A 576716-nucleotide genomic window follows, 5' to 3' on the forward strand; every position below is an offset into this window, starting at 1 on the left:
GGATTGTTGTTGGATACCTCTTATCTGATTTCAGTACTTCGTCCATTTCTTATCTTCGGACCGGAGTGTGTGTAGGAGTGTGAACTAATTAAGCCACATTCTTAGCCTGCCATAAGACTGTATTGGTTATGCATATAACGTTCGTTTTTTCCTTCATTTGCTAGATTCACAGGGAAAGTCTTATTTTCACCTGCAACCCTTTGTTTCTCTACCGCATCTACCTCTGAGTGTTTCAGCATTGTGGTGTGTAATTCTGCCCTTTGGACTAAATTTGAAAAGCTCTTCATCTCTGGACACTCAGAGATCGGCAGTCCATACTCCCTCTCCTGCAGCGATATAGCTACAAATCTTGCCATCATGTTGCTGCAATGGGTTTGTATATGAGAGAGGTGGCACCCCAGCTGAGCTTTTATCATTTCATCTGCTCGCAATACTATGGGTGATGTGATGGTATGACAATGTTCTGTATTACTGTGTTTCTAAACTTGTGATTAAATGACTCTTTAAGGGCATATAGCCAGTAAACCTGTGATTAAACGCCTCTTAAGGGGCGTATAGCCAGTAAATTAATTGATGACTCACTGTTGCCTAATTTCAAACTTTAGTGAATTTTAACATATGTAATCCCTTGGTGTGAAGTGGTGCTTCTAGATAAAGGTATCAGTATTTTGAGCGCACTTTGAATCTTCAAAGTCACGCCTTTCTAGTAGGGTCCGACTGAAAATCTTGAATATATCTTATTTAAAAAACAAATTATAATAATTCTCTACGTTGACTTTAGCTGGATGTGATGCAAAGTATTTTTGTCTAATCCAACTGAGACAATACTTTTCTTCAAGTACCCTATATCTTAAACTAATTTTACTTTTGCAATTAACCGTAAATAGTTTTTACTCTTTAAAAGCTGTTTGTGACTTAATCGTACTGACGGTTGTTGGCCTTATAAGTGGCAAACGTTTCATTGGGAAAATACCATCCATAAGTGTAACCATGAACCAATCATCAAATTCACCGGACACTTCTAATAAAGTATGCTTGAACGAAAAAAGCACTTTAATGGGGGTGCCACCTAAGAAACAATTCAATTGTGATGATAATCTAATTTCAACAACTCCTGAATTGACATCCTTAGAGGCTACACGGGTTGACATTCAAGTGCAGATTCATCATCTCTCCCTTACGCAACCCAATCCACTCTCTTATTCACTCCACAAAATACATGATTTCGATCCAATAGAGAACAAGCTGGCCATTAATGACTTCTGCGAACTGACTGATCTAGACCAGGTAGAGCTTTCAATTGTTCAGGTAATGATTTTGTGCCTGACGTTTCTATGTTGGCCCTTGTAGTCATGGCGGAATTGAGAAAGAGGGTAAGATTATCACTAGGCCCTCCTACACCTGGAGCTCTACTACCTCGGTCAATAGATGAAATTTGGCTTTATACAAATGTAAGTTCCAGGACAATAGTCTTGGACGATCCTCAGTTTGCTACTGCGTCGAATAACTACTCTTTTGACTTTACAGAGTCAAGCTCTCCATTCAAACGACTCATAGATGCACAATATGAGAACGGTAGACCAACAAATGTCCCTATGGAGGGCCGGTGCTCTTTCAGAAATTAGCCTTTACAGGCTAACGACCGGAGGGATATTCCTACAAACACATCCTTGTCTAACATCAATCTATCACAAGATTCGAATACTCCTGACATGTACTCATTCCCTGTTCTAAGAAGAATTCTAAACTTGTTGGACAAGGGACATGATGTTACTTATTACAAGATCCGGGAAGTTAAGACTACCCTTCCAGACATACTTGCAAAGATGTACAAATTGTAGGGTTATATTTATGCGCAAGAGACCCGAATAAATACTACACTTGAAAATAAAACCAATATAAAACACATTCACCATATTTTCAAAACTTCCCAAACTGATGAGACTTACACTTCTACTAAATCCTCCCAAACAACTTCCTCTAATTCTTTGCAAGTTTATTCTACACCCCTGAGAGAGAATGTCATCCGGGGTTCTAATCATGTATCATAGGACACTTTACAACTCAACGGTGAAGATCTGTGGGAAACTGTAAACACTAACGTGGCCAAGATTACAGAACTGGCGCTAAATATAAAAGGACTGCAAGGGCCAGCGAAGAATGACTCTCCGTGCAAATCCCTTTTATTAGCAATGGGTGAAGAGGTTGCAGGATATGATCTTGATGCCCCCAACAGTCCTTCCCCAGTAACAGATTTCATAGAACAAATGGATAGGACAGCGGAACAAATCTTTATCTTCACCCGTTACACAAGTAAGAATAAAGCATAAAGAGCTTAGAGCTAAGAAAAGAAGAGCTAATAGGAATAAGCAAACTGACCTGTTAAAATATGCAACCAATTAAAATATCGGGTTACAACTCCACTATTAAAAACCTTTGTAATTTGTCCAAAGATGATGAGATTATAGATCTCAATCAGAAACATGAGCAAAAGAAAAATCAAGCACAAAAATTGCTGATGTGACTGCCAAAGATACTAATCCTGACCTTATCAACAATCGGACAAAAAACTTTCTTTTCGTCCGGTACTTTACTCAATGCAGTAGTGGCCAATAGACATTAACAATCCTCTACTCAGTCAGTTGAATCAATGTCTCTGCCCACTCGTTTACTTATGGTGGAACAGGCATTAAACAAACCATGATGTTTAATTTCTTCCCTACTATGGGAAAGAACATTTTCCGTGGTGATCCGGGAACCATGGTAATGGCCGACTCCACTAATAAGAATTCAGATACTTTTGAAGAGTCGGTTCCTCAATCAAATATCGACTGTAATGCAATTGAAAAAAAAGTAGCATTTGTTGGTGAAACAGCTATCATTCAAGAAACAGATCCCACAACGGAGCAAGAACATAATTCTTCTCATTCTATTTCCACAAACATCCTGGGGTGAGAAAGTGATATTAAAATAAATGGAACAAACAGAATTAATCAATCCTACATTCTCGATATATTGAAACAAATTCTATCGTTGAGGTTATTGAATTCAGACAATATTGATTGGTTGACCCTGCCTCTAAAAAATAATAATCGTATGATACGTCAACTTTATTCACTCATTATTACAAAACTCATCTGGGAACAACACAAATATCTCTTGTAACTGGGCTTTCAACTCAGCACGTTGAACTCCAAGGATGAAGCTCATGCATTCATTGAAACTCATAACAAAGATATTTTGAATGTAAACACGAACCATCCATATAACACCACTCTAACAGCACCTAATGAAAATCTGCTTAACCAATTATGAACCCTGTCTAATTCTGTTCAGGACTGGTCGTGGGTCGAACCATTGATGAAAACAGTTTTATCTATAAAACAAGTGGATCTTCAACCATAGCACTGAAGTATTGAGGTTCATTTCATGGAATACTTGCGGTTTTAAGAATATGTACTCATTGTTTAATAATCTGGACGTAGCTAGCAAACCTACGGTTATTATGCTACAAGAAACTATGAAGCTAAACAGTTACATTTAAAAGGATTTGTAACATATACCTCCCAAGCAAGGAGCGGTCTCTCTGGAAGACCCATTGGTGGGTTAGACATTGCTATAGATAACGCCCTCAAAGCTAAAGTAAAGCTGATCTCTTCATTTGAGGAGTTGCTGGTTGTTGAACTCAAATTGGATGCGGATGGAAACTCTGCTTTTTATATCATTAGTCTACACTGGAATCCCATGAAGATTGAGATATCTGATATACTCTGAAATTTACAAACATGCCACTCATTCTAACCCCAATTGCATTGTTACTATTATTGGTGATTTCAATTGTAACTGTGCAAAGAGTGCCATGTCCAACCAACTCTCAAAATCTACAGGGCTATACTCATCATCTGATAATAAAGGTCAAAATTGGGACACATTTATTATCGGAATGGGATATTTTCATATTTGACTTTAACAAAGAAAGTGGCTCTTCCACATGGCAAAGAGGAAATTATAAATCACACATTGATTATTTTTATGTCTCATCACCTATATTTACTAGATGTGAAAAGGCAACAATATTCAATTCTTGTTTAGTGGACCGCAAGATCTTCAAACTTAATCTCAATTATAGATCCCTGATTCATGAGATAAAGACTACTCTCTCTGTTGTAGAGTTTGAGCGTTCTGGGTTGTATTTTAAATGGAATAATAAGTTATGTAATCAATTTCTTATCCTACTGAGGAGACAACTGCAAATAACTGATGGCATATTCACTTGTGGCATGGGTATTCTTCAATCTGGAAATCTTTTTCACAGTATTGTCTGCCGAATTCTTACAACACTTGCTGGGTCTATGCAGGCTAACTATTCATAATACACATCATTTCAACTCGGAGCTTGCAGAATCCAAACGAGCGAAAAATAAAAAATTAAGAGAACTTTTAGCCTGTAATTTCTCAGATGTTCACTATAATCAGATTAAAAAGCAGATTACTCAGACTCATAAGAATAGAATAAAAGCATTGAAAATACAAATGCATATTGAAGATAATCAGAAAATGATCAAATAGTTATGCGTACATGACACAAAATCCTTTTGGGCGTCAATGAGGGATGCAGTTGGCGGATATGTCATATCCATGGACTCCTCAATCACTGCCGAGGCATGGGTTCGATATTACACGCAAAGATATCATATACCTGAAGCTAATGTACATACAACTGCTCCCTATTTTAGAAATCTAATTATGGCACTATGTTTATGGGACACTAAAGACATTGAATGGGCCATTTCAAAATTGAATTATTCAAAGCAGCAGGTCCTGATGGTATTCCGCCATGCGTTCTATACTCTGATCCCACATTATGGGCTTCCATCTTGAAAATTATATGTGACTTAATTTTTAAGACTGTGTTCCAGAATCTTAGTTATAATCTCTCATAGTTCCAATATACAAGAAAGGTGCCCCTCTCAATGTCTCCAACTATAGACTGATTGCTATAACTGATGCTCCATCCAAAGTCTTTTCCATTCATATTCTTAAAGATCTTGAAAATATTAGTCAAGAAGATGCAATTCTGTCCCGATTAAAGATAGGCTGTTGGAAAGAATGGGCACTACACTAAATGCAACCATCTTGGCTCATTTAGTTGAAACAGTAAAACATGCCAAATTGGACCCTTCTACATGGCATCGCTGTACATGACCTTAGCATTTGATTGTGCTGTTTGACCTCATTTTATGGCAAAAAATTGTAAATTATGGTATTTCTGTCAACTTTAATATTGCTTATATCAACGCTACATCAAACTGCTAGTTATTGTCTACGCATTAATCAGGAAGGTTTATTAACAGATGCCATCCCTATGTTTATTGGTGTTAAACAAGGATTTAATCTGGTAGCAACCTTGTTCAATCTCTACTTAAGTGATCAGAATCAGATATGGCAGGTCTATAGAATTTTTCCTGTTAGACTAGGTAAATTACACATTCATTGGATGGCGTTCGCCAATGATTTAATATTATTTGACAGAACTCCATATGGGCTAAAAATCAAACTTCAGATCTTTATGGCTTACGCACACAAAAACAACCTACAAGCAAATGCAGAGAAATTAAAGAATGTTGTCTTTGTGGGACGAAAAATATTAAAAACAGTCACTTGGTCATTTGGAGGCAATGCGATTGAATACCTTGAGTATAATGTTTGTGATGCCACGTCTGTAACAATGTGGAGGAAATCGTTATCATGCAAACTCAGGCCTCTTCTTTCTCAGATGGAAACTTTGCATAAAAAATTCTCTCTATTACCAACAATCGAATTGTACAACTTAAAAGTTGAAACAACTTTATTATATGGCCAGGATATGTGTGTATCCTGAACATGAGTGCATTTTTAAACTGAATTCAGGTACGCATTTGGATTTCAAACGTATTAATCCTCCTAGAAACCCTTTGTATGAAGACCTGATTGTAATGTTATGGGATTCTCCTCCTCCATCTGTAACCACATTTTGTGAAAGAATGCAAACACTATTGGTTAAGATTGGTGCAGAAGAGCAGGAATTAATTACACGTCCAGAGATTGTAAAACAAAAAGCTTTACACTTACGACTGGTCTTGCATAATTGATGCACTAGGCAACTATAGCTTGCATCAGGAATAGGCTCTCTTTGCACGGAAACGATCAGAACGTTGTGCATACTTGCAACAGTTTCCATGCAATAAAGCACAAGAGTTATACATGAGGATTAAATTCAATAATTTTCAAACAAGAGAGCGGATTAAATATTGGGATCCACTGGTGAGAGGGAGTGGTAACACTATGGGCCTCATTACACGGATGGCGGTAAGGATTTACCGGTACTGGTAAAATACCGGTACCGGTAAATCCTTACCGCCTTACTACGAGGTCCCTTTGCGGGTTGGGGGATTTAACGCCTGCTTTTTGCAGGCGTTAAAATCCAACCCGCAAAGGGACCTCGGAGCTAATTACGGCACCACAAAATTGCGGTGCCGTAATTAGCGCCTTCCCCATTCCCATAGAGCCCTATGGGGCAGAAATGGGAATGGGGAAGGGCAATGGTGGAAGGGGGATTTACCGCCCCTCCAACCTTGGAATGGGGCGGTAAATCCCCTTTCCACCAAGGCGGTGCCAGTATTTTACCGGCATAAGCCATGGCGCTAATAGCGCCATGGCTCACCGCCTACCGTGTAATGAGGCCCTATGTGTTGATTCTGCTCTAATACAAATCAAACTGAAACTCTCAAACATCTCATCATCACATGTCCCCATTTTGAATCCGTCAGGATAAAAATGTTTGGCATAGAGAATGTTGGTTACACCGAATATTCAAGACATTTTCTCTGGATGAGATGTATGTGGGGTGAAAATAATGTGTTAGTTATTGCCCTGACCCACTTTCTGACTGTTATCAATTTGGAACTGGTGCCAACTGTAATTTATTATGACAGACTGTGTGTAATTGTGAGAGTCAAATGTAATACATAACCCTCTATTGTATGATGTAAACGTTAACTCTTGTGTTAACTCTTGTGTTGTGATCATATTTATATATAATTTTTGTTTAGCTATAGAGGACATGAACAGATTTGGAGATGGTATTATGGGAAACTGTGCTTAGTATCTTAATATCAAGAAATTACATTAATATGCTTTTTATGGAAATGTATGACACATGTTTTAACTGAATCAAAATTTGTAAAACATTTTTGTAAAGGTTTTGAACAAACCAAATGCAAATAAAGAAAATAAAAAAAAGTGACTTTAATGTGAAAGTTGAAGGTTGCGCGCGTGCCGATTAAAATGCAAATGGAAAGGACAATTGATGAATTGTAAAAGGAAAAGGATACAAAGTAACTGAGTGGACCTGCGAGATGAAGTCACACATTCGAAAGTCTCTGTGAAATGTTATGAGCGTTGAAAGATATTACAGCGGGAATCAATGGAAAGAAAGTAATCGCAGTAAGGAAAGAAAGTTGAATAAGAGGAAAACGAAGTGTGTGAACTCTGAATATGCCAAGAGGGCAGAGTAATGAACTTTGAAAAAAGGCCAAAAGGGCAAACTCAAGAGAATAACAACTACAAGTACCAAGAGACAGGCTCGAGCCCGGCAGAGGAAGAAATCGGCCAAAATGACCGAGTTGAAAAGCCTGAATGCGTGATTTGACCGAATATCAGCTGTTCAAAAATTCCGAATGGCTGAAAAGTTCGACCAAATCATGTATTTGGTACTGGAGGCTGCGGGGTTGGCCCTGCAGCCTTCCCGAAAAAAAAGAACAAAAAGAAAAGGATCCTGCAGCGCTGGATACCGATCACGAAAGTGAAAGTGAACAGGTGTCGGAGGGACACAGCAAATCCGCAGCAAGGTAAGTACGGGTGTGGGGGTGTGGTGGGGTGTGGGTGGTGGGGTGGCTAGGGGTGTTTATGGGGTGGGTCAAGTCGAAAATGTTCAGGGGAGAAAAGACAGAAGGTTATTTCAGAAAAACTTTCGGTCTTTTCTCCTTCAAACATTTCTACCTCAGTCTTTCAACCCCAATCCGCAGAGGAAAGCCTGTGCAGAACTGTGTGGTAAAGTGATAGATGAATGGACATACTAGAGCCTGGCAGGGGGAAGCCTGTGCAAAACTGTGAGAAATTGAGAAAGTGAAGGTCAACAGAATATTGATGACAAGGCAGGCAAAGCCTAAGGAAGTGATTGAACTACCAGAAGCTTGAGGCCCTCGACTGAACTGTTAAATAGTACCAGTAAGTCAAAGTTTGCAAGACTGATATAACTGTGCCATCCACCTACCCTTTTTAAGAAATTCATTAGACCCCATTCGGGCTGAACGTGAGGAAGGGAGTTGTTATTTAAGCCATTCTGACATTTCTTTTGTGACACTATTTTCCTTGTGTATTCCCTTAACACATGTTTCATTTTGAGGAGGTCAAGGTTAGGTTTTCCTAGTATGGGCCTTTTTATTTTGACTTGACTGACTTGGACTTGTTTATTTGTTTATTGGTAGAGACTACTCCCATTCTAGAGTTGGGGCCAGTTAGAAAATTCTACCAACCCAACCAATATACTAAATAATGGTTTTCGACACTTGTATGCATTGTGTCTGTGTGTACAGCTCGATAAATGCTTCCTTACATTACCATCTCTGATATGGTTGCAGGCACTACTTCCAATTGTACAGGATAGTTTAGGCAAACTCCTTGTCTGGTAGGGGGTTTTCCATTTCCTCGCTTGGTGGTCGAAGAACTTGGGTTTGCAGCTGGGGATGCCTCAGCTTCCTGTTAGGTTTACGCAGGTAGCTAAGCACCATTGTGCATCAGTAAAGGGCATTGGGCATGGCATATATTTCATTCCTCTGCTGCCATTCCTCACAGAATGCTCCTAGCACCATTCAAACTGGCAAGGGGCCGCCAAGCAGGCTGGCGCAGTCCAACCCATCAGTACCCGATGTCGTGCAAGGTACCAGGTGACGGAATCTCGGACCCAGGGGCTGGTGTGGTCTGCATTTCTCAGTTCAAGGAAAGAAATAGAAAGAGGAAGGGAAGGTTAGGCAGGCATGGGGTTGCTTTGGCAGCCACCGACACATGCTGTACTTTTTAATAGGATGTGCAGGGGCAAAGGCCCACAAGGAAGACCAGAACACACAACTCTTTTTTGATACACATTTAGGCTGCATTTAATAAAACCAAAATGGAACAAGAATTAAAGGTTTCAAATGAAACAATTCACTTCAACAATTCGACATTGCTTTCTTGTCCCTATTTACACATAGTGCAGCAAGGGGGCGTACCCGCACCCCTGCCACGCACTTGGGAGCGATACTAGGAGGACAGAGACCTTGCACGTGTACTGAGTGCTTCAAAAGCCTTCCGACGGGGGAGGTATCGGTGGAGTGGGCGGTCAACGAAGCCACAGTAGGAAGAAAGGTTGAGACACAACCGCTCAATGAGTGGAAGGGCTGGCCTTGGCTCTGGCAGCGCCTGGGGTGAAACAAAATCTGGTTCCCCATGCCCTCTGGTCAAAAGGGGGGGATCGGGTGCCAAATTTGCGATAGGTCTGCCACACCAGCATAGTCCAGCCTTTCACTGGTGAAGCAGCAACCCCCTATTTCAAGGGAAAGTACACTGCTCCCGTGCTGGAGCAGGGAGTTTATCACTTCAAGAGAGCGCCGCTGCCACACCCGCATGGGCAGCCTTTGAAAGGCAACAGCATCTTATTGCAATGGAAAGTGCCCTACTCCCGTGCTGGAGCAGGGAGTATATCACTTCAAGAGAGTGCCGCTGCCACAACAGCACGGGCAGCATTTGAAAGGCTGCCCATGCTGGTGTAGCAGCAGAGCCCTATTGAAATGGAAAGCGCCCCGCTCCCGTGCTGGAGCAGGGAGTATATCACTTCAAGAGAGTGCCGCTGCCACAACAGCACGGGCAGCATTTGAAAGGCTGCCCATGCTGGTGTAGCAGCAGAGCCCTATTGAAATGGAAAGTGCCCTACTCCCGTGCTGGAGCAGGGAGTATATCACTTCAAGAGAGTGCCGCTGCCACACCCGCATGGGCAGCCTTTGAAAGGCAACAGCATCTTATTGCAATGGAAAGCGCCCCGCTCCCGTGCTGGAGCAGGGAGTATATCACTTAAAGAGAGTGCCGCTGCCACAACAGCACGGGCAGCATTTGAAAGGCTGCCCATGCTGGTGTAGCAGCAGAGCCCTATTGAAATGGAAAGCGCCCCACTCTCGTGCTGGAGCGGGGAGTTTATCACTTCGATAGAGCTCCGCTGCCACACCAGCACGGGGCAGCCTTTCAAAGGCAACAGCATCTTATTGAAATGGAAAGTGCCCCGCTCTCGTGCTGGAGCACCCGGTACTAGCATGAGAGCAGGGTGCTTTTCATTATAATAAGGTGCCTTGACCACACCAGCTCGGGCGAGCCCTTGAAAGGCTCCTCCAGCCCATGCCTAAAGCCGGCCCTGCTGAGTGGTCTCACATCTACCAGTTCCCGCTGTAGCAGTGCCGCTTCTCTGAGAAGCCTGCCAAATGATGTACCCTCCCCTAACCTCGCCTTCTCCCCCCCCCACCATAACGCCCCAGCCCGGTGATCCCCATCAACAGAAGGCTCCGCGAGGCTTGGAAGGCAAATGTAGGGGCTGCAGTCAAGCTCCCTTCCTGCCGGCCTGGCTCAGCTCTCGTAAACTGGCCGATCCGACAGATTTGCCACGCTTGACACCCGGAGAAAAAGTTGTGCTGTATTTCCTAATTCCCTGTAACTCAGTTCCTCCATCTACAGTTGTAGGTGGAGTCATTTTATGAAACAATCTGGTTTACAGGAATGTGCTGGAAATGGGGAAAGGGGTGCCGCCAAAATCATGAACCAAGACGTTTTGGTAAAATAGCGGCGGTGGCAGCTTCCTACCCAAGCCATGGCTTCTGGCAGGAAGAAGCCCTGCGCACGTGGGGGTGGGGGTAGGAGGGGCACAGAACTAGTTATTTCTGCCTGCAGGACCAAAGAATTACGCGCCACAACAGTCGGGACAGGTGATTTGCTGCAATTGACCCAGGCCTCTGGAATAAACCCCCAGAAGTAATAAGGCGTGCCCCAAATCTGATGTCTTAAAGGGCAAAACGCCAAACCCTATTGCCAATTTTCCAATATGACATCCAGGGGGAACCACTGCTTCAATGTGCCGAAAGTGCTAAGAAGCAATTCAGTTATGCACTAAGCACCTTATGAATAATTAACCTAAGCAGGATTTGTAAAATGGTTTGGGTGCCTGAGTCTTTCGGATACTTTAAAGCCTGGCTACATCACTGTGACCCATGGCCTGATAGATTGGGCAGGGTGGAGCATCTGTGCCCTACTTGCTCACTGGGACTTGTTCCATTTTGTTCAGCAAGTAAAGGGATTGTGTGGGGCTCCATAATCAGTTTGTAGGATAAATCCTCCCACCCCATGGTAGAATTACAGATGGCCAATGCTGCGCTCCTGGGACCTTTGAAGGTCTTTTGATGTGCTTTTCTGTCTTCTGTTAATGGCTCGAGTGACAGATTTCCTAGATCGTAAGGACATGGCACAACAATTCAAAAAAACAATTGGCCCATTGCTCCGGAAGGTCTTATGCCTGATTCTGAGGAGTTGGACGTCAACTAGTTGGATCAAGGGCTGGCTTTTCCAGGCAGGTGCAGCAGGGTCCTGCTTCTTGATGACGAGGCACAGTTTGGCTGATCGTGACTTGCTTTTTGGGGGTATCCCTCCTTCATAGGTAGTGTTACAACAGTACAGTTGACGGGGGATCGGAGCCCGGACTGATCTACTTGCTGGTTCTGTTGGGATAGGGGTCTGCAACCTTTTAATCTCCTGATTTGCTTAAAGTCAACTCCCTGCTGCCAAAGCCATTGCTGAGGGAGCAGTGGAGTCACAGGCCTCATTACAAGTATGGCAGAGTGGGAAACAAATGGTGGTATTGGAATTCCGCCAGAAAAGCCCCACAGAATCCTATGGACTCATAGAAAATGGGTATTTACACCACCACCGCCACTTGTAATCCAGCAGTAATTGTGCCGAATCTAGTGGCGGTAATGGTAATTCAGTTGGGGTGGAATAACGGCCAATTTACCACCAGAATACTGCCCAACTCATAATGAGGCCCATAGTCCATAACATCTGGAGAGCAGCAGGTTGCAGACACGTGCACTGGGGGGTCGAGAGGATCCCCCTGAACAGGTTTGGCTGCGTAATAGCAGTGGCAGACTGGGGGGTTCTTCGAGAACAACCAACAACTGACTTTAGAAGGCTAATTTTGCTTTTTTTTATTCATCATAAAAGAATTCCTGCTTTACAGACATGACGAAGAATTTTCTGATTGATGTGATGCAAATCACATACGTGTAATCACACAAATTTGTATTAGCAGTCCAAAAGTACAATACTAATAACACAGTCCCTCTTATTCTCACAAACTCTCAGAAACACGAAAGTGGGTAGGAATGCAGTTGGCACCGGTCCTCCCGTGCCCTTCGGGGTAGTTCTGTGTTTGGAATAGGGTAAAGTCCCTGTAGGCCACACTCATCGGCCACCCACCCATGTGGGCCTTTTGGATCGGTGGCGACCAGGGATGGCACATTGACCAGCCGCCATCAAGCTAAATGTTATCACATTGCAAAGAGTATGCAGAAAGAGGGGTTCCCTTACTCAATGAAAATCGGTTAGGTTCACCAAAAATAACCACAGTCACCATAGGGGCGCCTTGTCTTTGATAAGGATATCTCTCCCTCTGTGGGCACCACCTTACTGTGACACATGGACTCCCCTCCAAAAAGGCTGCAAGGCGGGGGAGGCTTCTGGACAAGTCTCTGCTGAGATTTTTCACCCCAACATTTTGCGGGCCTTGCCTCGCCGGTTAACAAGCCCACATTATTTATGGGGATAGTTGCAGCTGGAAACAACCAAGCTACCCATGTTGGCTGTGCCAGCAATGCCCCACACAGATCTTTTCTGCCCACTCTGACCATATCCTAACCGCCGCTCTGCACCAATTGCATTGCACTCTTTGGCAGGTGGGCGAGTTGCAGTTCACCGCCACAAACCCAGTGAAATGCACGATCCTCCCCCATCTGATCGTGAAGCTCAAGGTGTTGCACCCTGTGCCAGAGTGTGTGCCAAGGCCGAACCCTCGTAACAATGCCACTATCATTGCCAATGAGAGAGGCCTCTGACATGCCCATGCGAAAAGAGGATGAAGAGAAATATAGCCATATGTCTCTGATGCTCCTAAACTGTATAAGCCTTGGCCTTTGGAATTCATTTATTTATTTATTTAAAAGTGAAGTGGATCAGCTTCAGCCTCGTACTAGTAGGCCCCTTCCTCTTCCCCTCGCAGCCTTACCTCTTGGAAGAAATCTGCCGCATTCATTACACACGCCAATTGCTGGAGAAAATCGAAACGAAAATCAAAACATCGATCTTGCTTTTACATACATTTGGCAAAAACAGAATAGATGAATCATAATTTAATATGTAGTTTTATATAGCGCTACAAACTCGCAGGTAACTAAGCGCTGCAATAACCGTTGATGTTATTCCACTGCGCGGTGTTCAGTTTATGGGCCTCGGAAGGCTAAAAAAGCTGAGTGGGCCCTGCTGGGATTCTGGCCCTGCTGGACGTGCATCAGCAGGCTGCACATATGTCAGAACGAGCACTCAACTCGCTGTGCTATCTGACCGGCTTAATAAAACTTTGTTGGGATCTTAATGAGGAGTTAATTTGTATCAGATTACAGTGCTAGCCAGCCATATGGAACCCACATATAACCCAGCTTTCCAGGAACCCATTTTTGGGTATTGTATGATTACTTCCGCTCAATCAATGTTCAATTGAGACCAATGAAGGTGTGGATTTACAGAAACCACCGCCCTTACTCCTGTGGGGCTCATGGATTCATAACGAATAATGGCGTATTGAAGAAGTAACTTGACCCGCCATCATCGCTCTCTGGGCTTGCAAACACCGGGGTAAAAAAACAAGATACAATTTGTCGGCTTGCACCCTCTCCTCTCTTCTCCTCTCTTCTCCTCTCTTCTCCTCTCTTCTCCTCTCCTCTCCTCTCCTCTCTTCTTCTCTCTTCTCCTCTCCTCTCTTCCCCCCCCTCTCTCCTCTCTCCATCCCTGCATCAACCTCCTCTGTCCCGCTGGTGCCCTCCCTCTCTCTCTCTCTCTCTCTCTCTCTCTCTCTCTTCAACCTACCGCCACTCTCCGATGTTCCTCCTTCCTACTCTATCCCCTTCTACTCTCTCCTCTCCACAACACTACCACTCTCCTTTCTCCATTCCATTACTATTACTCACCCCATCTTCTACTCTTTCCGCCTCCTTTCAATCCCTTAGTCACCTTCCACTCACTGTCTACTCCCCACTTCTACCCTAATTCGAACACCTTACACGCAGTCCCATCACAAAGTACTACTTGCTCTCACCAAAAAATACCTCCCCTTTTCTGAAAATCACCTCCACATTCATTCCTCTACCCCATCCTTCCTCTTTCTGGTCTATTTGTCTGCCACGTCTTCCTAATATGACCTCATGGAACTACCCCCACCATTTTCTTTCCTGTCTCCAGCTTTTTCCTTCCCCTCCTTCTCCCATTAGTCCTCTCCCATAGATTTCCTGGGCCACTCTCGCCCTGTCTTCCCCGTCCCTGAGGTGTTACAGATATATAAATACATACAAAGGGGTTAATCCACACCCATTTTTGCCTCACGGGTTTGCTGCTCTGGGACAATGGCAGTCTGCACTGGATAATGTTTCAATTCGTGTCAGGGAGCCGTGTCGACTCGCGGCTGAATCATAGGTAAGTGGTTGAGTGTTTATGTCAGGGAGCCGCTATGTGGCTGATCTATGATAGTTTGTGTTAGGGAGCCAAGTCACGGCTGAATCATAGGTAAGTGGTTGAGTGTTTATGTCAGGGAACCACTCTGTGGCTGAGCTGTTATAGTTCGTGTTAGGGAGCCAAGTCACGGCTGAATCATAGGTAAGTGGTTGAGTGTTTATGTCAGGGAGCCGCTATGTGGCTGATCTATGATAGTTTGTGTTAGGGAGCCAAGTCACGGCTGAATCATAGGTAAGTGGTTGAGTGTTTATGTCAGGGAACCACTCTGTGGCTGAGCTGTTATAGTTCGTGTCAGGGAGCCGTGTCGTGGCTGAATCATAGGTAAGTGGTTGAGTGTTTGTCAGGGAGCCGCTATGTGGCTGATCTGTTATAGTTCGTGTCAGGGAGCCGTGTCGTGGCTGAATCATAGGTAAGTGTTTGAGTGTTTGTCAGGGAGCCGCTATGTGGCTGATCTGTTATAGTTCATGTCAGGGAGCCGTGTCGTGGCTGAATCATAGGTAAGTGGTTGAGTGTTTGTCAGTGAGCCGCTATGTGGCTGATCTGTTATAGTTCGTGTCAGGGAGCCGTGTCGTGGCTGAATCATAGGTAAGTGGTTGAGTGTTTGTCAGGGAGCCGCTATGTGGCTGATCTGTTATAGTTCATGTCAGGGAGCCGTGTCGTGGCTGAATCATAGGTAAGTGGTTGAGTGTTTGTCAGGGAACCACTCTGTGGCTGAGCTGTTATAGTTCGTGTCAGGGAGCCGTGTCGTGGCTGAATCATAGGTAAGTGGTTGAGTGTTTATGTCAGGGAACCACTCTGTGGCTGAGCTGTTATAGTTCGTGTCAGGGAGCCGTGTCGTGGCTGAATCATAGGTAAGTGGTTGAGTGTTTGTCAGGGAGCCGCTATGTGGCTGATCTGTTATAGTTCGTGTCAGGGAGCCGTGTCGTGGCTGAATCATAGGTAAGTGGTTGAGTGTTTGTCAGGGAGCCGCTATGTGGCTGATCTGTTATAGTTCATGTCAGGGAGCCGTGTCGTGGCTGAATCATAGGTAAGTGGTTGAGTGTTTGTCAGGGAGCCGCTATGTGGCTGATCTGTTATAGTTCGTGTCAGGGAGCCGTGTCGTGGCTGAATCATAGGTAAGTGGTTGAGTGTTTGTCAGGGAGCCGCTATGTGGCTGATCTGTTATAGTTCATGTCAGGGAGCCGTGTCGTGGCTGAATCATAGGTAAGTGGTTGAGTGTTTGTCAGGGAACCACTCTGTGGCTGAGCTGTTATAGTTCGTGTCAGGGAGCCGTGTCGTGGCTGAATCATAGGTAAGTGTATGAGTGTTTATGTCAGGGATCCGCTATGTGGCTGATCTGTTATAGTTCGTGTCAGGGAGCCGTGTCGTGGCTGAATCATAGGTAAGTGGTTGAGTGTTTGTCAGGGATCCGCTATGTGGCTGATCTGTTATAGTTCGTGTTAGGGAGCCATGTCACGGCTGAATCATAGGTAAGTTGATGAGTGTTTGTCAGGGAGCCGCTCTGTGGCTGAGCTGTTATAGTTCGTGTTAGGGAGCCGTGTCGTGGCTGAATCATAGGTAAGTGGTTGAGTGTTTATGTCAGGGAGCCGCTATGTGGCTGATCTTTTATAGTTCGTGTCAGGGAGCCGTGTCGTGGCTGAATCATAGGTAAGTGGTTGAGTGTTTATGTCAGGGTGCTACTCTGTGGCTGATCTGTTATAGTTTGTGTCAGGGAGCCGTGTCGTGGCTGAATAGGTAAGTGGTTGAGTGTTTGTCAGGGAGCCGCTCTGTGGCTGAGCCGTTATAGTTCGTGTTAGGGAGCCGTGTCGTGGCTGAATCATAGGTAAGTGGTTGAGTGTTTGTCAGGGAGCCGCTATGTGGCTGATCTGTTATAGTTCGTGTTAGGGAGCCATGTCACGGCTGAATCATAGGTAAGTTGATGAGTGTTTGTCAGGGAGCCGCTCTGTGGCTGAGCTGTTATAGTTCGTGTTAGGGAGCCGTGTCGTGGCTGAATCATAGGTAAGTGGTTGAGTGTTTATGTCAGGGAGCCGCTATGTGGCTGATCTTTTATAGTTCGTGTCAGGGAGCCGTGTCGTGGCTGAATCATAGGTAAGTGGTTGAGTGTTTATGTCAGGGTGCTACTCTGTGGCTGATCTGTTATAGTTTGTGTCAGGGAGCCGTGTCGTGGCTGAATCATAGGTAAGTGGTTGAGTGTTTGTCAAGGAGCCGCTCTGTGGCTGAGCCGTTATAGTTCGTGTTAGGGAGCCGTGCCGCAGCTCCTCTCTTCTCAGTGTGTTGGTGTCGGCTGGCAGCACACAAAGTCCCTTTCTGCCACACATAGTTTCTGCTGCTCTGCATAGTGTTTCTCTCTCTCTCCGGTGTCTGATAAGATTTGGTGCCTTGCGCCGTTTGTCTGGAGGCTCTGGCAGGCTGCCATGTTGTGGGCAGTCCGCTAAGAACGTTGGTGGATGTCGTAGCCTGAAATGAGAAGAAAGAAACTGCCCAGGATCTTCATACAGTAGTCTGTCCAATGACCTTCCTAAAGTCTGAGGCCCCACACCATGTCACAAGTGAAGCCTGAAGCACGATCTCCACCTTCCGTGAAATTCCCATATCTTTGCCCGTGTCTCAATGCCGCCCAAATAATCTGAAGCCAGCCTGGCCCTTCTGGTGCATCCTATGGGCATCAGAAAAAGGGGGCAGCTACCACTAGGAAATTGTTAAATGCCATTAATGGGCGCAAAACCTGCCCAGTTCCCTCCTGTAACGGATGATCATCTCACACCCTAAATTATTCGTTTTTTTATTTAACTTTCTTAGTCAGTACACTGTCACCTCCCTGACCCTCGGAACATTGCGAAATCGCAGTTCATCAATGAAGGCCCTCTGGGATTTGAGGACCAAACCTGTGATGTGGAAGTACCGTAAATGAACGAGAATATGCTCCCCTGAGTGGAGCAGCACACCTGCGGCAAGACAGACTTCAGGGCCAGCAAATCTGAAGCAGATTAAGGGTTCCTGCTGCCTACTTCACACCCCAAGGACTGCCTCAACTCTTATAAGGAAAACTAGATGACCATTTAGGGGCCGCTTACAACCTCGCAAAGACAATTACTAACACAAGATACCTATGCACAAAAAGAGCCGATCAACCCCCATCTCGACAAATAGATCAACTAGACTAACTTTGCTTCAAGGGACACATCTGATCATGGCACAAACTGTTAGGAAAAAGCCCAAAAATCAGCCCTGTTCTGCCTGCTATGGAAGTGATATACATTGCAAGACCACCTGGTCCCCGAGCTTTCATAGTGATCTCCTTAGCCCCTGGGGGAAACATTATGAACTCTTGCATCGTAAAACAAGACAAAGCATCTGTAGAGTTATTTAACACTCCATGTAGATGTTTCACTCTGAACGACATGTTTTCATTGGTGCAGACTAGCGTCATGTGTTGCATCAAGTGGTTTCTGCTCCAGACCAGCCTGGATCGAAGAGCGACTGCTTTGGCCTCTGGCCAGGATGACTTTCTGCTACTCTCTGACCCTGGACATTCACCTCTTCTGGTTATGCTTTATTTTTCCACCGCGCTTGATACAGCTGACCATTCTATTCTCTTTTCATGTATTTCAGAGATTACTTGACCTTACTGTATGCCTTCGCACTGATTCCAGAGTTTGCTAACCCATAGATCTCGGGTGTTAAAGTTTGGCAAATTTGTTTCAGTTGCTTCTCCCATTCCTTGTGGGGTCCCTCAGGGTTCCCATCTTTTAACACTTGTATTTAATTTCTTCATTCAACCCTTGATAACTATCTTCCGGAAGTTGGATATCCATTCTTATGCAGATGTTATTCAACTGTTTCTAAAGGTATCCAGCCCTGGGGAAAGCTTTACTCAACTGCAATCCTCTCTTGATGATATTAGAACTTGGATGTCCAACAATAATCTCCAGCTTCATTCTCTCAAAACGGAATTTATGTTCCTGAGCCCTTAACAGCTACTTTAGGATCCCACAAGAACACCCCCTCTTCCAACGTTGTTTAGTATTTCTTTGCCCCTCTCTCAAAAGGTAAATACATTAGGCGTTACCTGGGACACAGAGATGATCTTAGTCAAACAAATCTATGATTCCGTAAAAGGTTCCTTCCTCTGTATTGTGATGTGGAAACGGGGCATTCCCTAGCTTCCCAAATCGCACCATGTGGCAGCGTTGGGCGCTCTAATAAACTGGAGCATTGATTATGAAAATGTTTTAGATGCGATTGGCCAAATGATCCAGGGCATCCCTTTGCGACAGCCCAGAAGGATTTATGTGATTACTACGACTCCCAGAATTCATATGGCCGAAATGCGGGAGGGAAGACCCCACCACTCCCTCATAGTACTATTATATCACATAACCCCCGCATACATATGTGGTGTAATGGGGGTAAACAAAAGGTAGAATTTCAGGAGTTGGAATTCTGGAGGAGACATTTTGATGCATTTACACCCAGAACGCAGCTGTGTGGCTCATATTGAAACTCTCACAACGTACCATATTCAAAATACTGTGTCTGGTGTTCTATTGTCTCCATAGTTTAGTACCATTTTATCTGGTTACCATCGCTGAGTAGATGGACCAGGGACACATTCACTTGCCTGTGTGTCTGGCCAGGTTCCCTTTCCCCAGCGTACTGTGGGTGGATAAACTAGGGGCTTGCTGCATGACAGGCAGAGCTCAATGTGGCAACTCTGCCGGGAACCTGTTGAGCAGCCACATGGGCTGCTGTGCATGCATTGCTCTCCCACTACAGACTGCATCTAAATGAGCAGAAAGAGAGTAGCTTTGGAGCGGGAGTATTGGACTCACTTCAATACATTGGTCTCTAGAATCTGAATGGGAGTATGCGTAGGATGGGCTGCGTCCTTTCCTGGATCAAGACATGACTGTGGCGGCACAGTGGCCCACACCCTAGGTCTCAACCATAGGCCCCTAATCATCTAGAAGGCCACAATCAGATCTGCCTAAACAGGCACTCCCCAACCCAAGCCATTGTGAGGGAAAGAGACCTGGGTCCCCCAATCAGCAACCCGAGGCACCTGCTGAATGGAGTAATGACATTCTCAGAACTTGAGCCGAACAATCCTGATCATTAGTTGCATTTGGGACCCTCCTTCTGATATTGCTACTTCCCTAAGCCTGTGCCGCTACACAAGACAAGGTGCATGGCGGTTGTGGTAGGTTTTACCACTCTTTAGACTTTCAGAAACTCTTCAGTGCTGCCTCCTGTTGTGTAGCGGCAATTGACTCCACACAAATGCATGAACAGATGTGATATTACTGCACACAGTAATCCTGCGTGCAGTAATGTGGCGTAGCCCATGGGGTCCTTTGGGCTCCAAAATGGGGAATAATGGAGGAAGTTGCATGACCCCGAATCAGGCGGACCCTTTAAGTTTACAGCATGTGACAAGACAACAGTAGTACCGTTTGGTGGTACCTATAGAGGAAATACCGTCAAACTCAAAATCATTTGGAGTTTTAACTGGTGTGGAAATCTTCCACGAAGAAATACAGAACGTGATTCATCATATCCCAATGTGCCTTCACTACAGTGACGATATCGTATGATGCACAATTAACACTCAACAAATAAAAAGGCTAGTTCTTCAAAACATGCTTACATTCTCTGGTCATATATGTTCCGAAGGTATAATGGAACCAGACCCCAAAAAGTGCAAGCCGTCATGTCAGCACAAGCTCTTCAACACCCGTCAGTCCTACGCTCGTTTTTGAGGATGGCCATCTACCAGGCATGCAAGACTTTGCATCCAATAATTCACTGCTCCATTTAATCACCAAGTAAATCAAGAGTGCCCTTGGACGATGAATGCCAAGATGCCCTCATAAGCTTGAGTGGCACAGACCAGGCATGGATGTAAGCCGAAAAGAAAATCTTGGTAGTTGTCTGGGCATGTGAAACCCTTGTTCCTTTATGGCATTGTCCGGCTGTTTTGGAATACAACTCCCATGCTCCCTCCCCATTGACTATGCTTGCTAGGACTGATGGGAGTTGTAGTTCCAAACCTCTGATTAGTTAAATGTTGCAAACCTCTGCTCTCTGGGAGTATGCTCAAGCAGTACCAGGGCTCGAGTCCTAAACATATTATTTTTAAGTGGGGGACTCTGGTGAACATTGGGAAGTAATGTCATGGAACATCAACTTGAAACATGGTCTTTTTTTTAATGTTGTTATTTTTTATTTAAAATGATGTCGTTTATACATTGGGCCTCATTATAATATGTGCGGAATGGTTTTAACGGCGCTGGTAATGGTGCCGACACCGATAAACCTACCCCGCACCATTACGAGGTCCCCTTGCGGGACCCGCTCGGGGACCAAGGAGATAACAACGGGCCGGTCGTAATCGGCCCGTTGTTAGCTTCCGCACCCATTCCCATTGAGCCCTATGGGGGCTCAAATGGGAATGGGGAAGGTCCGGGCCGGGTTCCCTGAAGGAGGAATTACCGGGCCCTCCGAACTCGGAATGGCCCGGTAATTCCCCATTCAGGGAACCCGGTCCCGGACCCGATTTTCGAGGCAGCCACAGTGCCAATAGCGGCATGGCTACTGCCAAAGCCGTAATGAGGCCCGTAAACTTTTAATTTCATATACGTTTCTTCCATTAATACTATAGTGACTTTCGAGTCTTCATTACTAGCTCTCTCGTGTTCTTCAGGTTAAAGAATCGTGTGTACTGCATCTCGCTGGTTCTAATTTCATGATTTTTTCCCAAACTGATGTTATGATGAATATCAGTTTGTTGCTGTGTCTCAGCAATATTTGTGCCCAGCGTTCTTCTGGGAAATATGCTTCTTTACTGGTATTGAAGTAGGTTTTGCATAGTGCTCTTTGGTCCTGTAATATCGGACATACCATTATGATGTGGTGTAGGGTTTCTAAGGTTCCATTTTGGTCACAGAATCTGCATTGGCTATTTCCTTTGTCCTGTTGATTGATTTTCGCCATTCTTGCTATGGTAGGCAGTAGATTCAGGCGCAACCTCATGTATAACAATCTTATTCTTGAATCTGGAAAGATCTTCAAGTATGCTGGTAGTTGTGTTATTGCCCTTGTTTCTAGTGCGCAGTTCAAGTTTTCTTTATAGGTATTTTTCTCTGTGATGGTTTTGCACCAGTCATTCCACCTCAGTTTTTTCTTTGTGTTTTGTGGCCGCTGTAACACCATCTCTGCTGATATATCTTCTTGGACCAGGTATTGCCTCCATTCTCTTAGGATTGTTTCGGAGGTTGCGTTCAGTGTTATTCTCGTTATTTCAATTGTGGAAATGTTTTCTTTTGTGCTTATCTTTCGATATAGACATAGCATTTTCCAGCACACTATCGACATTATAGATTGTAATGCCAGCTCAAAGCGTATTCGTGGTTTTGGAAAACTCAAAGGTAAGTTTCATATTTTCCTCCAGAATATTGACTCTAGTTTGGCCCAGATCACTGGATCCTTGTTTTTATCAATGTTTCTGCTCCGTACACTAATGCTGGAATAACTTTGGTTTTGTAAAAAGTTGTTATTGGCACGAAGGAAAATTCCCCGTACTTTTTGTGTAATATAACTCCTTGTCTTGCAAGCGCAAGGGTTTTCTTTTGGAGCATCTCGGCCCATGTCGTTTCTTCTTTAATTTGGTTGATCATAATTCCCAAATATTTAAAGCATTGCACTACCTTTAGTTGATGACCATTAATCCTTATGTTTGGGCTCCGTTCCTTGATTTTGGGTTTCCTGATGGCCATGATTTCAGTTTTATCGATGTTTATTTTAAGCTCATGTTTGGCCATGTATGTTGATAGTCGGTCCATGCTGAGTTGTAAACCTCGTGGGGTTTTTTCTAGCAGTACTATATCGTCAGCATACGTCATTATGAGCAATGATGTGGAGTTTACTTTAGGTGGATTGTCTTCAGGATCGCTCACTTTTTGCTCTATCTCTGCTGTAAACAAGTTAAATAAGGTCGCTGCCAAAGGGCATCCTTGTTTAAGGCCGTTCGATGTTTCTATCTCGATTGTGTGTATCCCATCATTGGTCAGTCTTACTCTTATTTTGGTATCAGAATACAGCAGTTTGATCGGCTGCAAGATGTGGTCTGGGCATTTCCATTCTTCTAGCTTATTCCAGAGGAGCTGCCGATTTATGTGTCAAACGCTGAATGTAGGTCTACAAACACCATCTAGACTGTTGTTTTTGTCCTCATAGCTTCTTGCTTTACTAGGTTCAGTAGGAAGAGTTTTATTCCTGTGCTTACTTGACGCATGAAACCTGTTTGCCTCGTAGCAAACCGTTTTTCCTCCGTGGCCCAAGTTGTAGATTTTGCAGCAGGATTGTAGCGAAAATGTTCCCCAAGGGGTCCAGCAAGGCTATTGGCCTACAATTGGCTGGATTTTCTTTTGGCCCTTGTTTGTATATTGGGATGAGCGTAGCGGACCTCCATTTTGATGGTACTGTGTTGTGCTAATTTATTATGGTTACAAATTCAACCATCAACGTTGCCCATAGATCTGGGGCAATCTTTATTGCTTCGTTTGACAACCCATCGGGCCAAGGAGCCCATGATGTATTTAGCTTGGCGATTTTGGATGATATCCTCTTTGGGGCTGGAAATTGACCACTTGGTGGCATTGGGGCTCTTGTCAATCGCTGCAGTGTGCCTCTTTCCATAAAGTTCAGAAAAATACTCTATCCAATGCTTTTTGAGCACGTTTTGTGTAAGATGATGTTGTGTCGAGTATGCTAAGTTTAGGAGAGCCCACAGCTCTCTAGTGTTTCGATTTTTAAGGCAGTCAAGCATATGTTCTGCATCCGCCTATAGTAATGTGCTTTAATGCGTCTTTATCCAATTTCGGTATATATTTTTTTTCTTTTTGAATTGCTTGCTTGGAACTTAGGTTGGGATTTTTCTTTAGAAGGTTACATTTTTTGCTCAGCTCTCTTTTGTTTCTCTGATTAAAGGATCATAATGATGCTTATGCAAGGATTTGCAAGTTAAAATGGGCATCTTCATTCTCTGGTATGGGATCAGGAGCCATCCGTGGTTGAGCTTTTCTGATTTGGGTTAAGCCGCGTTTGTTGCCGCGTTTATTGCATGTTGAGTGTCATTGTTGGAAGATAATGTTTATGTCTTTGCGTGCCTTGTGTCAACCATGTCAGTGTTAGTATGCTATGGTCACTATGGATGGTATGCAGTACTTCCATCTTTCTTTGTACTTGATAGATAACTGAAGAGATAAAAATGTAGTTCAGTATAGACTCCGCAGAGCGCTGTTTCCAGGTTGGAATAATTTTGTTTTCTATTTGATTATGGTATATTCCTGCATTCATCAAGGATCTCATCTCCATTTCTTTGTTCCATAATTTTTCTTTGGTCGGTAATAGGGTCGATTCTATAGGTTTCCCTTGTTGGTCCATTAGATGCATGTTCAGATCGCCACATATCACTATTTCAATGGTGGGATGTATTGTGATTATGTGGTTGAGTTCAGTCATCAGTTTATCAATGAAGATCGTCTCAATGATTGTCACTGGCCTCCAGTAGAGATTGACTATGAGTAGGGTTGAGTGGTCCCATATGTTCTTCCTCTGGGGCCCATGTGCTACTTCTCTTTGCAGTATAACATACTGTATCCAGGGATTTATATTTTTGTATTCGATTGGTGTGTGGGGTAAGTTTATTTTTATCAGCATCAATTGCCCTGCTGATGGTCTTCCCTTTTGTTGAATTTGTGCTGGATTATGGATGACCGTATATCCTTCACAGACTGGTGGTTGCGTCATCCATGTTTCCTGGAAACATATGATGTGGCCATCAGTTATGGTCATATCTGTTTGCTCAAAGAGATGGCCAAACCCTCTGGTGTTCCATGAGACCAATTTCATCTCATCCTGGTTGGGCTCTGATATTTGTTATCTTTCTTGGGTGGTTGGATTTGTTCTTGCATTCCTCTCTTTGCATTTGTCATCTCCCGATCTATAGGTCTTGTTCAGGTTTTCTTTAGATCTCCCTTTTGGAGTTATATAGGAAACATAAGAGTCTGTGTATTCAATATAAATACTTCTCTCCATTGATTCACGGTAAAAGATTCTCTGGTTCCTCTGTTGATCTTTTGGAGGGTTAGTTGTTGTGTTTGTCCTCGGTGCTGTTCTCGCCGTACAACTAAATCCTATATGATCAAATTGGTTTGCAATATCTAATATCTCTTGCATTATGGTCTTGGCCTTCAATTTGATTTCTACTATGTTGAGCATGTCGCCATCTAAGAATCTGACGAGGTTGATGTCTTGAGATCTTATATGCTTTAGCTCCTGGAATGCTCCTAGTAGACATAGTGTGTTTGTTCTGTTTAATATCACTGGGATGTTTGATGGTTTTGTTTGCTTCAGTGTTAACCAAAACATTTCTTGAATCTTTATAGGATTTATAAAGATTGGCGTTCGCAACAAGGGTATGCAAAGTTTCTCTCCTCAAGATTTCTACTGTTTTCGCTGCTTTGGTTTTTGATTTGTTCCCTGTGTCGTGGATTTTCTTTTGTTTTTCTTTCGGTATATCTTCTTTCACCTGGGCTTTGGCTCGGTAGGTTCTAAGAGAGTTCAAGCTCTTCGTCCGAGATCTCCTCAAAGGTCAAGATTGCGTTTTGTTCAACTGACGTATGATTACCTGGGTATTGGTCCAGTATAATAATTTCTTCTTCATGCGGTTCCTGTCCATAGGCCGCCGTCTCTGAATCAGTTTCCACTTCGTATGTTGAAAACTCCATTAGTTCTTTCTGTATAGTGGCGTCCTCATTATTTTGTATCCGTTGATACTTTACAGGTATTGGGTGGATCTGCTTGTTTTGTGGGCGGCTGGGGTTCTGATCGTTGGCTTGTAGGCCGCGGTATTGTCCCAGTGTGGATGGATTGTGGTAACGTGAGATTCCTTATTAATGCTCGTGATCTTGTATTCCGCATTGCTGTCTTTTTCCCGTTGGGTTTAGTCTTTTGTGGAGGGTTCATGATCGTTTGTTTTGAGAAGATTTGAAAGGTCTGTGGTTCATTCATGGTTTGGATCTGATTCCGTGTTTGGTCTTGCTGCGTCTGAGTGCCTCCTATCTTGGTCGATATCTCTTTGGGGAATTGTTTGTGTTCTTTTTGTGGCATTTGAGGTTGTACCTGGACCGTTTGAGGTACAGCTGTGGAGCAAGTGGGGAGTCTGTCAGTTTAGTTGTTATTTTGGACATCTCTTTCATTAATGACATTAGGGCTGTGGTTGCATGTACTCTCTCTGCACGATCAGCGATGGCGATATCTGCAAGTCTCGCTTGCCAGGTCCTACTTGTCTCGGCCTCATGTTCCAGCCGTTGCTGAAGCTGAGCCATAAAATTCTCAATATGGATATGTTTCGTATGCATAAGGGCTAGTAAGGTCGCCTGGTCTTTTATCGCATCGACGTTTGCCTCATGCAGTTTTAGATATGGAATCATAGATTGCGTTGTTGTGATCAAAAGGTTTTGTAGTTCTTGCATTGTTGTTGGTAATCGTGTACATGGGTGAGCTCCGGGTAGTTCAGTCGGTGTATTAAGGTCCGGTCTTTCTGGGGACATCTGTTTTCTCTCTCCCATGGAGTCGGGCAGCAGAGTCTCTAGTAACAGACTCGAATGTCGAATTAAATGTGCATGTCCAGACCACATCTCGCAGACAGATTTTGCCCACCCGCTCAGGCCCTACCCTGTCTACGCCTCTGGCTCCTAGGACGGCAAAGTCTCTGAAAAGAATTGATATGTACTAATTGATTTACTCTCAGAGGGTGATCAGATGCGCAGCATGGTGGACTGTAGAAGAAGATATGCTTTCTGTGACATCCAGAAGAGAGCCGTCCTGCTCTATCCAGGCCATTATGTGGGAGTGATCGCGTTAGGATGGAGGAGGGAGTAGGCAGAGTCATCCTGGGATACGTGGAGGTGAAGCACATTGCTGAGGACCAAGGTGATAGAGGTGGGAAAATATAGCAATGTTTTCAGCCCTAACGTGTTATTATTATTCTGGCCCTCGCATGAAGTAGACATTATTCTGCCATTAACGTATCTTCTTAAGGGAAGCAAGCAAAAGCTTGGCATTTTCATATGAGTGGAGTGACCAGCCCAATATTTTCTGGTTCAGACCTTGATACTTCTAGCACTCAGAGGTCAAATTGGGTGAGAACTAAAGGGTACAACGTTGCCTTATTTTTCAGGGCTATCTGTGTTTTTGGTGTGTTTTATACTTCTCTCCCTACTGGGGATTCGAAGCTGAGCCCTGCCGATAACAAGCCACTGCAACATCTCACTGTGCATTTTGCAGACATCTCGGGAGGATAGCCCAGGGGAAAAGCGCTTGCCTTAGAAGCAAGACGACGTGGAGCAACACAGGTTCCATCCCCGGGTCAGTGCTTGGAAACCTGTGGGTATTAAGTGCGTTATAAATAACCTGGATTACTGTTGTTTATTTCAATAGACTACTTGGGACATGAAACCCTTTCCCAAGCAGCCAAAAAAGACCAGCTCCACATCTGCATAGGAATTGCTGGAGGCGCAGCACTGTTTGCAGGTAATGGGGGGGGGTTGTGGGTGTGTGTGGCTATAGACATAATCATGTCCTTTAAGAGGTGGGTGATTGGAAGGGGAGGCTGCATGCTATGGGGGACAATGCAACACTATTGGGGGTCATTTAAATGCACTCTTTTACTGTTTTCTTCAATTTTGCTACACCTGTTGTTGCGGGCTGGAGTGGAGGAAAGGAAGGAGCCAGGTATGGGGTTTGAATTTGAAGTTTGGGGGGAGTGACAGTGAGTTGATGGGGTGTTGGGGCAGAAAAGGAGCGGGGCAACATCGATCCGCTACTTTTATTTTTACACTTCGACCACTGCTAATACCGAAAACTATACTTGATCGCGTTGTTTGATCTGGGCGGGGTGGCGCCAGCTGCAAAATTTTGAGGGGTGTTGATGAGAATTATGAAAGCTGTTTGTGAGTGGGGTCATTCTCCAAGGGCTATTGACCCCCACCCCTCCTTCCTCTGAGCCCAGGTGGCTGAATAGCTGTTATGCCTTCCTTTGGCCCATTAGATGCATCTTTGCCTCCAATTCAAAGGCTTTCTAGTTTCACAATGCAAGGGTAATCATTGGAGGCACGGCCCATCCAAAAGATGAGCTCAGCAGTTTAGCCTTTGGCTTCAATATAGGGGATATACCGATGTACATTTGCCGTGGCCGCCATTTTAGTGTTTGTTTAATCGTAAATACTCTGCTCTCCCAATTGAGAAATTCGACAGATTTTAGTTCCCCTTTCGAATCGGTATCCCAGACTGAGAGTCACAGTGGAGTGCCAACTTCTGCCAGCAACGTCCTCATTGCTTATTTTTTATTTTATTTATTTATTTGCGTTTATAAAGCGCACATCGGCCCTTGGGCATCGTGGCGCTTTTACAGGATACTTGCTTAAGCGAACAACAGCATGCATATAATTTTACAGTTTATAGCGTTCGTTCTAATATATGCAATGCGTTAGTAATAGCAAAGACATTAGGTTATCACACCTTAAGCCCTCCCAAACCAGGGGCTGGAGCTGCCTCCGGGTCTCGACTAATCACTTTCTCCCCCTTTTCCCTGGATCCGTATGTGGAAAGATCTGTAGTGCTTAGAAACAAGCTCCACCTCAGTGCTAAGCGCTATCTCAAAACTGAGCAAGAACATGTACCACACTGGGACTGACTGACACAACCTGTCAGAGGCTGGGGCATCGCAAAATAAATGTAGAGGTGGTTGGATGAGCAAGCGGGAAAGTACGCATGTTCTTCATTTCTCTTTCTCGCCACTAGAGGGCAGATGGTCACACATTTACATGCAGCCATTTTACTGCCAACTCCAGCTTTCAGTTTGACATTTTGCGGAAGTTCTTTCTGTGAGTTTTGTCTTCCCGCATGCATCACCCACGCCAGGAGTGAGCACTGAGAGAACAAAAGCATGACGCGAAAGAACACCGCCTTTCCCTGATTCTCAGCAGTCCGAAATTATGGCAGATCAGCAGACTGGTGACCCGGAAATAATGAACGATTTATTTACTAATCTATCTGAAAGTGGAAATTAGAAGGAAAAAAAATGGAAAACGCAATAGAAAATGGAGGCATGCTGGCCAGAAAGGGATATTTAAGTCGGAATATGCTGGTAAAATAACTCCGTGAGTCAAGTCACCCGCTGCACATATCTGTGTGCCAACCTGCAGGTCATGGGTTTGATATGCAGAGTGGTGTTTCAGGGCCTCATTATGATGCCAATAAAATAATTGCTGCTAATTTAGTATCAACACCTGATGTTTTACAGCTCAGTGAAACCGCACAACTCTGAAGGGCCCGAGTGAAAAAGGCGATCGTCTCTTAAGGACTCACATTGCCCACTGCAGAAGACTGTGGCCAGACACAAGACAACAGGAACATACAAAGGGGGGTACAGGGAGTGGTGGAAGTGGACAAAAGGAACTAGTGGCTGCATCCAAAAAGGAGGGAGGGGGATGGTCGGACAGAAGGAAGGAGTGGGGGGAGAAAGCGGAGCAGGTCGGGGCTTGGCCTTTCGTTTGCAACGTCCAATGACTCTTTTTTGCATTGTGCCCAGCCTATATATTGGCTGGAATAATAAACTAATGGCACTACATTAATATAAAAATAATATATTTATGAATAGCAATCTGTGATACAACTGTGCATGCAAATTAAACACGATACTGTTTGACACACATCACTTTACAACATGTTTATTAGTGTTACCTGTTAATCATCATGGTCCCTATAACATACCATTACAAACATATTTCAAACATATTTTGATTGGCAATACAATTTAAACTTTGACGGGCTCAATAACTTGTGAGTTGGAAAAAATGTAATTTTCCGACATGAATAGTACAGGACGTTAATCCACCTATGACAGGTGACTGTTTAATGTTAATTTTAAATGAGTGTCTCTTTTCTCTTGATGAATGCTTATATTTGCAAGTAAAGGTAATTGAGCAAATCAGAAATTCAGTACTTTGATCAAGCCCATACCTGTACCTTAAACTCAATACACTTTGTAGTTACTAGTAATCAACTGACTGCAGTCACTTCAATTGAATTCAAACATTGGAAAAGACAACAAATTTGGCTTTTGTGAAGGCATGGGATAGGTATTTGCCAGGCAATGTCATAATGGTGCTACCCGACCATGAGATGCAACTGCTGAAACATGGTGTGATTATATAGGAATATGAGCAACTGGCATGTGCCATCTACTAACTATACACAAGCCAAATCTGTAGACGTTGTCAATGTTTGTTTAGACAGGACCTCCGTGCAAGGAAGATATATAAGTCAAGTGGTTGAAGGCACACTTGTTTAAGGCATTTTTATTAAAACAGTAGCTCTTTTGCAGCTGCAATTAAGCCATTAACTCTTAAATCTCAGCAAACTACTTAGCAACAATGCTGACAGGCCACAGTGTGCTGGTACTGCTTAATAGAGCTATCTCAAAGACATGATATGATAAAATAGGTTATTTACGTGTTTAATATCCAGAGGTTTCTAAGCGCGGACCCGGGGATCGAACCTGTGCTGCTCTATGTTGTTTTGCTTCCAAGGCGAGCACGTTGCCCCTGAGCTATCCTCCTGAGGAGGATGTGTTTTGGGTGGGAGGGAGGAGCCGCTAGTTGTTTGGAATGGCCATGGGGACCAAAATGGCTGTGGGCAGTCAATGGGATGGTAAATAAGTGAACTTCACCCTCAAATTGGGCGTCCCTCTTCACATGTCCTCTCCTTCCTAGATTTACTCGAGTGCAATACTATCGGCTCATAAGCACCACCTAATAGCCAAAACTAAAAATGGACTGAAGTAGAACTATGGTACAAGCAAAGCTCTGTGGTTGAATGCAGTGGCGCCCCCCCGATATCTTTCAAAGGGGTGGTCTGATGAGGTCACGTGGGTGGCACACCAAAACAAACACATATCTGGCAGGCAGGACGGTAGGGGGGGGCAGTGTTTTTATAAGGGTGGCCTCCTTTGACCACCTGTTGGTGGCGCCACTGGTTGGAAGTTCCTCTGATCGTCACCCCTCTTCTCCTTGGGTGTTCTGGTCACTCTCGTCTGGTCCTTGGCTCCCTTGGGAGCTGCTTCTCCGATGCACCCTTTGCCTGGTCGTTGATTCCTTGATGAGTCACTGTCAACAACAAACTGAAGCAAAAGGCTTCCATTTTCTGTTTGCTGTTTCTGTTTAAAGTGCACTTTGAAAGTCTCAAATTCCCATGCTTGCATGGTGTGTCAGTGACATCAAGCTGGCCATTTATTTGAGAAAGATATAGTAACAATAGCCGCTTCTAAATCACTCTACCTCCCATCCTACCTGAAAATACTCTGCGGCACGCAACCTGTGCACCGAAAAAACACAGGTTACACAATGGAACATACACCATCTGAACGCATATATATGCACTACATTTCCCCAAACATCAAACTAACCACCACAGATAAACCATCACAGCTCCCCACACTCCTTAATCACCCCTCCTACAGACCCACAACCACACAAGTACCGTGCACCTTAACTACTGCGCCAGACAGCTAATAAAATATCTAAAACGCGCACCGCATAGAGCCGCATCTTCAGATCTGCAGACATCGACATTGTAACAAAGCAACCGTGCCCTGGTTGCATTAGTCTCCTACCCCACATATTGTACGCGCCTTAGTTTGTACTTCACTTGCGAATGTGAGTTATGAATATGATTTGGAGATGCCAGTAACTGTATATGTTGCTGTGAGGTCATTCATTTCATTTGTTTATTTCGGATTTGCAGAGGAACAATCCATAAAACAACGTCATCAAGAGCAAAAATGAAACAGGCCCCATTCAGATAAGAAACAGCACAATATGAACATAAAAGTATAAGGAGACACAAGAATCTAGCCACAAAGGAATGTTACATCACTTCGGAGAGGAATGCAAAGTGTTCCTTCTTTTCCTGAGCGCTTGGGAATAGCGCGCTCATTTACAAGTGCTAGCAGAGTCTGCTACACTCAGGAGTAACAAGTAAAGCCAAAACCCCTGAGTGTGCTCTGAAGGTAACATTTCTGCAGATACTGTGAGGTCAATATTCTTGCAAGTGTGGGTGTAATTTTGAGGATAATTATTAATTATTCCTAATTTTAAAACCTATTTATTTAGTGTATTTTTAGAATGCATGCTGTGGATATTGTTTTGTTGTTGATGAACATTATAAAGGTATCTTTTTGCTGATCTTACTGTGTTCATTGTAATCGGTGAGGGTATGTTACGGTTCCAACAGTGTTGGCTTTAATGTTGGTTTTATTGTATGTTTGGTGTTTGATGATTTGTTAAATGTTAACATTGGCATTCCCCGCATTTATAGATTTTAACTTTTTATGTACAGGTATTTGACGTTTTTAAAAAGGTTTTTCCCACTGATTTCTTTATTTTTAAGAGCGTGCAGGGAATCATCATGTTTTTCGCAGAACATTTTTCATTTAAATTAACATTTTTTGTCCCTCCAACACTACTGCGCATGTATAGTGGCCCAGCTGTGTGTTGGGTGTGACAAACCATCTTATGCACCTTGCAGAGTAATGTTCCTTTTGCAGAAAGCATTTCATAATATTTTGTTCCTCCACCTCTTGTGTCCATGACTGATTAGGTGTGTGCTTTCATATGTGTGCTTGCTTTTTTAAAATTGGTTATTTATAATCCACGTCGTCTTGTTTCCAAGGCAAGTGCGTTGCTTCTGAGCTATCCTTGTGTGTGCGTGTGTGTGTATGTGTGTGTGTGTTTTTAGGATGTAGATGTTTTTGTATATTTTGGGTATTTTTTATTTTGTGAATGTTTTCATTATGTTTTTGTTCCTCTGAATCTAGTGTGCATAGTTTTGTTTCAAAATAAACCAAACATAATTATATATTATATTACCCAAATACTTTTTTTGCAAAGTTTGGTGAGGATTCGTCCAGGGAGAGCGAAGTTATAAGCCACCCAAAAAGTGCTCTTCCTATGGAAACACCAACTTAACCATAACTACATGGCCACTACCGTAGCCATGTAATTCCTTAGTACCCATTTAATGTTCTGTCCAAAAGTCTCTGAATTGAAATATGAAATATGAAATTCACAAGGATATTTCAAACTAAATGTACTCATAGTAGTGGCATATATCACATTTCAATGTTCCCCAAGTTTCAATGCAATGTAACTGATCAAAACCTGCTAGGAATATTTTGAAAGTCAATAATATGATTGATTAGTTTAATTCAATGCCAGATGCTCTGAAGAACCTTTCAAGTGAATAGTGTTTCAATCATCACCTTATGCTAGCTATCTGCATAAGCAAGTCTCTTTTCACTCAACACTAGCAGAAAAAACACTAATATAGGGCAATGTCATTAAGCAATTAAAGACAGATATAGTTTACCTTAGAGTCGGCAAAGTCCTCAGCGAACACCTTTGTAGTCCTTAGAAAGTAAGAAGTCCGTTTAATAAGACAGGGCAGTTAGAGGAACAAGTTGGTTTCCAGAAACAAAGCTGTCTTCAAAACCTTGTCCTTTGTAAATCTAAATCGTAGCATTAAAAAGATTCTGTGGCATGTTCTATTATGGCAAGCACCAGCAATTCCTACATGACATGAGGGTGGACAACACCCAAGCAATGCAATAGATGCATCCAGACAAGAATGCCAACCTCCATTCTTCTTACCAACAGCATTCGTGTTCTGCTGCGCAAGTTATTGCTGACGCTTATCCTTGCCCAAATGAGCCAAATCCTAAAATTGACATTTACATTTGAAAGTTGATGAAAAACAGGGAACGCATAAAGAGAGTTGGCAGGCATGGAAGGGGTTGGGCGTTTTTGTCCATGTATTAACCAATTGTACAAGGTACACCAGTGCCTTAATATTTTGGGGCACATCTGGAGTGGCTGCCTGCATCAGTAACACCATGTGGAATCCAAAAAGAGGCAATTTTTATCCAGATGTCAGATGTTTAGTGGTATAGTGCTGTTGCCAATGGTTAGAAGGCCCCTCTACATGTTTAAAATCACCACTGTAGGTATGATATGATGATATGATTGGTTATTTATAACGCGCTTAATAACCAGAGGTTTCTACGTGCGGACCTGGGGATCGAACCTGTGTTGCTCCATGCCGTCTTGCTTCCAAGGAGAGCGCATTGCCCCTGAGCTATCAACATAAAGTGGACATGCACAGATCCATAGGACATCAAGAATTGTATGCTGTCCTCAATAGAACAGAGGGCCCATGCGGTGGTACAGGGCACTTTGAGCTGCACAAGGCCCAGTGCTACAATAAGGCAGCTCTAGGCAGAAACCTCAAACTGCACTGGGGTTGCAATTCTTGCCCTAAAAACATGAAATCATTCCGGATTTCAAGGGAGTATAGGCACCAAAAAGACCTCCTCATACAGAGCTGCATAGTATCTTGCACTGGCCCTCACTGGTGTATAGTGTCACGTGTGGCCTGGCTGGCGAGGAAAGGCCTCCTCAAGCCTGGAGGCCTGGTGCAGCTGCAACCGGGCACCAATTGTAGCCACACTTTATTAGTAACGCAAAACAAGAATCCAATGTGCCCCGACTCAACAATGAGTTTCCTCCCCAATAGGTCTCTACCAACACATTCAAGTCAACGCAACGGCAGCACACGCTCTGCAATAAATCAGTATTGGACCTAGAGAGGCACGGTACATTTGCTACAATTGTACAAGCTTTTTACTACACAGCTCAGCAGTTGTATACAGAGTCGACTGAATTTTTTTCTGCTGAGCTGCACGGTTGTCATAGATGACACAACCTGTCGCTGTGACACGTTGTGGCGCATTGTAACACCGGGGAATGAGGCACAAAGCCACAGCCTGCTCTGCGTAGCCACATCATTACACCAACCTAAAGCAACATTTTTGCTACAATTTCATGTAACAGCGCCACGATGCCTCTGGGCTGCATGGGCGCTATACAAATGCAAATAAATAAATAAATCATTAGAACGCAGAGGGAGCATAAAAGTGTCTCGTGTGACAGCGGCACCACATTCGCTACACATGGCACCCGTCATAATGCTGAAGAGCACCAGAGCAACAGACAAGCGGCAACATTGTACAAACAGTCTATGTTACAACGCAACATGACCACTGTTAGCAGACGTGGTGGCAGACACAATGCGTGATAATAAATAAATAAATAGAAAAAGGGAGCTGAAAAGGAGAGGAATCCCATTCAGAGCAAGGGAAGGGCAACCCCAAAAAGCACAGACATCCCAAATCCATGGAAGTGCCCCAAAGGCTGAGGCCAAAACCAAGTCTGTGGTTGTTTTGTAAAGCGAAGGTAGTTGGATCTGGAGGAAATTGTACAAATAACTCAGGCGAGCTGTTTAAAACCTACAAGGAACTTGCCAATCCTACTGCATTCTCCACCCCTTCCCTTACCCTTGGCACTTAACTGGCCTCCCACTTCTTAACCAAAACTCATGACATCCTGCCCTCACTCTGCTCAGCGCCCAGGCCTCCATTGGACCCCTTCTTCCCTTCCCTCCTACTCTCCTCTTTCGCACCTATAGCATGATGGAGGTCTCTAGACAAGTCCTCTCAATGAAAGTCTCCTCCAAACAGGTGCTCCCCGCTCCTCCAAAACTATCAAGGACAAAATTGCCTCCCTTGCGCCAGCCATGGCCGATTTATGTAATCACTCATTTGCCACTGGCTCCTTACCTCTACCCTCAATCACTTCCTTGCGCATCCTCTCCTCAAAAAGCCCTTTGCCGACTCCTCCTGCCTGGCTAACTTCTCCCTTTGTGGGCAAACTCCGGGAGAAGCTGATCATCTCCCAACTGATCCATCACACTGAATCTGTTGATTGTCTTCATGACCACCAGTCTGGCTTCTAAGCAGCCATAGTAAGGGAAACTGCTCTACTGAACACCTGTGAAGACGTGCTCTCTTATTTCAATTCCAACTCTCCAATTCGTTTTTTTTAAAACTTATTTTTATTTTCATTTAAGATATAACCGGCACCCATGTGCCAACAAACACAACACCACTGCCCCCGGTACTACCCCACATTTCGTATAATACATTTTGTTTGCTGTGCCCTGGTTCATATTTATGTCATACAGTGTTGCATATGACTCAACATTCTTTATAGGCAAATGCTGATTGTGCATTGTAGGAGTTCATTTACATAGTCCATCCATGTCCAGTTCTCCACATCAGTCTGTGGTTTAGGCTAAGGCGTAGAAGGTTCCACCTCCCCACCATCAGACTGTCTGATCAAGAATTGGGTGTAAACATCCCACATGCCTCTGTAACCACACCGGTTACAGGTCATTGACCCCCATCCACTTTCCATATCGTTACAGTATAGAATGTCGGCCCTCCATTGAGATATTTTTGGGCTCTGCCCCCCCCCTCCCTTCCACACAGCAATGTTACCCGTCACTTAGCCACTATTACGAGCAACCCAACAAGTTTCTGAGTGTGTTTGGGCACCATTTTAGTGTAACCCAGTAGAACCGTCAGCGCATCCGGATCTATCTCCTGCCCCGTAATACCACTGATCATCTCGAATACCTGCTCCCAAAATTGCCGTATAGAACAGTCCCAAGCCATGTGGGGAAAGTCCACCAGGGTACTATTACATCTGTTGCACCTAGCCGGACTGTCCGGGAAGTATACTTTCAGTTTAGCTGGCGTGTAGTAGAATCGGTGCAGGTATTTGAAGTGAATTAGTTTAAACCTTGCGTTGATGGCCCCCTTTCTAGTCATTTGACAGCAATATTTCTACATTTCTTCCGAAATCTGCCGTCCCAGAGTCCCCTCCCATTTATTCCGAGGTGAGGTTGTCACCGCTTCCTCAGAGTTGAGGCTCATAGCGTACAATCCCGATGCTACCCTACTACCTTGCCCTTCTTGAAGCAATCTATCTAGTATGTGGGAGATCTGTGGCTGCACAGGGAAGGTAGTTAACAGTTGGCGCAGGTTTGCCTTCAATCTATAATATAAAAATATTTCCAGAGCTGATAGTTCCCCTTTCTACTTCAAGCCATCCAGTGATATAAACATCCCGTTGGGGAAAAGTTCCCCGAAGTGTGTCGCTCCCAATCTCTTCATCATGGCCACAAACCCCGCCTCACTAGTGATTGGAATCTTTGGAATGTGCTGTGCTGGAAGCTTGGGGGAATAGAGAACCTCTGCCCGGGTATTATGTTCTATGCGGGCCCAGGCTCTACATCTTACGTCTAGCATACTGTGTGTCCGTTGTACTCTATCCTGTGCTGTAAGTAAGACAGATCGCAGTAGGGCCAGCGCAGCGATTGCCCCCTCTGCCTCCCAGGTGTCTTCTGTCTCAATGCAGTTCAAACCAATAACAGAGAAACCATGCCTGCGCCACATTATAGTAGGTTTTCGAAATCAGGTAGCGCCAAACCCCCCTCCTGTATCGGCGCTGCAAGCTTCTCCCAGGAGACCGTGGCTTGTTTACCCGCCCATTGGAATTGTAGTACCGCTGATTTCAGTTCTCAGAAGTATTCCCACGATACCACTATTGGGGCATTCAAAAAGACATACAAAAACCTGGGGAGTAACATAATTTCTTCACAGATATCCTACTGTATAGATTAAAAGGGAGGTTCTTCCATCTAGAAATTGCCTCCTTTGCCTGTTCCAGGGCTCTCATATAATTGCTGTTATATAAAACCTTGCTGTCCCTAGCTCTGTTGATCCCTAAGTAGCGGGTTTGGACCATATGCAATTAGAATCCCCACCCATCTTGATATCGCTCAACCTTGTCTGTTAATAGGAAAAGGACCGATTTAGTGGTGTTTACCTTTAGCCTGGAAAGATCCCCAAATAGCTGCACATCCCACATAATGGGGTCTCTGTTAGTACTAAGGTCCTTAATAAACAGCACCATATCATGTGCATACAGTGATATCACTACCCTATGAATGTAACTTTTTGAAACAGTTAAACTCCACGGTGCAAGTGTATTTCTCTAATTTTTTCCACTAACTGTTGTATTGCCAGTGCGAACAGCAAGGGGGAGCAGGGGCACCCCTCTCGTGTCCCCCTTCCCAATGCTATTGTCAGTGTTAGTTGGCCATTCACCCTTATCTTGGCTACCGGAGTCTGTATAACAATAAGACCATGGTTATAAACTGCTCTCCCATCCCCATATGTCGCAGCACTGAGAACAGGAACGGCTACTCAACGGAAGCAAACGCTTTAGTGGCGTCAGGTAGGGCTGCCACTATTGAATCCTCTTGTTGTACCGCAGCAATCAACTCAAAGATTCTCATGAGCCCATATGAGGTAGAACGCCCTGGTATAAAGCCCGCCTGATCCGCTCTCACCATTGTTTGCATCATGGGCGATAGTTGAGACGCTAGGATTTTTACTAAGATTTTCTTGTCTATGTTGATAAGTGATATTGGGCAATAGGAGGAGCAATCATTACAGGGCTTATCCGGCTTTAGTAATACCACTACCATTGCCTCCCTCAGGGATTCTAGCAGAAGCCTTCTTCCAAGCTGTGTTGAAACATCTTTAGCAAATGGGGAGTGAGCCTGTCGACATAATGTTTGTAGAATTCCGACGTGAACACGTTGGGTCACGGCGACTTCCCGTTTGATAGGGATTTGATAGCATTCCACACTTCCGCCAATGTCAGTGGGCGGCTCAGCTGTTCCGTGCACCAATGTAAAGCTACCTGGTCCAGATACGTATCTATCTCTGCCTGGGAGGCCCATGTTTGGGAGGAGTATAATTGATAGTACGGCAGTTTTTTGGGTTTTACTATCTCCTTATCCTCAAACCGATCCACCCCTTGATCTTCTGCTATTGCTATAATTCTTCCTCTAATATTGTCCATTTTAGTTGCCCATGCCAATGTCCTTCCCAGTACCGGTCCCCTGCCCCCCAAAGTACTTGGCCTCCCTAAGTGCCAATGCCTGGAAATCTTGCAGCTGTTGCAAAATCTGCACTTGTTCTTGGTTTGTTGGGGTGGGCGCAGCCATTTGCATTGCTTGTGTATTACTTTCCTCAGTAGCCAGTTCCCTTCTGATTTGCTTTAATATCCCCGATTCCTTGGATGTGCATTCCCCTCTGATCACGCACTTGAAGCATTCCCACAGTATCCCCGCAGATCTCACTGGACCCACATTATTTTCAAAAAAGGTATTTAAGGCCGTTGTTAAACTCTTCCTAAACAATGTGTCTGTGATACCTTCGCTTTTGAATCACCAGGGAAGCTTCTCCTTCACCCGGCCCGGCAGCTCAATGGTCAGTAATACGAGGACATGATCTGACAAGGTGCGAGCGAGGATTTCTACCTATCACTTTTGTGCCAGTAGTGACTGTGACACCAGAAAGAAATCTAACCGTGATGCTTAATTATGGGGTGCAGAGTGGCACGTATATTGCCGCTTATTCTGGTTTCTGAACCTCCAAACATCTTCAACCTCCCATGTGAGGCCCATGCTCTGTAGTCTACTTGTCTCCCTACCCCCATACGGTGACCATCCCCAGTTCGATCGTATGCAGGGCTCATGACTGCGTTGAAGTCGCCGGCCCAGATTATCTCCCCTGGTGTTAACTTCCCCAACTGCTGTTTTATCCAGTCTAGTGTATCTACCGTATCCTGACTTGGGCCGTAATAATTAGAGTGAACAATTTCCCCTGAAGAGTGCCCCTGTCTTTGACAACATTGGTCTGGCAAAAACCAACAGCTCTATGTATGAGGATGCCCCCTCCCCTTGCATACGAGGAGTGTGATGAAAAATATTTGTGGCAGCCGCAGCTCTTCCCAAATTTAGACTCCACCTGCAGTGTTAAATGAGTCGCTTGTAAAAATGCAATCCCCACCTGATGCCGCTGCCTGTACAGCATGTTTTAACCCCCTGACATTCCAGGTGATAAAGCTAAGTGTTGCCATTGATCTTTGTTAGAGCATGGGTGTCTCCAGGATTTTGAGCTCTTAGACGTTTTGTCCCTCCTGCCTTCTCTCGTTTGTAGACTGCAAAGGCACCACACACTTCATGTGTGGTATGGTACTCGTACTGATCTTAACTCCCTCCCCCACTCACACCGACTACCTTAATTCGTCAGTACGCTGCAAGCCCTCCACCCGATTCCCGCATCACCACCAATTCCTCCCCCCACCGACAACCCCAATACATCAGTATGCTATGTGTGCTCCCCCCTCTGATCATTCCCTCCCGCTGATCACCACAACTCATCAGCTGTCTCCCTATCCCAACTTAGCACAGAACCTGAGCTTTCGCTTGAGAGATAGCCAGGAATCCAGCACCCCACCACACCTATGTGATTTTGCGGTTAGAACCCAACTCACTCAGATATAATCCCATTCAAACCCAAGTGTTGTGCATTACTAAAAGATATGTGTCACTAGGCAAGTTTTCACTCATTGTTCCCCCGGTGCCGGAGATTCCTTGGTTGCATTTCCAAAAAGGCATTGGCCTCCTCCAGGGTGTGGAAAAAGATTGTCCGCTGCTCATGTTCTATTTGCAGCTTGTCCAGAAACAACATGGCGTAGCGAATGCCCCTGTCACGTAGTCGCTTTTTAACTTCCATGTATGTCCTCCTGGAGGCTTATACTATGTATGAGAAATCTGGGAAAAGTTTAATCATGTCCCCTTTGTAAGTCACCGTCCCCTTTTCTCGAGCTTTGCGGAGAGCAGTGTCTCTGTCGCGATAATTTAGCATCTGTGCTATGATCAGGCGAGGTGGTGAACCTGGAATTGGCCTCCTCCCTCTAGGTAATCGGTGGGCTCTCTCCACAATGTACACTGCTGAAAATTCCTCGGGGCCCAATGACTCCCACAGTATCTCCTCCACAAAGGGTTCCATATTTCTCTGCTCCACGGACCCCGGGACTCCGACAATTCTTAGGTTGTTCCCTCTTGATCTGGACTACAAGTCGTTCTGTTTGTCAGCAAGCTCCTTCAGTGCCTGCTTCACGAGTGTCATATCTCTGGCACTGAAGCCGATTATGACCAGCCTCTCCCCGTGCTTGTCCAGACGGACCTGCATGTGGTTGACCTTGCAGGTGAGAGTGTCCATTTTCCCATTTAGGGACTGTATGCTGGACAGCAATTGGTTGAACATTTCCTTAATGTCCTGAAACGACCCCGCTGGGTCTAGGGGTGTGGCTTGGATCCATGCTTCCAAGCAGTTTTCCATCGATTTGTTGTTTCTCGCTTGTGAGGGTGTGTCAAAGTGTAGTTTGGACTACTGTTGGCCCCCTTGCCGGATTTGGACATTTCCACAGCTCTTGGGCCAGTATACTGTGGACACACTGTGTTATATTGGGCCTCTGTCCTAGGTTGTACTCTTATTGCTGCTATTAAGTGTTCTCCTGTTGGAGCACCTATGTCCTCTTCAAGTCTGGCCCGAGGCTTATTGACTGGTTATGTATAGCAGAGGAAGGAGCTCCACATGAGTAGTATGTTCCGCGCAGATAGGCTAGTGTTGTGTTCACTGTTTCCACCTATCTGGCGGCTCTTTCCACTCCAACATTCTCTATACAGACCCTGCTTCAGGGTAGCTCAGGGTTTGCTGCCGCCCTTTATTGGTTCAACTGTCTGACGTTGATGGATGTCTCTTGTTTCAGATGGTGTTGTATGTGGCAGCCTTTAAGGATCGTTAGGTTATGTCCTCCTTCCCCCACACCCCCTTCAGTTTGCAATCTCTCACTCTGTATATCGATAACTGGGGCTCTCTGTGGATAATATGGTCCCACGTTAAGAGACTGGTATTCCAACCACTGTGCCCGCCCCTCTGGTGGTTTATCTCACTTGTTTCCTCTGTGTAAACCCTGTCTCGGAGCAGACCAGGATCTTAAACTGCAACTTGTTTATGCAGGTATCTGGTGGGAGTTGGTGTCCCTTGGTACAGTTGTTGTGGTCCGTAATTGCTGTAGAGCTGTCAATGTTGGGTCTCCTTGTCTCCATCCCCAATTCAGTGTCCCGTGCCTGGCCACTGTATTTTGTAGGTGGTTTCCCACTCCCCCTTCCCCTTTGATGTTTGGCTTCACCACCAGTAGTGCAGGACCGTGGTTACGCTGATGGACGTCCATTCTCCTCTTCAGCAAGGCACAGTCGTATCTAATATATGAGTGCTGCGCTCTGTGCAGGAACTGACTCTAGGCAGAGTAGTTGACGGGTTGGAATCCGCTTTATTTCAATTGCCCCATGTGTTTGGTATTCGTTTCAGTGCCGTGGACATGATCCTCCCCAGTCACTGAGTGGGGTCGGGAACCAGCAGGCCCCCACGCTTCTCATGCGTGTTATCAGATGAGGGATGTTCTTCTCTACTGTATCCAGCAGCGCTCCCTGCCGCGGTGTTACAGAGCTGCCGGAACATGTTTCCTCCTTCCCTCATCAGCTTACTTGCATCAATGTCATCCACTCAGCGCCACTAAGAGTTCCTCAAGTATGCAGGCCCATTGTTCATCGCCTCTTCTGCCCAGATCTGCGTCCTCAAGACTCTGCTGGTGGTGAAGGCTCTGGCCTCCCTCCGTTGCAGATCGCCACTGTTGTTGGGTAGTCCGGCTCTGTGTTGATGTTGTGGGCCCATAGACGACGGAGCCGGGGAGGGGGGGGGGGCGTCCTCTCTTCCCACCAAGCAGCACAGCTGGGGCATCCGGTACCTTCCAGGCAGATCCTCTCAGTAGTCGGCTCCCAGCGCACTTCAAGACGCAGCCTCCCCCAATGAGAGGTAATGTCAGAAGCTGCCCTGGAGAGTGGGGTTCGTCTCCCTCCACTCCACATATCGCAGCTCCATCCCTCAGTGATTTCGGGACCACAAACGGGCCGCATGAGCAGGGAACCAATATTTCAAGTGCCACTAGCTGCCGTCCCGTAGTCCTTGCCCACAGGGATTACAGCACCAGATTTCTTGGTGCACTCCGCCTCAGCACCCGGGTTTCTCTGATCACCCCCTTTGCATGGGATGGCCCCGGCTTTGTCTCGTTACCCGGCTGCACTTATTCTGGGCAGCACTGCTTGCCCGCTCCAAGTTTTCGCACCCCGAGGCAGCTCCTCCTCACTTGCTCCTGAGCAGTCATGTTCGGAGGCCACTGCGTGTTATCCGAGAATTCACTTTCCCAGCCCCGTTTAGTTCCAGAATTATTTTGCCATGTTAGTAGTGTAAGCGTTCTCCTGCACGACACTGCCTCTGAGGAGTAGCCTGAGCCGGTGGAACCTCTGGATATTCGCCCGATCTGTCAAGGTGCGTTGGAGCTCACGGGCTCACTGCCATTTTGGCTGGGCGCGCTAGCACCCTCCCACCTTCTCCATCCGTTCTTATCCTTCTGGATCTTTCCTCTTCGTGCAACACAGTCAATCATGCCATCCTGATAAATCAGCTCTATGAACCCCTTGGCATCTTGGGCCTGCCACTTGACTGGTTGACCTCATCCCTCTCCGACTGACCTTCCAGGTTCAATTGGGCCCTTTTCACTCCCCTATCACACTCTCCACCTGTGGCGTCCCTCAAGGCTCTATTGTCCCTCTGTGGCTCTTCAACATCTATCTTACCCCTCTGGCCCACCTGATCTCATCCTTCTCTCCTCACTTCCAGCGTTATGCAGACAACACACAGCTCTCCTTCAAGCTTCCCTCTACTTCCTCCCCTACCTCCTCTCTCATCCCTGACTATCTGACTGCTATTCAGGCATGGTGCGCTGCCAATGATCTCTGCCTTAATGCCAGTAAGACCAATATCATTCTATTTGGGACCTCAGCTCCCTTCTTCTCTCCCACCATCTGGCCGCCCTCTATGGGACCCTTCCAAAAAACTTGTCATTTTTGACTCCTCCCTCTCCTTCTCTCCTCGCATCGCAGACCTTGCTAAGAAGGCCCACTATCAGCTTTACCTCCTCAGAGGCATTCTCCCTTTCCTCACATTCCCCCAGAAACTCAATGTCTCCAGAGCTCTGGTCCTCTCTAGGCTGTACTACTGCAACAGCCTCTTCCTCAATCTTTCTTTATCCTCCCTTCGCCCCTTCAACTAATCCAGAACAGGACTGCAAGACTTATGCTTGGCCTCACGCCCAGGGTCTGCATCTCTCCAGCCCTAAAATCTCTCTACTGGCTCCCGGTTGCTGCTAGGATCATGTTCGTGACCCTCTGCATCATCAACAAGGCGTTCTGGGGCCTGGGAACCCGCTACATCCAACGTTCTCTCCCTAAATACCTCCCTACTAGAGCCATTCGCTCTTCTAGCTCCAACACTCTGCAGACCAGATGCTTCTAGAAGCAGAGAGTGTGACATAGATCTCTCCTCCGCAGGACCCTCCCTCTGGAATGATCTCCCTGCCCCTCTCAAGCTTGAGCCGGATCTCCTTAAGTGTTGGTAGCTCCTCAAGACCCTCCTTTTCTCCTCCTCCTTTACTCTCCCCCTCCCCAGTTTAAACCCCCTCTGATGCAGTGACTGGCAGCCTGGTTCCCTCTGAGTTATACAGGGCACCAGGTCCCCCTCTGTGGCTATAACCTCCCTCCAGATACTAGTTAAAAAACTGCCAGGGACTCGCCTTCCTTAGGTTCTCTTCTTCCTGGGCTTAAATGGGCGATGAAAGCGGGCCTGACTGCAGTCTTCCCATGCCAGGATCCAAGGGTCTTCACCAGGCAGCACTCCCGGAATCCCTGCAGAGCAAGGGGATCCCGGTTGAGGAGGATCCGAAAGCCACACTCCTGCTGAGCGTGGGGCATGAGCTTGTCATGTTGGGACATCCAAGTACTGGACCTATGCTGCAGTGAAGCTTGGGACGTAGTCCTGGTGTTCACTGGCGGGCATACCGCAGGAGCAGCAGCGCCCTTTGGGGTCAGAGTGCACCCCGGACGTGCTCCCGGGCACAGGTAAGGAGTTGGAAATGGATTCGGCTTCTGTTGGGGACAAGCAAAGTTGTCGAAGCACACATTACCATGGAAGCGGACCGTTTGAGCCAAGCTGCGTCCACCTTGTCCATGGATAGCAGGTCTCCTTCAGCCATGCAGAAGATGTATTTCTGGAAGTTATTGTTCCCCAACGTAGCGCACAGTAGACAGTGTGCTAAGGGTCCTCCCTGTGTTGGATTTTTACCCTAAGTAACTGAATGTAATCCAGACGTGGACCCCTTTGCTCACTGTGCCTTAGAGAGGCTCATCTTCCCTTCACTGATGAGGCCCAACAAGGCCGAAACACGTGTCAGGGTTGCTGATGCTACTCTTGTTCCGAGGAGGGTTGCCTAGCATTTCGGTGCTGGACTGCCCTTGTGGGTGGGACCAGACTGATATGCAGTTCATATTATGCCTTTGTGAAGGGTGCAGTGAGCTAAAACCTGCTTGTAGACCCCTCTGAGTGGGGTACACGCTATAGTACTGGTTATTTGAACAAAGTTTGTCCTCTGTATATTTCCGCTTCTCTTGCAACGCCTGGAGAAGCTATTTAGTCTCCAGCTCTGTCTTTTTTTCCCTCTTTCTCCAAGGCTATTTTCCTGGGTCTGCTCTGCCCATCTGAACTCTGGTACTTGGCCTGCCCACACTTCGCCTGTCGGGAGGCGTGCAGCTCCCTTTCTGAGCACTCGCCGTACTGCTGTGCAAAAACAAGTTTTAAGAAACATCACGAGCTACTTAGAAACTGCATGCCAATGTGATATGTAATGACATTGAACGTGTGACGTCAGCTGGTGGATGGTGTAACTTCGCGAGCTTTTGCTCACCTCATTCCAAAATGCTGACGCAGGCATATGGCACCCCATATAGCGAGACGAGATTACCAATCGAACGGAACCGTTATAGCGCCTGGACATTTTTAAACTGAGGTCTCTCGGCGCTCAAAGGGACGGCCTTCCTACTTCACCACTGCAAAAACCCAGCGCAGGCACTAGCCCAGATTTATGGAAATGGCGCAGCTCCCAATGGAGTTTCCATTTCCAGGCACAAAGGGAGCGGGCAATTATTTTTCTGTCTGAAGGAGTATGTGATTTGGCCTGGGAGTGACAGGTCGGGCGGTGGGGGGTGTTTGCGTGCGGGCGGTGGTGGTGGTGGGGTGGGGGGAAACCGCTTCATTAAATTATCCAGCGAAGGCTCCGAATACACAAGCCCCCATTTCATTCTCACTTCTGAGCGTCAATAGATGGAGAAGAAGCACATTAATTCTATATGCTTCTGTTATCTATACAGTTCCCACAGCCCATGGATTGCATATGTTCCCTTGACTCCTGAGCCCCTGCATGTTAGCGCATGGATAATTCGCACTTTGTACACAATCGACACTTAAAAAAGCATGCCTGTTATTAGACCTGTATTATTTAAAAAATACATTTGAAGGTATTTTCAAGTTCGAGTTTTATTTCTTTAGAGGTGAATAACTTCCTCTCGAATTCCATATTTCTCACCTGTATCAACCCAATTAATCTACATGGGAACTTCTAAAAATGCAAAAGCTCGTCACAAGATAATAGTGTCAAAATATAAACGCTTTAAATAGCACAAGCGCCATTTTAATAAACATAGGGCTCGATTCCTGGAATTACTTGAGGGGAAATAGGAAAATGGGGACTTTGCGCACCAAACTGCACGCTAAACCCCTTTTATTGTTTCTTCGAATCGAAGCCACAGTACTTTTTCATACTATATGGGGATTTCACGCAGACTCAGCACATTTCTGCGACTGGGCGAGGACTGCGCAGAGGATGGAGTAGGGGACGGAACTCGGAAAGCGAGGAAGAAAAGGGGAAACGTGGGCGTTACGAGGGACGGGCCGGAGGCAGTCCATAGCACGCCCACAAATGGGCACGACAAAGCATATCATGGATGTGACCGTACAAACTCTCGCCTGTGAAATGCACACGTAAATCCCTCGATCTCTACGCTACCCAAAGGCAGGTGTAAAGACACTTTCGTATAGCAATCACAGTGTGGAGGTGGGTTTGCATGTCGGATTTAGGAATGCGTGTACGCAGAGGTGGATTCGATTGGACTTAGGGATGCACGTATGCAGCGTAGTGGGGTGCTGGGCCAATGTACAGGGGTTCCACGCAGATTGACCGAAATATGACAACAGTTACGGCAAATGGTATGCATGTTCTCGGGGTTCCGGTTACTTTTACACAGGATCCCACACACTGTCACCAAGGTGCGGGCTTGGTTGTGGGGGACCCCACAGACTTTGTCGGGATGAGTGTGTTCGCACCTGTGGAGCCCACAAAGGTAGGTCAACGTGTCTGTTTTGGCTTTGCGTGGGAGCATGTCGGGGGCATTCCAGCCGCGACTTGTGGACACGCCTACTTTCCAGAAACAATTCCATGAAAACGCAGAGTGCGCAGATTTCCTTCTGCACGCAGGCTCGTGCAAGCCGTTCTTGGTGAGCAGGATTTGTGGGATATCTGCACACTTTTCCATGAATCAGGCCCATAGTGTCTGCAAAATTCATGTATGCAACGATTTTTGCATACTTCTTTATGCACTGTGCGATTTTGGAACAACACAGTAATTTCGCAGTAAGGCTATCACCAGACTGGAAACTCGACTGGATCACAAGCAGAAAGCTAGGAAACAGTCCTTCTCATGCTACGCTCTGGTCCTCTGGAACATTTGCAGTCTCTAAAACGCACCACCTAAAGTCCTGTGCACAAAAGGCCATATACAGAAGACGCCTCCGGTACGTAGGTGTGTAGCAAGCACTGCCAAGAAGGAAGCTGGAAGAGTGCGATGGAGTACAGCAGGTAAGGTGGGCCAGCAGAGGGGGTTGTGCAGGATAAGAAGGGTGCTGGGTGAAGGTCCCTCTAAAGGTATCAGGAAAAGGTCGGGAACAAAATGCCGACCTTGCAGATGCAGCCTTCTCTGCCTCAAATCAAATGTAATGAAATGATCTTTTGTTCCCTGCCTTCAGAACTCTCTGGAACTCCAGCCCGGTGGCAATCTGGACTGCTCCAAGTCTCCTTCGGCACGATTTGTAGTTATGTAATCCGCCACCCACATCCGCTCTTTCAAACAAATCTGACGCCATCTTTTTATTATTATCATTATTATGGTATTTATTGAGCGTGGTCCTAGCTTCGAGAAGCAACGGAGCGCTTTACAGAGGTAATAATAGAACAGATATACAGCGGGGATAGTACACAGAGGAGGGGTACAGCTGTATTGGGTGGCATGGAGAAGAGGGGCAGGCGGCATCTAGCGAGTCAGGTGGCACGAGGGGCGACGTAATGGCCTAGGTATTGAGGAGGAGAAATTCAGTTTAAGAGGTGGGTCTTGAGTTCTTTTCTAAATTGTCGGAGCGTGGGGGTGGGTCTGATGCCGATTGGGAGGAGGTTCCAAGGTCTTGGGGCATGGGCAGAGAAGGCTTGTTTTCTGGTTCTTTCCTTTTTGCAGCAGCGGATTTCAGGTCTGTACATGTCCTGCTGGCATGTGATTCTGATGCAGACAGAGGGGCTGTGGAAGTAGACCAGAGGATTGATGGCTGGAAGGCTTTGAATAAATCGTAACCTCGGGCAATTGCTCTGGGCAACCCTTCAGGCCATTGTTTGTCAGCCTTCCATCCCATTAATGAAGGGGAAAAGGTCTGGTCCCACCCCAAAAGTGTCAATTCCACTCACAACAAAGTATATAAAATCTTGGTAGACAAATTGCAAGAAGGCTTGCTATTCCGTATCAGCAAGAGGGGAAAACCCTCCTTCGGTGGGGTCACAAAACCAAGCTAACAGGTCATAGGGGAATGCGCAGGACCTTGGAACTTCTCGAAAGATACTTTTGGTGGCCGCATTGGCTAGTTGCCGTCAAGAAACATGTGCAAGAATGTAGAGTGTGTGCCAGTGCTCCGAGCAAAACTGGCACAAAACAAGGCCTGCTTCAACTCCCGCCCAAGCCTCCACAACCTTGGCATACCTCTGCAATAGACCTGATTTACTAACTTACCTCTTTCCAACTGACCTACCTGTATCTTAACTGTGATGGTTCTTTTCACTACAATGCCTCATTTGATACCGATACTGTGTGCAGGATCGCCCTATGCTTGCCAGATTGAAATGTTGCCACTTGTCTGTACACACTGCCTGCCAAGGTAATAACTGATTGCAGAACGCAATTCCTACCAACATATTTGAGAGCCATTTGTAAACAACTGCTACACCGCTTACCATTCCCAGCCAGAATGGGAGATCACAACAAACCAGCGAGCAGTACTTACAGTGCTTCTCTACTAAAACCAAGAGAATTGGTAAGATTTGCTCACTCCCACAGGAATTGCGTATAAAATCACACTGCCCACGTCTGTGGAACCTGCACTTTTTTATTTATGTACGTTTGTGTTCCATCCTTGTTGTCTACCTACTGGTCTGCCTGTGGTACCCGTTCCCACTGCTCAAGAAGAAATCAAGTTGCTGTTTGACATACATAGGGAAGGTACCCGCCAATTAATCAAAGCCAAGGAAATATACAAATCAGAGGCAGATGACGAATGATCGGAGTCTCCACTCTACTCACTCGGTGACCTTTTTGGCTGTTCAGAGTAAACCCGATGCTTCCAGAGACCAGCAGAAGACTCCAGCCCAGGTTTCTCGGACCCTTCCTGGTCGTCCGATGCATTGCCCCTGTGAAGTATAAGCTGTGAATACCCCGCAGTGGAAGATCCAGCCGGAACATCTCTTTGGTAAAACCCGTAGATCCTGCTCACATACCAAATTCATTCAAACCAATATTTACTCCTCCGGAGAGGAGAATGAACTCTCGTGTTTGCAGTTCATGGATCAGAAGAGGCCGGCTGGAATATTTACTGGAACGGAAACGATATGGGTATGGACCATTGCTCCCTAGGTTGACTCGCTTTCCCTCAGCCTTCTGTTGATTATAGTCCGGAGTACTCCTCTGTTTTACCTCCATGACCCTCGTTGGCACCTCTCCATCATCCCACGGCCCCTCTTCGCCAGTATGTTTGTGCTCACTCCTCTCACTGGGCACGTACCGGCTACCTGGACAATCCATTCTCTCCACAGTAGAAGGGGTGTTATCCTTGCCCACCCTTTTTGATTTGCCATTATGGCAGGGTGGGGCCAACCCGTTATTACACCAACTGCTAACTGCATTATGGAAACTCTTTTGACCCCAGTTATTTTTAATTTGTGTTCCACTGGCAATCCCCACCCAATGCCCGCACTCCAACAGACACATGATTGGTTCCTTCCTGTCCTGATCCAATGGCTGCATTAAGGTAACAAAACACAACCTTTGTACGGTATGGAGAATGAAGACCGGCTGATTCCTATCCGACTGAAAACGACAAAAAATGAAACAGTGATTTCCGGCACCAAAACAACAAATGCCACAATGTTTCCATTGCCAGTAAAGAATGGGCGCTTCAGCCACCTATGCCAATGGAAAACCTTGGATTTGTTATGGATAATTTTCTCACCCTGAAACAAGTTATAGCAATAGTAGGATGTGCCTCATTGGATTTCTGATCCATTTGTTGCATCTTGGCAAGACTTGGCATTCCAGGCATCATCTCCCTGGGAGACTGACAATGTGACCACACCACCAGCCTGTGCCTAGACCACCCAGAGTGCCTGCTCAACTGTCTGCAAAGGTTATACATCTCAGCACCCAGATCTCTCCTGAGACTGGAAATATTGGAACACATCATCCGACTCCCAGTCAAATGCCAGATCATGATTAAAAGCCTATGGATCGTGTTCCAAGCCTTCCACTGCAGGGTCCAGAAGCCACAGCCGTGTGTGTCTGGACCGCTTATGTGCCAGGCAGGACGCACCAATCCGGTAATGTGCTGCTAGTAACAGTGCTTCAGAAGTAACTGTGAGGAGGAGTTTCCTTCTCAGTCCTAGTAAGCAACATATGAAGTTCCATATCAAGGCGTTTATGCACTGTAGATCATTTTCTGGCCAATAGGAAATCCCCCAAAACATGGTTGGTTCCCGGACCACAAGAAATAGAAGGGCACAGATGCTCTAATTCCTAAGAATGGACCCAATCAAGTTAGACCTGTTACCATGACTTCACATAATACCTGTGACAACAAAGCTTTTCTCTGAGCCCAGGACAACACCCCACACTCTACGTTGGCCAAGCAAGTAAACCCAACTGACAATCAGAGTCTACCAAACAGTTACCTAACCCTCATACAGGATATTCCATCACCGGTGTGTGGCAAAGTGCCTCAAACTAGCCTCACAAATGCACATTAAAAGGTACTTATATGGTGCATGTAGGCCCTGCTAGAAGCTCCAAAGATAAATGGAAATAAAACCAAGATGGCGACCTGAGCTTTTATGATATGTTGTCTGAAGACCATGTGACTAGAGGTCAGAAGCAGAGAATATTGGGGATTGAGGATGAGCCACTAGGCACCGGTAGACCAATGAGACCAGTCAAATCAAGTAATTGAGCTCTCCACCAATGAGGTAAAGTCAAGTGTGGTATGAGAAGGGAAAGAGGCATGGGAGATGGGGAGAAACAAAGGCAGTCGCTGCTGCTGGAGGAGAGATCATCCAGGGAGTACTGTGAGCAGGAACCACTCTGTCTTTGATGGGGTTAGACCCGCGTGGAAGTCTATACCAGAGGACTGAGAACGTTGTGTGGGGTTTGGATGCTCGGAGATAGTGGAGAGAAGTCAGCAGTGACTCCAGGAAAGGGCCTTGTCGAGGAGTAAGGGACAGTGTTGACACTGTCATGTAATCTGTGAGAGGCCTGCAAAAACTGGAGAGTCCCAACTGATATACATGCCAACATGCCCCATATCATTCGGGGGATACTGGTCCAGGCCTGGTTTGAACCTTGCATTCTAGGACTTGCAGTCCTGCATTTCCCACCACAAACATAGGACTACAAGTTCCAGAATGTAAAGTTTAAATCAGGACTGAATTAATATATTTCAAATGGAATACAGCATGTTGGCATGTATGTGATATCCGGAGAGGAAAACAGTATGTTAGAAGCCAGAGAGTCCAGGAATAAACCACAGAAGGATAAAGAGGAAGCATGAGTACAAAGACCAGCAAACAGGAGACCCTGGAGATTAGGAAGAACACGTTGGGCTCAACAGTGCATGGAAATATAGTCATGCTATCCAAGTGTTATATTAAGTCTATCAGGGAAGCAAAGCTCAGAAAATGAATTCTGAAAATGATATTTTTGGGAATTGTAGTCCTAGTATCAACGTGCCTAAGAAAGACAGTGGGAGAAGGGGAGTTGAAACCCTGCATTGGGGGAAACTTAGTTATAGTACCAACGTGTCTAATATCTATGAGAGAAGGAACACTCCGAAACTGCGCTCTGGGAGATGAAGTGCCAACGACTTTACAAGAGACATTGTGAAAGAAAATAATTCAAACACTTAGACATTGCATCTGAGAGATGAAATTGAATTCACAAACAGATAATAGGAGACTGTTTGTGAGCTGCGGTACAAAGACAAGTTAGAGGCCGTGCTAGTCCAGTTTTTAAAATCACACATGTTGCAAATTGGGATACCCTTTATTAGACTAAGTGAACATTCTATGCAGAGATGGAACAATACATCAGCTTAGGAAATCCCATGTCCCTCCTCATCAGATGCTGCAGAGTGAAACGGTTTGTAAAGAAAGCAAGAGAACAGACCATTCTCAGAATGAAAAAAGGAACATTTCGTTGGCTGGAGGAACAGAATGAATGGAATGTTGGCCTGGAATTGCTTTCCCATCTAAAAGGGCATAAACACTCCTGGAAGGAGGAGACAAAAAGGGGTTGAAAACAGTACACCTTTTGAGAGTTTCATTTGACATAAAAAAGGAGAAACACCAGATTCTTTACACATGTAACCATTACGCTAGATGCAACCAGTCTTAAGGCGGGCCCTGCTAGTTTCCTAAAATTACTGATGTTATTTTAAAAGTCGTATTGGGGTGAGGGGTTGAAAACCCATAATTGGGAAAGGGGGTCATTTTATATTTTAATCACAGAGTCTAAAAAGTGTTTTGCAGCCTTGAAGTAGCGTGAGGTGCTTTAGTGATTCCAATGTAGCAGCCAAGGCTTCCTTCCTGGTGTATTGTTTGATGCTTCAAAAATGTGCTGTAAGGTTTAACTGATGCAGTCACCAATGCTACCTCACTAGGCCTGAAGCTTCACAAGGGTTTCCTGGCTTGCACGCAGTGTGGCAGATGGAAAAACTAAAACGTTACCCATCTTTGACTGATGCAGTCACCAATGCTACCTCACTATGCCTGAAGCTTCACAAAGGTTTCCTGGCTTGCACGCAGTGTGGCAAATGGAAAAACTAAAACGTTACCCATCTTTGGACGTTGCAGTGTCTGCTGTTATCTCAGCTTGTCTCATGCTCGGTAGTGGGTGCCAAACATTAGAGCTGAGACACCGAAGATTTCTGTTGTGAGTGTCCTGTGCCCCTCACGCATTAGGAATTCTGAACAGTAGTGTCTGGCAGCTGTTGGTGACAACTGGTGCTGGAGGAGTGTCTTCTGACTGTGTTGATGCGATTGCACTGTTGGACCTGGGCTCAAAGTTGACCATAGTGTGTCATAAGTCCAATGTGGATGTTGAGACTGCTGTCTTTCAAGTTAAGCATCTTCAGGTACTTGAGCTCCCGTGTCCTGTGTGTGGTATTTGAGTGGCCACTTTTTAAAACCATCACGGATAGATCCTGCAATGAGTGCATATCCCGTGTGAAGTGTCAACCCACAGGTGTTTCTGTTTTGTGGTTTGAGATGCTGTATCTATGTAGGTTGATCCTTTCACGCAGCTCTTTGCAGGCCTCACCCATATAAGTCCCTTGAATGCCAAATAGTATTTTAGGAAACTAGCAGGGCCCACCTTAAGAGTACTTGCAACTATCTTAATGGTTACATGTGAAAAATAATCCATTTTTTTCTTCTTATTTCTGTTAAATGCAACTCTCGGAATGTGTACTGATTTCAATGCCTTGCGTCACCTAATTCCAGGAATGTTTATGGCCTTTTAGAAAAGAAACCAATTCCAGGCCCACATTCCATTCATTCTGTTCCTCAAAACCAATTTAATGTCCCTTTCGTCAATTTGAAAATGATCCCTACTGTGGCTTTCCTTTACAAATCATTTCACTCTTCAACATCTGATGAAGGGTTTAGGACATGGTCCCGCATCCAAAGGTTTGCATGAACCAAAAGTTCTAAAAATGCTACCACCAAAGGTTTGAACACCAAAAGTTCGAACCTTTGGTGGTAGCATTGAAAATAAAAATGGTGGCTGTTGGGGTGTCCCGCGCATCACCCTGCTCACTATACTTTGTGTTATAATGAGCGGGGGCTATAGGGGATACCCCTGCAGGCTTCCGTAAAAAAATATTTTTAAAACGGGGGCTGCGGGGGTCTCCCCCGCATCGCCCCGCTCACTATACTTTATGGTATAGTGAGCGGGGGCTGCAGGGGACAACCCGCAGCCTTCTGTTACAAAAAGAAAAAGAAAAGAAAAGGACCCTGCAGCGCCAGTTCCTGATCACGGAAGTGAAAGGGAACTGGCGCTTCAGGAACCAGCGTGAAGATGAAGGTAAGTGGGGTTTGTTTATGTTGGGGGTGTGGGTGGGGGAGTGCTGAGGGTGTGGGTGGGGGGTGTGTAATGGGTGTGTTGTGGGTGTGAGAATGTACGTGTGTTCGCATGAGAAAGGTGCAAACCTTTGGTAGTTTGCACCTTTCTCATGCGGACAATTTGGCAAATCACTCGGATTCCTGATGAAGCGGTCTGTGGCCTACGTAAGCTAAAGTTTACTTCCAACTGTGCATATATTTTTCAATAATCAGTTGAAGTAATCTCCCTCGTCACAGTAGTGATATCCAAAGATATGAGACAAGAGTGCATCGGGAGGACTCTCCCTTGTCACAATGGTAATCCAAGTGGGACTAAAGAGGATACTAGACAACAAGAGCTATCTGGAGGTATTCTTTATAAAGTCATAAGGCTGGGATGAATTTCCAGAACTGTGAAGCAGGTTTCCAGGAGCTCCTGGGAAGAAGTGAAGAGACTTTTGAGCACTATTGCCAAAGACAGCCCTCCATGCTGTGCAAGATGGGTCAGGAGAAGGGAGTCATTCTCCTGACCGCACTCTCTTCATTGAATCAGGAGCTAGTGTAAGGATTGTTGGAAAAGAGATAAAGACCGGGCCAGTTCACCAGGAGAAGGGAGTCTTTCTCCTGGTGCTGCTTTCATTTGGATGCTGAACCCTTCTGTAGATTAGTGGTAGGGTTAGAGTAGGTTTTTGGACAGAAGATGGACACCTTTTATAAGGACAAACATCCTGATGATGAACACCTGAGTTGATATTTGTTTAGGTAGGGATAACGCTCTAGAGAGAGGTAGGTTATTTTCTTCATTTCTTAAATAAAACTTTGCTGAAAACATGCCACCTCTATGTCCGACTCCTTACTCCACCACATCACAGAACACAGCTGTTTCCCAAACTGAATCCCCTGAAATCTCTAAACACCCGTTGCTGATTACTAAACTCTACATTTTCCATAAATAATCAGTGCCACATATTTGGCTTGTCTCCAAACGTGACTCACTCTGACACATGACGTCCATCGACAATGGTTTGCTAACTGATATTAACCACCAAAACATGCGCTACTAAAGCACACTGAGACCAGTTCTTTTACAAATGCTCCAGCAATGGGAAATGAAACAGGTGCATGGGCTGGGACGATAGCTCAGGGGCAATGCACTTGGCTTCGATACTTGGCCCCATGCTTAAGGATTGGTTTCTGGCATTGAGAAATAAAAAAGCTATTTAATTCACCTTGGATACATGAATGTTAAAGTAAACCATTTTCATATAAATCTATATTTTGATCGCTTTTATTGGACTACGGCTCTCATTTACAATTAGGTCTTAATGGTAAATTAGGGGTATTTGCCAAATACCACTGGATTTAGCTTCATCCCAATTCAGGTTTGGGTGAAATATGGCCAGTGATATTCCATGGGCCCGACTCCTCAATAAAGTAAACATTTTTACAGATTGGGCAGTTGTACAGGGGTGAGAAACTGAGCATCTCCGATGCCCCTTCTCACCAATTTAGCCATGCATAAAAGGTTTACAAATTACTGTTTTGTGCATTAAGATCTATACGGTAGGGGTTTGAGCCGCTAGAGTGCACAATCCATGTCCACACTATCAATTTCTACCTTCAAATGGAAGTGGGTAAAAAAGAAGTTTAAAAAATGCATTGAGAGGATACCACTGGCAAAGGTGGTATTTATGAAGCAATTCCATAAATGCCGACTCCACCAGTGGTAAACTCTGAATTGGGTGGATTTACAGACATACCACTGGTGGAGGTATTAACGTCCTCAAGCAGTGTTTCATTATGAAAATCTACCCAACTCTAAATGAGTACTAAATTCAATGAGACAACTATTCACATACACATGCGTTCTCCGTACAAGTACACACCAACGATATCCACAACTTCATCTCCACGACCTCATCATGACACCCACGCCTGCTATTCTCTTCCTCATAGAGATATAGTTGCAACCCCACCACACACCCATCATCCATGACATACTTCCCGCACACTACCACATTGACCAAAGAGACCACACACACAAGGGGTGGAGTTGCCATTGTATCCAAACACTCACTCACACTCAACAACCCCACAAAACCATAATACAAGTAATTTGAAGCCTTCTCTCTCAGAATGCTCAGATCCCCCTCTACCACATGCCACATCCACATCATTTATGGCCACCCCATCAAAAAATCCCAAATTCCACTCTGAATGGTCCAACCTCACTACAAGCAACCTCAGCTCTCCCTGCACCAACATCTACCTTTGCGATTTCAACCCAAATAGTTTCCAACCAGACAATAACACCATAATATAGCAATCACCTCCCCATCAGGTGGCATATGATTTTCTGTGCAAAACCGAATCGGGGTATCATTGTCAGAACACATTGCCATCCCCTTCCCACTCACTCCCCCCAACCAACATCTCCCCTCCCCCAACACACCCATCGTCACACAGCTAGGCAAATCAAACATATCGTGAACACCGCTCATTCAGCCCCCCTCCCTCACACACTAACCCTACCATACTCCTGCCCATTTGCAACACATGTCTCTCCACCATCACCACATGGCTGGCCTCCCACATCCTAAACCTCAACCCATCCAAAACAGAATACCTCCTCATCTGTCCCCCAGATACAAACCTGACTTAATGCCCTGGATCAAAGAACGCACCAACTCTGCTCCTTTTTCCTCCAGTCACATCCCTATGCTTAGAAATCAACCCCACCTACCCTTAATAGACCACATAGCTGCCATCACCAAAGCATTTGGTCGTCCTCCTCAAAATCCCATCCTACCCTCACAGCGAATTGAAACCTATCTCCTACAAAAACATTAGCCACACCATTAGACACAGCGAGCTGGTGGATGATTCCTCAGCTGGCTCCCTCATATTGAAGAGCCTCCCCTTTCTTCTTCATTTTGAGCTGGATCTCCGCAAATTCCTCAAGACCTTCCTTTTCACCTCCTCCTTCCCTCCCTCCTTCCTCTGCTGAACCCGACAATTGCTGAAATTGATGAGCAGGGCCCTTATGTGTCCACCTGGGTACTGGCCTGCTGCCGCGGTACGCCCCAGTGTGCTACACTGAGACCGCCAACTCCTGCAAGGTAATCCCCTACCATCTCTCACTACAAGCGTTGCTGTGCTTGTCTTAGAATCCAGATTTAACTTTTTGCATTTATGCCCGCATCCGCATGCAGGGCCAAGGCTAAGATGGCCGCCGCCGTAACTGCATTCACCCAGCCCAGCAACTAGGCATCTTGTTGCCACACCAACGCCTCAGGCCTCCTGATTGGCTCTCTAACACCATTTGTTGCCATCAAGGAGACCGGAAGGCTTTAGCCGGCCTGCAGACACCCAAGGGCTGATACTTAAGGCCAGGGTCTGTCTGCGTCTGTCAGTGATGGTGCGCCAACAGCCAATTCAGATTACTGCCATACTGGTATCTCATTTCTCCTGTAACACTTTAGCATTCACACTAGTCTCAACGTTCTGGCGACCAACCCACACGGAGGCAGACCTGCATCAACCACACCACTCTTCAGGTATTCAACCACTTGCACTTCTATGGACCTTTCAGTTACTTTGTTTCGATCCCCATTCCACCCCGCCCTCTCCGCTTAGCACTCTGCCTGCCTGCTCACATATCTTTCCCCACCTACGCTACCCTGTTCGAGCCTCCAAGTACGGTGCATAGTGCCACTATCACCCCTCTGATCGCCATTACTTACCTTACTGGCGGCCATAAACATATCGACCAACATCTACGCCCGGAACTTATACGTTACATATGCAGAACTGTGACATGCCACTGCACTGCCCTGCCATTACGTGATACTGTATGCATCATCTTTCCTTTGTATGGTACGGAACCTCTAACTATTATATGTTACTGTCACTGTTATTGTGTTTACCAACTAGTTACATGTAGGCCTCTGCCCAACTATCACTATTGCTGCCACTCTCTGAACTAGACTATTCTGGCCATAAATAATCCCAGGACCTCAGTAAATTATACTCTAGCACCGTATCTGTTGAACCAGCATTGGCCCTTGCCTGACGATTACTATTGTTGCAACTTTTGAACCAGTCTATTCTTGCTATCTCTATTGCTGCTACTGATTGAACCAGTCTATTCTTGACATAGACACTCCTAGGCATTCAGCAAATTATACTGTCTATCACTGCATTTGTAGAATCATCACTATTGGATCTAGCCTATTTGCCAACGAGCGGCACTTAGGCACTGCCTGACTCTCACCCGGTTACTACTTACTGCAACTAGCATATTCCTGCTCCGCTGCCAATCAGGTCCCCTTTTTCCCTGGACAATACTGACTCTCACTGCAATTAAGCAGCTAACCTTCAAGGAGGTATTCTGCAATACACCACCATCCCACAGTGTTTACCCACCATGCACACTATGTTTCCGCCTCATGCACGTCAGCCACTGGGCCTGTCTAGGACTCGCCCATAATGTCTTTCAATCTACACTCAATGCATAAATCTGTACTCCAAGACCCCCAGCTGGCCCATAGAGAGGAGGTTTTCTCAGAAGTACTTTAAGACAAGATAGCTGCACTCTTGAGATGGATGGGGTGCAGATTCATTACTCCAACACCAATCAATGGTTTGGCAAAGGGAGTCGGTTTAACTAAGGCTACAGGCAATAATTTGGGAGGCCCACCAGCTAACCTGGTGGTTTTCATAGGAGCACCTACATAGTCCTCTGGCTTGAGCAGGGTCCTGTCCACCACTGTCATGCTTGCCCCAGTGTTTCTCAAACCAGTAGAAGGCTGGCCATTCAAGAGGACACTTCTCAAAAACCTACGAGTGTTCTGTGGGATAGTCGCCAGTACATCTGCGTACTGGTCCCAGGCCCTAAGGGACACTAAGGAAATCTCTACGGGAGCACCGAAGGTGATCCCATTAGAGGAGGGGAGGACAGTGGCCTCCACCTCAGGTACGGAGTAGGGGTAAATCTGGCTGACAGCCTGCACTCCAAGTGCCTTACACTTGGGGTCACCCCTTCGGTGATCCAGAGCCCCACAACCCCACCAAGTTCCAGGAGTGCAGGGTACGGTACTGGAGCCACTGGGACCCTGCTTTGCAGCAGGTGGACCACTACTCTTACTCCCTCCCACAAAAGACTTATCCCCACTAAGTTTTTGGGTCTTAGGAGAGGAAGGTTTTGGTTTACCCGACTGTGACTGCTTTTGGGACTCCTCAGCTTTCTGAGAGGCCCCCTTTTCTTTGTCCTTCCCACTGGAGTCCTTAGGGGACACCCGGTGGGAGACCCACTTGTCAGCCAACCTAGCCAGCTTAAAGGGATCCAATATGTTCTAGTCAGCAACATACTGACGCAGCTCCGGTGAACAGGCTTCCCAAAAATGCTCAAAAAACAAGAGGTGAGACAATTCAACAAACGTTTTCATTTTGTAACCATCAATCCACCCCATCATATTCATGTGCGCAGCACTCACCCAGTCAATCCAAGACACATTCTCTCGTTTCTTAAAATCCCTGAACCGTTTAAGGTATTGGGTAGGCGTTTTGCCAAACTTGGCGATTAAGGCAGACTTCATGCACTCATACTGACCCCTTTCTTCCACACACAGTTTCAGAATACAGTCATATCCAGTTTGAGGCACTCTGCTTAACAAACACTTAGCCCAATCTCTTTTATCAACATCATGAATTGCACAAGCCATTTCAAACGCTTCAATCAATTGGAGGATATCAGAACCCTCTGCATACACACCAACCAAATCTTTCATAAACTTGGTTGCTGGGGACCTGGCACTCTCAACTGGTTTAGTTGACGACTCCACTCGAGCTTTCTCTAACTGGATTCGCTGACATTCAGTTTCCTTGTCTTTGAGTTAAAGATCCCTATTCTTGAGTTCCACTTGCTGTGCCAACTACTCTTTCTTAAGCTCAGCATCTATTTCCAACCTGCGATATTCAAAGGCCAATTTCATCCTTAATAACTCAAGTTCCAAGGAACTGCTAGGGTTCGGATCAGAGGCAGCAGGAATGGTGGCATTCCCAGAATCAGTTTCGGCGACAACCCCCAGGGTAGAGTCCTCATTGGTTGCATCCCCCCCTTCAAGAGTTTCACAATCAATCTGGTAGTCCACCAGGGCAGCTATCAGCTCAGCCCTAGACTTATTAACAAAGTCTAACTCCCTGGCTTCACAAGCACTCTGGAGAGCCTCTAAGCTCATCCGAGTCAACTTACTATTCGCAATAGATTCCATTGCTTGTAATGCAGTTATCTTGTACACAACTAAACCTTAATTTAATAAAGTGCAGATATCCTTTGTAAGTGGCATGGTTATACACTGATTCTTAAAACCATAAGCATCCCACTGCTGCCACCAGTGTAAAGACGCTGGTGGGAGGTGTCTGTACTTCCGCTCTCTATATGGTAGAGGAGAGGCACAGGGGACCCCCGCCAAGATTCTCTATTATTGGTATTGTGGTCGAGCAATCAAGGCCTAGCTTCTCAGGAGGTGATGCGGGCTGGTTCTTAAGTACAGTGTAGTCCCCAAACACCCACAAAGGAATGTCCACACACTGTATTGGTTACAACACAGTCTTTATATAATTAATATTCAAAGATATATACTATATCACGATAATTCACTTTGTACACCGAAAATCAACAATGGTAAATATATACAGTTCTAAAGTGGTACCACTAACGTTATTAGATCTCATTAAAGTGCATACTGTTCAAATGACACACAGATCAGAAGAGGAAACCAGCAGTAGAGAGAGGAATGAAAGCAAGATGGTTGAGCAATTGGCAGAATACTGGCCCCGTTTACCTAGGCACAGTCTGTGCAGAGATCCCCTAACCTGGGCAACCTGTAGAAAAAAGATACAAGCCCAGTCCATATATTGTTCACACTAGACTTTCCAATAGTTCTGCAGCCACAAAGTACCTTGGTGTTGTAGCGTTCCTCGTTGGGGAATTAACGGCCCTTCTTGAGTGCCCTCCCTTTAAGGCAGAAGTCACGGGTCATCGTACGTCCGACGGAGAGCAGGTCGAGCTATGACGTTGAAGTGGCCGCGGCGTTCCTAGCAGTGCTCGTTGATGGGGAAGCGTAAACGTCCTGCAAGGAAGAGGCGTGCGGGGCACCTCGGTGTCGATAGTTCTGGACCGCAAAGAGTTTGAAGAACTGTGGCCCAGCAAGGGTGTCGAGTCATCGGCGTCTCTGTGGTCTTTGGGTGGCAGGAAACCCACCGGTGGATGCTCCTCGGCGCGTCAACGGTCAGGCCTTCTCCAGCAGGATACAGCGGCGACAATGCAGACGAGAGCGTCCTTGGATCAATGAAGTTCTTAGGCAAAACGGGATCACGGCGGCTCCAGTCGGCGACGGCGGTCATCGACAGTGGCGGACAACAGTCTGAGCACTTCTCCTTGGAGTTCCGTAGCAGTCCCCGTATCGGGTCGGCAGCCTGTCGAAGGTCTGTCTACCAGGGAGCTTTGGCAAAGGTCAGCTGGTGCTTGATGGTCCCTCGTAGCTCAGGAAGAGGGAGCCTTACCAGGTCCTCTCCGGGTCAGTCCTTGGAGACACAGCAGCTTTCAGATTGCGAAGGAGAGCAACAGCAATTCTTCTCTTCCAGCATGGCTTCAAGGTCAAGCGTCAGTTTCACTACAGTTACTCTTCGTAGTTTGCACTTCAGCTCTGAACACTTCTGAACATGATTCCTAGCAGTGAGAGGTCCCCAGATATACTGTTAATCTCCCATTCATTCTGCTGGGTCACACTGAAGCATCCAATCACTTCGAAGGGCATTCATGCAGCAGGCAAACAATCGGGCACACAGTGCATTCAGGCCATTCACTTCTCTCCAGACACTCACAACAAGTTATGTGTATTGGGACAAGTACCGAGCCATTCAACACTTCGTACTGCATTCATGCCGGTTTCGGGCAGGGCTGTCTCAGTCAGTGTGTCAACCACCAGATACTAGACACCCACAACATAGAATGCGTATTCGTCACACACTCCATTCACCCAGGTCCCACCCACAGGCGTACCCACAACATACGGTCGTTGGGAAGGCTCCAGCCAGTCTGGTCAGCATTTCCCCACGGTACCATATATGGAACTTCCACCCAACAGCCAGTCAGGGGGAAGGAACAGAGTCAGGGCTTCCCGGGACTTCGGAAAGATCAAGGTAACAGGCGATGGAAGGCAAGAGGCCATGGGTGCCATCTTGTCTCCATCGGTAATCTACCGATTCCAATGACAGGGCCTGGTCATCCCAAAATGGAGGACGCTCAGGGTACCAGTCAATTCAGCATGGAGCTGCCTCCAGCCCGTACCCTGCTCTGTGGGTCACACACAAGTGCCCAAAACATACACTAGGGGCACAGGGTTGCACCCCTACCCATGGGTGCCATAAGGGTATCCCATGGGTCCGTTCACCAAACCAAGAAAGAGAGCTGCACCTCCAGGAGTCCCACACAAACTCCTTTGCGGAAAACACAACAGAACCCGATAAAAAGCAGTAAAGGACAAGGATACGGAGGACCTGTCTCTCCGATGCATTTCCAGCATCACAGTCACCACCCCCCAGACTGAGGTTAGGGTGCCTAATCTCCCACGAGATAAGACAACCTCATCCAGATGGTCAACATACCTTCTGGAAAGGCCATCTGCATTATCGTGACTCTTCCCTGGTCTGTGCTCTATGGTGAAGGCTAGCCCTTGCAGGCTAATGGACCACCTGAGCAGTTTCAGGTTTTCACCCTTCATCTGCATAAGCCACTTAAGAGGCTTATGATCGGTTTGGACCTTGAAGGTAGACCTGGTAAGGTAGGGTCTAAAATGCCTAAGGCTCCAAACTATACTAAAACATTCATTTTCAACAGTAGCCCACCTAAGTTCCCTACTCTTAAGTTGTCTACTGATGAATATGATCAGATGTTCTCTTCCTTTGTCATCTAACTGGGACAAGACAGCTCCAATTCCGGTGTCGCAGGCGTCAGTTTGAACGATAAAGGGCTTGCTGTAATCAGGCGCACACAACACGGCTGCCCTACACAGACTTCCTTTCAAGCCATCAAAGGCCCTCTGACAGTCTTCAGTCCAATTAACCTTCCTAGGCTGTTTGGGCGAAGTCAGAGCTGTCAGGGGTGGAGCTATGGTTCCATAGTCTGCCATGAAATTGCGATAATACCCAGTGAGGCCCAAAAAGGCTCTCACCTGGGTTTGAGTAGTGGGAGTTTCCCAGGCCTGTACACCATGTACCTTACTGGGGAGAGGTTGGATTCAACCCCCTCTTACCTCATGACCAAGATACGTGACTTTCCCCTGAGCTATCTGGCACTTGGTGGCCTTGATAGTGAGGTTAGCCCTCTTTAAGGCCTGCAACACTTTATCCAGATGCGTCAAATGCTCTTCCCAAGAGGAACTGTAGACGGCAATGTTGTCTAAGTAAGCCACACAAAAGGCTTCCAGCCCACTGAGTGCATGGTTGACCAATCTCTGGAAAGTGGCAGGGACCCTAAACTAATTCTTCAACCCAAAAGGCATGACCCTAAACTGGTAGAGTCCCTCTGGTGTTGAGAACGCCGTCTTTTCCTTGGCATGGTCTGTCAGAGCTATTTGCCAATAACCTGAGGTAAGGTCAAAGGTGCTCAGAAATATGGCAGCACCCATGGTGTCCACGTGCTCATCAGCCCTGGGCAATGGGTGCGCGTCAGTTTTGGTGACGGCATTGACTCCTCAGTAGTCCACACAGAACCTCCAATCCTTGGTACCGGCCTGGGAACTTGCCTTGGGGACAAGGACCACGGGACTGGTCCAGGGACTGGTTGAGGGTTCAATAACACCCAGATCCAACATCTTGGCGACCACAGCCTGGATGTGGTTCTTTACAGTATCTGACATACGGTAGCACCTGCTTTTGACAGGCACACTGTCACCAGTGTCAATCTCGTGCCTACACCACAGTGTAAGGCCTGGTGTCAGTGACAACAGAGAGGCGTACTGCCAGAGCAAAGTCCTGCAGGCCTTCTGCTGCTCTTTCGTCAGATCGGGAGAGAGATGTACTCCCTCCACTGAGCCATCCTGAGGGTGGCTATGCAGCAAATCAGGAAGGAGCTCACTCGCATCCTCCTCTTGCTCTGAAGCTAGCAAGAGATATGAGACTTTGGCTCGCCTGTGGAAAGGCTTGAGCCTATTAATATGGAATACCTGAGGGGCTAACCCCTGAGGCTCCCATGTCAACCAGATCATTGACCTCGCCCATCTTGGAGATTATCCTGAAGGGTCCAGTCCACTTATCTGCCAAAGCCCGAGGCTTGGTAGGCTCCATCACGAGGACCTCCTGTCCCGGAGTCCAGTCCACTTGCGATGCTTTAAGGTCATGCCAGTACTTATTCTATTCCTGGCTGGCCTTAAGATTTGCCGTTGCCTGACCCATCATCTGTGTCATCCTCCGTCTGAGGCCTAACTCATAGTCCCCCACTTTCTTGGCGGGACATGGAGGGGTGGCCTCCCAACCTTCTCTGATTAAGGCAAGGGGCCCCCTCACGGGATGTCCAAAAAGTAACTCAAAGGGGCTGAAACCAACACCCTCCTAAGGTACCTCTCTGTAGGCAAACAGCAGGCATGGCAGGAGAAGATCCCACTTCTTCCTTAGGGGCTCTACCAAAGCACCTAGCATGCCTTTGAGAGTTTTATTAAATCTCTCTACCAGACCATTGATCTGGGGATGGTAAGAGGTGGAGAACTTATAGGTTACCCTGCACTCTTTCCACATGGTTTTCTTGTAACTCAACATGAAGTTGGATCCTCTATCAGAGACAACCTCCTTAGGGAATCCAACACGGATGAAAATGCCCAGGAGAGCCCTGGCAACCACCTTGGCCGTAACCGTCCGAAGGGGTATAGCCTCAGGGTACCTGGTGGCATGATCGACCAAGACCAGGATCAACCGATATCTACCTGATGTGGGAGGGTCAAGGGGACCAACGATGTCGATGCCCACCCTCTCAAACGGTGTGCCAACCACTGGCAATGGGGTCATTGGGGCAATGACACTGCCTCCAGTCTTGCCAGACAAACTGACAAGTTGGGCAGGTCCTGCAGTGGGACTCCACTTCTACTCCCATCTGGGGCAATTAGAAATGGGCAGAGAGCCTTTGCTTAGTCTTCTTGGTACCAAAATGATCAGCCAAGGGCACCTCATGCGCCAACTGCAGCAGGAAGGACCTGTAAACCTGGGGTACCACCAACCTCTTGAGGGCACCAGGTTCAGGCTTAGTGGGCTCACTAACAAGGAGCTCACCCTCCCAATAAATCCGGAATGTCCTAGGCACTTCTCCTTGCACCTGGGACAGGGCGTGGTTCCTCAGACCCTCGAGAGTGTGGCACTCTCTCTGTCCCTTACAGAAGTCCGCCCAGGAGGGTCCCCCTTCATCTAACAAGCATAGAAGGTCGGGATGATCCTCCGGGTTGAGAGCCTCCCCCACAGGAAAGTCTTCTGGCTCTTCTCCCACAGAAGTTGAGACGGGATTTACCACTGGACTCAGCCCGTCCCGAGCATGGATCCCAATGGGTGCTGTCGGAACAGCAGGAAGAGCAGGGGCTCCCTCCACAGAGATGGCCTTCTTACTTTTCCGTTTCCTTCGCGCATTGGGTTTCACCGTCGGCGAGGGTACCGGGCTCGCAGCCGGACCCTGTGTGACCTGCGATCGGGTAACCGCCACAGCAGCCATGGGTAGACCATCCATGATCATCCCCAACTCGACCAAATCGTTTCCCAACAAAATGTTCGCAGGCACATTGTCCTGAACCAGGACCGGAAGCTTCGCTGTCTTGTCTCCAATCGTAATGTTGACTAAGGCTACAGGCGATAATTTGGGAGGCCCACCAGCTAACCTGGTGGTTCTCAGAGGAGCACCTACATAGTCCTCTGGCTTGAGCAGGGTCCTGTCCACCACTGTCATGCTTGCCCCAGTGTCTCTCAAACCAGTAGAAGGCTGGCCATTCAAGAGGACACTTCTCAAAAACCTACGTGTGTTCTGTGGGATATTCGCCAGTACTTCTGCATACTGGGCCCAGGCCCCAAGGGACACTAAGGAAATCTGTACAGGAGCACCGAAGGTGATCCCTGTAGAGGAGGGGAGGACAGTGGCCTCCACCTCAGACATGGGGTAAGGGTAGGTCAGGCTGACATCCTGCACTCCAAGTGCCTTACCCTTACACTTGGGGTCACCCCTTCGGTGATCCAGAGCCCCACAATCACACCAAGTTCCAGGAGTGCAGGGTACGGTACTGGAGCCACTGGGACCCTGCTTTGCAGCAGGCGGACCACTACTCTTACTCCCTCCCACAACAGACTTATCCCCACTAAGTTTTTGGGTCTTAGGAGAGGAAGGTTTTGGTTTACCCGACTGTGACTGCTTTTGGGACTCCACAGCTTTCTGAGAGGTCCCCTTTTCTTTGTCCTTGTCCTTCCCACTGGAGTCCTTAGGGGACACCTAGTGGGAGACCCACTTGTCAGCCAACCTAGCCAGTTTAAAGGGATCCAAAATGTTCTGGTCAGCAACATACTGACGCAGCTCTGGTGAACAGGCTTCAGAAAAATGCTCAAAAAAGAAAAGGTGAGACAATTCAACAAACGTTTTCACTTTGTAACCATCAATCCACCCCATCATGTTCATGTGCGCAACACTCACCCAGTCAACCCAAGACTCATTCTCTCTTTTCTTAAAATCCCTGTACCTTTTAAGGTATTGGGTAGGTGTCTTGCCAAACTTGGCAATCAAAGCAGACTTCATGCACTCGTACTGACCCCTTTCTTCCACACTCAGTTTCAGAATACAGTCATATCCAGTTTGAGGCACTCTGCTTAACAAACACTTAGCCCAATCTCTTTTATCAACATCATGAATCGCACAAGCCATTTCAAATGCTTGAATCCATTGGAGGATATCAGAACCCTCCGCATACACACCAACCACATCTTTCATGAACTTGGTTGCTGGGGACCTGACACTCTCAACTGGTTTAGCTGAAGTCTCCACTCAAACTTTCTCTAGCTGGATTCGCTGACATTCAGTGTCCTTGTCTTTGAGTTAAAGATCCCTATTCTTGAGTTCTACTTGCTGTGCCAACTCTTCTTTCTTAAGCTCAGCATCTATTTCCAACTTGTGATATTCAAAGAAGCTCCAAGGAACTGCTAGGGTTCTGAACAGAGGCAGCAGGAATGGTGGCATTCCCAGAATCAGTTTCGGCGACAACCCCTGGGGTAGAGTCCTCATTGGTTGCATCCCCCCCTTCAAGAATTTCACAATCGATCTGGTAGTCCACCAGGCAGCTATCAGCTAAGCCCTAGACTTATCCACAAAGTCTAACTCCCTGGCTTCACAAGCACTCTGGAGAGCCTCTAAGCTCATCCGAGTCAATTTACCATTCGCAATAGATTCCATTGCTTGTAATGCAGTTATCTTGTACACAACTAAACCTTAATTTAAAAGTGCAGATATCCTTCGTAAGTGGCACGGTTATACACAGATTCTTAAAACCATAAGCATCCCACCGCTGCCAGCAGTGTAAAGACGCCTGTGGGGGGTGTCTGTACTTCCACTCTCTATATGGTAAAGGAGAGGCACAGAGGACCCCCGCCAAGATTCTCTATTATCGAGCAATCAAGGCCTAGCTTCTCAGGAGGTGATGCGGGCTGGTTCTTAAGTACAGTGTAGTCCCCAAACACCCACAAAGGAATGTACACACACTGTATCGGTTACAACACAGTCTTTATATAATTAATATTCAAAGGTATATGCTATATCACGATAACTCACTTTGTACTCCAAAAATCAACAATGGTAAATATATACAGTTCTAAAGTGGCACCACTAACGTTATTTGATCTCATTAAAGTGCACACGGTTCGATGACACACAGATCAGAATAAAGAGGAAACCAGCAGTAGAGAGCGGAAGGAAAGCAAGATGGTTGAGCAATTGGCAGAATACTGGCCCTGTTTACCTAGGCACCGTTCTGTGCGGAGATCCCCCCACCTGGGCAACCTGTAGAAGAAAGCTACATGCCCAGTCGATATATTGTTCATACTTGACTTTCCAATAGTTCTGCAACCCCAAAGTACCTTGGTGTTGTAGCGACCCTCGTCGGGGAATCAACGGCCCTTCTTGAGTGCCCTCCCTTTAGGGCAGGAGTCACGGGTCGTCGAACGTCTGACGGAGAGCAGGTCGAGCTACGACGCTGAAGTGGCTGCAGCGTTCCTAGCAGTGCTCGTTGACGGGGAAGCATAAACGTCCTGCAAGGAAGAGGCGTGCGGGGCACCTCGGTGTCGATAGTTCTTGATCGCAAAGAGTTTGAAGAACTGTGGCCCAGCAAGGGCATCGAGCCGTCGGCGTCTGTGTGGTCTTTGGGTGGTGGGAAACCCACCGGTGGATGCTCCTCTGTGCGTCAATGGTCACGCCTTCTCCAGCAGGATACAGCGGCGACGATGCGGACGAGAGCATCCTTGAATCAATGAAGTTCTTAGGCAAAACGGGAGCATGGCAGCTCCAGTCGGCGACGACGGTCGTCGACAGTGGCGGACAACAGTCCGGGCGCTTCTCCTTGGAGTTCCGCAGCAGTCCCCGTATCGGGTCGGCAGCCTGTCGAAGGTGTCTACCAGGGAGCTTTGACAAAGGTCAGATGGTGCTCAATGGTCCCTCTTAGCTCGGGAAGCCGGCGCCAGTTTCGGGCAGGGCTGTCTCAGTCATTGTGTCAACCACCAGATACTAGACACCCACAACATAGAATGCGTATTCGTCAGACATTCCATTCACCCAGGTCCCACCCACAGGCGTACCCACAACATAGGGTCGTTGGGAAGGCTCCAGCCAGTATGCTCAGCACTTCCCCATGCTACCATATATGGAACTTCCACCCAACAGAGTCAGGGCTTCCCGGGACTTCGGGAAGATCAAGGTAACAGGCGATGGAAGGCAAGAGGCCATGGGGGCCATCTTGTCTCCATCAGGAATCTACCAATTCCAATGACAGGGCCTGGGCATCCCAAAATGGAGGACGCTCAGGGCACCAGTCAATTCAGTACGGAGCTGCCACCAGCCCGTACCCTGCTCTGTGGATCAAACACAGGTGCCCAAAAACATACACTAGAGGCACAGGGTTGCACCCCTACCCATGGGTGCCATAAGGGTATCCCATGGGTCCATTCGCCAAACCAAGAGAGATAGCTGCACCACCAGGAGTCCCACACAAACACCTGCACGGAAAACACAACAGAACATGATAAAAAGCAGTAAGGGACAAGGATACGGAGGCCCTGTCCCGATGCATTTCCAGCATCACACTCGTCTGCACGTCCTGTGGTTCTTCCCCGTTGCTCGTAGTCTCCTCGCATTGGGGTGCAGGCAGGGGACCTTCTCCGATGTAGGGTTTGATATCGCCCAGAAAAATCCAAGCTCTCCTGCCTTGTAGTTTCACTGCGGAAGGAGTGCAGTCCTCCACTGTAAAGGGACCGTTAAATCTTGGCTTGTCCCACCTTTTCCTCATATGATTCTTTACAAGGACGGTATCTCCAGGGGTAACGGATGGCACACAAAGTCCTTGAGCAGTGCCTGCAGTAGTATTTCTCTCTGTGTTCCGTGCTCCCCTGCACCCTGTTCGCCGTCGCTGCAGCTCGTCTGAAATTACAGTAAGGCAAGATGTCATGCAATTCAGGTAATTTTGCATTTCAGACCCTAAGATTTCTCCTGTGGACTGGGCATCACATCTAGCTCTATCTCGGGTTGTCAGGGGAGTATGCATTCTTCTTCCTGTGGCTATCTAGTGTGGCGGAAGATGATGGTCAGAACCGAGTGCATACAATGCCAAAGGAAGGCAGTGCAACCATCCCTTTCTTAGAGTAAGCTTCAACTTGGCTATCATTTCCTTTAATAAGCCGTTGAGCTTCTCACAGTCCCATTACCTTGTGGATGATACGCCGACGAAAAGTTGTGCTTTATACCAAGCAAATTAACAAGGGGGGGTCCTGGGAGTCCCTCTGCCAGACATTAGTCCTGGTTATGAGAGACTTACCCAGAGTCTTTAGCTCACTATCTTTCACAGAGAAGAAATATCCCAAACATATCAGTCTTTGTCCTGCCCTGGGGCAGTCCAGCACCGAAATTCTAGGCAATTCTCCTCTGAACAAGAGTACCAACAGAAAGCCCAGACACGTGTTTCAGTCTGGTTAGACCTCATCAGTAGGGTGGATCTGTGCCTCTCTAAGAATAGTGAGCAAGGGGTCCACATCTGGATTCCCCTAGTAACTTAGGTTAAGTTCAGTATGAACCAGTCTTCTGTGAGCGTTGCCGCAAGATTCTCTTTTGTCATGTGTGCCGGATAATGGGCCTCATTACACGGACGGCGGTAACCATGGTGCTATTAGTGCCATGGTTGCCGCCGGTATTTTACCGAGACTGCCATGGTGAATGGCGGAGTTACCGCCCTATTCCAAGTAGTGCGGGGCGGTAATTCCCCATTCACCATGGCCCTTCCCCTTTCCCATTTTTGCCCCATAGGGCTCAATGGGAATGGGGAAGGCGGTAATTACGGTACCGCAAATTGCGGTACCGTCATTACCTCCAAGGTCCCTTTGCGGGTCACGTCCTTAACGGCTGGTAAAACCAGCCGTTAAGGTAGGGTCACACAAAGGGACCTCGTAGTAAGGTGGTAAGGGTTTACCGGCACTGGTACCCTTACCAGTACCGGTAAACCCTTACCGCCATCTGTGTAATGAGGCCCAATGTAGCTGCTCCAGTGCTAGTTTTAACAGGGCTATAGGCATCACTGGTTTGCCAGTGTGGTCTTGTCGCCACAAACTGTCAGGGGGTTTAAAGAACACCCTCGCGGTTTCCATAGATTTTTCTCTTCCTGTGGTGCCTCCCCTTTGAGTTCCATCAACTGCGTTTGCCCTAGATTGTTATAGCTTTCAGGTGTAGTTCCTGCAACCATCATTCTCTCATTGGTATGGGTGACTTTCCACTTCCATGATCATCTCATTCTTGGATGCCATACGTTTGGCTTCTGTGTCTGCTGCTTGGTTTCTGCGTGAGATAAAATCTGTCCCTTTTGTCTGGGCGGTGCATTTCACAACCACTATGCCCACTGGGAGCTGTAGTGCCTTGATCAGCCTGTCCAATAAGGCTGCGTGGTGCACTGGCGTGCATTCTGCTCAGAGGTAGTCCCTCCTTTTCCAGCGCGCTAAGCCTGCGTGCACTTTTGACGTCCCATAGGCTGAGTCACTGTACACCGTTACTTCCTGGTCTGCGTGATTCTCAATGGCGAGTATCAACGCCAATAATTCTGCAGCCTGTGCTGAATAGTGAGATGGTATTCGTGCACTAAGGAGTACTCGAAATTCTCCATTTGCGGTGTGTTTCATTACAGCGACGCCTGTATATCTTTGCCCATCATTTTGATCGATTCTTGAAGAACCGTCAATAAAGATACTTTCTCCTTCTGCCAAAGCATTTTCTTTCACCTTGGGAATTTCATCATAGAATTCTTCATAGTTCGCACAGTCATGTATTGGCTCTCCTTCAGTGACTGGCTCTGCTATAAACATAGCTGGGTTCACTATCTTACATCAGACTACTTTAATCGATGGATTCGATATGATCACCTCATAGGCAGAAGCTCTCTGGGATGTCAACATGCCCTTTGGTTTCTCTAGAATAGCAAATAGTGAGTGCTCGATGTACAACGTCATTGAGCAACCCATCACAATGGTTGTAGCCTTCTCCATGGAGAACGCTGTGGCAGCTAAACTTTGTTCACACGGGAAATGGCCTCTCATCACTGGGGCCCATATTTCCACTAAAGTATGCCAGGGGCTTGTACCCCAATGTGGTCCTCTCTGTGAGCACTGCCGTCATAACACTGCCATTCATGTGTGAAAACAGGTAAAATTCCTCTGCATAATTGAGAATCCCTAGAACTGGTGCTGTGCAAATAGCTTTTTTGAGTTCAGCAAATCCTTCCTCCATGGTCTCAGACAATTCAATTTTTTCTTTCGTCCCTTGGGCCTTCTTTAGGGCCTGAAGTAAAGGCTTAGTGTAAGAGCTATAGTGAAGACCCATGCCTTGACATAATTACACAGGCCTAATAAGCTCTGCATTTGTTTTATCATGTGTGGCTTAGCCGTGTTCAGTATGGCTTCAGCCCTTTCAGGGGTCACTCTTTTTTCCTCATGTGAGATTAGCTGGCCTATGTACAGCAGTTCTTATTGACAATATTGTAGCTTTTCCTTGTCAACCTTATATCCTTTCTCAGCCAGTATAGTCAATAGCTGAACCAAATCGTGCCTGCATTGCTCCTCTGTCGTGCTGCAGATTAAGATGTCATCCACATATTGCAGGACATCACTTTCCAATGCAATATTGCTTAGGTCCATCTGTAGGACTCTGTTAAAAATAGAAGGATACTCACAGTACCCCTGGGAAAGCCTCGTGCTTTTCAGATGCATCTGTCTGAACGTGAATGACGTCAGATCTTGTGAGTCACAGTGCAACAGGATTGAGAAAAATGCATTTTTCAAATCAATCACCGTGAAATATTTTGCCTCAACAGGTATATTACATAGAATTGCAGCCGGGTTCGGGACTAGAGGGAACTCGGCCTCAACAATATCATTTATTGGGCATAAATCCTGATTTAGCATCCAAGACCCTCCCTTTGATTTATTGATTGGATAAACTGCAGCATTGCATGACGATTCAGATGTCACTAAGATGCCTTGCTCCATCATAGCCGAAAATGTCTTAAAAATCCCTTCATCTGCCTCTCTGGCCATGGGATATTGTCGGGCTCATGGTAGAATTGTTCCTGGTTTCAGTTTGATTTTCACTTCTCCGACCCCTTTCAATAGGCCTACGTCATAGGGTACTATGGTCCACACTGACACAGGCACCTTGGTCATGTCGTCATCAGGCATCTGAGGCACTTCTCTTTTGATCATTCTCACCCAAAAGGTGAGACTCACTTCCACCATTGTCTCTCCCATACCTGCTTGCTTTTCAAACAGATCATCATTGGTGACGTCAGTCAATCAATATCCTTCTTCAATGGTGATTACTGCGCACCATTGTCGGCCTTCGTCGTCATAATCATCAATCAAGGCCATTCTCCCTCGTACTCCAGCTGTGTGTATCATCAAGGGAAATACTTGTCCCTTCTCCTCGTGCATCGGTATTCTTGGTCTAAATAGAAACTCATCTGGGGTTCTCAAGATTCTGTTTGCAAGGCCTGGCAGCCCTGCCATTAGCACACGTATCCCATACGCGAATATTTCTGGCTCTAATGGTATAGCCCTCATGGCTGTGTGTCCTGCGTATGCTTTAATCATTTCGTATACGTTTGAATAGTGCATTCCTGGAGTTGAACATACTATGCCCTCCTCCATGAACGAGATTGTCATATTTAACTTTGTCATTAGATCTCGACCCAAAATGTTTACTGGGGTCTGTAGTGAATATAATAGAGGCACGTTCATTTCACATTCTTCTTTAGAGACTGGAAGTGCGTTTGTGAAGAAAACAGGACTTGTAGCTAATGTAAAACTCTGAGTATCAATGGCCTTGCCTGAAAAGGAAAACTTGCCTTAATGTATACACGAGCGTGTTGCACCCATGTCAACTAAGAAGGAATATTCTTTATCCCTATAACGACAACCACCCTAGGTTCCCAGTGAGGGTCTGGTGTCACTGATAGGATAGAACACATTAGGGTTCCCAGTGAGCTGTCCTGGTCTATATATAGCTTGGGCCCACTGTGTGCAGGTGGATTTCCCCCATTGGCAGTGTTTTTTCCCATTCCAGGGTTCATGGTCTGCCCTGAACTCATCGTTTGTGACAATTGCAGCGGTGACTGTTGGGACTGCCCTTGTGGAAAACTCACTATATTCTGAGGTTGCAAACCTTGTTGCGCTCCTGGCACTTGTTGTTGCACCATGCGATTTTGTGCAACACGCTGCTGTAAAAATGCAGGTGGGTTCGCCGTGCCTGCTCCTGTCCCTTGGCCGTTCTGCACCATGCTTTGGTTTCTGCATGTGCACGCTAAATGCCCTGTCATCCCACACAACCAACATATTGGTGGTGGTCAGATCATTTTCCCATTTGACATATCTTGAGTACCATGTTGCATATTTTGAAAACCTCCTTGATTATTTTGAAAACCTCCCTGATTGCTCTGCCATCCTCTTCCTCTAAATCCTCTTCCCCTTGGGTAAAACCCTGTATAGCCCTGATTATTCTGTTGTGGATTATTGGCCTGCTGCATGCTCGATTCAGCTGTGCTAGTTATCATGGCTCCCTCAAGAGCATATTTTGACAATTTCTTCTTCATCAATTTTGCTTCCTCACCCTTTCGTGCAGCTTCATTTTTACGATTCTTTTCTTGTAGTAGCCTGCAATAGTGTGCAATGGTCAGCTGTATTTCTGACAATGGCTTAGACTCAATTCCTACCAATTTCTTGAGCTGGTTCTGTACCGGCTCTGGCAGCCCTTGGTACAATATATGGTAGAACACAGGTATAGATTTCCCCCAAGATTCATGAGTCTCGAGTACTCGCGCGTCTTGAAAATTCTGTATGTAAATTAACAGATCCTCAGACATTTTAAGTGTCATTATAGCTCCCATATCAGAAGTGTCTGGGTAAAGCAATCGCAGTGCCTTCCATACTGCGGATCTGCAATTGTTAAATGGAGCTCCGTCATGCACGGTATTAATTGTGGTCACACCGGGGTAACCTGCCCTTGTTCACACATCGTCTGCTCTCTCATCAAGTATGGCGATTAGGAGACCCTTGATATCCCCTATAGCTAATGTGTTCCCTCCTGTCTATCCATTTTCCAGCTCCCGATGTCGGCATTGGAAGCTTGTTTTTCAAATGTTCTCGATCCATGTGTGGCCATCGAATATATTGTGGTCTCACCCCCCCTTTCTCGAGTAACGGAAATTGGGATGAATAGCTCAGTCTCTCTTCTCTCATTGTTCTCCTATCTATTGCAGGGGTAATATTCCTGCATCACCGCCTGCCTGGCAATGACCTAGGCCTGTTCACATAGGGTGGTGGTGACACCCCCTCTGACGGTGAGATACTTCTTCATGTCGGTCTGACTGTATGACTGACTCTGATGCCCTCGGTGCAGACTTGCTAGTGTCTGACCACCTTATCCCTTTCTCCCTTGGGAGTCGTCTTTCGCTCCTTCTCTCTTCCTCCTTTTCCTCGCGCTCCTCCCTTTCTGAGTCGGACATTGTCTGTGCCCAACTCGTGCCACTTCTTGTGTCTTCTTTGTCCCTACTTATTTCTAGTCTATCCAGGGATAGTTCTCTATTCCCACTACTTCGGGAGACATCCTCAGTGCCGTAAAGTTGAGTGCTCTCCAGGCGCTCTTCTTCTCCCTCCCCTTGGGGTATTTGTTCTAACCCCATTTCATCATATATTCTATCGATCGGTTCTCCGATGCTTCTAGTGTCGATGTCATCCTCGATATTCGCCCTAGACGTGCCTGGTATTGAAGCGTACACAGGGAAGAATTCTTCTAAATCTTTCCAATCTACTACTGGCTCGGGTATTTTAACCTCTCTTCCCAGATATTCAAGATCGCGTGCTCTCTGTCTTGCTTACGTTCTACATCATCATCAAATTCTCTGTGCTTCCTCACCTCTTCTCTGACCCTATCTTCTTCCTTTTTCTTTTATTTTTACGTTCACCTGCCCTTCCGATTTCCTCATCCTTTCGTCTCTTTATTCTCTTCTCTCGTATTCTTTGCTCTTCCTCTGACCTTTGCTGCTTCTGTCTGTCTTGATCATTGGCTGCTCTCTGTTTGCGATCGAGCTGTCTTTCATGCTCTTTGCGATAAAGCTGTTCTCGCCTTTGTCTATCTTTCTTTCTTATTCTTTCATCTCTTACTTCTTTCTCTTTCTCTTTTCTCCGTACATCATCTAGCCTCTCTCTTTGCTTCGCATCATCAATGCCTTTGCCATCAAGTTTCAATAGGATTTGCTCTCCCATCCATTCGTTTTTTGTGAATGCTATCTCATCAGTTCTATCTTCATTTCCTTTCCATCTTTTGCCTTCTCTCCCTTGTTGAGAGATGCACTTGTCTGTGTCTGGTCCCTTCTTTCCTCATCACGTCTGTCCCTGTCCCTTGGGACTGTAGAGGTGATTTCCTTATCTTTATCCGTACCTTGATTTTCGTCACTACTTTGCGTTGGTGACTCATATGCCAGGTTGCTATACCCAGCAGCTGCTTTAAGTTCTCTCAGCGGGCATAACCCGAGACTTTATTTTCTTCAATCTTCATTTCAGATGGGGCGGGTGGTGCGGTTGGCGTCTCACCCCCCTCTGAACATACATTAAGTATCCAATCTATTGGCGGCTCCTCTTCCTTTCCATGTTCATACATTTTCCAAAGCTCTAGAACAGCTAGGCATTTGTCTAACTTCATGCCTGTGTGTGTGGCGTTCAAGTATGTCGTCATGTGTTGCAAAACAGCTTTAGATAAGGACCCGCCCTCTGGCCATGGCATAAACATTTTGTGGGCGGTCCCCTTAACCCACTCTGTACTGTATTTTTTCAGCTTTGGTGCACGTTTCGGCAACTGTTTGCTTAGGTGTGCTAATGTAGTTATGTCTTCTATGCTTAAATCTGTTCCTTTTCTCCTTATATAAAACTTGTCAAAGCTTCATGTGACTTAAACAGTTCCAACAATATGAGGGAGCACCAAACACTGCAAGCTCCAATCCCGATTTTTTTAACAAAATTTTATATCTTCTATTTTACTCAAAAACCATCAATTCGTATACTATATTATCTCAGCTATTCAATCGCGTAAAATTTAAGTCAATTTGTTAAAGAAAATGTTCAACTTCTGACGTCACAACAAACAACATGTAAGACAGACTTTTAACAGACTAGACGAACACCAGCTGGTCACATGTATCTCTGCCTCTAAATTTTACCCTGACATGGAGTTTAAACGTATCCCTTTCGGGGCGTCTTTAATCGCTGTGGTAGTCTATTTGTTCCCCTTTATTTGGGACTCTGGATACACATTTCTTCTAGCCGCTATATTAGCGTAGGAATAAGGCGAAACCTCTCACTTCTCGGGTGTCCTCCCCGGTAACCTCTCTCTTCTCGGGTGTCCTCCTCGGTATCTTTACTTTAGTTACTTCTCAGTTACTCTTGAGACATCATTCCCTTCCCCTTAGATATATGCATTCTTCTCTACTTCTAGCTATATTTTGTTTCCCTGCCTCCCTCCTTTACCTTTTCCCTCTACTTGTACTGAAGCATGCACCTTTGCCAAAACACTCAGTATTTTTCACTCACTGTTCGCATGTTCCCTCTCTGGACCCTCAGGATCACCGCCTTTGTTACTGCCTTCTTCGGCTTTTCTCCCGCTCAGCTGCCCGTAGGAATGGGAAGGGTTTACGTGGGGAAAAACAGGTCCCTTCAGACCTTGTCCGGCAGGTTTTGTTTTCTTACACTACCACTGTCTACGGGGAGCTTCACGGGCTACTCGGCCGAATGGCAAAGGACTCGTGATATTGCCGAAGACCTAGAGTTACTTTATGTCGACGGTCAATGGGTGTCTTATTCTAATCGATAATCGATAACCATCAATCTCTGCTACCAAGTGTACTCCGAGACCCCCGGCCAGCCCATAGAGCCGAGGTTTGCTCAGAAGTACTTTAGGACGAGATAGCTGCACCCTTGAAATGTATGGGGGTGCAGATACATTACTCCAACATCAATCAATAGGACAACTGAAGGGAGTCCGTTTAATGACAAGTACAGTAAACAGGGAGTTATGGATATCAGCAGTGATGCGATCGTCCTTTGTGCTTCAAATCCAACTAACTTCATACAAGTTGTAACATTTATACTAAAAAATTGTCATCATTGACGTGTAACACTTAAAAGTTAACATGTAATTCTATTGGTTAGGAAAAGGTAACTTTACTATTGGTACTATATCTGTGTATGGTAACGGAGTGAGGGGATTGGGTAAACACTGTCAGGTGGGCGTCTAAGCCCTTCCTTCAAAAATGATTACTGTAGACGTCACTAAAAGTATGATGTCCCATTGGTTCTACTAACTATAGGACCCTAGATTATTTGGTCCATTGTGATTGGGTTGGCACCAACCCCATGCATACTTTTCCACTTCGCAGCAGGCAGAATGGTCAGCCAGGTGCGAGGTGCCCCTAAGTTACCCGGACTTCCTCCGATTATGGTTACAATAAATCATCACTTTAGTAGCCATGTGTCAATTAGTTCACTGTGGTTGGCCTCGAGACTGCATCTTCTGTCTGGAAAGGTTCTGATATCTCCGCTTGGTCAGGTGCCAAGCGTAGGTGTGAACTCTCGCTTCTTCTTGCTCGGCTGGTCACGTGCTTCCTACACTGTGAATTTGTCTCTTTTCTCTCAATTTGTGTATTTGATTCTCATTTAGCCCGCCACCTGCCTACATCTTCTTATCTCAACCTTTCAGAGGCAGGATATTCTGTTCTTAGTTTCAATTAAATGTAGCTACTGTTTGCTTCTTCTATTGGTATGACCTTGGCTTTCCTGGCACGAATTGCCTCTGCCGAGTTTCGTTTCAGCCGTCTCTTCTCGTTTTGCTAAATATGAATCTTTCTCATTTGGCCTTTAGTAACCTGGGTTGATTCTGCTTGTTGTGCAAAGTAGAAATACACTTATATTACTGTGCTTCGTTTTGAGGTAGATTATGTATAATGGCGCTTGCCGCACTATTCTTCTACTAAGCATAGCAAGCAACACTGTTTTCTTAGCTTTGTTGCGGTTCCAAGCATATTTACAGGTGTAAACTGGTCGAATGTCTTCATCTTGCTTACAGCTTTAAACTTCTTTGCATTTCGACATCGTCCTTTCACTTTAGGTTCACAATATCCTTATTCATGGCGTTTTGTCTCTTTGCATCATTCCCAGGTTGTCATTTATTCTATCTGCAAGTCAGTACGGGTCCTTGTGACGTCACCATTCGTCTTCCATTAAGGTTTTCTTAATGGATACCTTACTGTCCATGGTTTTCTTGGTATTAGTACTTCAATAGGTGCTGTTCTTCTGATAGGCACTGGGCAGAGCCCTACTACGGCTCTCTGCTGGTTTATTTGCTCATGATACATCACATATTTTGGTGTGAACGTTCCTGGTACTTCAAAATTGGTGACTGGAGTGCAGGATTTATTTGGGACCTCCTCTACACATCAGTTAGCCATCACATTATGATTAGTACACTTTGCACCATTTCACTGCTACTCACCATCACCAGGCCTGACATTAGACTACTTAACCCTGTAAAGATTGAACCCCCCAAGGGACCCCTTCCAAAGCTCCCTCCTTAGCTACATTACTACACCCTACCCCACAACGACTACCAACCACACCATTAAGCCCACCCTCTTCCTATCTGCACTGAGCACCGGCAATCGGGACTCAAGAATCAAGCCCACATCATTCCTACCCACACTGAACATCAACATATCCAGGAACAAGAACGGCACACCCTCCATCCCTCCCACTACCATCAGGATACCTAACCCTCTAGCAGGTATACCTACCACCAACCCTGACACCCTAGATCGTAACAACAGACTAGGCACTAGGCTCCCCACTCACCTTAACTCACAATCCGAATACAACCCCAAGATTACCAGCAAACTGCGCACAGAATGTACCAATCAAAAACAAACGCGCAAAAGATCTCACTTCAATCTGAAAGAGAGCCTAGTTAACAATAACCCCAACCTCACTCAGAAGCAGCCCATAAAAGGGGGGTTGCTAAATGCCAGCTCCCTCCTTTCCCATGCAATGGCGATTGCAGACATTATCTTGACCAACAATCTTGACTTCCTTGCTGTGCCACAAACCTGGCTACATGATGCAGCTGGCCCGCCACTAGCCTTAGCTGTCCCCGACAACTACTCCATTCTTAGAGCTGATAGACCCAATGCTCGAGGAGGAGGCACTGCCATCATCTTCAGATCTACTCTAGACATGAGAATGGGCATCTCTTCTCCCCTTGCATCATGCGCATTCCTATCGCTCAAATTCCAAACATCGTCCAAAAACACTATTACTATCCACCTAATATACAGGCCACCAGGTCCTCCAGGATCTTTCGAAGAAGACATCACATCGCTAGTGGCTGATAACACCAAACCTACGGCGCAAAATATTATCCTAGGTGACTTTAACCTTGGCTTTAATGACCCCAAAGACCTACCTGCTACCTCCCTAGTCAACGCCCTGTTCGAACAGGGCTTCAAACAAAAAGCACCCAACCTACCTATGAGAAAGGTAGGATACTTGACTGGATAGCATACCTCAACTGCAACATTACCTTAAGGGACTTATCACCCCTGTGTGGTCTGACCATCACATCCTCTCCTTCCACATCAACATCAATAACCTAAAGTTGAAAAAGTCCCCAGTTGCTCCACCTTGTCTTACCAGAAACAAACGTAATATCACAGCTGAGGCTATCATACCTTTAGTAATCCCCATACTTAATGCACTACCCTCAATGAATTACCTGAATTTGTTGGCAGACACTTACAATGATTCCATGGCCAAAGCCATAGACACAATTGCCCCTCTAAAAATGCAAAGAGGCAAACCAAGAGCACATCTGAACTCCTGGTTCACCCCTGAACTTAAACTACTATGCACAGAAAAAGGAAACTTGAAACACTTTGGAAAAATACCCCCTCATCAGAGAACAAAACCAACCTAGCAAATATCACAGCCACTTCCAAAAGCGAGATTATCCGCACCAAAATAAAAACCTTCAACGACAGAATAAACCAAGCAGGCTCTAGCTCTAAAGAATTATTCAATATCTTAAGAGAGTTGGAAAACCCCAAACCTCCCGCAGACACCTGCTTTACGGATAAACCTTGGTGTACAAGCATCCAAAATGCTCTCACCAACAAAATAACGGGGCTCCAGACCAAAATAGCTGACAAACGGCAACAACTAACCTCCTGTAATCAAACCAGCCCGACTATGTCTGCTTCCGCATACCATAATTCAGGCTTCAAATTCACTAAAGTATCTATACCAGAGGTACAGAAAATCATAGCCTCACTGAAACCATCCAATTGTAAAGGATACAGCTGCCCAGCTCAGATCATAAAAGATGCGGCCAGAGATCTGGCCCCTTTTATTACCAAATTAATAAACTCCTCATTCGCCAGCAACTCAGTGCCAAGTAACCTGGAGCAATCTTGGGTTCCCCCATTACTTAAGAAACGGACACTAGATCCCTCTATACCCACAAACTATAGACCAATCACAACAGTCCCTTTTTTATTGAAAATCTTAGATAGGGTTCCATATTTGCAAATCCAAGACTATCTTGAGACAAACACATTACTAGGAACACATCAATCTGGTTTCAGACCCCAACATGGAACTGAAACTGCCCTTGTCGACCTCAAAGCCGGATCGACGAACTAAAAGACAAAGGTAGAGTGGCCATCCTACTCCTCCTAGATTTATCAGCGGCCTTTGATCAGGTTGACCACAAAATACTGTTTGACCACCTGTCATCGGCAGCTCATTTCTCAAACTCTGCTGTGACGTGGATTAAATCTTTCCTCGCTAACAGGACTATGCGTGTCTTCTCACCCACAGCAGCGGCCGATCTGATTCCCATCACCTGTGGCATCCCACAAAGCTCATGTGTATCGCCTACTTTTTACAACATCTTCACAAAGCCCTTATTCGACAAACTGAACCGTCTGGGTGTCACCTACACTAATTATGCAGATGGCAACCAGATTCTCTTACCCCTATCAGGCACCTATGACACAGATGTATCTCAGATCAACGAAGTCTACACCATCATTCAGGCATGGATGGCCACTCACGCCCTCTGCCTGAATGTTGATAAGACGGAGATGCTCCTAGTCGACTCACCTAACAACTTACTGAAACTCAGTCCTAACAACGCCAGTATCTACATAGACGGAAATAACATACCCATTGCCAAAGACGAAAAAACTCTAGGTTTTTATCTTGATGCCAACTCTAAACCAACCAAACAGGTAAACATTACTGCCTCAGCCACTGCCTACACTGGCAAGCTGATCAGGGCATGTAGACCCCTATTGTCACCTACTAGCTGCCTCAAACTGGCCAAAATGGACTACTGCAACAGTCTTTACCTAGGTGCCAATAAATTCATACTCAACAAACTGCAGATTTTGCAAAACAATTTGCTTAGAGCCGCATTAAACATAACTAGAAGAGAGCAAAATTAATTGAAAACTCTTTGCTTCACCCACAAAGCATTGAACCACCGAGCCCCACCCTATCTCACCGACAAATTTACCTTGAACTCATGAGCCAGGACCACAAGATCTACCAACACCTTCTGCCTAGAGGTACCCAGATATAACCTTAAAAGAGCAGGCGGATCCAGCTTCCCGGTTCTTGCCACCCAATTATGCAACACACTCCCACAGGATATCAAATCCATTCAAACTTTCGAAAAATTCAGAGGTCACGCCATCACCTGGCTACTCAACAAGAACTAACATTATCCACCATGACCTCAGTCTGCCTATTTATGGTCCTACTCCCACTTGTATGAATGCAATTTATGCTCGATCTGTCGCATTAACTGCATTAACTTAATATCCTGCTACGCAATGTATGCTTCTGTATGAATCATTCGCTTCATAAACCCTTGTATGTATTATATGTCCGATGTATTATGACTGCATTATCTGTATCCTGCAACCGTTATCTTCACCATGAGCGCCCAGATACCCCTGGGTCAGGTGCGCTATATAAATAAAATAAACAAACAAACTGGCCCCCCACACCCAATCGCCTTCAGCCTCCGCCTGCTTCCAGTATTTGCCTAAGTACCCACTGGCCTGTGCTATCACAGGCCTGCACTTAACCATTTATTGGCTATCATAGGCCTGCACCTACTAATCTATTGCCAGTTGACCACTCTCACCAAGTCACTTAACAGCTGCTTGCTCCCCAGCACTTCCTTCCGGGATACCCCTAGCACTTACCCTACACCCCCACCCTCATCCCTTCTCTCTCTCTCGGCACTTGCACACTCTGAATGCTCACAAGGCCTAGTAGGACCGACTCTATCTTTCATTGTTATTTTTAATTTATTTCTCATGTTCCCTCCCTGTTGCCCTGTGGTCGATTTGAAACACAATTTACTTGATGTATAAGCACCTTACAAATGCACAATGAATAAATTAAAATAAATAAATAAAATACAAATTCAAAATCTCTTACACATTCCACTCTGCAAGACGACCTACACAAAGAATCGAGCTTTCAGCCAGTGGGTACGCAGAGCATGGAATGCCATCCCACCCAGATCCGCATCACCCCTGCCGTCATCAACTTCTGCAAAATCCTTTTGACCTACTTGTGCCCCTAACTAATTCAGCCAGCCTTCCTCTCCTTCTAACGTATATCTATCTGGATCTTTCAATCCTGTTCTTAAAACATTGTAACTTCTTTATCACCTCCTCCCTTTGAACTTTGTAAATGTCATTTCATCGTGGGATGTTTTTTTCGCAGGGTTTTTGGCATGCCTGCTGGACATATCTCTGGACCAGGAACAACCTCTCCATACAAATGAGTTACGCCCATAGAACCACTAGACCATTCTACTCAAAATGGAGGTTGTTCGATGCATTGCCCGGAAAACGACGTCTGCATTTTTCACGTCGTTAAATTTCACGTGACTTAGTTCCGTCACGTGTATCACGGCAGTGCGTACATAAGCAGCGTGGAAACTCCGATCGCTGCTTCTGATTACGTAAATTTTGGCGTTTTGTAGCTGAACTCCGGACCTGCGTTCTCGCATTCCCTTCAGCAACTTCTTTGGCCTATTTTGAGCGTTTTTTCCTCCACACGCTAATTCCTGAGCTGCGTGTATCCTGTTCGCGTGTCAAGTCTCCATGCGGACGCTGTCTGCAAGCGCGGCTGTCCTGAGCTGCGTGTATCCTGTTCGCGTGTCAAATCTCCACGCGGACGCTGTCTGCAAGCGCGGCTGTCCTGAGCTGCGTGAATCCTGTTCGCGTGTCAAATCTCCACGCGAACGCTGTCTGCAAGCACGGCTGTCCTGAGCTGCGTGAATCCTGTTTGCGTGTCAAATCTCCACGCGGACGCTGTCTGCAAGCGCAGCTGTCCTGAGCTGCGTGAATCCTGTTCGCGTGCCAAATCTCCACGCGGACGCTGTCTGCAAGCGTGACTGTCCTGAGCTGCGTGAATCCTGTTCGCGTGCCAAATCTCTACGCGGATGCTGTCTGCAAGCGCGTGTCATGAACCCTCTCGGTTGGCGATGGATGCCGTTGTTATGGCTTCACCACCATTAAACACTGCCACCACGTTGTTCACGTTTCTCTGTTGACGGTCTAGTGTTTTCCTCTGTTCTTTCCTCTCGCCTATTTACTTCCTGCTACCCATGGTTCCTTGCGTTGCAACCGTCTCCTTTCGTTTTCACGGTGAGACGCTTCCAGTGCTTTTTGTTCCACTCGCTCCTTTCCTCCCCTTCTGGGGATCTCCTCCTCGTTTTCTCCTTCTTCTCTGCCTCCCTGGCGGCTCCCCCTTTTCCGCCGGTTTCTCTCTGCCTTTGCGTCTCTGCGCTTACCTGCTTTCTGCCAGTATCCTTTTCCTCCTTGTCATTCTTTCTCCGGGTGAATCTTTTCATGGTTACCTCGAGGATTCCCGATGCAATTTAATTCTACTACTACTACGGCTACATATCTCATCGCAATCCACAGCCAGCAGTTCTACCGTGACATAGGGGTTTTTTCCGCCTTCGGGCTTTTTCCCCTTACCCGCCTGCATACGGGTCCGGAGCCAAGGTGGTAACCAATTCAGAGTTCCGCCACGGCTTCGTTCCGTGTCAGAGCTCTAACAACGAAAAGTAAAAAGGATTACCTTGCCCACCGACACGGCGTCGGAGCATCAGACCCTGAAGACTCAGGTGAGGAGAGTGGTGCATCGGGTGAGAAAGTGGAGCAGTTGGGCAATACCCCTACGGTAACTTCAAGTCTTACACAAAGTTTGCAACGCCCGAAGATACCAATGGCTACTCCAGAACAGCTGCAGGATCAGATACAAGAGCTATGGATAGCTGTGCAGACTATTTCTCAAGAGCTTCAGACTGTTAAGGCAGAAAATGTTGTATTAAAACAATTGGTTTCAGGTAGAGAACCTCCCCCTCCCCCAGAATTGCCACCTGTGGCCTTACCTTCGGGGAAGTTCGACGGTTCTCCCAAGAAGCTTAAAGAGTTTTTGGAAGCTGCCACTATATACTTCACTTTCCGCCCTTGCATGTTTTCTTCGGATCAGGCTATGGTTGGCTTCCTCATTTCGAATATGGTGGGCAATGCCCTTGCGTGGGCTACTCCTCTTGTGACAGGAGAGGATCCCGTTGTACAGAATTACGGGAATTTTAAGGCTCTTCTCAGAGAGTCCTTTGAAAGACATGAGCTCACCTACACTGCTTGTGAGGATCTCCTGGATGTGAAACAGGGATCCTCAGACCTCCTCACTTACATCACTAAGTTTAAGACCCTAGCTGCAGGGGCTGGCTGGCCTGAACAATTTTCTATTTTTCGTAGCGGTCTTAAAGAAGAGATAAAGGACGAATTAGCCCGGTCTCCCCGACCTGCCTCTTTTTCGGATCTTTTATCTTTTGTCCTACAAATTGAACATCGACTCCAGGAGAGGCGTAATGAAAAAAAAGTTACAGAGAAAATCCCTCTACTATCGGTACATCATCCAACACTCTTCCTCCATCTTCTAAACGGAGTGAAGAACCTATGCAGATCGGAACCACCCGAGCACCACTCACCGCAGAAGAAAGAAGGAGACGGAGAGAAAGAGGTCTTTGTGCCTACTGTGGGTCTGACGAACATCTGCTCAAAGACTGTTCCGAACTACCTAAACGGCGTTCGGGAAATGAATCACCCCGGTTTTAAAAGGGACAGAAAACCGGTGGTTATCTAAATCTTCCAGTCCCTACGTTTCATTGGCGGTATCCACAAAGAAGACACCAGAGGATTCCAGACTCATGGTTATCAATATTAGTGTGATGATCCAAAACCAGCTCGTAGAGACTTTGGCACACTTAGACTGCGGAGCAGCCAGTAACTTTGTTGATACTTTATGGGTTGACAAGGTGGGCCTCAAAAGGCTAGCAAGACTCGAAGATCAGAAGGTGGAGGGTGTAGATGGTACTCCCTTGTCTTCAGGACTTATAACGCAGACCACCGAGGAGCTGGAAGTCCGGATTTCCCAGCATGTGTTGAGTCTAAAATTCGACATCATTAGAGCTGCCCATTTTCCTGTTATTTTGGGGATCACTTGGCTCAGGAGACATAACCCACAAATAGATTGGGTATCTAATTTGCTACGTTTCGAGTCAGAGTTTTGCAAGAAGCATTGTATTCCTCAACAATCTTATTTACAACACAGGTTACCCCAGCTTCTTGTCAAGAATCTTCTACTGTCCATAATATGGCACATCTTGGTGAGACTTTCAGAGAGGTTTTCACAGAAGTCAAGCCAGCACCTTTACCACCCCATCGTCCTGAGGTCTGTTCCATCGATCTTGAGCCTAATGCCTTGGTTCCGTTCGGTCGTATGTTTTCCTTGACCAGATCCGGGAAGGAGGTCTTACGAACTTACCTGGACGTGAATCTTCACAATGGCCTCATCCAACCGTCAAAATCTCCTGCCGGGGCACCCTTATTCTTCATCTCCAAGAGGGATTCCAAAGAATTACGACCTTGCATAGATTATAGAGGTCTCAACAAGGTCACAGTCCGAGACCGTTATCCCATGCCACTCATTACAGACATTCTGGAGGCGGTTCAAGGTGCTCACATTTTCACTAAGCTGGATCTTCGCAATGCGTATCATCTATTACGCATTGCTAAGGGTGATGAATGGAAGACTGCTTTTCGAACACCCTTCGGATTGTTTGAATATAGAGTCATGCCCTTTGGGCTAGTTAACGCTCCCGCAGTTTTCCAAAGATTTATGGACCGCATGTTTTCGGATCTCTTATTTGTTTCAGTGATCATCTATCTAGATGATATTCTCGTATTTTCCATCAACAAGGAAGAACACGAACAGCATGTACGGACAGTACTTGCTCGATTTAAGGAGAACCGTTTACTGGCCAAGCCTGAGAAATGCCAGTTTGGGGTCTCGAGCATTCCCTATTTGGGGTTTATTTTGTCTGACCGGGGTATCTCCATGGACCCTCGCAAGGTGTCTGCCATTTTGGAGTGGTCTTCTCCCACCTCGGTCAAGGAGGTTCAGAGATTCTTGGGTTTAACAAACTTTTACAGAAGATTTATACCCTGGTTCTCCGAGATGGTGTTACCCATAACAACACTTCTCAAGAAATCTTCTGGATGTTTTGTATGGTCCTCGGCGGCAGAGTCTAGCTTCAGACATCTCAAGACTTTGTTTTGCTCAGCGCCCATATTGCTCCAGGCCGATCAAACCAAACAGTTTATCGTGGAAACTGATGCCTCTTCCGCCGCCATTGGTGCTGCTTTGCTCTAGGAGTTCGAAGGTATAGAACACCCAGTGGCCTACCTCTCTCGCACTCTGACCAGCAGTCAACTTCACTATACCATCCTTGAAAAGGAGTTACTAGCTATGAAATTGGCCTGTGAGGAATGGCGACATCTGCTATTGGGTGCCAGTATTCCCTTCATCATACGCACGGACCATAAGAATCTAAAGGTCTTGCAGTCCCTCGAATGTGCCAACTCTCGCCAAGCGCGATGGGCTTACTTTTTTTCTCAATACGATTTCACCATTACCTATCTACCAGGCTCTCAGAATGTCCTAGCCGACGCCTTGTCTCGCAAGGAGTCGGTTACTGACTCGAGTCGCCTCTCAACCGAACTTATGTTTCCATCTACTCGCATAGTGGCACCTCTACATACTTTCCTACAGGAGGTCAAAGAGGCTTCGGACTCTGAACCCTGCATTAGAGATAAATGCTTGGCATCTCAGTTTTGCACCAAGAATGGTCTCTGGTTCTACAAGAACCGACTGTACATACCTTCAGGACATCTCCCCAAGAGGATTCTCTACTGGTGCCACGATAGCCGAGTTGCAGGTCATCGAGGTCAGGCAAAACCCATTGAACTTTTTACTGCAACTACGGACTTCATCCCAAGTCCATTTGGCCCCTTGCTTCCCATACCAGTAACTCTCCTGCTGCTGAAGCCGCTTTATCTGAAATTTCTGAGGCTCACCGGACAGCCAGAGACAGTCTAGCTAGGAGCCTTAGAACCTACAAGACTCTTGCAGATCAACATCGCGAAGCTGCCCCCACTTGGGTTAAAGGGACGAAGGTATGGCTTTCGACCAAATACCTACCAAGGTGGATTCGTTCCTCCAAGTTGTCTCCTCGATTCCTGGGCCCATTTCCCATCCTAGAAAGAATCAACCCTGTAGCCTACAAGATTCAACTACCCTCCTACCTTCGCCGGGTTCACCCGGTGTTTCATACCTCTCTTCTCAAGGAGTCACGAACTGATCCACATTTTAGGTCAAGATCCTTGCAGGACATTTCACCCAGAGACTCCCAGGAGGTTTATGAAGTTTCTAAAATCCGAGATTCCCGCTACTACCGGGGACGTTTACAATATCTTATTTGCTGGAAGGGGTATCCCAGGTCTGAAGATTCCTGGGAACCTGTGAATTTTGTCAAGGCGCCCCGTCTAGTGGCTAAATTTCATCGGATGCATCCTGGTAAACCGGGCGGGGTCGGCAGTAAGAGGGGACATACTGTCATGAACCCTCTCGGTTGCCGATGGATGCCGTTGTTACGGCTTCGCCGCCATTAAACACTGCCACCACGTTGTTCACGTTTCTCTGTTGACGGTCTAGTGATTCCTCTGTTCTCTCCTCTCGCCTATTTACTTCCTGCTACCCATGGTTCCTTGCGTTGCAACCGTCTCCTTTTGTTTTCACGGTGAGACGCTTCCAGTGCTTTTTGTTCCACTCGCTCCTTTCCTCCCCTTCTGGGGATCTCCTTCTCGTTTTCTCCTTCTTCTCTGCCTCCCTGGCGGCCCCCCCTTTTCCGCCGGTTTCTCTCTGCCTTTGCGTCTCAGCGCTTACCTGCTTTCTGCCAGTATCCTTTTCCTCCTTGTCATTCTTTCTCCGGGTGAATCTTTTCATGGTTACCTCGAGGATTGCCGATGCAATTTAATTCTACTACTACTACGGCTACATATCTCATCGCAATCCACGGCCAGCAGTTCTACCGTGACACAGGGGTTTTTTCCGCCTTCAGGCTTTTTCCCCTTACCCGCCTGCATACGGGTCCGGAGCCAAGGTGGTAACCAATTCAGAGTTCCACCACGGCTTTGTTCCGTGTCAGAGCTCTAACAACGAAAAGTAAAAATGATTACCTTGCCCACCGACACGGCGTCGGAGTGTCAGACCCTGAAGACTCAGGTGAGGAGAGTGGTGCATCGGGTGGGAAAGTGGAGCAGTTGGGCAATACCCCTACGGTAACTTCAAGTCTTACACAAGGTTGTGACAGCGCGGCTGTCCTGAGCTGCGTGTATCCTGTTCACGTGCTAAATCTCTACACGCGGACGCTGTTTACAAGCGCGGCTGTCCTGGGCTGCGTGTATCCAGTTTGCGTGCTAAATCTTCACGCGGAAACGCTGTCTCCAAGCGCGGCTGGCCTGGCTGCGTGTATGCTATCGCGGCAATCCTGCACGTGGTTTTTTGAACTACTTTGAATCTTTGGTACCTGTGACAGTTAACAGGTGAAATTCTAATTTTTGTTCTTCGTGGGAAAGGAAGTATTTCATGAACTATTGGAAGGTGATTGTGCACAGTACTTTGGACGCTATCCTGTGGTGCACCAACCCGTATCTAGCGAGAGCCTTGTGCCGTTCGGGATAAGTCTCCCTTACTAATCTTCCCTTCCTTTGTCGTTTGTTCAACTCCTGGTTTTCTTCAAGAAACTTTCATGGATTACTTCAGTTTTGCCATAAGGTCAGTATCTGAATTAATGCTAATACTGTGTTATCTTAGTAATTCGATTGGGACAGTTTCTTATGATACTTTATCTATCCGAGGCATACTTCCTACACAATTCCCACGCCCTTTCCAGTGATCCATCTCTCTGCCTGTTTCATTCAGTCAGAGAGTTGTATCATTTGGAAGGTCTAATTTGACCTACCGACAATCAAGTCGTGTGAAAATAGGATCCGGAAGAGCCCTACCAAATTGTATCCTTTTTTGGTTACCGTATCCTTTTCAGTTGATACATTGGTGATTTGTGACAGTTTTTTACTGTGAATTTTTTACGAAAAAGCCCATTCCCTTTCAGTTTTAATCAATTCCCAAACACCCACATACCATATATATATTTTTCTAACCCCCCCAAAAATAATTTGATGTTTTTTTTCGTTACAAAATGTGCAGTAAAAAAACCTGCAAAAAAACATCCCGCGATGAAAGGACATTGTACCCCTCTGGGTAGGGGCCAGTAATGTATAAAAGTGTAAACATAAGAACTTTTGATGCTACTAACCTCTTGATATCTTCATAACAAGCAAACAAGCCAACAATATATATATATTCCCTAATTTCTTACGGACTTTTCTACTGTTCCACTGCCCGCTTTAGTCTTCCTCTTCCCCGTCGTACTCCTCTGAAATCTGTTTTCAATGCTTCTATCTGTCTTTTTTTTTCTTCTTGCTCCTCGTGATTCAAATTCTTCTTCTCTCTCTAGTCTTGGCTGGCTCTGAGTCCGATTTAAATTTAACATTTTGTGTCTTGTCTACAAATCTCTTCATGTTTTTGCACCAGAATATCTTTCTTCTTTGGTTTCATTTTATACCCTTCTCGCTCTCTTCATTCCTGTACTCAGTCACATTTTCGTTCATTCTCTTTGCTGGCTCCTTTGCCTTCGAATGCTCTCCCTCTTTTTCTTCTGTCTATCCCTGTCTATTCATTATTTCGTGACTCCTTGAAGTCTTCTCTACTTCACTCTGGTTAACGTGACAGACTGCTTTTGTTAATCCTCACTTGTATTGTACTGTTTGTATGACCTCATGTACCACGCTTTGGCTTAAAGTGTTATATAAAACCCAAATAAAATTGAAATACAAATAAAGTGAAAATAATATGCTAAGGAAGTACAGCCCCTAAGCTTTCACAGATCCGTGCCTCATCTGATGAAGAGGTCTTTGGGACTTGGAAAGCTTGTGCATTTTGTCAAGTTGGCACATCAGTTCCATTGCATCCAAAAGAAGGTATCACATCTTTGATTTTGTTTTTTTAAACTGGTCTAACGGGGTGTCAAATCTTTGCTTGCAAATGAAACCAATTTAAAATGTTGCAGTTGTCGGGAGAATGACTTTCCTGCGTTGTGTGATCCGAGGGCACCCAGCAGCAAGATGTTTATTTATGAGGTTGCACTTTTAACAAGTGTTAATATAGAAGTTTGGCAAAGTTTGGAAGATGAAGGGGAATTGTGTGTAAAACATGATGAGGCGTGATGTGTTCTCAGTTGTTGCCCGTTTGTTATTCAAGCAAAAATGCCTTCCGAGGTGGGCTGTGTGGCGACAGCCTGCTGCCTGATTTGCTAGACCCAACAGAAGCGAGGGCTTTTAAAAAGGGGAGCAGACTGTTACCACCAAGTATGGCCTGCCATGGAAGGCATTATTGCAATTAGTACCCGTGACAAGCAGTGGAAACTTTATTTTTTTGCGAAAAACCACCTGTGAGTGGGTATTCATGTAGAGAAGGGAACACATCCAATATGGCTGCCATAGAAAATGAAAAAAAGGTCTGAGAGCCACTTTCCATTTCCATGGTTTCCGGAGATGGGAAGAAGCAAAGTGTACAGGCAAATGGTGTGGCAGCAGCGACCAGTAAAAGGCAGAGGCTGGGCTTGTGAAGGGGCACTGTAGCACTGTTGCAGGAGCATCCACCTGCTGTTCCTGCATCAGCTAGGAAGCACAGAAAACAGGTATTCGCTGATGGATAAAGCCTCTGTTTTTGCGGCCCCTGCTTGGCTCACACACTATAGCCGGGTATTAACGTCTTTTTTGTTTTTCTGTCTTCTGTACTAATGCTACTATTTTGAATACCATTTTGGTTTTGTAGGAAATCTATACAATTGTGTGCTCCACTGATAAAGGGGAGCAAGAGGGCAACTGAAAGCAGTTAAATACATTGGAATAGAAGGGATTTCAGGTTCCCTCTAATCCTTAAGCAGTTGGGAATGTGTCCCTGTGGTGGAGAGGTGGAAACCTGTCACAGAGAATCTGAACCCTCTTGATGTGACAGCAGTCAGAACATCCAATGGCAAATCCAATACGGCTGGCTCGTTTTAAGTCTGTTGCGTTTGTGAGTGTGTGTTTGTGTGTGTTTTAGTGTATAGATGGGGAGCAGGTGCAAGTGGATCTAGGTCAGCTGGCCTAAGCACCACCCACCTTCTTAGCCCTGCCTCTTCCTTCCTGCTCTTAACTCTTAGTTCAAGGGCGTCTCATGCCCGGGCGTCTGAAGTGAAGGGCAGATGAAGAAAGGAGCAATTCCTGTTTGGAGCTGTTCAGACCAGGAGTACCCAGGGCCCGAATCCCTGCTCAGACAGCAGGTAAGCATGCACCAATATGTGTTTATTCCCTGATCCCCACAGGACATCCCCGCCCCATCTGTTCCCCTGTGATGTTCCCTTGTGCCCTCCACCATTCTAGGACACAGGTTTTGCCTGTTCTGCTTGATTCTTCTACCCTGCTCCCCCCGCCTCCCCCTCCAGCCTACTCCTGCAGGAGTCTGTCCTGATATATTCTGTTTTGACCATCACCGTCTTGTGGCCAATGCTGGACTTGACTTTTATGGAATTAATTGTTTCACAGTGCGTCAACCTTTCTCAATTCTCATGCTGAACTTCCTTCCCATCTTGTACTCATGGTGGCCCTGAATCATACTGTTCCCATCTTTATCTTGTATCCTGCCTTTCAACATTATGTGTTACTACTGACTTCTGCAATTGTATTGGCTCTCCCCTCTTGTTTCTCCACTCTTTTTGACTGCTTATTCTCTGTTCTCTCCTCCTCTCCCTTTTCCTATATCCTCCCCTCCTCCCCTAGTATGGTAGTCGCCTGTCTGTTTCCATTTCCTTCCCACTCTCCCCCTCCCTTCCTTATCTATGTCTTAGCTCTTGCACTATCTGAAATGTCGTTAGGCCGAGTACAATAGTTAATTTCAGATCCTTAATGTTCATGGCCTGTAAGAATGTCATTGTATTTTCCCTAGTTACCTCCCTTGCCTTGAAGCGCTTTGAAACACATTGTGCTATATATAGACGCTATATAAATAAACTATCATATCATATAGATTGGTTTTCAGATGGAGATTGCATGGACGTGTAGTTGGAATGAGCATTTGTGTCACAAGGTTTGTGTTATTGGCTCTATGAATTGTATATGTGTTTCTGAATACATGGATTTATATATGGTTGGAGTGTTGTATGAATGTTATATCTGTGTGTTTAAACCAACAACTTGATATACATCAAGTTTGTCATGCTCTCTTGCAAAAATATCACTCACCCCTGTGCAAGTGAAAAGATGAAAATGTTCCTTCTTGCATACCTCTCAACATGATGGAGAATTTGAAAAGTTAATGGAGAGGAACAGTTTTTGGAGGGCGGTGAAGGTTAGCTAGGCGAGTATGTGGCCATGCGCTGGAAGTTGTGAAATGTTTCTCCATTGGAAACACATTACAGGGTACACATTCTAGCATCAGTAAAAAAAGAAATCAAATACAAGCGCTGGGTCGTAACGAGGAGATTGCCATCAGAAGGGCAGACAAGGGAGGGAGATATTCATTATGGGCCACTAAACCTAGACGCCAAGCCTATATTGACGAAGCTAATAGATTTATTGGCAGATGAAATGAGCTATAAAAAAACAAAATGATGATCCCACAAAAGAATTACATATGGAATTACAAAACTAAAGCCCATGAAAATGCAAACAAGAATCAGATACATTTGTTACTGAGCCAGGTCGCATCCCAGTATTTTATATAGTTCCAAAAATACACTTAGGACTAGTGAACCCTCCAGGTTGCCCAATAGTCTCAGGAATATCATCAATGCTGGAGGCAAGTTCCAAATATGTTGATTATTATCTTCGGCACATGGTTACTAAAATGAAATCATACCTACAAGTGTAATCCAAAACAATTAGACAACAACAAATATCCTGTTAAGTTTGGATATAGAACCATTATGTACCCGTATCCCTCAACAAGCCACTTTAGAAGTAATAGCAGAGGTCTTATTGCAGAGAAATGATGGTCATTCCTTGGCAAATTCGTTCTTGATGTGGTGCACAGGAATTCCATTGACTAGGAATTTATTTTCCAGTTTTTGGGCTTCATCTACCAACACATATAAGCCACAGTCATGGGGGCCAATCGGTGCTCAATCTGGCCAATTTGTACATAGAAATGTTGGAAAAGAACTACATATACACAGACACTAATCGATACAAATACACACTGAAGGCACGGTGGAGATACATAGACAATGTTATAGCTGCTATTTGGGAAACAAGAAACATTTAATTTTGAATTCTGTACAATGGTTAAATAACCAAAACAAGTATTTGAAATTCACATACACAATGAATAAATATGAGATTAACCTTTCAAAATGTAACCATCTACTACTGTGAAGGAGTGCTGTTAGTTAAGCCACATCACAAACCAACAGATACAAATGCCCTCCTACATCACAATAGTCATCACACGAAACAGGTTAAGGATAACCTCCATTTTAGACCGTTCTTGCTATTGAAAATGAACAGTAGTAAACACGAATCAAATGAGAACAGATCGAATAACCTAATACAGATAATATCCCCCACCCCGGCCTTGGTGAAAAGATTGGCTAAGAGAGCCTACAACAACAACTGGGAGGCCTTATTGGAGGATATTGCTATGGTTAAACATTTCAAAAATCTGATGTGTGTAAATACTTTCACAAATGTTTCTTAGACAATTAAATCAATTATACTGAAACATTGGAGGACAGTCCACAAAAATAACAACTCATTCCCAATGTACTTCTATCCAATAGATGATCATGAAAAATGACATTCACATTACAGAGCCCAAATCATTAATTTGACACAACAGTGCGGTTCGAATGCTATAAAAGCACACTTCCCATGTGGTAAATGTGTAATTTGTAGAAATGCAACTACACAAAATGAGGTTGACCTAGGTTTGAAGAAACCATTACAAATGAGGAGAATGACCTCTGAGGCCCACAATGTAATCAATATGATCATATGTCCATGAGGGTTGAGATATATTGGGACAACAAACAGGAAATGTAAAACTAGGATAATGGAACACAGGAGCTGCATTAAAAATAAAGTGGATACAGCTCTGCTTGTATAACATTTCATTTTCTGCAAACCACGATTTGTATGCTTTCAAGTGAATGATTTTGATGAAAATAAGAGGCATGCATAAAAGGATGATAAAAAATGTATTAGATTAGAACAATAATGCTTTTTTTTAATGAAATGCCATATGAAAATAACTTGTGGAATTATTGATTTCATGGATGCGATTCTTAAGGAAACCTAAAGATTATTGGAATACAAGGAACAAGCACGCATATAAAGATGAAAATGAAAGACTTTACTGTGCGCTGCGTTAGCTTATGTAAGAAAATAGTTACTTTGAAAGTTTGATGAGATTAATCGATGTAACATTGTAATAAAAGTTTGTAAAACTAAAGATTACAAAAAAGAAAATGCCATATTGCAAGTTTCATTGATAATGTGAAATGGCATTGTTTCTAATTTTGCCTGGATGAGATTAAATATAATATACATTGCATAACGCATACCCAGATATATAGGAACTGTCTTCATGGGTAAATTCTATACACCTGGTTAAGAAAGGACTGACCAATACATTATGGAGTAGATTTAAATGTCTGCCATTCAAAGATGGCATCTAGTTATAAACTGCAATAGAAGAAGGAGATGAGGATAGTTCCCATGTGTATAGCTCGTACCCACCACAGCAATGCCATTAATCATTTGGTTAGTTTCATTGACAAGTTTTTATTAACGATACCATGGATAAATAACTATAGCTAAAACATTAATGCAAATGTGTGTTGTACATGTACTGATATTAAAGAAAAGTGACCCGAGCTAAGCAAGCGCCACTACAGGCACCAGAAACACATTACATACGTAATGTGTGATGTAATTGAGTCACTGTGCCTTACTCTGCAACCCGACCTCATCTTGTTTTTTATTGAAGCCGTTCATTTTTAGGTCAGAAATGGCCATGTTTCAGTAAGCCCACGTTTAGTTGTCAATGAAGTGCTCTACTTGCGTTAACAAATGTGGATGATTTGAAGCTTGTCTCTACCCAGGCTGCAATAAAAAATAGGTACGCATGTAATCCTATACCTTTTTTGTTCCGAAATACAAAAATAAGCACTTGAGAAATCCTTAATGGGTGCATACACTGGTATTTTTAGGTGTCTGTAAAACAAACTGAGGAAGAAAGGTCTATACATTCTGACAACTCCAAAGATGTGAAGTCATAGGAAAGAAACAAGGTAAAATCATATTTATAAATTATCTTCATGTGTGTTAAAATCTATCCCTGTCTTTTGTTTCATACTATGAGAATGCTTTGTATCCTGTTTATAGTGCCACCTAAAGTTCAGTTGTTACAAAAAAAACGAAATAGATTCTTGTTATTGAAAATAAAAACATTGCTGTCAAACAATTAGCAAAATTGCTGATTGGCCATGACATGCTTTTTGTATCATCCACATTGCATTACATTTGAGATGAATACACTAGGACAAGAAGATTTCAAATTAACAAGCAACTATATTTTCCATTTAGCAGAATACAATGTAAATTGGTTGTCTTTTGGATTAATTTCTCTTCAGTTGTTATTTCAAAATAGTCTGGTAGAGAAACACATGACACATGTTCTTGATATTCAAAGATTAAAATAGAGGAGCTTGATTGTAAACGGTCATAATTCATAATTTACAATTGGAACTGAATGATGGTCAAAAGCCAAAGCTATCTATAGAAAGGTGTACTCTAAGAGTGTACCCCTGAAGAAAGTCCAGCAACAATAGCACTAGAGGACAGAAACATGTCAGGGGAATGTTTTCCTGGGAATCTATAGATAGTCTATATACTATCTATAGATAGTAAACATTGGGTTGATTTACTCATGGAAAGATTTGGATATTAGGCATTGAGCAGTTAGTACTTGTTCTCAATATGTTGAATGTGTATAAACTTTCATTGAATGTAGAGTTTTCACATTAAATACATGTAAATGTATTTTATCTAATGTACTGTCATCTATGGTACTCTTTTTTTTATTGTAAGATGTGATTCTTTGGGTATTACCCAAATTGTTCAAACACAATTGTTCGAATGTCCGAATTGATCGAATTTCAAGGGTCCGAATTAACCTTTTATACATAATGGGTTTGGGTGGGGGTTTTGCATTGGGTGGTGGGTTGCGGCTGGTGTCCCCCGCATATATGTAACAATTGAACTTCAAAATTCGGTCAATTGTGCAAAGGTCAGTTGTAATCCGAACAACTGTAGTTCGAACAATTCATATACAACCATTCTTTGTGGATTTGAAGAAGCATTATCATAAAATCTAAATTGTTTTGCAACACATCACAATCACGTTCTTGTATTAAATAATCTACAGGAACGTTACTTTTTGTTATCAGTGGATCTCTTTACGTGAAATGACCTGGACATGCTATCTCTGCCTGTGCTACAGGTTTTGTAGGCAACATGCATGTGATATGTTTGCATATCTCTTGAAAGAACACCGTGGCATCATCAGCTATGAGAAGAAACAAGATAAAAAGGATATCTCAAATGCAGGCAAAACCCACACAGTTCTACCTAAATATGACACGCATAATGCATACATTCGTCTCTATACTTTTCTCCACATAATTAACATAATCAAAATATTTTCTGGGAGGGATAAACCTGTTAACATGTGGTAACCATTCCAATTCTTATTCAACAATATATATTACTTATCAGAAAAAGATCTACAAAAACGCAAAACAGTGGCAGGTTGCGCTAAATAAAAAAAACATCATATTATAATTTGCATGCTGCAAAGCGGTGTTTCTGTTAATTATCGTATCTACAAGTTTTCTGAAAGCCACTCGAGAGAAGCCTGAAAGTGCAGCTTAGAAAGAAGTGCACTGACATAGCTCCCAGTGCATAAAGAGAGCAGCTTAATTGCACGCTTTTTCTCAGTGCTGAAGGGAATGCTTCTCTCCGCGAACAATGTCTCCTTGCAAGAGACCGGTCACCTTTCTCCCGCTAAACAAATGCCCAAAAGACAGCGGGAATACTCATTTTGTGCAAGTGTTGAAGGAGGGATGTGCAGCGAAAAGAGACTCGGGCACTAATGAAGCAAATGGACTCCGCTGACCAGCCTGTAACATGGCGACCACCAAGGTCAAGGGTCGCATGGTGCAGTTTCCTCAGTCACATGAAGAGGGCAGGTACTGTTGACCACTACTACACACGGTTGCGTGCAGGGGTAGACTGGCCTATAGGGAACTCTGGAGATTTCTGGGTAGGCCTCTGCACCTTGAGCCTCTTTTGTGTGGTATTTCCACATTTTCCTGTAGGAAAAGGGTTTGGGCTTGCAGAAAATGTGTAATATGGGGCCACTTTGAAAATTATTTCCAGGGCCTCTTTTGCTTTCCAGCCCACCCCTAGTTGGGTGTTTCAGGGACTGGGAATAGAGCTACAAGAATATGTCCTCGTTCGAGCGAAGTCACTTTCAAACGCTATCTTGATTACAACTAGCCTTTCGATTTTTTGATTCGACAAAAAGGTCTTATTTGCACGAATGAAAGGCTGCAGTTTGGGTAACTACTCAAGCCAAAAACTTATCACATTTCTAACATTTCTATTGGATGACTTAGGTGAAAGCTCTCTCTACGCAAGTATTGGCAATGCCATTATTTTCGGCTTTTGTGTAGGCATGGGAAAGGAACCATTGATGGTAGGAGATGCAAAATGGTGTGAGTACCTGGTCATGTAATCAAAGTGCCTTAAAATGCCTAATATTTATACACAAGACATAACTACTGGCTTTGCCAATGCTTGTTTTTAACAGGATTTCAGTGAATGACAATCATAATGCTTATAAAATCGAGTGGGCGAAGGCAGACCTGATGAAGACATTTTTATTACACCCTTAGCATGTTCACAGCTCCAATGAAGTCATTAACTCTCAGAGGACTGCTTTGAATAAAACACTGGCAGGCATTTTGATCGCATTATTTTTATATATATATCTTTTTATTATTTTACAAAAACAAATACAAAAACCTCACCAGCAATTCACTCCCCTACAATTGTTTGTCCTATCTAAGGACAGCAATGAAACAACAGGTTATGCACGTAAAATTGAAGTTATAATGCTTCTCACACTCCCATATAGCAGCTTTCCCAGGTTGTCCATATTAGATCAATTTCCCTCCTACAACTTGCCCCAGATTTTCGATTTTGAGCACAGTTTGATGGTATGGCTTGATAAAGGGTAGCTCAAAGAGATCGAAGGAGCATGTGTTTTGGGCGGGGAGGTGTAGGAAGTGAGTGGGAATGGCTACAGGGATTAGCATGGCCATGGGCACCAATGGGTGACTAAATAACCAAACAACATCTACAAGCTTTGTGTCCCTCCTCATGTGTCATGTTTTCCAAGCTGTACTCTAATGCAATAGTTCCGGCTTATAGGTGGCGCAAGCGCCACCTAAAGGTCAAAATTAAAAGGGAAATATTTTGGTCATTGTACATGGCTCGCAACCAAGATCCTTAACTGAAACAAACCTTCTGGGCCTACACCATTCAAATAGGACAGGACATGGGAAACTGTGTGAGCATAGGCGACCCTCTGTGCTTTCCGTGCATCTCAAGCCTTCATTATTAGTTAGACATTATAGGTAAAGCAAGCAGTATTCTAAATAGCACCTGTTTTACTGACCGCGGAATTACACACCAAGGAGTATTAACCTCATCTGATATCCCTGGGAATAGAACATATGATAAATAATGCAAGATTATGAGTTGAGATTTCCAAAGTTGCTACCCTCTCTCAAAGGTTGGAGGTCAAATGTTTAGCCCACCCAGCATGATGGACATGCTTTCTGTTACTTCCACGGATTCTGGGAGGCAGGTGAACTGGTGTAGTGAGCCCCTGTGCTATGTATTGCACAGAAGGGTCAATATTCATCCTCCTGCGCACTATTTTATAGTGTACAGTACTGATATGATCATGTACTGTATCATAATAAATTATATAGCGCTGCGAACCCTCAGGCATCTGAGCCCTGCATGTGTGGTGCTCATTTATCAAACTCAGATAGATGGAAGGCTGAGTTTGGGTCTGCCGGAATTCGAACCTGCGCCAGCAGGCTTTGCACAGATGTCAAAGCCAGCGCTCTACTCGCTGTGCTATCGGACAATATTAATTTCCATCCTCCAAACAGAGATGGAAAGGCCTGTTTTAAACGTACAAACACAAAAAATGCAGATGTTCAGAAACACTGCATGAAGTCGTTTTGAAAATCCACACTTTACTGCCTAAAGCCTTAAAGATGGGGAGAGCATCAGCTTTTCTGCATTCAATAACGGTGAATACCATATAAAAAAATGGGGGCCAAAATAGTTCCCTGATTCACCTGGTGACAAGCGGATTCTGTGCCGCTCCCCCAACATTAAGCCGGATGCAGCCCAGATTCATGACTGGGCGTTAGAGTGCAGTGCTAGGGGAGCCAGGGAAGTGGCTTTAAACATCTCTGGATCAACACAAAAGTGGCCCAGATTCTTAAATTGCAATTTTTTTGATTGATTGATTTATTTATTTATAAAGCACACTTAACTCAGGGGTATCTGGGTGCATTCTTGAGATACAGTTAGTTCCAGTAGGGAGAGACAGTTAGGACCATTCTCAAAAAAACTCATTTTCAAAAGATCTTGTTGATGGGTGACTGGGAGAACACTTTTGGAAACTACTGACTTATGAAATACATTGGAGCAGTAAGCTTTAAAGTGTACACTGCGTCATTAAATTAGCTTCCATTGTTGCAAAGAGCAGGCCCTTGCTGGCTCTTTCGACCAGCGCTTAGCGGATTGCTGAGCTTGCTGGACGCATCATTATAGGCTGTTTGCATTAAACAGCTGCTTTTCTCAAACTTGAACAATAACTTACCCGAGTGTCCCCTTCGCCCCTTTTGGAGAATAGAGCAATCCTGAATATGCACGTGGGGCAGCATCATATCCAATCAGATCGCTCAGAATGCCGGTTTTACCTAATCATATAACCGGTATTTTGAGCAAGATGAAATGTGCTTGTACCCGCCCTCACTTTCCACCAAGGTCTTCCCCCATCCATTGCCCCATAAGTAAATTAACAAACACTGCTCCCACGTAGCATTTCCCCACAGCAGCCATCCTCGCCCCCGCCACCTTGCATCCACTCCTCCTCCAAAGATGCCATGGAAATCGAGGACGGGATCTGGCTGGAGCGTGGCAGCCATTTGCATGGCAGCCATTTTATTTATCTTAAACACCGGCCATGCATTTTCCAGGGCCCACGTTTGGTATAGCTATAAGGATGATCTTGGTGGGCTATACTACTAGTAACAGACCACCGCCCTTGTTAAAATCCCTCGCTGCACACAATCCTATTAACTTGGACAGTGGGCTATTACCGCCCCATACAGCCCACCAAACTCAGCATTGTAGATTCATTAGATCCGCTTAATTTGAGTTTGAACCACAAGAAACATGTAGAAAATAGAAACATGTTTGGCCTGCTAGCTGGTGCCGTGGGGATTACATTTTGTAGGCTTTGTAAATAGAAAAGTAGATGGGGATTTTTGAATTTGGATGCTGTGAAAAGCTGGTAGAAATTAGGTCATGTACCCGAGGCATTTTTCAATGCAGCTCCAATAAGGTTGATCGAAGCTGCACTTTCTACGATTTATTTAAGCGTGTAGGGTATCATAATTATGGAGAAAGGCGCTATAACAAATGATAAAATGAATGAATAAATGAATTAATGTGATTTCTTTCGACGTGGCTCACAGATGTCACACTTTCCAGAATTCCCTCCATGCAGCGCTTCCGTCACTGCAGCGTTTTTGTCAGATGCCTTCATGTTTCTTCTGTGAATCTGCCACACTAGTTATTGACCGCTTGTTAGCCAATGAGAGTAAAGCATGTATATAGTGCACAGATTTATGGTTTGAATTATTACCACTCTCAAACTCTCCCTGTGTTTGCAAGAATATTATCCCTCCGGGTGACGTGAAGTAGTCCCCTCGTTCTTATTGCATACCCTTCCCCACTTAGGGAGATGCACTGAGAAAAGCAAAAAGAGATGGATAGATGTGTTGTAGCCGAATTTGGGTTCTTTGCCCGTAACGGAAAAGATTGCGGCCGAACAAAGCATAACCTAACTTGACTTTTACGGTCAAATAACGCAAAGCAAATGACTCCCCAAACATGCCCAACAAATACCCTCCCACTCTCCCACGTACCTTTTGCTTTTGGCGGTACACCTCGCTGTGTGCCTGTGTGCCGCCGACACCCTGCGACACCAGTTCCCTTCACTTACGTGCTTGGGAACCGGCCCGCAGGGTCCTTTCTTTTTTTAAAAAAACTTTATATTTTTACACCCTGCAACCTTCGAATCTGAAAATGCCAAACGTGGAGAGCGGGGGACACCCCCCGCATCCCCTACTCCTCATGTTCGGTATTTTCCCATTTGTACGAATGGTACAGGCCCTTTCCGGTCTTTTGTACTATTCGTACGAATGGATACAGTCTTTCTGGACGTTTCCGTTGTAGCCACTGGATTTGAATCACTGGGAATTCTGGGTAGCATTGCATTACATACATTTTAGTTTATCGTATCTGTGCCATAGCAGAAGGAGGCTAACCCTATGCAAAAAGTGTTAATCCTGTCACAAAAGAGGGCAGTCCAAGCAGATGTGTGAGGCAGCGGTGTTACGCACCTGCACAATAGGATGAGGGGGGCATGAGAATCCTCCCACCCACAGGCGTAGTCAGGCCGGAAGTCCATCTAGTTGACCCTTAATAGTAGCATGCCCCCTGCTCCGCAGCGGATGCTGGGGTACCAATTATGCCCCTGCTGTCAGACCAGAGCCCCGCAGCATAGGAACACAGGGATTCCAGATATGTTTTGGCCTTGATCCTCTTCATTGAGGAGCAGCTTCAGTTCCTACGCCCGCGAAGCTTGGTGGACCCTCATCTGGGCACACCCAATCCCACTTTTGGAGACTCGCTGAGAAAAGAAGAAAGCGATGGAGGAAAAATGAGGCTAATTCATACAAAATCAGAAAACACACTAAGGCCATAAGCAAAGGTACGGTCAAAATAACTTGCTAGCGTAGCAAGCTTAGAGGCAGCTTTATGCGATACTTTGAACAATGTAGATACATTTAATAAAAATAGGGTCTGGCTTTGGAATGCAAATGCTGATTGGTCTGAGATGAATACTAGATGAGGCGATTAGGCCTGACCTTCCCGGTCCTTAAAGCAGACCCTCCAGGATATTGCGGCATGAAATGGAAAATTTTGCGGCACAAAAAAGAAAAAATTGCGGCACACAACTGCATTTTTTGCGGCATTATTTATTGTCGAAAAATACATCATTTAACATCTTTTTTATCCAAAAACAGAGAACCTGAACAGTACAGAGTGTTGCACATTGAAACAGGAATGTTTGAGGTGATGTGGAGAACTTTTAACAAACCTTTGAGCTAACTTTATCGAGCAATAGCATCAAACTGTGAGCCTGAAATGCCCGTCATTGTTTTTTCAAAGCAGTCTTCTGAGTTAATATCTTCTGCCACTTGATTTATAAGCACTATAATGGCACTGATTGCATAGCTTTCTGAGCACCCCCGTCCATTCCAGAGCTACATCAGTTTCAGTACTTGGTCTCAATCCCATCTCCCCTAATCACATCAGTCCTGACTTGCAGCTCCTCTTTTATTCTGTGGGTTCCTAAATATAGCTCTACCAGTCGACCTCAGTCCTGACTTTCAGCACTCTACGCAACTCCTGCTTTGGTACCTTCATAATGCTGCCCAGCTATAACCCCTGCATTTTCAGTACTGGAATGTAGACACATACAGGCACACACGCACACAGCTCTGCTGATCTACCTAAATTCTAAAATGCGCCCCTTCTGCTATCCCCCTACTGAGATCCTCTCACACAGGTGCGTCCAGGCACACCTGTCCCTAGTTAAGGTAACCCTTATGGTCCATTTCTGGAAGCCCATCACTGCTTCACTACCACTCTTTAGTCATGGCATGTGAACCCAATGTGTACGGGCAGTCCTCCGGGGTTAGGTCCACACATTTCAAAACAATGACATTGAAGTGGAGCTAAACACCCTCAAAGCCTAAATTGGCAGATAAGTACCAAAATCGAAAATTTTAAAAGACTGGGGAGTGAAGCGTTGGGTATAGATATTGGGTGAGTGCAGTGAAGAAAGAGGAAATCCAAAGATGGCATGGGGGTGGTGGGATCCCTATAAAAGTAAATGGAAGGTGTATCTTAATTAAAGATGACAACGTCGATACGATAATCTCAAAAAGACTCAGTCTCCCATCCAAATGAGCCATGAGAATCCTCCCTTCAGCGGAGGACAGGAGCATCCTCTGCAGGCCATCTGGCTTGCCTCCAAGGCTGAAGGCACTTCCCTCGCCAGCATTCGTCCCCCAGATCTATACTCCCAGTCCGTTGCTGCGCACTGCTAGAATTGTTTTGCATAAATCAGGGCATTTATGTAATTCCTTTAGCTCTTAGTCTTCACTGTGGGTCACCTGCGTCTGAAGATCACCTCCTTCCCAGTTCCTATTCCAGCTTTCTACCAGATTCACTGCCTGCTCCTCTGGAAGCACTCTCGAAACCGCATAACACTCTGAGGTGCTCCCACAGTCGGTCCATCGCTACTAGTGTTCTGTGAGTTGCTCCCAAAGCCTTAATCCTCCACAGCAACACTGTGTTATTTGGGGAAGGGGTCCCTCAAGATGCTTCTTAAGCTCAAGGGATCCAGTAAGCGCTCTTGCCAGTAATCCTGCCAGGTTTCCTGGCACCTTAAATCCTTTAAGTCATTTAGTGCGGTGGACAGGCCACATCACTGGTGAGGGTCACAGCACAGCTGTGGCAGCAAAGCGCTTTACAGGAGCTTGCTGCCATGTGAAGAGGATATGGGATACTGCTGTTGCCGAAGCTTGGTCTCGGCAAGCTTGGTGTCAGTGCAGACCCTCCCTAGAATAACTCTGTTACACTTAATCAGGTCCAGTACCTCTGCCAAACACAAAACGTGGGTTCCTTCCCCAAGATAGTTTTTATGAGTGTCCTTCACTGAAGTCCTGCTAAAAACAAGCATTTGCAAATCCAACAGTATTGACTTGATTTTAACATAACTGTGTATAGGAATTGCCTGCTGCTGCTATGGTAATTAATTGCAAGGCCTTTGTCATTTGTGTCCCGTTCTGTCTGGCCACGCTCTTTAGGACAGCCAGGCTGAGTCACCACAGCCTAACATTTTGGGGTGTGGAGAGGGGAGAGGGCTACAGCTCGATCAGCTCCATGGAGGGGCTTGAATTCAAAGGTGTCAACCCTGGTTCACACCTTTGAACTGAAGCCCCTCGGTTTATTTGCTTTTTGCTCAGTGGAGTTGTTAACCTTTGAGCTGCTGCAATTGGCAACCCCTCTGTGGATGCTATAAATCATTAAATGAGCGTGAAAAAGATACATAAAGCTAATGTGTCTTTTTTGCGCTCATTTAATGATTTATAGCGGCCATTGCGGGAAAAGGCAAATTTTGCGTTTTTTTTGCAAATCGCAAAATCGCCATAAGCTGGGTGGTCTGTTAAAGGTTGCCACGCTGCTCTGTACCTGTGTGTTTAATTCTTGATCTTCATCCATCTCTCCTAAAATGCACGTCAAAGAAGAGAAAGTCTGCAATTGTGATGATTTCAAATGACGAAGAGGTGACTCACCTCGCAGTAGGGCGCTATATACCTGACAACGAGCATCCATACAACGCAATGGATATGAAAAAGGAACTACTCTATGCAGAATTTCCTGACATGCGGCCAGCCGCAGCCCAGCAATTATGAACTCTGACACGGCTGACTCATCCCTTTATCCTTTTCAGATCCTTGAATTGAGTACCATTAAACTGGGTAATCGTTAGTGACCTCCTCTTTTCCAATCGGAATGTTTAGAGTGCAGTCAATAACTACTGATATTGACTGCATGTAAAAATTCTGTCTTCAGAAGCTGACAGAGAAACAACACTGCAATTTCCATGCAGGATTTTGTTTCAGCAAATGATTCCATGCTGGGATGACTTATCAACTGTTATACATGTTTTTTATTTTTAAACACACTTAATACCGAAGAGGTTTCTAAGCACAGACCCGGGATTCGAACACGTTGCCACTGAGCTATGCTACCCGTGCCTCTTTTACTCATCACCTAAATGCATGCTTACGTAAGCCTGCTCCCGTTTAGCCAAGTTGCCGTTAAAATGCTTAACCTATGAAGACAACCATGTTATTTAAATACTAAAAAATAAAACCAATTTAAAAAATGTTTTTTATCAACGATTTGGTTTATTATAAACCTTTCATTATTCCACATCATTTCCCCAAACATTACAAAAAATAAACCACATTAAATGTACTCAGTCTGTCTTAAAGCACCATTTTAAACTTCAAACCCAAAAACTCCAAAGAATGTGTGGCTACTGTGACCATGTGCTAATAGGCTAATAGGCTTATAGACCTGGGGGGGCGGGGGCTTGGTGGGGTCGGGGGAGGCGGTGGTGAGGTGGCATTTTTATAAAAACCTGCCATTGTTCTCATTTTTGTAATATAGGATTAAAAAGGAATATTTCTATTTCCTCCTAGCCATGTCTGGCTTGGCATAACGGCCATAGTCGCTTCACCGCATTCAGTCAGGGGCAGTAGGGGGTTAGTGGGGGGGGGGGAGGTAAGTGGCCTATACTGACGGGGGCTGACAAAAATAGGCGCGTGGGTGGGGGCTCAGACTTGCAGAGCGAGCAAACAGTTTAAAAAGTATCAAGAGACCAAGGAGATGGACTGGAAGGGATTAAGCCGAGGTCCTCGTACACGCAAAATCAATTCTCCCACTTGATGTGTTTTGAGCGTAGCAGGGAGCGCCGCTCTGGGCGGGGAGGATGAGCACAGTGGCCTGGAAAGCCGGGAGGTGTCACTTGACCAGGCTAAAGGCGCACGCAGCGCTATTACACGGACAGCGCGCAGGCCTGCCCGAGATTTCCATCCTTCTCTCCAGAACAAATGGACGCCGAGCCAGGCCTGCCGGGGAATAGAGGCGCCCCGAGCGCGAGGCGGAGGTGAAGCAGGGTAACTCGAAATCAATACTCAGCTTTTAAAGTCTTAAGGGGAGGCCCAGGAGGAACGCGCGCTTTGCTTGGCTCCTTTCCCCCTAATCGCCCAGGGAGGAATGGTGGGAAAGTGACAAGACAATCCCAGGCTTGCGGACGGGACATTCCTCTCGGACAAGCCACTTGTTAGGGGCGCCTGCTGGGCTTCCAGGCGCATTGTTTTTCTTATTTCACTGGGTCAGGTTCAGGGCCGGCTTTAGGCACAGGCGCCAGGGCGACCACTCAGGGCTAGGCTGACCCGACGTCCCGGTTTTTCCGGGACTGTCCCGGAATTTGGTGCTCTGTCCCCTTTTCTCAAGATTATGTTCCCATTGGAAACTGCAGTGGTCCCGGTTTTTTGTAGTAGTTCTTCATAGCTGGGAGGCAGGAACGCACAATCTCGCACAGAAGAAATGCTGCACAATTTAAAATAGTGTCAGGTTGTGATAAATTAATTATAATATGTGTTTATTTGAAGAGTAACACTTAAAACCCCTTATACTGCAAACACTATTGAAGTTTAGTGCCTTGACAGCCACTTCCAAGGATTAGTCCTACTTTTATGTTAAATGCCCTGTCCCAGTGATTTACTTTTTAAATTGGGTCACCCGACCCAGGGCGCCACATTAGCCCCTCGCCACACCTGCTTAGTCCGAGTCTTTCAAGGGCACCCCCAAGCTGGCGTGGTGGGTGAAGGCGCGATAGGCGCTCTATTGTAATAAAATGAACCCCCCTCTCGTGCTGGTGCTTGGCGCCATGGGAGCGGGAAGTGGGGGCGAGGAAAAATAATTTAGTGCCCCTTTATCACTCTGTAGGGGACCCGGAGGTGGGTGGAGACGCCAAATTTTGTTTCCTCGCCCCAGGCGCTGCCAGATGTAAGGCCGGCCCTGGTCAGATTCGTCTGCAAGATACAGGTCTCCCAATGGCCTGGTGGGTTGTCTTATCGATTTTGGGCCAGGCCAGCAGTCAATCCCTGCTTCCCAAAGTGTCCAAATTCTATGACCGCCATGCAAATCGCCATTTCTCCCTCTGCCCACCCACATTTGGAGTGCTTAGAAACAGAATGCACTGGAAAGAAAAAAACGCCTAACAAGGACCAACTTGAGATTTCTGAAAAACATGGAAAGGAATTGGGCTGGAACAAACGGAGCTGCGTTCCTGCAGAAACTGTCTTGCCAGGGCAGCGTTCTGTCTAGACCAGCATCCTATATTCAGTTTTGGGGGCTGTGAGGAGTGCCGGCTCATCACACCTCCTCTAGTACTGGAGTGCAAGGAAACCTATTCAAGGGAACATCATGACAATAATTTTACTTATTGTTCATTTATACAGCGCTTATACACAAGTGGAGTGCTTCAAAGGGCTTCAAGGCGAGAAGGGAACAAGGAAATACAGTAATCACTCTTAGGCCTTGAAGTTCAGAGTGATTGACAGAAAAACTAGCATACCCGGCCGGACAGCATTTCACCTAGTGTAATTGCATGAAGTGTTACAGTAGCGACCAAGCTAGGGAGAAAGGACACAAAAGGGGGGCGTTGGAACAGGACAGTTTGCAGTGATTATCATGAATACCAAAATAACTAATACCATTATAACAAACCTAAAATAACAAATTCCCAAATATTTAATTTGGAAAAAAACAAAGGGTTTGGTGGGGATAGTGGCTTTGGGGGTGGGGCAAAAGTATTAAGAACAAACAAATTGGGCCTTTGGGGCAGAACCCCCTCCACAAACACAACATTAAAGGAATTTGTTATCTGGGAATTCCTTATTATGGTATTAGTTATTTTGGATTTGTTATAATTACATGTAACCGACAGAACAAACTAACTAGTCCTGGTACATTTAGATCATGCATGCATACAGACAGAGGTGCAAAGTAGGGGAACCTGAAGGGAACAAAGGAGTCCAGTCCAGCAGGGCCCTGGGTTAAGTGCAGAGAGGTTGCCCCGCTCATGGAGCGTGATCTGAAAGTGCAGTAATGCTGAACACAGTGCAGTGGCCCGGAGACAAGTGCAAAAGACTGGCGGTGGAGCATGGGACCTGTAAGGCTCTGGGGGTGAAGCAGGCAACCAGTCAGCAAAACTGAACAGAGTTAGGGAGGAGAAGGAGGGTAGAGAGAAAAAGAACAGAGGTTATCAGGGGGGGAGAGAGAGAGGGAGAAAGAAAGAAAGAGAGAGAGAGAGAGGGGGAGGGAGGAAGAGAAGAGGAAGGTCTTGAGGAGTTTACGGAACTTAAGATGCTGCGGCTCAAAACAGAGAGAGGCAGGGAGGCTGTTCCAGAGGGAGGCACCTGCAGAGGATTGAGATCTACTCTCAAATCTCTGTTTGAGAAAATGGCTCACCCGCAGAGAGTTGGAGGACGACGAGTGGAGGACTCTAGAGGGAGAGTATTTAGGAAGAGAGCATTGTAGATAGTGCAGGCACCGGCCCCAGAAAGCCTTGTGGGTTATGCACAGGGTCTTGAACTTGATTCTTGCAGCCACGGGGAGCCAGTGGAGGGATTTCAGCGCTGGAGAGATACTGTCACTGGGCTTGAGGCCAAGGATAAGTCTTGCGGTTCTGTTCTGGATGAGTTGTAGAGGACAGAGAGTAGAGGTAGGAAGATTGAGAAAGAGACTGTTGCAATAGTCCAGCCTAGAGAGAACCAAGGTTTGCGAGGTGGTGAGTTTCTGGGGGAAAGTGAGAAAAGGCAGAATACCTCTCAGGAGGTGCAGTTGGTAGTGGGACTTTTTGGAGATGTCTGAGATGTGAGAGGAGAAGGAGAGATGACCCCTAGATGTGTTGCCTCATTGGTAGGTGCGGGCGCAGGGCCTAGGGAGGATGGCTAGTGTGAGAGCGGGAAAGCGGGAGTAGGGGTTCCAATGAGTACGATCTCAGGCAAAGATCGTTGGCAGCAAACCAAGAATGACCTGCAGATAGACAGTCAGAAATGAGCGAGGAAGAGGAGGAGGCCGAGGGTAGTCTTAAAGAGAGTTCGTGTCATCCGCATAACACTGAAAGTCAGAGGTAAAGGTAGAGATCATGTGGGCCAAGGGGGCCATGTAGATATTGAAAAACCAGGGGGATAGGTTCGGTCCCTGGGGGACACCACAAGTAGAGGGAGTAATAGAGGAGAGAAAGGACCCAAATACCACCTGGGGGGGCCAGTCAGAGAGAAAGGAGGTGAGCCACGCCAAGGCCTGACATGTGATCCCCAGGGTATCACTGAGACGGGTGATCAGCATGTTGTGGTTTACCATATCGAAAGCAGAAGAGAGGTTGAGAAGAATAAGGACAGAGGGAGAGTTAGAGTCAAGATTTGAGAGCAGGTCTTCACAGGTGTTCAGAAGAGCAGTTTCCTTGCTTCTGGATACTCTAAAGCCAGACCGATGGTCACTGAGACAACCAACAGATTCAGTGTGGAGGGTAAGTTGAGTGATAGCAAAACATATGAAAGCCAGGCAGTGTTTACTTTACTTTATCAGCCAGCATCAGTCATCAATACAAGCAAAGCCTGCTGTGTGCATCCCTGTGTAAATAAGTGTCACACTGACATGAACGCTCTATGCACTGTGAAAGAGTCCCTTTGAATAATAACCCTGCACAAGCGATTAGCTCTCGGTTGCTGTTCTTGGCCATCTCTCAACCTGCCATCACCCGCTGCGAGCGTATGTGCAGCTGACACACAACCGCATCTGAGAGCCTTCACAAGGCAGCCCGCCTGCCTGGATACAGTGTACCAGCAACATGCCAGTGCTCTTGCAGCTTAATGTGAAGAAAGTGCATTGGAATCCATACACAGCAGAAGATGTGAACAATGTGTTAGGTGAAGGTAATGTAATGGGTTGCAGCAATCAGTAACAAAATGGTGACAGTTGTTTGAGAAGGGGTAGGCCCACGAAATATTGTGGTGGGGGGGCGCCAATCTGACAGTTTACCTAGGGTGGCAAAATTCCTTGCGCGGCATGTTTACGTGCTTATATCAACAGTCAGAAACAGCACATTTTGTATACAGATACTGTGAGATTGGTGGGGAGAGTCCGTCTAAGGTGGCCAGAAGAGAGCGGTGAGTGGGGTAGTCCTTCTTTTATGTTGTTTGCCATTCCGTTTTTTTGTCTTGAAAATCTGGTCACACTATTTTTGGCCCATGCAATTTTAAGTTCCTGGGATGTCCGCAAAGTGTTGTTTTACCTCTTATAAATATGCAAGTACAAGCTACTGTGGGCAGATTATCTAAACCTCGCACTTGTGCAGAAACATTAATTTAGACCAATATTGGATAGGGGCAAAACCTGTTTGCTCCGTTACGTATGACCGAAGTAGTAAAAAAGGCACAAAATGCATTTTCTCACTGGCTGGCACTGGTGCAAATGTTGGGTAATCCGGCCCCTGCACTGACCGTGGTATCAGTATTACATCCAGAAGTATCTGGGCAGCTTAATCATGGATGTCAGTTCACCAAAATGCCAGGGATAGCGGTAGTGACATCACCCGACCCTTGACCTCTGATGACATCACAGGAAGTGATGCCATTTGACTTCACCCGCAAGTGACATCACGAGAAGTGATGGCACACAACCTTACTACCACATTTTCTTTTTAGTACAGGGTTAGCAAGGGGGATTGCTGGGGTAGCAAGGGAGTCCACAAAGGTCAAAATTGTGACCCCTGGCTATCCCCAAACGACGTCACTGCTTAAAATCCTGATGGGGTCAATATAATACCTCTCTGGGATCCCGTCTGATCGCCCTGGGTTTTACTCCTCGTTCGACACAGGCATACAGCTTGCCGTCATGCATGATGACATTCAATCTACAGTTCAACAGAACAAACGTGTTTCACGTGTCAAAAAAGCAGTCATCATGGATGCTGAAACTATTGTCATGGAAGTGATAATTTGAGATACATGAGATGTGAGGGGGAAACAAAACCTGTGTGTGCTGTTTGGCATTTTATCCATCTACTACCCACTACCTGTTTTCCGATTCCCCTGGCCAAGGCACACCCCGAGAGTCTCTTTGATCTAGCTCTGAGCTTTTAAGTGGACTGCAATGCTATTTCTATGCAGGCTTCTGAAAGGTGATGGCATATTTGCAACTGTAAGCCAATTTCTGCAGGGATAAAAATAGCTTCAACAAGTATGCCTTCAAGCACGTGCTTTATGAGCAATATGCGTGTCTTGTAATCTGTTTCTTGAATTGATTTCCTATTAAGAGCAAGGCATGGCAAAGAGCCCTATTTTGGCTCTTGTATATGCATTTGCCGGGCACTGCCATAATATGCCCAGATACAAACACTATTTGCTAGGTGGTGCCATGTTATGGACAGGTAGTACAATTTTGACATTTCCCGGTAAATGCCTTTCCCATGTCTACACTAAAGCCAAAACCATTGGCTTTGCCAATGCTTGCGTTTTATTTGCATGCAGGGACATTTTGAGCAGCCAATGAGCACGATTTGGGATTTAAGAGGCAGATACAAAACATGGTTCAAAATAAATAGAGAGGATTTTAAGTAATTGAAAATATTGATGAGACTTGTGAGTCCCACCCCCCTCAACTGGCCACTTTCCGGTCCTCTCATCCTGTCAGATTTCTGAAGAAACTAGTATTTCCGTCACCATAGGTTTCCTATCAGAGCCAGTAATCCATTTTGGTTTACTTCCTGAAACGGGAGAGGCTTGTGTATGAGACTCCACTTTCCAGTGGGCTTGCGCATATGTATCAGCAAAGTGTTGCCTATAATTATGATCGGATTACATAGTCTCCGGCGTCGGCTTTTCTGCTTACTCCTGTGCTCCCTTACTTTACCAGTCACCACATCATCAATGTTCCAGGCTTCCCTGGACGCATTATGCAGGATCACCCAATTTTGTTTCCTTGCCACTGGGCAAACCTGAAAAGCTTATTTAAGGTCCTCATTAATCTCTCTCCATCACCATTTGCTCGTGGCCAAATGGGAGTTATCTTTCAATGATGAATTCCCCAACCTATAAGAAATAGACACATGTCCACACCCTGAAACGGGGGTTAATTGTCAGATTATATATCAACAGAGTACCCGTGTGTTGTGAACATCTTCCCCAATGTCGAAATGACATAAACCGTTACCCTTGTGGATACAAATTTGAGCTCTGGGTCTCAGGACCATTGATAAATGACAACCAGGAAGTGTTTATGTTCACTTGTGGAGCCAAAATCAATACATATTCTCTTCCACGGAGCACAACTTCTTGTCTCAGACTGAATTGGAGGTGCTCTCATCTCTGGAGTCATCACCTGGCACCACACATAGGTATGATTGTAGATCAGGAGTTACTCAATTCCCATTATTAGAGAAAGGGGGAGGACAATCGCAATATAACCCGTGGCCACAAATGCACAAATATAATTTGTAATGTAAATTATTTAGTTTGACTGCAGTTGTGGGACAATGGATTTATGAGTTAGAAAGAATGATAGTGGAAATGATGTTAGCAGTGGGTGACATAAAAGACCAACTAGAAGGTATTCTAGGGAGAGAGCTGGTGACATTTGGAGACATGCAAGATATGCGAGTGTGACAGCACAAAACACGACACACGATGGAGCGCCATTTAACAATTGAGCAGAAGTATGGAAGGCACTTAGAGTACAATAATGTAACACATCAGACATGGCTGTGATTATGACAAGAAAAATAGGTGAGGACGAAGGTCCTGTTGCCTTTATTCAGGGGATTCAGGAACATCTTGAGATGAGGGAACCGTGGGATCAAACAGTAGCATTATTCTATCATATCTAATGTCAGGGTTTGCCCGAGCCTGTGCAACGGCAGATGAAGTAACAGGTAGGGATGGAAATGAAGCCATGACCAGAAATACAGTTGACTATCGTACATCATTGTCGATTATTACAAGAGAAGAATAAGAATAAAGCTGAGAATAGAAGAAGGAGGAAGCAAAATAAGTACAGGATAAATTATCAAAATTTGCCATGGAAGAAGCAGTATTGACGAACAGTGACGGCGCGGCCACCCAGAGTTACAGCCAGAGCAGCCAAGCAATGTAGGGTACAATATAGATCAAGGTGGATATAATTTCTGTCCACGATGTAGAGGGAATGGACCTAGAGGGCAAGGAGGTGAATTTCAAAACCCCCAAGGGGGAGGAGGACTTAATGGAGGACAGTCACAACAGTGTTGGAGTTGTGGGAGGACAGGACATATGGCTCGAATGTGTAGAAGTAGAGGGGGCATGCAGTAGAACTGCCAAGCCCCAAGAGGGTGGATGGGCTACTCTCCAAAGTACAATACAGAACCGCAGGAGTATTATGCCCAAGAGCACACGCAGAATCAGATGCGTGTGCCGCAAATACAACAAACGCAACAAGTTCTGTTGCAATCACAGTCACCACAAGGGCCACCACAGCAAGTGCCTATGCAAACACAAGTACAGACCCAGCAAGCACAGACACAAGTGATGGTGCCACAATGGAATGTGAATACAAGAGCCCCACAAGCATCCACACACAGGATAGGGAGTGGGACCGTGGTAGGAGGAAATTCTTTGACAGGTACAGGGTTGAATTTGTATCCACAATAAAAAAGTGACCTAATTTATTCAGTACTATCAGTGACACCAGACCCCCAAGAGGAACCAAGGGTCAGGGTAAAGATAGGAGGCAAGACATTTTCATTTCTTATAGACAATGGAGTGACTTGTTCCTGTGTTGAAGAGGGAAAATACCCAGTGTCTGGCATTGCCAAGAATGTGCAGGGAGTTTTTTTTGCTTTTTTACAGATGAATTACCAATCTCTATAGGAGAACATGACGTGTCTATGCCACAATTGTATTCTCGGCAGACACCAGTTAACATATTAGGATGTGACTTGATGATAAAACTTAATATGGCAATATATTTAACTGACAAAGGGATAGCGTGTTCCGCTTCAGGGATATATTACATGGATGTAAGAAGGTTTATATTAGCATTTAGAGGCCAAATGAAATTATGAGGTGTCCCTTTAGACCCAGAAGTATTTTTGTATGGAGTAAATATTTTGTTGACATGGCTTCCTGGATTGATAGGTAAACCATTGAGAATACCTGATGAATGTTTGTTTAGGCCACAAATTCCTATGGATGAGGAACAAAGACAGATTATTCCCATAGAACTAGATGTAGTAGTGGTAATAGAGGAAAGGGTGGTTGTTCACGGGATAGATGATGAGGAAAGAACATAGAGAACAGTAATAGCACTTGATGAAGGATACCGACTAAAAGACTTGACATATTAGGAGCTGTATTCAGATTATGAGTTCATATTTTTTATAAGTCTCACTTATTGGATTAAAGTTGAGAATAGAAAAATACCACAGAGAATGGCATTGGTGAAAAATAAACCACAATTTTCCAGGAAGATTTAGAAATGGTTCCAAGCCTCCTATGAACCAACATGACGTGGGTCTATTGAGTGAAAGCAGGAGCAATTAAAATTAAGCTCAAACCAGGAGCAATTTTGCCATGAGCAAAACAGTATCCCATGTCCAGAGAAACAGATGAAGATATATTTGAAACCATTTCCGCTTTAGTACAACAGGGAATATTGGTACCATTAGAATCCCCATGAAAAACCCAGTGAAGAAATCAACAGGGGGGTAGTGGAGATTTATTCAGGATCTACCCCTCCTAAATAATTTTGTCAAAGTAGAGTTTCCTCTGGTTCCAAATCCAGCTAATATTTTACAGTTATAGATTTACAAAAGGCCTTCTTTTCAATTCCCCTTCATGGGAAATCACAAGATTTAACCTCATTTTCATATAGATAGCAGCTCTGGAAATACTCAAGATTACCTCAGGGATACTGTGAGTCCCCATCGATCTTTAAGTGGACCTTTCAGATAGACCTAGGTAATATACAACTTAAGAGCACAATAATTCAGTAGATGATATATCGGTGTGAGGCGAGACAGCAGAAACATGCAGAAAATTCAGTTAAACTAATGACCATACTAGCAGAGAAGGGATACAAAGTAGACAAAGAGAAATTATAATATTGCCTGGAAGAGGTCCGGTACATAAGACAGCTAATCTCTCAAGGAGGGAGAAAAGTGACGCTTTAGAGAGCAGAAGTAATCATGAAGATTCCAAAACATGAGACAGTAATGGAAATGCAACAATGTTTAGGCCTAGGTAATTATTGTAGGGCCTGGGTTTGTAATTACAGTACATATATTCAACCACTTTTAAAAGAACTCAAGGATGCACAGATAGGCAATAGTAAGATAATATGTACAGATGAGATGACCGAAGGATTTGAACAATTAAAAAGGGAGAATTGTACAGCCCCTGTGTTAGGAATTCCAGACCATAATGAAGAGTTTTACTTATTCTCACATTCAAATGGAGAAGGAATGCCAACAGTCCTTACGCAGAAGATGAGATTAGGACATGGACATAAACCATTAGCCTACTATAGTGGGATTTTAGACCCAGTAATAAAAGAGCATTATCCTTGTGTACAAGCATTAGTTGCTGCTGCTTTTGCGATTGAAAAAGCTGCAAGTATTACATTGGGGTGCTCAATTACATTATTCGTCAAGCGTTCCTTATTTTATGTTTTTATTAAATCAATTTGATTTAGTTACAAATACAACTTTCCAGATATATATTTTACAATAAAATTATAATACTTTCATTTTCGACATTATTTTAATTTTTAAAAATAAATTTAAAACAACTCTAAAAATAGCCTTGTAACACTAATCATGTCTCCTTAGATGCATACTATAAAAATAACATGTCGAACTTATAATACAATGAAAAACTCAAAGCCATCAAGATTTTCAATGAAGAATGAGGAGTAAGTCCGGCTAGTTCGAAATGCTGATCTCACATGCATCTCAAATTCTCATGTGCATTGTGAAATAAACCAACTAAAGTTGGCACTCTGCTTCATTTTGCTATACTGTTGATATCTCATAGATACCGTACTGAGAAAAATGTAAATGTTCTAAGGAAAACAAATCTGTGAGAATACAATAGAAACGTCACATTGTTATTGAGCTGATACATCTCTGAATACTTAGATCTTTAAATTAATTGCATGTTGTTATAAATTCTTATTTACTCCAGTCACTCTAACTAAGCAACCAATCCATGTCCTACTAATGTGGACAGGCATAGGGGGACTATTTCATCTATTTTTTATTTTAGATTAAAACCTGATTCTGGCCAAGTTTAATGCTATGTGATGAGCAAGGCACATTATGTCCCAGAAGACATCTTTGTCAAGCATATTATAGTTCTCATAATGATTTACTAAAGCTGTACAATCTATCATGACATGTTTGAGGGATTCACTCACTCCCTCTTTTCTACAATATCTGCATGTGCCATCGATATCTTTATTACCCGCCCATCTCATTTGCCTATCTCTCGTGCGGATTAAATCAAAACGAAATCTCATGATTTTTGATCTATACTGCATATCGGGATGTTTTTCAATATATCTCTGGATTTCATTCAATTATTTTATAGGAAAGGATCGTGTGCTAAAGCATTTATATTTCTCACATTCATTTATTGTCTTGATCCAGTCACTGAGCCAGAATTTCTGTTTTTGCTCTGACTGGGTTTTATGTTTTCATTTAAGAGCTCCTCACTAATATCAGCTTCGATCATATTCTCTTGGCAGTTTATCTTCCATAGGTTTATCATGTCTACATTTTCTTATCAAATATCTGTGCAATTTTGTTAATTACCGTTGAATCATATTTCCCTTCTGTTTTACATTTTTCATACAGTAGCAAGGCGTTCCAATTAATAACAGCTTTAAGGGATGTTAGGCCTAATTCATATCGGAGGATTAGCATTGGAAAACCTTTTGGAAGTTTCAACACCATCTTCCAATAAAAGTCTTCTAGATATGACCAATTTGGATGATGGATTGGCAGCTTACTTGCCGCTCCATATGCATAGGGATTACTTTAAGCTTGTAGTACATGATTAAGTTTTTTTTTTTAACATGTCCCATATTTCTGTTGAATAAACATGGCTTGTGAGCACTTAGCAAGCATTTCATATCTAAGCTCTTCTTTATATAATTGATCACTCTTATCATTAATATTCATTCCTAGGTAATCATATTTCTTGATGACTTCTATTTTTTCTCCTTTTATATGCCAACGGTTTCTAAATTCTTTTTGGGCGACTTGATTGGATCCAATTAGTATTATGTCTGATTTTGCTGCATTAATCATTAGGTTGTTATCTTTTGCATTATTTTCCTAGGCGCCTAGAATTCTAGGTAATCCAAGCAGGGTTTGATCTACCATAATTAGATCATCAGCATATAGTAGATATTGCACCACTGTGTTTTTGATCTTCGGCGGGAAGGCACTAACCTCTCTAAAGTACTTATTGATATTGTGAATATAAAAATGTAATAGGTTTGAGGCAAACAGACAACCTTGCTTCAAACCCACATTTGTTTTAATCGCTTCTGTTAATAAACCTTGATTATTCAATTTAACTTTAATTCTTTTGTTCCTGAATACAATTGTTGGATTATGCTAAGAAGATGTTTTGGACATTTAGCTGCTTCTAGTTTGCTCCATAGCATTGGCCAAGATACTGTGTCGAAAGCTTGTTTGTAGTCTATAAAAGCTACATACAAAGGGGATTTCTTATTTAGAGCTTGCCATTTTAGTGCTTGTATAAGTAGAAGATTTGGCGTAGTTCCAACGCCCGCTACAAATCCAGCTTGCTTCCTTTCTAGCAAATCATTATCCTTGAGCCATTTGTTAAGGGCCGAAAAGATAATCCTGGCATATATTTTACCCACCAAATCTAGAAGGGCTATCAGTCTATAATTGGCCGGGTCCAACCTGTATCCTTTTTTAAAGATTAGTATGACCATGGATTCTTTCCACAAGGTTGGTATAGACCAGGTCAATTGTATTTCCTTGACAATTTCATGCAAGATCAATGCCCATTTTTCTGGGGATCTCTTAATGACTGCATTAGAAATACTGTCGGGTCCTGGGGCTCTAGATCTGCTTATTTTGTTGATTATTTCTTGAATGTCTGCTAGATCGAAGTCCACTTTGTTTCCTAGATGTTGACAAGGCACAGGCGCCTCCTGAGGAACAGATTCATCATAGAATAATTTAGTGAAATGGTTAACCCAATCCGTTTCGCCAATGGTATTTAGAGTGTGAGCTGTTCTAGCTATGCCAGCAATCTTTTAATAGAGCCTAAATCTGCGCACTTGATTTGGAAACTATTGTACGCAGCATCATTTTGTTATTCTCTTGTGATGTTTGGTGCTGTTATTGTTTTATAAATATTTTATGTCTATTTTGTAAAGCCATACATTGTTTATGATAATCCCTGCCATTAGTGAATAGAATTTTTTGAATTGCTCTTCTTCTCTCTTTCTTTTTATCCATTATCACTGGTTCACAGGTATTATGATTTCTTCTTTTTGACAAGTATTTGTTTTCTTCTTCACTTTGAATTTAGAAGGGAGGTCAACATATTGTTTTTGCTTTTGAAGAATTAGGTTGTTCAGTATTTTGTCAAGCATACCGGTTGACCATTTTTTTTCTATTGAAGCCTTGGTTAAGCCCTACCTTTGGAGAATAACCACCTCGATTATTTCTATGAGGGCTCTGACAGGTTATGACCAATAAGTTATGATTGCTTGAATTTGTTGATACCACATTTCATTTTTGAATTGTGTGCAGAGCTTTTCTCAATATGAAAGCGTAATCTATAATTGCTCTTGAATATTGTCGTCCCCACGTATATTTAGCAGGGACATCCCCCTGTATGCATCCATTTAACATGATCACATCACTATCAGCCATCAGTCGAGCCATTTTTCTGCTCTACTTGATAAGGTTTTATTATCCTTTATTATATAATGTATGTTTAAATCCCCAGCAATGAATCTACCAGCTAGGGTTGAATTGAGATCAACATTATCCAAAAGGTTCATGACCAGACCTAGGAAGATGTCATCGACAATATTGGCTGCATTACAGTACATGTTCAAAAAGGCCATGAATTCTCCAGGGTTATCTGTTTGATATTTTAACAATTGGAGTCCTGGGTTTGGACTCTCCCATTGGAATAATCACCATGGCAAATCCATTTTTAAAGCACCCATAGGTCCCATCATTGGTCTGCCCATATGGGGTTTTATTACAGGGATCCAAAAAATGTGATGATTTGACCAAACGGGTTTGGTGGTTAACCACGTTTCCTGGAACAATAGTAAATCATAATCACTTAGATTTTGAGCCTTTTCTGGTTGCATCAAATGGGAGAAACCGTTTGGCTATTTTATTCCATATGGCTATTTTAAATTCAGATGAGTGTTTGTGATTTAACCGCTAATCATTGTTTTTATGGCTAATTTTTGCCTTTGCTTTAGATATCCACTCCCAGCTATTAGTTAACTCCAGAGGTGCTTTAAGCTCTTTTCCCCTGAAATATACTTCTCTTTTTAATCTGTCCGCTGTACCTCTGCAGTGTTTTAAAAGTGGTTCATGGTTAAATGTGGGGCTTTTGTGATAGCTTGCTGTGGGAATGTTTCTATCTTCACATCGAACTGTGTCATTTATTTATTTATTTTTGCATTTGTAAAGCGCCACGCAGCCCGGGGGCATCGGGGCACTGTTTCAAGAAAATGACTTAGTTAAAGTTCAGGATGCAATAGACGGTGAATGTTACAGAGAGAGCGTGTCTAACAATAGCCTGGACATCGAAAGGTTGCCTTACATAAGTTATACAGTTGGCAAGGTGAGCACTGACAAGCGAGAAGTGCGTATATCTAGTACCAGGTCAGAGTGGGGTTTACACAAACAACATGGTTTTTATTTTTCTGAAGCCCAGGTGGGACTCGATGCCCCTGATAGAGGCAGGTAACAGGTTCCAGTTGGTGGCCACGAGGACTGGGAAGCTGGCGCCACCTGCTCTGGTCCCAATGCTTTTTGGAATTGATAGTCGGTTGGTATGGCTGGATCTGGTCAGTCTGTTTGAAGGGGGACCAGCAAATCTTTGCGCAAGGTAGCAAGGTGCTGTGTCGTGGCGACATTTGTGGGTGAGTGCCAGTGATTTGAAGATGATCCTTTCCTTGACGGGTAGCCAATGAACGGATTTCCTGGTTGTTCTGCACTGTTTGAGGTTTTTTGATGTTTTTAGCTGAGGTACCTAGTAGAAGTGCATTGCGGTAGTCTAGGCGTGAGCCTATGATTGCTCTGGTGATGGTGAGGGAGTTTTTCTGCGAGAGGAAGGGCCTTGCGGCAGTTATACGTTTCGAGTGGTAGGCTGCTGCTGAGGAGATTGCATTCACCTTTCTATCCATGGTGAGGTTAGAGTCCAGGTAAACTCCTAGGGTTTTTACTGTTTTGGAGACCGAGATGCGGCAGTTGTCGATGAGGAAGGAGTCATATTGGGATCCCATGTTTTTTTATTGTAACTGGCGATCCGATGATAAGTAGTTCTGTCTTATCGCTGTTGAGGCAAAGTCAGTTTTCAGCCATCCAGGTTTGGATGGTGGTGTAGCTGGAGTTAAGGGTTTTTTGGTCGGCCTCGTAGTCGTCTGTAAGAGGGATGAGGACTTGTGTATCGTCCGCGTAGTTGGTGTATGTGATGCCCATTGAATCGAGATATTTGAATAGTGACCTTGTGAATAGGTTGTACGATGTGAGGGATATGCAAGACCCTTGCGGGACACTGCACTTAATTAAATGTGGTTGGGCGCAGGCTAGATCAGAGAAGACTTTCATTTCTCTGCCACTAAGGAAGGATGCAATCCAGGCGGTGGCGTCTGCTGAAAAGATGCCGCTGTAGAGAGGTGATGGCAGACGGTGTCATGGTCGACCAGGTCGAATGCCGCGGAAAGGTCCAGTAGAAGTAGAAGAGCTGGTCTGCCTACGTCTCTGAGGTCATCAATTTGGTTCTTAAGGTCCAATAATGCAGTTTCTGTACCATGGTTGGGGCGGAAGCCGGATTGCCGGAGACCAAGCAGGTGATGCGCTTCAAGGTAATTTTGCAGGTATGCAGCTTTATTGAAAATCTTAAGAAGGAAGGGAACTGTCGTGATGGGCCTGTAGTTCCCTGGTATCTTGGGGTCTAGTGTTGGTTTTTTCAACAGTGGGCGGACCCATGCTTCTCTGAGGCAGGATGGCACTTGGTTGGATTTGAAAGAAGCATTGATGAAGGCTGTGAGGAAAGGAACCAATGTGGGGGCGCTGTCCTTGATGAGCAGGGCCGGACACGAGTCACCTTTGCAGTTGGAAGGTTTGCTCGAGTTGAGTATGGTTAGGACTTCCTTTTCTGTCATCTCCTGGAATGAGAAAACTGGTATAGGTCAGATGGTTGTTGCGATAAGGCTTTTTGGTGACTGATGATTTTTTCTTGTAGAGTATTGAGCTTGTTGAGCATGGCTTCTTGAATGCCGTTACACCAATCTTTGTCTTTATTCAAGGGATTGGAGGGGGGAGTGGAGTCTCCAATTCTCTGAAGGTTGCGAAGATTTCTCTGGATCCTGATTTAGTGTTGGCAATCCTGGTATTAAAGGAGTTGGCTTTGGCTGTGATGATGGCGGATTTGTATTGTTTGGTGATTTTTTAAAAACTTGTTTGGTGGTGTCATTAGGGTTCATTTGCCAGGCTGTGAGAGCCAATCGTTTTTGTGAGCGTAGTTTCAAGAGATCCTGGGTGAACCATGAGTTAGTTTTTGTTGGTGGGTTTGGCTTTCCTATGTGTAAGAGGTGCAATGATGTCTATGTCCTTGGTGATAATGGCGTTGTAGGTTGCTGCGAGGGTGTCTGGATGGTTGGTAAATGGGTGTTCGAGTTCAGGAACCTGGAGGTGAAGAAGTAGTCTTTCCCTGGTGAGTTGCTTGGTGCTCCTGGTGAGGGCAGCTAGCAGAATTTCTTGAGAGGTGGTAGGAGTTCTGGTATATACAAAAAAGGTAGCAGGCGCCCCTCTCTTGAAAGAACAAGGCATGATAACCTGTTCAGTGGTTATTAACCACATTGAGAGTTCGCAGCCATTGCTTTTTGCTCACTTTACCTTTCCCAGATGGGAAATATCCATTTGCATATCAGTCTTTGTCCCGCCCACAAGGGCAGTCCAGCACCGAAATGCTATGGCAATTCCTCTCTGAACAAGAGTACCATCAGCAACCCCATACACGTGTTTCAGCCTTGTTGGGCATCATCAGAGAGGAATTGCCATAGCATTTCGGTGCTGGACTGCCCATGTGGGCGGGACAAAGACTGATATGCAAATGGATATTTCCCATCTGTGAAAGGTACAGTGAGCAAAAAGCGTGTGCTGCAAACTCTCATCTCAGAGCAGGTTATCATGCCATGTTCTTTCTGTAGAGGAGTGCCTGCTACCTTTTTGGAGTTCTGGTATAGTTAAGATTGAAGTGGATAATGGAGTGGTCCGACCATGGAATGGGAAAGATGATAGGAGTCGATACCTGACAGTGATGTTGGGCGATCCAATCCAGGATGCAGCCTTTGTTGTGGGTTGGTTTTAGCACTTCTTGTTTGAATCCAAGTGTTGTGAGGGCGATGTTGAAGGCGGCAGCATTCCCATCTGTGGGGTTCATATCACCATGGAGGATGGACATGGTGGTTTTCTTGAGGTTGTTGCTGATGGCGTGTAGGAGTGCTTCCTGGAATTCTCCTGCTGGTCCTGGTGGGTGGTAGGTAACGTGGACGGTAATGGTGCAGCTCGGTGAGGGATTGATTTTGATGAGAATGTAGTCGCAATTGTGCGATGGGGCTCCATGGATTCTTCTGATGGGGATGGATTGCTTTGCTATCAATGCAACACCCCCTTTTTGTGATTTTCGGACTGAAAATTGTGTATCCATCGGGCAGGGCAATGGCTAGTGCTGGCCCTGCGTCTTCGTGGAGCCATGTTTCGCTAATAAATAATAGGTCTGTCACGACTGGCATCAGAGGCAGGTCTTTATGGCATCGGTGGCGTTTCCATCCGAGAATACGGATTCATCACTCCAATATGGCGCCCGGTGCAAGATTTGACGGTCCAGTCCTGCAGACGAGAGACATGAGCGAAGCCCCGCCTCTCGGCCCGGAAGCAGTACTTGATTCTGCAGTTCCTGATCCGCGACGCGTTGCTACTGTCAACAGTGCCCATGCTCCGAAAGCTCCATTCCGCAGAGCCCCTTCACTTAGGCTGCACTCCGCTACTCTTCTCCCAGTACACGTCAGAGTCTCGACTTTTCCCATTCAGACCGGAACGGTCAAACTTTCTGTCCGCATTACGGTTGCAAGTTCCCGGAAGCTTAAAAGTCTTGAACCCACATTGATTACTCCTCTCATCCCTTCGATCCTTTCAACCATAAGCTGATCTGAGTTACTCAGCAGGTATATCCTTCACTTAAGAGTTGGGCAAGGAACATCTACCCACACTCTAACCCTTTCCCATTTTTACCCAACAGTAGTCCACACAACGACACATCCTGAACACGACTCTCCTGTTTACGAGGGTGCCACATCTTCCAGATATTCCGAGTGGATTCCAATTCAATGCATTCTAAAAACCATCACTGGGTTTTATTCCCCACGAGGGTTTCCCAGAGTCCTTTCTCTCGGCGCCTGAGTTAGAAGGTGCGGACAGATCGACACTGGGGGATCACTCCTTTCCTCACTTCTGATCTGAAGACCAGAAGTCTTGCCATTGTCGAAGTCTGCTATACTGTCTTGTGGAACTCCCTGAAGTGTCGTATTATTGAGACCGGGCATAACAAGGTCGAGGTTAGATTGCAGAGAAGGTCATGGATATCTAGAGCATGTGCCGGGAGGGATCGCACATTGATGAGGGCACACTTGAGTGTGGAAGGCTTGTTTGGAGTCCCTGTACTAGAGGGGGTGGGTGTGGTAGGTTTGTAGTTAGTAACATCCGCCTGAGGACAATCCAAGGGAGAGTTGGTATTTGTAGCACAAGCTTCAATGATAGGAGTGGCAGCAAGGTCAGTAGTGGTTTTGGTAGCATAGGTGGTGGCGCCTAGGACAGTGCTGGGGGCCACACATATCAAGTGGGCCTATGAATACATCTGGTGTCACAATACATTCAGCATTGGCAATAGTGGTGCCTATCCCTGGTTCAACAATGGCAGTGCTGGGGGCACACATATCAAGTGGGCCTATGAATACATCTGGTGTCACAATACATTCAGCATTGGCAATAGTGGTGCCTATACCTGGTTCAACAATGGCAGTGCTGGGGGCACACATATCAAGTGGATCTATGCATACATCTGGTGTCACAATACATTCTGCATTAGCAATAGTGGTGCCTATACCGGGTTTAACAATGGCAGTGCTGGGGGCACTAATCAAGTGGGTATCTGCATACATCTGGTGTCACAATACATATAGCATTAACAATACATTTAGCATTAGCAATAGTGGAGCCCACACTATGCTCAGCACTGGTTGTGCTAGAGGCGCTTGCAGATACATGCATGGACTCTGTTGTTTGTGTCAATTTCATTACCTCGCACATACATTTCATTCTTTTCTGACCACAGCAACTGTCTCACTATTAATGACGGTATCTTGATAATCGCTGTATCCATTTGTCTACTCTTAGAGATTGTTACTGACTCAACGTCTCTTGACTAAATTGAACGTAAGCCTGGAATTGTGCCACAAGCTGTTATTAGAGTGGATCTGTTTGGATAAGTGTCTTAAGATCGTCTGCCAATCATCAAAATAGAAAAAATATTTGTTTGGTTTTAGGGTCTTGTAAGGCAAACCCTCAGATTCTTTAGGGTGAAGGTCCCTCCTCTCTCATTTTTTTTCCATACTTCTGATTATCTCTCTGGGACTCTCACCCCTTAAATTGCTTGGTTGGTCCGGTCCACATTTTCTCCCATTCTCAAATCCCACAATTTCTCTTTTTTCTTTCATTGTTTTGAATGTAGAGTTATTGAAGCCATTGTTTGGGTTTATCAAATCCAAGCCTTGCGGGGAGCTATTTATTGGTGGAACATTTTGTAGCTCTTCTATCTCTTCACCAACGGAATACATTGGTAGGTTCATTAGGAAGCTCATATTTACCTCCTGGTCATTCTCCCCGAAGTCAGACTCCGTTTTCGGTGGCATGTCGCTCATTTGATCAGTGCTCACCTGCTTCATGGGTTGATCCTTTCTTTCTTTATTAATTTTGCCTTTTATCAGAATAGTTTAAGCTTTTAAAAATGTCACTTTCCCAGTACTTTGCTTGCTGCTTTTACCAGTCATTTGGTTTTTCGTTTTCTTTATTTGTCTATTTCTGTTCTTTCTTTTACGCGTTCTCGGGGGGCAGAACAAATCCTATACCTGGTCATTGGGCCTCATTCCGAGTAGGGCGGTAAGGATTAATGGTCACTGGTAACGAGACCGGTGCCGTTAAACCCTTACCGCCCTACTACGAGTTCACTTTGCGGGTCCTTCCTTAACGCCTGCTTTCAGCAGGTGTTAAGGACGGGACCCGCAAAGGGACTACGGTGTCAATAACGGTACCATAATTTACGGTACCATTATTGCCGCCTCACCCCTTCCCATTGAGCCCTATGGGGGCTCAAATGGGAATGGGGAATGGCCCTGGTGAATGGGGAATTACCGGTCCCTCCGACCTCGGAATGGACCGGTAATTACTCCATTCACCAGGCCGGAGTTTGGACGAGTTCGGAGGCAGCCATGCTGCAAATAGTGGCATGGTTACCTCCAAACTCGTAATGAGGCCCATTATCTTCTGTAGGTTCTCACCGTTCAACCTTACTCAGGAATACATTGACCTCCCCGGTTTCCTTCCTTCTCAAGCTCTCTGCTCATCCACCTCCAACTCCCTCAGGGTCAGTCGCTTCTCCAAGCAACGAGTTGGTGGTAGATCTCTTTCTTTGGCTGGTGCCTCCCTCTGGAACAACCTCCCTGCCTCCCTTAAACTCGAGGAGAACCATCTCCTGTTCCGGAAGCACCTCAAAACCTTTCTCTTTGCTTCTGCTTTCTCTCCTCCTCACCTGGCTGAAACCTGAACCACACTGGCTACCTGGACACCCTCTGATCTTGGGTCCAGGTCCCTCCCCTGCCATTTTCTCACACCTGCAGTCCCCGCACTCGGGGGACTGCTTCTGTATCCATACAGCCCCCTTACCAGCCCCTGACACCTGTTGTCCGCACTTAACCATACACTTGCCACTTGCTGGCCGCTGCTCACTTATTGTTATTATCTTGTACTGCACTTGCCACATGCAGGCCGGTACTTACTTTTGTTATCATCTTGTATTGCACTGTCCCTGCCCCCTTCCCATGCACTTGCACAATCTGAATGACATGCACTTGTGCATAGGCGCATTATAAATGCTGTATCATATATCATATCATGTCAGATGACACTGTAGAGTTCAAGTTTTGGTCAATGGTTCTAGGACCTAAATTTGGAGATCCTGAAAAATTAAAGACATTTTCTGGATTGACTAGCAATGGTTTTACCGATCCCGTAATCAATTGAGTTTGTTACAACCATGTCTTGATCATGTGTGTTAGTAGCAGGTAATGAGTTTCTGCTTATATTACATATGCTCTTGAAGGATTTGATAGAGGATTCCAATACTTTAGAATTTAACCGTGGAGTGTCAGGGTATTTGTCGGCATCAGGATTTAAATCCAGAAACCGTTCTTCATTTATTTCTTTTTCTTCTGTCTTTTCCACCGGTGCATCAAGAAGAAACTCACAAGCATTATGAATCACACTCTCACTGACTGCAATGTCCATCACCACTTGCAAAAATAGTCTGGGGATGTTTGCCGAGTCATTAGCATTAATTTGTTCACACTTCTCTACAGGGGGAGGTACATGTGGAGAGCCGTTAGGCTCTTTAGCATTCAATCGACCCAACATAGAAGTTTGAGGTCGAGAAACGGCAACGCCTCTTGGGTTTCGAAACTCCAGGATCTCCTCATCCGTTACATGAGTTAGAGGACCCTCTGGATGTTCATCAGACGCAGACCGTTCATTCGGTGCTTAAACTCTTAGCTAGTCCCAGTGTGTGAGCTTTCGCCAGAGACCGCATCCATATTAAGTCCGCTCCAGCTGATTTTGATCTAGTTAAACCCTTATTCTTTTCAGAAAGCTTGCATGAAAACAGATGGCAGGATTGGTTACCGCTTGGAAGAAGATCACATGAAGCTTCCTGAGGGAAGAAAGCTGCCGCGACCGCCATTGCCGTTATCAGGGTGTACATAATTATAAGCATAGGTGTAACACAAAGTAGATTTACAGTTTGCCAAATGAAATGGTGAAAACACAAAACAGGCAAAGCAAAAGACTACATGGAAGGGTGACAGAGAGGTGACTGCCCGGCTACCCGGCTGAACCACTGAACAGCCGAACAGTCCGCATTCTCAGGAGGCACTTACAGGAAGCGCGCGCGCAGGAAATGCGTGGGCAGAAGATTATATGCCTTCTGGGAAATTTGGGCGGAGCCTTGCCTGTAATTAAGAAAATAAGAGGTTGTACTGATAAATGTACCTCAAAATACTAGTCTAGTGCTCAAATGTAGCAGTAATCACACCGCGTTGTAAAGCAAAAGTAGAATAAATTCAATCACAGAGTCACAAAGGAGTAGAACAACCAGCTTGAACAGTCAGCACTATCAGGTGGCACACCCAAGAAGCGCACAGGCAGCAAATTATATGCTTTCTGGGAGATTTGGCCGGAGCCTTGCCACGTTGTAAAGCAAAAGTAGAATACATCCAATCACAGAGTCACAAAGGAATAGAACAACCAGCTGAACAGTCAGCACTCAGGAGGCACTCCCAGGAAGCGCAAGCATTCCTTATTCTCCATTCTAGAGAAACCCAAAAATACAGTGACTACACATAGAGCACTGGAATACAGAGTGATTATTTCAAACCCAGAGATCAGAATTGTTATATGTAGAGTAGTGAATCCAGCGATATTCATAGCAGAACCAGTAGGGAAGGAGGACTATGTAAATGACTGCACAACATATACCGAGTTCTAAGATGATATTCCCCATGATAGAGAAAATGCTTTTGGGGGACAGGGGGGAATCGTATTCATTGATGGTTCTTCATAAATTGACCAAACCATAGGAGAGGGACATACGGGACCCGCAGTACTGAAGCTAAAAAAGAATGGTGAATTTGCAGTGGTGACAAGTGCGAACCTTCCTTCACAATGTTCAGCACAGGCTGCACTATTAGTGGCGCCTATCGCCACACCCCAGAGATATGAGGATGAAGAAGTGACGGTGTTCTCTGACTCCGCCTATGTGATGTCAACCGTACACGCAGGATTGTCACATTGGAAAAGGAGGGGTTTTCTCTGTGAAGACGATGCACCAGTGCAACATGCATCTCTATTGGATAAACTCATCAAGGCACTAAAACTCCCATTGGTTATGGCTGTGGTGAAATGCGCAGCCCATACTAAGAGGGCATACATGATTTCTTGCAGTAACAAAACTGCAGATGTTGAAGTGAAACGGCAGCATTTATTCCAAATATTTCTGATTTTGAAGTAGAAAGTGTTAAGGAAATGTCAGTGCGATGTATGATGGTGAAGAAAGGTTTGAATATGTTATCCATTGTACAGTTAATTAAGCTACAATGTCGAACACAAAAAAAGGAGCAGGATTTATGGAAGAGACGGGGGTGTTCTTTATCTCCCACTCAGGCTATATGGAGACAAGACAGTACTGGAAACCCAGTTATGCCTCTATCATCATTGAAGGTGGCACTGGAGCAGCTTCATTCACCCTTGCACACAACTAGAGAGAGCCTTGCTGCCATGATTGCAGAAGATTACTTTTCACCAAATTTGTTAGAAAAGGTTGCACAGTTTATTGTGAACTGCACTATCTGCCAGAAATTCACAGCAGGGCACACTTTGCAAACAGTGAGAGGAGCAATCCCTAGATCCAGTGGTCCTTCCAGCATCTACATATAGATCATATGGATATGTTGCAAACATGCAATGGTTACGGATACATGATAGTGGTAGTATGTCCCATTTCCAGATGAATTGAGACAGGTCCATTTATGCACCCAGATGCAACATGTGCTGCCAAGTTTCTAGTACGTGAGGTGTTTCCTAGATGGGGTGTGCGAAAAGTCCTGCGGTCTGATAATGGCTCACATTTTGTAAATGAGATGTTCTAACAGATCACTCTTTTTATTGGGCATATTTATTTTATTTTATTGTTAATTTATAACGTGTTCAATACCAGCGAGTGGTTTATAAGTGCGGGATCGGGATTCAAACCTGTGTTGAGACACGTTGTCTTGCTTTGAAGAGCATAAAGAACAGGTTTCCGTCTGTGCATCATCCACAGGTGAATGGTGTTTGTGAGTGGCTAAACAGAATCTTTAAAGAAAGGATAGTGACGATCAAAATGACTTTAAAGAAGGGATGCTACATTGCCTACCCCTTGCTCGGTTTGCCCTGAGAAACCAGCCTGGCTCAGATCACCATCTAACTCCTCATGAGTTGGTGACTGGATGCTGCATGAGAGTACCCCTTGCTCCTCCCACTCGGATAGAAACTGATGCCCATAGTGTAGCAAAAACATTAAGGTATGAGATGCATGATTATTTAACAAATATGACCGCTAGTGTTTTTTTTATTTCTCAACAGGTCACAAATCGAAAAGAAGGGTTGAAGAAGATTAATGTAGGCAGCCAAACAACTGATACTATAGACTTGCTATAGGAACCTAGATTGTACCCCGGGGACCAGCTGCTTGTTAAGAGTTTTGTATGCACTTGGAATAAGCCCTGTTTTGAAGGACCATACCTAGTTTAGGGGGTCACTCCCACACCTGAATGATGTAAAACTTTACAAAGGTGACACCCTGATACCTCCTGCACCACTGACAGTGAAGCAAGAGAAGACGTTCCATGAGTCCAGACGAGATCGGCTACCAAGAGCCAAAATAAAGAAGAAATTAAGTCAAATCAATTTCAACTTTTGACTATCGACTATTCCCAAGTTAAAGGGAAAATGAATGAACTTTGCAAAGTACCACCTGAACAATTCCAGTTAGGCTAAAGAGATAATGTGTTGGAGATAAAACACAAATATTGCACATGACACTTTATGTTGCCTGTAACGTTGCACACATTTCTGCATGCTGTTTTTGTATACATTCTTCGGTCTTATCCAGCTTTAGTAAGACAACACGTTGATATTGTCAACTTTTTGGGAAATCCTATAAACAGTTTAATTATTTTCAGGATCATCATCGCAATCATTTTTACAATTTCTATTATAAAAGAGTGTGGATGTTATCAAGAATAGCAAGAATTATACGTTGATAAAAGATGACAGGAATTTTCCCATTTATAAGCGAGACATTGCCAGCAAGAAGATCGATAGGTTCTTTTATAATACTTCTTGTAACGTCATTCTGTACAATGATTTGTTTTATCTTCCTTATTATTATGGAATTTCGTCAAATAATGTTCTATAATACAGATGAAGTGTTTCACAATGAGACTTCTATTTTTATTCCTAATAAAGGCACAAGTGATATTTTCCCTGATATTTCCGAGCAGATTATCAGATTTAAGAGAGATGCTAACGAAGATCACAAGGATGTAAATACATGCCTTGATATCTCAGCCCATTTAAAAATAACATGTGGTATGAGCACATGAAGGAGGTGGGGAGGAGAACATCAAATGAGTGCTGCTATGTGAGTTCTCTCACCCCTCATGCCATGAGCACAGCCAGAACGTTTATTGCAAGAGAAATACCTGTACATGATGCGCAGTGCCTTAGCCATCTAGCAGCATGCACAACAAGAGGACAATTTGAAGGAAGATGGACAACGCTACAATGCAGGTCAAAAAGGACGTTCCCATTTGAAGATGAATACATAAAAACACAGAAAATGGAAAAAGACCCAGATTGGAAAAGCAGAATCCTCATTAATTCATTCAGTGGTATGACTGCAGAACAGATAGGGACGGTAGAACAAAAGAGACTTGGTTGTGAAGGTATATGGGAAACATCAGGACTGCCAGGATGCTGGTATATACCTCAACTATTAGTTTATAGACAAGTAGCCACTAGTTCAGGATGGGAAGACGGAATGTTAGCATGCAGTGCATACTAACTGATGTCAGCCCCAGTACAGGTAGTGCAAATAGTGAATGATGGATGCCTGAAAGAATGGGCTAAGTATTCAAAACTATTTACATGTTTGAGAAGCAGGATGAGTATGCATATTGCCCATGAAGAATACAACATTGTTTTTCAGAAGCCTGACCAAAGTTGGAGAAAACAAAGAATGCAAGCAGGTAATTTATGTACCAGAAATGAATGTGCTAGTAGACCACTTTTGGGCCTGTGGATGCAAAGTTTATATGCAGCTACCTAATAATTGGAGAGGAATATGCTCTATATCACACATGTTCCTGCATTGGTGATTCCCCAAGTGATCTTTACATTCATAGCTTTCCAAAAATGGATGCACACCAGTTCACTCAACCTCATCCGACAGAAGAGAGAGAACTATTTTTCAGCAAAATCAATACAAGCCTATCAGGACATTCCAGCTGAGCATAAATTGTTCAGTAGAGCGGTTGTGATATTTACAGCCATATTTATGCCAGGAATTCAGACCAGAGTGAATGCCAAGAAGTTACAAATAACCAGGTGGTAGCTGTTACAAACAATATATACCACAATAAAAGGATTTAATGTGATTGGGGAAGAAATGAGAGCTATCAGACTCCTGACCCTCCAGAACAGGTATGTCTTGGACCTGATTACAGCAATGGAAGGTGGCATGTGTGCCAAGATCAGGCCTTCTTGCTGTACATACATACCTTACATACCTGCCCATGATGGAGAGAAAGGACCCCTGAACGAAGCAATAACTATGTTCACACCCTGCACATGAAAATGGAGGAAGAAGTAGATGAGACTGTAGACGAAGACTGGTTTTGATCCTTGTTCCCATGGCCTCCAACCTGGCTTGTGAATGCTTTCAAGTTGCTTGGAGAAATACTTGTGTTAGTATTGCTGGGATTCTGTCTTGGAAGAATAATCATAGGACATTTCAAGTAGACATCAAAGAAAGCTATAGGAATGAAGATAATGATTGATGTGACTGCTGCGACTGATGAGCACACACAGACTGAAAGTACTACCCATGAGCACCTGAAAGAATGTACTCTGGCATCCACAGGAACAAAGTTATATTACCCAAGGATCATAAGAACTATGCAGGGCATTGGGTATTCTGTCAACTTGTTGGGGAGTGCTGCATTATGATCTGGAGTGTGGATGAGCATATAAAGAATGCATGCGACCTGAGGAGGGTGATGAAGATATGGATTTCGAAGAAACCACAGTGTGAAGAAAAGGTGAAGAAAGGTGAGAAGTTGGTTGAAGACTCGACCAGATGGGGGAATGTAGAGAGGTAGATGTACACATCATCTATAGTGCCTTCCTCCTCAAATTTGTCATACTGGAAGAACAAGAAGAGACTGTGCATGACACCAGGTATCATCCCAATACGAGAGATGTTATGCGCTCAGACAACCGTATCGAAAGTATCCTTGAACTGACATGGTAGAAGGATGCCTGCAGACAAGATTAAACATAGAGAGCTATAAGTGAAATCTGATGAGTGTAAAGTGACATCATAAGGAGATGACACAAGGACGCATTAAAACGACATGTCAATTCTTAAAGTATGAAGTTGTGACTGAAGTAAAAAAGTAAACATATAGGCGAATACGAAGAAATCATACATACTAAGAAGATAAGTGAGAAGAGATGCAGTAGATATATATATGCGGAAACGCAAGGTAGATGAGATATATAAAAGTGTGCTGCAGTAGAAAATATAACATGGTAAAAGCAGCCATGTTGAGAAAATGGAAGTTGACTCTGTATAAATAGTAAGTGAGAACCCTGAAGGAGAGAGACCAAGGCTGCAGAGCTAACATGGGCTGGAAAACAGCTTTGTGCAAAGAACAATGGGTATTTGGCTCAGGATCAAGAAAGCCGTAGTAAGACACAATTGCAAGGCAGGAAAGTAGTCAAAGAGGATAAGCCATATATGCACGGTATATTTCTCTTAGATTAGGCAAAGGAGTGAACGTTTCAAGTGCCAAGTAATGAACAATGATGCAAAAAGATGCAAAAAACATATGCAAGACGGAGCAACCAAGTCTCCAGAGGCCAAGAGGAGTAATAGCACCCAGCATAATTGAATCAAATAGCACTAAATAGAAGGTCAGGTTGGACATAATCATAGTCTCCTCACACTAGGTGCAAGACCAGAAAACAAGGCCTATTCATTAAGCTCCAGACAAAGATAGCACTCCCTTCAAAGTTCAGAGGAAGAGAACAGTCAGCAAGGTCAACTACAAAGAAGAAGCCTTGGTTTAGGGCCTAACAGATGAGAGATGGTAGGCTAATTGGCCAAGTGGGTTTTGTTTTGCTTACGTCCTGTTAACGAGCCAAATGTCCATGGTTGGGAGAGAATGTCAACCAATCATGAGGGCCTATGCAATCATGTACTATACATTGTGAAGATAATCCACTGCTTTTATTCTGCAATTATCTGTATTATACACAGTTAGAGGTAGTTAAAGGCATGCCTGCCAGATAAGGGGCAGCCAATAATTGTTACTACCACCTAAATAAGCTATAGCTATATATGTTCCCCATACCAATCCTTCCGTCCAATATGTTTTTACTGTTTACCATGTAGGATGATGTCATATCTGACGTACATTGAGGTATAAAGCTTTTGGGTAACCAAACCAAAACGGTTCCATGTGATATAATTGCGGCAAAAATTGCTGTCGTAACAAAATATTGCTGCAAAAATGCTGCCGTTTTTGCACCGCAGTCCATGTAAAACATGCGGGGGACACCCCCGCAACCCCTGGACCCATTATACCATTTAAGAGGAGTGAGGGACACCCCCGCAACCCCTGCTCCCCTTAAATGGTATAATGGGGCACACTCTTACCCGGTCAAACGGCAGTATTTTTGCCGCAATATTTTTTTACCGCAACATTTTTGCTGCGATATATCACCTGATACCACCAAAACATATTCAAGAGTGCGTGAGTTGCAATCTGTTTGTTCAGCAGGTTTCCCTACTTTATTGAGCTGATAGAAAATAAAGTAGTATTTTGCCATATTCTTTGAGTCTGTCCAGTTATTTGGGTCTGAGATCATTTATTGGTACCTCCATCTGGCACTTGGAGCACTCCATGTGCTACTTCACAGCATTTTATTCTGGACCAACTACGTTACGGGGAGCCCTGGGGTCGGCACTGGTACGTTAGTGCCACTTTCATGTTTCCAGTGGTGGTATCCTGTCATGTGTTAAGGGTACCTGGAGACGTTATGCTGTGATGCTCAGCACCATCTTTCAGTGTTGCAGTACTGATGGCCTGTAGGAGGAGCACTTTTTGCAGCTCTGTGTGATTTCCTTTTCTGTACTGCAGTGGTGATGTCCTTTTGTGTGTAAGGTGCACTTGTGCAAGTCCCTCAGCAAGAGGCCCTTTTCTTACTTTGAGATGTGCATATCGTGCATGAGGTGCACATTTTTAAGTCCTGCAATGCGGCACACCTTTCTGTATTTCAGAGGCAAGGGTGTCCTGTGTTAGGTGAACTTGTTTCAGCCCCGTTGTAAAATGCACCTTGCAGCACAGCAGCATTAAGGTATTTTTTGCACCTGAATACTCCATGTAGCCCCCTGCACCTTGAAACACTTGTGTATAGGCGCGTTGTAAATGCCACATCATATCATATCATCTCATATATGAGGTGAGGCTTTCCCAATCTGTGCACCCATACTTTTGTTGCATTTTAGCAACTTGTATCTGCATACTTGATGTAGCCCCCGCACTATGAGGCGAGGCATTCCCAATCTGTGCACCCATACTAATGTCGCATCTTACCTACTGGTATCTGCATACTTGATGTAGCCCCCGCACCATGAGGTGAGGCATTCCCAATCTGTGCACCTATACTAATGTCGCATCTTACCTACTTGTATCTGCATACTTGATGTAGCCCCAGCACCATGAGGTGAGGCATTCCCAATCTGTGCACCCATACTAATGTTGCATCTTACCTACTTGTATCTGCATACTTGATGTAGTCCCCGCACCATGAGGTGAGGCATTCCCAATCTGTGCACCCATACTAATGTCGCATCTTACCTATTTGTAGCTGCATACTTGATGTAGCCCCAGCACCATGGGGTGAGGCTTTCCCAACCTGTGCACCCATACTAATGTCGCATCTTACCTACTGGTATCTGCATACTTGATGTAGCCCTAGCACCATGAGGTGAGGCATTCCCAATATGTGCACCCATACTAATGTTGCATCTTACCTACTTGTATCTGCATACTTGATGTAGTCCCCCGCACCATGAGGTGAGGCATTCCCAATCTGTGCACCTATACTAATGTCGCATCTTACCTACTTGTATCTGCATACTTGATGTAGCCCCAGCACCATGAGGTGAGGCATTACCAATCTGTGCACCCATACTAATGTCGCATCTTACCTACTGGTATCTGCATACTTGATGTAGTCCCCCACACCATGGGGTGAGGCATTCCCAATCTGTGCACCCATACTAATGTCGCATTTTACCTACTTGTATCTGCATACTTGATGTAGCCCCCTGTACCATAGGGTTGGGTTTCACTACACACTCCCCTATTCTGCTTGCAACCAATATGCGTACTCTTGCACTTCTTTAATGTACTAAAAGCGCTTTCTGAAACTAGCGCCTAGATGCCTCTGGGTTTTGTGCACTGCAATAAATGCCAAAAATATATATACATAAATAAATAAATAAGTAAACATGCTGTGTAATATGACCACGTGTCAGACCGCAGAAGTCATCTTGTGAATGCTATTGTCTTTGCGCAGGTATAGGCTCGGAAATCGCTTAATGTTGCAAATTAAAGGTTCACCAATTTGTGACGAAGAGATGGACGCTAATTTGACCCAGGAATGCCCTCATTATGCCCACTGTCACGGGTGTTGCCAGGTCTGGAAAGATCCAGGACTACACTAATGTCGAATCGGGAATGTCGGGACTCGGGGCTAGCTAGCCTTTTGGTTGTGGCCTCAACCAAAAACCCGGGCTATAGTCCCCTCCCTCAGACGCCCCCCACGCCCACCAGCCACGCCTCTGCCCACTTTGCACATTTGGTACTGCAACAGGAAGTGTTGTGTGCGCAATAGCTCACCAGCTTCCGTCATTTGGAAGATGGCGTGATCAACATATACACCGATTCTTAATTTCAGGTCTAAAAATGGCGTTTCCACTGCTAACCCTCCAGCCTAATGCTTGCAACGGAAATGTCATACGAGCTAGAGGACCCGCATTGCAGCTTTGAAAGTCTGAGATGTGTTGGGCGCAACTTGTTTCTGTGAATACTGCGCAGCTCAAATGCGCAATTCACTGGAGGGCAAACATGGCAATCACGAGCAAAGAATCTCAAAGGAGACATGTCATTCTTGAGACAGTCATTCATTTAATCTGACATCAGAAAAGGGGCCCTTGTCTAGAGGGAGATTCGGGCAGGCTGGTGATACTGTGACTGGCTCTGTCCCAGACCTACCGGCCCCCAGAGGCACAACTCTGTTAGCAATTCTAGCCAACCCTGCTAATAGGCTAGTCTGCCAATGCCGCCCTTCTAATAGCCCCCCCCCCGTGTAATAATGCACTATTTATTGTCTTTGTGTGCTTGTACGCTGTTAATTCTGCTTCATACTTTCTTATTTACCAGCTATTTTCTGCAATGTTAACGTTTAAGCATGCATGTTACTCATATGCAAAGGATAAGGTGTCCGAAGATACGGTAGCATGTCAGACATGCAGTAGCTGCACGTCGGTGCATGGCGCCCGCAAAGCCCCATTGCCGCTCTTTCACGCAGCTCTCTCTGCAGGACTGCTCTCCCAGTGTTGCCGCTGAGCTTACAATGGCTGCGAGCAGTTTTGAGGCCCCGTGAGCAGTCCGATGCCCTGCAGCCTTGGAAGTGGCTTTCAGTGGGTGCAGCTGGCCTCCTCTGGCAGCCTCCTCTGCTGGCATCTGCTGGGAGACTGGTGGCTCCAACCGGTGACCGTGAGGTCACATCTGGTGCCATCTGGCGCCATGTCAGGGACAGGCTAATGAGAGTCTGCCTGGGCTGCAGCCCTGTAAACAAAGAATGCAAGTGCTCTCCTGCATATGGCGGAAGACAAACTGCTGGGCCAGACCGCTCGGCAAAGCGCCAAAGTGGGGATCACCAAGCATGAGCGCTGGCACTGATGACAGCGTCCAAAGCAAACGATGCCTCAGAAATATCCTGTTCCTGTGTCAGGATTGCCATCCCTTGCGGTGCCAGAATATCCTCCCATTCCAGTTTAGCAATACCAGGTCATTCCTGCGTCTACCATACCATCCCATTTCCGTCTCAGAAACACCCTGCCACTCCTGGGAGCCGGATTACATCTCTTCCTCATGCTGAGTAATTTCACCCTGCTTCTCTGCCAGGACTGTCTTGCCTTTCCTAGCACGGGAATGCCATCCCTTTCCTGGGCAGGGACTGCCATCCTATTGCTGGGCAGGTACTGCCATCCTATTCCATGGTCAGACAGTCATCCAAATCTCGGCACAGGACTGCCAACCTGCCGCTGGTTAGGGTATGGCTTCCCACCTCTGGGTCAGGAATGACATCCCATTCCTTGGTAGGAACGCCATCCTATTCCATGGTTAGAATGCCTTTCAATTCTTGTGTCCGCACTGCCAACCTGCTGCTGGATAGGGCATGGCTTGCCCGCCTCTGGGTTGGGAATGCCATCCCATTCCTTGGTAGGGACGCCATCCTATTCCATGGTTAGAATGCCTTTCAATTCTTGTGTCCGCACTGCCAACCTGCTGCTGGATAGGGCATGGCTTGCCCGCCTCTGGGTTGGGAATGCCATCCCATTCCTGGGTAGGGACGCCACCCTATTCCATGTTCAGAATGCCTTTCCATTCTTGGGTCCGTACTGCCAACCTGCTGCTGGATTGCTATATACATGCCTTACCCGCCTCTGGGTTGGGAATGCCATCCCATTCCTGGGTAGAGACACCATCCTATTCCATGATCGTAATGCCATTAGTTTCTCGGGTTAGGTTTATCAACCTGATGCTGGATCGGCAATGCCACCCCTCCTGCTTGGTTGACCACAATATCCCACTCTTGATTGGCTAAAACGATCCATCGAACAAATAATATATGCATTTTGTTGTAGATAGCCCTTAACACACCTTTGCAACACAATGTTTACAAGATACCATTAATAAAATATTCATAAACATCATTAAACTTGAACTGAATCTGAACTTGAACTGAACGTGTCAGGCAGCTCTTGCTGTAGAGGAAGAGGCGAAGCCTGTCAGTGGGTCAGCAGCAGTGGCCTGCTGGCATTGTGGATCTGTGAGGCTGAGTAGGGTTGAGCACAGCCGCAACACTGGCAGACAGAGATGGCTGCCAGCCTGGACTGTGGGGCCCAGTTCCCTCCTTATGTTAGTGTGCGTTTTTATTCTCGCCACACCATGCCACTTGTAATACTTCCTGGAATTACGCTGGACCGTGCGTATTGTTGTGGCTGGCTCGTGGGCACACGGGCAAGCCAGATTGTTGCTGGGGGCACCCAGAAAGTACCAAATGTTGCCGTGGTCACATGGACTTAAAGCTGTTGCTGGGGGTACCCAGACGTCCCAACATGGCCGTGAGCACACGGATCTACAGTGGCCTGGGGCAACCAGGAGGCACATCCGGATCTGTGTTCATCAGAATGACTGTCTGCTCTTTGGAGCAGGGCGCTGTCCCCGGATTGTGCAGGCCATTAACGGACCCCATGACGGAGGACTTTGGGTGAGACTGTCTGTTCTTTGGAGCAGGGCGCTGTCCTCGGATTGTGCAGGCCCTTAACGGACCCCATGACGGAGGACTTCGGGTGGGACTGTCTGTACTTTGGAGCAGGGCGCTGTCCCCGGATTGTGCAGGCCATTAACGGACCCCTTGACGGAGGACGTCGGGTGAGACTGTCTGTTCTTTGGCGCAGGGCGCTGTCCTCGGATTGTGCAGGCCATTAACGGACCCCATGACGGCGGACTTCGGGTGAGCATGCAGACGTAAGTGCACCTTCTTCGGAGAAAAACAAGCAGGGTATGGGGAGGGAATGTGGGTTTTTGAGTGTGCGATGAAGAGTGTGTATGTGTGTGTGGCGTGAGAGGATTTAATTGATAGGTTGGAAACCCATGTGGTGGTGTATATATATTAAGCAGTTTTTCATATGATATGATATTTTATTTATAGCACGCCCATACACAAGTATTTCAGGGTGCAACGAGGCAAGGGAGGGGTACAAGGGAGGACAAGACAGCGATCTTACTAGGCCCAGTGACGCACAAGTGCAGGGGATGAATGCACAAGTGCAGGGGATTGTGGGGATATAGAGGATTGTGGTATAATGGCCCCTTTTCCTATGGTACTAGAGAAGAAGACAGCGCTGTGTAATGAATGAAAAAGGACATGGATAGCGGCCCTCTATATTTAGTGGGTCTGGGATCTCGCTGTCGGGGTTTAAGGGTGGTGTGAGAATGAGATGTAGTTGTGGTAGAGGCCCCTGTTGGACTGGGATCTCCTCACCCGATGTAAAGGGGGTGTTGGAACAAAATGTAGATTTTATTGTCTTTGATTTTTGGGAAATGCACCAAAATGTCGACCTCGTAACTGCGGCTACGCAGTTACGGCGACTTTGGTGCATTTCCATTTACTGATGCCCATTACTGTGCCCAAGCAGAGTGGGGGTCGTTGATGAGTCCCCCGCTCTCCTTGGGGGCTGTAACGGGAGTCGGGGTAACCGGGGGGCAAGAAAGTTAAAAAAACAAAAGCACCTTGCAGCGTCAGCTTCGCCCCACACAAGTGGGAGGAACCGACACTGCCGGGATAGCGTGGAGTCGACGGCACACACAGAAGGGTGCCGTCGTAAAGGTAAGAGGGGTGGGGGGGTTGGGTAGGGGAATGCATGGGGGATGTGTGTAAAGTGATCTATTTTATCACTGCACTGCACCGTAATTGGCATCAACATTTTCATCGGCGTAGTTACGGGCGGCGCAGTGATCACATCGATTCTGATTTTTGTGGTAGTTAGCAGAGACTGAGGGAGTGCCTATTGTGTTGGTAAATAGTAAGGTTGTGAGAAGTAAGTGTGTGAATGTGTGTGTGAGGGAAGTGGGAAAGGGAGTGAATATTGAGGGGTGGGTCTTGACGGTCTGAGTGTGGTATAAAAGGGGGTTATTGGGAAGTGGTAGTTTTTTGGGTTGGGGCGAGGGTTTTGGTAACATTGTAAAACAGTGATACAGGGGCAGCTATGATGGAGCCGGCAACCCCGTTGGCATATATGTGGCAGGCCCTTCCTTTGTACTGAAACAAAATTCTTAATTATCATAAAAAATGGCTAGCTGAAACAAAGGCAGGAATGTTTAAGCCGTGCACAGAACAGGGGACAAATAACAAAGAAATATTTAGACACATGTACACATTTCTAGCGGCGAAATATAAAGGGAAAAATAGAAAAATAGAAAGAAGGTATTAGAACTCTGGGAAATGGTGGAGGATTTGAAAGATGGGTCCACAGAACCCTTAAAGACTATAAGCGATTTGGACACCCCATGTGCTCCAATACCTGCTTTTACTACTGTCCCCAGTGCTCCTGCGCCCCCTACCGAGGTAGTTTAATGTCCCCGTCAGGGTGTTATCCTACATGTGGTGCGTCAGGATATACAAACCCCCCATATGTTCCTTTGCCTGCTACAGCTCCCCTGCAACCACCGCCGGACCATTACCATTATCTCCCTTACCCCTGTGGCATCTGCCGCCAGTCAGGGGTAAAGCATCAGAAGGAAATAATGCAAAACCATAAAGGAGCTGGTACACACGTTATTTAAGGTGGAGGGTGAATTGGCACAATTCAATTAGAAAAGCAAGAGAGGAGATGAGGAGACACAAGGAGAGCATGGACTATGGTACAGTACGGTCGGATGACGAATATGACAGTATGCGACGAGATGAAAAGGAGTGGGATTCTGTAGATCAGTTGGAAGAGGAGGAGCAGCCACCTCTCATTTCCTCATGAGTAGAACATTTGCGGGGACTGTGAAAGCATCTCGAAGCAAGACAAAGACAACAGACTTAAAGTTCAAAATAAGATGGTTTATCAAATCAAATGTCAGGATGGTTGAGGGCCTAACTTGCCCAATGCTAAGGTGGGATTTGCCTACCTGAACGAAACTAAGGAAAGTCTGAGTCAGAATGTCTGTCTGTGTTCAAAACCTATGCTTGCCCTCACAACTAAAACTAAACAATGCATAGGGATGTCAATAATGAAAGAAATGGTGATTAACACAAAGTTCTGAGCTTCTTCCAGCTCCTAGCTTCCTCTTCAGTTCCCCTTCCCCAAGATCAGGAAAGTTCCACCAGTCTTGGCATTACCTTTCGCAAGTTAAAAACAGTTCCACAAAACTTTGAGCTTCCCTTCCCTAAGTTCAAGGCAATACAGTTCCACACAATCCTTGGGGTTCCCTGGCCCAGGTTTCAGGCATTATAGTTCAAAAGAAAAGGGTCTTGAGAATCCGTACTCAAGACAGCATAGCAGTTCATCATGTCTCTGGGTTCCCTTCCCCAAGACTTCAACGTAACAACTTACATTGGTCTCAGTCTTTCAATGTTTAACACAACTCTAGCTCAACTTGACACTCCTTCCGTATTGCATTAAAAGTTAATTCAGAGTGCTCCTTCTTGGTTTGTTTCACAATGTCTTTAACTTTCATAATGGAGGATTCCCTGGTCTAGGTGCAGTTGTCAGACCACACAGTCCACCCATCACAAGTTGCACAAACAGGAACCTTAGGCACTTCATCCCACACAGGTTCTTCTGTATCGGCCCTGTGTACGGATTCACATTCACTTAGCTTCTTTTTACCAGCCTCTTGGCCTTATTTGCAGGTTCACACTCTCTTGGCTTTTCCTGGTTTGCCCCTTGGCTTTGCCACAATATGTCACACATCCTCTGCCAGTCTTTGGCCTTGCAGAAATTTATTCATTCATAAAGTTCACTGTGTGGTGGTCTTATTTATCCCCTACTTTTCTTTCATGCTCTTTCACACTTAAACTCTTATTTCATGTGTTCACTTTAAATGGGCACTTTCCCTTTAACTTTAATCGGCTCGTAGCCTTGCCCACAAAGCTTTTGTTCAGTTTGGTATTCAATATTATGATCAGTCTTTCAGCTTTGTAAAGAGTGTTTTCTGTCATTCCCTTCAATTCCCTAAATAACACTTCTATTGACAAGGGCAGAGGTCGAAGTGGGCGGGAGCGGTGCTCCTATACTTTTTATTTTTAAGTTTCACTGTTCCCATACTTTTATTTTAAAAAGAAACTGTTCCGTAACTGTTTAGTTTTAAAATAAAAGTGTAGGAAGAAGTTGAAGCTTGCACTTCAGTGTAGTGCACTGAACATTCCCTTAAATAATAGGTGTGTTTGTTTGGGGGTTTGGACTGTGTGTGGGAGGAGGCGAAGCGATGGGGTTTGCGGAGAGTGGGGCAGACCGGCAGGGAGCATAGCTCCACTACTTCTTGTCGTACACTTCGACCACTGGACAAGGGACACAAAGACTCTGTTTCCTAGTTCTGGAAATTCTCACACGGAACTTGTCTTTCAATTGCTGTCTAAAGTAAACTCTTGTGCAATGGTCTGCTACTTAGTTTCAGCTCACATGGAGGTTCAGACAATGGGAATCACTTTAGCCATACTGCAGCTTTACCTTTCAGCGTTCGTGTGCATAGCGGTCTGGGTTTCCGGGGCTCAGAGAATCTCACCGGCCTCTTTGAAGTGGCTGGGTTGAGCTGCAAACCTCGATGTGAACTGCTGCTGCTTTTGTCTTCCAGTAGGTGCTTCATACTGCCCCTTCGATCCTCTGAACGTTGTGTCAGAATTGACGAGCACTTTTCATCACAGTTTCACACTTCTAGACTTTCCACTGCTTGACCTCTGCCACACGGAGTACGAGCTTCTTGGCCTCTCATGGGGTAGGATTCAAGCATCTTCTTTCCCGACGTGCTCTGCTCCATATGGCTTACTCCATCTGCCACAGCCTTCACTGCTACCACGCCTCCTCTGTTTCAGATTGCTCACACCTGCTGTTGCAACACATGACAGGTTCTCCTTCTCTTCTTTTCAGCCCATTCTCGTTCCCAGCCTTCTCTCAGCTCTCACACAGGACTCTCTTCCTGGTGTGCAGCACCACCTCTTACACTACCTGGGAGTATTAAGGGTACACAGGTGTGGGTCAGTAGTTTCAATTGCCTAACCTTTAGGCAACCCATTTGTGGGACATGTCTGACTTCACCGATGGTACTCTTGCACAATCTTCATCTTTGTCTCAGTACCAGAGTGGTGAAAATACCCTCACTACTCATAATTGCTTCGTTCTCATCCTAGTACTGTAATAGGTCAAATGTGGGGAAAGTAGGGGAGAAGTCTTACAATAGCCCAAAAATGTTGGTGGAGGTTTAGGTTGGATTTCAGAGGGAAAAGGGGATACCATGTCTCACCCTTAAACCTTCTCTTCTTTGCCCTCTTTCTGGTGCTTCTAGATTTGTAATGTCTCCTGGCATTTTCTTGGTCAGTGGGGCAATGATAGCAATACCCCATTATTGCCTCTGGGATAGAGGGGTCTTCCTGAAAGGGAAATTTGGAATAACACCTCTTGCCTAAGGGCATCTCCTTCCGAATCACCAAGGATCCTCCACCCTGGTGATCCTCCCTCCCTTCACCACCCCGGGGAAACGATCTAAAAGCGATGGCCTTTCCCTGGCCATCTGCACAGAGGATCTAAGGGGAGTAGATGTGAGGTTTCCCTCAGGTTTCTCACCGGACCTAGATTGTGAAATAGATACGGGCATATGGCCGTGGCTAAGAGGTCAGCAACAGGAAAAAAGAAAAAAGTAAAGACGATAGGGGCACAGTTTCCATTATTAGACTAGTGTGTATATGCTTTTGAGAAGCAAATAGCTGGTACCATTTTGGCTGTAGGGGATTTGAAAAGTTTGTTTGTGTCGGTACTGTGGGATCAGGCTGACGAGATATGGGTCAAAGCTGAGTACCCGGTTGTGAAGTTGGGGGACGATGGCCATGATTGGGCTCATTTCAATGACATTAGGCCCCAAGTGTGTGCAGCATTATGACGCACATATCCAGATATGCCTGATCTCCAGTCGATCATGCCGAGGACAATGCAAGATGATGAGGATCCTGCCCAGTATATATTACATATACAAGAGATGTGGAGGGCAGAAACGGGAGATTCCTGGGATCGAGCAATTCTATTTTTCTATTTTGTTGTCAAAAGAGGTCTTCTGAAGGAGGTACAGAAGGCGCTTGACAAGATAGTGGGGACTGAGGCAAAGGGTTGGGCAGAAATTCAGCCCATTGTTATTCATCATTGTAAGATTCCATGTCATTTCATCGCAGGATGTTTTTTCGTGTTTTTTTTTACCGCAAATGTTTTAACGTAAAAACCCATCAAATTTCTTTTTACATTATTTTTGGGGTGGTCCCCATCAACTCACCATTCCCTTTCAGTTTTATCTATTCCCAAACACCCACATCCCATATATATATATATAATTTTCTAACCCCCCCCAAAAAAAGTGATGGGATTTTTTCGTAAAAATATTTGCAGTAAAAAAAAACAGCGAAAAAACATCCAGTGATGAAAGGACGTTGTACCCATTGTAAATGATTAAAAGAAAAGGAGGAGGCCAAGCAGTGAGCGCAAGATGAGGAAGCAAAACTGGTTGAAAAGAAGCTAGCAAAGGTCGCATTAGAGGGGGCTGTAGTGACTGTGCATGAAGAAGGATCAGCAGAGTTTAGGGCGGTTAAGGCCGTTGTGCGAGCAGCACCTGTGTGGGGAGGTGAAAATGATTGGGTAGGTGGATATCAGCCCCAGTATCCAGGGGGAGTTTCCAATGGAATTTCAGCAGGGTCGAGGGGGGTGCTCAGGACCCCAAGGGGGATGAGGAGGGTTTGGAGGAATAGAGCCTCGGTAGGAGGAACAGGTCAGTGTTGGACATGTGTGCGGATGGGTCATTATTTTGAGGGAATGTGGAAATAGGCAATTGTTTGCATACACCAGCAACAGATGTATCCTTATTTCCAGGGACGTCCCGCCCATTCCCCCAGTCGTAGGGACAGCTACCCCTGGCTACTCCTTATGGTGCACCATTGTCTGTTTCTCTGCCTGCTCAACCACCATTTTTCCCACAGTTGCCAGCTCCAGGTTCCAGAAACATGTCACTGTGTGCGGTGCACCAAGGACAACAGCAGGGTCCCCAAATACCAAATAGCAATGCTGTGTTGAATGGCACAGTGACACTTTGCCAGGGGGCTAGAGTAGTTGGAGGGAACCCATTTGTTTTCCCAGGGACTAACACATATCCAGATTAGGATAGCCCACATCGATCTTTAGCGTACCAAGACCTATCGGTCACCACTGACCCAGAAGAGGAACCCTTTGTGGGCGAGGAGATAGGAAATAAACCATTTGTTTTCATGGTGTACACAGGTGCGGCCAAATCATGCTTTAGTGAGGGAGGATTCCCTTTATCAGCAAGGTCATGGATACACAGGGCTTCTCTATGGCAATTCAATCAGTTCGTTATATGAGGAAACTGCCTATTAGGTGGTGGGCAGAGAGGGGTGGGCCCCCTTGTTGTACTCCATTGTAACCCCCGATTGATTTGTTGGGAAGAGACATCCTGAGAAAGCTCAACATGACCATCTCATTCACCGAAAGGGGTGTGGTATGCTCAACACCTGGTATGTGTACGGTGCGGGTAATGTTGACCTCGCATGCATTGGACATTGAATCCACAGTAGGAGGAATACCAGGGACCCCTGATATGTTTCTGTACAGTATTAAAATACTAATCAGCGCCGTGCCACATGTGGCTAATAAGTACTGGCGAGTACCTTCAGAATTCTTGTTCAGGCCCGCCCAACACCAGGAAGTAGTTGCAGTAATGATTATCGTACTTGATATAAAAGGGGTTCTAGTGTCAGCGAACAGGATTGTGTTGATAGCAGTTGATTCTGACAAAGGGGAGTGGTGCACAGTTTTGCCCATTGACCCTACGATACCTATGAAAAATCTTTCGGATGAGGACCTTTTTGAGAATAAAGAAAATGAAGGGGAAATAATATTGGAAGCGTGTGTCCCTTGTTAGATTATGATACAATACAGACATGTGCTCTGTTCCATGTTACTGGTAGAGAATGCTCCCTCCTTTGCTTCTGAAGATTTGTTTCAGGTCCCTGACAAGCTATGGATGAGTGATCTGCATGACGTGGGGATTTTTTGAAGTGTTGCGCCAATACTCTCGCATCTAGATAGACCTTTGCTGCCATATTGATTCTTGCCTGCACAGTGTCTCTAGCCTGAATTGCAAATGTTGAATGGTGAATGCAGCATCCTGACGAACGTTGCTGCCTTATTGGTACTCTCCTTCTTGCATACAGTTTACTTACCTGCTTGCATAGTGTTTTTTGGCCTCTACTGTGATTCTCGCATCTAGATAGTCTCTGCTGTACTGCTCCTCAGTTGTCCGTGCATATGTACATATCTTGCCTCACCACTAATAACTAGGTGTGCTGTGACGTTTGCTTAGTCTCAGCCCTACTTCAAGACCTCAAACTGCCTCAGGCCGTGCTGTGCCGTGGTGCACCACTTTAGTCTGACCTGCCTGAACTTCACTCCAACTGAAGCATCAGTGTGATTCCACTTCCTCCTTTGCCGCCTGGTGTGACCCATCTTGCACTTTGGTGTCGTGTACTACCACCATGCTCCTTAAGGCGCTCCTTATACTGTACCACGTGCTGCCCTTTCAGGAAGCCATTGTTACTCAGTTACTAACACCTCCCCTACGGGCAAAAATCAATCAATCATTTCATAGCCTAACTCACCTAATCCCCCACCACCTGACTCTGTCCAGTGTGATCCCTACTACTGGCCCCACAACCACCTCCACAGGTCTACACTACACCACCAACATCACCAACCTATATCTCAATGACCCGGCCATATGGTTGGAACATTTCGCTAGGAAACCTACTCCAAATCAACCTTGCTCCTTATCACTCAGGAACAAGAGATTAGGCTCTAGATTCCGCATATGACATACCCCAGCAACATCTCCAAGCAAACATCACACACACTACCGCACTCACCCTCTCCCACCACCAACAGTAAATCCTCTACTACATAGGCTAAACCGCCTCTCATCAAGGGCGCCCTTATCAACGCCAGATCTCTCCGAGCGCACGCACTAGACATTGCTGACCTCATCACATCCTCAGATCTTGACTTTATTGCCATATCTGAAACTTGGCTACATGCCGCATCCGGCCCCTCACTGTCCCTGGCCTTACCACCTGACTACGGTATCATGCGATGTGACCGCACCACTGCCCAAGCCAGAGGTGGTGGCGTGGCTTTCATCCACAAAAACACTCTTGATCTAAGAGTGTCAACTAACTCCAAACTTGAGTCAGCTGAATTATTATCAGTTAAACTATCACTAACGCCCAGTCAAACGGCCACCCTCCACCTTATCTACAGGCCCCCAGGCCCTGCACCCACTTTTGTCAGCAAAATATCCGCCCTCCTCCTCGAGAAAACAAAAATCTCAAATTATCATCCTAGGCGACCTTAATCTGGGACTTGGTGACCCTAAAGATCCCATTGCATTGGACCTGGAGAACGTTCTAACCAACTTTGGTTTCACCTTGCACATTCAAGAGCCTACTCAGCCAGCTCCAACTACAATATTAACGTCCTTGCCAATACCCCCCCCGTATACCGAATCTGATAGCTCGAGCACTCCCCACCAGAAATAAAAGGGACATAACCAAGGAGAAACTCCTCCCCCTGCGACTCCCTTCCCTTAATGCGGCCTCTGACTCCTGCAATGATCCCACCTACCTAGCAGACATCTACAACCGTAGTATGCTCACGGCTATAGACTCTTATCGCTCCCATCAAACTCAGGAAGGCTAAACCACTGTCATGATTCCTGCCCCTCATGTCCCCAGCCCTCCAAGATGTCATGCTGGAGCCAGGCCACAATCACCTACATGGCCCTGAAGGGCCTCTCTATCCCTCCAAAGACCCACTTGGAGTCAGACTTGGTGCTTGTGGCACCAGACTCACTCACTCCCATAGGATAACATTGGGGATTGGACTTGTAGTTCATTGATGGGGACAAGATGCATGCCCCCACATATTTCGGTTCCCAGAACTGCATGTGCGGTCTAGTCTTTTGGGTGTGGTTCAGCCCAGAGACACCTGGGATAGCCAGAGACTATTTAAGCCACACCCAGGCTGAGAAACATGCTTTGCATTTTCTGCACCTGCAGCGTGACACTCACCGTGTTCGGATCGGTCTCCAGTAGGCCTGCATCTTTCTTCTGCGCTCATGTCCTGCAAGAACAATCACACCGTTAGGAACAGCCTTACCTTGCAGCGCTTCTGCCCCTCATTCATCGCTCCTTCTGTTCTGCGGGCATCTTCGGCGGTGTCATTCCCATCCCGGCACGCCGCTTCCTAAGGAAAAGGGAAAAGAACAGAAAAAAGGCATTAGTAAGCATTCTGCAAATCTTTGCTTATTTTTAAATAATATACGAGTACGAGCTTCAAACGCTTACCTGAATCCCAGCCGCTCTGGGGGAACTCTGTCTCGGGAACTTCTCATCCATCTGCAAGAGGGAAAAGACACTCTAGGTTAGCATGCAAACATCTAGAGGCGCCACATTCCGCGCTTACCCACCGCATTTGTTCTTCATAACCGGCATCCACGCTGAAAACGTCGCGGCACCTAAAAGACCAGAAAAATAACTCAGTTCAATGCAAATACGAAAGGGGTGCATCGCGCACTCACTCACCTTCAGCGCTACTCATCTCAGCAGCACGTCATCATCCCCGGACGCAGGCTATCATCTAAAGAAGGAAAGGAACGAAGTTAGAGAACTGTTGAAAAGACTCATTATACTTACCTGTCAGACTCTTGCCAGTGAAGTAACTAGGCAGCAATGAGCCTGCATCAATCAACGCACCCCTGCGCTGAAAGCAGGATGGAGAGCACACTATCCAAGAAAACAAGGCCCAGTCTCCAGTCCAATAGCCTCCAGGGAAGGGTTCGAGGTCGTAAGAGGTCATAACAGGCTGAGTGACGTCCCCGTGGATACCAGGTGAGCGTTACAACCACGTGCACATCTTAACTCCTGGTTCACACCACAGTTAAGAGTGCTCCGCAAAGCTAAACGCTTTGCCAAAAATCGTTGGAAAAGTCACTCTTCTAATGAGCACAAAGACGGCTTCTTCCTTGCATCGCTCACCTACAAAGAAGCCATTATCACTGCGAAAAATGACTCCTTTAATAACCGTATCCTGCAAGCTGACTCAAACACTAAGGAACTTTTTAAGATCCTAAAAGAGCTTGAAACTCCAGCCACCCCACCCGACACCTGCATTAAAGATAGTAAATGGTGTACCAACATTCAGTCAGCCTTACTGAATAAAATCTCTATGCTACAATCCAAAATTAAAGACAAACAAGATAGTCTGGAACTGGACAACCGTTCTCCTACCCCGGGATGGGCACCCCCTCTAGACTCGTCTAATACCAAACCTTTTGTCTTATCAGCACTCACTATTGCTGAGGTAGAAAACATTATTCTGAGGATCAAATCATCTAATTGCCAAGGTGATCCTTGCCCTGCTCCCATTGTCAAGGAATCTGCCCACGACTTGGCCCTTTTTATCACCTCCTTTATCAACTCCTCCTTTAAAACTAGTATTGTCCCTGACAACCTCAAGGACGCCTGGGTGATCCCATTGCTTAAAAAACCATCCTTAGACCCAAGCATACCCACTAACTTCAGACCCATAACCACCGTCCCGTTGCTGCTCAAAATCTTAGACCGTGCAGCATACCTCCATATCCAAGATCACCTGGAATCCAACAATCTTCTAGCTCTTAGACAATCTGGATTCCGCCCCAAAACATGGAACTGAAACAGCTTTGATAGACCTCAAAACACAAATAGAAGTCCTGAAGGACAAAGGCAAACTAGCCATGTTACTTCTCCTCAACCTTTCTGCGGCATTCGACCGGTCAATCACCAAATCTTATGCAGGCACCTCCACTCTGCTGCCCACTTCTCTCCTTCAGCCACAGCTTGGATCAAATCCTTCCTGAGCAATAGATCTATGAGGGTCTTCTCTCCGTGCGCAGCTGCAGATCCCTCCCCAATTCACTGTGGCGTTCATAAGGGTTCCTGAATGTCAGCCACTCTCTATAATGTCTTTACTAAACCGTTCTTTGATGTACTCGGCTATCTGGTTGTCTACTACAAAAACTACGCTGCCGACACCCAGATACTCATTCCCATCACTGGAGACTACTTAGCTGACACCAAGGCCCTCAATGACGTCTACCTGGTCATCCAAGCCTGGATGGCCCAACACTAGTTATGCCTCAATGACGACAAGATGGAACTCCTCATCCTGGGTACTTCACAATGCTTTAGCAAACTAGACCCGTCCTACCAGTCATTCATTATTGATGGCAATACCATCCAAGTCTCGAAAGACACAAAAACCTTAGGCTTTTACCTAGACGCCACTCTATCCTTATCTCGTCAAACTAATGCAGTCAGATCAGCCTCTGCATACACCTATAAAATCATTGCAGCCTGAAGGCCAAATAGTGTCACACTTGCCAGAACCCTCATTATGTGTAAAATTGACTATGGTAGTGCCCTCTACTTAGGAACTAGCAGGAGAACCTGAATAAATTACAAATCACCCAGAACAACGCTATCAGAGCTGCCTTAAACATCCCTCGAAACCACCACATCTCTGAACCCAGAACCAATCTACAGTGGTTACCCGTCAAGCAGAGAATCTCACTGAAAACACTTGCCCTCATGCACAAATGCCTGGCTAACAAGGCCCCCCGTACCTCTGCAGTCGGCTACCCTGACATGCACCAACCCGACCTCAGAGAACCACCCAGACCCACTGTCTTTCGATCCCCAGGTTCAAACTCTAAAAAGCGGGTTGTTACGTCACACTCTTCAGGCACTGCCTGAGCCAGCTGAGCTAGCCACTTGTACTGTGATGTCATGCAAGTACCAAGTGGAATGTTGATGTATGAGTGAGAGAAGGCTGTGCTGAGTGTTCTGTTTATGGGTCAGTTGGTCCCTCCCTTCCTGGGTGATGGGTGCCAGTGATCTATCTATCTTAGTATCTATCTTTATGTCCTGTAACATGTAACTTAAGAACTGGAAGTAAACTTACTTATAAGTAGGGGTGTACCGAATAGTGGAATTACTATTCGGCCGAATACCGAATGGTTGGTCCAGCTATTCGGCCGGAACCGAATAGTGAGCCGAATGGTTGCTTTTTTAAACAAATATGTTTTAGAACATAATAAACAACATTTCATTAAATAAAATCAAGAGACATTCTATTGCATGAGTGTTCATGTTTATTAAATGGCCATATAGATCTCACTAAGTTTATTAAAAGCTTGTTAAAAGATAAAAAGAAAAAAACCATAATGGGGAAACGCTCATGCAAAGCATGAGCATTTCTATTTTGACTAGGTCAGTGCCGCCAGGTGTCTTTTCAGACCTTTAGCAGCATTGAGCTTTCCCTGAGGCTGCCAACATTCTGGCACTGACATGGCAGCTTGATGTATGAAAAGAAATAAAACAATAATGGGTACACGCTCATGCAAAGCATGAGCATTTCTATTTTGACTAGGTCAGTGCAGCCAGGTGTCTTCTCAGACCTTTAGCAGCATTGAGCTTTCCTTGAGGCTGCTAACTTTCTGGCACTGACATGGCAGCTTGATGTATGAAAAGAAATAAAACAATAATGGGAAAACGCTCATGCAAAGCATGAGCATTTCTATTTTAACTAGGTCAGTGCAGCCAGGTCTCTTTTCAGACCTTTAGCAGCATGTCAAAATGGGCCAGTATTTTAGCCAGAGTGGGCCACTTTGATTAGTTGGTTCAGAATGCAACTAGTAGTTTTGAATAGTGGTACTGAACACATCTTTTAAAAAGTGGAATTTGCAACACATTTTACCAAAAAATGCCCACTTAGGTATATTTATAAAGTGCCATAATGTAAACAACCAAGAAATCATAAAAACGAGCATTTGAAAACCTTTCGCTTACTGATTCGCCCATCATAGGCTTCCCATTGTAAGCAGCCTCACTGCTTGTTTTGGTGTTGAGGATAGTGTTCTGATGCCAGCTGCATTATGCTGAATAGGTTAACTGCTGCCACTGGCCTCGGGTCGTTGACCTTCATTAGCCTTCATTTAAAGCCCTCCACGCCCTTCACGCCTTCACACCCCAGGAAGGTGAGCCCCCAGTATGCACACATTGTCATGCAGTTTGGGAAAAGCACCAGGTGTCCCTGCCTTTGGTGCCTCTGGTGCCCTGCTGTGAAGATAGCAGGGCTGTAGCCCCCGCCTCTGACGCCCTTTCATCCTACTCCCGGGTTGTGCAGCTGCTGCAGGAGCCCTGGGTTGCCAACGCCGTGCAGACAATGTTCCCGGAATGCCCCAGGCCACCTGACTGCCTGCTGTTGTGTGATTCCGGGGGAGGGGCTTCAGGACTGGCAGTGATCGTACTGTACCCTCTATGTTTTATTAATTTCACCCTATCTCATTCGGGCACTTCCTTTTTATCTGCCCCTGTCTTTCATCTGGCGGACCTGTGCGGATTGCATGGGAGCCCTTCTCAGAGGGGGTGTGCGGGCCAACCCTCTTAGGTCCTATGTGCGTGTCCTAGGGCAGTATTTAGTAACGCAGGGTTAATTCCTCAGGCCGCAACATTGTGTGGGCCTGTGTCTCTTCACCACCGGATCCCCACTGGCTACTGGTGGTATTGTCGTAGCTTGAGTGGTCGTATTGAAGTCCTGGGCCATTCGTTCGTTTATCACTTACACGGCCTCATTCTATGCTCAGTGTTCGGCCTCATTCTATGCTCAGTGTTCGGCCTCATTCTATGCTCAGTGTTCATCAGTGCTCCGATCTGGTTGTTGCACTTCACACTCAGGTCCTTCTTCTCTCCAGCGTCCCTCGGTGTTTGGTGCTGCAGGAGCCCTGGATTGCCGACGTGCAGATAACGTTCCCGGAATGCCCCATGCCACCTGACTGCCTGCTGTTGTGTGATCCCGGGGGAGGGGCTGCGGGACTGGCACTGAGCTCACTGCCAGAAGCTCATGTTTCATCGGGCTGGAGCAGGCGCTTCCAATGAGAGGGGCCTGGGGAGGCTCACACTAGAGCCAAGACCTGCACAGTAGCCCGTCTGCTCCTTGCAGGATTACATGTATGCGGACAAAGGGGAACCTATTCGGCTTCGAGTAATAATTAATTAATTATTCGGCCGAATGCCGAATAGCTAATTTAAGCCGGATTTCGGCCGAATAATTACTCGAAGCCGAATTTCGGTACACCCCTACTTATAAGCAACCTAACCCAAGTATGGACATTGCTTTACTACAATGGCGACGAGGATGGGATCTCTGGAAGAGGAACCCTGGAGAAATGAAAGCTGGAAAGGTGACTGCAGAGACCTGCTGCGGGGGGTGCAGGAACCAACAGGACCAAGGAAAGAAGAAGACATCACCGCCCCCAAGTAAGCATACCCATCACCCAGGGCGGACAAGGGAGGAGAAGGAGGAGGAGGACCATAGCGAGGACCATAGCAGATTGGATCAGCAGCCCGTTGCATTGGGAGTGCTGGTCCTTCAGCCCATTGCCTTGGGAGTGAAGGGCCCCGGGGCATGAGAAGTCTCAGGGGTCCATGCAACAAGGGTGGCCCTAGAATGGTCGATTGTGGAACAAAAGAAGAGGTGGTCCATTCAAGAAAAGTGCCTCCGGACTTATATGAACAGACCAGCAGCCTGTTTTATACAGGAGTGAAGTGTCTGTAGCCATAAGAAACATAATGGGACTGCAGAAGTGTTGAAAGGCTCCTCAATATGAAGAAGGGTTTCTTTAAATTATTGAAGTAAAGAAAGGATAAACGTTTCTTTATACCCTTCATATTGGATTTAAATGGACGTGATATATATGCATGAAGTATGGTTCCTGGGATTGTTTAGTGCACGCATGATCAGTGCTTGGGGAGTTAGAATAAGAAGATTTGTTGATCCGCTTTAGTAAAAGTGCTCCTGGACTAATTTGGACGGACCAGCAGCCTGCTATCTAAGGGAGTGCTGTGTCTGGAGCCATAAGGAACTTAAAAGGACTGCAGAAGTGATGAAAGGCTCGCCAATAAGATGGAAAGGTCCCTTTTAATTTGAAGTGAAGCCTTTCCTTTGTGTGCACGCAGTGAAGGGTCCCATAAACAGAAATTAAGTAAAGGAAGGATGATTGCTTCTTTATGTGCTTCATAACGGAAGGACAATGGACATAATATATATGTGCCAAGTATGTTTCCTGAGACTGTTCAGTGCACAGATGATCAGTGCTTGGGGAGTTTGAGCAGATCTCTTTTCAGTGGTGCGTGAAGAAACAGCACGTAGAGCAGAAAGCACAGGAGCTCAATGGACCGTTGGTCTACTAGAGAGCACAGGAGGAGCACAGGAGTTTAAATTGGATTTGGATGGAACGGAGACTAGGAAGGGAGAAGCGATCCCGCGTTTCGGGAACGCGCTCTAATTTTACTGTGTGGGGAGGAACGCTGTACTGCTCGGTATGCAGCAAACATCCTCCACCCGTGAGGAGTACGATGTAGCGGGCGACGTGGCGAAGTACTGTGGAAGGCATCTTTCGCTCATGAGGTCAAGTGCAGGTAACGCTGCTCCGCCTCACTACTGAGGCGCTATGCAGCGGCCAACATGCTGGTAAAATTGTTGTACAATGCCACTTGTGTGAGACTGTATAATGCTTAAATGCATGTTGAGATGGAGTTTATTTTGTTTTGCATTTAGGATTTAAGTTAAGAACTTAATTAATGCAATGTTGGTTGTTGTTGTACTGAGTATTAGTGTGGGCTTTGGTGAAAACTGTTGTATGAGAAATGCTGGTGTGGTGAGAGTGTGTATGGAATGGGTTAAGTCACTGCAGTTAGAATTTAACAATTTCTTTAATATTTGCAGGTTTATTGACTTTTTACACAGTTTACTGAAAGGTGCATAATTAAATGCAATGTGATACGGTGTGGAGCTCTTTGTGTGTGAATGAGCTAGTGTAACTTATTGAGGATTTTTAGGTTCAAAGAGTTTTATAGACTTTTGGACTTTTAGACATTTAGAATTAATGCAGGACATGGACGAGCAAAAGAACTATGTAGGAAATATTTTGCATTTAGGATTAATGCAAAACATGGATAAGCAAAATAACTATGTAGGAAATGTTTATGTTAAATCACCAGTCTTCTAACAGTGCAATGACTTCTTCTAACAGTGCACTACTACCATTCCTAAGATCTTCCTAAAATCACCAAGCCCAAAGAAATGTCATTTGTGGTTCATACATTGTACATAAGGTTGACTGTGAATAAGTAAACCTGATGGATATGTATCTGGTTTTGAATGATGTGAGCTTAGTTCATTTTCAAATGACTTTAGGTCATTAATCTGTTTGGCAGGTTAGGAGTTAGGACAGTTAGGATTACTGTCCATCTGTGTTGAAATGGTGTAGCGCTTTTGCTTAAATATGTGTATTAGGTAGCACCCCAGGAGATGGAGGAAGCGCTTTTATTTAAATTGACGGTATTGAGGTAGCGCCTCATTCAGGTGTCAATTGGTTGGCAACGGACACTTGTTTTAAGATGACAAGGTGTTGCTGGGAGGTAGGATCCATAGTAGTTGTGGATTATGGTACATTGTATACGGAGGTAGCGCCTTTGTTTACTTAAGCATGGTGAGTTAAGTCCTCTTTTGGTTATGGGGACGTGTGAGGTAAATCCTGGGGGTAGCGCCCTTTCAGGTGCAGGAGTGAGTAAGTGAAGAAGTGCACTAAGGTGAGTGGGAGTTGTGGTCGGGTGATTTTAGGAAGATCTTATGAATGGTAGTAGTGCATTGTTAGAAGAAGTCAACTCTTATCTCAAATGGACAAGTGGTTTTGTTGGATGAAGATGTGGTAGTGGTTATCTTAGAATTTGCTGTTGTACTGGTTGGGGACGCCCTCTGGTGGTAACATTGGCTAAACGGAAATATGTTGTCCAAGATGAAGAGTTGCCTTGTAGTTGTTTTCTTTTTGTGTTATATGTAAATCCAGGCCAAGGTACCCCAAGGTCAGGATTATGGGACTCGTCAGTGCTGCCATTCAGTTGAGCGTTTAGTACAACCCACTGTTTTGTTGGTAGTCTTGGAGATGCCTGGCCAGTATCTTCGAGTTGTTGTAGGATCTGTTTATCTTGGTGTGGTTGAGTTGGGCTCTTCTGGCCTAGTCCTTTTGTTGTATTTGATTGTATATTCGTGATGTAGGCATAGTGGTGATATTTCAGCAGTGGAGCGATTTTATGAATTCTCTCAATTGGTATGGTGATTCTGTTGTTTTCCTGGATGTCTATTATTGCGCCAGGATCACAAGCCATGCTTCAGGGTGGCAGCCTGGAGGCTCGCCTGTGGCAGGGGCGGGCAGAAGGATATATGTTATGTTAGCAAGTGTTTGGTTTGTAGGGTAGCTTTAGCCTGGTGTATAGGCTGGCATGTGTCTAGGGTGAGAGTCTAGAGTTTATCCGTGGCAGGGATGGACAGAAGGTGATTTGTGTTGGTATTGAGGGTGACCTGTATATGTAGGTGAAGTTTGGAATTGCATAGCTGTGGGATTTCTTGTGAAGCTGTATGGTGGATGGTGATGTGACTTGCCTATATGTAAAGTGCTTATTGTTTGTGTAGACGTTTCGGTAAGGAGGGGGATGTGTTATGTCACACTCTTCAGGCACTGCCTGAGCCAGCTGAGCTAGCCACTTGTACTGTGATGTCATGCAAGTACCAAGTGGAATGTTGATGTATGAGTGAGACCTAACCCAAGTATGGACATTGCTTTACTACACGGGTGGCACAAGCTTCCCTGTCCTTGCCTCTAAGCTATGGAATGCCCTCGCTATCACCATTAGATCTGAAGATTCCTTTAATTCATTCAAGTCCAAAACGAAATCATGGCTCTTCAATCAGCACTGAAGCATGCTCTGTACACCACAGCCTTACTGGCATTGGCCCACTGATCCTGCCTATTGTACACTTTTGTCCTTTATGTCACATGTCAAACACTTGCTGCTCTGTAAATTATGTATATTGATATATTCGTTGATTATCCTATGCTAAAAACTACGTAACTATATACACGCTCTGTGTAAATTATGTATGTGTATATGCTCTGTGTAAATTATGTATGTATATATGCTCTCTATGTAACCTTGCATAAGTTGCGCCCTGTTGCCTCCGGGCCAGATGGTGCGCGTTACAAATAAAACAAATACAAATACAAAATACGTATTGAAACCTGGTGCTATGTTGCCTAGAGTTAAACAGTATCCCTTATCAAAAGCAGCCGAGGTAGGGATCTGTGATACCATAATGGCTCTCATACATCAGGGTATTATAGTGCCATCCAATTCATTGTGTAACACAGCTATCTACCCGGTGGAAAAATCAAAGGGGGCTAGTTGGAGGATGATTCTGGATTTGCGCCCAATCAATGATGTAGTACTAGCAGAGTTCCCAGTGGTTCCAAACCCCGCCACAATACTGTGTAATATACCTGTTGGTGCGACCCATTCTACTGTGGTGGATTTGAAGAATGCATTTTCTCAGTACCCTTGCATCCAGAGTTGCAATACTTCACAGCGTTTATGTTTGCTGGGAGTCGATTTCAACATATTAGGCTTCTTCAAGGGTACTGTGAGTCCCTGAGTATTTTTTTTTTAACCATTTTTATTTTTCAATGGAGACATAATCAATTACAACATATGATCATTACACTTTGTTGTCATAATGCATAGACCAACTTTCCATTCAGGGTTAACGTCACCCGTTGCTGCGTATATTGTCTCCAATTTCTTCATCTGTAAATCATCCTCCCTTCCTCCTCCCCACTGTCCCTTTATAACTTTTGTAACCGTTTTGAAAAGGTAAAAATATTTTGACTTTCAACAAATGTGCAAGAGTATAACTTTTGGTATTACGAGTCCACATTATAATTTCGTTGTCTGTTACTATACAATAGGTATCTCCCCGTTTTATCGTTTCATTCTTAACTTCCTTCCTCCCTCTCTTCCCAGCTACAAATTTTGGAAGGGGGGCCAAGTGGACCGGCGTCTCTGCAGTGTCTAATTCTTTCATACATAAGTTCTTGGGTGTAGATGTTACACAGTTAATTCCCTCTTCTCCTTTATTTTTCCCTCCTCGTTCTCTTTTCTCGTCGTGCTGATTCTCTATCTCTTTCTCTGTTCTGGTGTTAAGTGATGGATTTATTTCTAAGGTTCCTGGTTTATAGAAGTGGGCTTCCCTGTCTCCAACAAAGTCTCTGAAGGGGGACCATATGGATAGGTATCTCTGATATGTTTCTGTTCTTATGGCAGACAATTGGACATTTACGTCTAGTGCGCACTATCCCCAACTGCAGTACACTCATGCTGCTGTACACAATGAAAATGACTTGTTTGTGTCGAAATGTTCAAGTGATGTTGTAAATGTCCAATTGTTTATATGTTTGCCATTTTCATGAGAACCCCTTGAAAAATGAAATTTGAGTTTGATTTTGTCTTGCACACACAAAATGGTTGTCCTACCGAGAAACCTTTGATTCCGTGTGATGTAAATATTTTCTGTACTTTAGGTCAAAGACCTCCCTTTTCTCTTGTTGTTAACTCTGAAACATCCATTTTATTTTGGACTGTACTAACATTAGATAAAAAATAAGATTGATTCTACAACATAGCTTGGAAATCTTTATTCTTCTTTGATGCAGAGGGGATAAAAAACAGGAGTATTCTGTTAGCACCTACTTCTCTTGGACCTATTCAATTGGCTTCAGAGCAGCCGGAAGCATGGAAACTGCTCTCCTGAACACACGTGAAGACTTGCTCTCCAATCTTGACTCTAACCTTCCTTCTGTTCTCATTCTCCTTGATCTGTCCTCCGCTTTCGATACAGTCAACCACGCCATCCTGTTCAATCATCTCTTGGTTGACCTCCTTTCTCACTGCTCGACCCTCCCAGGTCCAACTAGGGTAATTCCTTTCTTGTATCTCTTTCTCTCTCTACTTGTGGTGTTCCCAGGGGTCTAACCTCTCTCCCTGGCTATTTAACCACTACCTGGCACCTCTGGCCCACTGCATCTCTACCTTCTGCTCTAAATATCAGTGTTATGTGGATGACACCCAGCTCTCCTTCAGGCTCCCCCCAGCCTCTGCTTATCCTTCTCTCATGCCAGACTGTCTGTCCGCTATTCGGGAATGGTGTGCCTCCAATGATCTCTGCCTTAATGCCAGTAAGACTGAGATCCTGCTCATTGGGACTCCTGCTCCTGCCTTCCCCCTCTCACTCTGGCCACCCACCATGGGCCCTCTACCTGCTCCTTCCAGTGAGGCTAAGAACCTTGGGATCATCTTCGAGTCCACCCGCTCCTTCTCTCCTCACATTTCTGACATCTCTAAGAAGTCACACTGTCAGATGCACATCCTCAGAGGTATTATTTATTTTTCACTTTCCCCAGAAGCTCACTGTCTCCAGAGCCCTGGTTCTCTCTAGGCTGGACTACTGCAACAGCCTCTTTCTAAATCTGCCTGCCCTACTCTTCGCTCTCTACAACTTATCCAAAACTGGCCTGCAAGACTTATCCTTGGCCTCAAGCCCATCGATCATATCTCTCCAGCTCTGAAATCTATCCATTGGCTTCCTGTGGCTGCCAGGATCAAGTTCATGACCCCCTGCATTACTCACAAGGCTTTCTTGGGCCGGAGACCACACTACATCCAACTTTCCCTTCCTCAGCATCTTCCTTCTCGAGCCCTCCGCTCATCCACCTCCAACTCTCTGAGGGTCAGATGCTTCTCCAGGCAGAGAGTGGGGGTAGATCTCTTTTCTCAGCTGGGGCCTTTCTCTGGAACAGCCTCCCTGCCTCTCTCAAACTTTAGCAGGACCACCTAAAGTTCTGGATGCAACTCAAGACCTTCCTTTTCGCTTCTGATTTCTCTCTGCCTCTCCATTGCTGATGTCCCTGTTCTGCTGCACATACTGGTTACCCGGCCAACCACTGAACTTACAGGACCAGGCTCCTGCTCGACCGGTTGCCCTTGCACTGCCTCCGGGCCTCACAACCACTTAAGGAACTGTATCTGCACCCCTACAGTCCCCTGATTGTCTGCACTTATCAGCCACCTCCTGGCTGCACTTACTAGTTACTTTCATACTCCCTTTCCCCTTGGCACTTCACCCCTTCCCTCCCGCGTAAAATCTTTATTTTGTCCACCTTCTGTCCTCCCTCCCTTGTCTTGTCACACCTAGAAACACTTGTGTACAGGCTCGTTATAAATGACTTATTATATCATATCATATCATAGCAAGAGGTATTGTATTTGAGTCAATTGATGTCAGTGAGCAGTAAAGGAGTGAGTCTAGAATGCGCAGCAGCAGTGCTTGCTACCCCTCAGCCGTTGACGGTTAAAGACATGTAGACATTTTGCAGTCTGTGTAATTACTGTAGAGCATGGACTTTTGACTACCCATCATATACTAAACCCTTGCTCTAGGCTTTCAAGGAAGCACAACAGACAAAAATACTATTATTTGGACTGATGAAATGGTTACCAAATTTCAGGAACTAAACCATTTTATTTCTACTGCTCCTGTATTGGCAACTTCTGATTATACTAAAGAGTTGTATCTTTTCTCATAATTCTAATGGCCAGATGATGATGGCTGCAGTATTGATGCAGAATGGCACTATGGGTGATAAACCCTTAGCCTATTACAGTGGCATTCTGGACTCTGTCATGCAAGGATAGTTTCCGTGCAAACAAATGTTTGCTGCTACTGCTTTTGCCATTGAGAAGACTGTTACTATTGTTATGAGGTGTTAATTGAAGCTGTATGACGAATACGCTGTATTAGCAATTCTGGAAATCTACATTAACCGCACAAAGAGCTTCTGCACATGAAGTAATTCTTTCAAGCCCATTCATTCAATTGTCCATTGTATGACAGTGGATCCAGCTACTTTTTTAACTGAAGTTATTACTGAAGATGACGAGGCGCATGACTGTTTTACATATGAGGGTCTTGAGAATGACATTTCTAAGGCATGTGACTATGCTCTAGATGACAGCGAGGTCTTTTTCGTTGATGGGTCCTCAATTATTGACCAGGAGACAGTTCAGCGACATACTGGGGCAGCTGTAATATGGCTAGTTGATGGGGAGTATGAGGTTTACATGCCGCAGAGGTTACCAGGTCACTATTCGGCGCAGGCAGCAGAATTGATTGCTCTTATTGGAGCACTTGAGGTAGTGCAAGGATGCAGAGTTCCAATTTATTCTGACTCAACCTATGTTACAACAACTGTAAATTCGGGTTGTCAAGGTGGATGAGAAAAGGATTTCGTAGAGTAGATGCGTCCCCAATGCAGCATGCATCCTTGTTGTATCGGTTGATTCATGCCCTGTCGCAGCACATGTTTGCCACAGTCATCAGGTGTGCCACCCACACGAGTGGCGCAGATTTTGCTCCCTCGGGAACGAAGCAGCAGACACGGCAGCCAAACAGGCTGCTTATTTGCCAGTACCACATATCCAGTTATAGGTTCCGTATACTGCACTTCCTGTCACCAGACTAATTGAGATACTAGGGCAGGCGCCGCAAAGTGAGAAGTTGTTGTGGCAAAGAAGGAGGTGTGAACAGTCCCCAACTGATTTAGTGTTGAGACAGACCAGTGCTGGGAAGGTGGTAATGCCCCACAATTTGATTTGGCCTTAATGGCATTCGATCAACTCCACTACCCCACCCACGTGTCCAAACAGCATATTGCTGCAGACATACAAGAAGATTGGTATGTGCCCAGTATTCAGGAATTGTTGGCTATGTTCACGTAAAAATGTGTAATTTGGCAGCCATACAGCACTGGGCATACCTTAAAAACCTTAAGGGGTACACTGTCACATCCAATTGGCCCATTCCATGACCTCAACTTTGACTTTGCAAATATGGGTGAGAGATGTAATAACTTATGTTACCTCATAGTTGTGGTATGTCCTTTCTCCTGTTGGATTGAGGCTGGTCCATGTGCACACCCTGATGCCAAATCGTCTGCCAGGTTTTTGGTGAGAGAAGTGTTCCTTCAATGGGGAGTGTGCAAAATGCTTAAAAGTGACAATGGCACTCACTTCTTTAATGAGCTGTTCAAGAAAATTGCGGCTCTTTTAGGAATTAAACACAAGATGTGTTCCATTTATCACCTCCAGGCCAACAGTGTTCTAGAAAGAATGAATGGTTTACTGTAAACAAAACTTTCTGAGCTCTGTGTTACCCTGAAGAAGAACTGGAAACACTGCCTTCCACTGGCCCTGTTCAATTTAAGACTCAGACCTGTAAATACCATCACCACTCCCCACATAGAATTGTAACAGGGAGATGTATGCACACAGCGCTATCTCCTGTGCGTAGTGGTTCTGAGGCTCACCAGGCTGCACCAATTTTGGGGGACGAGTTTCATTCATATTTGACTCAGTTAACAAAGTGTATTAAATACCTTTCTCAACAGATTGCTCCACGTCGAATGGAAGAAGATGAAAACAACACTGCACCAGAACCTGCGAGCTTGCCACCATTGCAATTGTTTCATGGTGATAAGATTTTTGTCAAAAATGTTGTCCACAGTTGGAGTAAGCCTCGATATAATGGACCTTATACTGTGGTGTGTGCTACTACGTTTGCGGTCAAAGTAAAGAAACTACAGCATTGGGTGCATTTGTCTAATGTTAGGAAAGCACCACAGTTATTGCCACCAACCACCAGCATGTTATCTAAATGTTTTTAACAAGGTGATTTTTCTTTAAGTAAAAATTACATCTGCTGCATTCTCATTGTAAGAATACTTACGTTTTACTGATGGACTGTTTTATTGACATTCAGGTTTTATGATTTTGTTTCCAATGAAGTTTTCTGCTATGAATGTGCGAGTTATGGCATTTTTTGATGGAACAGATGTTATATGGTTTAAAAAGTTTTGTAGGAGAGTATTTATTCCTCTTTTGTGTGGATTTTTCCTTGGTTTATTTGTATACATATCTAGTGAAATTATATGGTTTGGTCATATATAGGGGCTGTGGGGGTGTAGTACAAGGGGATGTAAAAACTCTCACTTTTTTGACAAATGTTTTGACATCACAACATCAAGGATGAGTATATAACCACCGTAGTGTATTGTAAACAAATCAGAATACAAGATACTGCAATGTGGAACTTAAATATGTGTGTTGAAAGGGGTTTAGATTAAGAAAATGGGTATAACAAATATAAAGGTGTAATGTTTGATACATTGTCTGATGTGCACCACCCACAATTTAGTAACATGTGATACACTCATATGATCTCTCTAGGAAAAGAGCAGTATAACAGGAGTTTTTATGTCTGCTCCCTCATCCCCCACGTGTCTGAGGCACCCAAAATGTTAGTACTGCAAGATATATTACCTTTGGAGGACCAGTGTTTTGTGCATTTAGCACTATATCAGGTTCGCAGTCTGTACCAGGGGCACAAGGTACAAGTTGTACTAATGGATAAAGATGGAGAGAAGTGTGCCAAAAATGACAGTTCCCCCCCGAAGTAAGCCACGGCCCATGTTAAAATTGGATGGATTGTTGTTCGTGTAGAACAGATGGGAGAAGGCAGTAGTGAGGTGTGCAGCAGGGGTTGACAGGGTTTGGAGAAGAAGTTAAGTGGAACATCATTAAGAACTGTTTCACAATATGGATTGCATACATAACTAACTAACATGGATTGAAGCATGTGAAACTCCAGTAAGAGTTCAACAAGCAGATGAATATCAGTTTTGCTTTCAGGGGCATGGGACGGTTCCTGTAGGCACTAACACTAACCGCAATAAGACAATGCTCATTCAAGACTTTGCAAAAGGAACAGCAGCATTGATGGACCTGTACTTGGTATGTGGTCAACAAGCATATCTGCATCTTCTGTCTTCTTGGCGAGGAACGTATGCGTTAACAATATTGCATTCTGCTATCCTTGTGGTAGCTGAAGCACACTTGACAATAGCCTCCAAGCATGGGGTGCCGCTATTTATACCAGCCTCTGCCCAACCCCGCAAAATGAGGAAGAACATTTCCATTTTCTTCTGAGAGTTTCAGCTATAGCATATTGATTAATAGTTTTCTTGGCAATGGACTAGGATGCTGAACAAATATGTCTTCTATATCCACATTTGATAAAGAGTGCATCTATTGGTGATATAATTCCATGCTTTGCCTTTGTCATGCCTTGGATGTCTTAAGTTACACATACTTCCAAACATGATTTTGGCCCAGGTGAAATTTCTGCTGTAATATCTCAAAAGGGTACAACCTCCTTTCATCGCCAGGCATTTCAAAGCCTGCATTTTAAACGTGTAAAGAATAACGAAAAAGTTCATCTAATTATTTTGGGGGGGTGGGAAAGGGCAGATAAGGGGTTGTGTGGTCGTTTATAGTTACATATCGGTGGTTGATAGCATTTTGTCTTGTTTGAAGTCCTTCCACAGAGGAGTCTAAGTGTAAAAAGGTAGACGCCTTGAATAGTTGTTGCTGTCTCATTCAGCATTAGTGATTACGTGCAAAACTATTCAGGCTGTGCTCAGATAGAGAGCATCCCTAAAGGCGGTTCCATGAAAGATATCTTGGTCTAGGACTGGCCAGTCTGGGCAGCGCCTGGAATAATGGAGTGTTGTTAACCAATGGTGTAGTTTGACAGGACAAGTAGTACAGCTCCACATTGTGTAGTTAGAGTCCTCCAGAATTGGGATTAGTATACAATTTATTAAGCTAGGTCTGGGCCTGACACCATACACATGAACGTTTGTATGACCTTCTCTACGTCCTTGAAAAGGGAAGGTGTAAGTTGTAGAAGTAACATAACAATTACCATGGATCTACCAATCCATGGCCATTCATGGTGTCCTTTATAATGGCTCTATCACCATTGGAGGAAGGCCTGGTCTACCAGATCTAGCTCATATGAAGCGTCAGGATACAGTAACTGCCGACCACAGAGCATCTATGCCCACCGCCGGACAAGATTGGATTCAGGTGGGAGAGAAATCACTTTTCTCTACTATTGGGACTTAGACACAGCCTATCGCTACCGTTATGTTATTTAATTTGTGTTTGGCAAATATCATTCCATCCTTCCCCATTCAGTCATATTTTCCTCAGGGTGTATGTGAGGGAAATATTTATCAGACCAGCAAGTCCATGTCTTGCCTTCAGTGCTACTACTGTTCTACTTGTGTCTGTATCTTAGGCACAGTCTGTGACTGTTGATTGGATGATATGCATTAACTTCCGGGCACATACCTAAAACGCTCCGAGTGGGGCTCATTAGTACTCATTCCTTTCAGCGTATGGTCGGGGAGAAGTTGGAGAGTTGGTTGTCTTTGAAGTATCCATCGCTTCAGAATCTTGCAGTGCCAAAAAGCATTGCATGTCCTCCGGACCAGTGAATTCTCTTGCCTTCTCTGAACATCTTGGCGAGTTTCATCAATCGATTTCTCAAACCCAACTTTTTCAGTGCGGATTAAAGTCATGCGGATTAAAGTCATGGGAATGTCATTGTTTTCTCCATGGTTTCTGTAGATGTAGATGTAGGTAATGCCCTGGTGCCTTCGGTAAGGCCCTCGCTTCGCTCGGGTTCTTACCTATGGGCCCCGGGGCATTACCTGAGTCGGTAATGCCCCCGACGCTCGGGTTCTATTGCTTAATAAGTACATCAGTGGTATGAACCTTGTGTTGCCACACATCATCCATTTCTAAATAATTGCCTAAAACTGTCCCACAAGGAAATTGCTCTTTCTTCAGCATGTGTTCCTTTGAACAAAAGACGTTCACATGTTGTTACCTGTCAAACGAGGTCCAGACATAAAGATCTTAAATCAGACGTTGAGCCCTTCTAATGTCTCAATATTACTCTTCTAGAGTTGGCAATAGCAAGAAGTCAATTATTCTTTTTGATTGAGGAAAGTACATGACATATTGGGAAGGAGCGAGCCCGGTTTGGTGGACACTAGGAACAACTACTCGAGAGTGGCTTCATGGGGATTAGTAGTTGCATCTCTTGAGGGTTTCACAGTAGTATTTATTGAAAAAAAAAATAAGTTTCTAGAGTAGCAATAAAGACGTTGACGCATAATGCTCGCTTCTGGTCTTGACATAGATTTGTAAAGTGAGAATGGCCAGTAGGGCTAAACCAGGGGTGTCACCCAGAAGTACAACCCTAAAAACACAATTTCCTTACAGCAGGTCATGCCGACATCATGTTAAAAAATGCACCCGTTTCTGGGTAACCCCTCCAACAGACATCAGATGCAGTCCCGTTTAATGCCTGCCTTTAGGCAGGAGGAATACCAATAAGCCCTGACAGTGTCTTAGAGAAAAGGTGTGTGTTAGCTTCACGTGACCCAATTGTCCACTCGCCCAAGGATTCCAGCTACTGGTCATCTGTGAGTTGTGAACCCAATTCCCTTTCCCATGTCGTTTTAAGAGTCTGAAAAAGTTTTTCTGGAATTTCTAGAAGTATAGAATATGCAATTCATATAGCTTTTATTTGCGGAATTGAATCTACCTAGAAAAGCATCATATGGAGGAGTGCTAGGCCTGTCACAGAGCTAGTTCCTTAAAAGTGATTGAAGATAGCTTAATTAAAGATATCACCAAAATGTGTTCCTGGGCAGCTAAAACGGTTTATAGCTAATGCTGAAAGAGTCAAAATCCCCATCCATGAAATATTGGTGTATACATCGAATCCTAGATGAATCCTGGGTGGGCCAGTGAAAAGCTTTTAATCTACCAAACAGTGACCATGTTTTTAGATAGGCGCTTGGGCGTTGAGGCCTATTTTAAGATGAATCTCAGTCTGGATCTTTCATGGAGGAAGTAGAATCTCAATAGCTTTTACAAACCTATGATGTTGATTAATATAATCTATATTTTTGAAAGGCTTCAAGCGATAATTCTCACAGTCTCAGGTTTGACAGGTTGATCAATTACAGTGTCTACATAACTAGCCCCACTAGCCCACTCCTCACCTGATGAATCTGTTGGAGACGCAGTAGATTTGTCTGTCGAACTTTCCTTCTTCTTTTCTCTCCAGGTGGTTCTTGTGGACTTGGTTTCGATCTTGCTCTTGGATTTGAAGAAAGAAGGACGGTCTCGACCTTGAGTCCACTTTGCCAAAGAGGCTATGTGCCCGGCAGCGGGGACTCCAGGGAGCCCACCCCAAACCAGGGAAAAAACTGGATGAAAAAACCCTGGTAGATCTTGATATGGATGGTAGCTGATGCAGTCTGTAGATAAATCCAATAAGAGTGAAGGCGAGAGTACTATTGCCTACAAGTACCAGAATGCAATGGTTGTTGTCGTAGTAGGCGGTTGCTTGTTGTCCAGGTAGAGTTCCAGCTGGCGTGCGGTAAACACACGGAGATAATGGAACACAAGGAAAGGACTGTGTGTCAGGAACACACCGCTCCGACGGTAGACACAGCTCACAGAAAACAATGAAAGCTGGGGAACCGCCCAGCGCGGGAGAGAGTCCAGTAGTAGCAGGAAGGGCTGAGAGAGAGGCAAACAGGTTACGGCGACAAATGCCGCGCAAGCAGAGAGGTAAGTAGACCAGAACGGAAGAAGGCAAGGAGCCGTTCGAGTGGGAAGCAAAACCCACTAGCAAACGACATACAAGGTAAGCAGAAAACCGGGGAGGGAACACAAGAGGGAACGTAAGCAAACTTACTCGCGGGTACAAAGTAAGTAAGTTGCAACGCACAGGTGCTTCTCATCTGCTGGTCTTTAAGGCGGCTAATACAGGAAGACTAGAACGCGCTGTGCGTTGCATGGAATAAATCAGTCCTTTTTCCATATCGACCATCTCCTCCATACTTTCCATGGCCAATATGTGACACACAGTGAGACCAGATAGGTTTTTCTTTTCCTTCAATGTTGGATCTGGCCAATTGAGCAAATTGTGAAGCCCAGTGAAACCATTTAATATTTGAGACATTCAAATTTCCTCTGCTTTTGTCTCTGTAAAGTGTATGTACTTACATTTTTGCTTCTCCTCCTTGCAACGCAAGAAGGGATTTGGACATCTTTTTTAAGTATTTAGTAGGAATCGACAGAGGTAACTTATGGAAGAATTAGAATATTTGTGGGAGGGAGATCATTTTCAAAAGTGGTTTCTACCTATCAGAGATAGGGGGAGGTACCCCAGTGTCTCAGATCTTCTTCAGTATGGACCCTCATGAATCCAAGTTACTTTTAATCATGATCCTCTGGTGCTCCATATTTTGTTTCCTAAATATGCTCCAGTGGAAGCAATCTGCACGGGAGGGATCGAAACAAGATCCAACAGTGGTGTCCGAGACCCAAAAGGGAGGACCTCAGCCTTGTTCCAATACTGAAATATGTTCATTTGATATGTAATATGAGGGGCAGATCTACTTCCGCTTTAAATGGAGCAGAATGACATCTGCGTCTAGCATGAGTTTACTCTCCTTTTTATCTAATACAATGGAACTAAGCGAAATAAGCGATTTTTATTATTGTGTTCGGTCTTCAATATGCGGAACCAATATATTGCCTCTAATGAGAGGATAACTCTAATTTTAGAGGCCAGTGGCTCTAATGCTCTTGCAAAAAGTGACAGCAAGTGAGGACATCCCTGTCTGGTCCCCGGGCAATATCAAATGATTTTGAAAACCTGCTAGTTTTATCCCTGTCAGCTGGTGTGTAGTCGATAATCAATACCACAATTTCACCCAAGTAGCTTCAATACCTCATGTGTCAATGGTGACAGGTGGCACAGGAGAATAACTTGTACTGGAGCCAGAGCATATCAATAAATAGCAGTGGCAAGGTAGGTGTGTCAAAACATGCCTCACCCAATATGGCAGCCAGGGTAGGAGGAGATACCTTCAATCCTGTTTCTCAATAATTCGTCCGGAAGGGCCGAATTAATTAATGAAGCCCTCTTTCTGTCTATATGGATGGGCACTTTGCTTCTGCTGCACATGAGCCTTAGTGACCTTCAACGGAATGTCATGACATCACTCACCATGGGGCTCTGCAAGCGTTGAAGGATGTGCGTTCTTGCGTATACTGTCTGTCTGCTATCATGGTACATCGCCATATGGCTTTGAATCAGCTGGGCTCCCCTGTAATCACCAGCATCTGCCATCAATGAGGTCTGTTTTTGACAGTGGCGGACAGAATCGGTAGCTGTAGGGTGAGCTCCAACACCCTGTGTGCAGCAAAGGTCCATTTATCACACTATTCCATATGATACCCCAAAACTTGCACCCATTCTTGTCCATCTCGGATCAGCCAGCTCCCATTTATCCCCAATGTCTCTAGAAGCAGAAGCATAGCCTAACATGTGGCGGTTGATGCTAATGTAGTTGGGCCCCCCGCACTGACATTAACATCTGTAAATGCCCACAGAGAGCTGCAGAGTGGGCATTTCCAGATTTTGGGTAGGCCTTGCCCGCTCAGGCCCTATCCTGTCTACACCTGCAGGAGATATGGGGTGTGGATTACAGCGCAGAGCCGGTGTTGGGTAGCACCCTTACTGGTGGTCAGCTGGAGCTCTGAGGGAATGCAGCCATCTTTATTAGGCACTGGCAATGTCTTCTTCAGTTTGTATATTAAAACAAGCAGAATAGCCCTGTGTTTTTTACCACTGTGTATATAAAATTCAATTTCCAAAAATGCACCTGCCATAACTTGGTTCAGTAGAAATCCTTTGTAACTGGTCATCTGAATTTTCTCCAGGAGACTCATGGAAGCAGAGTAACTACAGTTCCCAGAATGCATAGTATGGATGTCGGACAATCCAGGGCTGAAGGTGTTGCAGGTATTTTGGGGCCCCTTAACAGTTTTCTACACCTACTATTCAGCACTACCTCGATTTCTGTCAATGTTCTGGACATGGTTATGATCGGGTCCTAGCATGTACTGGTTCTGAATGAATGCAATATTAGCACCTGGGGCAGGGGAGCCAACCAATCTGGTTTCTCGGATCGCGGGCTAGATCCCAAGATCTCAGCCCGCATTCAGAGCAGCCTGACGGCTGATTCCCCACCCCGCCATCTTCCCCCCACCCAACCCTCCCTTCCGGTCACCATTTCTTCCACTATCCATGCTGCCTCCTGCCCCACTCACCTTAGCCTATGTCCTGGTCGGCTGGCCACTATGGAAATGGAAGAGGGGCTCTGAATGGAGCTCTGACAGAAGGCGGGGCGCCATGACAAGCCCCTCTTACATTTCCATGTAGGGAAATCTTAAGTCAGTATTTTCATTGAATGAACAGGACACCTTGCGGTGCCCCTTTCATTCAAAGAAAATACATTGCTATCAGCTATTGCTATTGCTAATGGCAATAATGATGTGTTTGGTGGGCTTCACCGGTCTGGTAACGGCACTGAATTCTGGTGGTACGGTCCTCACTTCATTCAGACCTATATCTTGGGCCCTGGGCTGTTACCGGCCAGCAAAGCCCACCAAACCCGTCTTTATTGCCATAGTATAATAACACAATAGGTCTAATCATATGCTTGGCAGAAATTCTATAGCAAGACTGGAGGCGAGCATTATGCTTCAACTTCTTTTATTCCCACTCTTCAGCAGTTTCAACAAACTAAACAAATCAACAATTTTGAAAATGTCTAAATTAACTTTTTCTCTCTGAACTACAACTCCCATAGTCTCTGTAGTCCTTCACTGCTCCAGCTCAGCTATGACCACATCCTGTCGCTGAGCTCCTCCTCTTCTTTTACTGCTCTTCAAGCAGATAAGTACAGTGTTTGTCACCTCTGTATGATATGGCTAGTAAGGTCAATTTAGTGATATTTTAAGAGCGTAGCTAGAAGGATGAGTGTACTGCTAGCGTAGCGCGGCTCGAAATGTGTATTTTATGTACATAAAACAGGATACTGTGCGTGATAAAAACGGAACATGACAGAATACATTCAGCAATTAAGCATAAGTAAGCTCATTTAACTTCAAGAGCGAGCCTGGCAGCCTGCGGCAAGCGGCACCATGCCATATGATAGGCACACCAGGGGTTTAGCTCCACCACGGTACGGAGAAGACCGGCTGGTTGAGGAGAGCGCTCCGGCTCCCACCCTCGGGGAGGCGGAGCTTGAGCCTCTCCATGGCCGTAGGGAACACGGCAAGCCGCGATACGCTGTAAAAGGCCTCCGGCCCCCACCCTTGGGGAGGCGGGCTGGAGCATATGCGTGCCCGCAGTCGCTCGAGAATTCCGCGACACAGCAAGGAGAAGCCGGACCGGCGGTAAAAGTGAACACGAGCAGAAGCTCTGAAAGGGCTTAATTAATGTGGAGTACACGCTGCGATCCTGCAGATCATAAATTATCCCGTAGACAAGCCAAGGGTATAATTACTCCACCCCACACACTAGGGACAGATCCTGAGTCAGCCTCAGGCACGGAAAGCCTTGCTGAAGAGGCAGTTGAGTAGTATGCAGCCTAAAACAGGCAGTGAGAACACATCCGTCTGGTGCAGCCACAGAGAGAGAAAAGAAAAAATATATATATATATATAATAATACTAATAATAAATTAGTCAAGCATCAGACCAGCAGAGTGGGCGTGCCACGACACCTTGACAGGTACCAGGCACACAGCACACACCATGTCGGAATTCGAATGAAGCGAGGAGGAACAACAAACTCTGGACCTCGCTGCCAGTTTTAAGGAGGTGCTGGGGAATTTGCTCATCGATGCTGTGGCGCAGGGGGTGAGACCCCTACAAGAGAGGCTGGAAATGCTGGAAGCTATAATGAATCAGCCCAAAGATTGCACTGAAGGTACTGGAAGCACGCCCACCGAACCCTCAGATCCATGGTCTAAGGGGAGTATCAGGGCCCGAAAGAGGAAATCCTCTGACGACCCCAGGGCCCAGCAAAGGGGGTGAAAGAAAAGGCCCCAGAGGTTGCCAGCGCCTTCGCAAAACCCAAAGAAGCCTATTAGCAGCGCCCGGCAGTTCCAAGCCTCACGACCCCCACTCCAGGGGAAGACAATGATGGAGAAGGCAACCCAGGCTCGGAAGAGGAGCCAGGCGAGGGAGATCTCTCCTCACATGAGGCAGAGGAAACAGTCGAGGAGGAATGGGCATTGGGGGGAAAAGAGCCCACAAGGAGAAACACCTTGAGGCAGAACAGGTGGACATGTTCGACCCAGAGAGCATCCGAAACCCAAGATCCTAAGACTGGCAGCCGTTGCCCAGAGTGGCTCAGTATATGATAATTAGGTTGAGGAAGACCCTGGACAAGGAAGTTAGGCAGCGCCTTTTGAGTGGAATGCCCCCAACCAGACCTTCCTGGGAAAGTGGCAGAGACCCCTGAGCTTGACCCAAAGATGCTAACCTTTGTATCCAAAACCAGCAACGACCCCTGGAAGGGTATCGACAGGTCATGGAAAAGCTGTCAGGAGAAGGTGCTCGATTTAGCAGGCCCTGTTGAAAAAATTATGCACCTAGCGGAAAGAGCTAGGGATACAGGAGAGGAAGTGGACCCCGAGGCTTTAGCAGGATGGTGCAAAGAGCCATTTGCCTCCTGGGAAACGCTAACTGTGCAATCACCTCAGAGAGAAGAAGAGGTCTCTTGCTCAAGATCGACCCGAAACTGAGCGATCTCGCATCCTATGAAGCATGAGAAGCTATGGAGGGCCTCCTTTTCGGAGAGACTTTTGGGAAGGAGAGGGGCTGATTTGTCGGCACCTACATGGCTTTGGAGAAAGCATAAGCCTCCATCCGAAAAATATTCCCGAACAGGGTTTTTGCCAGGACCGGTTGTTTCAGGGGTATTACGGCCGGTCGCCATCAGGGAGGAAGAAGACCCCCTAATACCAGAGCGCAATACTGGGAAAATAGACAACAGGGCACGTTCTTCCCAGCCAGAGGGCGTTCCCCCAGAGGACGCAGGGGAAGAGGTTTCTGCCGAGGGCAAGGCTTTACACCAGGTAAGAGCGATATCCTACCCTCGAGTGGGAGGGAGGATGTATATGTTCTGGCAAAATTGGCGCGCACTTTCCAGCGATGCCTGGATCCTGCAGACCGTAAGAGGTCTGCAGTTGGAGTTTGTGCAGCCACCAGTGCAAGCATGCAGACCACACCAGCAGCGTCTAGCGAGTGCAGAGCAGAGATGCCTAGACCACGAGTTAGCTCTGCTAGCGCAGAAGGAGGCCATAGAAAGGTGCGCAGAGGCCCCCAGATTTATAAGCAATATGTTTCTCGTACACAGGAAGGAAAAAGTTCGACCTGTGATAAATATGAAAGAATTGAACGGATGGATAGTGTACCATCATTTCAAGATGGAAGGCATTCACCAGCTCAGAGATTGCCTGAGAGAAGGAGACTGGCTGATGAGGTTAGATCTGAAGGATGTCTACCTGACGATCCCTGTACAGGAGCACTACAGAAGGTTTCTAGCTTTTCGCTGGAAGAAGCAGTTCTGGCAATTCAAGACGATGCCCTTCGGGCTTGCGTCAGCACACTGGGCTTTCACCAAATTGATGAAACCAGTGGCGGCTACAATACGTGAGAAAGGCATAAGGTTGATCATTTATCCAGAGGACCTGCTGCTGCTGTCAGAAGATCGAGAAGCACTGGAGTAACAGACGAGATGGGTGCAGGACTGCTCCTATCTTTAGGATTCCTGGTGAATGTGGAGAAATCAGATACCATGCCAGCACAAAGGTTAGACTTCCTAGGGTTCGTTCTGGACACAAAGAAGGCTAGGCTGGAGCTCCCAGCACAGAAAATACGAGATATCAGAAGAGAGATCAGGGCATGTCTGAGGAAACAAGTGATTTTGCTCAGAGTACTAGCAAGGATCGTGGGACTACTGGCGGCATCCATTCAAGCCATATTTCCAGGTCCTTCGCACTATCGAGCTTTACAAAGATTGAAGACAAGGCACTTCAGCAGGGCCTGAAGTATAATCAGCTGATACCATTGGACCCAGAATCTATCAAGGAACTGGAATGGTGGTTGCAGAATATGGACGCTTGGAGTGGGCATGCCATTTTCAGAGACCGACCAGACTTGATCATACACTCAGATGCCAGCCACCTGGGCGGGGGAGCAAGATGTGGAGAACTACAGACAGGGGGCAAGTGGAGCGAAGAGGAGCTTTGCCTACATATAAACTGACTAGAGCTCCTATCGGGTTCTTCTTTTGCATTCACTAGAGACATGGTGAAATCATGCGTCCTGCTGAAGATGGACAACATCTCAGCAGTCTGATACATAAATCACCTAGGAGAAACGAGGTCCAGAATGTTAGCCGAGCTGGAGAAGGACTTTCAGCATTTTTGCCTTCAGTCAAGGACGTCAGTGACAGTAGAATATCTGCCCAGAGCACTGAACATAGTGGCGGCCTGGAACTCGCAATATCTCATGCACTCCAGCCATTGGAAGCTGGATCCGGCAATGTTTACGATACTGGATCAGAGGTGGGGTCCAGTGCACAAGGATCTGTTTGCGTCTCGCCTCAATACACAGACGAGCGATTACTTCAGCTGGAGGTTAGATCCAGGAGCCCAAGGAACGGATGCGTTCCTACAGGAATTGTCGAGCAGCCTCCATTACGCCTCCCCCCCCTTCATGATGCTGAGCAGAGTTCTAGCGAAATGTCAGAGGGAGAGAGCAGAGCTGGTGTTAGTGGCTCCGTTATGGAAGTCACAGGTGTGGTTCCCAGCGCTAATGGAGCTCATTTTAGACCTGCCGAGGGTCTTCCCCGAAGGAGAACAACTACTCACGGTCCCAGCTGTCTCGTCTCATCCTCTGAGAGTGAAAGGGACTCTCCCGCTCATCGCGTGCAGGATATCAGGAGACGCTGGGCGCTGCCAGGCATTTCGATGCAAACTGCAGAACTCATTGCAGAATCCTGGGCTCCATCCACTAGGAGGAGCTACGACACGGCTTGGGCCAAATGGACTAGTTGGTGTAAAGGGAGAGGTCTTCATCCCATTTCAGCCCCTGTAGTAGCCATACTGAACTTTCTAGCGCAGTTGCTACAAGACCGGAAAGCATTCCATACCATAGGAGTGTATAGATCAGCGATTTCTGCAGGACACCTGCCAATTGATGGAAACCCTGCTGGGGAGCATCCAGCAGTAGTTAGACTGATTAAAGTTCAAAGTACCTCCACAGCCTAAATATAATACGCTATGGGACGTTACTTCAGTTCTGCGACTACTAGAGAGCTGTCAGGAAAACTAGCAATGCTGCTTTGCCTCGTGTCCTGCAAGCGTGTGTCAGATATGAGAGCACTAGAGATTAATAGGAGGACTTTTGGTCCAGAAGGAGTAACATTCTCCGCCGTAAAGAGAACTAAGACAGGGACATCTTCAGTACACTACCCATACTTCCCGAATAATATCAAGTAATGCGTAGCGAGTTGCATTAAAGAATATGAGTCTAGAACAGCGGAGAACAGAGTACAGAGTACCACCCAATTGCTGATATCGCGTAGGAGGCTGTTTCACATGGTAAAGACAGCTACCATTGCTAGATGTGTCAGGGAAGTGATGCAGGCAGCAGGGATTGACTTGAGGAAGTTTGGAGCTCACGCCGTAGGAGGGGATATGGCTTCCAAAGCATTTATGTCAGGAGAGTCATTACAAGAGATCATGCTAGCGGCAGATTGGGCTAATGATCGTACCTTTCAAAGAATTTTACTTTAAGCCATCTGAGAGTATAGCCGTTACAGTATTGGGGAATCTTTGAACAAGCATAATGCTCGCCTCCAGTCTTGCTATAGAATAAAGATTACCCCTGCTATCTGCGCATGGAGTATTAATTCTATTAAAGGCTAGGAGGCGAGCATTAAATTCCCACCCAGATGTGTATTGTCAATTTACAATGTTTAGTAATCTGCTAACAATGCATAGACACCACCCTTATGTTCTGCCTTGTATCTTCCTTAGGAGAGGAGCAGAAGAATAGTTGAGTGAGAAGAATAGTGGCGAAGACGTGAGCAAGCAGCCGGAGGAGTATTGGCAACCAGTTCGAGTGAATGGAGTCTTTGCACTGTTGGCGGGACAAAGGTGTGAATTCTAAGGACAGTTCAGAGCACGTAAAAGAGAGGAGGAGCTCAGGGACAGGATGTGGTCATAGCTGAGCTGGAGGAGTGAAGGACTACAGAGAGTATGGGAGTTGTAGTTCAGAGAGAAAAAGTTAATTCAGACATTTTCAAAATTGTTGATTTGTTTAGTTTGTTGAAACTGCTGAAGAGTGGGAATAAAAGAAGTTGAAGCATAATGCTCGCCTCCTAGTCTTTAATAGAATTAATACTCCCTGCGCAGTTAGCAGGGGTAATCTTTATTGTGTAGTAAATACATGAAATTACTGCTAAACGCAGCTACTGTTACTGCCGCTCGGTCCTATGGCATCCGTACAAAATCATGGGTGGTGGTAAGGCAATGTAAATTCACATTTCTGGACTCCTTGGGGATTTTTCGGTGGCTTCATGATGAGCGGGAATACTGTGCAGTAAATCTGCTGAGTTTTGTTGCTAAGGTGGATGTTTTACCTCCAGCTTTACCTTACCAGTAAACTCCTAATACGCTGGTGTGGTAATTCGGCAGTGAAGTAGCAGTAACAGAACTACGGCCACTTTCCAACTACTTTGGACAACTTAGCCCAGCCAAATGTACTGCTTCATTTTTTTGAAAAAAAGCCCAAACTGCAAAGCGAGCCAATATGTACAGTAACTGCAATTATTCCACAAAAAGCCACCGTTGTGACAAACCCAATTTAGAAAATCACTTCTGAGAGAGGGGAAAAAAAAAACTACAAACATTTGTCAGAGCTGAAATATGAAAACAAAAATAAAAACACTGAATTCACAGAAACACAGCCGTAATGTAATTGGTGCCAGGATATGAAAATGGAATAGCACAACAGCCAAATGTTACAGCAAATTAGGGTAATTAGCATATTTTCATTTTTCTGACACCAACAGGCTGCAGGCCTTCTGGAGGAGCTGGCTGCTGCTGAGCCGAGAAAGGGAGCCGCGGTAAATGCTGGGACTAGAGAGGGCGTTCCTAAAGACGGCTCAGCCAAAGGAGAGTGCCTTCGAGAGACCTGTTCGTGGCAGTTGGGGGTGGACATGGGGTCTATTGGTTTCAAACTCTAGCTATGAGAGATGGGACTGAAATCCTGATCATTCACTATACAGGCTCAGATCCCTTCCTTTAAGCAGGATCAGCATAGCTGTGAAGTTGTCCGTGCCTTGGGGTCTCTCATCACCTAGCCATCCACACTTTGCACCCGCAGACATGTGCTGCAAGAGCCTGAATGTCTTTGCATAAGTGGAAAGGTTATTTTTTATGCTTCATTTTATTAATTCAAACAAAAGAGAAATGGATTGAAAAACGGGAAGGGGCGTTATAAAAACAGACAGACACTGGCAAACTCAATAGATCTGGCTTTGAAAATGTAGAGGCTAAGATTTGTTTTACAAGCCACACAAGACAAAAAAGGTTTACATGCAATATTTGCAAAGCCAGACCTATTGACCTTGACACTGGCGCTCCTCACAGATTTCCCGGTATCCTGCAGGTAATTCCGCCGGGATACCACGAAGCTGCACTTACTGTCTCCACCGCCTGATATTCCTGTATTACTGGGAAATAATGATTGCCGTAGAGGGCTATTAGGTGGAGCGATCCACCTATAAAGAAAAGAGATGTCATTTGAGGAGGCATGCAGAGCCTGCAGAAGTTGTCTGGTTATTTGTCATCCCTATCAACACCCATACCTATGCTAAGGCCTATGTGACTTCCCTCCCCATCCCTGTCCCTCCATCCGTCCAAACCACACAATTGCATACTCTTTTGCCATGTTGTCAAGCAGCTCCATGTCTCACAGACTCATCAGTAAGTCTGTGATGTGCCACTGATTGGCATTACATGATACAGGACACTACAGCATGATGTCACATGTGATCAGTAATTAACCCCTTTTATGAGGTCCCTGTGCATCAGGACCCATCCCTAGAAGCCTGCACTGGAGGCAAAGCCCTGTTGGTTCGTTTCTTTGTGTCTATGTTGTGTTTAGCCTGTTTTCTTACTTTAGTGGTGAATGGTTAGTTTGGGCTTTTTTCTAAACTGTTAGAGCTTTTTTTTAGCATGTCTGGGGTCTATGTAGAAGATCAAGGAGCTATAGAAAGCTGTGACACATGCCAACACAATGTTACCCCCCCACACACATTGCCCCCTCCACACAGCCACTGCCCCCACACCCACACACTGCCTCCTCTCACATTGACCCACCTACACTGTCTGCACCAACACATTGCTCTCTCACAGACACACACACACCCACAAACTGGCACACAATGCCTTCCACACACTACCACTCCCCCCACACACACAGCGCATAAACATGCAGACATATAGGCCCCCCCACACACTGACCACTCCACACATACACCCATCACACACAAACACACACACACACACACACACACACACACAGCCAACCACACAATGCCTGCACATGATTATTACATAGACCGGATGCATACACACACATATACACACACCTCTCACACACTGACACTGCCCCTTAAACACATGTCCCACTACATACACACACACACCCTCTCCTGCACAAACACACACACACAGGGACGGTGTAATGATTTTTACCACCGTAGGCAGCGGGTAATATTGCCTCCCCACTTCCAACCCCATGTGTCCTGTCTATGCAACGCCCCCATAACAAGGTAAAATAAAATCCCTTTCTCTTACAATCACAATATATAATATACATGTTGGATTTTGTTTATGTTTATTGAATTTATATAGAGCTTTAAGCCAAAGCGCTTTACAGATTTAACAACAGGTACAAAAGTGAGAGAAGCATAATTATAACATGAAACAAGTAATTAGAACAATAAGTAGAGCAATTTACTAAAGGAGGGGGCAGAGTGAGTGGGGGAATGGGAGTGGAGAGGGTTAGGTGATGGGGTTGCAATGTCGGTTTTGAGGTCAGGGCGGTGGGGGAAGTGGGAAGGGGGAGGGCAAGGGAAGGGGGAGTGGTCTGGTGTCATCAATGCCTCTAAGTGGTATCAGCGACAGGTTTGAGGTCATTGGGGAAAGGGGAAGGGGGGGCAAGGAAGGGGAGAGAGGTGGGTAAGGGGAGTCGGGGGAGAGTGAAGAAGAAGGGATTTCAGGGAGGAGCGGAAGGATGGGTAGGTAGTGGTAGAGCGGGTGGAGAGCGGTTGGGAGTTCCAGTGTAGGGGGGCCAAGAGTTGGAAGGAGCGGAAGCGTGAGGAGGCACATGGGGCAGGGGGTACCATGAGAAGGTAGAGGTCTGCTGAACGGAGAGAGCGGGAGGGGGAGTAGAATGAGACGAGGGAAGAAAGGTGGGGGGGCAGGTCATGGAGAGATTTATAGACAAGACAGAGGAATTGACATTTCAGTTGTGAGAGGAAGGGAAGCCTGCCAAGATGATTGAGAGAGGAAGAAATAGAGTCTCGAGGGCCGAGAAGACATAGAGTACGAATAGAGGAGTGGTAGATGGATTTTAGGGGAGTAAGGTGAGATACAGGGAGACCAAAGAGGAGAGAAGAGGAGTAGAAGAGGCGGGAGAAAATAAGGGAGGAGATTAGGAGTTTGGAAGCATGGAATGTGAGAGAGGAGCGGATCTTGCGGATGTTCAAAAGGTGGTGCCGGCAGGCTCGAGAGGTTAGAGAGATGTGGTTGGAGAAGGAGAGAGAGGAGTCAAGGTGGATGCCGAGATTGCTGGCATAGGTAGATATGGGGAGGTTGGAAGGTGGAAAGTGGATGAAAGGAGGGGGGAGGGGTAGAGGGTGTTAGGAGGGAAGAAAAGCACCTCAGTTTTGTCAGTATTGAGGGATATAAAGTGGGATGACATCCAGTTTTTTATGGCCGTGAGGCAGGAAGAAAGAATGTGGTGGAGGTCAGATGTGAAGGAAGAGAAGGAAAGAAAGAGTTGGGTGTCATCAGCGTAGAAGTGGTGGGAGATGTCGAAAGAAGAGATGATTGGGGCGAGAAGTGAAGTATAGCGAGAGAAAAGAAAGGGTCCAAGTACGGATCCCTGAGGGATGCCATAGTTCAGGGGGAGGCTGAAGGAGGTACGGCTGCCCCAGGAGACAGTGAAGGATTGGTTGGAGAGGTACGAGGGGAGCCAGGAGAGAACAGAGCCTTTGAAGCCAAAGGAGGACAGAGTGCTAAGAAGTAAGGGGTGGTCTCCAGTATCAAAAGCTGCAGAGAGGTCAGGGAGGATAATAATTGAAGATTGCTTAGCGTAGCGAGTATTGAGGAGAGAGTTGAGGACATAGGTGAGGGCGGTCTCGGTGCAGTGTTTAGAACGGAAACCAGATTGAGAGGTGGGGAGGAGGGAGTGGGATGAGACGAAGGCAGAAAGTTGAGAGTAGGCTAGGCGAGAAGAGAGGTTGGTCTGAAGTTGGAGGCAAGAAAAGGGCTAGCAGAAGGTTTCTTCAGGATAGGTATTATGGTGGCATGTTTGAAAGCTGAAGGAAAGGTGGCTGAGGAGAAACAGATGTTGAAGAAGGTGCTGAGGTAGCGAATAAGGAGAGGGTAGATTTTGGGGATGAGAGAAGTGGGGATGGGGTCAGAGGGGGTAGCGGTCGGTTAAGTTTTGGACAGGGAAGGGGAGGGGGTTGGAGGGGAGAATGAAGGAGAGGAGAGTATGTTCTGGCGCAGACAGAGGATTTTGGATGAGAAGAAGTTAGAGAAGTCAGAGGGTGAGAGTGGAGAGTTCATGGAAGGGTCAGAAGTAGGAGGGGAGAGAAGGCGAGAAAGGGTCTGGAAGATACAGCGGGGATGGGAGGCTTGTGAGTGGAGGAGGGTAGAATAGTAGGAGTGCTTGGCAGATGAGAGGCAAGAGTCATAGAGAGAGTGATATGAGAAATAAGAAGACTGATTAGTCAGAGAAGGGGATTTGAGCCAGCGTTGTTCACGACGACAGAGGAGGATTAGTAACTATTACCATATCAGGGAGGATAAGCAATATACTCTGTGAGGCAGTTTCCTAGGCTATTGTGAGCCACTTTAATCACATACACTCCCTTCCACAAAATCTACTGGTGCTCTGCAATCACCCGCGATTTGGAGGTGGAACTACCACTGGCTTTGCTTGCCATATTTCGGCCTCTGCCTTTACTCCACCTACAGCCATTACGCCTCCACTAAAGAGAATGGCTAAACTGTTGCTTGCGTCACTGAAAAAGGATGGTAGTGGCTCTCAGCAGCTTTGCTACCACCACAGCTAGCTTTGGGTGGTCGCATTCCCTACACATCCTTGTTCCAGGTATCAGGGATGGCAGAGAAATACCCTTTGCTTCACTACATTCACAAGTGAGTGGAGGGAATTCCTTTGGCATCTCAGAGATGGGGATGAGAATAGGAGGGAGCCAGTCCCAGCCATCCCCAAGCAGGTGGTACACTACCCAAAGAACCATCTAGTGTTTCAGGGAAACCAGCTGGTGAACCTTCTTTAACCAGGCTGACAAGTGCCAATGGCTGCCATTAGGGTAAGCCACGAAAATGAGACAGTGTCTCTGCCTCCAGGCCAGGCTTCCACAAGATGGAGTGGAAATGAGGTGAAAGCTCTGCTTCCACCAGGTTTTCTAAATATGGACGTTAGTGCATCTATGAGTATTAACCAATTTTACAGACCCAATGTTCTTTAAAATGTCCCATATCTGACAAACTGCCTAAAAACGGTCCTCCTGGTACTACTCAGTTGTCTGTGTAAAGTCACTAATTGTGTTAAATGAATGTTTGCCACACCATTCACTTACCTCACTGAACAGGTACAGTACTGGCACAAACAGTGCAAACTTTATTCACACACAGAAAAGACAACACATGCAGCAGAGGTTGAAACCAGCACAGGCTTCCCTCGAAAACATAACTGGTACCGGCACAGTAAAGGCAGGGCCAGCACATGCTTCTCTCAAGCAGTTATAACATAGAACAGGCTATTGCATGCTTTCCTCAAAATCCACCAGGAACCGCATGGTCAGGGCCAGTGGACACTTTCCGCGAACAGGTACAGCATTTGCATGGTCACTACAAGCTCCTAGAACAACCAAGAATACATACAGCATGGACAGAGCTAGTGCAGGATTCCATCTTAAACAGATAAAGAATAACAAGAGCTCATTTCTCTCACAAACGGTTTAGCATGGTCAAGTGGAAGGTGACTCCCAAACAAGTGCAGGTATAGAGCTGCCCGGCCAGTGCATATTACCCTCACAAGTGGGTGTTAAGTATAGCATCGACAAATCTATTACATGTTTTCCTAACACACTTGTACATTGATAGCACAGGTTGGCCAGCCAAGCTTCCCTCAAAAACGGATACTACATGGGCAAGGTCAGTGCAAATTCCATCTAAGCAGGTACTGGCACAGCAAGCTAGGGGTAATGTAAGTTGTCTACACAAATATGTGCAACCACAGCATTGGCAGAGCAACTGATTAGAAGGGCCTGTGCACAATTCACTCAAACTGGCACATGTATCAGTGCAAGTTTCCCTCACACACTGGTACAGGTACAGCATGTGCCAGGCCATTGCAGGCTTTCCTCCTAAACTAGTACTGGTGCAGCATTGTCAGAGCAGAGCAAGTGCCCTCAACAGACAACATGCACAACATATGCAGTGAGAGTGCAAGGTTCACTTGCACCAGGCAGGTACATCATGAGCGCTAGATCTATGCAACCTTCTACCTTCCATGCTTGTGGAGAGCTCTTCTTTCATATGAACATTTAACCCAATCAGCAGCTCTTACCAGTGACAGTGTGCTAGCTGGGGAGTGGGGCAGACTCAGGGGTGCACTGTGCTAACTTTTCAGTTTTCTACACTCTTCTTGTAAGCAGCTCATTACCAGACTTACTTGTGTGGGGTGGAAAGGCCAGGTGATGAAGATGGGGTGGTAAGTGCAGCTGTTGCTTGACTGAAGAGAACACACCTACAATCATACATATACACTGGCCCATTGCAAAAAGGCTTCCACTGCCAAGTTTGCTCAGTATGGCCAGTAGCCAATCTCAGAGTGTCCAAGGAGGTGGGAGGTGACATCCAGGGAGTGAGTCCTTGGAGTACAGCGTGGTGCAGCTTTGCTGAAGCACATGTGGCCCTTTGGAGTACACGTGCACTGCAGGCAAAGTGCCATCAGCGTCCTCTATGTTCAATAGCATGCCAAGTAGATTAATAGTTTCTCTGGCCCTGCTTTTAAGTGACATCAATATGGAGGCTAATACCTTTTACCATCATTTCATTTCTAGTATGACTTTCCAAAATGTTCAACTTGTTTAATACTTTTCATTGTGAGTCTAATGTTTAACCAGCATTTTAACATTGGAAGATCCACATAAAACATGACCGGTTGAATGCTATACATTAACCCTCAACATACACATATTCTGAGACAGCGTGCTTATCTTTGATGTATAATCTGCATTGAATATATATATATATATATATGAAGTTGCTTTATACCAAAAACTTTCGTTTGGAAATATATATATATATATATATATATATATATATATATATATATATATATATATACTGAAAAAACCTTGTTAAAGGGACAATTATGGTTAAGTTTCACTGATAGAAACCTATACAATTCAATGAAAAAACGTTGTTAAAGGGACATTATGGTTACAAGTAAAACCGAACCCCCCCCCAGAAATTCACCTGTTAGGATAGGCTAAGCAACCATAACTCGCACCACCACCGTGCACTGCTAAGACTAACACCCAGGACATGAAGGATGACATCACAAATATCATTGTTGGCATCACATATTAAATTCATTTTAATAAACAGTGCAAGGGGTTGAGTTTATAATGTTGGAAACAAGATGTTAGAGGTGATTTGGAGACCGATCATAAAGTGCTTAATGTGTTAAAGAATGTACCAATGTAAACAAATCATTACATTCTAGTGTTGTTGTTAATAGAGGAACCTAATTATAAATACATAGAAGCAATGGTTGTAGCATGCACTATAGAAGTACAATATTTTTTATCTGGTAATTTCCAATAGTAAAATAATAAATGCTACCTGATGAGAGTTTTTAGTAATGTTAAACATGGAATAAAAAGGTAACAATTGAAAACTTACCACACAATTGTGTTAGTAGAAAAAGTACATATAAAGACACACTATGTACACAAATTAGTGCAATTTAACCATAACGTTCCTTTAACAAAGTTTTTTCAGGGAATTTAATGGGTTTTTACCAGTGCACGCTTAATTTCCTACAACTTACTATTATATTTACCCAGAAATAGCAACATTTCTGTCCAATTTACAAAGTTTCACCTTAAAACTCTGCCATTCCCTACCTTCTAGCATCATTTTTAACACTTCTATACTCTTTTTGCAACTTATTCCACTGTTTTAGTGTTCGTCGTCGTTTGGGAACATCTGACGTCATTGCTGACTTTTCGGACAGTGTCACATGACCACACGCTCCCACGTGGCATGATCACGTGCCCACAAACGCGTCCGTACTTCTAGAACCGGTCTGTGCTTTGCGAACAGTTCGGAACTGCATTTTCTGCTGATCTAGGAACTTTTCAGCTCAAAATGCCCCCTTGCACAGCTCCTGTACCTATTCTTACTCATTATCCATTAACAATCTAGAATAGAGCACATACTTGGAGGAATATTAGCAAAACTGCTATTTATCTTAAAAAAGGAATCAGCTATTGCCATCTCTCCTCCTCAAGAGCCAACATTACCACCGCCACCAGCTGGAGGACATACACAACAAAAAAATCACAGTACTTCAAAAGACAATGAAGAGGACCAAGAAGATGAGGTAGAGGAAGTGCCTACTTCTATCACCCAGAGGGAATCATGGATGTGGCAGTTCTTTAACACTGCTGGGAATGTATCAAAGGCTAAAGCTACCAAAGTGAAATGTACTGAGTGCAACGTTGTACTCTGTCATGGACTAACTGGTCAGTACTCCTACGGGACCGCCTAAATGCGCCGCCACACCAAATGCAACCACCACAATGCTGTCAGAAAGGTTGTTCCTTTCTTAGGAAGTAGTAGGCTGTCTTTCTCCACCTCATATTTCCCAACCAATACTGTAACCATGCAGCCTACTTCTGTGGGACACAAAATCCTACTAGCAACCTTGTAAGAGGCTGTTGATCCATATCGTTGGAAAACAACAGTACTCTGTATATACTGCAACACACCACTCTGCAGGGGGGAGCAATTTTGAAGTGATTTTGATGCTGTAATGAAGGAGCATGAGAAACACTGCCACTACCTTAGATGTAACACACGTGCAACATCTTCCCCTGCCCACCTGCCCCTCCATATTTGTGGTTAGTGGCTCTTCTCTCATTTCCCTCCCCACCTTACTTTCTGACCTCTGCAGCAAAAAAAGGGCCAAAAATCAAAAACACACAAAATAAGGATCCTTTAGGAACCACATTTCACAGTAAAAAAAGAGAGAAGAAAATCGTATAGACTCCATCTAATTTACATTTCTCAGTAAAGTAGTTAGACTTAATAAGATTCTCCAACATTTCAATTAGCCATTTGTGTTATGCTACTAGGAAAAATAAGGCAATGAGTCCTGAGACTGCAGGCCATTACCGCATAAGGTAATGCCCCTGAGGCCCATAGTTACAGGCCCCCGGGGGCTTTAGCTTATGCAGTAATGGCAGGCAGTCGAGGGAATTATTGCCATTAGTACTCCGGCCCGTTAGACAGGGGTACTAATGGTGGTTTTTTTTGGGCCGCGCGATGCATTGCATATCGCAGCCGGAACACAAAAACAAAATGGCCACTGCGGACAGGAAAACGTAGTCCATTTTCTCTGTCCGTGGCAGCCATAGTAAACAAAGAAAATGGCCACCATGGAACGGGAGAAGGGACATAATCGGGAATAACATACAATAAGGCTCGGGAAAAGGACCAATCAGTGAATAGAACAAACAACCTTTAAGGTACGCCGGGTACTAATGGACAATTGTACACCAGAGAAAAATGTAGAGGGCCAGAAACAATTTTCTGTCCCAAATACTTTTCTCTAGCATACAATAAGGACCATAATTGATGGACCTTTATAACTATCTGTAGTCTCCACAGTCCCCTTTCCAGGCCATGGATTATTAAAAGACCCAGATGGCACATGTACACCATTGCACAGGGCAGCCCTTCTACCCCTCTCAATTTTATATTTCCAACACTCCCTCAATGCCTACCTTCAAACAGTCACACATCCATCCACCAATCACTTCCAAAAACTGTACATAGAACCCCATGACCATATTACGCTTCCACACACCAACTGCACTTAACAATCTTCTACACATCTTTTGCATCTGCATTTCCCTTACTTTGAACACTGTGCTCCTATAAATGCACATATGCATTGTGCAGTGAGAGAAGTGCACAAATAGAAGGGGCAGTACAGATGAGGGAAATGCCATGCCAAGGTGGGACGCCATTGGCTAACTACTGGAGCAGAGGAGACCTCATCTTAACCGTAACATCCCTTTAACAACGTTTTTTCTGTCAATTTAATAGGCTTTTATAAGTGTAAGTGTTTCATGGTGTTATATCACTGTATATACGTTATTAATAATTCCTCTTTTCATATATGAAACATATTTTTTGCAACACATACTTATGTCTGGTATTATCAGCAGCGCACACTGGGGATGCAAATTATTGTTCAATTGCCTACGGCATAAGACTCAACCATGACACCAGCCCCACCAAATCACCCCTATTATTCACCACACCTAACCTGCATCCTACTCAGTGTCCACTATACCCTAATAATGTAAACAATGGCCAGTGCACATGGCTTGCAGCCATGGCCAGTATCCAAATTCTTGCGGCATGGGGTTCGGCCATGCTGCATTCCCAATAAGCAAATCAGATTACACATTTGCGTTTGTCGAAGGCCAGGCCTACTACCCAGACACCAAATATATATCACCAGTTTTTCTACTTACGTTCTCACACTTTAGAAAAATAAAACAGAAGACGTATTTCTAAAAACATGCTTTCAGGTCCTTGCTAATGCTCGTCGCACAAGTTTGTTGTAATCTAGTCCACCACTTCATGCTGTAACCGCAAGCCGAATATTTTTTCCCATTCAAACCTACCACTTCGGCCATGCCGCATGCCCCAATAAGCAAATTACAGTACATATTTCTCCTTGCTGACGGCCAGACCCATTGCCCAGAAACCAATGTTATATCACTCTGTTGTGTACTTACATTTTCAAACTTAAAAAAAAATAAAACACCGGGCATATTTGAAAAACCATGCTTTCAAGTTCTTGCTGACCCTTCTCATGCATATTTGCTGCAGTCCCATACAGCACTTCAACCAGTACCCACAAGCAGAATTTTTCTTCCCCATTCAAATCTATCCCAAATTTTGAATAACATTACCACATAGCCGGTCCCTGGTGGTCATGCCCACATTGCTAGTCCCTCATGGTCATCGGCAGTAGCCAGATTGTCTGTGTCATACTCGGGGAGCGTCAATGGCTATCCTTTCAAATTCACATCATGTTCAAGACAGATTGCGTCACCTACACATTAGCTACAACCAAAACAACACTCTACCAGGCAAAGAAACTCACCATCTCTGGAGGTCAGCACATCAACAAACACCCACCAGACATCCAGAAGCCCAATTATTGCCAGACTAGAAACAAGATCTGGAAGAGGGAACAAACTAAAACGGGCCTCGGGCACAGGTAATGCAGATTAGATGAGAAGGTTTGGTTCCTACCAATGAAACCAAATTCAACAGTTTCAACCAGAGTAGGGTAATGCTAGAGGTCATTCCTCCACTTTACCACCCCAAAACTGCCAAATCGGTGGAATTACTGCCGGCAGTAATTCTACCGAAATCCCAGTGGAATTCTATGGACTCGATTAAATGGGGATTTAAACTGCCTACCACCACTTGTAATCCAGCAGTAATTCTGATGGACCAAGTGGCGGTAATGGTATATCTGTTTGGTGGTATTTCAATGGATCTACCACCAAAATACCACCAAACTTGTATGAGACACACACAAATGAAATAATTATCTATGTCTAACCAGATAATTGTATGGACTTGTGCAGGTTCTTTTTTTATGTGCTTTCTTTGTTTTTAAGTTCAGTTTTGCATTTTCGACTTACTCTTGACTTTTTAAATGTGAACAGAACCTATTGAGATTGCACTGCACTTGGAGCAATAACTTTGATTCATGCTGTACATTTTACATTTGTGAGAATATGCCTGAAAGATGTGGCTTACTTGCTGTGATGCTGGAAATGCCTTATGGAGGCACAATGCATCCTGTCCTTGTCCTACCACTTCTCTGTGTGTGTTTCCTCTATGTTTTCTGCCACTGAGGTCCTGCCTAGCCCACTGGCAGTGCAGCTCTTCATTCTTATTTTTTGGTGATCACCCATGGGATGCCCTTATGGCACCCATAGGTGGGGTTACACCCTTGTACTCTTTATGTGTGTTTTTGGGCACCTGTGTGTTGCCCACAGAGCAGGGTATGGGCTGGTGGCAGCTACATGCTGACTTGGCACTGCTTCGGAGTGTCCTCCGTGTTTGGGACACCCAGGCCCTGCCATAAGAATCAATGGATTCCTGTTAGGAGGCAAGATGGCCCCTGTGGCCTCTTGGCTGGCTTCTATTGCCTTTTACCTTGTTTCCCAAAGTCCTGGGAAGCCCTGACTCTGTCCCTTCTTCCTGAATGGCTGTTGGGTGGAAACACCATATATGGCTCTGGGGCTGCCTCCTGCCATACTGACTGGAACCTTCCCAGGTGTTTTTTGTTGTGGGTTCACCGTAGGGGTGGGACCTGTGTGAATGGAGTCTGAAGTGAACTCACATTCTCTGTTGTGGGTGTCTGGTTTCTCTGTATTTGACACAATGAGTGAGATAGCACTGCCTGAAACTGCCATGAATGCAGTGTAGTGTGCTCAAAGGCTAGGTACTTGCCCCATTCTACATTCCTTTGTTATGGGTGTCTGGGTGAAGTGAATGGCCTGAATGCCTGTGAGCCTGATTGGCTGCCTGCCTGCATGAATGCCCTACTGCGTGACTGGCTGACAAGGCCTGGCTCAGGCAGATACATGAGGGATAGATGTGTATATCTGGTGTCCTCTCACGTAACAATTTGTTCGGTACCTGAAGTTGAAGTTGAAGCTGCTCCTTGAAGCCCAGTGGAAGAGAAGTCTGCTGCTGCATTCCTTCAACAAACCAAAAGCTGTTGTGTGTCCCAAACACTGATCCAAAGAGCACCTGCAAAGGGACCATTGTGCAAAACTGTTGCTCTTTATCAAAGTATCCTGGAAGCCAGTCCTGTGTGCCAGGCATCTCGAGCCAGAAAAGTCAATTGGTGTTGCCCAGGGTCCGCAGGTGCATTTTGTGAGTGCTGGAAGCCGTTGCTGTCTACCGCCCAGACGAGGGAGTACCCTGGCATAGTGCTGCAAAAGTTCCAAACTGCCTAAGAACATTTGAAAGGACATCCTTGCAGTGACCACTGACCACTTTTTTCCTCCGGAGAGAGCCCTGAGTCGTTGGGTGCTGTGGAAGGTCCACCGGTGGGTTTCCTGCCACCAGAAGCTATCGAAGTCGTCCCGAGGGTCCAGACTTGGTGAGGAACAGAGGTACACTCCAGTGGTCGAGTTTAGGTCACCAGAAGCCATCCAAAGGTCTATGTCGGAATACCGCTATATTCTGAAACTCGAACACCAAAGGTGACCTATGCACCCGTCGCTGCCAGAAGTCAACAAAGGGTTCCAGGCATCTTAGCCTCATCCATCAAAGAGACCACAGCAAGATTCTTCTTCACAGGACGTCTACAGTCAGCAAAATCGTTGACCAAAGGAGAGCACAGCGAAGAGTCAAACTGCTGAAATTCCGAAAGTCTTTGGTTCCTTTTTATTCATGGACTCAGCATCACAGTGGCTCCTTCTTTCGAAAGGGGGTCCATCCTTGGAGGGAATCATCGAGTAAAGCCGAGAAACTCTGCCACTTCACCTGCCAAGGCACCAAAGGTACTGTGACAAGGACGGGTATCTTCTAGCCTCATGAGTCATCCAGGGGTCTTAGATTCATCTTGTATCCCGTTCTCCTGTGGCCTCTCAGGCACTTTGGGGTGGTAGAACCTTTTAAAAGAAAGCACAACGTTATTGAACAATATTGGACTTAATATTGCTGTAAAAGAAAACATAAATTACTCTCTAACTTTTCTATTACAGGTTGCACAGGTGGGGGGATCCTCACTCAGAATTACTTGTCTAGTCTAAAAAAAGCATTCTGCCACTGTTCATAACTAACCTGCCCTTCTTTCCTATTCTATGCTGGTTACACCTTATTTAAGAATTCACCTGCCATTTAAAACTGTGTGCAGTTCCTACTGAATTTAAGTAGTGTGTGGTACTACCTAGAGTGTATAGATTTACCATTGTCTGAATACAAATTTCATGTACGTGTTATTACTTATATGTATATAATGTTAGTAGAAGTAGCAGACCTTATTTTATATAAAGAAGCTGTGTTATCACCTAACATAGTGTGTGGACATTCCTTTATGGGGGCTGTGGGGAAACACTGTACTTAAGAACCTGCCTGCATCACCTCCTGAAAGCTTAAGCCTGGCTGCTTGCCACGTATATCACATTGAGAGCCTTGCTGGGGTTGTTCTGTGCCTTTAAGCCTACCATATAGGGGGCAGAAGTACAGATACCCACCTCCCCCCCCCGTCTATACACTTGCTATTATGTATGTCATAATTTACATTTTGGAATAAGTGCACACAACTCATTTCTCGTGTGCTTCCTAAATTGTTTTAATGGTACCCATTAGTTTAATCATACTGCATTTTCCCCTGGATGAAGCATACATATGATGTACACGTTTTGTACTTTTAGACGTTTCAATCATATTAGCTATTTATAGTTATTATTTTTATATATTTCAATCGAATTAGCTATGTACAGTTATGATTTATTATCAGAGATATGTGGTTTTGTTTCGGAAGTATTTCACTCCTGAATATTTCTTTTGTGTATTGCCTCATTACAAATGGACCATGCATAAATAGCAAATGCTATTTGTGCCACCTTTTACAGCTCCTTGGTGTGATACCTCAAAATATTGCCACGCCCAAAACGACAGATCAACCAGAGGTATAGCCCAGATATGTAAGGTTGTGTGTGCGTCTGTGTGCGTGTGGTGGTTGTAGTGATGGTGAATGTATGAGTGATGTCAGTGTGTGATTTAGGGCTGCCTGTAGGGCAGAGGGTGGAATATTCTTGAGATGTAAGGGTGTTAGTGACTTAAGGACCTTTTTTCAGAGAGAGTTTTCTTGGGCATGTAATGGGGGCAGTAGTGTCAGTAATTATGTTTGACATGGAGTCTTTTCAAGAAGGTGGACGGGCATAAGGTATAATGGTCAGCTTCCACTTGAACAAGGTCTTTTGCAGGTGCAGGTAGGAATGTAGCCTTCACTGGAGGATGCTGGATGGCTTCACCCTCCTCTGTTTGGTGTTGACTTGTAATGGAACTGTGATGCACATTTTAAGTTGGATCTTAAATGGGATGTCTGCATATGCTATTGATACTCTTTGCTGTTGCCAATTAGTTTGTACATTTCTAAGTGGTAATACTTTGCTGTGCATGGCTACTTATAGGAAGCCATTTCGTATGCCTTTTCTTTTTTTCCTGCATTATCCTATTGTTGTGACGCCATGGCAGAGAAGTATAACATGACAGCATTTTCTATGAGTTTCTTCTGTTATTTGGGGGTTGCTGCAGAATAAAGAGAAGTGGAACCAGGTTACTTGCCTTATGCCTGCCTTCTTTTCCCAGTGCAGTGCTGGTCTGTGGCTAGAGTGCAGGCATGTCCAAATGGATGGTGGTGGCCATGCACAAAATAATCCTCCTTTAGCAGCTTTTAACTATAGGGTTTATACCACCTTTATGTTCCAAATAACAATATAAACAACCATTGCCTTCCTCACAATAATGAGAAGTCACACAGACATACTTTGTCAAATAAGTCCCCATAGCTGATAGCAACCATGTATAATTCTATAGTTTACGTTTGGTTTATTAAACATAGTGGACCTTCCAATATTGTTGTTTTCCTTTACCATATTGGTTTTTCTGTTAACATATGTTTTAGTATAGGGATTTCCACTTATGGAGTAGTTATGGTCTCTCGGTTTGCAAGGTGTAATTACCATATGAGGTGCTTTGGCGGTGGTGCACTTTGGTGCCAGTTTAGATTGTAAGTACAAGTGTGTGAAGGTGATTCTGTAAATAAATGTACATATACAGTTAATGATTAGCGTGGTGAAGATAAAGTGTTTGCAGTGTTGCATAATTTCAAACCACATAATTAGTGTTTTATACTAACACAGCTGAAGTTATGTTTCTTGCTAATACTGTTAAGGTTTTCTGTTAATATAAAGTAATGAACATGGTCTTGTATAGCACCTGTCTGCCACTACTGGAGGCCTTGCTACACAAGGCTCTATAAGAAAATAGTGGGGTGGGGTTCATTAGTGGGATCATGGGAAAAGGCAGATGCAAAACCTGTGTTGTTGATGGGTGCAGGTTGGATGTACCTGATTCCTGAGAGCCAATCTGCCTTCTATGGGTAAGGTGGCAGAAACTTGAGACTAACACAGTGTACATTTTGGAGAGAGGCCTAAACCGTGTCTGCTCAATGCCACAGATCCGCAATGCCAGCAGCATAATGCTGCCCTGTACCATGCCGCTTCTAGTGCCTGCTTGATGAAATTCAGACAACTCTTTCTGCTAGGTACTCTTTGAGGTCTGACATTTTTAAGACACCTGCCTGTACCCACCTTTTTGCACTGGGCCCGCCCCCAACTCCCACCCTTGCCTATTTCACCTCAGCCCCCAGAGTACTCTCTATTCAGCCCTCAACCCTACTTCAACCCTTACCTCTTATCCAGCTGTGCCATTACTTCCTAGCCACCAGCATTTTTGCAAGGTTTCCGGCCGGGCTGCGTTCGCGATAGAGCCATACATCCTATGGACCTACTGCACGCTGACACGTAGCCGCTGGCCTGTAGACACACAAGGAACATTTTCTACTAACACTGTTAATGTTTCCTCCTAACCCAATATCCTTGCATGCTTTCCTTGTATTGGTCTAGTTTAGCCCACATGTACGTGTAAGCAACCGGCAATGGTTTCCTTATGGTTGTTATAGTCTTATCTTCTCTTGTTTTATTCCCATGCCTGTTACTCTCAGGTATTGTATGCCTGTTTTTGGCTCCTATTGTGCTGGAAAGGCGGCTCTGGTGAGTGCTTTGAGTTTTGGCAACTTGCAGGTGATTTGTAATGTATGGGCAGTGTACTGTTTGTTAACCATTGATGTAGAATTATTCTTTTCACATTTGTATGCCTTCATTTAATAATAACACTATAATGCTGTCTTGTGACTATGTCACATTGTAACAGCTTTGCTTTCACCTCACATTCTAACTTGGTTTCCACATCATCCAAGAGCTTGGTTGCCACACATTGCAGCTTGTATTTCTGTGTCTTGGTATCTGCTGCTAGTGTCCCCTGGATCTCCCTGGGAAGTTAGTCCCTGATGATGTAAGCTATTTGTTTCTGGCTCTCCTCTTGTGGTGGAAAGGCCCCTCTAACTGGTGCCTTGCGTGTTTGTCGCTTGTTGAGGCCGTTCTGCAATAATTACTCTATTGTTTGTTCACCACGGTATAGTAATGAATTATATTTTTGTTAGATTTTCATGCCTTCACCTAATGACGTTATAGTGCAATCTCTCGTTGTAAGGGATTCACTACTGTCTCACATTTGAAGTTGTTTTGAACATTGTCACTGGGTTCACTTACCACAAATCGCAGCTTGTGTTTCCGTGTCTGTGTTCCTGGTGGTATTACTGTTGATCTTGTTAGGTTCTTCCAGGATTGAGGGTCTCAGGTCACTGATGGTGTAGACATGGCTCTGCTTGCCTGGTGGAAAGGTGTCTGTTACTGATGCCTTGATTTTTGGCAGTGTGTGGAATTATTTCTGTAATGATATTGTCGGGGCGATCTCCCGGGGGATGGCAGAGCCGTCCGCGGACCTCCGGAGCTGGGGAGGCCCCAACTCCTCCCGCGTCCCAAAAGGAGTATGAGACACTCGTCATTAGCGGAGCTTGCAGGCCCTTTTTACAACAGTATGACGCGCTGCTTGCGTCACCTGGGAAAATCATCACAAAACCTATCGCCACTTCGGGTTGTTTCCCCGAGTGGTAGGGTTAGTATAGATACCCTATGAGAAGAAATGTTAGTGGATGAGAACGAGTCAGGTGGTACACTTGGGTTGTCCCTAACAGTTGTTACATTGGAATTGTTACAAGGGGACCTTTGGTGATTGGCTAAGAGTAATAGCGTCAGTGAGGAGCCCTCCTGTATTCTGATTGGTTTTCCCGTGAGCCCCCAAGCCTGGGACCATCGTCGTTCCCAGCTCGCGGTGCACCTATGTGTTTGTGCGGACAATGGACAGGTCTGCTTAAGGGCTGGTGAGCAGGTCTTTCTCATCGCTGTAGGTGTCCAACTTGCCGCTTCGTTGTTGCAGATTGTGTCCCAGATGTGGGACCCTGTCGGTTCTCTGTCTTATAGGCTTGGCACCATGTCAGTTTGGCTTAGTCACGTGTGGGGAGACCGTTACTGGAGTAGAATTATGAGCATTAGATTTTGTATTTTGTCTCTGAGGGCTTGGCACCTATAGGTATAACCTTGGTGTTGGGCGCGCGGCGTGCAGGTTGCAACATCGTGGCCTTGGCTGTTGGCTCTCGTTGGGGCTCGTTCTGCATGATCAGCACTTGTATTTCGTTCTGAGAGGATTTTCGTTTGCCAGGCTCCTGCCTGGGGACTCTTGCTTGTGGCCTACTTGGGCCTAGTTCGTGGGTGGCAGTACATAATCCATACCGTGGGGATCGCAGGGCGACAGAGTGTCATACGCAGCATTAGATATACATGGTGGCATCTTCATAGTGATAAGTAGCAAGAAAGCATCAGCAAGCATATACACAAGCTCTTCAGGCGTCTTGCGTTTCTGCGGTGCTGTAGAAGGCCTATGTGAAAAATAACAATGATGCATGTCCGTGGGTATGACAGTCCGCTAAATCATAGCACTGAGTATATTCTTCGTGTTGGTTGGTGTGTGAGTGACCAGTGTGCATGGTGGCACGTGTGTTCTTGTCTGTTGGCTATGTCGTCATGGCATCTCTAACGATGTTAACGATGGCTGTTGTTCTAGTCGAGCTGATCCATGTCGCAGGCGCCGGCTTGACCCGGGCATACTAGTGGGCATACTCTTCGTATATGCATGTTTTTGAAGCAGTGTACTTTGTCATCTGGTAAATAAGCAAACTCCTCTCATGGGGGGTGCCTGGGCCGTGATCCCCTAGGCCATGGTCTGGATGAGATCGAGGGGAGGGTGTTATCCCATTCTCTCACTTCAATATGATAAGTCATTTATAATGCGCCTGTACACAAGTGTTTCCAGGCATGACAAGACAAGGAGGGGGAAACAGAAGGAGGACAAAACAATGGTCTTACTAGGCCTTGTGTCAATCAGATCGCGCATGTGCAGGGAATATGGAGGGTAGAAGTGCCTGGGGTTGGGGGGGGGGAGTGTCAGGGGGTTAGGGGGAAGGCAGAAGTGCAGGTAATTTAATAAGTGCTGCCAACGGGTGGCTCATAGGTGCAGAGGGAAGGGACTGTAGGGTTGCAGATACAGACCCTTAAGTGCTGGAGGAGTCCAGAAGCAGTGCAAGGGCAACTGCACATGCGGGTGTCTGGGACCGGGTTCAGCGGGTGGCCAGGTAACCTGTGTGTGGAGCAGTCAGGGACATCAGCAGGGGAGAGGAAGAGAGAATGCAGAAGAAAAGGAAAGCCTTGAGTTGCTCTGGAACCGAAGGTGGTTCTGCTCAAGTTTGAGAGAGGCAGACAGGCTGTTCCAGAGGGAGGCCCCAGTCGAGGAGATAGGTCTGCCCCCAACTCACTGCTTGGAGAAGCTTCTGACCCTGAGGGAGTTGGAGGTGGATGAGCGACGAGCTCGAGAAGGAAGATATTTTGGAAGAGAAAGTAGGAGTCCCAGTCCCCAGAAAGCCTTGTGGACAATGCAAAGGGTCTTGAACTTGATCCCTGCAGCCACAGGGAGCCAGTGGTGAGAGATTAATGACTAGAGAATTTTTCTTTTATTAGCCATGTTATGGCGATGCATGATATTTTATCATAGTTTCATGCCTTCACCCAGGCATGCTCTAATAGGATCTAAGACATTTCTGTCATTCTTATAGCTTCAGTCCTTTTGCCACATTTTAAAATGGTTGGTACATTCTCAGTGGACTCACCACACTTTGCTGATTGTGTGCTTGGTTCCTGGTGCTAGTGTCGTCAGCGTCTCTTTGGGAAATGAGTCTGTGGTGGCATAGGCCAGTTGTTTGTGGATACCACAATCACTTGAGAAGCTTTAAATACATAATACATATTGACGTTATAGTTGGGCACTGTGTTTTATATTATTTATAGCAATGACAATAGGTTTGTATTTGACTAATAAGGTGATGATATGGAGTGATTAACTTTGGTTGTTTAACTTTCTTAGGTAGTTCTTATTCTTTTTATTTAAGTGACACTATTTAGAACCGAGCTTTTCAGAATTTTGTATGATGAACCCCTTCCCTTGAATTAACATACTGTTGGTGGAGAACCACCACACGCTTGACAAACCTATTTTGTTTAATTAAAATAAGGCACCATGTCCACCTGCTGGGCATCCTCTGTACTCTTTAAGAGGACAGGGCAACGATGTACAGTGAATGCAGTCATACGTTTCCCTATTTAAAAAAAATAAAACCTGCAGCCACCCACTGAATATATTCTCTGGGACTCCTGGGGGGAGGGGTCACAATTTGAACACAACTCATTTAGTAGAATAGTGTATTACACCGATTTAGTTTAGTGATTTACAGGAACGATGGGGATGGTCAGGGGTGCTACTAGGTCTGCAAAAGATCCGGGGCTCCGCTAATGTCGGGACTTGGGGGAGGAGGGGAGCTAGCCTTTTTGTTGTAACCCCTGAGCTTCTATCCAGGGCTACAAGCAAAAGACCCAGGGCTTTAGACCCCTTGCCCCACCCCCGCCCTAGCAACGCCTCTGTTGTGGACTTCATTATATTATTGGACATTTATATCAACTTAATGGCGGTCTTCTTCTCCAGCTTCTAAGTGCTGGACCAGGTATCGACCCTGCGTTGCATACCATTGGATTGTTCCCAAGGCATCTGTGTTGCCCCTGAGCTACCCTCCCCGCCTTTCTCTGTTTCATCTGTAAATAGAAAGAAAAATGTATGCATTTCTAATGGATATGATATAATGTTTGTAATAAGACTCTTAGCAAACATGTTTGTAGCAGGATGGGTGGTGGCTTTAAAGTTGTGAGCTGAAGCACAAGGTCTGGCGACTTTGTGCTGACACTGAAATGCGAGACGGTTGCCAATTAGCAGAGTTCTTTTCTGCAGATGCCAGAGCCCATCAGCGAATTAAGTGCTCGGTCGGCCAAGAGGAGCGTCGGGTGGGAAACTAATCAGACACCCTTGACCTTGTACCTCATGCCCACTCCCCAACCAGAACCAAACATACCTGCAAGGAACAGACAGTAGCCCAACACAGCTAGAGGGAAGGAGGCACCATGCTAGCCCACGCGGATCTGCAGAGGGAGGGAATGAAGCAGTGTGCAAGCCGAGGCACTGTGCAAGCCCACACAGATCTGCAGAGGGAGGGAAGGAGGCACTGTGCAAGCCCACGCAGATCTGCAGAGGGAGGGAAGGAGGCACCGTGCAAGCCCACGCAGATCTGCAGAGGGAGGGAAGGAGGCACTGTGCAAGCCCATGCAGATCTGCAGAGGGAGGGAAGGAGGCACCGTGCAAGCCCATGCAGATCTGCAGAGCGAGGGAAGGAGGCACCGTGCAAGCCCACGCAGATCTGCACACGGAGGGAAGGAGGCACCGTGCAAGCCCACGCAGATCTGCAGAGGGAGGGAAGGAGGCACTGTGCAGGCCCACGTAGATCTGCAGCGGGAGGGAAGGAGGCACTGCGCAAGCCCACGCAGATCTGCAGAGGGAGGGAAGGAGGCACTGTGCAAGCCCACACAGATCTGCAGAGGGAGGGAAGGAGGCACCATGCAAGCCCACGCAGATCTGCACAGGGAGGGAAGGAGGCACCGTGCAAGCCCACGCAGATCTGCAGAGGGAGGGAAGGAGGCACCGTGCAGGCCCACGCAGATCTGCAGAGGGAGGGAAGGAGGCACCGTGTAAGCCCACGCAGATCTGCAGAGGGAGGAAAGGAGGCAGTGTGCAAGCCGAGGCACTGTGCAAGCCCATGCAGATCTGCAGAGGGAGGGAAGGGGGCACCGTGCAGGCCCACGCAGATCTGCAGAGGGAGGGAAGGAGGCACCGTGCAAGCCCACGCAGATCTGCAGAGGGAGGGAAGGAGGCACTGTCAAACCCACGCAGATCTGCAGAGGGAGGGAAGGAGGCACTGTGCAAGCCCATGCAGATCTGCAGAGGGAGGGAAGGAGGCACCATGCAAGCCCACGCAGATCTGCAGAGCGAGGGAAGGAGGCACCGTGCAAGCCCACGCAGATCTGCAGAGGGAGGGAAGGAGGCACCGTGCAGGCCCACGCAGATCTGCAGAGGGAGGGAAGGAGGCACTGTGCAAGCCCACGCAGATCTGCAGAGGGAGGAAAGGAGGCAGTGTGCAAGCCGAGGCACTGTGCAAGCCCATGCAGATCTGCAGAGGGAGGGAAGGGGGCACCGTGCAGGCCCACGCAGAGGCCCACGCAGATCTGCAGAGGGAGGGAAGGAGGCACCGTGCAAGCCCACGCAGATCTGCAGAGGGAGGGAAGCAGGCACTGTCAAGCCCACGCAGATCTGCAGAGGGAGGGAAGGAGGCACTGTGCAAGCCCATGCAGATCGGCAGAGGGAGGGAAGGAGGCACCATGCAAGCCCACGCAGATCTGCAGAGCGAGGGAAGGGGGCACCGTGCAGGCCCACGCAGATCTGCAGAGGGAGGGAAGGAGGCACCGTGCAAGCCCACGCAGATCTGCAGAGGGAGGGAAGGAGGCACTGTCAAGCCCACGCAGATCTGCAGAGGGAGGGAAGGAGGCACTGTGCAGGCCCACGCAGATCTGCAGAGGGAGGGAAGGAGGCACTGTGCAAGCCCACGCAGATCTGCAGAGGGAGGGAAGGAGGCACCATGCAAGCCCACGCAGATCTGCACAGGGAGGGAAGGAGGCACCGTGCAAGCCCACGCAGATCTGCAGAGGGAGGAAAGGAGGCAGTGTGCAAGCCGAGGCACTGTGCAAGCCCATGCAGATCTGCAGAGGGAGGGAAGGGGGCACCGTGCAGGCCCACGCAGATCTGCAGAGGGAGGGAAGGAGGCACCGTGCAAGCCCACGCAGATCTGCAGAGGGAGGGAAGGAGGCACTGTCAAGCCCACGCAGATCTGCAGAGGGAGGGAAGGAGGCACTGTGCAAGCCCATGCAGATCTGCAGAGGGAGGGAAGGAGGCACCATGCAAGCCCACGCAGATCTGCAGAGCGAGCGAAGGAGGCACTATGCAAACCCACGCAGATCTGCACAGGGAGGGAAGGAGGCACTATGCAAGCCCACGTAGATCTGCAGAGGAAGGGAAGGAGGCACTATGCAAGCCCACGCCCACGCAGATCTACAGAGGGAGTAGGTGTTGGCATAGTGGAGAGACAATGCACTGTGAGATGCAGGAGAGGGCTGAAGGTAGAGGTGAAGAGAAAATGAAAGGTGCAGCAAAATATGGAGGTGGGGAAGAAACTGAAGGTACAGGAAGAGGTATGGAGCTGAAATTGGATGAGGTGGAGATGAAGAGAAAACGAAAGGTGTGGTAGGAGGGGGGAAGGACTCAAGGTACCGGAGGGGACACACGTGTAGAGTGACCGGAGGGTGCTGGAGAAGGTAAACATGCAGACAGACCTGAGGGTGCAGGAGGAGGTTCAGTTGCAGGGAGTGGCTGGTGCAGAAGCAGGAAGGGAGGGTGTAGAGGAAGATGGAGAGGAAGAACATCAGGTAGGAGGAGAGGCTTGTGCAGGAGATGGTTAAGGAGATCACCAATGGAGAGAAGTAGACAGATCATTAAAAGTCAAGAGAAGGAATGCAGAGTAAGAAAAGAAAAAGAGCATCACTACACATGAGGAGAGGAGGGAAAAGAACTGTCCAGGAATGAGGCTTCTTAGTTGAATAAGGAGGAGTTGGATGTAAGACTAGTAGAAAGTGGTAAGTTCCTTGGAGGTAGCAGACCTGTGATAGTCAGACAGTGAGAGATTGTCAGTATAAACATTGTCTGGGAGTAATCGGAGTAGGAACATGTCTGTGGCACAATGTCAAGGAGATAATGTGACAGATAGCCCAAGGGTCAGAGTTGAAACCTAGAGAGAGGCCCCTAGCGATGAGTTAGTGTTGGTTCGGTGAAGAGTACTCAGAATGGCTTGATTAATAGGACAAGGCCTCTGAGACTGGAAAAATCATAGGTACTGGCTAGACTGCTAGAGACCCCTCCCTGGTATTCCTCACCTTGAGGAGACACTGTGCAGCTTACTGTTGCAACGTTTCTAAATACAAGAGGAGTCCTTATTTTACCTAAGAGATGCTATCCAACCTGTCGACACAGGAGGATACCCAGTCGGAAGCATGATGTTGTTGAATCAGGCAGAGTTGTGTCTAAAATACCGTGAATGACACTTGAGAGAGACACACAGAAAATGTTTGGAAAATCTTTCTGAAGCAAGAAGATTTTGTTTTGTTTTCCTATTCTGACCGCTGTATTTGCATTGCCAAACTGTTTGTTCAAAGCCCCAAATAAAACCCTTTGAATCATATCCATGTGCTGCGACCTACACAGAGTCCACTTGGCTCTGTGATGAAATCCTGGGAAATTAATTTAGAAAATTATACGTTTTAAAGTTGGATTTCTGAGTGTTGTATGCACAAGTAGAAAAGTGTTACTTTGCTAAAGGCAACAGACTTACATTTTGTAGGTGAGTGCAGGTCTGAAATCATTGTTGCTGGTGTGTTACAGCAGACATCATATGTCGTTGTGACCTGTATTTTCTATGTCTGTCCATATTAGCCATGCTTAATATGGTCTGTGATCTGAGCCGCAGACTAGGCTTTCCACACAGTGCGATGAAAAGTTAAATATTGAGTGAAATGTAGGCCTCCATACTTTAATGAACAGCGTGATGTAAACACGTTTATATTTAGTGAAATGCAAGTTGCGAGATTTGCTTTTCCATCTTGTGAGGAAGTACATTAGAGTTTTTTCTAAAAGTACAGGCTGCGAGCCAATGACCTTGAGCCTGGTACAGCACCTTCTGATTGTGCAAACAATGTCTGTTAATAGCTATGTAGGCCCTCTCCGGGAAGGGAGCCAATGTACTCTGTGATCACTGTGAGCTACAATAGGCAGGCCTTCTGTAGTTCTATTATGTAGTTCTATTATGTGGTTCTAAACGGGAATCTGTAGTTCGCTGGCAAGTTCCTGGAGCATTTCCTAATTGCCGCTGAAGGACAGGGACATGTCTTGAGTCATGCTGTGGACAAGAAGGGTGCTTTCAGCTAAAAATACAATTGTTGGCAAAATTCGTAGTTGGCTCTGAAGGACAGCGTTATGTCCTTGATCATTCTGTGTATGTGAACAATGATGTCAGTTTAAAAAAACAATTGTTGGCAAAATTCCTAGTGCCCTATGAAGGACAAAGGGCTATATCCTTGGCTAGTCTTTGCAAAAAAAAGATGCTGTCAGCTGAAATGCAATTGTTGGCATAATTCCTAGTGGCCTCTGAAGGACAGACAGTAGGCATGGAATGTTTGGAAATAGGGACAGCACAGAGGGTATATAAGAGAATAAGCTCAGCCCCTGCCATTGCCATTCTGGCCAACGGAGCTGGCAGGAAGACGGATGAAGACATAGATGGCTCGAAGGAGAGGAAAGCAGCAAGGCTTCCCCAGATGGGAGGGCTCATCCCCTTTGAAGCATTTTTAGCAAACTGGAATTCTTTTTGAGCTGCTTGGACAATGTACTGTGATTTTTTCCCCAAGGCACTTCAGCATACTTCAGCTCACAGCCTAAGGGCCTACGAGCAGGCTCTTTATTTCGGATTGGCTATATGCTGAGCACCAGTAAGTCTAATGGACATTTAATTATTTTTAAGCATTTTATCCTAATTGTATGCATTTTCTGATGAAAAGCCCATGGTGCATTAATATGTGCCTTTTGGGATTTCTTTTCCATTTTTCCATTGTTCCATTTTTGTTTTGAATTGTGGATCTTTTCCAGGCATTTAGTTTTTTTCCAACCCTCTTCAAATCCCTACCTTCTGCAGTTAGTGAGTATGATGAGGCCTTGTTCCCCTGCATTTGATATCACATTGGGAAAGGTATTGAGGTATTGACTATCGATTGAGGCAGATGCCCCTATAAGATTGCCTATAATGATTTGGTGAGGCAAGTGCTAGATTGCCTAGCATGTTCTGTTAGGTTGCCTATCACAACCTGGTGAGGCAGGTAGTTGGTCTTTAAGGTGACTTTGATTTCTTGGAGAAGGTGAAGTGTAAGACATATTCATTGAGTGTTCATTAATGAGTGTTATCAGAAGACTATGAAAATAAATGAATATTATGTGTGGGGCATCTATTTAAGCTACTGTGTATTGATGTCTTATGCAAAGTACACACAAGGGTAAATGGATGGTGTGAGCAGTGGACTATCAATATAAATGTATGTGACATTGGTAAACCTCTCCTGTGTTGGCTGTTGAGAGCAGCCACTTACTACAGCAGGGGCTGTTGCTTCCTCTCATCTCTGATGCACAGTGACAAGTACATGCTTTTCCCTACCACAACCCCTGCTGGGGTGGTCATGGGCCCTCCCATGGGGGTGGAGGCAAGGGTCTGGAGATATGGGTGATAAAAATCACATCAGTCCACAATCAACCACCTTCCCATGACACAAGTTTCAGTGTGGGTATGGCCACTTAAGTAGCGTGGATATGCAAAGACAGGTTTATGGAAGAACAAGTGTAGGGGTAAAGTTTGCAATTTAATGTTTTATGTACTCCCCCAGCATACTGCTGCATCATAATATTGAGTAGGTTCTGCAAATTGCCATGTTTAAACAATAGTTTCTTGCCCATGCAATGTGAGGCTTTAGGCTTTACTGCACATGCCCTTGATATATTTCTGACTTGTTTCCCTTTTAGCATATGTCAGCATGTATTAGGCTCTGACTTTCTTAGGAAAAGCGGCTTTGGCAGACGGAAGTCATCAAACCGTAATCGTGCTCGTCTGCTTTAAACTGTGTGTGACCCTCTGAAGAGTACACTCAACTCAAATAAATGTTTCACTTTATGCTGTCCTCCCTGATAACAGTGTCTCAAGATGTGACAACACAGCTAGTATTAACGACTTGTATAGTGGGGCTTAGTTCTGTGCTTGCAACATTGTTTCAGTATGATTCTGTGCCCTATCTGGACCTCCCCTTCCATTGAAATGCACGTGTTTCTTTGGTTATACAAGAACGTGCATGGAGGGAGTGGGTTTCTCACCTGCGTCAAAGTTTCGTACTGTTGTTGGTTTGTTTTTGTTCTGTTGTTTGCTTTCTATTAATATTGTTCACCAATCCGCCAGAATAGTCACTGGTCATTTTTCCACTACAAGTTTGGTGCCTGCAATGTCTGATTCCTGCTGCCCTGTGGCCAAGTCCAAGGGTCGATGGGTGCACCTCTTGGTGATCCCCGTGGGCCCGAGAGAGACGATTCAGTCAGAGGGAGAGCTGGCCGGAGCACCCAGAGACTCTGGAAATGTGCACAGGGCAGATGCAGAAGAAGAGCTGACTGAAAATCATTGGTTGGTGAACACAGGTGATTGCATCAGTGTATTGTCATGTTTTGTATAGATTTGTTTGTAACGAGTAAGGGTAAATGTTTGTTTCTGGTTAAAGAATTCTAAAATCTGAAAACTGTTGTGAGCAACTAAGGATATAGGAGGGAATTTACCCTGCCCACAGAACTGCTCATGAATAAGAAAATGTAAAAGCAATTGGCCCCACACCTTAGAATAAAATGTAAAAGCAGCACATTCGTGCTCCCTACTGACTTAAGATAACATGAGACCACTACATCGGTCAGAGTAGTGTAGTATGGATTAAGTACTAGGATGGATGTGTTCTGGGTGAGTGTTGAGAAAATATTTTGGATGAGAGCCCCATGGGAGTCCTGTTTAAACCTCTACCTTGATACTTGAAACCCTAAATGTGCAACTCAGTTGCAACTCTGCTTTACATTTCAGACTCACCTTTATCGTAGTATGGGAGCTGTAACAGGCTTTGTTTTTACCGATTATGTGTCTTGTCTTTGATTCTCACCTACCCAAGTCTCTGAAACAAGCTGACATACAGCTCTGCATTGTGGGTATCGTAACGGGTGATATAGGCTGTTAATCAGCAGTTATTGGAATCTGACCAACACCTGTGGGTGTCACTGAAATGTAAGTACGGGCGAGGAACGGAGGTCAGGAGGTGATACCTGAGCCATCGGATAGATGTGACAGAATGGTCAGCTATAAGCCGTACCAAATCCGCCAGCCACGGGACAGGATAGCGTACTCATGCAGACAGAGTTAGGAATGGACATGGATATCCGAAATAAGTCATATCTTGTCTTAACCCTGTGAGAATTGGTTCAGGTCAGTCTAGACAAGTGCCACTTCCTCCTAAAGGAAGTCCAACACACTTCATGTTTACTCACTACACTCCAAAAGCATGCATGTACCTGTATAAATGGCATGAATAAACACAGAGTGAGTAGCCTAGACACTCCCCCCAGGAAGGCCATTCGATAGGATAATGAACCTACAGAATGCATTAGAAAAGAAAGGAGCACATGTATACCAACGGCAATGGGTCAGCTATCTAGAATGGAATACTGAAGCTACTAAGAGACAGACTGAGTCCAAGACGCGGACACTGAAAGACACCCAAGAAAAGTTCCAGGAGCAAGCTAAATCCCTGAAAACCGAGTATTCCAATCTGCAGGTGCCGGCCATAAAAGCTAGGTACAAGTGTTTATATTGCATAATCCAAGGGGAGCCCCCACCAAAGGAAACTCCAAAGATATTCTGGACACTTAAAATCCTGCCATTTTAACAGTTGGCTCCAACCATCAAACAGCCAGCCCAGACTCTACCCAACCACTAACCTATCATCAGTACACTCCAATAAACCCTATGGTAGGCCCGTTCACCCAGAAATATGAGCTCAGATTTCCAAACTTTTTTCTGCTTTCCTCAGCCATGGTTGAAGGATTCCTGAATTTGTCAGCCAATACCACTACTGAAGCATCCCCCGCTTAGACGGTTCCCTGGATGAGGCAATACCTTAGTTAACGTACAGGCCCTGGGACAGCTACTGATTGTTCAGAGATTCCCAAAGATACAAGAAGATGCCGTTAAGTTTCAAGAAGAACTTAAGGTCATAATAGACTGTTATCTGTGTTGATTTGAATTAACTGTTGCGAGCAGTGGTGCCCACAGATACATTTACCCTGCTGAAAGTGTGCACAAACTGGCCAGCTGAAGAACACACCACTGCCAGGGACTTGAAAACATTTACCTATAGGTTAATGAAAAGTATCACTGAAATTTATCCTCAAAAGTCTGATTGGTCTAAAACTAATGCATACAATCAAGCCAAGGGTGAAAATCCTGCAGGTAATCTCAATGTTTTGAACAATATTCTGTCATTGTTGACAAAGCCATTATAGTGCCTCAAGCTGTGGTGGCTCAGTTTGTTAGGGGTTTGCAACCTGGGGTATTGGAGGGAGTTATGGCAGTATTAATAGGGTGGGAAGGAAAGGGTTTGGTAGAGGTGTTATTTACTGCACAGCACTTCCATGAAAAGGTTGAAAGACAGAAAGAAACTACTAAAGCCAAACCTATGGCATTGCAGATACATAGTTTACCAATTTCCTAGGGAAGGAGAGAGTTACACCCTGTACTAAGAGGGCAAGGACGGGGATGGAGAAGAGGGAGACGAGCCCCCCAAACACACAAACCAGGGCTAATTGTGGAGAGGTATTACATGAACATGGCAGCAAGCCAACCATGCAGGTTAGAACGACTAAGTCCCAGCGTCTGCTGGCACCACTCCAGACTGATGGTGAGGATTTCCAAGGGGTCTCCGAACTTGTTGCACCACTCATACCAATTGATTCTACTTGCCTGTACATTGATTGTGTTATTGCTGGTCAATGGATTTCATGTTTGGTTGATGCGGGTGCCTCATGCTCCGCACTAAAAGCATCTGAGTTTCCACAAATTATGCATTCTGATTAAATTGTTAATGCTGCAGGTATAGGGGGTATGACAATAATCCATCATGTGTATACCCTGGTGATGGTCATTTCTGACCAACATGCATTCTTGCTGAGTTCCTGTTCTCCTGTGAATTTGTTTGGATTTGATGCATTGTGCAAGCTAAGGTGCTCCATTTACTGTTCCCCTGATGGTGTATACCTTAGTATCCCAGCTCACAGAGAGCATGAGGTGCTGGCAGTATTACAGGAAATTACCCATTCTAAACCTGGAGACCGGGACGACGCTCCCTGTTCACAACAGGGACTGTTGGACTGAGTCCCAAGCAAGGTATGGTCAACCCATGCAAATGACACTAATTACATGGTCACTGCAGAGCGAGTTAAAATTAATTTAAATCCTGCCAAACCACTGCCATGACTACCTCTGTATCCTATTTCCCGGCGGGCTGAAGAAGGCATTCGCCCTATAATAGAATCCCTTCTCCAACAAGGTGCTATTCTACCAAATCATAGTCCTTGAAATACTCTGATTTTGCCTAGGTAAAGAGGTATATGATTTTATTAAGGACCTGTGTGCAGTTAATGCAGCTATGCTACTGACTTTTCCCATTATACCTAACCCAGTTAGCATGCTGTCATGCATTTCCTTTACAGCCAGGTACTACACTGTTGTGGATCAGTGTTTAGCATTTTTCCCCATACCGATACATCCTGACAGTGAGTATCTGTTTGCATTTACCCATAAATCCATGCATTATACGTTCACTTGACCTACAACAGAATACACATGGAGCCTGACCCTATTCTCCCAAATTTTAAAAAGAGATCTTGACTCAGTTAGTTTCCCAGAAGGGTTGATGCTAGTCCAGTAACTAGATGACCTGCTTCTAGCCTCTCCCTCCCTGGAAGCCTGTGAAGAAGATTCTCTCATTCTGTTGACAGTGCATGCTATAAAAGGTCATAAAGCATCTAAAGACAAGTTACTGTTGTGTCTGCCTCATGTGCGAGACCTGGGCCATGAGATTTCAGCTGGGAAAAGACATTTATCCCAAAATCAGATTACAGCGATCCAGAAAATCCCAAAGCCCCAGAAAGCAAATGAGAGGGTTCATTGGGATGGTCAGTTACTGCAGACGATTGGTCCTGGGAAATGTAACCATAGTTAAGTTCCTTCAAAACCCCATGCCCGATTCAACCCCTGAGCCAGTGCCATGGTCTCAGGAAGCAGACGATGGCTTTGTCACCATAAAGCAAACACTTGCAAAGGCTCCGGATTTTGGTTTGCTGGATGATAGTGAGCCCTTTGTGCTGTACTGCAACAAGTGCAACAGGTTTGCTCAAGGTGTCTTGATGCAGTTACATAGTGACAAGCATCGGTCCGTATCCTACCATAGTGTAGCCTCGGATCCAGGAACCGCGGGACTCCCAACTTGTCTGCAAGCCTTTGCCTCCTTGTTGATAGAAAAGTCTGACTAACCCGTGTAAGGTCTTCCTGTCACAATTGCAGTTCCCCATGTCGTATTGTCCGTACTGCTTAAAGGGAAGACACAGCATGTGTCTAATTCCCGTCTCACTCGATATGAAAAGTTGCTAATTTCTGCTGATAATGTAAACTTAAATTGATGTTCAGTCCTGAATCCTGCCTCTTTGCAGACAACCCTGCAGGACGGGGAACCGCATGACTGTCAGGTTGTTGTTGAGATGGTTATGTCATCCTGTGCTGATCCATCAGATGTGCCTCTGTTGAACCCCAATCTGATCCTTTTCGTGGATGGTTCGTGCATCTGTGTCCCAGAAACTGTGACACTGGTCTCTGGTTTTTCTGTATGTACCCCCATACTGTCTTTGATGGATATTGATTACCCATGACCAAATCTGCCCAGGTCACTGAACTCGTAGCTCTCAGGCATGCCTGTGCTTTGGCCGGGATAGATTGCCCATGATCTATACTGACTCCTAGTACACCCAGAGCGTAGTGCACGACTTTGGTGTCCTCTGGAAGCAACATGGGTATTTCACATACATAGGCACCCCAATATTCAATGGAAAATATGTTTCAGCTTTATTTAATGCATTGTTACTCCCTGCTAACGTAGCCATTGTTAACTGTAAATGACATGTTCTTTTTCAGTCATTCACAACTCGTGGAAATACACTAGCAGATGGTGCAACTCATTCAGCAGCCTTAAACGGGCACCTTGCTCCTAATCATATTCTTGTTTGTGTTGCAGTCCCAACGTCAACGATCACCTCCCTTTCCAGCCTGGCAATCCTCCAAGACCAAGCCCCCTGAAGCTAAAAGGGTGACCTGGGCTCAACTTTGCTGTAAGTTAGGGAGTAGACTCCCTGTGGCATTCCTTAGACGTCCACCTGGTGGCACCCAATGCACTCGTCCCCTACCTGGGCCTCAAAGCTCACAGCTTAACACATTAAAAAAAAATTCTATGAGGCCCTTACTGAATTGAGATTGGATTTCCCCTGGCTTAGCTTCGATGACTCAAGGTTATTGTGAGAACTGTGTTACGTGTTAGACACACAATGTTGGGAGAGCGGTATCTAGGAGGCTGTCTGTGTGCCCAGTTCCTGTTTGTTCCTTCTTGAATGTGCAGACTTCATACAGCTCCCCACCTGCATGAACTTTGCTTATTGTATAGTGATGGCAGATGTATTTTCTGGGTAGGTATTTTGGTTAGTATTGACCCACTCCACTATGCTATGCGGCATCACCCTGATAGTATGGTGCAAGGAACTGCAACAATGGCGGCAAAACTCTTGTGCGCACCAAAAACCTAAAGAAAACCTACAAAAACTGCGTTCTCAAGCACACAAAAAGATGGATGTACAACCTGCCCCACACGGTGCATGTGTGGTAGAATAGAGCACACACTGCAGAAAATGTGCCAATGGGTTCCATGACCAGCCAACAGAGTGCAGAGAGAGATGCAGCGCTTTGTAAAAAAAACCTCCAAAATGTGCCTACAAATGACATTTGCTTTGGTGCTAAAAACTCCAAAATGCCTATAACACAACACTTCTCAACATCCAAAATCTTGCTCAGCGCAAAAATTAATGTAATCTTATGAAGCATTGCGAACATACAAAGTCCTAATGTGAAGAGCAAAACATTTCTTCAGAAAAACCGGATTGTCTGTAAACTGGGCTACAAAAGCTAGAGACCGAGTAGGAATACCAGGTCATCCAGCTGCTCTCAATGGGGCCCAGACAAGGGCTAAGAATCTTTCAAAGTTCGAAAATGTAGTTCTTTTTCAGGTACCAAAAGTACAAAGTAAAAAATAAAAAAGAAGTCTGTTGATTTTTAAATAGTAATTTATCCGAAGAAAAACAAAGCTGTCACTGATATCTTCTTAGTGAGGGAGCAGTTGCCGAAACTCATATGTAACACAGACTAAAGCCAATGCATTTCGGAAATAATTCCTTCTTCAGGGCAAGTCTAATCAATTGAGTGATTAGACTTGCCCTAATCAGAGAGTTGAAATCACCCGTGTACGTGTCGAAATTTTCCATCCAAAGCAACAAAATCAAGAAGACAATCAAAAAACATTGGAGTATTTTCAAAAATGACACGAGAGTACTTTCCAGAGAAGTAAGAACCTCAGGGATGAACTAGTACAGACAGATTACCCCCTACAAAATTGATCACACACCGTACTCGCACATTCCCCTGTTTACACTGCATCAATTGCAACTCCGTAGTAAAAGGGAATGTTATTTTCCATCCACGAACAGGCAAGAAGATTTTTCTTAAGACATTTGGCACCTGCGACAACACCAACATCATATATGGCATTAAATGCCCCTGTGGAAAATACTACGTTGGCCAAATCACCAGAGCTGCTAAAATACAGTGAAATGAACATCGGTCCTGCATTCGGAACTCCAACCCAAACTCAGCCGTGGCCCGACATTGGGCCATGAATAACCACAACCTTTCACAGATTAAGTTTCTGGTGTTGGAGGTCTTAACCATAAATAAACCTCACGAAGATTTAGGCTTGGGCCTAAACCGAAGGGAAACATTTTGGATCGATAAACTCTGTAGTCTGGTCCCTAATGGTTTGAATGAAGAGATTAATTGCCACTGTTACATTTGAATCTGATTTGAAACATCACAGCATCTTTGTTCATCCCAATGTCCTGTAAATGCACTTCAAGTGTGAAGTTTGTTGTTGACACTGTTCTGCTTCCATTTCAATTGACTAACATGTTTTCCATATCCTGTACCACCCTGGATCCTGTGTTACCTCAACAACAACCTCACTGCAAGTCCCGGACCCTGGTCTGGGATCCAAGGTGCCGCCTGTAATGGGCCAAACCACCCGCGACGAGGTTGTGTCGTACTTTCAACCATTGCTGATTTTATGTGATTCCATGTATTATCTTCTTTTCAAATGCAAATTAATGCACTAGCTAGAGTTAAATTATCCCTAAATAGGAGTGCCACAAACGAGTTCCAGGTTAATTTACATGTTTTTTGCTTCATTAATTGTTTGTTGCTCTTTATGTAACTCGATATGTCCAGTTGTTTTCTTTCTGTTCACAACGGACCCCATTGTGGTCCCTTTAACACTTGAGTATTTTTTTCATTTCTATGTATTATCTTCAGTGATTTTCTTTAGTTTGGGCTAAATACATTTTTCATACAGAACATCATGCAGGTATACCCCTAAATTATACACTTCTCTTAACCATGCAGGCTTGCACCTGCTATACACTCGGTTGCGTGACCACCGGCCACTTAATGGCGAGAGACGGGCACGTGCAATATAAATGAGCCGTTGCCCTGGCAACCGCCTAACACAGCAGTCTGGGATTCAGCCCGGCAACTGCACGCAGGAGCTCTCACACGCTCCGTGTGCTCAGAGGTACGAGACGCAATCGCAATATTTGCCAACTCCTGTTTTGGAAATCCCTGTTTGTATGCTGTCTCATTCACACTGGTCCTTTCCCTTCATTAGATTCCATTCACAAACACGATTGTGTTTAACAATATAGCCGCTGTATTCACAGCTCATCGTTGTGACGCATGCTGCTGTGGGCATTGACAATAAACGTTCTCGTCTGTGCAATACTATCAAGGTAATCGCAGTTTATCACATATCTTTCTGTTTTTGTTATCTACAATACAATCAACTTATTATTTCTTTCTATTTATTTCTCGTAAAATCCTTTGGAAATTCTACTGACTGGTATGTTGACATCATTATTATTTTTACAAATATATGCAATTGTTATGCTGACATTGGTGCTTTATGTTGTTTACGTGCAATTGATTAGACTTGCCCTGAAGAAGGAATTATTTCCGAAATGCATTGCCTATAGTCTGTATCACATATGAGTTACGGCAACTGCTCCCTCACTAAGAAGATATTAGTGACAGCTTTGTTTTTTTTCAGATAAATTACTATTTAAAAATCAACAGACTTCTTTTTTATTTTTTACTTTGTACTTTTGGTACCTGAAAAAGAACTACATTTTCAAACTTTGAAAGATTATTAGCCCTTGTCTGGGCCCCATTGAGAGCGGCTGTGTGACGTGGTATTCCTACTCAGTCTCTAGCTTTTGTTGTATTTTTAAGTCAGGGTGTCTCCAGACTTGTCACAGTCAGCTCCTTCTGAACTACAATTTGCATACCTCTACTTCCACATTGACTTGAAAAGACTTCTAATCAGTGGTGCCCACTCTCTTCTCTGTTTGCAGTACCCTGGGCTACCTGAATGACAGCTGTCGGATGAGTTACTGATGAAACTTTAAAGTGATCTGAACTAAAAAGTCTGCCGGATCAGCAAACATAAAAAGGTTTGTGGCTAAAAAGAATACAGATCTCAGTTGCTTTTTATCCCACAGAGTTAAAGCTAAGAAAGTAATGTATTTATGTATGATGCAACAAATGTGTTTTTTCTTGGATTTTGATTAAGAATAAATTAGCTTGGCTGAGCTGCAACCCTTTGGAAGTGGTCAAACAGTTTCTCCCAAGAGGAGAGCCTTCCTCCCAGCAGAAACTCACAGGGAGATGCTAATTTCGGGTTAGCCCAAACTTTTGTCTACAGAAAGAGAATGAACAATAGCAGGCCCTTCAGCCCAGGAAACGGAGGTGTGAGAGGGTTGTAAATGGCTCCTGGAAAGAACAAACAAGGAGGCGGATGGTCCTGGACTCCAAGGAGAGAAAAAGGGGCATACCAGTTGCTGTTAAGCATGAACAAAGAACCATTTTTAAAGACTCATAACTTGTGATTCAAAATGGTGAAAAATATACCAAGGACATATCTGTCAGTCTAATTTTTGGCTGCACGTTTTAAGAGGGGGCATAACCGTGTAGCATGTTCTGGACAGGAATGGCAATATATGTGGTTTTATGTGAAAAATATGAATCCTAGAATTGTGAAAATTTACACACACATCCCTATGTTAAACACATACATTTGTGGAAATTTGCATAAAGTTTGGAAATTGTGTTCATAGCAAAAAGGACAAAATTCTGCAGAAAGTTAAAACAAGATCTCACAGCTGCAGGATTTCGAGGAACAGATGCTACATAAAATATGGCATCTTTGTGTGTGATTTGTGTAAAAGTGACCAATGTACAAATGTGTATTTAGTATAAAATCCGATTTTGAGACCAGTAGCTAAAGGGAGGTGTCTAAGAACTGTAAAGCAAACCATAAAATGTTAGATCATCCGGCCTTGATCCAATCACTCAAATGCAAGGCAGAGATGAAGTTTTGATCCAATCCCAGCTCACATGGGCAAGCTTAGCTAAGCCGGCCCATACACCCATTTTGTGATGTCATTTTAAAGAATAGAGACAGCTGACAACTCACGTTCCTGATTCCGGTGAAGCACTCTGATCCAGCATCCTACATCCAGCTTTAACATCCTTCAAGATCCAGATGCCAAGACTCTTGCAAGCAGTAGAGAACTATTGACTTTCTGCAAGGCCTAATCCTCAAAAAATTATTCTTGCAACCCAGTGAAGCGCTGTGGTGTGAGAAGGCCTTTTGAACTAAGATCCTGAAATTCTCTGGCTTGCTACCACTAGGCTTGCCTGATTAACTTGCTATCCAGTTGATTGAAATACCCACAGACTAGGAGGGCTGATCCTGTGCAAATCCGGTGACCGGCCTAGCTGATCCGATCCCGTGCTTGATGTGCTGTTCTTCCTAGACCAGATCCAATCCATGACCAGAACTGACGGTCCAATTTAATAACTTATCCTGTCAGTATTAATAGGAAGAACTGTGACCCATAATATATTTGTATTGTCTTATCCCTATCACAAACCCATCCCATTTTTAATTCTGAACCATAGTGTTGCTAGAACTATCTTTGCGCTGACTGTTTTCTCATCTGAAGAAGTAGAGTATCCACAACAGACGGGTTACGCTGATCACGTGACTGTAAGATCCATCTGTGGCATTTGCTTTTTCATAGTCATCATCTATTGTAAGCAAACCCATCTTTCATTTTCAAAGTGCATTTCTGTTTTCCATTCTCACACCTATTTTACAAAATCAGCCTTTACTAAAACCTCTATAACTCCCTCAGTTCTTGTGATAGAAATAAAATTTTAACTCCTACTTGTACCTAACATCATTAGCTATCCATAGAACCTAAAACAGTGCAATTCTCCCGTTATAGCGAATATCGCGTAAGGAAAAGTTTGCTGCGATGTTACATTCTGAGAAATTTTACACGTGTGAATTAGCTTTAATTTATTTACCACTTGGACTTTGAGATTTCAAAAGTTTTCTTCTGACTAAATCATTGCTTGTGATTGTTTTCAACTGTTCAAAGTGACTCCCATAGGAATTTCTAACAATTTAAGTATTTTTTACCACATTTGGTGTTTTTGCTCAGCCAATTCCAAAGACAATTGCAAAGCCAAGCTGACAGCTGAAAAGTCAATTCTGTTTTCTCTTGTGTTTGAAGGGGGAAGGTGGGACTGATATTCTGTTTGACTTGTGCTATTCCTGAATACCTGCTCTCTCCTCCCATCTCTTTACATTGCCTATTGGGGGGTTGAGGGATGTTGCAGGGGGAACTCCTAACCATTGTGCCATCTGTTTTACACCAATTCAAAAGTATTCTTTTCTGTGCTGCATTTGTTTTTGTGCTCATTACTTGATTCATAGGGTATTAAAGATATGATTCAGTTTTAACTGTAATTGGTGATTGTTATTTACCTACTAAAAGATATTGTGATTACATTTTAAATACATAAATAAATATTTAGCTTTGCAAACTAGCCTGATTCCTGGTTCAGTGTGACCAGGGGGGTCTCAGGAGAAGGGTGTGATACGAGTGGTATATTGCTAGAGAATATTGAATTTATAGATAAAAATAAATAAGGGTTTCAATGGTGCACTACATGTTGGGCTTGACTTGGGTGTGTGCCGGATTGAAATCACTTGCAGGATAGGCCTACCCATGTAGAAGGGCAATACTCTGTTACAGTGGCAAAATAATTGTTTACAGAATTCATAACCCGATTTGGATTGCCCCTCACTATAGACAGCGACCAGGGTATCCATTTTACTGGTCAGGTTATTAAAGAAGTGTGCAAAGGTGTACGAGTAGCTCAACAGTTCCATTGCGCTTATCACCCCAGTCCAGTATGGATGCAGAATTACGTATGGGGATCTTAACTTAAGATCCCCACAGCGTAAGTGTGGAAAGAGATAGGGTTGAAATGGCCCCAAGCATGTCCCTGGCTCTGTTTGCCATGCACAATAACCCCCAGTGTAAACACAAACTGTCTGCACATGAAATTCTCACAAGTCACCCCATGAGATTAGAAACTGCACCTCCAGCAACCCCCATAATCCAGAGTTCGCCTTTAGAGGATGATACTTTACTCCAGTACTCTTGCATGTTGATTAAAACTGTTCCATCTCTCGACACTCTGTGAAGCCCTGCCTCAACCAGCTACTGAGCCCTGCCACCCTTTACAGCCAGGAAATTGGGTCCTGGTGAAGGTCCATTAGCGCAAATCTGTGCTCCAGCCCAGGTGGCGCGACCCGTTCCAGGTTCTCCTGATGATGCAGTTAAACTTGCTGAGATTCCAGCCTGGATTCATGCAGCACATTGCCTCAAGATCGCCACCCCAGTCAATGACACAACCTTTACTGCGATGGATCTTCCTAGGCTTGGCTCCAGTCCCACGAGACCACCGACTCCTTCACCAGTGACCCCGCTGGTCATTTGCCAATGTCAGACCCTTTCAGCGCTGCTGGAATGGAACAGCCAGCATCAGAGGTCGAGGGCTCAGCCCTTGATCGCCCAGTATTCGAACGTGCTAAACCAGGTCCAACAGCTTCTGAACCTCTTCCACACATTGTGGTTCCTGCGGGAGCTATTGCTATGGCTCCTTTGGCAGCTGTTCAAAGCCATGGAGGAAACAACCTTGATTCAAGCCTCACTTCTGGCATATCACCTTCAGTGCCTGACCTCCTTGGATCTCACAACCCAGCCCCAAAAGGTGCACTTTGCGATCCCGCGGAAGAGCTCCCAAGAACCAGTAGCTCTGAACAAACTGGCAACTGGCCAAGTCACTTGCCCCTGGATTTATGCTCTTTATGGCGATGAATCACCCTGAGGTGGCATTGCACTGGCAAATAGTGGAGGCCACCACTGTGGACTCGCCAGTACCTGCAAGTTATGACCCCTACAGTTACCACATGTTGGTAATTCTTTTTGTTTTGATGACCCTTATATACACATGTCTCTGGTATTTTGGATATCTATAGTGGGAACATTTATATCACTTGGTCTGATGAACTGAATGGAACTTTGTCTTCTAGCAATGAACATTTGAGCTGGTGCCAAGACCTGATTCTTGAGCTTGGATCTTTGAGGATTGGCACTAGTGTACATTATGTCTGGCTGTAACTATGTTATCGCTATTGTCAGAACAATGATATTTTATAATTTCATTGTGACCACTGTTTTTTGCACAACCTGTCACAAAATCGATGGCCCCTCTGCACATCCCTGAGTTCACAGTGAAAATACTTACCTGCACATCTCCTGACAATATGCCTGTATTTGTAATCTTACTGACTGCTAGGACTGTGCCCATCTGCCTCATGACTTATTCTCTAAGTTCCCTATTGCACCAACCTTTTTCTAGTGTGGGGCTGTCTGTTTGGATCTTAAATTGGTCACTCAATCCCAAGGCCCAGGAACTTGTAGAGATGCTTATTCCCACCTGGGTTTCAACGGTCCTCCGAACTTTTCTACTCCAGACCAAATACGCATCAAGCAAGCAGCACTCCACCTTTCCTCCCCGGCAAACGGCGTGGTATGCTACACCAACCCAGTTCCACAGTTCATGGGAACTAGCAAATGTCATTGATACTTGTCCACGAACTCCAGTGTAGTGATATAAAATGTCACATTTGACTTTGAGCATCATTTTTTATTTTCCCAATCTGGGTATGCCACATATTCCAGGATCCATTTAATGTGTGTAGACAAAGCTTCTCCCTGCCTGCCCATTAATTGGAGAGTGCGTTGTTACATGGTGTGTCCTGCCTGCAGTGCATAATACTGCCACCTTCCCAGCTCAGCCTCACTACAGGAGAAGCACTGACTGAAAAGATTGTATTGCTGGGGTAGGATTTCTCATAACAGCCCTAGGGATTAAGATAGATAGATAGATACAGCCTGAACCAATTGTCACGGTTGGTAGAGGATATTGCAAAGCCATGGCATCCTCCTTGACTCTATTATCCCGAGAACAAGTAGCCGTCTGAACCATGGTGCTTCAGAACCATATGGCTTTTGGCGTCATCGTAGCCTCACAAGGAGGAGTCTGCACAATGGTGAAAAGAGAGAGCTGTATTTTCATACCCAGTTACACAAGTAATATCACTGACATTCTTACCCATATTTGTCACAAATAATCCTCCTTCACACCAGTCTGGAGGCGTCCTAGAATTTTTGGTCTTGAATTTAGGTGCTACTGGGACCTTTATGTGCGTGTATCGGTCCGATCTTGCTCATAGCGCGAGCCAGAATCCTATGTTTGGCCTGTCTGATGATGGCTTGTAAGTGTCTCAATTACCAAGCATGCCCCACCTGCTCTGAAGTCTTTCAGACTGCCCAAGTACTTTACTGCCGTGCTACTAAAGAAATAATATGTTATGATATGCCTGGATGTGATGTTTGTTCCCCTAAATATGTATGCAATGAGACTGGAGGGGAGGTCTCATAAGAGGGAACTGTAGGGGGAAAGGTTGTTATTGAAAATTGTATGTACTGCCTAGCATAATGCTGCATCATAATATTGAGCAGATACTGCAAAATGCCATGTTTCCACAGCAGTTTTGTGCCCATGTGAGGTTCGGCTTTTCGCTTTACTGTGCATGTCCTTGAGATGAAGGCTCTTCACCTAGTGTGTAGCTACGCTGGACCTTCACATCTCTTGCTTCTGATGTGTTTCCCTTTTGGCATATGTAAACATGTGTTAGGCTCCCACTTATTTAGGCAAACCGGCTTTACCAGAGAGAAGTCATCATACTCCAAGCATGCTCGCCTGCCTCGGACAATGTGTGACCTTCTGAGGATTATATTCAGCTCCACTAATTGTATCACTTTATGCTGTCCTCCGTGATATGCTGTTGCAAGATTTGAGAACGCAGCTGGTAACAGCGACTTGTATAGTGGGGTTTTGTTCCCTGCTTATAACATTGTTTCAGTATGATTCTTTACCATGCCTGGTCCTCCCCTTTCATTGAAATGCATGTGTTGCTCTGCGTATAAGGTGCCTGGGGGAAAGAGGTTCTCACTTGCATCAAAGTCTGGTACTGTCGTTGGTTTGTTGTTGTCCTGTTGTTTGCTTCTACAAATAGATTGTTCACCAATCCACCGGAATAGTCAGTGGTCATTTTTCCATGACACAAGGAATTTCATTCCTGACTTCCATATTGTCATAGGTGATAGATTTTCTTCAAGAAAGCTTTCTTTTACCTATGCAAGCAGTATGTGTGTGTGGCATGGTGCTACTTTTCCATGTGTAGGTTTTCTTGTGTGTGGTTGTGTGCGCTGTGTGATCTTTATGTGTGTTCGGAGGTCCACGCTTTAATTCATTTTGATAGCACAGTTATGCCAGGGCAGGTTTACACAGAAGCTTGGATTTGTGATTGGTCATTACACGCCTGTATGTTGCCATGCATTTTGGATTTATTTATGGCAAACATTAATTAGATTGTACAAACAGCATGGGGACGTGACATTGTTATGTATAATGGATTTTATTGTGGCAAGCTTTCATATGCTTGTGCAAAGAGGATGTGTATGTGTGTGTGAATTTATATTGTTGTACAACATAGACTTTTTTCAGTGTGTGTTCAGAGTGGCAGGTGATGTTATATGTTGCTGGTTTTTCGCTCTGAATAACTTTTGCCCACACTTCCCTACTTTGCATGCATTGCATGTTTGTTGGGTTTGCTAGTTGTGGATATTTCTATTTTTGGATGGAATACAGTTCATTTTGTTTGGCCTGGTCAGTGCTCTGACAAATCTAGTGAACTTTCAAAGAAGGAAACAAAAGCTACAGTGTAATTTTTCTTTTCATTTTCCTATGTAAAGTACGAGGCAACCTTAAATGTACTGCTTTCGTTCAGAGGCCATTAGAATGATATATATGTATATTTAAAATATGCATTACAGGGAGACGATCATAGCCACCACGTAGTTATGCTTAAATTGCACTCCTGATAGGAAGAGCCCTTTTTGGGCGGCTTATTCCTGTTGTGAGGTTTAACGAACTGTGCAACACATTCTCCAAACATATACAGCAGACTGAATTATTGGGGAAAGTTTGTTGCGTTTTATTCAGGGTGGCAATGTTAAAAGGGGGGGTACAAAACTTTTGAACACCCGATTGACTTGAATTAGAAAATATTTCGGTCACACCTAAAGCCTGAACTCTGGTCGTATTTTTACCAAAGTTGTGCGATGAGCGGCTGGCTGCCTGGTCCAAAAATTATGCTTTTGTAAATTTGGCATTAGTCCATCCAGAGGATTTTATTTTAAAAAGGGGCAAAAGTTAGATACAAAATATTACTGATTATCTCAGACCAGTCCTCAGACTCACTTCCTGATTCAGTGACCGCAGATGTGGCTCGACCAATCAGAAGGTGCGTAGTGTTTGCAGACATCTCATAAAGGTGCTGATCATCAACTGAGAAATGCGAGGAATGAAATATGGAAACGGACACCATGTTGGATTTACAAATTGCACCACGAATCCGCGAACAACGAGGTAAGAAAATATGAATAAATACCACATTACAAATACTGCATGGGTTCTACCATTACTCAAGAATCCTTCACTAGAACTGAGCATCCCCACCAACTATAGGCCCATCACCACAGTCCCCTTTCTGCTGAAAATCCTGGATAGAGCAGCTTACCTGCAGATCCAGGATCACCTAGAATCTAATAACCTCCTGGGCCTCAGATAATCAAGTTTCAGACCTAGGCATGGGACAGAGACGGCCTTGATCGATCTTAAAACCCAAATCGAAGACTTAAAAGATAATGGCAAGCTGGCCCTCCCCTTTTACTCGACTTATCGGCTGAATTTGATTTGGTCAATCACCAAATACTATGCAACCATCTTATTTCTGCAGCTCACTTCTCCGACAAAGCTACCACCTGGATCAGATCCGTCCTTCAGAATAGATCCATGAGGGTCTTCTCTCCCTCAGCCTCTGCCGAACCGGCACCAGTTTTGTATGGAGTCCCCCAGAGTTCATGTGTATCCCCAACAATTTATAATGTGTTTACAAAGCCCCTCTTCGATATCCTCGACCATTTGGGTGTCAGCTACACAAATTATGCAGATGACACCCAAATACTCATTCCCATCACTGGAAACCATAAAGTAGCTTCCAAAGCACTCAACAACGTTTACTGTGTCATCCAGGCCTGGATTGCACAAAAGGGCTCTGTCTTAACGGTGTTAAGACAGAGCTACTCCTCCTTGGTTCACAACTTCGACTCAACAAGCTAGATTCAGACTTTGACTCCTTCACCATCGATGGTTACACCATCAAGGTATCCAATGACACTAAAACCCTTGGAATATACCTTGATTCCACTCTATCATTAAAGAGACAAACCAACGCTATAACTTCTTCAGCGGCGTATACATGCAAACACATCACAGCATGTCGACCGTTCCTAACCACCGCCAACTGCACTACCTTAGCCAGAACACTGTTTGTGACAAACTCGACTATTGCAACACGCTCTACTTAGGAACCTGCCAATGGAATACAAATAAATTAAAAGTAATCCAAAACAATGCCATTAGAGCAGCGTTAAATTTCCCGAGATATAACCACATCTCTGATACTAGAGGTAGTTTACATTGGCTACCTGTCAATCAAAGAATTGCTCTCAAATCATTATCACTCACGCATAAGTGCCTAGAAATTGTGCACCTAGCTACCTGTCGAATGTATTCATGCGCAACATCTCTGACCTTCCCCGTAGAGCGGCTCAAGCATACTGCCTCATGATACCAAGGTTCAAGCTTCAGAAGGCTGGGGGCAGCAGCTTTCCTGTGCTTGCCGCAAAGCTATGGCCCTCTCTGCCCACTTCACTCAAAATTGAACCCTCCTCCAAGTCCTTCAGAAACAAAGTCAAAATTTGGCTTGCAGCGCAAGAGCACTAGATATCACGGTCATGCCTAACTAACCCTTCCACAACTAGATAAATAAGTCAACCTACAAAACATTTAAGCCCTATGTTCTTGTGATACTCGAAAGTAATGTACCTTCTCTGGATACTATGTATTTCGTTATGTATATATACTGACTCCTGTGTACCACTCTAAATGCCTGTGTAAATATATTCAACTGTATATACTATTGCATATGTAACATTCTGCAGATCTATGTACATTTATGTAACTGTAACCTTAAGAAATGTGCCCAGATGCCCTTGGGTTTAGCGCGCTATACAAATAAATAAAATACAAATACAAATACATTAAACTTATATTACATATGAACCAACCTCTGGGGAGGTAAGGGTGGCATGGATGGGGTGGAATATGTCTTGAAAAGGGCAAAAAAGTGTGTATATATATATCTCATATGTTTGGCGACATAGCATTTCGCGAGCTTGTCTAAAGTTCAAGCACATTTATGCACATGTAAGTACAGTTATGGTTAAGTTGCACTTCCATAAGAGGAGCACTTTTTGGGTGGCTAATGACTTTCGCGCCGTTCAACGAATCTACACAAAACTCTCTGAAAACATTTATAAACTTGACACAGAATTGTTTGGGAAAGTTGCATGCAGTTCCATCAAGAGGGGAGAATGTGCAGGGGGCCCAACCTTTGTGAAATCCTGAATGACTTGCATTCTAGAACCCAAACGGAGGTACTTTTTTCATCAAATTTGACAAGAAGGAGTGGCCATGTTCCAATAGCATTCTTACACAAATTTGGTGTTAATCCAGCCAGTGTATTTTTTCCAAAATTAACAAAAAGTAGGTACAAAAAACAGTGATATAACTTTGGTGCCTGTGGCATGGCCTGCAGCCATAGGCAGTGTCCGGATTGTCTGGAGGATGGCCAAAGGCCATGCCCAGGACAATCCAGCTGCTGTCCATGACCACCAGGGTCCTGCTACAGAATTGAAGTGGCCACTGGGCCTGGCAGGAGACAAGACCCAATGTCTACTCTGGGATGGTTGGTGGGGCTTGCAACATGGCAGAAGCCCATGCCATAGGGATTGTGGCCACTGGACATGGCTGCAAGCCCCACAGGCAACCGGACCAGGCGGCAGGCCAGGACCAATGTCTACTACAGGCTGCTTGCTGGGGCCTGCAACATGGCTGAAGTCCACCCCCCCGCAGTTCAGCCATAACTTGCATCCCCAGCATGAGTTGCTCAAAGTGACCCGCATCATTATATGCTGCAAAAATATATTTTGAGAAGGAACGTGCCACTTCTTTCACATATTTTAAAAGAGGAATTATTAACAATGTACATATGGTGCTGGAAAATCATGAAACAGCTGGGGCGATAAAAAACATAGAAACGCAGTGAAAAAACCTTGTCAAAGAATTGTTGAGGTTAGGTTGCCCTGCCCAATCTCTAATGGGATTGCTTGGCAGTGCCCTCAATCTGCCTGCAGCCCATGCCATAGGGATTGTGCACATTGCCCATGGCGGCAAACCACGAAGAGAGGCCCATAATCCCAGTATGGGAGTACAGTGGACTCTGGAACAGGCTGCAGGATCTGTCCAGTGGATATTACGGGGTGGTTTATTGGGGCCAGAGTCGCAGTCTAGCCGTGTGCCCTAGGCCACACAGCCAGAAATTACATCCCCATCCTGTAATGCCCAAAATGACAATCATGAATATGCCCTGCGAAAATATATTTGCTGAAGGAACGTTTAGCTTTTTTCATATTTGTTAAAAGAGGAATTGTTAACAATTTACACACAGTGCTGGAACATCATGAAACATCTTGCGTTATAAAAGAAAATATTTAAATGCAGTGAAGAAAAAGTGTGTTAAAGGGATATTATGGTTATGCTGCCCTAATAAAAACCTTTGAAATTTATTGGAAAAAAACTGTTAATGGTATGGTTGCAGCGCAAAATCTAAAATCCAAAGAAATGTGTCAGTTATAGTAAGCTACGCAACCATAACTTTTGCTCCCCAGCCTGCATGCAAACTTACCTTTTATCCTCTGTCCGTGATTGCCTCTCCGGCAGCATCATTTGTGGCAGTGACTCATCCCCTGCGTGCAGAATTTCCTCTGCACGGCCCCATCATGCACTGTTATTCTCCCGGTGGCACCTATGTATGCCGGCCTTGGAGTATTCTCCATTTAATTCCCCTCAAAAAAACTCCCTACACTTACTGAGTCTACCTTCCCTTCGCCAGACATTTACTTTGTCATAAATCTACTACTTCATGCCCTCACTATGCATCTACACATTATGGCGTGGCAATGCAAGTGGTTAGGAATAACTCAAGTTTGGGGCTGGGGCTCAAGCGGTGGCAGGAGGGTAGAATATGGGGTAAGAAAGAAAGGGGAGGTGAGGGTCTACCCCTGAAATGGCGAAGTGAATTCTAGGAGAAGTAAAAGACAGGAGAAGTAAAGATTGGAAGAAGTAAATGTGGCTAAGTGAATGTAAGGCAAAGCGAATGCAGGGGGAGTAACGACACGCATCCAGCCTTCGATGAGCCGCATGCAGACATGAAATGCAATGTGATGCTCTTCATCCACTAGCATGTTATTGGCTTCAAACCTGGACTGCAGGAATATAGAATCTGATTAAACTAAACAGTGATTTGATTTGGATTATATTTGATAAATATTACATTGCTCACCAGTTTAGATGGTTCTAATCCTTAAATTGATCCGTATAGCTGGAATGAGTGCCCAGTATAGACAGCACATTTGTGATGCTGGAAATGCATCGAAGGGACAGGGCCTCCGTATCCTTGTCCTTTACTGATTTTTATAATGTGTGTTCTGTTGTGTTTTCCGCGCAGGAGTTCATGTGTGACTCCTGGCAGTGCAGCTTTCTCTTTTGGTTTGGTGAACACACCCGTGGGATACCCTTATGGCACCCATGGGTAGGGGTACAACCCTGTGCCCCTAGTGTATGTTTTAGGGCACCTGTGTGTGACCCACAGAGCAGGGTACGGGCTGGTGGCAGCTCCGTGCTGAAATGACTAGTGCCCTGAGCGTCCTCTATTTTGGGATGCCCAGGCCCTGCCATTGGAATCGGTAGATTCCTGATGGAGACAAAATGGCCCTCATGGCCTCTTGCCTTCCATCACCTGTTACCTTGATCTTCCCGAGGTCCGGGGAAGCCCTGCCTCTGTCCCTTCCCCCTGACTGGCGGTTGGGTGGAAGTTCTGTATATGGTAGTGTGGGGAAGTGCCGACCAGACTGGCTGGAGCCTTCTCAACGACCGTATGTTGTGGGTATGCATGTGGGTGGGACCTGGGTGAATGGAGTGTGTGACGAATATGCATTCTATGTTGTGGCTGTCTAGTATCTGGTGTTTGACACAATGGTTGAGAGAACCCTGCCCGAAACCGATATGAATGCAGCTTGGAGTGTTGAATGGCTCGGTACTTGTCCCAATACACATAACTTGCTGTGAGTGTCTGGAGAGAAGGGAATGGCCTGAATGCCCTGTCTGCCTGATTGGCTGCCTGCCTGCATGAATGACTTTAGTCGTGATTGGATGCTTGAGTATGACCCAACGGAATGAATGGGAGATCAACAGTATATCTGGGGACCTCTCACTGCTAGGAATCGTGTTCGAAAGCTGAAGTCCACTACGACGAGTAACTGGAGTAACTGAAGCTTAACCTTGAGCCCTGCTGGACGAGAAGAATTGCTGTTGCTCTCCTTCGCAATCTGAAAGCTGTTGTGCCTCCAAGGACTGACCCAGAGAGGACGTGGTAAGGCACCCTCTTCCCGAGCTACGAGGGAACATTGTGTACAGCTCATCTTTGCCTAGGCTCCCTGGTAGACAGACCTTCGACAGGCTGCCGACCCGATATGCGGATTGCTGCGTAACTCCAAGGAGAAGCGCCTTAACTGTTGTCCACCACTGTCGCCGACCGCCGTCGCCGACTGGAGCCGCCGTGCTCCCGTTGCCTAAGAACTTCATTGATCCAAGGACGCACTCATCCGCATCGTCGCCGCTGTATCCTGCCCGAGAAGGCCTGACCGTTGACGCGCCGAGGAGCATCCACCGGTGGGTTTCCCGCCACCCAAAGACCACAGAGACACAGATGACCTGACGCCCTTGCTGGGCCACAGTTCTTCAACTCTTTGCGGTCCAGAACTATCGACACTGAGGTGCCCCACACGCCTCTTCCTTGCAGGACATTTACGCTTCCCCGTCAACGAGCACCGCTAGGAATGACACGGCCACTTCACTGTCGTAGCTTGACCTGTTCTCCATCGGACGTTCGATGACCCGTGACTCCTGCCTGAAAGGCTGAACGGGAGAACACTCAAGAAGGGCCGTCGATTCCCCGACGTAGAACGCTACAATGCCAAGGTACTTTGAGGTTGCAGAACTATTGGAAAGTCTAGTGTGAACAATATATGGACTGGGCTTGTATCTTTCTTCTACAGGTTGCCCAGGTTGGGGATCTCCACACAGAACTGTGTCTAGTAGTACGGGGCCAGTATTTTGCCAATTGCTCAACCATCTTGCTTTCTTTCCTCTCTCTACTGCTGGTTTCCTCTTTATTTTGATCTGTGTGTCATTCTGACCGTATGCACTTGAATGAAATCTGATAACGTTAGTGGTACCACTTTAGAACTGTATATATTTACCATTGTTGATTTCTGAGTACAAAGTGAGTTATCGTGATAGCGTACGTAACCTTGAATATTAATTACATGAAGACTGTGTTTCAAGCAATACAGTGTGTGGACATTCCTTTGTTGCTGCTTGGGGACTACACTGTACTTAAGAACCAGCTTGCATCATCTCCTGAGAAGCTAGGCCTTGATTGCTCGACTACGTCTACCAATACTAGAGAATCTTGGCAGGGGTCTCTGTGTCTCTCCTCTACCATATAGAGAGCGGAAGTACAGACCCCCCCTCCGGTCTTTACAGCTGGTGGCAGCGGTGGGATGCTTATGGTTTTAAGACTCAGTGTACAACAGTGCCACTTACGGAGGATATCTGCACTTTGTTAAATTAAGGTTTAGTTGTGTACAAGATAAATGAATTACAAGCAATGGAATCTATTGCGAATGGTAAATTGGCTCAGATGAGCTTAGAGGCTCTCCAGAGTGCTTGTGAAGCCAGGGAATTAGACTTTGTGGATAAGTCTAGGGCTGAGCTGATAGCTGCCCTGGTGGACTACCAGATCGATTGTGAAACTCATAAAGGGGGGGATGCAACCAATGAGGACTCTACCCCGGGGGTTGTCGCTGAGTCCGATTCTGGGAATGCCGCCATTCCTACTGCCTCTGTTCCAAACCCCAGCAATTCTTTAGAGCTTGAATTATTAAGGATGAAGTTGGCCTTTGAATATCGCAAGTTGGAACTCGATGCTGAGCTTAAGAAAGAGGAGTTGGCACAGCAAGTGGAACTCAAAAATAGGGATCTTGAACTCAAAGACAAGGACACTGAATGTCAGCGAATCCAGCTAGAGAAAGCTCGAGTGGAGACTTCAGCGAAACCAGTTGAGAGTGTCAGGTCCCCAGCGACTAAATTTATGAAAGATTTGGTTGGTGTGTATGTCGAGGGTTCTGGTATCCTCCAATGGATTGAAGCGTTTGAAATGGCTTGTTCAATTCATGATGTTGATAAGAGAGATTGGGCTAAGTGTTTGTTAAGCAGAGTGCCTCAAACTGGATATGACTGTATTCTGAAACTGAGTGTGGAAGAACGGGGTCAGTTTGAGTGCATGAAGTCTGCTTTAATTGCCAAGTTTGGCAAGACGCCTACCCAATATCTTAAACGGTTCAGGGATTTTAAGAAACGAGAGAATGTGTCTTGGATTGACTGGGTGAGTGCTGCGCACATGAACATGATGTGGTGGATTGATGGTTACAAAGTGAAAACGTTTGTTGAATTATCTCACCTCTTGTTTTTTGAGCATTTTTTGGAAGCCTGTTCACCAGTGCTGCGTCAGTATGTCGCTGACCAGAACATTTTGGACCCCTTTAAGCTGGCTAGATTGGCAAGTGGGTCTCCCACCGGGTGTCCCCTAAGGACTCCAGTGGGAAGGACAAGGACAAAGAAAAGGGGGCCTCTCAGAAAGCTGAGGAGTCCCAAAAGCAGTCACAGTCGGGTAAACCAAAACCTTCTTCTCCGAAGACCCAAAAACCTAGTGGGGATAAGTCTGTTGTGGGTGGGAGTAAGAGTAGTGGTCCGCCTGCTGCAAAGCAGGGTCCCAGTGGCTCCAGTACCGTACCCTGCACTCCTGGCACTTGTTGGGATTGTGGAGCTCTGGACCACCGAAGGGGTGATCCCAAGTGTAAGGGTAAGGCACTTGGAGTCCAGGCTCCCAGCCTGACCTACCCTTACTCCGTATCTGAGGTGGAGGCCACTGTCTTCACCTCCTCTACTAGAATCACCTTCTGTGCTCCCGTAGAGATTTCCTTAGTGTCCCTTGGGGCCTGGGACCAGTGCGCAGAAATACTGGTGACTAAAGCAAAAAACACTTGTAGGTTTTTGAGAAGTGTCCTCTTGAATGGCCAGCCTTCTACTGGTTTGAGAGTCACTGGGGCAAGCATGACAGTGGTGGGCAGGATCCTGCTCATGCCAGAGGACTATGTAGGTGCTCCTCTGAGAAGCACCAGGTTAGCTGGTGGGCCTCCCAAATTATCGCCTGTAGCCTTAGTCAACATTACGATTGGAGACAAGACAGCAAAGCTTCCGGTCCTCGTTCAGGACAATGTGCCTGCGAACATTTTGTTGGGAAACGATTTGGTCGAGTTGGGGATGATCACGGATGCTCTACCCATGGCTGCTGTGGTGGTCACCCGATTGCAGGTCACACAGGGTCCGGCTGTGAGCCCGGTACCCTTGCCGACGGGGAAACCCAAGGCACGAAAGAAACAGAGGAGTAAGAAGGCTGCCTCTGTGGAGGGAGACCCTGCTCTCCCTGCTGTTCGGACAGCACCCATTGGGATCCATGTTCCGGATGGGCTGGGTCCAGTGGTGAATGCGTCTCAACTCCTGTGGGAGAAAAGCCAGAAGACTTTCCTTTGGGAGAGGCTCTTAACCCGGGGGATCATCCCGACCTTCAATGCTTGTTAGCTGAAGGGGAACCCTCCCGGGCGGACTTCTGTAAGGGACAGAGAGAGTGCCACTCTCTCGAGTGTCTGAGGACACAGGCCTTGTCCCAGGTACAAGGAGAAGTGCCTAGGACGTTTCAAATTTATTGGGAGGGTGAGCTCCTTGTTAGTGAGCCAACTAAGCCTGAACCCGGTGCCCTCAAGAGGTTGGTGGTACCCCAGGTTTACAGGCCCTTCCTGCTGCAGTTGGAGCATGAGGTGCCCTTGGCTGCTCATCTTGGTACCAAGAAGACTAAGCAGAGGCTCTCTGCCCATTTCTACTGGCCCCGATGAGAGTAGACGTGGAGTCCCACTGCCGGACCTGCCCCACATGTCAGTTGTCTGGCAAGACTGGAGGCAGGATCATAGCCCCACTGCAACCATTGCCAGTGGTGGGCGCACCATTTGAGAGGGTGGGCATCGACATCGTTGGTCCACTTGACCCTCCCACGTCAGGTGGACATTGGTTCATCCTGGTCTTGGTAGATCATGCCACCAGGTACCCTGAGGCTATACCTCTTTGGACGGTTACGGCCAAGGTGGTTGACAAGGCTCTCCTGGGCATTTTCCCCCATGTTGGATTCCCTAAGGAGGTTGTCTCCGATAGAGGATCCAACTTCATGTCGAGTTACATGAAAACCATGTGGAAAGAGTGCGGAGTAACTTACAAGTTCTCCACCTCTTACCACCCCCAACATGAAAGATTTAACACAACTGTCATGTTGGGCGCTTTGGAAGAGCCCCTCAGGAAGAAGTGGGATCTTCTCCTGCCATGCCTGCTGTTTGCCTACATAGAGGTACCTCAAGAGGGTGTTGGTTTCAGCCCCTTTGAGTTACTCTTTGGACATCCCGTGAGGGGGCCCCTTGCCTTGATTCGAGAAGGTTGGGAGGGCACCCCTCCAGGTCTCGCCAAGCAAGTGGGGGACTATGTGTTAGGCCTCAGACGGAGGATGACACACAGGATGGGTCAGGCAACAGCAAATCTTATGGCCAGCCAGGAATTGAATATGTGCTGGCATGACCTTAAAGCATCGCAAGTGGATTGGACTCCGGGACAGGAGGTCCTTGTGATGGAGCCTACCAAGCCTCGGCCTTTGGCAGATAAATGGACTGGACCCTTCAGGATAATCTCCATGATGGGCAAGGTCAATTATCTGGTTGACATGGGAGCCTCGAGGGTCGTCCCTCAGGTATTCCATGTCAACAGCCTCAAGCCTTTCCACAGGTGAGCCGAGGTCTCATGTCTCTTGCTAGCTTCAGGGCAAGAAGAGGATGAGACTGACCCCCTTCCTGATTTGCTGAATAGCAACCCTCAGGATGGCTCCGTGGAGGGAGTACATCTCTCTCCCTACCTCTTCTGCCTACCCAGGCTCCCAGCATAAGCCATCGCCACCCGCTGATTGGCTATTGACCAACCTTATTGTCTATTGGGCGCCGGCAGGTGAAGCCGGCCCACGTTCACCAAGGCCCAAAGGAACTAAGGCTGTTGCCTGTTTTATGCCTGTTCCAGTTGGCCACCCCATCCGAGGAGCAGGAGCTCCACCAAATAGGTCCCCACCCTGCAGGAGCAGCGGGCCTATTGAGGAGAAGCCTCCCTCTACCAGGATCATATTTAGGTAAGCGCTGGCATTGTGCGCTATTTTTCGAAAAATGCAGTTTTCTCTTTCCTCAATTGCACTCGACCGCACCTGAACACCCTGCCAAGAAAACCGCATGCCTAGATTCACTGGGCACTGAGAAGCTCCTTTGTGTACATTTTGTTTCCATTCCGGTACACGAGGAACTGCCCCTCTCCAAAAAATGGCCGCCCACTGTTTCTTGGAACCTCTTCTGCCTACCTAGGCTCCCAGCATAAACCATCGCCACCCGAGGATTGGCTATTTACCAATCTTATTGTCTATTGGGCGCCGGCAGGTGAAGCCAGCCCACGTTCACCAAGGCCCAAAGGAACTAAGGCTGTTGCCTGTTTTATGCCTGTTCGATGCCGATCGTATGCCGGACCCCATTCAAAGAGGTAACCTTTCTCTCCAACCGAGCTCGTCCATACTCAGTCAAGCCACACATACCATAGACTGTGCGCTACACATCACAACTTGCACTGCTGTGCTATGATCACTCAGCCTGTGTAAGCCATCCCCTTAAACTGGCCCAACAACGTGACCGGACTGCCCGCTGCTTGCTCTGCGCGCACCATCTACGAGGCACCCATGCCCAGTGTTTGATCACCCTAAGCTACCCCCAGTGGATCTAAATATGTCCATTTGGATTCCATCTGCTGCCAAAAAGAACTTACCTACGGTACACTGCTTACCCCTGATTTTCTAGCATATGCTATACTGTCAGTAAAACGAATCTGCACATACTTGTATGCTCTGTAGACAATTGAAGTTGCCTTAATTTGCACACTGTTTAGAAATTCGAATCTGCACATATTTGTATGCTCTGTAGACAATTGAAGTTTCCTTAATTTGCACACTGTTTAAGAAATTCGAATCTGCACATATTTGTATGCTCTGTAGACAATTGAAATTGCCCTAATTTGCACACTGTTTAGAAATTTGAATCTGCACATATTTGTATGCTCTGTAGACAATTGAAGTTGCCTTAATTTGCACACTGTTTAGAAATTCGCACCTGCCCATACTTATATTCTGCCCCGTCACGCCTCCTGCCTGCGACACATTGCCTTATTAAACCTGATTCTGCCCTGCCCGTCTCCACAATATTCCTAGCATATGGTGCCCAGTTGTGCCCGGTTGTATTTCAGTAATTAAGTTGCACCTTCTAGAGTGTCCCTCTTGCCCTAATCGCCACTAACTTTGGTGCTAAAACATCACCATAATTGTACCGTAGTCCCTACGGGATTAGTTTAATATACCAGCCATTGTGTCACTCTCGCCCATTATGCACACATTACAGACTTGCCGTCTATACACATCCTGGTCCATAGCCTGGACCATCCTAACCATCACCACCATAATGGCCATCACCAATACACCCCATGCAATCTACAAGAGAGAAACCTGCGACTTAGAGCTAGGCTGCCCCGACTTTATGACATTAAAAACAAAAGAACCAGTCCACCAGCCCCTACACGCACCGCCATTAATCCTGACCTCCCAGCCTCAGTGACGGTAAATCATCATGAACTACAAGGTGACCTATATCACAAACAGAGGAGACCCAACTACTTCAGTCTAAGTGCTGTCAAAGGCACCACTACAACTCCCACCTTATCAGGAGCCCTTATTAATGCTAGGTCCCTTATAGCTCACAATACCGAAATAGATGATTTACTGGCTATGGACAATTTAGATATCCTTGCTGTTTCCGAAACTTGGCTCCACGATGCAGCTGGCCCTGCCCTCATGACCGCTATACCGGACAATTACAACATCCTAAGAGTCGACCGGCCTAACACTAAAGGAGGCGGCCTGGCCATTATAACCAAAACTCAGTTAGCTGCTAGACTTACCCCACACCCAGCAATCACATCCTGCGAACTTCTCTCAGCTAAAATACCGATCTCTAACAACAGCACACTAACGATACTCCTAGTGCACAGACCTCCAGGCCCACTAGGCAATTTCGAGGAAGACCTATCCAGTCTCCTTACTAACAGCATTAAAGACTCCACCCAGCTCCTTTTACTAGGTGACTTCAACCTAGGCTTTAACGACGCTGAGGATAAACAAGCCCAATCTATCCAAACTATTTTAGTCAATCATGACATTACCCAAAAAGTCCTAGCTCCTACTCACATAAAAGGACGTACACTAGACTGGATAGCCAACCACAACTGTGACATCACTATCTCTAGTATTCTACCACAAATATGGACAGACCACTATCTTATATGCTTCACAGCCAGCATAGAGCCCCCCAAACCTAATAAGAATAAAATAGTACCCCCCATGCCAACGAGAAGTAAAAAAGAAATCACGGCTGAAAAACTTCTCACACTACTCCTACCAGCTCTCTCCGCTAGTGCCAGTGAATCTAATCCTAGCGAGTTAGTTGAGGCATTTAACAATTCCATGACCAAAGCTCTAGACTTGATTGCCCCTATCAAACTCCAAAAAAGTAAACGTGAAGCTCACCTTAACTCATGGTTCATCCCCAACTCAAAGAAATGCGTATCCAAAAACGCAAACTCCAAGCTATCTGGAGGCACACTCCCTCTGCTGACAATAAAACCACACTTGCCAACTTTGCAAAAAGTTACAAGAAGGAAATAATTCAAACTAAGAAAGACTCATTTAATGAAAGAATTAGCAAAGCCAACTCGAATTCTAAAGAACTCTTCACTATTCTCCGGGAATTGGAAAACCCAATTGCCCCCACAGACAATGTCCCCAAGGACAAACCGTGGTGCACTAGCATCCAAAATGCCGTGGGCAATAAAATTACAACCCTTCAATCTAAAATTGCAAAGAAAAAAGCCTCCCTGAGCCCTAGTGGAACTCATACTACCCCACTGAAAGCGACACCCAGTATATCCACCCAAAGCATTAGTAATCCCTTCAGGTTTACTAACATCTCTATACTGGAAACTGAAAAGGTTATTCTATCCCTTAAACCATCAAACTGCCAAGGCGACAGCTGCCCTGCGCAAATCCTCAAGGATGCAGCCAGAGATCTAGCACCCTTCATCTCGAAATTAATTAACGCATCCTTCAATACGAGTACTGTACCTACTAACCTCAAAGAATCCTGGGTACTGCCCTTACTCAAAAAACAGACACTTGACCCAGCTATCCCCACTAACTACAGGCCCATTACTACGGTCCCGTTTCTCCTTAAAATCATCGATAGAGTAGCATACCTCCAGATCCAAAATGGAGTCACACCAGCTATTAGGCTCACGGCAATCGGGCTTCAGACCACTTCACGGTACTGAAACGGCCCTAATTGACCTTAAGACCCAAATCGACGAGTTGAAGGACAAAGGTAGAACAGCTATGCTCCTCCTCCTTGACCTATCAGCGGCCTTCGACCTGGTGGATCATGCAGTATTATGCAACCACTTAGCGTCCGCCGCTCACTTCTCAAGTGAAGCTATAGCATGGGTACAATCCTTCCTAGCCAATCGTACGATGAGTGTTCTCCCCTGTAGCTGCAGCAGACCCAATCCAAATCACTTGTGGTGTCCCACAAGGCTCATGTGTCTCCCCAACTATGTATAATATCTTCACTAAGCCACTCTTCGACAAACTTGACAGACTAGGGGTAACCTATACCAACTATGCGGACGACACACAGATTCTCATACCTTTATCAGGCAATTTTGTCGAAGACACAGCTCTAGTAAACAAAATCTACCTCCTCATTCAGGCATGGATGGCCTCCCACGGCCTCTGCCTAAATGATGACAAAACTGAGATACTGATCCTGGGCTCTGACTCCTCGCTAAAAAATCTCAGCGCCAATTATCGCAATTTCAACATAGATGGTAATAGAATCAAGGTGGCGACCGAGGTAAAAACACTAGGCTTTTACCTCGACTCCACTCTATCTCTCAAAAAACAAATCAATACCCTGGCATCCTCGACAGCGTACACCTGCAAACTAATCAGGACTTGCAGACCTTACCTTTCTAAAACTAACTGCATCATGCTAGCTAACGCACTAGTAATGTCCAAGCTGGACTATTGTAACGCCCTCTATGCAGGAGCTAATAAAACTATCATAAATAAAATGCAAATCCTTCAAAATAACGCTCTTAGAGCAGCCCTTGATGTACCCCGTAGAGCACATATCTCCAACATCAGGAAAGACCACCACTGGCTACAAATCAGCGACAGAGTCCTCCTCAAGACACTTTCTCTCACACACAAAGGGCTTAACAACACAGCACCTCCCTACATCTCGGCCAGACTGACTAGAAAATCGTCCAGCCACTACACCAGTGCTTCCAACCTCTTCTTGCTGGAAACCCCTAGATTTAGACGATCCAAAGCAGGCGGAGCAAGCTTCCCTCTTAGAGCTGCCCAGGCTTGGAATGCATTGCCTTCCGCATTAAGAGCAAACCTATCCTACTCCAGCTTCAGAAGCAAGGTAAAAAACTGGCTCTGGTCCAACGACAACTAACCTTGTTGCACCTAACAGTCGTGATATTCCTGAAACCCGGTTCCATGACCACTCAGCCCTTACCTTCCTATCTCTCTGCATACAGGTACCCTTAAACATTGTAAACTTGTTAGCTATCATCTCTACTGTTGTACTGACATATATGTATTATTTTGGATACCTCTCCTATCGTCCATATGCATGTAACCTAAGCTTAAGTAACCTTGTACCTGCTGCGCCCAGCTAACCTGGGTTTTGTGCGCATTATCAAATAATAAACTAGACTAAACTAAACTAAACTAAACCAAACTAAACTAAACCATCTGACAGCAGAGCAACAGAGGGCCTGCCGGGCTTTGCTTCGACAGTACGCCTCTCTGTTTTCACTGACACCAGGCCCGACACCGTGGTGTAGGCACGAGATTGACACGGGTGACAGTGTGCCTGTCAAAAACATCATATAACACACAAGGTGCTTACCACAACCCACAAATGCCTTAGTCTCAGCAGTCCAACATACCTGTCGGCCCGTATTAGTGCCAAGCCTAACGAGAGAAATCTTTGCTCATCTACTGCGGTCGTCCACAAACACCCCAAATTTAGGACAGCCTAATTTGGAGGCACCCCTCTTGATGCACAGGGCCCACTTCTTTGGAATACACTACCAGCCCGGATACGGCAGATCCAGAGCTATACTGTATTCAAATGCACCATAAAAACTCACTTCTTCAACCTGGAATAACTCATTGACTCTGTCCTCCTCTACTGCCTCTTGTGCTTGTCTCTCTATGTCTTGTCTTTGTGTGCGCCCTGAGGCCTAGGGGCATGTTGGCACTTTACAAAAATAAAAATAAATAAAAATAAATCAAATAAAAGCAGGTTCTACCGTATGTCAGATACCGTCAAGAACCACATCCAGGCTGAGGTCGCCAAGATGTTGGATCTGGGTGTTATTGAACCCTCAACCAGTTCCTGGTCCAGTCCCCTGGTCCTTGTCCCCAAGGCAAGTTCCCAGACAGGTACCAAGGATTGGAGGTTCTGTGTGGACTACCGAGGAGTCAATGCCGTCACCAAAACTGACGCGCACCCATTGCCCCGGGCTGATGAGCTCGTGGACACGATAGGTGCTGCCAAATTTGTGAGCACCTTCGACCTTACCTCAGGCTATTGGCAGATAGGTCTGACGGACCATGCCACGGAAAAGACGGCGTTCTCAACACTAGAGGGACTCTACCAGTTTAGAGTCATGCCTTTCGGGTTGAAGAACGCCCCTGCCACTTTCCAGAGATTAGTCAACCATGCGCTCAGTGGGCTGGAAGCCTTTTGTGTGGCTTACCTAGACGACATTGCCGTCTACAGTTCCACTGGGAAGAGCATTTGACGCATCTGGATAAAGTGTTGCAGGTGTTAAAAAGAGCTAACCTCACTGTCAAGGCCACCAAGTGCCAGATAGCTCAGGGGATAGTCACGTATCTTGGTCATGAGGTAGGAGGGGGTCAAATCCAACCTCTCCCCAGTAAAGTACAGGACGTACATGACTGGGAGACTCCCACTACTCAAACCCAGGTGAGAGCCTTTTTGGGCCTCACTGGGTATTATCACAATTTCATGGCAGACTATGGAACTATAGCTGCACCCCTGACAGCTCTGACTTCGCCCAAACAACCGAGGAAGGTTAATTGGACAGAAGACTGTCAGAGGGCCTTCGATGGCTTGAAAGGAAGTCTGTGTAGGGCACCCGTGCTGTGTGCGCCTGATTACAGCAAGCCCTTTATCGTTCAAACTGACGCTTGTGACACCGGAATTGGAGCTGTCTTGTCCCAGTTAGATGACAAAGGAAGAGAACATCCAATCATATTCATCAGTAGACAACTTAAGGTTAGGGAACTTAGGTGGGCTACTGTTGAAAAGGAATGTTTTAGTATAGTTTGGAGCCTTAGGCGTTTTAGGCCCTATCTTACCGGGTCTACCTTCAAGGTCCAAAGCGATCATAAGCCCCTTAAGTGGCTTATGCAGATGAAGGGTGAGAACCCGAAACTGCTCAGGTGGTCCATTAGTCTGCAAGGGCTAGACTTTACCATTGAGCACAGACCAGGGAAGAGTCACGATAATGCAGATGGCCTTTCCAGAAGGTATGTTGACCGTCTGGATGAGGGTGTCTTTCTCGTTGGAGATTAGGCACCCTAACCTAAGTCTGGGGGGGGGACTGTGATGCTGGAAATGCATCGGAGGGACAGGGCCTCCGTATCCTTGTCCTTTACTGCTTTTTATCGTGTGTTCTGTCGTGTTTTCCGCGCAGGAGTTCATGTGGACTCCTGGCAGGGCAGCTCTCTCTCTTTTGGTTTGATGAACAGGCCCGTGGGATACCCTTATGGCACCCATGGATAGGGGTACAACCCTGTGCCCCTAGTGTATGTTTTTAGGGCACCTGTGCGTGACCCACCGAGCAGGGTACGGGCTGGTGGCAGCTCCATGCTGAAATGATTAGTGCCCTGAGCGTCCTCCATTTTGGGATGCCCAGGCCCTGTCATTGGAATCGGTAGATTCCTGATGGAGACAAAATGGCCCCCATGGCCTCTTGCCTTCCATCACCTATTACCTTGATCTTCCCAAAGTCTCGGGAAGCCCTGCCTCTGTCCCTTCCCCCTGACTGGCTGTTGGGTGGAAGTTCCGTATATGGTAGTGTGGGGAAGTGCCGACCAGACTGGCTGGAGCCTTTTCAACGACAGTATGTTGTGGGTACGCCTGTGGGTGGGACCTGGGTGAATGGAGTGTGTGACGAATATGCATTCTATGTTGTGGCTGTCTAGTATCTGGTGTTTGACACAATGGTTGAGACAGCCCTGCCCGAAACTGGTATGAATGCAGCTTGGAGTGTTGAATGGCTCGGTACTTGTCCCAATACACATAACTTGTTGTGAGTGTCTGGAGAGAAGTGAATGGCCTGAATGCCCCGTCTGCCTGATTGGCTGCATGCCTGCATGAATGACCTTAGTCGGGATTGGATGCTTGAGTATGACCCAGCGGAATGAATGGGAGATCAACAGTATATCTGGGGACCTCTCACTGCTAGGAATCATGTTCGGAAGCTTAAGTCCACTACGACGAGTAACTGGAGTAACTGAAGCTTAACCTTGAGCCCAGCTGGACGAGAAGAATTGCTGTTGCTCTCCTTCGCATTCTGAAAGATGTTGTGCCTCCAAGGACTGACCCAGAGAGGACCTGGTCAGGCGCCCTCATCCTGAGCTATGAGGGAACATCGTGCACAGCTGATCTTTGCCTAAGCTCCCTGGTAGACAGACCTTCGGCAGGCTGCCGACCCGATACAGGGATTGCTGCGGAACTCCAAGGAGAAGCGCCCGGACTGTTGTCCACCACTGTCGCCGTGCTCCCGTGCCTAAGAACTTCATTGATTCAAGGCCTGACCGTCGACGCGCCGAGGAGCATCCACCGGTGGGTTTCCCGCCACCCAAAGACCAGAGAGATGCCGATGACTTGACGCCCTTGCTGGGCCACAGTTCTTCAACTCTTTGCGGTCCAGAACTATCGACACCGAGGTGCCCCGCACACCTCTTCCTTGCAGGACGTTTACGCTTCCCCGTCAATGAGCACTGCTAGGAACGACGCGGCCACTTCACCGGCGTAGCTCGACCTGTTCTCCGTCGGACGTTCGACGACCCGTGACTCCTGCCTGAAAGGGAGGACACTCAAGAAGGGCTGTCGATTCCTCGACGCGGAACACTACAACGCCAAGGTACTTTGGGGTTGCAAAACTATTGGAAAGTCTAGTGTGAACAATATATGGACTGGGCTTGTATCTTTCTTCTACAGGTTGCCCAGGTGGGGGGATCTCCACACAGAACTGTGTCTAGTGGTACGGGGCCAGTATTCTGCCAATTGCTCAACCATTTTGCTTTCCTTCCTCTCTCTACTGCTGGTTTCCTCTTTATTTTAATCTGTGTGTCATTCTGACCGTATGCACTTGAATGAGATCTGATAACGTTAGTGGTACCACTTTAGAACTGTATATATTTACCATTGTTGATTTCTGAGTACAAAGTGAGTTATCGTGACAGCGTACGTAACCTTGAATATTAATTATATAAAGACTGTGTTTTAACCAACACAGTGTGTGGACATTCCTTTGTGGGTGCTTGGGGACTACACTGTACTTAAGAACCAGCTTGCATCACCTCCTGAGAAGCTAGGCCTTGATTGCTCGACTACATCTATCAATACTAGAGAATCTTGGCAGGGGTCTCTGTGTCTCTCCTCTACGATATAGAGAGCTGAAATACAGACCCCCCCCTCCGGTCTTTACAACATTCAAACCGAGAGAGCGATGAGGTTAAGGAAAAGAGTGTGAGATAAAATGCCTAGGATAGGGGAATGAGGCCTGAATGGAGGAGTAGAAAACCAAGGATACGAAAGATCAGGAATTATAGAAGGCTGAAATGGGAAGCAGATACTGCTAGGCAATAAGAGCTACATTAAATGCAAAAGACAGAAGAGAGGAATGAAAGAAAGGTAGCAAGGGCAGACCAGAAATTAAACTAGGAATTTCAAAAAAGGTAAATCAAGAAGGATGGAATAGGAAGCAGAAAATAAAAGTAAGAGCTAAGAATAAAAGAAAATCACAGAGAGATGGGGTAAATGTAGCAATAAGCGAAGGAGCATCAAGAAACGACAGAAGTAAGAAGAGGAAGGAAGGAATCAGAAGAGTGGAAGGAATAAATGGAGGGGATAAAGGCAAGAAGGTAAGAAAGGAGGTAGCAAGAAATTACTTATTTATTTTTTGTTTAGAAAAATTCTAAAGTGCACCCTTACCCCCTAAGGCAATCGAGATTATGATTGAAAATCCTGTAAATGTACTGCTAAAAGTAAAGACAAGACAAGAAAAATAAATCAAGGCTCTTGAGCAAACTGAGCAAATTAACCTAGATCCAATAGCGCCATTAGTGCCTGAGCTTGACTTGTACTAATTAAAATCACTTTAAATTAGCAGGAGCTGATGATAGTCATGATGGGGTCATGGGATGAAGTCGCCTGTAAGAGCTCTGTCGATAATTCAGCTTAAAAATGCATAGAGCCCCAACTTTAGTTAAGACCTTGACCTGTCACATCAAATGCCTTCACTCAGACCAGAAGTGACAGTGAAATTACAGAGCTGCGCTCCTAACCCGCCAGCGGTGAGCACCTACACCCTGGATCCGGGCCTCCTTGCATGTTGCGCTTTGACTATCATAGCAGGAGGGCGATGGAGGGGCACTGGCCCCAGACACTCTAACCTTAAAGTTCACAGGATCCGACGGCAGGAAGGGATAGGCCTACTGACATTTAAATGGAAGGGGAAAAAAAGAATCTCACACAGGCGTTGCTTGTCTTCTTCAGGGCACGAGATATATAATCAGGCAAATTCTACGCGACCCGAGAAAACAGGCTGTTTGGTGGACTCTTCATCTCTGGCCGGAGAGGACTAAAGTCAAAAGTAATCATTTCACAGAATCCCCTGCAGTGATCGTGGAGCACGGCTGGAGTACGCTGATGGTACAGGCGGGGGAGGTGCGGGGTAGAATTCAAGGTACGCTGTGCTTTGAGCAAGAGCTTTCTCCATGATCAGCGGCAGGTGGGGTAAAAAAGCACCAAGAAAAAGAAGGGCCCGCTCCCCTACCCCGATTACTCCCATACCACTTCACTGGTGAAGAACAAAGCACACCTCATGTTTAGCGACAATACCAGACAACAACACGCGGCTTCTGGATAATTCTTTAGGTAAGATGTTATGACATCGCCAGGCTTTTTTTGCTGCGTTTTTTGCCGAAGCTTTTCAGCCGAAAAACTCATCGAAAAATATAGGGCGTGGCTGGGTAATGGCATTGAAGGGGTAGGGAGTTGTGGGGTATAGGGACTACAAAATAGGGAAGTTGGTTTAGGTGGGACCCCCCAAATATTAAAAAGAAATAAATTAGTTTTTTTCGGCCGAACATTTTCGCCAAAAACTCAGCGAAAAAAAGCCTGGCGATCTAAGACCATAGAACCACTAAAATACAAATCCCTCTGCGACGCTTGCCTGGCGCCAACACCATATTGCCAACATATTTGTATATGGAATTTATTAAGCATGCGACATATATACCAACATTATTCATTCCATTCGGGATATGCTGGGCGAGTCCTGGTTTTAATTTTGAATTCCAGGACTGGCAGTCCTGAATTTCCTTGTTATAAATCCAGGACTACAAGTCCCAGAATACAAAGTTAAAAACAGGACTAGACTGGCCTCTACCGAATGGAATTGACCAGTTAGGTATGTATTAATGGGGTTTAGCACTTCATTCTGAAACACTGCATGCAAGGACACTATCCGAGAGAAGAGCAATCTATTGGTGCTTTTTAAAGGGTCAAATTGAAAATTGAGAAGGTTGATAATCCAGAGGAAGGAAGGATATGTTTGAGGGCATTAATTGGGGACATCACATACTAAAAGCAGATACTGGTGTCTATTGTATTTTGTAGATGTATACGGACTTGATTACAGCTCAGGATTACAGTGGTGGCGTGCAGTGGGGGAGGACAGAGCCATTCTGGCCCCACTGCGTTCGGGAAAGAGTACATCAAGTTGATGACTCTCAGCTGCAGAGAACTTTCCCACCATCTCTCCCAAAGACCGCTAAAAAGACCCATCTGAATCCTGTGTTCAGTCCTTGAGAGAGTACGCGCCATGAAGACAGGCTCAGAGGCTTCCAGGCATGTTGGGCTCAAACTCTGGGGTGGGTTCTGGTTTCCCCACAAGTTGCAGGATACCTCACTGTTCCTCGGGTCGAAATCAGGAGACTGGAAAAGACAACTGCATCTGAAATAACATAGTGCAAGCAATTAGGGAAAAGCAAACATTATCAGCAAACCAAAAAGATAGCAGTGAATGATTCCTAGAAAAAGCAAACGAGTCATTCATCCCAGTGTGGATAAGGTTAGTCTCTTTCCCCTGTACTCCAGGAACCTAGGGTTTGGTGTGTAGGGAGCCCCACCCATCATCATCTGAACAGCCATCATAAAAGTCCTTTATTAAATGAGTGTCGAGAAGAAATGTAGTGCCTCATGCCGGATTCCGTCCGCTGCGTAGCGCTATAAAAATAGCTGCTTTCATTAACCAACATTGTGGTACAGAATGTATCGATGGAAGGATACATTTGGGTACAGTGCAAGGAGTTTGTACTTTTGCAAAACAGAGTGCAAAGGTAAAAACTGGTGAAATTACCTTTGCTGTTTACTTGGACTTGCAAAAGATGTAAATTCTGTCAGCAAATAATGTCTTGCAGACGACGTTTAGAATTGATTCCTATGAGTCTGCCTGCTTTTAGCAGGTGCATATGCAGGCGTGTTGCATAGGAATCCATGTGTTACACACCTGTATTACAATCACACACAGTACAATGAAGAAGCTTTGCAGGCGGAGCAGGAAGGGCGAGGAGGACATTAATTCTCCGTCCTGCCTCCCACTCCACCTGTAAAACCTTTCCAAAACGAAATGAAGTTATAAACCACATAATGGCCCGTATTGCGAGTTTGGCGGTATCCCGCCAGTAATTCCGGTGGGATACCGGCAAACTGCCCCTACTGTTACCAGCGTCTGATATCCCGCAACTGCAGGAAATCTGCATTCCACCAGTAATACTGTGGGCAGTAATTGCGGCATTTATTTCACCGGTGGGCAGGGGCGTTGCTAGGGGGGTGGGCTAAGGGGGCTATAGCCCCTGATCTTTTGGTTGTAGCCCCGGATAGAATCTCAGGAGCTACAGCCAAAAGACTAGTTAGCCCCGAGTCCCAACTGTTCCGACATCAGCGTAGCCCCGGCTCTTTTCCAGACCTAGCAACTCCCCTGCCGGTGGGGGTCTTATTTACCGGCAGGTCAGGACCAGGGTCGGATTGGCCCCTCGGCCTTTCGGCCAGTGGCTGGGCCAAAATCCTCCCTGGAGTGTGGGGGCCGGTTTCTGGCCATGCCTGGGCCGGTTTGGAAGAAAGAAATATTGAAAAAGAAATATATATTTTTTTCAAATTGTTTTTTTCATTTTTTTTTCAGAAAGCCTTTCATCCTTCTTAGGTCGACAAATGAGTACCAACACAGGTTGGGTGACATTGTATGCATATTTGTTCTATAAAAAGGAGCGTAAGCATAAGTGCTATACAATAACATATTATTATTTGGCCTTGGACGTCTGCTTGGATTCACAGTAATTTAGTGTACTTAGGAACAATGTTATTTGTTGCCACTTACTGTTTTGTCAAGGGGTGAAAGGTCATGTTTCATCGCTTCCCAGGATGTCAATTTGGGATGGGGTCAAATGACATCACTTCCGGTGATGTCATCAGAGGTCAAGGGTCGCGAGGGGTGGGCCTATTTCTTGTCTCAGTCCGACCCTGGTCAGTATTGAAGGTAGATCTGTGGCCTCCACTGTCAAACTTGTGTTTTCCTGGTATGGTAAAAATGCTGGTGCAGGAATTACCAGCAATTTTACTAGCCTTTTTATTGTACCGGGTAAACTGTAACGAGGCTCAATGACTCTGTTCTATGCCTAGGCTTACTGCTGTGGGACATAGAAAATGAGCCAGATACATGCGTGTTGAAGTCAGCTTTGCTTTGTGCTCTTTCTCTGCATCCAAATGGCTGTAAAATGCCTTGCTGTGTGAAAGTAAGGAGTAAGTGGTGAATGCCTTGGTTGTACGTCTTACGTTCAGTGCAGGAAATTCTTTTTTTTCACTCGTGAACCCTCTCCTCCTTGAGGGTAGGGCTGGAAATAGGGGTCGAGGCAGAGGGGTGTGGCACCAGGCCAGGTCATGCAACACTGTATCTCTTCATGGAACGCAGGCCTGGCAATTTGCATGAACGCAAACAGCCTTTTGGGAAATAGGAATGCCCACAATTTAAAATCTTAACACAGGCCTGTGATAGTGATTCAGCAAGTAACCCTTTTGAACGAGTAATGATAGTCAAACTCTTCTCTTTTCATTGGTCACAAAACTCCCCCTAACAAAAACAATGCCTTTTTGTAAGGTACATATACCAGTATGAACAGCTGCAGAACAAGATGTGAGGCTTTTTCTGTATTCACTCTCAAGTGCCAAGTCTTCTGAAGAGTGGCCTGTTTTTTAGTGAGACTCTGCTTGTGGACAGTTCTAGGAATTCCCTTGGCCTTGGGGGTGGGGGAGAGGTGTAGAGTGCAGGAATAATTTTGCCAGACTTCAGTTCCGGATCATTTCCTCCTACACTGCTTATATTTGTACTCCAGGCTTAGAAAATAAGCCCCATGTATACTTTGGAATTGCATTTGAGGCAGTTTCTAATTAAGGGTTAGCAACAGTAAGAAAGACCAAATAAAATGAGTACCCGGCGAGGGGTGTGTGGCTGCCTCCCAGCCAATGGGGAGGCTCAGAATCGGGACATTACCATGAGGTAATCCCGCCACTCTCAGCTTCATCAGGGCTGCAGCCCGCCATCTTCTCCCACAGGGAATAAGGTAAGTGTTCTCCTTCCCCTTCCACTCCCCTTTGCCTTAGATTTACATCCCTTTCCCTCCTGCCCCACTTACCTTCTATTTTTTTTATCCTTTTTGGGAGCGAATGCACCTGGAACACTTCTCTCCTCGGCATGTCTGCTCCCGATCCGGGGACGTCATTTCACCAAAATGCCAGGGGTAGTGGAAGTGACATCACACGACCCTTGACCCCCTGATGACATCACAGGAAGTGATGTCATTTGACCCACCCCAAAGTGATCTCTCAGGAAGCGATGGAACACGACCTTTCACCTGTTGACAAAAAAGAAAGTGGCATCACATAGAATTGTACACTACGAAAAATATGGTTACGATATCACTATAATGTGATGTACATTTCATACAATAATGGATCGCCATATGTATCGTTAAGATCAGTGTGTATAGGCCCATATTACCAAATTACTGTGAATGCAAGCAGACGTTCATGACCAAATGATAATGATGTGTTATTGTATAGCATTTACGCTTACGCGCTTTACATAAAAGAAATATACACCCAATATCACCCAACCTGTGTTGGTACCCATTTATCGACCTCAGAAGGATGAAAGGCTGAGTTGAGGCGTTTAAGAACAGACTAAATCAGTGACTCACCCCCTGAAGTGTGCCTGAAATAAACCTTTAATGAATCTAGCAATTATTGTATAGAATTCCAGAAAGACACATTTTGGCATTATTATTCTTTCTTATTTAGGGTCAGTGCTGGAAGTGTTAGACTTGTGGCCCTCATGTTCTTATTTGTCTTCTTTTTAAGGGGCCTGAACAAGAAAGCCAGCCACTCCAGAATTAAAGAGCCACATGGTGCTGGCCACAGCCCAGGAGCTTACAAAAAAAAATATTTCTATTTTTTTTTCAAGAGGTCGCAAGGGAGACCAAAGAGGTCGCAATTGCAATCTCTGGCGACCCCCAAATGACGTCCCTGCCCCGATCCCCCATTTTTTTGTTGACTTTTTTTCAATATTTTTAATGGCTGCCATAGAAATGGAGAAGAGCTACGTGTAGTCCCTTCTCCTGTTCCATGACGGCCATATTATTTGTTTAATTTTTTGTTACTATTTGAAACGGCTACCATTGAAAGGGAAAACTGATTTTTTTTGGTTGCGAAATGCCAGAGTGTCTCGCAACCGAATAAAAACAGTATTAGTACCCCGGTCTAACGGGCCAAGGTACTAATAGCAATAAGCCTCTCGACAGTGTGAACTTTCCGCATAAGGTATGGATCTGGGGCCTTACCACTTTTGTCTACCTGCAGGAAGGTAAATAGTTAAATGTGATCAGATATTGCCGGCAGGTTTGGACATCTGCTCCCGCGCAGCACAACATCAGATGTGCAGTTAGGTCACAGTGGTCATTGAAGCACCCACCCAAAGGTGAGGGTTACAATGCGGCTAAAGTCTGACTTTTAACATTATTCTCTTCTGCATCAGCCTCAAACTGGTATCTTCTAACCAGGACTCTATGAACTGATTTATTGATTTTCACAAAAAAGTTGAAATCTACATCTCTTTTGTTAACCTGCACATGATGACGGTTCAATTATACAGTACATATGCTTTATCCAGGGACAGCTAGTCAGTTAGCTGTACTTTTTGTTTTGGAATAACCCTTAATGTTTTCAAATAGACAGATTCCTTTTGGGTTAAATATTGTTTCAAATCACATTGGATGTGTGTTTCTTTTCAACATTACTTTTTCCTGTTGTTCCTTTAAAAATAAGCCTATGGACTCATGTTTCAATTGTTCATGTTGAATCTGCCTTTGTACTCATTGTGTTTTTTTCACAACAATACTTTCTCTGTTGTTGGTTCCTCACCTTTACATGTTTAAACATACATTAATGGTTCTCACAAATACTGTTTAGTTGTTGATATACTAGCAAGCTGCTTTATTCATTCAGTTTTGGACAATTTAGTTGATTTATCTGCATTATATCAAGCCTGTATGTTTATTTGATGAGTTTCAGAGAATTTTTTCTTTTCCAAAAAAAAGAAATAATAATAACTTTGAAAATACTTAATCAATTTTCCTCTTCTTTTCTCCTTTTTTGCATAATTGCGACTCTTAATGAAAATAGTCAACTTTACAACCTATACACCGGTACCATGGATCTATAAAGTATGTGATTAAATCACTATTTAAGGTAATATGCAAACAGTACAAGTTGTATCCACAATTTAAATATTTTTACACATGCGAACACCCTTTTGTGTATGCCTTTTTGCTCCATTTTTGCCCCCGTTGTTTTTGGAGTTCCTCTTTGTTTCATTTTAACATTATTCTGCCATGCCCCTCTTAGAGGTGGACTTCTTTGCACTCTAGCAATGCTAACGCGGAAGTTTACCATCTGACCTCTTGAATAAAACAGCTACTTTGGTTGTTTGCACTGTGCCCTGTCTAATCCTGCTAATATTTAAATCTGGGTTGTCCACACTGAACCGAGATTAAAATGTGGTGCGGTCAAAGGAAGGAATCTAAGGATGATGGGAATTCAGGTGGAACTTAATGATATGAATATAGGGGAATCATAGAGACAATCTAAGTCTGCATTCAAGCAACAAAAGAGTCAAAATGATTCTGCATTCAAGTCACCAACTACATATCCCCCACTTGCATTCCCGCTCCAGCATACCCACACTTACCTCACACGATCCTTGGATAAGTCTAATTCCCACTTAAACACACAACATACACAGCCACCACGGAATTAACTGCCAGAAACAAAGACCCAATCACTGGACGCTGCCCATCTGGACATAATAGCCCCAGTCCACACAATTCAAACACACCTAGAAACCTGACCCACTCTAGACACTAGTTCCTCCAGGTCTACAAGTACCAACAGAAAAGCACAACCTTTTTCCTATTCCCTCTTCTCTCACTAACCTATGCGACCCACTCTCTTACAGAGCCACGTGAGCGCCTGGAGACTATGCCAATGTTAATGGTGTACAGTATATGACAACGAAACATAATATAACATAACAGTTTTGTTTTTAGGTTTTGATTCATAGCGCCACCCAGTGAAGCCAAAATTATGGTATAGAATGCATCAAGGAAAAATGGCAGTAGGTAATATATATAGTGGTCTGGGTTACCCCCACTTTCTTTGCAGTCCTGGATTACTGATTTGTTAGAAGCGCTTGTATTCCACTTCCTGAAATGCGTAGTGCTTTTCACTTTAGCCGGCTATAATCCCAGGAGGATAGCTCAGTGGCAAGGTGCTCGCCTTGGAAGCAAGGCAAGATGAATCAACACAGATTCCATCCCCGGGTCCGCGCTTAGAAAACCTCTGGGTATTTAAGCACATTATAAATATGCAACTAAGACAAAAACAAATTCTGTAACACCGCCTCTATGCCCCCGGGCTGTGTGAGCGCTTTAAAAAGGCAAATAAAAAACTAAGGTCCTCCTTTTTGTAAATAGCGCATATTTTTTGTCTTTTCCTGTTTTCATTGGGAATTGTATGCTTTGTTTGATGGAGGTTTTCTCTGCAATCAGCCTTCATCTCACTTGCAAGCTGGCTATCAAGTTATCCTCTGCTATGGACAATAGCGTGCTTTGAACTCAGCTGCCAGTCGCCTGTAGTTAACGTATTCACTGTTTGCTTTTAATTGTGCAAATAGACTGAATTGTGAGAAGCCGGTGGAGCACAATATCGCCCTGTAAAGTCAGCATCCCAGCTGGTCATTTCTGTGGCCATATCAAACCTTTGGTATGTGTTGAGCAGTGAACACGCGACCCATAATATATTCATAAGCTAAAGGTCAATATAGAACTGGCGACTAAGCAGAGTGGATTCTGGGTAGCATATATGGGCAACCATCAGGGTGATTAGAGTGTGGATTTCTATGGGCACTTTTACTGCTTGCCATTGTAATACCCCTATCATTAGCAATAAGAGAAACTACCCACCTCTTAACTGATGGCACAGGCATGGTTCAGAGTGCTTATATAATGGAGAAGCTGCCACAATTGTAGGGGTGACATTTCATGACTTCCTCTAAAGAAAGACTTAAGAACGCACTCGATTTATTGCTCAGATTGAAGGAAGCAGGGTATCTAGTCAATTCATCTAAACCCATTCCATCTAATACCATTCCATCGAAATAAAAAAATGCATTAGATGGAAACATGTCGATGGAAAAATGTCGATGGAATGGCATTAGATGCAATGGTTTTAGATGAAATGACCATAAACCAAGGAGCAGTGATTACTGCTCAGTGATCGAAGTGTATGAAAAGAAGTAGTGGAACTATGTTCTCTGCTGGCCTGCCCCCGCTCCCCTGCAAACCCCATCGCCACGCTCCCTCTCCTGCGCTGTACAAACCCCTAAACACATGCGCATGCTCTTTAAGGGAACGTTCAGTGCAGTCTACCGTAGTGTTCCTACACTTTTATTTTAAAACTAAGCCATTCTGGAACGGTTTCCTTTTAAAATAAAAGTATTGGAACAGTCAAATTGTATTTAAAAAAGTTGAGGAGCACCGCTCTCCACCGCTCCCGCCCATTTGGACCGCTGTCACTGCTCCACCTTTCCCTGAACCCACGTCTTCCACCCGAGGTGAACTTGCTGCGACCAGAGGAAGATGGAACTCAGTGGGGAAGGAGGCGGCACGAGCGCGACACGCATTATCTGTGAATGGTGTATACTAATCATCACCGGTGCCAAGCAAGCAAATGTAATTAGCAGCCCCATGGTTTTGCATCGTAAATTGTGAGGTGATACCTCTTAATTTATGTCTTAAAGTACTTGATGATAACGAATATCCAACAATTTTGGCAAGTTAAAATACCCATTGTTTAAAACGAGAAGTACAGATCAATTTCAGCAACATTCTTTTGGAAAAACAAGCTTGAGAACTCATTGCTGTATTGAGTCACATGGCCTTAGGCTCTGATGACCATTCTATTTATGTCCTTGAATTGAGCAATTGAAAATAAATGCTACTCAGCACAGTGGTGGAAGTGCACAGAAAGAGGCAGCTGAACTATGTGCTCTGCTGGCCTGTCACCGCCCCCATGGACCCCTGGGCCACACCCCCTTCCACGCACAATCCAAATCCCAAACAAACACACCTGCTGTTTAAGGGAACGTTCTGTGCAGCGCACTGACGTGCACGTTCTTCCAACACTTGTATTTTGAAACGAAACCATTCCGGAACGATTTCTTTGGAAAATAAAATGCAAACTTTTTTTTAAAAAAAGGCGATGGACCGCTACCGACCACTTCGACTGCTGAATCCGCACTTCTACAATGCAAGCATCTTTTCAGGGGGGGTTTCTTTCCCTGCAGGATCGGGGGAATTGAGGTTGCACGTCCAGACTACACCATGCATTTGTTAGGTTCTGTTATGTGATTTGGAATGGCACCGTGCACTGCTGTCATTTTCATGGTCTCCAGGTGCTCTCGTGGATCGGTACAAAGAAGAGGTGGGTGGGATTGCTTGGGGGCAAAGGGGAAAAGACAAGACATTGGGCCTGATCAAGACTTTGGCGATAACGCTGGCGGTGTTACCACCGGCGGTATTAGCCCTACCGCCAAACTCCCCGGCTCTAATGGCGCCTGATCACGAGTTCGGCGGTAATGTAATTCTCCATTCCCCGTTAAGCCCATTCGGGAATGCTCCATTCCCCATTGGGCTCAATGGGGAAAATTTGTGCTCTTACCAGCGGCAGATTTCCCGCCAGCGGTAATAGTGCACATTTTCGGCGGATTTCCCCCCAGCCAAGAGCTGGGGCGAAATCCACCAAAGTCCTGATTTGGCAGACCCTTAAATCCGGGAGCAATAGCGTAACCGCCGGATTTAAGGGTTACGGCCTAAGTCGTGATGAGGCCCATTGTGTTCAACTGTTGGTGCAAGTAGAGTGAGAAGCAAGCGGCATCAGTGCAAGGGTGTTCTCTAGGCGGATAGTTGTGTGTTCCCTGTAAGCCCTATGTTTCCCTATGGGAGACTTGAGGGTTCCAGGGGAAACTGTGTTGAGGGTCAGTTTGAGCAGTTGAGTTGAGAGGTGTAGCGTTTTGACTAGGTTGTAATGTGCCAAACGTACATGTTTTGCCAAATGCTCGTGGTGTTGAGTTAGTGAGCGTGTGTTGAGTAAAGTGTTGGAAGAGTGAGGTTTATTATAATCAGGTCGATTCTTTTGGTAGATCTCCACATAACATTTTGATTATGTTATGTGGAGTCTATTAAGAGCGTTTCCATTGGTATAGTCCTTTTTCATGCAAAGATTTGCATTTTCTAATGTGTGGTTAGGATGGAAGCTGTGCTGGTTTCGAATCGTTAGCTCCCTTTATGGTGGCTACTTATTTCTGTAGGTTTGTTAGGCTGTTTCTTGGTGGGTCTTGGTGGGTCAAATGATAAGAAAGGTGTTTATAGGGAATTTACACTTGACTATTGCACTGAGAAATGAATTGGTGTTAACACTGCACTATTGGTTTTAGTTTTGTATAGGAAGGGTGTGGTGTTATGTATATTTTTATGTATGTTTTATACTTGCCATTATTTTTAGGATGTCTTTTAGAATAGGCAAGATGCTAATATTGTAAATTAGCGCCTCTGAAAATGGTATGTGTGTTATATGTGTACATATCTATTTGTCCAATTTGTTTGTACGTCCCTAGTGACTAAATAAATTATACATGGTTTAAAGAAATTCTATGACTCAGGACCTATTTGGTACATGGACCGAGTCGGGTAGTTGATGGATTGAAGAGGAAGAGGGAGGAAGACTGTTGGGCCCTTTAGTTTTTGATTGTCCATTTGTGAGCTAAGGGCTGAATCCAGCGGTCTATAAATTAGCCCGATCCAGTCTCTTCTTTGGGTGTTTATAGGTGCCATAGTGGCTGGCCTTGGTTGTGGTCCTGTTCTTTGTTTTCCTGTCAGGTCTTCTGTTGTCCTGATTTCTTTTGGGACTGATTTCCGTATTTTGCCACGTGGAGGGAGAATGCGGTCCCTCCACACTTGTTTTTCTGGTTGTGCCTGGATTCTAGAAGTATGTCGCTGCTTGATCTCAATGGTCTTCTTGGTTGGTAGAGGGTGATTTTTGAATGGTGGAATTGCACCCGCTGCCCACAGTGATTGACTAGGTATATTGTGGCATAATGTGGATTACTGGGGCAATTGAGGCTGTAGTTGGAATATTGGTATTATCTGCAAGCTGATGTCTGACATACAGTGACTATCCCAGACACATGAAGGCAGCATTTGTGGGATTGACACTGTACTCAGCATGTGATAGCGGCACCAGCAAATGTGGGTTACACCATAGCATATGGTGGCTACACAAGGCATATAATGAAGCGCTTTGAAACACATTGGGTATAGGCGCTATATAAATAAACTATCATATCATATCACACATGGCCCATAAAACCTACTGGTTTGGAAATGTTTGTTTAACTTTGAAGATAATGTGAGCACAAATGAACTGCACATTCAAAAAATAAAGACATAGGGCCTCATCATAAGTTGGGCGGAGCAGTAAAAATGCTGCTGTGACACTATTATATATTTCATTGTTTTTTTATAACGCGTCTAATACCATACCTGAGTTCGGTTTCTAAGCATGGATCCAGGAGTCGAACCTCTTTTGATCTGCATGGTCTTGTTTCCAAGACCAGCACGTAGCCCCTGTGCTATTCTCTGTTCATACCGCCGCATTACCGCTCCGCCCAACTATGATTTGGGCGGAAAGTCACCCAGCTTTACCTCCAGTTTTAAGCTGGAGGTAAATCTGTTGAGTTTCTGCCCATTTGCGGCACTATTACTGTGGTACAAACTGTGCTGCGGTAATAGCGCCCAGCATGCCCCGTAGATTCCTATGGACCCTTAAAAAAATGGGGACTTACAGCCTTACCGCAACTCTGGATCTGGTCTGGCGCTAGTAGCGCCAGACCAAGTTGCGGTAACGCTATTTGCGTTGGCGATATCCTGGCTGATTTACTGCTGGGATACCGCCAAGCTTCTGATGAGGCCCATAGACATGACAGATGGAACATGCTACACCCATGTGCAATTCTGCCTTATAACCGTAATTTATAGTGCCCAGTGCATTTAATGTAACTCTGTCCTAGATCTGCTCTCCTGTACTTATTGCATTTTAGCATCCTAACACTGCCGACGCACTGCCATAAATTAGAAACAGCATACTTATAATGTTCAAAAATGGAGAACCATTAAATTAGGCATGGTAGCAGCTATTCTTGCAATCCTTCGAAGTGTGAGGCCCTGGGATGAAGCGCTATATCGAAACATGGCAGTGAAAGAAACATCCCTTTCCGAAGGCGTTCACAAATGCCGACCATCTCCCACGCGTTCAAGGTCATTGAGAAAACCCTACCTATTCAGGCAGGAAACTCACATAGAAAACTGATTTTACAGCCCAAGAAATATATGCTGCCCTCTGCCTGAGGGTGGGAAGCAGCTCACGCACGTCATCATACAAGGCTTCTATCGAACCTCCGCCAGTGCCCTTAGGTAACTCATAGGTTCGGTATCATACCGACATATAGAATGCAATCACTGAGAAGCCCAAAATACCGACTTTCGAGAGCCACATTTTGCTTCCATGTCATTTCATCGTGGGATGAAACAACGATGGGTTTTTCTCCTTGTTATTTCAATGCGAAACTCGTTTTTATCATTATTTTTTTTGGGGGGGTTCCCCCCTAACCCACATCCCCTTTAACTATCCCCGAACACCCACACCCCATCTATATTTTTTTTAACCCCCCCCCCCCTACAAACAACGATGAGTTTTTGCGTTGAAATATGAACGGAGAAAAACCCGTTGTTGCTTCATCCCACAATGAAAGAACGGTGTACCCACATTATAGCGTACATATGTGGAAGTGTACATATATGTGGAAGGGTGGGTTAGGTTGATTTAAAAAAAGTGGGGCTATCAGGAGGTTGGAGGAGTATGCAGGGGGACCCACCCCTGCATATATATGTGGTAAAATGGGGTACCAAAAAAAAGAATGTTCAGTATTTCGGGCTTCAAAATTTTAATTTCGAAATGTTCAGATAGATCCATGGGAGCTATTGTCCCACTAGGGATTCTCCACACACTGATTGTGATGCTTACCATCTCAGCATATAGGGCCTCATCACGAGTTGGGCGGTAATGCCGGCGCTAATAGCGCTGGCGCTATCTGCCCTACCGCCAAACCCATCTGCGCTATTAGCGCCGGATCATGGATTTGGCGGATTTGGAAATCCTCATTCCCCATTGAGCCCATTCGGGAATGCCCCATTGGGCTCAATGGGGAAATTTCGCGCTCATACCGCCGGCGGATTTCCCGCCGGCGGTATGAGCGGATTTCCCCCCAGCTCAGAGCTGGGGAGAAATACAGCAAAGCCCTGATTTGGCAGACCCTTAAATCTGGTGGTAACAGCACTACCACCGGATTCAAGGGGTACCACCAAACTCGTGATGAGGCCCATTGTTCCAGTTGGTCTCATAAAAGGTGTCAATACCTAGATTTTGTGTGAAGTGCAGTCTGCGTCGTCTGGGCCTCTCAGTTCACTGGCTACTCCCCTGAGTTAATCCACCAGGCTGCAGTGCTCCTAGCTGTGGGTGCATGCCTCTTCAGCGTACCCTGCTTCCTTCACAGTGAAAGGGAGGAGAGAGTTTTAAGGTAACTTTAACTCTCCCCACTCTTATTTGTGTTCTATTTGAAATTCAGAATAATATGTGTCTCTTTCCATATCTCATTTTTGTGTCATAATGTCTCTAACTGTCCTCAAACATCTGCTTATTTTGGTGAGGTTATCAGCCATTTTCCGTCTTTGTATTAGTGGTAGTTTGGCCTTCTTTACAGGACCAACAGTTTGCATCTATGGAGCTGACATTGGAGTATTTGCGATTCGACCTTCTACATTTGCACTTTTGCGTGTACAAGTCCCTGCTGCTGAATTTTCCTCATTTGCACGGCGGAGTGTAAAAGGGAGGGCAGAAAGGCAGCGTACATGCTTGTACACCGCCCTTTTGCACTCTTTTGTACAAATGAAGCGAACAATGCCTGCCATGTACACGTGGCAGGAGGCGTTCACAATGGATTCCTATGGAGTCCTCCAGCTTTTAGCCGGAGGATGCCATCGGAATCCACAGCATTTGCATCGGCATGAAAATCCATGCCAGCGCTAATGCTTTCGAATTTGTATGGCGGAGACGAAGGAGGCGGCGGAACCATAAATTACGATGTGCCCCTTCTCTCCACCGCATAAATACATGCAAATGGGGTGAATGAGAGGCGTAGAAGCCTTATGCCAGGCTTGTACACCTTTCATTTACTTTAAACCGCATTCAGAAATGAGTTCCGATATGTTTTGTGTGAAAGCAGATACACACCTGATTTCCCTACCTCATAGAAGCCACTAAGCAGGTGAATGTGGCAGAAGAAATAAGGTGTATTGTACAAGACCATTGATTTCGCTTTTAGTAGCGCGGCTGAACCTCAGGCTTAACAATGTGCTGGGGAGTCAGGAAACAACAAACAAGGTAAACATTAAAAAAACACAATAACTAGATACCATTCAAGGGTTAGAGAGAGAAAATGGGAAAAAACAGTATAACATGAATGTAGATATCAAGTCACAACGTGGCCAGGCACCGTGTGTACCCCCATCGTCCTCTCTCGGAGATGCAATCCCATGGCTGATGCCCAAATGAAATGGAGCTCTTCAGATTCTTGAAGAGATGAAACTACACATTCTGGCTCAGTTATAGAGTTATGCATGCAAATATTGGCATTAGAGTGAGGGAACCAGTTTGGGTACTCTTAAATTGGGTAATAGCACCCGTTGTTACAGTACTTCGAGAAATGAGGAGTCGCACCCTCCGATTCATCTGGGGGAAGTGTCAGTGAATTTTAAAGGGTCAAAGCCAGATTGTATTTATAAAGAAGTATGTGTGTGGGAGGTGTGCCGGGAGTTTGGAAATCGCTGTGTTCACAATCGCCAATGCAACATGAATGTCAGCCATGCCACTGTATTTGTTAGTAGTGGATGGATCAGGTTTTCCTGGTTCTAGGTGACCTTATCGGATTTGTTTTGGTCAAATTCGATTTGCTCGAATTTTTTCTTTTTCTACATTTTCCTGCACATATATGTGGGGGGAGACAACCCAGCCCTCCCCGATCTACCCCTATTTTTTATTATGACGATTACCCACCCTGCCCACATATATTTGAAGAAAATTCGTCCCCAAAAATTCAACCACTTCGCAATCGGTAAAAATAATTCGATCAAATCTCCCGTTACCGTTTTCCTTTCTTCCTCAGCAAGGGTGATGAGGGGTTATTGAACGGTGGCTGGGCGGGGTAGTTCTTTAACAGATTAGTTTATGAGATTAATTATGGGTGGGGAAAGACGCCTTGCATGCGGCAAGGGATTTGGTGTGCCTAGGTGAGGAGACCTTCTCCAATCTTCAGAGAAGGTTCTAGATGGTGAATGTGTGAAAGAGGGAAGGCAGGTCTCTGTGGCATGCATAGAGGTTTGTTTGGCTTTGGTGAGAGATGTTTCACTCATCTGTTGGCTCCTGTAGCACATGGTGACTACAGTAGGGTGACCATATGTCCCGGTTTTCTGCCGGTACTGTCCCAGGTTTTGGTGCTCTGTCCCCTTTTCACAAGATTATGTTCCCATTGGAACCGGCAGTGGTCCCGGTTTTTTGTAGTAGTTCTTCATAGCTGGGAGGCAGAAATGCACAATCTCGCACAGAAGAAATGCTGCGCAACTTAAGATAGTGTTAGTTTGTGATAAATTAATTATAATATGTGTTTCTTTGAACAGTGACACTTAAACCCCCTTCTCCTCCAAACGCCACTTGAATTGTAGTGCCTTCAAAGCCACTTTCAAGAGTTAGTCCTACTTTTATGTTAGTTGCCCTGCCCCAGTTTTGTACTTTTAAAATCTGGTCACCCTAGACTCCAGGGATAAAGAGAGTTGGCAGCGCATTGCCCAGATCGGTTTTCTACTCGGTATAGACAGGAGGGGTTTAGGGGCTTTGAGATAATGTTGTGGCACCCATGGGCCGATTTGTGGTGTTGGGGAGTTTGGGGCCACGGTGGTCCTTTTTGACAGAAGATAGCTTTGTTGCATTCTGTGAAGGTTGGCCTCTATCTTTCGCAGTTTGATGTGGTTATTGAACTTTTCCATCTTAGCCGGAATGTAGGCATTTCTGTGGGGATCGAACATCTTTAGTAGGTCTGCTAGAGAAATCAATAAAGAGATTCCTTGAAACGTGGTGGGGCAGATTTTCCAGGTCCCCATAAATTGCACTTGCAAACCGGTCTTCTGGGTGCTCGTTTTGTCATTTGCACTACAAAGTGCAGGTAAAATCACCTAAAGCCTTTTTTTTTACACATCTTAGTGCAAATCATGTGACTGCCGCCCGCCATTAATGCATGGCCGGCAGCATTTACAATGGATGCCTAGGGAATCCTTCTGCTTTTAGCTGGTCTACAATGTAGGTGGAGTCTATAGGAATCCACTCCATTTGCACCAGCTTGGAAATATCATATCTGCATAAATGTATGCAGGCTTTTATGGTGGAGTGGATAGGGGTGGGCGAAAAACCAATTGCCTTTCGTGCCCCAGCTCCACCTTATTTTATTTTAGGTTTATATTGCGCTGAAACCCATAGTCATCAGGTTGCACCAAAAAGATAGCCTTACAAAAGAATGAAAATATAGAGGAAAGTAAAAAGCATGCGTAATGGTTTTTACGTGTGCCTTTTACATATGGTCTTTACTCCATTTCGAAACTTACCTCCAGTGAATGTAGTTTCTTGAGACGTAATGACCAAAGTAAGTGAATATTAAGTGTTGTGCCTGCCCTTCGTGGGAGGTATTTTCGTTATAAAGCTAAAGTGCTTAGGCTGCAGACACCTAACCCTGACTGTTATCCAGTAGACAGTCCAACATACTTCAGTCTATATTATAAGTAGGTCGGTAGATTGTGTCACTGCTTTATTTATTAGAAATAAATCGTAAAAAAAGAGTTTTGTGTGTTGAAAGTATGTACTCTTTTTGCTCTGTTAGAACTCATTTGGAAAAAGACTTTTGTGAAAAGTTGTTGTGCCTTGAGAAAGCCCAGGTTTGGGAGAAACATAAGCACGTGTCCCAATTGGGTAATGTTGGCACTAATGTAAATAGGCAAGACATAAAGAACTAAGTAAATAAATATCTGAGGCAAGATCGTTAGTCAACTAACGATGTTAGTCTTGGGAGGATAGCTCAGGGGCAACGTTCTCACCTTGGAAGCAAGACTACAAGGAGCAACACAGGTTCGATCCCCGGTCCGCGCTTAGAAACCTCTGGGTATTAAGCGCATTATAAAAAAACTATCATATCATATCCTGTATTTCTAAAACCTCAAGCAGGGGTGCAGCCTACTCACCTACCAACACACTAGACTTAGTTTCTTTAGACACCTGGTCCAGCATGTGCTTGCTCTGGGTGTTGCTTGTTGTTATGGTTTGAGGGAATCTGTTTGGGAATCTGTTTGTGCAAGGGAACGCTAAGTCTTCAGTCTAGGGGAAGACTGTCTTCAAGTATGTTGATCGCTAGACTCTGAAGTGAGACTGGGTGGGTGATGTAGCTGGCTTAGGCCCAGTGCTTGGCATTTTTTCTGATACCAGGTGGCGTGGTCTGCGGTGGTGCTGGCCCTATGCATGACATCCTTGAGTATTGCCCTCTGCGTTTCATTATGACTTCAGAGTTGACATCTGTGAATGCTCTTGGACATATTGTGGTTGGTCACCTGGGGTCAGAAACAGGCGGGGGGGGGGATGCTGGTGGTTTCATGTGGGTCTATCGCAGTGAGTGTGAGTGGAACAACACAGGGAGTTGGTATTGATGGGGGTGTCGGCAGCCTAAAAGGGAGTGTATGTTCATGCCTACACAGAGAAGTTATACAGCGGCAACATCCCAGACTTTAGCTATTTTATAAGGGCGCAGAACTTGAGACTGACCATTTGCATCTATCGTAAAGTTTATTTGTGGTATTCATTATAACAGATGGTCATCCTCACCCGCATATCTCTTGAGTTCTTGGTGCCATGGCCTGGTGCAGGAGGTCATCTGGATATAGACACTTAGAATACATTGTGAATAGATACCAAAACAGACATCCTGGCATTCGTCTGAAATGAATGCTTCATACAGTTTAACGTAGGTGGCTTTTAAAGCTGTCTGGCAGAATCTTGTACACTGTGTGTTGCCATGTGCCTGAACCCCGGATCTCCTGTCCAGAGCCGCAGCCCTTAGGCAGCCCTTAATGGGGTCATGACGAGTTGGGTGGTAATGGTAAACCCAATGGTATTTGCCAAATTGGGCATCCACCCAATTCAGGATTGAGGGGTATGTAGATTTACCTTCCACAGTATTCCGAGGAATACCGCTATGTGGTAAATTAGGTTGATTTACATGCCGTAAATCCATCTATTTTTACCTCCACCTCCGAGGTGGTGGTAAAAATTCCATAGTTCCCAAAAATAAAAATGTTACCTTTTTTTACTGTCCTTCTAGAAGGGAAGCTCAGCCTTAAATACGGTTAAAAAAATGTAATGGGTCATTTTACATTGATGAAAAGGTGTGCATCTTTGATTCCCCTGCCACCTTACCACGTAATGAGTCGGTACTGACCCATGTCCATCTGAAAAAACGCACAGTTGTGGTATAATCTTGTACATTATACATGTCCAGCATCAGATAGAAGGTGAAATGGACAATAATACTTCAGAGGTTATGTGAGGTTGCGCACAATAGTTGTAAATAAACACAGTTAGACGGAGATAGAATATTAACTTGTTACCAAGGCAACTTTTATTATCAACTTATAACTTTTCTAATTTTCTCCGCTTTCTTTCAGAAAAAAGGATACAGGTGGTCTCTTGATGTATCTTCTTGTGAGGACAGAAGTCTTCTAGTTAAGCGGGTCAGAACACTTCAGGTAAGTCTTAGTTAAGCTTTGTTTCTTCCTTTCTTTAAAGTCTATATTTCTGTTTGTGTCTTTCTCCTGTCATATGATTAGTTTCACTTCTTTTCCATTGTAGCTTATAGTCTTTATAAGTTGCTCTTTCTCTTACTTGAAATAAGGGTGTCTGTCTTTATCAGCTAGTGAAACATAGTCTTTAGTCTTTCATGAGTTCACTATTGTATTTAAATTAACAATCTCTCTTTATCCCTTAAAGTCTTTAAGAGAGTATAGCCCAGATCCTCAGTTATACTCCCATCTGTATCAATATTTTCGGGGATTACACATAAGGTAGATTGTTACCTTTGTTCCAGTCTTCTTATTCTATTTTACATTCACTCCCCAACCTGTACCTTCATCTCATCTGGTATCAATGCTTCCCCAGTGTTCATTTATATAGCGACTCGACTCGTCAGTTCGAATCAGCTGCTCCACTTCATTTCGGCTCCTGGCAGCCTAAACTATACCCCTCTTCTCTCTCTTACCGGTGTCAGCTATTTGCTTCTGTGTGGCTCCGCCCGGCATCAACTCTGTCCCTCACGTCTCTTCTCGCCTTCAGCGCTTCGCCTCAGCGCGGCCTCCTTTGAGCGAAACTCCTCCCCTCGGCGCTCTTGGCGGTGTATCAGCTGCTCGACTCCGCGCCTCCGATGACAGAAACTCCTCCCCTCGGCCTTCTCAGTGGAGGATCAGCTGCTCGGCCCAGCGCGGCCTCAGCCCGTACGAGGTCCGCCCTCAGCTACTCTCCTCGGCAGATCAGCTGTTCAGTTTTGCGCTGACTCTCCCTCTCTTCAGCTTTTCTCGCCCGTACAATGAAAGAACTGAATAGCGATTTCAAACGATCGCTTATAATAATAATTTCAACAACTTGTAGTTAACTCTGTGCAACGACACAACATCCATCAGCTTCTGGTCTATATCAATAAGCCCAGTTAAAACCGTCGTTCTTCAAATCCTCCTCCTCTGTCTCCTGGCAACCGAGAAAACAAAAACAAAGAAGAGACAATTTTTGTCAGAAAGCTTCATTTCCATCAAAGCTTTTCTGTGATTGGCCCAATGACCTGTCAATTACTCCCTTCAATCAGATAGATTCAATTAACCCTTCATATGGTCCTTCTGCCTCGTATTAACAGAGCCTGAGCCAGCTGGTGTCCTTGTTGTACAATCTGCTCCATTTTTATCACACGCGGTGGCAGTATTTTCATAATAATAATAATTTGCATATATATAGGGCTACGAACCCTCAGGCATCTGAGCGCTGGTTATTATTACCCACAGTGTACGGTGCTTATTTATCCACCTCAGAAGGATGACGGTGCTCATTTATAGACCTCAGAAGGATGAAAGGCTGAGCTTGGTCTTGCCAGGATTCGAACCTGTGTCGGCAGGCTCTGCACAGATGTCAAAGCGAGTGCTCTACTCGCTGGGCTATCTGACTGGCTAATATCCCTGGAGGTATTTCTGAACTACCACCTGTGCCACTGGTGAACTATAAAGAGGGCAGACCTACAGAAATACCACTAGTGGAGGTGGTAAGGACACCCAACCCGTAAGGAGGCCCGCACGAGTATGTGGAGAACAGTAAAAACATGAGGCATTTTAAGTGGCAATTGTTTTAAAAATAGAATCACAGAACACATTTGGAATGAAGGTGTTACTCAACCAGCAAGGATTGGCGTTTATTTAAATAGATGTTAATTATATAGCCGCTTCTGCGGACCTTCGCATAGACAATAGTCAGCTGTAAAGATAATACACAAAGTCAAAGGTACACAATAAACATATAAAGTGCAATGTGCAAAAGGTGCATACGGTGCCTCTCCAATTCTAAAAGACTCATGTGCAAAAGATGCCATCACCTCCTAATCAATAAAGAAAGCTGTCTCCGTATTGATTCACAATCTTAAACATCCACTGCTGGGGAACAAGCAGGCGTGCAAGTGTGATTACGGTGCAGCCACACCGCATATTTTCATTATGCCAAAGGTCTAAATTGTCTTTAAAATAACACCTAATTATGAGTTGGGCTTGCATGGGATAGTAAATGTATAAAGCGCATAGAAGTGCTACTGCATGGAGTAATTAAGTTGTTTACCCCATGGGGTACTTTTTATGTAACATACCACACTTTTACCACTGTCACCATGCTGATAGGCGGCGATATTTGCGACTTAATGTAATGCACCTTGAGAGGTAAAATATTGCCCTTGGGAAGGATGAATGGATGAGTCGGTGTTGCTATGCAACGGTGACCTTTGCAGCAGGTGAAGTAAGTACTGGGCTCTGTTCATCCAGTCTCAATGTGGAGCTGCAGTACGTTCAGCGGAGAGAGCAGATCTCTGGCCTGTATGTTTTACTTTCTAATTTCTTTTGTCTGGGGAAAGAAAAATGCAAATATCACACTCCAGGGGCATCCTTCCACTGACACCATAATTCTGATAGATATTCTAGCTGAGATGGATCAGAACGGCCTGGAAGAGTTCGGCTGCTGGCGGTAGCATGGGCTCAGGATGCAGATTTGCTCCAACTCTTTCCCACAGGTCTACAGTAGGAATCCGAATGCACTCCTAGGATGCATGCGGCAAACCAGTCGTGCGCCTCCACCGAGTGCCGAGATGGATTAGAAAGGCCCAGGAATGGGAATCCGAATGCACTCCTCAGGATGCATGCGGTGAAGCACTCAAGTGTCTCCACCGAGTGCACAGATGTATTAGAATGGCACAGGAAAGGGAATCCGAATGCACTCCTCAGGATGCATGCAGTGAAGCACTCAAGTGTCTCCACCGAGTGCAGAGATGTATTAGAATGGCACAGGAAAGGGAATCCGAATGCACTCCTCAGGATGCATGTGGTGAAGCACTCAAGTGTCTCCACCGAGTGCAGAGATGTATTAGAATGGCACAGGAAAGGGAATCCGAATGCACTCCTCAGGATGCATGCGGTGAGCCACTCATGTGTCTCCACCGGGTGCAGAGATGTATTAGAATGGCACAGGAAAGGGAATCCGAATGCACTCCTCAGAATGCATGTGGTGAGCCACTCATGTGTCTCCACCGAGTGCAGAGATGTATTAGAATGGCAAAGGTAAGGGAATCCGAATGCACTCCTCAGGATGCATGCGGCAAACCAGTCGTGCGCCTCCACCGAGTGCCGAGATGGATTAGAAAGGCCCAGGAATGGGAATCCGAATGCACCCCTCAGGATGCATGCGGTGAAGCACTCGAGTGTCTCCACCGAGTGTAGAGATGTATTAGAATGGCACAGGAAAGGGAATCCGAATGCACTCCTCAGAATGCATGTGGTGAGCCACTCATGTGTCTCCACCGAGTGCAGAGATGTATTAGAATGGCACAGGTAAGGGAATCCGAATGCACTCCTCAGGATGCATGCGGCAAACCAGTCGTGCGCCTCCACCGAGTGCCGAGATGGATTAGAAAGGCCCAGGAATGGGAATCCGAATGCACTCCTCAGGATGCATGCGGTGAAGCACTCAAGTGTCTCCGCCGAGTGCACAGATGTATTAGAATGGCACAGGAAAGGGAATCCGAATGCACTCCTCAGGATGCATGCGGTGAAGCACTCAAGTGTCTCCACCGAGTGCAGAGATGTATTAGAATGGCACAGGAAAGGGAATCCGAATGCACTCCTCAGGATGCATGTGGTGAAGCACTCAAGTGTCTCTACCAAGTGCAGAGATGTATTAGAATGGCACAGGAAAGGGAATCCGAATGCACTCCTCAGAATGCATGTGGTGAGCCACTCATGTGTCTCCACCGAGTGCAGAGATGTATTAGAATGGCACAGGTAAGGGAATCCGAATGCACTCCTCAGGATGCATGCGGCAAATCAGTCGTGCGCCTCCACGGAGTGCCGAGATGGATTAGAAAGGCCCAGGAATGGGAATCCGAATGCCCTCCTCAGGATGCATGCGGTGAAGCACTCAAGTGTCTCCACCGAGTGCAGAGATGTATTAGAATGGCACGGGAAAGGGAATCCGAATGCACCCCTCAGGATGCATGCGGTGAAGCACTCAAGTGTCTCCACCGAGTGCAGAGATGTATTAGAATGGCACAGGAAAGGGAATCCGAATGCACTCCTCAGGATGCATGCGGTGAGCCACTCATGTGTCTCCACCGGGTGCAGAGATGTATTAGAATGGCACAGGAAAGGGAATCCGAATGCACGACTCTAGATGCATGCGGTGAAACACTCAAGTATCTCCACGGAGTGCAGAGGTGGATCAGAATGGCCGGTATGAGTCTGACCGCAGTATCACTCCAACTCTTCCCCATGGGCCTACCATACCAATCCAAATGCATCCCTCAGCATGCATGCAGTGAAGTAGTCGCACGCCTTCACCGAGTGAAGAGATGTATTAGAATGGCATAGGAAAGGGAATCTGAATGCAGCCCTCAGCATGCATGCGGTGAACCAGTCGTGAGCCACCACAAATGGACTTCTCAGGATGCATGCAGTGAAACACTCAAGTGTCTCCACGGAGTGCAGAGGTGGATCAGAATGGCCGATAAGAGTCTGACCGCAGTATCACTCCAACTCTTCCCCATGGGCCTACAATAGGAATCCGAATGAACCCCTCAGCATGCATGCGGTGAACCACTCAAGTATCTCCACCAAGTGCAGAGATGGATCAGAATAGTGCAGAGGGGCCTGGCCACAGTATCGCTCCAACTCTTTCCCATGGGCCTACAATAGGAATCCCAATGCACCCCCTCAGCATGCATACAGTGAACCAGTCGCACGCCTCCACAGAGTGCAGAGATGGATTAGAATGGCCCAGGAAAGGGAATACGAATGCACCCCTCAGCATACATGCAGTGAACCAGTTGTGCTCCTCCACAGAGTGCAGAGATGGACTTATATGTTCCAGGAAAGGGAATCTGAATTCACCGCTCATCATGCATGCGGTGAACCACTCAAGTGTCTCCACCGAGTGCAGAAATTGAGCAGCTTAGCCGGGAGCAGCGTGGCCGCAGTATCGGTCCAACTCTTCCCCATGGGCCTACAACAGTAATCCGAATGCACCCCTCAGCATGCATGCAGTGAACCAGTCATGTTCCCCCACAGAGCGCAGAGATGGACATGAATGGTCCAGGAAATGGAATCCAAATACACCTCTCAGCATGCATGCAGTGAAGCTCTCAAGTGTCTCCACTGACTGCAGAGATGGATCTGCCAGGCCGGGAACAACCTGGCCGCAGTATCACTCCAACTCTTCCCGCTGGACCTGTAGAGGAGCAGGTGGACGCATTATGCCTAACTCCCACCCCCTCACCACCGTCATACTGGCACAGTAGGAGAAGAGCCTTAAATGGGACTCCATGTCTTATGCCTATACAGCATCGAGTGTATGAGAGTTGATATGCACTCAGACAACCGTATCAAAGGTACCCTCGCACTGAGAGAGTGGAAGGATATATAATATGATATGAAATGATATGATATGATATGGCATTTATAACGCCCCTATACACAAGTGTTTCAAGGCGCGGCGAGGCATGGGAGGGGGAACAGGGGAGGACAGACAATGATCCTACTAGGCCAGGTGTCATTCAGATCGTGCAAGTGCATGGGATGGGGAAGGAGGAGAAGTGCAAGAGGACAGTGCAGTACATGGGATAAGAACCAAACAAAATAAATAAATATATAAAGATATATAGTGTGTAAAAGTACGGCCCGAAGGTGGCAAGTGCCAGGAAGTGCAGCCATCAGGTGTCAAGTGCTGGTGGTGGGACTGTAGGGATACAGAACCAGTCCTCAGGTCCCGTGAAGGCAGTGCAGGAGTGCGACTGGCACAGGAAAGGGACCTGGGTCAGAGATCAGAGGGTGACCAGGTAACCAGTGCAAATACAGTGTCAGTCGGGAAGTCAGCAAGGGAGAGGAGGAGAAAGCGCAGAAGCAAAGAGAAAGGTTTTGAGGTGTTTCCGGAATCGAAGATGATTCTCCTCAAATTTCAGGGAGGCAGTGAGGCTGTTCCAGATATCATGAGAAAGGATGCAAGCACACACCATTACACACATCATGTAGTGCTGAGTCAAAATCTGTCGAGGGCAGAGTGATGTCATGAGGAAGATGTACGGGGACATACTGAAATGATTTGAAAATACTTAAGTGTGACGATGTAACTGAAGAGACAAGAGAAACATGTACAAAATGAAAAAAGTAATCCTGTATGCAAACGAAGGTAAAGTAACTATCTGACCAATAAGAGTAAATATGCAGCAACACATAGTAGATGAGACATATAGAAGCTTGCTATAGAGGAAAATATAACGTGGCAAGGACGGCCATGACAGGAAAATGGATGTTAGCTTGTGTAAAGATTCAATCCAGCTACCTCAGAAACAGACCAGGGGTGCAGAGTCAGGAGACGCTGGAGTGTTAGCTTTGTGTGCAAAACAATGAGGAGTCTATGTTGGCCTGGAATCAAGGATGCTATTTGAGGAATAGCCGCAAAGCACAAAGGGAGGCAGATGGATAAGTCATGGACTTGAGACATATTTCTCTTAGATTAAAGAAGAAGAAAATATTTGCAACAGCCAAGTATTGGACAATTAACAATGGATAAGGCTCCTACAAGATGGGTGAACAATTCTCTAGAGGCCAAGAGGAGCAATGACATCCAGCATAATTGAATCAAATAGTAGTAAATAAAAGGTTGAAATTGACACATTTGCGGTCTCTTCACACGTGATGCAGAAGTAAAAAACAAGGGCTATTTATTAAGCTGTTGACGAAGATAGTGATGTGCTCACACTCCCTTGAGAACAGAGGGTGAGCTACAAGGTCAAATACAGAAAGGAAACTGGCTCATGGTCAGACTGATGAGAGATGATGGATTAATTGGGAAAGCAGGGAGTAATCTGATGTGACCTGGGTTTCGTTTTGCTTAGGTGCTGCGAGCCGAGCCGAAAGTCCAGGGTTGAGTGGGAATGCCAACCAATCAGTGGGTCTATCGGGCAACCTGCTATACAATGTTGCATAGAGCCATCCGCTGCCATTTTGTCTGCTATAATCAGTATTATACATATTTAGAGGAAGTTCAAGGCGTGTTTTAAAGATAAGAGACAGCCAATGGTGTATTAACCCATATGTATTCTATAAGTAGATATGTTCCCCTAACCAATACCTCCTGTATATAGGTTTTATAGTTTGCCACGGGAGTATGACATCATAGATGATGCATATTGGGGTATACAACCCCTGGGTAATCAAGTTTTTGTGTGAGTGTGTGAGCATCAGTCCAATATCTGCCAGTTTGCCCTGCTTTATTAAATTGAAAATAAAGTAGTACTTTGCCATATTCTTTGAGTCTGTCTGGTTATTTGGTCTGAGATCGTTATTGGTAATTCCATCTAGCACGAGAGACGCTTCAAGGTGCTAGAACAGAGGTCTGCAGCAGGAATCTGAATGCACCCCTCAGCATGCATACAGTGAACCAGTCATGTGTCTTCACCATGGGCAGAGATGGATCAGAATGGCCGGGAAGAGCCTGGGCGCAGTATCACGGCAACTCTTACCCATGGACCTACAATAGGAATCCGAATGCACCGCTCAGCATGCGTGCAGGAAACCACTCAAGTGTCTCCACCAAATGCAGAGATGGATCAGAATGGCCGGGAAGGGCGTGGCCACAGTATCACTCCAACTCTTCCCCATGGGCCTACAATAGGAATGCAAATGCACCTCTCAGCATGCATGCCGTGAACTAGACGCACGCCTCCACAGAGAGCAGAGATGGTTTAGGATGGCCCAGGAAAGGGAATCCGAATGCACCCTTCAGCATGCATGCAGTTAACCACTCAAGTGTCTCCACCAAGTGCAGAGATAGATCAGAATGGCCAGGAAGGGCCCGGCCGCAGTATCAACCCATGGGTCTACAATAGGAATCCGAATGCACCCCTCAGCATGCATGCAGTGAACCACTCAAGTGTCTCCAACAAGTGCAGGGATGGATCAGAATGGCCGGGAAGGGCCCGGCAGCAGTATCAATGCACCCCTCAGCATGCATGCGGTGAACCACTCAAGTGTCTCCACCAAGTGCAAAGATGGATCAGAATGGCCGGGAAGGGCCCGGCCGCAGTATCAATGCACCCCTCAGCAAGCATGCGGTGAACCACTCAAGTGTCTCCACCAAGTGCAGAGATGGATCAGAATGGACGGGAAGGGCCCGGCAGCAGTATCAATGCACCCCTCAGCATGCATGCGGTGAATCACTCAAGTGTCTCCACCAAGTGCAGAGATGGATCAGAATGGACGGAAAGGGCCCGGCAGCAGTATCAATGCACCCCTCAGCATGCATGCGGTGAATCACTCAAGTGTCTCCACCAAGTGCAGAGATGGATCCGAATGGACGGGAAGGGCCCGGCCACTGGTCGTGATCTCGCTCCAGCTTCCCCCCACAGGGGACTTCGAATGGGCTCGTCCTGGTTTTGGTGGGATGTGGTAAAAAATGTGCGCATGGAATTATAGAACCTTCTACTACTCTTTACCCTCTCTTTCTTAAGAGGGAATGTGTTAACATGTGCATTATATTGATGCCTGCATTTTCTTGCTGCATTCTACTAACCTTTCTCTGACCTTTAATGAGGCCTAGTACGAGGGTTCCCCATATCATGCTCCTGCATTTCTTCATCTGGGGATCACCTGACCTCACCCCTTTATCCATGGGGCTAAAACACTGGAAGAAGAATAGGAACACCCTCACACTAACAAGCAAGAACCTTCTCTCCTCTAAGGGGGCTCAGGCTGGGAGGGATGGAGGGCAAAGCTCCATTCTTACAAAATACGTGCCCTACTTGATGGCCTTGGATTTGAACTCTGCCAGAAACGAGTGAGGCCTCCGTCCATATGAGGTCGACGAAATGAGCAACAGAAAGTTGGGATAATCGTAAACCAGTTTTGTACAGCGCTTGGAAGTAGCTGTAAGCGCTACATAATGCTGCAAGGGAATCCACCCCCTCCCCCCGCAGTAATTAATCCAAACAGCCAGCCTTAATATGCAGAGGTGGGAGGGTGCTTATTTTCTGTGAGATCTTATGCAAAAAATATATATAAAAAGAAAAGTAATTTTCTCACCTAATTTGCTTGCAGAGTCGATAATGAAGTGTTGTTGGTTGCCTCGCCGGCTCACAAAATCGTGATCCTTAATATAGCGTCTGTGCATATTTAGAGACGAGCATCTTCCCCCACTGAGGGAATGCATTTTCATGGACTTTTAATTTCTTTTCTCAGGGAAAAAACGAGATTATATGGAGTGTTTTGTTTTAACCCTCTCTAGCCTGTTCAATTAGTCGAATAACGCCTAGAGTTTGAAAGGATTTCGAAGACAGGTCCACTTCACTTCTGTTTAACCTTCTGTCCATGTATTTTTTTTAAATAAAGCCTATTCATATTCAAAAACTAAATAAGATGCCCCGTGAAGCTGCATGATGGTATATTCTTGCACAGCGTTTCTATCCCCTTATTGTGTGGAGCAGAACGGTGGCGGCAGAAGAAGGCAAAGGTTGGAAACGCTGAGGCAGGAAGAGGGACTCAACAGTGCATTTAGGAAGGTCAGTAATATAGCCCTAGCAGGAGCACAGCTGCGGATCCACCAGCAAATGAATGCAGACTGGCTCCCCCTTCCCTTCCCTAGCCTGTCCCCCCCATCCCCTGTACCCCTCTCTATCCCCTCTCCCCATGGATCCTCCAGGTGTACCCGTAGGCCCCCATCCACGCTGTTATTTATGCTGGATGCTTCTGCAGGCCTTTACATAACTCTAGGGCTACTTCAAACTGCAGGAGGGAAGAAGGAAGTAAGGGGGAGGGAAATGAGGGAGAGCAGAAATGATGGAGGGAGAGGTTGGAAAGAATCAGGGGGTGACAGTGAAAGGCTTCAAGAGCGGCCAGTGAGTGGAAAGCCAGGGAGTGCAGTGGGAGAGGCACAAGATCACAGAGGTCCTAGACAGCGGCGTAGCCAGGATACTTTAACAAGGGGGCTTGAAGCTAATGTAGCTGGCCCACGGCAATGACAGTAACATCTGTAAATGCCCACACAGCGCTGCTGAGTGGGGATGTACAGATTTTCGGTGGGCCTGGCCCGCTCAGGCTCTACCCTGCCTATGCCTCTGGTAGACAAGTGTGAGAACAGACCCCTTCTTTCCAACCCACAGTACCTGCACCCCTCTTCCCTGCACCCCTCTTTCCTGATCCCTATTCAACAGGCTTCGCTTTTGAGGCCCCATCTCATTCGGGAGATGCCAGTGCAGACTTGCTTTTTTCTGTTCATGCTTGGGCTTGAAGATGTACCTATGATTTTAGAAAATGTTAAACATAATTTAAACTTCAAGTTGGACCAGACCAAAGGCTGTACCAAAAGAAGCGTCTAAGTACTGTGCAGTTATATTGAGGCACTCGGAGCCAAACAACTGTTTGTAATTAAGAACCTGGCAATTAGTTGAAAGGCTTCTACACTAGACACGGATACATTACTAGCACCATTTCTTGTGTCTTTTTCATAGATATTTTTACCAAAGTTGGAGAGTATATATACAAAATATTTTTAATCTGAGTAGAATGAGGTTTGTTGTTTTTTCTTTCTCTTTTTATGTTTTTTTCACCTAAAAATGTGTTTTGTGTGGATTGATTTTGGATAATTATTGTTCGCATCTATTGATATGTATTGTTTCTTTTTCTGTTTAGCAGTTTGACCGTTTATGATATGAACTGTTTTATATGCGAATCAAGGTTTTAAATGGAATTTTGTAATACAAATTAATTATTCATGATTATTATAGTGCGTGGCCAGACGGTTTCAATTGAATTGACTTAACCATAGTTTATCTTTCAGCTGGGTCCAGACTCTTGGTCACCTTTCAGGAGGGGATCCCTGGGGGGACGTGTTATCATTAGTGAGTAGTTAAGAGGTGACAGGACTTCTTGGTATACATATAATTTTCGTAGAGGGGCGCAGTCTTGTCCTCCTGTTAAATAAAAAAGCCCAGTCCTCTTTGGGTATCTAATACCAAAAGAAGCGTCGACATAACCCCTGAAGCAACACCAAAAAAACGGCACCTTTTTGGAATCTGATTATTATTTATTTTCCCCACTATGCGCACTTTAGATCTATTGAGAAAAAGAAGGCTTTGGCTTTGCTTGCTGCCCGGTGACATTTACCGGAAGGCACATTTCCTGTGTTCATTGGAGGTGGGTGCGCGCGCGTGTGTGCGCCTGCGCATGCACGCGCACGTTTGTCTGTGAGGGAAAAGTGTTAATTTGCAGACCTCCCTGTTCTCTGCCCGCTGACTGCGCTCTTCACTCCAGTCCAGCAACGCAGCCTTTATTCCTCACTTCGCTCCTAATTGTTGACAGGGAAGCACCAACCACAGTTCGGCTGACAAAAAGGCGAGAGGTGCCGTTGTTGGAGGGTCAGCCATGTGGGCCATCTGTGTGAGGGTGGTGTCCCCCTGCTCAAACAGCCAACACCGGAACCTCATAACCCGAGCAACTGCTGCAGTATTATTGAACACCATTCTTTCCTAGGACAAATACTTGGCAGGGTGATAGCCAGTGGTCGAAGTGAGCGGGAGCAGTTGGGATCGGTGCTCCTCTACTTTTTAAAATTAAGTTTTACCGTTCCTATACTTTTATTTTAAAAACGAAACGTTCCAGAATGGTTTTGTTTTCAAATGAAAGTGTAGGAAGAAGATGAAACTTACACTAAACGTTCCATTAAACAGCAGGTGCATGTATTTGGGGGTTTGTATTGTCTGTGGGAGGGGGCGTGGTGATGGGGTTTGTGGGGAGTCGGTCCAGGCCAGCAGGTAACATAGTTCCACTACTTCTTTTTGTACACCTCAACCACTGGTGAGAGCCACTTAATTTCAGGCACACTTCAATGTCAGCGCATCCTACAGACTAATCAATCAGTCGCCCTTCAGGGTATGATGCAGCGCGGGGAGAAAACCTCCATCCGAGTAGTGGACGAAGCACTCCACATCCTCAAGATTGGACACCCCTGCCCCATGGTACTTCTTGATCCTGTGACCTCCTCCTTCAACACGTAGACCTTCAAGTCCTCATCTACATACTGCACCATCGCCTTGGAATCAGAGCAGACACCATCTGCTGGTTTGCTTCCCGCCTAAAAGAGCTCCATTTTAGTTGTCCAGTTGGATACCCCCAAATCACCACCTCTACCAGTCATCTGTGGAGTCCCACAGGGATCCATATATTTACCCATATTCTTCATTCTCTACATGGAGCCCCTGGGAACTCTCCCTGCCGGCCACAACACCCACATCCACCAATACACAGATGATAAATAACTGTACCTGAAAATATCCTTTAAAACCATAGACCAACTCAAGGCCAGTCTCGCCCCAGAGCTAGTCTGGAATGTCCAGCGCCTACCTTAAACTGAACCCCACCAATTCTTGATCCTCACATACTGTGCCACAGTCCAGAGGGATTTCACATAGACAGCCACCGCTCTGTCAAAATGCACACTGAAAAGAATGATCTGCCCGCAAATCCCTGTTTAACAAATGAGGATTTGCGGGCAGAATGACGCACAAATCCCTGTTTTTCGGCGCACAAATTCCATGAATCAGCCCCCTTATTCTTTTACGACAAAAAAAGTTGTGCCTGATCTACAAAATGCATTTAAAGTGCACATCATAGACATGACATTCACATGCCCTGTTTGATCTCCTTGGCACATTTGTGCAAATAAATTGGTGTTTCTATGCATTTTCCCCTATGCCTGTTTGAACAAATGCAAGAGTGCCTACAATGTATAGCGGGGTCATTTTCTACTGTCATGTCTTCATAATTTCACTGGAACAACAGCGTTATGAAACACTGCTGTCCCTCTTTTATTTCTATTCCCCAAACCGGGATAGAAATGTTTTTTCTTTTTCCGCGCAGTTTACCATGACAGGCCAGTTAAGGGCATTTCACTGTGACATTTGCTCCCAGCCTTTTATACATTTAATATTGGGAGCACTTCCCAGCACTAATGTATGAAGGGAGGATGGCCAGTGTATTTTACACTGCTGCAGAGCTGCAAATAAATACACAGGTATTGACCTTAGAGGAATGGAAGGGGGCCACCTTTAAGAGAAAGGAGAGAGCACAGAGACCATATGAAGAGTCCATAGGTCTGCGAGGGAACGAAAAAAAGTATGTCGGTGAGGGTTTGCCTGGAGGAAGCACTGGTATAGGTGTTAGCGATAGGGAGGCCTGGGTTGTAGACCAGGATGTCCTTTTTAAACTTCTTCCTACCAGATTTAGTGAGGAGAGCAGGATCGTCGATAGAGAAGCAGTTAGAAAAGATAGGAGAAACAGAGAGCACGTAGAGTAGGTAGGCAGAGGAGAGCAGGAGAAAGGGAGGTCGAGGTGGAGGAGGTGGGGAGACACTAGGGAAGGGCACAGGGAGGGGTGCAAGCAGACGAGACAAGGAGGGACGAGACAATAGTAAACAATTGACAAATACGACAAGAGCTCAGACAATAGTAGAACAGTTTGCTAAATGAACGATTTGCTAAGAAGACAACCAAAAACAACAAGGACTAAGTAGTTGGCAAATGAGAACCTGGAGGAAGGAAGAGTGCAACGGAACACACAACAGTACAAAAAAGGATATGGCAGTCAGTGAGGCGAATACAAAAACCACCAAAAACCAACACAGGAGAAATCGGCGAAAAGCGGACCTAAAAGAGGCAGGAAAATAAGGTAAAATCCAGGCAGTGTAAGCAAAATAGCGAAAGCGGACCTGGCGGGCGCAGACAGGAGGGTGAAATGTCTGTACTCACAGTCTAAGCCACAGACCCCTTCATCACCAAACACCTGTGTCGCTCCACACCGCAGCCTTGTCCTGCGAGGGCTTTGCCGCAGAGGGTCCCGAACCTCAGATTATATAGGCTTGGTTAGCTAGGATATAACAAACGTGTTATGTGGAAAGTCGGCACTGTCTCCTGCGGACCTGCATCGCTCAACACTGCAGCCTTGTCCTGTGAGGGCTTTGCCACAGAGGGTCCCAAACCCCGGATTATATAGACTCGGTGGCGTGGACGTAACAAACGTGTTACTTGGAAAGTCAGGCAAAGTCTTCTGTGAACCTGCATCACACAACACTGCGGCCTTGTCGTGCGAGGGCTTTGTCGCAGAGGGTCCCGAACCTCAGATTATATAGGCTTGGTAGCGTGGACGTAACAAACGTGTTATGTGGAAAGTCAGGCAGCATCTCCTGCAAACCTGCGTCGCTCAACACCGCAGCCTTGTCCTGCGAGGGCTTTTGCGGCAGAGGGTCCCTAACCTCGGAATTATATAGGCTTGTTAGCGTGGACGTAACAAACGTGCTACTTGGAAAATCAGGTAGCATCTCCTGCGAACTTGTGTCACTCAACACTGCAGCCTTGTCCTGCGAGGGCTGTGATGCGGAGGGTCCCGAACTTCGGATTATATAGGCTCGGTAGTGTGGACGTAACAAACATAATCTCCCAGTAGCACCGTAATCTCCCGCTGGCACGGGGAAATCAGGCGCCGGTAAAATTGTACGAGTCCGGCGGCAACCCGCCGGTAGCACCAGCAGGGTTACCATTAGACTGGTAATAGGCCCAATGTCTTTATGAAGTCAGAGTGACTTCAAAAATAAATGATTTCGTTTTGAAGAAATATGGCTCCACTCAACCCATGATGTGTGCGTATGTGAGTGTATGATGAAAGGGTGCACACTTAAATGTATAGTGGTTCCTGTGTGAGAATATGTTAATATTAAAGGTATTTGTACCATGGATTGTCACCACCGGAGTGGTCCCCGCTCTGGCTGATCTGAAAATAGTGGGAGTGGGGTGGTTAGTAGGGTGTAGTGGGAGTAGGAAAGTAAGAGTTTGGATGTCCCGTTGGCAGCTTCAGTTCAGTTTGCAGCATTTGCTGAGGTTAAGTGCGTTTTTCAGGTTGGCGCATCTTCCCAGTGTGCTGTTGTGCTGAGTTATTTGTTATTTGTCTGTTGTTGCAATGTGGGGAAGTATGTGCGGATTTGTGCAGAGAATTGGTTGTGTGAGTTTTCTGTATGAGAAGTGTATGCAGAAAGTTGAGGTTCTACAGTTGGGATAGCAGGTTTTTTCATACCTTTTTAACTTTGCATTTCTGTGCTCAACATCTATGATTATCCTGTGTGTTTAGTGTTGTATTTTGTCTGCCTAGTTGGCACGCATTTTGAGGAGTGGCAGTTTCCTCTGTGTTACTCTTATGGTATGTGTATCTGGCTGATGCAGGCGTGTTCCCCTGCCTTGGGTTGGCGATGTTTGGGTTAGAGGGGTCTGGTCACTCCCTGCCTGTCCATCCTTTACCTACCTAGGTTTCGTCTGTGGACTAGCTCTATGTGGACATGGATTGTTGGGGTGTCTTCCCCTGCTCTCTGTTTGGGGAAGATTATTTTAGGGGTCATGGGTTACTCCTTGGGATTCTTGTTTCCCGGTGGGTGTATGCTTCCTAGTCGTTTCCTCCTGGTTTCGGAGCAAAGAGCCATGTTTTTAGTATTTTTCGAATTCCAGGTCATCCCTTGTGTTGCATATGTTTTTTGGTAGGTCATTCCAGGTTATTGCTGCCAGGTGAGGGAAAGATGATCCCCCGAATGTTCTTTTATTGTCTGGTTTTGGTTCTACGCGAATGCCGCTGCTTGATCTGAGTGGTCTTGTTGGATGGTAGAAGAATATTTTCTAATTTAGCAACTCTGCTCCTTGGCCGTGGACTGTTCTGTGCGTTATACCTCTGGTGACCGTGCTCTTAAGAAATTACAATAACATAACATAACATAACATTATGTACATCGTTTTGAACTTTATTCGCTGTTTTATTGGTAGCCAGTGTAGCATTTTCAGCACTGGGCTAATGTGTTCTCTTCGTGGTAGTTTGAGCAGGAGTATGGCCGCAGCATTTTGGATGCACTGAACTTTCTTTAATAGACATTCTGGCATTGCTAGTTATAAGCTGTTGGCGTAGACTACTCTGGACATGATGAGTGTGATGATTGTGAGTGTTTTGTGGGTGAAAGAGAGGAATGGTAGGATCCTTTTTACTGCATGTAAGAGAAAGAAACATTTCTGGATTATAGCGTTTACTTGTGGCTCAAGTGTTAGTTCGTTGTCCATCAAGACTCCCAGGTTCTTTACCATCGTTGATAGAGTCATTGCTGTTCCTAGTTCCATCGGCCCTGGGATGTAGTGATTGTTTTCCCTGCTTTTGTATATGATAATTATTTCTGTTTTTCCCGGGTTGAGTTTGAGGCTGTTAGTGTTCATCCAGCTGTAGAGTTCTTGTAGGCAGTCTTCCAGTGTTGTGTTTCCTTCCTGTGTATCTTGTATTTTGAAGACGATCTGTATGTCAACAGTGTAGTTGCAGCATGTGAGGATGTGTTTTTTTTAAAAAAGACTTTATTTAATGCTTGTGGTACATAACATTGCAACAACAACACATATCGCATATATTGGAACAGCAACATTCAGATCAGTTACATAACAGAATAAGCAGTATTACTGATTTAACGCATCACTGGGACCTGCCGGGCTGTTACTGGTAGAGTCTGCTTTGCATAAATATATTTGAAATGGGGCCCAAATGTCCTTTGGTTTACATGAATTCGGGAGTGACATTATATAGTGTTCTTCACATTCATTGACATACATCAATTCCTTGAGAAAGTGACTCACTCGTGGTGCATGTGCACTCTTCCACTTCTGCAGAATGCATTTTTTGCCACCGCGCATGTAATGTTAAAGAGCCTTCTTGTTACCTCAGACTGTTTACCGATATTCCCAAACAGATATTTTTGTTGTGTGAGGTCTGCCGGTATCTGGGTTACTTCCTCTAGGATGCGTGCTACCTCGCCCCAGAATTCGCGCACTAGAGGACAGCTCCAGTACATGTGTATCGAATCAGCTTGATCGAGTCCCACATTTCTGACACTTACCGGGACTGTTATTTGTAAACTTCGCCACTTTTTGGGGGTATAGTGCAGCTTATTTCACATCTTAAATTGAATCAGACGGAGGCCTGCATTCATGGACACCTTCCTGGTCAACTCACAATACCTCTCCCAGTCTCTATCAGTTATATTTTCACTGTTGGGTGTCCTGACCCACGTTTGAGCTATCATGCTGCAACATTTGGTGCTGTGGGCTTAGCAAATCCAAGATGGCCAAAAAGCCCACAAGTGCGCCAGAATCCAGGAGAACCACGCAGTTTGTGCGCACACCAAAATGGTTACCTCACTTGCCACCCACACAGTAGCCTGAAACCATTGGGAATGGCGATGCTGATTGCCAAAAGCAACCTAGAATTGTGGGGAATTCATTTTCTTAAATCCCCAAAATGGTTGTATTACCAGTACTCACCACTATCAGAAAGCCGGCGTTTTTAAACCACCAGACTTTGTGTAAAACTGAATAAATGAACCCAAAGCAGGCCAAAGAAAGACTTACTGAGAGGTGGATACAATGTAAAGTTATATTCTGAAGTGACTTGAATGTTCATAACAAGACTGGCTGAGTTCTGCAGGTCTGCAGCGGCTTAAACTGAAACTGGATTTAAAATTACCAAAAATCGAAATGTGTAAATAAACTGAGGGACAGACATGTGACTGCCACCTAGTTTGTCACTGTTAAAATGTCATAGTTTTGAACTTAGAATCAGCATTCTAGCTGCATATGTAAAAATTGTCTTGATTTAAACTGGGGAACAAAAAGTGACATTTTATCTGAAACCTGGCTTAATGAAACTGAATTCTGCCCACCAGCTACCCCCGACAGGAGTTGAGACTTGCACAACAGCTGTGTTCCCAGGCCTAGCTGCCTTTTGCTGTTCCCACCAAAAGGGATATGACACTTCTCTGATTGAATTACCTGGGCTCTGCAGGAAATTGAACAAAGCCCTGTCCTGACTCAGGCAAATGTTTTATTATGGGGGTCGTAAAAGTGGCTTCCTCCTGGAAGGAAAGGGGAGGAGCACTGCCTGTGAGAGCAAGCTGGCTTGGCAGAACTGGAAAAACCAGAAATTCAACCTTGTGCTGGGGGAAACCACACCCCTTTGGGGCCAGAACATAAATCTAAAAAGATGGATCATTCATAGAGCGGACTTGTGAAAATTTTATAAGTGATATCATTATTCTTGTGATTTTTCTGTGAACATTTGAAGACGTGGTAGGACCCGGTGGTATGTTCAGGGGGGTTTTAGCGGAAAAGAGGATATTACTCTAAATGTATGTATGTTAAAAATCTGACACTCCACCACCTAATGCCCACACACCATGGGCACATCTGTGTAAATGCGGGGAAAAATCCAATATTGGTAACCCGACTAAAAAGTGAAATATGTTGCCATTTTTGAACCCAAGCTCCTAGGAAGAGCAGATTTGGGACAGAGACTACCTCATGTGATAGGTAATATGTACATGCAATGACAAACCACTATGTATTTGAGAAATGTGCATTTTGAATCAAATATAGATTTGTGGGCAAACTGACCAGGGGAGGATCCTCTGACCCATAAAACCTACAGCATCACTCTGACTCACAGTTCCTTCCCCAATCATGGGAGAGGGGAGAATTGGGCCAATGACAAGTGGAGAGGGGTAGGGCCCAGAAAGCTAGCCTCTCCACCCACTTTCAAAACACATAAAAGCAGACAGTCAGGACAGATAGGGACATTCAAATCCATTTGCTGCGGAGCATGCTGCCGGACCATACAACATTCAGAGATCCAGACTTCAAATCCATCAATCTCCAGAACCTGTAGCAGTACCTAGAAAGCAGAGCAGTATCCAGAATCCAGAGAGGCTAGACCAGCAGAGCAGAGCTGACCCAGACCGCTGTTAGCAGAACCAGAGAGCTGACCCAGATCACTGTGAAGTGCCGAGACCAGACCGGAGTCCAGTCCGAAAACCTGACCAGATCCGTGGCGAGGCCTATTTCTAAATATATTGTGAGTACCTAGCAGAACTGTGCAGAACCAATCTCTTAGTTAAAATAATATAATTCAATCTATTTTAATCTAACCAGAACTGCCTCCTAGAAGTTGTCACCTGTCATTTGCAAAGCTGTCACTTGTCATTTTTAGCTGCAAGCTGTAACCTGTCGCTTTGAACTTTTAAAATTTCAAATCCGAAAAACAACCTTCACAAAATTGTTCATAACTCCGTAACCGTTTGTGCTAAGAACTTGGTTTAACTTTCCTCTGAAAGCTTAGAATCTCAGCATTTCAACGAGCGTAGAAACGACCTACTCCTCATACTGTCTCCGTAATCACGATTCTCGCACTCACGAATTTTGCAGCGATTTGCGATTTGGCCCGATTTCTTTACTTGTAAAAAGATAGCTGTTTTGCCTGAAATGCTAAATTCGTTTGCCTCTTAAGAACCATCCCTGAATCATTGCTAGAGTGAGCCTGGACTAATATTAACTAGATACCACTCACCCTGAACCTCTAGAGGGAATTAAAAGCATTTTAGCAACTTTTCACTTCATTGCCAGCACATATAAAAGCATCTTGGGCCTGTGTTTCAAACTTCTGTAGTCTAAGCTTGCTGGGGTGAACGGGATTACATTTGATTGTATTTCTGAGAACTGTGTGCTTTCTTTCCATTTCCTTGCATTGCATAAAGGGGGGGAGTGGATTGCCAGAGAAAAGTGATTACATTGTTTTGGTTGAAATCATATTGAGTATTTTCGGTATTGCATTTCATTCAACATTGCATCCATCTGAACTTATATAAAGCATTCTCTACCACCTTATTCTTCTGTTCCTATTCACAAGTGTGCTAGTGCCAGACTATCCATTATTGATTACTGCTCAGATTAAGTGTGATATTCAATTATTAATTATTATAAAGTGTGATATATATATCTATTGTTTAAATTATCAAATAAACCTTTTAAACTTGCAAAACAGAACTACTTCTTTGCTCAGTGGGGTCAGGGGGATTCCAAGAGAGGGGTGTTATATAGGGGTAGTCATCCAGAACGCATGAACTGGACATAAGATATATCAATAAGGGTTTTCATTCAGTATTCTAGACTAGGCGTTGACTTAGCTGTAGTGTTGAATTGAATCCTCTTACATCACCCAGATCTGCTTCCCAGGAGGCCTTTATTACATTTATCGTTGGGGTGTTGGCCTGCACGGCCGCATATAGCCCCGAGACACTGGATCCCGCCCGGGTTGACAGGGACATTAGGCACGGGTGTGGTGGGGTTTCCTCTGGGAACATTGGCCACCTAGCTCTAAAGGCCATTTTCATTCTATGATATTGCAATATCATCAATTGATCACTTCCCATCCTTGTTTTGAATTCCTTCAACGTTATAAATTTACCATTAGGGAATATGTCCCTAATTTTAAATTCCTCTTCCGGGTCCCATTTATTTCGTATAACTGGATCGTATGTGGGTGCTATGCCAGGGAAGTTCCAGAACGGGGCATCAGCATAGTAAGGTGTCTCCACCCCGAGCCTACAGTAGAGTTTGGCCCACGCCTGTGTTGTTGTACTAACCGGATCGAATGGGCATCCATCCCTGTGTTTACTTTTAAAGATGATTGACCTTATATCGGTTGGGCAGCGTGTTTTTCTAGACAAATGTGAGGTGAGGTGTCCTGCTCATCATACCAATGCTTAACGAACTGGGCCTGTGTGACTAGATAATATAATTCGAAGTCAGGAGCAGCTATGCCACCTTTGTTGTATGGTTCCACCATTTATTCCCATTTCATCCTGGCCGCCCCCCCGCACCAGATAAATTCCACCGCCATGCATCTAAGAGTGTTAAAGAATCGTCTACCAGGCCAAATCGGAATGTTAGTAAATATGTATAGTAGTTTAGGAAGGATGACCATTTTCAGTATGGCTACCCGACCTTTGAGTGAAATGGGAAGATTAGCCCAGAAGCGGAGCTTAGTGGGAATCGCATTCAATAGGGATTCGTGGTTGTTCAAATATAAGAATGCCCTGTCTCCCGACACAATAACCCCCAAGTATCTTATCTTGTCCGGGGACCATTGCAGGCCGCGCGTGTCATTTGGACATCTGGTAGCTGGGGTCAGGGGAAAGATCTCAGATTTAGAACGATTCTTTTGTATCCCGAATATTCTGCGAATGTGTGCACCGTCTCCATCGCTGAGCCCAAATGTGTGTCGGTTCTCGAATGTATAATAGGGCGTCATCTGCATACAGGGATATTGATTGGGTCAGACCCGCCATCCATATACCCCTCTGTCCCTGATGTTCTCTAATTGCTGCAGCAACCGGTTCATTGGTGAGGGCAAACAGTATGGGGGAGAACGGGCAACCCTGTCTCGTACCCCTCCCCAGCTCAAACAATTCTGACATGGTTCGATTCGTCAATACCCTGGCTCCCGGGTTAGTGTATAGTACCTTGACGCATTTCAGGAAGTATAGTCCAAATTTCTTCAGCACCATGAACAGATACGTCCATGACACGGAGTTAAACGCCTTTTCGGCATCTAGAGACACAGCCACTGCTTGGGCTTCCGGCTTGACACCAAATAGTCTTCGCAAATTGAGGGCCGTTGACCTAGTGGGGATAAATCCACATTGGTCCGGGTGTACCAACATTGGCATGTGAGACAGGAGTCTAGTGGCCAGAAATCTTAGCATATACCTTAGCGTCACAGTTTATAAGGGACAGGGGGCTGTATGATGACATCTCATCGGGGCGCCTGGGTTTAGGGAGTACATTGATTATAGCCTCTCTCATGGATGTTGGAAGCATCCCGAACTCTATGGTCTCCTCCCACACGGACAGTAATATCGGGGCGAGTTCCTCATCTAGGTCCTTATATAACTCAACCCCCAGACCGTCTGAACCAGGAGCCTTCCCGTTAGCTAGTGATTTAATCGCTTCCTTTATTTCTTCAATCGTGAGGGGCTGGTCTAACAGTAGTTTATTGTCTGTTAGCAACATTGGGAGCGTGATACCGTCTAAGTATTCCCTAATTTCGTTGGGAGTTTTCAAATCATGGTTGGCATATAGTTCTCTATAAAAATGGGAGAATTCTCTATTTATACCCTCCTCGCTCGTCGTAACTGTGCCATTGCTCGCTATTACACTGGAAATTGGTGTGTGGCATCTTTCAACCTTCAGCAGGTTAGCTAAGGTGCGCCCCGCCTTGTTCCCTTTGCCATACCGGCGGGCTCTGGCCGGAGTAGCCATATACAGCAATTCCCTGGTAGCTAATTTACCAAATTCTTGTAGATTGCTGTTAATATCTGCAAGGGTGCTGTCTTCATGTAAGGATGTATATTTTTTCTCTAACTCCCCCAACCGCTTCTCCACCTCCGCCAGTTCCCCCTGACCGCCTTCAACGGTCCCGTGGACTTGGAGATCAGGACACCCCTCACCCATGCCTTAAACGTCTCCCATAATATTGCGGGACTATTTACTGAGTCTTTGTTGGTTTCAAGAAAAAATTCTACCTGGTGTGTAATTCCTCTGCCACTGCCGGGTCCTTAAGGATGTCGGGAGGCATCCTCCATCTCCTGACCGGGGGTCTGAGGTTGCCTAGCGTCATGTCAACACGATAGGGGAGTGATCCGACAGGGTGCGGGGAAATATCTCACGGTCGCTAATTTGGTGCATAAGAGATGTAGACACCAGTCAGTAATCAATGCGGGACTCGGTGTCATGCACTGAGGAGTAAAAGGAATACTGTCTTTTTTGTGGGTGTAGTTTTCTCCAGGCATCTACCAGCGACAGTTGTGAGATGATTTGTTGTAAAGTGTTAGCTGTTTTCGTGGGATTCCTATGTGTGGAGGTGGAACGGTCTAGGACAGTGTCCAGTATGGTGTTAAAATCTCCCCCCACAGTATGTGCTCGCTTCCACATGAACCAATCTCTTGCATTACATTCGTGTAAAAATCAGGATCATCCACATTTGGACCATACATGTTTATCAATATCAGTTCTCCCCCAGCAATACTCCCCCATACTATGACTTAGCGCCCCAGAGGGTCTATTTTACTTCTCACTGATTGGAACCCAACGGATGGGTGAACCAAGGTCAGTACTCCTCGCGCCTGTGAGGAGTATTCCGTACAGTATCTATGTTTACCCCACCCTTTCAAGAATTCGGTATTGACCTTCTGGAGTGCATTAGTTTCTTGTAACATGTCAATCTGAGGGTGATGGTGGGTGATATAGGCCCACACCTTGTTCAGCTTGGTTCAATTGTTCAGCCCCCAGACGCTCCACGTAAGGGATTTCAGTTTAAGCCCTTGGGCCGCTCTGACAGGGTTAGCCATGTCTGTATACCCATTTTGCGTCTCTTTGCTTGCTGTTACTTAGGAAAATTCCATGTGTTGCAATGTCACCACGTTTTATAACTTGAAGGACTCCTCCAAGTCCCAGCTCCTGAACTCCCCCCCTGCTCAATTGAGCCGAACATCCCATACTATGTTAGTCCCCCACCCATATCATCTCCCCCAACTTGACGATGCTGCCCCATAACACACATCCCCTTAAAATTGTGGAGCTTTCCTGAGGGTCTCCTGTTGCATGCACCTGGCTTGCCCCAATGGCTCTCGGCTCGGTTAACTTCAAAGTTTTCATTCAGTCCGTCTACATTGTAAAATGTCCCTCTCTCTGGGCAGCTGGGAGTCGGCACCGGCCTCTAGTAGTGAGTTCTTTCCCCTTTTCCAGATTCTAACCCCAATCGGGGCCTGAGGATTTATTCCAGTCAATCAGCTGAATCTTGTATCTCATCCCCCAGGTGTTGTCTGGCGTTTTGGCCAGCCCCCCGGTCTCTGGGAGGTAGAGGAATGGAGGACTCGATGTATGTCATGGTTTCTGTGGGGTTTTCAAAAAATTGAGCCCTCCCGCCATGTTGGATTCTCAATTTCGCTGGGAAGATGAGGGCATATAGTACGTTGCGTATTCACAATTGTTTCTTAACCAATTCGTAGGATTGCCTCTGTGCCTGTATGCCAGCAGAGAAATCTGGATATATATGTATTCTGTTTTGTTCAAAGTGCAGGGTACCTTTCTCTTGGGACAGTCTGAGTATCGCATCCCTAACTCTGTAATTAAGGAGGCGTGCTATTATGGTGCGGGGGGGTGCCCCAGGCTCCGGCGGTGGTGCCAACGTGCGGTGAGCCCTTTCCACAAGGAAATGTTCGGAGAAGGAGTCTGTTCCCAGGATGTTTTTCAGCAAGTTTTCTACTTGTCTCCATATGTCGCCTTTGCCAAAAGTCTCCGCAACCCCAACAATTCGGATATTATTTCTCCGAGATCTTGACTCTAAATCCTCGTATTTACTTTAAATTTTACGTAGTTCTGTCTGGATGCGGGCTATGTCGCGGCCATGCTGTGATATCATGTCTTCGTTCCTGCTGATCCTGATCCTGCTCTCTGCTTCCGTGATATGCACACTCTCCCTTTCCACTCGGGCTTTCAGGGACCCAATCGTTGCAACTATATCGTCCAATTTGACGTTGACTGCCATGAAGCCATTCTGGACCAGTGTCGCCAGGCGGTCCAAGGGGTCTTCCCTTTGTTTGTCGTGTTCCTGTGGCGCCTACTCGGCTGCTCTGTGTGGCTGGGAGCTGGCGAAGGAGTCCATTGGGCCTGTCTTTCTCCCCCCCGTACCTTTCCTCTCAGTGCGTCCCATGTAGTATAGTATATGGCCCTGGAGTGGACTGTGACCTCCCACGTAGTATAGATTTCCATGTGAATGTTCAATAACAAGCGAGCGTTCAACAGTCTCTTTGTGCCCTCTACAGTGCCAGGATCACCTCTGCGCTGGTCCCTAATGTTTGATTACATGTACTGCCCCCACACATCTCACCGCGGGGTGCCCCTCCTGCACCACTCGAAGGTTTATGGGTCACTGTTCAGCAGGAGCCTCCATGGTCAGCTTGCGCGTAGCCGGGTGTTGGCAATGCACCCGCCACCACACCTCATGTGTTTTTTTTGTGTTTATTTTGTTAATGCCTCATTATTCTGTGGTTCCCGCTAAGTGCCGGGGGGGGCTCACAGCCCTCCGCATCCCCTCCTCAATGACAGTCACAACCCCCAGCCATTCACCAAGTTTTCCACTGTGTATAATATGGTGTGGGCCCGGCAGCACAGTAATCCAGGCTCAGTGCTGAACTCAATGTCTGGCCCGAGGCAACAGGTCACCCCCCAGCTCTCCTTGAGGGGTTATGGCGCGGCACAGCCTCCGACGTTATGTGGGGGGGCCCGTCCGCCCCACTGCATCCTTATGAAATGGGGGGGTGCGACACTACCCCCCCGCGTGCTCCCACGCCGCTCACCTGCTTCTTCCTCCTTGATCCGTCAGCACGGGAGAGCGGGGGGGGCAGACCGCCAGCAGAAGCCGCGATGAAGAGCGTGCAGCTGCCGCGGCAGCCGTATGATGCTCTCCAGTCATTCGGCTGGCCCTCCGTTCCCCGCATCCGGCGGCAGCAGCCGCAGGCGCCGGCAATCTCCGCAGGCAGCCCCCCTGCGCTCCAAGCCAGCAACAGCTACGTCCTCCCTCGTCTTGTGGGCAGTGCGGTTCGCGATCAGCGCCACGCCCCTCTCCCACTGCGGTCCGCCTCTCCCGGCCGACCCCCGACTCGCAGTAGATGTGCTGAGAGCCGGCGGGCGGCTGCGTCGACACCTCCAGTCCGCCGAGACGCCTCCAGGCAGACAAAGCGGGTCCCCTCGGACGTACGGGCTCAGTATTTTCTGTGTGTATTCTGAAGATCTTCTGCCACAGGAATTTTCGTTCCACGGACTTGTAGCGCGGCGCTGAAAGGATATATTTAATGCAGGATTGATGTTTGAGCCGGAGCTCTCCACTCAGGCGGCCATGTTGGTCGTGCGCAACAGCGCCCCCAGCGTGAGGATGTGTTTTTTAATGAGCTTGATAAGAGGCATCAGGTATATGTTGAAAAACAAAGGGGATAAGGAGGATCCTTGTGGTACTCCACAAGTGTATTCCTGTGGAGTGGATTTGAAAGGTTTGATCCATATGGTTTCTGTTCTGTTTGTTAGGAAGGATTTAATCCATACTAGGGCTAGGCCGGTCATTCCTATTTCTTCCAATCTCTCGATGAGGATGTCATGGTTGACTGTGTTAAATGCTGCGGAGAGATCAAGCAGTATTAGAGCTGTGCTTTTGTCTGAGTCTGCATTAGTCTTTAGATCGTCCCAGATTGAGAGCAGTGCCGTTTCCGTTCCTCTCATTGGTCTGAAGCCTATTTGTGCTTGATCCAGCAGTAGGTTTTCCTCTGTGAATTCTTGTGTTATTCTATAGACGTATGTTTCGAGAGTAGTTTCGCTGGGTACGGGATGTTTAAGATGGGCTGTTAGTTGGCATGGTCTTCCTTATTTCCTGCTGTGTCCTTGAGGAGCGGCTTGATGTATGCCTTTTTGAATGATCTCCGTACCTTCCCTGTTGAAAGTGATTGGTTGAAATGGTTTCTGTAGTATTCCATGTGTGTGTCTTGTGTGCTTATGTGAGAATTGATTTGTGTATGTCTGGGGGCAGGGATCCATGGGGGAGCCAACTTTGTCGCTATTTCTGACCAGCTTGACGAATGTCTCTGCTGATATTTGGGGAAAGCCTTGGAGTTTGTTCTGGTGATCCTTGGATAGCTGGGTAGGTTGCATGTTGTAATTGCTTGGTCTGCTATGTATGATCTGTTGATGGTGCCGATTTTGTTTTTGAAGTGGTCTGTGAGGTTGTTGCATAATTTCAGTGAAGATATCGGTGTGTTCTTGCAGCTACGGGGGTTTCTCATTTAGTTTACGATTTTAAACAGTTCATTTTTGGGTGTTTGCGGCTTTGGTGATTCTGTTGTCGTAGTATTTGTAGTATTTCTTGTTGGGCTTATGAATTTCCTTTTTGTATGAGTGGATTTGTCATTGGAATGGTAATTTCTTCACCAGATCATTATTTTTACTCCATTCTACTTCAAGCTTCTTGTTTTTTCTTTTTATGGCGCTGAGTAGTGGGGTAAGCCATTTTGCTGTTGCTTTCTTGCACGATGGGGTGAAAGGTTTTTCCTTGGAGATCTTGTCTATTGTTCTAGTGATCCATTTGTGCAGTAGTTCTGGTTTTATGTCAAGGTCAGCTTCATCCAGAGTCGTTGCTGGTGGTTTGTTGATTTCAAGTAGTTCTACTAAGTTGCTATTTTTGATGGTCCTCCAGTTTCTTTTCATGATAGTCGGCAGTTTGTCGGGTTGTTTGGCTGTTGATGTTGCTAGCCTGATCACAAAAGGGATGTCGTTGCTCCAGAGAATCTGTATTGGTGGTGCCGTGGTCATGAGGATTTTGTTGGCGAAGATTGCATCTAGTGTATGTCCCGCCGTGTGAGTTGCTCCTTTGATTAGTTGATGTAGTTTCATTGTCTTCAGTTATTTGGCTAGTGATTTTTGTTTGTTAGCGGTTTCTTCGTCAAACCAGGTGGTGAAGTCTCCAAGGATTATCAAGTGTTCTTGCTCTATGGCTAGGATGGTGAAGGCTTCAGTTGAAGGTGTCCACGAAGGATGCATCATATGTTGGTGGTCTGTATACCAGGATGAATTTGAGGTTTGTTTTTGGGTTTGCTGTTAGGCAAAAAATGAGAGATTCACAGTTTTTGATGCTTAGTGGTTCTTCAGTTTCACTTTTCTGGTGTTCTTTGTATGCTATCGCCAGCCCTCCTCCTGTTTTGTTTTTTCTGTTTGCTTGTGAGCACTTGAAGTTGTCAGGGAGGCAGTTATGGAGTGTAATTTTGTAATTATCGTCTAGCCATGTTTCGATTATGAATAAGTTGTTGATACCTCCATTGCACAGGAGGTCGTAAATCTCTGTGGCATCCTTGGACATTGATCTAGCATTGATTAGGTTGTAATGAATCTTTTTGACGTGGTTAGGTTTGCTTTTTATCCTTGTTTTGTCTTGCGGTTGTTTAGTTGGAGTGCTTCTGTGCTGTTGTCGTAGATTAGTTGGTGATACGAGAAGTCTGCTTCGTCGTTGAGGTGGTCTGTTACATTGATGGTTGGTTTGATGAATTCTCCTTCATCGTCTCCTATGTTTTGATGGGGTTGCTGGCAGAGCCCTTGTGTTTTTGTGATTTACGGAGCGAGGGTTTTGGTTTCATACCTTTTTCTTCTGGGGTCCTCTGCTTTTGTTGCGGGGTTCCAGTTGGTTCTCAGCATGTCTGGACCTGTCGGTGGCATTGGAGTGTCGAGGTGCTGCGGTTGAGGTGAGGTACGGTGTACGATCTAGGGATATTTCTCTTCTCATGATGTTTGTATTGTTGGCTGTAGTGTTTGTTGGGGTGTGTTCTGTATTTCTGACGGTTTCTACTGGAGGAGGGTGAGGGTGTGGATCTGTTTGGTTTGTTCCTTGTTCTGATTCTCTTTGGTGGCGTCCAACTCTGTGTCAGGGCATTTTGTGGTCCTTGGAAGTAGGATGGGTGGAGTATTGAGGTTACAGGGGCAGTAGCCCACCGGTAGGGCCTTGTGTGGTTTGGTTGGTTTCGACTCTTATCCTCTTGCGATTTAATAGCTGGATTCCCTCTATGGGAGGTTGTCCAATTAGTGGATTAGGTTCTGGTGTTCCTCTATCTATGGATTGATGGTCTAAGTGGCCGCTGGCGGAATACTACGCGTTGGAAGAGGGCTGTGCATTTGGATATGGGAAGTGGGTGATGGGTTCCTAGTTAACTTGGGCAGTGACCTGGCTATCGTTACTTGCTCTCAGTGGTTGCTGGGTGTTCCTGGGTGGAGGACGGGCCTAGGATTTGCAGATGCCAGGCAATGGGAAAACACACCTAGATTTGAGATTCCTAGATAGTGGGAGAAAAGGCCAAGGTTTCACAAACTGGTAGACAAAGGGAGAGTACACCTAGATTTGAGATTCCTAGATAGTGGGAGAAAATGTCTAGGTTTCACAAACTGGTAGACAAAGGGAGAGCACACCTAGATTTGAGATTCCTAGACACTTAAATGTATAGGTGTCTACCTGTGTGATTGTATGGTGAAAGGGTGCACACTTAAATGTACAGGGGACTGCCTGGGTGTGCCTGTATGGTGAAAGGGTGCACACCTAAATGCATGGGTGGCTGCCTGGGTGCGCCTGTATGTCAAAAGAGTGCACACTTAAATATATGGGTGGATGCCTGTGCCTGTATGGTGAAAGGGTACACCTTAAATGTATGGATGGCTGGGTGTGCGTGTGTGTATATGTTGAATGGTGTGTGTGCTTGTGTTCAGGGGCATAACAAAACCTACATATTGTGGGGGCTAACACTTCAAATGTTGGGAGAGTGGCTAACTACACAGGTGGTAGGGTAGGGGCACATTTATTTGTGTGGTGGCATCTAACTTCTTTACTCATTGTACTCAGCAGCCCTGCAATTATGTTTTTGGTCTGCAAGATCAGAGTCGTACCAGGTTTTACGTTTGGAAGCAGGTTTCAGGCAGATCCTCATGAATGGTGCAAGGATGTCAAGGGTGTTGGTGATGGACAGATAGCGGCTAATGAGGGCAGAGTCAGCAGAAACGTCTGTGTTGGGTGGACAAGGGGGAAGAGAAGGCATCAGCTGACACTCGTTTCATCGGACGGATGTTAGTGAATGAGGTTGGCCGAGCTTTATGAGGAGTTGTCACAGGGCCAAAGGGACCCAAATGGGAGGAGAGGACAGAATGGTCAGACCAGGATAGTGGGTGACTAGGGGAGAAGAGAGAGTGAGGGTGGAGTGGATGTTTGCATATAACGTGTGACCAGCAGTGTGGGTAGGGACAGAGGGAAGAATGGAGAGGGATAGGGAGGAGCAGAGGTCAGTGAAGAGGGTGGTTGATGTGCAAGGGGAGTCTAGGTGAATGTTGAGGTCACCTAGTAGTATTTATTTTATTTATTTATTTATTTTATTGCATTTGTTACTCGCCCAAACCCTTAGGTACCACGGCGATGTTACAGACAGCTTGGTTAAAAACATTACTTGGAAATTGCCAATCGGGCGCAGTACATGAGAATACAAAATAATCATACATGACAACTTTAAATGCAGGGCTTAAGTACAGTGATATTTCCTGGAGCATGGAAGGGGATTTTAGTCTTGGTTAAATAGCCACGTTTTAAGAGATTTCTTGAAGCCTGAGAACGTTTGCTCATTTTTGATGGGGAGGGGAAGAGTGTTCCAATATGTGGGTGCAAGATATTGGAAACTACTGCCTCCTGCCTTGGTTGTCTTGTAGCGGGGGATAGCTAGGAGTAGTTGACTGTTAGATCTGAGGGGCCTCTTTGATACTTTTTTGGTGATGGCGTGGTTGAGGTAGATGGGGACACATGAGTGGATGCATTTGTATGTGACGCACAGGGCTTTGAATGTGACCCTGGCTTTGATGGGGAGCCAGTGATGGTTTCTTCTAATATTTGAGATATGATCTGACTTCCTTATTCCAAGGGCCGCCCGAAGGGCTTTATTTTGAATAAGCTGTAGTTTGTTTAGATTGGCTTTTGAGGTACCCAGGTAGAGTACGTTGCAGTAGTCGAGCCTGGATAAGATTAAAGCTCTTGCCAGCGTGATACAGTTGGTGGGTGTCAAGAATTGGCGACTGAGAGCAATAAGTTTTGCGGTGTAGGAGGTAGAGGAGGAGAGGGCGTTAATGTGCTTGGTCAAGGTGAGGTTGGCATCTAGGTAGACACCTAGTGTTTTGACTTGTTTGAGTACTGATATGTTTGTGCCATCAATGTTGATGGATGAGTAATCAGGATGTAAGGCTTCTATTTTGGATTGGGAGCCCACAATGAGAACCTCAGTCTTCTCATCATTGAGGCAGAGGCTATTTAGTGCCATCCAATTTTGGATTATGGCATATATTTTGTTGATAGTGTCGGTGTCTTGAGTGTAATCTCCCGATAAAGGGATGAGGATCTGGGTGTCATCTGCAAAGTTGGTGTAGATGACACCCATGTCGTCTAGCGCTGAGAAGAGGAGTTTAGTGTATGCATTATATAATGTTGGTGAGAGACAGGACTCTTGGGGGACACCAATGGGTACTATGATTGGGTTGGCGGCTTCTTTACCTATGGCGACCCTGGAGGTGCGGTCAGCAAGAAAGGATTTGATCCAGGTAGTAGCTTCGGTGGAGAAGTTAAAGTCTTTCGATAGAGTGGCACACAGTTTATTATGGTCTACTAAATCAAACGCTGCGGAGAGATCGAGTAGGAGGAGGATGCAGGGTTTTCCTGAATCTCTGATGGTATCCATTTGGATTTTTAAGTCAAGGAGCGCTGTTTCTGTGCTATGGTTGGGGCGGAAGCCTGATTGCCTCGTGCCAAGGAGGTGGTTTTGTTCGAGGTGAGTTTGGACTTGGTTGTATGCTAGTTTATCCAGTATTTTGAGGAGAAATGGGACAGTTGTTATTGGCCTGTAATTAGTGGGCACCGTGGGGTCTAGGGTAGGTTTTTTCAGGAGAGGGGTGACCCAAGCTTCTTTGATGCTAGCTGGTACTAGGTTGGTATTGAAAGAAGCGTTCACGAAGTTGGTGATAATAGGGGTGAGGGTGTGGGCACAGGATTTGACTACTGATGCAGGGACAGAATCGCCTTTGCAGTTGGAGGCTTTAAGTTTGGCGATGGTGTCAAACACTACATTTTGGGATACTGGTGTGAAATGGAATGGGGAGCTGGTGAATTCCTGGTGTGGTCGATTTAGATTAAGGAGGGCAGGTTTATTGGCTAGTGATTGTTTTTTAGTTGTGATTTTTATTTGGAGTAGTTCAATTTTGGCTGTTAGTGCGTCTTGAATAGTGGTGCACCATTCCTTGCTGGGGATGGTTGGGTTTATGGCTGGGGTAGGGTTTTCCAATTCTTTTAAAATGGCAAATAATTCCTTGGTATCTGAGGTAGCATTGCTGATCCTATTATTGTACGCATTAGATTTATAAGTAATAGTAGCTGTTTTATAGGTTTTGTTTATTTCTTGGTAAGCTTTTTCTGCCTCTGCAGTAGGATGCTTTCTGTAGGCATGTTCACGCGCGCGTTTGGTTCTTCTGAGGGCGATAAGGTCCTCATTGAACCAGAAGCTAGATCGCTTGTCTGAGCGTTTTGCCTTGGTGGTAAGCGGTGCTATAGCATTAATGGTTGCAGTGAGGCAGTTGTGATATAAGTCAGCTAGGAGACAGGGGTTGTCACTAGTGATCGAGGTGGAATCTAGGATTTTTGAAAGAGGAGGCGTGAGGTTTTCTGGCGTGAGTTTGCGGGCGTTTCTAGTTTCATAGGTAATCATAGTTTTAGGTTTCTTTTGTGTGGGTTCGGCGGGATTGATTGTAAAAACAATGTTATGATGATCGGACCAAGAGAGAGGGGAGATGGCCTCAATGGTTATGGGGGTATTAAGGGAGAGGATCCAGTCAAGGGTCCTGCCTTTGATATGTGTGGGTGCATTAACTAGTTGGCTGAAACCCATGTCCTTCAGGGCGGAATGAAGTGATTCTGCTTTGGCATCTTGGCTGTCATTGAAACCTAGGTTAAGGTCACCCAGGATGATGTATTTCGAGCTAGGTTTTATTAGTGGAGCTAATAGCAACGGAATTTCAGTTTCTGGGTGGTTGTTAGGGCTAGGTGCTCTGTAAATTACTATTAAATTAATAGTAGTTTTAGCATTTATGGGAAATTTTACGAGTAATGTTTCATACCCTTCTATACTTTCGATGGGACAAGATCTAAGCTGTAATTTAGTCTTAACTATAATAGCGACACCGCTTCCTTGTGAGTGGGTCCTATCTGTTCTAAATATGGTGTAGTCGGATGGGATTGCCAGAGTTAGTAGGGGACCTGATGCTTGATGGAGCCAGGACTCTGTGACTACTAGTATGTCGAGCTGTGATTCCATGATGAGGTCGTGCACTTCTATAGCATGCGCCCCTAAGGAGCGGGCATTGATGAGTAGCATGTTGAAGGAGGTAGAGAGTAGGGAGGAACAGAAGTCCACCCACTCAGATACGAAAAGAGAAGAAGTGCCACAGGGCTGATAGATGGTACCAATGCTTAAGGTGGAGGAAGGAGAGTTGACCAATTTGCACACTAGACTCTCAAAAGACGACTAGTGCTGAGTGGGTAGGACGGTAGAAGGAATCCACTCTGGAAGATTAAGGGAACTCCACTGCCAGCACGGTGGGTCAAGGTTTAGAGTTCATTTTATAGCCGTCCGGGAGGAGTGAGTCAAAGGAAGTAACTGAGCTGGCGTTGAACCAAGATTCCGTGAGTGCATGTATGTCCAAGTCAGTGTCTTCAAGGAGAAGGCAGATGTCAGCAGAATGTTTGATGGCTCAGCGTGAGGGTTGCCAGATGGAGACGATTGCTGCCTTTGAATGTTTTTTGAGGTGAAGTGTCGGGATGTGGGACATCAGTCTGGAGAGGTGGAGTAGAAGGGGGAGGGGTAGGTGAAGGAAGGAAGTTGATGAGAGAAGGAAGGAGCCGGACAAAGAGGAAGAGGTCGGCCTGCGGGTCTTGAACCAGGACTGTGCCCGTGATGTAAACATTGATACAGCAGTGTGACGAGAAGAAGCCCGGAAGGAGGAATTCCCAATTGGTGCCGCCATTAATGGAAGTTGAAGAATGAGGTGTGAAAGTGGCAGTGAGGTGAGAGGTCCATAGGTCAGGAGATGGGACAGAAAAGAGGATGTTAGTGAAGATTTCTCTTGGGGATGCACTGACATAGGTGTCTGCAATTGGGACGCCTGGGTTAGCACTAAGGATGTTTTTTTATGCTTTTTACACCCAGAATTAGTAAGAGAGGGAAGATAGGTGATGGTGTAGCAGTTGGAAAAGATAAGGGAGATAGAAAGTGCCATCTCGGAAGGAGGGAGGATGAGAGAGGCAGAGCGAAAGTGAGAGGAGAGGAGGGGGTGAGTATGCTGCAAAGTACAGTTCTGATCCTGATCCACTTGGCACAGTAGGCCAAATGGTATAAGGCCTAAGATCAAACAGGTATGATGGGGCACAGCAGCACTTTCACCCAAGCAGGTTCAATGCAGGCAGGAGGCACAGCTAAAACTGATTTTCACACACACCAGTAGTTTCAATGCCGGGAGGAGGCACAGCTAAAAACGGGTTTCACACACACAAGTAGTTTCAATGCAGGAAGGAGGCACAGCTAAAAACTATTTTCACACACACAAGTAGTTTCAAAGCAGGAAGGAGGCACAGCTAAAAACGATTTTCACTCACACAATTAGTTTTAGAGCAGGAAGGAGGCACAGCTAAAAACGATTTTCTAAACACAAGCAGTTTTAACGCAGGTGGGAGGCACAGCTGAGATCGATTTTCACGCAAACAGACGCAGTCTTGGAATGGCACAGGAAGTGCAATGCAGCAAGACAGTAGTTGTGACAGTGAGTCACAATGAATAAGGCAGAAAGCAGAGTCACCGTAGAACATGGGGCATTTGGAAAGTTGATGACTGGAGAGGCAAAGGAGAAGAGTTCAATGGAGCCGAGACAGCCACTGAGTAGCAGAACTCACGTGATAGTGCGGGACGGGAAAAAACAGACAAGCAGAGCGTTGATTGTCATAAGAGGGGCCCGGAGCACGGCCAGGCAGTAACAGGAACGGACAGGGCCTTTGAAGAGGGGTGGGCTAAAGAGTGCCGGTCACCTGGTTGGCCAAATAAGGATCTCTGCAGCCAATCAAGGTGGGGGGAGAGGCGAGTGAGGAGGACTCCAGAGGCCTTCTACAATGAGAAGAAGGCGGCAGCCATCTTGAAATTGCCACATGGAGCCATCAGCAAATGGTCTAAAAATGTAATATCCCCCACTGGCACAAATCACAACAGCCCCAGTGAGTTGGTGCGCAGTTCAAGAGGGAGAGTTGAAGCCATACAGTCAGCAAGTTCGTGGGGCCAAGACCATGAATTTATTTGATGAGGAGAAGACAAGGGCTTTATTTTGCACAGAGACCCCTCCTGTGTTGTGATGGTGGGATAATTTGGGTGAGGATCTAGTTATGTTGTCGGTGGTACATGTAGCAAAGTTTGGAACCTTTTTGAGGTGAACAAAGGTGTACAGTGGAAGGCCTAACATTAGGCTAGAACACTAGTCTAGTGTAAAGAGCACCAGAGTAGGGATTAGAGATTTGCTGATTGGTGAGTGAGATACTTGCAGATTTTCTTCTACTTGTCTTCTTTGTTCTCTCTCGCCTCGTGATTCGATTGCTCTTGCAATGTCGCCTCTCCGCTGGCTACCGATTCGCTCCTGTATTAAGTTTATTTTTCTTTGTATGGTCTTTAAATCCCTTTATAATCTTGCTCCCCTTGCCTCTCTTCCTCTGTGTTCTTTTATTCTCCCCATACTCTTCGTTCCCAGTCTCTTTTTCTCTCAGCTTTTCCTGGCCCGCCCTGTGCTCAGTCCTGCTTTTGCTCCTTTTCCTTACTAGCTCCTCTCCATTGGAACACAATGCCTCTTTCTCTTCATTCTGTTTCTTCATACTCTCTTTCTCGTTCTGCTCCCAAAACTCATTTTCTCTAGTTTTATTTTGGTTACTTTAGTCATTCTTTCCCTTTAATTGTACCATGTTGTGATTATATGTACAGCTCTTTAGCGTAAAGGGCTCAAAACATAAAAACTAAATACAAATACAAAATATGCATTTTCCTGATGCTAGGTAGGTTGATTCTAGCCACAGTGGCTGTGAAGAAATAATTAAGTTTAAGGTCACTTTGGAGGAGGGCCCCAAGGTTGTAAGCCCTGGGTGATGAAGTGAGAAAGTCCGGGGGAAAGGCTCTTGGGGATGGAGGATTGGGGTATGCATTGAAGGCTGGCGGAAAGATGACTTAAGTCTTGGAGGAGTTCGATATCAGGTAGCCTAGAGCCATCTAGTGATGGATGATGGAGAGGAAACCATTGTTGTTAAGATTGAAAGAGGTAAGGAGAGGAAGATTTACATATGGTATGCAAAGAGGTTGTTGTGAAAGACAAAGGATGAAATTAGTTTATCCAGGGATTGTGTGTAGAGGGAGAGGAGGAGTGAGCCCTGGACTCATGCATGAGTGGCATCCTCTGGAAGGTTGTGGTGGAGGAGATGTTGGAGTTCCAGGAGATGGTGAAAGAGCAGTCAGAGAGATAAGTGGCCACTCAGTCAAGTAACTTGTCCTTGAAGCCATGGGAGGAAAGTGTTTGGAGGGAAAAAAAAGGTGATCTACGGTGTCAAAGGTGACAAGAGATGGAGTAGAATGAGGATGGAGGAGAGGTGGGAGTGATTAGCAGTGGTCAGGAAATTTGGGACATGGTTGACAGCCCAATCCATTGTTTATTTAGTCTGCAATACAGATTACAAGGTGGTCATATAGTGTGTGTACCTCAAGGTTGTTGACAATGTGACTGAAGACAACCCTCTTGAGGATTTTTGAGTGTTGCCGTAGAAGAGAGAAAGGCATGTAAAATGATGGATTATTGAGACGGGCAGTTTTTTTTCTTAGATGGGTATGACTCTGTCTATTTTATGGCAGCCTGGGCACCTATTCCGTCCGACCCTGGTGCTTTACTCTCCTATGCCTTCATACATTCCCCCTACCATTATCTGTTTTTCCTTCTTTTCTGACTCCTTTTATACAATGATTACATCTTGCCTTCTTGCTGTATTATCCTGGATGCTTGCCTACTTTTTGCACCTGAATACCTCCAAAACTGAAATCCCATGATTTCCATTCTCCACTGTTCCCCCTCTTCCAGCTCCTTCTATCTTATTCCCCCTTCCATTATTCCATTTTCTACTACTGCATGTAACTTGGGTTTATTCTTTCGTGCAGCACTTTCCTTCTCTACCCACACCTCTAACACTGCTTGCTTATGTGCCTTTCAACTTTACAAAATATGTAAAGCTAATCCCTTTTTGGCTTTCCATGCTACCAAACTGATTATCTCATCCTTTGTCCTCTCTCATCTGGGCTACTGCTCTGCACCTCTAATTGGTCTAGCCGCCTATCAACTTGCGCTACTGCGCTCTATGTTTAATTCTTGTATACGTATTCCATAGCTTTCACCCCCACCCCCCATACCACTATCTTATGGTCTCTCTGCACTTTATCTCTTGGCTCTCATTTCAATCACGCCTACTCTTGCATTTCCTCTGTATAGTCTTCAACTTCTTACATGGCCTTGCACCTCCTTATCTCTCCAACTACTTTCTCTCTATATCCCATCGTTCTCTTCGCTCCCAATCCCAATATCTACTGACTGTTCTTAAACCCACAAGCGCTCAACCTCATTTCCACTCCTTCAAACCTCTTTCCCCTAAACACTAGAACTCTACCTCTTATTATTAGATCTTCTCGTACTCTTCGTCATTTTAGATCTCACCTTAAAGATTCTCTGCTCCCGTCTGACCACTAATTTTCATTGTTGAAATTAGATTGACTGCCTCATTAATTTGTAACACTCATCTTTTTGTGCCGTATAATATTTTGTGCTTTGCTTTGCGGAAAGCGCTATATAAATACAATGAAATACAAAGACAAATACCCATTGAAAGAGAGAAATTGAAGAGGAAGGAGAAGTAGGAGGTGGTGATAGGTGCAAACTCATTTTGGATGCGTAGTCATTAACAGGATGTTTTGCATGGCCATATGATTTCAGTTCAATTGAAGTTCACAGATTGTAAAGCTAAATGATAGGTAGAAGTGTTTAATTTAAACCGTTTGTATTTGTAATGGTAATCAAATAATATGTTAGTCTATCAACAGATAACTACAATTATGATGTGATTCAAAATAATATTCTGATTTTATAAATTACTCTGTGTTAGTTCATATTCTTTACAATGACACTGAAGTAATAAGAGCCTTACTTTCCAAGTTGCATCTTCAAAACATTACACACACAGGAAAGTGTGGACAATGATGGCCTTTATTTCGATGCACTCTACAAGGACGAGGTCAGAGAAGAAGAGATTGAGAGTGCTGAGTGGGCAGTAGATGAGGAAGATTGTATGATGCATGGGAGGAAGATGTTGTATAGGGATGTGTTTGGAGAGGAGTGAATTTAGTAAGAGATTAATACAAAGCCCTGATCATCTTCATGATTTAAATATATATTTTTTTTAAACTTCTTTTTATTAGTAGTCACAACAGATGCATAGCGCCATTTCCACACTGGACTTCACACAACATACAAGGATACATCTCTTGGTTTGAATAATACAATACAAATTACATGGAAGCTTCGTCATCAGAAAGCATGTCACACAAGTACATCCTAAAGGGGCCCCAGATGTCCTTGGGTCTACTTGTCCCAGGTTAGGTCAAAACATATTGTTCCTCACATTCGTTAACATGTGTCAGTTCACGAAGAAAGTAGTTCATGTACGGTGGCGTGGGACTTTTCCATGTTTGTAGAATACATTTTTTGGCCACCGCACATGAGATATTAAATAGTCTTCTAGTTTTTTCGGAGCACTTGCCAATGTCCACAAGCAAGTATTTTTGAGGCGTTAGATCAGGGGGGATCTTTGTGATTTCCTCCAACATTTCAGCCTCCATGCTCCAGAACCCCGCTACAGCTTGGCACTCCCAGTACATGTGGAAGGATCCCGCCTGAGGTGCCCTACATATGGGACACTCGTCTGAGCTGTCGGCTACAATTTTGCCACTCTAGCCGGAGTATAGTGTAGTCTATTTAGAATCTTAAATTGTATTAGGCGCACCCCGGCATTGAGTGACATGTTTTTTGTGAGCGCACAGTATTTGCCACATTTCTTCTCTCCAATGGGCATCTGTACATCCCTCTCCCATTTGTCTTTGATCTGGTTTGCCGTGGGGGTATGAGTCTGCACTGACATATATAGCTTGGAGATCCCGAAGCCTTCTTTAGACATAACCAATTGTATGCATGGATGTAGGGGAGGTTCGTCCAGGAAGAGCGGCCATCTCACTTGAAATGCAGACCTCATCTGATAATACTGGAGTGTCTTAAGCGGTCCTCCACCGACTGCTCTCATAAAGTCCTCCAGGGCTACAAAGTTCCCGTTAGGGAACATGTCTCCCATTTTAATTTCTCTATCGGGGTCCCAAGATTCCTGTAAATTAACATCATGCGTTGGGGGGATATCCGGGAAATTCCAGAGGGGTACCTCTGGGTTATAAGGTGTTTCTATCTTCAGCCTCTTGCATATCGCCTCCCAGGCCCAGACTGTACAGCTTACTGGATTATATTCACATGATCTTTTTCTATTGTGTATTAAAAATGACGATTGTATGTCGGTGGGATATGTGGTGTGTTCCTCTATCAATGTCTGGGGTGATCTATCTGAGGTATCATACCAATGTTTCGCAAATTGTGCTTGGGCAACATAGTAATAGAGCTCAAAGTCCGGGGCAGCAATACCACCGGTACAATATGGCTCAGTCATCTTTCCTCACCGCATTGTAGCCGTTTTCCCGTTCCAGAGAAATTTCACTACCATGGATCAGAGTCTGGCGTAAAAGGTCCTGCCCGGCCATATAGGGACATTCACAAAGAAATATAATAGTTTGGGAAGGACTATAATTTTAAGAATCGCAACCCTAACGTATAGGGAGATTGGAAAGCGCCCCCACATCTGGAGTTTAGTATTCAACAGTTGTAGTGCGTTTTCATGATTGTCAGAGTATAAAGTGTGTCTGTTTCTGGAAACAAGGATTCCTAAGTATCCAATATGTTGTTCTGACCACTTGAGCCCACATGTCATACCTGGGCACTTGGTAGCCGGAGTGAGCGGGCATATTTCGGACTTGGCACTGTTTGTAGTATAACCAGAGAATTCCGCAAACTCATGTATATCTGCCATGATGGGTGCAATGTTTTTTTTGGGTTCTCGGACATACAGTAACATGTCGTCTGCATATAACGAAATCAGTTGGGTGGAGCCTTTCATTTTTATCCCCTTATTTACATGTCTTAGTCTAATCGCCACTGCCATATGCTCTATGGTTAGGGCGAATAATATGGGTGAGAATGGACAGCCCTGCCTAGTGCCCCTGCCCAACAAAAACAGTTCAGAGACGGTCCGGTTTGTTAGTACCCGAGAGCCACGGTCAGTATACAGCAGCTGCACATATCTAATAAAGTTAGGCCCTATACCAAATGCTTCCAGTACTGATAGGAGATAAACCCATGAAACCGAATTGAAGGCCTTTTCGGCATCGAGAGAAATAGCCACCGCACACCTATTCGGGTCTATTTGTGCCATTATACCAAAGAGTCTGCGAAGATTCAGGGCCGTGGACCTTGTGGGAATGAACCCACTCTGATCAGGATGGATCAGAGTAGGTACAGCTGGTAGAAGCTGGTTCGCCAGTACCTTCGCAAATATTTTAGCGTAAGTATTTATGAGTGATAGGGGTCTATAGGACAACACGCCCTGTGGTAGGCATCGAGGTTTAGGTAATACAGTTATTATAGCTTCTCTCATTGTTGGGGGCGGTATATTCCTCTCTAGGGCTTCTTCCCATGTTTTCAGCAGTATAGGAACCTTACAGAACTCCTTATAGAATTCGGCACCTATTCCGTCCGACCCTGGTGCTTTGGTAATTTCTTCAGCTGTAATAGGTTGATCGATTGCTAGTTTGTTCTCAACAGGGAGTTTCGGGAGATCAATGGCTGCGAGGTAGGACTTTATTTCACTGCTCTATTTTTTATGCTTGTTTGCATGAAGTTCCTTATAAAATTTTATGAATTTGCCATTTATACCCTCCTCCCTCAGGAGCACCTCCCCTTTTGTCGTTTGGATGCTAGTGATCTGATTCGGTTGCTTTTCATGCCTTAACAAATTGGACAGTAATTTCCCTGCCTTGTTCCCCTCCCCGTACCTGCGTGCCCGTACAGGGGCCACTACATAGGATATCTCTCCAGTAGCCAGGTAGTCAAAATTTCTAAGGAGTGTATTTCAACAAGTGTTTCTTTGTCCTGTGTGCGACTATAAGTTTCTTCTAGTGTGTTCAATTTAATCTCTACCTCCGCAAGCTCTCAGCGCAAACCCTTCAGGAGGCCGGCGGATTTCGATATCAAGACCCCTCTGACCCAAACCTTAAAAGATTCCCATACCGTGGAGTACATATCAACCGTACCTAAGTTGCTAGTGAAAAACCCAGCTATATCATAATGTAATGATTCCACCACACCAGGGTCACCAAGTATTCCACTAGGCATCCTCCATCTTCTTGCGGGCCTGGGCTATCTCGCAACACAATCTCTAACAGCACTGGGGAGTGATCAGACAGCGTGCGGTGCAAGATGTCACATATTTTCAGTGCTGCAGACATATTTGAGGAGATAAACCAATAATCAATTCTCGACTCAGAATCATGTACCGAGGAGTAATATGCATATCTCCTGCTTCCAGGATGTAGCTCACGCCATGCATTCACCAATGACAATTCCGGTATTATGTGCCCTAGCATAAGCACTGTCTTAGTGGGTCCCCTTACAGTTTTCGTGGACCTATCTAGTGTGGGATCAAGAGCCACATTAAAGTCCCCCCCCCTATTATAATGGACACATCTATTGAACTAATCAACTCAAATATATTCATGTAAAATCCTGGGTCATCAATATTAGGACCATATGTATTAACTAACATAATTTGTTTACCTGCGATTTCCCCCCAGACCAACACATATCTTCCGAGCTGGTCCATCCTCTGACCCTCGACCCTAAACCCCAAAGAGGGGTGTATGAGAGTGATAACTCCCCTAGACTGGGAGGAATAATCCGTGTGGAACCTTTGTTTGCCCCATTTGGGCAGTATGTGCATGTTGCTAGTTCCCATTGTATGTGTTTCTTGTAACATTGGGATTTGAGGGCCCTGTCTGGCAACGTAGTTGCCAATTTTCCTAGCTTTCATCAGGTTATTCAAACCCTGGACATTCCATGACAGTAATCGAATCTTTAACCCATCACCATTATTGTGTATGTGAGTGTTTGAACAGCATCTCATCACTCATAGTTTTGGCATTTGCACAATGAGGACAGCACCAGCATTTGAGCGACCACAAACTTATCAAACCATGAACATTTAATTCTGCCACCTTCCCACCAGTGCCCAACATTGTTCAGTAGGCTTTAACTCCCAGTGTGCGCCGTAATAATTCTGTTCCAGTATGGCAATCGCCCCAAACGCCCATCCACCCTCATCATCCACCCCAACTTGATGGTGTTCCCTCATAAACTTGTGGAATACTCCAAGGGTAGCCATGTTGCTTCACATGACCACCAGATCCGGCCCCTCCGCCCTCTGAAAACAAAGTAATACGGTTGCTGATATAAAGGATATGGTATGCCTTGTATGTAGACAGCTGATTCATGTCTTTAGCCGGGGTCTGTGGTTCTGTTCAGGTCTGCGTTCTGTAGGAGGTAAGGGTATAGAGTTCTCAACATAGGCCATGGCTTTGGATGGGATTTCGAAGAAGTGCGCCCTTCCTGCGTGCTGTATTCTCATCTTGGCTGGGAACATCAGGGCATACGAAATTTGGCGTGCTCTCAGGAGTTTCTTGACTAGTTCATAGGATAGGACCTTCTGCTTGCCTGCACCCCGGCTGAAAAGTCTGGGTATATGTGTATTCAGCTTTCCTCATATTGCAGTGTATCATGCTCCCTCGCCAGCCGCAGGATTGCATCTCTATCCCTAAAATTGAGGAGTCGGGCAATGAACGTGCGTGGTGGGGCTCCAAGTCTAGGTAGCGGTGCCAGAGTGCAATGCGCTCTTTCGACCAAAAAGTGTTCCGAAAAGGACTCAGGCCCGGAAAGGGTCTTCAGCAGGGTTTCAACTTGTTTTTCCAAGTTGCCCCTTTCCGCATGATTCATACACACCCACTATTCGAACATCGTTCCTTCTTGACCGCGATTCGAGATCCTCACATTTGTTCTGTGGTTTGGACATATTTTTATTCAGCTGGGTTTTGTCTCGGCTATAGTGTGCAATGGTGTCTTCACTGGAGCTGATTCTATTTTCTGTTTCCGTGATTCGTTCACTTTCCTTGTCCACTCTAGCTTTCAGCAAACCAATAGTGGCAACTATATCGTATAGCTTGACATTGACTGCGAGGAATCTATTTTGCACTATGGTTGTCAGCCTGTCCTCCCTTTCACCGATTTCAGCCTCAGCTGTCTCATTAGAATTAATGTGTACTTCTGCGGTGGTAGTCTGGTTCTGACTGCTCGTATATGTGTCCATGGGTCCCTTCTTCTTAGTGCCTGAGGCTTTCGTTGCTTTCCCAGACTTTTATGGCTCGCCCATTTTAATGCAGTGGTGCTGTAGTGCTGGTAATGGTTGGATTGTGCACAGTTGTGTGGATCCCCCACTCTAGCGTACGATACCACCAGTTCTTATAAGCTTTTCTTATATGGAATTAGCAGGGGTTTAAAAGTTGGTTGTGTCTCATTTATGCAATTGTTCGGGTGTAACCATTCAGCATTTGGGATCCACGAGTGGACTGTATTTCTCCACGTATTATGTTGTAGTCATGTATAGCATATGGTTGCCACATTTATCATAACTCGCTTCCAGGTAGTACCAGCTTTAAGTATTAGCTGACAGTTCCGGCAGGGCTGTTACCAATTTGCAGGTCTCTATTTCATATTGAGATCAGAAGATTGTGTCCTCAAGCCTTATAATCTCTCGTGTAGCAATCAGTGTTGGCACTATTTCATGTTTCGACAGCTGTGGGGTGTTTTCCTCAGACATATGCCACCACCCACTGCCACCAGTTTGTATTTAATACAGCCCAGTACTCTGCAACAAAGGTGTGCTGGGGATTACTGCAGGGCCCAATTCCTCATGTGCTTGTGTCTCCTATCACCCTCACGCCAGCCGTTCGCACCACAGCAGTGAATTGTTGGGACCGTGCTGTCTGTGACTCACGTGGGTCTTTTAGGGCTCTCTGTGTGCTCGCAGTTTTCCACCCGCTGCGTATTAATGCTGCATGGGCTGAAGATCAGTAATAGCACATGGAGCGCCCTCCGCTTGGTGGTATTGTGCAGTTCATTACATACACATACTTCCCCCTGTAGTTTCTCTCACTGTGTGCTTGGTGTGTATTGTGTGTTCATTGCACTCACTCAGAGGTAAGCAGATCTTATGCGGCTGGTGGACCATTCCTCGCAGCTCCACAGGACCACGGAGTTCCCTCAGTGTCGTGGGCACTCCTGTATCAAGGATCTTCGGTCCTGTGGCAGCATGTAGCGTGGTCAATGCGCGGGGCGCCAGCACACCAGCTCCGGAGGGTTGTTGTATGACCTGTTCTTCCGAGGGGTCTGCAGGGTTGCCCTTTCGCTGATCACCCTCTCACAGTGAGGATTTCAGTTGCCCACGCGGGAAGCACATCGCCCCGGCTCGCTCCGTAGATCCAGTCTCCGCCCACCTGCGGCCTTCCATCTTGTAGCGTCCCCATCTCTGCAGTATTCTCTCTTTGTTCTCTCAGGCGGGTCGCGCCGCCACCCCATGCCGGCGGATGTTTACATGCCCGCAGCCCAGGATCGCCTGACCGTAGCTTGCTAGGAGTTTTACCGTGTGCTCACGAGTGTCAGAGCTGTCTAATCATCCAAGCTTTAGCTCCGTGGGCTACCCTTGCAGGATATTTCGGATTAGGATATTTGGTTGGGTGGGAGCTCACAAATCAGGCAGCCCTTTCTTCAGTGCGCAACAGCGCCATCCCTTAATGATTTAAATTCTTAAGGATTAACACTATATAAAAACCAAAAAGACAAATGTCTAAAGTGACGAATCTGGCAATGTCGTCACTACTTTCCCGGTGAAAATCTCCCCTCACGTGGCCAGGGTAAGGCGGCCTCTACTTGATTCTCACCCTGGAGGTGGCCATTTGAGGGAAGTCCACATGAGGAGGGATGACCCACAGGGGAGTGGGGTAGACTCATGGCACCCCCATTCAGTTTTACCCCCTTTCCCTCCCTCTTCACTTATGACCAAGAATCCTACTTCTTCTGCTATTCCTATACACTTTCTCCAACTTTCCCCTTCCTCATTTCTAAAATGTACTGGGACACAGAAGAGGAGTACCTTAATTCCACTGACATGAGGAAGAATATGAACTGCCCTCATGAAGATTACCTTGTTGTAAGTACTGGCACGATGGAGAAACACAGAGGAATGAAGATTACCTCCAGGAACCACTTGAAGCATTCTAGTGGTTGCCAGTTTCCTATTGGAACCTTCCCAATAGAAATAGAGGAAGGGAACCAGGAAGTGTTGTTAGTCACTCCCTGGAGGGCTCTGGAGCCAGGAAGACATACTGCTTCTGCTGCATGATGGGAGGCCCTGATTCAGAAAGCAGGTGGACCTTTGAAGGGCCAACAGGGGTCCTTACCTACTTGGGAGCTCTAGGAAAGACTGCACAATCATCCAGCTAAGAAGGCAATTTGGGGCCATGGGTCCACTGCAGAGGGCAGACCCAGGGAGAGCAATTCCCCCCTACTCCCGGAGGAATTGCAAGGAAGCTGCCGACCGAGGATGCCTGCAATGGGTAGTTGCGTGGTCCCTAAATGTCTTGCAGTCGACAGGAAACCCACAAGACAGAGACTGGCTGTGCCGCGTGGAAAACTGCTGCTTCCTACCGTGGAGACGGAAGAATACATCCACGAACCAGAGGCCAATGCAAAAAGAAGAGAAGCAAGGCAGAGTGCCGCCACCAAGTGTCTGGGACCCACCATTAGCCAGTGGTAGTCTGGGAGCAACGAAAACTGGGTTGAGTACCCCCAACAAGGGTCTGGGACCCACCATTACCCAGGGGAAGCCTGGAACTGAGGAAATGAGGGCATTCCAGAACTGAAATGCTATGGCAATTCCTCTCTGAACAAGAGTACCAACAGCAACCCCATACATGTGTATGGGGTTGCTGTTGGTACTCTTGTTCAGAGAGGAATTGCCAAAGCATTTCGGTGCTGGACTGCCCATGTGGGCGGGACAAAGACTGATATGCAAATGGATATTTCCCATCTGTGAAAGGTACAGTGTGCAAAAAGCGTGTGCTGCAAACTCTCATCTCAGAACAGGTTATCATGCCATGTTATTTCTGGAGAGGAGCGCCTGCTAACGTTTTTGAAGCATTTGCAAGGAACTTGGGGTTGGTCACCCTTATTTACCTGGGGGCAACCAGACGTGGACTTCCTGCTCACTGTGCTCAGAGAGGCACAGCTTCACCTCACTGATGAGGCCCAACAAGGCTGAAACATGTGTATGGGGTTGCTGTTGGTACTCTTGTTCAGAGAGGAATTGCCATAGCATTTCGGTGCTGGACTGCCCATGTGGGCGGGACAAAGACTGATATGCAAATGGTTATTTCCCATCTGTGAAAGGTACAGTGAGCAAAAAGCGTGTGCTGCAAACTCTCATCTCAAACAGGTTATCATGCCATGTTCTTTCTGGAGAGCTTTTTTGAAGTATTTGCAAGGAACTTGGGGTTGGTCACCCTGAGTTACCTGGGGGCAACCAGACGTGGACTCCCTGCTCACTGTGCTCAGAGAGGCACAGCTTCACCTCACTGATGAGGCCCAACAACGCTAAAACACGTGTATGGGGTTGCTTTGGTACTCTTGTTCAGAGAGGAATTGCCATAGCATTTCGGTGCTGGACTGCAGGAATTGGCCTTGGGTGAGCAGCAGAAATCTTCTTCAGATTAGATGAGGGGGCAGGGCTAATAAGAATTCTTGTGGAGATTATTGACTGGTAATCTTCATTACTCCTAGTGCTACTCTTCCTTGTCCCAATATGTACTTCTCAGGAACCCTTTTTTATCTCTATTTTCTTTCTTCCCCACCCCACCCCTGCCCGGACAGGGGAATCCCCAGTTAAGAATAACTGCCCAATTCAGCCATATCAGGAGGGAGAGGTGGGACGTAGGTACTGCAACGAGGAAGACTAGGAATGGGAGTGATGAAGATTACTGATAAGTAATCCTCCCAGTACCTCCCCATCCCTCTTCCTCACCCAAGTACTTGTGAAGTATACCAACATGATGCAATGAATGGGCCTCAAAGAAACACACAGAGACTAATGATGGCATGTAAACCACCCAAAACCACTTTATTAACAGCACATCCCCTTAGGAACATGAACGTTCACAAGATGTTGCATTCAAAATCCCCGTTCCTAAAGCACCTACCCCCATAAAATGGCCATTGATGTAGTGGACATTCCCTGGACCTTCAGTGGGGATTTTTAACCCGAAGACAGTATGCAATGGAGATTGTTTCCCGCAACCACCTACTAACTATGGGAACTGTGACTTTATGACCAGGCCACCACCCTGCAAAAGTCACAAAGAGTCTATCTGACTTTGTAAAAGCTTGTGAGCATTCTAGATAGATGAGAACTGCTCATCCATCGTCCAAGTGACTCCAACCCAATTCCTCTGGGGAGCTGGGATTAGTAAAGAAAGATGGAAGAACCACCTCCTGAGAGATGTTAAACTTTGAAACTACTTTGGAAAGGAAAGCCAGGTCACACTTAAGGAAGAGGGCATCATCTTGAACCACCAACCTGGAAGGTGTGCAGGTTAACCTCTGGCTTTAGTTATGGCCACCAGAGACACAGGGTCTCATTACACGGATGGCAGTAGGGATTTACCGGTACCGGTAAAATACCGGTACCGGTAAATCCTTACCGCCTTACTACGAGGTCCCTTTGCGGGTTGGGGGATTTAACGCCTGCTTTTTGCAGGCATTACAATCCAACCCGCTAAGGGACCTCGGAGCTAATTACGGCACCGCAAAATTGCGGTGCCGTAATTAGCGCCTTCCCCATTCCCATAGAGCCCTATGGGGCAGAAATGGGAATGGGGAAGGGGAATGGTGGAAGGGGGATTTACCGCCCCTCCAACCTTGGAATGGGGCGGTAAATCCCCTTTCCGCTAAGGCGGTGCCGGTATTTTACCGGCATGAGCCATGGCGCTAATAGCGCCATGGCTCACCGCCTACCGTGTAATGAGGCCCACAGTTTTAAGGATAGTAGTTTTAGAAGGAATTCTTCCGGAAGTTCAAAAGGAGCTGACTGTTAAGCTTTCAACATGAGGGGGAGATATCCCAGGGGGAGAACCCCAAGGTTGGCACTGGTCTAGCAAGGGAGAAACCTTTCCAAAGCATATTCACCAGATAAACTTCATCAGAGGCCCTTAGAGTGTTTCTCTTAACACTCTGATTGCTGGCCACTGGGCCCTCAAGTTAGACACTGCAAGACACAAATCAAAACCCTCCTGCAGGAACTAAAGAACTGAAGAGTTCTGGGAACTGAGCTAAGAACTGCTGTAATGCCCCACTTAGCACAACACTTCTGGCAAATACCCCGGTGCCTATTATAGGTTCTCCAGGTAGAGGGTCTCTTCTACTTTAGAATGAATTCAACTAATCTTCAGGACGTACCCTGACACTGCAACCGTTCTCGCTCAATTTCCATCACCCTCCCACCCCCCACAAGTTGAATGATGCTTGCCCTGTGCCTCAAGGATGGGTACTGGATGTTGCAGGAAACGAAACACTAGAGCTATTGCCAGATCCAGGAGAAAGCAAAACCAGCCTCAATGGGTCCAAAAGGGGGCCACCAACATGACTATTGACTCTGATTCACTGATCTTTAGCAGCTCCTTCGGAAAAAAGAGAAAGGGGAGGGAATACATACAGTAGGGCCTTTGTCCATGGCATGGCCATTGCATCTTTCCTCCGGGCACCCTGGTAAGGGAAACATGGGAAACGTAGGGTGTCTTTGCATTTTGGTGAAGAGGTTGACACTGGTGGAGCCATACTTCCTGCAGATGCTGAAGAACACTTACCCCCCAAACCTCGCACTTCGCTAATGGGAAAAACCATGCTTTGTCTGTCTGCTACTACACTGTCCAGGCCATGATGTGGACTGCCTTGAGGGATAAGAGGTTCATCTGCCCAATACCCCATCCCCTCGGCAAAAAGACTGAACGTCCTGTAGTGGGAACCCACTAGCCAGTTGATATTTGAGACTGTCATGGTATTGTCTGTCTGGCACAACACTGCCTTTCCCTGTAGGGTTAAAGAGAAGGTCTGCATGGCTAAATTTGCCACAGCCAGTTCACTCCAATTTGAGAATTGGGATGCTTCCCAAACCAACCATTCTTCCTGGTGTGTTGATTTCCGACTCCTGCCTCACACCCACCATGCTGGAGTCTGTGGTAGGAATGGCCAGCAAGGGCTGATTCAAGGGATACTCCTTCAGAAGGTTGTCCAATTGAAGCCACCACTGGAGATTTAATCTCAGGGAAGGGGCCACCAGAAGCAAATCTGCAATGTCCTGGTCCTCCTTCCTGATATTGGGAAGCTGACATAGCAGTGGTCTCATGTGAAGATGAACCCAAAGCACTAGAACAATGCATGTGTCCAGGTTCCTATACACTCTGGGGAACTCCCTCTCTGACCCCTGGGTTAAGGCTAGAAGGGGCCGTAGGATTTTCTGTGACCTGATTAGCCCTGTCTTCTGGGGGAAAGACCCCCCCCATTTGGGTTCAGAATCTGGATCTGCTGAACTGGAGATCTTGTAAAGTATTTGTGTCTGTTGACAAGGAATCCAACGGTCTACGGGGTCCTCTAAGTCTGGTGAACGTGATGGATCAACAATTGCCTTGATGATGCCTTAATAAGCCAGTCGTCTAGGTAAGGAAATATTTTAATTGGCGGTTGAGATATGCTAGTACTGGTAGCATGACCTTTGTGAAGACACTGAGGGCTGACTTCAGTCCGAAGGGGAGTGCTCTGAACTGGAAGTTGGACCCTTCCACAGAAAATCTCCAGTATTGTTGATATTTACACCAGATGGGAATGTGGAAGTAAGTGCCCTGAAGGTCAAGGGATGCTAGGAAGACCCTGTCTTGGACCAGGGGATGACTCTCTGTGGGCACCCCATTTGGAAGTGCAGTGATGTCCGTGGGAGATTCAGAGACTTTAGATGTGTTATGAGGCGATACTGCAACAATGGTTTGGGGACCAGGAAACACTGTAGAGTGCACTCCCCTTCCCTTTTCTACCCGGTGTACTCTCTTTATGGCCTTCTTCTGGAGTAAGCTCTGCATGGCTTGATGCATGGCCCATCTCTTGGTCTTTCGCTTGGGCAAAGAGCTCTGAATAGATTCGGAGGAAGCAGAGTCCAGCTCTATCTCATATCTCCATCTTGCAATCCAGTGGACCCATGCAGCTTCGACAGCTGGAGGCACTCCTGCCAGAGCCATCACATTGCCCCTACCGGCCTGGCGTGAGGACTTCTGCACTTTCTGTGGGGTGGGAGGATGTCTGTCTTTTAGAGCCCATCTAGATCTGTCACCTCCTGGACGTCTCCTTGAGGTATTTTATCTTTCGCTCCTCTTCCTGGGTCAATAGGGACTCCGATGTTGATGAGCGGGGTGACGAGGATGGGGAGGATTCTGAAGAGGAGGAAGAGAAGCCTCTCTGTTTCCTCCTCTTTACTTCCTCTCCTCAATGGACTTTTTAAAATGTTCCACCAACCTTTTCTCAGACACAATGATCACCTTCTTTTCTTAGGCCTCTCTGTGGTCTAGGAACTAGAAGAATCAGTGGCTAGACAAGACCTTTTCTCACTGTTTGCCTATGATTTCTGCCGATAGAGTACAATCTACGACAGCTTCACCCACAAGGTGCACATTTATAACAAATAAACCTGCCTTCAGCTCTACTAAAAGCTGCTTTAGTTGATATGCCGACGCGCGCACTTCTTTTTTTGTTTTATTTTATCACCTTTGGGGAGAGCGTCTCCTGCCGGCCTGCCCCATCTCCTTACCGCCGACCCCAAGTAAGTCTGGGGCACCGCTGATACTACTGATGCTCCCACTCAGCCCAGAGCACCAGAGTGCCTTTTCCACAGCTATGCTGCTGCACAGTCCCTACCGGCGGAAGCTGAGTGCGAAAGGACAAGACAGGAGCTCAGCAGAAGAGCGCAGCCGCCAATATGCTCAACCGCGGTCCCCTTGCCATGCAGGAATCCTGGGAGTCCTTAGCCCTGTAGGGGAACACCACGACCAAGCACTGCACATTGACCCTCCAAGCCCCACCAGGAAAGGGAGAAGAGTACACCTTATAATTTAAGCCCATGTCGGAGGCAGGACAATTTGTTGGGCCAGTTATAACTTCAGAAAGGGGCGGGACACGAAGAAAAATAAAGAAAGAAGGGAGGTTCCTGAGGGGAGGTGGGTGACTTCACAAGTATTCACGGGTACATGGAAGAGATATGGGGAGGTAATGGTGGGTTAACCTAGTTTGGGGAGATCAGTTACGCAGAGTCTGTGATACACGGTGTGATGATGTCAGAACTAGCTGAATATAGCATCATTTAGTTCTGATGGCATTAGTATTTGATTAGAAGACTAATGAACTGTACATGATGTTGGTTACATTAAACTGATATTATAAAAAAACAATAGTCATATAGTTCTCTCCTACTGATGTCATGGAGCATTTCAATGTCTTCATGCTGTAGCCTGAATGTCACCATTGGAATGGTGTGGATTTCTGAGGCCCCAAAATCAGTCAAAATATACCATGTACCATTACACATTCAACCCCCAATGCGCATTAGGGGTGTATTGTGTAATAGTGTATTTGAAGAAGTGCTTTTACAGATGGGGGCCAGGCTACCCCTATGCTGCCATATTTAGGAAGGATACATTTTGGTGTTTGAGTACCATTAGTATAGTGTGAGTACACGTCAGCGCAAGTAGGATCACTTGAGGAATCTGAGTTTGGGCTTCAAAACGAGTTGGCCGGTATCCCAAATGGGATACCGCCCAACAGTATTTGCGTTATCGACCACACATCCGGCGGTATTAAGCTGGATCACGGGTTGAGCAGTAAATGTAATTCCCCATTCACCATTGGGTCCATTAGACCCAATTGGGAATTTTCAGTGCAATTACCTCCAGCGGTATTACTGCACAGTAATTGAACCAAAAATCAGCATTTTTCCAGCGTGTTTACCCCCCAACTCTGAGCTGGGGTAAACATGCCATACTCATGTTAGGGCAGACCCTTAAACGCGGCAGTAATAGCGTTGCCGCTGCATTTAAACTTTTGGTTTAAAAGTCAGTGCTTTGTGGTTCACGACATAGCGTGCGTGGGTGGGATCTAGAGGGAGTTCAGCATCAGTCTGCCCATGGCCTGAGATAAGGTTGCTGAGTGGTCAGTGAGACAGGGCCCAGAACTCTCTGGGAGCAGCTGGCGTCCGGGAGCTTCGTATTGGGTATTACACAATATATTTTGTTTGTATTTTGTATTTGTATTTTATTTGTATGCCAAAGCGCTGAATATGACACATCAAACAGAATACAATGAAATCATTACAATGTCATCAGATCAGTGCAAGTGATGGGATTTGAGGGCAGCACGGAAAAGAGAATAGGTAGATAAGGAGCGAACAGAAAGAGGAAGTGTGTTCCTGTGCAAAGGAGCTAGAAGGGAAAAAGAGCAAAAACGGGATTGAGCACAACGAGGGTAAGGGACAACTAGCATATAGAGAGACTGAGATCGAAGTGATTGAGAAGGGACATAAAAGGAAACCAAAGGAGAAAGATAAGGTGGGGCCAAATTAAGAGCGATTTAAAAAGCATTCAAAGAAAGTTACATTCAAACCAAGCGTGAAAAGATAACCAGCCAAGAGATGATAGTGATGACGAAATAGAATCATGGGAGGAAAGGAGACTGAGAAGACGAACAAAAGAGTTGAAAAAAAGTGGCGCCAAACGGGGAACCGGAAGACCAGAGATTACAGGAACAATAGAAAAGGTGAGAAAAAATTAAGGAGGAAACCAGGAGTTTTGCGCATTGAATGTAAGAAATGGACATGCCTTACAAACATTAAAAAAGTGAAAAAAACAACAAGACCGTGAAAGTACTGAAATATCCTACCATGTTAAAGAATACAATGTATATTAAAAGTCACCTTGCACTTTCCCTGTATACAGCACAGAATTCATCAGTGTCATAATACCCTTATAATATTTAGGAATCTATTTTTTTTTGTTGCATGAGCTCTACTGACTGCCTCGGGCTGGCTCGTGAAAAGAAAAGAAAATATTTAGGGCCCGATTCATGCAATTATTTGCATGGCAAATAGGGTCCTTGCGCGCCAAACAGCGTGCAAAATCCCATTTGTCGATCCCTGGAATCGACTGTGCAGCACTTTTTCACAACTTGCTGGGACTTCGCACAGACTCGCCATGTCTCTGCGATCGTCGAGTGCCTTGTGTGAGACACCACGCAGAGCGTGGTCGTGACTTGCACAGAGGGCAGGAAAAGGGGCGGAACTCAGAAAATGAGGAAGAACAAGGAAAAATGTGGGCGTCACGAGAGACGCCACATAGGCAGTCCATCGTACGCCCACTATTACGTGGATAAATACGTATTCATGGATCTGATCGTGCAACCTCCAGGCAAGGAAATGGCCACGCATAGCCCTCATACTATCCTCCACCCGAAGGCAGACGTACAGACACTTGCACATAGGATTCACCGCACAGAGGTAAGATCGGGTGTCGTATTTAGGGGAGTGTGCCTGCAGCCGGGCTTCCAATCTACCTTAGGGGTGTGTGTACACAGTGTAGCAGGGTGCAGGAGCGGTCTACAGATTTTATGAGTCTTACCGGACTTATGATAATTCGTACGCATGTTGTCGGGGTGCAGGTAACAGTTACGGGGGACCCGGCATGCGGTCCCCAAGATGCAGGCTTGCTTGGAGTGGCCCCATGCTCTGTTTTCAGGGTGCATGTATTCGCACTCATGGAGCACGCAAATGTAGCTGTTTTTGGCTGTTTTTGCTTTGGGTGGGAACCTGTCGGAAGAGTTCCGGCTGTGACTTGCATATACGGACACAAACTATTCCATGAATCCGCAGAGCACACAGAAAAACCTCTGCACGCAGGTTCACGCAGAGTTGTTCTCGGCGGACGGGATTTATGGGATCTCTGTGCAATATTCCATGAATCTAGTGCGTAATGTTATTTATCCTGATGAAACACTCATTTGTCTAAAACATGCAAATAATGATTTTTGGGTCCCGCTAAATTATCCCTTTATCTTCTATAAACTAACATTAAAAATAAGAAAGAATCCATAGCTAAACGAACCAACCCCACTAATACTGCTCTGCGCCCCACACCCCAACACCCCCGACCCAACCCCACTCGCTTCAGCTTTTCCAAAGTCTCCACTCTTGAAGTGGAAAAAATCATTCTCAGCCTAAAACCATCTAACTGTCAGGGCGACCTTGTATTGCTCTCCCAGAGTTCACGGACAGTCATAAATCACCAGTGCAATTACAGAGCCAATACTTTGAATGCAAGAAGACGCAATAATTTGCAACCACACACTCTTAGAAAATAATGAGCACTTATACGGCTATTTATTCAAAGCTTAGAAGCAACCAGTGATAACATAGAAATAAATCACAGAAGAAACAGAGAATTCAAAAGAAAATACATCACTGTGAGCGTAACTGGATTCCTCATCACCAGAAGCGGCTGGAAGACCCCGATAACAGCCAGGCCGAGAGCACAGCAGCCCACAGGTATGCCGGATGAAAGCGTCCCCCTCCGGCTGAAGTCTCACCTGAGACTCAGGAGTTCCGCATATATGCACCCTTCAAAAAGGGGTGGCGATTTCTTGAACCTTCTGGCAACGCACTTGCGCATTGATGAGCAGCTGTTGGTTGCCAGCTGGGTCAACCGACAGTAACCTCAAGGAGCAAAGTGCCTCCCTCCTCTAAAAACAAGCACCACGGAAAACAGTCCCATAGCTCATAAGAAGACATAACAAAGTTAGCTTTCCCAGCAGAAATGTCCTTGACTGCATAACAGGTTTGGAAAGCATCTTTTCTTCAGCATCGTGAATCTAGCTCACAGCAAAATGAGTGCAGCTTTTCACTGCGGCATGAAGTAAATATCCATCATGGCTCCGAGCGCTCCCAGAATGCACTGCGCATCAGCGCCATGTTTTAGCTCAAGCATAACAGACCTTTGCCTCCCACAAATCATTAAAGATGCGGCAAGAGACCTCTCGCCATTCATCACCAGACTCATTAACGCCTCCTTCTCCTCAGGTACCGTCCCCAGCAACATTAAAGAGTCCTCGATCCTCCCCCTTCTCAAAAAGCCCTCTCTTGACCCCTCCATTCCCACTAACTACAGACCTATTACCACCGTCCCATTCCGGCTCAAGATATTAGACAAGACAGCCTACCAACAAATCCAAAAATACCTTGAAATAAACCATCTCCTAGGTATTCGGCAATCAGGCTTCAGACCCAATCATGGGACAGAAACGGCCCTTATCGACCTGAAGGCTCAAATTGACACCCTTAGAGACAATGGGAAAACTGCTTTATTACTTCTCCTGGACCTCTCCGCGGCATTCAATCTAGTCGATTACAAAATCTTATGCAATCACTTGGATTCAGCTGCCCACTTCTCCCAAGAAGCCATCGGCTGGATCGAGTCATTCCTCAGCAACAGATCCATGCGTGTCTTCTCCACCTCTGCTGCTGCTGACCCCATCCCCATCACATGTGGAGTCCCCCAAGGTTCATGCATCTCCCCTACACTGTACAACGTGTTCACGAAGCCCCTGTTTGATGATCTAGATGGTCTGGGTATCACCTACACTAATTACGCCAATGATACACAGATCCTCATCCCGTTGACGGGAGATTACAACCATGATTTGGCCTTGGTGAACAAGGTGTACCTCATCATCCAGGCATGGATGGCTTCTCACAGTCTATGCCTGAATGATGCCAAGACTGAACTCATCATCCTTGGTTCCAACTCAAACCTAACCAAATTGGACCATAACTACACCAGCTTCATTATAGATGGGAACACGCTCAAGGTAGCCAAAGAAGTGAAAACTTTAGGAATATACATCGACTCCTCCCTTTCCTTCCACAAACAGGTTAGCTCTATGGCATCCTCCACGGCCTACACATGTAAGCTTATAAGAGCAGCCAAACCCTTCTTATCCACCCAGAGCTGCATTACATTAGCCAGAGCCCTTGTATTATCAAAACTGGACTACTGTAATGCCCTCTACGTAGGAGCTAGCAAGCAGGTCACTAACAAAATACAGACGCTACAAAACAACGCTCTCCGAGCAGCGCTCAGCATCCCCAAGAGAGAACACATCTCTAACATTAGGAGAACCCATAATCGGCTCAACACTACAGATAAAATCCTTCTCAAAGTAGTCTAACTAACACATAAATGCCTCAACAACGCTGCCCCCCACTACTTAGTCAATAGAATAAGCAAATACACCTCTAATAGACCTACCAGAACTTCCAACGCAAACCTGCTCACAGTTCCCAGGTTCAAACGCACCAGAATGGGTGGCAACAGCTTCCAGGTGAAAGCAGCCCAACACTGGAACTCCCTACCACCCTTCTCTAAGGACACCCCAAACCTAAACACACTTTAGACGCAACTATATCCATTGGATAAAGAACAATGACCACTAATACTGTCCAGCCCACTGCACCGCTGTACACCATGTAAATTATGTTTATTTGTAAATTTGTAAACTTTATGCCTTCCATTGTCCCATTGTAATTATTGTAATGCATTGTAACCTGTAACCAAGCTGTGAATAACCTTGTTGCTCCTGCGCCCTCATACCCTCGGGTCTGGTGCGCAATACAAATGAATAAACTAAACTAAACTAAACTATAAGCACCACCACCACACCTATCCCGCATACCTGAAAAATACATTATCCAGAAAAATAAAAGATAAAGACTGAGGCATTTAAAAGCAAAGCATAGGTTGAGGGGAGCTGGTAAACTGGCACCACGTTTTAGAAAATCTCTGCTGTACTGCAAGTTAATATTTTGTATTTCTCGCTGTAACCGGCGGAGAAAGCGCCATGTATTATTGTGCAGAACACTCCAGGGCAAATCGGGGAGAAGCAACCGGCATTTTATTTTCATCTTTGCTTGGTGTCATGCCCAAAATGAGACAAGTAGGTTTTTTTTTTCTAAAATCTCCTTCAGCTATTTAGCACCTCTATTCGAGTCACACATGCAGGGCCCAGAACGTGTGTAAGATCCCCCTGGCACCCTAGCGAGAGAGAGCAAGGTGTATGTCCTTATCTCCTCATCCGAGGCGCAATGTATCCCAAGGGTTCCCTAAAAATAAGGCCTGTGTCCACCATCTCCCTTTTGCCCTCCCCCCACATTCACATTGGTTGTATCTGCCCTTCTCTTCCCCTTTCTCTTTCCATGTAGTCATTACTTTCTTTCACAAACTTTCTGCCTTTCTCTTTCGATTCTTGTCCATTTACAGTTAATCTTCCCCTCTTATACATCTTAACATTCGTATCCTTCTCTCACCAGGAACCCTGATCTACAACCTTTACCCATTTCTGTTTTTATTACCCACCTAGGTGATATGAATTGTGATCTTCTCATTTTTAGTTGTGTATGTAAGTTTTGTGCATATGAGCCAACTATAAGCCAGAATTATTCCATTGGAGGACACTTAGGAGAGAGATGTCATGTGAGGAGCGACACACAGCTCCTGATGTTGTTTGGTTATTTATCCACCCTTTGACTGCCCATGGCGATGCTAATCCCTATGGCCATTTCCACACACTACCTGCGCCTCCCCGCCCAAGACACATCCTCCTGGGATATCTTTGAGCTAGCTCTATCAAGTATTACCATCAAACGTTGGCCTGCCAGTGCTGTTGCTAAGTAGTCTGCTGAGAGTTAGCATCTTGACTGCAGTTGCAAATCCACTACTGGTCTAATAAAGCAGAGTCCAACATAGTGTGATTTATATCTGTTCTTTGCACTGAAGTCCTGGTGCACTTTAGGGACATACCCTTCTTCTGCTTCAGAAAAAAGATGGCGCCTTACTCATGAACAGTCATAAAGACCACCTCGATCGTTCCTTTACACTTCCACACCTGTGGCCTACATGACATCTTTGTACATGTTTGCTGCTCCCATAGTGGACTGTACCACTGTCTATTTATGTTTAAATTGATCTGTACCACTTTACCTTGTACTTGTATATATTGTATATATCACCACCAGTGCTAGTCATTGGGCCAGCACTCGGCGGATCCGAGATCCGGCACCAGATGTGTAGCCGGATCTCAGGATCTGCCCAGAGTCAGCCGCCCAAGCCCATGAACTGCGCTGGAAAACTTAAATAAATAAAAGAAAAAACACCTGCGACAGCAGCATTGACTTTTACCGCGCTTTGACACTGGTGTTTAATGCACAGTGCTCACTACATGTACAACTGATTCCTTTCAGTTGTACAGGTAGCGAGCATTGTGCATTCCACACCAGTGCCAAAGCAGGCGGTAAAAGGCAATGCTACCGTCGCGGGTGTTTTTTTTTTTTAAGTATTCCAGCATTGCTGGATGTCCACTATAACCATGCCTCCTCTAGACCACGCCCCCTCGCACCACACCCCCAAATCCTCCCCCACCCCTATCCTTGTGTTGTGAGATCCCCCACCACATTTTTTCCATTTCTACCACTGATCACCACTGTTCCTAATTTGCAATGCCTATACCGCTACCAACGGTTCTGAATGCTTCTGTAACCTATGCGCCTAGATACCTGAGGGTTGGGTGTACTTTATAAATGAATAAACTAAACTAAACTAAAAACAAGAATTGACAAAGACAACAGTTTGGGCTTTTGTGTAGGCAAGGATATCCATTTGCCAGACAGTGCTATCCTATTCCCAGGTAATCTCACTATGTTCCAGCTGTTGCCATTTTACGGCCAGGCAGTACTGTTATGTAATGGCCTGGCAAATGCCTGCTTGTCTCATGCTTACACACAAACCAAATCTGTTGGCGTTGCCAATATTGGCTCACAGAGCTAGGAAGCTGTTGGAAGGAGCCCGATTGGTACTGCTTCCGTGGTCGGGGTCCTTCCAAGAGATAATGCGCATTCACCCCATGATCAGAACACCTCTCAACTCACACGCTTTTGGCGGGTGTCACCCTCACCCCCCACGTAAGCAGCTCCCTCGCCCACCAACCCCTTTTTACGCCCATATAAGTCAATGGGCTTTCACCCTCCCAAAGCAAAATCGGGTATGTTCACTCGCCCAGGGGCCACAAAAGGTTCAGAGCTAAGCATGGCACATGATACATTCCAGCATTCGTCCAATAACATGGCATCTTGAGGTGACCAATCATATATCACCATGTATGAGCACGTCATGGTGATTGGTAATGGTAAACGCCATGAAAAACATGGTGGATGCTATTACGGCGTAGACTTAGAAAATCCACCCACTCTTTCCACTCCCAAAAGAGCAGGAAAAGTCTTCAGGGGTCCCAGCCTCTCCCACCCTCTTCAGAATTTCGTGCATTACACTTTGTGAATGGTGTCAAGTTGAAAATGATACAGATGTGGGAAAACACACTGAGCGTTTGTCTCCACGTGATATCTCCGCATCCATTGCCATTGAGAGAAAGAGGGAGAGCGAGAGAGAGAGAGAGAGAGAGAGATTTGCCCAAGATCAAGCAATTCACTTCAATGAGGGGGCCAGAATTATATCTCATGCATGGATGCCATGTTGATTATAGGTAGATGACAAGCAGGTTGTGGTGCGCGGATTTGTTCTGGAGTGCTTTTCAATACTTGTAAGGTAGCCTATCAGAGGAGTGTTTGAATAAGCCGGCGCTAGCATTGGCATGTTGCTAACTTTAGTAGCTGGTTGTTCATACGTGTAAAACAAAACGCACCAGGAAGCCACGGAAATGGTGAACGCTGAGCTTAACATATACGGCTAAAATTAACGCTAATATCTATTAGCACGTTTTAAGAATGTTTGTTATAATAATAATAATAATAATAACAATAATATTATATCCTAGCCAATCAGTATATAGGAATTCTGGGCACTAAAAGCTGGTGCGGGGAAGCGGACGCACCTGACCCACCATGTGTGCTCCATATCCTAGCCAATCAGTATGTAGGAATTCCGGACCCTAGTAGCTAGTGCTGAGAAGCGGACGCACCTAACTCACCATGTGTGCTCCATATCCTAGCCAATCAGTATGTAGGAATTCCAGACCCTGGTAGCTAGTGCGGAGAAGCGGACGCACCTAACTCACCATGTGTGCTCCATATCCTAGCCAATCAGTATTTAGGAATTCCAGGCACTAAAAGCTGGTGCAGAGAAGCGGACGCACCTGACTCACCATGTGTGCTCCATATCTCCATATCCTAGACAATAAGTATGCAGGAATTCCGGACCCTAATGGCTGGTCCGGATAAGCGGACGCACCTAACTCACCATATGTGCTCCATGTCCTAGCCAATCAGTATGCAGGAATTCCGGACACTAAAAGCTGTTGCGGAGAAGCAGACGCACTTGCCTTACCATGTGTGCTCCATATACTAGCCAATCAATATGTAGGAATTCCGGATCCTAATAGCTGGGGAGGGGAAGTGGACGCGCCTTACTCACCATGTGTGCTCCATGTCCTAGCCAATCAGTATGCAGGAATTCCAGGCACTATTAGCTGGTGGAGAGAAGCTGACGCACCTAACTCACCCTGTGTACTCCATATCCTAGCCAATCAGTATGCAGGAATTCTAGGCACTAAAAGCTGGTGCGGAGAAGCAGACGCACCCGGCTCACCATGTGTGCCCCATATCCTAGCCAATCAGTATGCAGAAATTCCGGACCCTAGTAGCTGGTGCGGCGAGGCAGACGCACCTAACTCACCATGTGTGCTCCATGTCCTAGCCAATCAGTACGTAGGAATTCCGGACCCTAATAGCTGTTGCAGAGAAGCGGACGCACCTAACTCACCATGTGTTCTCCATATCCTAGCCAATCAGTATGTAGGAATTCTAGACCCTAATAGCTTGTGCGGAGAAGCGGAGGCACCTAACTCACCATGTGTGCTCCATATCCTAGCCAATCAGTATGTAGCAATTCAAGACCCTAATAGCTGGTGTGGAGAAGCAGCGCACCTAACTCACGATGTGTGCCCCATGTCCTAGCCAATCAGTATGTAGGAATTCCGGACCCTAATAGCTGGCACAGAGAAGCGGAAGCACCTAACTCACCATGTGTGCTCCATATCCTAGCCAATCAGTATGTAGGAATTCTGGACCCTAATAGCTGTTGCGGAGAAACGGACGCACCTTACTCACCATGTGTGCTTGTTCTGAAATGTGGTAAGCTAGGGCTTGCTGCTCACTCCCTTTCTGCTTGCTCTCGTCTGTCTCCCCCCCTCCCTCCAATTCCATGGTTCTCTCTATCTCACCTATCTTCTCTAACTGCTTCGCCATTGACTATCCTGCGCTCCTCACTAAATCTGGTAGGAAAACGTTTAAAAAGGACATCCTGGTCTCCAACCCAGGCCTCCCTATCGCTGACACCTACACCAGTGCCTCTTCCAAGGAAACTCTCACTGACATCCTCTTTTTCGTGCCTTCTCCTGACCTATGGACCCTTCATATGGTCTCTGTTCTCTCTCCTTTCTCCTCTTCTCCCATTAATGGTGGCACCCGTTGGGATGTCCTCTTGGCCTCCTTCCACTCCTCTAAGGCCATTATTAATGTCTACGCTAATGTGACCATCTTGGTCCAAGGCCCTCAGGCCAACCTTCACCTCTTTGATAGACGCTTCCCGCGCCTCATCAACTTCCTTTCCACTCCTGCTGTCCCCCCTCCTATGTCCTCGGCTACCTTGCCTCCACCCTCCCTCCCTACCCCCTCTTGTGCTCCTTCACCTCCGCAGGGCGTACCTCTAATCTGTACCCCTCCCCGGAAGTCCTTCAAGGCTGGCGACCTTCTCCACATTGCCACTCTTAACTCTCGCTCTGCCGTCAAACATTCCTCTGACATCTGTCACCTTCTTGAGGAACTGCACCTTGATGTCCTCTGTCTCACTGAGACATGGTTCACGGACAGCTCTGTCACCAGCTTTGACACACTCCTACCTGACGGCTACAAGATCCTCTCCGTGCCCAGGCCCAACCGTGCTGGGTGGGGGGGGGTGGCCCTTATCTTCCCTGAGTGGATTCCTGCCACTGTCACTCCTACGCAGACTTACTCCTCTTTTGAATGCCTTGTCTGCTGACTCTCTCTCTTTTCAAGCCATTCCCTTACCGTGGCTACTATCTATCGGCCACCTGGTCAAATATCCTCCTTCCTCTCCGAGTGGGCAGACCTCTCCTCCTCACTCCTGTCCTCAGCCACTCAACTCCTCTTTCTTGGAGATTTCAACATCCACCTGGATGCCTTCTGTCCCCCCTCTGGACTCTTTCGTGACCTCTGCGACTCTCTCTCACTCTCTATTCTCCCGTCTGGGCCGACTCATTCTGCAGGGCACACTCTTGATGCTCTGATTTCTTCTGACCTTCCCCTCTCTGTCCCTCTCTCCACTCCTCTCTCCTGGAGTGATCACTTTCTCCTATCCTCCCACCTCACCTTCCCTACCCCACAGGCAAAGCCACCCTCATCACTGCCACCCTCCTTCTCGGTCATCCGACCCATGAAGCGCGTGTCAGTTGAGGCTTTCGCTGCCACCTTCTTGTCTTGCCCTCCCCTCCCCCTTCGGCTGACTCCCACCCTGACACAGCCCTCTCCACTCTCTACTCTGCTATATCTGATACTCTTGATATCCTTGCCCCTGTCATAAGAATCCGCCCGAAGCCCAAAGCCAAATGTAACTCCTGGCATGACTCGGATCTCGTCACCCTTAAACGCAAGTGCAGGGTGGCAGAGAGGAAATGGCGTGCTTCTTGTGCATCCTCTGACAAACTGGCCTGCCGCCTACTCCAAAGGCAATACCGGCTCTCCGTTCTCACCAAGAAGAGAGCCCTTATCCAAGCCCGCATCTCTGCAGCATCTAACAATTCGGCCGAACTCTTTAAAATCTGCAAGGAGCTGGCCAACCCTGCTGCAGTCTCTACCTCTCCTGTCCCCTCGCAGGCCCTCTGCACAGCACTGGCCTCTCAATTCATTTAAAAAACTCCGGACATCCTGACCTCACTCTCCTCCTATCACCTCCCCCCCTCTATTCCCTGCTCTTCCTCTGGCCCTTCTGCTGCCACTCCTCCTCCCCCCTTCTCTGCCTTTCCCCTTTTTTCTGCTAACAAGGTTTCGAGACAAGTCCGATCTATGAAAGTCTCATCAAAACAGGTCCACCCCTGTTCCTCCAAAACTTTCAAGGACCACATCGACTCCTTGGCTCCTGCCCTGGCTGACTTCTGCAACCACACTCCTTTACCTCCAGAGTCTTCCCATCCCCCCTCAAGCACTCCCTTGTGCACCCCCTTCTTAAGAAACCCTCTTCCGACCCCTCCTGCCCGGCTAACTATCGCCCAATCTCTATCACTCCCTTCCTAGGCAAGCTCCTGGAGAAGCTGGCCATCTCCCAGCTTAATCTCCATGCTGAATCTGTTGGTAGTCTTCACGACCATCAGTCTGGCTTCAGAGCTGCCAGAACCACAGAAACTGCTCTCCTGAACATCCGTGAGGACCTGCTCTCGAACCTTGACTCTAACACTCCATGTGTTCTCATTTTGCTTGATCTCTCTTCTGCCTTTGATACTGTCAATCATACCATCCTGCTCAACCGTCTCCGTGATAACCTGGGTATCACTGGTCAGCCTCTGGTGTGGCTGACCTCTTTCCTCTCCAATCGACCCTCCCAGGTCCGACTGGGTTCCTTCCTCTCTGACATCTTTTTCTCTACCTGTGGTGTCCCCCAGGGATCTATCCTCTCTCCCTGGCTGTTCAACCAGTACCTGGCACTTCTTGCCCACCGCATCGCTGCTCTCTGCCCCAACTTTCAGTGCTGTGCGGATGATACCCAGCTCATGTTCAGGCTACCCTCGGCCTCCTCTTCTCCTTCCCTCATCTCTGACTATCTTTCTGCTATCCAGGAATGGTGTGCCACCAATGACCTCTGCCTTAATGCCAGTAAGACTGAGATTCTACTCATCGGCACACCCACTCCCTCCTTCCCTGCACCTCTCTGGCCGGCCTCTCTTGGCCCTCTTCCTGCTCCTACCTGCAAGGTAAAAAACCTCGGGGTCATCTTCAACTCCACACTCTCCTTCTCTCCTCACATATCTGACGTCTCTAAGAAGTCACACTACCAGCTACACCTCCTCAGAGGTATCCTTCCTTTCCTCTCCTTCTCCCAGAAGCTCACTGTCTCTAGAGCCCTGGTTCTCTCGAAGTTGGACTACTGTAACAGCCTCTATCTAAATCTGCCTGCCTCTACTCTCCGCCCTTTGCAACTCATCCAGAACAGGACTGCAAGACTCGTCCTTGGCCTCAAGCCCAGGGACCGCATCTCTCCAGGACTGAAATCACTACACTGGCACCCAGTGGCTGGGAGAATTAAGTTCAAAACCCTCTGCATTGTCCACAAGGCCTTCTGGGGCCTGGGGCCAAAATACCTTCAACTCTCTCTTCCTAAATATCTTCCTTCTCGAGCTCTTCGCTCATCCGCCTCCAACTCCATCAGGGTCAGCCGCTTCTCCAAGCAACGAGTTGGGGGTAGATCTCTCTCCGCAGCAGGGGCCTCCCTCTGGAACAGCCTTCCTGCCTCCCTGAAACTTGAGGAGGACCATCTCCGGTTCTGGAAGCACCTCAAAACCTTCCTCTTTGCCTCCGCTTTCTCTCCCCCTCTCCCCTGCTAAAATTAGTTAAACTGCACTGAACCTGCAACTGGGCCACTCACCGAACTTCGCACCTTGGCCCAGCCAATCTCCCCTGCACTGCCTCCCTGGCAACCCCAGCACTGTGGGACTGTCTCTGTATACCTACAGCCCCCTTCCCAGCACTTGTCTACACTTACCTTGCACTTGCCAACAGTTGGCCCTTATTATTTATTTTTGTTACTCTACTAACCCTGTACTGCACTTCCCCTCTCTCTTGCCCCCTTGCACTTGTCCCCTCCCCCCTACCCTTGCACTTGCACGGTCTGAATGACACCTGGCCTAGTAGGATCGTTGTCTGTCTCCCCTTGTTACCCCCCCTGCCTCGTCGCACCTTGAAACACTTGTGTATAGGCGCGTTATGAATGCCATATCATATCATATCATATCATATCAATATCCTAGCCAATCAGTATGTAGGATTTCCAGACCCTATTAGCTGGTGCAGTGAAGTGGATGCACCTAACTCACCATGTGTGTTCCATGTCTTAGCCAATCAGTATGCAGGAATTCTGGGCATTAGTAGCTGGTGCGGAGAAGTGGATGCACCTAACTCACCATGAGTGCTCCATATCCTAGCCAATCAGTATGTAGGAATTCCGGACCCTAATATCTGGTGCGGAGAAGCGGATGCACCTAACTCAGCATGTGTGCTCCATATTGTAGCCAATCAGTATGTAGGAATTCCGGACCCTTATAGCTGGTGCGGTGAAGCGGATGCACCTAACTCACCATGTGTGCTCCATGTCCTAGCCAACACTATGCAGGAATTCTGGGCACTAGTATCTGGTGCGGAGAAGCGGATGCACCTAACCTAACTCACCATGTGTGCGCCGGATTCTGAGGCAACTCTCATTTCTCTTGCTTGGTTGCGTGATTGCGTGGTACCAGGATGACCTAGCACCACGCACGCGAGTCACAGCGGCACTTCTAATTTTTTAAGGCCACAAAGTCATCCTAATTTCCCATGGGTACAAGCCAAGGCACCCTTGTGCCTCGGGCAGTGTCATTAATCTGACATAAGGTCTTAAACTATAGGTTATGATCAGGGCTTTAAGTGCGGTAAGAAATTGACGGGGGGGGCCTCATTTGGGGGCGTGGCTTGTGGGATGGGCGTGGCCTTAAAAACGTACACAAACCATGCTAGGGTACGAAAACATTTCTATGTTAATAAAAGATGGCTTAAAAAGTGCACAATTCAATCCATCTTTTTTACCTTTCCATCTTTTAACCTTTCCTGACGGACAAAGCCGGAGGCGATTTTGTCCGGCAAAAGATGGCTTGAATTGTGCACTTCTCAAGCCATCTTTTATAAACCTCGAAAAATGTCGAGGAGTCCCCAGGTTCGCCGAGGGTTATAGAAGCCTCAGCGACCTGGGGAAACAAAGGCATAGTAACTTCCTCTGGTGACCCCTCACTGGAGAGGTCACCAGAGGAAGTTACAGTGACTGACAGAAGTGCCAGCCAGCTACAGCAATGATGTGGCTGGCTGACACTTCTGTCAGCTTGCCTGACCTAATGGCAGTCGCATCTCCTGTCGTGGCTGCGACGGGATAATGCATCCCACCAATGTTGCGGCGGACCGGGGGACCCGGCAGGGACCCGGCTCAACCCCACTTTCAGGAGACTGCCAGGGCCTGACCCCGGCAGGCCCCGGCCCACTTAAAGCACTGGTTATGATGCTCGTGGAGTTGTACCTTTTGGAGGCTAGTACCCATGAAGAAGCTTACTCCGGGAGGAGGACATTCGGGCGAACGCTCAGATGAAGAAGTGTCCAATTGTCAATTGAAATTTGATATGCTTTCTTTGGGTAGTTATTGCACACGTAGTGCATTCCCTCCCCTCCAGTGTCATCTGGTGTATAGAACTCAGGTTGTGTTTTCCCAGCAGATCTTCTGACAGCATTCACACCACTTGACACCATCAATGGGGCCAGCCCTTTACTGTAACAGGCCTGTGTCAGAAAAAGTTCTACTTAAATCTTGAAAGTCCAGTGCTATAAAGGAATGAGAATCACTGGCAACGTGCAATCACACAACTTGACACTTCAGATGCGACTAGGTGCTGGTCCAGCCCAACATGGCTGCCGAATGGCCCCGGTGATGATGCATGCATGGGTGTGGGCTTGTAACTCAGCCTGAAATGGTTGCTGTGACAGGAGGAAGATCTTGCAAGATGGCCTGAATACTCTGCAGATCCTCTACACATGCAACAGGAATCTCACTTGTGCGCTTGTCTGAAAAGGGAGGGTGTCCAACCGCCAATGGGTGTAGTCTAGCGGGCACAGGTTCTTCTATTCTTGTGATGGTCTAACATAACTCTATGGGCACGCAAAGAATAGTATGAGAGCAGATAGCGGGGCAGAATTTAGCAGCCACTGTGCGTATTCCATGGCAATAGAAGCAGACACCAGGATAGTGCTGCTGTCGCGCCACATTGCCAGTTCTTATTCAGCCAAGGTGGAACACATCCCCACATGTTTCCTGCCCGTCCTTCCTGGCACCGGATTGCACCACATTATTCAGTCACATCCCACATTGTAACCCGTGTCCCCGCCTTGTCAGCAGAATGTCTCATGTTTTATTAATACCACATTGCTGGAAGTAATGTACACACACGGGTCTGTATTCTTGGATTCACACTATTAACTAAAGGCAGCCCATACCGCCCCCTTTTCCATCTCACATGGCGCTTAAAAACGAGATGTTCTTCAGTTCCGGCCTTCCTATTGGCCAGCTTTCATCTACAGGTGGAATATGTGGTTGGGCTGATTGTCAAGAAATTGCAATGCTGTGCCAGGGCTAATTTTGAACTATAGATCTGAGAGGAGGGTCACAAGAGGACCTATCCTTCCCAGAGCAGGTGGATAATCTTCAACCAACGAAATACTGATCTCAAAGTCTCTTAAGAAAGCGATGAGACAACCCGCTTAGACCAGATGTCCATCCTGACGTACTCACTAGGGTGCATTATTACTACTTAAAGGATAAAATCATGGAGGCGGTACAGGGCTAAACAACACTAAGCTTTGAAGGTGCTATGTTACAAGTATTTGAAGACCTGGCTTCAACCACTATCATGAAAAGACCTGGCTTCAACCAATATCATGAAAAGACCTGGCTTCAACCACTATCATGAAAAGACCTGGCTCCAGCCACTATCATGAAAAGACCTGGCTTCAACCACTATCATGAAAAGACCTGGCTCCAGTCACTATCATGAAAAGACCTGGCTTCAACCACTATCATGAAAAGACCTGGCTCCAGCCACTATCATGAAAAGACCTGGCTTCAACCACTATCATGAAAAGACCTGGCTCCAACCACAATCATGAAAAGACCTGGCTCCATACCTGGCTTCAGCCAATATCATGAAAAGACCTGGCTCCAACCACTATCATGAAAAGACCTGGCTCCAGCCACTATCATGAAAAGACCTGGCTTCAACCACTATCATGAAAAGACCTGGCTCCAGCCACTATCATGAAAAGACCTGGCTTCAACCACTATCATGAAAAGACCTGGCTTCAGCCCCTGGCTCCAGCCACTATCATGAAAAGACCTGGCTCCAGCCACTATCATGAAAAGACCTGGCTTCAACCACTATCATGAAAAGACCTGGCTCCAGCCACTATCATGAAAAGACCTGGCTTCAGCCACTATCATGAAAAGACCTGGCTCCAGCCACTATCATGAAAAGACCTGGCTTCAGCCACTATCATGAAAAGACCTGGCTCCAGCCACTATCATGAAAAGACCTGGCTCCAGCCACTATCATGAAAAGACCTGGCTTCAACCACTATCATGAAAAGGAGAGCCCTACGGCCTGTTACGACTTGGCTGTGGGAGAGGAAAATAACTTCTTGATGGGGGTTTACTAGTACAGTGCTATTTAATCGCAATGGTAGGAAATGGGCAATTAAGAAAGAGGAAGATGCAGAAAGCATGCTGGTACCGGACGACATGTCCCTTGCCCTGGCAGTAGCCCGAAGGTGGACTCGAGCACGGCGAAACGACAGTGTCAGATGTAGTCAAAGATTGGGAAGGTCTGTAAGAACTAGACAAAAAAGGAATAAGGCTGAGTGTTTGCCAGTGCACAATAAAATGACGCCTAGGGGAGTGGGCTGAATTGGAACTTGAAGCATCGTAATATAGTCACATTTGGTGCCTGTAAGGGACAGGGGGCATGGTGGTCGGGCCGGGCTCCTTCGCTGGACCGGGCACAGACACTATTGATACAAATTTAACTCTGATCCCCTGTCTATGAAAAGGCCCCAGTAGTTTATCGATGAAATAATCAGTATTGTTCAGGGGGATTTTGGGGGGCAAAAGGGGAACGGTGGGGGTATATTGTCCAAATGTTTGAAATATGTGGTCACGACGGAACAGACCTAAGTAATATAAGATATCAAGGTAAGCGAATGGGTAAGGCACCAGATGACGGGTGGAGAAAATGCACTTGACGACGCCTCTCAGATGGGAGTTGCCCAAAATGCTACGATACGCATAACTACCGTAAAACATATGGGGTCTGAACTCTGCGGCTAAACATAAATCCATAATACAGAGGTTAGTTGACAAAGACACCTCAATAGCAATGTTGCAGGAAACACACTTGATCCCCAGGATGAGCACAGATTATACAATACACAGTTTCCCATGCAGTGTCTGGCTTCTAGCTGTACCAAGAGGGGGGCACAGGAATTCTAGTGACTAGGGGCATCCAGTTCACAATGATTGCTACTTTGAAGCACCCTGCTGGAAAGTATATGGGAATTGAGGCCACGCTATTTGGCTACCTATTTACTTTAATGTCATTATATGGCCCAAACAAACAGCAAGGGGACTTTCTGCTTTCATTTTTATTAGATATGACATTTGTAGAGGGGCACGTGGTCCTAGGGAGAGACTTTAATTTGATCCTGGACCCAGAGCGAGATAAAACACATGCTCCCACAATGCTTGACTTCAGGAATGCTCTAACCCTAGCTAAATTACTTTGAGAAATTAATATAATAGATACATGGATGCTTCTGCACGAAGAAGCCCAGGATTATACACCTGCTGCTCACGTGCAAATAGGTGCTTTCCAATCTTGTGCTCTCCATGTGCCTAATTTCGCAATCCATTTTGTAACGTGTGCTGTCCTCCATCTGTATTAGTGTTTCCCTCGCCCACCTTCACTGTGTTTAAAAGTCACCCTCCTTACCGTGGTGTATCTCTTTAAGAGATTGCATCAGCAATCACGTGTATTCCAGCCAATAAAGGTGAGAGAACACCATTATGTCCGCATCCTTATTACTCCATCCGGGGCCTGACCTGGACCAGGCCCTGCATCAAATAGGCGACGAGGCAGGTGATCCCACTCGTGCAGGAAAACCATTCCTGCCTGCTGCAAGCTTCCTGCGTTCACCCACACGACCCGGCAACTTTTGCGGCCCCTCGTCCACATCCGCTGCCTCTGCCACGCAGCCTGTGTCAGACGCCTGGCACGTGAAGGTTCTGGGGGGAGGGGCGCATTACCCTGTTTTGATCCACGGAGCGGGGACTTCAAGGGGAAAAAAAATATTTTTTATTTCTCTTTCTGTCCTCACTCACTGGGAAGATACTGGACGGATAAACTATTTTCAACCCATAGGCACGGGTTGCTGGACAGACACATGCACAGGCGCGGTCCTGTCCCTGTGGCCTGGTGCTATGTGCTCCATGCAGCACCCAGCATTTCCTCCTTGCGGGGCTACTCTGCGTTTTTCACCTTGTGCGGGCAGCATCCGGTGCAGGGCGACACCGCCCCTTCTCCAGCGCCAAACGCTGTCACCACCATTTTGGGTTGCAGCTCCTCAGTGGAGTGCCTGTGCTCCCTGGAGAATCACCACCACCCAGGAGACCAACAGTGGGCAGGAATGCAGCTCATGTGGTGAGTGTGTGTGAGCTCTGGCCACATTTTCACTTCTTCACTGATGCATCCATCGCCAGGCAGCCCTGGGTTTATTCCTACAAAGGGCCGCCATGCAAGTGAATCAATAAGGACGAAAATGAGGCACCGCTGGCTGCCAGAATACCACGCTCCTCGGCACAACTCACCCCTTTACAAGAGTTTGATATTTCAGGAGCCCCGTCATCGCTGGGTCCTAGATGGATTGCATGGGTAAAGAGGTTGGACATGTTTTTCAAGGCCACGGGAGAAGACGATGACAAAACAATGAAGTCCATTATGCTCTACTCGGCCGGCCCGGGTGTACACAACACCTTTGATACTCTACTGCCCATGGACAATTCTTTTGCTGCGGCCAAGGTGGCTCTGCTGGAGTACTTTGTGTCTATGGTGAATGTGTACTATGAGAGAACACTAATGAGGACTGCTGTACAGAAAGAAGGGGAATCTCTCAACGCCTTGTAACAGACGGCTTTGACACATGTCAGTGGCATGTGCCTGGCCTGACGTGGAGCATGAGGTGCACAAACACGTCATACAAGGCTGCCTTGAGGTCAAGCTACGGCGCCAGATACTGCATGAGCACAGAACCACTCTCACGTGCTTCCTGGAGCTGGGGCGATCTTACAAGCTGGCAGATGTCCGGGCGATGTGCTTGGCAAAGAAAGCCCTCAAGCTTGAGGACATATGTGTGGTAGGGCAGAGGCAGTTTCAAAGAAGTGACAGGCACCAGCAGTGGAGCAGGAAAGAAGAAAAATGGGGGGATATGTCCCTGTGCCTCACCTGCGGTTATGACCTGCCCCACCCCAAAGACTGTCCAGTGAAGGGCCACGTGTGCGGTCGCTGTGGCATAGCGAACCATTTCGTGCACGTCTGCAGAACACCGGCACCATCAACACATTCAAGAGGGCATGCATCCACAAGACCGGTGATGCAGAGAGGCAGCGCAAGGTAGCCCAAGTCAAACAACCAATGGTGGAAGAGGACAAGCCCGAGGAGCAGGAAGAAGATGAGGAGGAAGTTTTTTTCATTTCAAGCATGTTGGTGCAACAAAGGTCAAAAAGGCGTCAGCCCTTGTGCGTAATTTGCATCTGTGGCTCCCCGATTCCCGTGTTGATTGACACCGGTGCTTCTGTGAGAGTCATGATAGAGGACCACTACCCACAGCTGGATAACGTGCCACCCCTTAGCAAGACAAACATACACATTTTCACATTCGGCGGGAAACAGCCTCTGCTGTTCGTGGCCCTGGTCTGTCATGAAGACACGTCCATCAGGGCCCATTTTCTTTCACCAAGGTGAGCGAGGTAACTCTACTGGGGTGTGCCGCTGCCGAGGCGTTACACATTGTAAATTTCGTGTTTGGAATATACCTTGAGGATATCCAGACTCTGGTCGCCAGATATGCTTCAGTCTTCACTGGCATTGGGAAACTGGTGGGAGACCCGGTGCAGTTCCACATTCACAAAACGGTCCAGCCTGTTGCCTTGAAGCATCACTGGGTGTCATTTTACCTGAGGGATCATGTAGAACAAGAGCTAGACAACCTGATCAGACTTCACATTATCGAAAAGGTGGAACATCCAACCCTGTGGGTTTCACCGATTGTAATTGCAGGGAAGCCCAAACAACCAGAGGCCATGAACATCTGCGTGGACATGCATCTCCCAAACAGAGCACGCCGTCGGGAGCAACACATCACGCCCACTCTGGTCAACATCCTGGCAGACCTCCAGGGTGCCCGTTATTTTTCCAAGTTGGACCTCTGTGCCGGATACCACCAGCTCGAGCTAGATCCGTAATCACGCTATATCACTACCTTCAGCACGCACAAAGGCCCATGCAGGTACAAGCGCCTGAGCTTTGGGATATCGTCAGCTGCAGAGGTTTTCCAAAACACCATCAGGGGGGTGCTTGCTGGCCTAAATGGAGCAATAAACATCAGTGACTACATCATGGTCTAGGTGAAGTCTGAGCAGGAGCATCTGGAGAGACTGGAGAGTGTCTTGCAGCGCAACCAACATCTGGGTCTCAACCTGCACTGGGACAAGTGTGCGCTTGTGCAGAGGAAGATCGAATTCTTTGGATTTGTGTTCCAGAAGGGTGGCATCTCCCCTGACCCGGTAAAAGTGAAGGACATAAGGGAAGCCTGTGCCCCGGTGAACGTGTCGGAAGTTCGTAGCTTTCTTGGGATGGCCTTGTACTGTGGCAGGTTCATACAGAACCTTGCCACCCTGCCAAGTCACTCCGGAGCCTCACGAAGAAAGAGTGCACTTGGAAGCGGACTGTGCTGGAACAAAGCATGTTCAATGACATAAAGGGGGCTTTGCTCATGCAGCCAGGCAAAAATGGGTCGGACCGTCCAGTGGCTTTTGCCAGTCGGGCGCTTTTGGCGACCAAGCAGAGATACTCACAAATTGAAAGAGAAGCCCAGACATTACCACCTGTATATTTACGGCAATCCCGTGAAGGTCGTCATGGACCACAAGCCCCTAATACCGATAATGACCGGCTCTTCCTCCAAGCCACCGGCAAGAATTGAAACGTGGCAGCTCGTTTTACAGGAGTATGATGTTGAACTCACATTTCGCCAGGGAACACCAACACTGCAGACTACCTGTCACACCTCCCTAGCCGGGAGAACGAGAGTACTGAGGAGGTGGAAACGGAGGAGTACCTGAACAATCTAGTGGATGGAATGACCCCAACCCTCATGGCAATCAATGATATTAGAAAGACCTCATTCAATGATGAGTGCTTCAGAATTTTCCAGGCCACTGCAACAAAGGGCGAGTGGCGGAGAGTCCTCCAAATATTTGAGGCATGGACAGCGGAGGCAAGAAAGGTGCTAGAACAGATGTAGAGAGTGAGGGGAGAACTCCCGTTTATGGTAGATAGCCTTGTGCTAAGTGGCTCGAAGATGGTGGTTCCTGCCAGCCTCATTTGCAGAGCACTTCTTACTGGCACACAAATGTCACCAGGGTGTTCTCAAAACCAATGCGTGGCTCCACATGAAGGTGTGGTTTCTGGGCCTAGAAGAGTGGGTGGAGAATTTTGTCTGCAACTGTGTGTGGTGCCAGTCGGCGCTGCTGTACCGATGAAAGCCTCGAGTCAATGGAGAGGAGCTGTGTGCCATGGGGCACGATACACATGGACTTCGGTTCAACATGCAGAGACAATCACTTCGTAGTCCTCGTTGATTAGTGGTCAAGATACCATGAGGTCGAGTTTGTTGACTCCACATCCCAGTAAGATGTAATACCGGCGTTGGAAAGAGTCTTTGCCACGCATGAACTTCCAATGGAAATATGCTCTGACAATGGGCATCCATTTCAAGGCAGAGGGTTCGCTGATTATCTGCACGACCACTGTGTCGCCCACCGACAGATCACACCACTGTGGCCGAGGGAAAACAGGGATGCCAAAAGACTGATGAGGACATTGAACAAGTTCTTCCGGATAGCCCACGGACAAGGGAAGTGCGAGAAGCGTGCCCTGTACCAGGTCTTGGTGGAGTATCAAGCAACTCCCCACTGCTCCATAGGGGTGGCCCCCACTGAAGCACTATTTCAACGGTGCCCGTGAAGACTTGTTATTGACCACACACCACGAACACCAGGAATCATCAATGACGGCGCAGTATGTGAAGGGAGGAGAAATCTGAGGAACGACCACCTGGAGATAGGGGATCGGGTGCTGGTGAGAACAAGAAATGTGCGAGGGAAATTCTCTCTGCCCCACGAGCCAATCACCCTCTGGGTGATGGACACCAAAGATTCGATGGTGACCGTAGTATTGCATGGCAACACGACGGTGACCAGGTACTCCTGCTTCTTCAGAAAGATGGGGCAGTCCCCAGAGTCAAGCCCGGAGTGATGCAGAGGGACCCAGTCCATATGTCGGTGTCTGTGCCTCAACCGAGAAAGAGACGACAGCCCGACTGACCAAGGAGGAGGCTTGACCTCGGCTGAGGATGACCCTGGAGGGGAGAGGCGCTATCCTGTACGAGAGCACCGCAGCCAGCCCAGTTACCTGTGTGATTTTGAAGTAGACTTACCCTGATGCCAGTGGGCACCCCTTAAAGCAGTTCATCAGTTGGAATTGTTGAACTGACAAATTTGTGTTTGAGTTTGTCTTATTTGTGTTAAAAGTGTTTCTGTAATAAAAGAAGTGCCTACATTCTGGTTGTTTATTTGAAAAAGAAAATGAAAAGGGAGGAGTGTGGTATATCTCTTTAAGAGACTGCATCAGCAGTCACGTGTATTACAGTCAATGATGGTGGGTCCCCACGGCGCATATGCCGGTTGGAGTCGGGGGACCGGGTGAGAGAACAGCGCTCGGTCCGCGTCCTTATTACTAGCTCTGAGGCCTGACATGGACCAGGCCCCACATCAAACTTACTTACCATTGGCAGCGCTGCCTGGCCTTGTATCTGGGAAGCCCCAACAAGCACCGGAGTGCTTTTTAAAATAATTTTGCAGAGCCCAGCACTCCATTTCGGCTGCTGCTCACTTGCGAGTAAGTGCTTTCCAATCGTATGCACTCTGTGGGCCTAATTTTGCAATCCATTTTGTTCTGTATGCAGTTCCTCCATTTGTGTTAGTTTTTCCTTTGCCCACCTTCCCTGTGTTTAAAACCCACCCTCGTTGCTTCCCATTGGTGGCACTGTACGGCCCTCGTGCCCAGAAGCCCCTTCTTCAGAGGCCCCCCCAGGGCAGCCTAGCCCAGGCAGCCAACGAAGGGCTCAGCAAAGGACAGCTGCTCTCAGGGCAGCTCCTGTTCCCTGTTTGCTCCTGTCCGCCCAGGGCGCCAGAACCAAACACCTGTCTGCTACACTAAGGTAAGAACCTACTTCCATTGCTTAAACCTTGCTGTTATTTTATCTCTAGTCTTTGATGTTCTGCCTCCAACTTTCCATTCTAGTTTGCTCTCCCAATAGCCCACTTTCCTCTGACCCTCTGAATAACAACACCAGCATCAAGCTAATTCTGTCTCCCCATTACAGCCCCTCGTGCCAAATTCATATCACAACCCTAGCACACCTGCTGTCTCTTTCCCAGCACTTAGGTATAACTACCACTCTTAGGCTCTCCCCATTAGCATACTCTCGAAATGATAGCCAGCCACTTCGTATGTAATTAGGTATCATCATTTTTTGAGTGCTGGTACTTCTTAGCTACTGTGCCAATTTGAATCTAGCTGCATCTTCAGGCACTGTTCACACTTGAAATAAGCTTCATATTTTGTCCCTAGGAGCCCCATCTCTATTACCAGAGTTGGTAAAGAACCAAACCCTACACTCTGGGCTGGGGTATTATTATAATAATTGGGTTCAGAAAATAGGCCAGAGTAAACTGATTTATAAACAAAGTATCAAAAGGAATTTTATTAAACCTGATACATTATTTAAATAAATGAATTATTAATCATAATTTAATCAACACTCAATACATTATTCACATTGCAGGGCAATTAACTATTAAGAACATTACATACAATTGACAATAGATCATACGCTCATTCATCCATACAACAATCAATAAAACTACTACTAAAAAACGTATGTGTTAGAGCCTAACGCCCAACATTGGCGTTTTAATGTTAGAATAGTGCATTCAATGTGCAAGACCAAAGTAATTATATCCTATTTGGTCTACTCATGGTGTGGATCAGTACAATACATAACATAATCACATCCCCAGTTTTTCTCTCGACCGGTTTCGACGTATAAGGGTCACTTAGAACGTCTTCATCAGGAAAGTACAATAAAACTATAGAAAACAGAGAGAGAGAAGGGCATACAATTTTTTGTGAATCTCTGTCTCTAAATTAACACATCACACCCTGCCAGGGACCGTCCAAAATGGGCATGCCCCCACAATTAGAAACCAGTTGAAACATTATTAAGTCAAAGGAAAACCAGTAAATAGAGGCCAGGAAACAACCATTCTCTACGGTGCACCATTTATTTCCTGTGGCGTCAAAAAGGGAGTGCTACCGTAAACACTGGTGTCCTGGGGTGCAGTGAATGAGTGATCTAAAGTGAAACTGCTCTGTGATGCAGGGCCTGGAGGAGGTACACTGGGGACGCCCCAAGCTTTGCAGCCCATCACCAGCTTTAAGTATGTCAGTCCCTGCCTTGACCCTGAGCACTCAGGGTTAGTATGGCAAGGTGTACCTGGGAAGGAAAAGTGGGGATCCCTAAGGAATGACTGACTGAAATATCATGGCTCAAGAAATAGAATGCAAGGGGGAAAGAAACCTACACATCCATCATATATACCTCTGAAGCTCCTAGCTAGTCTTCTCTACGACATCATATGAGGTACACTGGATGAACTAAGCCCCGTTCTGCAGAATACAGATACAACTTACATGACCCCTTACCCGGTTAGATAGCACAACGAGCTGAGTGCCTGTTTTTGACACCTGTGTGCAGCCTGCTGATGCAGCTTTGAATCCCGACAGGGCCAACTCAACCTTGGATCCTTCTGCGGTCGCTAAATTCAATACCACGCTGTGGGATGATAATATCAACTGATATCTCAGCGCTCAGATGCTTGTAGTGCTATATAAAATTAGATATTATTATTATTCTCTGTGTTTCAAGAACCCCTTGCTTATCATTGTATTTTATTATTTATTGGGTATTTATAATGCACCTATAGAGCAAATGGTGTTTCAAGGTGCAACAAGAGAAAAGAGGGTGAGGGGGGGGAAACAGGTATGAAGACTAACGAAAACGTTCCTACTAGGCCTTGTGCAGGGGCCTGAGGAAGTGGGGTGATAGTGCCGGTCAGAGCAGAATGTGCTAATGTTAAGGACGGAGAAGAAGTGCAGCCAGGAGTCGAGTGCACCCAAGTGCTAGGGGATGGGGGAAGAGGGCCCCTGGGCTAGGCAAGTGCTAGGAAAATGTAGAAGTGCAGGAGAATGAAGGTCCACATGCTAGGGCGGGGATGGATGGGCTCAGTAGCGGTGCCGGCCAAGACAGGCTAGTGGAGGCAGAGGGAGCCCAGTAGGGAAAGTGCAAGTTAGGGGCTGTGGGGGAAGCAGGAGAGCCTGAGATGCTGGGGTAGACTGGGCGAGGAGGGCCGAGTACCCTTTAGTTCACATAGACCCAGAGAAATCTGGTGAGGAAATGTGTGGACTGTATGGGATATGAACACTTGTGTACAGGCGTGTTATAAATTGCCACATCATATCATATCATGCAACATTGTTCATATGAAACGCAGCATACCCAAATGCCACACAAGAGAGGCTGCTGAGATCATGCCTGGCCATGGACATCGTGGAAGCTTATGGCAATTTACCTTAGGTCCGTTGACACGTATGTCTCAGAAAGTGCAGAACAGCAGCCATCATCGGGGTAATGACGTAGGAGCCGCAGGCGTAGTAGGCAAGGTGGCATGGAGCAAATAGTGTTTGGTTGGAAGTGCTCATGTGCCCATAAGGCTGTGTGATCATGAAGTAAGTCGCCATCCGAGGAGCAGATGTGCATTCCAACATTAGATTATGAAGGCGGGTTTTGCTGCCACAGACCTGGAACACCGAGATGAATTCAGAGTCCAACGTTTTGAACCATCTGGTGCAGCGGAAAGCTCCCGAAGAGGACATGGTCTGTGTCACGTGGGTTGGCCGAGCAGTATTACATGAATCTCAGATGGTCCTGTAATTCTGTGCACCCAGGATGCAACATTAGGAAGTCAATTCTTAATGTAACAGACTGAAAGTATCATACTGACTTTTCTGTGTGAGGTGCATTGTGTAAAACTGTATAAAACCTCTGAGGTTTCCGGACTTGGAGCCAAACCTTTTTGGGCCGATGACAATATGCTGGCTTCCTGACCCAGTTCTGCACAGCTGTATGGAAATAAGCTTTGGATTATTTGATGATGTGCTATGGGTTTCTGCAGTGACATGTTCCCACATATATCTGCGAAGGTCAGGAAAGAAATGAAAAAAGGTGATTTGATCAATGTTGGGAATTAGCAAACAGCATTCATCTGGCCACTCAGGAGCGTTCACATGCTGAGCATCTGAAGCACCATGCAGAGCAAAGACTCACACATAACCACCTGGGAATGAACCCCGAAAGAAACAGTGCCCTGGCTAATTAAGAGCTCTGCACGTGAACTTGTGCTTGGTCCTGCTAACATAGTAGGAGGTAGAATTGTCAGGCTCTTCTGGAGGGCCATGTCAAAGCAGGGAGTCCACCTTTGGTGAGAGGTGTTAAAAAGAGCTGAAGAGGTGCATGGGGATGGTGTGGCTACCATGGGCAGTCCGCAGGATGTAGTAGTTGTGCATACAGTCGAAGAGTACCTACAGGTTGTGCACTAGTCTGTTGAGCTTGGAGCAGGTATGATACGATAGGTTATTTATAACGCACTTAATACTCAGAGGTTTTTGAGCGCGGACCCGGGGTTCAAACCTCTGTTGCTCCATGTTGTCTTGCTTGCAAGGCAAGCACGTTGCCCCTGAGCAATCCTCCTGGGGAGGACAATAGGGGGATTGACTTGTTGGTTGCTTATGCTGCAGGAGACCGAAGAGCACCAGGCAGAGGAGCTAAAGATGGTCCTCCGGCAGATGTTTTAGGTGGGGGAGGGGGCATCACATCATCGCCTGCCCTTGCAGAAGGGACAAGGCAGGCATAGACCTTTCCTTGCAAAGCTTTAGGTGGGTTGGGTGCCATCTCCACCCAAAACAACAACTATATGGTCATGTTTCTGGGATAACATCTTTATAGAGGGAAAATACTGTCAGGATGGAGGGATGCATAGTAACATGCAACTTCTGCCAAACGACAATGAAGGAGGGTCACCAAGGTAAGTTACACTGTGTGCACCACAGTAGGCTCAAGCACTTTAAAACGTGGCACAGCGAGGTGTACAGATTGTACGCATAACCTACCTCTAACCTTGCGACTTTATCAGCACCCATAGCTGTGAAGGCGATATGGTAGTGCATGATAACCTGAAGTAAGCAAGGATGTGGGAGCCCCTCTACTGAGAATGAACATGTGTGAAATACCCTGTTCTATGGAATTTCTTCCACGGAGGAGTGTCTACAACCACGTTTTAGCTCACTGCACGCTTCACAGAGTATTAATATGCATTTGCATATGTCTGGTCCCACTCACAAGGGCAGTCCAGCACCGAAATACTAGGAAATTCTCCTCCGAACAAGAGTACCATCATCAACCCCAGTAGAGGGGCTCCCCCACCATCATGATAACCCAACGGTTTGTCACCATGCATGCCATTGTGAACTGCATCGCCCAATCTAACAGACCGCTCCAAACATCCCAAACCTCTCTTTGTGGCCAAGTGTAGCCTGAACAAGTGACACCATTCACTAGCGGACCACTTTGCCAGCACCGGAGTAGCCTGTTGGTGGGGGTAGAGATGCATGGTATCAGGTACATTGCCTGTCGCTAGTTAGTCAGGTAGAGTTGATTTCCATTGTATTGGCGGTGGCATGAAGTGGCACATGCTGCAGTACCATCCAACTCTCTTGTTCGTGGCTGGGCAAGAGAGCAGGAAAAGGGATGATATGGACAACTGTGAGGGTTCTGAAAAAATGCAGGAGTGGCTCATCTCCGTGGCAGAGCCAAATACGTTGGGACAGAATCTCCAGTTTTACTAACCTTTACTTTTGCTCTTCACTTGACCACTACTCTCAGCGTCATGGTCAACAATACCTTTCATCATGTCCCCTTTCCGCGTAACTGAAGCTCAATTGCACACAAATCTTGATCAGTTCAATCTGTTGGGTGGTCTTTCTAGTTATGGGTCTGGAGTTTCCTCCTACTATAGTCTTTAGTGATATCATGCTCATTCATTTCTGTGAGAGTAACCTTTCTCAGATGTGTATTAGAGGAATGACTCCTGTGGTCTCAGACAATGACCCCAGTAGCACTAAATACCCATTTACACTGCACGCTAGTCAGGGGGCATCTCAAGGATTCTACAGCTAGTTGAACAGATGACCACACTGAACTCTCACCAAGCCAGAATTGCAGTGGATCTTCATCACTACCCAATTGGCATGTGACAAGCATAGAGCTATCAACCATCTGAGCTGCAGTGGGCCTACTGCATTCAATTGAGTTTCCCTGATGTATACAGCAAGTCAGACTGAGGGTGGAGTCTGGGCCACAGCCTCTTATGTGTTTCCACGGTACAAAAGCTTATCATAGTGACATGTGAACTAGTGTTAAATGTTGAGGAGAATGTGTGCGCACTGTCAGAAACTGACAGTACCTGAAACTGCTTTGTCCTGCGCCCCCACAGCAAAAGACACAGATGCCTGAAACTTCTGTGTCCTGCGCCCCCACAGCAATAGACACAGATGCCTGAAACTGCTTTGGCCTTATCCGCTTATAAAAACACATGGTGGTTCTCACTGCTTTGACCCTCTTCCCCACCATCAAAAGACACATGCCTAACACTGATTTGGCCTTCTCCTCTACCAACAATCAGCAATTATGGACTGTATATTTAGGAGTGTGAGTTTCCTTTGTTTGGCGCACTCCTCCTTCACCCACAAATCATGTGCCCCCATAACCCACACAAAATTCTACCCTCATTCCCTAACACTACCTACGCCTTAATATCACGTTACTTTACTCTAACCTATGCCATTAATAATCCTAAACCACACCAGAGCTACACATATGTCTTCCCTAAGTAACGTGCAGTGTCGAACCTGCCTCTTCAAATTCCAACCATTAACTGTGCCGCGCGTTGACTTAACTGGCTTTAAGCGCAATGTCGAATTCTGTTGCATGTCTTTACGTGAACCTGGGAAAAAGCTTGAACATTTCAAGCACATACACCAAAGGATGTTCCTAGTGGAAGCTTATGATAATCATAAGCTTCCACTAGGAACAACCTTTGTTGTATTTGGTGTCATCCCCAGTTCCTGTGTGAATAGGGGTAACCTCCCTTTCATTTCAAGTTTCACAACCCCAACGAAATTCAAGTGTTTCAAGCTCTGCTCAAACTCTTTTGCCCATGTGCCCATCAAAGGAGTGGCATTCTGAAACAGATGTAGGGAAGAAACTGGTTGAAGCTGTGTATGATGTAAGCCACTGTCTTCACCACTTCTTTTGTGCTTGTGGTCCACACGGTTCGGGTGGTATCTGTAGAGAAAGGGTCATTTATTAACCGGCGGGCATCTTGTCATCATAGCAGGATTAGTGAGTCACAGAATGGAGGGTTTGTGGTTTCTATCAAGCCCCCAGTGAGGGTGCCAGCATCTGAGCAAGTGGCCTGTGGATACTAGGGTGAAAATGAAGGAGCGGACCAGTGTGAAGTTTTCAGGATGTGGTGCAATTGCTCTGGGGTTTGTGAGGTCTGTTTAGCTGGCAGAAGTGTTGCAGTGTGGGGAGTAGGGATGTGTGACATATTTAAGACAGACACAGAAGGTGTAGCAAAGTCAGTTTTAGTCGGCTGCACTAGGAGGTGATAGAGATCAGTACCAGTCTTAAGGCCTTGGGGGTACCTCGGAGCAGGAACACTGTTGTGGTGTTGGAGATAACAGGGAGACACTGTGGAAGATACATTTTAAATTGCTCAATGTCCTGATCGGTTGCCATTCATTTCTGTTGCACTTTCACCAATCACACCTGATTGTATCCACTAATTTAAGATGGAAACATGTCAGATCAAATCTTCAATTCTCTCTGAAAGACAACATCCAGCATGATCTAGAGTTTCCAAATACCAAATTGAAAATGTTTTCTTCCAGTCTGAGATAATTCAATTGACTATCATTGAAAGTTGGTATCAGTATCCACAAATTCGTATACAGGCTTGGAGAAAAACCTTTAAATTTATATTAATTCCATTTTTTTATTGTGTTATATTCAAATGACTTTTCACAAATTCACAAATACAGAATACCAAAAAAAGGATACACGCTATATGTAAAAAAAAAAAATACGTAACAATACCAACTTAAAAGCAACCAAAGTGCAAAAAAACTGCAAACAAACAAAAACAAAAGTCAACCAACACAACAGCTTCATTATCACAAATGTGAGCAGTTGACTGAGATCATCAATTAAAATGTTAAAAAGAAAAACATTGAAATAACTTCCTGGGCTTTAAGTGGACCAGAGCTAGCCAGGCCACAACCTTGCAGTCTCAAAAAATGTTGCTCTTTCCGGCGCTTTGCCACGGCTCCCCATAATGACTTTCCTAACCTCATTTCCTAGAGTGGTAAAGTAAATGATTTTTTTTATTTTTTTATTTTGGTTGGTTAAATTTTAATATAACCTTTCAAAACAAAGTTTTTTGTGCAAATACATCATTAAAATGTAAATGCAAGATACCATTTTTCATTATTTCACATTACATTTGAGAGAGACACATTTATTCAGTTTTAGAAATTTTAAAAGTTTTAAAAGAAAGAAAAAGCCTATTAAGCACCATTTTCCGAATTTCCACAAGAATCACAGTTCAGTAGTTAAAAATCAAGATCTAATAAATAAAAATCAATCACTACACAAATTTAATCAAGGATTAAGTTGTGAGTAGAAATGTATTTAAAAATTGCATAGCAGCTATTCTTATCGAAATTGTAGGTGTAGTAAACAATTCATACCATAATTCATCAGTAAAACGAGTTATATAATGTGGTTGTGTTAGCTTATAGATGATAGTTTCCCTCTGCCTCTCCAAAGCAACACACACAATTAGTATGTGTTTGAGTGTCTCCTCCAGCCCATCAATTTTACAAAATCGACAATAAGATGCTTCAGCTTTAATTAGGCCTCTTCTTAGTAAAATTAGTTTTGTTGGCCATAGATTCATCCAGAATCTCAATGTTTGGTTTCTTAATTGCGAAGAAGGACATTTTAGCAGATAATCAGCTGCCTGCCAAAATTTTTTGTGACCAAACAGAGCTCTATCAAAATCTTTTAGTTCAAGACACTTCTGTTGAGTGCGATTCCAGTCAAGTTGATATAATTTTAGCTTAGCTCTATTTGGGTTGTTAAGTAGCAAATCCAATGATATGTTTGCTTCATTCATATCGGAGAGAACAGTATTTCTCCAGTCTGTCGCAAGCAAGTGTTGAGAGTATAATAAATAGTATGCCAATATTGCTAGCAGATAGTTAGCCATCAGGCCCAGAAGGCATTTTCGGAAAAGACTGCATCTTTTCCAAGAGACTTGAATGTGAATTAATAGGGTACCCAACTCAAATCTCAAAAGAGCATTTGGAGTTGAGTTGGGAAGATTAAAACTCTTTTCCAAAATTTGGCTTCAATTCTATTCCAGTACCCTTGATTTTGTGGTAGCCAAGTTTCAGCCCCATAGGTAATAATGGGTATTACCTTTTGTTGGTAAAATGTTATTGCATGGGCACAGGAGAATTTACCAAACTTGGCTAATAATATCTTTGCTATGCGAAATTAAAGTTGCAAGTTTCCTATAGATGTTACTTTGTTGTGGCTTATTTGTAGGTGAGTTGCTAAACATAACACCAAGATATTTGTATTCATTAACCAGAGCTAATTTTTGATTATGTAGAAACCAATCATAATGTTTCTGATGTTTCGAATTGTTATTGTCTAGTTTCATGACTTGAGTTTTCTCTAAATTGAGTGTTAAATTATTTTTGATGACAAAATGTTCCAGTTGCTTAAGTAGCATCTGTAGGCCACTTGGTGTCTGTGACAGGAGAACTAAGTCATCCGCATAGAGAAGCCATGCGATGGCCTGCTTGCCCATTTTAGGTGCATTGTTGATTAATTTCAAAAACTCAATGCCTAGGTCAAAAATAAACAAATTGAATAGGGTTGAGGCAAGAATGCAGCCTTGTTTAAGGCCGCGTTTAGTGTGAATCACTTCTGATAGTAACCCGTCCAAGTTTAATTTGACCTGCATTGTAGCGTTGGTATGAAGGAGAACTATCAATGAAATAAGAGAAAGTGGGCAACCAAAACTCAGCAATTTGCTATACAATAATTGCCGGTCCACAGAATCAAAGGCAACACGAAAGTCAACAAAGGCCAAATAAAGAGGTTGATGTTTTGTTGCGTAGGCTGCTTTGATAGAGTTAAGCGTGGTGATGTTAATAGCAGTACCTAAACCTGCAACAAAACTGAAAGGGATCCCGTCGATTTTCATTAGTGGCCCAGATGTTGAGATCTCTTAGAATGATTTGAGTGTAAATCTTCCCCGGAGCATCAAGAAGTGCTATTGGGCGATAGCTTGCTGGATTTGGGCAATCCCCTTTTTTATATATAGGGACTATCACAGCTTGGCACCAAGATGGAGGAATGCTTTGCTTTATCTGAATGGAGAGAAATATGGTATACAAAATGCTCGCCCACAGTTCCAGATTTTGTTTAAGGGTATAATTTGATAAGCCATCTGGCCCTGGGGCTCTAGATGAGCTAGCTCTATTTATGTAATACAACACCTCATCTCGATCAAATTTGAGAGAGAAGGAAGAACTGACCGGCTTCAGCTGCAAATGAGTACAGGTATTTTGTGGAAGATTGTACATATTTGTGAAATAATCAACCCAACTTTTTTCAGGTACACCAATAATTTGGGATGATAGTTGAGAGCACCTGGTGCCTATGTTAATTAGCTTCCAAATTTGAGAGGTGTTTTTACCCTGCGCCACATGCAGCCACCATTCACCATCCTTTTGAAACATTTTGCTTTATGTTCTTGTATATAATTTTTGTAATCAGTCTTCAACTTGTGCAGGGCAGAGTCGCGATATTTTGGCAAAAGCAGTATAGCCTGTCTTTTCTGTTTACGGAATAAGGACTTTCTAAGCCTGACCGATTGATCAAATACATGAGTGGGATGGATGTTATTAAATATTTTACCACTGGATATATTGGGGGATGCAAATGGATGCATTCTATCATAATATTCCGGAGGAGCGTTTGCCTTCTCTACAAGAAGCCAGTGATCATTCTATAGATCTTTACCAAAAGCTTCTAAATCAGGATTAGACCAATTTGATCTGTTTTTTTGAGAGTTTACCTTCAAATTTTTCAGCTGTTGTTGTCGTGCTTGTGCTTTACTCTGGGCATGAACTGTAATTTCAATTGTCAACATCAAGTGATCTCTGGATGTAGTAGGCAAAATGATGAACTTAGATATTTTGCTAAAGAGCGTTCTGTCTACATACACATAGTCAATGGTTGCTTTGTGTGATCCACTTGTCCAAGTGTGAGAGGGTGGACTATCACTTTTGATAGCACCATTCAACATTATTAAATCCCATGTGTCCACAAAATGAAGCCATTGAGTGACCTGTTCCGAATTTCTTTTTTTAGATGGCATTGAGAGATGAATGTTCAGATCTCCTGCAAGTATTACTGTGCATAATGTGCAATATTAATGTTGGCAGCTATCGTTTCCATGATTGTGTTAAGATCCTTGATAAAGATAGATGTAAGAATAGCCACAGGGTTCCAATAAAGATTAACTATTGCGATTATTATACTTTGAAACGATATTATAGAACATTGCATAAAGGAGTTCGGAGAGGGCCATTCAGCTACATTTATTACAGTGGAGATGTTAGAGATTGTTGCTAGGCCAGACATTGGTGTGCCTTTTTGGCCTTTCAACGCAGGGACCAAGTGAATGTGGTGATTGTCCCAGGAGGGTGGCATCACCATCCAAGTTTCTTGTAGTAGCACTACATCAAAATTTGTTAAAAGGCACTTTGAGTTGTTCAGTAGATGTTTATGTCCTCTAGAGTTCCAGCTCATAATTGCAATTTTGTGTGTCAAGGGACATAATTCATCAAAAGCTAGTTATGCATTCTTGCAGCAGCAACAATTATCGGATTTTATTACAGATGTTATATTTTCTCTTGGAAGATTTGCGATAGTTTGTCCTACATCCTCAGCTCCCTAAGACTGTTGTGGACTCTCAATTAAAGGACTTTTACCAGTTGTGGGAATTAAGCTAAAACCAAGGTCAAAGAGAGAGGATCTGGCAGACCAAATCATATTGAGGATCGCACAAGATCTAATCCAAAGACAGGATACAGTTGAGTCATTATCATCAGGAAATTCGACCCAATCAATGTCTCCTGAAGTAAGATCTTCCAATACCGGAATATCAGAAAATATTTCCATGATACTTTTCCTGTTCATGGTATACTTTGGAAGAGAGCCACCTTGACAGCTAAGAAATATTGAGTATAGTTGAGGGGTCTTTTTATTCTTGGTGCTAAATGTTGTTGGACTCTCTTTTTTGCTGCATTGTACCTCTGATAAGGAGTTGGATTTCTCGTTCTCCACTGGTAATTTAAATGAGACATTCTTTAAGCCCATTCTCTGATCTACAGTTGGTGAGGAGTCATGGGTAGAGCCACACATAAATGATATCTTGGCAGATTTGAGCGTCTTTTGTTCTGATGTTAGGGCAACTAGACAGTCTTTGATTGAGGATAAAATATCATCCTGCATATTCACTTGTTGCACCGGTGTATCCACTTTAATAGGCACATTTTTAGTGCCTGAGGCATTCACCTCACACACGGATGGTGAAGTGATCAATTTGTCACTTGTTAGCATACTTTGCATTGAGGTTTTGTGGTAGAAGCAGTAAGTTTCATCAACGGATGAGACACTGCTGATACTGGATGGAATTGACTCATAGAGTCATCTACAGCTTTCCTAAGTTCTTTGCGAGTATATGAGGAGTCAAAGTTATCAGAGTTATTCTCAGCAGAGCCCCTTAGTGAAGCTATCAAATGAGCCTCGGAGGGTAAGTTCTTCAAACTATTTCCACATTCCTCTACGGCCTGAACCAGCTCATCCAAAGGAGGATGACTCAAATCTGTTTGCGGCTGGTTCGGCACGTCTTTCACACTTTTTTTCTTTTCTTGAGCCAAGTTAGAATATTTTTTTGTTATAGCATTAGATGTTAGTATCGAGCTGCTCGCTATCTTTGAAAGAGATTTAAAAAACTGTTTCGAGTGGCTAGTGGATGCCATTCTTTTAGATTTCTGATTTTTGGATTTTTTCAGATTCATAGTATGTTCAGATGTGTGTTTTTTGGAATTTTTAGCAAAAATTGTGTATGCTTCTTTGGATGATTGTGCACATTCTGCTATTGATGGTGTCTCAGCTAAAGTGGGTGCAGGTAGTTCATTAGTGGGCATCGAAGGGAGCACAATTGCTGCCTACGGTGTCTCTACAGATGTCTCACAAATGATGCCCTCAACAAAGGGAATTGCAGACTCTAAAGATTGCATTGTTTTTTCCGCTAAACATGGATCACATTGAGAGTGAAACTGCTCAGTTGTCAGTTTTAGCATAGAGATAATCTCTGGTATCTGGGTTAATGATGGTAAGACAACTCCATCATCAAACGCCTGCCTCTGTGCCAAAGAATCAGTGATTGTCTTTTGCCAGATAGTACTAGTTCTCAGATTATCAATGATGGTATTTACTTTGGAGTCAAGAACTTCAAATAATTTGGCAAGAGACATTATAGCAATATTCATCACTTCAAGTGTTATCAACAGGGATTTCTTTAAGGAAGATCCTCTATTTATTACATAATTATTTCGATTTGGCCTTCTTGGAGTAGGCGGAATGAATGCTATAGAGGTCTCAGATTCAGATATACTTTCATTTCGAAACAGAATTGGAGATTTAGACAGATCGTGATCATTTTCTCTGGCCGAGAAGCAAGCATTTGTCGAATGGAGATCAATAATAGCCTCATCAGCTACAACAATAATGCTTTTGGACTTATTTGATGGAGGCACAGCATTGCCTGTACGAGCATTTTGTAAAATCATGGTGTCAGACAATGAGATATTACATGGTTATTTACAACCTTCATTACTGATATTTGGGTCTGATACTGTTGGTGAGCTCATTAGGGGTTGTTTTATAATCAGGCATTCTTGAATATCTGGGACCGGTTGAACCTCAACATTCGATACACTTAAATTCGTTAATTCTGGCATCTTTGTCATCAAACGACTAATGCGCAATGTTCCAAACCCAAAGTCTCTAATATCACCAGCCGGGGTGTTACAGCGGCTGCGTTTTTTCCCAGCTCGTTTGTCTGATTGCGGGCCTTTAGCAAGGAAACAAGATGGCTTTGGAGTTAATAGAGGATTTTCTCTATTTACAGGGTCACAGAATGCGCATAGTCGTACAGGACAGGGCATGCCCGTGCGCAGAGTGTAAGGTTTGCCTCTTTTGTCAGCCATAGAATCAACAGAGGTTTTTAAATAGAACACAACAGATAGCTAGAGGAGTATAAATTTGTGAAAAATATCATTAAAAAAGTCCTTTAATTATTGATAGAAGTTCATGAACTGAATATTAGTCTCATTAATTAAGATAGAACTGAGGAAGTTCCAAGTCTTAGGGTAAGGAACGCCCGACAGCTTAAGGAGCTGCCAGAGTCCGACTCTCCCCCCTTACCCTATGGACTGGTTACGAATGTGGTAGATCGAATAGCAGTTTAGAAACTCAGTCTGGTCTACTCACAGGGTTGTAGCACAGGCACAGATCACAGCCTAACAGCACAACAGCGGTTACAGCCCTTACTGCCTCCAGGGCTTAACGCCGCAAGGGTGGTTGGGCCAGCACTTTGTAGTGGATGTTAGTCACGTGATCCGTCACGTGTTCAGACAGGACTCTGCCCCCTCCAGGAAGCGGATAGAGCAGCAAGAGCTCTGCTCGCAGTGCTGCTGTGGGCTGTTAGACAGCTGGCAGGAGCGATCGTTCAGATTGCAGAAGCGCTCCTTCACAGGTACAAAAAACAAAAAAGTAAATGAAAAGATGATCAGTGACAACACTGCTCATCCCCAGAAGATGTCACTATCATCCATGTTTAGGATTTCCTCATCAGTTACAGACATTTGGAACTAGATTGTTTTCTAATACTGAAGGGAAGGAAGAGCATATTATCCAGAATACATAGCTTGATTTGTGCAACATATTACAAGAAAGCCTTGTCTTCAGGCAGATTGAATACATACGAATCGTGGATTTCTTCCAAAAGAAGTGGAGGCTTGAAATGTGTATTGACTTATTTGATTTCAATTTGTATTTCAATATGAGTCGATTTTTTTGTCGGCGTATTTTTTATATTTAACACACCTTTTAATATAAATGTTATTTCTTTTCATGACAGGTATGAAAACCATACTTGCCCACATTATGTGACCAAAAATACGTAGGATTTTTCAAGTTTCAAAAATAATACTTCGCATAACAGTTACATCACAGGAAAACATACATGCCAACCCTCCGATTTAGGCTGGAGACTCCCGAATTTTCTGTGAAAAATACTGTTATTTTTCACATACTCCGACCAAAAATAATTATTTTTCCAATACATTCCTATGGGGAAATTGCTGTCTCACGATTTCTCTGAAGAAATCTCCCTCCCAGGTGCGTCGGAAATGTCGGCATGTGTGGGAAAATGCAAAACATGCATTCTTGGCACCACAGGAACATTTTAAAATACACAACGCATCAAACAGCACAAAATGGAAAGATGTTGAAATGTTTAAAATGTATAATTCTGAATGGTTACGTTAACACCGAATTCAAGGACCTAACTTCACAGAAGGTAACCACACGGAGCTGGTAGGCAACATTTGCCACTGCTCTGTAGCAGCAGCATGGGCAATACATATGTATTATTGCAGGGCAAGATGAATAACTGAACAACATGGAGACTGATACCCTCCTCAGTTTGATACGCAGATGCTGTGTGATGGTGGTACGCTCTACCACTTGCCTTCACTGGTGGTCCGCCTAAGGCCTGTCCCGGCCAGAGTGCATGGCAGTCATGTACATAGCTCTCAACCATTTGTGTCGGGTGAAAACACCTGATTTTGTTTTTGGTGGGTGAGAGTACATTGAAGCGAATGGGCGTGCAGGAGGCTTGGCGGGTGAGTCCGCTGTTTACAAGGCAGGTGACAGCCGCCAAAAGCGTGTGAGTTGAGAACTATGCATGTAGCTGTCAGGTCACTGGATTGGTTTGAGGCCATCACTCAAAGTACTCACCCACCCACCGCACAGACAGACTAATGTGTTGCATGCTTTGCCCTAGGCCCAGTCTTACAAAGCCTGCCTTAGAGTCACATAAATGACCTGCCCCTGTAAAAAGCAATAGGATCTGTACCCAAGTCTGTAGGCGGTAGGACTGCTTAAAAGGCAGTAGCCTACTGCCTAAATCAGTAGGGTTGGCAAGTATGGAAAACCCTGCTGCATCTCTCAGGCCACACTTTTAATTTCAATGTCCCCACATCTTTTCAAGTTTTATTAGCAATTTGGGATTCTCGGGCAGCAATAGATACCTCTTAGAGCCCCTGCCCAGATATTGCTCATCCTATTTAAAGCGCCCACTCCTTCACAAATGTTGGTTAAAAGGACCAACTCCGGCTGCTGCACACTCACGTGTAAAGCTATCAAAAAGTGTTCGATTTTTGTAGCAGGGCCCGCTTTATAGATTTGTCTCCCCTCCCCCCTCTTCCCCGCATGCTACTACAACTTGGGAAAAGACCGAAAACGTAATGGGTGCTCTCATTTTGCAGAGGCAAGAGGGAGCAGTGTCATAGGAAGTGAAATCACCGGAAACGGCATCACAGGAAGTGACGTCATACCAAACGCTGCTTTTTTTAGTAAGCGATATTTTAAAGGTTGTCCCTTTGCGGAAAGTAGTGTTCAGTTTCCAAAGTGGTCACATAGCAAACCTTCCACTCCTGCTTTAACCCCCATTAAGGAACCGCGAGACTCAAACTCGTATCTGCTGCTGCCAAGCGGGACAATGAAATGCACAGTACTACACACTACCTAAATCCATCCAATTAACTGACTATACTATAATACTTGGCAAGCTAAAAAGACAGACAGAGACAAAAGAGAGGGGGCGGCTGACCGAAAGATATAGGAGTCCATTATGTAATGATGTTCCTGGGTGAAATACACAGCCAACCTAATGTGATGGGCAAGACTGTATATTCCAGTAGTCAAAGCCGCCTCCATTTCTATAGCTATTGAAATGTACATATAAATGCAGATTGCGGCGGCGGCGGCGCGCGGCTCTCGGGGTCTCTGCGTGCCCCTCTCCCAGCTAAGGAGATGCAGGCTTCCTGCAGCAGATGTGGAATACCAGCTGTCTGCATTATTTCCTCTCCATCAGAGGTGAGAAGACAGCGCAGGCTCCGTCTCCTAATGCGCTGTGTATTGAGATGGGGCCCTCATTATTACCGAATGCACTTCGAGGCCCCAGGCAGCCGATGTGATAATTACAACACGAGAACCAGGCCTCCCTTTTTTTTTTTTTTTTTTTTTTTTAGAACCTTGGAGAAGGAAATAGTTTTCCCACAATGCCTCCTGACTCCTCAAGCATTGGATTTCAGACATATGTGAAAGTTCTCTTCAGGGGCAACCTACGCTATTTCTTCAGTGCTGTGGAACAATTTGGAATGGGCTATGAGATATCGTGTCCTCTAGTGTACGGCATATTGTCTCGGGAGGATAGCTCAGGTGCAACGTGCTCGCCTTGGAAACAAGATGACACAGAGCAACACAGGTTCTATTCCCACGACCGCGCTTATAAATAACCTATCATATCATAAGCATGCTGCCATCCACACAGGAGTTCAGTGGTCAAATAGAGGAAGACGGTTGAATTCCTTTAAGAGGTCACAGGAGCCGAAAAGACTTCCAGTAGGATAGGTGGTCTTTTATTGCTTATAAGACAGGGTGAGACGCCATCCCTTTAAAACTCAACCTCTTGATTGCTCTGAAGCAATAGAGCTTCCACTTGTTGACACGTGGAATAAATGAAAAATGTGACGACTTGCACCTGTTGTAAGTGCGACTTTTCACACTATCTGGTGTCACTGGCAGCATCCATTATGACATCACAGCTCATCTGTAATGGAGCCCCTCTTCCATTTCAGTGGCAATGAACCAGGAAGCAGCGCGGCCCGAATGATAGGACCCCCTGAGGTAATCAGTGTTGGATTTTGGAGGGGTGTGGAGGGACTGGATTGGGGGAGGGAGGCAGGGCTGGAGGGCAAACGGCTGCAGCGACCACTCGGGTTGCTCCGAATCTGGGCTTGCATCGGTAAATCCAGCCTGGGTTTGGAGTGACCTGATTGGCTGCCACACCCACCGAGGGTGCTAATTTACAGTTGGGTGGCACTTTACTACTTATAGTATTGCTGGGGTATTTTCAAAGAAAGAACACAATCTGCACACATACAACTTTTAATCTATACTATAAAATCCGTTGAATTATGTTTTTTTATGAACAGACGCTGGTTTAAAAAAAACAAAACAAAACAGAACTGTGGGGCATACTGTACCTGAGAGGTGCTTTTTAGTCAATTTCTGCCTTTTAACAATTTTAAGGAATATATTAATTTTTTTAACGCTTTTTCGAAAATTTTGAAAAGGGACTTAAAAGTGTTGTTTCCTGTCTCAGGTGTGTTTGGTTCGCGTTTATTTCCCATCATTGTTCAAGCGGATATTTTAGTTTTAGGATTGAGGGTGTGGCCACTGGATAAGGCTCAGGGCCGCTCTGCTCTGGGTGCAAAACCTGTTGAAGCGCCTGTCTGTTCTGGGAAGGATTTCCAATGAAGGAGATACGTGGGAGCCACCCAGGATTGATTAAACAAGTCCGGCTAAGGTTTCTTAAAAGGAAACACTTGCTTTTCCTCACTGCACACAACACATCTCTGCTGTAGCAGCTGCAGGGGTCCTCTGCCTTAAACAAGCACTTTGTTACAAGGCTGGGCGCATGTAGGCGCCTGGTCAGAACAGATTCTTATTACAAGTGAGTTGTGACGACGCAAAGGGTTTAGAGGGAGAATATTACAGGCAGACGTCGGTAGGCCTGTAATTCACGCCTTATTCACATTAGCACCCTGGTGTGGGGAGCCAGCCAATCAGTTGGTTAGGAACGCAGGCTTGAACCGGCGGTGAAACCCCGCGTTCCATGCCGCCTGACGGCCAGCTCCCCTGCCACCATCTTCCCCCCACCCTCCATCCCCTTAATATTATTATTTTTTATTCCCCTCGCCCCACTCACCTTATTTCGGTTGCAGCGGCACTCGCCGCACCTTCCGCTCTGCTCATGACAGCTGTTATCGAAAGAGAAGGGGGGCTCTGTAGAGGGGCTTTCTATGGCAGCCATCTTAAAACAGTATTTTCAGTCATTGAAACAGGCGCGTGAGGCGTCCCGTTCGATGACTGAAAATACTTTATTTTAGCACCCCGGGCTACCGCTTTGGTAGCCAAGGCTTCTAATGGCCTTAAGCCCCCGTTCCAATGGCTGGAACAGGGGGTAAAGATCCGGAGCCCTTGTTAGTTGGGCTGCCGGGCCGTTACCCACGTTCCACCACATTACAACACTCTTTCACAGGACTCATTTTCACCACAGCACTGATGTACAAAATGTATTTAAAGTGAATATTGTAGCAATAAACCCCAAGACGGCGGGCCAATACTGCCCCAGGTAAAGCCCCTGGGTGCATTACCGTGGGTGGTATTGGCCCGCTGTTGAGGGGCTTATTGCCGTTAGACCGGGGTACTAATAGCATTTCTTGCTGCTCCAAAAAACGGAAAAAAAAGTAAAATAAAATGGCCGCCGGGAAAGGGAAAACGTAGTTTGTTTTCCCTTTCCATGGCGGCTATCGGAAGCAGATGCGCTGGGAACAGAAGTGTTCCCAGCGCGTTCGCTCCCGAGAAAAGAAGAAAAAAGAAGGTAAGTGAGGTAGGGAGGGTGGAGAGGGGATAGTTTGCAGGGGAGGGGGGAGGAGGAAAAAAAACCATACCTGAGCCCCCGCCGGCAACAAATGCAGGCACGTACGTGCGTCCACGGTATCACACCATGGTATGGCTCAGAAACGAGCCAATCACGTTACGTGTATCCCGTGGATGCAACTACGCCGGGAACTAATGTATTCTATGACCTGTGCACCAGCTAAGAAAGACACAGAGCCAAGAAAGAAGGGCTCAGAACACTGAAAAATCCCAAGGAATGTGAGTGACCATTGGAGCCACTTAAGATGGATTACTAAGTTTGTGTGAAGTTGCAGGACTTTGAAAACGTCTAGAAATTGCAACGTTTTTCACAGGTACCAACAAATAACCACAAATTCTATTATTAGCTGGGTTACAAATGTTCTTTGGGTTCTGTGTTTGTTTTTTTGCCCTCCTCAAACAGGTTTAAATAATACATTCCAATAATGTATACCAGCTAACCACAGACGTGGGAACAGAGAAATATTACTGCAAAGCTGTGTTTGCCGAATTGATTTATTGAAAACCAATTACTTCCAGGTCAAAAGGATGCTAGAGATGAGCATGCCATGTACTGCAGGCAGCAAGCAGAATAGACAGTCTAACACTTCCACTTCATGTTTTTCTCTCATGACTGCCCTGGTGTCATGAATGACTACATCCTCGAGACTGAAGGAATCTGGATGCAGCATTTGGTCTGCTATACGATCATTAACTTTTTTCATTGTAATGCAAGAATACTTGCTAAGTGCATTGATTAGAATTAGTTAACTATTGGCAAACTTTATTTTTCCTTTTTTGTATGCTGTTTGTTGGAGAGATAGATAGTGGCAGTGGAGGAGGTTGAGGTCTCTAACATTTGATCTTCTCTTGTCTTTTCAAGGCATGATATGCTTGTGGTGCACAGTGTACAAGACACGCTGAATAAAAGAGGAGGCAGAAGGATGGCGGCATTGGCAGGCAGGACCCAGGCCCCAGGTTGCAGAAACAGGGGAGAGGAGCAGAAAGTGCATTGACCGGAGCTTCTGCTAAGACTGGAGGCCATTTTGTTTGTCGAGGCATTTTCTTTGCTCAGTGTGCTGGCAGGACTGGCCTCAGCTAAGCACTTTGTTTTCCATTTGGGATGGTTGGGGAGGCATGGGGGGACTTGAAAATAAAGTACAACATCATTTAAAACCTAGCTGTACCCAGCATATCATATGCCAAACTACTGCAAAACTCCCCTCTCGATTTCTCTCTGTTTCTAGTTCTTTCTAATTATATAAACTGTACATTGTAAACTGGCTCTTATTTTACAATTTGTATAGTCCCTTTCTAAAGATCACTACCACTATTTATTGTAGTAAAATATATGGGATAAAGTACCCCCTTTCATATATTATAAGGATATTGAAAGTCACTGAGGAGTTTTGTGACCAAATAGAGGAACAAGGCTAAAGGGCGAGTTCCATTATAAGGCCATGGAACTCCGAGGTGACTTGAACATATCCTTTTTTCGTGCAGCAGGGGGTATTTATAATACATGTCCCCACATGGCGATCTCATTTACTACCGGACCTCTTGCTTAATCTAATGTAAGAGATCTTCCATTTGCCCTTCAATATAATTAATGTAAAATATGTTTGCTAACATGCAGCATGTAACATGTTGATGAAAAATAGTTTGAGCAGCTTAATACAATTCATCTAAAAAACGTTTTGATTTTGTGGTTTAAAATAAGTAAAAACATGCTGATAAATGTTCGAATGTGTTAACACCAGAAGTGCACAAATTAAACAATCCACAGTTCACTGTTCCTTATCAATTAATTACTGTCTGTAAAAAGTGTCACTGAAAACTCTTTTACAAGTGAAAAGCTTGCCACGGCTTTAAGTGCTGCAGTGACAGCTGTAATTCTGCTCTGTGCTGGTTCAAGCATCAGGCATTATGACGTCACAACTGAAGCATAATAACCGATTACAGAGCAGTCGTGGTTTCATTTTCTTATTACGAGTCAGGTGTGATGTCATAACTAGCCTGCAATAATAACATTATGACCAGGCTTTATAGGGATATTGTAGGCTGCCACGTAATTTAAGAATCTTACACTTGGCTTACTGAGCAAAGCAGATTATCAAAACCTGTAATCTATACATTATTTCCTTAGAGCATGTTATAATTCCAAGATGGACAATCTAGCACACTCTGACAGACCTATTATGAAATAGCCATATTAAGAGGCAAAGGGGACATGTCACCAATGAGGGTTGCTGGCTGCTTTGCATGAAATCAAAGAACAATTTGAGAACAGAAGAATTATATTTTGTATTTCATTCATCTTGATTATTTTATTTAACCAATATTCATTTGATTTGTATTAGAACTGCTTTTTTCATGTATTATTACACTTCCTTTATAACAATGATTATTTCTGATCAATTTTAATTTGATATCTTATTTATAATGTATTTTTCTTCAATTATTACAATTAATGCATTTATCTCTATATTTCTCGTTCATGTTATCTTTTTTTAATAACATTTGTAGTTGCTTTAATTATCTTTTTTGTACTAGTATCGATTTTTACTTTTGATTAATATTAATTTTGTGTTGTATTAATATTTTATTTTGCATTCATTGCTTTTTTATTTTAACAATTGCAAATTTTGCCCTAGAGTCGATGAAATACAATGAATCACCATGAAGGATGGCAGATCGAAATGGAAAAAGATAATGGGATGTTAAATATCTTAGGCCGGTGAGATAGCTCAGCAGGTTGAGCACTCGCTGCTGCGACCTGAGCGTGATCTGCAGGTTGCAGGTTCGAACTCAGCCTTTCATCCTTCCGAGGTTGATAAATGAGTACCAATTTCGGTTGGGTGATATTGTATGTAAATATGTGCTCTGTAAAGCGATTTGGATAAAAGAGCTATATAAAGAACACATCATTACATTATCATTAAATCAAAAGTGAGAAAGAAGAAACAAATCCTCAAAGTGCACCAGTTTTGGGACATTTAACATAATGCATATGCTCACAAAATTGGTGTAATCAGGTATTTGGCCATTTTGGCTTTCATCCAACCATTGCTTCAGCCAGGTCCAGTAGCTCAGTCACATTTACATTCATGCATAATACATTCATACATAAATGTACAACATGAAGATATATTCCTCAAAAAAATGCAGTTTTCTTCTCCAACAATGGCTAAATTAAGTGAATGGTATATCATGTTATTTGTTATTTGATGTTTGTATAGCAGCTACTGACATTGTTATGGCCTCAAAGCGCTGTGGGGTGCAAGGCTCTTTGGAAGACTGTATTCTGTGCAAACATGAAAATAAAAGAGTATCTACATTGCATGCGAACAATAATTAGAATTTCAGTGACTTTTCAAGTACTAGCAGAGATGACTAGTTTAAAGACATTATGCCAAGCTGTGTGTTCAGGCACAGAGAGAGCATCTATGTTAGTGACTACATGATAACTGGACCACATGTTTTGTGGGACTCAGCTGTATTCTATAGGTTGCGGCGCAAAAGGGGAATGTGTGCTCTTGCATCTGTTCCTTGCACTTAAGTCTTTTGAAAAACAAGTACTAACAAAGGCCAATTTATTATGAATTATATGGGTATTATGTAATGTAATGTATGTGATCTTGTATAGTACCCATCTGCCACTCTTGGGGGCCTCATTGCGCTTGGCTCTATAAGAAAAATTGGAGGGGTTCAGTAGTAAGGAAGTGGGAAAGGCAGATGCAAAAGCGGTGCCAGCCTGCTGTCTATGGATTTGGTGGTTACATTTGGGAGTATGTTATCCATTGGAAAGTGCCCAGATTTGATAGACTACAGCACTTCGGATCTGGTTCGTCACTGATGTGGGAGAGGGTGACAGGTCTCAAGGAGAGGTTAGTCGTGGCTCGGTCAGTTAGTGTTGATGTGCTTACAGCTAACAGAGATGGACGAGGACAGAAAATAGACTTGGGCAACAATGAAAAGTGTCCCACATTTGAAAATCATTTTTTATTACTCTTTCCTGTAAACTAATTGATTAGTAAGCATAGGGCTACTTTTGGTATCATTTATAGCAAATAGTTATTTTAATGCAAATTTGGTGAATAACATTTTTTGTATTTATTTATTTACAATATATACAGAAAAACAACAAGTCAACAAAGTAGAGCTACAAAAGAGAATACCAATAAAACAAAAAATTAAAAGAAATCATTAAACACATTCCAGATCTTCTCATACAAAGACAATTTACATTTCAACTTGTAAAGCAGTTTTTCTGTCCTTGAGAGATTGTGCATCTCTTGAATCCATTCCTCAAAGAAAGGAGAGACCCGACCTTTCCATCCTCTGAGAATCAATCTTTCGGCCACAATGAACGCCCTAAAAATCCATTTCTTAAGGGCGGAGCTGACGTCAGCCAACCCAGAATCATCACCAAGGATTACCGTCCTAAAATCCAGGACAGAACCTCCACCAGAAACCCTGTCACACACACCACAGACTTCATTCCAAAAATCTCTGACACGCACACAACTCCATAGCATGTGTTCCAGCGACCCAACTTCCTGGACGCATCCCCAACAGTCATCTTTATCAATCATGCCACTCTTATGAAGGGTTTCAGGACACCAATAAACTCGATTCAGAATATTAATTTGTCGAGACCTCTCACCCAGATTCAGTGAAAACAAGGAGACATTACCACACATATTCTGGCAGTCGTTAACATCTATCTCCGACCCAATTCTCTCACTCCAAACTCTCCGCAAATTCTCATTACTCTGATAATGTGACACAATTAGCCTGTACAGCCTACTGGCTAGACCACCTTCCTTCCCATTCGGATCAGCCAGAAAAATACCTACATCCAAAGAGTCAGACCAGTCCACTTCACCCACTGACCTCTTCAGGCGTCTGTAAGCAGAGTCAGACAAGCCATCAAAATTCCATCTCTCTCCCAGCTCAGCAGCAGTCAACCACCGATTATCATTCCCTAAGTCAGAGACCCATTTGATATCCATCAAAAACCAATCAGGCCAAAAAACTGTCCTCGAGTTATCCCTAATCCTAGGATTCAGCCAAATAGAGGCACACCTGCACTTAAATGCATCCCGGCCTAGTAACGACCAAATAGCAGTCCATGAGTTGCGCAAAAAGGATGTCACCAACACGCCACCACCAGGAATCCTAGTATTAGTGGTCAACAAGGATGCAGGCATTCGACTCCGCCACCGCCCAGCTGTCATCGCCTTTCAAAAATGGAACAAAAGAATGAGCAGAAAAGGCCAAATGGTAGGCCCGAAAATTCGGGACACCCAAGCCGCCCAAATGGACCGGAAGCTGTAACTTCCAAAGACTCAGCCGCGGCGGTTTTCGGTCCCACAAAAATTCCTGTACTAGACAGTCTAGATCTCTCCAATAACCACTCTTAATTTTCAAAGGAAGCATACTAGAGACAAAGTTAATTCTGGGCGTTAAATTCATTTTCAGGGTATTGACTTTACCCCACAGGGAAAGATTAAGCAGTGACCACCTTTCCAAATCCATTTTGCAATCCCGAATGACCGCACCCATGTTCTCATCAACCATCAGGGAGACAGGATGCGTCAACCATACCCCCAAATATCGCATGCGCACATCACACCAGGTAAACCCTAGCCCCGTAATCAGAGTCTTATCACACCCATTGGACTTCAAGCGGTTAATCTTGTATCCAGAGCAAACGTGAAAATCCGACAAAATCCTCATCAGAAAAGGCAGTGACTCGTCCAAATTCTGCAGCACCAATAAGATATCATCTGCATAAAGCCAAGCCTTTTGCATGACACCCCAACAATTAACACCTTGCAAATCCGGGTCATTTTTAATACGTATCGCTAGAGGCTCTATCGCAAGAATGAATAACAGAGGAGAAAAAGTACAACCTTGGCGCGTACCTCGATTCAAACAAAAAGGCTCTGATATCACCCCATTAGTCTTAACATCTTCAGTAGGATTGGCATATAAAAGAGCAAACCAAGAAACAAAATCATCACCTAGATTCATCCTCCTGAGAACCGAAAACAAGAAATCCCAACTGACCCTATCGAAAGCTTTCTCCGCATCAAGCAATAGGACCGCAGCATCGCAGCCCGCTCTATCCGCCATTTCCATAGTAAGCAACAACCTCCTGATATTACTAGACATACGTCGATTTTTCATGAATCCTGATTGTTCTTCATCAATCAAGGAGGCCTTGAACTGTTTTAGACGCATGGCAAGAACCTTTGCAAGAATCTTATTATCGGTATTGATAAGGCTTATTGGACGATAACTAGCAGGGTCATTACAATCCTTACATTTTTTCAAAAAGACCGAAATAGATGCATGACTAGTACTGTTAGGCAAGTTCCCATCCAGTTTACTAGAAATAAACATATCTCTCAAGAGCTCTAAGGCCGAGTTCGGGAGGATCCTATAAAACTCACAAGGGAGGCCATCAGGACCCGGGATTTACCCACATTCAGCCCCGAAAGCACACTTTTGATCTCATCAACCATTATCATACCACCAAGAAGATCACGTTTGGCATCCCAAATCCTAGGCAAATTCAAATTCCCAAAGAAGTCATCGCCTCTACCTGTTATAGCAGCCTCAATACCATATAGATTCTCATAGAAGTCACGAAAAATTGAATTCATTTTCTTGGGATCAAATGTAATTCTACCCTCCCGATCAGCCAAAGAAGCAATAGCTGACTCTGAAATCCATTTCTTCAACCGGTAAGCCAACCATCTGTCACATCGCTCACCCTTTTCGAAATAAGTGCATTTAGAGAAGAACAGACCACGCTCCGCCCTTTGCGACAAAAAGTCTTCCATTTATTTTTTAAGCTTTTTCAAAGTTGACAATTTCGCAGTGTTAGACGGATCAAGCATCAGATCCCGAGAGATCTCACCAATACTTCAATCTAGATCATGCCTCCTACTCTCTTCCTTTTTCCGTTTACCGCTAGACAGCCCCAAACAAACACCACGCATACAGCATTTAAAGGCTTCCCACGTGTTCGCCACACTAATATCTTCTGAACGATTCTCCATAACAAAATAGTTTGCTTCGAAACAATCCGATCTAGAATATCATCATCCAACAAGATAGAGGTGTTTAGCTTCCACGAGAAACTTCTTTTACACTGAAATTTAAGTCTGAAATGCATCTCAACAGGGGCATGATCACTCATCAAAATATCACCAATATCACTAGAGACAACACTTTCCGACATATTCCCACCTGTAAAAATCATGTCCAGTCTAGAATAAACACCATGTGAATCAGAATAGAAACTGTATTGGCGTTTGTCCAGATTCCACAGGCGCCACGTATCTTTCAGATTGTGCTCCACCAGAAGTGATTGAAGCGCCCGGTGATGATGATCACAACGCAGTACTCTCCGGACCTGACTTCTGTCTAGTTCAGGTTCAACCACAGTATTGAAGTCCCCCCCAAGGAGAATATTGGAATTATTCAAATCTAAGAGGGTCTGGGCAACCATCCTAAAAAAGGAACCATCGTCCACAGTAGGAGCATACACATTGCACAGCGTTAATAACTCCCCTTGAATCTCAACCAACAAGGCAATCATTCTACCATCCTTATCTGCACATTCTCGCAAAATGTTCACAGGCAATTTCTTCCAAAACAAAATAACCACTCCCCTTGACCTTGCTAAAAAGGAAGAGCCATAAGCAGAACCAACCCACTCCTTTTCCAACTTGGGAATTTCATCCGCCAAAATATGAGTCTCCTGTAAAAAACAGATGTCAGCATGCATATCCCGTAACATTTGAAATACCTTCTTTTTCTTTAACAAATTATTGACCCCGTTCACATTCCAGGAGACTACACACAGATCATTAACTGTCCCACCTGTGTAAGAAGTTGCCATCATAATTTGAAGATCTGGATCATTAAAAAAGTAAACACACTTGAAAAAGGACATACACATGAAAATGATCTAAAAACAAAAAACAAAAAACCAATAGAACAGATAAGACTGCAAAGTCTATTCAGCCAAAAAAACAATTGAAAACACATTTAGAACCATTCCCAGGACCCCCCCCCAAGGTACAAAAAAATATATTAACACATTGAAGCAAAACTATCCAAGTAAAGAAATCAGAAAAGTATATAATGAAAACCCCAAAATCCACAAAGTCTACCCCTAAAGCCACCATCCCGCAAAAAGGAGTCTGTAACCATGCATAACAACACGCAATAGTGTGAAATAAGCAAACAGTACATATATCACAATATCAAAAATCCCAAAAAAAAGCGATAAAAAAAAATTAAAAAAAATAAAACAAAACTCTCTCAACTCTATCTCGAGGAACAGGTTTATTTTTTTTGTTTTTTTTGGGGTGAATAACATTGGTTAGAAGTACACATTTCCCAGTGCATTAAATCAACAAAGTGGCCCACATTGTCCCAGAAAAGTAGCCCATGCATGCCAGATGGGACAGCCCTTCGGTAATTGTCCTATTGCTCATAGGCTAGTCCAAGCATGATGGATATGCCTGTGGTGGCCGTCTGTGGGTGGTTTGTGTGTGTAGTGTAAGGTGCTAGATCTTAGAGGGGAGTCAGTGAGTCAGGGGAAGGCTGGAGTAGGCCTTACATGGTAAGCAACCTACAACCCTGCACTCTTATCTCTCTCTCTGTTTCTCTTCCCGATGAGGTAAAGTGGTGGTGTGGAAACTCAGACATTACCATAACCTGCTAAGGCTTATTGGATTCCAGAACGTACGATTCTGTGGAAGGGGAGATTACAATTTGAGGACCACAGTAGGGCAGGGCTCTTCGAGGCAGGGCAGGGCAAGGTGTTTGTCACGGGTTCGGCAGGGGCAGAATCCCTGCTAATTTCACCCAGAGTTCTACTCTGCTGTATCCCACAAGCCCAAAACTCTTCTTGCACAGTCCAAAAATGTACCCAGCTGCCCCGCTATGAAGTGCCACAACTCACAAGGTTTTGACGTGGCTTCAGTCGTTGGTAACAGAGTGATGCTGCAACCCTGCAGGAATTCTCCATGATAAATCATTAATTCCTCAAAAAATATGGATGGGGAGATGAGCCCGATGCAGGATGGTGAAGAGGAGTCTGCTGGCAGTGACAGACAGGGGTTTTGGGGGCGGGGATATGATGGACTTTCCAATAAGGCTGTAATCTCGAGGTTGCAGTCTCTCTGTTCCCTTGCTATTTAGAGTCCTCTGAGGGGGATTTGATCTTTGATCCTGCCAGCCAAATTGAATTATTGGGTCCAGGGCAAAAACAGCCATACTTTATTCATCCAGATTTTAAGGGCTGTCCTTCCAATGGTGGGGAGGGGCGTCATGGATTAGCATATGCACATGGTATGAGCTGTTCAGCACAGAAGGTCTTCTGAAGCCAGGAATGCTGCATAGTGCATACTGATGAAATGCAGGTCTACAGGCACTTCAGGTCAGTTACCAGTAAGTTGCTTTATTGTAGTTACATCAAGATACTTTAAGATGCCTCATAGGAGCCCACTGGCAACCATCACCCCGGCAAGCTCTCTTCAACTGCCTAAGTGTAGAAACTATGCACATAACCTTCCCTCACTCATACCACAGCATCCTCTCAGCATTCCCTCTTACATCATAGGTCCTATGCATCCACCCAAACACATTACAACATATCTCATTTCCTTTCCAGTTCTCACCATATCCCTACCAAGCACATCACAACTCATCTCCTTTCATTACCTCGTCCAAACTATCCATCACCAAGCAAACACACCACGTCATTCACACGCACCCATACAGGTCTCAGCCACACAATGACTACCCAAAGAGCTTGTGTGATAGAGTTGGGGCGGTACAGACTCCTCAACTGAAACCAAAGACAAGTGGAAGCCATATGTCCTTACCCTCATGTAGAAAATGAAGACACCTTCCAACAATGAACACTCATCCTTTGAACACATTCCGTAATGCTGAACACAAGCACACACACTACACCTCCTATACCACACCTTTTTAATGAGAGGCATTACTCTAGAACATCATGGAGGGTGTACCCCCCTTTCTACTTGGGTTGAAATTGATTCACATCAACCGCTTTCCTATGCCTCCCTCACACTCCTTTGAGAGTAGACATAGATATCAGCACACCTTTTTATTGAGCAGTGTCCCTTTGTGGATAACTACACACATTGCAGTCAAACCTTCATCCAACCACCACCTCACACCGGAGATGTTGTCCCTTAACATCCTACTAAGCAGGCACACCTTTTTATAGAATGATGTCACTCCGTGGATACCACACCCGCACTGTCACTGCAGAACCAAAACCCCATGACTACTTCACACACCTGAGATAAAGTCCCAAACTTACCACATACACACATGTGGACTTCTAACACACTCTACCAAAACAGGTCAGTACTTTCACACATTTGGACACTTCTTTAAAGTTCTCAATATTCAATATTAATCACAAATTAATAAATACCCTTTTACCGTACACACTTTATGACTATTAACATCTTTAAAAAAAAAACGAAAAGTCTAAAGCTGACAGCGCAGCTCTACACCTGCAAATCCTCAAACAAGTTATCACTTCTTAAAGACTCACACACATTTCCAGGTTCTCAAATGGACACATGTTAAGTAGGGAAATCTGGCAAGCATACGAAATTGTAGCTCACACACTCTCAAATACATTTCAGTTATACAAAAGCTTTATACCTCAATGTACGTCAGCTATGACTTCACCCTACGTGGCAAATAGTAAAAACCTATCGGGCACAGGGAAAGGTTAAGGGAACATATATACCTATAACTTATTTATGTGTTAGTAACATCATTGGGACGGGAGGATAGCTCTGTGGCAATACACAGGTCTTGGAAGCAAGACCACGCTGAGCAAACACAGGGTTCGAATCTCAGATCAGCGCTTGAAAAAAAAAAATGAACGTGTTATGAAAAAAATGTAACTAGCGCCTAGATACTTACAGGTTATAAAATGCAAAATAAATTAAAAGAAATTGGCTGCCCCTTATCAAGTAGGCATGCCTCGAACTACCTCTAACTATGTAGATAACACAGATAATAGTAGTATAATAATAGCGGATTGGCTTCTGCAACAATATAAAGGCCATCATCGCATAAGCCATCCTGATTGGTCGGCACTTTCTTCCAACCTTGGACATTTGGCTCGTTAGCAGCACTTAATCTTTTAAGCAAGATGAAACCCAGGTGCGGTGAACAACGTCTGACAACTGCCCTCTTGCTCAATTAGCTGACCATCTCTCATCAGTTAGGCCCTAAACCAAGGCTTATTCTTTGTAGTTGACCTTGCTGACTGTTCTCTTCTCCGGGACTTTAAATGGAGTGAAGGTAAATTGCTATCTTCGTCTGGAGCATTATGAATAGGCCTTGCTTTCTGGTCTTGCACCACGTGCGAGGAGACCATGATTTTGTCCATCTTATCCTATTTAGTGCTAACTATTTGATTCAATTTTATTGGGTGCTATTACTCTCCTTGGCCTCTGGAGACTTGGTTGCTCCGCCTTGCATGTTCTTTTTGCATCTTTGATTGTCCAATACTTGGCACTCGCAAATGTTTACTCCTTTACTTAATCTAAGAGAAATAGGTCCTACGTTTATGTGTTCACTCCTTTTGTGCCTTGAAATTGCTTCTTGCTGTGGCATCCTTGAACCGGTGCCAAACGAATATTCTTTGTTCTTCCATGAATTTGTATTTCAGTGCCTGTTAGTCCTGCAGCTTTGATCTCTCTCCTTGGGGCATTTAACTTACTATTATATGAAACGACATTCATTTTCTCAACATGGCTGCTTTACCCACGTTACATTTACTACGTTTTGCAAGCTTCTATATGTCACATCTACATGCGTTTCTGCGTATATACATCTACTGCATATCTTCTTACTTATCTTCTCAGTGTATATAATTTCTTTACATTTGCATATTCGATTACTTTATTACTTCAGTCACATCTTCATTCTTTAAGCATACGTATATCATTTCAGTGCATCCTTGTTTCTTCTATTTATGAAGTCACTTTACACCTGTCTGACTTTGCATATAGTTCTTCTACGTCCAGTGGTGTCTGCAGACTTCCTTCTACCACATCAGTTTGAGGGTACATTCGGTACATATGACTGAATGCATAACTTCATTCATATCTCCAATGCAGTATTGGGACGATACCAGGTGTCATGCTCAGTGTTTTCTTGCTGTTCTTCCAATATGATAGAGGTGAGGGGGTGGGCTCCATGAATGACATGTACATCTGCTTCTCTACATTCCCCCCTCTGGTCGAGTCCTCGACCACCTCCTCAATCTTCACCTCCTCTTCACACTGTGGTTTCTTCGGGATCCATATCTTTGTCACCCCCCTCAGGTCACCTGCATTCTTTATGTGTTCATCCACACTCCAGGTCATATGGCAACACTCCCTACTTGGTTGACAGAATACCCAGCACCCTACATAGTTCTTATGATCCTTGGGATAGTAAAACTTTGTTCCTGGGGGTGGGCAGTGGACCTCCTTTCAGGTTCTCACTTGTGGTGATTTCAGTCTGTGTGTGCCTGTCAGTTACAGCATTTACATTGATCATTATCTTCATCCCAGTAGGCTTTTTTTGCTGTTTTCTTTCACTGTCCTGTCATTTTTCATACAAGACAGAATCCTAGCAATAGCAACACCAGTATTGCTCCCAATAGTTTGAAGGCATTTGCCATCCAGGTTGGAACTCATGAGAACAGAGACAAAATCCAGTCTCCATCTTCGGTTTCATCTACTTCTTCCTCCATTTTCATATGTAGTGTTGTCAGCATAGTTCTTGCTTCTGTCAGGCTTCCATTTTCTCCATCGTCGGCAGGTTTGTATGTACAGCAAGAAGGCCTGATCTTGGTGCACACACCTTCTTCTGTTGCTGTAATTAAGTACAGGATATACATGTTCTTCTCTGATTGCATTAACACATTTTTATTATCATATTAATTGTTTGTTGCAGCTCCCACCTGGTTATCCGTAACCACTTGGTATTCACTGTGGTCTGGATTCCTGGCATGAATATGGCTGTAAATATCACTGCCGTTCTGCTGAACAATTTGTGCTCACCTGGAATGTCATGGTAAGCTTCTATTGATTTTGCAAAAAATTTTCTCTCTCTTCTGTCGGGTGAGGTTGAGTAACCTCTTCTTCCTTTGTTGTGCATCCATCTTTGGAAAGCTGTCTATATAGAGATCACTTTGGGGAATCACCAATGCAGGAACATGTATGATCACTATAGAACAAATTCCTCTCCATTTCTTAGGTAGCTGCATATAAGCTTTGGATTCACAGGCCCAATACTGGTCCACTAGCATGGAAGTTCCTTCATTCATTCCTGGTGCATCGATTATTTACTTGCATTCTTTGTTTCCTCCAACTTTGGTCACACCCTTGTTTCTGAATCAGTGCTGTATTCTTCATGGGCATTATAGGTAGAGGTCCTGCTTCATTTTCAACCAATGCCAATAATCTCGAATACTTGGCCCATTCTTTCAGACATTCATCTTCACTATTTGCACTATCTGGACTGGTGCTGTCAAAAATACATGTGTACTGCATGCTAACATTGCCTACCCATCCTGTACTGGTCGCTACTCGTCGATATACCAATAGCTGAAGTCACCCCAGCATCCTGGTAATCCTGGCATTTCCCATGTATTTACACAACCCAGTCTCTTTTGTTCAACAGTCCTTATTTGCTCTCTAGTGATACCACTGAACGAATAAAGTAGCATTCTACTTTTCCAATCTGGGTCCTTTTCGACCTCCATCGTAGGGTTGCCCATCTTCCATCACATTGTCCTCTTGTCATTCATGCTGATAGATGACTGAGATACTTCCCATCATTAATAGGTATTTCTCTTGCAATGAATGTTCTGGCTGTGCTCATGGCATAAGGGATGAGAGAACACACATAGCAGCTTTCATCTGATGTTCTTCTCTCTGCCTCCTTCATGTGCTGATACCACATGTTATTCTTTAAATGTCTCTCTGCCTCCTTCATGTGCTGATACCACATGTTATTCTTTAAATGGGCTGAATTATCCAGATATGTGTTTATATCCTCATGATCTTCTTCAACATCTCTCTTAAATCGACAAATCGTTGTACAGAATGGGGTTACATGAAGTATTGCAAAAGAATGTATCAATCTTCTTGCTGGCAATGTGTCTTTTATAAACTGGAAAATGTCCATTCTCTTTAATTCAACGTGTAATTTCTGTCACTTTTAGAAGCCACACTTTTCTATAATAGAAATTGTAAAATTATTTGTATAATGATTCTGCAAATGATAGGACTGTTTTTAGGATTTCGAAGAAATTTGACAATATCAACGTCTCGTCTCACTAAAGCTGGATAAGACCGAAGTATGTATATAAAAACAGCATGCAGAAATGTGTGCAACGTTATAGGCAACATAAGTGTTGTGTGAAATCTTAGTTTTTTTTTGGCCAACACATTGTCTCTTTAACCTAACTGAAATGTCTATGAATGCTGCAAGGTTCTTCTGTTTCCCTTCGAACTTGGGAAAAACGACTGTTCAAATTCTTCTTATCCATCTGTTTTTTAATTTGGCTCCTGATAGCCAATCGCGTCTGCATTCGATGAACTTCTTCTCTTGCTTCACTGTCAGTGGGTACAGGAGGGGTGAAGGTCTCTTCTTTGTAGAGCTTTACATCATTCAAGTGCAGCTAAGCTCTTCTTCCTTCGAGTTTCACAACAGTGGGAGTGACCCCCTTTACTAGGCATGGTTCCTCAAAGCGGGGCTTATTCTAAGTGCGTACAAAACTCTTCACAAGTACCTGATCCCCTGGGTGCAAACTAGGTTGCTTTAGCAAGTCTATATGATCAGTTGTTTGGCTGTCTTCATCAATCATCTTCGACCCTTCCCTTCAATTTCTGACCTCTTGAGGAATAAAAGAAACACAAGCGAACATATTTCATCTCATCCCCTACTATTTTTTCTATACTATGGGCATCATTTTTATTCGAGTGGGGGGAGCAAGGGATACTCTCAGATGGCGTCCAGTCACCAATTCATGAGGAGTTAAATGGTGATCTAAGCTAGGTTGGTTTCTCAAGGCAAACAGAGCAAGGGGTAGGCAATGTAGCTATCCCTCCTTCAAAGTTATTTTAATCCTGGCTATCCTTTCCTTAAAAGTTTCAGTTTAGTCTCTCATAAAGACCATTTACCTGTGGATAATAGGTAGATGAAAACTTGTGCTTTATGTCTAATAGAAGAGTTATGTTTTTGAACATCTCATTCACAAAATGCGGTTCATTATCAGACCACAGGACTTTGCACACAACCCATCTAGGAAGCACCTGATGTACGAGAAACTTGGCGGTACATGTGGCATCGGGGTACATACATGGACCTGTCTCAATCCATCTGGAAAAGGGACATACTACCACTAACATGCATCTGTAGCCATTGCATGTCTGCAACATATTCACATACTCTATTTGTAGATGCTGTAAAGGACGATTGGGTCTGGGAATTGCTCCTCTAGTGTGCCCTGCTGTGAACTTCTGGCAGACAATACAGTTCACAATGAACTGTGCAACATGTTCTAATGAATTTAGTGAAAACCAATTTTCTGGGATCATGGCAGCAAGACTCTCCAGTTGTGTGCACGGGATAGTGAATCTTTTCCAGTGCCTCCTTCAATAATGCTAGAGGCATAAATGGTTTTCCAGTAATATCTTGTTTCCATATAGCCTCAATGGGGGATAAAGAACATCACTGTCTCTTCCATAAATCCTGTTCTTCCTGTATAGCTCATCTTGTAATGTTCTGATATTTGCTTACCATCGTCAACTTCAAAATTATAAATATTTGGAAAATATGCTGCTCTCTTGGCTTCAACTTCTGCAGCTTTGTTACTGTGAGAAATCATGTCTGCCCTTTTAATATGGGCTGCGCATTTCACCACAGCGATAGCCAATGGGAGATTTAGTACCTTAATGAGTTTGTCCAATAACGGCGCATATTGCACTGGTGTGCTGTCTGCGTGGATGAAACCCATCGTTTTCCAACGTGACAATCCTGTGTCTACGGTTGATGTCACATAGGCAGAGTCCGAGTAGAATGTCACTTCCTCATCTTCATATCTCTGGAGTGCGGCGATAAGCACCACTAATTCTACATCCTGTGCTGAACAATGTGAAGGCAATCTTGTACTTGTCACTACTTCAAATTCATCATTCTTTTTTAACTTCACTAATGCTGATCCCATATGTCTTTCTCCTTTCGTCTGGTCAGTTTTTGAAGAACCGTCAATAAATAGAATTCCCCCCTCTGAGAGCAATTTCTCTGACATGAGGAATATCATCATAGGACTCAGTATACGTTGTGCAGTCATGTACATAGTCCTCCTTGCCTACTGGTTCTGCTATAAATGTTGCTGGATTCACTACTCTACATCTAACAATTTTGATTGCTGGATTCAAAATAATCCCTTCGTACCCTGGTGCTCTTTGTGTAGTCAATGTACTTTTAGGTTTTTCCAAAATGTTGAATAAGGAATGTTCGATGAATAACGTAATTGAACACCCCATTGTAATATTTGCAGCTTTTTCAATCGCGAATGCAGCAGATAACCCTTATTCGCAAGGTAATGTCCTTTCATTACTGGGTCTGAAATCCCACTATAGTAGGCTAATGGTTTATGCCCATGTCCTAATGTTGTCTTCTGTGTGAGGACTGCTGTCATCACTTCTTCATTTGAATGAGAGAATAAATAAAACTCCTCATTATAATCCGGAATCCCTAACACTGGGGCTGTACAAATCACCATCTTTAATTCTTCAAATCCTTCAATGATCTCATCTGTTCATGTTATTTTATCTTTACCTATCTGTGCTTCCTTGAGTCCTTTTAAAAGTTGTCAAATATATGTACTATCATCAAAAACCCAGGCCCTGCAATAATTACATAAGCCCATACATGTCTGCATTTCCCTCACTGTCTCAGGTTTTGAAGTTTCCATGATTGTTTCTGTTCTCTCAGGTGTCACCTTTCTCCCCCCTTGAGATATTACCAGTCCTATGTACAGGACCTCTTCCTGGCAATATTGTAGTTTCTCTTTATCTATCTTTTATCCTTTCTCTGCTAGTATTGTCATTAGTCAAACTAAATCTTCCCTGCACGTTTCTTCGATCTCACTGAACACTAATGTATCATCTACACACATAATCATTGTGCTCTCAAGCTGTACGTTACCTAAATCCATCTGAAGAACCCTATTAAAAATCGATGGGGACTCGCAGTACCCCAGGGGTAATCTTGTATGTTTCCAGCGCTGATTTCTATACAAAAATAAAGTCAAATCTTGTGAGTCTTCATGAAGGGGAATTGAAAAGAAAGCATTTGAAAAATCTATGGCTGTAAAATATTTAGCTTTAGCTGGGATGTTACATACTATTGTAGCTGGATTCGGAACCAGCAGAACCTTAACAATATCATTTAGCAGGCGTAGTTCCAGAATTAACCTGCACAACCCCCATGTTGCTTTCTTCACGTGGTACGCAGCCGTGTTACATGGGTATTCTGATGGCACCAATATTCCCTGCTGCATTAAAGCGGAACTGGTTTGAAATATGCTTCTCTGGACATAGTGCACTGTTTTGCTCGTGGCAAAATTGCACCTGGCTTGAGTTTTATTTTAACTACTCTTGCTCCACTCAATAGACCCACAACATATGGACTGCTGGTCCATAAGATGTTTGGCACCTTTTCTAAACCTTCCTGGAAAAAATCTTTTTCACCAATGCTATTTTCTGTGGTATCTCCCTATTCTCAAATGTAATCCAATACGTGAGATTTATGAAAAATACGAATTCATCATCTGAATAATCATCTCTGAACAATTCTTCATTTGTCAAGTCTGTTAGTCTGTATCCTTCACCAAGAGCTAAAACTGGTCTCCATACTCTTCCCTCATCATCTGTCTCATGAACAACCACCATTTCCTCTCTTACCACTGCTGCTTCTAGTTCTAAGGGGATAACCTGTCCTTCCTCATCATCCATAGGTATTTCTGGCATAAAGAAAAATTCATCAGGTATACTCAACAATTTACCTACCTGTCTAGGAAGCCATGTTAACAAAACGTTTTCTCCATACAAAAATACTTCTGGGTCTAGAGGAATCCCTCTTAATTCCTTTTGGTGTGTAAATGCTAGTATAAATTATCTTACATTTATGTAATGTATTTCTGGAGTGGAACACACTATCCCTTTGTCAATAAAAGACATTATCATGTTAGGTTTTGCCATCAAATCGCGTCCTAATATATTAAGTGGTGTCTGCCATGAATATAATAGTGGCATAGACACATCATGTTCTCGAATTGAAATTGGTAATTCATCAGTAAAAGGAACCACACTCATAGCCCCAGATAATCCCTGCATATTCATGGAAATGCCAAACATTGGGTACTTTCTCTCTTGAACACAGGAGCGTGTTGCTCCTGTATCTACAAGGAACAAAAATGTCTTGCCTCCTATTGTTACCCTGACCCTTGGTTCCTCTTGTCGGTCTTGTGTCACATATAGTACTGAACACATCAAGTCGCTATGTGGGCTTTCGTATGGTAAACAGTACAAAAGGCATTGTCCAAATTCTCTGATCCAGTCATGGTAAATATGGTTTTTACAAATGCATTACGAGTTGCGGATGGATTGATTTGGAATTCTAACAAGGTGGTTAAATGGAAAAGTGAACATCCTCATAGAGAGTGTGTCAAAAGGAAGAGAGTTGGGTACAACAGGACAAGGCTATGGAAAGGTAAGGTGGAGTAATGTCAGAGGCCGAGTGAGGGTTCGAGGGAAGTATTTAGAGGAACCAGACTAGAAAGGGAACGAAATCCACAGGTGGCAGAAGCATCTTGGTGGTATCAGGGCGTACTGAGGAGGAAGGAGGGTGCACAGATGGCTAGTGTGGAGAAAGGACTAGATGATGAAGAAGATACATGTCAATTGACATTTCACATAGGTTGCCTAATAATGGTTAATTTCAACCATATTACTGTAGATAGTTCTCGGGTAGTTTATCAATTACACATAAAAAGTTATAAATTGTATGTGTTCGGTTAACTGGGGGGTGTTATGACTTGGCTAGACGTTCAGGCTCCCCTTCCCAAATATTGAAGTGTGTTATCTGGGAGAGCTTGGCTAGAGAAGTATGGTTGATATGTGGTGGTCATGGAGGTTGGAAGCCGCTGCAGGTGTCAGAAGATATAACTCAAATAAATGGTTAAACTAACATATACTTTTCACCAGCGTCTTTGCGGTGGGCTCACACTACAGATCCTTGTATTTCAGTTATGCAGCATCTTGTGTGTTAAGGAAAAGTATATCTATTTGTATATTTTTTTATTTTATCTTGTTTTAGTGTGTTTAATTTTTATCATCCCAGGCACAGAAACATTTTTGTGCAATTTCTTTTCCCTCAGCATTAGTGTGAACAGAATTATTTTGGAATCCATGACCTTCAACTGCCAATCCTGGGCCGTGTTGTGAATGTGTGATTTTGTGTGTTTATTGTGTGTGTGTCTTTGCCCATGGGTTTGTGTAAAATTAATCCATTTCCATGACTGTCCAAGTGTTTTTCTTGTTAGCATTTTTATGTGACTGTTCTGATTGTGCAAGTGTGTTTCTATTTTAATATCTTCATTTTGTAGAGTTTTCTGTTTGGGGTGTATCATTCTACGGGTTAAAATGTTTTAAAAAAAAAGAGTTTTCTAAAAGATATTTGGTTTGTACAAAACCTTTATCTGTCAAAGACAATTACTCCTCATCACAGGAAAAAACTGTTAAAAAGGAGAAGAGGGAAGAAGAAAGATATGACAGTTGCAGTCAAGAGTATCAGGATAAGCAATGTGGTAATTCTTTTCAGAGCATTTGGTGAGCATTTCCATTGTTACTTCCATATTACTTGGCTCAAACTCCCTGACTCCATATTTTACTCAATGAAAACCTCTCTGTTGTGTATCAGGGGGGTGGCGAAAATGTATCTAAAATATTAACCCATGTAGACAGATCTATACCATTCTTCTATCGTGTATGACTCTTGCCATTCTATGACAAGACTGGAGGCGAGCATTATGCTTCAACCTCTTTAATTCACCACTCTTCAGCAGTTTCAACAAACTCAAAAACCATCACAAAACACTGAAAACAGTCTGAACAGACTTTTCTCCTTTTGAACTAAAATCCCCATAGTCTCTGTAGTCCATCTCACTCCATGCTCAGCTATGACCACTTCCTGTCCCTGAGCTCCTCCTCTTCTTTTACTGCTCTTCAAGCAGATAAGTACTATTTTATTCATCTCCCTGTTGTAATGTGGTCTTTAGCACAGCATTGCGTAAGGTTAGATTGTTCATTTAATCTGTGTTAGATACCGCAGATGCAAGCAGATTAAGCTTTACCATTTTGAGCTTAGCGTTATTTCAGAACGTAATTCTTAGGCTGCAGTAGCAGCAGCAGGAAGCGTGTGCATATTCCATTGCGGTTCACTTTGTTTAGTTTTCGTTTCGTTACGTTCGCCATCTCGGCGAGATCCTCTCACGGCACGGCCACCCCGTTCCATATGACCAGCACTTCAGGGGTGGCGGGTCGACGCTGTGAGAGCCTGCGGCGACTCTAAGAGTCGCATTGCCAGAGAGCCTCCGGCCTCTCCTTTGGGGTAGCGGAGGCTCCAACATACAAGAGCGGTCAGCGCTGCGGCGCAGTGGTAGCCCCCTCCTTCGTGGAGGCGGAGTCTGCCGCTCGCGGGGACAGCAGAGTTCCCCGACCCCTCCTTTGCGGAGGAAGGGCCTCGCCACCGCTCGTTTCCGCGTCGCATGATTCCCTCAGCGACGTGGAACAGAGCGGTGTGTTTGTAGAAGCCGGGCATGGTGGTGAATTAAAGAGCTACATGCGTAGCAGTTCCAAGCATTTTCGCTCGGGGTGACATTTCAAAGTGCTCGACACCACGCGCCCACCATAGAGAAGCAAGTCTCAGCACACGAAGTGCATTGAGCAACCGAAAGGCTCTCAGCTTGCCGGAATACACGGTGCCCAGCACAGAAGGGCCCACCAATGAAGGTACGCCTATCCCAGGCACTCAGGAGAAAGAAATAGTCCGGTGCAGCCACAAAAGAAAAATAAAAAAAAATCAATAAAATGAGCCAATAAATACATATAAACAAATTAAAATAAGGAATAGGAGAGATAAGTAATACTATCCCTGTTCCGGCAGTAGCATCTATAGTGAAAGGGGCGTGCTACGACACCTTTTCAGGTATTGGAGGCACACAGCATCCTCTCAAGATGTCAGAGTTTGAGTGGAGTGAAGAGGAGCAGCCTTCAGATCTAGCTGCCAGCTTCAAAGAGGTGCTGGGTAACTCACTGATAGATGCAGTGGTGCAAGGGGTTAAACCTCTGCAAGACAGGCTGGAGTCCTTAGAGCCAATGTTACAGCAGCCAGCAGACAGCACCAAACGGACTGATCGCACGTCCGCAGAACCCTCAGAGTCGGGGTCATTGGGGAGTATCAAGGCCCGAAAGAGGAAAGCTCCTCTCGACCCCCAGGGCCCTTTGGAAGGGGCAAAGGAAAAGGCCCCAGAGGTCGTTGATGCCTTTGCAAAGCTCAGTGAAGCATATTTTCGGCGTCTAACTGTGCCAGACCTCACGACCCCCACTCCAGTGGAAGATTATGATGGAGAAGAGAACCTGGGCTCGGAAGAGGAGCAGGAGGATGGAGAACTGCCCTCTCAAGATGAGGATGAATCAAGAGAGGAGGAGGAGTGCAAACCCAGCGGAGGGAAAAGACCCTGCAAGGAAAAACATCTCGAAGAGGAGGAAGATGGTATGTTTGATCCGGACAGCATCCGGAATCCAAGATTCTCAGACTGGCAGCCCTCGCCAAGAGTGGCTCAGTATATGAGCAAAAGGCTAAGAAAAGCGCTGGACAAGGAGGTCCAACAGAGACTTCGAGCAGAGTGCCCGAGGCCGGACCTTCCAGGGAAAGTGGCCGAGACGCCAGAATTAGACCCCAAAATGCTTACTTTTGTTTCGAAAACAAGCAAAGACCCTCGTAAGGGTATTGACAGATCTTGGAGGAGTTGTCAGGAGAAAGTGCTGGACCTGGCCGGGCCACTCGCAAAGATCATGGACCTGGCGGAGAGAGCCAGAGATACTGGGGAAGAAGTGGACCCCGACACCGTGGCAGGTTGGGCGCAGAGGGCAGTATGCCTATTAGGGAATGCGACTGCGCCATCGCTTCAGAACGCCGGAGAGGTCTATTATTGAAGATTGACGAGAAGCTTCGTGATTTAGCCTCATCGAGGCTGGAGAGGCAGCCCAGGGACTCCTCTTCGGAGAAACCTTCGGCAAAGAGATGGGCCACTTTGTAGGCACCTACACGTCTTTGGAGAAGCCTCAAGCTTCCATCCGGAAGATCTTTCCCAACCGAGTTTTTGGAGTGACCAGTTGCTACAGGGCTCATTCGACTGGTCGCAACCGGGGTGGAAGAAGACCCCAGAATCCCAGAGCTCAATACTGGGAGAATAGGCAGCAGGACTCCTTCTTCCTGTCCAGAGGACGCTTCCCAAGAGGTTGCAGAAGAAGAGGATCGGGTCGTGGACAAGGATTCTCTCAAGGTGAGACCAGAATACTATCCTCCAGTACAGGGGAGAACTGGCATGTTCTTGAGAAACTGGCGTGAGCTTTCCAGCGATGTCTGGGTGTTATAAACAATTTTGGGTATGCGCCTGGAGTTCGTACAACCGCCCGTGCAGGGGCACAGGCCTCACCAGCAGCGTCTGGGGCGCGCAGAGCAGAAGCTGCGAGACCAGGAGCTAGACCTGCTAGCGGCAAAGAATGCCATAGAAAGGTGCCAGAGGGAACCCGAGTTTATAAGCAACATGTTTCTGGTCCACAGAAAAGAGAAGGAGCGGCCAGTTATAAACTTAAAAGAGCTGAACGGTTGGATAGTCTACCAACATTTCAAGGTGGAGGGCATCCATCAACTCTGAGACTCGCTCAGAGAGAAGGATTGGCTGATGAGATTCGATTTGAAGGATGCCTACCTAACGATCCCAATAGTAGAAGAATTCAGGACCTTCCTAGCTTTTCGATGGAAAGGACAGCTTTGGCGGTTCAAGACTATGCCCTTCGGGCTTGCCTCAGCACCATGGGCTTTTACCAAGGTGATAAAGCCGGTAGTGGCGGCGATAAGAGAGAAAGGAATAAGACTGATCATCTATCTAGATGATCTGCTGCTCCTAGCCGAGGATCGAGAGTCCCTCAAGTACCAGACAAGATGGGTCCAGGACCTGTTAGCCTCCCTAGGATTCCTAGTGAACATAGAGAAGTCGGACACCGAGCCGGCGCAAAGACTGGACTTTCTAGGCTTCATCCTAGACACCAGGAAGGCGACGCTCGAGCTTCCTGCCCGGAAGATTCACGACATCAAGAGAGAGTTGAGAGGATGCCTACAAAGGCAGGTAGTGTCCCTCCGGACTCTAGCGAGAATTGTGGGGCTGCTACCGGCCTCTATTCAGGCCATATTTCCAGGGCCATTACATTATCGAGCACTGCAGAGGTTGAAGATAAGGCATCTGCAGCAAGGCCTGAGGTACCACCAATTAGTGCCGTTAGATCAGGAATCCAAGACAGAGCTAGAATGGTGGTTGAAGAATATGGACGCCTGGAATGGTCGTGCCATTTTCGGAGACAGGCCAGATCTAATTATAGAATCCGACACCAGTCGACTGGGCTGGGGTGCTCGGTGCAGAGACCTGCAGACAGGAGGGAAATGGAGCGAGGAGGAGCTCTGATTACATATAAACTGCCTGGAACTGCCGGCAGGATCCTTCGCGATCAGAGCCTTCACGAAAGGGAGGATGAGATCATGCGTCCTTTTAAAGATGGACAACATATCAGCAGTGCGTTACATAAACCACCTAGGCGGAACCAAGTCCAGAATGCTAGCCGACCTAGCGAAGGATTTTTGTTACCTCTGCCTACAGTCAGAGATATCAGTCACAGCGGAATACCTCCCCGGAACGCTGAACATAATAGCGGACTGGAACTTGCGCTACCTCACGGATTCCAGCGATTGGAGGCTGGATCCAGCTGTGTTTCAGAGGATGACCGAGAGATGGGGACCAGTACACATAGACCTGTTTGCATCCCGGTTGAATGCCCAAACAGCTGAATTTTTCAGCTGGAGGCTGGACCCGGGAGCTCAAGGGACGGATGCGTTCTTGCAAGAGTGGAGCGGAGGTCCGCACTACGCGTTTCCCCCGTTCATGACGCTGAGCAGAGTTCTAGCGAAGTGTCAGAGGGAGACGGCAGAGTTGCTATTAGTAGCTTCATGCTGGAAGTCGCAAGTGTGGTTCCCGACGCTTATGGAATTAGCAGTAGATTACCCGAGGCTTCTCCCAGCTGGGTCGTATCACCCTCTGAGAGTGAGGGGGACACTCCCGCTCATCGTGTGCAGGATATCAGGAGACACTGGGTGTTGCCAGGCATTTCGGCTCAGGCTGCGCAGCTTATCGCGGAATCCTGGGCCCCGTCCACAAGAAGGAGCTACGGCGCGGCTTGGGCCAAGTGGACTAGCTGGTGCAGAGGGAGAGGTGTTCATCCCGTTTCTGCACCTGTAGTGATGATTTTGAACTTTTTAGCTCAATTGTTGCAAGGAGGTAAAGCGTTCTGCACCATAGGAGTGTACAGATCCACCATATCCTCCCTATAGAGGGTGTACCAGCAGCGGAGCACCCTGGAGTAGTTTGGCTTATTAGAGGAGCCAAGTTCACAGTACCCCCAGAGCCGCGATATAAAACGGTCTGGGATGTGCTGTCTGTTCTTAAGCTGTTAGAGAGTTGGCCAGGGAACAGATATTTATCTCTGAAACAGCGATCTGGAAAGTTAGCAATGCTGTTGTGTCTGGTCTCTTGTAAACGTGTGTCAAATGTGAGAGCCCTAGAAGTAGACAGGAAGTCATTCAGACCAGAGGGCGTAACTTTCACAATAGTGGGGAGAACTAAGACGGGGACATCCTCAGTCCACTATCCATATTTTCCAAGTAGACCTAAATGGTGTGTAGCAAGCTGCATAAAAGAGTACGAGAACAGGAGGGCAGAATATAGAGCAGCGAATGTTAAGCAATTGCTTATAGCGCAGGAAGCCTTACAAAGGTGTATCCACAGCGACTATCGCCAGATGGGTTAAAGAAATCATGCAGGCAGCAGGCATAGATGTGGGGAAGTATGGAGTGCATTCTGTGCGCGGAGCTATGGCATCTAAGGCTTTTAAGACAGGAGTATCTCTTAGAGATATTATGCTAACAGCAGATTGGTCGAATGATCAAACTTTTAAAGAATTTTATTTCAAGCCGACCGAGGGTTTAGCGGTCGCTGTGTTGGGAAGCTTTGAACAAGCATAATGCTCGCCTCCAGTCTTGTGATAAAATGAAGATTACCCCTGCTAGCTGCGCAGGGAGTATTAATTCTATTAAAGACTAGGAGGCGAGCATTAAATTCCCACCCAAGTGATGTATTGAGTATAATATTGGATGATCGTATGTGATAATAATATGATGGTATCGTCAATACATTGACCCCACCCGAATTTTTCTGCTTTCTGTTATTCCTAGGAGAGGAGCTGAAGAACAATTGAAGTAGGAGACTAGCAGAGGTAGTCGCCTGGGTCGAGGAAGTTCGACATGCGTTTGGAGTGGTTCGAGTCATTGCCAGTTGCCGGACTTAGTGTGGAGTTCTCAGTGTGACTTTCAGAGCGAGTAAAAGAGAGGAGGAGCTCAGGGACAGGAAGTGGTTATAGCTGATCATGGAGTGAGATGGACTACAGAGACTATGGGGATTGTAGTTCAAAAGAAGAAAAGTCTGTTCAGACTGTTTTCAGTGTTTTGTGATGGTTTTTGAGTTTGTTGAAACTGCTGAAGAGTAGTGAATTAAAGAAGTTGAAGCATAATGCGCGCCTCCTAGTCTTTAATAGAATTAATACTCCCTGCCCAGCAAGCAGGGGTCATCTTCATTATCATTGGACCCAAGTTATTGGTTATTTGGCGTGTAAGAGCTGTATCGCTTAAAACTATGAGTTTCAATGTTTCTGAATCTTCGTTCACATTGCAGAATCTGCAGGTCGGATCTGCCAGTGGAATGGCGTATATTTTCAAAGATTCTTTTGTAGGCAGAATATTCAGACAGAATTTTGGAAAATCATTTTGCTGCAATAGGACTGGGAATTTTGTTAGGTACTTTGGAGGGTCATGATCTTGATTCGATAATTAGGTTTTGATACAGCCTATGTTTGCCTCTTGCTTGCTCTGTCTGGATCCAGTCCTCCTGTCGTAGCTTTCGCTTCGCTTGGGCCGAGTTTAGTTAGCAATGCCTCCTCTGTGATACCTGTTTCATCCATCATTTCCTTGCATCTTTTTTCCAATCACATAATAGAAAATCCCCATTCATGTTAAAAAAAATCTTCTATGTAATATGGCATGTGATAAACAGGATGTGCCTAATTTGTAAAGCTGTTGTTTTGTATTTTTTTCATGTGGTTGGGTTGCATTGTTCCAGAGTTAAACATGTTTTTGCTTTTCTGTGATGCAGCAGGTTGTGTATCACATATCAGTGTGATTATTTCATTCTGTTTTCTGTGTGCTCAGGGCTTTTGCCATTGGTATTTGTGTATATAAGGGTGCGTTCAGAATCACCTCCATATCAGTGACCGTTTAAGCAGTGGTGCTCATTAGTGTTTTTGTATGATAATTTTAATGGGACGTTTGTAAACTTTGTATGTTTTCATTTATATATTTAATTTGACTGTACTCACTTTTCATGTGGGGCTCCGCTACACTAGAAATATAGGTACATTTTTTGTTTTTAAAAGTAAGTATCTCATGTTTGCCTGATGTTTTTTGTTGTTGTAGGACTCGGGTCCTCACAGGTGTACATCAAAAATCTCTACATCTAAAACCTTTTTTGAGATATTTGTTCCGCTTTTTTGGGAGTCTATGGCAAAATCCATACATGAAACACATTTGCAAACACTTTCCTCTTCGACATTAACACACTCATAAAGCTATTCAAACATTGGCATAGGTGTTCTAATGTGGACAAATGTCCAAGCTCTGTGAACTTTCATTGATGGGTTCATAAATTACAGATAAAACCTTTTTTCATGAGAAACAAAGTATACATAGTTGGAAATCATGTTCTGTCATTTCATTATTTTCAAACAACAGAATTTGCATCTTTTGTTATTACATTTCCCTGTGGAACAAGATTCATTGGGCCTCATTACGACCCTGCCGGTCCGAAAACAACGGTGGTGGTAAATCCACCGCTACCGTTATTTCCGGACCAGCTCATTCCGAGTCCTGCTGGCGGGCGGTGTCACTCCCGCCATGTTTGACCTGGCAGAAGTAACACCACCCGCCTGCAGGAGGACATGGAAACACCGACTCTGTCATAGATGGAACCATTGTTTCCATGGTCCCCATCCCCATGGAGTCCTGCATGGGAATGGGGCTTAACAGAATTCCGCCTCTGGAATTACCGGGTCACCGGGGTTGTAGTGCCCCGGTGATTCTGGCAATCACAGAGGCGGAATGGAATTACCGGTCCGGCGGCAGCCTGTCGGTTTTTCCGGCACGGCTACCGCCAGACTCGTAATGAGGCCCATTGTCTGATAATTTACCTTGTTCATGTTTCTTGTAATGTTACATTATTTTGTTGTAACAAATCTTGCATGAACGACGTTTAAGCAGAGATGCTAAATAAAAACTTCAAAATGTCATTTGTCTGAAATAGAAGCGGGACAGTATGACAGGCTGTATCTAGACGTCCCTGTGGGACAAGGCTCGTCTCATTTGTATTCTTGTCAGTTGTCATAGGTAAAGCAAGTAAAAGTTTTCTTGTTTGTTTTGTTGGGCTCTTTGCACATGGCTTTGTAAGAAAGGAGGGTGCAGGTTATTGGCAGAAGAAGCAGATGTGATACCTGTCATGTTGCAGGTTGCAGTTCGGAAGTACCCGGTTCCTGTGTGGCGGGCATGTTTCTATGTGTTCGGAGGAGACACTTGGTAGTCTGTCCTCCAAATGGGAGGACCCAAGATATAAGGCTAAAGTGCTATGGGTAAGGTAACCCCCTAATGTGGGGTCATGTGAAAGAGATTAAGGTGACAGCTTAGTTGTCGCTCCAGTAATGTTCAGGCTAGGCCTGTGTCGGCCGTCTGTGAGGAATTAGTGTGTGTAGTGAAAGCTGGTCGTTTTTAGAGGGGAGAAGGCTAGTCAGGAGGGGCGAAGACAAATGGAGTTATGAGTAGGGGGACCTTGTGATCTTTTCAGGAGAGTGGTATTATGCACCACCTGGCGGAGTGAAAAGGTGTTTCATTATATGTTTGCAGTGGAATTTGAATAATTACATTGCAGCACTGTTTATGTTTGGCATGTCATTGCTAGTCTTTGCTACTGGTTTGCATGTGGGTTTATGACATGTTCTATAGATTAATAGGGTGGCTTCCATGGATTTAGGTTGAGGTGAGTAGGTGTATATTTAGGTGGGTTCTGCTGCTCGTCTCTTCTCTTGCTGGGAATAGGCAAATATCCTTTTAGTATTCTCCATGAGTTATGTGCTTACAGAAGTGTTTGGGTATATAGCTGTAGTTTGGATGCTAAGAAATTTGCTACCATCACTTTAGCCATAATGATAAGTTAGCCGGGCTGTACCACGTAGTGACAGCCCGCTGCCAGAGTTAAAAGGGCAGAGCGAAGCAAGCCTGGGTAACTCGTCACCATGGCTATTAGCACCCTGGGTCGCAATGAGTGCGCAACCCATTCTTTCAATCTAACAGGGCTGCCATGGAAATGGAAGTGAGGCTCCAATCGGAGCGCTCTTCCATTTTCATGGTGGCTGTCGGACTTGAGAGAAGCAATTGTGCGTTGCTGCATCACTGCAACCTTTGCAGGTAAGTGGGCGGGAGGGATGGAAGGGTTGGTTGGGGTGGGGAGGGAAGCAGGGATGGTGGGGGTAAAATGGTGGGGTGAGCGCTGGCAGCTGCATGGTTGCTCATAATGCAAGCCTATACCATGAGGTCCAGCCTGCGTTCCAAGCAACTGGATTGGGCGCGGCACCCGCCCGGGTGCTAATAATGAGTCTGAACATGTATTGCAGGCCATAACTAGGGGTCGCAGTGGAACAAGACTCCCATGTCATACAAGGATGCAGTAACACAGTATGTACTTAAAGGCTCATGCAATAAACATGGTTGATGTACCACAAGACCAAGCCACAACTAGAGGTTCTTGTAGAACAAGAGTCATGATATGTCTGTACACAGGTGTAGTACCACAGACTGTACGGCTTTCATTAGGGTTAGCATTCATCCAGCTCACTGTTTCCTTTAAGTGCATTTATGCCACAATGGCTTGACTTCCAAAGATGCTGGCCTTCCCTACAGAATGATGCAGAGGCTTATAATATGTGCCATCAGGACACCCGACATATTTGGTTGGCCTGGCAGTGATCGATGCAACTCTCAGTGTGTTCAGGCCCCCAAGAAATGGCTTCACTGTGATGGAGAGGTCTTCAACACTGCAGCTCCTTTGGCATTTGTGAACTTGTCTGCAAGGAAGAAGAGATTGAACAATCCTATCTTCCTATTTCTGTTCACAACAGTGTTGGGGTTTGCAATGTATATAGTTAATTGTGTTTGTGCTTACAAGATGGTACCACCCTATAGTCACATGGTTTGAAACAGACTGTCCTGATCTTGTACAGATAGTGTGATTACTTTAATTTAGGGAACTTATTCTGGAGCTTATTCCAGCAGCTGCAGTATCAATGACTGTAATCCCAGCCTTCATGGCAGACCTAGCTCTTTTCCTACTGTTCCAGAGGGTCAACGTGCGCGACTTAGGCCCAGTAGGATGGTTCAGACTCAGTCATCATCCCTGATTCTGCACTGCAACAAAATGACGAAGACATCTTGTCCCAGGTCAAAGGTTGAATCCACACTGAATACAAAATATTCTCTGGATGAGCATCACACTAGAGAAGCGTATAGTCACTCAGGCTGGAGTACTAGGTCCCCTTCTGCTCTCTACGGTGAGTATCCTCGTTCAGTGATCTGCAATGGAGGTGGTTGTCGACATTTGGAAGGAGGGTATCTTGTCCCTAATCACAAATAAACAATAGGAGACCAAATGCAACTCCTCACTGAAAAAGATACCAGGTGTTACGGTGCAACCTTCTGGCCTGTTCTATGTAGTTGGAGCAGGCAAAGCAAGAGGAGAATCCTGACTGCCCTCACTAATGCACCCCATGGCAGGGAAAACAAGCAAGCAGACATCATTGGTAAAACGGCTTACCAAAACTCCTCTCCATACTTTATGTGAACAAATAAAGGCACTGTAAAAGTGGAATGTAACAGTCCTTTCTTTCGGCATTAATGTCAGACCTCCTCCTGGTAGATATAACAAAGGATTTTGCAAGAACCATTGACTGGGGTAGGACAATCTACACCACCCAACTAGGGAATGCCCTCGACAATGTGCTATTTGGCACTGAGAGAGGGGAGCAGCTGGGTAAATGAGTGACAAGTAACGGGTCATGATAGCCATGATATCTATGGCCCTAGCCATGACCTTCATCCCCCTGGTTAGTATAAGGACAGGTCTTGGCAAAATCTGGCCTTTCAAGCTTGGTGAGTGTTCATATAGCACCCAGAGGGGCAACCAAAAGAGGAGGGCCCAGGACCCTCGAAGGCTCTTTTCACCTGGGAGCACCAGCTTCCTGTCAAATTTATACCTGTGGTGACTTTATACAACAGAGCATTGAAAAATGGCTCAAAAGACCGTTTGGTCCTGTCCATCATTCCTGCAGGATACAGATATCGCTCCCTGTTTGTCCCCCCTTTTCTTCGTTTTCCAACTGTCAAAAGGTGTCAGCAGAGAAGATGGTTGAGATCCATCTTCTTCTGGATTTGAAAGCCATAGATGAGGTCCCTGCAACAAAATGGGTCCTATACATAGATGCCCCTTTTTATGCAATGGTGTAGAAGTTTGATGCAGTATGTATTAAGCACTGGCCTTAGTACTGAATCTGTCATGATTTTCATGACTGACGACATGAGGAGAAAAGAAGGTGGAGGAAATGACAGAAGGCTAGTACTCAGTCTGGCCCTGTCTGGTGCTGGAAGATGCCCCCCATGCTGAATCCTCTCTGACCCGTCCATCACAGAATACACCATCTGCTTCCTACACACAAGACCATGAACAATGTGCCACCATCTTGGCCCTGTAGGCACACCGCAGGATTGCCCTGGGAAATCTCTCCACCTGACTGCCTACCAACTCTTGCCTCCCTTGCCACGCAGCCTCACTCCTAACAGTGTCCTCTTCCAACTTACAATAGTTACTTACTGTACATATTTTCTTTTACCTGCTTCTGCGACCTTCTGTGCCTAACCCTTTTTAAATGCTGCCACGGCACATTTTGCCTAAGTCTAATCTAGGTGTGCTTTTTAAATTCTTGAAATCTCCACTTTTGTGCAATTTTTGTGCTTCTGTGAAATGTTAAATCTAGGTGTGCTTATTAAATTGTTGTAACCTCCACGTTGTGCTATCTTAGTGCTTCTGTACATAGTCAAATCTAGGTGTGCCTTTTCAAATTGTAGTAACATCCACTTTTGTGCTATTTTTGTGCTTCTGTGCAAAGTTAAATCTAGGTGTGCTTTTTAACTACCCACAAGCCCCGGGCGAGGCCACCTCGTGCCTGTGCAGTATCTACTCATGTACCACTCCCCTCTCTAACTCCCTCTATGGCTCTTTCTGTCTCTCCAATCTACTCCAACTGCTATGCTATCACCGATCCCCCCTCTCTCACTAAGTCTGGAAGGAAAAAGTTCAAAATAATCTCCTCTCTTGTAATCCTGGATTACCTATAGCCGACACCTACGTCAGCGCCACTTCCAGACAAATTGTCACTAACATCCTCTTTTCTGTCCCCTTTCCAGACCTATGGACCCTGCATCTGATTTCCACACACTCCCCTTTCTCTTCCTCACCCATTAATGGTGGCACTAGATGTGAAGTTCTCTTGGCTGGCTTCTCATCCTCGAGGTGCATCATTAATGTCTATCAAAATGGCACCATCATAGCCCAGGGTACTCAACCCAATCGCCTCCTCTTTCGCCGGTGCCTGTCATCTCTCATCAACTTCCTTCCTGCTCCTGTATACTCCTCCTTCCTCTCTCTCAGCACCTCCTTCACCACCACCGATGGGTGTACCACCCCCCTGCACACCTCCTCAGAAAACCTTTTCGGGTGGTCACCGGCTTCACTTAGCCACACTTAATACTTGTTCTGCTATCAAACACTCTTCCGACATCTGCCTCCTCCTTGAAGACTTTGATCTTGACGTCCTAGCTCTCACAAGATGTGGTTCAATGCCAGCTCAGTCACTGCTTTTGACTCCCTTCTCCCTGCTGGCTAAAACATCATCTCAAAGCCTTGTCCCAACCGCACTGGCGGTGGTGTAGCATTGATCTTTCCTGAGTTGGTCCATTCTTCCCTAATACCTACCAAGCCCTTCTCCTCCTTTGAAGGCCTTGTCTGCAAGCTTGGCATCTCTCTCTCTCTCTCTCTCTCTCTCTCTCTCTCTCTCTCTCTCTCTCTGACCTCGACCTCCAATCTCCAACTTCTGGGTGACTCCAACATCCATCTAGGCTCTTCTATCATGGCCTCCACTCTCTTCCATGACATCTGCACCTCTCTTGCCCTCGCTATTCTCCCCTCTGGCCTTACTCACTCGACTGGACACACTCTCGATGCCTTCATCCATTCTGACCTCTTACTCTCGAGTCCACTCTCGACCCCGCTATCCTGGTCTGACCACACTGTCCTTTCCTCCCACCTGGGACCTCTCGGCACTCTGACCGAAACTTCCCCAGCTCTGCCAGCCTCGTTTGCGGACATTCGTTCAATGAAATGACTGCCAGTTGCTGGTTTTGCTTCCACCTTCACCCCCCCTCCTCCAACCTCTGACTCAACTACAGACTCTGCTCTCAACTATCTAGCTCTTGCTATCACTCACACTCTCGATATTCTTGCCCGTGTCATTAGGATCTGCCAGAAATCTGCCTCCAAGAATAACACTTGGTATGACTCTGATCTAGCAGCCGTGAAACACAAGTGCAGAGCTGCTAAACAGAAGTGGCAGACCTCAAGCTTATCTTCTGATAAACTGGCCTGTCGCCTTCTCCAAAGGCAATATCGTCTTTCCATTCGCTTCAAGAAGAAGGCGCACATCCAGACCCATGTCTCTCGAGCTACTAACATCACAGCTGAACTCTTTAAAATCTGCACGGAACTAGCCAATCCATTGGCAGTCTCTACCTTGCCTCTTCCTTCACAGGCCCTCTACACTGCACTAGCCACCCACTTCACTGCTAAAACTCAATACATCCTGAGTTCTCTCTCTCCCTCCCATCCCCCATCCCTCTGCTACCCCTGGCCTCTCCTCCTCCCTCATCTACCCTCTTCTCCTTTTCTCCTATCACACCGGACGAGGTCACTAGAATTGTCCGCTCAATGAAGGTCTCTTCCATACCTGTCTCCCCCTGTTCTTCACAAAAACAAGGAGGTGATGGCTGGAAGGTTTAGAATTAATCTTAACCACTGGCGTTGCTCTGGGCAACCCTCCAGACCATCGTTCTTCGCCTGCCAAGCCATTACAGAAGGGGAAAGACCATATGCAAATCAGACTTGGCCCCACCCCAAAAGGGGCAGTCCAGCCCGAACTGCTAGGTCACATTCCTTCTGCACGAGACCACAAGCATCCCCAAACATGTTTCGGCCTTTTTGGGCCTCATCAGTGAGGAGTAGCTTGGGTCTCTAGGCCCAGCAGGCACGGGACCCACGTCTGGGCATACCCGTCCCACTCGGGGTGACATAGCAAAAACAAAGAGGTGATGGCTGGAAGGTTTAGAATTAATCTTAACCATTGGCGTTGCTCTGGGCAACCCTCCAGACCATCGTTCTTCGCCTGCCAAGCCATTACAGAAGGGGAAAGACCATATGCAAATCAGACTTGGCCCCACCCCAAACGGGGCAGTCCAGCTCAAACTGCTAGGTCACATCCCTTCTGCACGAGACCACAAGCATCCCCAAACATGTTTCGGCCTTTTTGGACCTCATCAGTGAGGAGTAGCTTGGGTCTCTAGGCCCAGTAGGCACGGGACCCACGTCTGGGCATACCCGTCCCACTCGGGGTGACATAGCAAAAAGAAAGAGGTGATGGCTGGAAGGTTTAGAATTAATCTTAACCACTGGCGTTGCTCTGGGCAACCCTCCAGACCATCGTTCTTTGCCTGCCAAGCCATTACAGCCATCAACTTTCTGTTTTACTAAAGTCACCCCGAGTGGGACGGGTATGCCCAGACGTGGGTCCCGAGTCTGCTGGGCCTAGAGACCCAAGCTACTCCTCACTGATGACGCCCAACAAGGCTGAAACATGTCTGGGGATGCTTGTGGTCTCGTGCAGAAGGGATGTGACCTAGCAGTTTGGGCTGGACTACCCCTTTTGGGGTAGGACCAAGCCTGATTTGCATATGGTTTTTCCCCTTCTGTAATGGCTTGGCAGGCTGAAAAACCATGGTGTGGAGGATTTCCCCAGAGCTTTGCCCGTGGTTATGATTCATTCAAAACCTTCCAGCCATCAACTTTTTGTTTTGCTAAAGTACCCCTGTTCTTCAGAACCATTAAGGACAATATCGGCTCTGTTGCCCCTGCACTTGCGGACTTCAATCACTCTCTTACCACTGGGTCTTTCCCCTTGTCCCTCAAGCTCTCTCTTGTGCACTCCCTCCTAAAAAAATCATCTGCCGACCCCTCATGTCTGGCTAACTACCGCCCCATCTCTCTCACTCCCTTGCTTGGGAAACCTCTGGAGAAGCTGGTCTTCCCTCAACTGCCCCAGCATACTGAGCTTGTTGGTTGCCTGCACAACCATCAATCTAGATTCTGAGCATCCAGATGCATGGAAGCTGTTCTCCTGAACACCTGTGAAGAATTGCTCGTATCTCTTGACTCCAACTCACCTGCTGTTCTCATTTTACTCAATTTCTCTTCTGCTTTTGACATAGATAACCACTCCGTCCTCATAAAACGGGTCGATGATACCCTTGGTATCTCGGAGCAGGCACTGGGCTGGCTTACCTCCTTCCTCACTGACCATCTCTACCAGGTTATCCTGGGTTCTTTCTCCTCACCCCCTTCTATCTCAACCTGTGGCATTTCCCAGGGCTCTATCCTTTCGCCCTGGCTTTTTAACATCTTTTTCACTCCTCGTGCTCTCTGTCATCTCACCACACTTCCGTTGTTATGCACTTCCAGTGTTATGCAGTCAACACCCAACTCCTGGCCAGACTACCCTCTCCATCTCATCTGACCTCCTCTGTCATTCCTGACTGCCTGTCTGCTATCCAGTATTGGTGTACCACCAACAACCTCTGTCTCAATGCCAGCAAGACCGACATTCTTCCCATCTCTATCAGGACTCCTGTTCCTTCTTTTCTCCCTTCACTCTGGCCTCCCTCAAAGGGCTCTCCCCTCTCCTTCCTCTGGACCCTGCCAAGAAGGCCCATTTCCAAATCTACCTCCTCAGGGGTATCCTCCCTTTCCTCACTTTCCCCTAGAAGTTCAATGTTTCCAGAGCTCTGGTACTCTCCAGGCTGGACTACTGCAACAGCCTCTTCCTCAATCGACCTTCCTCCTCTCTTTGCCCCCTGTACCTAATCCATAATAGGGCTGTAAGACTTATCCTTAGCCTTAAGCCCTGGGACCGTATCTCTCCAGCTCTAAATTCTCTCCACTGACTCTCGGTTGCTGCAAGGATCAAATTTAAATCCCTCTTCATCATCCATAAGGCTTTGTAGGGCTGAGGATCACACTATCTGCAACTTGCTCTCACCAAATACTGTCCTTGCAGATCCCTCTGATCCTCTGGCTCCAACTCTCTGCTTGTCAAGCGCTTCTCTAAGCCGAGAGCAGGCGCCTGTTCCCTTTCCTCAGCTGGCTCCCTCCTCTGGAACAGCCTTCCCCTCTCCTTCTCCCTCTTGAGCCGGATCTCCTCACATTCTACAAACCCCTCAAGACTTTCCTCTTCTCCTCCTTCTCTCGAACCCACCGTGCAAAATGCCACAGTAGCTGTGATTGGTGGCCTGGGCTCTTATGTGTCCTTCGGGCCCTGGCCTTCTGTCCGATAGCCCGCAGCATCCCTCCTCCCCCTGCACTTGTCTTCGGGCACCAATTGGTCTGTGTTGCGTCACATGCCTGCACTTATTGTAGGGGACTGTGACCCCTTCCCCTTCTAGTGGTAACTGCTTGGCACTTACATGTTGCCTCTGCAAACGGCTCTTGCACTTACCTGGTGCTATGCAACTATCTCCCTGGCACATCACCTTCTGTATATTCTCTAGAACGTACCCCCTTGCCCTGTCCCTTCTCTCTCTATGCACTTGCATGATCCAAATGCTCACAGGCCCTAGTAGGACCGCTCTGTTTTCTGCATATTCCTTTGTCTTGCTGTTTAACCATGTGCCCTCTCCTTTGCCCTGTGAGTGCTCTGAAACACAATTTTCTTGAGGTATAAGCACCTTACAAATGCCCAATAAATAAATTAAATCTTTCAACTGCTTTCAACACCATCAACACCTCCGACTCCGATGCTTTGGAACTGCTGGGAATTTTCTATCCTGGCTTCAAGATGTTTTATCTGGTATAAAATTCTTTTGAATCCTACAACTCTCTGGTCACCTGTGGTGTCCCCAGTAACCCAAATCTCCCCAAGGTATATGACCCTATACCTCCAGCGACTGGCCAAATTGTTAAATACTTTTGTATGGAAGCTTCTATGTATTCAATAATATCCTACTTGGTTTACACGTGGCGAGTAAAGCTACCACAAACAACAACATTCTCTCAGTATGTCATCAGTAAGTGATAGGATGTATAGAAATGGATCGAAATGTAATGCAATAAAAACAGAGATTCTGCCTTTGCACCATTGGCAGTGCGTCTGACCCCACTTTCTGGCCACCTTCTCTGCCTGCTACAAAATAGACATTGTCAACCCCATAACCAAGAATCTCACCCCTAACACACCCGCTTTTAACTGAGCCATGTCTATCCTGTGCAACCACTCCAAGTTCCTTGAGAGAGATGTCTTTGTTATGTTATGTTATGTTGATCGGATTTATAAGGCGCCAAAGCTCATGGGCATCCAACACATGCACATTTATAAAAAGCACTATCAACCAGGGCAGGGGCCCTTTTGGCTCTTACAACAGATGTTTATTGTTAGCCAATTGAGTGGTACTAATCTTTGTGATTTTAGAAGGATCCATGTCTGAGTGGATTTGCCAGGACTCAAAACTGTGATCATGAGTTCAAACACATATCCCTGGAGTGGACGTATTAGTCCACTGAGTCACAGGTTTGGCTTTAACTGTTTTGTCAGCCACTTCAAGGTGAACTCACTTTGTAATCCCATTCATTCCGTTTTGGGATTAGACACTTCGCCAAAGCTGCTCTCACCCCAGTGTCTTCTAATCCTACTGGGCCTCCTTGAGGCCTTTGACACTGTGGAGCATTCCACGCTCATTCTGGTCCTCTCATTCAATGGCTTTGATTTCAAGGCACTCGACAGGGCCAACATCTACCTCTCTAACACCTCCTTCTCCGTCTCATGGAACTGTGAAGGCAGCATGAAGTAAGACACAGACAACAGATTAAATTTGACAAATAAAATGGTTTATTTCTCTTAAATGTCAGGATGGAGTAAGGCCTAACTTGCCCTATGCTAGGGTGGGATTTCCCTACCTAAAGCAACAAAGAATTGTCTGTGTAAGTAATTTCAACTCAAAAGTCTGTGTCCAAAACCTATACTTGCCCTCACAACTAAAGATATACAATGTATAGGGATGTCAGAAACCAAAGAAACAATGCTCAAAGTAAAGTTCTGAGCTTCTTCCAGCTCCTGGCTTACTTTACAGCTTCCCCTTTCCCAAGTTCAAAATAGTTCCAGTTTCAAAACCACAATCAGTTCAAGTCTCTTGGCTTTCAAAATCAGTTCCAGTTCAACTTCGTAATCATCCTGACTTTTCAATAGTTTACACAGATTGCTCTCTTTCTCATGTACTTCAGCAATCTGTTATTAAATACAGTTTCTTTATTTTGGCTTTCTTTGGCTCTATCCAAGCAGGGGTCTCTCGGTCTAGGTGCAGTTGTCGGACCACACGGTCTAGGCATTACAGGCCATGCAAACAATAACCCTTGGCACTTTGTGATGCTTCTGTATTCTTCAGGCTTTCCTGCCAACACAGGTCTTCTCTCTCTCTGAACCTGTGTCATTGGTTAACACTCGTTTCTGATTCTCCTTAGCCGTCTCTTGGCTTTGTCACCACGTGTTTTCACACAACTTTGTATCTTTACAACCAGATTCTCACTGGCCGTCTTTTGACTTTGCCACAACTTGTATGTCATAAATCAGGTTCCCATTGGCAGTCATTTGGCTTTGCCACAACGTGTTTCCACACAACTCACTTGTGGTGTTCACCCTTTTCCACAACCTTGGTTTCATATTATTCATAAGTGCTCATCACTTGCTTTTCACTTGATTTGCACTTTGTTCATAAGTGTTTATCACTTGTTTTTCACTTGTGTTGTATTTTCATATGCTCATCATATCTTTCCTTTAGTTGGGGCTTCAATAATACTTGTTGCACTCTTAGAAGTATGGTTAACACTTTGCAGCTTGTTCGTTCTTCAAGAACCCTCTATTTGGTCTCCAAAACCAATTGTCATAGTTTTCAGTTTGTTCCGCATTTACATATGCCTGCTTGCAGCCCCTGGAGTGCCCTGGTACGAGTGTTCCCTCTCTTACACTCACCGGTATGCGGCCGCTCCTCCAGGCATCTTCGCTCTCCTTTGTGTCTTGCGCTTGCTCCTCTTGGGCTTCTCTGGAGCTCCAGCGAGCAGAGCTTGCCGTCCTCGAACCTTGCTGCAGTGGCCTCCGGTGATCAGGAGATCTCTGTGTCCCACAGCTCTGGCTGTGGACACACAGCAAGGGGAACTTTAATCTCGCGTGACCCGCTCTAGTCCCGGCATCTCTTTCTCCCTTCTGCTGCACATGACGTCCTTCCCACCAGCCCCACTCCAGCCTGCTCCACGTCTGCCAGCAGCATCCTTCTCTCCAGGCAGGGTTCTCCTTTTGTTTGGCTGGCGGTCTCCCTTTTTATGCACCCGTGGCCTGTTAACTGGTTGCAGGTACTAATCCTTTACTTTAAGTGCCTGACCAAATGTAAGCCTATTAGCTGGACATGCATGGCTATTGCAATGGTACTCCTCCACAGTCATCTTCTCGTCTCAGTACCAAAGTGGTGTGAATGAATGGAAGTGTGAATAATTTCCAGTTGCCTCCTCCTCATTCGAGTCTTAAAGTTAAATGGTTGTGGGACCTTTTGTGTGCAGGAAAGAGGGAAAGACTGACCGCAACCTATGAAGGAAGGGAGAGGAGAGGGTTCATTATATTTCACTGTGTTAACAATGGAGGTTGATGTGTGTTTAACCTGCCCAAATAAGGAGGTGTCCTCCTAGCTGATCTTTTCCTTGTCCCAGTATAATAATGATATTTCCGAGGGACATTTTGAAAGGAAGAAATGGGGATGGGTTGACAGTAACCTATAAAGGCTGCTGGGACCAAAGGTTCATTGTGAAAAGGGAATGGGGGATACTATGTCTCCTCCACCCAGGTGATCCTCCCTCGCATATCCACCCTCAGGGTCAGGATTCACCAGTGATGGCCTTTTCTGGCCACCTGAGCAGAGAGTGCCGGGGAAAAGGAAGTGAGGACACCCTCAGGTTCCTTACATAGCTCCAACACCTTCTCATCTATTCCCGTTTCTGTGGAAGTATCCCAAAGATCAGAGCTTGGCCTTCACCTGCTCACACTGTACTCATCTCATCCTTTGGATTTCACTACTGCTGCTTTGCTGATGACACCCAGATCTTCTTCCTTTTTGCCTCCTTCACCCACGCTATTTCTAAACACATCGTCAGCTGCCTTATAAGCATCTGCCACAGAATGGCCCTTTGCTGCCTGATGCATAATAGCTTCAAAACGTATTTGTTTATTTTTATTTTTTATTACGGGCTGCAGATGGTTTACAAAATCAAAAACCTTAAGCCCACTTCCTCATATTCATTTAAAAACAAATGTTACTTTCCATTAAAAAAATAAACAGATTTAAAAAAATTATAAAAAAGAGCAAAGTAAAATAAAATTAGAAAAGCTTCCCGTTCTGTTAAGTTCATAGTGGAGAAGGTGATTTCAGGTCTCTGCTTAAGTTTTACTTTGGTGATCATCACTAGGTACATTCGATTCCTCCACCTCTACAGCCAATGTCATAGCCTGAGGTAGATCGTCTATTCTTTTGAAGATTGCTATAAGCATTCTTATCAATGCCAAGTTAGTTCTGATTCGTTCTCCTTCGATCAAAAGTCACCACCAATAATCGACTTCTTTCCGATAATGATTCTTAAAAAGCTCTCCCAAATGTATCTCTCTTTCTTTTCCTAACCCTGAACATCTAAGAGTTAGAAGTTTCAGCGTTTCCGGTGTCTCTGATTGTTAGCACAACCTGCAATTGTTATTTCCCTGTTGCTTCTCTCGTCTGTTGGTTATAACCCTTGTAGGTAAGATATTAAAACGAAACCTCATATAAAGCGACCGATAGTAACTGTTTGGAAAGAGTGTTAAGTACCTTGGCAATTTGTTCAATTTTCTGGGACACAACCAAAAATCGTCATAATCTTTGTACCTCCAGATTCAAAACAAAACTCATCTTCTTCGTGCATCTAATGGGAATATCACTCTACTATTTCCCACCTGTTTCCCTCTTGACCTCCTGACACCTTCACCCAAGGCTCACAACGTTGGGGTCCACTTTAAGAGTGACCTAATTCTCCAGTATTTCATATGGCAATTGCTGCTGCTGTAATTGGCCCCCAAAACTAGAGAAACATCCCCTTTGCAAGACAGTGCAATATAGGAGAGGTTGTGGCTTTTTTTACGGTCAGGAGAATTGCGATTTTGGAGCTGACTTTTTCCCATTGAGAGTGCAGTTCAGTAAGGGCCAATATTCTTGTGTACGCTACACGTTGTGCACTTTCGCAGTGTGTGTCGCGCACAGTGGTTAGTCACGTGTGCGCCACCCACTGATTTGGTGCACATCCCAGGGTTTACACGCGCAGCGCATTCCATGAATCGACGAAGGCTGCGTGCCCAGCTTTAGCACGCGTGCGCTGCGATTTTCATGCTTTTGCTCCCCTTTTCGGCACACATTTATTCCATGAATTACCCTGTAAGTGTTTTTTAATCAAAAAGCACAACAGTAAACATGTCAGCTCTTGCTGACTTAAAAGTCCAAGCAGACATGAGTCGTATCATGTGGCTACAGCCAGTCGTTGTATCCCCTACTCAATCCTGCAGCGACAAGACAAGATTCGTGAATGCGGAAATGTTACCCAAAAGCTTACAAATCACCTTTAAAAATGAAAGCAATGCAATATTTGAAGAAAATGTATCTCCACTCATCATACGGCCCCACAATGTATTTACTACCACCGCTGATGTTGAGTGGACAAATCTTTCTAACTAGAACACTCTTTTATGTGATAAAACTGGAAAATCCGATTAAATGACAAATAGTTTCAAATGTTTTTAATTTACATAAATGACAGGTCCGGTTCTATGTGATTATAATGAAACATTTCCAATGAAAAAATATAGAATGTTTTATTTATTTTAATGGGTACCGCGAAATCCCCATTTCCCTATGTTCGTAACCCCACCCTAATCTCCTCCCCACCTGTTTTAACCCCTTATCCCACCCCCATATATATATATTTAATACAAATTCAGTATTTTTTCATTGTAAAGGTTTTTGTTATTAAATACCTCTCTGTTTTGAATTTGTTATAATCACTGGATATCGACAGGTCCGACTCTCTTGAGGGGGATCTATTCTTGTGCCCACTATTTCCAAAGTTGCTCAAATAAAAATAAAAAATCTAATTTCTCTAGACATGGATTTTATGGTGTACAACATAGAGCCTTTTGGCGCCGGGAAGTAAGTGATATACTCTTAGATAATTTTAATCTCAGTAAAACTGTCAGCTTTCTTTAGTATGAATATTATACTACTAAGCTTTTTCTTAATATCAACCCAGTGACACATTTAATTCCTGCCTCTTCCAGGAAGCTTTCACACAATATCCTTCCCTAAAGTCCCTTAGGGAAGGATATGATTTGGACCTTTCAACTGCTGCCAGTCTCGCAAAAAGAGAATTTCCATTAGCTTCTTTAAAAATTAAAGTATAGTCCCAGTTTAGCCCACTAATATACATACCACAATGAGTTTATACCCAGCTGTAGCCAGATAATCCCAATCAGCAGAGAATTGGGAAAGCCAAGGACAAACCTCCAAATTCTTCCTTCATAGAGGTTTAACCAACTCTGAACCTTAACCGGTAGCAGTTCCTCTACATAGAGGAGAGACGGAATAACTTTTTCTCTGGAGAACACTATTACCGGCTTTAGGGAAAAAGGACTATGTTTCTTTAAGATAATCTCTGCATTATTAATGAAAGCAAAACTCTGATGGGCCAAATTTTCCTTTATTAAATTTAGATGATTTTTGTTAGCAAAAATAAGCCAATCTTTTCTAGGTGATCTTGTCTCCATTAACATCTAAAGTCTTTGTACGTTTTATTCTTATTATAGATTAAGATGCTTGATTTAGTAGAAGGTGGTTAGCACTCAAATAACTATAAACCCAGTCAGACCTTTTGGTGAAGGCCTACAGGAGTAACATCCAACAGGATAAGGTCATCAGCATAAAAAACCACCCATCCTCTAGGGAGCCCAACTTATAATGATGTCATACTCAATAGATTGCACTGACGGTCTGAGATATACAAATTAAAGAGTGAAGATGCAAGAACGCAGCCTAGAAAGGACGCCATTTGAGTTGAACCAAATGTTTAAATTATTCTTTTAGTGGAACAATAATAACATATTTAAAAGACCCTTTGGTATACCCTCATTTGTCCAGTTTATGCCAAAGCAGGGTCCTATCTGCCCTGTCAAAGGCTGCTAACAATATAGCAGTAGGCCCCCTTTGTGACTCACCTTGGTATTACAAAGTGTGAACACCAGTCAATTTAGATACGTTTGCATCCCCTTCCTAAAACCCATCTGATAGATACTGAATCTCATTGTAGAATCTATCCATTTACGTAGATCCTTGAGCACAAAACCCACTAATATCTTGATCAAGGTATCTATTAAAGAAATGTGTCTGTTGCTATTTGTATTCGTTCTCTCCCCTTTCTTATAAATGGGCTCTGTTATAGAACTATGCCAGGACTGTGGAATTTTCAACAACACTGCCACCTGTTCATTCTACCTAAAGATCTTCCAAGTTAAAATTCAAGGACCATTGGGGCCCATGTCCAAAGCTCTTGCCTTGGTACAGGCCTTAGCACTAGTATAAAGACCTGTGAAGTGCTTCAGCCAGGAGGATTCTGCAATACTATTTGATTGAGTTACCATTAGTCTTGCATCATTTCTACTTAACAAGCGCCAAATTCTTCTACTATCTCACCTTACTAATTTCCTCACCATTGTTTGATTTTCTTTTAAATATTTATTTATTCTATAGGATTTACTCCAATTTTTATAAGATTGCTTTATCCTCCTGATCTCTACCCTTCTTATCTCACTTTTCAATTCAGCGATCCTCTAGGAGTCGCTTCACATTTTGTCGTATCTTCCTCTTTCATTTTCTTATCGCCACGTCAAATAGGTTTTTATGGGAGGACGTAAGTGGATGTTGAGAATTAGAATTTGTTAAAGTCTCAGAAGAAAAACAGGGGCACAATGTAATTCTCGCTCCAAAGGCGAGCAATTATTCTACCACTGTTGAATACTCTTGTTCATTTTTATGGGGTGCATACCAATGTGAGCCGTGCATGTTTCTTCATTATTCACGTCAAGGCCTCTGTGCATTGAGTTTCCCTCAGCTTCAATTTCCACTTCCAGATTACTTTTTAAGACCAAAAAAGTGTGACCACTACTTTAATGTTTTATGACCTTTGAAGAGAGAACCTTGTCAAAAAGAGCCTGGGACACATACATAAAATCAATAGTAGAGGAAATTCCCTACCCAAACCACTTAGTGTGGAGAGGGCTGTCTCCTTCTACATTTCCACTGACTCCCTTTAGGTCCCGATTTTTCACAAATCCTGCCCATAGACTACCTCTTGTGTCTTTTTTCACAGAATGAGCTGAACTCACATTTCCAGATACCCTCATACTTATTATCTCTTCCAATGTTTCCTCTGTATTTGGGAAAAAGCTGTTGAAATCCCCTGCATATATTACCCCCGGAAAGTGATGGCTGGAAATCCTGATTTTGTAGTGTATCCCTAATCTCAGCTCTTGGAAGTGTCTCACTAGTAGATAGTGGATTTGAGTATAGATTGAACATTACAACTCAATTTACCCTTCCTTACATGCACTTATACTTAAAGTAGTGGGCAGCAAAGATACTGCATTTGTTTTAAGCATTTATAGGGCAAACCCAACATTATTCTTTCCAACTTAAGTTTAGTGACATTTCTAGAGTTTATGTTACCAGTTGTCAACCAGACCCTGGAATCATAGGTTTAAAGCATTCTCCTAGCATTCACTTGGCCTCTCTCTTGGGGCTGTATCTCTGTCTGTGCTTTGGATTGGTCTAAGTAAGTACTTGTTGACTTTTGTTTTGCAGGAAGACCCCTAGAGCATCTGGTGACAGACCCTCTGCCTACGGGATAGATTTGAGCGGAAGGCTTGCACCAGTGTTGTGGTGAAACCCTGGAGTTCCTGTGTCTCTGATGTCTGACAATATTTCAGTTTCAGAATTTGAACAGGGCACTCTCAAAAGATTTCTCATCACGCTTTGTCATAATTTTCACAAGATGACTGTGTGGACCTGACCTCTGAAGGAGGGAGTCTCCATGCTGTGAGTCATCTTTCAGTGGTTCACTCACACTACCTCTGCTTTTTCTCCTTTGAGTAACCCATGTGTGGAAAAACTCACTGGTTAAGTTCATATACTCAACTGGCTGATACAGTGTGCTCAAGGTGGCAATGCAGGTCACAATTCATTGGATTACTACACTATTCGGGCAACATGACAAAGCAACAGGTTGCACTGCACGATATGCAGCAGGCAGTATTCAAGGATCTCGACTATGTAGGACCAGACAGGGCAGCGCAGGGCATGTGTGAGTTTATGTGCGTGCATGCGTGTGTGTGTGTGTTCGTCCATTCATGTGCCTAAACCGAAACTAAATATTGAGTACCTTTGAAAAAGAACACGAGGGACCAAGTACAAAAGTAAAGCAGATTGCATCTGATCAGCACCGGTCGCATTAAACCATAAAACTGCATTGCAATCAACATCCATGCCACCTCACTAGCACGTGACATCAGTATCCATGCCACCACGGCAGCACCTGACCTTAGCATCCATGCCACCACAGCAGCACCTGACGGCAGTATCCATGCCACCACAGCAGCACCTGACATCAGCATCTATGCTACCATAGCAACACCTGACATAAGCATCCATGTTACCACTGCAGAATCTTACATCACCAACCATGCAAACATGAACCACACATTACAACAGCAAACAAAACGATGAAAATCACTGACCCGTGGACACAGAGTCAATCCCGGCCTTGGAAACCAAGGAGCCCATCAACATCTCTGAGCATGCAGTTTTAATCAAAGACGATTGTGATCATGACCCCCTCAAAATCCTGCAAAGGCAAACAATGTTTCAATCTTTGACCAAAATACAATCAAGAAAACATCCCTGAATGCAATGAAGAAAACAGAGCAACTTAGGAAATCAAAAATCATGCTGAAAATAAAGATGGGGAAAGCCTGCAGATCCAGGAGCTTCTTCAGAACTCTTAAGAATGTGCTCCTTGGTGCCTGTCCAGCACAAGTTAAAAATCAGAAAAAGGCCCACTCTTCGAAAATACTAGTGAATGAAAGAGACCCCAAGGTCATCGAAAATACAACTATTCAATCAGAAGAAACTATCGAACTGGCAAGCTTTGAGGAACCGTTGTTCAATATGTCCACATATGAAGAGAGCGAATCGGTTGGTCATCACGTAGCGATAACTGTAAATATTGTTCCAAAATCGAATCCCCAAATGGATGCAAGGCCAAGTGACCGGCCACCAGCAGGTAACCCTAACATCTCTCCTTTCCTAACTTTGACAATTGGAATGGGAGACAGATCCCTCAAAGCCCATAATGTGATGGACAAAATGATCTCGGAATCCAGATTGGATGGGTCTCTGGTCTTTCATGCTAAGGAATACCTAGAGGGTGGAGAAAGATGTGGTGGCAGGCAAGATGGAGGAACTCAATCCTAAATCAACTGACCTAATAAAGTGATCAATGTAGGTAATACCGTAACTCTAGAAAAGATATTGAGAGCTGACGATGACCTAATCCTAAATCGCTACAACAATATGTGTCTATTTCATCACATACCTAGACTAGGGGTGATCGACTCACGGGTTATCAAAATTGTTGATTTCTTTGATGAGAAAGAAAATGGCCGCGTACACCTGCATATGGGTTCTGCCTCTCTGCGCTCACTGCTCCTGGATGCAAGTGATGAGCTTTATCATTTTATTTTTGCTCAAAGTCTCAGCCGTTTTCAAAATGGACTTGTTTGGAATTTTTGTCCAGGTCATTGTATCAGGTTCTTTCATGCCCCCTCCCTTGATACTATTCCTCACAGGAATCCAGGGAGAGTGAAAGTCCACTGAGGAAAATGCCCTAGAAGGGCGATGTTAAATCCCCCCTTACACCACATACATATGCGGGGGGAGACCCTTTACACCTACAAGATTACCATTATATGACATACCCCTCACATAAATATATGGTCTACGGTAAGGTCTAAAAAAAAATAAGTCAGCATATTCGGCCGTAGTAATTGTGAGGGTGACATTTTGGGCCAATACCGCTGTGTAATATCCACCAGGAAACTCTAAAGCATTTAACATTGTTCTGTCCGAATCTGAGAACCCTGAGAACGCTACACCTGTGTAACTGCATGAATGCAACATTTGGATCTGATGCAGAGGCGTGATGGGAGGCTTTATATGGGGGAGCAAACGGCAGATTGATTCACTCACTTTAAAACTTTTCTAGAAGTGAAAGAAATATAAAGAGCTTGAACACTTGACATGGATCTGTGGCTAATTCTCAACCAAGGAGAGATTAGAGACGATTGGGCACTCTCTTGTCTTTTATCGTTAATGATCGCTGCGATTTGCTAGATAACTGCTTCTTTTCAGCGCTTGTCTTCCCTCCCCATCTTCTTTATCTCTTTTTTTAATCATTTTTATTTTTATTTTCGTTACACTCCATTTAATGGGAGCATATGTTTTAAGGCTGGTAACATTTTGTAATAAACTATTTCCAAAAAAAACAACGAAAATTCCAAACACTTAATTTACGGAAACAATTGATATAAATGTCACATTAAAATGGAAAACCTCATAATAATTCCTAAAATGGGTGATATCCCATCCCTCACCCCGACACGTTGCTTGATTGCCATACCCCATCCCCTAACCACACCCTCCAAAAATGTAAACATACCTTGATCTTAAAACTTCCTCTTTTATTCTCTGATCCCTTGTAAATGGCATCTGGAGAAGTAATTATTCAAATGAATAAACTTTCCTTTAATGTTATTGGAAAAAAATAAGTGCTACCCGAAATTATATTAATCCATACACAGTCACACTGCGCCAGTTATAACAATTGTGCTGGTGCTTAAGTGGCACCATTTAGTTTATTAATCTTGAGTAATATGACAAAACAGCCTGACACGTGTTTCGAGCAATACCTAGCTCTTCCTCAGAGGCTTTTGCGTAATTTCCAAAGTTCCAACTGATCGATAATTACCAGACTGACAACAGTTAGCCAGCTGGTGTCCGGTAGGATAACTGATCTACTCTAATCCTTCTCTGTTGCGTTTAATGGCTCTGGAAACTGCTCTTTGCTGTTCAATTCAGGATCCCCGAAATTATAGTTTTGGGAAACGTCAGAGGTTTCTTAACACCTTGACAAACTGCTTTTAAAATAATTGCCATATTTTTTAATACAAGTTTTAAAAATAAATGATTGACATAATGAAACCTTTTTCAAATCTCCACTGCTTCTTTTAAACTTTACATGTAATATTACATGACTAAATACCTCTTTAGCATACGTCATGAAGTAGCACCAAGCCAGGGTGCCAGTTATAACAGCAGCCCATGCTGGGGTGTTATAGCGCAGGGCTGAGGTGGGAGTTAAAAGGGCAGGCCGGGCTGGAGTGCTAACGCACCGGGCTGGGATGGGAGTTGTGGAAGCAGACCATTCTTAGGCGATATAGCAACGGTGTGACAGAGTGTTAACACTGCAGGTGAGCTAATGTGCTACGGCGGCAGGCTGGAGTAAAGTGTTATTGTAGTAGGAGCGGCTGGGTGTTGCATCAGCAGACCTGCATTGAGTGTATTGCAACACGCTGGCTGGAGTATTATAGCTGCAGGCCTGGATGGTAGTCAGAGCAGCAGGCTGGTGTGCTATAGCAGTATACCTGGCTGTGCTATAGCAGCATACCTGGATGGTAGTCATAGCAGCAGGTTGGTGTGCTATAGCAGCATGCCTGGATAGTGGTTACAGCAGAATCTGGAGTATTCTAACAGCAGGCCTGGATGGTGGTCATAGCAGCAGAATGGCGTGCTAGCATCCCTGGATGGTAGTCATGGCAACAGGTTGGTGTGCTATAGCAGCATGCCTGGATGGTGGTTATAGCAGCAGGCTGGTGTGCTAGCATGCCTGGATGGTAGTCATAGCAGCAGGATGGAGTGCTAGCATGCCTGGATGGTAGTCATAGCAGCAGGATGGAGTGCTAGCATGCCTGGATGGTAGTCATAGCAGCAGGGTGGTATGCTAGCATGCCTGGATGGTAGTCATAGCAGCAGGCTGGTGTGCTATAGCAGTATACCTGGCTGTGCTATAGCAGCATACCTGGATGGTAGTCATAGCAGCAGGTTGGTGTGCTATAGCAGCATGCCTGGATAGTGGTTACAGCAGAATCTGGAGTATTATAACAGCAGGCCTGGATGGTAGTCATAGCAGCAGAATGGTGTGCTAGCATCCCTGGATGGTAGTCATAGCAGCAGGTTGGTGTGCTATAGCAGCATGCCTGGATGGTGGTTATAGCAGCAGGCTGGAGTATTATAACAGCTTTCCTGGATGGTAGTCATAGCAGCAGGCTGGTGTGCTAGCATACCTGGATGGTAGTCATGGCAGCAGGTTGGTGTGCTATAGCCGCATGCCTGGATGGTGGTTATAGCAGCAGGTTGGCGTATTACAACAGCGGGCCTGGATGGTAGTCATAGCAGCAGGCTGGTGTGCTAGCATACCTGGATGGTAGTCATAGCAGCAGGTTGTTGTGCTATAGCCGCATGCCTGGATGGTGGTTATAGCAGCAGGTTGGCGTATTACAACAGCGGGCATGGATGGTAGTCAAACCAGCAGGCTGGTGTGCTGTAGCAGCATGCCTGGATGGTGGTTATAGCAGCAGGCTCAAGTATTACAACAGCAGGCCTGGATGGTAGTCATCGCAGCAGACTGGTGTGCTATAACAGCAGGGCTGGATGGCAGTCATAACAGCAGGCTGGTGTGCTAGCATGCCTGGATGGTAGTCATAGCAGCAGGTTGGTCCACATGCCTGGATGGCAGTCATAGCAGGAGGTTGATGAGCTAAAGCAGCATTCCTTAATGGTGGCTATAACAGCAGGCAGGAGTATTACAACAGCAGGCCTGGATGGTAGTCATATCATCAGGCTGGTGCGCTAGCATGCCTGGATGGTAGTCATAGCAGCAGGCTGGTGTGCTATAGCAGCATGCCTGGATAGTGGTTACAGCAGTAGGCTGGAGTATTATAACAGCAGGCCTGGATGGTAGTCATAACAGCAGGCTGGTGTGCTAGCATGCCTGGATGGTAGTTATAGCTGCAGGCTGGTGTGCTAGCATGCCTGGATGGTAGTCATAGCAGCAGGTTGGTGTTCTATAGCAGCATGCCTGGATGGTGGTTATAGCAGCAGGCTCAAGTATTACAACAGCAGGCCTGGATGGTAGTCATCGCAGCAGACTGGTGTGCTATAACAGCAGGGCTGGATGGCAGTCATAACAGCAGGCTGGTGTGCTAGCATGCCTGGATGGTAGTCATAGCAGCAGGTTGGTCCACATGCCTGGATGGCAGTCATAGCAGGAGGTTGATGAGCTAAAGCAGCATTCCTTAATGGTGGCTATAACAGCAGGCAGGAGTATTACAACAGCAGGCCTGGATGGTAGTCATATCATCAGGCTGGTGCGCTAGCATGCCTGGATGGTAGTCATAGCAGCAGGCTGGTGTGCTATAGCAGCATGCCTGGATAGTGGTTACAGCAGTAGGCTGGAGTATTATAACAGCAGGCCTGGATGGTAGTCATAACAGCAGGCTGGTGTGCTAGCATGCCTGGATGGTAGTTATAGCTGCAGGCTGGTGTGCTAGCATGCCTGGATGGTAGTCATAGCAGCAGGTTGGTGTTCTATAGCAGCATGCCTGGATGGTAGTCATAGCAGTTGATTGGTGTGCTATAGCAGCATGCCTGGATGGTAGTTATAGAAGCAGGCTGGAGTATTATAACAGCAGGCCTGGATGCTAGGCATAGCAGCAGGCTGGTGTGCTAGCATTCCTGGATGGTAGTCATAGCAGCAGGCTGGTGTGCTAACCTGCCTGGATGGTAGTCATAGCAGCAGGTTGGTGTGCTATAGCAGCATGCCTGGATGGTAGCCATATCTGCAGGTTGGTGTGCTATAGCAGCATGCCTGGATGGGGATTATAGCAGCAGGCTGGAGTATTATAACAGCAGGCCTGTATGGTAGCCATAGCAGCAGGCTGGTGTGCTATAGCAGTATACCTGGCTGTGCTATAGCAGCATGCCTGGATAGTGGTTACAGCAGAATCTGGAGTATTATAACAGCAGGCCTGGATGGTAGTCATAGCAGCAGAATGGTGTGCTAGCATGCCTGGATGGTAGTCATAGCAGTAGGTTGGTGTGCTATAACAGCATGCCTGGATGGCGGTTATAGCAGCAGGCTGTAGTATTATAACAGCAGGCCTGGATGGCAGAGATAGCAACAGGCTGGCGTGCTAGCATGCCTGGATGGTAGTCATAACAGCAGGCTGCTGTGCTAGCATGCCTGAAGGGTAGTCAGAGCAGCAGGTTGGTGTGCTGTAGCAGCATGCCTGGATGGTAGCCATATCTGCAGCTTGGTGTGCTATAGCAGCATGCCTGGATGGGGATTATAGTAGCAGGTTTGAGTATTATAACAGAAGGCCTGGATGATAGTCATAGCAGCAGGCTGCTGTGCTAGCATGCCTGAATGGTAGTCATAGCAGCAGGTTGGTGTGCTATAGCAGCATGCCTGGATGGTGGTTATAGCAGTAGGCTAGAGTATTACAGCAGCAGGCCTGGATGGTAGTCATAGCAGCAGGTTGGTGTGCTATAGCAGTGTGCCTGGATGGTGGTTATAGCAGCAGGCTGGAGTATTATAACAGCAGGCCTGGATGGTAGTCATAGCAGCAGGATGGTGTGCTAGCATGCCTGGATGGTAGTCATAGCAGTAGGTTGGTGTGCTATAACAGCATGCCTGGATGGCGGTTATAGCAGCAGGCTGTAGTATTATAACAGCAGGCATGGATGGCAGAGATAGCAGCAGGCTGGCGTGCTAGCATGCCTGGATGGTAGTCATAGCAGCAGGCTGCTGTGCTAGCATGCCTGAAGGGTAGTCAGAGCAGCAGGTTGGTGTGCTGTAGCAGCATGCCTGGATGGTAGCCATATATGCAGCTTGGTGTGCTATAGCAGCATGCCTGGATGGGGATTATAGTAGCAGGTTGGAGTATTATAACAGAAGGCCTGGATGGTAGTCATAGCAGCAGGCTGGTGCGCTAGCATGCCTGGATGGTAGTCATAGCAGCAGGTTGGTGTGCTATAGCAGTGTGCCTGGATGGTGGTTATAGCAGCAGGTTGGAGTATTATAACAGAAGGCCTGGATGGTAGTCATAGCAGCAGGCTGGTGCGCTAGCATGCCTGGATGGTAGTCAAAGCAGCAGGTTGGTGTGCTATAGCAGTGTGCCTGGATGGTGGTTATAGCAGCAGGCTGGAGTATTATAACAGCAGGCCTGGATGGTAGTCATAGCAGCAGGCTGGTGTGCTAGCATGCCTGAATGGTAGTCCTAGCAGTAGGTTGCTGTGCTATAACAGCATGCCTGGATGGCGGTTATAGCACCAGGCTGTAGTATTATAACAGCAGGCCTGGATGGCAGTGATAGCAGCAGGCTGGCGTGCTAGCATGCCTGGATGGTAGTCATAGCAGCAGGCTGCTGTGCTAGCATGCCTGAATGGTAGTCATAGCAGCAGGTTGGTGTGCTATAGCAGCATGCCTGGATGGTGGTTATAGCAGCAGGCTAGAGTATTACAGCAACAGGCCTGGATGGTAGTCATAGCAGCAGGCTGGTGTGCTAGCATGCCTAGATGGAAGTCATAGCTGCAGTCTGGTGTGCTATAGCAGCATGCCTGGATGGTGGGTATAGCAGCAGGTTGGAGTATTATAACAGCAGGCCTGGATGGCAGTTGTAGCAGCAGGCTGGTGTGCTAGCATGCCTGTATGGTAGTCATAGCAGCAGGTTGGTGTGCTATAGCAGCATCCCTGGATGGTGGTTATAGCAGCAGGCTGGAGTATTATAATAGCAGGCCTGGATGGCAGTCATAGCAGCAGGCTGGTGTGTTAGCATGCCTGGATGATAGTCATAGCAGCAGGGTGGTATGCTAGCATGCCTGGATGGTAGTCATAGCAGCAGGCTGGTGTGCTAGCATGCCTGGGTTGTAGTCATAGCAGCAGGTTGGTGTGCTATAGCATTATTCCTGGATGGTAGCCATAGCAGCAGGTTGGTGTGCTATAGCAGCATGCCTGGATGGAGGATATAGCAGCAGGCTGGAGTATTATAACAGCAGGCCTGTATGGTAGACATAGCAGCAGGCTGGTGTGCTAGCATTCCTGGATGGTAGTCATAGAAGCAGGTTGGTGTGCTATAGCAACATTCCTGGTTGTTGGTTATAGCAGCAGGTTGCAGTATTATAACAGCAGGGCTGGATGGTAGTCATAGCAACAGGTTGGTGTGCTATATCAGCATGCCTGCATGGTGGTTATAGCAGCAGGCCTGGATGGTAGTCATAGCAGCAGGCTGGTGTGCTAGCATGCCTGGATGGTAGTTATAGCAGCAGGCTGGTGTGCTATAGCAACATGCCTGGATGGTGGTTATAGCAGCAGGTTGGATTATTACAACAGCAGGCCTGGATGGTAGTCATAGCAGCAGGCTGGTGTGGTAGCTTGCCTGGATGGTAGACATAGCAGCAGGTTGGTGTGTTATAGCAGCATGCCTGGATGGCGGTTATAGCAGTAGGCTGGACTATTACAACATCAGGCCTGGATGGAAGTGATAGCAGCAGGCTGGTGTTCTAGCATGCCTGGATGGTAGTTATAGCGGCAGGCTGGTGTGCTAGCATGCCTGAATGGTAGTCATAGCAGCAGGTTGGTGTGCTATAGCAGCATGCCTGGATGGTGGTTATAGCAGCAGGCTGGAGTATTACATCAGCAGGCCTGGATGGTAGTCATAGCATTTGATACATGGGAACAGTGGGACATCCAAACCATACAGAACAAAGATCCCATGTCATGAATGTTGCTCATTTTCAAGGCCGTCAGCAATTAAAGAAAGAATCTTTTACTAAAAAGTTATCTATTTCATAATCATTTAAAATTAGATCCAACATGTGCAAAAAACTGTGCAAAAGTGTATAAGATGGTTTCACTCCAGTAAACGATAAGTTCTTCAAGAACCTTTTTCATCCTGCTACCACGTTATTCTCAAACAACCCACATCATCTGCATACAAACCCAAACATTCATCCATACACAAAGCACCTTATTTAGTGCAAATCAAGCCATTTGTGCAAAATATGCAATGTACATTGTACATCAACTTGACTGGTATCTAATACCATCTGGCACTGTAAACCGTTACAACCTGATGCCACTAAACAAAATTGTCTGTTTATTGTATCCCTTGCTCGCTGCACCATAAGTTACCAGTCTGCACCTCACTGAGGAGGCCCATCAAGGCCAAAACATGTCCAGCGTTTCTTGTGTTTCGGTGCAGAGCGGACCTGACCTAGCAGTTCAGGTTGGGCTGCTCCCATTTGTGGCAGTACCTGACTGCTTTGCATATGGCACAGGACCCCAATTGCAATGGCGCAGACGGGCTAAAAAACGGTGGTGTGGAAGGCTGCCCAGAGCAATGCCAGTGGTTCAGATTAATTCGAAAGCTTACACCCATCACTTTTTTTTATTTTAGTTTGTCTCCCTATGTGAGAGAGGGTATGCCCCGACGTGGGTCCCTTGCTCGCTGCGCCATAGGGAACCAAGCTGTATCTCACTGAAGAGGCCCAACAAGGCTGGAACGTGTCTAGGGTTTCTTGTGTTTCAGTGCCGACAGGACCAGGGCTAGCAGTTTAGGCAGGGCTGCTCGCATTGGTGGCAGTACCCGACTGATTCACATATGGCTGGACCCTATTTGCAATGGCTAAAACGGGATACAAAATGGAGGTGTGGAAGGTTTCCCAGAGCAATGCCAGTGGTTCAGATTAATTTGAAGCCTTCCACCCATCACTTTTTTGGGTTTAGTTTGTCTCACTCTGTGAGAGAGGGTATGCCCAGATGTGGGTCCCTTGTTGCTCACTGCACCATAGGGAATCAAGCTGCTCCTAACTGAGGAGGCCCAACAAGGCTGAAACATGTCTGGGGTTTCTTGTGTTTCCGTGCACAGAGGGGACTTGGTCTAGCAGTTTGCACAGGGCTGCACCCATTGGTGGAAGTACCTGACCGATTTGCACATGGCTGGATGCCTTTTCCAATGGCGCATATGGGCCAAAAAACTGGTGGTGTGGAAGGTTGCCCAGAGCAATGCCAGTGGTTCAGATTAATTCCAAAACCTTCCACCCATCACTTTTGTGGTTTTAGTTTTTCTCCCTATGTGAGAGAGCGTATGTCCAGACGTGGGTCTCTTGCTTGCTGTGCCCTTAGGTTTCAAGCTGAACCTCACTGAGGAGGCCCAACAAGGCCAAAACATGTCTGGGGTTGCTTGTGTTTCTGTGCAGAGAGTTCCTTGCCTAGCAGTTTGGGCAGGGCTGCTCTCATTGGTGGCAGTACTTGACTGATTTGCATAAGGCAGGACCTCTTTTGCAATGGCACAGACAGCCTAAAAAACAGTGGTGTGAAAGGTTGCGAAGAGCAATGCCAGTGGTTCAGATTAATTCGAAACCTTCCACCTATCACTTTTTTGGTTTTCGTTGATTGGTTAATGACATCTATGGCTAATCTAGGACTGTAAACACTTTATCTGGAAGTCCACAAAAAATCCTCTTTCCCAACTCAAGTTTTGCTTTAACGGGTTGAGGAATTGGAGTAACACAGCCTTTTTCAGGGCAAAAACATGCTTGACATCTCTTGTAGTTGATTGAATAAGTATCAATCCATGAAGGTTTGATAGTGCAGCAAATTCACCACCAGCGTCCCCAGAAGCCTCTCTGGAGTGATTAGATGAAAGCAGAGAAGCTTGTTTGGGTCAGGAAAATCCACTTTACATGTACAAGGTATGTTTGCCTCTAGTTCTGCCACCTCTTTGACAAGACGTTTATCTCTCGTTGACCCTCTGCAAGTAGAATCAGAAGCTGGGTCGGATGCCCAAGTCCCTTTGACCCCATCTTCCCCTTAAGGTTGCTAACTAGCTAAACCCTGTGTAAAATATATCGACCTAGCACTATTTTATTCTCTCTCTGCCCCCCTCTCTCTCTTTTCCAAACACAGAAACCCACACTCAATCTTATTATCTCATCCTCTGACTCTGCTTTAGTGCAAGCCTAACTGAGCTCCCATCCTCGCCTATCGTTTCCTCCATGAGCGTAATTCTAGAGGGGCATACGTGTGTCCCACCAACACAGTTACTCCTCTTTTCTCCTCTTATCCCCTCCCCTCCCATCCCCTCTCCTCTCCCTGAAAGTATCGTGGGATGCCAGGTAGGGATGGGCTGGGCATCAGAGTGGGGCTGTAGCTGGCCAGAGTGCCTTGCTGTGTTTTATAAATCATTTATGGTGTGGAATGAGAGGAAAGGAGTCTTGCTGACTTTTTATAAAGGAAGGACTGAGGGGCAATTACCTAGCTGTATAATGTAAGCTTCTCTGCAAATGAGCAGAGCATCTCTTGAGCAGGTACGATGATCTTTATTCTCTAAATCGGAGATGGAAACCAGCTCTCAGGCTGTTCATCATGTCCCCTCCGACCCTTCTAGAATACGTGAGAAACATTCCAAGGTATGAGGATTCCTGGGGAGGAAAATATGAAAAGGAAAAGCATGAGGGAGGGAAAGGAATAGGGGAGAAAGACATAGGGAGAAGGGAGGGGAATAGAATGGAAACCCAACTGAATAGAGGGTCTTCAAACCCTCTTCTGGTCTTGGCACCCAGGAAGCAGGAAAGGGACTCTGAAGCACATCAAGACACCCACACTGGACTTCAAAATACATCAGGTTTATTGTTTTCTGCAAGGCAGGACACAGCTTACAGCACACCGAAGACATCTCTGCAACTCCTAAAAACTCTGGGCTCTCCCTCCCTTATATACAATCTAGAGAGGTGAGGTAATGACATGATCAATGTACAACCCCTTTTCCTGCCTGTGATTAGTCAGCGGTAATGGCATGATCAATGTACAACCCCTCTTCCTGCCTGTGATTCATTGGGCCTACCTGCCAATCAGAACTAGTCTAAACAGGTTTTACTTAGCTCATTCTTCATCAGTGGACTCTGTATGAACTTTTATAAAAAAAAGTTATCCATTGATGTCATCATGATTTAGCACAAATCCACCATCTTAGAAATTGCCTGACCATGCCTGACGCATGCCTGCATCACCCTATTCCTGATCAGCATTTGATAGCTGCTCCGAATTGAATCTAGTTTTTCAATAATTTATAATAAGCATATACTACTTAACATACTTTCTATCGCACAAAACATTCTGGCCCCAAAAAATAGATCGCCCTTCAAAGCGCCTTTCCTGAAAGGCACTACATTTCTGATTTTTACAACATGTAGAGTCATTAATCAACCCGATAAGTTATCTGCATTCGGTTTGAGGGGGAAGGGGTCTACCTTCTATACATTAAGTTTAAAGAGGGGGCGGGGACCTCCTGTACAATTTTCAGTGTACCTACACATCTCTGACCTAATCACCCTTTACTATAAAACAATTTTATTTCAATCTGAGAGGTTTTCCTAAAACATTTCTACAAAGTCAGTACTAACACATTATACTCTTCTAATCTAAACATGTATACATCCATAAGGAATACCTTTATTTGCTTTTATTTGAGTCCCACCTCCATTACTCAGTTTATATTTATACTAATTATACATTAGTTCATTTACGGCCACTATGAGAATCAAAAAGTTGGTATGTCATTTGAGTAAACCCATTAATCACAACTGAAGTGATCAGGTTAGCACATTCTGTCTTAACCCATTACAGTTTTAACACAGCACAGACAGAACAATTTATTTATCAAACTATTCCTCATGGAGCATCCGTTCAACTTCTTACTCAATTGGAGTAAGAAGTTAAATGGATGTTCAGTTATAAAATCAAACAAGATAACCAAGCATCCTCACGAAGTACAACTTACCCGTCAAAATTGGGATATCTACCCAGAACACAACTATAGGGGTTGTGGGGAACAAGAGAGTTCTTCCTAAGGATCTCTGATGACACAGGGATTATACCATCGACATACAGGGATGAGATGGATTGAAAAAGAAAATTGAGACATCCCTCAACTCAACCAAGATGCCCTCCCCTAACAAGAGAGATGGAGTACGAGACAACAAATTAGAACATTGGCATTTTTAACTTTCTACTGTGGCTACAATTGCCACAGCCCAAGTCCTGGAGAAAGCGGAGACCTGGATCTATTCCACTGAAACCGGTTGACTAGTAGAGGGTCATGCTGATTACCTGACTCCCTTGACTCAGCAAAATTGAGATTGAGCTTGGCTGAATCACATTTAGATTTTAATTAGTAATGAAAAGTGAACATCAATAGACATATGGGGTGATTTAACTAGTCCATATGTTCTGCCTTCTGTGTTTTTTAATAAGTTGATAAGTCACGCATATTTGGAAGCAATACAAATAAAAATAGAAGGATTTGACTTCCAAAAGTGTGCTCCTAGTTTCTTAGTGGATAAGGAAAGTAGTGAGAGAGGATAGGAAACGTTTTCTCGTTCATCCCTTAACCTTGATAGGCGATACATCAGCGCACTACCAGGGTTAGCTACACACACCCACATATAGAAAGTGTCTTTGTAGGGACATTTAGTAATCTATATGGAACTAAGTTTGAGGAATAACTTAAATTTGAGGAAACCCACGAGCCCATTTTCATAAATTTAATTACGTGTGATTTTACTACACACTTCTGTATCACTCCCACCCCATAACGACATCCGGTGCCTTGTTTCTTCATTGTCCAACCCATACATATTCTTATTTTTTCTCATCATCAGTACAGTTTCCAATACCACGTCTTCCACCCGATTCATCTTAGTTTGGTATCGTTCATGTCCACAGATCATTTTCCTGATCGGTTAATTTTTTGTTGTCCTTTGAGCTGCTTTGCAGCAAGTCTCCAAGGCCCTTTCAATGCCTTGGCCAGAAGTCTGTTGACTTTATATGACAGCAATATGTTTGATTCATATCACCAAAAAACAGTCGATCAGAACAGCAGTTGTTTGTTTTTTCTGGGGGAAACAAGGATTGGGGAGCCTTTGCAGAAAAAGTTCTTTCCGACATAGGTAAATTCCAACTGGGAATTTTTTGTTTGGGTTCGTCAACCAGTCCTTTTGGCTCATAGGATCATGTGTCATCAATCTACCAATGTATACGCCTCCTCTTTCATAAAAAAACGGAATGAGTTTCCTTTGAAAAATAAGCATGTCTCTATAATCAACATTTTTTCACCCAACCCTTTATTAAAAATCTACTCTTAATATCTGTCACACACTCCTGCCTCCTAAAAAACTACAACAAACAACACTTTTAAACATTCCTGCCTCCTAAAAAAAACTTCATCAAATATTTTAGTTCCTTATATACCAAAGATACTAATCCCCTTCCTCTTTCGTACATATTTACCTTTTCTTACTGTAGGTTTGTCTAATGCTGTGACCTGGTTTGTTTACAATAAACATATTCATTTGCTTTTAGTTTTTTAGGCAATAAATACATCTGCCTGTCTTGTCTTCTGCCCTTATATCTTATGGGCTTGTTTTTATACTCATTATGTGTCCCTTTAGGGGGCTTTTTCATTTTCCCTCTAGATCGACATTCTCAGATGTCGAGGTGCTCAAAATATTTTAACACATTTAAACAACAACAATTTAAAAAGGCATGTCGTTGTCTTTGTCATGATTCCTACCCCCGGGTATCCGGACCAGGTCCATCTGTCCCGGGAGCAGGCATCCAGATACTTGGGAAAAAACTAGCAGCCCGGCTAGCGGCTATCTGGGTACAGTCCTGGCACACTAGGCGCCAGGCTCATAGAAGTGGTCAGTCCTGGAGCCATAGGCACCAGGCTCATTTGCTTTCACTTACCTCATGCAGACCATGCTGCTCAGCATTCAAGCCAATGTGAAGTCTGAAGGGGGACTACTTTATTTCAGGGACTATTTTCTTACTCGGGTGTGGTCTTGGGAACTTCTTACCTGGGACTACTTTGAAGGCTATTTAAACCACGCCCGAAGAGCAGCTCACGCTTCGCATTATACTGCATTCTGCAGCGTAACGCTCACCGTGCCTGCAAGCCAGTCTTCTGCCACGCCCGCCTCGAGTCTGGAGCTCCTAGAAAAAAGGGAGAAAGAAGGAAAAAGGTTAGAACAAGAACAATACTTTATTCCTCACCTGATTCTGGATCCATCGCGCCTTCGAATAGGAAGAAAGACGTTATTTGATGCACGTTGCATCACCTGCTGCAGCGCTGCGCTATACTCACCAGCCTTCGCAGCACCTCCACGATCCACCTCTGTCTTCATCATTTCTTCGCCAAACTCAGGCACCTAAGGGGAATAAAATAACAGCAAGGTGAGCCGAGAGAATAAATAAGGCAATATTAGTCACCACAACAGACTTACCTGATTTTACCGCCGGAGGCATTCTTCATCTCCACGGGCCGGCGCAGCCTCCATTCATCTTCGCAGAACTCTGGCACCTAAGTGGAACAAAGGTACAGCCAGGTGAGCCGAAAGAACAAACCAAGGGAATCTCTTTCACCATGATAGACTTACCTGATTTTACCACGGGAGGTATTATTCCTCAAAACGCCATAATTTCTCACTCTGCACCTGTAATAAGGGAGAAAGCAACAGATTACATACAGGTGTCATTTGCCGGACAGTGTTGGATAATACAGACTCTTACCTGAACTTTACCAGCCGCACAAGGCAATCTTCACTAGGGTCATTCTGCAAGCTGCAAGGAACCGGACAAGAGTGAAAGTCAGACATTTTGAACTCTTACGAACTATATACTTACGGCTCCTCACCAGGAAACTCAGAGTCAATATTGTTCTGGAACTCTCCAATTCCTTCGGACCAGTGAAGTAACTGGTTATCCACACGCCCCTGCATTCTACGCAGGATGGAGAGCTCATCCTTTAAAAACCTAAGGTGAGAATATAAAAAGAGGCATCAGAGGTGATTAGAGGGGAGAACAGTGGGGGGGGGATTATCACTCAAATCCACGGGTGTCTAATTCCCTTTCTCCACTTTCAGGAGAATACTTCTTCAGGTCAAGCAGACGAGATTAGGTGGGCCAGTCCAGTCTGTCATCTCTGCACTATGCGTCACGTGGGTGGAAACCGCAGCTGTCCAGTTACGATCGACACCCCTGTGGGAGCCAGGTGAGCGTAACAGAACGCGAAGCCTTCCCACAAATTCCCACCCGGGCGCTATGGAGACCTCAGAAACTGCCCAACTGGCCCAATTACTAGGGGAACTAAGGGCTGAAGTACATTCTGCCCTCCAAGAAACTAATGCACTCAGGAGAGAACTGATTTTGTCAAAGGAGCGAACTGATGACCTTGCTAGGCAATTGCTGCAAAGCCAGGCTGGACAAACACCCCTGCCTGGACTAGGGGGAAACCCAACTCCTGTTTCATCAAGCAACCCTGTGCAAGTAATCCTACCAGGAACTATTCCTTTAGCTCCTCCCGAACGCTTTGATGGAGACCCCAAAAGGTTCGCCGTATTTATGAATCAATGCCGCCTGCACTTTTTATGCAGTCCTGGAGCTTTTCCAAATGATCAAGCCAAAGTAGCCTTTGTACTATCATATCTCAGTGGTAGCGCAGCCGATTGGTCGATTCCTCTAGTCAACCAGGACGACCCTCTTCTTCGTGACTTTCAGGGTTTTCAATTGAGCATGGAAAGACTATTCGCCCGACATTCACAGGGACAGGCCCTGGATAACAAACTTTTGTCCCTGCAACAGGGTAACCAGGATCTACTAACCTATATCGCTACCTTCAATAGGTTGGTGGTGGAAACAGGATGGCCCGAGGTAAAGTGAATTACATTATTCCATCGTGGACTGCGAGGAGAACTCAAAGATGTTTTGGCTCAAGTTGTGAACCCACCTCAGGGTTGTGCTGAATATATAGACTTAGTGGTCCAGATAGATCACTGACTTCAGAATAGAAAGGCGGATCGAGCTAAGTTCGAGAATCGAATGTTGGTTAAACCCAATGTTTTCCCCAAAGGAACGGATGCACCGAAACCCATACAGATCGTGGGGGTTAGAGGACCTTTAACTCAGAAGGAAAGAGAAAAGAGACGACAGTTGCACTTGTGTCTGTACTGTGGAACCTCTGGATATTTTCTATGGGATTGCCCAGTAAAACCACCCAAAAAGGTGGTAGGAGCTGCAGACAAGAGTCAAACAGAGTCTGATCCGGGGAACGACCACGCCCGACAAGCGTAGAGGTCTGCTTGCCGAGCTTAAAGAAGGACATTCAGACCTCGCACCTAATAGTGCCAATGGTCCTCATTGAACCTAGGCAGCCATCACATATGCACGCAGTAAGAGCGTACATAGATAGCTGGGCCATAGGAAACTATATGGATCAAGAACTGGCTTCAAGGATGAACCTATCTCTTTACAAAAGAACCACTACAGATGTCATCACTACCGTCGATGGAACTGAAATTGCCTCTGGGCCAGTAACTCATTCCACTACAGAGATGACACTGTTGGGTCAAGATGGGCATAGAGAAAGCATTGTGTTTGACTTAATCAAGGCTCCACAATTCCAAATAATTCTGGGAATGCCATGGTTGGAAACACATAATCCTTGTATAGAATGGCGACAGAAGAGAATGACCTTCCCAGATTGTACACACACGTGTTACCAAAAAAAAACCTTGAACAAGGGCCTGGCCACAGTCACTAACCCACCTGTTCAGTTACCTCAGGAATATCAGGAATATCTGAATGTTTTTCAGAAAATACAGGCAAACACTTTACCACCTCACAGATCTTACGATTGTCAGATCGATCTTGTACCCGGTGCACAACCCCCATGCAGCAGGAACTACGCCCTTACGGAGCCTGAAAACCTTCACCTACGACAATACCTGGATCAATACCGTGCTAATGGCTTCATTCGCCCATCCAAGTCTCCTGCATCCTCAGCTCTGTTCTTCGTACCTAAAAAGGAAGGTGACCTTAGAACATGTATAGATTACCATGCATTAAACCAAATTACGGTAAAAAACCGATACCCTTTGCCTCTGATCTCCGAATTACTGGACCAAGTTAAGGATGCTTGTATCTATACTAAGTTAGATCTCCGAGGGGTATATCATCTGGTACGCGTGAAGAAAGACGATGAATGGAAAACTGCGTTTCACACCAAGTACGGATTATTCGAATATCAGGTGATGCCTTTTGGGTTGTGCAATGCACCAGCAGCCTTCCAGTATTTTATGAATGATGTTTTTCGCGAACTCATTGACATCTGTCTTGTTGTTTACATAGACGACATTCTAGTGTACGCCTCCTCAAGATCAGACCATGTTAAGCACGTTTGAGCAGTCCTTGAAAAATTACGCCAACAAAAGTTGTATGCAAAGCTGGAAAAATGTGTCTTTCATTCCACAAAAGTTGAATTTCTAGAATTTATTCTGACCCCAAAAGGAGTTCGAATGGACTCTCAAAGTGGATGCCATTCTCAAATGGCCATCACCCAGTTCAGTTAAAGGAGTTCAAAGCATGCTTGGCTTCACTAATTTCTACCAAAGATTTATCCCTGAATTCTCTCATATTGTACATCCCATCACAGCACTTTTGAAAAAGAACAAGTGCTTCTTGTGGACTGAAGAAGCTGAAAAAGCCTTCTAAGATCTAAAACTGAAATTCATGTCTGCACCTGTTTTAAAGCATCCTTGCCCCAAGCTTCCATACATAGTTGAAACGGATGCACCCAGTTTAGCCATAGGAGCTCTCCTGCCTGTCTCAGAAGGATCCGGAAACAAGCCAACTTCATCCATGAGCATTCTGGTCAAGAAAATTCTCGGCACCCGAATTAAACTATGCGGTTCCCGATAAAGAGTTATTGGCCATCAAATCTGCTTTCAAGGCTTGGCGGTATTATCTTCTCGGCACCAGGCATACCATCACTGTAATCACCGATCACAGGAATTTGCAATATTTGAAGCCAGCCAAGGCCCAATCATCACGTCAATTTAGGTGGGCATTTTTCTTTGCAGAATTCAATTTTGTGATCACTTACCGACCAGGTTGTAAAAATGGCAAAGCCGATACCCTATCCCGAATAGGAATGGGAGAAGCATACTCGAACCCGGAACCAGTACCTATAATTTCAGAAGAAAGAATCCTTGGCATAACTACTCTACAAACTCTAGAAGACATTCATTCAAAAATCAAGCAATGTTTTAATCCAGCAGCCCTACAGGACTGGGTAAAGAAAGGCCAAGATTATTCAGTTATCAATGATCTACCATACTATCAAGGTCGTCTATTCATACCACACAAGGAGCTACAGGAATTAGTCATCTCCAACTATCATGATGCGCTGATTGAAGGACATCCAGGGGTCGCAAAAACTGAAGCTAAAATTAAGAGGCAATTTTGGTGGCACACCTGGCAAAAAGACGTTAAATCATTTGTGCTATCTTGTGGAATCTGTGCCAAAAACAAAAGCCAGAAGAAGAAACCAGCTGGTCTTTTACAACCTTTGGATGTTCCACCTACGCCATGGCACACTTTGTCTCTTGACTTCATTACTGATCTGCCTCCAAGTAGTGGATTTAACACCATTCTAGTTGTAGTAGATCTTTTTTCCAAGATGGCCCACTTTATTCCTTTAAAGGGATTACCGTCCGCTGCAATTTTAGCCAAGGAATTTCGTGAAAATATTGTTCGACTACATGGATTCCCTTCCGTATTGGTCTCAGACCGAGCTAGCCAATTCATCTCACAATTCTCGAAAAAATGCTGCCAACTGGCGCAAATGGACGTGAGGTTATCTACCAGTCACCATCCCCAGACCGATAGTCAAACAGAGAGGACTAACCAGACTCTTGAACAATACCTACGTTGCATGCTACACCAAACCGAAGGAAGTTGGAAGGATATTTTGTGGATTTCTGAATACGCATACAACAATTCTGTACACTCAGGAACTGGACAAAGCCCCTTTTTTACCATGTATGGGCATCACCCTCGAACCTCTGAACTCGATTTGCCCCAACACCTAGAAATGCCCGTGGTGAATCATTTGCACTCTACTATTACACAAGCCTTCAAGGAAGCAATAGAGTTTTTTTTAAAAAGGGCAAAAGAGAAATAAAAAAAAAATGCTGACCAACATAGGAGTACCTATGTTGGTCACAATACCAACAATACCAGATTGGGGATCAAGTCTGGCTGGCTACTAAACACATACCCCTGAAAGGAACTCTGACCTTTAACCCTAGATATTTGGGACCTTACACCATTAAGGTCATCATCAACCCGGTGGCCGTTAAATTGGAACTACCTTCTAACATGCAAATTCACCCCGTCTTTCATGTTTCACTCCTGAAACCAGTCCAACCCGGGACAAGATTAACCAATCCACCTGATCCTATCCTAATTGATGGGGAACCCGAATTTGAAGTTAAAAATATCCTGGACTCTAAGATAGTTAACTCAAGACTTTTTTATTTAATTGACTGGAAAGGTTACGGACCACAAGAAAGATCCTGGGAACCTAGTGACCATGTTCATGCACCCCGACTGGTGAAAGAATTCCATCAGGACTTCCCAGAAAAACCAGGGCCAAGAGGAAGAACGACCTTGGGAGGGGCCTTGGGGGGGAGTGCTGTCATGATTCCTACCCCCGGGCATCCGGACCAGGTCCATCTGTCCCGGGAGCAGGCATCCAGATACTTGGGCAAAAACCAGCAGCCCCGGCTAGGGGCTATCTGGGTACAGTCCTAGCGCCGTAGGTGCCAGGCTCATAGAAGGGGTCAGTCCTTGCGCCATAGGCGCCAGGCTCATTTGCTTTCACTTACCTCATGCAGACCATGCTGCTCAGCATTCAAGCCAATGTGAAGTCTGAAATGGGACTACTTTATTTCAGGGACTATTTTCTTACTCGGGTGTGGTCTTGGGAACTTCTTACCTGGGACTACTTTGAAGGCTATTTAAACCACGCCCGAAGAGCAGCTCATGCTTCGTGTTATTCTGCATCCTGCAGCGTAACGCTTGCCGTGCCTGCAAGCGAGCATCCAGTCTTCTGCCACGCCCGCCTCGAGTCTGGAGCTCCTAGAAAAAAGGGAGAAAGAAGCAAAAAGGTTAGAACAAGAACAATATTTTATTCCTCACCTGATTCTGGATCCATCGCGCCTTCGAATAGGAAGAAAGAGGTTATTTGATGCGCGTTGCATTGCCTGCTGCAGCGCCGCGCTATACTCACCAGCCTTCGCAGCACCTCCACGATCCACCTCTGTCTTCATCATTTCTTTGCCAAACTCCAGCACCTAAGGGGAATAAAAGAACCGCAAGGTGAGCCGAGAGACTAAATAAGGCAATATTAGTCACCACAACAGACTTACCTAATTTTACCGCCGGAGGCATTCTTCATCTCCACGGGCCGGCGCAGTCTCCATTCATCTTCGCCGAACTCCGGCACCTAAGGGGAACAAGAGTACAGCCAGGTGAGCCGAAAGAACAAACCAAGGGAATCTTTTTCACCATGATAGACTTACCTGATTTTACCACGGGAGGTATTATTCCTCAAAACGCCATAATTTCTCACTCTGCACCTGTAATAAGGGAGAAAGCAACAGATTACATACAGGTGTCATTTGCTGGACATTGTTGGATAATACAGACTCTTACCTGAACTTTACCATCGCACGAGGCAATCTTCTCTAGGGTCAAGCTGCAAGCTGCAAGGAATCGGACAAGAGTGAAAGTCAGACATTTTGAACTCTTACGAACTATATACTTACGGCTCCTCGCCAGGAACCTCAGAGTCAATATTGTTCTGTAACTCTCCAATTCCTTCGGACCAGTGAAGTAACTGGTTATTCCCGCGTCCCTGCATTCTACGCAAGATGGAGAGCTCATCCTTTAAAAACCTAGGGTGAGAATATAAATACAGACATCGGAGGTGATTAGAGGGGAGAACAGTGGGGGGGGGGGGTTATCACTCAAATCCACGGGTGGCTAATTCCCTTTCTCCACTTTCAGGAGAATACTTCTTCGGGTCAAACAGACGAGATTAGGTGGGCCAGTCCAGTCTGTCATCTCTGCACTACGCGTCACGTGGGTGGAAACCGCAGCTGTCCAGTTCCGATCGACGCCCCTGTGGGAGCCAGGTGAGCGTAACAGTCTTCTCCATCTGCTAGGCGCATCCGTAGCAGAAGAAGGCGGTATTGGCAGGGATCCCTGTTCTCTGTTGAAAATTGAAACAGAGACAAAAGTCATTCGGGTACTAGCAAGGGGGTCAAGTTTCTTCCTGACCTAAACTTATTTCTCCTTTCTGCTAATGAAAAATGTATACTAGAATCGTTTCTGGCTTTTTTCAGCCCATTTGACTTAAAGGCTTCGCCGGACTAGTTGGTGCACATACGAATTTCAATAATTTATCTTTAGGCCTGTACACTATTTGAACCTGTTCTTGGTTTTTTCTCAGCTCAGCTGAACAGTCTTCATCTGCTCTGCTGTAAATACTTCATTCTGCTTTGCTGCATGTTCTTCATCAGCTTTTCTGTAAATGCTTCACCTTCCCTTCGTCATCTTCCTTTCGATCGCGTTGGACCGTGGTCATTTCCCTTCTGTGCTGTACTTTCATCCTGTTTGAGAAAAAATAAAACGTTTCGCTGCACATTATCTCCTCCTTACCCACTACACTAATCTAGCCTTTCCCTTTTTTTCTAGACTATGGCACCAATTCTTACTATGTGCCTTCTCATTTTATCATAGAACTACATTGTTTATATATTTTACCTTTGTTGGTATTCTGCCAACTATCAAAAAATTAAAAAAGGGTTACTTACCTGTTATTTGACGTCTTCTAGGTCCTGCGTTGTCTGAGGTGGCCATGCTTGCTTCTCTGTGCTACTCTATCCACATCTATTTGTACCTATCTTGGGAAAAATTGCTATATAATTGAAGACACTGTGTCTCTATCTGCCTCTGTTTCTGTTACTCACCTGGGTCCTCTTACTTAATAATGATATGATCATCAGTGTGTTCACACCCTGTGGGGTGAACCAGTACTTACCTCTCTTTTTTCTTTTCTTTTCTCCCTATTTACTAATACTTACCTGTGTCCTAATATATTGTCTCTTCCCCTATTTAAGGCCAGGCAGACATTCCTTCAATGTTCACTGGAGGTCCATAGTTTTCATCTATAACATAAACCAACATTGTTACATACACTCAAAAAATGATATTTTACTTATCATTTGTATGTTCTCTTGAATTGGCTCTGTACAAAATTTTCCTTGTCCGGTTAACCCAATTTTGGTCAACCATACCCATTTCTAGTTCTCCATTAATCCCATAATTCTTGTTTATTGCACTGCACAACTTTTTCAATTTTGGCATTCAGTCTTCGTTGATGCTGTTTATTTTTAAAATTCACATTTTTGCTTCTTTTTATGCTCCCTTTTAACGTTCATTCCTTCATTCATCCAATAATTTCTTCATTCATTTTTCCTTTCCTTCATTTTTTATTTATTTATTTCATCCAAATAACGTCCATTATTCAAACTGAGCTCTTTATTGCTGTACTGTTTAAAGTAAATTATTTATTTGTATCTTCTCTTAATTCATTTTTCTGGACCTATGCAAAAAGGGCGCAAAGTCCACCTAACAATTTGGTACTCTCTCTAAATATTTAGAAACCTACACTAAATGCTACTACATTATTGCCATATGTAATAAAATGTTTCCTTTCCCTTCTTTTTAGTATTTGATGTTCCTAAAGAAAACACCACTTCATCCTTCTATAGACCCTATCTAAATATATCGTTATTAGTGACTTTATTTAACCTACACCTTTTCTTGAGAACTATTACTATCCTCCATGATCCATTTTTATTATTCACTCCTTGATCATTTGCCATGTTTCCTTACACTATGGCTGTTTTTAACTTTATGGGGCTCATCTGTCCTCCTTTTTTGTTCATAAATATCTGTGGTCTGAGACTAATTCATCAAATTCTCTCACCACTTTTCCACTAGGTCACACAGCTATCTGCAATACTCCGCTTTCATTACAACAATAAAACCCTTTGGTTTCTACCAGAAACGTCTCATCTTGACCTGTGCATGCCACTTTGAACTCACCCATATGCAAATGGTGCATTCCTAAAAAAACCAACGCACTTTCCCTTAATCACCTAAACAAAATCATCATGTTTAGGCTTGTATCATACACTCCTATCCTTAAAACATTAAGAGGTGCCTGTTGCGAATATAACAATAATTTGTCTTAACACACTCTCCTCCAGAGACTACTAATTCCTCACTAGACAAAAACAACTTCATTTATAGTCTTCAACAAACACTCTACATTTTCTAATATTCATTCACCACCTTTCTGTCTTTGCTGCATGGACATACAGTCCCGATGTCTACCACTAGAACACAAATTGTACTTCTTTTGCCATATTAATTCTCTGCACTCCTTCAGGCTTAGTGCCACAACCAATTCCGAACACACCAAGTCACGCTATGAGGCTGTAGAACTGTGGATGCATGTATTCCTCTGTTTTTGTGGAAGCATTTCTTCTTTTTATAATAACACATTTACTCCTGTGTTTCACTATTTATTCCATGTGTGCATATTGCTGAGTCTGCATGTGGGCTCACTTACTTGCCCTCTGCAGGAAACCTGTTTTGCACCTTTCCTAAGTTTCTGTACATGCTGCACACCAGCGCTTATGTCTGATACACTGTCTGATCTCGGGCAAAACCCCTTCCTTGACTTGTGAACTACACGCTAACGGGTGGACTGTCCCCCCTCTCGAGAATTGCCCATTTCTGCACAAATCCTTGGCTTCTCCACATGCGTGGATAGTGCCCTGACATATTGCATGTCCGACATACAGGAGGTCCCCTACTTTACCCCTCCTGCATGTTTTGACTATCATTCTGCGTGCTTTGAAACCCACATTGGTTACTCTGGAAATTTCCCTAATTATTCAGGAAGCCTCTACCTTGTGGTATGAATCCATTATTACTTTTTATCAAACTGCCTTTGGTTATTCACCTGCGGCATGTTTGCTGTTTGCTGCAAATCGGATCCTTCCCCACTAGCCAACATCGCCCCTTTCATGGCATATACTTTGATGATTTTTTCTGCACTCATTTTGCCTCTTCATCTTACGGGCATACTTTTTCTGTTCATTCTTCCCCTTCAATAATCTGAATTTCTGACCATGCATTAGCTTCTAGGCCCACAAATCTCTTGAGCTGCTTCTGTATTATCTCTGGCAACCCTTGACATCATCATAGCTTCCAGATTTGGCGTGTTCAGATACAGCACTCTGTAAGGCAGAATTCTCCAGAATGGCTAATTTCCCTTACCTACTGAGTCCCTCAGCAGCTTTGCTGGATTTCTAGGATTTTTTTTTTCACCTGGTAAGAGTGCGAGACTTTTTTCCCACTCTTACATGTGTTTTGCTGTGTGTGTTTAACATTTTGTGTTCATAGACTGTGGAGCCTCACCTACTCCACAGGCATCATCTTTTTACTGTGTTACACAGCACCTTCAGTGCAGTGACACAGAGTTGTCTTTTAGGCTTCCCAACTCAGACTCCGTTTTCTGGGACTAACTACTGTCTCCCAGAACATATAAAGTTGCCATTAACTTTATAAGCCTCTGTAAAACCACAGACCCAGTACAACCATCTTATGTGGAGTAATGGAACGGGTTCATATTTATCCCTTTTTGTCTGTTTCTCTTGGAGCATTGTTTTGCTCCCTTTTCATAAGACTTGGCTGGTGGTAGTGGTAACTACCCTATTTTTCCTACTGCGGTTATCTTAAATAACCTTGGTATTGTTTTAGGCTATCTTGGTAGCCTCGAACTTAAACCCGCTAGGCCATATAAGTTTTATTACGGTTCTGGCTGGGTTTATTCGCCATTTCTTTTTGTAAAAGTCTTTCTCGTGTTTTACTCTGCGCGCCACACCAGGTTTGATTCCTTTGTTCACCGTCTTTTCGCGGGCCTCTACGCAGAAGCCCTCCTTAGGCGACTCTATGTCTGGGGGGGGTAGGATGTGAGGGAGGGGTTTAGGACTCCCTGCACAGGGTCTCCTTGGAGAGCCATGTCGCATTCTGAAATAATAATAATTTTGCATTTGGCCAAATTATTTGCTGTGGTGACTGCACCGGCGGGGCAGCCACCCTGCTGTGTGATTGACAGCCAGGCTGTGTGAATGGGGGAACACTGCATAAAAAGCAGTTCTGTGGGACTGGAAAGACAGAGTCGCCACTGGAACAAAAGAACTGACAAGGAGCTGAGAGAAGAGGACCCCTACCACGACTGAACCGCCTGGTGAAGACCTGCTGCAGGTCTGAATCCTCAAACTCCAACGAAGAAGAGGTTGGTCTCACCAGCTCAGGGGAAGAAGATCCTCCAAGAATCTTCTTCCCCTGAGCTGGTGAGACCAACCAGTTTGACCAAACTGCAAGCCAGGACTCCCTCCTCTGGTCGAATTCGCTGTACAGAGCTACAGTGGGCTGGACAGCCAGGAATGTCGGACCCTGCTTGGGTTTTAAGGAGCGCACCTTTTATTTGTTGCTTTGCTCTGCTGCTGGTTTCTTCCCTGGGTAGTACAGGACCCTCCAGTCTTCCTACTTTGTGTCAATCTGACAGTCGCTTCAGGAACCGTGAGCCTGCAGGAACTACAAGGATCGTCCGCCTCAGCCACAGCTTCTTCTCCATTGAAAGGTACTGTTCAAATCCGGTTGTTCGTTTCGTTCAGCCGTGTTGAAAGTGTGTGAAATCTTTCTCCAATCCGAGGGCTTGTCTTTCTCTACACTTTAACCTAACTTTTCTACCGACCAACTTCATCCGGAACTCTTGGCAAAGACTTAACCGCAAACTACCCTGAACTGTGTGATCCTGAGCAAAAGACTTTTGTCCTATTGACTTTGGCCCTAAGCCTTTTTGATTTGATTGCATCACTGTAGTTCCTCTTTCTAGATAGCCCTGCTTACTTACCTGTTGGTGCTGTTCAATTTCTACCTAACTTTGTCTTTCCCTCCCTTTTAAATATCTGGAGTGCCATTTTGCTCCCACTTCATTTTGTGAGTTAAACCTGTCTGGAACCTATTGGTAGTGGTGTTGTGTATTAAGAGTGTGATTTTTAAACTGCTTTACTTTAGTGAAATGTTATACAACTGATGTGTAAATAAATGTATATTCTTTTACCCAGAAACCTTGAGTCAGTGTTTGTTCGAATCGTAGTAATTGCTGTCCTTTGTGTAACTATTGATACTGCTCACTTGCTCTTGAGATAAGTCTGGCTGCTCAGCCTTCGCTACCGCTTTTACTGTGTAGTTCACGCTTGTACCAAAGGTGAATTTGTACTGTCACTTGTAGTCTTAATTGTGTGTGGTGTTCCCAAAGGGTACTGCATATAATTCTCCCTAACACACTCTAAGCACTTTCCAGACTGCTGCCCTACAATTTTTAAATCGTGCTCCATCATGAGCGATGCTCAAAGCGGTAATACTAAAATATCCTGCCCCTGACCAAATGTCATCAGTCCTTTCCCCAAGAATAGCGGCTAGAAGACCTTTTATGTCTTCTGTAGCAAATGTGCCTCTTCCTGTCATTTTTACTAACTCATGTATCAATTTCCAAGCGTCAAAAAATTGGACTCAGGATTTTACACCTAAGATTCTTATCTGTCTGTGGTTAAGGTATATCCTGTGACCTCGCTCCTCCCTTCTCTAACAAAGAAAACTGTAAGATCCCAAATTCGCATTTGTTCCTCATCGTCTGGCTTGTTCATAGCAGGGACAATGGTTCCACACCGCCTTCTACCGGGCAGTGACCTTAGCCTGCTCACATATGGTGGGGAGTCCCCCCTCTTAACCATGGGATCACTCTTTAGGTCGATTTTAGCAGCGTCAATGGTTCTGACGCCCGAGATATAGGGAGCTCTAAATCCGACCATCTTATTTTCCTTATCCATTGAAAAAACACCCTTTAGGGCCATATGTGTCACCTTCCTCCTCTTCACAGAACGTTGCTCTGTCCTCACCTGATATATCCTGTCCCAACTCATGTGACTCTCACCTATTATAGTCTCTTTTTTTTAAATCAACCTGTCCATAGACAAGGCTCTAGGCTGGAGGCAAAACAAGCCTCTCATATTTTTTTATTTGCCCATTTTTTTACACTACAACGTGCGCTCTGTCATATCTGCATGGGTGCAAGCTGTTGATTCCAAAGCCTGCTTAATACTTAATTATTTGCCAGCGATGCACTTATTTGTTTGTGATTTGTAACTTTCCCCATTACTCCTGAACATTTTATATTTTCTCTTTTTAATCAGCTTTGACCTTTGCAAGATTTTCCTCGAGCCAGCACAGAATGTGCAATATCTGCCACATTCCTTTCTTGGTGAACTCACTGCTACTCCCACGTGTTCCCAAACTGCTTTCATATCTACTTCAAACAGTCTTTGCTTACGAGGGCAGTAAAATATAATTACTGTTCCTGCTCTCTTATTTCATTTTTGGATGCCTGCCCTTGGCGATAAAGCCTGCTAGCATTTTCTTCAATGCTTTACCGCTTTTATTTTTTAACTACATTCAATATTAATTCCAATTTTGTCATTCATCTTTAAAATGTAGTGAAAACAATATTTTTTCTCCTTCATTTCTGTCATTTTCCATTACTATTTACTGTGCCTAGTTCCAACATCATCTACTTAACACATTGATCTGCTTTTTGCCATTTATTGCACACCAAAACACAATTTGAATCTCACCTACACTCCTCTCAACTTGTGTGATCCTAGACACATTTATTCCTGATTTATGTCTGCAAATGTCCTTAAAATTCTCAGACAAACACTGGGGAAATTTCCACCTTGCTTGACACCTGTATAGTGTATTCCAAATTTATTTAGTGCAAGTTTATAGATTTTCATATATGTGCACATCATGCTATCATTGCATGGCAATATTTCTCTTATAACCAACTCCCAATCATAACATAAGAAAGAAATCTATTTCATTTAAAAGAATGAATGCCTCATTTTCTTCTTATTTACTAAGTTATTTGCCATACATAAAACCAGATAACTTATGGGCATTTTTCAAAATGCACCCTATTCAAAAAGCATTCATTGCCAGTTAGCTAACATAATCAAAATAAGTCTCTGATACTGAGACACAGCTCACACATTTCAAAAAAGTGTGTCCAAAAATACAAGACAAAACCGGGCTTTTCAGCCCTTCAATTTAGGACATCAGCTTTTCCAAGATCTTGGTCACTACAGAGTTGACTTTCTCCGTACACACTCAAGGATCTTTTTCCTTCCTTTTTTTATTATTTGTCATTTGTCATGTCTTCTGCACAAACAGCCTGAATTTCATTTAGCTCAGGAGAACTTTTTAATGTGAACATAAATTAACTCATCTAGCTGCGTGCATCTAGCTGTGATCTATTTAAACAAACAGTATCCTTTTAGCAGCACGCACGGTTTTATCTTGGCAATCTGTCAAGCTACGCACTTTCAAAAATAAATCTTTTTTTTCTGCACAAGTTACTTTTTAAGCCCTGTGCGTATCTCAGCTCCAGTCTTCATGCAAAAAAGAAATGTCCTGGCATATTTATAGCTTTCTGCTCTGTAGTAAATCAAGACACAATTTTTCAAATCTTATCAAGTTGTATCTGCTTTCGTTTCTAACAAACCTTGTGCGGTTTCATGTGGTGTGAGGTTAATTAAGTAGCTTAACCTGACTATTTTTTGGAAAATACAAGAATTAACTCTGTATTTACTGTATTGTAATATTTACAAGGGTTCAAAAAGTGACTACTTTTTCACTTTATTCTGCATTTTCTCACCTAATATTTTGTTTACTATAGTTTAAACAATGCCCAGATGTGCATTATTTTTCCTAGCTCATATTTTCATCCCCTTTTTCCCTATTATTGAACATTGAAATTCTGGCTTGATGTCAATTTTTCTCAATAAAAAAAATGCATGTTCTCAATTCTTCAATGTAAACAAATGTACAGTGCACACATATAACCCACAATACAACACATAAATACAATTTTTGACAAACATAACAGACTGGCCGGCCACATAAATCTCTCACAGTCTTCTCACTAAGACCTGTCTTACCTTCTAAAATACTCCTACAGAGTTTGAACAGCCCCCCTTAAACCAGTCTTTAACCAGGTTCATCTCCTACGGCTTACTCTATGGGATTTTAGGTGCTGTTCCTTCTGACTGTTCTTTAAAACGCAGGTATCTAGGGCATACTCTTTTATCGTGGACTCCCCTCACAGAGTGGTTAAATAATTAATGAAATAATTTTTTCTGAATACCCCCAAAAAATAACCCAATTTAAATATTTCTTGGAAGATTTCCAAAAATAATTTTGAAATCATTTTTCTTGGAAAACTGCCAAAAAATAGCCCTCTCCAACCCCAAGTGCCAAGGCACCCTCCCATCCTATCAGGTGTGTGAGGCCCTAACTCCCTTCTCTTTAGTGATGTGTGGGCAACTGCAGTTTGCCCCCCCATTTGTCTGCCTCTCTCCCTGTCTCTCCCCCTCTCTCAGACCTAATAGCATGTTACCTGTTCTTCCAGATTCATTGGTCTTGAAGAAATATCATCTTAAAACTCCCGGGTGGCTTGCCAAGTGAATAGAGGGTCTTCACACCCTCTTCTGGTCTTGGCACTCGGGAAGCAGGAAAGGGACTCTGAAGCACATCAAGAAACCCAGACTGGACTTCAATAGACATCAGGTTTATTGTTTTCAGCAAGACAGGACACAGTTTACAGCACACCAAAGACATCTCGGCAACTCCTAAAAACTCTGGGCTCTCCCTCCCTTATATACAATCTAGAGAGGTGAGGTAATGACATGATCAATGTACAACCCCTTTTCCTGCCTGTGATTAATCGGTGGTAATGGCACGATCAATGTACAACCCCTCTTCCTGCCTGTGATTCGTTGGCCTACCTGCCACTCAGAACTAGTCTAAACAGGTTTTACTTAGTTCATTCTTCATCAGTGGACTCTGTATGAGCTTTTATAAAAACATTATCCATTGATGTCATGATGATTTAGCAGGATGCACCATCTTAGAAATTGCCTGACCATGCCTGGCTTATCACAAAATGGTGGATCACCCTATTCTTGATCAGCATTTGATACCTGCTCCGAGTTGAATCTAGTTTTTGAATAATTTATAATAAGTATATACTACTTAACATACTTTCTATCACACAAAACATTCTGACCCCAAAAAATAGATCGCCCTTCAAAGCGCTTTTCCTGAAAGGCACTATATTTCAGATTTTTGCAACATTTAGAGTAATTAATCAACTTGATAAGTTATCTGCATTTGGTTTGAGGGGGTACGGGTCTACCTCCTATACATTCAGTTTAAAAAGCAGTAGGGGTGACCTCCTGTACACAACACTGTACATGCAGGGTGGCAGACTTTCACAATCAAAGAGCGCAGAGGCCACCAACATGAAAGTAGGATGCAATTTGCCAGAAGATCCGACACAAAAGTAGGAGTACAATTCAGTAGAAGTGACTCTGGATTACTTCTCTGAGTCTTTGAGTCTCTGAGTCTCAATTCTGAGTCGCTGAGTCTCAATTGAGTAGAGCAGACTTTGTTCTCTTGTTGGTAATGTTAAAGCTTTGGCAGTGATTACGTCCCTTGGAATGTTCATCAAGGTCATCTGAACTCCCCAAAAGTATTTGCCCCACTGGAAGTCATGCCACTAAATCATTCCTACAGGGCCCAGAATTGTTTGTTGCTACATCAGTCCTATTACTTCTGCCATCACAACAAGGACGCATTGTTTATGTGGTGGGGAGCATGAGGCGGACATGGATAGGATCTGCGGTTATTGCATGTGGGCTTTGAGCCATGTTCTATAAGGGACCAGAGGACCAGGATGCAAGGCCTACAAGTGTGATTTTTATTTTCAGGTTTTTTGGGAATTAGTGTTACTTGCTCCAGCTACTGCTGACAACAGAGTGACCAGAGAAAAAAACACAGACATCTTAAAGAAGGTGGGGCTCTGTTTATTAGGGTTACAATAAGAATGAGAGCAGCAGCCTTCCCTGAGGTGGTTCCAGCATAAATATTGGCATAGAAGCAGACAGGCTGGACTGATTTGAATTGGTAGCGATTCTGCATATTGTAATACATTCACTAGCAACCAATCATTTGCCAACATGCACAAACATTTCACTGCTGTTCGTAGAAGAAACAATTAATTGGTTTTACTCTGAATGTAATTATTTAACTGTACCTACGTTGCAAGCAGCCTCTTTTTAAAATTGTATAATGTTCATTTCTAATCATCTTTAGTGCATCTTGTAGGCATAATAAGAATGTTAAAGATGTTGCAATGAGCAAATCATATAAATGTCCTACTTTGCTCTTTCTAGATAACTCCCATGAGAAGTGGGAAGCGGATAAATAGCACCAATGAAGGTTCCTGGCAGCTTTGCACAAAATCAAAGAGACCTTTGGTAACATATTAATAACCACATATCTTTACATTTGACAAAATGTCTGAGACAAAGAGGGCAGCATGATTGAATCATTGAATACATTTTGCATACTCAGCTTGATGCTCATTTCACTTTTCACAACATTCACCCTAACATTAAACCGTTTCTAACCATGAACCATACATAGAACCTCATTACGACCCAGGCGGTAAGGGGTTTACGGCAGCGTTAACAGCGCCGACCCTTACCGCCTGATTACGAGGTCCCCTAGCGCCATGGTGCTTTTAACACCTGCTTTTAGCAGGTGTTAAAATCCATGGCGCTAAGGGACCATGGTGCTAATTACGCCACCGTAATTTACGGTGGCGTAATTAACGCCTTCCCCACTCCCATTATGCCCTATGGGGCAAAAATGGGAATGGGGAAGGGTAAATGGGGATTGGGGACTTACCGCCCCGCCAAGGTCGGAATGGGGCGGTAAGTCCGCCAACCACCATGGCGTAAACGTAGTTTACGCCATGGTGGTAAAGTCACGGCCCAGGCGGTAACTTACCGCCAGGGTCGTAATGAGGCCCATAGTCATTTGAACACTCTAAGAATTTGTATGTAAGTTTAAAATGAGTGTGACATTTGTGGTTGCTGCACTTTCTAGGAAAGAGGTAAGCTATTCCTCAGGGGATATCCATTTAAAGCCCCTCTGTAGTCCTAATACTTTGATTTGCTGAATATTGATATTTTACTGTTTACTGCACGTCATGCCTTTTTCTATTGTGATACTTGATTTTACTGGCATTACTGTTCCAAGGACGCTGGTTCGTGGTCTGTCCTGTTTCTTTGTCCACATGTGGGCTTGACTTCGCCTCACTTCCATCCCGCTACACAGATTTATGTGCAGAAGTGCTGGCCCGCGCCGCGGTCGGGCAAAGCGGGCCCGCCGACAGCGTGCAAAGATGCGCTTAAGGCAAGCCTGACTGTGTCGGACCGTGCTAAAACCGGGCTGGATGGGCACATGCATTATTCCCGGGCTGATCCTCCTGCTTTGGCTCCCCCCAGTACATATTTTCCTGTTGGCTGGGTTGACTTATCTACTCGTGGTCCTAAAAATGATTATCAACTGCCCTCCTTGCAACCTTCAGGTATAGGTGATCTTACACTGTTGTTACTTAATGCACGCTCTTTGCCTGTTCACGCGGATAATATCTATCAGGTTTTATCTGATTGCCTTCCTGATTTACTTTTTCTTACTGAAACCTGGCTACAGGAGTCTTCGGCTCCCTCTTTGATTCAAGCTATACCTGATGGTTTTTCTACCATTCATGTTGATCGCCCCTCTCTGCAAATGGGAGGTGGTATTGCAGTGATTTTCAAAGACACCTTAATGGTTTCTCAATTGGATTTCCCCCATACTCTGGCTATGGAAGCTCTCCTGCCTCGCTGTGCTCCATCTCCATCTTTTGTATGTCATTTTTTGCTTGTTTATCGCCCGCCCAGGTCCTACTCTGGCCTTCTTGAGCCCCTACTGGACTCTGTGGCTGACCTACATACACAATTCTCCCATCTTGTTGTGCTAGGAGACCCTCATTTAAAATGTAATAAACCTCAAACCGCTACACTAAGTTCCTTCTTTGACTGTATGACTGATTTGTGTCTTACCCAACTAGTCCTTTCACCTACCCATGAATTGGGCAATACTCTTGATCTGGTTCTGGCAAATGAAGATCTGTTGAACATCATCTCTCTGGAACCAGTACTTTGGTCTGGCCATTATCTGGTATCCTGCCTACTTAAGGGGGTTTGTATACATAAAAAGACAATGCCTTTGAAAAGATGGCAATGTGGCTGGCGCTCAGTTGACCTTTCTAATCTGATATCTACAGTCATAAGTAAAGGTTGTGAGGCATCTGCAACTACATTATCAAGACTCACTAATGCATTACGTGCTGCTGCAGATCTGGTAGCTCCATTACGGTTTATTCAGCCTAGGAGACTTCCTTCAGAGCCTTAGTTCACAGAGAATCTAAAACGTCTTCGACTTATCCTGAGGCAAGCCGAACATAAGTGGCGGATAGCATATGATTCCAATCTAAAACTACGCTACAAACTATGTGCCACTGCTTACTCTGTAGCTATCCTGGCAGCAAAAAGAGCTTTTTTGCCCAGAAAATTGAATCTGCTATCTGCCAACCAAAATCACTTTTTGCAGTGGTGAGATCTCTCTCATCAGCAGCCAGACTGACCCCCTCAATTACCCCCATTCAGGACATTTGTGATCTTTTGCCCCAATCTTTTATCACTAAGATTGAGACAATACACACTAATATAGATGAGGCCAGACCTACTACTATCATTGCTCCCAATATTGTGACTAAAACACACACTCTTATGAGCCAGTCAGTCTCTGAGGGCTGGTCTACGTTTCCTCTGTTCACAGAGTCAGACGTTTGTACTGCTATTCATCGTAGTAAGTCTGGGACCCCATCAGATGCCATTCCCCTGGCTATCATGAAAGATATTTCCTCTGAACTGCTTTGTGAGATCACTGGTGCAGTTAACAATTCATGTCAAACTGGCACTATCCCCTCGGAACTCAAGGCCGCCACAGTGATTCCTCTACTTAAGAAACCCTCACTCGATCATTTGATGCCTGCGAACTATCGTCCCATTTCACGACTCCCGTTTCTTATGAAACTTCTTGAGTCTCTTGTCTCCCCCATGCTTTCATCCTACATGGAGACCACAGGGATTTTTGACCCTGCCCAATCTGGTTTTAGGCCGGCTCGGGGGACAGAGAGTGTCCTGGTCTAGGTTCTTGACGGCATGGCCAGATTGATTGATACAGGAGGGGAGGGTGGCCTGATTTTATTAGACCTGTCAGCGCCTTTTGACACCATCGACCACCCCATCCTACTTAACCGCCTGACCCAAGTGGGAATCTCGGGCCAGATTCACACCTGGTTTACCTCATTCCTGGCCGAGAGAACTCAGACTCTTTAACTTTCTCAGTTTTTCTCTACCATTTTTTCACTTCTCACCGGTGTCCCTCAAGGCTCTGCCTTGTCCCCTATTCTCTTCAATATTTACATCTGGCCACTTGTGTGTCTCATCCGCTCCTTCGGCGTCAGGTGCTATTTGTATGCCGACGACACTCAGATTCTGATCCGTTTAGATCTTGATCAGGCTGAGCTGACTTTGTGCCTCCGGGGGTGCCTGGCGTCCGTTGGAGATTGGATGAACAACAACTGGCTGAAGTTGAATGGAAACAAGACGGAGATGCTGGTGGTGGGTTCTCCTCCTGATCCTTCACTTTAGGGGTCTTCCTTCTGGCCTTCTTCTCTGGACCCCCTGCCTGTTACGGCCAAAAGGTGAGGAATTTGGGGGTAATCGTCTCGGCCTCACTCTCTATGGAGTCACAGGTTGCTGCTGTCTGTAAAGCAGGGCATTTTCATCTTGGAATTCTGAGGAAGATTCTTCCTATGCTGCCCTCGCGTTTACATTCTCCGGTAGTGGCTGCCCTTGTGCTCAGTCGCCTAGACTATTCTAATTCTCTGTATCTACCACAACCTAAGGGACTTATACAGAGGCTTCAACGTTTGCAAAAAATGGCTGCTCGGGTTGGTACGGGCTCCCTGTATGTTGCCCATATATCTCCTGTGCTACGTTCCCTCCATTGGTTGCCGGTTGCCCAGCGCATTGCTTTTAAAGCACTCTGTCTGATACACCGTGCCTTGTATGCCCATGGTGCAGAATTCCTGTGAAAGGTTTTCCCGCTATCTTCCTACGCTGACTTTTCGCTCTGCTACAGCTGGTTTACTTGTTGTTCCTCTGTTTTGATGCTCCCGTTGTGGTGGCTGTGACTTTTCTGTTGCCGCAGCTCGGCTATGGAATAGTCTTCTGTTGTTTCTGAAAAACTCGGTAAATCACCTTTCCTTTAGAAAGGCATTGAAAACGTATCTGTTTTAGGATCACGACTGAAGGAATGCTGCTCTCCCCCCTGATCTCAGCGCCATGATACTCTCGGGTGAACGAGCGCTTAACAAATGGCCCTAACATAACATAACATAACATAACATAACATAACATAACATTTGTCACTCAATTTCGGTTGTAGGGCCGTCCTCCTTTCCTATGCCATAGAAAATGACTCTTCTCCGCAAAACGGGGAGCCTAGCATCAGTTTAGAAGAGGTGGACAGAGATGGGAAGCTGGGTCTCAGGGTAGGTTTGGCTGTGTGCATGCCCAGTCCCAAATGCAGCGTTGCATTCTAGCATGATATGACTTTCAGTATGACTCTCTTGTGTTTGTGAAAAATGGTTGATGAGTCCCTCAGTCTTTGGGTAAAACTGTCCATTAAAAAGATCTCCCTTCCCATAGAAACACGGTTAATTCCTGGCTCTCTGGGGTCAAGTGTAGACTCCAGAATCCTTTAGCTACTGTACCTGAACAACATTTGTAAATATCGCTTTTTTTTTCAACCAAAACTGCCATCTCACCAACTTATCTCGCCCCTATTTTGACCCTCTTTGTTCTTCTATATAGGCGAGAGCTTTTATTTTCTTGCCCATTTACAAAGCACACCCAAGTCAGTCATCCACCCCCAACTTCAAGTCCGAGAACAGGAAAAACACGGTTTGCCTAGAGTCACCCGGAAGATGTTACCCTACGTTTCTCTCTCATACACACACAGTGGCTTAATGCATGCTATACAGGCATTTACAATAACCCCCAGAGATGGTTGAAGAAGCAGGGCTGCTACAACAGTAGGCTGCTTGGGGGGCTATAGTAGCAAGGCGTCCTGTGTGGTGTAGAAGCAGACAGGCTGGACTGATGTTGCAGCAAACAATGCTGGGCGTTGTAGCAGCAGACTGCCTGGAGGGCTACAGTAACAGGCCTGTGTAGCAGTAACAGCAGCAGGCTGAGTAAGTTGTCTTAGCAGTAGGCTTGTGTAAGTGTTAGGGCTAGACTGCTACAGCAAAACGTGTCTCTGGGCGTTACAGCAGCAAGACGTCCTGGGTGTTATAGCAGCAGAACGACTTAAGTGTTATAATACCAAGTCAGGATGGATGTTATAACATCAGGTTGACTGGAGCCTGATAGCACCCGCTGCACTCTATGACCGCAGTATTAGTTAATCTGAACACCCACAGTTCTTCCGAGTCAAAATTGGTCTAATTTATTCACATGTATTTGATCATTCTTCAATAGGTGAACATTCTTCAACGGTATGAGTCCTGGGCCTAATCTAGACGTGCACCGTTTCGCGATTGCCTGTTCATCAGGTGCTCTAGGACAAACTTATTCAAAATACTACTTCATAACTTCATACATTTACGCTCAAACACAAGAATGCAACATTCAAAATACAACATTTAATTGGATCACAGCATTCCCAAATACTTGTAGGACTCTGGCTGGGCGTAAATTATTTCCTATCTGGTGAACATCTAGAGTAGGGGCTGCAGACTTTGAGCATCATTACGGCCTTGGCGGTAACCTGGCGGTAATACTGCCAACGCAAATAGCGTTACCGCTACTCGGTCCAGTGCGATTTGCACTGGATCATGAGTAGCAGTAAGGCTGTTAAGCCCCATTTCCCATTGGGTCCATGGCCCAATGGGGTTTTTCGGCACCATTAGTGCCAGGGCAACTCGCGCCATTCTAATAACGCCAACGAAAAATATAACTCATGATTGGGCCAACTCTTAAATGTGGTGGTAATAGCGTGACCGCCGCATTTAAGGGCTATCGCCCTACTCGTGATGAGGCCCTTTGGCTCTCCAAATGCTTTGGAGCACAACTACTATCAGTCCTCGTCAGCACAGTCAGTGGTGAGGGATCGTGGGAGTCATGGTTGAAATCATCTGGAGAGCCTCAGTTTGCAGACCTCTTGGACTGATATAATGCATGAAGGTCATTGGTTGTAGTCATGCTCAGGGTGCATCGAATTATAAAGCGGGACAATTCTAGTAGGCCAACTAGAGGGCCACTGGCAGAGGACTGTGAAGGGGCACTGCATTGACTTCACAAACAGCACATTGACTTTCATGACAGAGGAGGGGTTGGCCCCACAATATCACTTTGATTGGAAAGGTATAGAACCTTGCAGCACCTCTAGCAGGACATCTCCATAGCACAGATAAGCTAACCTTTTAAAGAACATGTTGTTGAATGTAAGAAGATGTATATCTCCTCTATGAGTCACAGTCACTCCTTATCTTAAAAATCACATTTTCACTGTAACAAACAGTGGTTATAATTATTGTAGCATCAGATGAGACCCGCAGATTGCTTGGCCAATGGCCTGGCATCAATGTAAAGGACAAGGGTGTCTATAATATGTCTTTATTGAAAGTTTGATGATAACATTAACTCCTCATTCTGTTTTTAGGTTTGGCAGCACGATTGATTTTCTTGATGATTGTCTCTTTTATTTGTTTGCCTGTTTGGGTTAATTTTGTAATGACTGCTCAGCTGTTGGGTTCACACAATATATAACCCACGGCAGTATAAATACGGATCTATCTCACCATCTTATGGACACTCACTAGCATAGTGTTGGCATTGAGCAGAAACGTTTCAACTAGACCTGTACATAGTTTCAGGACTTTGACTTCAGACACTTTGTGAAGTTTACAGCAAAACGTACCAAACTTGCCAACATTGTGAAGATTTTCGGAGTGCATTAAATACCTGCAAATTAGGGTTTGAGGGTATTTAAGCATCCACATACTGATAAATGTCAGCATGATAAATGAAGCTCAAGAACGGACACATGTGTTTCTACTCGGCCATCAGCTGGAACTGAAGAACACATTCTCTTAAGGTGTACCTGCCAAATTAAGGAAGAGGGTTTCGTGAAATATTCTTCCAAAACCGTTTACTCAGATTATTTCTCAAAAGCAATTACTTCCAGGTAAAAGGGATTATAGAGATGAGTCAAGATATAGTGCAGGCAGCAAGTGGGATAGACAGTATACTACTGCCACTTCCTGTTTTTTTCTCATGTGACTACCCTGTACTGAAGATTGACAATATCCTCCAGAACGCAAGAATCTCAACACACTCAGTTATGTTTCATCCTCATAGTGTTCACACTTAAACACAGGTCATTATCTAACTATTAGTAAACCTTCTTAAAAGAATTGTAACATTTTCGACAGAACCGCGGAAGAACATGGAGAAATACAAATGTTCATTTCATTTTGTCTTCTATTTGCAACATACTACACACAGAACATCCGAGTAGACAGAGGAAGGGGGACAATGTCAAGCACGGTCTAGGACCCAGGGTTGAGTGGTGGGGAAAGGGTTCATTGACTTGACCTGCTGGAACTGGGTAACATTTTATTTACTCACTCTTCTTTTTTTTGTTCAGTGAGCTGGCTGGCTCCGCTGCCAGGCCCTTTGTTTTCAATTTGAAAGGATAGAGAGGCCTAAGGACTCGAAATTCAAGTATAAAATAATGTAAAATGATTAGCTGCATAAATGTTAAACATGAATAATACATTTTCCTACCTTTTTATAATTGTTCCAGTTATTTAGGTACAGAAATGCAAATGATTTACTTTTAGTATTTTAATTTTGTGTTTCTAACACTATATATAACACATTTGATGTTTAACATTGTTCTTTTTTTTGTAGTTTCACTTTCAATGAGTTGGTGTGTTTTAGTGGACATCCGAATCATTCTTGTATTGTATTTCATATTTGTCATTACTGATTTATTTGTAAAACATATTTTTATGAATATTACTTTTAGTACTTGGTAATATTTTATTTTTCATGTATTACAATTTGTTTATTGGTTTTAATAAATGCTATTATTATGATCAATATTATTTTGATTTTTATCACAATTGTACTTTTCATTAATTACAATTTTTTATTAACCTTGTTTATTATTTCTGATCAGTGTAACATTTTTTCCTGCTATTGTATTTTATATGCATTATTACAATTTTTGATTATTCATGATTATTATTTCTAATCAGTATTAATTTTATTTTGTATTACTGTTGTATTTTTGTTTTCAATTATTTATTTATATTTATTATTTGGTGAATATTAATTGCATGTTTACTACTATTGTATTTTACATTCATTATTACAATTTCAATGACTCTTCATTATTTTGTATGATCAATATTAGTTTGATTTTGTATTAGAAGTCTATTTTCCATTATATTTGTATTAATCTCTTATCATTGTTTCTGATTTATTACTTTTATTTTGAATTGATATTATATTTTTCAATTATTTCTTTTAAAAATAATGGTTGCATTTTGTTGACTGGAGTAGACATAGTATAAGCGATCACAAGTAGGGATGGGCGAAATTACTCAATTCCGTTCTGCTAGAAAATTGGCAGATACCGGTGAGAATGAGAATTTGCCCAAATGGCCAATTACGCCTGTGGAGTCTGGCAGTCTGTGGCCTTTTCCCATCTACAATTTTGTTTTTCAATATTTAATTTTCCCAGAAACTACATTTCGGGTGATTTGCCTCCACCAATTTAGTTGTATCACAACATTGCATTTTGTTTTTGTGTTTTGGACCCTTAAAAAAGAAATATAGTGGAGAAAAATGAAATTCCAGCAAAAACAAGTTGCCAAAAGCTGTGGTGGAAAAGTTAGAAAACTGCACACCGACATATCTGAATTGTTGGAAAATCTCCATAGAAGCAAGCTGGAGCAAGCAAGAAAGTGTTGACCTCAGAGATAAGCAATAGAGTGGCTCAGTGTGGGATTACACATAATCAAGGTAGGGGTGGCACTCACAGGTATATTGTAAATTTAGAGTGTTTTAGCCCCAGGTTGGGGATTCGTTAGGATCGAAGAACTTGTAGCTGGTGCGATGACAGACAAGTAACCAAATCCCTCAAACATCTCACTATTTATTGTATTCCTTTTGAGGACACAGAGAAAACCCTGTTAGGCGGCAATGTTTTCTTGATTTGAGCTCCTTGCAGGTTCATAAGAAACCTTTTTGATATGTGACATGCAAATATCTTATGGTAGAATCTATGTGATATACATAACTTTATAATTGCTGTGATATTTTAGAGCTGAACGTTGCATATTTTTCTAACACATAGGAAAATAATAATATGAGTATGATTTCCTATTGAACATGATTCTGCTTATTTCAAAATACATATATTGGCTATAATACATTTTTATTGGACTAATTTGTTTATAACTTGATAAGCTAACTCAATTTATATCACATGACAGGATGTTGCTTACGTTTTTGTATTAGTTATTGGTAATTGTGAAAGGTTTAATTGTATGTAACCAATGAACAATTTTAAAAAAAGTATTCCCTTTGATGAAATTGGTACAGTGCTGACAGGAGAGGCAGGGAAACGTACCTCTCTGTCTAACATTCAACAACATTTTATTAATACCAGAATCATCTGCATTCACCAATACACTCCACATGGAGCCATGATTCCTGTATGCAAATCTGGGTGGCCTTGAAAAAGGTTGGTTCAATAATTCATTCTGAGCATATATTTTCCAGTGTTTACAAATAATTGATTTAAAACTAGGACCCTGCTTAGAGTATGTAGCTACAAGCATGAGTGAAGGAAACAATCTTTTAGATCTCAGTAGTAATAACTCTACCTTTCGATAGTTGTGTTAACTTCTCAGTTGATTTTAATAAAGTATCCTCATCAAAAGAGCAGGCTCCAAATGTTTCAAGGAACACATGTTGTTGATGTGCTATCTCATTCTGGTCAGAAACTATGAGTTTAATCCTTAATAACTGACTATATGGTAATACATTGAGAGATGATTTTGGATGAAAGGTCTGCGCATGAAACAAATTGTTTCTATCGGTTGATTTAGACAAAACAGTGGTGAAAATCCCACCCCTTGTAAACATGAAATTTACATCAAGCAAATGTACATATTCTCTGGTGTATAAAAATGTCAATTTAATTATGTCACTCACATTATTGATGTAATTAAAAAAAAACTGTTCACTTTCTAATCCGCCCCATACATTGAAAATAACGCTGATACCCATCTTGTAAATTTTTGAAGATTGCACCCATTGATCTTGAGAAAGTATTTGTAATGTTTCAAAATAATATATGAATACATTGGCATACATTGGTGCCATGGTTGAAGCTATAAATATTCCTGAGATGTGTTGATAAAATTGTTCTTAAAATCTTAAGCCATTATTGTTCAAAGCCAACTTAAGTAATGTCAAGATGGATATTTTGTTGGCCTTTTTATTGTTTTCCGCCAATAAAAGCCATTCCATGCAGTTAATTGTTCCTCATGGGAATAAAATGAGTAAAGGCTTGCAGCGTTCAATGTGAAAAGAATATTGGATTACTTAGCTCTAGGATGCCTCCTGCGTCCTGCTTCTTCTAAGTAAGTACTGGTCTTTTGTATTAGTCTGGGATTAAACCGTCCCACAACAGTCATTATTGGTTGCACCTGGGGCATTCACTCGCAGGAAGTGCTGCTGAGCCATAGGCCATTTCTGCAGAGGAAAAGGCCTAAGAAAGCCATTCCCAACCATCACCCTTTTCAGGCAGTTTTGACAATAACCTTCTGTTCCTGTCTCCAGGCTATGCTAAAAGGAGCATGCCCTCCACCTGCATAGGAAGCTGGCATAAAGATTCTTTTCACCAAGGATACAAAGTACCACACGCCTTGTTGTGCTTTTATAATAGGAAGCTGTCCTAAATGTTGACACCAAAGAATTCTCAGAATTTGTTCAAGGTGTTTGTCCAAAATATTAGGTACCAACATGGACGCATTCTTTATGCTCTTCACATAACACTTTTAGTGGCGATTAGAAAAGCACTGATAGATTGAGTGACGCACACCATTCATGTGAGCAGGCACGGTTGGACCAGTGGACAGGCAACAGGCTTTATCTGCATCACTGCCAATTGGGTTTCTTTTTTGAAACTGCATAATAGCCACACCAAAACAATGTGTAGGCAATCCAAAGCAAACATGCTGGCAACATTCAATTCCAAGATTTTGCATTTGTTTAGACCAAAAAGATTGACTGTTGGTTTTGTTGTGAGTGGCAATGGTAGCAGCATTGTGGGTGAAATGGTAGATGGCAATTGTTATTGTTTACCCTGTTTTGTGAACTGCTTGAACCTCATAGTACAGAACTTCTTAAGAAAGAGACAGATGTTGCCAATGTGATGGGCATATTTCACAAACCTTCTGGGCATTTCAGGAATTTAGTCAAAGCCCGGAAGACATTGAGAAGATTACAAACCGTAAATTACCTTCCCCAGCTCATCGTCATATGGGAGGATTCAACCTTCGATCTTTGAATGATATGAGGCATTCAGTGAGTATGTGATGTAATCGAAAGGTGAAGTTGGTCATCCATGTCTGACTTATAAGCAACGGAGCCTCCTGAAACAGCATGTTCAGTGTCTAGCATATTTTAAATATGCTATGCAGGTATTCAGCAATGCCCCTGGTTTCCTTGACACGTACTCCAGACGTAGTCACTGTGTTTCACATGGCTGAAGGAGGCAGCGTTAGAGGGGTCTCCATCAAATTGAATTGACAAGTCACTGGACATGAATCAGAAGGTACATTGGGTGATCCGAAGAGGATATAAAATCAATTGCTCTATGCAGCCCTGCTGGGAGCTACCACTAGTGGATGGTTGCTGAGAGCGCATGAAGACTCATCCCCAAATCAGCAGGATTTACAGCTGAAACATAAGGTCTTACGTAGACTCACCGCTATTGAATATATGCATAAATTGCTCATATCCATATCAGAACCATTATGTATGTTCTTTGCGTTTAACATGTGTTTCAAATGCACACCATTTAATGTTAAACCCAACGTGTAGCCCTGCTGGGACTGTGTTGGGTTAGTGTTTTTTGTCTAGAATTTGTTTGTCATGTTTTGTTTTTGTCACAAATTGTAATGATATTTTCTAGTGTTTCATATGCGCTCTTTTGTATGTGTTAGTCTGCATGTTTTACAAACACTTTTCTAAATTTGAAAACCTTTGTTTGTCATCCTTTCACCGTAGGATTTGTAAGCATGTATTAAACGTATTGTTGAGTATTGCATTTAAGACATGAGTAGATGTATTTGTTCTGAACCCATTGAATGTTGCAATAATTTGTATAAACAAATATTCGAATATTCATATTACCTATGCAGACAAAAAATATATGACATTTTAGCCAAAGCTATGTCATTTAAATGAAATCTTATTAGAGGATGTCTTCAGCCTGACAGGTTTGTTTTTTTGTAACAGCAATGATAACACTACCATCAGTCATCTGATCTGTCTGGTTGTTGTGCTCAAAGAACAGATTGTGACGATAGGGCAGAAACTTTGGGAAGAAGAGGATTTTGAAGCTTTGATTCTCAGCAAAGACATACACAAGTGCCTATATCTATGTTTGTTGCCTATATCTATGTTTGTGATTATCTCTCGTATAAGGTGCTAGAAACCAAAAGCATAAAAGCGCCTTTGCACAAGGGAAGTGGAAGAAACTGAGAAGGGTCCTGTTAACGAGAAATTTCATTTCTGTGACCTTTTAACCTTAGAGACACCCAGCTCTTTTGCTGGACTCAGGGCTTTTTAATTTTTACTCATGAGTGAGTGGGACTTTTTCCTCATGTTCTGATGTGTTTTTTTTCTGACTAGAATTGTGTGTTTCTTACTGTTTAATGGAGTCTGGTAAACTCCAAAGGCATCTTCTTTTTGCACCTTTGGTGCAATGCCACTGAGGGACTTCTCTTAATGTTTAAATACATGTTCTTGGATTAACTACTTTTCCCAAGAATGGTAAGATGACTTTTGTCTTACTTACCTTTCCTTTAGTGGGTCCAGCACACACCACCCTATGCTGTGGGGTTGCATAATAACTCCTTTATCTCACTTCTCATATAACATTCTGTTACACTAATTGACTTGAATGGCTGGTGGCAGTGGTTTCTTTTATACTACCTTTGTATCATATATCTGCAGGCTGATTTCAAAGCCGCAGTACAGCACCAAGGGTGACCTTTTTTCCAAAATAACCCCTGTCTTTTTATTTTGCCATTTCTTATCAGTTTGCTCCTTCTGGGCTTTTACTCTGTTGTTTGAATCAGGTTTCAGTCCTTTGTGCATTTTGCCTTTGGCAGGCTTTAGCCCTGAACCCACGGAGGCTCCAGTGTGTCTGGAAAGGCAGGAAGTGAGGGAGGGTCCTGAAACTTCCCTGCCCTTTGTCTCTAGGCGTGCCTGAGTGAAACCAGTTCTGATTGGCCGGCTTGCTCTCCCGGAGAACAGCCCCCCTCCTGGGTGATTGCCAGCTTCGGGCTGTGAATAAATGGGAACTTGCTTAAAAGGTGAGGTTTTTCTGACTGGAGGCAGAGTAGACTACTGGAGGACAACATCCGATGAAGAAGATGTGAAGAGATACCAGCAGCAACCACCTGGACGCGAAGAGCCCGGTTAAGCTGTGCTGACCCCGTTTTTATTTCGACTGGGAAGACCTGCAAGGGACGACTTCCACCCTTGGGCTGATGGGATCAACTAGCCTTGAGACAAGCAACATTTTGGCACAAGCCCCAAATCGCCGTGAGTTTCCAAGACTCAGGGACACCTGACCAACCTCAAGTGCATTGACTTTGGAAGTACGAATCCAGTTAACACTTTGTGGGCACCCAGAGGACCCTACAGAAGTAGGAAATCTTCATCCAGAGTCCCCTCACCAGAGTCCAGGACCAAGGGATCAAGTAAGTTCCAACTGGAGCTGTTCTTTCTTCTTTGGTGCTGAGAAAAGGTACTGAAGCCACAAAAGGCCACTGAAGTCCCTCTCTCGAGTGCTGCCACAGAAGCCCACCAGATATCCTCCCTTTTGTAACCACAACCAAGGACCAGGAACAAGGGCCTGCCACGCTGAAGCAGGAAGGCATCCAGCTGGAACCAATTCTTCAATTCTGAGGTACTGTGGGGGCTTTGAATACATCTACATTTTGCCAATTGTGATGCTTCCTAGCTTGGGGAGTACTACTGCACTGGCCTCACAGCTTGTGCTTCTTCAAGGTGGCTCCTCTTGAGCATTTGTGATTTTCTACTGAACTACTGACTATTTGAAAACATTTTCTAAGAAGAGCGCATCAGAACTTTGAAGTGGCACATTGACTTTGGCTGTCTTGGCTCCCTAAAGCCCCCCTTCTGAACATATTGGCTTTGGCAGTGCTTGTTCCCTTACAGGTTTTAATTGTTGAACACTACTATTGCTGGGATAAAAGACTGCTTACATTCCTCTGTGAGAATCTAACAGTTTTTCCGCTTACACTGTATGTTCTGATCTGACTTTAATAACATTTTCCCTCTTTAAAACTCAACATTGTAATTGTGATCACAAATAAGTGTTATTACTGACCTCAAATGACATCACTCAGTGTGCTGGAATATGTATAACATAAGAAAAGTGTACTCACATAGTTTATTGCTCTTTCATTTTAACTGAATCCTAACTTTGGGATTAATGTTACTATTAGTTGCTGCTTATTAAAGATTGTCTAATTATCCTTGTGTATATATAAATAAATGCCGCAGATTGAATGACAGGTAACATGCAGGTCCCTTGTTGATTTGTTTTTTGAATTACTGCCTGTTTTTCGTTGCCAATTGTTAGAGGGAGCCTTGAACTTTGATTCCTTGTGATAAGGAGTCTTTGACATCTGAAGTTTGCAACAAGGCAAGGATTGTTCAGATTAAAGCTCCGGTCTTTCAGGCTACTTTTAAACCATCAGATGGACGGGCAATTAGCCTTTCACGGTTTATTTAACTGGCCTGTGCTTTTTAGAGCTGGGAGAACGGGTCAGCCATAAACGGTGGTTTATAGCCATCCATTTGTTTGCTTTGGGGCTAATTGGAGAGCGTGCAACTGGTAGACGGCCAAATCTATGGCAGTGTTTTGCTGCTTTATTTATTTTCTCATGTTAGTCAGACCATGCAGTTGGGTGAGTTGCACTGGCACTTTTAAGACCTATTCGCCTGTTTACTCTGGAATCATCTTATATTGTGGAACCCTGCTATGATCATAGAAACAGTATCTATCCATTTATTTATTCATTTACTCATCTATGCATATTCGTTTTAACAGGTTCGCTTTTGGCCAACTGGGAACTTACAAGCCCTGTGGACCATGGGATCCAGTGCTCTTATTGAGACTACTACTATACTGGAATTTTGAATTCTACCTACGTTGTCTTTTTGCACGCTACGCTCTTAAAGTTTTGAACACACACATTGGGTCATTCTGGTGAGCCACCTAATTCTAGTTTCTAATTTTGAGCTCCAGCTCATATACATTTGATGTACAAGTGGTTTCCATTTGGACAACCAACCCATCTTCAATAACCCTAGGATCTGGTATTTCTTCAGTCACCTATAGATTCAGTGATTGCCTTAGCCCCCATTTCCTATTATCATCAATTGTTCTTTACATTGTAGTTTAGATTGTTTTTTCCGATTCCATTCCCTTTGGGCCCTTTGCACCTGGAACCTGGAACAACCGGACAGCATGAATTTACCTGATTTCTTTGGCTCATTTGTTCTCTGGAGGAATTTCTTGACAACTCAGTAATTTTATTACTATGTACTTTATAAGATAATTGAAAATTCTAACTGTACATTTATACCTTGCATTGTAGATCCAATTTGTTTGAGATCTCTTTTTGGTGCGGCTGCACAGTTACCTCCTGGACTTACTGACAGGATTGCGGAATCATCCCCCACACAGGGTTGAGATTATGGTAATTACCTTTTCTCCCCCTCTTTCCATCGAATGTCACATGACTTGTTGAAACCAATTGACATGGGAGAGGTCCCGCTTGCTGCGGTTACAGATCATCTATTTTTTAACCAGTATGTAATTGTTATTTATGATGCGTTTCTTTTTTTCCTTCTTTTTTTTCTCTTCTACACCTCGTTTTAGGTGAAAAATATGTTTATTTTCAAAAATGTGTAAACATATAGAAGGTAAAAAAATGTTTCACTACATCTGGGCACGTTCAGAAAAAAACACAGATGAACGATCCAGAATCTGTGAAATTCAAGGGAATGCTATGTCCTAACGAAGATGGACATCACCTGCATGTCTTGTTAGATGTGTTATTTCCATCGAAACTACTATTTTTCAATGGTGCCATGTTATTCATATTTATTATTTGTTTTTTCCTTTTTCATGACACCCTAGTAGTTGACGCACAGCATCCCATAATTAGATTTTAGTGTGTGTGCTTTACTGTTTTTTGTTTGGAATTTGATACAATTTCTTTCCATAGTTTTGTTTTTTTGTGTTTCTGATTTGATTATTGAAATGAAACCTTCTTTGTTTGGTTTTCTGGACTCAATATTATTTTGACTGCGTTTTTGATATTCATTTGATTGTTCATATATTTAGTCTGGTCAGAGCTTCTGGGGTCACCCACTTGAGTGATTCCCTTCACTCGCTTGGGGCACCACCCACGGCATGCCCAGATTAATTCTTAGGTTCCATGTGATCAACTGGCTTGCGACCTTTCGCAGCAGTCATTATTTGATACTAGTATTTCAAACAGTATGCACCTTTTTAGTCAACTGTAAGATATAATGCTGTATATTGCACTAGAGCTTTAGACAACTTAATACTTTTTTAAGACTCTATTTGTATCAAATAAATATAATATCCCAAATGTATTGTTTGTTTTATGTATGATGATCTGTTGGGCAGCTGGGGGAGCCCCTTTCCATGTCTACATGTTGGAATGATGTCCTTTGAGTGAACTTTTTGGCCTTTCCGTTGGCTTGACTTCTATGTAGTATTGTTTGTTGCTTCCCTCCAGCCAGCGAAGTAGGGGAAACCCATCGTTTGTTTTGCTATATATAAATAAATATTCATACTATAGCTTTAAGTGTGTAAGTGTTTACTTGGGTACCTGTATTTACTAATTTCATTGAACAGCTCCACAGCTCACATTACTCCTCTTAAGATAAGCCTCACTGCTCAGTCACACTACCAACTTGTGTAGTACAGGCCTATTATAAAAGGTGGGTTACCTAATACCAAGAGTTACGTCTCGTAAAGTCCCACACCAGTTGGACTCTACAAATTCTTACCTAACAAACTTCGCTGGCATTATAATAGATGGACTTTACCAAAAAGGTAGTTTTAAAGTTCACTCCTGAATTTTGGGAGGTGTAGTAAAGATCTCACACAGAGCAGAAGGGAGTTCCAGACCGTAGCTCCTTGTCCTGAAAAACCTTTTCCACTTGCTGATTTCATGATTTCATTATGAGTCATGGAACCGTGTTAAGATGTTGATGAGTTCACCAAAGCAATTTATTTTGGTTTAATGGTTTGTAAAAACAAGGTCTAGGTGCCAGATATATTGGTGCCATTACTATTGTGCATTTAAGGACCAGCATGGCGGTTTTGAATAGAATCCTTGCCTTGACAGGCAACCATTGAATGTGCTGCAAAATACAGGTAAAATGTAAACGATATTGAGTAGCAATTTTGAAAGCACAATTTTGTATTGATTGAAATCTTTGGATAAGATATTTTTGAGCTCCCATATGAAGGGAGTTAGTGTTGTCTAGTTGTGGTTCCACAATGGGTCAAGCTACGGTATGCGAGTGCGATTCCTCAAAACAAGGTTGAATTTGGCAGAATCATCTATGGCATTAGCTGTAATGAATTAAGGGTCTTGATTTCAAATTGAGAAGGAAGGAGAGGGCATCAAGCTAGAAAGTAGACAATTGATTTGAGGTGGATTTTGCACACGTGCTGGCTGACACCAGGAAAAACTTGGTTTTGTTACTGTTTGGAAAAAACCTATTTTCTTTCATTCTGGCTTGAATGACGATAAGGATCTTTTTAAAGACTTAGGGCCTGATTACGAGTTGAATGTATTACCTGTGGTAATACTTAAACTGGTTCACTGTCACTGCATGCAGTAATTACTGTGTGGCCTGTTAGCTCTGCAAGATTACAAGTCATGCTGAGCTGTCCATTATTCCCCATGTCGGAATCCCATTGGACTCCATGCGGTCCTGTAATTACTACATGTCGGTAATTACTGCATTTAGTACTGCTTTAGAGTGGCATGAAAATCTGCCAAACAAAAGCAGATGTAAAAAGAGTACATAGAGACCCTAGGTACTCCTCAAAGACAATACCCAGTGAGGGTGAAATATATATGGGATTGTTTGTGGTCTTGTGAATAAGGGGTGTGACTCAGCAGTCCACGTTGGTCTGTTGCTTTTGGGGACGTTGGTCTGTTGCTTTTGGGGAAGGACAAAACTTCATTTGCGCCTGCTCTTTCCTTTTCTGTGTTGGCATGTCTGGCTGAAGAACTACAATCTGCTGGGTTGCCCAGAGAGAACCAAAGGTTCTGATTAATTAAAAACCCTGCAGCCATCAATTAGCAACCTTGAGTTTTGCAGATTTGCCAAATACCTCCTGTTTTAGTGCTAACCTCATGTTTGGCATGGAAGTATTTACCTCCAGTGGTATTCACAGAGAATACCACTCGAGGTAAATCGCAATGTATCACAAGGTGATGTTTCACCTTGAACATTCTCCTTTTTATTCCACTATCCCAGAAGTTTGTTTCGAAGTGTGCTTGCTGTACAGGAAGGAAGCATAAATATTACCCTGCAATACAGGGAACAATCATTTTGGATGGTGATGCTGGAACTGGTATCTCTGTAGCCTCCCTTCTCACCACCTATCCCATTTAATTTGAAAAAGTGTTAGATTCGACCCTTCGTGCATAAGTGCATATTTACATTAGTGCTATGGTCCAATATTGTACTCTATCCATTTGAGGTTGGAAAAGTGCGGAACATTTAAAGAAAAATAGAAATTGATCTTCTGGAAGACCACTGTGCAGTAGCACTTTTTGGGGCGTTTCTATGCGCAGAATGGAATTACCATAACAAATCATCTTGGTCCCAAATAACCAGACAGACTCAAAGAATATGACAAAGTACTACTTTATTAGCAGTTTAATAAAGTAGGGAAATCTGGCGAACAACAGATTGTAGTCCACTCACTCTCAGTTACATTTCATGTACACAAAGGCTTTATACCTTGATGTGCCTCAGCTATGATGTCATCTACATGGCAAATCAAACCTATTGAATGGAGGAATTGGTTAGGGGAACATATCTACTTATAGGGTCTATAAGTGTTAGTAACCTTATTTGCTGCCCCTTCTCTGGCAGGCACGCCTCAGATTTTCCTCTAATGAAGTATAATACAGATTATAGCAGCATAACAGCAATGGATTGGCTTCTGCAACAATGTATGCTCACCATTGCATAGGCCTTTTGATTGGATGGGATTATCTCCCAACCTTGGACACTAGGCTCACTAGCAACACGTAAGCAAAATGAAACCCAGGTGCAGCGAACAACGTCAGACTACTGCCCATTTGCCCCATTAGTCTACCATCTCTCATTGGCCAAGCCTTCAGCCAAGGCTTCTTGACCTTGTTGGATGTTCTCTTCTCTGGAATTTTAAGGGAGTTAAGGTTCATTGCTATCTTCAACTGAAGCCCATTAATAGGCCTTGTTTTCTGGTCTTACACCAAGTGTAAAGAGACCATGATTCTGTCCATTTTGCCTTTTATTTAGTGCTATTTGATTCAAATATGTCAAGTATCATTACCCTCTTTTGGCCTTTATAGACTTGGTTGCTCTGTCTCATATATGCTTTTCTGCATCGTCAGTTGTTAATATTAGGCATTCGCAAATGTTCACTCATTTACATAATCTAAGAGATATATGTCATGCATACATTGCTTATCCTCGTTAACTCCCCCTGTACTCTTGGGTTGATGTTTGCTGTGGCATCCTTGATCTCTTGCCAACAGCTATTCTTTGTTCATGCACACATTTGTATTTCCAGCTTCTGTCAGCTCATCAGCCCTGGTCTTTCTCCTTCAAACTCTATGCTTATTAACATTGAGAGTCGGTGTCCATCTTTCCAACATGGCTGCTTTATCCATGTTATATTTTATACTGTAGCAAGCTTCAAGTGACCCATCTACCTTGGGTTTCTGCCTATATACATTCTCTACTCATCTGGTTACTTATCTTCTTTGTTTATATATATAGATGGTTTCTTCTCACTTGTCTGTATGCTTACTCTTGTTTCTTCAGTTACATCTTCATTCTTTAAGTATTCTCATATTATTTTGGTGCATCATTGTATCTTCTCCTTATGACATCACTTTGCACCTGTGAGATTTTCTTTACAACTCTTTGATATTTAGTGGTGTCTGCAAATCTCCTGCTACGACCTCAGTGCGCGGGTACATTTGGTACGTTATTCTGAGTGCATAACGCCTCTCACATACTTGATGAGGTATTGGAATTATACCAGGTGTCATGTACAGTGGCTTCTTGTTATTCATCTAACAGGTCAGAGGTGAGGCGTGGGGTCTATCAGTGATGTGCACGTCTCCTCCTTTACACAACCACTGATGGTATACCAGGAAAAACCTTTCTATTCCCAGTGCACTCATGGTAATTTTATAATTGAGTCTAACTTCATGGATTAGCACCGATGGTAGTTCTATTTTGCTCTGGAGAATTTTCCACAGGCAATATCTCTCAGGCTGTAATGCAAACTTCAATCTGTACATTGCAAAAGTACACATTTTCCTTCATCTAAGATTGATTCTGCATCATTACGTTTCGATAGTAGCATTTCATAGAACTAAACATCTTTGCTAATCTTTCATGTTCATCATATACTGACATCTCCTCAAGAGGCATTGATTCAGCCATTAGTTATATAGGAAGTTCTGCGATGAATCAATACATCTAGTGGTTTCTAATTTATCTAAAAGAGACCAAGTCTGACCTTAGCTCAGAGCTTCTTGGTATATCACTTGAGAACGACACGAGTTCAAATGTATCCTCTTAGCAGGACATAAAGTCAGCCCCCTTTTTAGCTTTGAAAAAGACTGCAATCAGACCAACCCAAAAAAGAACCTCTGGACGAAATGCTCCCTGGCAGGACTTTCTGTTTAAAAGCATTCTCACCTTCGATTTTAGGAGCCGGTCTACTTGACTACTTGCATGAGACGTTCATCACTATAAGGGGGGCATCACACGTTTTGCAAACCCCTGAAGACCCACTTTTTCAACAAAGTTCTCGAAATCCTTATCAAATACCCACCCACCTCCTCCCACAGCACTGAGTGAGAAGTTTATTGAGTGAGGATGTTTCTTTATCGCCTTTTGGAAAGTAACTTGCCTCTAAGCCCTGTTCTTAATTGTTGTTTTCGGAGCTACTTGCTGCCTATTGTGAAGATGAGTAGATGTGCTCAGGCACATACTGATTTAAGCCCTTCCAGGATCTTATGATTGAAGGAGAGTCGCACAGATGGAGGTGAAGATTCTTATAAGCATTTGTCACCCAGACTGCAAATTTCCTACCCACCATCATGATGTATTTTGCTTTCGCAACTCTCACAAATCGTCGCTCCTAGAATGTTAGTGTCATTCCTGGAGTGTTTCACTCAAAGACAGGGTAGAGGTAGGTTGTTGGGGTACCCTCGGCAAGGTATCTGGGTATTTGAGTCTGGTCTTTGAAGGCAGATGTTCATATTGGCAGAGATGTGCACATGATTCTTCAACCGCCTGCGACCCTCAGCATAGTGTTTTGTGCTTAAAAAAGTTCTTGACCACCTTTGTTCACGGCGCTGCAATATTTCGAGCAGTAATTGACAAGGGCTGCCACTCCCCTCCTTCTGACTTTCCTGATAATGAAAAAGCAATTTCTAATTACTGTGATAATTTGTGGGGTGAGGGTAAGATCCTGCTGAAGGCAGTTGACCGTGCCATGAGGGCTGATTATTCCACTAAAATTAAGAGTGGGTGGGGGTATGATAGAAATATTGCCCTTTGGCTCATACCCTGGGTGTATGATATTCATCTGCGTTCCAATGTCCCTCATTCCTTGTTGGAAAGCTCCAGCCATTGAGCCAGCCCTATTGAATGTAACTGGGGGTCATCGTCATGAGGGTATGCAGTGATTTTGATGAATACAAAACAAGAAATGGAATTTTTTAACGAGTCAAAAACGTCTAAAAAAAACCAACACATTTTTGAAAACTATATTTTTGTAGTTGGGAATGAGAATAGTAGTGTTGGGGTTGGGGGAAAGTAGGAATACAAAAAAAAGGGAGGTTTATAGAGGAACACCCCCAAAAACAACAAAAACAAATTAGTTATTTTTTTAGACTATTTTGCTTCGTTGAAAATGCATGAGTTGTTTTGTGATTCGTTACAATCACATGTAACCGTCATGAGATCCCACAATGAATCTATCATTTTGGATTAGACCAATCAGGGCAGCAATAGAGATGCTGAATCGAACTGGAGCAAGATACGCAGTGTAGGACAGCACATTCTGCTGTTCTGTAGCTAGACCAGCATCAGCAAGTGGGAGACCCAGTTCATGGCATTACCCCAGATCCTTTCTTATTGATGATGACTGTTCGATTAACAACCGGTAATCAACAGTTTTGTCTAAAGACAGGTCCAGTGAAAACACAGAGATTTAGTGAATCCACATGTTACTGTAGTTTATTTTGTCCATCTTTGTACCATTTTTTGGGATGAAACACAATATTGAAACTGGTGTCAGGTTTTAATTAAGGGCTAAAACTGTCTCTGAAAATATTATACACTGCCACGTTGGCAGTGGACAAGATGGCCGCCGCTACATAAGAGAGCCGTAAGCCGGAGGCCGTGCAGCGCCGTTTTTTTGACACGCGCAGCTAGTGACAAGAATGAGGTAAGAAGCCACATATAGGTAAACACTCCACAACACACATTGTGAATTTAGCTCGATTGGGCAGCAGTGCCCGTCTTTATCATATTATCGATGAGACATCTAGCAATGTAATAGCATGCCAGAATATGGCAGGGGTGCCTGCTATATTGAACCACTGCAGATTAGAATCCGCACAGTATTTTGAACACGTCGAACCTGGTTTATCTAGTAGATATTTTAAACAATATCTGACACTTTAAGCGGACATTAATGGTGTCATCTCTCTGTCAACAGACGAGATGAACACAACCGGATAGTGCCTTATAGTTCTCGTAGAGACGAAGATATCTAGGATCTGTCCCCGACTGAGTCTTCCAAATGCAAAGAGAGGATAAGATCATCCATTTGTCCATTTGTGCACATGGGGTTAGTAGCACTGATTGTAAGTCACCATTTTCGGTCTGTTTTGCAGTCCAGATGCCAATAATCAACGCTGTGATCCCCGCTTGCATAACACGGTAAGATCATGGCTGGATCTCAATAACGAGACCTTGTTCCAATTCAGTAATGCATTAATTGCCTTTGATAAATAATATAATGTTTTTATCGACAACCCTGCATACACTTCTGACACACGTCTCCGTCCATTTTTTGACAGAGCCAACAGGACCCTCCCACCACAATTTGTCTCGTCCTGATGAAGGCCTACATAACAGCTAGATAGTACAGCTAGAAATGGCCGAAACGCAGTCGTGTTGACTCTTTGTCCCAGTGTCTAACCCCTACGCTGTCAGAAAGCGTGTAATTAAGCACACCTCAATGAATTTGTACATTTGTCCCCATGTTATCCTTCACGGATTGAAGGGTATGTATATGTTTTGTATCGTGATCCAAGGTATTTGTCTTGGGTGAGCACTAATGTATCATGAGTAGATACCTTCTGTGAATTGATGAGTGTCCTGGAAATATGTTTTCAGTTGGATACAATTTATGTTGTGTATTACATTTTCTGAAAAAGTAATACAAACAAGTCTTTGGTGTGAAAACAAATACAAGTGTATACATTGGGTTTAGTGACACTATGCATTCGTTTTTTCAAGTGTTAACCCACCTGGGTAGAGCAGCGACATAACCAGGAGCCCCCTTTGTTTTGATAGGTTTTCTGTTGCCCACTTGTTTTCAAAGATGTGCAATGGATTACTGTTCCACAAGGAAAGTGACATAATTAATCATCACTGGTTTGTCCTGGGATGCGCTACATTGTAGCTCCTTTCACTGCTGGCTGTCGCACTGCGTTATGTGTGCAAGAAGTGTGAGGGGGACAGTCTTACGTGTGACGAGGGTGGGCGTCGGTATTGAGGGAGTGGAAAACCCAGTGTGGGAGCAACAGAGAGTGCGCAAGGTAAGGAGGAGGACTGGGTGGTGGTGGGGGACTGAGGGGTTCTTCCCTGCACAATGCAAGAAACATGAAAGTGGAAGCTGGTGTGGGATGCGGGGGTGTTCTCCACACATGGAGAACTCAGGAGAGCAGGGGAGATGGACGTTGAGGTGGCAAGGTTTACAGGGGTGTACCTCCCAAATACTGGGAGAAAAGTGGGAGAGGAGGGGGGTCATGGGTGGGCTTTGCAGGCAACAAAGAGCAAAGAAAAGTGGAGGAAGTGACAGGAATCTTCAGAGAAAAGACAGATTTGCAACGACACTGTAAAGATGGACAGTGCACGTAAGAAATGTGCAACTATGACTATTTGGATTCGAAAATAATGTAGCACTGTTTTGAATTGTGAAACACAATTTTTCCATGATTTTAACCAAATTGGAAATCCCAGCTATACGTTTGAAATCAGAAAGCTCTTAAACGTATAGGTGTCTCTTTTTCAGTAGGGGACTCATCCTGAACATTTTAGGTGAGTTTGGAAACATCCCCTCTTTTGAACAGGTCCAAATTAGGAAGAAAGAAGTCTGCCCGTAGCTTGGTAAAGGTGACCAGCACCCAACTGGGAATGGAATCCACCACTGTAGCAGTAGTGTTTACGTATTTCAACAAGACAGTAGTGTCTCGTTTCGTTGATTTTATTAACTCTGATAACCATGGTAGAAGGGGCAGAGACAGGGTTGCCACTTTACCTGGCCGGCAGGCATCGGGACCCTGCAGCTGGGTCATGCGCTGCCGGACCCCCTAAAGCATCCTTCATCACCTACGTTTGGAAAGCCATCCATGTTTCAAGAACTTTCATCCGAGTCCTCCAAGCATATCTCGGACCATCAAAGGGGGTGCTTGAGCAGAAGGCAGTCCCATCCATGGCTCCTCCTGGCCAGGGGTCAGACCCTTTGATCAACCCATTTTAACTCCCCGAGGCAAAAACATGTCTGCCCTGTTTTATGCTGGTGCTGGAAGTAAAATTGATCATCTCTCCATCCATTCAGCAATGATCCTTGATTGATCTACACATATTTGGGATTCATATGATGACTTTCATATGGCCCATCTTCAATTCATTGGCCCCTGTATTTATTTATTTATTTATTTATTTATGATATGTATTGCGTAACCTAAAAAACAAGTTAGTTATCAATGCTCCAAGAAAGACAGAGAATTGGGGGCAAGACATTGAGGTGAAATGGGAAAATGTATCATTTACAGGTCATCGTATATTGAAATCAGAGTAAGTGCTTAGGAGTGGGGGAGTTCAATGCAAACCAAGGACTATGAGAAAAGTAGAAATGAAGGTATTAAGTACCACTACATTGCATGAAACAGGCGATTTTAAGGTGACGGACAACATAAACGTGGATAGGCGTGAAGTCCATGTGTCATGTACTACAGGTGCATTGGAGGCAGTGCTGTGAGGGAAATGGGAAGCCCCAGGCAAATTCCAGGGGGCAATCTAGGTGGAGGTTAAGACTTTCTATTTTTTTAAAAAATTATTATTTGTATTCGGTTTATTATAAACCTTTACAAAATGTATAAGATTTACATGCATATTTAGAATTCTTCTCCCTTATTATTCATAAAATCTTACATCTTTCAAAGTTATTTTAAATTAAGAAATCGTATAAAATTTACGATTGCAATCTGACCCCTCCTGTTTTTCGTCAAAAGAACCAACTTCCATAATTCCTGTGGCGTAGTTATGACACAATTCTTTTTTTTTTTTTTTTTTTTTTTTATTGATTAGAGTTGTATTACAACAACTTTTTCAATTTTATACATATTACAAAAAATCCATTCTTTCAAGAGTAAACGCAATGAATCAATAAAACAAGCATTTACAATTACAATTACAACCATCTTCCAAGTCAAATTTCACAATTTAAAAGTGTTGGCTTACATAATGTATATCAATCATTCCAGATTTAGAGCTTTTAAAAAATTGATAGTAGCAATCCTTATACCCATACATTCAGATGCAGCCAGAGCGATCCATCTATTGCTTGGATCTATTTGTGCAAAATACCCAAAATATCTAGAAAAGTGTATATTTCGTAAACTCAAAAGTTTAGGGGCTGTGCACTCTAATAATAAATGTTGCAAGGTTTCAACAATTGTTGTGTTTTGACAAAACCTACACCATTTTAAATCTGATGAGATTTGTTTCCTTCTTACTTTAATTTCCCTAGTGGGCCAGATATTAAATCGCAGCCTTAGGATGTCATATCTAATAGCAGAAGAAGGAGATAGGCACAAATACGAAGGGATGACTTTATAAGCTTTGGGTCCAAATATTGTAGGATCAAAATCTCTATAGGTTAAACACTTTACTCGAGTCTCGATCCAGTCCATCATATGGACTTTCTTCTTTGCTCTCTCTGGTTGATCTAATAAAAGGGTCAATGAAATATCGGCCTTTACCATAATAGAGAGAACATTTGAGGACCACTGTTTCGGAAACATTTCTGCTGAGGTTAATATATAACTAGAGATAGCCGACAAGGCAGAATTATCCTGTGTGGAAAGCAAGCATTTATGAAATTGAGCGCATAAGCGCCAATTATGTTGGGCACTTAATGAGATTAAGCCTAATTCATAACGCATCATCGCTCCAGGAATGCATTGCGGTAAATGCAAAATGGCTCGCCAAAATTTGGATTCTAAATGATTAAGAAATCCAATTGGTAAGATTTGCGTTTCCATACCATAAAGAATAGTTGGAACAACATTTTGATTCCAAAACAAAATGGCTGCTTTAAGTGTAAATTTGCCATACTTGGATATAATTATTCGGGTCTGACAAATTGCCATAGTTAGCTTCTGTTTAATTTTATTCAGCTGTGAGTGTAGTGTAGGACAACCATCAAAAATAACTCCCAGATAAACATAATTTAAAACTATCTTTATGGGGATTGTCTCAATTTGCCACTTTAACAAATGCTTGCGTGAACCTTTAGGGATAAACGTAACAATCTGCGTTTTGGCAGTATTTACAAGTAATTCATTTTCTTTGAAATAGCTGCAAAGTGCTGACAGAAGATTACGAAGGCCACTAGATGTTTTTGACACTAGAACAAGATCATCTGCATACCATAATGCACTAATTTTAATACCATTTAGCATGGGGGAGTCAGCCACGATTTTAGTAAAAATCCAACGAACGTCATTAATAAAAAAGTTAAACAAGGCTGACGCTAGGCTACATCCCTGTTTTAACCCTCTATACGTATAAACAGGGGATGATAGAAGACCTTCAGTATTTAATCTTACAAAGATCTTAGTTTTGGAATGTAATGCAAAGATTATGTCTATAAGAGTGGAGGGACACTCCGCTTTGATTAGCTTGTTAATAAGTTTAGGTCTTGAAACCGAATCAAAGGCGGAATGTAAATCCACAAATGCAAAGTATGTAGGCTGTCTCTTACACTGAGCTTGTTGTCGGATAGCGTTTAAAGTAAGCAAATTAACACTAGTACCCAAACCAGCAACAAAACCAGTTTGGGCTGGGTCACATTGACAGGCTGCAGATGTCCAGAGATTAAAATCTCTTAATACTAACTTGGTAAACAACTTCCCAGGAGCATCCAATAACGCTATCGGACGATAGCTTTTAGCGTCTAAGCGATCACCCTTCTTATAAATCGGGATGATTACGGACGAACGCCAAGAATCTGGTAAACATTTAGTTTGTAAAATGTGATGAAATGCATTGTTAAGGATTAAGGCCCATTCATTTATATTTTGTTTGAACATCCAGTTGCTGAGTCCGTCAGGGCCTGCTGCTCTTGACGAGGATGCTGTTTTAATGAGGGACAAAATGGTAGTTTCAGAGCATTGCAGCTCCCAACATCTTGAGGCACTACCATTATAAATGTAGCTACCCATCTTGGGATCCTCATATAAAGTGTTAAAGTGTTTAATCCACACAGCTTCATGAACACCATTAAGTTGGAAATGCGCTTGAGGAACTGTGCCACATTTATTTAGCAGTGCCCAGATCAAACCAGAGTTTTTATTACAACATGTTTGTAAAAGCTCTTCACTATCTATTTGGTATAGTATCGCTTTCCTTGATCGTACCCAATTGCGATATTTTGTGTTGACGGACCTGACCGCTTTAATTTGTTCAGGTAATGGTAATTTTCGAAGTTTTCTGATCTCTTTACGATGGGCTTTTTTTCTCTCATGGAGAGCCATATCAAACCCATGAGCATGACTTCTCAGGGGTCTATTAGAAACGGGCTGGATATTTGCAAAGGTGCTTAAAACATCTATATAAGACGTAGCCCCTTGTGCTCTTTGATTATTTAATAAAATTGCTTAGTTAAAAGCCAACAATTTGTTCGTGGACCACTTGAATCGGTTTTTACCATTATTTAGTGTCAAATTTTGTTTATAATAACGTGCATTTTTTGGGCTATTTGGTGCAGAGACCGACCAAGATAGAGCTAACAAATGGTGATCGCTGGTTGTTTGTTTAACGACAACAAATTTAGAGGCATTCTCAAAAATGGTGTTAGATATAAATACATAGTCAATTGTAGATTGCGAATTGCCTCGCTCCCAGGTGTTCATTGAGGGGATATCTCCTATAATTGTGCCATTTGCCATTTTTAAGTCTAGATCTTTCATGAAAGACATCCACCGTACACCATTGTGATTTTTACTCGTTGGGTTATGTTCAACGCATGTAAAGTTTAAATCACCCATTACAAGAGTTCCAGATATATTACCCTGAACAGAAATCAATTCAAAAAGAGACGACAAGGCTATATAGAAATTTTCATCAGTAATGCCTACAGGGTTTCTGTACACATTAATAAGGGCATATGTGTGCTTCTGAAAGGAAATTTTAACCAATTGCATATATTTATTTGGTGTACGCCAGGGAGAGATTTTAAAACCCTTGCTTACTTTCACCGCAACTAATAAGCCGGCAGTCGGTCTACCTTTGCCGCTATGTTCAGCTGGAAGGAGACTGAGCTCATGGTCATCCCAAACAGGCGACTTTAATAACCATGTTTCTTGCAATGCAACAATATCATATGTATTCAGTTGGTTATTTGATGACCATTGCAAATGCGAAGAGCCTCGAGTATTCCAACAAGCTAGTGTGATTTCAGTAGAAGGCAAATTTGTTAGTGGTTATAAATTATGATTGACTGAAGCCGGCATGCCTGTGCGTAAATCACTGGTACAGAAGTTACAACCACATTCTAATTGAGATTTAAATTTTAAAGAATCTTTATTGCTTAGCTCATTAATAGGTTGGCGTGCTGGATCTTGAGCCAATAAGAAACCAAGATTAAATAATTCCATTCTTGCATTCCAAAGAGTGTTACGAACTAATCCAGATTTAATCCATAGTCTTACTACGGAGAGATTCTTATCACACAAAAACTCTATTTGATTTATGTCGGAGGAAGCAATGGCTTCCAACCCTTCAACATCTCCAAAGATATTGAGGACACTAGTCCGACATAAATCATATTTTGGGTAGGACCCATCGCGACACTTCAAAATTAAGGTATGAAATAAGCTGAACTTCTTTGACAATGCAGTACCAACGTCAACCACGTGATTATTGTTAATAGCTTTGCCAGTTTCTGAGTTCATTCTAATATTTCCTTTTGCAGTATCTTGTTTACAACAACTATTTCCTAGAAGTGGAATCTAATTTAGACTAATACCTGATCCATTATTACAGGAGGATACTTCAATAACACTATCATTAAGTGGTTTGTGTATCTGAGACGGTGGGGCTCTACCAGTTGATATTTCTGGCAAAGCCTCTAAGATTTTTTTTGATAGATATGAGTCTACCGCAACTCTTAATGAGGTTAATCGATCGGTACAACCTGTTAATGGATCAACTGTTTGAGCATGCATAACTTCCCTGCTTAAAGCTGGATGTAAATGAGCTGAAGAAAACCTCGGCACAACAGGCAGGGGTTGTGTCTTATTGGAAGATGTTAACAATAAGTTTACCAACTCATTCAGAGGATCATGTTCCACAGGCAATACCAAAGCCTCCTTAGGGGCCACTTGTGGAATTAAAGAGGTACATGACGTAGCATTGGTAACTGTGGGTACACTCACGATATTGTCTGGTTTAGCCTGAGTAGTATCAGTGCCACTATCTATGGATATAATTGGAATACAAGAATTAGTTTTTTGGACTTCTACCAGGAGACGCTTTTGAGGTCGTTTTTTGGGGCCAATCTTTGTGGTTACAACTTTTGATTTTTTGTTGTTCGCCATTAAGCAACTATTCCCTTGAGGATTAGACTTATGACAACCATTTGTATTAGTGTGATCAATATGTTGAACAACATTCATAGCTGGAGAATCTAAGCTAATCCAAGATTCATTACTTTTTGCAGTTCTGATATCTTCCGCACATTCAATTGGTCGAATAACATTAGAAAATGTTGGTAGTGCAGAGGTTAAGGTCAGGGATACTGCACTAGCGACGTCCAAAGTGCGATTACGTTGCATAGTAGATACACCAGGATTTTCAAGCAGAGCTTGCTGAGATGAAACATATGTTTCAAGGAGAGAAATTCTTTGTTCCAAGTTCCCTACAGACAGATTTAAATTGCATTTCCCTGAGCTCACTTTCATCCATTCACTAATGGTGTTTAACTTATCTGTTTGAGCAGTTATTTTATGTTCCAAGGAATCAAAAAGCTTAAATAAGCTATAAATCGTGGTATTGATTGCCCCCAGCGTAACCTCTAAAAGGGCCGAATTTGTGGCTATTGGACTGCCTTGTTTTTTCCTATCGGAAGCTAGACAGCGACGCGGTGTTGGATTTAGATAAGACTCCTCGTCCACTCTGGTTGAATCCATAGAGCAGGGTTGGGCATAATCGATCTTAGTTGAAGCCCTCGAGCTTTCTAAATCCCTGCAAACAATGGGATCTGAGTGGGAAGGAGAAGAAGATTTAACGGGACTAACGTGTCCCACCGTTTCAATAATTACAGAAGGCATCGAATCATTCAGGGTTGATGTTTCGTGTACTACAATAGAATTCAAGTTTAATTGGTCTTCACTCTCATGCATTGATTCTTCTACAACTGTAGCAAAAATTGAAATGGGTTTCAAAGTTCTTGTAGGAGAGTGTGATGCAGTTAATAATGTCTGATCTGAAATGGTAGTCCTTAGAATGGAAACAGGAATAACACCGTTTGAGGGAGTTACAAGCTGATTCACATCGGTTGTAACTGAATCTGGTAAACCCGCTTTTGGCGTTTTGGCCACCGGAAGAAACAGGTTCGTTGGCTCAGTCAAGGAACTCCCACTTTGAACGTTTTCATAAAATTTCCGTATATCATTATGATTAGGGTTATTAATAATTGGAGTCAAGATGATATTTTTTTTTGACACCCGTGTTCCACTTTTAGACTTCTCCTGTATATTTGGAGTATTCTTATTGGAAGGCGTCTGGAGGGGAGATGCTTGAGCCAATGTACCCTGCACTTCACTGGACCGCAACACCATCGAATCTCTAGTATTATCAGAGGGCATACCTGACTTCAGGGTGAACATTTGAAAAAAAATAAAAAGACCAACAATTAATATACGATACCTATAAACTACAATGTTGTGAGATACTAGGTAGATGGCTTAGAATCAATTTAAATTAAATCCTGACTATGATTAAGAAAATGTAATTCGACTAAATGTACCAAGCATTAGCCGGATCACCACGCCACCATCCACATAACAGCCACACAACAGCAGCTGGGCTTTACACCACCGGGCTTAACGCCGCAAGGGTGGCTGTAGTCCGATTAAGTTTGCAATCTATGTCACGGGATTGCACACGTGATCAGGAAGGGACCAGCCTCCTCCAGGAAGCGAGTCCTCGCACAACAAGAGCGTCACAGGCTCGCAGTGTTGTGTGGCGGCGTCTGAAGAGAGATATAACAAGGTCCTCCAAGCCTTGTAGCAGTAAAACAAAAGACACAATTCTCATACAGATGTTTAAAGTAAAAAGTCCTCATACTCCTCAGCTTAGGACACTCGCTTATTAGATGTTGAAGCGATTCTATTGCCATAACGTCACAGTTATATATAAAGCTGCTTTCTTCGATGTTAATTTGTTTACGTCACACTTTAATTTCACTTACAATTTAGACAAAATCGTAAAATAGTCTGTCTGTAGTCGGCACTGGGGGATTTAAGCAGATAACCTTCAGTAGTTTTAAATGTTTTGTCAATGAATATAGCAATGTGTCCACATTTGTAGTTTTTTGCTTGGTTTATAGTAGTAATCCAATCGCACAAGGGAATCTTATTGTTTGCACGTGTAGGGTTTGTAAGAAGAGTTTCTTCATTTGTGTCAGCTTCATCTAGGAGCTGCTTTATTATTTTCCTCCAGTTGGGAGCAAATAACGGGTACGTTTTTTTCATGTGCTCGGCAAGGATAGTAAGAACGGAAAAGCATAATTCAGGCTGCATAAACCTCATATGCGTCGAGCAGATCCTCCATTCATACAATCCATACAGAGATGGTAAACCGAGTTTGTATCGTAATTGAGCTATAGGAACAGAATTCGGGATGTTTAATGTACCCTTCCAGTAACGACTTTCGATTTCTAGCCATTGTTCTTGATGAACCAATTTGCTCTCTGATCCATATAGAACTGTTGGAACCATTTTCTGTAAATAAAAAATGATTGCTGGTTCGATAGAAAATGTTCCGTATTTATACAGTAAAAGTTTTGTTTGGGATATAGCATGATTTACTTTCGCTCTAATGCCCTCCTGATAGGTTTGATCTTTGCTGCAACTACTGATGTTAACTCCCAAATACTTATAAACCTCCACCTCTTCCAGTGGGTTAGTGTCTAAATACCATTTATTGTTTTTCTCTTTTCTTAGCGTCTTAGTCAAATGTATCGACAGTATTTTGGTTTTCTGTGTGTTTATAACCAAATTGTTTCTTTGTGTATAATTTTCTAGAGTGTTGAGTAATTTTTGTAACCCGACTGGCGTTTTGGACATTAGAATTAAGCCATTGGCATAGAACAAAGCCCTTATTTTGGCAGTGCCTAATCAGGGAGCATCAGCTTCTGTGTTCTCGAACGCCTTGGTCATGACGGAGATGAAAAAGCTGGACCAAGGATCTGCCATCAAACAACCTTGTTTTAGTCCTCGATTCCATCAAACAATCTCGTTTTGGTCCTCGATTTCTGGTGATCGAGTCTGTTAGTTGTCCATCCTGAGTTAATATCATTTGAATTGTGGTATGTTGGTGCAACTAATGTATGTAATAAGACTTTCTATCCATGTCAGTAGGGGGGCCTTCGGGGCATCCTTTCCTCAGACAAGTTGTGCTTCTGTCTGCCAATGCTGAGGTTGTCACCACTTTTCAGGCAGTGAATGATTTAATACAGGATGTGGGGCAGTTGCTAGTTACCAGCCCGAGCAAATTGACACCTATTGAGTCACAGCCTAAGCGAGCTGTGAACATCACTGGACCTTTCCCAAAAAAGGCTCAGAAATCCAGTCCCTGCTTGTTTGTATACATTACGTCTGCCATGGGTCGCACTCTCCAATATAAAAGAATGTTTGTGGGCCAATTTGTTTGCACCACTGTTTGCTATTGAACGTGTATCACAAGAATGTTCACTCTCAAAGAACACTGCCTGTTGAAATGCTTATTATATGGGGGACGTTGCTGACAAGGCTGCCTTAAACTGATCAAGCGCCAGAGCAATGCCCCTTACACTGCCTTGTGAAACCTAAAGTTGGAATAACTAGATAGAAATTACAGATGTGCTAAAACGAACTCGAGACGATATAACTCTAATACAGAGGCACTGACATTGCCTCTCTCTTGCTGCTATCAATTCTAACAGCGCCACTGGATTCTTTCCACCTGGTGATACTAATAGCATGTTAATGTAATTCTTCATATCACCACACCAAGCTGTCTACTGTCCTCTATGAAACCCCTCCAAAGTCTTATTAACAAGACCTTTCATTGATTAGGAGTGTAAAGGGTTTGTGTTTTCTATAATATATAGTACATTTTGCGTTTCTGTCTTTCACACCTGATCATTGTAGAGTAGGCAGTTTTATACGATCAAACACACTCTTCGGCTTAAAGAGATCGCTAAATCCAGCTTGCGATGGAAATCAGTGCTCGCCCACCTCGATTGATAAACCTTTAAAATCATTTATTTGTTTTGACCTCGATTTCCCCTGTGACCAAGCACTGGATGACCAGGATGGCGAGTCCCCTTGGCACTGATGTTTCACCAATCTTACCATATCTATGGCCAACCCTTGGATCTTTATCTATAACAGGGCCTGCCCGTGTAGATCATGAAAAATACCCAGTGTGATTGCATCTGCTCCCAGTGGGCAGGCCCACACTCTAAAACCTTTATTTAACCTACATTTTCAACTGTGTCCATTAACACCCCTGTTGTGTCTTCTGTTTTGTTCGCTACTTTATCTTTAGCTGCCTCTGGTCTAGATTCTGGGTTCTGACAACAAGATGGTCCCATGTTTTCCAGCTTTCATATGTTTTATGTTAGCACATAGAGATCGTTATTGGCCACCTCTCAGCCAATCAAAATGTTCAGAGTGCAGTCAATAACTACTCGTAGTGACTGCATTCTGAACATTCTGTCTTCAAAAGCAAACAGGGTAACAGCAATGCAATTAGAGAATTATTTTGCTGAAACATTATATATTTTTTTTAAAACAAAGCGAAAACTAAAACATTGGAAAATGTGCTCACTTTCTTAACTCCAAAACATGTATTGCTGTTACCACCATGTGCTAATAGCCAGACTTAGGGAGCGGTAATTACCACTTGGGAAAATGACCACAACTAAGATATGGCCGAGGCAAATGAGCCCTCCCTCGGTATATAAGGCTATAATAGAAATATTAATAATAATATATTCATATAGCATTTTGCTAAAGCTTTGTACAGAGAATATTTTCGTATACAATTATTGTTACCCAAACAATATTTGTAGTCATTTAATGATCTTGGAGGGATGAAAGGCTGAGTTAACCTTGCCGGCATTTATCATACAGAGCTCAGACGCGAACATCAGCAGCGATTGCTTAACTCCCTGAGATACCGTACCGGCATTGTGCCACATGCAGGGCCACTTTACAGTGCTAGGGCCAAAAAGGGTGGCGGGGTGTTACAGAAGGGGCTAGAGGGGCTGGAATGAGGAGGGGGACACATTTCTATGTGTGCTACGCAAGAGTGTATGTATTCTTAGAGCAAAGCACCATATACAATAGTTATTCCAAGTGAAATGTTTTGTTGAGCGCTGCAACAAGCAAAATACTGGCAATCTGAGATCATCCAACATTCACAGGCAGGCCGGGCCGCCCCAGCGGGTAAAGTCAGTCGGTGTTGGGCCTGATGCCCGACCCCCAACTGTGGGGGGAAGTGCTTGACATTAAGTTGTCGCCAGATTGGAGTAGCAGACCCTTTAAAAAGTTCGACCTGTTCAACTGAACGACCACTTAGTGACAAGCAGTGACCCAAAAATCCAAGGACAAGGAGGGGGCTGGGGTGGAAGCGAGTGGGAGAATGCATGCTGGGGGATTTGCATGTAAGGTGAGGAAGGGGCTGGGTGAGGGTTTGGCAGGGCACATGGAGTGTCCAGGGGGAAAGGATGGGGAACAGAAGGTGGGGCAGGATGTAACACCCATCCCTGTAGGCGAACTGAGAGGGTGGAGGCAGGGCAAATGGCAGGGCAGAGTGGGGACGAGTGTTATAAGAGGTGGGTAACTAACAGGGTAAGGCGGGGAATGATAGTATATGATAGTATATGATAGGTTATTTATAACGCGCTTAATACCCAGAGGTTTCTAAGCGCGACCCGGGGGTGGAACCTGTGTTGCTCCATGTTGTCTTGCTTCCAAGGCGAGCACGTTGCCGCTGTGCTATCCTCTTGCTAACTCTTGCCTTTCTCCTACTGTGTTTCCCTCTCTCTTTAAACACACCTCGAGTCTTCCCATTCTAAAAAAGCCTTCTTAGGACCTTTCCTCTCCTGCAACCTATCAGCCTAATTCTCTTATGCCTTTTCTATCTAAACTTCTCAAACGCATAGTTTATTCATAGATTGCCTCTCATGGTCTCTCTAACTGTCTTCTTCCCCCCTCACCAATCTGGCTTGCAACCTTCAGACTCCACCAAAATGGCTCTTCTCGCGGTCTCTAGTTCCCTTTTTACTGCCTGATATTCTTGTTCTTCTTGATCTCTCAGTGGCTTTTGACTCTGTGGACCACTCCATCCTGCTCTCTTCTCTTGATAATCTTGGTTCTGGACTGATTCTCTTCTCATCTGTTATCCTGTACATTCTCTGTTTCCTGGCTCAATTAATCTACCCCTGTTCAATCGCTCTCCTATGCCATTCCCCACGGCTCAGTTCTTGGCCCTCTTCTGTTTTCCTTATACACCAGCCTCCTTGCCTCTATTATTTCTTCATTTGGATTCCCCATCCCCTTTATTCTGATGACTTCCTAATTGTTCTTTCCTTTTCCTCCTTTTCCTCTGAAATCCATTCTAACCTCTCTGCTTATCTACTTGCCATCCAGTCTTGGATGTCTTCTCACTTTCTTCACCTCAATCCATCAAACACTGTGGTGATTTTCATTTTGCTTCCACTGTTCCTCCCCCCATTTGTCCTCCTTATAGAACCCCCCGCCCCCTTCTTCTAGAGTGCTCAAGAGGATAGCTCACACGGAGCACCACAGGTTCGATACCCAGGTCTGTGCTTAGAAACCTCTGGGTATTAAGCATGTTATAAATAACCAATTATATCATATCGCTCACTCTTCTATAGCCTGTAATCTGGGCATTGTCTTCGACTCCTCTCTCTCCTTTACTTTCCAAATATCTTCGATTTCTCGTTCATGTTTGAATCTGCTGTACAATATGCTCAAGGCACGCCCATTTCTTGCCACTAAACTACTTCTCTCTTCATTGGTCTAAGCCCCCCTTATATTCTACTACTCTTCTATCCTCTTTGGCTCCCTGCTTACAAACTTGCCCCACTCCGCTCAATATATAACTCTTCTATTCATCTCATTTTGGTCTCGCCCGCTCTGTCTTCTCTACATTAGTTTTCCTTTTAATTTGTTTATTGTTTAATTTTCTCTGTATGGTTTTTAAATATCTGAACCACCTTGACCCTCCTTATCTTGCTCCTCTTGTTAATTTCTACTCCCCTGCTCGCTCTCTTTGTTCTCAATCTCAATTTCTTCTATCAGGTCCCGTCCTCCACGCGCGCCCTGTCGCTTCCGTTCTTCTCTGCTTGCTCCAAAATTCGGGAACACTTTGTCCCTTTCAATTCGCTCTACCCTATCCCCGTTCAAAACCCTCCTCAAAGGCCATCTTCTATGTTCCTGAGCTGACTTTCCACCCTGATTGTAAGTTTTCTGGTATTGTAGTGCTTATTGTTTTATCCAGCGCTTTGGTGGAAAGCGCTTTATGAGTCAAATAAATGCAAACACAAATACACCCAGTCCAAATGAAACCAGAATGGTCATCATCATAGAGTGGGATACGAATTATGAAAAAAAGAATAAAGATTATATTTTGGGTGGGAAACATGCTGCGTGAAAAGCCTGCATGATACCAACTGCACTTGTTTTGTATGCTGAGAGGCCTGCCTCTGGCAAACTCTTGACGCATTTCATTAGTAAAATACCATGCAGGCTGATACAGGAGATCGCCTAGGCATGTGCCATGTCATGTAAAGTATTACAGTGTGGATCGCAGCCGTAAAGCATGACTGTCCACTCCAGAAGAGACGGGACCGCAGGGATGATCTCAAAGTGCGAGAGTCGAGCGCCGTGCATTAAAGAAATGCATTCTAACACGTTAGTGAACAGAAGCCTAAGGGGAATGACAATCTTTGGCACACATCCAGATTCTAACTCTAACGGCATGCAGCAACTGAGCTGGAAACACCAAGCTGGCATTTCTGTGTGTGGGGAATGAGCATCCGTACTATCAGCCGAACAGAAAACCGGAAAAGCCGTGCAGAGGAAGTGACAAGGTGGCGACCTAGCCGCCATGTTCTTTCATGAAATGTCCGTCTGTCTGGAAGATGTTCTGCACAGGTGTACGAAGAAGGTGCTGGGATGTCATTTAGGGGTCGCCGGAGGTCGCAACTGCGACCTCTGAGGTCTCCCTTGCGACTTTTAAAAAAAAAATGTTTTTAATTTTTTTTGTAATGCAAGCTCCTGGGCTGTGGGCAGCACCATGTGGCTCTTTAGTTCTGGAGTGGCTGGCTTGCTTGTTCAGGCCCCTTAAAAAAAAGAAAAAAAAGAAGAACAGGAGTGTCACAAGTCTAACACTTTCAGCACTGACCCTAAATAAGAAAGAATAGGAATACCAAATAATGAGTCTTTCTGGAATTCTATACAATAATTACTAGACTAATTAAAGGTTTATTTCAGGCACACTTCAGTGGGTGAGTCACTGATTTAGTCTGTTCTTAAACGCCTCAACTCAGCCTTTTCATCCTTCTGAGGTCAATAAATGAGTACCAACACAGGTTGGGTGATATTGGGTGTATATTTCTTCTATGTAAAGCGTTTAAGCGTAAGTGCTATATAATAACACATCATTATCATTTGGTCATGGACATCTGCTTCCATTCACAGTTATTTGGTAATATGGGCCTATACACACTGATCTTAACGATACATATGGAGATCCATTCTTCTATGAAATGTACATCACATTACAGTGATATTGTAACCATATTTTATCGTAGTGTAGAATGCTATGTGATGCCACTTCCTTTTTTGTCAATGGGTGAAAAGTCATGTTCCATCACTTCCCGCGATAGCACTTCGGGTGGGGTCAAATGACATCACTTCCTGTGATGTCATCAGAGGGTCAAGGGTTGTGTGATGTCACTTCCGCTTCCCCTGGCATTTTGGTGACATAATGTCCCTGAGAAGGTGTTTGCTGTCCCTGTACAGGCTCAAGATCTAGACACAAAAGTGAACAAATCAAAACCTAACAGGCAACAGCAAAAGTGTCTGGTGCCGTAAACACAGCCTTTGTTGACAGAACTGAGACAAGACATAGCAACAATAGCAAGTGAAGACTGACGTGGAAAGAAAGTGAAAAGCAGGACTAAGAAACAACGGGTGGTGGTTGGCACTGTGAAGCGTATGGTGTTGTGCTTTATGTACATGTTTGGGGGAGGAAGTCTTTAAATTCCAAGCCTAAAAATCTACATTTTTTGGAGAGTCAAAATACTTACAGCCTTAAGATTGTGGGAGGAAATGACTACTGTGACAAAAGAAAATGCAATTAGTTAACCAAAAATTACGAGCAGTTGCCTGCCTCCTGCTATTCATGTCTGAGAAGACACAAGTAGACAAAGAGAATGGACTTGTGCATTTCCACATCTGGCCAGAAGGAGTGGCGGGGGAGAAGCCCAACAGTCCAGGACAAAGAATCAGGTTTAGGAAAGGTTCTAAGGCTCCACAACTGGATGAACTCAATGCAATCTCTGGGAGCCTCAGAACCTTTCCTAGGCCATGATATGAAGATATTTGGTTTTTTCTGCACTTGCAAACAAGGGTGATGGTCTTGAACATGAGGAGCCCGTTGAGGCCAGATAATGGCTAATAAGGGGGTTCCAATGCTTCTAGTACAGAGATGAACCAGCGAGTGGAGGGTAGCATAACGGGTTAAGATTTTAAGCAGCACGTTAGGTTGACCTCAGGTTGTTCCTACTAAATGCTGATTTGACCAAGCGCAATGGTGTTGGATGAGGAAAGGCCTGCTGTGTCTAAATGACAGGCAAAGGATGGATTGGGCTTCAGGGCAGGTAGATAAGCAGCAAGCAGTAGGATGTATTCTTGTGTAAAGGTACTCCATGCAGAGGAATGTTAAGGTGATGAAAGTGTTACATTCAAGCCTTTTTATGCACATGTCTGGATGAAGGCAGTACTTCCAGTGGCGGGGGTTCACTCTGTCAGCATGCCTGCTGCTGTAGTGAGGCAACACCAAAGACAAAAAGTGCTGCCTTATATCTGGCATGACCTCTGATTCTATGATGCATAAAAGGTGCTGCCAAATCAGGACAATGGCCCTCATTATAAGTTTGGCGGTCTGGAAAAAAGCACTGGCTACAATGGTTACTGGCAACTTTTCCGGATCGGCAAAGTAAAAGTCTGCCGGTAGGGGCAGTGAACTACCGGCATGCCTGACCTGCTGGAAGTTCAAGCCCCTTACCAGCAGATTTTTCCACTGAAGCACCAGCACTGTAACTAACAGTGTGGTTGCTTCAGTGTTCGCATTCCCATGGAGTCCTATTGGACTCCTATTGGGCTCCATGGGAATGGGAATTTACTGGCTCGCCACCACCTGGTATATCCCGGTATTACCGTGATATTGGGTGGCAGGAACTGTAAGCTGAGTCTGCTGGTAACCCGCTCGTACTGGCAGACTCATAATGAGGACCTATACGTAGTAAATTTGTTGTTTAAGCAGACCAGACTTTTATCCGAATTGTGTGCCCAACATTTTCGGATGCTGTAGGGAGGCAACACGAAAGCCAAAAAGTGGTGGGTTATATCTGGCATGACCTCTGATTCTATGATGCATAAAAGGAGGTGCCAAATCAGGACTATGGCCTTCATTACATGTTTGCCGGTCCAGAAAAAAGTGCTGGTAACAACGGTTACCGGCACCGTTTCTGGACCGGCAAACTACAAGTCTACCGGTAGGGGCAGTGAACTACTGGCAGGCCTGACCTGCAAGCAGTTCAAACCCCTTACCGGCATATTTTCACTGAAGCACTGGCACAGTTACTGGCGGTGCTGGTGCTTCTGTGTTCCCATTTCCATTCTCAAGACTCCATGGGAATGGGAAGTTACCGGCTTGCTGTCGCCGCCCGTAATATCCCAGTATTACCGGGATATCATGCGGCAGAAACGGTAAGGTGAGTCTGCCAGTAACCTACCAGCAGTCTCATAATAAGGGCCTTTGCATAGTAGATTTGTTGTTTAAGCAGACCAGTGTTTTATTTATTTCTGAATTTTTTGTGTTTAAAGTGTGCCACAAACTCAAGTGCACTAGAAAGGCCACAAATATAGTATTTGACCCATCTGCGACTTATTCTGATTAGTCTGATCGACAAATCTGTGTCAATTTCGGATATCCAGTTGCGACAGTACCTGTGGTCCAAAGCTCCACACTTCAATCATTTGAAGGTACTCTATTTAGGAGAGAGAGTTTTCAATCAGGATGCATGCCAGGGCATTAGGCATTGACTTCTGTAAGATAAGTAGCTGCCTAGAACAATTTTAATCCAGCATGAATGCCACAATAATGTTGATATGCGTGCTGCAATATTTGCTTTTTCTTGATGCAATATTTGGACATCGAAGCTGCAGTATCCTCGTGGCTCTGAGTAATAGGAGGTGTAGTTCAGGCTTCTGTCATTTTAGAAAGATGGGTGAGGTTTGTGGGTGGGAGGGGGCGCTTAGGCTAAGAGGCATGTAGTTGTGATGGGCAGTTGCATTCCTTCTTCGGCAGCAGGGTTTCCCTGTGAGCTGCCAACAGACATATGAGGAATCAGTCGATGGTAGATGGGGCTGGAGAAAAGAATGAACCATTTGGAGGGTTAACCTGGAGACCACATGTTGGAAAGACAATAGGGGATGAAGGCTACCAATCCAAGCCCCAGTGAAGGGGAATCATAGTGTATTGTATTGGTCATTTATATAGCTCCCTTTTCCCCATTTTTATGTCATCAATGCGCTTTGTGGTTGGAACGCCATCAGGGACCATAGTCCATGTGTGGGAGATTCTAAGAGTTGATTTATAAGATGCGTGTGTGCATTTTGCCAGGTTAGGATTTAGGTGGGCTGGCCAAGCTGCAGTATTCTTGTGCTTAGGGTAAGTTGTGTGTTATTTTAAATATGACTCCGTGTGTGGTATGCCCTACTGAATGGCCAATTTACTATCAAATTATGAAGATGACACAGGGGAGCATTTCAAGACTAATGGCCAGTTTCAGCACCCAACACCAATATAAGATGGCTGCCTTCTTTAGGACTCCAAGGTTTCTTTGTCCTTCCTTTATGTCTGTTAAGGCATAGTCCAGTGTCTGCAACAGTTTCTTTCCTTTTCTTGTGTATGGTGCACAGTAGCCTCTATTGACTGCAGTGTTGCCTACTGGTTTTGAGTGAATGCTGGTGTTGCTGCCAAGTTGTCGTTGGGCCTATAATGGGGTATACAATGCTGTGCAGATTGGAAGTCTCAAGAGGTGGGTAAGTTGCAGGGCCATGATGCAGACAGAGAAGAGAATAGCAAATGTTAGTGCAGGGGAGAGGAGACATGCAAATAATGGCAGGGAGAAAGAGCTAAAGTTTCAGAAGCTAGAAAAGCAGGATGTCGTCTTGTAGCTCCTGTGCTGGTGGCCATTTTGCATCCAATGATTGTATTGGTTAGAAGGTCTTAAAGTGTAGCAGGGTACAATGGAATCACCTATATGCATTTGGCTGATCAGGCTAGCCACGGGGTGGGTCATGTGGTGGGCCATGGGGTGGGTGGTTCCAAATCCAAGAGGTGGTTCTTGAGATGCGTTCTGGCCTACAAGGAGCTGGTTCCTGATTTCAGTGGTTGTGGGTGATACGTTCACATGAGACATTTTTCTTGTTCTTTTATCTGAATGGACGAGATCATTTTACATCCAATATGTAAAGCCAAGGCTGTGGGCTTACACTTCAATGACAGGTTAGTTTAGCACTTACCTAATAAATGGCACAGGAACTTAATAGGAACAGTTAGATATTACAGATTAGTTGTTGCGTTTATTGAACTTCAATCCAGTGGCCTCATTATTTAAACTGGGTCCTCATGCCGGGCTTGAGGACTGTTTATTTTGCGATATATGCACACAGCAACAGGAGTAATAGCAGTGACAAACACCGCCCAGTACTTTGGGACTGCTTTCCTTCTTAATTCTATACTAGATGCAGGCTTCTGGGATATTACTTGCACCTTTGTTCCTCATTTATTTCTGATTGCATAAGGCTTAGATTGGAGCCTTTCTCAAAGCTTTGCATGGTGAAATAATTTGATGGTGTTCTTTCCATGTATGGATCCTCGTGTTCACACAGCTGCACCCATCATCGGGGACCCTCCCTGGAAATACTTCGCGTTTGGCAGAGGAGGTCTTTGCGAGACTACAAAACTTGTTGTGGAACCAGTTGCTTATTATGAACTGCCACTTTGAGATGGCTTTTGTGACCAGGAGATGCAAAGAAATGGATCCAGGAAACCCGAAAGAAGGTATCCATATTTGGTGAAGATGGATTACTGGTGGCTACTATGTTCAGCGCTAAGGCGTCAAGCGCTATAGAACTTTTTCAAAAATACAAATAGTTTTTTCTGGCAGAGAGCTATGAGAGAGAGAGTGAGAAAGAGAAAAAGAGATAAAAAGAAAGAGAGAAATAAAAAAAGAGAGAAAGTGAAAAATAGAAAGAGAAAGAGAAGGGCAATAGAGAGAAATAGAGAAAAAGAAAGTGTGAAAGAGAAAGAAAAAGAGAGAGAAAAAAAATTAGGTGATCAAATAAGGAGACTTTCATGTTGTTATGACTTGTTTTCTATACTCTGACCTGGTGGACAGATGTATAGGAGATGACAGGGGCAACTCTGGGAGCTATAGCCAAACCAGTTCAAGGTAGCAAGGTGAGCAGTCAAGGCTAAGGACCTCATTATAAGTATGCTGGTCCGGCAAAAATGCTGGTGAAACAGCTGGTAATAATGGGTCTGGCATTGTTCCCGGACCCGCATACTCCAATTTTGCTGGTAGGGGCAGTGAACTACTACCTGACCTGCCAGGAGTTCAGGCCCCTACTGACAAAGAATTGCCCCTATCACTGGCACCGTTACTACCGGTGCCGGTGATAGAGGTAAACCCATTCCATGGAGTCCAGTAGGCACCCTATAGGACTCCATGGAGTCTGTTGCCAGCACCCATAATATGCCAATAACACCGGTATATCGGGTGTCAGTAACGCTAGTTAGTAAGGCTAGTCTGTAATTTGCCCATAGCACCGTAGCACCGGTGGGTTACCAGCAGACTCGTAATGTGGGCCTAAGTCTCAGAAAGGGTGAGCTTGGTAAGGGGTCTACAATGAGTCCAAAGGGTAAGTAGACAAAAATAACCCTTAGACAATCAGTTAGAAAAATACCATTTATTATATGACTAAACACACACAATGAAAAAGGACTATAAGTAGGTAGTTACTATCACACAAACGAATATAAAACACAAATATACAGCCACATAGAAAGTGCCAGAGAAAAGGAATACTACGCAACTCCTGAAAGGGAAGGTAGGAAAGTCATATAACAATTAATCCAAGAAATCACAAAACCCTAACTTCAGAAGTCCAGCCCTATGTTGTATGGGGCCTTAAGCCCAAATGTTCAGCAAAGTTCCACAGAAGTTTGAGAAGCGAGAAACAATTAGAATAGAAGTCTTGGAGACCTGGGAATGGTCCCAAGAGTTAAAAGACACTATGTTGCAGTCAACAAAACCGTTCCCGACTTTCGGAATACTTGTACGAGTAAGCAATGGCAAAGCCAAAGTGTTGTAAAAGTTTCTAAAAAGCTACCAAACTTTCAACAGGAAGCGATAGGGGTCAGGTAACTACTACTGTAACTCACCAAAGGTGTTGGTAATGGAATTACTGGCACTTTTTTTTTACCACACTGCCAATCATGTAATAAGGCCCAGTAACTAGTAAAAATATCAACAGAAATAAAGACTAGAGGTAGAAATAACAAAATATAGACTAAATACAATTATTGCGTGTTATTTTTGAGGTTGGCCGTAAGGCTGTGCAAAATGGCTGAAATTCACTCTGTGGGAAAATGTGTGAATTCTGGTGAAAATGCCCACATTTTAGGAATTTCGCCAATTACGCCCACAAACTCTGGAAAAAATACAATTTTGGATGTTTTTCCACCTGACATTTCAGGTTTTCTCAGAATTTGTGAAATGTTTCAGGCATAACATAATTGTTTTTTAAAAGAAAATTTCTTAGAAAATCTAAATTCACCTAAATATGGATAAATGGATGCAAATCTTCCACGTTAGCGAAACAGAATTGGAAACAAATGTCAATTTCATTTTTCCGGTGGTAATTTTGCCCTAGAAGGCTTGATGTTTTCTACAGGGGCGGAGCCAGCCTCAACATTTTGGGAGGGCTGGATGGCAATTTTGAAAGTTGGTATTGAGAGGGGCCATTAAACCTATTGTGCTATTGACCACCCATTTCCGCCCCCTAATTCCCCTTGAGCCCAGAAGGCTGAGTAGATATTACGCCTTTCGTTGGCCTAACAGATGAATCTTTCACCCCAAATCACCAGCGGCGTATCCAGGGTTGTGTAACAAGTGGGGCCTACATCTAATGTGGTAGGGCACATCCTCTGCCCCCCGGTCAAATGTGCAGGAGTGACCAAGCATAGAGAGTGAGCGCAAAGCAATCAAAGGAGTTCTGGGGGTTCTCCCCCTGAGAACATTTTAAAAATAGTGGGTTAAAATGGTGCATTTTACAGTACACTTTCTGTGATAAATTAAGTAACAACCCACCCAGTTTTCAACCAGTGTTGTGGGGTAAGACATGAAAAGAATTCTTTAGATTTCAAGCCATGGACAATGCACAGGAGCATTTTGCAAGGCATTTTTACAATGCCTTTGCCCGCTATGTGCTAGTACTCTGCCAGTGTAAAAGAACATTTTCATATTGATTTTTCCCACACATGTTTATTCTGGTGCACCTACACATGGCAGTATTCCCACGTGAGAACATACTCATGTTTGTTTTCCCCTTAATGCCAATAATGATTCTATAACAAAACATGCTCCTGCTGGCTCTGCCAATATATGTCAGTATCCCCACATAAGAACATACTCCTGCTGGCTCTGCCAATATATGTCAGTATCCCCACATAAGAACATGCTCCTGTTGGCTCTGCCAATATATGTCAGTATCCCCACATAAGAACATACTCCTGCTGGCTCTGCCAATATATGTCAGTATCCCTACATAAGAACATGCTCCTGCTGGCTCTGCCGATATATGTCAGTATCCCCACATAAGAACATGCTCCTGCTGGCTCTGCTTTAATGCCAGTAAAAACAACAAATCGATGGTACAGTAAGAAAGCATGTCTTTGAGGGTTAGCTGGTGAAATAGTTCAGCGGGTTGAGGGCTTGCTGTTGCGATCTGAGTGGGATCTGCAGGTCACAGATTCAAATCCTGGCAAGGGCAACTCAGCCTTGATAAATAAGTGCCAACTTTGGTTCTGTGATAATTGCATGTACGTATGTTCTCTGGACAGCACTTTGGCCAAAGGGCTATATAAGTATCATATCATTATACACATATAGGAACACTCATCACGTTGTAATAACCCCCAACGCCAGTAAAAATAGCATGCCCCCATGTAAGGACACTTATTTTGTCACTGTCATTTCTCTTTGACCTTGACACCAGTAAATAAAATGCCATGCCACAGTTAGGAAACATGCCCTCCCCATGCTAGAACACTCAACACGTTGCCTTTGCTCTTAATACAAGCCCAAAATGTCCAGCCAGTCTAATTGCAGTACCATCCCCCCGCTCCAACCCCTTCTTCACATAATAACACTCAAGTTGCCTTTGCTTTGCCCAAAAAAACGCCAGTAAAACATGCCATGCTCCTGTCAAAATATGTTCATGCTCCAATGCCCTGCCCCAGGCCCCATCCACATATACGCACATACACAGATACACTCACACACCTATACACACACAGATTCACATGTATACAGATGCGCACACACACATATATATATATATACACACACACATTCATACACATTCACCCACCAGTCCTGCACCCATACATCTTATCAGCCATTCACACGAGCAACCAAAATCCTTCACACTGCACTGTCTTTCACATGAGCATTAGCACCCATGTACAACATTCCACTGCATTCATTCATATGCATGCACTTCCAGACATCCCCTTCAGATAAACATACACAACCTTACACATTCCCTTGCATGCAGGCACACATACATGCATATAAACCTTGCATGTACACAAACAATGTTTTAGTTTGGGCTATAACGTGCAGAGACACCTGTAAGCCGAAACGATTGCATTGGAGTACAGATAGGGAAAAATGGCATATGAGATGTGCACTAAGGTTGAAGGTGTTTGGTTGTTTGCCCACCCATGGCCATGCTAATCCCTATGGCCATTCCCACCCAGTTCTTGTCCCTCCCTGCCCTAAACAGCTCCTCATGGGAACTCTTTGTGCTTGCTTTAATCAAGTGCCAACGTTTTTTCAAAGCAGTCTTCTGATATTTAATGGCTTAATTGTAGCTGTGAACACAATGCTGTTGTAATACAAATGTTTTATCTGGGTCTGCATTCAGCCACTTGATTTATTAGCACTGTGAGTGTCCTTCACTGAAAACCTGTTAAGAAAAGCACTTGCAAAGCCAACAGTTTTGCATTGTGTACAAGTATTAGGCATTTGCCAGGCACAGTTATTAGATGCCCATGTACTCACATCATTTTGCACTAGCTACCATCAATGCCCAGTTAATACCGCTACGGCAGTGCCTGGCAAGTGCCTTTCCCATGACTACACAAAAGGCCAAACTGTTGGCATTACCCATGCTTGTTTTCTTACCTGTTTCCTTCTGGATTGATCACTGAGGCCCTACCCTATCTATGCCTCTGGAACTCACAGGATATTTCGTCAATGCTAATTATTTGGGGCGTGAGCCATCTAAAAACTGGGATCAGCAGTAAAGCCTTTAACTTCAACATTTCAACAAAGGGGGTCGATTGATATCCCCTGGGCAGGCTTTTGTCCTCTGCCTCTGTTCGTTTTCTGCTGCCACAATCACCTTAATGACACTTTTCACACTTCAGAGAGAGATGCATTTGTTTATTTTTAAAGTAGGTGGGACATTTGACAGGTTCTTGCTGTCTGAGCCCCTGGCTGGAAGTTAGAGCAGAGTGATGTCTGCTGCTTCCATTGGGAGGGCTTTAGTCCTCCCAAGTCCAAGCCTGGCGGCGCCCATGGTATTCCAGGAGGTGCATCCACCCCGTTCCACTCCAGTATCAAGTGGTGGAGGTAGGGGTAAGTGGAAGGGCTACCTAGTCCCACTGTACAGCAGTCGAGGAGGGACTATGTGCATGCTATGTTGTGATACTGTGTCAGCCGGTGGTCGGTCATTTTTTCGGAAAAAAAATGTAGAATGTCAATAATGTCCAAAAAATAATGTCGAAAAAAAAAAAGTTGAATTTCTTTTTTTTAAATTATATATTTATTTTGGGGTCTGGGAATTAAAAAAAATGGGTAAAACCAAAAAAAAGAATAATAAAAGGGGGGTTGGCAGGGGAAAACACCCATTTCGAATAAAAAATGTAATAAAAAAAATTTGACTTTTTTCGACATTATTTTTTTGAAAAAATGACTCGACATTTTTGTATTCGAAAAAATGACTATAAACCGTGTCAGCCTATAGCACGGCTTCTGGCATTTGCATGGCTTCATTGCACTTTGGGCCCAGTGAGGAACAAGGGTTGGGGTGCGAGTGCGTTTTTGGGATCAGAAAGAGAACAGAGCAATGATTGGTATTTGATTGGCTGTGCATGGTGTGCTGGCAGTTACTGTTGCCAACGTGCAGGTGATCCTGTGCTGTGTTTGTGTCTTGGGTTCGAGCTTTTCTGGGTCAGCATACACGGGCATTAGTATGAGTGGTATGAGGTTCTTGGTAGGTGGCGATCTGATATCTCACTTATAACGCGCCTAAACGCAAGTGTTTCAAGGCGCAACAAGACAAGGTAGGGAAAACAGAGGGAGGACAAGACAAACGATCTTACTAGGCCTTGTGTCATTCCGATCGTGCAAGTGCGACAGCGCAAAGTGCAGGCGGGAAGGGAGAGGAGGAAGTGCTAGGGAGAGGGAAGTGGGAAGTACAATCAGGGCAGCAATTGCTCTGAGTAGGTACAGCCCAATCAGCACAGCCCTGGGTAAGAGCAAAGAAGAGAGAGGTAATTGGTGAGTGGGTTCTTAAATTGTGTGTAGATGAAAAGACAGTTGATAGATGCTGGTCAGTGCTGGAAATGGATTATTAACTGCGGGCTCCCACCAGCGACGGTGAGAGCGGAGCAGGAATGGGGGGGTTAGGGTGGGAGATAAATGGTGCAAATTATAGAAGGTGTACATATTTTCAACGTACAAAGTCTCGAGAGGATAGATCAGGGGCACAGTGCTCGCCTTGGAAACAAGAGGACATGGAGCAACACAGGTTCGATCCCCGGCATGGAGACTCACAGGTTCGATCCCTGGTTACCCGCTTAGAAACCTCTGGGTATTAAGCGTTATAAATAACCAATAAATATAAATAAAGAGCGCTGTACCTAAACATTTTCTGCAGTGTGAGATATTAACATACATATTCAGAAGTTTTCCATATCAGACATTCCAGTGGTCTAGTGGGCAGGCCTCTTGATTTTGGTCCTGAGTTGGAGTGCTGGCTTTGGCAACAAAAGCAGATCATTTTCATGAAAGGGTACAAATAGATTTCCCCGAGATCTGGTGGGACATTTTTTGCCGGATCCAGGAGAATCCATCCCACTGGCCATCACTGGTGCTAGTGTAGAGTAGTGTGGGTGTCGGTTTGATGTGCTGTGCTATTTGGAGTTAGATGGCAGTCACGCTCCTAACATCGCTAACAGGGCCCTAAGCAGCCTATTTGGCCCAGTTTTCACATCCAGACAACACAGAAATGCATAGCTGATCATAGCATGGCATGTCATGTCAGATAACAGTACCACACTGCATGTGGCATTCATAATACAGAACGTGTGCCATTTACATGGCATCTTGCTACTGGCGAAATTCAGGGTATAGTGCTGTCACCTGGTTGAAGGTTTCCCTATGGAGTCGGCCCAATAGGGGTGGTTTGGCCTTGCCAGCTGTCCCAACACCCATAATTGCTAAACAGTGGCATGCGTGGGGGAGGGGTGCATGGATGACATGTGGTGCAAGGTGGAATCCCAAAAATCCTCCGTTTAAAAAAATAAATCTCTAAGTGAAAATGATAGCACATATTTTTGCTGCGGCCTCTATTGATGATGTCATCATTTTTGCTCACTGTATTTTCTCCTAGAATCAGGATGCGTTTCATCGTCACAGGGAATGCAAACTGTTTGTGATCACTACTCCTTCTGGGTACCATTGGGCCGAATATATGCTCGGCGGTATTAGCAGTCCTAATACTGCATGAGTGTTCCCGTGTTAATGGTAATTCCTCACCTGATCCCGGGTGTTTGAAGTCCCATAAATCTTTCATGGGGAGTGCCATCATTACTGCATGTGATAATACTGCCAGCACCACTGCCGCCATGTTTAGCGGTGGTAATAGCTACACTCACAATCCCGGTTTATCCATTGACACACAGCCCGATCTTCAAGAACTGCACTTTTTTTCCAGCTGGCAAAAGGACACAAGGCAGCCGCGTAGTCAGAGTGGCATTTTGTGGTAAACTCTGGCCGCTGTTCTTTGAAGCAGCCATTTTGAACGTGTTCCCTGATCTGCGCCATCATTCTCAGCGTACTGCGCCTGCCGTGTGCTTCTACTGCTTTCGCATTGTAATTAAAAACGTGTAAATTGCTCTTCTCGGAGGTTTGACCTATCTTTCACTTTGTATATCGAGAGGGAATGCTTTCACGCTTCCGCTGGCAGGCAACGGCTGCACCTGCTGCATTCTTCGGCGCACTGCAGTTCACTTGTGCACGTGACTGTGGTATGCCGGTGCCCCCCTACCCCGCCGCCACCTCCGGCAAGGTGTTGTGCTTCCATACTGCTCCTATAACGCCATCCAGCACACACTGCTTAATTATGCAATCTACAACAAACCAAACAGAAGTTGCACACTTTGCCAAGAGCGAATTGCAGAGGCGACCGTCCTCGGCTTATGACAACATTACTGGCGCAACGCCACTTTTTAACTCTTTCATGACCAGTGTGATGATGTGAGACCAACAGGACACAGTTGACACAAACAGTATAATCGAATACCTTCATTAAACAACAGGTTGGAGAGGGAGGAACAGGCGAAGACCTGGCAACAACGAAACAGAACACCCTCTCTGGTTAGAGTGACTCAACTAGGAATAACTAATACAGATTTCTGGATTAAAGATGCAGGACCTGCACACTTCACTGGCAGTACCACTATACAGACCCAGCGCGTGTAATTCCCGCACCCTACCAGGGCTGAACTATCCTGGATTCAGGCTGTTGTCATGCTTACAGGACCAGGGGGCTTCAGCTAGAACTCAAACTGGAAAACACCGGATTTGAAGGTGTCAAGATGGAGACCACAAGCCATGCTGGGGCCTACTCTAAAGGGCATCATGTCCTTCCCAGGAATTCTTATTTTTCATACAATGTACCAGGGATATTTCTCCCAGCTGTGTCCCAGAGATGTAGCACCCAACATGCCGCTGTGCGACAAATCAGTGCCCCAAGGGTATGGCACCCAGCACGCTTCTCTGCTACAGAGTAATGTCCCCAGGATATAGCGCCCAGCACGCTTCTCTGCTACAGAGTAATGTCCCCAGCATATTGCGTCCAGCACGCTTCTCTGCTACCAAGCAGTGTCCCTGGGATACTGCGCTCTGCATGCTTCTCTACTTCAATCAATGTCCCTACTCTACTGCTGTACAACAATGTCCCAAGCATCTGGCGCCCAGCATGCTTCTATGCTACAGAATAATGCCCCCAGCATATAGCGCCCAGCACGTTTCTCTGCTACAGAATAATGCCCCCAGCATATAGCGCCCAGAACGCTTCTCTGCTACAGAATAATGTCCGCAGGATATAGTGCTCAGTACGCTTCTCTACTACCAGGGGAGCCGACTTATGAATTTCCCGGGGGTCGGAGGTGCCCAAATACAGGAAGTGACATCACTGGCAGTTATAGGACCACAAATTTGGATGTAGTCGGCAACTTGGTGCAACGGCGCGCGGGGCGGGGGGATGGAGGCGTGCGCAGCACAGAACAGTGGAAACATTGGCTAGCATGTAGTGCATATACTAAAGTCAAGTAAGAAGGAGATTTAAGCCTTCGAGTTGCATTCCAGTAGGCCATCACTGCCCCTACTCCACCCCTCTATAATCATCCAGGTTGTAGTAGCCCTCAAAAGGCAGAGCAACACAACTAGGATGGGAGAACGAAATGCCGTCCCAGCCTGTGAGTGTGTCAAACATCAGAGCAAAGACTGTGCAGGTGCCTCCTACCTTGGAGCACAATCTCACTAATTTGGTGCAAATCTCGGAAGTGGGAGCGTGGGAATCCCCCGCGTGTGTGTGGGCTGCAGCCCCCGGATCACATCCTCACTTCTTGAAACTCTGGCCAAGGCTCTTTGGGCAAGCGTTCAGGATGGGTCTCACACCTATAAACAGAGTGATATATTGAGCGGGCACCTCACTCCTTGGAGCATAGTGTACCCGTTGCTGGTAATCTCACAACTGAATGTACAGGTTCCCTCTTGCTCATCTCAGTGACCCCACGTATATTAATGGAGTCAGTCTCCCATCTGGGAAGACAATTATATTTCTGTTAAAACACTCTGAATTGTCACTCCAGTTTTCTCGATCTATAGATCCATACCATATTCATTCAATGTGTGTGCAGGGGTGATAACTTGTGTCTGAGAGAGCTCATTCCCCTGTATGTGGGATCAGGCTCATTTTGCCCCATGGCCCCTCCAGAAGGAGTGAGCAGGTTTTAACACCCTGCTGATTCTGCTATCCGACAGGCTCGAGCCTTCTATCCCTTGCCACATCGCGGCATCACGGCTCCCAACATCCTGAGCGGCAGCTTATGGACAGCAGGAAGCTCCGGACATGCCTGTTGCCAATTGAATGTAGACAGATCTACTATTAAGACACTGGGAGAGAGCCATGAATCCACATTGGTGGTGAAGAAGCACTCAACATACAGAACACATTGGTATAGTGTTGCAGTCCTGCTGAGAAATGACAATTCTGAGCATGTGAGCAGTAGGCTGGATCAGTGCTGCCCCATAAAAGGTGTGGAAGCCTCTGTGAGAAGTGGCAGTACTGTCCCAACAGTGAGAAGTGTAGTATTTTCACATTAACTATGCTTAAGAACTTTGGGTTATTGAATAGTGCTGCTAGATTCTGAGTAATTCCATCCCTTTAAATATATGAGCTCTTGTATAACCACGACAGTGTTGAGTTATTCTGATGATGACATACTTGCTCAATAGTTCTGGTTCTGTATCATTAAATGTACTTCAGATCTTTAGAGTATCGGAAGGATAGCTCAGGGGCAACATGCTAGCCTTGGAAGCAAGACGACACAGAGCAACACAGGTTCGATCCCTCGGTCCGCACAACACAGGTTCGCTCCCTCGGTCCACGCAACACAGGTTCGCTCCCTTGGTTCGCGCTTAGAAACCTCCGGATAGTACACGCATTATAAATAACCAATTAAAATAAAAAGAAATACATCTGTTGAGAAGTGCTGGGGCCTTGTCAATAAGAGTGTAGCAGCTCAACTGAGAGGTGCTGATGTTGTCCTATCAAAAGTATAGCAGCCCCACTAAGATGAACTAGCATTGCCTCAACAAAAGCATAGTATTATCGCTGAGAAGATTCAACAATTATAGAAGCCCTGTTACAGCAGTACTATCCCATCAAGAGTATAGCGAGCTAACTGAGGAGTACCAGCATTGCCCCATTTCAAATATGGCAGCTCTACTAGAAAGTGCTGGCTCATAGGCCTCCACTCCCCACCCATAGGATTCACCCTCACCACGTGCACACTCAGAGACATGCAAACAGTCTCATTTGCCCTCTCCCTGCCCCCTCCCTGGCTTTGAATCTGTACCTCCATTATTAAAAATCCTTCTGGGTTGGGTGTACCTCTACATCTGTTCAGATGTACAAATACACCCAACCCAAAACGAGTTTTAGAAATTGAGGGACAGACTTGTTTTGCATCTGTGCCTCCATTTCTAAAAATCGTTTCGGGTTGGGTGTACCTCTACATCTGCAGATGCACAAGTATACCCAACCCAAAACGATTTTTTGAAATTGAGGGATAGATGCAAAGCAAAAGCCTCTTCTCTCCGGCGGGGGAAAAGGGGTGTGGATGGTGGCTCAGCCCCCTGTACTCGGCGCCCCTGTCTAGTGCAGAATAATGTCCCCAGGATAAAGCGCCCAGCACACTTCTCTGCTACAGACTAATATCCCCAGGATATAGCGCCCAGCACGCTACTCTGCTGTAACCCAGTGTCCCTGGGATACAGCGCTCTGCATGCTTCTCTACTTCAATCAATGTCCTGGGGATATAGCACCAAGGTCTCTACTCTGCTGTACAACAGCTTCTCTGCTACAGAATAATGTCCCCAGCATATGGCGCCCAGCACGCTTCTCTGCTACAGAATAATGTCCCCAGCATATGGCGCCCAGCACGCTTCTCTGCTACAAAATAATCTCCCCAGCATATGGCGCCCAGCACGCTTCTCTGCTACAAAATAATGTCCTCAGCCTATGGCGCCCAGGACGCTTCTCTGCTACAAAATAATGTCCCCAGCATATGGCGCCCAGCACGCTTCTCTGCTACAGAATAATGTCCCCAGCATATGGCGCCCAGCACGCTTCTCTGCTACAGAATAATGTCCCCAGCATATGGCGCCCAGCACGCTTCTCTGCTACAGAATAATGTCCTCAGCCTATGGCGCCCAGCACGCTTCTCTGCTACAGAATAATGTCCCCAGCATATGGCGCCCAGCACGCTTTTCTGCTACCAAGCAGTGTCCCTGGGATACAGCGCTCTGCATGCTTCTCTTCTTCAATCAATTGCCCAGGAATAAAGTACAGAGGTCTATATTATGCTGCACAACAATGTCCCCAGGAAATAGCACCCAGCACTCTTCTCTGCTACAAAGCAGTGTCCCTGCGATACAGCGCTCTGCATGCTTCTCTACTTCAATCAATGTTCCTACTCTACTGCTGTACAACAGTGCCCCAAGCATATGGCGCCCAGCACGCTTCTCTGCTACAGAATAATGCCCCCAGCATATAGCGCTCAGCATGCTTCTCTGCTGCAACGCAGTGTCCCCGGGATATAGCACTCAGCTCACTTCTCTACTTCAATCAATGTCCTGGGGATATAGCACCAAGGTCTCTACTCTGCTGTACAACAATGTCCTCAGCATATAGCGGCCAGCACGCTTCTCTGCTACAGAATAATGTCCCCAGAATATAGCGCCCAGTAGGCTTATCTGCTACAGAATAATGTCCCCAGCATATAGCGCCCAGCACACTTCTCTACTACAGAATAATGTCCCCAGCATATAGCGCTCAGCTCACTTCTCTACTTCAATCAATGTCCCAGGGATAAAGTACAGAGGTCTATATTATGCTGCACAACAATGTCCCCAGAAAATAGCACCCAGCACTCTTCTCTGCTACAAAACAGTGTCCCCAGGAAATAGCACCCAGCACTCTTCTCTGCTACAAAACAGTGTCCCAGGGATATGGCGCCCAGCTCGCTTCTCTACGACAAAGCAATGCCCATGGCATAGAGCGCCCAGCTCACTTCTCTACTTCTTCAATGCCCCGGGTTATAGCATCAAAGTCTCTATTCTGTTGCACCGCATTGTTCCTAGAGTATGGAACCATCAATGCTTCTCTGCTACTAAACAATGTCCCTGGCATTCATCCCCCAGCTGACTTCCCTACTTCAATCATTGCCCCAGGGATATAACACCAAGGTTGCTACTACGGTGCCAGGGATAAAGTACACAGCACACTTCTCTGCTACAAAATAATGTACAGGGACTATAGCACCTAGCTCATCTGTCTGCTGCACTACATTGTCCCAGGGATATAGCTCCCACCATGCGTATCTGCTTCAAAACAATCATGTGATATAGTGCCCAGCTCATGTCTCTAATGTAGATATATACCAGAGATAAAGCAGCAAGCTCGCTACTTTGCTGAAGAACATTGACGCAGAGGTATGGCACGCATCCTGCTTCTTCCCCATGAATATACTACTAGCAGATATTCCCCTCTTCTCACTGGGCCTTGTGTTTCACCTGAACGACCTGAGCCCAGCATGAAGCAGGCCTACTAGGCCAGGCTCTTCACAGGTGACGAGTCTGCGGTTCCCAGGCGCGTCTCTCTGGCCTGGGAACCAAATCCTCCAGCCAAGGTTTCCACAGTATGGGGCTGCTCTTGAAATATTAATGACATTTCAAGGCATGGTCCAACCTGCAGTCCTTCCATTAATGCCAACATGCCTCCAGACCCCCTTTTGTCTCACCTGGGGCAGCCCCAGGTGTTACATTTTGTAGATTCCTCCGATTCTGCAACCTCTTCCTTGGCTGTAACACTGGTCCAAGCATTTGGCCTCTGTATCTTGTTACTGCCTCCACTAGAGCCTGAGCTATCACGGCCAGCAGAGCCTGAACACTCTGCCATGATCTCGTCTCCCTTCCAAGGCCTGCCAAAACTCAATCCTGATCTCCCGTTTGCCCTCTTCTGGCCTGCACCCAACCAAAGGGGATCCCTGTAGTCTTAAAGACAGATAATCCACCATCTGCCCTAGTCCCCATTGCTGGGGAGGAAAGACTCCAGAATGTGACTTTGCCACAGCATTGAATCCTCAACATTCCTCCTGGATTTCGCTGGAGCTTGGGGAGCACGTGACACTGCCCCCATTCAGGATTTATATATGTTTATTTTACCGATATAGTTTCTAGAGCATGGACCAGGCCAAGCAAGGTACTTTAAAATGAGGTCACGTCAGAATTTTAGGGAGGCGTCAACTGCAATGATACAGATAATGTGAGGGCCAGAGATTATTAAAGATGCACAAAGTCTCGCCAGCTGCGTCTAAACCAGGTTTCCCCGACCTTGTGTGGTTAATGAGCAACAGTTGCCTATTAAATGAAACAGTGAACAACACCCATTGCTCCATGAAAGATATCAGCATTGATGGCAAAAAACTGTCAGCATAAATTACTACTGAAATGAACTAAATAGCACACATAGAACATGTCAATGTTGAAAAAATAACAGTGAACCAGTCCAGGTGGACATTTAGTCAATTTCTTTTAAAACTACAATAAACAATAAGTTGGTGTTTGCAATGAATGCTAATGAAATGGGAAATTACATGTTTTTCAAGACACCTGAGACCTGTAAAACCTATCATAGTGGGTTTGGTCATTCTCCATTAAGAAGTGTTCAGAATGTTCATGCGGCCATTTTAAATATCCCCGGCTTTTCTGGAATTGTTTTGGTATTGGCGGACCATGTTTGCCCTATTAGTTGAAACCCTTTACGTCGATTCTAATGGCCTCTGCCTGCTTTTTCCAGTTTAAAAAAACATGCTGGTTCCTTTAGCATTCACAGCATCTGTGCCCTCGATGCATGCACCACTCAAATAAAGGAAAATGGCACAGAGAGGAAAAACAGGCAGACCTTTTCCGCATGATTTTCCGTCTCTGTGCACAAGGACAACACATTGCAAAAGGTTCTCCTAAGTAGCAAATCGTGTATTTTAAACAGGTGTGGACAGTGACATTGGTCACAAGTGGAAGCCTTTGCCTGTCCCACAGGAATTTTCAGGATATGTATTTGCAATTGGAGTATTTGTCGGCACACAAGAGCAGAGACGGTGGTCAAAACATGGAAGGATCCTGGAAACTGTAGCGGCAAATAGTGCATTGCATGACACACATGTCCAGTTATATGGTCGCTGTGAAGTGGAAAGCCATGTATCCACCTGCCTACGTTGAGCAATAACCTGCTGTCTGTGTTCTAGTCTATCCACCCCTGCCTTGCAGCTCCCACAAGAATGCTCTGATAACTTACCGATAATCTTCATTACTCCTTGTCCTACTCTTCCTCAGCACAGTACTTACCTCATGAGGCCCCTGCCTCTGACACAGGACCTCCTTTAATTTCTTTTTATTGCTATAACTCCTCCCCCACACCCATGTCACTCAGTTTCATATTACCAATCCGTAGCATGAGACCTTCCCCACAAGGAGGATGAGGAGGGTCGTCAGAACTATGAGGAGGAAGGGTAGGACTAGGAGTAATGATGATTACCAGTAAGTAATCAGAGCATTACCCCCACGTCCACTCTTCCTCGCCCCAGTACTTACCTCATGAGGTATACCAAAGCAGCAATGGGGAAAAGGTCCCAATGAGACACAGAGCCAAAACAGTGCAGAAACACACACCTTTAATAACTCCAAATTCACATCCCCACAGACAAAACTCCAACCCCGAAGGAACCAACGCCAGAGTGGGAGACATTCAACCTATAGTTGTAGATGAAGGTGCTCTGATCAGCCCAAGTAGAAGCCCTACAAATATACTGCAGAGAAACCCCCCTTGCATCGGCCCATGAGGCCGCAGAACCTCTGGTGGACCGCCCATGAACGTGCGCAGGCAGGCCAGAAGCCACATAGGCCATGGAGACCAAAACACAGCTCCACCGGCTAATGGACACCACAGATGCCTTACGCCCAGCCCCAGCCGGGCCAAAAGTAATCAGAAGACTGTCAGAGTGGCGGAAAGAGGAAGTCCTAGCCAAATACTCCAAAACCGCCCGCCGCACATCAATGTTATGCCAAGCCACTTCCTCTGGCGATTGCAGATTCTGAAAAAAAGACAGGGAGAACCAGATCCTGAGAGGTGTGAAACCGAGAAACAACTTTAGGGAGAAACCTTGGATCACACCTCAGCACCACCGATTCCGGCAAAACCCTCAGGAAAGGGGGGTGACATAACATAGCCCCAATCTCCCCAAGCCTATGGGCAGATGTTATGGCAATAAGAAAGGCAGTCTTCAGTGTCAGGTGTTTTATATCAATCTCAGAAATGGGCTCAAAGGGAGGCCCTTGAAGGAACCTTAAGACAAGAGGGAGATCCCAAGGTGGAAGCCCCTTTTAAGTACAAGGATGGGAAGAAGAAAAACCCCAGAGCAACTTTCCCACCAACACCTCCCCATTCAAGTGCCCATCTGAGTCCCCCAAAAGGAATTTTATGGAGGCCCACTCAGAGCGAAGCGTGGAAACTGCCAGGCCCTTGTCAAACCCATCCCAGAGGAATTGAAGGATAGCAGGGAGGCCAGAACGTAGGGGAGGGATCCAAAACTGCACACACCAGTCCCGGAAATGGCCCCAATGCGTGCCGTAAGCCTTCAGAGTGGAGGGTCTAAGAGCATTCATTATGGACTTTACCACAGGACCAGAGAACCCCTGAGATATCAGCCTAGCCCGCGCAATAGCCACACTGCCCATTGAATCTGGCGGACCCCCAACTGCAGATCCCCTAGAAGGGGACAAGGCCACTTCGGAACAAACCAAGGCTCCTGGGACCGCAGCTCCAACAGAGAGAGGAACCAATTCCGGTGGGGCCACAATGGAGTCAACAACAATATAGTCACCATGGACACTCTTATGCGCTGAACCTCCCTAGGCAGAAGGGGAATAGGTCGAAACACACAAAGCAGACCCTGAGGCCACTTCACAGAGCGGGCGTCCACCCCCCAAGCTCCCTCGGCCTGAAAACGAGAGCAGAAGAGGGGAACTTTCGCTGAGGCCAGAGATGCAAACAGGTCCAGAATAGAGGTCCCGAACCTGACACAGATCTCTGCAAAGACCTGGGCCGACAGGACCAGTTCCACAGAGGAGGGAAACCGGCAGCTGAGAAGACCTGCTCGAACATTGTCCACCCCATGATATGTGAAGCCACCAGGGACACTGCAACTAAGGGAGACTGGAGGTACTTTTTTACCGACCACTTATAAACAGCCCTCCATTGGACTTTGGTTTGAACAATACATCATGTTTAAAGGGTCACTTGCTTCCCCACTATCCCTTCTTGGTTATTCCTCTCGTATATGCTTTTTGATCATTATATTGTCATATATCACACCAAAATTTTATCAAAAATAGTAATTTATTATTCTTTCAAAAAATACATCATATAAAACACTTTTCAACACTCTTCTTTTTTTCTTTTTGTTCAATTGTAGGAAAAATCAATACAATTGGTTGACAAACAAACGTATATGTCAATAATTTTCAATTTCACTGTGCACATCAAATAATTTGTAGTAATGCTTTCTTTGACAATTTTTTCAAGATAAAAATATCATAAGGATCTGTTGTTTGCTCCCCTCTCATAGAGAAGTGCCTCCCAGTCCAAAGACTATTTTACTCTGTATCGCTATCACCCATGCTTATTTTCATACTGCATTCAAACCAAGCCACCAGGGACACCAGATGTGATCCCCCTATGCCCCTATCTGAGCTGCTAGGGCATTCAAGGAGCGGTCGGAACCCCCTTGGGGCTTGACGTATGCCAAAGCTGTCGTATTGTCCGTTTGACCAAAACCGCCCGGCCTTCCAGCAACCTCCTGAAGTACACCAGAGCCCGGAGAATGGGACACGACTCTCACCAATTTGATATTTGATGGCTCTCTTCTGGATCCCACAACCCCTGAGCAGAGAGGACCATCAAACGTAGCCCCCAACCCCTTCCGCTGGCATCGCTAGTAAGTTTGGTCACAGGAGGAATGATCAGGGACACCCCAGCCTGCAGATTTGGAACCCCCAATCACCACTGCAGGGAGAACCGCAGAACTGGGGACACAGGAATCAAAGCCTCGAATGCTTGAGACGTCGGGATCCAGTGAGAGAGAAGGTAGGATACCATGGGGCGTAAATGAAGACGGGCCCAGGGAACTAGAAACACACAAGAAGCCATGTGCCCCTGCAACTTCAGCAATAGGTGAGCCGGGACATACTGCCTCCTGAGAACCCTGCCCAGAACAGCCTGCAAGTGACGGACCCTCTCCAGGGACAGGAACACCCTCCCCATCCTGGTGCAAACCTGTGCACAAATGAAAACTAGATCTTGAGAAGCCTCCAGTTGAGACTTCTGACAGTTCACCAGGAAACCCCAGTCCTGCAATGCCTGGCAGACCAATCGGAGATGAGACATGACAGTCTGCCGGCAGGATGCTGTGATCAACCCATCGTCCAGGTAGGGAAAAATCTGAATGCCCCGCAGAGGTAAATGCGCCACCAGGAGAGCCACCAGCTTGGTGAACACTCTGGGGGCTGATCGCAGTCCGAATGGGAATACTCTGAACTGAAAATCTCGGGATCCCACTGCAAAGCAGAAGAACTTCATGTGCCAGGCACGGAGAGCCACGTGGTAATAAGCATCCTGGAGATCCAGAGATGTCATCCAATCGCCCGTGAATAATATTGGAAGAATGTTCTGTAAAGACTCCATTCTGAAGTGTTCCTTCTGGACAAAGTAGTTCAGGGCTTTGAAGTCCAGAATTAGACGATACTTCCCTCAAGGTTTGGGGAGCAGCAACACCGCGAGTGGAAACCTTGAGCCTGAACAGGGAGAGGAACAGGCATGATGGACACCTTTAACACTAATTCGGAGAGAGCAGCGTCCATGGCCAACCTCTTGAGCCGACACCCGGGAACCACAGTCCGAACTATGCAATGCTGGACAGGAGGAGACAGGAAATGCACTTGATAACCCCTTTGCACTGTGTCTAGAACCCATGAGTTGGAACACCACCTTTCCCATACTAGAAAAAAACTGCCGGAGCCGCCTGCCCACTGGCAATTCCAAATCGTCAGGATTTAGGTGCTGGCCCTGGACGCGAAGAGTGTGGAGGACCCGTACCCCCCTAGCTCTCGGATCTCGGAAAAGAATGTGATGAGGAGCCAGGGAAAGACCTGCTGGTCACTGGACCAGTACCAGAGGAAGACTTCTTGGCCATTGAAGGAGGCTTGCGTCGAAGTTTGTCAGCATGTTTGTCCGCCCTAAAAACATTGTGCACCTTATCCTCAAGGGACTCTCCAAAAAGCCTGGAACCAGTGAAAGGAAGTTTCAGGGCAGCCGCCTTCTGAGACCCATCAGTCTTCCAGTCTCTCAGGTGCAAATGCCTCCGGGCAGATACACCAGCCCCCATGGCCATGACTGAACCATGCACCCCATCAAATGCCAGATCGGCCAAAAGTTTAACCTGTCTCTGCATGTCTGTAAGCAAAGGGGCACAATCAGAACCTTCATTGACAGCTTTCTTCAACTTCCTGAAACCATTTAGCACTGTTTCAGCCGTGTAGGAACCGTAGATATTCTCTCAAAGGGCCATATGGGCCCCTGCATGAACCTTCTTAAGGCTGGAATTAACTCGGCGGTCCACTGGATCAGGGACGGCTGCCTCCTCGGCCGACATAGAGGAGCACCCCACCAGGCTGGCGAGGATATCATCGACCTCAACTGGATCAGACAGCAAAGTCTCACCCTTTAATGGGTAAAGTTTGGACATGAAGCGGGGCATTGCAATCTTCTCTGGGTCATGCCATTCCCGAAGGATTTTGTCCCGGATATCGGAAACCAATGGCAACCCCATCCTAGGGGTATGCCTATACTGACGAATCGAAGGGCCGGCCCTCTCCACTGGTACCAGGGGCTCTAAAAATCCCATGCAATCCCCAACTTGAGCCAGCAGCTCCCCCACTCCCTCTCTGTCCAGATACTTCCCTTCTGCATCAGCCGATGATGCACATGAAGAGGCTGATGACTCAGTGCCAGAGGAAGAAGAGGAGGAAGAGGAAGACAGACGCCTGCACTTGTGTCCATGAGTATGTGTGTGACTCCCTCTATGATGCTTAAGTGGCTTCTTCAACTGCTTTCTGGTCAGGGAACTACGCGTAGCCTGCTTATTTCTCTTTCTGTATAACTCAGGAGAAGAGGAAGATGAGGAAGAAGAAGAAGACTGGACCAGATGCCTGCTCTTTGCAGATTGTTTACCCATGTCGAGTATTTCCAAACACAGTGACCAAAGGAAGCCTGCTTCACCACGAAAGCCCTCTGTACACTGAGCCAAGGCTCCACATTCAATGACATGCCTCTCCTACATTCAAATAGAGGACAGAAAGACCAACAACCAATAGGAATAATCACAATCAATTCCTATGGCAACACTGCTTGCAATACCAGAGGCGGAGCCCACCCGCTTCCGGAGCAACGTAGGGAGAGAGAGAACAAACAAACAAAAGGAGCCGACAAGCCACACACAGCCGCCAGTGTAAGTACGGCCATGCGTCAGGAACACATGCCCCCAACTCCTTACCTTAACCCAGGTCTGTTTTCCCCAAGGACCCGGGCCTCGATGCCCTGCTCTGGCCGTAGCCCAGCAGAAACCAGGCAAGGCAACCTGACTCGACCGGGTCCCGAGCCCCGCAGGGAACCCAGGAGTCTTGCCACACCTGAGGAAGCTGAAGGCCCCGCCACACACCCCCACCAGGAGGCCAGCAATCGGAGTTCCCCAGCGCCCTGCTCCGGGAAGAAAACAAGCCCAACCTGCCAGAGGCAGGAAAAATTAAACTGAGTGACGTAGGTGTGGGGGAGGAGTTATAGGAATAAAAAGAAATAAAAGAAGATCCTGTGTCGGAGGAAGGGACCTCATGAGGCAAGTACTGGGACGAGGAAGAGTGGACGTGGAGGTAATGCTACTTGATGACTCTCTGCCAGCACTTTCTTTACCACACTAGCCTTTCTCAGGCTGCACTGCCATCCCAGTCTCATACCTTCTAATTCGTAACATCTACACCTCGGAACAGAGAAACTAGAAGCATCATTTTAGGGTGCAGAGGTCATCATGTTTCCCATGAGCTACACATGCTTTTCTAAGCTTACTAAACAACATGTGAGGGGAAGAAAACATGGTGGAAACAGCCATAACACTATAAAAATCTAAAGCCATTTGGATAAGCAAGATTGAGGCGCTTGCTTATGTCTTAAACATTGTACATGCAAAGGCAGTGTTGACAGGGAGGATAGCTTAGAGGCAACGCACTCACGTCAGAAGCAAGACAATGCGGAACGGTCTGCGCTTAGAAACCTCTGGTATTAAGCGCCTTATAAATAACCAGTTATAATTATAAAATAGACAATTAAAAATGAACCACTGTACTTGGGGAAAGCTAAGAAGTTGGAGCATCTCATTAAAAATGCCAGTGCAATGATTATGTAATGTGGATCTGAATACTGAGGAGGTGAATTTGGGGTTGAAAGTTTAAGATGAAAGGATTCAAGAATATTACAGAAAGGTATTTAATGTTTAGCCCACTACTTTTGAGCAATTATGTGGAATGAAATGTCCAGTCTAAATGGAATTACAACTGTTCTTTCACTATCGTAATACAAGACAAATGCTGGTGCAAAACGTGTAAGCACAAGGACTTCCTCAACTTAAAGGTGTTACACTGTACACGCAGGGCACTCATCACTAAAGTTAAAGCTGCATGTACGTTACTCCATGATTATCATGGAAGCCGCTAACAGTATTAAAGGCCTCTTTGCGACAGTCAAACACTGCCCCAACCCACGGTCCGACCCAATAATCCCTGAGTCCACAGAACAATGTACCAAAATAAACACATTCTTCATCTCCATGATAGATACAATCAGATAATATGTCAATGTGTCAAAACTGATGATCCCATCTCACACAACACAAAGCGGGACAACCTTCCTACCCATAACCCACAATGACCTTGCTGATACCCATGCAATACTAACACCCTACCTCATACACGGATAACAGCCTTCCCTACACCATCATAAAACACTTCCCAGCTGCCCTAACCCCTCCCTCCATCCTTCAAACAGTGAATGCCTTGCTTGATCAGGGCGTCTTCCCAAGTACCATAAAAAAAGCATTAATCTGCTCACTCCTAAAAAAACCTCTAAACTCAGACGACCCTGCTTACTAGCATCCGGTCACTAGCCTTCCATGTGAATGCCTTGCTTGATCAGGGCATCTTCCCAAGTACCATAATAAAAGGATTCATCTGCCGACTCCTAAAAACAAAAACCTCGAGACTCAGACAACCTTGCTAACTACCATCCGGTCACTAGCCTTCCATGTGAATGCTTTGCTTGATCAGGGCATCTTCCCAAGTACCATAAAACAAGGATTCTTGGGAACTACTTTATTGTATTGTCAGCCAACATGGAGGCATCCACATAGCTTGGGTCCTAGGAACCAATCTATGCGGTCTAGTGTTTTGGGTGTGGCAGGCCTGGAACTACTTTCCTGGTACTACTTTACCTGGGCTATATAAACCACACCCTGACTGCAGAACATGCTTCGTGTTACTTTGCAGCTTGCAACGTGACGCTCACCGTGTCCAGCTATTCCCTCGGAGAAGCAGAACCTGCAAGGAGACAAAAGGAACATCATTAGAAGCAGCATCTTACCTGCAGTCTTCATCTTTAAACACTCGCAGCTACTGAGAACAGCTTCCTCGAATCTGCACGCCTCCTGGACAGAACGACCTGAAAGAGGAAGATAGAGGCAACATTAAAGAAAGCTGTAGAGACATTTACAAATTACGAACTGCTCAAAAGGCTTACCTGGCTGGTTGCTTCTCGGCTGGCCCCACTCCGGACATTCCACTCGCGCTGAAGAACACCGTGAACTACAAGTGCTAGGGGTAAAGAAAGTTTTTATCTAAAAATAGGGCAAACAGAATCTACTCTGCTCACGCAGAGAGCGCGTTGCAGAAAACATGTTACATCTTGTTTTTATACAGATTCTTTGTCATCCAGGAGAGGGGAGGACTAGGGGGCACAGAGTCAATCTGGATTGGACACTAAGGGGGTCATTACGAGGTGGGCGGTAAGGGATTACCGGTAAGGGCACCGGTGCCGGTAATCCCTTACCGCCCTACTACGAGGTCCCTTATCGGGTCCCTTCCTTAACACCTGGTTTTCCCAGGCGTTATGGAAGGGACCCATTAAGGGACTTCAGAGCTAATAACGGGCCCGTTATTAACTCCATCCCCATTCCCATTGAGCCCTATGGGGGCTCAAATGGGAATGGGGAATGGTTCCCGGAATGGGGACTTACCGGGTCCTCCAAGGAATGACACGGTAAGTCCCTATTCTGGGAACATGGACCCGGAATACGGTAAGGGGGTAGATAATAGCGCCATGGCTACTTCCAACCTCACAATGACCCCCTAAAAGTGGTAACCTATAGGTACCATAGGGTGCAGCGAACTTGGTTGGTGTAAAGGCATGTGGTGAGATGACGTGGTGTCCTGGGTCAATCGGTCAGCTGGGCTCATCAGGCTGGCATGATGTATCGAGGTTTGAATTCCTTGTATCGTTGATATTATGTAACATTTCCCCTTGTGGCCACACATTCTCATCCATTCACTACCATGATTTGTTCATCCGGTGACCTCAGAGGCCTGTATCTTAATACTTGCAAAACATGGTTCGAGGATACATTATTTATTACTGGTCATTGATTCGATTTCACTTGTCAAACGCTGTGCATGATCTGTTTAGACAATTCAGGATATACTGACTAAAGGGTAGAGTCCTTGGGGTTATTGCAGGGTTTAGGGTGTCCACCTGATAACAATGAAGGAGGTACTGGATATATGACTGAAAGGGCTGGGTCACAAAAGGCACATATCATTGTGGATCTAACATTTTCATTGCGGGTTCAATGATCAAGTGTCCAAATACCTTTAGCTCGTTTGCTGACCTCATTTGACACCCTGATGGCATGGGAGAGTCGAGGCTTTCTTGTGAACTAATTTTCCTAATACATTATATAATGTGGCTCTTTAAAACACGATTGTACATTCAGACTTTTTAAGTGTGGCTTGCTGAGTTGCACTTAAGTCATACTAGATTAAAGCATACTATGTCACTCATTTGGCTCAACGTACTTATCATTGTACAAAGAAACATTAAAGTTTAAAAACACAAACTTAATTCAGTGTTCATCTTCTGTAGGTACAAGAGATCAGAATGGCTCGCTACTTGTGGCCTGCGTGTGCACCTCTTACACAGACTAAGGCTTATTAGATAAACTTGCCACTACATTATTCTTGTAAACTATGACACAAATATATTTACACTTAAAACTCATAGGTTACTGGACCCGAGGTAGCTCTGAATGGCATGCATAAAATCATATTGGTGCGCATTTCATTAACATACATTATTTCAATGAGTACTCTTATATCCTGTATTAGTGTATGTTATACATTCGTTATTAAGGTTTCACACAAACATTTCTGGTTATACACGCATATTGTATTGGTTACTCATATACACGTTGGCCCATGTTAAATTTACATACTTATGTTCGCGGAAAGTGTACTGGCCCTGTTTATGTTACAATCGTAATGGATCAAAGCCTCAGGGGTCATTATTGTCTGTTGACTCTATCCAGGGGCATCATGTTTTTATGGCCAGGGTCTATGGGGGTGTCAGTCAAGTTTATGGAGACAAATAACGTCTGCCCTGGCCCCTGCTCAGGGCTCTATCTGGGTTAGTGAAGTAAGACGGAAGGCAGAAGATACAGTGTGTATTTTGTTGTATTCTCGCAGACAGTCTTCTCATGAGAACTGAACAGTTGCAGGGATGGTGAACTGGGGGAAGAGGTGGGGGGAGGCACTCGCTCACTGTGTGTGCCTGACTGGGAGAGCTGTAGGCTTGCATTGGAATCACACAATTGTTTTAGAATTACAAAATGGAGTTGGTGCTTTACAAAAATGGAGTCCTGTCCACCTCTAGTTCTATGTTACCATGGGGGACGTTACAAGGGGGGAGGCTGTTCCAAGGGTATTTCCGCACGATGTGCCCTGGGGCTGGGGCCCTGGACCCAAAGCAGCCATGACTGGGCCTACTGAGGAAGTGCAGGAATAGGGGAGGGGGTCTAAAATATCCCCTCCTTCCACTCATTCCCCCCTTTCGTTACTTAAGTAACGAATAATGTAATTGTCCCAATCTCTTACATTCCTCCTCTTCCACCACTGCTTCGTCCCATGCAGGTGTTCCCTTTATTGGCATCCATGCCCTACATACCGCTCTGAGACAGTGTCCCTTTCTGGCATACTCATCTGGGGTGCAGCTCATATAGATACGCCTCCATCACCTTCCAGATCTAACCATATTTCCTTGTACCATTCTAATTATCTGGAATCCTTTATGGTTGTGTGATATATACTATCCACTAATTGCCCCGTATAGCGGTCATCCTATACTTGGGTTCTGAGTTCTCCCCTGTTTGTACTTCTGCCTCGTGCTTTATTTGTGCCACACCATTTGCACGACCCATTGTCACCATCATCATCGCACTATTTGGCACCGCATTTGCGCAACATCTGAGTCCCAATTGATACACACAAAAAATGAGGAGTAAAAAGACGATCAGTGGTACGAGGAGTTTTACCGTCATTCCTAGCCAAGACGGTACCCTTGAAAAAAGATTGTTGAACCAAGCGCTGGGCTGTGCCCCTCCCTCGTCCTTCATCCGTTCTCCGAGATCGTATACTGCTGTTATTGCGTGGGAGAGGGAACCGTTTTCGGCATCTGCAGAAGGTACAAATGTGCAACATGTGCTCCCGATTCTTCAGCAAACACCTCCCTCGATTGCTGTTAACAGATCCAGAATATATCTATTTGCATTATCATTAACGGCAGGGCTCTGAGTTCGACCTTGATGGTGTTAAACCCTTCTTCAGTGTCGTTGGCCAGCTGTATGTGCTCCCACCTGGTTACTTGTAACCATTTTGCATTCGCTCTCACCTGGATGCTGGGAACGAGGGATGCAAAGAAAGTTTCTACAGAGCTGAACAATCGGAACCTGTTTGGTATTTGGGCCAGGAGCTATGAGGATTTGGCCGAAATATAGTTTGAGGATCTCTTCCTTCTTTGGCGGGTTTCTTGCACACCTTCCTCGTCTACGGTGTACACAGGACTTCCTTCAGGCGATGTTGGTGATGGTTCTTCTGTGGCTGCTTCGTGTGTGCTCTTGCTGCGAATATGGCTGGCTGAGATCACAATCAGTGCAGAGTGCATGTTGCCAGAGATCATGTTCCTCTCCATGATTGCGGGAGATGCAGGTACGCCATCTTTCTGCAAACCCAATATGTATCCATCACCTTTCTTCATGTCAAGAATTATGAGCGTTTTACTGCAATTTATGTTCTCCCCCATGTCCCTTTTCCCTTTTCCATGAATGCATAGTTCATAACTGATGTTTCTTTGTAACTTGAAGGGTTTCTCGATGGCGGTAACCCAAGTGAGTTTAGTTACATGTTCAGTCCATATGGGAGCGCATGTTTTTCTGTACCCATGTGAGTTTTTCTTCGGCCAATCCTCGTAATGCTTCTGTTTTGCACAGTATTTCCTCTTTCTGCCATTTATTGTCTGTGTGCAGTGTTCCTTTGATCACCAGGAAGGGTTCTTTCACACAGGTTACTCCTTGCGCCCAGGAGTAGCATGTTCGCTCGTTCTGCAAGAGTTCAAATGAAACTGTGTGTGCCTGAAAAGTGCTTTTTATGCGGCATAGTGCGAGATGCAGGAGACACTGGGCCTCTGCGAGTGGAATTTATTGCGGCAGTAACACCTTAGGCGTGCCTGAGGCATGGGGTATTAAGAAGCACACATAACAACTCTCATTAGTTGTTTGTTTAGCTGTGTTGCTCATATCTGCATACCACTCATTTGATTGGTGGGGGTGTTGAGGGTCTTCAACTGTATCAAGGCCAATTTTGTAATGTCCAGTCTGTGCTCCCATGGGCTTTTCGAACATCTGTCAAGTGTATCCAGTACCTTTAGCCCTTAACCTTAACTGCGGTTGGCGTGCAGTATATTACTTTATATGGACCGTGGAACCTTGGCCCATTCCATCTTCGTACAAAGCTCCTCACATACACCATGTCGCATGTCATCAGCTGGCAGTTTGGGCTATCTACGGCTGGAGTTACTGTGTCAGTAGCACTTTCCTGTGGGAATGGGGGTGCTAGTTGTCTTGCTATAGCTCAGGCCGCTCTTGTCAAATTTCTAAGGTACTCATGGAATTCTTCTCCTAGAACTGTTGCACTTTTGTGTTCATCTGATTGCCTGCGCAGGGGAGAAAGGGCTGTATGCATCCTCCTTCCTGTCACAATCTCATGGGGTGACAGGTGGTGGTCCTTACTGGGTTGGTTTATCATCTCAAAGAGTGCCAGGGGCAAACAATACACCCAGTCTTTCTCGAGGATGTGGCATAGTTTTGACAACCTACTCTTGAGTAGTCTGTTAATTTTTTCCACAATTCCATTTGATTGCGGATGATAAATCGTGCAGAGCTTGTGTATTATCCCTAACATCGCAGTGATGTGTTTGAACATGTCATTTACAAAATGAGTTCCGTTATCGGATCGTATGACATCACAGATACCCCAGCGGGGAAACACCTCTCTGACTAAGAACTTGGCAGCGCACCGTGCGTCTGGGTGAGTGCAGGGGCCGGCCTCCACCCACTGAGAAAAGGGGCACACAACAACAATCAAATATCGAGCCCTGTTACAGCGGTCTCCCATATCTGCATAGTCTATGTGCAGTTCTCTAAAGAGTCCTTCGGGTTTTGGCAATGTTCCCCTCAGGGTTCGTAACGTCATGCCAGAGTTGTACGTTTGGCAGGTGATACATTCTATTATCAACTTACTTACCTGTTCCTGCAACCCAGGGGCAAACCAATTTTCTTGAATGTCTGCTATGATGTGCTGCTTGGCATTGTGGGTGGGGAAGTGCAACCGTTTGAATGCAACTTCTAACAATTTTGCCGGCATCACTACCTTGCCTGTATTATTCTGTCTCCATAGTAGGTCTGTGGCTGACTGACTACACCCTCTCTTTACCCACATTTCCTTTTCTTCATTTGATGCATCTTGTTGAAGCTCTATGATTTGAGACAGCGGCAATGAGTTAAACCCATCTGGTTGTGCGTCTTCCACTACCTTCTGCAACACATACTCACCTGTTGAGGGCTTTGGCAAATAGGAGGCATCTTTCGTGGCCGCGTCCGCCGCTGCATTTCCCAGTGAGATGATGTCATCACCTCGCGTATGGGCCTGACACTTCACGACTGCTACGAGTGCGGGTTCTTTTAGCGCATCGGTCAATTCCCCTAATAGTATGGCGTGTTAGACTGGGGACCCATCTGCCCTTCTGAATCCTCTTCTCCCCCACCTTGCTAATCCTCCGTGTACTGTTGTCACCATATAGGTGGAATCCTTGTAAACTGTTACCATGCACCCTTTTGTGGTGTGCAGCACTTCTATGAGCACTACCAGGTCTGCTGCTTGGGCGGAAAAATGTGGTGGCAATCTTTTCTGCACAATTACCTCAAACTCCCCATCTTCTACTCTTACTACTGCTGCTCCTACGTGTTCTTCTTCTGTCTCACAATCTATGGAGGCAGACCCATCTATGAAGTAGATTTCCCCTTCTGATAGTGCATTTTTGTGTACCTTGGGTGTGTCAACATCATCATCTCCTGTGTATGTAGCACAATCGTGTTGTTGCATATCATCCTCTGTGCAAGCTACTGTGATGAATGTGGCCGGTTTACGCTCTTACATCTCACTATATGAATGTTTGCACTGGAAATGATCAGTTCGTATTCTGTGGCCCTTTGAGTCATTAATGTACTTTTGGATCTTTCAAGGATAGCAAACAGAGAATGTTCCACATACAATGTAACAGAACATCCCATCACAATGGTGGAACTTTTTTCTATAGTGAATGCGGCGGCTGCGAGAGCTTGCTTGTATGCAAAGTGCCCCTGCATCACTGCATCTAGGGTTCCACTGTAGAACGCCAGGGGTTTGTGACCCAGAGAAGATTTTTGTGTCAGTACGGCCGTCATGAGTGTGCCATTGCAATGTGAGAATAAGTAGAATTCCTGCTCATAATTAGGTGTTGCCAGAACTGGGACCGTGGATATCAGTTCTTTAAGACTGTTGAAAGCAATATGCATTTCTTGCGTCCAGCTAAGGGTTGTGTTTTCCCGCTGCGCGTCCTTGAGCCCCTGTAAAAGGGGCTTTGTGTATGCTGCGTAATCCAGTATCCATGCGCGGCAGTAGTTACACATACTGAGAAACCTCTGCATCTCTTTTACTGTGTTGGGCTTTTTTACTCCTTTTATGGCCGCTGCTCTGTCAGGTATGATTCTTTAACCGTCTTTCAAAATCAATTGGCCTAAATATAATTCCTCTGTTAAGCAATACTGCAGCTTTTGTCTGTCTACTTTGTACCCTTTCTGTGCAAGATGTGTTAACAGGGTAATGGAGTCCTCTCTGCACTCTTTCTCACTTCTCCCGCAGACTAACAAATCGTCTACGCACTGAATTATGGGACTCATTGTGTGTATGTTTCCAAGGTCTTCATGCAATATTCTGTTGAAAATACTAGGGCTTTCACAGTACCCTTGGGGCAGTCTGCAGTGTTCATATCTTTTCCCCCCTAGCGTGAATGCTGTCAAGTACCATGATCCTTGATCAAGTGGAATGGAAAAGAAGGTGTTCTTTAGGTCCACTACTGTGAAGTAAGTGGCTTCTGTCGGGACACTACGTAGAATTGAGGCAGGATTCGGGGCAAGAGGGAACTCTTTTTGTACTACGTCATTGAGGGGGTGTAGGTCTTGGATCATTCTCCACGCCACTCCCTTCGGTTTCTTGATTGGGTAAATGCAAGTGTTGCAGGGTGAGTTAGATGGAACTATTATGCCCTGTACCATTAATGCATATATTGTGTCTTTTATTCCTTCCTCAGCTTCCCTCGATATGGGGTATTGCTTCACCGGGTTAAAATAGCCCCGGCTTTGTGCTTGATATTTACTGGTGTTACCTCATGCAGTAACCCTACATCGTGTGGGCCTGTGGTCCACAGCTGCTGTGGCACTTGGGACATGTCTTCCTCAAAGTATGCTGGTGGAGCTTTGATCACCGCTACGAGGGGTAGTGGCACCTCTCTCCTTTCACAACTAAAATTTGTAATCCTGGAAACAATCATGAGACCACCCAGAGGTGGAAATCTAGAACAAATATTAACACGCAGAGAAATGTTCTGGATTCACAAATTAGATGCCCTGGAACCGAAAGGAATGAATGAGGAATACAGCTTAAGCTCGTTTTTATGAAAAATATGTACAAGAATAGGGCATTGAGTAGCCCTATAAATTACAACTAGAAATGGGGGCGGTACTACAAAAAGTTGGAGAAATAGATAAATGTGTTTGAAAAGAGGAGCAATAAAAATGTACATTACATTGTGATCTGATGGAAAAATGATCCGGAAAATTGGGGAGAAAAGGTAAAATTATCAACTAATGTTACAATAAGTGCACTTGGGGGAAGAGACTCTGCAACATAGGTATAAAAGAGAACTACTCATAAGGACCTCGAGTTCCATGATGCACTATTATGTACAAACAGATTGAACTTCAAAAACTACGATTCCCGTAATTCCATAGAATCATGTGAGTCGATCACGTAAATACGAATGACAATAAGGATTAGCACCATAGATCTTCACGACCCTAGTGTCATGTGTCTTGAGTAAAACTCAACGGAAACAGTCAATACACGCACTTAGAACGTTTATTTCTCCCATAACGCTCACCATTCACCACATTTGAACTCGTATCCCATGTAAACTACGATTCCCATAATTCCAAAGAATCAGGTGACATGATCACATGAGTACAAAGGTACTAGTTGCCAGGCAACCGGGCTAACTTGGAAACAAGAAGAAGCAGTGCGGGGACGGTGGAACAGTCTGTTCAGGTAAAATTAAAACGATTCGGTATCGAAATGTAGACTTATTAAGTGTTAAATGGACGAGATGTTTAAACAATACTAACAGTGAACATCCTCAACAGAGAGAGACATTCAAGGAGACACAGCGAAAGGAGAGAATAGGAGTGTTGAGTAAAGGAACGTTCACGGCGGCATTTTGCTACTGGTTCAGGTAAACAGAGGAAGTTCCTTAAATTAATTATTTTTTGTAACACATGCAAATACGGGCAAGCTAGATAATGTATTGACGAAAATTATGGTTATAACACAGGGAGGAAACGTTCACACACGAAGAGAGAGGGATAAGCACCGTGAAGTCGATATAACATTCAGCAGAATACCAAGCCGGAATTGTGCGAAGAAACATAACTGGCATTTGAAATCTGGGAAGAGGTGTCATCCGTTCCGATAGGAACACACAGGTATGATTGGATATCACACAGTTTGAAGTAGATTTACACAGAATTTGACAATACTAAGGACATTAAGTAACACAAAAACATATCCTATCGTTTACAGATAATCAAACTCGAATTGGGAAACTTAGAAGGATGACGTTTCCATCATTTCACAATGGAATAGTTGTAACGGAAACTGACGAAGGAGTGTTCATTTACTAAAGAGAGATGAAGTTCGCTTTCTATAATCATTATATTAATGTTTGGACATTATCATGAAGAATCAAAAAATGAAAGATTAGAGTCTGAGAAAAAAGTGTTATTGCTCCTGACGAAGAGAGTCAAATCTCTCGAAACGCGTTGAGCTACTTTTTTAATTTTGTGGCATTGGTGAAAACAACTAACTTTTGTTCTTAAATTTGTGGCATTGGTGAAAACAACTAATTTTTGTTTTGTTACTTGTATAACTAAAGTTATTTGAGTAAAGTGAACTCAAAAGTAAATAATAAATGTATGTTAGATATATTTTGAGTATAAATTGAAAAATGTATTAAATATCAAATCATTTGAAAAGTGTAAAAATTGTGGATTGAATTGTTTAGAAACACGTTGATGTTGAATGTGTTTAAAAAAAACTGTCTTTAAGTTTGCATGATAGAATAACTATTTAATAATCACGAAACACTATTAAGATTTGTTTGGAAAACTATCTTTCCATAATTGAATGGTGTGCAGGGGACGGGAGTTCCTATTACCAATGGGAACTACACTTTCCTTTATTCTTTCTTGACTTTTAGATACCAGAGTCATATTTTTTCTCCCCGGCACCCAGAAAAAACTGTCCAGTATAAGAGTTAAAAAACACGAAAATTTTCCACAATAAATCACACAGAAGATAGGGTGTGCTTTCCTCATTCTATTGTTTTCTACCTCTCTCCTTTGGACCATGACATCACAGGGGATTGCAATTTCCATCACTATTTCCCCATCATCTTCGGTATCGCAAAAGAGTTCCTCATCCGTCAGGTCTCGCAGGGCCGTATTGGCATTGATGCACAGCACTGTTCTCCACTGGCATCAATGCATGTCCATTGCTATCACTGATATTTTTTGAGAGGACACCTGGACTACATGTATGTCGAATGATATTATTGAGCCTGGCACTATTTCCGGGTCTGTGACTGGGCGGAAAACAAATTCTGAGGGTACTCTCCATTTTTTACTCCTCAACTCAGGCACTAATCTCGCAAGTATTCTCAGCCCTTGAACAAACATGTCTGGGTTCACTGGTATGCCGCGTGTTTGAGGGAAGTCAGCTTGTGTATATATCACGAGCATTGCACGAACCGCGCATATGCCTGGTGTGGAAAACACGATTCCTCTTTCAGTAAAAGAAATGGTCATGTTGAATTTGTTAAGGAGATCCCTCCCTAGTAAATTCATAGGTGGACCTTTGTAATAGAGCAGGGGTGCACTTACCGTTTTACCCCCCACTGTTATGTCTGCTCTTCAGTGTATGGAACTTCGACCACCGCCCCAGAGAACCCCTGCATTTCCAAGGTCTGATTAGAAAGTGGGAACCTGCCTTCCTTGAGGCATGATTTTTCTGCTCCTGAATCTACCATGAATATGAATTGTTTGTTTCCTATCGCCGCCCCCACCAGTGGTTCCTCTGCTGCGTTACGGGTCGTCGACAGTACTGGACACAAAAGAGCTCTGTGTGGGCTGTCCTATGCTGAATGCCATGGGAGTTCATCCACATCAAAAACATTTCCTGTTACCATTGCTCTTCCTCAACACGGTGTGGTCGGCGCACCATTGGCTGTTGTGGTGGCGTAAGCGTTGTTGCACGCATTGTCATGGCACTGGGTTGTGGTAACATGTTCTGTCTATGCGTTGGGTGCTCGCTAATGTTTCTTGGATCTGGCTGACATTCTCTCATAAAGTGTCCCCACCTCCCACAATTCCAACATTGTCCTTGCCCTCCCCCTCGGTGCCCTCCGTACCCTGTAACTCCTCCTCTCACCCCCTGAATCCGCCTCTGTTGCCCCTCTGTTGCCCCTCCCCCTCTCATTGGCCATTGTGGTCCCTCATACTGATTCTCCCCAAACCATTGTTATGGGCCGTTGCCTGTCCAATTTGCCACCATTTGCATTGGTATTCCTGTCTGCCCGTCTTCCTCCTCTCGCTCCCTCACTGCTGAGCCAGTTGCGGCTACTGCACTGACCTTCAATAGTCTTCTTTGCACTAATTTAGCTTCGTCTGCTAACCGCCGCTGGGCTATCTCCTTTTCCTTCTCTTTGATCCTCTTACAGTGGTGGACTATAATGCTTTGAATTTCAGGCCACCGCTAGGCTTCTATCCCAGCTATTTTATCAAGGGCCTTCTGCACCTCCTTGGGGAGCCCCCTTTTTATAATGAAATAAAACAGGGACATTGATTGGCCCCAGGCCGTACCCGTTTCCGCCCTCCACACATCCTGCACCCAGAGAATGAAGGACATCGCATCTTCCTCATCATTCATTGTGCATTGCATCACTGACTGTAAATCTGAAGTGTCTGGGAATGTTTCTCTCAATGCATCCCACACACGTGCTCGCATGGTGTGGAACGAGGCCCCCTCGTGGCGGTCGCAATCGAATGTTATTTCGGGAAATCCCGCCTTAGACCAGACCCTGTTAGTTTGGTCACCCACTGCAGATACCAGCAGGCTTTTAACATTCCCCACAGCCAAGGGCACTCCTGCTGTGTGTTTTTCAAATGCATATATCCACTTGCTGGCACCTCCTGACAGCGGGGGCAACTGCTTGAGTAAGTTAGACTTGTCCATCTGAGCCCACAGTATGTAATTTGGCCTTCCTGCCCCCCTGTGTATCAGTGGCAACTGTAACCCTTTTTCTTTCTTCGTAGTACTCGCCTTCTTCCCCTTCTTCCCGATCACAGCCATACGCCCTGTTCGGTTCCTTAACCTTCCCCTCCACTCCTCCATAGCAGAAATCCCTCCCTTGACCCAGCCCCACCGGTGGCAATCCGCAAACTCCTTCCCTCTTCTTCCTGTTCTTCTAGGTCACTCCAATATTCTTCCCGATCTGACACCACTCCTCCTTCTTCTACCTCGCGCTCACTCTCGGCTGTGTTTATTTCTATGATTCGTGTTGGGGTGTCATTTATCCGAAATAGTATCTCGCCCTTTTTCCACCCATCTTCCTCTGCCCTTACACTTGGTTGGGGTGTCTCATCACTTTCCGCTCGGGGGTAAGTGACCCCCCTTGCTCACCCATAGCTCTCAAACGAGATAACTCAGCTCGAGCCATCATTAACCGCGAATCTAAATCCTGTGTGAGTTTGTCGATATCGATTCTAGGGGTACTTACCTGTCTGATTGTCCCCTGGCTCTCATAAGGGGGTGGTGCTGTGCTGGATGGTTTAATTATGGGGGCTGCTGTAGGCTGTGCTACGTATTTGGTATCACTATGTACTTCGGCGGGTACAGGTTTTGACAACAAGGGATAAACACGTGTTACCTCTACCATTCCCTCACTCTGCATAGTCGTCCCTTCACTGCCAGCTGTTGTCAGGGGAGATGTGTTATTTTCATTACATTTTTCCGGAGGCACCTCCTCGAACAGGCACAATAAATCCAATATTTCTCTTCTATTCTGTAACTGTTTTCCCTTGTATTTAATAAACAAGCATGTGGCAACCATATCTAATACCGTTTTATCAAAAGACCCTCCTTGTGGCCAAACCTGGGGCAATCCTTCACCTTTCAGCTCCACGACACGCTGGTCGTGGTACTTATTTATTTTGTCAGCATACCCTGGTAGGTTCTTACAAATGTGAGCGAGGGGCGTCTCTGCACTTAATGTATGTTATTTTCAATGTAAATCAATTCCCAATTCTAATATATATATATATATATATATATATATATATATATATATATATATATATATATATATATATATATATTCGTACACCTTTTGTGTAATGAGCTCAACACGCTTATGCAATCCTGCTCACAAATCAAAATGGTTCACTTACTTATTGATACCTTTAGACAGTATCTCTGTCAACACTCCGCGCATCATGCAATGTCAAAACCTCTTCATAAATACTTATCCACACAAACAACACTACTTTTCAAAAAGAACCAACAAATAACGGACTGCACAAACAAGAATAGAAATGACATATACTACACTTTGTCCTCCCAAATGTCCCCATTGTCCCTACTTAGTTGTCCTCTTCCCGATTCCCTACCTCTCCTCTACCTGTTCCAGCCCACCCGGAAGAGAGAAGGGATAGATTAGATACAGTTTAGAAAGAAGCGGTTCTAAGACTACTCCGGGTCCCATATATCCTGTACTAGTCGAGATAGCACTATGCAGCGCCGCCTTCCACCCCTCAATGGAGATAGGATCCCTTAACCCCGTCACACCTTATTTTCCATCACTGCCCTAGAGGCCATATGCGATAGACAAGAAATAGATCGGAATTTAGAGAAAAGAGAAATAACCTCCGACCACTAGACCCTTCTCCCCTATACTCTACGTTTTGCCACCCTTTCCACCAAAAATACATGCTCTGTCCCAAAACCCTCTAATCTGATTCCCCACCCACCTTTCAGTTCCACCCACACTTGATACTCACGTGCCCGTCTTGATCCGAGACCCTCTGGACCCGATCAATCAGTGCGCTGCTCCTCGCTCAAAGACCACGCCCAGCTCCGGCGAGTGGTACGTCTGGGTTTTGTTAAGAGGGATCCCATACCCGCTCACCCTACTGCATGCGCACGTCTAAGTGTACCGGTTGCCGTTGGCAGGTAGCTCTTGAGGGAGCACGCTCTGGGTCAAAGCAGGGGGACCTCTGATGTCAGAAGGACAGAAAATGCTATCTCGTCAGGGTAAACAATGAAAGTGAGAGACCCCCAAAACACAATTAAATCTCCCAATGGAGTCAATAAGGACACCTCCCAAGAGGGAATGAGACCAAGTGCTAGTGGTAAAGAAAGTTTTTATCTAAAAATAGGGCAAGCAGAATCTACTCTGCTCACGCTGAGAGCGCTCTGCAGAAAACATGTTACAACTTGTTTTTATACAGATTCTTCGTCATCCAGGAGAGGGGAGGCCTAGGGAGCACAGAGTCAATCGGGATTGGACACTAAGAGTGGTAACCTATAGGTTCCATAGGGTGCAGTGAACTTGGTTGGTCTAAAGGCACGTGGTGAGATGACTTGGTGTCCTGGGTCAATCGGTCAGCTGGGATCATCAGGCTGGCATGATGTATCGAGGGTTGAATTCCTTGTATCGTTGGTATTATGTAACATTTGCCCTTGTGGCCACACATTCTCATCCATTCACTACCATGATTTGTTCATCCGGTGACCTCAGAGGCCTGTATCTTAATATTTACAAAACATGGTTCGAAGATACATTATTTATTACTAGTCATTGATTCGATTTCACTTGTCAAACGCTGTGCATGATCTGTTTAGACAATTCAGGATATACTGACTAAAGGGTAGAGTCTTTGGGGTCTTTGCAGGGCTTAGGGTGTCCACCTGATGACAATGAAGGAGGTACAGGATATATAACTAAAAGGGCTGGGTCACAAAAGGCACATATCATTGTGGATCTACATTTTCACTGCGGGTTCAATGATCAAGTGTCCAAATACCGTTAGCTTGTTTGCTGGCCTCATTTGACACCCTGAAGGCATAGGAGAGTCGAGGCTTTCTTGTGAACTAATTTTCCTAATGCATTATATAACGTGGCTCTTTAAAACATGATTGTACATTCAGACTTTTTAAGTGTGGCTTGCTGAGTTGCACTTAAGTCATACTAGATTAAAGCATACTATGTCACTCGTTTGGCTCAACGTACTTATCATTGCACAAAGAAATATCAAAGTTTAAAAACACATACTTAATTCAGTGTTCATCTTCTGTACATACAAGAGATCAGAATGGCTAGCTACTTGTGGCCTGCGTGTGCACCACTTACACAGACTAAGGCTTATTAGAAAGACTTGCCACTAAATTATTTTTGTAGACTATGACTCATATATATTTACACTTAAAACTCATAGGTTATTGGACACGAGGTAGCTCTGTGCTGGCATGCATAAAATCATATTGGTGCGCATTTCATTAACATACATTATTTCCATGAGTACCCTTATATCCTGTATTAGTATATGTTATACATTCGTTATTAAGGTTTAACATGAACATTTCTGGTTATACATGCATATTGTATTGGTTACTCATATATACGTTGGCCCATGTTAAATTTACATACTTATGTTCGCGGAAAGTGTACTGGCCCTGTTTATGTTACAATCATAATGGATCAAAGCCTCAGGGGTCATTCTTGTCTGTTGACTCTATCCAGGGGCATCATGTTTTTATGGCCAGTGTCTATGGGGGTGTCAGTCAGGTGTATGGAGGCGAATAACTTCTGCCCTGGCCCCTGCTCAGGGCTGTATCTGGGTTAGTGAAGTAAGGCGGAAGGCAGAAGATACAGTGTGTATTTTGTTGCATTCTCGCAGACAGTCTTCTCATGGGAACTGAACGATTGCAGGGATGGCGAACAGGGGGAGGAGGTGGGGCGAGGCGCTCGCTCGCGGTGTGTGTCTGACTGGGAGAGGTGTAGGCTTGCATTGGAATCACACAATTGTTTTAGAATTATAAAATGGAGTTGGGGCTTTACAAAATGGAGTCCTGTCAACCTCTAGTTCTATGTTACTATGGGGGACATCACAAGGGGGAGGCTGTTCCAAGGGCATTCCCGCGCAAGTGCCTTGGGGCCGGGGCCCTGGACCCAATGCAGCCGATACTGTCCCCACTGAGGAAGTGCAGGAATAGGGGTGGGAGGGTCTAAAATATCCCCTCCTTCCAATCACATGTGAGTGCCTTGCTTGACCAGGGCTTCTTCCCAAGTACCATAAAACAAGAATTCATCTGCCAACTAAAAAAAAACCCTATGGACTCAGAAGACCTTGCTAACTACCATCCGGTCAAGAGACTTCCATGTGAATGCCTTGCTTGATCAGGGAATATTCCCAAGTACCATAAAAAAAGGATTAATCTGCCAACTCCTAAAAAAAGCATCTAGACTCAGATGACCTTGTTAACTACCACCCGGTCACTAGCCTTCCATGTGAAGGCCTTGCTTGATCAGGGCATGTTTCCAAGTACCATAAAAAAAGGATTCATCTGCCGACTCCTAAAAAGAAAAAATCGAGACTCAGACGATCTGGCTAACTACCATCCGGTCACTAGACTTCCATGAATTGGTAAAGTCATTGAGAAGATCACCAACTCTATGTTTGGCTTAACCAAAATGGTCTGCTCCGTTACTGGCAATCTAGTTTTAGAGTCAGATGCAGAACAGAAATTGTCACCATCCAAGTCAGATATGTTACCCTGCAAATAATTGATAATGCTGACTCCTTCCTCTTGGTCCTCTTTGAAATTTCTATCACTGCACAGTTTACCACTTCACATATGCAGCCCTACCCTGGTGTACCCCATACCTTACAGAAAGAAACCAAGTAGATCACATGGGTAACTTTGTATCCGATCATTGCCGGGCCGCCTGCAAAGTCTCAAAACTCTCCCCACAGATCTTCCATCTCTATATGGAGCCAATCCAATCACTTCTCAATGAGCCTTACATTTCACTTTACCAATACTCCAAAAATAATCAATTTATAACTAAAAGTAAATTGTAAAAAAGATATTTAAAACTTAAGGAAATTACTCATCTCCATCCAAGCTTGATTGACAATCACCTCCTTGAAACTCAACTCCTACAAATTAGAGGTTTCCCCATTAGGCCATTCATTTAAGCAGGAGGTCATACAAGGGTGGCAGAAAGGCATGTACCTTGGTGGTGGATTCACACCTCAACTGGACCATGTGCCAAATCACTCAGGTTCATTACTGAAGCAACCTCTGCTATCAGCAACATATCAACAAAGAAGCCCAAACTGTCTGGTATCAACTAGCACTCGCCCCGGAAGATAAAACCCTTCCTCCTAGCTGAGGAATTCAGAGCCATGGTCCAGGCCCAGGTAATCTCGCCCCTCAATGGAAAGAAGGCTCTCCTCACCAGACTACTGATCACACACCCGCCCCACTTTACAGCCATACCAAGCGCTGCTGCACTCCATTTAATGGGAATTAGGAAATGTGGCCACATCTCCACCAACCTAAGAGAATTACACAGCCTGCCCACCCCGGCCAGCTTACTCTTTAAAACTGCCGGCATCACATTCACGTGTAAGGCATCAACCGCCGGAAAACAAACGCCTACGTTGCCACAAAACTCACGGGCTCAGGTGGGACTCACTCCTCTAGGAGGCAGACAATTGCACAACTTGAGACTAAACTGTCATAGAAAACGAAAACCGGGAAACAGGCCGTCTCTTGCTACGCCCCAGCCTACTGGAAGACCATGACAGTCAAAATCATGAACGCACCAACTCTCCCGCAGTTCAGGAAGAAACTCAAGACCCTGACCTTCAGGGAATAACTAGGGTCACTTAGGCCATGATACTCCTAGGTATATGCCAAACCCTGCAATATGGGATATTCAAACGACTAGAACCTGTTACCACCCCTTCCACCGACCTCTGCAAGCCTCCATTTATTTGTACCGCCTTTTGGTGCTTCCTACCTCTGTTTGTGCTCTATTAACCCCAATACAAATGCAGAAAATAATTCACTTTCTGAACATTAATAATCTGCAGCTGTGCAGGATCGCACCTAAATATGTGGTTATCAATTGATATTTCATTGCAATGTAGTTCTCTGTTTTTCATCACACACAAACACACTGTGTTAAAGGTAGTTTATTACTTTAGACTAGTTTTATCTTTCCCTTATTTCTACTTAGCCATGCAGCAATATGGGACAGAATAAAATATAGTACCTGTATACCTACAACTAGAAGTTCAGTACATATAGTTCCCGTATACAACTGAATTCTGTATAGTCACACATCACTGTGTGACAGTCCCGGTTAGTAAATATAACCGGGACTAGTTATATGTACTAACCAGTACATTTTTGTTTTTATTATTTACATGTTTTATTGGTTAAATAGTAAGACATTTCAACCTTTAACATAAACATAAATTCTCTGAAACATAACGAAACATAAGTCCTGATAGGCCACGCTCTACTTTAAGTCTAATATCCTAATCCTTCCATGTTGGAATTAGGGCAGAGGAAGCTGGAGGAGGAGGAGATAGGAAATTTAAAGTCAGATTCATGCCGAGCCGGAAACCGAAAGAAGGCAGAGTCCACTCTGTGACCTTCGATAGGTCTATGACCCTTTAAAGGATATTAGGGAGTAGGATCTGTTCTATGGACTTTAGGGCATCGAGTGTCCTGCCAATTTTTTCCACAGTTGTCAGCCTTTTCCAATATTCCTCCTCCGTATTCACGTCTATTAGACAAACATAGGTTCCCAAGCACTTTCTCTTTTGAGGTAGGAGTTTTGGCCAAGACAATGTCAAATGCCTGGTTGTTTCCAAGATGTTGGAATTTCCACAATATCGACATCCAGCATCAATGAGCGGGATCTGTTTTCTTTGGAATTGTACTTCTTTAGTTGGTAGGATATTTAACCTACACCCCATCAGTAAATCCCTACAGCGGGAGGATGTAAATTTCCTCAGATACGGAGGCAGGACATTCACTGCTTTGCGCTCCCATGTGATGTTGTGGCAAAATTTACTCGCTTGCTTTAGCAGTAAATATTGATGTTGTAATTCCAAACCTGGTAGAATGTTTTGCTGGAATTCCACCTGTGGTAATCACCACTACTGATGGTAATATTCCTGAAACCCCACCCAATTACAACTTTACCAGGAAACCAGACAGGGACGCCATTTCACCAAAATGCCAGGGGTAGCGGATGTGACATCACATGACCCTTGACCCCTGATGACATCACAGGAAGTGATGACATTTGACCCCACCCCGAAGTGATATCGCGGGTAGCGATGGAACAGGACATTTCACCCGTTGACAAAACAGGAAGTGGCATCACATAGCATTGTACACTACGAAAAATATAGTTACGATATCACTATGTTATGTAAATTTCATACAAGAATGGATCACCATATGTATCATTTAGATCAGTGTGTGTAGGCCCATATTACCAAATTACTGTGAATGCATGCAGACGTCCATGACCAAATGATAATGTTGTGTTATTATGTAGCACTTAAGCTTAAGCGCTTTATATAGAAAAAATGCACACTCAATATCACCCAACCTGTGTTGGTACTCATTTATCGATCTCAGAAGGATGAAAGGCTGAGATGAGGCTTTTAAGAACAGACTAAATCAGTGACTCACCCCCTGAAGTGTGCCTGAAATAAACATTTAATGAGCCTAGCAGTTATTGTATACAATTCCAGAAAGACACATTATTTGGTATGCCTATTCTTTCTTATTTAGAGTCAGTGCTGAAATTGTTAGACTTGTGGCACTCCTGTTCTTATTTTTCTTATTTTTTTGAGGGGTCTGAACAAGAAAGCCAGCCACCCCAGAAGTGAAGAGCCACAGGTCAAGATCTTGCATTACAAAAGGTCACAAGGGAGACCACAGAGGTCGAGGAAGTTGCGACCTCTGGCGACGCCTAAATGACGTCCCTGAAACCAGTGGTGGTGGTATTGCAGAAATTCCACTGGGTGTATTTTTATGGGTTTGCTTCTATTTCCTGCCTCATTTTAAAGGTGGAACTGGACAATAGATAGTAGCGGCTCAAAACGGTACTGTACATTCTGCTCACTACCCAACATGGTACATTACTTACTTATTCTTTAGACCAGTCTCTAAGCAACCTGCGTTGGTCTGCTATGTCTTGCCTCCAAGACAAGCGTATTGCCCCTGAACTATTCTCCAGACTTCATTCTGACCCTTTAATGCAAACATGGGGAGGGAAGTGAACGTGTGTCTGTTTTTTTCACCTCTATTCTATGTCCCTATTAAAAAAGCGGTTTCCCTTTAGTGCATGGAGTTAAAAATAAGGTAGTATTTTTAAATGCTGCTTGTTTTACTGTTACCTCAATGCCTTAAATGGGCACTGTTGCCTAGGGATCTAGGCCCAAATGAAGGACGCACACACGGAGAGATAAGAGGAACTTCTTTATTCTTTCACAACCAAACTGGAACTGGCACTCGCAGCGCACGTGCCCCATAACCCCCTTGCCCAGTCAAACTCCGCCTTTCCAACGGAGGGGGCTCACGAGCGTTAACCCCTTGAGTCCCGGGTAACACTACCCCCGGACAATATGTCCAAACATCAACTTGACACGCTGTGTCTCAACAAATAACTCAACACTCTTCAACAAGTCTCATCGGCTTCTTTATGAGCCGTCTCGGCCTCTCACCTCGAGTCCCCAGATCAGGCTCCTCTTCAATCACTTCACTCTGGGCCATGTCCCAGGGGTCCCCTTCCGGGGGAAACCACTCATCATCCCTCGGCATCCGTGGTTCCGGTGAAAGTGCCCTTTGGGTTCCTTCCGTGGGCTCTCTCCTTGTATATGGCCTGAACTGCTGACAGTTTCTGGTGATGGTCCTGTTCTCATCTTCCGCCGTCACCATCGTGCCTTTCATGGCAACAATCCTCATGGGGCTTGGAGCAAACCGCGGGTCTGTCTTCCTGCTTGCCGGCTGCTGTACCAGGACTTCGTCTCCCACCTGGAGCTCCGGCAGCACCGCTCCTCTTCGTGCATCGGTGCGACGCCTCGCAACCTCTTTTGCCACCGCATCTCTCTGGAGCAGATCTTGGTCGGCCGGCTCAGCCTGCACCGTACTCCTCGGGATGCGAGTTCGCACCACATATCTGAACATGAGCTCTGCAGGCGTCTTATTTGTGACCTCGTGAGGAGTGTTCCTGTAGTCTCTTAACAAGCGGCATAGCGCTTGGTGTGTATCAACGGCGTCCAGCCGTGCCCTCTGAATGGTCTTCTTAATCGATCCCATAAATCGCTCCGCCATTCCATTAGCCTGGGGGTGACGTGGTGTGATCTTCATGTGCCTGAACCCCAGGTGCTCTGCCAATGTCCCAAATTCGTGTCCACAGAACGGTGGTCCGTTGTCGGATTTGACCCACTTGGGGATCCCCCACTCACTAAAGACCTCTTCTATCGTTGCCGCAACTTGAGAGAACGCTGTGGAACTGACTCTCTTGGCAATCGGGAATCTTGAGTGTTCATCCACGAAGAGCAGAATGTAGTCGCCCGCTTCAGTGGGCCCGTAAAAATCCATGGCTACTCGTTCCCATGGGTGCTCAGGTATTTGAGTGTGTTGGAGCGGGGGCGGACGTTCTGCAGGGGCTGTGCACTGACAGGCGTGGCAGTTCTTCACCCACTCGTCCACAGCTGCGTCCAGGAAGGGGAACCACACATGGCATCTGAGCTGCTTCTTTGTGTTCTCCGCTCCCCTGTGACCTTCGTGCGCTATGCTGACCACCTCGCTCCTGAGTGTGGCAGGGATGACGATCCTGCACCCTCTGAGCAGAATGTTATCGTCCTTTACCGCCAGTTCACCATGGACCCTGGCTAGCCGTTCGATTTCTTGCTTGTTCACGCCCGGGTGAGCTAGGGTGGCTCTCTGGTGATCTTTCCACTTGTTGGCCGTCGTGAGGCTGATCGCCAGGGCTGTCGTGGGATCGGCTGCCGATGCGGCCGCTACCCTTTCAAGTGATAGTGCCGGGGGCAGCGCCTGAGCCGCCACATATTGCACATACGCAACGTCACCCTTCCGTGCCAGCGGGGCCCCTACTGGGTGTCGGGAGAGGTAGTCAGCGGGGTTAAGGTCGCCCCCCGGGCGGTGTACGATATCGTAATCATATTCCTGGAGGCGGATGCCCCACCTCTCGATCCTCGGTGGCATCTTGGTATGCGGGTTCCCAAACAATGAGAGGAGTGCCTGATGATCGGTGATCAGCGTAAACTTCTTTCCGATTATAAAGTTATGAAAATGCTCACACGCCCAGACGGCTGCCAAGCTCTCCTTCTCGGCTTGGGAGTAGGCTAGTTCAGGTGTTGATAGCGCTCGGCTCGCGTATGCAATCACGTGTCTGGGGTTAACATCCGCGCCACTGGTTTGGGCCAGAATGGCGCCGAGGCCTACGGGGCTGGCGTCGACTACCACCTCGGTGTGCCACTGTGGGTTAAAATATGCGAGGCGATGAGCCTCGGCGAGGGCTTGCTTGATGTCCGCGAAAGCCTGTTGGCAGGCCTGTGTCCATTCAAACGGCGACTCCTTCTGTAGCAGTTTCCTCAGCGGGTCTGTGATGGAGGCATAGTGGGGGATGTACCTCGCACAGTATCCTGCCATGCCAAGGAACGAGCGGACGTCCGCCACTTGTCGGGGCTCGGCGAGGTTGGTGATCGTCTCGACCTTCTCAGGGTCAGGCAGCATGCCGTCCTTGGAGAAGATATGTCCAAAGAACTTGAGTTTTGTTCTGCTGAACCGGCATTTTGATATGTTGAGCGTGAGGCCGGCACTCTGAAGGGCTTCGCATGTGTCGTGTAGAGCCCTGTCATGGGATTCCTTGGACGATCCAAAGACGAGAATGTCGTCGCTGTAATTGAGAGCCCCCTTGATAGGTCGGATGATCTGGCGTATAGTTTCCTGGAAGATCTCAGCGGCAGATGAGATTCCAAAGTTCAGCCTCCGGTATCTAAAGAGCCCATCGTGTGTCGCAAACGTGGTTATGGGCCGGGAATCAGGGTGGAGCTCCAGCTGATGGTATCCCTGATTTAAGTCCAGTTTGGAGAACATTTGGGCACTGTTCAGCAGCACAATCATGTCCTCAATACATGGTCCCGGGTGTCGCTCCCGTTGAATCGCCGTGTTGGCCACCCGCATGTCCACACACAAGCGGATCTTACCCCCTTCCTTGGGTACCACCACAAGGGGGGACACCCACGGCGTCGGCCCCGTCGCCGGTTCAATAATGTCGTCGCGGAGCAGTTGCTGGAGCGCCTCCGAAACTGTCTCCTGAAGGTGGAATCCGACCCTTCTGGGATGTTGCGGCACTGGACGCACGTTGGGGTCAATGTGGAGCCGGATGGGGGGTCCCTGTAGTTTTCCTAGCCCCACGCAGAGCTTGGGGAAGGCCTCCGCGATGTCTTCTTGTGAGACGAGCGATTGAGTTTGATGATAGGCAATCGCATCTACCGTGTTCCCCTGGCCGGGTTTGGCCGCTGCGGCAGTGATCACGTCTCCCGCATTCACGTGAATTTCGATCAGTCCGAGGTGCGACGCCGTGTAGTAGCTAAGGAGGCATCGGCTCTTGGCGAGGGACCGTATCACGTGAATGGTCGCATCGACTTGCCGCCCGTTCAGGAGAAGGCACTGGGTGAATTGACCCACCGTTTGGAGCGGGGTGGCGGCACCCCACTGGAAGATTCTGGAGCGAGACGGACTGAGCTGTGGCGGGCATGGTATCCTGGCGTAGTCTTGTTCACCCATGATGTTCACTGTGGCCCCAGAGTCGATCATAAATTGAAATTGGCAATTCGCCATCTTGAGCGGGATCTGCGGGGCCTCCCTGGCCTCTTTGTTGTCGAGGATGAGGTTCACGAACTCATCCTGGTCGTAGTGGTCCTGCGGCGCGTAGTAGGCCGCCGCCTGGTCGTCTTGGCAGAGGGTTTCCGGCCTGTATTCTGCAGGCGGGTTGTCGTATTCGTCTGTGAAATGTCTGGGCTGTTCGGCCTGGTCATACGGAGGGGCATATCCTGCCGCTAGGTATTCGTCCATCGCACGAACGTAACGCCTCTGGCCGAGGCCCTGTTGATATGGTCTCGGCTGGCTGTATTGCAGGGGTTGCGGGCGGAACGGCATTCTGGGGGCCGCCTGGGGCCGCATCGGTGGAAATGGTACGCCCTCCCTGCAAACGGAGTGAAAGTGTCCTTCTCTCCCGCAGTTGGTACATCGCTGGGACAGGGCTGGGCAAGACCCTGAGTGGGGGAAGGACATCCCGCAGCGGTAGCACTGTCTTTGCAGACGCGGGGTTGACATCGACGGGGCAATCGGTGGTCTATATGGCTGAGGGCCCCTGTCGCCTTGACGGGGGGGCAGTATGGCGGCCACGAATTCCCCTGAGTCCACTTTCGCGTTGTTGGAATGGCCCATGGCTGAGGCCTGCGCATCCACCCTCTCGTGGATGCGGGCGAGTTCACTGACCTCGGGCATGGTGAGCGGTTTCTTGAGGAGCTGTTTCTTGAGTGCGGGGGAGAGGCATCCCTCGATCACCCTCAGCCGGATAGCTTCCTCTAACGAGAACGCATCAAATTGGCAGTTCGCCCCTTTCACCCGTAGACGTGTGATGAATTCGTCGACGGTCTCTTGCGGGAGTTGGGTGCATTGATTGAACAGGTATCTTTCATAGTCCCGATTGACTTCGATGATAAGCAGTTTGTCCAAAGCGCCGATCAGCTTGGGAAAAGTGTCCTGGTCTGTGGGCGGAATGGCCTTGACGACCGTTTTGATCTCTCCCCCTACCAGGTTAAGGAAAATGTCTCTCATATTGGGGGAGTCCCCGTCGCCGGAACCTCTCACGAAGTGTCGAAAATCGTCCATCCAGTCGGTCCATCTGGGGCCTTTGGTGGCCTGAGGAGTCATAGTGAACGGCGGGGGCAGTCGTAGTTGAATCGACTTCGCCACCCGTGGCAGTTGAGGCGAGCCCTGGCTGGACCCCGGGTTGGAGGTGCTCATGGCGCCTGGGAGAGAAGGCCCACGGGTGCGCGGGCGGGGTCGCTTCCGCGGAGGTTCGACGGAGGAGGTCCGGCAAGGCGGATTCGGCGGAGTGCCGTGTTGCGCGGAGGTGGAGCAGGAGGAGGGGGCTCGCTGGATCGGCCACCACAGGCGGACTGCCGTAGGAGGAGGACTCCGGTGCGCGGGAGAGATCCTCGTCGCCAAATGTTGCCTAGGGATCTAGGCCCAAATGAAGGACGCACACACGGAGAGATAAGAGGAACTTCTTTATTCTTTCACAACCAAACTGGAACTGGCACTCGCAGCGCACGTGCCCCATAACCCCCTTGCCCAGTCAAACTCCGCCTTTCCAACGGAGGGGGCTCACGAGCGTTAACCCCTTGAGTCCCGGGTAACAGGCACGATGTGCACATTTAGGATATAGTTGTCCTTCTGTGTTTTTCAATACCTTTATTGGGCACACTGTGCACATTTAGCATCTAGTTGTCCTTCTTCTGTGTTTTTGAATGCCTTCATTGGGCACAATATGCACATTTAGCACATAGTTGTCCTTCTTCTGTGTTTTTTCTTCAAATACAGGCAATCCCCGTGGATGATTAAGATGCATGTGATCCTGATTTGGGAGTCATTTTGTCTCTTTGTTCTATCCTTTTGTGTTTTGTATATCAATTAGAAATATTGGGATGTTTTTACTTACATTCCTATGCTTAACATGTCGTTACAATTTGAGTTACAATTATCCCGGGAAACAGCGGCAAATATTGAATCCTAAAGATTGTTAAGAACATCTGATTTAATTATGACTGCATGCGGCAGAGATTCACTCTTCTGAATGCGTCTATTTGATTTAATCTGGAAGCGATACGCGTGCTCACGCCGCACGCTTCAGTAGTGGAATAAAAGAAATCACGAATAAATAAAGTGGGCGAATCCCACAGTACATTAATCGCAAGCCGAGAAAGGGAAAAGACACCAACAAACTTCCAGCAGCACCATTAACCACCAAAGCCTTATTTAGAGCTTTGTTTGGTGGAGTCTCACCAAAGACTCCAGCCCGTCCATCCTTGTGCTATGAGAGGTCCCTTCCATTCTATCTCTTTCTCTAGGGACCCTGAATTGACTGGACAATGGCTCCCTATGCTCTACATACTTCAAATCCATGGGGAGCGCAAGGACACTATTGAAAACGTTATTGGGTTCACAGTCTGTTGAGCTGCTAAAGTTATTGATAGCAGTGAGGAAGACATTGCTATGTGTAGTTGGTCCAAAACCAAGTGCTTGGAAAATGAGACTTCCTGGTTTTGCTGAACAGTAGAATTCTAGAAGAATGCATCCTCTGCCCTATTCTGCAAGAAAATGCAACACAGAGTAGGGGTTGCAGACTTTTTTTATACTGTGTGCGAGATGGGAAACATTGGACCTTGAAAATGAATCATACATGTGTTGAAAAAACAATATGTAACATTGTGCCTTAAGGGCCTGCAAACATGTTTTAGAGTGGGTGAAGGCATATGATTGGCTGCTCAAACCCACCCCCGGTCCCCTCAGACCTTGCAATTGGTTGGTGTGCCACCTCACAGCACTGTTCGACCCTCTGAAAATCCTGTGGGAATATTGCGAGTAGGTCGAGGGTGCATTGAACCTACCCAGAATAGCTTGACTTTCCCAATGGGCACATTTTGGGAGGTCCGAGCACCCATAGTACAGTGTAAACGCCAGCCGTGTTGCCAGGCAGATGTTGCCACAGTTTATCTCGACTGCCCACAGTGCAGCAACCATGGGCTTGGCATTGTACTATGGCAGAGGGACTAGGCTGCCATGCATATGTCTGCGTTTGTGCAAGTGCTCTTATCATGCACACTTTGGACCTCCTTACAGTTTTGCCGGTCCAGTAAAATTGACGGTAGTTCCGGCACTGGCAAATTTAGTGTGTTTGCCGGTGGGGGCACTGATTTACCTCCAACCAAGAGCTGGAGGGAGAGCAGGTTCCTACCAGCAAATAAATGCCAGAATTACCATCACCGGTATTACCAGTGCCGATAATTCGACAATCCCCTCCATGGAATGGGGATTTACCGCCTTTTCAGCGGAAATGGTAGTGGTAGTTTGCTGGATTCCCGCCGGAATGACCAGCGAAATACTGCCAAACTTTTAATAAGGCCCTTTCCTTTTTGGATAATCTTCCTCGGTTCACTGTGAGTTGTCTTCCTATGCACAACACAATTGTGCAAACATTTTTACTAAACGTGATTTGTTTGAATTCTGTTGGTCTCTATCTTGCTTTATGGAGTCACAGTCCTCCCAGCATAGGATACAGCCCGTGTCCTATATTCAATTTTATGTGGTAGGAACTGCTTGGAAATTCTACCCAGTCGGCTGTGGCACTGCATGACACAACCCAGCACTAGCCCACGTTAATCTATCATCATTAGCAGCATGAAAGTGTACTGCTGTGTGGAAGTTCACAGCCATTATAGTTAAGTTCCTTTAGGCGTTGCATTTACGGCATAGAACCTTTTCATTTGCAAGGATATATAACAATCCGCCCTTGCAGAAAGCATGTCCTCTGAAGGAGACCCGGAATAACAGGATAAATATACTCGCAGATAACAACTTCTACGTTCTATCAAATGAGTCATGGTACGTGAAGGTGTTAGACTGATGTACTCAAGAGAGGGCACACAACATATCATCTCCTTTCATCGTGCCATGTGAGTAGCTGCAAGCCGGTCAAGGCAATTAATGCACTCTCTCTTTCTTTGCCAGTCATCAGTAAATTATCAAGTGGCAGGGAGTTGCCAACTGGCCCATATCACCAGAAGAGCCTTTAAGAAGTGCTAGATTTTTAGCCAGAAGCAACTTCAAGTCCCAGGTTGCATTGCATTGTCGGCTATTTTTCTGCAGCGGGCAGCCTGGAAAATATGTGCAGGAATGGCCCCATATATTTTCTAGAGGTTGATCTCCCATCATTCATTCCTTTTAAATAAACAAAAGACAAAAAGTCAGGCAAGCCCACTCTCCCTGTGCGGGTGGTCGAATTCCTCACACTGGCAGTCTGGAATTCCGCCAGACTTGGAAAAAGGCCGACTGTAGCATTCAACTTCTTGCAGAGCTCAGGCTTGCAGGGCAAGCCTGTAGAAACCAAGCACTTCTGGTGACAAATATGACATGGGGGCACCTGGCAACTCTGTGGGGCACAGTTTGCTGTTCTCTGCAGTAAGAATGTGATACAGATTAGTATCCAATCTATTCTGATTTACATTATGTGCTTTTTCGATAATGCTGTCTGTGCGCTACAGGCATTTTTACTGTAGTGATACAAATGTGTCTTTCTTAACAACTTTCCTGCTTTTAATGTCAGTCAATTATATTAATGTGCTTAGCATTTATTAAGGCAGCTAAAGAATACATGACAAGTTCTATCCTGTAACATTGGACCTTCTTACTCAAGCCACACTACAGTTTTTGGCATCTGTGTGACAGGGGTTCGGCACAAGGACTTACATACGTGTCTATGCCATGTTTGTACAGTGGTCTGTCTGGGGCAAGCACCAATGTACCCTTTTTGGCAAGCTTGAATGTTGTGGCTGTCTCTATAATTAGGGAAATGCTTGTGGTTGGTGTCACTCTATTATAAGTCCTCACCAGAAGTGCCTGGTTTCTACAGGCTTAAGCTGCAAGCCTGAGCTCTGCGGGAAGATGAATGCTGCAGTGGTCCTTATTCCAAGTCTGGCGGAATTCCGGACTGCCAGTGTGAGGAATTCGACCATCTGCACAGGGAGAGTGCACTTGCCGGACTTTTTGTCTTTTGTTTATTTAAAAGGAAAGAATGATAGGAGATCAACCTCTAGAAAATATATGGGGCCATTCCTGCACATATTGTACATATTGCAGAAAAATAGTAATGTACTCTGGTAGGACACAGCTTACCAGTGCCGCCATCCCCTGTCATGTGTATCTGACACCTGACAGCTGTGGGCACATCAAAAGCCTCTGACGTGGGCAACCTGATTAGCAGGTAGTGACAATGGAGACCACTGACCAACACCTCTTTGTAATGCAATGTGTCAACTTGGTAATACCACCCCTCCTTGGTATGAAAGGGCAGTGAATGTTCTGTCTGGAACCACTCCTTTCAGAGCAGTGAAGTATGTGAATTGTAGGAGACGGAAGTCTGCCTGCAACCCCCTACTTCAAAGGAGGCCCATGTTGTGACCAAGCACTGCATAGGGCTCAATTAATTAGGGAGACACTTTGATGTACAGCAGACAGGAAGATGGGTGGGACTTAGAAGTATATGTTGTCATCCTTCCCCTGTCTGTTGCCAAGCGCTCTGATTCTGACCTGAAGCATCACTGAAGATTGTTGGTGGGGACCCAGGATTGGTTCATTAAGGAGGGCTTTGCCTGCACCAATCACAGGGGCCCGTTTGGCTTTAAAAGAGGGCTGAGCCCCTCACTGATTAGATCATCTGAAGACTTCACAAGGGGTAAGAAGAAGGATTCATTTGGACCCGGGCTGAAGGTGCAGTCTTCTTTACATCTTCTTCCAGTAAAGGAAGGCCAGGTGTCCCAGGAGCGAAGCAAGATCCCGCCCCTAAAAATCTCCCAGGGAACAGAGTCAGATACCAGACTCACAGGACCCGTCCAGCAGCTCCAGAACCGGTACCCAGCCAACACTCAGTGTGCCCTGCTAGGTTCTGACAGCAAGCTTCCTAGGTGGGAAGTGCCAGAGTGTCTCTGGACAAAGGACAAGGCTGTTGCCTGCTAACACCCTCCTGAGCTTTTAGCCATCCACCTTGAAAGAACATGAGCCCTGCGAGGAAGCAAAGAGGAGTGCCACACAAGCATCATCCAGCATCCATCTTTTTAAGGACTATTTCGAGACAGTCGAGTCCTCGAACCGCATCCGGCTGCACTGCTGATTGTTGTCACGCCACAGTCACCAGATCCATCCGAGATGCCTGAGCCAGCATTCCAGATCTGCCAACCAGCACAGAGACAACAATACTTGGCCCGATCTGCCGCACTGGACAGCCTGCAGATGTCCGTCCAGCCTTGCTTGCCAAATTGCCTGCCGCCTGGTACCCACAGCTGTCTCCCGCCACTAACTCGGTCTCACGGACTGCAAAGCACCCTGCAACCACCTCAATGCTGTTGAGCACCAAGAACATCTTCAGCACCAGGTACATTGTGGTTCTGCCCCCCTGGTCCTTCTCTGAAGGGCCCTAGAGCATGTTACAGACCTTTGCCCCTTAGGTGTCGAAACTAAATAACCTTGAACAGTAAGACTAACTGCTTTACCAACTACCCCCCTGTCAGAATCCAGAGTACATCCCTTTCCTTTCTGAAACTGTCTGTCCTCTGTGTTCCATTACATTGGGGGTTGTAATTGTAATGTGCAAGAGCTGTCTGTTGTGGTAATAATAAAGAAGATATTTTTATACAACCTTGACTGGACAGTGCCCTTTTATTATTGGGTAATAATTGTGTTTTCGCTGTGTTGTAACTAACCAACTAGCCACGACCTTGTGGAGATAAGTCTGCCGTTCCATACACGTTACCAAAATTGGACAAGGAGGTCTTATAATTAACTTTTTTTCCAATCTGCTCGGATCCCTTCTGGTGTACTGGAGGTGTGGAGTTGATTGATAGTTTATGCTATGTTATGTTAAGACTTCTTGTAAAGCGCGCAGTTGCCCAGAGGCATCATGGCACTAGAGAGAGAGGCAAACCCTAACAGACATCCATCAGCCATCATCCACCCTTTTTTAACAAAAAATAAGTGTTTTTAGGGACTTCCTAAAGGCCAGATGGTTGTGGATCTTTTTCATTTCAGCTGGGAGCTTGTTCCACAGCTGAGCTGCTGCAACAGAAAAGGCATGTTTACCCAGTCGGGAACAGCAAAATGATGGTACACAGAGCAGACCAGCTGACTCAGATCTCAGAGAGTGCCCACGGAGGTGGTGAAAGAATTTACCACGTAAGTATTCCGCTCCCAGACCATGAAGCGTCCCATGCACAATACAAAGTGCATTAAATTCAATACATTGGGGCACTGGCAGCCAATCTAGACGGCGTAGGACTTAAGAAATGTGGACAACATATGGTGATCCCGAGGCTACCCAGGCTGCTAAGTTCTGGATGCGCTGTAGTCGATGGATAAGCACCTTAGGCTGTGCAAGATACAGAGAATTGCAATAATCCAATAAACTGGCAACCATTGCGGACACAACCGGTGGACGCAAGCACGGTGACATAAGATGTAGGATTTGTCAAAGGATTTTCAAATGGAAAAACCCGGTCTGGCAGACAGATAATATCTGAGCTTCCATCGAAAGAGTGGCTGTCATGTTAACTCCTAGATTCTTTACCTTCACTGCAGGCACAGGAAGAGAGCCCAGGGAATAGGGTCAGAAAGTTGAAATCCAAAGTGAAAGGTCCGGAGGGCAACCCACCGCCAGCACCTCCGTTTTGTCCCCATTCAGCTTTAGCCAATTAAGACCCATCCACTCCCCCATGGCCGTCAGTCACCTATGGAGGCACAATGACACCTCAGTCCAATCAAGATCTTACTGGATCAGGATCTGGGTGTCGTCGGCGTACGAATAGCACCTGACGCTGAAGGAGCGGATGAGGCACACTAAGGCCCAGATGTATATGTTAAAGAGAATGGGTGACAGGGCAGAACCCTGAGTGACACCACAAGTGAGACCAGAGGATTTAGAAAGATAGGGAGATATCAGGAGAGATTTGGATCTATCCTTAAGAAAAGAAGAAAACCAGGCTACGACTTGACCAGATATACCGATTTGAACCATTTTGGATAACAGTGTAGGATGGTCGACCGTGTCGAAAGCTGCTGACAGATCTAATAATATCAGGGCTCCGACACCTCCCGCATCCACCAACCTGGCCATGTCGTCCTGTACAGAAACTAGGACTTTCTCGGTAGCCATGGCTGGCCGAAAGCCAGCCTGAGCTTGGTCAAGACAGTCAGACGACTCAAGGAAGGAGGACAGAAGAGGAGAAACCAGTGCTTCCAGATGTTTCATAAAGTCAGGTAGAAGAGATATAGGCTGGAAATTAGCCGGTATGGGGGAATCCAGTGATGGATTTTTTAAGAGTGGAATAACTGTCGCAACCTTTAATTTAGGAGGAATAAACCCTATTTGACAGGAGATGTTAACGGCCTCCGTAATCACCCCTATAAGGTCAGGTGTGATCTCCTTCAGAACTCTTAGTGGCACCACATCCGAGGGAGCACTCAATTTAATCTGGAGAAGGCCTTTAAGAACTGATTCCTCAGTGAAGGAGGGAAAGGATGACCAGCCTGGGATGTCACTCACTGTGTCCGCAGAAATGTTACCGGAAGGTGGGACACTAGCAGCCAGTATAGTATTCACAGAGATGTTAGCGCAAATATTCTCAATTTTTCTTATAAAAAAACTAAGATAAGGAATTGCACAACTCCTGAGTCGGCTTAACTGTGGGACAGCAGTTTGCCAAAGTGGATATGGAATTAACCACTGCAAATAAAGGTTTAGTTTGACCCAATGATGTTTCAATTTTCAAGGCAAAATAAGATTTTTTTGCTGCAGTAATTGCAGCAGAATAAGCCGTAGAGCTAGCTTTAAATACGGTCCTGAACTGCAGATCGTAGTTATGGCGCCATTTGCGTTCAGCTTGTCTAAGCTGTAGTCTGGCCAGCTTCAGCTCTTCTGAAAAGCATGGCTCAGAAGGAAGTCTGTGAGATTGTGTAAGCCGTTTCGGCGCCACTTCATCGGCTGCAGCAACAAGAGAAGCAGCCAAAAGTGACAGCGACAGGGCCAGAGCAGCTTCACATTTAGTTTTAATAGAGGATACAAGGGTTTAAAGGTTCGCCAGACACTAAGGCTGTTGCCAGACTCTAGCAGGAGGCGTTTTAGGCTATTGTTGGATTGACATAAGTGAACAGGTCACTAAATAGTGATCTGTACACAGAATCGGTGCAGTCAATTGAAAATCAAGTCATATTTTATTGGCCAGCACAACATCTAGAGTATTCCCTAGGTCGTGAGTATAGCCTAACACATGCTAATGGAGATCCAAATCCATAAGACTACAAAAGAAAACATCAAGAGCGGGGGCTCTGGGGGTGTTAAACTGAAGATTGAGATCACCTAACACGGTCATATGTTTCTATTTAATATGTAGATCAGCTACAAGATCCACCAATGGGTCTAACAGCCCAGAATATGACCCCGAGTGGGGGGGGGAGGGCGATAGATTAAAAGAAAGTGACAGGAAAAGATTGGAGAGATTGCACACCTCAACAGCAAGACCTCAATAGAGGGAAAAGGAGGACAGCACAATTGAGTTAGAGCAAGATCAGCATTAAAAATAACAGCCAAAAAAACCTGATATTCCTCCCTGGACCAGTGGTGCCCCGGAAGTTGATTCATCACAGCCAGACTATGAGATTGCCTGCATGGGCTGGATCAGGACCGGATCTCCCAGCAGGCCTACCTGTTGGTTGAACCGGCCCCTGCAGGCATCGTTTGCCAGGAAGCACCAGCACCATTCTCAACGGTGCCAGTGCTTCTGTGTCAGCATTCCTGTTGAGTCATATGGGACGCGGACCGCGAAATACTGATTGCAGATCACCAGCGTTTGGGAGGTGCACAAGTAATTCATCGGGATTCGGGACAGAACAAGAAAAATCCTGCTCGACTCTGAGATCCTAATAGATGGGAGTTGCAACAGCTCTATTGGGGCGACCTCCTATTACTGAATACTCAAGATTCAGCCTACTTAACCAGAAGAAATTAGACTGCACACAAACCAAGTGCGAGTCCCTAGCCCTGAAGAAAGTGGTGACACTCATCGCTATACCACTGAAACCGGTCAGCTTTCCTTGTGACCTCAGTAGCTAAATAAAGATCAGGAAGATCCCTACATTAGATTGCTTTTTCGACCTCAACACTGATAAGGGTTCGTCATCTTTTAACGAACTGGGGAACGGAGCCTCTATATAAACAAAATAGATCTCCAAAACTTTTCCCCCCCAATAAATAGGAGTTACCCATGACGACAAGCCATCCTTGACTAGTCAAGGTTGAGGTCTAATACTCCATGCTTTTAACTAGTTGTAAATTCCAAAAAACGCAAATAAAGATTGAACTGTTTATCTGGAAAACAACGCAGAAAATAAACTTCAAACTGTGCGGAACCCTGAAGGCACAAACTCAGCAATTTAAAAACCATGGATTAATTCCTAAAGAGAAGCAATACCAAAATTGATGTGACTCGAATTTCAGTGTGATACAATGATAGGGAAGATTCGAGGTCTCGATTCCCAACCCAGGTTCTAATCTTGTGGATACCGAGTCATATGGGACTCCATGGGAATGAGGAATTATAGTTTTCCGCCGCCTGACATCCAGGCACGTCGCCACCTGTAATATAGTGGTGGCACCGGGATATCAGGCGGCAGAAATGGTTACTGCCGACCTCATATTGAGGCCCAGTGGGACAACATAGTTTCAGGCATTATCAAATAGGGAGCATTGGTATGTTCATAAGGCACCTTATATGTTCCCTAGGGTGATCCTGGGGTACCATAGTCAGGGGTGCACAGGGCATTCGATTCCACACTTTGACTTTCTAATTCCACGTAGCACTTCATGTTTCTGTTGAGGGAGACCGCTCCGTCATGGCATACAGTAAATTACGCTTTCCCTTTCCCTTTATCTGAATAACCTTCACTGTTATCAGCCTATATACCTGTGTAGGGGGACCCAGGTCTTTTTTATGCGGCCTACAAGCCGGTGCACTTGTGTGCGCCTTGATAAGGCTGTCCTAGATTGACCTAGGCTGTCCTAGTTTAATGGAGAACACTCTCACATTTGAACTCATAATTCGTTTAAGGTGCTGTGTATTGTCATCACTGGGGATCAACAGAGAAGCCAAAGTAAATTATGAGTTCACTGTCTCCTTTAATTCTTGACTAAGCATAACATGGGTTAGGACTTCACTATGCCCATGCAATGCGTTTTAGGATTTTAACAAATCATTTAGGCCTTCTACACAATGGCCCGACTTCTGATTGGCTAACAGTCACTCAGTCTCTGGGGGTTATAGGATCTGCCACGTCGTCTTTGTCTTTGCTGGGTCTTTCGTGCTTGTCTTGGATGTCGTGTTGCTCCTCCGGGACATGTAGTTTACCTGGCACCACCACCACTGGTGCACTGCATCATCTTGACGGGAGTCAGGTGCCAGATTCTGATAAATACTTTGGACCCCCGGAGGTTGTTAGACTTCTCTTCTTGGTGGTAATAGACAACCTTGCCTGGCTGGTCATCAAAGTCTGAGGGAGAACCATAGACCTTTCCACCAATGGATGATCTTCTCTAATATTGAGGTCTTAAGGACTGCCTTTCGCTCTCCTCACTGAAATCCTTCCATCTTTTTTTGGTCCCTTTTCCTACCGTTTCTATTTGTCTCTTCTCTCTCTCTTGCTTTCCCCTTGTATCCTCTTCTCCTTTCTCTCGCTCTGTCATGTCAACCCTCCTCTGGATGCTGTCTTCCTCCTCTCCTTCTCTCTACTGTTCTCCTTTGCTTTCCTGTGCCTCCTTCTTTCTCCTCGCTCACTTCTACCTCCCAGCCTCCTTGTCACTCCACCATTCTTCTATCAGTTCTCTCCTCTTCATCCTCTGCTCCTCTCTTTCTCTTCTACTCCGCTTCAGCTCTCTCTCTCCTCTCACTCCTCTCTTCCTTTTCCCTATTGTTGCCTCTTCTCTGCCTACTCTCTGTTCTTTCTCCTCTCCTCCTCTTTACTCTTGTGTGTCTCCGCCACCCCACTAAGCGTCTTCTCTGGTCTCCTCTGCATTTTCATTGCTCTCTTTCCTCCACCTCCTCACTGAATTGCCACTCTACTATCTGTACCTGCACTGCCACACACTGACTAATAACTCCCACTGCTTCCCTTTACTGCATTACTCTGTTACAGATCTGCTGGGCCTTGTCACGCATCTGCCTGACTGCGCTCAGCTCTCTGGGTGGTGTGAGTGTGGCCCAGCAACTGGGTATGACCTGAACATACAACAGATCTCCCAGCTGACATGCTTTGGCCCCACTAGCCGAATTTACAAAATCTCAGTCCACCATCTTCAAATTATTGGGATAGATGCTCATGCCACCCTCAATGCAAGCTACTGCGTCCCCTAGTCCGAATAACTGTAAATTACTATGGACTTAATTCTGGTCTCCACTGGACCCCATGAGTGGTTCATCAAAGAATCAGTGCTTACAGATTTCTGGTTTTCTGATAAATGCGACATACAATGGTACAATCTTTACATCATTTGGAGCATTGTTGGCGCAAATGCCATTCTGATTCTGACTTTTTCATGATGAACTTCTTCTTTTGGCTAAGCTTTCTTTCTATTCTGATCTTCTTTACTCTCAATCATCTTTTCTTTCTGCTTCTGACTTTGCTTCTTATTTTTCTACAAAGGTAGCCACTATTTGTGCTGCTATTGACCCTTCTTCTTCCGATCTTCCTTCCTCTTCTTTTCATTCTTTTGTTTTGTCATCTTCCTTTCCGATCTCTACATCTAATACTACACGTTTGCTAGCCCGTGCACACATTCTACGGCTGTTCCTTCTGATCCAATTCCTACTTCTCTTACACTTAAGGTATGTCCTTCTTTGGTATCTGTCAAGGCTGGGCAATTCTCCCCTCTCCTCTCCAAACCTTTCATTTTGCTTCTGCTTTTTCTCCTCCTCTCCTCTGCTGACCTCCTGGATGTAACCTGAACTGCAATGCCTACCTGGACACCCCCTGATCTCGAGCCCAGGTCCCTACCCCACCAGTGTCTCACTCCTGCACTGCCCACCTGGCAACCCCTGCACTTGAGGACTGTTTCTGTATCCCTAAGCCCCCCTACGATCCCCTGACACCTGATGTCCGCACTTACCCATGCACTTGTCACATGTTGGCCGTTACTTACTTATTGTTATCATCTTGTACTGCACTGTCCCTGACCCCTTCCCATGCACTTGAATGATCTGAATGACACCTGGCCTAGTAGGATCGCTGTCCGTCCTCCCTTTGTTCCCCTCCCTTGCCTCATCGCGCCATGAAGCACTTGTGCATAGGCACGTTATAAATACCATATCATATCATATCCTCCTCCTCAGCTGAGTCTTCCAAGGTTCCTTCATAGACTTCAGAATCCTTCTTTCTCGTAGTTTTCTTAGATCCCTTAGTCTTCTTGTCTTTCTTGTGATGTAAATAAGGTCTAGATCCTTCGGAGACCATCTTGACCTGTCTGGGTACTCAGGTCTCTGGGATCCCCATGGAGCTATCCCCAAAAGAGTCCAGGGAAAAAGCCTTGATGGCAGAAAAAACCCTGTCTTGGTTGAAGACAAATGTTGCTGTAGATGTAACAGTAGGCAAGTCCTCTTGAACCCTGTAGCACTCAACAAGGCAATGCCCCGTGGAATTATGGCACCATAGCACGTAGGAGTCTTTGATGAGGACAGGTCTTAGTAACATCACACCGAAGCGGTATAGTAACAGCAAGATGAAGCTTGTGCTGGTCTGGAAGGCTGGATGCAAGGAAGCAAGAGGTGGAGAGCCGCCAAGAGCAGCGGAAAGGGAAACAGGGTGACACACAGTACCGAGTAAGCAAGCAGAGAGAAGGTACAGTGTTCCAGACTGGACTGAGCAATTAAAAAGGTAAGAGCACGATAGGTAAGTAAACAGAAAGAGGGTTGGGAAAACGGGAAACGTGGTAGAAATCGGGAAACAGTACGCTGCCGGGTGAAGGTGGAATGGAGTAAAGTGAAGTCAGAAAAGTTTGTAGACAAGCTACGAGCAAAACAAAATAGACAGTAGAGTATAGAGACATAGAAGGGCAGTGTGTTACGCTGAGGGTGGAAGAAAGATAGAACGCAATCGCCAAGTGGCGGATTAATAATACAGAGTGAAACCGAAAGACGAAATTAATACAAAAAGACCTATTACCAACCAAGTGTGACAGAGGAGGACAAAAATACTGGAGCGAAATAAATAAGAAAATGGCGGAATCAAGAAATGAATGCTGGTAATATATGAATGCTGGTACGACAGGAGAAAAGTACTAGCGAGCGATAAGCACCAAAAGAAGGATACAACGCGCCGAGAGACAGGAAATGATCAGTAATATAGAGACGGTGGCCATTTTACTGGAAGACTAGACTGCACAACCCAGTTCCTAATCATAGCCTTACTGCCACATCTTCCACTTAATCCAGCCCTTCCACTGCCAGCACATGACAGTATACCCCTTCTTACTTGGCAACCCCTCTGACTTGGCCGGATGGCGCAAATGGAATTGCCAAACCAGTCTGGGAGCGCGGCTGCCAAGGTCTTTCAGATGAAGAATACCCCTTCCAATGCCCGAGGTACTGGAGGACTCCACGCCTGTACCTGGAATATACAAGTCTTGAGACCTCCTATTCTTCTGGATCAGGAGGAGTAACTGTCTTGAGTGGACATGCTTTCCTTTTGTACGGATCATCAGAATAAGCCTTGAGGAGAGAGGTATGAAATACCAGATGCACTCTCTTGAGGTAGTGCAGTAACTTCAATTTGAATGCTACGGGGTTGACCTTAGAAGAAATCAGAAAAGTCCCAATGTAGCGGGGAGAACTTTCCACAGTGCACCCAGCAAGGCAGGAATTTAGTTGACAACCATACCAAAGTGCCTGTCTTCCACTCGGTATTAGTCCTCCTGCCTAGGTCAGCGTTCTTCTTGTCCTCCTTCTGACTCGCATCAAGGGACCCCAGGGCCTTCTTGTGTATGTCTTTGAGATGGGTCAGAAAGCTATCGACCGCAGGAGATCTCGTAGGGGAGAACCCACTCCATGGTAAGGGTTGGGGATGATACCAATAGGTGCACAGGAAAGGACTCATCTTGATAGCATGTGTATAGTGTTCTTATAGGTGATCTGCGCCATGGAGATATAATCCACCCAATCATCCTGTATGACATTGCAAAAGCATCGAAGGTACTGCTCCAGGTAAGCGTTTAGGCGCTCTGTCTGTTAATTCGACTGTGGATGGTAACCTGAAGATAGTGCTCTGTGTATTCCCAGTTGTTCACAAAGAGAGGCCCAAATTTTGGAGGTAAACTGGGTACTACGATCCAATACTATGGTGCGGGGTAATCCATGCAATTTCACTACTTCCCTGAGAAACATAGTGGCTGTTTCAGGTGCAGAAGGGATACCTTGAAGAGCAGTGAAATTAGCCATTTTGCTGTAAGTACCATGACGGCAGTGTAATTCCTGGATGGTGGTAGGTCAACAATAAAATTGGTGGAGACATGCTCCCAAGGTCTGGAGGGCAACCCACCTTGTTGAAGACTTATTTGTTTCTGCCGAGAGACCTTGCTAGAGGCACACACCGGGCAGGAGGCAACGTAAGCCTTCACATCCAAGCTGACAGAAAGCCACCAGAACCTTCTAGAAAGGAGGTCTAGAGTGGCCTTTTGGTCCTTATGGCCAGGCATAGGCAGATCGTGGGACGATTCCAATGCCCGGGTCTGCAGCTTCTTAGAAGGTAAAAAGAGGGCCTTGTTACGGAACAAGAGTCCTCCACTCTGGGTCATTTGATCTAGGGGGAGAAAACCTCACTGACAGATCTTAGTAGAAGTCTGTACCTCGTGGAGAAAAGGGTGTATCAAGACAAGAAACGTCTTATCCTGAAGCATTAGCTCGTTCCCCTGGTAGACCCCAAAGTCATCTCCCAAGCTATGAGACAAGGCATCCGCAACCACATTCTTAGAGCCAGGAATATATGTGATGACAAAATCGAAATGTGAGAAAAGTATGCCAATCTGGCACGCCTTGTATTCCTGCATTCCATTTGCTGGAGAACCTTTAGATTATGATAGTCTGTTCGGACCAGAAAAGGTGAGCAGCTCCTTGGAGTTGGTGTCGCCATTCTTCACAGGCTTGTCGTATAGCTAACAGTTCTTTTTCCAATATGGAATAGTTTCTTTCACTGGAAGTGAGAGTGCGTGAAAAAAAGGCAATTTGGTGTTCGAGACCATTCTTCACTTGAATGATGACTGCTCCTAAAGTCCCTCCTGGTGCATCTGTTTCAAGTATGAAAGGTTGAGACCGGTTGTGTTGAATTAATATCGGAGCAGTGGTGAACAGAGTCTTGAGCTGCTGAAACGCTGCTTGAGTTTTAGAAGTAAAAGCGAATACTCGACCCTTCTTGAGTAAGGCCGCGATGGGCAGTACCACCTCAGAAAAATGGAGGATAAATAGCCTGTAAAAGTTAGCTAGGCCTAGAAACTTCTGCACTTCCTTTCCCTATTGGTTGAGGCCAGTCGAGAACAGCCTTGACCTTCTCGGGATCCATCTTGATCCCCTCCGAGGAGAGCATGAACCCTAAGTAGGATACTGATGACACTTCAAAGAGACACTTGTCTGGCTTGGCATACAACTGCTGTTTCTGGAGATGGTGAAGCACTTCCTTAACCTGTCTTCAGTGTTCTGTAAGTGTGGAGGAGAACACCAGGATGTCATCAAAATAAACCACCATAGATACGAAAAACAGGTAGGAAAGGATCTTGTTCACAAACCTCTGAAAAACTGCAAAGGCATTGACAAGGCCGAAGGGCTTCACCCAGTACTCGAACAGCCCCAATGGTGTCCTGAATGCCGTTTTACATTCATCCCCCTCCTTGATCCTTAGCAGATGGTATGCTCCTCTAAGGTCCAGTTTTGTGAAGAACCTAGACCCCTGAACAGCCTCCAAAATGTCTCGGATGAGGGGCACGGGATAACGATCACAGTTGTTAACGACAGTCATTTGGTTGACCCCTCGGTAGTCGATGCAGGATCTTAACTCTGCCGAACCCTTCTTAGAAATAAAGAACAGAGACACCCTACCTGGAGACTTGGATTCGTTAACTAAGCCATTTTGGAGATTGGCTTTGAGGTATTCCTTGAATGCGTTTCTTTCGGGGATAGGCAGGGGAAGCATCCTACCAAATGGTACTTGAGCGTCTGGCTTAAGGTCAATACTGCAGTCCTCCGGACTATGAGGTGGTAAGAGGCAGACAACTTGTCCTCAAAGACCTCTGAAAAGGCCTGGTACTGGATTGGTACAGACAAGAGTACCTTCTGAGGAAGGCTTACCTACTCCCCTTGCTGAACTGAGACTTCAGATTCCCTCAGGCATCTTTGGTTGCAGTAGAATGAAGCGAAGCGTAATGTATTTGCTCTCTAGTCAATCTTAGGATTATGGCACCGCAGCCATGGAATTCCTAGTATAACCGAAAAATGGGCAGCTCAGATAACATTGAAGACCAGTATCTGCTTATGGCCCCCAAACTCGACCTATACAGAAGGGATCTCCAGAATGATGGGACCTGAGGATAAGGGTGTACCATCCACACCCTCCGCAGGGATCGGCTTCTTTTTTTCTTGCACGGGGATCTTGTTTTCCTTTGCCCAGGTCACGTCAGCAAAGTTGCCTGCTGCACCACAATCCAGCATGGCTAGGGTCAGGAGAGCGAGGTGTTGCCAAAAATGTGATCGGGAACTCCATGAGAGGGCTGTCTTCTTCCCCATCTATTCTCTGGGTGTTTTTGCAGGGGGCTGGATGCATACCCCTGTTACCTCCCCTGCACAGGTATGGGGTTGAGCGTTTCCCCAGAGCCGAAGAGGAACTTCTGGACAAGACTGCAGCAGATGTTTTGCTGAACTGCAGTAGGCACATAACCCCGGCTCTTGTCGCCTTCTTCTTTCCTCAGGTGCTAAAGGGCCTCTGGTGGCACCGATCTGCATACGTTCAGACTGTGACCCCCTTTTCTTGGGACTGAGAGGTAAGGAGGGTAGAGGGGGGTAGTTACCTCTCTTTCTTCTTTCATATCTTCTTTCAGTCAATATTAACTCAATCTGTAGGGCTGCCGTAACCAACTCCTGAAACGAGGTGGGGCGAGGACTCTGTGCCAGTTCGTCCTTTATCTGCTCGTGCAAGCCCCTCCAAAAAAGGTTTTGCTGTGCTGAATCAGGCCATCCTGAATTGGATGATAGTGTTTGGAATTGAGAAACGTAGGACTGGACATCCTGACCCCCTTGACATATGTTAACCATGGCTTCAAACCAGGAATATTGTACTTCAGTGCGGTCAAACCTGCTCCTGAAATTCTGCACGAATTGGGCATAGTTAGTCAGGGAAGGATTGGAATTGGTGACTAATGGGGTTGCCCAGGCAATAGCTTTTCCCACAAGGTTGGCGATCAGGAACCCCACCTTGGACCTGTCAGTCTCATAGGCTCTTTGGCGAAAAGAAAAGTATACTTGACAAGTGTCCAGAAATTATTTGAGGAGTTTCGGATTTCCATCAAACTTCCTGAAGGGAAAAAGGAGAGGAGGAAGGCCACCTGTTGACGGAGAGTGATGTTTTCAGCCTTAAGCATCTGTACTTCAACCCTCAGACCTTATATAGTGTTGACCAGTTCCTGGGAAGCCATGGAGTTCGGTTGGCGTTGTATGCTGTCAATGCTGTCAAGGCTGGGCAATTCCCCCCTCTCCTCCTCCTCGCCTGAGTCTTCCAAAGTTCTTTCGTAGACTTCAGAATCCTTCTTTCTACTAGTTTTCTTAGATCCCTTAGGCTTCTTGTCTTTCTTGTCATGTAAGTAAGGTCTAGCTCCTTTGGAGGCTACCTTGACCTGTCTGGGTACTCGTGGACCTAGCCTCAAAACAGTTTTGTGAAGAACCTAGACCCCTGAACAGCCTCCAAAATGTCTCGGATGAGGGGCACGGGATAACGATCACAGTTGTTAACGACAGTCATTTGGTTGACCCCTCGGTAGTCGATGCAGGATCTTAACTCTGCCGAACCCTTCTTAGAAATAAAGAACAGAGACACCCTACCTGGAGACTTGGATTCCTTAACTAAGCCATTTTGGAGATTGGCTTTGAGGTATTCCTTGAATGCGTTTCTTTCGGGGATAGGCAGGGGAAACATTCTACCAAATGGTACTTGAGCGTCTGGCTTAAGGTCAATACTGCAGTCCTCCGGACTATGAGGTGGTAAGAGGCAGACAACTTGTCCTCAAAGACCTCTGAAAAGGCCTGGTACTGGATTGGTACAGACAAGAGTACCTTCTGAGGAAGGCTTACCTACTCCCCTTGCTGAACTGAGACTTCAGATTCCCTCAGGCATCTTTGGTTGCAGTAGAATGAAGCGAAGCGTAATGTATTTGCTCTCTAGTCAATCTTAGGATTATGGCACCGCAGCCATGGAATTCCTAGTATAACTGAAAAATGGGCAGCTCAGATAACATTGAAGACCAGTATCTGCTTATGGCCCCCAAACTCGACCTATACATGTCCATGGAAAAAGCCTTGATGGCAGAAAAAACACTTTCTTGGTTGAGGACAAATGTTGCTGTAGATGTAACAGTAGGCAAGTCCTCTTTAACCCCATAGCACTCAACAAGGCGATGCCCCGTGGAATTATGGCACCATTGCACGTAGGAGTCTTTGATAAAGACAAGTCTTAGTAAGAGCTCATCGAAGCGGTACGGTAACAGCAAGATGAAGCTTTTGCTGGTCTGGAAGACTAGATGCAAGGAAGCAAGAGGTGGAGAGCCGCCAAGAGCGGCGGAAAAGGAATCAGGGTGACACACAGTAACGAGTAAGCAAGCGGAGAGAAGGTACAGTGTTCCAGACTTGACTGAGCAATAAAAAAGGTAAGAGCACGAAAGGTAAGTAAACAGAAAGGGGGTTGGGAAAACGGGAACCACGAGTAGAAATTGTGAAACAGAACACCGCCGGGAGAAGGCGGAACGGAGTAAAGTCTGAAAAATTCGTAGACAAGCTACGAGCAAAACAAAATAGACAGTAGAGTAAGGAGACAGAGAAGTGCAGTGCGATACGGTGAGGGCGGAAGAAAGATAGAACGGAATCGCCAAGCGGCAGATAAATAATACAGGTGTGAAACCGAAAGACGAAATTAATACAAAAACACCTCTTACCAACCAAGTGTGACAGAGGAGGACAAAAATACTGGAGCGAAATAAATAAGGAAAAGGCTAAATCAAGATATGAATGCTGGTATGACAGGAGCAAAGTACTAGCGAGCGATAAGCACCAAAAGACAGATACAACGTGCCGAGAGACAGCAAATGATCAGTAAAATAGAGACAGCGGCCATTTTAGGGGAAGACTAGACTGCACAACCCAGTTTCTAATCATAGCCTTACTGCCACATCTTCCACTCACTCCAGCGCTTCCTCTTCTGGCGCATGACAGTATCTTATCTTACTTCTCTTTTTAATATCTCTCTTCTTTCTTCTACCTTCCATTAAAGCATGCTTCTATTCTTCCTACCTTGAGAAAGCCTTCTCTAGACCCTTCACTCCTTTTACATTTTAGACCTTGTTCCTTATCTTTTTAAGCTCCAAGAACATCTTGTTTACTCCCAAGTCTCTTCCTACTTGTTTTCAATCTGGTTTCCATCTGATGCACTCTACTGAAATTGCTGTTCTCTCATTCTACGATTTGCTATTGTCGGGTAGCTATTCAAAACATTCTTCTCTTTAAATTTTACTCGATTTATCATCTGCTTTTGACATTGTGGATCATGCTTTACTTTTGTCATCTCTCACGTCTTTTGGGTTCTCAGGTTCTGTTTTATCTTGGTTTTGTTCTTATTTGTCCAAATATACTAATACAATATTTTGGGCTGGGAAATCTTCTAGCACTGTTCCCCTTCTACATGATGTCCCCCCCCCATGGTGGGACCCTTTCTTTTTCCTCTTTATAATTCTCCACTTGCTTCCATTATTTCTTCAGTCGGAATGCCTCATCATTTTTATGCTGATGAAACTCAGCTTTTTTTTCTTTCTCTTCTTTCACTCCTTCTGTAGAGGAGGAGTCAAGTACCCCTACTCCATTTACCCCGCCTACATTACCTGAGAAGTATGATCCAAAGTATGTGACTTACTACACCAATAAGAAAGCAAGAAGAAGAGCAACAACTCTGTGCAGAACCCATAAGAATACCTATACCTAAGAGAATATGTGAAGTAAAGTACCCATTGAGAAAACCATACCTACACTCAAAACAATATGATGGCCATTTGAACGCGATTCCTGATGAAACAAAGAAACTGAATGACCAGGATGAATGGGGACGTCATACAAAACTGAATTGACCCCATATAGAAGATAACCAGACCAGAGAGGCAGACGATTTATGAAGAAAAAGAAGTACTAAGGATAAGTGGCATCTTGGGATCAAGATGAAGAGACCTATGCCATAAGCATGATGAAGTTACCTAACTAGTTTAAACGTGTACAGCTGCAATGAAACGCAAGCAGCAAAGCTAGCCAAATGCTTATAGTGAATGGATTGCGGCAAGCACCAACATATACACATATACCTCATAGATACATATGGATTGAATAATGAATGAATGTTCCACTATGTACATAGCAGTCTTGAGCAACGAGGAAGGCCTCAATTCAGTGTTGCAGTTACAAAAGCTATTGAATTAAACAGAATATATTTCAGCTAAGGAGTTGGGTGAGCCAAGAGAGCCAAGGTCTTATCAGAACTAGAATTGGCTGACATTAGATACAATTAACCTGAAATAACAGAAGCTCCTGTTCAAGAAGGTCAAGTGAAAACAAAAGATGTCATAGGACTAGTGGAGAATACAATCAAATACACAGAAAGGCTAAAATCGTGGTGTCCAGTCACGTGATGGAAGAAAGTTGGACGCATGAGGAGATCACACCTACACACAGAAGCCAGACAGTACCCATACTCCTTAAAAAATCTCAGAGAACAGTACAGACTCAAGGCCAACTTCAAACACTAATGGACACTGAACCATTGAGGTGATGATGGAGTGTACATTTAATTGGTGGGAAGCTGATATTGAGACAAGCTCACCCACACCTGGTTGTATATGTATATGGGGAGAAGATATTGACTTGAGTTTTGCCAAGTAATATATGAGGAAAATAGTCATGAGGTGTAGCCACGCTACAAGGATACGCCCTGTTCCTAGACTTTAAAGAGTGCTAGCAGAAGCCTTAATTCAGAGCCCCCTTTATTAAGGGCATATAGGAGATGAGACAAGTTTAAAGACTTTCTTAAGGGAATTGGCTTAGGTTCCAATCGGAACAAGAATTGTAGCGGGTAAGACGAGTCCTAAAGAAAGGATCGTGAGGGGCGCGTATATGTGACCGGTCAAGTATGTCTGTTTCTTTTTATGTGGTTGAAAAGAGTGATGACATCAGAGTTGAAAAAAGAAATGTTTTAAGTGATAGACAAACGTGAAGTTAAGACGCGAAAAGTGATTATTTTAAGATTAAACTTTAAAAAATTGTATGGTGACAGGATTGGAGCTTGCGACGATTGGTGCTCGCTCATAAGTGTATGTTGATTGAAATGCAAAATTGAAAACTGTAACTAAAGCATAAGCGAAGTGGTAATAAAAGGAGAAGAAAAAGTTACAAATAGAAGAAGTTACGCCATTAGTGCATCTTTGCAAACAGCTACCAAAGCACACGCTTAAACTTAAACAGTTCAGTGCAGAATGGGTTAAAAGGACCGCAGACAAAATCTTTATGCCATGGTCCCAAGGCGGGTCATTATCGAGAACAGTTCTACAGCATATGACAACATATTTGCATGCCGCATACACAGGAAAAAAGTTAGAAGTCTAGAGCTTTGGAAAATTTATGAACACTAAAAGAGGAAGAGCCTCCTTTAGATTGGATACTCAATATATGCAAAGAGGGAGGTGAAGAGCCTTCTGCTCCGCCCACCCCATCTGAAATAAAAGACGAGATTAAGAAAGACGAAGGGTTACCCATTAAGAGAACTTAAAGCAGCAACAGGATATAGCAATCCGTCATACGAGTCACCTATGCAAAATAGTGATGAGGGCCCAGAGACAGACACAGAGAAAGCTATCACCTCCAAAGTCCAGAGGGACAAGGAGAGAAGTGATCAAGCAAGTACATCTCTAGACATGCAGAGAGAAATAAAGAGATGTGAGGGAGATAAGGATTAAACTGATTAGATAGCGCTCGTACAGAACGAGTGGTTGGGAGGTCAGATTTTACTTAAACTCAATGGTAAAGGCATTGAAGATGTTTGACAAAGGGGAGACCAAGACGAACAAGATAGAAAAGAAAAAGAAAGGTAGGAACCATTGAGAGATGAAGGAGCGAGAAGAAAAGATAGACATAGACGAGAACAGTTATATCAAGATAAGCTGAAAAACACGAGAGAGCAGAAGAACAAAGAAAGTGTGATAATAAAAGAAGAACAGCCGATCAAAAGCAAAGACTAAAAGAAAAAAGAATAGAAGCCGATGAACAGGAAAGGGTAAGAGAGAAAAGAAGACAAAGGTGAAGAGTTGATGAAAAGCAAAGGGAAATGTGAAAAAGAAAGAGGAAGCTAGAATAAGAGAAGCGGCGATAAAGCGCAGAGAAGTTGATGATGACATGGAACGCAAAATGAGGCAAAGAGCACACAATCTTGAGTATTTGGAAAGGGAAGTAAGAGATCCCAATCCACGGATAGACTGGGAAGACATAGAAGAATTCTTTCCTGAGTCTGAGCCATTTCCAGGCACGTCTAGAATAAATCTAGAAGATGAATTTGGCTCGCAAAGCATTGGGGAAACAATCGATAAAGTATATCATGAAATGCAAGCGCAAAAAGAAACACAAAAGAAGGGAAAAAATGATCGTCTTGAGAGTCTTCAGTTGTATGACACGGAGGAAGCCTCCTGTAGTACGAGACAGAAGGAGCTGTCTTCAGACAGATTAACATTAAATAGAGATGATGATGAGAGGAGTTGCACGATATGGGCACAAGAAGTATCAGACAAAGAAAGGGAAACCTACTCGAGGGAGGTTAGAAGTTTTATATGTGAGCTAGAAGAACATCTGTCTTTGGATAAAGAAGTAAGATAATCAGATTTAAAGTGACCTATGTCTAAGGCATCAGAGCCACTGACACAGTCAGACCGACATAAGGGGCAACCCCATGGCCAGAGGGGGGAGTCCCCACCCTATGTAAGCAGGTTAAGGTAATTGCCAGGTAGACAGTGATGCGGGAATATTACTCCAGCAGTAGATAGACAAATGATGAGAGATGATAATGAGTTTGGAGAATCACAGTTCCCCTTGTTCGAAAAAGGAGCAGCCAGGCCACAGTGTATACCATGACCCCAGATGGAAAGAGAAAACTTAAAATGTAAACTCCTGAATTTAACTTCGGCACTGGAAAATGGATACATGAGTTAGAAAAAATGGTGGGAGGGAATACATTAGCTATTGGGGATATTAAAGGTCTTCTAATCGCCATACTTGGTGAAAGAGCTGATGATGTATGGACACGGGCAGGTTACCCTGGTGTGACTACAGTCAACACTGCGCACGATGGAGCGCCGTTTAATAACTGTAGAGCAGCGATTTGGAAAGCGATTCGAGTGCTATATCCGGACACATCTGATATGGGAGCTATAATGACAATAAAAATTAAAGGAGAGGATCCCTTGCTTTACATTCAACATTTTCAAGACGCATGGGCGCTTGAAACACGTGAGGCTTGGGGGAAGTCTATACCTGTATTTTATCATATATTATGCCTTGCCAAGAGCTGCCAGGGCACGTGCAGAAACAGCTCAAGAAATCAGTGGGGATGGAAGCAAAACCATGTTCAGAAATTCAGTTGACCATCGCACATTATTGCAGACTCCTGCAGGATAAGAATCGCAAAAAGGACGATGCACGTAAGGGTGAAGAAGCAACGTTAGTTCAGAAAAAGTTATCCAAATATGCCATTGAAGGGGCAATGTTAACTAACGTGGGCGGGTCAAACCCGCAACAAGCAGCACCTATGCTGCAAAAAAAAAGATAACCAAAGATAGTTTGATCAGACAAATAAAGGATATGCTCCAAGAGGAAGGGAATATCGAGGGAGAGGTTGGCAAGGTAATCAAGGGAATTGGCAGAATAATCAGGGAAGTTTTCAGAATAACCAACAAGGGTTTCAGAATATGCAAAATGGTAATCAAAACATGCAAAATGGGCATATAGTAAGACAACCGCTTGTATGTCGGATGTGTGGAATGACAGGGCACATAGCTTGTATGTGTAGGAGCCAAGGGATGGTACAGAATGCTCAGTTTTTAAGACAGGGAATGCCAAATCCACCTGCATATTCGCAGCAGAGCGGAAATGGAGTTGCGCAAGATCAAAGAGTGCAGCGGCAAGCGCCGACAGTGCAGCAAGGTTTGCAATCACAGCAAGTAACAGAAAATCAACTGCAAGGACAATCGCACCAATCTCCTATGCAGCTTCAGAAGACTACAAACACAGAGCAACTTATGACGTGTAGAATAGGAGGTGTCACTGTTGATGGAGGAAATCCATTCACGAGTGACGGGGTGAGGCTATACCTGCAATAGGACAGCTCACTGGGAGACCTGATGTGTTCAATCCTATCTATTATGCCGAATCCTCATGAGGAGCCAAGGGTAGACGTAATTATAGGCAGAAAAGCTTATTCCTTCTTAGTGGACACAGGTGCAACATGCTTGTGTATACGTGAGGGCACATTTTTAATGTCTGCCGATGCAATGAATACTCAGGGTTTTACAGGAGCTACAAATCGAGTTCCTTTTACTTGAAGAATTATCAGTCTCCATAAGAGAATGTTATATGAAGGTGCCACTGCTTTATTCAAGGCAAACACCTGTCAACATATTAGGACGAGATTTAATGGCAAAAATGAATATGACCATTTCATTTACAGATGATGGTATAGTATGCTCAACACCAGGAATGCATTATTTAAACGTGTGCGAAATTATCAGGGCATACGCAGGACAAATAGCACTTAGAGCAATACCATTGGAACCTGAAGTGTTCCATTATGGGATACGCATTCTTTTAACATGGCTGTCAGGTATAGTAGGCAGAACCATGAGAATACCAGAGGAGTTTCTTTTTAGACCACAGATACCTATGGATGAAAAGAGGGGCACATTTTCCCCTTAGCCTTAGAAGCAACTATAGTCCGACGAAATATGGCTTTGCTTGATGCAACTGGTGACAAAGGTAGACGATAGTGCACTATAATTGCCATTGAGGGAGGCCGCAAAGTGACTGACGTCACTGATAAAGATTTGTTTGGAGATGATAAATCTGACGATTTTGTGATATTTGAAATGTGCATTACTTATTGGGTCAAAGCAATTAAGAGAGAGGCCCGCAGAGAATGATGCTAGCAAAGAAGCATCCCGAATATTTTGTTGAAGTTATGGCGAAAGTGGCAAAAGTGACAATTTCATTATGGACCACTAGCCCCTATGACATAGGATTACTGAAAGGAGTTGGGGAAGTGAAGATTAAATTGAAACCAGGAGCAATTGTGCCTCGAGCACAGCAATATCCCATGTCTCAAGAGGCAGATGAACGAATTTTCAAGACGATTTCCGCCATGATGGACCAAGGTATCCTAGTGACGTCAGAGTCAGCATGTAATATGTCAGTTTATCCTATCAAAAAATCTAAGGGAGGGTTGTGGTGTTTAATACAAGATTTACGCCCAAAAAACACATTTTTCTCAATCCCATTGCACAAAGACTCACAAGATTTGACATCATTCACTTTTAGACAAGTACGATTAAAAAGCACACCGCTGCCCCGGGGTACTGTGAGTTCCCATCGATTTTTAACAGAGTCCTGCAGATGGACTTGAGCAATAGTGCTTTGGAAAGCGTTGTGCTGCAATACGTAGATGACATTTTAGTTTACAGCACCACAGAGGAAGAGTGCAGATGCGATTCTGTTTAGTTAATAATTATACTTGCTGACAAAGGATATAAGGTTGACAAGGAAAAGTTACAATATTGTCAACAAGAAGTGTTGTACATAGGCCAATTAATTTCACATGAGGGATAAAAAGTTACTCCTGAAAGAGATGAGGCCATTCTAAAAACAGCTAAGCCACACACGATAAAACAGATGCAGAGTTTTCTAGGACTATGTAATTACGTCAGAGCATGGGTCTTTGACTACAGCTTGTATACCAGGCCGCTCTTACAGGCCTTAAAGAAAGCACAGGCAATGCAAGAGAAAATTGTGTGGACTGAGGCAATGCAAGAAGGGTTTGACAAATCGAAAAAGCCATTTGCACAGATCCCTTTCTAGGGATTCCCAATTATGCAGAGGAATTATTTTTATTCTCGCACACAAGTGGCACTTTTATGACAGTAGTACTCACACAGAGAACTACATTGGGGTACAAACCCTTTGCATATTACAATGGAATTTTGGACCCAGTAATGAGAGGTCACTTTCCATGCGAACAAAATTTAGCACTCGCCATAGAGAACGCCACAAGCATAGTGATGGGATGCTCCATGACATTATTTGTTGAACATGCATTATTTGCAATTTTAGAGAAACCAAAAGGCACATTGACTACTTCTGCCTACGAGGTAATCATATCAACTCCAGCGATTAAAATAGTCTGATGTAAAATAGTGATTCCAGCTATGTTTATAGCTGACCCTCTCACCGAAGGAGAACCTCTACATGATTGTACGAACTATGAAGTGTTCTGTGATGAGCTCCCTAGAGTAAAAGAAAATTCACTAGCAGGGGGAGAGATTTTCTTCATAGTTCTTTGAGAATCGATCAAAATGACGGGCAAAGATATACAGGTGGCGCGGTAGTGAAACATTTGGCAAATGTGAGAAACCAGATAGTATGGAGAAGCCTGGTTTGTTATCATTACAGAATCATTACCCATTGTTAGAGAATCATTACCCATTTAGGGATCCAGTTATCCATCATACATACATGAAGTAGTGACATTAGACTATCCACATATATGTAGCTATTTGCAATTTGCTATAGAATGTGGCCTGTTATATTTGAAGTCCGATGTAGAGACACATGGTATATTTGTAGACACATATAGAGATATGTTGTTATGTATTATGTATGCATTGTAGAGAGCCATGCATTGAGTGTGCACTTAGAATATGCATGAAGTCTGCATTATAGATACCGCTTGGGTTTGCGAGTGAGAGAGTAAGCACTAGAAAAAGCATGAAGCCATTCCATTGAGACACACAGATGCGCCGGGGAGTACAGAATTTGTTATGAGTTAGTGCGTACCAAGAATGCGTAAACAGTTCTCTGGGCAGACAGATAACATCAATCTTGTCCGAATGGAGAAGGCATTGGAGGCCTTATCACTTATCATCCTGGCTGGTGTTTGCAGACAGAGAGAAGGTGGGGGCAGGCAGCTCCATGGAGGGAGATCTTTGCACAGAGAGACATGCACAAGGAGAGAGGGATTTGAATAGAGAAAAAAGAGGAGATGGTAGGATGGTAGGCAGACAGAAGAAGATATGGTATAGATATGAGGACAAATGTCATGATGACCAGAACACGCAGTGATTGAAAAGTACAAGACATGCATCACAGCCTTTTAGGCACTGCTCATATTTAGAAATGCTGATAGACAGAAAGAGAGACATTTTAGCTTAGAGAAACATGTAACCATGGTTATGTATACGTCATTGAACAGTATAATGAGAGGTGAGGCTCTGAGATTTGGGTGGCTGCTCTCTGCTGGTCTGCTCTCTGAGGAGAGAGGGAGTTGGTAGTTAGAGATGCTAGTTGGAGTTGGAGATGACACACTGACACTCTGAGAGATCGAGAGATGACTTGGAGAGGCGTTTGGGAGTGATTGAATGTACTTTGGGAAGCGGTTTTGGCTGATATGGGGATGGGGAAACATTCTGAGAAGAGCTGATGAGATCGATCTGGCAGTGATCTGGCAGAGAGAGGCCTGGCCCTGACTGACTGGCTGGTTGCAGAGTTAGCGGGAGAGGAGAGACAGAGCAACACAGAGAAAAAGGGGAGTGTTGCTGAATAAGACACGTGCTTGGGGAATTAGAACAGACACTCACACAGAGCTATAGATGGGGTAATCAGATAGGGTTTGTCTTAGAGAGGGAGTGTGAAGTATGGTGTGGAATGGAGAGGAATGGTGTGGATTGGAGTTGCTATTAGATTGCTTGCATTAGAAGCCTGTAAGGCTTTTAGTTATTGCATAGCATTGTAGATTTGCACCAAAAGCATATGAGGTGCAAATTCGAGATTTGCATTATAGTAGTGTTTGCATTATGCATTGCAGTGTATGAATAAAAGTGTTTCTATTGTTGAATCGATTCATGTTTTTCTTTGTGTCTTATGTTAGTGTGTCAATAGGAGTAATTTAGGAGTAATCTAGGAGTAACACAGTGCACAAGTGGGGGCATTAGTGATCCACACCCCCCTAGGTAGATTTGTTGCAGTTCCACAAATGGAGAATTTTTAGTGCTCGTGAGTATTCGATTGCCATCACATTATTCAGCGCAAGCTGGAGAATTATTGGCGCTGATACTTGCAGTCGAGAATAACGCAGACTAGGAAGTGACAGTGTACAGCGACTCTGCCTATGTGACGTCGATGGTGCATGCAGGATTAGTGCGCTGCAAAAGGAGGGATTACCTCTGAGCGGATGGCACGCCAGTGCAGCACGCAGCCTTATTGGACATTATAGGCTTATGGGCTCATCAAGGCACTAAAACTCCCAGTGGGCATAGCAGTCATTAAATGCGCAGCTTACACGGAAGGGACAGATTTTATCTTGTGCGGAAATCAAGCAGCAGATGCTGAAGCCAAGCGCATAACAAATGCAGATGCAGAAATGATGAATGTTCAAGCCATTGATGTAAATGAAAGAATGACTGTAATGGCAAGTGTAGACGAGGGATACAATCATATGCCTAAAACACAGACAATAGAGCTCCAAGGGGAGGCAATGCAAGAATAAAAGAACTTATGGAAGCGAAGAGGGTGTTCTTTAAACCCCTCTGAAGCATTGTGGTGACAAGACAGCACTGGTAAACCAGTAATGCCTATAGCCTTATTAAAGATAGCACTAGAACAGTTACACTACCCAGCACATGCAGCTAGGGAGAATCTTGCTGTAACCATTGTTGAGGATTGATTTGTACCGAACCTAATGGAACATGTTGCATTTTTTATGGTAAATTGTATTATTTGCCAGCAATTCACGCCTGGCCATATACTGCGCATAGTGAGGTAGTCATCCCAAGACCCAAAGGCCCTTTACAACACATGCATATCAACTATGTCGGCATGATGCAAGTTTGTAATGGATACAGATACCTGTTAGTTGTAGTATGTCCTTTCTCCAGATGGATAGAGGTAGGTCAATGTACACACCCAGGCTCTAACTGTGCAGCCAAGTTCTTGGTGCGGGAAGTGTTTCCTAGATGGGGAGTATGTGAAGTAATCAGATCAGATATTGGACCTCACTTTATTAACAGAGTTTTCGAGCAGATCACCTTGCTGCTTGGAATAAAACGCAAGTTTTCTTCGGCTTATCATCCGCAAGGAAATGGTATCTGTGAAAAGTTCAATGGTCTGTTAAAGGAAAGAATAGCTAAATTGAAGCTTACTTTGAAAAAAAGGGTGGTGGCACTCCCTACCACTGGCATTGTATGCATTGAGGAACCAATCAGGTTCTGACCACCATCTTACGCCGCACAAGATTGTGACTGGCAGGAGAATGAGAATGCCTTTAATTCCTCCATCCTGAGTTAGAAATGATGCTCAGCCAACATCAGAAGTGTTAGGACTTGAATTGCAAAACTACTTGAACTGTTTAACATCTAGTTTTTCTGTGATTTCAGGACAGTTGGAGAGACAAGGGTGTCGAGCTTTACAGAACACAGAAGGAGATACTTCAACAATCCACACTCTTGAATTTCGAAGATACTGATTCATAATCACACAAGGAAAAAGTGGGACTAGCCCCGCTTTCACGGTCCTTTCATTGTAGAGGACGTCACGCCATCTGCTGTTAAAGTGCAGGGTAGGCGAGCTGGACTGTGGCTTAACTTGGACATTCCCTTTTCAACTATAAATAAAAGGGTAAAAGGACACATTCAAACACTCTGTGCATCCTAGTTGCAGAGTAAAAGAAGATTTGCATTCGTGAAAGCCACAGTAGGTTATTAACTTTGGACTGAGGCATGCTTAAAGCCTTGATAACAAGAAAAGTGAGAAAGGTTTATTAACTTTGGACTGAGGTACACTTAAGCCTTGATAAGAATAAGGATATTCCAAACTTTGATCATGGACACAGCAATTGGAAAAGGATACAGTATCCTGATTCCTTCCATACAGAGCTCTTGTTCAGAGTTACTCATGGTGTTACCCAGTGATGACCTTCCTACGCACATACTTATGTATTTTGAGTTGGTATTAGGTTTGTATCGTCACTGGTGGGGAGAACTTGCCGAATTCCAGATTTTATTTGTAATACTGACAACGAAAAAAATAATTAGAAGATTGCTCATAATCATCACTCAGGAGTTTTTGAAGTTTCCTGAGTTCAGTGAGGAAAACACAATGCCCCTATGCCCGACAAAGCACATAGACTGGTCAGTGTGGTGTTCTTTCGTTTAATTGAAGACTACCCGCATCTCGTTGAAAGACACACGGATGTGGTGACATTTCTTAGGAACCCAAGAAATACTACACATTTAAATGTGATCCTGGAAGGTATCATAATCCAGTTAGCAATCTATTCTGAAAGAAATCATATAGCTGTGTAGAACCTTTCCTCTGAGGGACAGATCGAGGAAGAGGTTAAAATCTAAAACTATGTTCATGCTGACAGGGAAGCTGCAATGTCATTTGGACTGAAGCAAATTCGAGGTATTGATTGGGAACTGGTTAATGTAGCAGAATTTATAGCAGCTCGTAAAAATAATCTTTTTTCACGATAAAGGAACATTTGCTCTGCGACTGGTGGCGAAATTGGTTCCAGAAAGCAGCCAGTTGATCGAGGACGAATGCTGAAGAAGACAACAAGCTTCCAGAAACAATCTAAAATGCATTGGGCCTCATTACGACCCAGGCGGTAAGTTACCGCCTGGGCCGTGACTTTACCACCATGGCGTAAACTATGTTTACGCCATGGTGGTTGGCGGACTTACCGCCCCATTCCGACCTAGGCGGGGCGGTAAGTCCCCAATCCCCATTTACCCTTCCTCATTCCCATTTTTGCCCCATAGGGCATAATGGGAGTGGGGAAGGCGTTAATTACGCCACCGTAAATTACGGTGGCGTAATTAACTCCATGGTCCCTTAGCGCCATGGATTTTAACACCTGCTAAAAGCAGGTGTTAAAAGCACCATGGCGCTAGGGGACCTCGTAATTGGCGGTAAGGGGTCGGCGCAGCTAACGCTGGCGTTAACCCCTTACCGCCAGGGTCGTAATGAGGCCCATTGTCATTAAAGAAGTGTTTTTCCTTCCTTAGCATTAAATGATCGCGATGGGTAATCAGAGTAGTAACTTTGTGTTGCCTCAAGAGCACAGACGAGCAAATTGCCACAGAAGTTAACACATGTATTATATTCATACTGATATTGCTTTCACTGACAGTAGGAACTGCTTTCTATATAGGAGCACATGATGCAAAGGTTCCTATATATGTGTCTGAACAGAAGGAAAAGGTAAACGTGACAACTACAAAGCAACCCAGGCCATTCAGAGTCATTCCCGTCCATAGAAATAATTGATGGAACTTGATTTGTCTCATCATATTTCTATACTTGTATGATCTTGTAAGTTTCATCTCCTTAATATTTCTAGTCCCTTGCCTTTTCTTACCTTCGGAGCAGCTAAGCTCTTAATTTCCTCTCTTATTTTGTCCTGTTTGCTTTATTGTTCTTGTATTCTTTTTGGAATTCCTGTTTCCACGTCTCGGTCCACTTAGTCTATGTTGAACTCAACTGTTCTTCTGTTATGCTCTCTTTCCCCTTGTGATTCTATTTCTTCATCACTTCTCTTGCTTGGATTGTTGTCTTTTCACTCTCGTCTTAAGTTTAATTTTCTCTGTATGGTTTTTAAATCTCTTCATGGTTTTACTCCTTCTTATCTTTCATCTCTGGTCTCTAAATATCTATATCCCTTTGCGATCTCTTTGTTCTCAGTCTCTTTACTCTTTTAACTGTTCCTCATCCCCCCTTGTGATGATTCTCGTTTCTACTCTTTTTTGTTTTTGCTTGCTCCTCTACATTGGAACACCCTACCTATTTCACTTTGTTCTTTGTCTTCTTACTCAATGTTTCAGTCTTCTCTCAAAAACCATCATCTTCCCTCTTGATTCCATGAAATTATACTGATTTTAATTGTAATTCGAAGTGATAACTGTACAGCCCTTTGGCGTACAGCGCTGAATACATGCAAAATAAAATAAAAACATGTCACTAATTGCACTCTGTGGATTGTGGTTGTCTGTGACAGTAAGTCTGCAAGCTGATAGCTTGTTATTCCAGTTTTTTATTATTTCACTGCTGGGCTTATACTTGTCAGATTTCCAGCTAGTGGGACTGATCCCAGCCACGAGACTAGGGGTGGGGTATATGGGAGATCTGTGGGATCCACTGTCTACCTACTTTGGTCGACAACATATAGCGGTAGGAGTTCCCCAGTTCCCATTGTTACCCAATACAAACCCTTAAGCCTCCAGCATGTGACTTAATAGTCATGGTGTACTGTTCCATTATTATGACCTCCCAACATGTAGTTGGAGGCTAGATGGCACGCAGCAAGCTAGATTCCTTCAAAATGCTTCAGATCTCATAGCCTAACTGCCATGTAAGGTATCGGCATTTCATCGAAACGAAATCCCATCTACTGTGTCACTATTTAAATCTTTCAAATATATACAGGGTTAAAATATGAGTTAAAGTACAAGGGCGGCCTTATAGATGTGACATGTAATCTCACAAGTGCCCAGCGGTTGTAAGAGCTGCCAATTACTTACATTCAAAGTGGTCCTTGAGCTACTGGGCTCATGCCGGAGTTTAGGAGGAAGAGGCTACACAGTGGGACATCCCTCATCAAATCCTTTACATACCTTGCGGCAGCTGTTGACAATGGACACTTCCATTGTCACCCCTCCAGCTCCCGCCAATCCACCAACACTTAAAAGCCTTCCAAATACAATAACAAAGAGACATTAATTAAAGGTTGCAGAGACGGGCAAGTCTGACTGGCCCACCCTCTGCCACTCCCTCAGGTCTCTCCACCGCGTCTCTCTGGCATTAAGTCAGAGAGGATGCAGAAGGTTTTTGTCAAGCTCTTGGATCCCATTTTGGGTCACTTTCATCTTCGGATTGCATGTCCTCTGTGGGCTGGTTAAAAGTATATGCTTGAAAGATCCTCTGCTGCCCTGGAGTGTCAGAGGGGAGGCGGACACCACTGGTTCCATGTGTTAATAAACCAGCAAAAATATTGCCAAATAAAAATATTGCCATATTTTTGCGGCAATATTAAGTCATGGACCTGCAGGGGACACTCCCGCAACCCCTGTATTATTTCAACCCCCGCTCCTAATATTATCTCCATCAAAAATATCACCTATGGCCGCTCCCAACGACAATATATACAGCAATATTTTTGGTGGGAATAATATTACCTGATACCGGCACCACCAGCAGAGCTGAAGCTAGCGCAGAATGCATAGAATGCAGCAGCCACCATGAGGCCGGCTAGCTATGTGTGATAGAGGCAGTGGCCACAGCGCCCCCTTCTGGAGTAAAGGATCACTACACTGAATCTGTCCACAGAGAGCTTTCCTGGCCTGGGTGAGATGGGGCAGTTTCCTGGTGCAGTCCAGAGACTGTCCCTCGACCCTCAGCTCCTGGAGGGAGTAATAGGATGCCTGTTTCCATGTGCTTCCCCAACCCTCGGTGCAGTGTACATCCCTGAACTTGCACCTTTAACAGAACTGCTGAATGTCAAAGTAACCTAAAATTGAGGAAAGAAAGTTTCCAACAGGAATGTACTTAATGGGGACATTTGTCTGTGAGTTCTACAGAATCCTGATAGGGACTCTAAACTAATTCATATACAAATGCAGCCATATGGTTGAATGAAGGTATTTGCAAAACGGCTCCTGATCAGCTGAAAAATGTGGCTTTAATTGGGAGCCTTGTTGGTCTTCCTTCTATCGTCTCTGAAGCTGTGCTGTGCCATCCTCAGCTCAGAAGGGCATAGAAGGCCAGATCTGCTCGTCCTTGGAGCTCATGTCCCTCTGCATCCACGGACTACTCGCCCTAGAATATCAGAAAGGCTTGTTACATCCAACAAACATCTTGCCCAACCCACTGACTGCCATTACGGCACTAGCGTCTGCTCTGATTGGTCGAGGCAGATCATGTGATCATGAGATCATGAGTTGGTTTTCCTCCTTCCTCTTCAGAGCCAGGCCACTACATCCTCAGCCCGTTAGGGCATAGGAAGTACCCTTATTTTTAACAAATGCCATCTTGCCTCATTGTAATCTGCATTTTGGTTGTCTCCGGCCCCATGCCCCTATTTTCATGAAAACCCTCTTGCCTACGTTATAATATGCATTTTGGATGGCTGCGGCCCTGTGCTCTTCTTTTTAAAAATGTCATCTTGCTTATTTTGTAATCTGCATTTTCGTCGCCTATGGCCCTGTCTGTCCCCCTATTTTTAGAAACATTCATCTTGCTTTGGTTGTAATCTGCATTTTGGTCACCTCTGGTTCTGTGCCCCTATTTTTAAAACATTTCACATTGCCTATGTCATAATCTGCATTTTGGCCTTGTGTGGCCCTGAACCCCTATTTTAATAATACTGTACCAGCAATGCTTATTCCATATCCTTCTCCTCCTCACGGTTCTTGCCATTTACCACGGCCTCCACCCACTCCCCAGGCTCCTTCTTTCTGTCCTCCCTTACCTATCGTCCTTTCCCCCTTAGAGTTCACTCTAGCCACTCCTCTCTCCCTCATCCCACCCACTCTGACCTCATCATTTATCCCACCTGTCTTCCCGCATCTACTCTCATGACATCCTCCTTGATACCCTTCTGAGATCACACTGAGACTCTGGAATGCCTAATCCCTTTGCAACATCTCCTCTCTTAGTCACCACTTCATCTCTTTGTAGTATAAACCCTCAGTGATGGCAATGACAGAAACCTGGGTTTCCTCCCATTTCACCGTCACACTGGCTGCCCTTCACACCACCTCTGCTTCCTTCTCTCCCTCCCATCAACTCTCAAGATAGGTGTTGGTCCTATGATCAGCAAGAGCTCACAATGAGTCCATCACCCTCTTCTGACTTCACTCCCACCTCCTTTAAACATATCTCTGTTCAACTCCACGTCCCCACCCTTCCCACTATCCTTCTCCTGGAAATCTGATGCAACAAGAAGTCCAAACACTGGGACATACACCGCTGCAGTCCACCATTTTGGAGTTCCAAGATTTCATGTGGTCCGGTAAACACTGCTCGCAGAAATTACCTGGGTCAAGGTCAGCAATCAGTAATCATGAGTAACACTTCAAGGGTGGGTGAGACAGGGCTAGATTGGACAAGGGAAGATGACCAATGTGAGAAGGTGGGGACGTATAAGAAGGGGGACAGGAAACATGAAGGTGTGGGTTATTCAGTAGAGATCAGAGGAGGAGGTGTGGCAGACCCAGGGACTAGCAGGAGAAAGGGTGGTGTATCGGAGTGTGGAGGCAGCATTTCAACAACGTGAGGCATTGGTTCTTTAGAACAAGTGGTATTGTGTATTGAGTGTGCGTGTGAGGTGAGTGAGAGTACTAGGGAATGTTTAGATTTATTTTTTTTATTTGTTTATTTGTATAGCGCCGAACCGCCCGTGGGCATCGGGGCGCTAACATTGAGACAAGGACGGACGGAATGGATACGTGAAGACGGGAGACAGGACAGCACGGAAGATTATTTCTTAGCTGATTCGGAGAGGTCCAGCTGAGGGTTACTTGAAAAGCACAGTTTTGAGTTTTTTACGAAAGACCAAAAGATTGGTCTCTAACCTAAGGAACTTCGGCAGTTTGTTCCAGATGGCTGTTGCTCGGTTAAGGAAGGCTCTGCCCAGACCAAGTGCCTTTTTGTGTTTCAAGGGAGTTATAAGCCCACTGGCTTCTGATCTTAATGCCCTAGGGGGGTGGTAAAGAGTGAGTTTGGACTTCAGGTAGGCTGGTGCCTTGCCATATAGGCACTTATGGGTTAGGCACAACGATTTGAATTGTATGCGATCCTCCATTCTCAGCCAGTGGAGATCCCATCTAGCTTCAGTAATGTGTTCGCTTCTTGCTTTATTTTTTACCATTCTGATCGCATTGTTTTGGACCAGCTGGAATTTTTGGATGTTTTGCTTGCTTGCACCTGACAAGAGCGCATTACCATAGTCCAGACGAGACAGGATGGTAGCTCTAGCTACGGTGGCACATTTCTTCTCACTCAGCAGTGGTCTAATTGCCTTGAGGAGTCTGATGTAATAATTACAGTTTTTGCTAACATACATAGCTTGGGCGTCTGCATTAAGGGAGGCTTCCAACGTCATGCCAAGCGTTTTAACCTTCTCTGCCGCAGTAATGCGGGTTTCTTTGATTTGGAAGGCCTGGTAGTCAGTGGGGAGTTTGGCACGGGCCTGAGTGGAGCCAAAAACCATTAGTTAGGTCTTATTGCCGTTCAGGCACATCCAGTTATTGTCCATCCAATCTTCGATCTTTTTGTAGAGTGTGTTTAAGGTCGTACTGTCCTTAATGTAATCCCCACTCAATTCCAGTTTAGAGAGCCATTGAAAGGTGAGCAGTAGTGTGGAGTGGTAGTAGTTTTGAATGGTAGTAGTAGCATGGAAGAGGATAATAGGAGGATGTAGGAAAACTGCAGAGGAGGGTGCAGTAGTATGGAGGAGGGAATAGTAGTGTGGAAGAGGGATTCGTAGCATTGAAGAGGGAGCAGTAGCATGGAAGGGGAGTAGTAGCATGAGGAGGTTGTAGTGTTGAGCAGGATGTAGTGAGGTCCAACGGGTGGAGGCAGATAGTGGAAAGAGAGAGAGAGAGACCGGAGGGACAGAGGAGAAAGACTTAGGAAGAGGAAGAGGAGATGGTGAGTCGAGTTGATGAAGGAGAGCAGGTCTAGGAATGAACAGTGACAGAGATACAAGGAAAGGAGCATAAGGACATGAAAAGGAGAAGCCTGAGTGGGACCTGAGTATTCGGAAGGGACCCCCACCTCTCTCAGAACTAACCCAGGGCTAGAGTAGGTCACACCTAGGAAGTCACCAAGGACGCCTTGGGTAGATAAGGTGAATTTGCCCTTATGCCCTCACATTAAGACAGCTAGATATTAGGCAGAAGGGGTAACTCACAGTATCTACTAACCCATAATGCACTGATGCAAATTACAAGTAAAGCATCTCTGGGAGTTCAGAGTGTTATATTGGCCACCCGTGACATACTGCAACCAGCTATTACCACTTGCAGAGCTCCTTGCGTGTGTCTGTAATATCCACTACAGAAAAGGAGATATGATATGATAGGTTATTTATAACGCGCTTAATACCTAGAGGTTTCTAAGCACAAACCCGGGGATTGAGTCTGTGTTGCTCCGCCTCATCTTGCTTTCAAGGCGAGCACGTTGCCCCTGAGCTATCCTCCCGTGAATGAAATAGTTTCTGTCATGAAGCTCGGGTTTGAGTGGAGTGGTAAAACACCCGGTATTGGTTACCGGGTCTCCTGCCACTGCTGCCCAACTAATAATCGGGCCCTATGCACATTGTTTCTTATCAAAAAGATTTCCTGCTGTTCAAATGAATGCAACATCTAATAAAGAGGCCGGTATAAACTATGGGGGATATTTCTTTTCATGTCATCACTCTCTCTCAGATTCTTTAATGTGCCTTCCCACTTTCAATTTCATTGCAGTAATTCAAGCCCTTGTGCTTTCTTGTATTGCAAAGTTCAACTCCAGTCCTGCTGGCCTGTCATAATCCTCTTGTGGAATGCCCTGCATTCCGTTGACAAGTTGGTTAGTATGGCTACTGAATTTGAGAGGATAACTCTTATCCTTAGACATCTTCAGTGGTTGAAAGTTGCTTGGCACCCAAGTCTGCACCTGCCTGGAATCCTCGGCACTTGGCTTCTAAATTGGCCATTTCAGGAGATTCACGTGGACTTCAGAGAGACACACATTTGGGATTAGAAGTTCCTTGATTGTGTTGGACTGCTATCTGGGTCGGCATACTTCTACTGAAATCTTCTCCCCCCGCTCTGTGCGTTAACAGTGTGAACTGTAGTCATTCCAGAAAAGTAAAAGCATCGCTCTCATTCCGAGGTTATTGATATGTTCTTAAAATTGTCTCTTCTTTTTTATTAACTCCCCTACCGTTTTATATCTTCTTCTTCTTCTTCTTCTTCTTCTTCTTCTTCTTCTTCTTCTTCTTCTTCTTCTTCTTCTTCTTCTTCTTCTTCTTCTTCCTCTTCTTCTTCTTCTTCTTCTTCCTCTTCTTCTTCTTCTTCTTCTTCTTCCTCTTCTTCTTCTTCTTCCTCTTCTTCTTCTTCTTCTTCTTCTTCTTCTTCTTCTTCTTCTTCTCCTTCTTTCTCTTCTTCTTCTTCTTCTTCTTCTTCTTCTTCTTCTTTCTCTTCTTCTTCTTCTTCTTCTTCTTCTTCTTCTTCTTCTTCTTCTTCTTCTTCTTCTTCTTCTTCTTCTTCTTCTTCTTCTTCTTCTTCTTCTTCCTCTTCTTCTTCCTCTTCTTCTTCTTCTTCTTCTTCTTAGACATATTATGTACTAGGAGTCTGTCCATTACTTTCTTATAGTGGAGAAGTGAGTGAAAACAGAATACATAGTACAGATGGAAAATAAATAAGAAAAGGGGAGATAAAAGGCCAACCAACCACACACATGAGCAAACAAAGTAAAAAGAAGGATGGTACTAAGTTATCATAATATAAATGTACAACACACAAAAAACAGACAAAGGAAAAAGAAAAGAATGAAGAGAACACTCAATATTTAACAAAAGAAATATGTAAATCAAACTGAATCAGCCCAAAATTGCAAAAGGAATGAATGGAAAGCGTGAAGCATAATGGGAAAATCCCAAATGATGAACAAAACAAAAAACAAAATCTGACAGGAATAACATTAAATGAAACATTTAAATGAAAGATAAAACTGACAGCCGTCATCACCAGACTCATCCAAACCCTTGTGCAATTCAGAAAATACATCCAGACCTCCTTTTTCATGTAGACCCTTCTTCACACGCATGAGATACAACCCCAATCCTAGCTAGCCCAATATCCCTCTCGCAACCAGCCGCTACTGCCCACCATACTGTTGCAGCCCCTTCCTCCCTTCCAGCACGGCGACACTTTTCCCCACGATCCGTTAGTGTGAACTCTTCCCTGCTACACTACATGGTATGCTTCATTTATGTATGCCTTTAATCCTTACCGATGGACTTGCGCTCCGTTGCTTATCAAAGGTGGTCTCAAGCTTCATATATGCTACTAAGAAAATATGTAAAATAAAATAATACTCAACTGCAGACCTGTGCAAAAAGTGGGGTTTCAACTTTATTGAATATGGAAACTAGGTCTACAACCCCAAATAATGCAGCACCCGCACATGCACCCTATTTCCTCATTATTTTATTTTATTTTAGTTTAATCTTTGTGTATAATATTTGTGTCATTACTCAGTTTTAGAAAACATCCACAAGATCCTTTTGTTCAAATACGCCTTCCACTTGCCCCGGTTGCCTCCTTCCTGCAGCTTTCGTGCATCGAGAAGCAATTAAGGTGGCACTGTTCATGCATTATAAATATATTACCATACATTAACCTCAATTGAAATCTGCTTTGAAAAGATCTGCCATGTTTGCTACATTCCACAGTTCTCGCCTGATAGTACATGAGTAAAAAGTGCATGTAGAGTAGACACAAACCTACAAGAACTCAATGGCCCTAGGATGGTGTAACTGTTGATTTATATCATCCTATTAGAGACACTAAGCACCAAATGCCTGTTATTTCATCACCTGAAATGTACTTTTGTATCAATAGAGTCAGTTTTATGTATTGTCTCTTGATAACTTTCCTAAAATTAGATAGTTCAGCTTTGGTTGGACAAGGTGGAGAAGGCAGATATCCGTGATTTCACCAAAACCACTTCACCTAACGGAGAAATCATTGAATTCTTTTTTTTCAAATTCTTTTTTAATATGCGGGGGCAGACCCAACGTACCCCCCGCTTCACCCTACCTTATCCAGTACCCTTACCCTACCTCCCATCTATGTTTTCAAATTTACCTACTTACCTAACCAATTAGAAGAAAACAAAGTTTGGTAATTTCTGAGTGGTTTATTGTGATAATTTCGAAAACAAAAATCTCGAAAGTCAAAATATCGAAAAGAATATCGAAAAAAAGTCGCTTTTTTTTTAATTATGTTTTTATTTGAAATGGGGGTTTCCTCCCCAACCCCCCTTTTTTAATTTTTTTTTTAGTTTTACCCATTTTTTTTATTCCCGGGCACCAAAATAAATATATAATAATACTTTCTGAGTAGGTGAAATTGGATTAGGTGAAATCTTCAGTATCGGGAGAAGGCAAAAAGAGCTAGTGTTCTGCCCTGGCACACAGTAAGCAGAACTGGGTGCACGTTTGTTCACAGTTCTTATTCTGCTTTTCGACTAAGTCATCAAAGTCTCAAAGGTATGACACACTCAACTTAGTTTAGAAAAAGTACAAAAACGTTTATTGTTCTTCTCATGCACAGGAACCTTTCTGTTTAATGTGGTCCTCTGACCCCACCCCCTCTTCCAATAGTGTCAGAAACTGTCTTTGTACATCTTCCCTAAATGTAGGAGATCTTGCAACATTGCCTCTTAGTGCCGATTGGAAATCCGCACTATTGGGTGGTATCTTAGAACTTGAATTGAATCAATGATCTTCATGTTTCATCTGGATCCCTCAAGGCCACCGTTTCAGTTCCTCTGGTGTTAAGGAACAGACATTCCGACAGTCAACTCTTCTTTGGTATTATATGTTTAATCAGTTCTCCTGTGCGTGCCAGTGGAGTAAAACGCTCCCAATTACCAACCCAGCACTCCTCCCCAGTTCTCTTGGCTTGGGCAATGTGTAAAGGTGGGTTCCTGGCCAAGCATGACAATGACACCAGTGTAGGACCAGGAAACCTCTTTACTGAGTGCCAGATCCAGGTACAGGGTACAGGAATACATTTAGCACATATCAGGTAAGTTACATTGATAGACTTCCACCAGCATTCTCTCCCAGTCAACCCATCTTCTCAACTGACATTCACAGAACCATTCAGAAAATAGCATTCTCACACACAGCATTCCATGTCAGTCCTTCACAGCATTCCATGTCAGTCACTCACAGCATTCCATGCATACAGGGCAGGGTGCCGTGAAAGACAAGACACAACATATCTTCCCCCTTAAACAACACAAGACACCCCCAGAAGCAACAAGCATACATTCACTCAACAGCCCCACCCATGTACATCTATCATCTTCCATTGCAACACAACCAACACGATTTACCCAACCACGCCCGTCTCTTTTTCTACCAAGCAGGACCCCACATCAGGAAAGCTACCTTAGCAAGGCCTGTCTCCTTTTCCGCTCAGTAAGAGAGAGACCCCCACATCTTACTCCAACATTGCCTCTCTCTATTTCTGATGAGTGAGAGAGAAACACCAAAAGCAAAATCCACAACTATTTTCCTCTCATCACAACAAACACCTGCCCGAACTACCTGGTCAGGCACACAAAAACTGGGCAGCTAAACACACAGAATCAGCAAGCCGCCCACTCCACACACTGCATAAACACAGAGATCAGCCCCTAAAAAACACGTTATCCATTTAAACTGGAGCCAACTGGCTGACACACCACAGCATATGCCCCATAACTAACACAACAGAGTACTCCAAGTACCCCAGGTGTCCGACATACCACAGAAAGAGCACTACAAGTACTCAGGGTGTCGAGACTCCACAACACGCCTGTGCAAATGGAACAACCATCACCCTCACAAAGGAAAACCAATGACCGACCACACACCAGAACAGCAGCAAGCAAACACCAATATGTTGAACAGCACCAGCTGCTTACAGTCCAATTACAGTCGGAAATGATTAAAATCATCAATAGCAGTAAGGTGGGGCTGCTGATGTTGTTAGACTTATCAGCAGCCTTCGACCTTGTAGATCAGGAAATATTACTAAACTGGCAGACTATGGAGGGTGATCTAATGGAGCTATTGACAGGATTAGGTCATTTCTCTCAGAGAGAAGATCCAGAATTGTTTGGGGTGAGGCATGCTCTCAGCCAGAGTTCATCAAATGCGGTGTTCCACAGGGAGCATGTCTCTCCCCGATTCTATTCAATATATTCTGCCACACGTTATGTGATGTTTTTGATGCAATGGGTGTGCGTTTTTCCAACTATGCAGATGACACCTAGTTAATCCTTGAATTGAGCGGTATTTACGAAAAAGACTTGGAGAGTGTAACAAAAGTGTACAAGGCTATACAAGACTGGATGATCACAAATGGTTTATGTCTAAACACAATAAGACTGCTTTTCTTATATTTGGATCTACGTAGTCACGTGCCAGAATCTCCAAGATGTATGAGGGCTTTTCTATAGAAAATCACTATATTAAAATAGTTCCCAAAGTAAAGACCTTGGGAATTACATTGGAAACATGGTTGGACGCGGTAGTCCATGTTAGTAGCATAGTCCAGAAATCACAATATCATCTTAGACTACTCTAGTTAGTAAAGCCCTATTTATCGATAGCTAACTGCATCATACTGATGAGAGCAGTAATTATGCCACGACTGGACTATTGCAATGCTCTTCTGGCCGGAGCAAGCAAGGAATGTGTAAAAAGACTACAGATTCTTCAGAATGATGCGGTTCAGGTTGCCAAGGGGACCAGGAGACAGGATCCAGTATCCGTACATGGAAGAGAGTTACACTGGCTTCCTGTGGAAGCGAGAATATGTTTTAAAATAAAGACTATTGTACACAAGTGTTTATACGGAAAAGCACTGCAATACATCAAAGAAAGATTGAACGTGGAAAACTAAACTAAAGTTACTGGATCTAATGACTCGATGCGCCTGACGCAACCAAGATGTAATCGAGCACGAGGCAACCAACAGGCTTTTGTCTCACAGGCAGGTGTAATGTGGAACATACTGCCTGTGGAGATGCTCCGGGAAGATAACCTGCCTTTTTTTGGGAAAAGCCTCAAGACATTGCTCTTTGTCTAGACTGTCGTCCTCTCTGTTAACTTCGTATTTGTTTCTGTGTCTGCGCCCTGATGCCTGCGGGCTCCGGCGCAATATAAGCCAGTAAACATAAACATCATTCTCAAACTTGCTGCATATAATTAATTATAAAAATCTACACAGAAATTAACCACTAAAAATGGCAACATTTTCTTGCTTTTCTTCAAATTTGCGCTATTACTATGCACTTAAAAAATGTCTTGCTCTAAACTGTAAAGTCCACTAAAAGTAAAAGTCCAACCTGGAAGAGAACTTTTTTTTTGCCTGAGATGGCATTCACTAGCTGGACATTTCCTACTCTTATTCTCAAGTGAAAGCCCTTACTAAACTTTAAAAATGTTCAAATAGTGGAGCAAACATGGTTAAATAGTACTGCATTACAATTGTACTTCCAAACTCTGCACAGAGGCCACGACTTTCAGAAACACACCCAACTGTAGCCGTCACAAGCAGTCACTTGCCACTGTTGCCAAAAGCACACTAACAATTGAGGAAATTACAACAGGCCTCCACATCACAACTATTACCTAAACGCTAAAATGAATAAAACACTGAAACCAAAATCATAATTCTATGGGCCCTTTATGCCTCTCTCTGCCACAAAAGAAATCTCCTTGAAGAACCTTAAAAAATCTGGATCTAATTCCTGGAGTGCTAACAGATTACTTTTTTCTGGCATTTTCAATACGGAACCACAGATCAAACAAAAGCTTGAACAGCACGCCACTTCCTTCTCCATCTCTTCTTCCTGTAGCATCCCTAAACTTTCTTTGCACGTCCCCTCACAGTACCTTTTGGAAATGTGTGAACCACATTGGTTTTCAACTCTGACCTCCTTGGTCACACTAAACTGAATTCCTCCTACATCACTTGAGCGCACCTAGTCCGCTTGAGTGGGGTGTCACATTTTTTAAGTTCTCGTCAATTTCTTTTCACAGCACTGTCATGCACCGGCGTCCCCTGATCCATGGAAACCGCGACGGCCCTCTCCCTGAATTTAGGACAACAGTAGAAGGCACCAGCTCACGTAGAAAAGTTACGTTATGCGAGCGTTCATTAGGACGGATGGCCAACATTTTAGGATGTCATCATTCTACCTCAAACTCCAAAACTAACGGGTCTCCACGTCACGGCCAGTCGCTGTTATCACACTCTGCTGCCCCCGCAGCTGCCTCCATTCAGGTCACACATCATAAATGGGGCACCTCCCGCAGCTTCTTTTCAGCTCCTGCGCTTACGAAGTAACTAACGGAGGTTGACGGTAGCAGACACGGCCGCCACCAGCCTTTGCACTGGAGTCTGCTCCCTCCATCTTGCAGTAAGAATTAATTAATTTCAGCTGTCCCCCGCAAATATACTCCAAAGCCGCAATTCTTGAAATCACCAGATTGCCAAGACCTTTACTGGAAATCCTTCACTCTGTACTTTATTCTTTGACCCCCACTGTAAGAACTTGCCGCCGTTGGCGATGCTCTGACCATCTGCTCTTAGAGCTGCTGCCAAACTTCAGAAGACTGCATCACACCCACTCTTGAAAACAGCACAGCTGGCTCACTCCCTCTTGCCTCGTGCAGTGTCTCTGTCTGCCTCTTGCAGACCCGATGGGCCCCTAGGGCGTGGCATTGCCTCCTCACATCAATGGCTGACCTTCCGTGGCCGCACTGCAGCCCGCAGTCCTCCTACCTCAAGAGAGGATCTTCTCTTGGTTAGACAGAGGGCGAGGGGGGCGGTTGGTTAATGCCCTTCTCCTGATGTCCCTTCCCAGGTGCTGTCCCCCCAGCACAGTCAGCATCCTCGTCGCCAATGTTAAGGTAAATTACATTGATAGACTTCCACGAGCATCCTCTCTCAGTCAACCCATCTTCTCAACTGATATTCACAGAACCATTCAGACACACAGCATTCCATGTCAGTCACGCACAGCATTCCATGCATACAGCGCAGTGCGCAGGGAAAGACACGACACAATGCTCATATGTTGGTTTGTTTGAGTTTTAGAATTGGAAATGCCAATAGACAGGGATTCCCTTGTTCTCCATGCTCCGTTAGTGCCAGTGCAGATCGCTCATGGATCTCAGTTGTTGCCACTACTGAGAGCTCATCATAATCTCATCGATGCCTCTCCGCTACTCTTGCTTTGTGGTAGCACCTCCACATTTCTCTGTGCACTGGGCGTCCTCATTGGACCGCTTTCCATCAGGGATTCTGCACTATGTGAATATCTTTGTGCTTCAGGGGTCTGGGAATCCCTCTGTTTTTCAGCACTGCAGCTGCCTTTCTAGCAGGTATCTCCAACAGCCCCACCATGATTCTCGGCTGGGTGCCTGCCTTGCTCAGAATATGCTCCTCAACTAGCACGTCCTCTTTGTGGACGTCTTCTATTCCTGCGACCCACAGCTCCATTTGCTGGGCCAAGTACTCATAAACTTAGGCATCTATTATTTACAAAACACATTATACCCAGTGCATTAAGTAGGATGCGAAATCGAGGGTGGGGTTCTAAAAACTCACAGCATTTGTATTGGGGGCATGGCCTAAATAGTGCTGCGTGGGGCTTAGCAAATACCCTTGAATTAAAAATAAACTCTCCCAAATAGATAGTTCAAGGTTGCCTGTTATTTATATCAATGTACACAGTTTACAATCTGATCTAAGCAAATAATGCTGTTTGCTTAGCTGCCTAAAAAAGAAATCTTCCTGATGTTGGTCAGACAGCTTGACAGACAACACGCATTACCCAACACTCAGGACCCCAACAGCAAACAAATGACACCGTACTGTGGATTAGAAGCCAAGCCCTGCCGGTGACAGGCCAGTGTCATATTGCACTGTGCTATTCAGTAAGTGCAATGTTTTACTTTTTACATTGAATAGGCAGCTTTCCACTAAGCCCCATTAAGGGCTTTATGTTGCAAGCATTCTATTGAATGAAACAAAAGAAATCCTGCTCCTACGAAATGGCACAGCACTATGCTATTTTGTAGGTGCTGGTTTGCTTGTGTTTTCTTCAATAGACTGTTTGCCACATAAAGCCAGTATCAGACTTTCAAGCAGTCTGTTGAATGAAACAACCAAATTCCAGCATCTTCCAATAGTACAGTGGATTTGATACTCGCTTCTCACCAGGGATTGAGTTGACATAAAAATTGCTGATGGGAGCAGAGGTAGCTCCGGCAGGACCCTGGCTCAACATAAGTTCTAGGAGACTGCTGGGTCTCCGCCCCGGCTACCAGGGCCCACTTAAAGCCCTGGTTGTACCTTTTGTTTTCTCCTCTGATTTACATGTATTTATTCATACATTGGCCCCCTCTAGGCTTGACACAAGGAATGCTATTTGATTGGTTTCTCCTGAATTCACACTCACTCCATGTCAGCTGTCTTCTATGCTGCTGTTACACTAGACTCAAGGATCATACCGTTTCAGCACGTTACCCCATACTGAGAAAACGTATCTGTTTCCCCGTGGAGGCAAAGATTCTTTTTAAGGTCATATGCCTTGAGCACAAGCCTATATACAACAATAACTCAGCAAAGCTCCCTGTCTCAGGTGGAGTGAGGGGTCTCCAGACTCAGGAACAGTTTTGACTTAAAGGTCAGGAGAGACTCGACATTGTGACTGTCCTTCTCAGTGACTGCACTGATTTCCTGGCATCTACACCATCTCTCCATCTGGCAAAACACAGAACCTTTGCATTTAAAAAGTATTAGAAAATCGGTGAAGACCTTGCTTTGAGCTGAGGTATTCCTTTGAGTCTATACTTCTGGTACCATGTCTCTTCGTTCCTATCTGGGATGGGATGTTGTTGTTCATGATTTTGAACATATTTTTCCCTTATTTTATATTATATTTGAAGTGCCTGTATGTCCAATTTCTCTTACGTGCTCCGATGGTGTTTCGATATGCCTTGTGCCCTTCGTTATAATTCTGTTTAATACAATAAAGAAAGAGTGAAGGAAAAGGGACGGATACAAAAGAATAAAGAAGGTACAAGAGAAGGAAGTTAAAAAGGAAGGACACAAGCAAAGAAGCTTTATCTTTTAATATTACAAACAGACCACCCCAATGTCTTAGGAATTTCACTAAACATGTTCTGTAGTTAGTCCTTGCCCGTAGGCGTCTCTCCTCTCCATTGCCACTTTTAGGGAATTTTATGGATTACTGCAATGCTCAAGCCACTTTCATGTAAGCTTACCCAGGAGAACTTTTAGAATTCAAATCTATCTTGATGGAAGACAACATCCTTAAACTTAAATCATCAAAGTGCCCAGGTGTTCCCTGTCCTTCAATTATTATCAAAGAATGTTCAGGTATTTTGATCCCTTTGGTGAACAAGGTTGCGAATGCCTCTCTACAAGATGGCTCAGTCCAAAACATTCCCAAGCAGTCCTATGATTCACCCCTGTACAAATCCCAACTTGGGTCCAAATAACTGTGCCTGTAGTCTTCCCATAACAAACATCCCCTTGCCCCTAACACTACTCAATATAGAAGCATTTGTTCAGTTACAAGCCTATCTAGAAAATGACCATGCTATGGCCTACAGACAATCGGACCTTTGCTCAGGCAGAGTAAGAGAATTGGCACTCTTTGACATTAATCAAGGTCACTCTGGTCTTCTTAAACTGCTTCAGTTATCAGCAGCCTCTGATGCTCTCGATCACGACATCCTTCTTCGCCACTCCCAAGAGACAGCCGGAGGAGCCAGGAGTGCCACCCTTTGGTTATTGCCATTCTTGGGCAGTACACGTCATGTCTTTAAGTTGGTGGCTATACCCATAATGTAGAGCTGGTGTAATGTTGCGTGCCCGAGTGGGATTGCTTCGACCCTATTTTATACCATATATACATGTAGCCACTGCACAATCCTTAACTAGGATCAGGATTACGAGCAGACTTCCAAAATTATGCAAAAGATATCCAAATTATTTTACATCTTCATGGGGACCCTCAATCAACCACAGCCCGGAATCAACTTATTTTTCAATGTGTCGAATGCTGGATGTCAGAGAATTGGCTTGGATTGAACCAGCACAAAACAAAGATGTTGCCTCTTTCTTCGTCTCAATCTCTAAGTAAAATCTCTGAAGCTTAGTCTGATTCCATCATATCTGAGCATACGATTAAAAACTAACCAATGGGGATCGTTCTTAATGCCATACTACCCCAAATGTATACTTTGCTGTGCTCCACTAATTACCATCTTGTATTTATACTTTATTTTATTTCTATAGCGCTTAACACCTAAGCGCTTCACAAGTGACAACGCTCTGCACAAGTGCATCTCAGAGATGCTAGGGACAGCTCTAAATTTGCACCGGACTGTTTGACTAGGGTGTAAGGTAGGGGGTGCAAATCTGAGATGCCCCATTTTCATTTCCTATTTTGTTCCAGTGAAGCCCATCCCCAGTTGCTCAATGTTTAGAGTTGTGCCACCATCCTACTTTCTTTTTAGTACCATGCAAGTCACGCAGACTTTTCTCTTGCACATAAGAAAAGAAAATCACGAGTTAGAGTTCATATGCAAATGTTGTAACACAGATTAAGAAGCTAATTAACATCTGCGCCCCAAACAAAATCTCAGATCAGCTTCATAACACCTACTCATGATGCCACGTTGGAAGCAAGCTCAAGAGCGTGGCAGCCCCGGGCTGAAAATTTGCAACACCTTCCCTCAATTACTCCAGGCAGCAGAGGACCTCTTACGCCTACGGAGTCAGCTAAGAACACATTCTGTGCTTCTTCTTCTTTTTTCTTTAAACTTTTACATGAAAAGTTTTAAGTGAGACACACCATTACATAGACATACATACCCATCAATCATATTAGAAACAACTAAATCCCTCTGGATCTGTGGATGAAAGACCTTCGAATTATCTGCGCTTGGAAGCATGTACTAGTAGAAGATATGATGCAAGATATCGAAGAAAGTGCATGCACCGTAGATGACCGCGTGGATGCCTGATGCCACTCTAGGGTTCTGTTCTCTAAACTGACAGTGGTTCTTGATAATATAGCATTGTTAAAACCTATGCGTTTTTAGTACCAAATGACAACTAAGATGAGGTATATAAGTGATCTAAAACTATTGACCCTTTGGCACAGGAAGACAGAAAATCAATTATGTCAAGCGTATAGGTCAGAGGATAATCAGGCATTCCTGCAAAAGCTTGGACCAGGGGTCTGCAACCTTTGGAGCTTCTGATGTGTTGGTCTACAACTCCCATCAGTCACAGCCAGTATAGTCAATGGTAAGGTATTATGGGAGTTATAGTTTAAAACATCTGGAAAGCCAGACGTTGCAGACCCCTGGCTTAGACACTACAAACAGAGCAGTATAAAGGGAAATAGCCACACATCAGCTCAAGAATCTCTGGTTCCACCAAATGACATGGATGAATTCTTGGATGAAATGAATTTGCAATGTGCTCTGAACCCGTCACAACTTTCTTCACAGCACCCATAATACAACCCCTCCATGCATTTCTACAGCATGTTAGAGAATATCTTAGGGATATCTTTGTTAAAAACAAATCTTTATCAGGAGGAATCCCGAGCAATGGTCATTCGGGACCTTAATCACTTTAATTTTCAAAGGATTTGTTTGTCACTCTGCGTATTGGTGCGCGTTTGTTCGATCACCTCCATTATTGTAAGGGCTCATCAGATGAGGCGCATTCTCTGAGGAGTTTGTCTTCATTGTCCAGACTCCAGGATAATCTCAGGATGAGGCATTTGGCTACGGAAACCGTGTGCATGGTCCAGTAAATCTCTGCCCATATCACTAAATTCCTAATTTGGCAAAGCTGGCAGAGTGAGTGAGCACTTACATGCCAACTTCAGGAGTTTGTGGGAACCAGCAATATGCCAGACCTTAGCACAGGCTGGATTTCTCGCTTGCTAGAACACAAAGCCAATCACAGCTGTAATCTATGAAGACTTTGAAGAGAGGTGAAGGGTGATGGGGTCAGAGCTCATATATTGTTAAACAAAACCTTCCAGATAAAGTGTGCACCTCTGTGCTGTACTCCTGAAAAGCAAAGCAAATACCCCCAGCAAAAACAATGCAAGGATTAACAGATAATGAATGAGGATGATGGACCTGGACGGATGGATAGGGCTGTTCTTACCATATAGGCCTCTGATTACTGTGGAGCTACTGTAGACACACGGTTTGAAACTCCCCTAGGCCTTTTGAGGTCACAAACCGAGTACCAGAATTGTGGGTAATAAATGGTAGTCTATCCTACTTTTGTTTATTCACCAAGGAGCTGTGAAACCACTACTTGTGAGGTATACAAAACACATTTGAATCAAATAACATTTTTAAAAAACCACATTTGTGTAGCCTGAAAGATAAACCCTTCTACCTTTTTATTACCTAAAACATCTTTCGACCTCCAATTTTTAAAATGAGTGAAATACAAGGCACCCTAAACACACCCATAGAGGACATTCTTAGGCTGAAACCGTCTCTGTTCTTGCATCACTTGACTTCTTATCGCCCTTCTCAGAAACATGCATTCCACCAATCAGAACCTCTTGATTGTCCCTTCTCAGAAGCATGCATTCCACCAATCAGAACCTCTTGATTGTCCCTTCTCAGAAACATGCATTCCAACAATCAGAACCTCTTGATTGTCCCTTCTCAGAAACATGCATTCCACCAATCAGAACCTCTTGATTGTCCCTTCTCAGAAACATGCATTCCACCAATCACAACCTCTTGATTGTCCCTTCTCAGAAACATGCATTCCCCCAATCAGAACCTCTTCATTGTTCCTCATCAGAAACATGCATTCCAACAATCATGCATTCCACCAATCAGAACCTCTTGATTGTCCCTTCTCAGAAACATGCATTGCACCAATCATAACCTCATGATTGTCCCTTCTCAGAATCATGCATTCCACCAATCAGAACCTCTTGATTGTCCCTTCTCAGAAACATGCATTCCACCAATCAGAACCTCTTGATTGTTTTTCGTTTTAAGCAAACCCAAACTCGAGGACCTTGTTTGCTGGATTAGATCTGCAAACCATCGAACCCTCTTCCATTTTCACTTCCTAAAGATCCAGCTATTCCCCAATATAGGGAAAGAGTAAATATATTCTTTTTTGTGTTTTAGGGAAACCATTTAGGGAAATAATTAAGACCTAGCACAATCCATCCATTATGGCACGACTTACAAAATATCATATTTGCCAGTACCAGGAGGTCAACAGGTTATATTATGGAATCCTTAGTAAAGGTCACAGCTGCCATTGAGGGACTTCCCAGCATTGTGAGTCTCACATCAAATACTCACACGAAACGTTTCATATGGTTAGCATATAATACGCCTCTGCTGAATACGCAGTGCGCCTAGAAATACTTGTGTACAGACACGTTATAAATGCTATATCATATCATGTCATAACAGATGCATGTCAGACTACTGATCATCTAAATGGGGGAGGCAAAGATTTACAACAAATATCTGAAACCTTTGGCTCTCCAGGACTACATCTCCCATCAGCCCTAGTCAGCAAAGCCAATGTGATTGATCATGGGAGGTGTAGTCCAACAAACATACCAATGAGAATCACAATGGAGACGTCAGACCACTGTGCTGAAAGCTTTTCCTAAGAAAGGCAGGGCCAAGATCTTGAAAGTGTCAGTGAGTTCTGCAAAGAGACTTAAATTCCATTAGTCCCTGGAATGGGAACCAGTGCAGGGAATCGAGGCTCGGAGTGATGTGATCAATGTATTTCAGAAGTAGTAACAGAAATGCGAGGAACATAATTGATTTTGGACACCAAATAAATGTAACCAGCTGGACCTGATGAAGAAAGGAATTAAGAAATGCTTTTAAGTCCCAGCAGAAATTTTAGAAAGAGTGAAACACATCCCCTGCTAACCCAGATTTTGAAATATATTTATTTAATTATTTTCGTACAGCACTAATCATACCCGGAAATAAGAAGCACAGAACAAAGGAAAAACACATAATTTAGCAATACTGTTATAATTAACACAGCAAACTAAGAAAATACAATGGGGCTCATTACGAGTCCGGCGGGAACCGTGCTGGTACTACTGGCAGATTGCCCGCCGGACCCGTAATGATTTATCATTCCCTGACTTGCCGGTAACAGCAGGGGATTACAACCCCAGCGTTCCGGAGACTCAGGCACCGGTAAATTGTAATTACCCATTACCATAAGATTCTATGGGAATGGGGAACACGGAAGCGTAGCAATGGTGCCGGTGCTTCCATGATGGTCTGCTTATCATGGCCGCTGTGTCCGGCAGGGTCTGTCGGGTACAGCGGTTCCGGCAGGCAGACTCTTAGTATGCCGGTCCGGAAACAACAGTGCCAGTAAGCTTACCAGCACTGTTGTTTCTAGACCGGCATGCTTGGTATGAGCTCCAATGTTTTTAACTTCTTTCTAAATGCCAAGAAAGAGGGGCACTCTTAGGTTACTCGGCAGACGGTTTTAAAAACCGGGAAGGTAAGAAGAGCAGGCCAAGTTAGGGTTCTAGTG

General features: G+C 45.0%; 1 long non-coding RNA gene across 1 annotated transcript; it reads left to right on the forward strand.

The window, feature by feature from the left end:
• The first annotated feature begins 97180 nt into the window (after positions 1-97180).
• On the forward strand, positions 97181-359320 carry LOC138570139 (uncharacterized). Its single transcript, XR_011303408.1, has 4 exons — positions 97181-97269; positions 214811-214909; positions 261418-261498; positions 356831-359320. It is a non-coding gene; the product is annotated as an uncharacterized lncRNA (long non-coding RNA).
• Positions 359321-576716: the final 217396 nt, after the last annotated feature.

Source organism: Ambystoma mexicanum, chromosome 2q, assembly GCF_040938575.1.
Source record: "Ambystoma mexicanum isolate Mex_15411 chromosome 2q, UKY_AmexF1_1, whole genome shotgun sequence".
In the NCBI taxonomy this organism is placed as follows: domain Eukaryota; kingdom Metazoa; phylum Chordata; class Amphibia; order Caudata; family Ambystomatidae; genus Ambystoma; species Ambystoma mexicanum.